General features: G+C 47.0%; 10 protein-coding genes, 4 long non-coding RNA genes and 1 other non-coding gene across 48 annotated transcripts; 3 read left to right on the forward strand and 12 right to left on the reverse strand.

The window, feature by feature from the left end:
• The first annotated feature begins 273 nt into the window (after positions 1-273).
• LOC110363769 (uncharacterized) lies at positions 274-21,492 on the forward strand. The gene is made up of 4 exons (XR_002422094.2): positions 274-493; positions 16,828-17,006; positions 20,469-20,603; positions 21,037-21,492. It is a non-coding gene; the product is annotated as an uncharacterized LOC110363769 (long non-coding RNA).
• A 206-nt stretch (positions 21,493-21,698) lies between these two features.
• On the forward strand, positions 21,699-147,847 carry PBX1 (PBX homeobox 1). Of its 6 annotated transcripts, XM_013368914.3 has the most exons (9): positions 21,699-22,673; positions 25,193-25,266; positions 123,214-123,458; positions 125,445-125,635; positions 126,571-126,706; positions 129,835-129,994; positions 137,064-137,176; positions 138,602-138,691; positions 145,153-147,847. In XM_013368914.3, the coding sequence occupies exons 1-9, from the start codon at positions 22,483-22,485 to the stop codon at positions 145,243-145,245; spliced, it is 1,293 nt and encodes a 430-aa protein (XP_013224368.2). In that variant the 5' UTR covers positions 21,699-22,482; the 3' UTR covers positions 145,246-147,847. The 6 variants fall into 6 exon arrangements, with proteins under 6 accessions (XP_013224368.2, XP_064927940.1, XP_013224374.2 ...); XM_013368920.3 differs by lacking the exon at positions 137,064-137,176 and having other exon boundaries at positions 21,701-22,673; XM_065071867.1 differs by lacking the exons at positions 21,699-22,673; positions 25,193-25,266 and adding an exon at positions 42,753-42,772.
• LOC135580090 (uncharacterized) lies at positions 60,752-69,482 on the reverse strand. The gene is made up of 3 exons (XR_010474243.1): positions 67,835-69,482; positions 67,328-67,723; positions 60,752-60,915 (listed from the first exon to the last, which is right to left on the reverse strand). It is a non-coding gene; the product is annotated as an uncharacterized LOC135580090 (long non-coding RNA).
• Positions 61,608-62,415, reverse strand: LOC135580091 (uncharacterized). Its single transcript, XR_010474244.1, has 3 exons — positions 62,280-62,415; positions 61,982-62,163; positions 61,608-61,727 (listed from the first exon to the last, which is right to left on the reverse strand). It is a non-coding gene; the product is annotated as an uncharacterized LOC135580091 (long non-coding RNA).
• A 3,121-nt stretch (positions 147,848-150,968) lies between the features above and the next one.
• On the reverse strand, positions 150,969-171,316 carry LOC110363755 (uncharacterized). 6 transcript variants are annotated; one of them, XR_010474240.1, is made up of 10 exons: positions 170,859-171,315; positions 168,145-168,778; positions 164,931-165,120; positions 161,929-162,116; positions 161,125-161,354; positions 157,643-157,891; positions 156,565-157,299; positions 156,198-156,404; positions 153,786-153,844; positions 150,969-152,839 (listed from the first exon to the last, which is right to left on the reverse strand). It is a non-coding gene; the product is annotated as an uncharacterized LOC110363755 (long non-coding RNA). The 6 variants fall into 6 exon arrangements; XR_010474239.1 differs by having other exon boundaries at positions 156,565-157,891; positions 170,859-171,316; XR_010474241.1 differs by having other exon boundaries at positions 156,198-157,012.
• Positions 171,317-182,895: 11,579 nt separating this feature from the next.
• LMX1A (LIM homeobox transcription factor 1 alpha) lies at positions 182,896-227,916 on the reverse strand. 2 transcript variants are annotated; one of them, XM_065071873.1, is made up of 10 exons: positions 227,787-227,916; positions 226,734-226,926; positions 226,340-226,455; positions 225,566-225,752; positions 190,445-190,677; positions 186,554-186,723; positions 186,324-186,401; positions 186,152-186,221; positions 185,865-186,035; positions 182,896-185,356 (listed from the first exon to the last, which is right to left on the reverse strand). In XM_065071873.1, the coding sequence occupies exons 3-10, from the start codon at positions 226,413-226,415 to the stop codon at positions 185,196-185,198; spliced, it is 1,146 nt and encodes a 381-aa protein (XP_064927945.1). In that variant the 5' UTR covers positions 226,416-226,455; positions 226,734-226,926; positions 227,787-227,916; the 3' UTR covers positions 182,896-185,195. The 2 variants fall into 2 exon arrangements, with proteins under 2 accessions (XP_064927945.1, XP_064927944.1); XM_065071872.1 differs by lacking the exon at positions 227,787-227,916 and adding an exon at positions 227,175-227,639.
• Positions 227,917-233,414: 5,498 nt separating this feature from the next.
• Positions 233,415-272,276, reverse strand: RXRG (retinoid X receptor gamma). Of its 4 annotated transcripts, none has more exons than XM_005498954.4 (10): positions 272,120-272,276; positions 244,882-245,141; positions 241,630-241,774; positions 240,976-241,155; positions 237,489-237,649; positions 236,652-236,781; positions 235,833-235,965; positions 234,972-235,063; positions 234,692-234,797; positions 233,415-233,855 (listed from the first exon to the last, which is right to left on the reverse strand). In XM_005498954.4, the coding sequence occupies exons 1-10, from the start codon at positions 272,214-272,216 to the stop codon at positions 233,708-233,710; spliced, it is 1,452 nt and encodes a 483-aa protein (XP_005499011.3). In that variant the 5' UTR covers positions 272,217-272,276; the 3' UTR covers positions 233,415-233,707. The 4 variants fall into 4 exon arrangements, with proteins under 4 accessions (XP_005499011.3, XP_021152513.1, XP_021152492.1 ...); XM_021296838.2 differs by lacking the exon at positions 272,120-272,276 and adding an exon at positions 269,046-269,203; XM_021296817.2 differs by lacking the exon at positions 272,120-272,276 and adding an exon at positions 254,991-255,416.
• Positions 272,277-283,561: 11,285 nt separating this feature from the next.
• Positions 283,562-301,257, reverse strand: SELE (selectin E). 3 transcript variants are annotated; one of them, XM_065071877.1, is made up of 14 exons: positions 291,311-291,612; positions 290,948-291,027; positions 290,125-290,511; positions 289,237-289,344; positions 288,929-289,114; positions 288,095-288,280; positions 287,803-287,988; positions 287,067-287,252; positions 286,775-286,960; positions 286,323-286,508; positions 285,617-285,724; positions 285,166-285,187; positions 284,981-285,053; positions 283,562-284,630 (listed from the first exon to the last, which is right to left on the reverse strand). In XM_065071877.1, the coding sequence occupies exons 2-13, from the start codon at positions 290,982-290,984 to the stop codon at positions 284,996-284,998; spliced, it is 1,836 nt and encodes a 611-aa protein (XP_064927949.1). In that variant the 5' UTR covers positions 290,985-291,027; positions 291,311-291,612; the 3' UTR covers positions 283,562-284,630; positions 284,981-284,995. The 3 variants fall into 3 exon arrangements, with proteins under 3 accessions (XP_064927949.1, XP_021152480.2, XP_064927950.1); XM_021296805.2 differs by lacking the exon at positions 291,311-291,612 and adding an exon at positions 301,172-301,257 and having other exon boundaries at positions 284,485-284,630; XM_065071878.1 differs by having other exon boundaries at positions 284,494-284,630; positions 284,981-285,050; positions 291,311-291,451.
• A 2,384-nt stretch (positions 301,258-303,641) lies between these two features.
• On the forward strand, positions 303,642-306,238 carry LOC102094516 (14 kDa phosphohistidine phosphatase). Its single transcript, XM_021297277.2, has 3 exons — positions 303,642-303,863; positions 304,318-304,442; positions 306,052-306,238. The coding sequence occupies exons 1-3, from the start codon at positions 303,734-303,736 to the stop codon at positions 306,142-306,144; spliced, it is 348 nt and encodes a 115-aa protein (XP_021152952.2). The 5' UTR covers positions 303,642-303,733; the 3' UTR covers positions 306,145-306,238.
• Positions 306,239-308,701: 2,463 nt separating this feature from the next.
• LOC102094340 (histidine protein methyltransferase 1 homolog) lies at positions 308,702-312,454 on the reverse strand. 4 transcript variants are annotated; one of them, XM_065071882.1, is made up of 2 exons: positions 312,258-312,454; positions 308,702-311,911 (listed from the first exon to the last, which is right to left on the reverse strand). In XM_065071882.1, exon 2 carries the CDS (start codon positions 311,711-311,713, stop codon positions 310,673-310,675), a length of 1,041 nt encoding a protein of 346 aa, XP_064927954.1. In that variant the 5' UTR covers positions 311,714-311,911; positions 312,258-312,454; the 3' UTR covers positions 308,702-310,672. The 4 variants fall into 4 exon arrangements, with proteins under 4 accessions (XP_064927954.1, XP_064927955.1, XP_064927957.1 ...); XM_065071883.1 differs by having other exon boundaries at positions 308,702-311,908; positions 312,258-312,396; XM_065071885.1 differs by lacking the exon at positions 312,258-312,454 and adding an exon at positions 312,110-312,255 and having other exon boundaries at positions 308,702-311,908.
• A 1,886-nt stretch (positions 312,455-314,340) lies between these two features.
• Positions 314,341-325,448, reverse strand: RABGGTB (Rab geranylgeranyltransferase subunit beta). The gene is made up of 9 exons (XM_065071881.1): positions 325,329-325,448; positions 324,412-324,519; positions 323,177-323,374; positions 320,745-320,850; positions 319,240-319,292; positions 319,010-319,120; positions 317,525-317,650; positions 316,718-316,867; positions 314,341-315,859 (listed from the first exon to the last, which is right to left on the reverse strand). Exons 1-9 carry the CDS (start codon positions 325,431-325,433, stop codon positions 315,719-315,721), a joined length of 1,098 nt encoding a protein of 365 aa, XP_064927953.1. The 5' UTR covers positions 325,434-325,448; the 3' UTR covers positions 314,341-315,718.
• LOC135580165 (small nucleolar RNA SNORD45) lies at positions 324,169-324,251 on the reverse strand. The gene has a single exon (XR_010474445.1). It is a non-coding gene; the product is annotated as a small nucleolar RNA SNORD45 (small nucleolar RNA).
• A 715-nt stretch (positions 325,449-326,163) lies between the features above and the next one.
• On the reverse strand, positions 326,164-341,408 carry ACADM (acyl-CoA dehydrogenase medium chain). Of its 2 annotated transcripts, none has more exons than XM_065071879.1 (12): positions 341,313-341,408; positions 337,672-337,771; positions 336,805-336,902; positions 336,629-336,698; positions 335,812-335,912; positions 335,645-335,725; positions 334,197-334,327; positions 332,221-332,329; positions 331,639-331,779; positions 331,463-331,558; positions 329,904-330,152; positions 326,164-326,628 (listed from the first exon to the last, which is right to left on the reverse strand). In XM_065071879.1, the coding sequence occupies exons 1-12, from the start codon at positions 341,391-341,393 to the stop codon at positions 326,557-326,559; spliced, it is 1,329 nt and encodes a 442-aa protein (XP_064927951.1). In that variant the 5' UTR covers positions 341,394-341,408; the 3' UTR covers positions 326,164-326,556. The 2 variants fall into 2 exon arrangements, with proteins under 2 accessions (XP_064927951.1, XP_064927952.1); XM_065071880.1 differs by lacking the exon at positions 341,313-341,408 and adding an exon at positions 340,294-340,484.
• A 533-nt stretch (positions 341,409-341,941) lies between these two features.
• On the reverse strand, positions 341,942-424,085 carry SLC44A5 (solute carrier family 44 member 5). 4 transcript variants are annotated; one of them, XM_065071875.1, is made up of 22 exons: positions 423,878-424,085; positions 386,782-386,830; positions 379,203-379,276; positions 373,014-373,098; positions 369,961-370,045; positions 367,112-367,240; positions 366,273-366,333; positions 364,654-364,777; positions 363,461-363,544; positions 362,029-362,141; positions 361,471-361,602; positions 358,894-358,993; positions 356,451-356,543; positions 355,465-355,552; positions 353,939-354,201; positions 352,783-352,877; positions 352,304-352,407; positions 350,823-350,896; positions 349,666-349,736; positions 348,451-348,539; positions 347,771-347,855; positions 341,942-346,837 (listed from the first exon to the last, which is right to left on the reverse strand). In XM_065071875.1, exons 1-22 carry the CDS (start codon positions 423,912-423,914, stop codon positions 346,725-346,727), a joined length of 2,148 nt encoding a protein of 715 aa, XP_064927947.1. In that variant the 5' UTR covers positions 423,915-424,085; the 3' UTR covers positions 341,942-346,724. The 4 variants fall into 4 exon arrangements, with proteins under 4 accessions (XP_064927947.1, XP_064927946.1, XP_021152432.2 ...); XM_065071874.1 differs by lacking the exon at positions 423,878-424,085 and adding an exon at positions 423,560-423,794; XM_021296757.2 differs by lacking the exon at positions 423,878-424,085 and adding an exon at positions 391,213-391,363.
• A 16,115-nt stretch (positions 424,086-440,200) lies between these two features.
• LHX8 (LIM homeobox 8) lies at positions 440,201-456,355 on the reverse strand. Of its 11 annotated transcripts, none has more exons than XM_065071896.1 (9): positions 456,208-456,355; positions 451,642-451,799; positions 451,211-451,372; positions 447,854-447,975; positions 446,205-446,425; positions 445,650-445,753; positions 442,673-442,768; positions 441,497-441,680; positions 440,201-440,803 (listed from the first exon to the last, which is right to left on the reverse strand). In XM_065071896.1, the coding sequence occupies exons 2-9, from the start codon at positions 451,720-451,722 to the stop codon at positions 440,727-440,729; spliced, it is 1,047 nt and encodes a 348-aa protein (XP_064927968.1). In that variant the 5' UTR covers positions 451,723-451,799; positions 456,208-456,355; the 3' UTR covers positions 440,201-440,726. The 11 variants fall into 11 exon arrangements, with proteins under 11 accessions (XP_064927968.1, XP_064927972.1, XP_064927967.1 ...); XM_065071900.1 differs by lacking the exon at positions 456,208-456,355 and adding an exon at positions 453,684-454,759 and having other exon boundaries at positions 451,211-451,369; XM_065071895.1 differs by lacking the exon at positions 456,208-456,355 and adding an exon at positions 453,684-454,758.
• Positions 456,356-472,009: the final 15,654 nt, after the last annotated feature.

The raw sequence follows: 472,009 nt of genomic DNA on the forward strand, positions 1-472,009 counted from the left end.
AGAAATCAGGCATTCCTCAGCCTTGCCAATAATGAAATCTCTTGCGCAACATAGGGAGCTCCATGGCCTTAAAGGTGCAAAATGGAGTTGTTCAGTTGACTTATAATGGAATTGGGCCAATTTTGAAGCAAGCGCTGGGTTTTATTCCAGGATTTTATCTTTAAAGGGGGATTTGCAAACACTTTAAGGGGGGGAAAAAAAATTCATTCAGCGTAAAATTGCATCCTGGCCGAATTCCAGTTTGGGTAATTACATTCTCTTTCAGTAGTGGCTGCAGGACAAAGGGCTATTCATCACGCTCCAAAGTGCTGCAAAGGGCTCCCGTGTTCCACCGGAGAAGTGCCTGCATTCGAATCCAAGCAAGAAAGTTTTCTCCCTGTGCTTGAGGCCACTCCAGAGAGTAAATGGAGCTTGGCGCCGCTTTAGGATCCTTTTGGAGGAGATATAGGGGCAAGCATCTTGTCATGCGCTGCTCAGCCTCCAGCAAATCTGGGTAAGTAGGGTGCTTGGCAAAATAGATTCCTTCCAGCCTCGTGCGGCTCTCCTTTCACCCCCAGGACATGCTTGGCTTTGCAGAGTGCTGTCTGAGCTCCAGGGGATCTCGCTGGAGCAGAGGAGCTGGATTTCCTCACTGCAAACCTGCCATTTTGGAAGCGCCTATAGGCAAGAGATTGGGTCGCATCCAGCTGAGTGGGACTCAAGGACTTGGGGTGCATTCAGAAGTGGTGCTGGGGAGCCTGGAGGGATGTGGGTTCTCTGCCTTCCTCTTCCCAGGTCTCCAGCCAGCCAGTGAAGAAATATTTGCAACCCTTCCTCCAGCTTGGAGCGGCTCACACTTGGTGGACCACAGATCTCAGCAGAAGCAAGGGGAGGAGGCAGCAGCAGCTACGTGGGGTGAGGGAGCATCCCTGCCTGCCACCCGCCAGCTGACCTGCCAGGGAGCATCCTTGGCCTGTGTGCCTCGAGAGTGTCCCTTTAAAGCAATTTGTAGATTGTTATCCTGTATCATTAACCTAATTAGTGTAATTGCCACCATTTATGTAATGAGTATAAATACTGGAGGAATCCCATAATTAGAAGATGTAATTAGGTAATTAATAGATGACATGGTAACAAAAATCCAGGGGAAACTTTGCAAGGTGGACACTGTGTGTGTGTGTTTGCATGTGGCTATTCACACACACTGGTCCTGCCGGGGTCTGTCAGAGACGTGCTCTGCAGGTGGCTTCAGGTTGTAGCCCCTCTGTATTACACTGGCAATGCAAAGGGGCCTTCAGGTGACAGGAGAAGGCTCTCTTAGGTTTCCACAGATCTTGCCGAGGAGCTCTGGAGAGACAAAGAGCAGAGCTTTGCTTAGGGCAAAGAGCAGAGCTGTAGCCATTGGTTTGCCGTACAGACACTCTTTGCTTTCAGACCCTGAGAGGAGCAAGGTGAATTTAACAGAGGTCTGAGACTTCCCCAGCCCTAAGCCGGGAGGTGGTCTGAAGTCATATTTGCCCCATGGTGCCTCTTTGCTACAACCAGCACTGGAATAGCACAAAGGCAGCTCCTGCATATATAACCTGCCTGACCGGGGGGATGAGAAGGAGCCCCAGGGTTGAGTTTGGCTGCATGATAAAGCCTCATTTTAGTTCTCTTGTGGGTTTGTCTTAGAAAAGTGATCAGGGCTGGAAATTGTGTTTGTGCTGTGGAGAGCTGATAACATTCCTGTTGTAGCCAAGGAGCATTTTTTTAAGAAGTTTGTGAGCTGTGAGTGTTTTAACTGGACCCTTTCTAGTCATTGAAATGTTGACTTTTTCCTGCTGTTGTTTCTTGCTCTTCAAAGCCTGTTTGCACTTCTAGAGTACTTCCATGTCCAGATGCATCTGAAGAAAATAAGATGCAGTTAAGGAAATGTTTGTTGTTATTGTGTTTTTGTGGGTTTGCTTTTGTTTGTTTGTTTGTTTTCTGTTGTTGTTGAGGATCAGTTGGATTCCGGTTTGGCACCTGCTAGGAGATGTCACTACCACCAGCTTCGTGTCAGGAGGAGAAATCTCTCCTTCACACACACACACCCTCCCCTTTCCAACATTGCCAAGTGGTGGCTGTCTGAAGGGACCATCAGACTAGGATTTGCACATGTTTTCTCCTTTAGATCGCAACATATAAGGAAGAAGTTGACTTGAAAATGCCAGTGAACCAGGCAGGCCAGGTCTGACCCACCTTTCATTCACCAGACTCCAGCCCCCTGAGTAAAGGCTCCAAACCGGTTCTTCAGAAAAATAAAAAGGTTTTGCATCCTCCCAACGAAGCAGCTTCCTTTGCCACCCTGTGAGGCATTACCGCATGGCTGAGGCACTCTGCCTCCCTTCTGGCTGGCTCTGGAAGGGATCCTCTCCTCCAACCATTCCCCTGGGAAGTGCAGATGGACACTGTGGAGGAGCCAGTTCCCTTCTCCCTCTGACCCTTCTTCCTCATTGCCTCCTAGGAAGACCCAGTGATCTCCAAGCAAACCACCTCCAAGGACCCAGGGGTGAGCTTCTCCTCTGGGATTGTGCTTAATGTGACATTTTGGTGATGATGGTGGCACTTTGATGGCAAGCTCTGGTGCTTGTCTTGAAGTTGCAAGTGGTGTGGCAACATCGCAATGGCAGTTTGGAGATATGGGACCACTGGTCTGGGGAACATGTCTCTGGGAAGGCCTGTCTGATGCTGAGCACTGCTTGGATCCTTCTATATGCTGAAGGGAGAAGCTTGACTTGGAGGTGGTTTTTGTGGATTTTAGCTGGGCTAGGAGTGTGGTTAAGCCACCAGTATCTTGGCTGTGAGATGTCTCATCTGCAGAGGGTCTTAGGCTCTCTGCATGCCACATTGACTAGTCTATGCCAGCTCATTTTAAAGAAGCCATCAACCCTGTGGCTTTTACTCTTGCCTTCTCTGCCTCCCTTTTGGTGTATATCCTCTCCAAAACTTGAGCTATTTTGCACTCCTTGGGGGAGCACTGCAGCCAGCAAGAAATGACCCCAAGACATTCAACACTAGAAGCACCAGCACGTAGGAGATGTCAGTGGGGAGCTTGTGCAGGCGTTGGGTGGTCAGAGGCTGCTGAGTCCCCGGGACCAGCAGCTAGAGGGAGATATGACCCCACGCTGAGGGCCAGCCTGGTCTGTGCTGTGGATTCCTGTCCTAATGCCAAAGAAAATCCTCTTGCTTTCTAGCACTTAGGGTCCATGTAACGAACAGCCATAATGCAGACTTCATTACGTGGCATTAGTAATTCTCGAGATTAAAGACTTTTAAAATGGCTCCTGCTGGAATTTCTGCCAGAGTATTTCTTAGTCCCTGTCTACATGAGAAGTTTTATCAGGTGTATCACGATCAGTATATGCAGATCCAGTTACACCAGGAAGGCTCTGTCTAGACGCTTTAATTCCAGCATAAAAAGGGCCTTTTTTTTCCTTCAGCTTAAATTCACTTGCAAATGCCCTTCACAAAATCAGGGCTTGCTTTATCAGTATAAGAGCCTCCTTGTATGTGGTACTATGCTCAGATCTGTTTGATTTCCTACCTCAGACTGCATCAAAGCTCTCTCTGCCCTGAGGCCAGGGGTTTCTGCTCTCACCGTGGCCCTGGCTCATGGACATGGAGGTGGATTGGGGTTTGGCAGCTGCTTGGCTGGAGGTGGCTCTTCATGCCTGAAGGAAACACATGGTCTTGCAGGACGCTTCTGCAGTGCTTTTGCTTAACCCTGCTCTGCCCTGCTCTGCTTCCCAGCCCATTGGCCCATGATCCCCGTCCTTCCCACGGGCCACCATTCAGTGAAATCTTCCCCACCTTGAACCTCCTGTTTCATCTAGAAAGCTGGTTTGAGGATTTGCCCATTAAGACCAAAATTTGCAAGAGCCATGTTGCATTTTGGCTCATTTTCCGTGTAGTGAGCCCTGAATCCCAAATGATCCCAGCTTCAAAACCTGTTTTGAGGTCTCGCAGGCTGTTAAGATCAGCCCACCAGCTCTGCAGAGCTGAGATGTTACATCTCCTACCCTGCAGTCATGGAGGGTGGCTCCTGTGTGCTGGGTCTCTAGGTGATGGCCTATGAGGAGTATCTGCCTCTGCTCTGGGCCATCAAACCGGTGAGGATTGTTGCCATTTCTACATGTGCTTTCCTTGCCTTTGCCCTTGCCAGGAACCAAGGAACCAAACCCTTGTGGTCAAGAAGGCCAATGGCATCCTGGGGTGTATTAGAAGGGGGGTGGTTAGTAGGTCGGAGAGGTTCTCCTTCCTCTCTACTCTGCCCTGGTGAGACCACATCTGGAATATTGTGTCCAGTTGTGGCCCCTCAGTTCCAGAAGGACAGGGAACTGCTGGAGAGAGTCCAGTGCAGGGCAACAAAGATGATGAAGGTAGTGGAGCATCTCCCGTGTGAGGAAAGGGTGAGGGAGCTGGGGCTCTTTAGCTTGGAGAAGAGGAGACTGAGGGGTGACCTCATTAATGTTTACAAACATATAAAGGATGAGTGTCAGGAGGATGGAGCCAGGCTCTTCTCAGTGACAACCAATGGTAAGACAAGGGGTAACAGGTTCAAACTGGAACACAAGAGGTTCCACTTAAATTTGAGAAGGAACTTCTTCTCAGTGAGGGTGACAGACACTGGAACAGGCTGCCCAGGGGGGTTGTGGAGTCTCCTTCTCTGGAGACATTCAAACCCGCCGGGACACCTTCCTATGTAACCTCATCTGGGTGTTCCTGCTTTGGCAGGGGGATTGGACTAGATGATCTTTTGAGGTCCCTTCCAGTCCCTCGCATTCTGTGATTCTGTGATTTATTCTTGGGGCCATGTTCAAACTACCTTAACACAGACCTCCAACACGAGTGTGGAGCAGCTGTACATTGTCACTTGCTCTCCTTCTATGATAAAAACCATTTTTGCTGTCTTTCCATCTCCCCTTCAAGGTCTAACTCTGCCTGAGTCCTGCCAAGTTTCATTTTTTTCCCGTACTTCTTCATTTCCAGATGTGTCTTCCTTTGCTGCTCTCTCCCTCGGCTCATCCTTTTTCCTTTGTAGTCCTGATGCTAAGCATGAATAACCTTTTCCTGTTAAACACGGGTCCAGGCTCAAAGCCTTGCCTGAATGCTTGTCCCACCTGTGTTTCGCAGTGTAATTAAAAAATATTTGAAATTTCCTGCGTGTTCAAGTCCTTAAGCTCTTCAGTCCTGTTGAACATCTTAATAGGGTTGTGGTTCTGGCCTAGCTTTGTGCACCTTCTCCAGTGGATTTGATCTATGTATCCAGGATCAATCTGAAGTTGTCTTCTAGAAATAGCCAGCTGTTTGCCAGAGCTGTGGTTGTACAGGCACCAGAGGAAAGCCCCAGGAGCAGGTAGAGGTTTGGGTGTAAGAGGTTGGGAGCAGTTGTCTGGAGGAGGAAGAGGGAGCAAAGCTTTAATGGGAAGCAGTTATTATATTCCTCTGTGAGACTTGTCCTGGTTCAAAGCAAAATGATCTGAGGAAGTCACATGGTTTGTGTTAGGCGAGAGGATCCCAATGTTGTCATTTTTTTTAATCCTAACTATCTCTGTCTACACATTTGTTGGAAGTCAGGTTGCCAGGAGAGCGTTACTAAATAATTATCCTGTATTACCTTATGGTAACCTTTGCAAGAAAGTGTTTAGATAGAGAAACCGTGTGAACTAGTCATTAATATCTTATAGGTCACAGTTACGGATGTTGCATTGTGATGAAGTATGTATTTCTTCCTATTTCCTAGGAAAATGGGCTTGTAAGACAGAGTAAGATTTATGATGATCTTAATTAGTTATTTCCTAGCTTTCAAAATGTTTGGGTTTGAGAGATGATATGATAGATAATTAACTTGTTGTCACACAGTGACTTTTAAAATGAAATGTTTGTTCTCAAAATATTATTTATCTCATTATGCACCGTATGCATGCCATAGTACATAGACATGTATATATAGATAAATACATGCATGCACCAGCTGCGGGAGTAGGGAGCATGGGGTGGTGCTCCCACATCAGGCTGAGCAGAGGGTGCAGCCACCACATCCCTGCTGAGGAGGTTGTGCCACGTGGCTGCTGTCCTTGCTGTGCTTGTCCCTACTCTCCTGCTGGAATGGTGACCTGCAGAAGGGACAGGAGTTGGTGACATTCTACCCTGCTCTCTCCCGTGTGGGTTTGTGGACTAAGGTGAAGGCCAGAGAGGTTTTCACTTGCTTTTTGGTTCATCAGGAGAGATGTCCACATCAGCTCTGGGTGCTGTGGGACTAACCTTGCTCTCATCCCGGCAGTGCGGCAGTCAGAAGGGTGACACTTTTTTCTTTGCTTTGCCCTAAAAACAGCAGCCCAGGTCCTCCAAGGTCCTGTGCTAGCAGTTTTTTGGGAAGTCCTCCAGACCAGTAAGCTCCAGGGACACCTGCCAGTAACACGGAGCTGCTAAGAGGTGGGTGTTTGTGAGGTTTTTAACTGAACTAGTAAACTCGAAATGAAGGGAACTGCATCCCTCAGGGCCAGAGGGGGTTGCAGATAATCTCCAGGGAAGGCAGAGAGCAGGTTTGCGTTGTCCCCAAAGGGGGCTGGATGTGGTCCCCGAAGCCGTGGTCACCGCGATGCCTCGTCGCTGCAGGCAGCAGAGCTGCTGCAGAAGGAGAGAGGTCACCTGGAAGTTGATTTATTTTTTTTTTTCTTTCCCTTTCTTTTTGCATTTTTCATCAGAGCTTTATAAATAACAGACAAAACCCCTGGGGAAAAACCTCTCAACCAGAAGCCTGTTGCAAATACTCCAGGAAACGGGAGGGGAAGAGGGAAGGAAGGCTAAATTTGTTGGCTTTTATTTTTAACGAGAGCTATTTCAATCTGTTTTAAACCTGTGTAAAATTATTTAAAGCCGTGAGAAACTTTTGCCAGCGCCGTAGCAGCCTGTGGAGCCCAGCACTCGCTCTGGCCGCCGCGGCACAGACACGGTGTCTGCAGCAGCCGCTGCTCCGGGAGATGACGGCTCAGTCACGGCCAAGGCCATCATAGGGACGGGGCAGCTCAGGGACGGAGATGAAGCGATGTTTTTTCAAGGCCTCGCAAGATTTCTCTAGCAAAGCCAAGAGAGGCTTGAAACTTTCCAAAGAAACCAAAGGATGCATCTGCGAGCCCTCTCTTTGCTGCAGGGCTGTTGTACTTGGGTCCCCGGTGCGGCACGGTAAAGTTTAAGTTAATAAACCCAAATAGCCAAACCAATCCCCTGCTTTTATTTTGCTTTTTAAAAAATTCCATGACAACTTTTCCTCCCAACTGGTCCTTGCTAAGCTATGCTGTTTGCAACACCTGAAGTCAAAGCATATAAAATTACTTGGCAGCATCCCTCTAACAGTCCCCTGGCACTCCTCAGAGAGTGAGGGTCTTAACCTTGGTGTCCTGGACATGTGCCAGGGTAAGTAATTACATTCGGCCTCTGTAAATTAGCCCTGTGATCCTCCAAGCTGCACCATGGTGCATGATGCCCAGCACGCTCCAGCCTGGCACCAGTTGCATCTTGGTGTGTGGTGTGGAGGTCGAACACAGGGACCAAAGTGGACTTGCTTGTGCTAATGCTCCATTAAATTACTTTGGGGCTACGTGCACTATACAACAGATTCAGTTTTCAATGCTCCCACTTTGAGAAAAGGGAGAATGGAGAGGCCAGAGCTGACTCGGATGCGGCTCCCTACCCCAGTGGAGTGACCTGATAAATTGCCACCAGTCAGCTGAACCTCGGTAACGGCCTCGCAGCTAAAATTAGCTGAAATGGCATGAAGAGAATTGCTGAAACCTCCACAAAAGTGATTTAAGCTGAAGCACGTGACCTTGCATTTGTCACGGGCCGAAGCACACGTGAGCCTGCGAGCACAGCGCAGGTGATGGGCAGCAGGGTGTTAAGCTGTGTAGTCTCGAGCTGTACGTAACTCGGTGGTTGTACTGCATGTTCTACCTGTGACCTGGTCCCACCATTCCCTGGCACTGACTTGGGTTAACCTCTTCTGGAGGGACCCAGCTTGAAGGGTCTTCAGCTGGTGGCTGGTTCTAGCTGGAATGGACCTTGACATGCAGGAAGGGTTAATTTAAGATTAAGAACAATGTGTTGGCCAACCGTGCTGTATTTCCCAGTGCAGATGCCAAGCTAATCCTGCCTAATCAAGTCTGAGCTGAGATGGAGCATGTCTATATGGAGGAGGTAGATGATAAAGCAAACAGTGTTGGAAGGTCTAAGCCAGAGGAGGTGTGGTGGCACATTCCAGACTCTCTTGTCATTGTCCTTTTCAAAGGCTGCCTGCTTGGTGTTTAATTTCTGAGATGGGCACTAAGGGCTTTGGGATCACTGTGCCTCATCTTTGGAGAATCCAGTGGCCTTTGTCCGGCATTTGTCCCCTTCCCAGGCTGGCAGCGGAGGCTGTGGCTCCCAGGGTGTTCGTGGTGGGGTGGTTCCACCTTTGCGTGGCTGTTCTGTGTGTGGGAAAGGATTTCAAGAAACAATTGACCAAATGAAACCTCCGTAATGCTTCTAAATACTCAAACACATTAGACATGCCTGCCCAGCTCAGAGATAAATTAGAGCTATTATCACTAGAGCCCAGACAAACAAACGGAGGGCTCTCTCCAAACAAGCCATTCACTCAAGAGACTGGATTTACAAGGGTCGGGGAAGCAGCATGAGCTGCAGGCACCTGCTTCCTTCTGAAACCTCTTTCAATTGGTCATATTGACTGGTGGAGAGAGAAGGGGGAGAGCACAACTCTGCCCTTTGGGATCTGGGGAGTCACTTCCATGCAGGGACTGCGGTGCATTTTGCACTCTGTGTCCACAACCAGAACTGGAATTCAGACTCTGATCCGTTTTGCTTTTCTCCCACATGATGGTTGGGAGCACATCGGGGATGCCAAGGCCACTTTGTTTTGCCCTTGAATTTTTGTTACTGCTTCCAAGGAAGGATGGGGAGCTGAGTTGTTGGTAAGGTGGCATTGAGAGGTCAGTTCAAATCAGCATCTTGGGCATCAGGGAAACTGCCTGAAAGGGTAAACAGAAGCCAGAACATGTATTTTGGGCTTGGTTTTGCATGGCAGCTAAAGGAAGGAAGGAGCAGATGCAGAGACTAGAAGGAGTAAAGGAAAAAAGAGATCATTATTCTGGTTCCCTGGCTGCATTGGGCAGTCAGTGCTCGGTGGCACAGCCTGCCATGGTGGCCGGAAGCACCACGGTGGCCAGGAGCACCATGCTGGGGCTGAGCATGACGGAGGGTGGGACTCGGAGCGTCTGGAGAAGGGCCACGGCCAGCACGGGGTTTTGGCGCTTGGCCGGGCCCCCGAGCCAGCCTGAGTGTGATGGGGAGCCAGGCTGGGCTGCGAGGAGGGGGCTCTGCACCTCTGTGACCCTCACCGCCTCGCCTGGCACCTCAGGCCAGCGTCACCCGCAGAGGCTGTGACAGAGGGCATTATTCTTCTCTGAGAGATGCTCTTGAACCCAGATCTCCATCCTGAACCAGAGTGTTGCTTTTTGGAAGGCATCCAGTCTCCATGCATGACCTCTGACTGATGATGAATTTGCCATTTCCCTTGGTAACCAGACCTGGTGATTAACTGCCCTCACTGTTCAAAATTGTCTTTTATTTCCCATTCAAGGTTCCCTCACTCAGTGTTGTCAACTTTCACTATTTATTTTGGGTTTTGCTGCTTACTGTGCCTTTTACCTGTGAGCCTAACGAACATGCCAATCTCAGCTATTTTCACTCTGTGGGTATCTGGGATCAAGTCACGACGAAGATTTTGTTTGACTGCTGAGCAGACAGAGCCCTTTCAGTCTTTTGCAGGGTTGAGCACGGGCAAAGCAAAAGCTGTGCCTGCCACTGCCTTGAGCATCTCCCAGCACAGGGGATTTTATTTAAAGTCCCAGCCTCTGGACTTGCACCATTATAAGGACATTCCACTTTATTTTTTGCAGACACTTGAAAATTTGACCCCCAAAAAATGAAGAAAAAATAATAATAATTTGGGGATTTTTTTTTTTTTTTCAAGTGTATCAAGTGTTTTGGTTTCTTGTGAGTGGGAGAGGTGGTGGTTGCTGGCTTGGTGGCTAATTAGCAAAGCTGCAACCTCACCGAGGAGACACCATGGGTCTCAGGGAGTCTCTCCTTGCATGTGTGTGTGGTTCCTGCTGGCAGGGTAGACATTGAAATTCCCACAGCTCTTCCACCTGCACACTACCAGAGTAGGTTTAGTTGATGAGGGTGGCCCATCTGGTCATGACAGCATCTTCACCAGGTTCTTCTGCATGGTTGGCCAGGCTGAAGGGTGCAAGTGGCCTCACCGTCAGTGCCATGCATGTGGAGAAAGTATAAGTCTGGAGCGTTGCAGATGGAAATAGCAAGATGTCTTGTTTAAAAATATTGAAATTATGCGTTTCCCCCTTCTTCAATCCTCTCTTTATATTTGTTCCCAGGAAAAAAAATATTGGTGAGGTTGGATCCAGAGCAATAGTAGCTTTGGTGGCTGAACCCCAGCTGGTTTTCCATTGATTTAAAACTTCAGCAAGCCCAACTAATCGCAGCCCACCTTTCTTAAGTTTCTCCAGGCCTTGCAGTGAAGCTCTACCTCATTCACCATTTCCAGCTTCAAGATTTGAGTACTGACCTGCCATTTCTGCTTCTAAAAGGACTCCAGAGACTGGGAGTTTGGGAGCATGCTTCTAACCACTGTGTATATTGTGCATGTGTGTTAGCCCTTCTATAAAAGAAACAAACTGGTGGTCAGGCCCTGAAATGCCTGTGTATTTATTTAAAAAAAAAAAAAAAAGCTGCAGCAAATAGGGGTTGATGTCTTAGACTCTGGGAGGAAATGAAGCAAGGACGTGTGTGTACCTGTGTTACATGCACAGAAGTTTATATGGCATCCTATAAGGTGAAAGAGAGACCCACTTGTAGCATATGTCTATGGTTATTGTGTTTGCTTCTCAGTTATCATATGAAACCTAAATGAGGGGTCAGTACAATATTCTGTGATGGGCATGTCAGATAGCAGTGACTTGTGGTTTATGAAATGATCTGAGGAGCCCAGGAGGTAGGTTGTGTCCATCTGGCACAACCTGATGAACCACAGAGAGGCCGCTTTGCTTTCACAGAAAGATGCTTGAAGATGCCCAGCTCTGCTCCCACCCTGGTACCCAGGCACCAACGCTCAGGAGAGACACTGGTGGGGGCTCAGCTTCTTGGAAAATCATCTTGCTTTATTTATGTGATGGTGAGGGAGAAGTTTGTGTTTATATGTCGGTAAATTAATGAATTAGAAGACAACAAAACTAATGTTCTTTATTTTCTGAAGAGCAGACACAGTCTTGGTTTTCAGTTACTGCAGAAGTAATTGAGAGGTTTTCGTGGCAGAAAAGAGAGTTCCAGCTAGCGAAACCCTGTGAGAAAGAGTCCATGCCTCAGGCAGACAGACAGTGCAAAGGAAACAGAAGCCATGACTGGTATTTCGGCATGTGTGCAGGAGCTGAAGAGCAGAGTGGGGCCGGTGGGGCCAGCCCTGGGAACTGCGGACCATGGGACTGGCCTCTCTCACCCCACAGCAATGCTCTCGACGCCGACCAAGGCACGTCTTGCCCCTGGAGTCACTGTCTGAAAAGCACTTAGTGAGGCAAAAGAAACACAATGTGTTCTTATTTTTTAGGCTGTATCCATTCACATGTTTTCTCTGCAAAATGGGTTTCTTCCCTCTTTTTTGCGTTTAGCTGTTTGTGCTTGCCTACTATTCCCTGGCCATCCAGCATCTGGCAAAATGAGATGCTCAGCTTGTCTGGGGAGGTAAAATACAGCAAATTATGCTCATCTGGAAACCCTTTGGGTTTGAACCTGAGCGCTGTGCTTCTGCTGTAGCTCCGTGTCCAAACCGGTGGAGCTAATGACCTGAAACTGCGGGGAAGTTTGGACACAGGCTGCAACCCCATCTCCCGGTAATGCACTTCTCAGTGGATTAGGAGAAGCTTCCCTGGCAAACTGGGAAGGAGTCCAAGCTGAGGAGCTGGTGTGATAGGAACTGACAGGGCTGGAAATTTGATTTCTGACTCTTTGCGCATGTATTTCTTGTGAAAGAAGAAGAGGGAGAAGGAGCAAGGAGTGCTTTGAATCCTGCAATCATTAAAACCAATTCCACTTTTCCTGCCCCTGCCTGCCTCCTGATATGTGTGTGAAACAATCTTTACAGCTACACAGCCATCAGATGGTATCGACCCGGTGGTGGAAATTGCTATTGACTGGAGCTGGTGCTGCTCTCTGCACTTCCGTGGCTTTTAAAGTGACACTTCTTCAGGTGATTTCACTTTGCACTTGATACAGCCTGGGAAGCTGTGCCTCAAACAGGAGGGAAAGAGAACTCCTGGGATTTGTGTGTGCAACAAACACTGTTGCTCCTCTTTAGCCAGGGGAAGGGCATTTGAGCAAGTGGGGAGAGATGCTCATTCCAGAAACACTTGCCCAATGGGAAGATTCAGATATTTGTTTTGTTTTGTTTTGTTTTCCTCTTTTCCTCCTCTTTTTTTCCTCTTTCCTCATCAAGTGTTTCTTGTGTCCCACCACAGATTTTTCCTGTTGCAATTCCAGCACCAAGCACAGACCATTCTTCTACCCTTATGAAGGATCCACCTAGTCTTACATCAGCTGAGGATTGATTAAATTGATTTCTTGTTTTAAGGGGCACCTCTGATTATACATTATGAATTCTCTCTCATCTGTTCTGGGTTACAAAGAAGAAAGCAGCAAATAATAATATTTACCTATGAAGTCAAGTGTTTTGTGTAGCCTAAATAACTCCTCTCATGATCAAGCATGAAAACAGGGCTCCAGCTCTGGACTGTGAAAATGCACATTTTGTTTCCCTTGAGGCAATTTATGGTTATTTTAGCACTTGGGGTTGGAGTTAAGTGGTGGTGAAGGGAGATTATTAAAAAGCTGTGTGAAATCTAGGGCTAGAGTATCATCCCAGCTCCACAGAGTAGATCTAGCGCAATGCCATTCTCATGTCACTGGTATTGCTTGAGTTTCTGGTGCAGAGAAGGATCTATAACTGAGCAGATCCAGCCTAACCATGTCTACACGGGAAGGGCTGCTCTAGCTTGCTCTGTCGTTGAAATAACTCACTTGGATAACTTGACATCAAAATGCAGGAATGTCTTCACTGCTGTGAACCAAGCTTTGATCCTGGTGAGGGTCTTTCCTGACGTTGCTTGGGTCCATCCGCTCACAGACAAACGGTGCACTGTGAGGCTGTGATCTTCTAGAGCAGGCTGTGATGGTGGAGTCTCCCAGGTGCTCTTTTCTTCTGGGATGTTACTCCAGGGCTAATGACAGCACTGTGGCCAAGCTACATCATATAGGCTATGCAAACAGGCTGAATGTGCTTTGGTATGTAACACTTGTCTGGTCAAGGAGCAAAGCAGGTGCTGCTTGCAGCAGTCTGGCTTGTGCTTCTGACCTGGGACAGCTTCTGTCTTTCTTGTACCGACAGAGTCAGAGGTGCTGTTAAGAAAGGAATGGATGCTGGTGTTTCTCACAGAGCTCTGCCTTTGCTTTTCCTCCAGATTTATGTCTTTGACTTCAACCACATGGCAGTGCCCAGGAGCAGCAGCTGGCCAAATGTGTCCATGGTGCACACACAAGGAGTTCCCTTTCTTGTTATCTGGAACAGTGACTGCCTAAAGCTTCTGAGCCAGTGCCTTAGCTCAAATGCAAATAACCACTGCTATTAGCTCTGAGCAGTCCCTGAATGAGCCTTGATGTCAGGTCACAAGACCAACAAGTTGCTGAGGTTTAGGAGACATGCCTGTTGTTTCCCCACTCTCCACCACAAGCCCTGGGAACTGCTCTCCCTAATTTACATTGATCCTTGTAGTTCATGTTTTAAGTCTGACCCTTCTCAGCCTGGCTCTGTCTCAGCTGAATTGAGAGGAAGAAGTGTAAATAGAAAGAGCTGGATGTTGAGAGCATGTCTTGGTGGGATGGTTTGCATTCCCAGCATTGAGCAGGCTGGGAAGGGAGATGGAGCAGGGCTGGGAGATGGGGTTCACTGGGAGTCAGCAGACCTGTTGGCTGCTGAGGGTTTTGCAGGAGACGCAGTATGAGGTCTGGCCTAGGGGTGGTTTAACTTAACAAACACTGCCCTGCATGCTTGGGACAATTCTCTGAGGAGAAGATGCAGGCCATCTTTGTGGGAGAACGTGTCCCTTTGCTGCCTTTGCATCTGCTTCTCACCCTTGGGCTGGTCACAGCTCATGGGTTTCAGCTGGAGGGGTTGATGATTATGAAATATCCGTGTTCCCTTCCCTGCAAAATCAAAAGGCTGTGGCTTTCTTTGCCTTTCCTCCCTTTCCCCTCTGTTCATGGTGGTCTGCATCTCCCAGGATGCTGCTCATATTTCTCTCCTTCCAGCTCATTCCCATCCAGCTGCTGGGAACCTGACACTGCCTGTTCTGTGGGGACCTGGGATGCCTTTTCTCCTCGCTGCTCCTCCTTGGGCTCTGTCGGTGTCTGTCTCTCTACTCTAATTCTTGTGTTGCTTCAGAAATAGACTATCCAGCTGGGGAAAGAACAATTAGCTGGAGGAAGGGGCTGAACAGCCTGGAACACAGGAGGAGTTTTGGCTCTTTTATTTGAGGCCAGGGCAAGGTGAGTTGAGTGGGGTCTTCCCAGCCTTGAAATTCAGGCTCCTATGAAACGCCCACTCGGAGCCTCTAACATTTGAAAGCCAGATTTTTACTGTGAGAAAATTGGTAGTGCTTCAAATGAGGTTTATTGATTTTCATCCTTTGGGGACCTTCCCCAGTATACAACTGGGGGAAAAGTAGCATGTTAGAGTTGTCAAAAGCTTTTTGAGTTTTACATGTCCTTTTATCTTCCCCATTGCCATGACCATGGAACTCTCATCCTTTTTCCAGCCCTCTGGCAAATATCTTCTGGCCCTCTCCCAAAGAGCCTCATCTTGGGCACCTTGACTTTTGCACTCAATAAATGGGGGGTGGGAAGGTTGAAGCTGCTGCTAAATAGACTGATGTGGGAGGCTGGGGGCTCGTTCCAGAGCAGTGTCTAAGACCTCCACCTCCTTTGGCTCAACAGGACCTTCTCCCAAAGCCTCCCCATTGAACCTGACTTTTCATCCTCAGGGATGTGGCTTTCCATCCCTAGCAGGTGCTGTGTCTTTGGGCTTCACATCATTGCAAGATGTGAACAGTTTTTGTTCTGTAGGCTTTGCTCTCATTCAGAGCTAGTGAAAACCTGTCCTTTCTGGCTTCCCCTCTGGAGAACAAAACAACCTGCTCCCCCAGCCCAGCTTCCAGCTCCACATGTCCCACAGGAAACAGGTGCTGCTGGAGTGTAGAAATGCCCTTATCAAACAAGACGCCTTTGATAGTTTCTTTTTCTTCTGGTCTTAACCTGCCTAAGTCTTTTTGGGGTGAGATATGATATGCAACTTGACAGCAATTCTAGGTGAGATTTTTTTCCTCCTGGGAAAGCATGGTAAGAAATTAAGCTTTGCAGGTTTTCTGCCCAGTCGACCAGCGAAAGTAAAGTCCTTGGTGAACCTGGGCTGGGTCCAAGGGCAGGAGAGCTGCTGCTGTGATTTGTGGTTATTCTCTCTGCTGCACTGCCTCCTTACTCACAAGTGAGAGAGAAGTGGTTTTGACACCTCTTTATGACCTGGGAGCCACAGGGAAGTGGTGGTGACTTGTGTTCTAGAAAGACAAGTTCATCAACAAGGGGGGTGCAAGCATCTCTAGTTTGTCTGACCGTACGAGAATACAAATATTTTCAATTCATAGGAATTAAAGTGAAAATCCTAGTTTTAGGTTGCTGGCTATTTGAAATTTGGTGCTTCCCAAGGTGGTGTGCAATATAGTGGTATTACTGGGAAAGCTGTTGATAAGAGCAATAGTGAAAATGGATGTCTGGCTGTGAAACCTATCTGTCCTACAACCTTCAGGGCCTGCCAGGGGACGTGTTTCCTGGGCTGTGAAGAACCAATATGGGACACAATCATATATCAGTGATTATATCGATCACTGTCTCAGACCCATTCAGTCAAGGGCACCAGCACCTTTTGGAAAGGAATTGTCGCTCCTGCTCTGGGAGTCTGGGGAGGGTGTTGAACGCATTGCAGGGACTGTGTGTGAGGGGAAGTGACTCTGTTTTAGGGAATGCTGGTCCCATACTTCAATCAATTAGTAGAATGGAGCTGAGCAATGGGAGGGACCAGTCTGATAATAAGCAAAGTGCTCAAATATGGGAAGCTGGGTAAGAAGCCAAATGAAAATGAAATGAAAGGCTAAGGTCCAACTTTGGCAGTTGTGTAGAAAGCATGGGACAGCTGATAATAGGAAAGCCTGCAGGAACAGGAACACTGGGTCAAAACCCCTGTGAGAAGAACTGGAGGAATCTGTGAATGAGCCAAGGGGGAACATTTATCGAAAACCAAGTCAGCACGCTGGAGCTGTAGGCCTGCTTAACGCCACAGTAACCTAAGTCTCTCACTGTGACCTCTTTGCTCGCTGCTTTGTGGTGATGGCAAGCTTGAGAGCTGGTAGGGCTCTAGCTCAGAGAGCAGCGAAGGTCTCCTTGGCAGACCTTTGCAGGTGGGGACACTGTCCACCAACTCTACTGCTGCTGTTTGGTGAGGCAGAGGGGTTTTTCTCTGTCCCTTGATTCAGAGGGCTCCCTCCTGGCTGGTGAGAGTCGTCTTTGTGGGTAGCCCTAAACCCCTCTTTTATGAAGATGAAATCGGAATCCTGTGGCTTTTTGACTTTTGACTGTGGTCTTCCTTTGCAGCCTTTCTCAGCCTTGGAAATCTGTGGAAAGCTCAAGAAGGGAAAACCAACTTCTGCCTGCAGATGAACATCCACTTGAAGTAGATGACATGCTGGAAAACATCCCAAAGTCATGAGTCTGCATCTGAGACACAAAGAAAGTCATTCTAGATACCTATAGTTCACGTGAGGCAGCTCAAGGTAGATACTGTGTGATCACCTTCGGGTGATAACCTTGACTAGTGGCTCACAGAGATAAGGTACTTCTTGTCCCTCCATTTCCCCATCTGTAAAAGAAGGTGAGGGATGTGCCTTCTTAGTAAATCATCTGAAAATGGGCTTTTTACTAAAGTGAGCCCGTACCACTGGGGGTGGAGAGGTCTCATTTGGAAGCCTGACTTGTGAGATCTCATGGAGAGGCTGTGGAATATAGTCATGTGTTTGTCCCTCTCATGTGGCTTTCTCTTTTTAAAAGCGTTGTGCAGGATGTGAGACACACTCGATAAAAGTGAATTCAACGGCTATTTCATATCCTTTGAGGAACATCAGTATTGGCTGAAAGAGGGAAAAAGACCTTTTTTGTTGAGTCCGGAATGGACCTGCTTTTATTGAAGGACTCTTATGACTGCTGTTGTTGATATTTCCTCTGATAGCTTTTACCTGACTTGTTTTCAAAATCCTTGTTGAATCTTTTCAGTCTTGAAAAACTGCATTTCCCCACTGAAATTCAGGTTTGGGGTCTGGAAAAATGTCCAAAATGATTTTGCAGATGGCTTGCTGCGATGTAGAAGTCCCAGAAATAGGACATTCTGTAAGGGAAGTCACCTCTTTATTTGCAGGAGGGCAGAGAATTTATTTTAAACAATGCCATTTTCTTTCCCATTACAGACATTTTTGTGGGTAAAAAAATGCAGCAGTCTCTAAGAAAGAGCACGTGATTACAATTAAAAGATGTGTTGTGCTGTATCAGAAGGTAGCATTTAAACTGGGGAAAGCCTGAATATTGACTATAACTCATTGTAATTATACCATCTATTTCAAACATGTAAATATGTTTGGTAGCACTTACATGTTTATGTCAGCTATTGGGAAAAGCTGTTTTCCTTTTTGGTAAAACTTCTGATAGTAAGAATTTTGTTACTTGCATTTGAATTAGCGACAAACTACAAGTTCAGACGCAACAAATTTTGGTATGAACAGCAGTTGATCCCTCTCTCCTGTGGTTGTAGTATTTTACCTTCCTGCAGGTTGTTTAATAATTTTGTGAGTAGGAACTTTTAATAAGCTATGCATTGATTAAGACGAGTATTTCTTAATAGAATACACCATGACCATGGTAAAGTGTGATGCAGGGGATTGAGTGTGGCTGGGAACAGGGTGAGTGGGAGTCCATTTCTGGCTCTCCCACTGCCTGGCCAGTTCTTTCCACCTCCTTTAACTGGGATCAGCAATACTGAGCTCATTTTGAAAGGGCTTTGAGATCTACAGACTGAGATAACTCCAGAAGACCCAGGTACTTTGCTCAAGTCTAACACACACAACCCTGCAAAAGCCCAAACGCTGATTTAAGCTGGCACCGTGAGTGAGTGAGCATCTCTGCTAAAATTGATGAGAAAACTCCCTTTGCTTCTGGGGACCGGGATCCTTCACCGGGGGAAATCATTCTGAGCCTATTTCCCTTCCCTTTGACATTTTCGGTCTTATCAAAAGCTAAAGGAGTAAAGAAGAAGGTTAATGACTAAGCTGACAAATAAACAATCAGTTCAAAGCAGCAACACAACATTTCCAGGAAAATTTAAGAATCTCATCTGAAAACCAGTTAGGAATGTAAACTCTGCCACACTCCAACCCGAGAGAGACAATCCGTATGGAGCTCACTGTGTTGTGGGGGCTGCGGCGGGCTGGGAAATAGGAAGGGCTTTGGTTTTTCCCTGGAATGTGTTTGAGGAAAATTATTTTGGTCGTGGTGAACAGAGAAAGGCATTGCCACAGAGGTGTCTTAGGTAAAGCCACTCTGATGGTGTTGTGGACAATCTGTGCAGTCTGGGATGTCAGGGTTTGGACAGCAAAGCAAAAGAGCTTGTGGCTCTCCTCACCAAAAAGAAAATGTTTAAGGAGTCGCAGGCCAGGAGATCACTTTTGATCCCATTGTGGTGTGAGCACCTGAGCAATGATGATGCGGAGATGCTTCCCTCGTGCTCAGAGAAATAGTGTTTGGCTTTTGTTTTCAGGGGCTCCACTTTGCCACAGTAATGGTGCATTAACAACAGCTTGAATTTCATTTAATAAATAATAGGAATTATGCTGAGATGGAGCCAAGATTTTAAACAAGAGGCTCCAGTAAACATTTTCTTCAGGAATCTGTGATAAACCAAAGACAGCGTTAGACATACTTGGAGGGAGTGGGGACGCCAGACTTGGAATCTGTCCATCTGCTTCACCATTGAAACAAAACCACTTTATAACAACCACAGAGGAGAGGAAGCAATGCAGCTTGGCACATACACTTACTCTATGTGTGGTGGAAATGTTTATTCTTTATTTCAGAAAGATTTAGTGGGTGTAGAGATAATAGAGCATAGTGCTCGCTTGTGTCTTGGGGAAGGAGGGGTGATAGTGTTTGGGTTTTAAGGGAGCCCAGTGTCGGCTCCCATGGGGAATATTTTCGGTAATACCTATTGCAATCTCATGCACTTGGAAGGCAGGAGGAGGCGGAGGAATAAAATGTGCTTTTCAGGAGAGGTGGTGTAAAGGCCCCAGGATTAGTTATCTCTGACAGGAAGGATTTTACGGACTCCAGCAGATGGTAGAAGCAGAGTCCTGGCCATTTCTGCCATGGGATCCCTTGGAGCGGCTCGGATGTGCGATGCCGTGGGGCTGCCTGGGGCTCACCGACCCCACGTGTGCCTCGTACCCTACCCACGCCAGCTCCCCCAAGGGTTTTCTGGCTCTCGCTCTCTCCTGATGTACTGAGGCATCACACCGTGGCCTGAGAACCAGGGGAAGGATGTGCAATACAAGAGCCTGCAGGGCCAGCAGGCCACCACATCCCATGGTCCCCAATGTCCCTGTCCGTTCCCCTGCAGCCACCACTCCCTTTTCCACTGTGCACATTCAGCTCTGCTGTGCTGCCTCTCCTTGAAACCGCTCAAAATCGAACCTGAAAGCCCCTGGACTGACCTCTGGGGATGGGAGAGTCCTTGCCAGAGTTTGAAATGGCATGTGTCTAGACTTGGTGTGTGAGCAAGGGATGACTAAGTGTCTGAAAGTTAGGACCTTTGGAGAGGAATCCCTTGGCTCCTTGCTTCTTGGATGAAGTTCTGCTTGCTGTGGAGATAAAGGATATTTTTCTCGCGCCCCTCCCCCCCATTTTTTTTTGACTTTTCAAAAGAATAAAAAATATATAGATATGTCTTGGGCAAGAAAGTAGAAACCTTTGAAAAATTTTGGCAAATCAAGAAACAGAAAGAAATGTGTTCAGTGAAACATTTCATAGCAACAAAAATCAAAACATCTCATATTGCCTTCAACCACTTTAAAACATTTTAATGGTTCAAAAGAAAATTGAAAAGTCATGTTTTGCTTAAAACACTGCAAAGTGTTTCATTAAAAAGGAAGAGTGGAAGCAAAACAATTGCCTCACAATTTTGTTTCTCTTTGCAGTCAACGGGGAAGGCTTTTTCTCCAACCTGTGCCGAGGCCAGGGGCTGAGGCTGGGCCCATCTGGAGCTGGCAGCCCTCAGATCCGAGGAGGGATCTGATGAAAGCATCTCCTTCGCAATAAATTCTTCTATCATGGTAACTACCTTTTATTTATTCTGTTTCGAATACAAGTTTGCAGGCAAGCCTGGTCCCAAGGCCATCCGTGCTGACCAGCTGATGCCTACAGAGGTCTTTTTGGCCACAGCACAGTCTCAGATCCCAGGGACTGCAGAAGTGGGCTGGGGAAGTGCTTCTCCAGGGTGTGGTGGCCTGTAGGTCTGAATCTTCCTCTGGAGATTCAGGCTAGAAATGAGGAAGAAATTTGTTACACTGAGGCTGGTGAGAGCCTGGCCCAGGTTGCCCAGAGACGTGGTAGATAGCCCATCCCTGGAGACATCCCAGGCCAGGCTGGACGGGGCTCTGAGCAACCTGAGCTGGGTGAAGATGTTCCTGCTCATGGCAGGGGCTGGACTAGGTGGGCCTTTAAAGGTCCCTTCCAACTCAAACTATTCCATGATTCAATGCTCAGGTGTGGGATGTGGCACCGCCAGCCTGCGCCATGTGTTTGGGAAGGCCACACTTGCCAGATGCGTGGGTCAGAGAAGAGAATGAAGAGCAACGGCGCTGCGAGGAGACTTTGTGGCTGAGGCGAGAGGGAAAGATCTCCCTGGGGACTCCAGCGGAAGGGCGACCCCACTGCCACCCGGGGAGCGGGGCTGATGTGGGGACAGCGTGGGCAGTCAGAGCCGCAGAGGCATGGAGGCACTGGGGGGCTGTGGGGAGAGAGGAAGGTTGGATGTGGGGCCATGGGAAGGCTGAGAGGCGCAGGGCTGAGGCGCAGGGCTGAGGGGCTCAGGGCTGAGGGCAGGCTGCTGCGGGCCGGGGCCTGAGCGGGGGCTGAGGCGACACGCAGCGCGGCGCACGGCAGCCGGCGAGGGGCCCCGCACGCCAGACCCCCGCGGGGCCGCCGCTCCGCGAAGGCCCATCACCCTCCGCCCGGCGGCCTCGGCCGCTTTAAGGCGCGGGCGGGGCGCGGCCCCCGGCCCACCTCTGAACCCGGAGATTGACGGGCGGCCGCGGAGGAGGCGGAGCGGCCCGCGGGGGCCGGCCTTCCCGCTGCCGCCGCCAATGGGGCCGGGGGGGCGGGGAGGCGCCGCTGCCCCTTCCTCCCCCCGCCCCCCGGGCTCCTCCGTGCCAGTTTGAGGAGTCCGGAGCCGAACAAAAGCAGGCGGCGAGGGCCGGGAGCGGTGCGCGCAGGCCCGGCGGAGGGGGGGGCCCCGCTGCCGGCCGCGGAGCGGTGCGGGCCGCCAGCCAGCCCCGAGCCCGGCCTGAGGGTGGGGGGAAAGTTTGGAGCCCTCCCCCCGGAGCGCGGGGGGCTCCGCCGCGCTCCGGCCCCGGCAGCTCCGGCGCTGCCATCGCGGGTGGCCGCCCCGCTCCGCCCCGCCGCGGCCGTTGCTGCTGCCGCCGCCTCCTCCTCCTCCTTTGCGGGAGCAGCCCCTGCCCCGCCGGCCCCTGCCCCGCCGGCCCGGCCGCTGCCTCCCCGGGCGCGGGGCTGCGCTGCCCTGCTTTTGGAGTCGCCGCCGTTTCCCCTCCCTTCCCCGGAACCCCCCCCCTTCCCTCCCTCCTCCTTCCCTCCCTCCCTTCTCCCTCCTCCCTCCTTCCCTCCTCCTCCAGCAGCCAAAGGGATTTTTTTCCCCCGCTTTCTTTTCTCTCTCTCTCTTTTTTTTTTTTTGCATTTTTTCCCTCCTCCTCCTCTTCTTCCTCCCCGTCGCGGAGCCGGGCGCCAGCGTGAAGGATAAATAAAAAGCGAAGAGGAAGAGGCTGGGGAGGAGGAGGAGGAGAACGGGGGGGAGGAGGAGGAAAGAAGAAGAAGAAAGCGAGCAAGAAAAGAAAGCGAGGAGCCAGGCGGCCAGCCCAGCCGCGCCGCTGCCGGCAGCCAGGGCAGGAGGAGGCGGCGGCGGAGCGGGGGCCGGCGATGGATGACCAGCCGCGGCTGATGCACACGCACAGCGGGGTGGGGATGCCGGGGCACCCGGGCCTGTCCCAGCACATGCAGGATGGACCAGGCGGGGCGGAGGGGGAGGCAGGCAGGAAGCAGGACATCGGAGACATCTTACAGCAGATCATGACCATCACGGACCAGAGTTTGGACGAAGCGCAGGCCAGGTGAGAGCAGCGGGGGTTGCGGGGGGGCAGGTACCGGCGAAGTTTCCCCCGCGCCCCGGCCCGGCCTTTGTTGTCCGGCGGGGGCAGCGCGCCCAGCACGGGGTCCTGCTGCTGAGAAATTTGGGGGCCAAGAGGAGGAAAAAAAAAACCGGGACTGGCTAATTTTTCATTTTTCCCCTCCCCCCGCTTTCATTTTATTTTCTTTTTTCCACCTCCTAACTTCGTGGCGCTTTCCGTGGGTCGCAGCACCCCCATCCCGCTTCCCCCCATCCCTGCCGAGGGTCCCAAAGTGGGGCTCGGCCTGGCTTTTCCCAGCCTGTTTGGGGTGGGGGTTCATTCCGGGGGGAGATGGTTGTTGCGCTCTGCTTTGGGCGCCTCCGAAAGAGGCACAAACTGCAGCCCCTTTTTTTTTTCTTTCTTAAAGGTGTTAATATTTTTTAGGGCCCCCTTGTGATGTTATATTTAAGGCCGTGTTTTTGTGCTTGGAGGATATACATAGAAGATTTTCTTAATTGCAGAGGTATTTAAGAAGAAGAAAAATAAAAGGCTGTAAAAGCCAATAACCAAATTGCCCCCAGCTGCGAGCAGTGCAAACCTAATACACACCTTCAAAGGAGCTGGCAAAAGTTAAGGGAGGGGAATAATAATAATCCCCAAATTGAAGGCACAGCTGAAGGGATAATTAAAAAAAAAAAAAAAACAAACCCCAAACAACTTGCCCTAAATTGCCAGGGGTACACTTGAAATTTCTTCTGGGCCGCAGAGCTGCTAGGTGTGGTGTCCTTCTCCCTGGCATTCATGCCCCAAGCTGGAGCAGATTGTTAGAATACATTGTTCCTGGAAAAACGCACTGCACGGCCCCATAAACTCCCTTAATAAGAACTTCCAGAAGGATAAAAGTACCCTCTGAACCTCAGCTTACATCCTCCTCACCTTCCCAGCTTGCATAAAGCTCCTGCTTACCAAGCAGGCTTGTTGCTGGCCTGATGTTATTAATTTTCTTATGTTCTTGCAGGAGCAGAGTAGCTGTTAGGAACAAGAAATCATGCACTTTCTCCCCGGCAAGACCCAGGGCAGTGAGGTGATCTGCCTTCCGAAAGTTGCAGGAATTGTGTGTTCCTGCCTGGGTAATTTAGTGTAGTTAATCAAATCAATAAAACCGAAGCAGAACAGAGCTAGGAGAAGGTTTTATGGCTTTGCCTTGCTGGTCAGTTTCAGCTGCTTCCTCACAGTACTTTTGATTGTTATTATTTTTAATTCTGATTTGCCAAACATGCCATATTTATCAGTGATGTTTGGCTTTGCATTTCCTCCTTCCATCCTACTATTGCATGGTTGTTTTGCTGCCTTTTTTTTTTTCCCTTTCGATGAAGTTTTGGAAAGGTGCAAAGTGCCAGTATTATTTATAAGAAGGCCCCTACAGCGTATGTATGTGATTTGTATATACCCAAATGTCTGCACCCATCTGGGTGTGCTGATAAGGGGATGCTGTGATTCTGCAAGGGTATATACCTTTGAGAGACTTCATCAGATATATAAATCTTTTTAACATGTTGTGGGTGGTGGGGTAAGTAGTGTGAATGTTTGCCAGATGTTCACATCGTCTTTGCGTGTAATTTCGGTTGGTAAACAGAAATCCCGTAACTGGCGCCTGATAGCAACAGCCTTTTACACAACTAAACCCTTGGCTAAATGATCATATGGCTTAGGAGAAAATATAAAATCATACTGTTTCTTTGCCTCAGCAGGCTCATGGTGGGTTTTAAAACCACCTCCCCCAACTCTCTCCTTTCCTTAAAACCCACAAGAGAACAGTCAGCTCTGAAATAACAGCAGCTGAAAAGAAAGGCATTGAATAGCATGCCCTTCCCTCTTCAGAAGCAGTGTCTGTGTTTTAAAATATATTTACTGTCCTGATTGTAATAAAAAAAAAAAAATAAAGATGATTTTTAACACCTGCAAATAAGCTGGGTGCAAGTAGCATGGAGGCTGAGGAATGGGTTTCTCTCTCCGTACACGCGTCTCTGTGCTCCAAGTTGGGTGCCGAAATTCCCCAAATTGATAGCTCTAAGCAGAGGATGTTTCCAGTGCTGGGGCAAGGCGATGGTTTATTCCCTCTCTGCCTTGCAGGATGAGCCTAATAAAGCATGCAGCTGTGTTTAATATCAGGGCTTGGGGATGGGGAGAGCGCAGGGCTCTCTGTGTATTGAATCAGGCAGTTGAACCGAACTTGGCTCCCGAAAGCTGCTGGTTTCGGCTCGCACCGGTGGTGGGAGCTGCTCGATGGCAAAGGCGATTTTTCAAGCTGTTCCTAAATTGGTGTAATTCATCCCCTCTGCGTTGGCTGCTCACAGCACCGGAGCTGGAGTCCCGGCGGGGACGATAGCGGGGCCGAGGGGACCCAGACGTGTTCCCCTCACCTCTGGCGCCCACATGCCAGCGATGTGAATTTGGGAAGTTGTTCCCTGTGGTGACATCCTCACCTCACCTCACCACCCCTTCTTTTCTTTTCTCTCTAGGAAACATGCTTTAAACTGCCATAGGATGAAGCCAGCCCTTTTTAATGTCTTGTGTGAAATCAAAGAAAAAACAGGTAGGAAATCAATTCTGTATTATTTTTCATTCTGCTCTTTGAGGGTTTATTCCACCAAGTTTGTGGGCCCCCACCCCCTTTCACATGTAGCAGTATTTAAGTGGGGAGAAATAACTGGCTGGTATTTGATGCTTCTGGCAGTTTACTTGCGTGATGTGGTTTGTGTTTGGAAGGGAAAATACCGTGGTTTAATTTCTATTGTATAGCCTCTTTTTATTTATTGCTTTTTCTGAGGAGAAGAAAAAAATCTAAACGCTTGCGATTTCTGTCTTGATTTAGTTTTTTCTTTAAGACATGGCACTGTTTAAAAAAAAAAAAATAAAATAAGTTTGAGTATGGAGTGTTGGAGGGAAAACCCAACAAAATGAAATTGTCCAGTTTTACTGCTATTACTATTCAGGTAAACATGAAGGTTTTGTACTTGTGGGGTTGTTTTTGTTTTTTAAAGAAAGGGTTAAAATGCTCTTGTCTGCCAATCATCCAGGCTAGCTCATGTAAGAGCGACTTGTCAGTTGCCTTTAGTGAAAGCAATATATTAGATTGTTAGTTACTTTAGGGTACTGGTGTTTTATGGCATGGGGTGTTCTCAGGCTTCTAAAGCAGCTAATGGCATGAGAGCGTTGGTTCTGCTGTTTCCCACTTTCCAGACCTCCTACCATGTACTAACACACTTATAACACATCCCAGGGGGGCATTTAAATTTTAAAAGCAACAATTAAAAAATAGCAGTCATCAATCAAGGGTGATCTTAAACAACAGATGCTCAGGGAAGGACATTTAGCAACATGCACCACTTATTTATTTATTTGTTGGAATCTCTCTTTTTTAATTTAAATTAAAAAAATGGGGGGAATGATGGAAATTTGGCGGGGGGGAGGTGTTCATCTCTGCTGTTGGCTTTCTGAGCCGTCCAGGGGTGATCCGTGGGCTTTTCCGTGCCGATCTAGCTGCCTCGTTTTTAGCACGCTGAGAAGTACTTGACTTCTCTCCCCCCCCTCCCCTTTTACAACAGGGACTGTAACAGTCAATAATTCATATCTAAACCATATAAGCAAGGGCATGACATGAATGAAAGTGACAATAAATATGATTGCACACCCCGTTGATATACATTGATAGTTACACATAAAAAGGGAACAGCTTTCAGAAACCTGAATCTGGGTCTTTTTCCTTTCTTTATATATATAAATATATATATAAAACCTCCTAGTGTGAGCAGCTGATTGAAAATACAATTACTTGACTCTTGCAATATATATAAGATGACTAAGGGGTCCCTTTGTTAAAGGTTGTTTGTGCAGCGCGTAGCCCAGACAAAGCACGGACCGGTGGCATTCGGCTCTCGGAGCCCTCGCGGCCGCCTGGCCGGGTCTGCCCTCCCTTACTGAGTAATCGTAACATTGAGCAGCGGGTTCCATATGGGAACCTCCACACTGTTCATACCATGTTTTGTGAGGGATTCTGCCTAGAGATAAATTTTTATGGGTGGTTTTATAGCCTTTCCCTGGGTGCCACCTCAAAAAAAAGAAGGAGCTATGAAGTTCCTTTCCCATTTCCCTCTTTTCTCCTTTTATTTTGTGTGAGTTGAAGAAAATGTTTGTCTGCCTTTTCTCTGCGGGTATTTGATGTGGCATACGGTGCAGGGGAACTGGTTAATGCCAGTTTGGCTTTTTTATCGGTGCAGTCACAAAGTTAAGGGATGGGGAATCTGCTGGGACCAGACCTGGTGGGAAATCCAGGTGCCCTCGGGGATGTCATGGGGTCCTGGGGAGGGACGGAAGCTCTACATGTCCATGGTGCCTGGGTGTGATAACTCCTCTCTGCTAAGTAAAATCAAGAGGGATGATATAGGGTAAAGCTTGCTGCCGGAAATAAAGAATATTCAGGTGTGAACGGAGGCTGTCTTACATTTTAAAAATTTAATTTGTTGCTGTTGAGCCTGGGTTGCTTGGCTATGGGGCCACTGTACAGATATCTCTGAAGAGGCTGAATCGAGATGGGTTTTGGAGCGTTGTTTATCTACCCCCAGATAGGTTTACGGTGGATTATTTTACTTTGCGAATTCAAAGACCTCCTCCCCTCTACCCCATCTGCATCTTCAAAAGTCACACTTTCTAAGGGAGCAAATGGCCAGATTTTTTTATTATTATTTTTTATTTTTTTTTTATGTTTTTTAGCTTGTTACTTTGTGGCCCCAGTGCTGGGAGGAAGCTAGCCGTGTTTTTTCTGAGGCTGAGGATTCCTCCTGCTTCTGTTTGCTTTCTCCTTCCTTGCGGGCAGCGGTGTGAAAGTTGAACCAACTTCTCTCTTCCCTCTTTCCATTTTGCTTCCCAGATTTTAGCACGTGCCGCGTTTGAAATCCTGGTGATTGTTTGTGGTCACTGGTGGGTGTTTGAAACTGTGTGTGTACATCTTCCCCCCGGCGTTATGATGTGCAGAAATGTGCGTTCGGTTACCCCGCCGCCTGATTTAAGTGACTCCAGAGCCTTACGGAGACTTTACCACCGTCTCTCGCAACATTATGGCTAATATTTCATAGCGTTAACGTTGTCTTGAGCAAACCCAAAGTGTCCATAAAGTTCTTAGAAAAGGAGGTTGTCTGTGTTGGCCAATGAGTTCCCTTTTGCACTTGCTCTTCAGTTAATTTAAAGCATTTATAAACACTTAATAATAAAAGCTCAGGGGTTTGTCTTTTGTCTGCAACCTGGAGATGATTGATTTTGGGGTGATGTCTGTTTAAAAGTACCAAAAGTTGAGAGGTTTGATCTGAGTGGGAGCACATAATGAGGGGGGAAAATTGCTGCTTAAATATACGTATAAGTTGTCGCCATTCATTTGGTGTGTTTTCACTTGCTGTTGGTCGCTTTGTTGCGAGGGAAGGGGCAGGACTGCCTTCAAATGGCTGGCTGGCTTTTTGGAATAATAATTATGGAAATGGGAGGCATTGTTGTCCTAAATACAATTGATTCCTTCGTCAATAGGGATTGAAATCGGAAATAGCATTGCTGATTTATTAAAAGTTCGAAGGCAGAGGTAAGGATTCTGTCTTCATGGCTTCCCCCCCCACCTTGTTTGGTTTTTTTGTTTCTCTCTCTCTTGTGGGTTTTTTTTGTTATTTTTTTTTAAGCTGTTCTCAGCATGAGCAGAATAGCTAAGCAGAAGAATCAGGCAAGGCGTGTGCAGACGTGGGGTCCTTGGATGGCAAACTGGAAAATATCTGCTGTCAAAATGCAGCAGCATCTATTTCAGCTGTGAGCCTTTCCCAACTCCCATCTCGTTCGGCGGGGAGAGGCTGAGCGCAGGATATATGACCATTTAATCTGATTCCTCCTCCTTAAGAGCTTTTCCCATCGTTTCACTTTCTCTGTTCTTTTGGGGGAGGTGAGGGCATCGGGCAAATTCTACTTTGTAAAAAAGACCCTGACTTTGTATTTGAAATCCCCCGATTTTTATTTTCTTATCCCTCTCGCCCTTCCGTGTTGAAGGAATTCAGGTTTAAAAGAAAAATGACGTACCACCAACTGGGGGGGGTGAAATTTACAAAGTGGAATATTTCTAGACAGCACTGATTAGCTGTGCAATTGTTGTTGAATAATGGGTTTGTTTTTTTTTAATTTTAGAACATAATAGCTATATAAGGTGCCTCTTAGCTACCTTTCCCTGTGCATTATCTTCACCAAACTTAACTCAAATCAGATCTTTGGAGGAGGTAGGATTTTTTTCCCCTTCTTTTCTTCCTTAACACCCCTTTGTTCTTTCCAGTTCTGTGTTCAATTAACACCCCCATCACAGAACTGTAGTTTTTTTTAATGTCTGTTACTGTATTTCACTTTTGACACCTCTCTTATTATTCTTGCCTGCTATTTCTCTTTAATATAGCAATTACAATATGGGGTTTCTTTCTTTTTTTTCTTCCCTCCTTTCTCTTTGCCCCACAACTAAAGCGCCACAACAGTGGCACGGGGAGAAGAGGGGCAGCCATGTGTGAGTATCGCTGGGGTTTTTGGGGTGCAGGGAAGGGCTGGCAAACCTGAGGCTCCTCCAGTGAAGTATTTTTGCAGGGCAGGATGGGGCAGCTCGCTTTCCTTCCTCCCTCAGCCCCTTTGCTAGGGTTTCAAACCCTGCCCTCCTGCTTATGCTGCATTTCCACCGAGGTTTCCCAAGGCGTAGAGGAGAGTTGAACCACCCTGGTTTGGATTTCAATGTAATTCTTGCACCTAAGGCTTCATTCTGCTTCTGCAGAAGCTCATAACTATAGTGCTTGGGCTCCGGCCCCAGAGGAGCAGGGTCCCCGCTCTGCTCTCAGCAGGTCCTGCCCTTCAAAGGGGAGGAAACCTTTGCTTTGATATTTTTTTTTCTCTTCTCCAGTGGGAAGGCTTTGAAGGCAGAAGTGATGGTTCTCTCTCCCAGCCAGGAAGGGTCTGCCAGGTCCCTGGGGAGAAGCAAAACATTTTGGGAGAGCACGGCCTCCATCTGCCCGGCACTGCCCAAGGAAGCCTCTGTGCAGCTCACAAATAAATTGCTTCCAGAAACCTGATGCCTTTAAGGGAAAGGAGAGAAGGGAATGTGCAGGGAGCTGGAAGACAGGGATGGTTTGGGAGGAAGGGGCAGCACCTGGGAGACCTTGGCTTGGTGGAGGGCTGTGTCACTGCTGGAGGAGCATCCAGCTCTGGGGACTGGCTGGGGTGGGATGGAAACCAGCCCCCTGATGGGAAGGGGGACATGTCCCTGTAAGGTCCTGGTGGCTGAAGGGAGTCAGGTCTTCGGAGTTGGACATGTGTCACTGCTGAGAGTCCTTTCTCTGGACTTTCCTCTTCCAGTATGGTGTTGTCCATTGGGGATCTGATTGGGGTGGACAGCTTTAGAGGAGTGTGCTTGAAGGGAGATTTCTCTTTCTTTTCTAATTTTTATATTTTTCTTCCTCTCCCCTGGTAGCATGTGGTTGGAGCTCCTTGAACGGAGCAGGCTTAATTAGTTTAATCAAAATTGGCCTCTTGCAATCCTCCAGGGGAGGAGGTGGGAAGCACAGGGCTGCCAGTGGGCTCTTCCTCCCAGCTCCTCCTCCTCGGCCCTGCCAGCGAAGTGGAGAAACCAGGCCTGGCTCTAGCACAGCGTTACCGCTCCTGAGGGACTGCCCAAATTGTGTTTGGTTTTGTTTCAAGGTTTTTTGGTGGGTGCCTGATGTCGAGTAAACTTTACTGTGATTGCAGCAGACCAGGAGGATGCTCTTGAAAGGTCTGGTGGGTCCCATTGCTCCCAGCCCTATCTTTTTGCTCCTGGGGGATGGATGAGCTTGTCCTCCTGCCTCAGATCCCATGTTCCCGAGTGTCCCAACCTTTGCTTGCACCAGCCTCCCCAGGTTTTGGGTGGCGGTGGCTGTTGGGTGTGTATGTCCGGGGCAGGAGGGTGGCCGGAAGGTGCCCACTCTTTGGATGCTGCCTGCTGATAGCAGCGGACAAGGCACGGAGAAGGGATCTTCATGTTCAATTCATGCATGCTGGAAAATTATCTATATTAACCAGATGCATACGTAAATAAGAGCTAACCAGCACATCCTTTTACGTGAATGTAAGGTGTCTTCCCCACTGCAGTGGGTCTACAGTCCATCTCACCTCGCGCTGTCTTGGCAGCAAAGTGTTGTGGGTGAGTCCAGGGAAAGAGATCTTGTTATCAGGCCTTGTAGCTCCAAACAAGCAACTCAGAAGGTCTTTCAGACCTAAATTTCTCCAGGGAAAAATAGTTCAAGTTCCCTTATTTGAGACCTGCAGAGGGATTTCCCCCTCAGAGCGCTGACTGTCTGCGAGCAGAGCTTTTCTAAACGATCTCAAATGTTAGATTTATTCCTGATAGCAGGCTTGCGCGCGGTGTGCCGGCCCTGGGTTTGAGGGCAGCGGCTGTAAACAAAACACCGAGAAACTCTGAGACAATTTCATCATGACTTCCCCCCTCCATCACAAAGAAATTACTGCATGCAGCAATTCTTTAGGGGAGCGGGGTGGTGGTTTAAAGGTAAATGGTTTAGTTTGCAGTGTGATACATTAGGCTATGCTGCTGCTTCTGCTGAATCAGAGCTGGGGATTTTGCTGGGGAGAAGGGAGGAATATGGGCTTCCTCCCCTGCCTTTGATTCAGCACCTCGTTCCGCAGTTCTTCCTTCAGTCTGGGAGCTGTTGTCTTCTCTGTTGATGAAGCCCTGCAAAGGGTTTAACCATCTCTTGGAAATGTGCTATTGCTGTTAAGCATTTTACTATGATTTTTTTCTTTCCTACACTTGGGGTGCTTTGGGAGGCAGGAGAGCCCATCTTATTTGCTCTGTGTGCTGGAGGGTGCTTTGCAGCTGTTGCAGAATACCAGGTACTCAGTGGGAGCAGGGGGTGAGTGTGTGTCTGAAGATGTGATTATTCCCCTCCACTCCCTTTATCTATTTATTTATTTTTATTCCTGCTTAGCATTTTTCCTATACAAGTGAGTTTCACCCTCCTGTTAACACGTGCTTTGCTTTGTTTTGGGGGTTGCTGTGGGAGAGGAGGGCTACACAGCCCTGGCTCCACGGATGATGGAGCAAGAAGCTCTTGCCTGGGCATTGTACTTCTGGGCTTAATCTTTGAGCTTTTGGGTGCTGGGTGGGGAGAAGTGATGCTCCCGTGTGCTGCAAGGATGTGCACTGTACAGTGACTAGCACAGGGGGACTCAGCGCTGGGTTGGGGTTTGGGAGGAGGTAATGTGATTTACAGCAATGGATCTGGTTAATAATCTCCAGCAGCTTCTGTATACTCAGGGGCTGCTCGTATTCCCAGCCAGGTGTTTGCAGACCGGATCAATATGGCCCTATTTGCATGGGGCTGTCCATAATCTAATAAACCAAGCTCAATCTGCGTCCTTTGCTTTCCCCAAACATCCACCCAGGGATGATCTTGCTCTGGTCAGACTGAAGAGCGTTCTCTGTGGTGTGGGAGAAGCTGTTTGTGAACGGTGCCCGGCCCCGAGTCACACGTGGCACCCCAGTGCTGCCGGAGGGTACCGGGTGCTTTGGCTGTATCCTCCACCAGCCCTGGGCTGCGTGAGCATCCCCGCTTTTTGGGCTCTCTGGGTGTTTGTAGGTGCCACACGGTGCTTTTGCAGACCGCCACCTCCCCGGCATGCGTTGGAATCTGGAGTTTTCCATGAAATTCCTCCTCTCACCATGTTGCCTTTAGGGAGCATCCGCTGGGAACCCCGTTTGAAACCAAAAGTGATGTTTTTGCAGACCAGGCGGTTGTCAGCTTCTGCTGAAAATTGTCTCGGAGGTGTTGCGTCCCCCGGCGACTTAAATAATACAAGGTGGCGGGCGGTATAGGGATAAATGACAGAAAGTGGTGGCCTGAGGAGGCTGTGGGCTGAATACATTAAAGCGTGGTGGTGTCAGGCCGGCAGCGGGGCTGGGGAAGAACTCGGTGATGCTGGGGGATTGGTTGGGCTGGAATTATTGGTTTGTAATTCAGAAAAAAGAAAAAAAAAAATAAGCACTGAAGAATTAAATCTCTCGACTTTGTGTTCGTGAGCCCTGCCCCTGTATGTTTTTGTTCTTTTTGGTTTTTTTTTTAAGCAAAAAGCCACCTTTACTGTCTCGTTTTCGAGGTGGCAGAGCCAGCAGCCCAGTGGAGGGTTCGGCTGCCGAGGAGCCGTGTGCCGGCGCTGCTTCTCGGCGTTTTGGGGAGGTCGCCAGCAGAGATAATAGAAATCCCCTCTGACACCTTGAGTGAGCAGCACGTTGTCGCCGTCCTCTCCCTGCCCAGCCTTTTATTTATAGGAGAAGCCTTACCCAAAATAGCTTTTTTGCTTGGCCTAAGCTGACAGGCTGCTTTCCCCATGCATTGTTATTGTGGTTTTTTTTCTTTTTTTTTTTTTTCTTTAAATATACTGATAAATTGAAACCCCTTGGAACAGCCAGAGCTGTGAGGAGCTGCACTAATCTAAAATGATAACTTTGCCATTTTACTTCAGCCCTGGTGAAAAATGAGCGGAGCTGCCTTTGCAAGTGGGATCAGCCTGTCTAAATGCTGGTGGTTGGATTTTTGTTTTCTCGCCCGAGTGCAAGCTCAGAAACTCAGTTCATCATTTCCACGTCCCATTTTCAGTTTCACAGGCAGCGTTTTGTAACGCCACGTTTGGCCCAGCCTGGCTGGCCTGCCTGTCCTTGTTATCAGAAGAGGAAAATCAAGTTTCTCTCCTGGTTGGATAACATTTTCAAATTCCAGAGTGATGTCGATTAGCAGAATTAGCAGTGGCAGGTTAACCGGCAAAAATACCCTTCCAGTTGTGAGGTGTTCGTTGCTGGTTGCTGCTCCTTTCCCAACTCCAGCGGGTCCCGATCCTGGACGTGTCTCCACAGCACAGGTATTTTTCTCTTAATTCAGAGCGACCGTTTCCTTTGATATTTGATATTTACAAGGTTGCAGCCAAAATGAAAGCGAATCTGCCCATAACTTTGAATTGTGCCCTTCTAATTTCAACATTAGTGTTTCAAAACCCAAGTTGCTGGTGGGTGTAGGTTTGCTTGTGTACACACATCATATATATATATATATATATATATATATACATACATGTATGTATGTGTGTGTGTGCATATATATATATAGACATACATGTATGTATGTGTGTGTATATATATATAGACATACATGTATGTATGTGTGTGTATATATATATACATGTATGTGTGTATATATATATATGTATGTATATGTGTGTATATATATATATATATATGTATCTCTTTATTTTTTTTTTCCCCCTGTGCTGTGATCTCTGGTGAAACATTAAGAATTATACAATACCTGGAGCCTCTGGGTGGATGGGTCTCTGTCTTTAAGCTTTGAATTAGGCTTTCAACTCTAAGTCTGTAAGGTTAAAAGGTTGCAAGTGTTTTAACTTAGTGTTTTTTGTTTGGGAGGGGGATGTTGATAAGCAGAATTAGTATTGCAGTAATATTATTGCAAATATTGCTGTAATATGATTATTGCAAATCTCTAGACAAACACACAGTTTACAGGCTAAAAGAAATGAGTTGGAAGGAGTCACAGCCGTCAGTCCTGACTTTATAGCACAGGACACAGCCTCCCCAGTACGTTTTGTGTGAAGCTTGTGCTGTTCAGAAGGGCATTTGATCTTGCGTAGGAAGGTTTGCAGGCAGCGGTTCCTGCTCCCACCACCTTGGTGGAGGTGGTGTTTTGAAGGGGTGTGTGACCCTTGCTTTGCAAGGGGTCACCTCTTTATTTCTGATCTGAATTTTTCGAGCTTCTGGCTGCCGCGTTGTGCGTGTTCCTGCTGAGAGCGAGGAGCCTGCCGCGGCCCTGCTCCCCGCACCCTGCCTGTCTGCTCTGGGGGGAGCAGGTGGCAGGAATGGTGTTTTCGGCAAATGTATTATTCCCCTGGAAAATCCTGGCTGTTAGATCTGGTCAGCAGATGTGAAGTGTCGATCGGTATCGGTGGCGGGAAGGGCAGTTGCAATATACTTTGCTAATGGAGAAAACCCGAGCAGCGATTCCCTGATTTACGCTCTCGGCGATGTGAAATGAAGCCGTCTGGAGCGCTTTGCTCCGCAAGCTCTTAGCAGGCTGCTTCTTCCTCCCTACTTCATGCAGAATTTTCTGAAGAGGCCGTTTATCAGTTCTGTTGCTGGGGGGGGCATGGAGCCCCTTAAATGCATCTGGAGGTACAAAGCATCACGCATGGGAGCAGGGAGTGAGCAGTGCCCGCCCTGGCTCACTCCAAAGCCCCGGTGCAATTCTGTCCCCAAGCGGCTGAAAAGGTCATTTAGCACAATAACAAGCATTTAATTTTTTTTTTTTTTGCACTCCCTCAAATAGTCAAATTAGCATCCTTCCTCTGCTACAGGAGCTTCTGGAGGAGGCATCCCGAGAAGGATTATCGGCTGGAGCGCCTGGGCCCGGGCTGCTCGTCTCCCGAAGGTCCCTGGCTGCTATTTGCACATCCCGGGGTCTGACTGTGGCTGCCATTTCCCCCGTTGGGTGGAATTTACGTTCCGCCCGGTGAGGGCATTGGGTAACATTTGCGCACCTGGGCTGCTTAAGCTGCGGAGGGGCCGAGGGGATGCGGTGGAGAAGGTCATGGGTCTCTGCTTGCCTTACAGGCAGGAGGGAGTGGGGAGAGCAGCTGGCGGGTACTGTGTCCCACACCTAGGCAGCAAGTGAAAGGGGGAAATTGATGTTATTGTAGAATGATGGTACTTGGGCAACCATCTGGATCCTGCTCTGGTGGATGCGGGGTTGGCCCTGGCTGTGGAGGGCTCAGACCCTGCTCAGTTTCCTCTTGTGGTGGATGGGTCTGTTGGGCAGTGGGTGCTTGGGTGGGTTTTATTGTGGCCAAGGGTGCTGTGTTTCCATTCTGATAGGTTTGCAGTGTGCAGCCTGGGGTGGGATTTCTCCTTAGAAATGGCTCTTTTGCATCCAGGTATAGAAAGCCGTGGGGTCCTGACCCATGGGCTCTTGGGGGTAGGATGACATGTGCCGTAGCATGGTGGCATGGCTGGAGGTTTAGGGAGACTTCACCAGGGGCAGATGGGGATTGTTTACCATGAAAAGCCCACAAGCAATATGAAGTATGAGATAAGACACAGCAAAGGGTAGTGGTTAGAGGAAGTCTCTGGTCTTTCTGTGCTCCTGAGGCAGGTGGCAAAGCCCATGTGAGTGGAAGGACAGATTTTTATTTCCCTTTTTCTGCCATGTTTGTTAGGCCTCGAAGGCTTGTTTTGCAAAGGCAGCGTGCTCAGGGGGCCGCGGGCCAGGGCAGAAGGTGAGTGCCGAGGACAGTCGTGGCACGGTGCTGCCAGCACCATGCCCCGTCGGAGCTGCAAGCCTGGTGCTGGGGGCAGGCGTGGTGGATGGACCTGCTGCTTCGTCCTGCGTAGGCTGCGACTGAGAAAGGAGCTGTGCAATTAGGAGAGGTCCCTGTGGTTTGTGTTTGAAAGGAGCTCCATTAGGATAATTTTTAAGCTCCTGTTTAACCAGAAGGCCGTCTGCTGATGAAAAGGGAAACTGCTTGTGCAGTGGGTCTCTGCTAATGCTGCATCCTCTCTTCCAAGTCCTTTTGCACTTTTTTTTTTTTGCTTCACCCTTCAGGGATGCCCAGGCTCCCATCAGCACTCTTGGCTAGTGATGCTTTCCTCCCTCGGGCAGCTCTTCCCAAGGATCTTGTCAACTTCTTGCCCATCGCACATAGTCAGCAGCCTGCTGCCTTCTTACCGTATCTCCTCCCTCTGCACCGGCGCTGGTGCTGGGTCTGACCCGGCTCAGCGATGCCCTGGCAGGCTCCTGGGGAAGCCTGGCCCCACAGCTCTCTTAGGCTCAGTGAGGAGCGTGGAGGAAACCTAAATGAAGGACAAATGAGAACCATATAGAGACAAATGGGAATCAGATTTAGGAAGCAGACGAGACAACCCTTTGGAAGGGGCAGGGGGCTTGTTTGCCTTAATCAGTCTCCTTGGGTTTCAGGCAATAATGAAGCAGATTTGTTTTCTTTTACATTCTCTTCCCTCAGCCCCCTCTCTTTCCCTCTGTGCCTCTTACTTGCTGTTCTCAAAATAGCCCTGGATCCAGCAGCACCAGCATCTCCTCCCTGAGCTCCCACCTTCTGCAAGTGGGATTACTGGCCGACCAGCTGACATCTCATCTGGTTTTTTCCTTTCTCCTTCTCTCTGCTTCTCCCTCTTGGGAGCTTGTTGCCTTGGCTAGGGTGCTGAGGACAGGTCCCTCCTGCGGCCAGAGGAGTTTTTTGGACTTTCTGGAACAAGTGGTGGAGAGAACTCAGCCAAACGGGCTGAGGTTCTCTCTGTGGAGTCGATTTGTCCTGGCATGCTCCACTGTGTAATTTAGAGGTGTTCCCTAGGGACTGGCCATGTTTCTCCTTTGGAGGTCTTGAGCAGTGCCTCTGAGATGCTCATTTGTTTTTCTGGGACAGTGGTGGTGGCTGCAAGGGTGGACCTGGTCTCCATGGAGGGGTTGTTTCCCTGCAGGAATATGCTTCCTTCCCCTTCTTTGCTCTCTTCTCCCTGGTAATTGTCTTGGTGGGCAGCAGGTGGATCTTGGGAGAGCTGGGGCAATACGTAGCTGTGGGTCGATGAAGCCTTTGATCCCTTCCACTTCCACGCGTGATGAGTGATTCTCTTCCCAAGCTGGGAGGTCAGGCTGGAGCTGGGATTAGAGGTTCTCATGACCATCTCTGCACCTCTCCATCACCTGCACTCAGCACTGTACAAGGAATGAAGTTTCTCCTGCCTTGAAGGAGAGTGTGTGTCCTGTCTGCTGTTGTGTGCCCGGTCAGGGAGGTCTTACTGGTGCCTTCTACAGCTGGGCTGCTCCTGTGTGCAGGGCTGTTGTGTGTTCCAGGCAGAGCTTTCTCATACAGACTTGTTTTTTGATTTACTGGTGGCTAACAGAGACAATGGATCTGTGCTAACATCTGGCATCTTCTAGTGGATTTCAGGTGCTCTCCTGGGTGTTGTTACCCACTTAATCTCGGTTTTACATAGGATTCTCCATCCTGCAGAGTAAGTTTACCCACTCTGCTGGGATGTACTGGGAATGCTGGTGGTGAACAGCCTCCAGTATCACCCTTGGGTTTACAACTGCTCATCCCTCAGGCAGAGACTTTCAAGGTGGCAGAACCAGAACCGTGTTTCCATCCAGCCCATGGGGCTGTGGGTCCCCTCCCGTGTCCAGTGGATGATGGTGGTGGGCTGGTTTGTGCGGGACGCCCTTCACCTCCAGCACTCAGCAGGTCTCTTGTGAATGCTGCAGAACTGTGTGTACAATTGCAATCATTTTCCCATGTGGCTCGGCACATCTTGTGCGTAGGCTTTGCTGAAAATCCTCGATGGAGGCTGTGTCCGATGCCGGCACAGGCATCTTAGCTGCTTGGCAAGAGCCATTTGGGAGAAAGTTTGTGGTGGCTTTGCTGCCCAGGAGGGGCTGATTTAGTGAACGTTTGTAAGACTGCCACAGGGCTTTCCAGCTGCAAACTGCTTTGGCTTTGCTCTGAAAAGCAGAGGAGGAGCTGAGTGTGCTCTGCAGTGGCTTTTCTAGGCCCCCGAAGTCTGCAGGAGGGATGATGCCTCCTCCCTTGTTTAGCATGGCAGAAGTCATGGCTGTAAACCTTCACCCCGGTGTGTAACTTTGCTGTGGGCCGTTGTCTCCTCCAGCTCAGGCAGGTGGGTGTCTGGGGGGCCATGGGAGCACATAGGTGCTTTGGTGCCATAGATGCACCCCAAAACTTCCCACTCTGCGCTGTTTCATCTTCCCATGCTTCCAGAGAGGTCTGTACGTATGATGCTTCTTGTTGCTGCCAGGAAACCTCCCTTTAACTGTGCCATGGTGGGGCTTTTTTTTTTTTTTTTTTTAAATTTTGTTTTATTAGGAAATTCCCATTTGGTTGCTTTAAAAAGCAAGCCCTTGTGGCTGGCCCCTGGCCCACTGCTAACAGATTTGTTTGAGAAAAGACTGCGTTGGCATCCTGCTTTATTGAACATGCCTCCTGGGAAGGCGGTTTGAATATCCTTCTGTCTTTGCGGAGCAGGGAGCTCTCAGGACTGCCTGCCGCCATGGGGATGGGGAATGCTCTCCCTCCCACCCCTTCCCCCTTGTTCAAGCCTCCCTTTTATTTTTTTTTCTTTTTTCTCTTTTTTTTTTCTTGAAGGAGAGTGAGTGCTATGCACGGTGCGTCCCGCTCCATGCGGCTTTTCTCTTTCCCCATGGAGTTCATCCAAAGTTCGTATCCAGACGATGAACAAAGTAGCTCAGACCTTTTCCTGACTCCTCACCCTTTGTCCTCATCACTTAGTGACAGACAGGAATCAAATGCCACAGACAGGCTGACGGGATGGGGCTGTGTGAAAGTCCTTGGAGTAGAAGGAGTGGAGCAGTGCTGGGTAGATGGGGGACTCATGTTTAAACTCTTTTCCTCCTCCCTGGGTAAAGAGCGGAGCTGCTTTTGCTTTGAGGACCAGAAGGGAGATGCAGTATATATTATTTTTTTTTTTGGCAGAAACCGGAAAAATTTTTAGTGACAATAGACGTAGGGAAGAAGGACCGGATGGCGTTACCCTCAGTGTTTAGCTCTGGGTGTGCCTCCCGTCGGGAGCAGGGGAAGGAAGGGGCTCCAGCCGTGCGGGATCGGAGGGATGGAGTGAGGTTGTGTTGGAGGGCAGTGTGCATGGGCTGGTTTAGCTGGGCAGATGCTTGGGTTTGGGCTACCAAAAGCTGGGAAGGGACCGTTTCCCAAGCTGCTGGTGTGGGGTGCTCAGGAGACTTGGTTCAGCCTGTCAGGAAGGGAAAGGAACAATTTAGCCTGTTAGTTAGTTAGCACTTGTCTAACTCATTCATCTGTCAGAACTGGGATGAGTCCTGATGGGTATTTATTCCTCTTCCAGATGTTCTTCCCACCATTCACCTTCTTTCTTTTTTTAATGAAAAATAATGTTAACCAGAACGTCTGGAAGTTCCAGATGGAGAAAGGGTGGCAGCACCTCACAGCAGAGATTTTTGTGAGGGGCTTCTGTGGAATCTGAGTTGGCTGTAGCACCAAGTTTGGCAGATTTGGGAGGGTAAGGATCTCAAGCCTCCATGCAGAGATATCCATGAAATGCGTGGTGGCCATTTATTTGCTTGGGGTCACTTCTCAAGAAGTGCTGTGATTCTGCAGAGACATGCTGGTCCAGGGCTCTGCTTCGGTCCTGGATCTTCTTGTGACTGAAAGCCTCATGTCTGTCTCTGGAAAACAAGGCCTATCCCCTTGGTCTCCTAAGGAGATCCTCTTGCTGCAGACAGTGGTTGCAGCCTCCCATATCATGTTATCTCTTAAAACCTCTGGAGCGACCTCCAGGAATGTGGTGCAAGGCAGGGTTGAAGGCTTCACCTCCTCAGGGCCACCTTGTTGGCCGGGAGATGCGAATATCCCTTGTGTACACGAACTCTGTGCCTGGCTTTTGAAGCATGGGTATGTGACTGGGAAGAGAGGGGAAACACTGCTGTCAGAGAAGGACTTGCAAAGGAGCATTTAGGTTTGGTCCTTAAATCCTGGGAAGTGCCCTGGAAGCTGTTGGTGAGAGAAAGATCTCTTGGATTTGGTCTGCACATGGAGGGAGCCCGCTCACAGCTTAACCAAGCAAGAGCAATGTTGTGTCCTCTGTTCACAGAGGATAAACCAACTTGCTCAGCGAGTCGCGGCACTGAGCAAGGTGCTGGGGTGACCAGCTCACCCAAGGCATGGCAGGATGAGTCTTTGTCCCCAGCACTGGCTGCAGTGTCCCGCATGGCTCTGGCTGCTGGGGCTGCTTGCTGGGGTCATCTCAGAGGCAGCAGGAAGGGGCTGGGGAGGTCCAGGTTTTGCCTTCTTTTGTTTGCTGATTTTTGCAGAGTTTGCTGATCTGGGCCCTGTCCAGCTCTTGTGACTCACAGGAATCATCGCACAAGTCTCCTACACCCTCCATTACCTGATCCCAGCGCTTCCCGGCGTGTCGGCTCTCGTTGCCGTGCCATCGCGGAGCAGTGACCGTGCAGGGAGCTGTGGGTTTGTGCAGCTTGTGTTGCCGCAGCATGTGGGAAGGGACTGGAGCCCAGGTCTCTCCTCTCACCTTTGCAATGCACACACCCTTTGCGAGCAACTGTCTTTCCTGACCCTGCAGATGTTCTCTAAAGGTCTTTACAGAGACATTTGTTCTGAGGGGCAAAATAAATATCTCCTTGCTTGTTAAGAGGAGCAAGCTTGGTGGTTTTGTTTTTCCCTCTGCCATGTTGCTGGTAGCAGCAGTGTTCTGTGCAGGAGGAGGTAGTTTGGGGTGTGCACTTGCTCCCTCTGATTGCTGTAGGGCTGCTGTCTTTCTGCCTGTAAATGCAACAGGTTGGACCTGGAGGAGGATTATGGTGATAAGAAAGACCTTTTACTATCTACAGACTCCTTCCAGTGCTCTCAGTCTCTTCTCTAAATTCAGTGAGGTCAGCAGTGGGTGACTGGAGTCAAGCCAAAACTTGACTGCAAACCCTAAAGTCCCTTGTCGAACAAAGATGGGTATGAGACACACTTGGAAATCCCCCATGTTGCAAGCTGGGATGTCTCCCAGAGTTCCTGGCTTGCCAGTTGTGCTGTGAACTTTTTGCACATGGTTTTACCTCCTCACCCCTGCAGGGAAGCAGCTGGGGTGCGTTCCCATCCCAACCTCATACCCCTGTGAGGTGCTTGCTTTGGGAAGGTGCTGCTGTCGCATCAGGCCGGGCTGTACCCAGCGAGTGCAGGGGGAAGGTTCCCTGTGCTTGCAGCAGGACGATCGCTCAGAAATAGTTTTTGTGGCTCCTCTGGTGGCTCGGGGAGGTCTGTGCTTTTGTGGCTTGTTTCTGTGTGCCACGTGAATTTCTCTACTCTGGCTCCTGGTGACTTGTAATATTTCAGTGTTTTGGTGGCTTTCTAGCCTGTGGCTGCCAAGCTGTATGTGATATTGTGCAAGTGGTTTGCGTTTTAAGTTTGCAGGTGCCTCCTGGAGAGCTGAAAAGAACAGGAAGGTGCTGGTTTGGTATGACTGGGGACTGGCATCTCTGCTGAGCTATGGAGCAAAACTCTCCTGGGGACTGGATGCCTGTGAACAGCCTGGCTTGGTACGGTGGCAGGGAGGTGGTTTTGGGCTCTGGTGTGCCCCTCTGGGATGGTGGCTGAGGTTTGTTTTTCCCCTAGCCTGAGCCTCCCACTTGTGGGGCTTCAGTGCAGCCTGTTGCTAAAAGGGGAAGGTGTTGTCCTGAAAATACCCTCCCAGGTGACTTAGGCACTGAGATTTTACCAATTTTTCAGCAGGGCTCGAGTCCCAGGGCTGCTGAAAATTAGCCACTTGTTTGTGGTCGTGGACTCCCCCTTTGGCAGGAGTCGATGTGCTTGGGCCTCCCCATCAGAAAGGATTTGGGGTGTGGGAGACTTTGCTGTCTGCCCTGATGTGTTATCTGTCATACATCCCAGCTTCATCAAGCACAAATGTCCCTCAAGACGTGTGATCCAAGCTGGCCCTGGAGCCAAGCTCTCCTGTATCTAGCCCTGCTTGCCTCCTCAGCCACAGTGCCTTTGTCAGCTGCCCAGAACCCCTCAGGGCCACAGCCAGCCCCCCTGAAGTGCCAGCGATGTGGCGTTCAGGTCCTGGCCCCCCTCCCCGCCTCTGCCCCAGCATTTATCAGCAACCTCCCTTCCCTCCCAGCCGCCAAATTCTTTCTCCGTGCCGTCATCCTCCGTCCAGAAGCCGCCCCGTCCCTGCTCTCCCTCCCTCCCTCCGAAACCAGCCCAGAACTGCTGGGCAAACATTTCGCTTGTTGTTATTACAGTATTCCCATCTGCATACTTAGTCATAAACCCCTTTTAATTCCAGCCTTTTTCTGGGGCGGGGTTAAGAGTTCAAACCCATCATTTTTCTTTTGGGGCTGGAGGCTTACAAAAGCAGCCTGCGGCGAGATTGTTTGGGAGGACGGGGCCCGAGAGTGAGTTTAGGGGGAGGGAAGGTGGGAAGGGGGTGTGGGGAGGGGGGTTGCACACAGGGGTGCTGGCTGTGCAGCCCCCCCTCCCCGGGGAAGGCATTGGCTGAGGTTTATGTGGGGCTGGGGGTGGCAGTGGGGTGCTCTCTGCCATTCTGCCCCTCCTTTCCTATCCCAGCCAGGGGTGTATGGGGCTGGCCCCTTCGTGGGGAGGTGTTAAGTCAAGTCGTGCTGCTGCTGGTCTTGCCTTGTTCGCTGGAGTTCTTGGATAAAGGAGTGCCAAAAGTGGAGTGTTCCTATGTGTGCAGGGAGGGGAGCAGCCCTGGCTCTGTGCAAAGGCCCCCCCAGGAGAGGCCCCCAGGCGCAAAGCGATGCAGCTGAGGCTTTAGAGATTCAAAGGATGCTGCAGGGCTCCCTTTGCCCAGCTCACCATGTCCTTAGTTTAAAATGCTGTTCCCTCCTTGCTTGTGGTGGTCCTGCTCCAGGAGCACTAGCTGTCCCTGTGCAGGCATCCCAAGGGCTGGATGAGCCCAGATATCTCTGCATTTCTCCCCAAAAAAACATTGGGGTCCATTGCTTGTGAGCCTACCTAAACTTAGTGGGTGGCTGTAGTAACCTGTCCCTCCTCCCCTTTGGAGCCTGGCTGCTTTTATTTCCTCTGTGGCAAGGGTTGCTGGATGCTGGCCCTTTCTACCAGTTCACGCAGTTGTGAGGTCTTCCTGCAGTATGGGGTATGGACCAGTTGTTTATGGGTTTGAGAGGCATTGGCATCTTCTTCATGTCTGCAGTCAGGATGAGGTCTTTTTTCCCCCCGCTTCTTCCAAATTAGAAGGTCTTGAGGAGGAAAAGGAATAATAATGTGTATTTGGGCTGACAGAAACATTGTAGAAATTTGTGCAGCTCGATTTCCCAACATGTTTTGGTAAAGAAGGCTCTCTTGCTTTGCTTTTGGGAAGCAAGAAAAAGATATAAATGTCTCATATTTACTTTTTTTAATTTAAGCCTTTGCTTTTTTAATTGAAAGTATTTCTCTGAAATTTGACTTCAGTTTTATATTACAAATACCAAAAGAAGTCCTGAAAGAACAGGTATTGGGGCGATTCTGTTTGGGAATTACTCAAGGGCAGGAATGCTGAAGTGAAGCTTGCAGGAACAACCTCTGCTTTTCCTCTCTCTGTGTATGGTGTTGTTTCATCTGTGGTTCTATGATCACGCAGTTACCCCATTTAGACTGTGACATGGCTTTTCATATGTACTTTATTCCCCACCCTCTGTTTTTCTTAGATGCGTGGACTGAGGGCTTCGTGGCACTAGGGATATTGAACAGCCGAGGGAAAACAATCTAAACATACTGTGTGTTTTTTAGCAGATCAGGTACAGGCTTTCTTAAACGCTTGCCCCAGTGTAGGTGGGCACCACGATCTTGCAGGCAAGTGGAGTCGCAGGGCTATCTCAGGCAGGGTGAGTGGTCTGAATTTACATCTAAATTACCTTTCCTGTGTGATCCCCTGAAGTGCCTTGAGCTCTGTGCTTCTAGGTGCAGAGATTTTTTTTTGTTGTTGTTTTTTTTCTGTGTGGATGCTGGATGGTTATTAAGTGGCTGTAGAGGGAAGGGAGCTTATCACATGAGAAATTTGGGTTTAGTCCCCAGTAAACTCAGAAGAATTCATCTTTCTGGCCTGAACTTGATGTTCTAAAGAGCACATTGCACCTGCACTTTGCTGTTTGCAGATGCAGGGGTGGAAGGAGAAAAGCCCCGCTGTGAGCAAAATTGCCTTGTGATCCGTTCTGCAGGCCTGTGGCATGGGGAGTGGGTGAAGCTGGAGGACTATGGTGGCTTGTTAGAGCTGTGAGCACGCCTGGGATGGAGCTCTGGGAGGGCAGAGCTCTGCTCCCTGCCCTCGGTGTGCTCAGCAAGCCGCAGCTTGCCAGGCACGGCGGGTCCCGTGTGCCGGTGCGGTGCCGCCGCATCCCCCCTCCAGCTTCGGAGGGGAGGGGGTTGGGTCCCGGCAAGCCACCCGCTTTGTTTGCCTTTCTTAAGGCTCTGCTTTGCAAAGCTGGGTGCTGCTCTTTTCCCCCACCGCTGCATGGAATTTTGGAAAAGAGTTTTTCCTCTCTTGTCATCAGAGGCGGCGTGTGCTTTGCTGAGCTGGGGTGGCTGCTGGAGCAGAGGCTTTACAAGCTGCGTGCGGTGTTCATTAGACCTGTTTTGCAAGAAGCTTACGTTTCTGAAAAGGACTGGCTGGCGTGGGGCAGGAGAGCAGGCTCAGCCCTGGCGCGGGAGCCAAAAGAGGTGTAGGTTTGGTTTCTGGGCACGACGTGTTGTTGAGTGATGCCGGTCAGGTCACTTGGCTTCCTTGCTGGGCTGCCAGGGATGTCTGTATCTGCAGATCTCACAGCTCTTCGATCGATTAAAGCAGCTCAGGTTGTTGTGGAGAAGGGAGCCTGCCTGTTGTTCTCTGCCTGTGGCCTTGCATTGTGCAGCGAGGCTCTGGCTGGGTGACTCCAGTCCCACACCTTTACTGGTAGGGACTGGGTGGGATATTGGGCAGTAGCGGGGCCCTGGTGGAGTTAGTTTTGAGTTTTCTTTGGGTAACAGAAACCAGGGATTTCAGAGGTGTTTGAATCCTTTCCCCGCTTTTGCATCTCGGTCCTCAAGGTAGACGCATCCTCGGGATTTGTGTATTTGCAGGCATTGCTCACCTGGGGTGCATTGCAACACCATCTCCTGCCTCCAGCACGAAGCTACCTCTGGCAGGAGAGCTGCTGCCTGGGAAGGCACTGGGGTTTCATGACCTATGTCTGAAGATACCATTAAATCAGGATCAATTTTTTGCTGTGTGTGGTTTCCCATTCTCCTACAAACAGGGGCTTTGCCTTCCTCAGGAGTTGGAAATGTGGACTATACATGCTCCTCCTCTTCCCGTCTCTTTTTATTTTTGTTGAAAGCAAGAGGATTTGTGAGATTTCTCCCTCCCTGCACTCACCTGTGCCTTTTGCCTTTCTGCTGCCCAGTGCCTTAATTACAGCTGATGAAGCAGCATGCCAGTAAATCTTGGGAGAGGTCACCCTGTCACACACCAGCAATGGGACAGGGAACGTGCCGTCCCCGCTCCCTCCCGACCCAGAGCGCATTTCCATCGCTGCTCCTTCTCGCTCTCTCCCTCTCTTCTTAACGTGCTGCTTTTGTAATTGTTGGCTGTTTGTTCACTAATGATTATAAATTAGCGGCCGAGTGTATAAAAAGTTAATGAAGTTCTGTCGGTGGAACCATTACGCCTTCCCAGGCTGGCACGTACAGGTCAGCCCAGCCGGTAAGAAAAGCCAGACACCGAGTCCGGCCTTTCGGAGGATCAGATTTCAGCTCGCTTGCTCTTTCCTGCTGGGTTTTTTTTCTTGCTGGATGGAGCCAAAAGTTGAGTGCTGGGAACGCCAAAAGGTGGCAGGTGATACTTTCTCTGTTACGGAGTGAAAAAAAATCACCAAAATGCTTGCATGCTCCCCCATCACTTATTTCCAGCCCTCTTGTTCCACTGAACCAAGGACATGTCCCCTGCTTGTCCCCTTCCTGGCTATTTTAGGTCTGGGGTTTGAGGACTCCCCAGACCCATTGGTTCTGATGTGTAGCAGCTTTTCTTCTGCAATGTGAGCTTTTTGGGTGGGAACCAAACCTCTCAGACCCCTCCAGCTTCTGCTGCTTTGCCTCTTGAGCATCTGACCATGATGTGGCAAGTGCAGCTGCTTCTACCACAAGCTCTCGGTACTCAGGGCAGGGTGTTGGAGGAGACAGCATGATCCTACAGGTATAAATCTTCCTGCTCTAAACTTCCCACCCCCTTATGTTTTTTCCTCATTGCTCAGAACTTGGCAGGACTTTAACTGTGTGCCCTGGAGTTTCTCTGGGTGGAGGCAGGTTTGGCGTAGAGCTTGCTAAAATGAGCAGAGTGGCTCAGGAAAAAAAAGCCAGTGTCGTCCTCCACTGCATGTGCAAGAGAGATTTTTGGAGGTGCCTCTCGGGTTCTGGCACTCTGGAAAAGCATTGGAAACTTGGCAGTGGGGCTGTCTTGTGTCATCCTCATGAAAATTCAGTCAAATTGGGAGCAGAGACTGATCTGCTTAGCAGGTCTCTGAGAACTGTTTTGGCAGCCAAGTCCTGGAGAGCGGCTGCTGGCCCTGGGGTGCTGCAGGCTGTGTCCCCTCTGGCCCTTCTTCGCTGGAGAGTTTTCCTGGACAGCAGCTACCATGGAGCTGGAACAGGGGAAAATGTGGCCTGTATGGAGCACAAGGTCTGTGGGATTGGAGAGACTGTGGGACCTGACTTGGGACAGCCCAGCAGAGCTGTATGGTCTTTGTGCACATTGGAGAAGGTGCCATATTATCCACCAGACTTTTTTTTTTCTTTTTCTCCTCCCCAGATGGGATTATCTATGCTCTCGTGGCGCTTTTCCCAAGTTTAAGGGTGTGAACACTAGTCTCCTGGCTTTCTTCCAGGCTGAAGGATCGCTTTTGGCATCCCTTATTTTTCCCTTCTGCTGCTGGGTTGTGCTCAGCAGGGCTCCTTCCCGGGGCTGGTGGGCTCTGTTCTCCTCCAAGGAAGGTGCTAGCAAGGGTGCTGGGAGGATGGCAGGAGGAACATGAGCCTTACTGGACCTCCAGGACGTCTTTCGGGGTGGGTTGGAGCCACCAGCCACGCTGCCTGTGGCTGGGTAACCGGCGCAGGCGGGGAGGCAGGCTGCTTGAAGTCAGCGGGAGCTTTCCCTTTGATTCAGCCAAGGCTCGGATCAGCCCCTGGATTTTGGGAAGGACTCTGTGAACCTCCACATCCAGCTGCTGGTGTGGGGATTAACGCTGGGAGGCGTGGGTGAAAATCTGAAGCTGTGAGCGGTGCGGCGCGGGGGCCTGGTGGCCTTGGGCACGTGGTGGGGATTACAGGCAGACGTTCTCCCCGCTGCTTGCAGCCACGGTGCTGGATGTGCCTTTAGGGCTGGGATATGGGGGGTTTTGGGGTCTGCACATCCCTCCTGAAGCAGAGGAAGCCGCCCTGCTGTGGGTGAAGGAGGAAGGGGGCCTGTGGATCTCTGGTTTCAGGTGCGAACCGCTTGCCGGCGACCCCGCAGAGGAGACGACAGCCGGCAGCCACCACTGGCTGCCAGGGACTTGCTGTGCGTGAGCTGCCGGCGGTGAGGAGGGGAGGCCCCCAGCCCCTGCTCCAGAGACCCCTGCCTGCCTCTGCCCTGCCCAGGGCTGGTTTTCGGGGGTGCAGGCATTCCAGGAATTTGTAAGGAATTAGGGGGCGGACGGGGAAGAGCGGGAAGACTCCTGCAACATGAACCATCTGGCCTCCTCGGTCTCTGTGCGCGGCAGCGTCTGGGATAAAGGAACTGATTGAAAACAGACTTTGTTCGAGACAATAAAACCGTATTACTCGTTAATGAGAAAATACATTCGAGAGCCGAGGGCCTGGGGCAAGCTGGGTGTTCTCCTCCTGCTCCTTTCGACCCTCACACGGCCTGGTGCCATGTGTTTGCTTGGTGAGCCGGGGTGCTGCCAGTGAGTGTGCTTTAAGCCAGACACGCTTTGCTGGGGTGCATGCCCTGCTCCCCCATCTCACGGCAGAGGAAAGCGTGATCCCAGCAGGGAGGCAGAAAGCACCCCACAGCCATGCCTGACAAGGGGTTCTTGCTCATTTTGCACCCTCTTTGTTCCCACTTGTGTGCTCAGCCTGGGAGCCTGCGGGGCCTCGTACTCATGCAGCTCCTCTCTCCTGGTACGTAAAGCAGGTTTGGGCTTGTTCCATGGCCGTGGGGCAAGCAGCACAACCTGCCTTCTCCTCCGCCTGGTACAATGCTCTCTGAGCAGCTGCAGGAGAGCCCTGCAGCCTGCACTGACCCTGGTGAACCCGTAGCCTCAGGGACCCCAATGTGGTGCATTGCTGTGGCTGGTTATCAGATCCTGTGGGCTCTGATTTCCTTCTCCTCATCAGCTCCTGCCCATGTTTGCAGGATGGACAGATGCTCTGCCTCTGCCCCAGTGGGTGCGTGGGCTTGCTTGGGTGGCCATGGCTTGGCAGAGCATCCGTCTGGTTCTCTCCTTGCTTTTTGGGTCCTGGTCTTCCCCTGTTTCTCCTTCTTTGTGCTGGTTGTGGGAGTCTGTGCGTCCTCTGCTCTGCACCGCATCCTGCAAGGGAGCTGTGTGCCCCGGGGAAGCCAGGATGGATCCTCACCTGGAGGACGCTATTGATTTGTCCAGGCTTAAAGTTAGGCTTCAGTGATCCTATGGCTAGGCTTTTAGCTTTTCTGGCACCCTGTTTTTTTTACTGCAGGGTTGACCTTTGCCAAGGGGTCTGGGGGAGGAGGGAGCTCTGGATCAGTTCCTGGTAATGGCAGAGGTTTTTAAGGGAGAGGTAGGGATTTCGAAGGTCGGGATGGGGGCGGCGTGTGTCTGGAGTCTGTACCTCCCAGCCTAACATTTTCTGAGATCTTTCTTCACCTCGGGCGGGAATGGGGAGCTGATGGTCCACGACAAAGGCCCCTTTTCTTCTCTGGGCTGGTGTTTTCATAGTGTTTGGTTACATCCCCCTTGCTTTCGGGGTGGGCGGGAAGGGGGCATTGATAGAACCTGACACAGCCTACATGATGTAATGTTATTTTTTTGGTACTGAAACGAGGCAATTTTTCACTCAAGGTCAGCAGAATTTATGTCGAGCCCTGCTGGAGGGAGGGAGCCTAGGCTGGGGGTACAGGATGGGGTCTCCAACCCGACCCTATGCACCCCAGTACCCCCTCCAGTCCTGCCCCAAACCCCTCTGCCTGTGCAGAGGTAACAAACATATCACCCTGGATCCTTCCCTGCTCCCCCTACTCCTTGCCTTGTGCTTGAACTGAAATATTTTAATTAAAATGGATTCTGTTGGGAGTGTGGAGCCAGGGAAGCCTGCTGCAGGCCCTGCTTTTGGTGCTCGGGCCCTCAACATCTGTTTCCTATTGAAAACTCTTTGGAAAGGAGAGCTGGCCCCTCCTCCCATCCCCAGTTTCAGTCCCTTTGGAGACTCAACGCGCAGCCCGGCCTTGCAGGGGTTTGTCCCCCGCCCAGCCTCCCCCAGCCCAACTAGAGTTTTGCTCAAATAAAAATAAACAAATGAAGTTGATTGCGGGCAGCAGGGAGGCTCAGGTCTTGTGGCATGCATGGGGCTTTATCAGCATGATCTCTCTGACCCAGGGGAGCTGGGGGGTGAGGATGGGGGTCTCCAAGCTTGCCCAGCAAGGAGGGCAAAAAATCAGTAGGCTTGCTGCTGGGGAAGCTGCAAAAGTGGGGTGTGGTGGTGTGCATGGGAGAAGCTGTTCGTGTCCTATAAAGAAAAGCTGTGCCTGTTTCTGGTATCTTAGCCATTAGCATCTCCTCTGCTTGCTGCTAGGCTCTTTCCAGCTAGCATGGTCCAAGGTGGGGGGGGCTCTAGGGTGGCTTGGCTGGCTGCCCTCTGGGTGGGGGATATTTAGAAAAACCTTCCTAAGTGGACAGGGTAGTTACATGTGGGCCTGTAGGGATGAGGTCTCCTGTGCAACAGAAGCATCACTGTGGTCCTTCAACAATGTGTTAAAATTGTTGATATTTTGGGAGGGGCTGCTCCAAAGGAGAAACATGGCTGTGTGAGTTGGGGCAAGCTGGGATGTGTAGAGGGGGCAGTGCTGGACCTGCATGGGGGGAGGACGTGGTGTGGTGTCAGTGGCACTCTGGTTTGGCCCATGCATGACTTGGAGAAGCCGAAGCATGGACCATCTTGTGCTGGACTGGCTGGAGAAGGCTGAAGCATGTTGAGAGGGCTGTGGAAGGCAGTGCTTTACTCAACAACCTGGTGAGATCTGGGCAACTCATGCACCATGAGAAAGAACACCCACCAAGGCTTTTCCACTGCACCAACAGAGATGTTGATGGGTCTGTAACCACTCCAGGCTGGTTGCACGATAGATGTGCTGGATAAAGGCAGTCTGTGGTGGCAGCCTGTGAAATGGCTCTAGAATTTGAACAGATTTGTTGCTGTTGAGGTTATTTGCTTCAGTTAAATCTGGCTGGTTTGCAGTCTGGATTCTCTTCCTCTTCTCTCTGACTCCCCTTCAGTCTCCCAAGCAAATACACCCTGGATTTGGGCCCATGAGAGCAGTAGAGGCCCTGTCTGGAGGAGTTGCACCCTTCATGTGCTATGTCCCCGGCCTGGCTGGGGTGGAGGGGACAGGAGATGGGTGGGTTGGAGAGGGGAGGTCAGAGGACCACGTTTCCAGGAAGGTCACTGTGCTGCCGGCGTTTGCCGTGGAAAGCCGGAGGTTGCGGCGTGTCCAGATGTGAAGAGGTCAACCCTGCGCCCTCCTGCATGGGGAGGGGAGAGGTTTCTCTCTGGCCATTTTAATGGAGTGCTGCCACCATTTGGGAGCACGGGAGGGAGTGGGAAGAAGATGAAACATGGAGCAGGGGTTAAAGATGGTTGAAAGACTGTAGGGAAATATATAAACCTGTAGCCTGCGAGTGCTGATTGTCACTGCAATAAAGGGTTTTAAAAAAAAAAAAGGTTGTTTCTCTTCCCTTTTCTGGAACTTTTTTCTGACGTCTTTCAAATCAAAAAGCCTTATCAAGTGTTCGTGACTTTTCTTTTTTGTGATTGTTGCTTTTGGCTCGAAAGGCAGGAAGCGAACAAAAACAGTCTGTGCTGTGCTTAGTGCCATAACCCCTCTCCCCAAAACACTGCATGCTTTCCAGTGTCCATATTTCAATGCGGTGTTACAGTTGGGGTGGCAGGGAAGGGAGGCTACCCAAGTGTGAACAAAGACATCTGCTTTCTTGGGGAGACCCCTTGGTCCTGCTCTGGGGTGTTGCTGACCTCCCTGCAAAACTGCTGGGTGACAGTGGTTCCTAGTTGTGTAGTGACTGAAGAAGGGAGATTTGGCTGAAATGATGATGTGATGGGCAGGTCTTGGATGGCTGGTCCTCCTCCATATCCTGGCTCAGTTGAGGTACTGGTATCACCATCCTGATGGCCAAAGATGAGGCACAGATGCCCTAGAGCCTTCCCTAAACAGGGGTGGTGGGGAATAAGCCCCTTTCCCCAGGATTCCTGTTCCCGTAGGCTACCAACCGATCCTGCACTCTCCTGCCTTGTATTTTATCTTCCTGGTGATAGTTTCCTGGCTGTGATGCTCCTCTGGTATCAGGACCAGCTGCTGTGCGAAGGCTCGCGCATGTGTGGGACACGAAGGTTGTGTGTATGAATGAGTAAGGACTTGGGAAGAGTCTTAACACCGCATTTATCTCATGGAAGAGGAATTTTTTGATGAAGAGTCGCAAAATCATCCATCTTCCCCCTGTTTTTGCAGTGGTGTCACCCACAAGGATGTATCCTACCAATTTCTTGGGGGTGTCTCCTCAGATGTGTGCGTAAAAAGCCCCTGGGATGCCTTTGCCAAGCTTGTTTTATGTCTTTGTTCTAAAGAAAAGTTGCGTGTTGCTTCATATTTCCAAGCTGTTGCTGCAGTGGTGGTGGTGTTTGCTCTCAGCAGCTGAAGAAAAGCTCTTGGTTGTTTCTCCGCTCGACCTTTGCATTAACATCTGGACAAAGATAAATGCATATGTCGGTTGTTCTCGCTTGCTTTGACATCCTCACAGCTTTAATGAAACAATCATTTCTAACCTGGAGGAGCGGTGGCCCCGGATTGCAGTGGGGTTTGCTCCCCACTTCTCCCCAAACGGCGAGTGGCGCGTGGGGAACAAACTCTGTACGAACTTGGCGCAGGCGGGGGGAGCGTAAGTGAAAGCTAATTGGAAGCAGCCCTGACTTGCACTCTGCTGGAGCTATTTACAATATCTTTCATGCGGTGACTTATTGAGTTATTCGCTCAAAGGAAAAAAAAAAGAATACAGTCCCTGCTTATTTATAGCAACGGTGGTAACCACTGATACATGAGCTGGCTTGGATGTGGAAGCATCTGTCCTGGTCAAACCTTTTGGCTCTTAATTCACATCCTTCACCCCTCAGCCTGGGATGCATTGAAGCACATAAGTGAATATTGCTGTTTGGGGGTTGCATTTAGGATCTAGAGACCTTCCAGGCCTGTGGTGCGATGCCTGATGGCTGGTGGTTTTTCATCATGGGTTTAACTGGGGTGGTTGCTTGATGTTGCACAGTCTGAGGGTGGTGCCTGGCATTGCATCAGACCAGGTTTGTCTTGGAGCTGGAGGGAGGGAGCGCTCAGCATTGGTTCCAGAGGAGAGAGGAATGTTCATGTCTTGCACTGGGTTTTGTGTGCAGGGTGTCCTTGTGTGGAGCAGAGCTGGGCTAAGTAGGTGTGACGGGCATCCCAGGGTCAACCAGACACAAAAAGGTTCAGGTGGGGATACAGATCTGTGCCATGGGGCTGATGTCTTGGGCGGACCCCAGCCATCACTGCCATTTTATCCAGAGCACAAAGACGATACGTTCAGAGTTGCAATCACCATACCCAGATTGTGGAAATGTTCTTTTAGTCCGGTGAAGATGCACAGTGTATGTGGAGTGTGTGCCTGCCTGCAGATGCTTGTTCCACCTTCCACATCACCCTGGTTTCCCAGCAATTGGCTTCTGCCTCTTGCCGATCTTGTTATTGTTTTTTTAAGCCTGGCACCGATGCTTTTGATGTTCCCAGCCTCCTATCTCTGCACGGCTCCTGCAGTACCAGCCCCGTGCCTTTCATTACCGCGTTAACAAACTCGAGTCGTGCCTAACGAGGACGCCTCATACGTTATGCTAATGATCAAGAGACATGTTAATGATATTTTAGAAGCCTAATTAGTGGAATATATAACTATATGCAATTTGGTAATGGACTGTGACAAGAAGTTGTTAAAAGGGGGCTTGACAAATCCAGTTGCATGTGGCCTCAGACAAACAGTTGCTGAGAATAGATGGAGACGCGGGGTCTCTGCGTGCCTCTGCTTGCGTCTCGCCTCCCCACACTAAGGGATGTGGTTTTTGGCGCCTGCGCTCATCAGCCTGACTGGCACAAGCTGGTTTGTTGGCTCTACATTTTTCTATTCTGCTTCTTGAACTGACGTGACCAAAGCTTCAATTTATGGGCACAGTAATTTTCTCTCTCTGTCTGTCGATATCTGCACGCATACGTATAAAATACAGTCGGTCTGTCCACATGGGGAAGCTGCGCTGCGTATGGCCGGAGCTGTGGTGGACCTGCTGTTCTCCACCACTTGGGAGGAGGCAGAGGAATTGTCGGAGCCGCACCAGGTCTCTTGCGTGCTGTATGTGTCCCATGAACATCTCACTTAGTGGCAGCTCTTCCCGAGGTAGATACATAGCTGTACTTGAGCTTTCGTGACTCTTGGTCCATGGGAGAGGACCAGAAGTCATGCAGGACTTCTGTGAAGCAGATCCTGAAAGCACCACCTTAGATGTGAGTGTTGGCGGGGAGGTGGGCTCCTTGGGACCTGTTTCTCTTCCCTGAACAGTGGAGAGAGCAGCCTGGCTGTAGATACCTCCCAATGGACAACTACAAATACTAGGGTTTTTTTGTTTATGTGCTTCATACAAGGCTTGAAAGCTGGTTGCCTGGTTCAAGGCCAGAGCTGAAAGTTTGGAAGTCTGACCTTCTGTCTTGGCTCGGCCAAGGGTAGTTTGAGCCTTAAAAAAACGGGCTGGATATGGGCTTGAAGAAGCACAAGCTGGAGGGTATGATTTGTTGGCCAGCATCTCTGATGACTGGACTCCATGGCCCGTCCAGTGGGGATGTGAAAAACCATAAAAAGGTGTCTTATTCATCCCCCTGTGTCATAGGTGGGAGCAGAGATGACCTGCTAACAACAGCAGGGTGGTTGTTATCCATCCCATTTCAGACTCTTAGAGGTTATAGACTGATGCTTTGTGTGTCTGGCATCTCTTCTGCTTAGTAGAAGAGCCTTCTTCTGGCGTCCCATGAGAGAGGAGAAACCTGGTTTCTCTTCCAGGCTCTGCTGCATGACCTGGGGCAAATTGTGTTGCTGCTGTGCTGGAACATCTCATGTGGGGATAAGGTGACTGTCCTTCTCTGACAGCAACTGAAAATAAGAGTGGGGGCAAAGGGTTAACAGAATTAATTCCCATTGCTTGTGAAGCAGTGCCAATTATTAGATTTTATTTCTTGATATCAAGCCTAATTTTTGAATGTCCTTAATGACTTCCCAGTTTTCCCAGCTGTATCCTGAGAGCTGCACTATTTCATTACTTTGTGCCTCTTCGGATGTATGACTTATGTACCTGCCCTAAAATCGAGACTTTAATAAGATTAAATTCCCATTTAAACTCTCACTTTCTTATTATATGAATATGTGCACACTACCTCTCTCTGGGAAGGAGGCACTGAATCAGAGGGACGGGGAAAGATGTACGTGGCCTTTCAAAGGGTTTCTATGCAGAGGGAGGGCTGGATGAGAGCAGTGGGATCAGATGTTCTGCTCCTGTCCCGTGTGGCCATCCAGGGGTCCTGCCTGTTCCAGCCGGGAGCAGCGATGGGTCCATGATGTGGAGCTGACCCCGAGGCACCTCACTGCCATTGGGGCTGATCGAAATGTTTGAATCAGGAATTTGTAATGGCTTGTAGAACTTTGATCCTGTTGATTTTTCTTCTCCCTTTAAATATATATATTTTTAAAGATGTTAAATTTCTTTTACTTATTTGATTTTTTTTTTCCCCCTGCTAATAACTAAATTATAATAAGGCTCCCAGTGGGATTTAAAAATATTTTAAAAAACCCACATAAAAAACCCTGCAGAAATTATTCCCCCATTTTTTTTTTTGTTGTTTTTTTTCTTTTCTTTCGAGTGCAATCCGTTCTGCATAATAGCTCTTTGTCTGGCTGGCAGATAGGCACGGGGGAGGCCAGGAATTGGCGGCGAGGCAGCGGCAGCGCACAGAAGACTTTCGTGCCGTCCTCGGCCAAATGGCACAAAGTTCTCCTTGGGGGGTGATCTCAAACTGCGCACCCCCGAGCAGCGTGTGGGCTTCGTGCCTGGGTACCACCCTGCTGGGTTTGTGCTGGGGTTTAGATGAGTTCACGTCACCCAGCATCCCTGCAATGAGACAGGTATAATGAAGCAAGAGAATCTTTACACTCCACGATTTCATTCCATGGATCAAAGATCAAAGCAGAGGAATACACAGTGACCATAAAATTAACTGCTTTTTCAATTTTACAATGCTTTCAGTGATAAAGAATCATATAAATTTAATATTAATTAAACACTTAGCTTTTAACCTCCTCTTGCATCTACTTTTGGCTCCTTGTTGGGGAAAAATTAATTGGGCATCTTAAATCTTGCGTTACTAAATGCTTTGACAAGGGGTTTCAAAAGCACTTAGAACTTGAGCAAAATGTATTTGCACCATTCGTCCTTCCACTCACCTAATTGAAAATCTTAGAGGGGAAAGGGAGGGGGCAGGGAAGAAGAAAGAAAAAAGTACCATTTTATGGGTTTGTTTCTTAAAAGGAAAAAAAAGGCAGGGGGGAGGAAAAAGGCATAACTTATAGCTGCTCTTATGGTCTCTCGGCTTTAATTCAATTCCCGTCACACTTAACACCTCGCAAAATGGAAGCGATTGATCTTCTATTACAGATGGCCTATCGATCGGGAGCTGGGGTGCTGGCGGCACGCTGCCGCTCGCTCCCGTGGTGTGAGCATCTCACCTCCGTCTCCAAATTCTCCTCCGGAAAAAAACCTGTCCGCCTTGTGCATTGGTTGTTTGGGGAAGATAAAAACATCAGTGCATGTCTCTCCCTGCCTACCGATATGGTAATGTATATTATTAGCTTCCCAACCATTGAAACGCAGCTGCCTTTGAGGTAGAGCCCAGCAAGCGGCTTTTTAGTGGCAAACAGCAACACTTCATGAATGTGTGAGGAAGGAATTGCAAAATACTACTGTCACGATCCAAACCAAAAAGATTCAATGGGAGGAAAGCTCTTGGAAATCAGTAACGTTGCAAAAGACCTAAGGAGCCCAGCAGAGAGCAAATTAGATGTGTTATTTGCAGTGTGGTTTGGCAAAAAGGGTAGCAGTGGGCTTCCTGGGCTGCAGAGGCCACACTTGATAGAGCAGGAGAGATCTTAGTTCCTTTTCCTAACTGGATATGGCATGTGTCTCCAGACGTCTTATTAATGCAATGATACTGGTGAAATAAAGGGAGTTTCCGGAACTCCAGATATATGGGAATGGATCTAGGGAGTTACGGAGAGAAATTGTTGCTCTGTGGCGGAGCCTCATTGACTTTCCTGGCAGACTGGGAGACTCACCAGCCACCATTCTCCAAGTGGATGTAGGTGCGAACACGTGGTAGGAAACACCTGGACTGAGACTTACGGAATACTTCAGCAAATAAACAAATGAGCAACTCCAGGATGTTGAGTAGACAAATGCCACTTTACCTGTTTCTAGCATTTCTTTGCACAGCACTGGTGTTTCACAGCATCTTTTGTAAAAGAAAAAGAATAATAGCAGCTGAAGACCTTTTATGAGCTTCTCTCTTGTGGTCTTGGCTGAAAATTACAGAGAGCGAGTCTCTGAGTGCACGTTAATGAGGCTGTGCAAGCACGAAACTACCCATAGCTTGATGGAGAGCCCGGCAAATTAGAGGCATCCCTAAACCAGGCTTGTGGGTGGACGTGGTCTAGGGCTAAACTTCTGAATCAGGACTTTGGAGCAGCATGGAATTAATGATTAATTGGTTGGTCTTCTATTTGGGATTCTTGATCTGAGTTTGCATTCAGACTTTTCCCATGATTTTGGGGATGGCTAAAGAGCTTTTTTTTTTCCAAAAAACAGCTCTTTCTTGTCAAGTTCAGGGAGCATGTGTTGCTGCATTGCTTCTGCCTGGACAAGCTGCTGAGGGGTGTGGGTGTCAAGTGGTGGGGAGCTACCAAATGGGTAACACAGAACTCTCCCCAGACTAGGAACCAGGCGGTGAAATTCAGGATGCGCAAGAGATGAATTGAAAAGTGAGGCCAGAAACAGGGCCTAAGTAGCATTGCAGGGGATTGTGCTACAGGGGTGGAAGTTGTAAGGGGCTGGAGGGATTTTGCAGCATGCTGTGGGGTTGGCATTATTTTATATACCTTTTCTTCTGTTTTGAGCTGTTTGCAGGGTCCGTTTTAAATTGGGGAAACGGGGAGAAGCAGAATAACCCAGTGCAGGTCATCATGTTGGTTTTTCTTCCATTTTTTTTTTTTTTCATCTTGGCTGGTTGACCACTTATATTTTTAAGAGGGGATGTCATACTTGATGCTGCCCCTGATGAGGATGCTGAGAACCATCTGGTCCAGCAGACCCTTTTAAGGACTAATACTTTAAAGGACCAGTGTGACACAGTGCCTGAAGTGGGCAAAAGCTCTTTGCTAGAGGGACACAGCCTCTGCGCATGGCAGCATTCAGATAACAAGGCAGGGCCAACAGAATCTTTTCTGTACCATTTTAGGCTGCTGGAAAAGCACCTAAGTCGTGGCACTGGTTGTTTATGGCCAAGCAGTGCCCTGTTTTCCCTCTCCTGGGCTGTATACTGTGGAAGCAGGGGCTGCTCATCTTCCCATGCTGACCAGGCTCCCTCAGTTCAGCCCTGGGAAGACGAGCTGTGATGTGTGTGAGCACTTTACCTGCTGGGCTCTCGCCCTCTCCTCGTGGGCCAAGGGGCTGACACTGAGACTCTGTGTCTTGGTGGATTGATTCATTCTAAAATCTCTTGGGTTAGATGGAAGGTGATTGTGAAGGACTGGATAGTGTTGATGCTGCAGTGGGCTCTCATGGGTGGTGTTTGGGAGGGATGAGGAATGTCCCCACCTTCAGGTGTGCAGATAAATCCCAGGCTGTTCATATTTTGGATTTGGGACTCAGTCCTTACTTGTAGACCCATTGTTGGTGCATTAATAAACATGTTACTAGTCAGGATGCATTTTCAAGCAGGACTATACAAAGAATGCGCCAGTATCCAAATGCACCTCTGGAGTTTGATGCTAAGCATCCCACATCACCACGGACATTGGCTCACTTCCTTATCACCCTAAAAACCACCAGTGCTGGACTTGAGGCTGGCTGTTGCTTAAATAAAAGGCTTAGGTTCCCCTCAGCTCTCTGTATGCAGCTGTGGAAACACTTTGATAAGGGCTTATCCTCCAGGATCTGTAAGAAAAGTCATTGAGAAACAGCATTACACCAGCGAGGGTTTTCTAAATAGTCCTTTGTGCTTCTGAGTTTAAGATCATGTTAAGGGGAGGACATGGTGTGGAGCTGCTCGCCTGCCGTCCCCGCCAGCGGCAATAACCAGTGGAGCAAAGCACTTTGCACGGTTGGAGGTGTGATGCTGTGAAGGAGGTGGGGGTCAAGACCTTAAAAGACATGGGGAGGGATCGGCAGAGTGCTTAAATCAGGGTATTCATGCTGGTGATGGAGGAGCTTTACCCATTTATACCAGCTGGGACTCGTTTTTCTGCTGAATGCCCACAGCTGTGTGCAGGCCAGCAAGCACAGAACTGCTGAGTTTGGCTTGTGTTTAAACCCCTTTGGTCATGCCCCTGGATTGCCCAAGACTTGCTCTCAGAAGCTGAGAAGCCTCATTCCTAGCCAGGTTTGAGACATGGAGTTGGGATGTGGAACAGCTGAAATGCTTTTAAAAATTTTAGTTCTTCTTCAGGATCTTAATTCTCCAACAGAGGTGTGCTGAGCATGTGCCTACAGTGCATGTATATGCACATTTGGCTTGTGGTGGGTGTAACACAAGCCTCGAGGAAATGATTTCATGCTTTAATGAAACCTAGAGAAATTCAGATTTTGGTAAGAAGAGGAAATGTTTCAGTTTTGGTTGGTGCCTGAAGCTAAGCAGCTTCGGGTGCTGGAGGAGGATCGTCACAGTTCCAAAGAGGTCACAAGCAGCATGGATAATGACAATGTTCATGGCACGTTTGCAGATGCAAGAGGTATTACAGTAAGGTTTTCTTTTTTTCTTAATCAAAACCTCTTGAATTCAGCAGGAGCAGCGCACGTGTCAAGCCTTAACCTTCTCAGCATAGAGATCCGATGGCATGCAGACTGGCTGGGATGAGTGTTTGAAAGTGGGGCACAGCTTGTCCCACCAGCCTTTACGCTGGGGGGACCCTGCCATCCTGGCAGAGCTCTCCCGGCCGAGCATATCCCTGGACCTTTTTACTTTGGGGGGGCAAAAATTAATCCTGAATTGTTGGTTTTCTCCCTCCTGTGCTCAGGTCACAGGAGGGCCTGAATATGGATATGGTTCAGTACCGGTCACTCTGCCAGCTCTGGCAGGAGGAAGAAAATGTTTGAATTTGGGTCAGTCACTCACCGCTGCCCCTCGGGGAGGCTCTGGTTTCTTGTTCATAGCTCTCTAGAAGAAGCGGATCACCAGGTTACAGTCAGAAAGGATTTCAAAATGTGCGGAAGCTCTCGTTACCTGCTCCAGCCATGGAAAATTAACTCTGCGCATGCAGTTTGCTCCAGGGAACTTTGCAGTCTTTTGCTCTTAATTCACGGTATTTTCTCTAGCTTTTCCCTCTAGTCCCTTTGCCATGAATGTAAGTAAAAGGAAAAAAGAAGGCAGGCAGCGGTGAGGAGAAAGTGGCTGTAAAAGGGGCATAGACTCTTTGGCCTGCCAGGGTTATTCAGCCCTGAAAGGGGAGTTAAAACCGGCCTCATCCCAGCACTGGCAGCACCTCCAGCTCTGCCTCCTCGGCTGTGCCCCATCGCCATCCCCATCTACCTGAGGCCCAGCTCAGTGTTGTGTCCCTCTCGTATTCTCTGTAGGGTGCAGAAGGCTCCATGCTGCGGCTGGGTGCATGCAGGGGGAAGGAGAACCTGCCACCCTATTCCCAGCCCCTGGGGACATCGATGCCGACCTCCCCTGTCTGCTGCTCACCCCGCCTCCCGTTCTTCTTCCTGCCGTCGGAAGGAGAGAAAGAAAAGGAGGAACAACCATATGAAAAAAATGTTAATTTATTAATCACGGAATATATAGCAGTTCATCTGAAATGCTGTTGCTATGCCAACACCCTGGGAGTTTATTTTCTTAATCCAGGAGCGAAGCGTTTGGTCCCCCGCTCTCCTGCTGAGCTATTTGAATATGTTGCTGCTGCCGCCGTATCTGTTTAAAAGGGGGAAGGAGGGAAAAAGGGAGGAAAAAAAAATAAAGTAGGCTAAACCAGCAAAGCAGTCAGATGCAAAGCAGTAAGAAGCCTTTCTCAGTACGACTTAGTAAAAATGACACAAATTAATATACTCTACTTAAACCAGACCAAGATTAATGCTTCTCTTTCAGAGCAGCTTAGTCCAACTGTCACTCGACAAGCGTTCGTCGGACAAAATCAACACTAATCAACATTTATTCCTCTCTTGCCCTTGGGTCTGAGGAGCGTAGAGCGGGCTGTGCCATTCTCCGGCTCGTCTCGCCACGCTTTTCACCCTCCATCCAGCTTCGCCATATATCACCCTTCCTCTCTGTGCTTCTGCTTGTACGGATCCACACGCTCAGCTATCAGGCTACATTAGAGGCATGATAGATTTTCTGTTTTAATTTACATCTATTATATTACAACATAACAGATCTTGATTCAGTAGAGACCAGTGTCTCTTGTAGCCAGGCTCTTTGGGAAGATTTCTACGTTAACTTATCAAGGCTGGTTGATGTTGGGAGGACAAGGTCCCAACGCACCGGTAGTGCCATCTTCCCATTTCTCGTGCAGGCATGGTGCAGCTGCGAGTCAGACACGTGTAGTGTGGCGGGTTTTTGCTGAGATCCACAGCTCATTTCTGGTGGCCAGGGTACCTTCACGGCAGGGAAGTGATAGGTCTGATCTAAAGCCTGCCTGGAACATTTCTCGAGATCTTGACAGGGCTGCGCACTGGCTGACTTTCCCTTTGAGCGTTAGGTCTGCCTTGTCTGGTTGTCCAGAGGGTCTGTGGGGAACAGAAAAAGGCAGAAGAGTGGAAGAAACTGGAGCGTGTTGTGTTCGTTTCCTCTCCGATGAGCGGAAAACTGGTGAAGGTCATAATGCTGCTGTGCTCAGCTCGGTGTAGTTTGAAGAGCTCTTCCCGTCCTTGCAACCTTTGGTTATTAAAATGGGAGGGAGGAGAATCCCTCCTCCACCTTCCCATTTTTGCATTTTGTGTTCAAAGCTTTTTTTCCCTGATTTACCTGGCAGAGCACTCACTTGGGGTTTGGATGGTCTATATTTGACTTTTTTTCCAGTGCCATGGATAGCTGCGTAAGCTTGGACAAGACTTTGTCTTACGGTCTCCTAAATGGGAGTGTACAGGAGTTAGGCTCTTGGGCAGAATAAAATCAAGGTGGTTCTTGCTCTCCTTAGTCCATAGAGGACAGCAGCTTCGCAGGCTGAAGGAATAGACCAAAAGCCACGTGAGAAGTAGTAACAAACACAATGTTCAAGCAACCTCCTCTACAGGTTGCATGTACAACCGTAAACCCATCTGGGGAGGTGATAAACTCACCGTTCTGATGAGTGTCCAAGAACAGGCTGGAAGGATACCTGTCAAGGATGTTCTTGTTCCAGTGTTGGAGAAGGGTCAGTCCATACATGTCCACCCACCCCTTCTGCTGCTGATTTCAGGTGTGAGGGGCCAGTCTGGTGTCAGGTTTCACAGTGTGAGCTTGGTGCTGATGTGGTTAACATCTGTGCTCATGCTGATCATGGCTAAGAAGCTGAGGTTGGCCTGTATTTGGGTAGCCCTAAGTCTAGCGGTCGCTCTCATGGGTTCACTGCCCTTGGGGGGTCCAACACGTGGTGTCCCCATTGTGATTGCTAAACTTGTCTCCTTAGCATGCTGTCGGTCTCTTAAGTCAAAGCACAGCTTGGTAATTTTGCTGGGAACCCCGTGGTCCTCTTCTGTACTGGAGCGTGCTTTTTCCCAGCCCAGGTAGACTGCAGGTTGGGCTCGGGGAGCTGGTGGACTCTCCCTCTGCCTTTCTTTATCTCTCTCTCTTTCTCTCTCTCTGCTGGTGTGAATGAAGATTTGATTAATGTGGGCACTTTAGCACAAGTGCCACTTTCCAGGCTGTAGCTCTTGGCACAGGGAGCAGAGGGGAGCGGCGGGCAGCGTCTGTGTGTGCTGGGAGGGGAGCGCCCTGCTTCCATCCCCCCAGCTCACCGGTACAGTACAGACGCTTGGTATAACTTTGCACTTCCACAGGGCTGCAACTCAATTTGAAAACAACCCCAAACTCAGGGAATAAGGAGGGGCTCTGTAGCAAGCTTGTATCTGCAGACCTACCTCATTAATTTTAATGGTGGGAGAAATTCTCCAGCCAGGGAGGGATGCTGAAGTTGGAGTGCTAGCAGCCCTCAGGGATGGAAGGACAGCAGTAAGTCCCAGCCTGTGGGAGACCAGCTGGGGACCGACCTCACCGGGAGTCCTGGCCGTTTTGGTGACTCGTAAATTAGCTGGGTTCTCGCTCCAAACAATGGTCTTGAGCAAAGGCATGGTGGGAGCTGGGACGCGTGTGGGGGACCACGGGGCTGGGTGGGGACTGCTCGCTCCAAGGCTGCTCCGGGCTGTGGGACTTTGCCAGCTCTTCAGGGAGGTTTTTGGAAAGCAGATAACATGCGCAGGAATTAATGCTGTTTGTAAAGCACTTGGAAGATGGGAAGAGCTATAGAAGTGCTGTAATTAATAGAGGTTGGCTAATTTAATGTTCTGGCTGGACATCGTCTCTGCTGATATATATGTAAGGAAAAGCACCTCCATTAGCGCTAGGGAAAATCGTTCCCCCTCCAGTGCTGGTGCTAAAGCAACCAGATTTATTTCTCTTAATTGTCTCTCCAGGCACTGAAGTCCAAATGTCCCTGAGTCTTGGAAGTGGATGTGCCTGTGAGACAGCAAAGCTTTGAAGAGTGTCCTTGCTTTTGACAGATGCCCAACTGCCCCATGGTTAAGGTGCTGCCACCTCTGTGGCACAGGTCAGGGATGGAGGACAAGTTTGGGGCAAGTATGATCCGTGAGCTTTTAATGAAAGCCACACCGATCTGGAACAAACTGGTCATTACTGGGAGGAGAAGGCAAGTTTGCCATGGAGATGGCTCTGTGCCAGCTGGGAATGGCCACAGGATTTAGGTGAGGGGATTGAGACCATCATCATCAGATTTGCTGATGACACCAAGTTGGGAGGGAGTGTTGACCTGCTGGAAGGCAGGAGGGCTCTGCAGAGGGATCTGGATAGACTGGAAAAATGGGCTGATTCCAATGGGATTAAGTTCAATAAGGCCAAGTGCCGGGTGCTGCACTTTGGTCACAACAACCCCCTGCAGCGCTCCAGGCTGGGCGCAGAGTGGCTGGAGAGCAGTCAGACAGAAAGGGACCTGGGGGGACTGATTGACAGGAAGCTCAACATGAGCCAACAGTGTGCCCAGGTGGCCAAGAAGGCCAACGGTATCCTGTCCTGTATCAAAAACAGCGTGGTCAGCAGGACAAGGGCAGTGATCCTTCCCCTGTACTCTGCATTGGTGAGGCCACACCTGGAGTATTGTGTTCAGTTCTGGGCCCCTCAGTTCAGGAAAGACATTGAAGTGCTGGAGCGGGTCCAGAGAAGAGCAACACGACTGGTGAAGGGACTTGAACACAAGAGCTATGGGGAGAGGCTGAGGGAGCTGGGGTTGTTTAGTCTGGAGAAGAGGAGGCTTAGAGGTGACCTCATCACTCTCTATAACTACCTGAAGGGAAGTTCTAGCCAGGTGGGGATTGGTCTCTTCTCCCAGGCAGTCAGCAACAGGACAAGGGGGCATGGGCTTAAACTCTGCCAGGGGAAATTTAGGCTGAATATTAGAAAGCAATTCTTTGCAGAGAGAGTGGTCAGGCATTGGAATGGCTGCCCAGGGAGGTGCTGGACTCGCCGTCCCTGGAGGTTTTTAAACTGAGATTGGACATGGCACTTAGTGCCATGATCTAGTAAACGGACTAGAGTTGGACCAAGGGTTGGACTTGATTATCTCTGAGGTCTTTTCCAACCCAGTCGATTCTGTGATTCTGTTTGGGTCCTGGGGAGGCGGAGGAAGACAACATCTCCTTGGTGGTCGTGTATGAAGTAGCAGCTGTGAGGTGTTTTCACTCTCCCTGGTGGGATACCCAAGGAGATTTGGAGGCAGCCAGTGTGAAATGGGAACTGGTCCTCTATACCAGGTGTAGACTGGGATCCTTGCAGAACCAAAAGGTTCAGAAGCTGAGTGTTTTCTGACCTGAATGTCTCGCGTTAAGCCAGATCTGGGCTGTTGTGAACATCTGCTGCTGCAGTACCGTTGCTGAGGCTGTGCATTTTAGTGACATACTTACGCTGCAGAAAATCTTACTTTTCTTTTGAGGATCTGGTGCAAGCTGTCTGCATTTGATCTGTGCTCTCATTTACCTTGCTGTGTTGAGGATGAGGTTGAACTGAAGGAGACTTCCACCTTTTGCTTCACTTTTTCCTGCTATAAATCCTTGATTTAGTTTTCTGGTAATGCGTTTCTGTACCCATGTCTCAAGAGTGCTGGTCAGCACAGCCCTCCTGGCCTCTTCTCCCAGGGTGAACCGTGATGGGGCTCAAAATCCATATATAGCTCTTGGAGAGGTTTTCTGAGATGCTGGCTGGTTTCTGTCCAGCTTTGGATGTGCTCAGCTCGCTGGGGAGCTGGGTTATTCCTTACGCCTGAATATGGTGTTGGGCCCTGCCCAAGTCTGAAGGCATTGGCCTTATATGCATAGGAACAGGCAGTTTCTATATAAATGTTTTTATAAGGGCTATAAACCATGATGCTTTGGAGTGCAAGCCAACAACTGATTACTGGGCTCCAAAGAAACCTCCCTGTGAGCATCTCATCCTGAGATCCTTCTCCATCCTTGTAGTGATACAGCTGGGGTGAGTTTGGGGAGGCAGGAGATAGCGCAGCAGGACTTTAAGTGACCTTCTCCTGAGTCACTGCCTGCCAGGGTCAGTTGGCTGCTTAGCTGCATATCAGGGATGCTTTTCCCTAGTGGTGAAAGAGCAAAGCAGAGATCCCGCTGCAGGAGGAGGAGGGGAGGGCTGGCGGCCCCCAAGGACCTGGCCTGCTGGGCTGGCTGTGTCTGGAGCTGGTCCGAAGGAGGTACAGGAGGAGATGGGGAAGGGGGGTGGTTATGCAGGAATCAGGCTGATCAGTGCTGCATTTCACAAGCCTGAGCTGGCCTCCCAGGGTTGCCTGTGCCTTGGTTTCCCCAGTTGTAGAGCAAATGATGTTACAAACCATCTTGCCCTTCTTTTTTTTTTTTTTTTTTTTTTTTTTTGGCACAAAATGCCATTGAGCCTTGGTTGAAAGGTGCCAAGGGGGTCTATGCAACAGGTAGGCAACAAGTGATGGGCTAGACAGAAAGCCTAGCTGCCAAGGCTGGCTTTTTGATGACAAGGATGCAAAGCCACGGCTGGAACAGGTCTCCCTGCAGGAGTCAGTCCAGCCCATCTGTACTTAACTGGGACCACACAACAAGGCAGCTGGCCCCAGGCCAGGAGATATTCTTGTAACTTAATAGCACCCTACAGAGACAAGCAGTGCGATAAAGGGGGTACAGATATTTTAAAAGGTATTTAGGAGCCCGGGGCTACACAAGAGGGGTCCTGCAGGCCATTTAAAAGCTGTGTGCTACCTACCTTGGTCATCTGTCCTCACGTATTCCCAAGCCACAGGGATCATGTTCCTCCAGTGAGTGCCTGGCTGGAGGCCGTGGGGTAACAGGTGCTCTCCCCTGCTGGGGCCTTGCATCTGGGCAGGGGCTGACTCAGCCCCAAAAGGTCTCTGAAATTTGGGTTAAAGTGACTTGGGAGCCTGCAGTCTAGGGTTTCCAACAGGATGGGTGCTCCGAGTCACAGGGGCTCCTTGGCGATGACTTTGTCTGAGACACATGGGGGCTTTGTTCACCCTGCATGAGATCTTCTGCATGGCAAGCATGCCATGTCTAATCCTGGAAGAATGGGGTGATTCACGGTGATCCACCAGGGATGGTGCTCAAGGCCATGTATTTCTCCTTTCTTTAAAAACAGGGCAAGGGACAAGCCTTCCTCAGCAGAGTGGCTGTGTGAGAAGGGTTTGTTAGAGCTTGGGCTTTGCTGAAGAACCTGTCTCTGCCCGGTGACCCAGCACAGCTGCTGTGGGCCATGTCCCCTGAGTCTGGAGGGGACAGCTAGCAGGAGGAGCTGGAAGATGTGTCCAGCCTACCAGGTGGGGACATGGGGAGTGCCAGGGCTGGGAGCAGTGGGGACATCCATCAACTCCAGCTGGCTGCTGGAGAGGTGTTGGAAGGTGACAGCTTTCTGTCACTGCTGACCTGAGCTGGGGTTGAACCTCTGACCTGGAGATAAAAGCCTTTCTCCTCCCTCCCCGGCTCTGGTGCCCTTTTCCTTGCCCAGGCTTTCCTACCCGTGTTCGCCCAGGTTCACAATGCAGAAAGGTCATTTATTGTGCTGCTGCCTTTCTGCATCCCCTTCCCCTTGGTACCTTCACCATGAGACCACCTGGCTCCACCAAAAGCCTACCTACCTCCTGCTTTCCTTCCTTGACCTCTGCTCACCACGACTTCAGTTCTCAGCCCCCAGAAATGTGCCAGCAGATGCGGTGTGCTGAGATGAGAGGGGCTGGTGGTCCTTTGGCTTTAGCGGCAGCTGTTGGAGAGCCCCGATGGATGATGGAGCGGTGCTTTCACCAGCCCTGCACGCCACAGAGGCATCTTCACAAAATCCACGTGGAGGGAGAAACAGGGTCCGTGCAAGCGCGCGTTACATCTGCCGCTAATTTTGTGATTGTAAACAAAGCAACAAAGGGAGGTGCTGCAGCGTGAGGATAGTTTAACCTTGATAAAACAGTGATTTCACCAAGGATGATGTTCTCCCATCTATCTTCATCCATCAAGGCGCCGTTGAAATATGCTGATGAAGCCTGTGGATTGGAGTACAGTGCAGTTAAATGGGGCGTTGCAAACGCTCTCTGTACCCCCGTGACAAGGTGGTGTTACTTACTGTCCAAATTTAGTACCGGGAAAGCACAAACCTCTGCTTTTTGCTCTGTGGGCTGGAGTGGGATGCAGCCAGGGCTGTGTAGAGTTGGAGGTGGTCGTGGCATCTCAACATGTTGCTTCGGTTTCCCCCTTTAGTGCCATTGAGATTCATGAGTGCAGAAGCACTAAATGAATTGAACTTTGCTATACAAATGCCTTCCTCTCCCTTGCAGAGGGAGAATTCAGTCATGAAAGATGCCAGAGTTGCAGGTAAGGTGCTGGTCCTCTTGACTTTAGTTGGACGTCAGCTGGAGGGTCTGGTCTGCAGAGGAGGACTCAGGAAATCCCAGGGCTTTGCTGTTTGCTTGGCTACCGCGCATTTTGCCTGCATGTGCTGTGTCGGAGGAGCAGCAATTAAGCTTTATTTATATGGGGTTTCCCAGCGTGCAGGGTGGGAAGTGACGGTACGTGGGTGTGAGCACTGCCTGTGAACTTCTCCTCAAGTTTGGGGATTAGCAGCACGGGCCGAGCGCCGCAGTCTTTTTTGGTCAGGTATCTGCAGGCTGTTTAGTGACTGCATGCGAGTGTAAATGTCAATAGGTCAGCGGTAAACTGAGCCCTGTAACTCAAACCACCGTTGTACCCAGCCCCGCTGGGACCAGCAGCATTCTGCTGGGGTGACGGTGTTACATGTGGCCCCAGCGCTTCCAGTCTGGGTTTCAGGGATGGTGTTCCTGTGTCTGAGCTTGGCTGGGCTGATGCTGAGGCAAACTGGGATCTCCTTGCCTCAGGATGGGGTGAGTGGAGCTGCAAGGAGAGTGGCTCCATTCCTGCCATGCTATGAGAGCTGCGGGAAAATAGAAGAGTGGGTGCTGCAGGTGGCATGGGTCCATCCTGACACTGGGACAAACTGGAGTTTTGGAGTTCTTTCCTAGTGCAGGCATGGCTCATCTCCAGACAACATTTCCTCCGCAACTGGGTTTGTCTTCCTGGGTCATCCTTCCAAGAGATGAGAAGATGTGAGTGTTACCTCCAGGCTTCCTTCCAGACTTGTGCTTGCAACGAGGTAAACCTTTCTGCAAAGCTGCAGCCAACAGGGCTCTGACATGACCCCAGAGCTCTCCTCCATAAATAACCAAGATGGGTGGATGCCTCCTTACAGACAAGACATATGGTGAAGGCTGGAACGCTTGCTCTGGACCCAGAGAGGGTAGCTGTTGAAGGACATATCCATCCATCCTGCTATGAGTAGGACAGAAAGTCTGATCAGAGGCAGACACCCGCTTTGATTCAAGGACAAGAGCGCTGTGATTTCACACCTTCAGAGCTTCCTCCATCTTTGGTCTTCTGGACCTGAACAGGTGCCCCTGTTCTGTGCCAGCCCCGGTCCACTCTTAGGGCTCCCAGTTGTCATTTAAGATGACGCTCAACTGTAGCAAGACCGTCCTCAGCCAGGCATAGGCAACAACATAGATGTAGTACAAAATTTGAGATCTTCTCTGTCCTGCCAGCAAACTCTTTGCTTCTTGGCAGCTCAGACTTTGTGGTGGCCTTCGTCCTCCTCAGACATTTTGTGGGACACCTTGTGAGCCAGGGGCTGGAGTGATGGGCTGGTTCAGGGTATGGACTGGTCAGCTTATAGTGAGGCTGTTTCTTCTCCCCTCAGCCTCTTGTGTTCCCACTCTCCCGTTGCTGCTTCCACTCCTGATGCATTCGGGAGCATTTGGGGGGAAAAAAAAAAGTTGACAAAAGAGATGAATTATGCATAAGGAATTAATTTCCTTGATGAATAGGGACTTGCAAACTCAATTGCCATTCGCTTTCAAGGGATGCTTGGGGGAGTGGGGGGAGGGAATAAAAGCTGAGGATGGAGCAGAGGGTGAATGGCTGAGCCTGGAGGTGTTCCTGGCCTTTGAGTGGACTTTGGGAAACAGCCCTGGGTCATTTAAACCATATGATGGGTCCCATATTCCCATCAACGTGTGGGGTTCTTTGCTGGGGTGAAAATCAGGGTGGTAAAGATGAAGCAAATCTAACAGCATGTCTGTCAGTGAGTGCCACCCTTTGCTCAGAATAGGAGGAGAAAAGGGCCAGCTGAGGACTCAGCTGTTTGAATAAGTGGGGAAACTGAGGTAGGTGTGTATGTGTGACTTGTTCAGATCGGATACAGGCCGGGGGCTGGTACAGGAGTAATGCTTGGGGCTCTTGTGCTCCACACATTTGCCTTTTATCCCTCGTGTACCCTTCCCTCCTTCATGTTGCTGTGTCTTGGGAGCACAGTCAACAACTGGGAGCACTGAGAGCACTGGAGTGAAGATGCTGTAAAAGAGCCTTCTGGAAACTTTGCCCAGCCAGAAAAACTTGCCCCCAAACCCAAGCAAGAAAATTTGGATTCCTGATGAGAAGAGAGCATGAGAAGAGACCCAAGCAGTCATCGAGCAGATGAGCTCTTGTGCCCTGTGGAAGGAAGGATCTTCCCTTAGTGGAGGGATAGAGGAATGGGTGTTTTGGAGGAAAGGAGGAGTCTGCTTGCGATGCCAGTTGCTCCTTGCTGTTGGGCAGCGGTCCTGCAAGCATCCTCTCATGTTTTAGACTCAGTGGAAGACCTCAGCATCTCCTTGATGGCCCTGCAGGCCCAGATCATGTGAGGGAAGCAGGCTGGGACCATCCTGGCCTGGTGTCTCTGCAGCTCAGCATCAAAACTGGTGAGATGATGTGAACAAACATGTTTTTTCCCAGGGTCTGCAGTTTTCCTTGCTCTTTGCAACTTGCATCTTGCCATTTAAACATTGTTCATTTGCAAACCTTCACCCCAAGTCCGTGAGTACCCAGGTACATCAGTCCTACCAAGACAGCAGAGCGTTGCTGGGTGCCTTGCTATTTCCAGAATCAAGCAGCATGGTGAACATTGGCAGAAGTTGTGCCAGGGCCACAGCGCCAGGTTTGTTGGAAGGGGACTGAGGAGTGTGGGTGCCTGGGCAAGGGTTGTTTAATCATGGGAAGAGTGGTTTAATCCCTGCTTTTCTTCTCCATCTCCTTCTCGGATGCCCTCCCCTTTCCCGGGCAGAGGGGATCGGCGGGCAGGGGCCTTTGGAAGCTGTCGCTTTGCATTGCGCGGCTGGGGAAAGGTCTCTACCTGCCTTATTTTGTCCCTTTTGCTGTCAGGGCTGACAGTGCTCATGTTTCTTTCATCTGGCGTGGCGGCTGTCTCGTTTCCCTATCCTCCGATGTCATTAGCGTGCCGAGAGCGGGCCCTGCAGTGCTCAGTCTAATGAATTCCGCTGTGGCTCTTCTCTCCCCACCTCGTTACCAAAGCTCAAGGTGTCAAATTAAACCCGGCCGGGGAAAGGAGAGAGAGAACAAGGCGCAAAAGGAGGCGAGGAGGGGGAGGAGGTGTGTTGCAGGGGTTCCTTTGGTTCTAGGGTTTCCCCTTTTCCAGCTATTTTTTCCTTTTAAGCTGTTTCCTTTGCAGCTGGGGTTTCTCTCTGAGGCTGGACATGTTGTTGCACCGGAGATGGTGACCTTGTCCATGGCCCTTGGTCCTCTTCTGTTGGGGCGGGAGGACGGATGTCCTCTTTTTTTTGTCCTCGCTGCAGAGCACATTTTGGCATCCCCTGCCCTTGCTTGGTCTTGTCCATGCTGTGTGGCCACAGAAGACAGAGTGGTGGGTGGGAAAGTGCCCTTTTAAAAACCCTGTGGCTGTTTCTCAGCTCCTAGTTCACCTCCTGGGTTGTGACCTCAAGCAGGGAAGAGTTTTGCAAGTGGTTTTAGCTGAAAGCTGCCATCCCTCCTGTTTGTGAGCTGGTGAATTTGGGGTGAGCAGCCACCCGTCTTGAGAGCTGGGCCAGCAAAAGCCACACTGACGGTCCCCTGCTGGCTCTGAGGCCATGTTCTTCTGGGCCACGTTTTGCTTTTCTTCAGTAATTCGCATGCACGCTTTGCCCAGCCCCTGGTGCAGGAGGCTTGGAGGTTCCCTCCCCTCCAGAGCCAGGTTGTCCAGCCCTCGGAGGTGGCTGGACGATGGCAGGACACCCGGAGTGACAGCAGCCTGTCCCCAGCACCCCGCCACCCCATCCGTCTTGGGGCTCTCCTTGATTTAAAATAGTTTTGTAATATAATTATCTCCTCGTGGATGGGCTTTTTCATTACGTCGGCTGCTTCAGCTGTGGTGAGCATATTAATGTGGGATTAGTGCCACGGCAGAGCGTGTGTCCGTGGCGGGGAGGGGAGGGACAGCTGCCCCCACCGGTGGCTCTTCTGCTGTCCCCTGAACTGAGGTGACTGGACACAGGAGCAGAGCAGGAGCCAAGGGCTGCCCTGGGGACAGGGATCAGCCTTTCTAGGACATTGGGACCCTTTTGCATATCAGGTTTGGCATCTAGGGGCTGTTAGTAAGTGCAGCCGGAAGGATTTGGTTTGGAGACCACCAGCCTGGGTGACAAGGTGGCCGTGGGGTCCCTCTGGTGACCTGTCCTGTAGCCCGTGCTGGGTGTGAATCTGTTTTGGTTTTGTTTTGCCTTGTTTGCTAGCTGGGGACACACAGTGAGAAGCAGGGGACAGGCGCTTGTCCCTCTATGTGGGGCGGGCCTGTGTCACTGCGTGTCTGGGGGACCTGGGTCTCAGTCCCTCAGCCTGGGGAGCAGAGTGAGGACCCCAGACCTGCTCCTGCCTCCTGCTCCACTGCCCACACCAGCAAATTTTGGGGGAAAGGAAGGTGGTGTAGAGGAGGGAGAAGCCAGATGGGACTGCCCCCTCCTCCTCACAGCTTGTGGGGCTGTTTGAGCAGACAGGGTCACGCTGTGGATCGGTGACCTGGAGCTGTGGCTTGTGATGGTGGCTTTTAACCCTGTGCGGGCGGCGGGCATGCAGCTGGGTGCGCCAGGAGGTGAGGAGCAATTTCACGTGCAATTGGAACTGCAAAGGGAGAGCAGAGGGAGGCACAATTTAATCACCTCAGCTGGCCCTGGGCCAAGACCACCAAGGTTCAAACACCTCTCCGTCGCAAGAGATGCCGGGGGAGTATTAATTGGCATAATTCGTCAACTGTTTGGCACCTCACAGTGTGTTGTCCGCGCAATGTCCTGATGCTGCAGACCAGGGGAATTTGGGGGAGCTTCGAGGCTTTTCTGGAGAGCGGGTGAAAGCTGCTGGCCTGGGCAGCTCCTGAAGCCGCAGTGTGGTGCTGGGGGCGAGTGGAAGGATCTCCGAAACTACCTGTCTGCAGGTGAGGAAGGGAAACCTGGTGGGTTTTGTCTGCCCCTCTTGGTGCATCAGCTGCTTCCTCAGCAGGCTGGCAAAGGGTTGAATGGATGCTTCAAGCTCGGTCCAAACATCTCCCTTGCCTGGCCCTGCTTACTTTTTGAGAAGGAGGTGGATGACTTGCTGGCTGCTGTGTTTTGCACAGCCTCGGTGAGCTCCCTGGACCCGTGTGGCAGGGAAGATCTGGAGAGGAGTTAAGTGACATGAAAGCTTGCTGAAGGGGCAGCCTGCAATAAAGAAAAATTATTTCCCTTTCACTGTCCTGAAAAAAGGCAAGAGAGAAAGAAAAGCAAGTATCCCGTCTGCTACGCCTCTCTGGTTAACGACTGAGACCGCTGCAAGAATGAACGACTCCCTGTGCAGCAAAAAGGGGTAAATGTGGCCTAAAATGGGCTCAGCGCGAGTATCAGCCTGGTACATGGAGATATCACTGCTTTTCCTGACCATGGGAGGCATTGAAATGCAGCCAAGTGGTCTTGATTTGAGTAGTTTGTATCGTGTCCTCTCAGCTGGCTGGGAATGGTGTGACTGTGTCCTCCTCCCCTGAAGGCTTGTGTGACCCCAACAGCCTTGTTTATTGGGAGGGGATGGAGGTGTTGTGTGGTGAGCACCTGTGTGATGTGGGTTTCTCTGGGGGTTTTGGGGCGGCTGTGCCAGGCCAGGCTGAAGGTGCACCTGGCCACGCTGCCTTCCTTGCCAATGTCTGGTGGCGACTGCCAGGGAAAGGAGCAAAAAGGGACAAAGAGTGAAGTGCCCCTTCTCTGGCATGTCTCTCAGACCCAGCAACGGGCAGTGATAGGCCTGGCGACACTTCAGCACAAGGTTCCTCACCCAGCTGGGTGGCTTTTCTTTTGCTCTGTGTGTAAAGCTTCTTGTGTGGCAGGGGACAGGTCTCCCTGCGTCGTGCCTCAGTTTCCCTATCTGGACAGAGAGGTTGATGAGCGTTTTCTCCTGCTCTGGAGTGCGGTGGAGACAAGTTCATTCAAGCACTTTGAAGTCCTCTGATGAAAAGCACTGGAGAAGGACACAGGCTTATTAATTGTTGTTGAGAATATCTGTCAGTCCCACGTGAGGAGCTGCTGGCTGCATTTCTGCTGTCTGCTCTGTCTAGAAGATAGTGACAGTATTGAGACAAGGGGAATGGGGCTGTCATTCTCATGGAAATCATTCCTGTGGGCTGAAAACTTCCAGCTTTATAGGAGCAGTATATGCAGGTTGTGATGGGAGATACAGCTCTGTCCAGGGATGTCCCTGTGGAGACCTGGCCAGCCTTTGCTTTTGGACACTGGGGGAGCCACAAACATGTAGACGCTATTTGGTTGTTGGTGGCTTTCCTTTTTTGGGAAGGAGCTGCTACCTGGGTTTTGGGTGCTCAGCATTCCTCTTGACACCAACCCGTGGGAGGCTTAAAAGACGCGAGTCAGTTGGCAGTAACAGGCAGTTGCATTGCTCCTGCAGAACTGGTGGCTCTTTGGGGTGATGGGTTTGTGCCTGACTAGCACCCAGCCTCAGTTACCTGATAAGCCTCTCCACAGTACTAACCCATGAGTTTCTCTGCAGGTATTGGACCCGTGCTGGAGCAGTGATTAATCTCTCAGCTGCCTCGTGCTCTGGTTTGATTCACACTCATCTCGGGGTCTGTGGCTGCGGTCAGGCTGGGATGTGAGGAGCTTGCTGCTGGGAAATGTGTCCCTGTTTGTGATGCTGCCCAAAGAGCCTGTCCCTTACAACCTGGGGAAGGAGGCACAGGCTTGGTGTGGAGAGCCACGGAGGTGGAAATTACTGGAGGGCAGCAAGCTTGCATTCCTGATTGTCACCTCTGTGCTTTCACCCTGTTGAAGCGCTGTAGCACTAGCTTGTCTTGTAGGGTCTGACCCTTCTGGTGGGGTGGTTTGTCTTGCTCGATGTGAAGGGGCCCAGAGTGAATTTGGTGCTGGAAACTCCACTGTTGCAGATGATGTGTCCCATAGTTTTGAAGCCGGCAGATTTCCTTCCTCCCTGGATGCTGTTGTGTGTCCCCATCACCGCTCCAGCCAGGCTCCGGGTGCTTGTCCACCACGGATTGGGATCTCCCAAACCCACCTTCTCATCTGGTGATGGGTGAGAACCTCCAGAGCCCTCTCCTTTTCCCAGCCCCATCCTGCGCTCTCCCTGTCATGACACTTAACATCTTTCTCGCGGATGAATTTGGCAGTGCCAGGCCAGGCTTTCTCGCCAGTGTGGCAACAGCCACGGCTCCCAGCTTGTTAGACTGAAAGAATGTGCCGTTTTAATTAATGATATGTAAATATCCTTGAATGGGCCACATTTGCATATTAAGAGAGATTTGCAGAATCTGCGGAGTAATATATTTTAATTAAGGATTAATTAAAAATAATGGGAATTTCATTTCGCCTGGCAGAATCCGTTTAGATCTTCACACACGTCTGCTCGGAGCCCGGTCGGAGCGCGCTGCCGGTGCCGCGGTCTGCAGCTGGGGCCGGCCGCCGGTGCTGCTCCGCTCCCGGACAGGTCCCGAAACCGCTGGTGGAGCCGAACGGACGGTCCCCTTGGCCACGCGGCCCGGCTGCGGGTTTTCGGGCTGTTTTTTGATATTCTTTATGGCAAAATAAGCAAATGGCTGTGAGACACGGAACACTAGTTGTGTTGGCAATTATGTTAATAGCATGCTATTAGGCTATGATTCTATATGAGCAATTGGGGAGAAGAAATGCCTTACTGAGAGAGAATGATACAACAGACGTCTGTCTTATTGATATAGCTCCAGAGGAGCTTTCTGCGTAATTACACTCGGCCACTTTTTGGAGGTGAGGGAGATGCTGCGGCCATGGGATGGAGGGGAGATCAGCCCCCTGTGTGTGCCTGCATCTCAGGCAGGGATGCATCGGGATGCCTTTGCGATGCTCTTGGTAGAGATTTGGTACCTGGTTGTGATGGGCTGAGTGTCCAAGCGTCTTGTGGGGTCTTTGGTGTGTTGCTTCAGATGGTCTTGCAGAAGGGATGTGTCCTGTATCGGTGGCTGAAGGGCCACTGTAGAGCTCTGGGGACCTTGGCAGAACCCCAGGGCTTGGTTGCTTGAACCGCAGCAATGGAGAGCATCAATGTGGAGCCTCACAGCTTCTTTGGGAAAGTTGGTGTGACCAAGTTGTGTCAAGCAGATAGACAAGTGGCTCTGGTGGGACTGGCAAGAGCGAGGGGGCTCTCGAGGGGTTGAGGTGGGTGAGGGACAGGAGAGGAGAGGAGAGCAGGGGAAGGGCGAGGGTGCTCCCCATCCCACCCGCCTTTTCCCAGCGCTAAGCCAGCTGCAGCATATCGAATGCAAATGGAGAAAATGCAGTTTGTGGTAAGTGTCCGCTAATAAATAACCTCCGAGTCTTCTCCCTATCAGGCAGTGACATCCTGCATTTCTCTTCCCTGCCGCACCAGCCCAAGACATTTAATGATGTGGTGCTCCTTACGGGATGTGCCGCCCATGCTAAATATCTCCAGCCTTCACAAAATGGTGGGCAGAGAGCCCAGCCCGGCGCCGGCGGCCCTGCATCGTCCCCCCCAGCCCCGGGCACAAAGGTCAGTGACGGTGGCAGCAGCGTGGCAATTCCCCTCCCCATCCCCAGACCCCTCTGCTGTGGTGGCTGGAGGATTTCATTAACTGCACGAAGTAGAAAATAATCAATTTCAGATGTTCCCAGTGTTTGTGGTAATGGTCTCTCTAACCATTCTGATTAGCCGAGTGAAATGGAATTTTTCTTTTAAATTACAGTGCGTTGACATTAAATATAGGCAAACTTTGTGTGTGCGGGGGGGAGGGGACAAGCTTTTTACATTCATCCCTGTCCTTCTCCCTCCTTGTCTATCACTCCCCTTATCTTTCTATCACCCCCTCCCCAGTCTCACCAAAATCTCCAGTGACTTCTTTCTGCTGCCCACCAGACTAGGATTTTTTGCCTTTTTTTTTTTCCCCCTGGGCTTTGTGAAGTGTTTCCTGGGGTTTCCAGGCTGGTGGGGGTGCATTTTTCCCTCTTTTAGAAATTTATTGTTTTAATGTTTTGTTTCCCGTGGCATTTTGGGCTGGGACCGGTGCTGCTGCCAGGCTGGGCTTCTTGCCCCCATCCTCCTGGCTTCTTCCCTCCATCCTCTCGGCCTCACGCTTCGTTTTTGCTGCTCTCCCTTTTTCCTTTGCATTTTCCTTTCGGTGTCCCAAGCAGCTCAGTCCGCAGTGAAATCGATAGCGAAGAGCCATGGGGAGCAGGCTGGGCTCCTCCGGCTCTCGTACCCCGCACCCCTTCCCTTTCCCCACACTGAATGTCTTACACTCTGAACGAGCCCACAGCAGACCTACCATCATTATTTTTTTTTATTTTTTTCCCTTTTAATTTATTTTTCATGCATTTTCCCCCTACCTTCTATTCCACCGCTCACATGGCGGCTGTGGGCGCCGGTACGGCACAGCCCAGGCTTTGGACTTCTCCTTTTGATAAGCTGTCATCCCCCGGCCCTGCACGGGGATTTGATCAGAGTGCTCTCTCGACCCCGTGGAAGACATTAAACACCCTCCCAGACCCTTTTCTCTGTCTCCATCTCTGAACCTTTCACTCTCCTTTAATGAGAATTTCTCCTAATTATTTCAGTGGCTGCAGCACAGGGACCGCAGTGTAGTTAGATCTTGATACCGGGACGTGACTGTTATGCTGATAAAGGCAAAAGATCAATAATTTAGGCCCTAGCGTTAATGGCAGAGCTGAGAGCTTAAGTGTCTGTATTCAGGTTTAGTCCTGAAGGTTCCTGGAGTATTAATGATTTCCAGAGGAATTCCTCCCCCCTTCCACTTCCCTTGTGCTGCCGTTGCTTTTTCCCCGAGTCCTGTCTCTTTTTAAAAATCCCTTTCTCATTTTTTATTTTGTTTTTGTGCTTGGTGTGGTGTTTTTTTTGTGTTGGTGTTTTTTGTGTTTTGTTTTTTGTTTTTTTTTTTTTTTGTTTTTTCATTGTTTCCCACCCCTGCAGCCGTTCTGCTTTGCTTTGGGGTTGCCCCTGAATTGCCCTTACCCGATTTATCTGGGGATGTGGTGATGCATTAAAAAGCAAAGGCAGGGAGGGGAGCCTGGGGGTGGGAAGCATTAAAAGGAGGGTGAAAAAATTATCCATTTCTTAGTGTTTTGCTTTGGGGGCTGCAGGGTGGGCCATGCTCAGGAGGCGAGAAGCGTGGCTGTGTCCGGCAATGGCTGGCGTCAGGCTGCCTTCTGCTGGAGCTGGAGGTCTCCATCTCTGATGGAGCTGCAGGTGGGGTCACCTTCAGCCCCTTGGCCATGCCCTGGCCACCCACACTGTCCCCCTGCCACCGTGCCCATGGGTGCATGCAGAGGGGAAAGATGCTCTGAGCATGAAGAACTTGCTGTGCTCTGTTTTCTGGACTCTTATTTCTATGTACATCTGCTAAGCCCTCAACGTGGCCCCCTCTCCATCTTCTCTGTGCTCTCTTAGACTTATTTTTGCTGCAGAAACTCAGGTCTCTGCCTGTTCACATCAACTTTAAGGGGGCTGCTGGCAGAGGGGGACACATGTGCTACCTGTCCTGCTCAGAGGATGCTCCAGCATTGTGATCCCTAGAGCATTCCTTGCCCTTGTCCTTTGGGAAAGGTCCTGGCACCGCTGAGTGCAGGGTTGGGTTTATCCCAAGGATGCTGAGCTGATTTGGGCTGTGATGGGGAACCTGGAAATGTGTCTGCTGGACATCCCAGTGCTTTATGCTTCTTTCTTCCCAGCACTGTGGTCCATTTGCCTTTCCTCCCTCAGGCCAGCATGTCGGTGCCGATCCATGGCTGCTGGGGAAGTATTTGGAGGCCCAGGGTGAAAAAGGGGAGTTTGAGAAAATTAACCGGTTCTCTAGCAGGTCACAAGCACTTTCCTCCTTGGGTTGTGGGTTCGTGGTTTTTTGGTTTTTTTTCAAGTCTGTTGGTACTTGAGGATTCAGGAAATACTGAGTTGATTTGAAAGAAGATGACAAATGATGAAGGGAAATTGGGGGATAAAGACTGTTATTTAGCCACAAGGAGCCCTGGCTGGGAAACACTGCTATACACATTAGCTGGTTAATGGGAATTTTGCCTGGCTTATTTCAGCCCTGATTAGGGAAGAAAGGCTGGGGGGGTGTGGATTTTGTGGCTTTTTGGTCCTGTTGGTGCCCCAGGTTGTCCTTTGCTGCCAAAGGGAATGGGAAGGATTTCTTTGGAGTCGCAGAGCATCGCTTTCCTCCGCCGCTCCAGGTCCATCCCCAGGATCCCTGTTCTCCCTGTCGGGGCTGACGTGATGCGGGCAGGAATTGGCAGAGCATCCGCCGTCCCTGGCAGTGTCAAGAAGCATGTGGTTGGAAATACTGATTTATGTTTTCTAAGGACGTCTTAAGCGATGGGGGAAACCTCCCTGTTAAGGCTTGTTTTTTCCCGACGACCGGTGTTACATTGTGTGGTGCTTTCTTTTCTGATACCAAATGCTGCGAGTCTCATCTCTCCCAAGACTCCTAGAGCTTTGAGGGGAAAAAATAACCAAAAAATGTGAGTATCCCACCAGTGCCAGTGAGCTCTTCCTTCCCAGCTGCAGAGCTGAGATATCTTCTGGTTTCTTCCCTTTCTCTTTGCTAGCAGCTGATGGGTCATGCTGACGAGTTCCTTTGCATACCCGTGTCTTTGCTGGGCTTGGGCTGGGAAACAGTCGCGTCGCCCCCTGGTCCAGCTGGCTCCTCATAGCCAGCTCACCTTGGCAAGGCTAGCCAGAGTATAAATTAGTTTCAACTTACTGTAGTCACTGAAGTATAAAAATATAGCTGAGGACATGCAGGGAAAACGTCTGGGCAGCACAAAAGGGCTTGTTGGCTTTTATGTGATGGTGATATTTGGGGCTGGGAGTAAAGAACCTTAACAGCAGATTTTTTTTTTCTTTTAAGAATATAAAGGTTTTCCAGCGCTGCCTAGTTCCATGCTGTTTATAAAAATACACGTTTATGTAAAAGTGCGTGTATGCATATATCTGTATATGCACACACAAAATCGCATGTGTAGAAATGCAAACGCGGGATGATGGGAATCTGAGCTGCTGGCCTGGTAGATACAGTCTCTGTTGTAGAGGTGCTTCAGGGGGTAGAAGAGCCCCACAGTTAAATCTCTCCATGCAAGGTAGGGATCACATGTCCCAATCCCAAATCCTTTCTTCAATTTTTGAAAAAGCAGACTGACCTTGCTGGACCTGTGGCCACGTGAGACCCAGGACCAGTTTCCTGGTGTCACGGGTGGTTGTCTCCTGTTATCCAGGCATGAAAGTCAAGCAATGTCTTCGAGGTCACTTTGGCTTTCCTTCTTGCTTTTCCTAGTGGGTCTCAGTTTATTCTCTCGGGCAGGAGATACAAGAGCCACCTGATGTTTCTGCCCAGCTGTTTCCTGGTCAGGTTATGTGTTTACAACCAGGTGTTCGGGTGCCAAATTCAGTTGACTTCACCAGGATCTTCCTTATCCAAGGCTGCCCAAGGCATGTGATGGATTTGCCACTCTTTGGTTTCTGGATGCTCTGGCCTTAGGCTCTCTGTGTGGTGAGTATTTACAGAGGTTGTCTCAGCCAGCTTTGGAGAGGAGAGGACGTTCAGGACAAATACAAGTAGCTGTGGGGTTTTCTGGCCACCAAACGGGTGGGGAAGTAGGGAAAGATTCCCCAAAGCTTTGGTGATATTTGTTGTGGGGAGCCCTGGGGAGCAGGTATTTGTATCTGAAATGTTAATAGAGAGACTGAATTGAATCGTGCGTGCTGTCGGGGGAGCAGTAAAAGCCATTTACAAAAGAAGCCAAGAGAAGATCAGTAGAAATGCACACAAACCCTAAAAATCCCAATGTGATGCCTGAATAATCGCCCATTTGTCTGGGGAAAGAGATTAATCCAGCCAGGGTTCAGTTTAACAGGATTATTGAACATGGGAGGGGGACAGGGAGAGAGAAGGCTCTGGGATTTTCCATACAACTTCAGACCATGGACCTGGCTTTTCCAGTGGCCCTGGCAGGGTGGGGAAGCTTCAGGAGCCAGGGTGGCTTTGCCTTGGTGTCAACAGGTGAGCTGCAGTGGGACAGTTGGGGTTGTGGACATCTCCTCTGGTCCATCCCTCCATTGCCCTTCTCTGGCGACTTTGGTTAGACGAGGAGCTCTTTTGGGTAGAGACCATGCCTGATGGTATGGGCGTCTGAAACTGGAAATTTGGCAGTTTTTAACCCAGGCACAAAGAAATAGATATTTTATCCAGCCAACAGCACAAAGTCCAACTGTGTTTCCAAGGGGGCTGCCAGCAGGTCAGTTGTGTTCATTGCAACACTACTGGAAACATCTGTCTTTGGAGAAGTCAAGACAGAGACATGGGTAGAATTCCTGGGAGGGACATAGACCCTCAACAGCCTTTGAATGGCGAGGAAGAGACTTCTGGTGGGGCTGGACTGGCCATTCAGTACCAAGTACCATTCAGTACCAGTCCTGCTTCCTGAAGCAACCATGTTGATGAAGACCCTTTTATTGGGGTCATACCCTAGAAGGTGTTTGGGGACAAGATGCTTTGTGTCCCTCAGTGCTTGGTTGCCTTGCGGCCCTAATCGTGGCAGCTCTCCTGTTGTAAGCTCCTTTCTAGGCATTAATGTGTTTTCTTCTTAAAGCGCCTTTTACCCTTAAAAACAAGGAGATGCGTAGATGAGAAGGGAGACAGTGCTGCTGCCTTTACAACAACCCCACAAAGCAGATCACACAAAATGAAGTGAAAGGAGGAATGTTTTTATGGCATTGCCTGCATTTATGTGAGCTCGATAGGAGCGTGTGTGCGTGTCTGTGTCTCTTTGTGTGCGCTTTATAATATAAAGCAACTGCAATGTCTCCACGGCGTTCCCAGAGAGCTGTTGATGCGTTGTCAGATACTGTAACTTCTTTTAAGTCAGCCTTATGGGGAGGGTATCTTGCACATTTGATGATCGGAAAAAGAAGCAGGAGAATAAAAATGAGAGGAAAAACAAGAGGGCAGCTCTGACTGTCCAGGTGTGCGGTGTCTCCATCCCTGCCCTCACCTGCCTTGGCTCTTTGGCTGAATATTTGTCAGTCTTTTGATGGGTCCTCTCTCTTTCTTGGAAGGTGGGAGCTGTACTGGAGCTCCCTCTTTCTTTTGGGTGGTGGTGAGAGCGTTCAGGGCAGGTGGGGATAAGCAAAACCCTTGGCATTCAAATAAACGATGTGTCACTATTTCAAAAAGGCATCGTTTTCCTATTTTGCTGTGTCCATGCATCTTAACCCACAGATTATTTGTAAAAAGCCTTTCTGCAAGCTGCGTCACCACTTACAGACACGTGAGAGTAACAAAAGAGGTGCTGTCTTTCCAACCACTCTTTCTTCAGCCTGTCCTGCTCTCCACCACCATGCATCAGCTCCCTTTGTCCTTTCCCAGGGTGTCCTTGTTCCTCATTTCCCAGTCTCATGCCCCAGCTCCCCTTGCTCCCTCCGCTGCTCGGTTTCTGCCAGCTCCATTTATTTAGCGGTGCATGTGAGGACCCAAGGTCCACGAATGGAGGGAAGACATCCTTACCTGCATTTCCCTGGGGAATGCTGTGGACATTCCCTGTGCGTCTCCAAAATCCTGTTCATGAGCAAATTGCCCAAGCAGTTGAAGCCGGGAGCTGGCTGCAGGTGTTATCCCAGAACAGTGTTTGGTTTGGGCTGATATACGTGTGATGGGTCCTCACCAGAACATCTGGTCTCCTGTCCCTGCCAGGCAAGCTCTATGGCTGGAGCAGTCTGTTTTCTGAAGCAAGGTCTGGCTTTGCATATGGGACTGAGAATTCCCTGTCTTTAAGAGACCACTCTGTAGCAGTCCCTTGGGCAAAGCACTGCTGCCTTTCGCACTTCATGAGGATACAGAGGTGGAGGGCACAAGCAGAAGCCTCAGAAGTCCTGGAAGACCCAGGACAGATGTCCTGCTTCCACCTCTTCCATCTCTGCATGTTCTGTGCTTCACTGTAGCTGCAAATACTCATTGGAGCCTGTTCTTCAGGGATGGTATTTCCCCACATAGGCTGGGAGCCTTTCTCTGATGATACAGCTGAAGGCTGCACCCCAAGGCAAGCAACTAGGTAGAGCCACCTTGTTCCTAACGTCTTGTCCTTCTTAAGTAACTTGCATAAGAAATAAACTCGGTCAGGCCATGCAGGAGGACAAGGCTGGGGCTCTGCTTGTCCATCGTTTCCTCACACCCAGGCTGCGCTGAGCCAGGGATGAATGATTGGGACTCAACAAAGTGTTTAAACACCAGAATTGAAATTAATGTTCCCTCATTGCTGGTGAGGTTGCCAATACATTACAGCAAGCACCTTCCCAAAGTGAAATGAATGTTTGTTTATCCTCATGAAATATACATCAAAACATGGTGGTGGGAGAGGCCACTAATGAGGTAACGGGCTGGTTCTCCATTAATTCCCGCCTGGGAGCGGACGCTGCTCCCCTCCTCTTTTCTTTCCTCTCTGGGCTTTATTTTTGAAGCCTAACCCATCTGCAGCTGTGTATCCATAAGCATTAATATGGCTTTAATGAAAACTCCGGTTGATCTGTCCAAAGATATTGATGAGTGGTCCTCAATCGTATTAATCTTCTCATTGCGGGAGGAAATTAAGGTGGCGCATGGGTCCATCGGGTGCCAGTGGGAGAGCAGGGTGAGCTGGGAACAGGGACGGCCACCACCGCCTTGCCCTGCCTCCGGGCTTGCACTTTTCCTGGCTCGGGTTGATTTTTTTTCCAGTTTTTTGGTCCTTTTAGAAACCGGAAACAAAGTGCCCACCGCCCGGTTGGACTGTGCGTTGCAATTCCAGTATTTAAGGTTCAAATCATTAAGTTTCCACCAATAAATCCATTACTGTTAATTATATTGAAGGGGCTAACGATCTGTCGACAATATCCCCCCGTCCATTTCCATTCACGTGTAATGGCTGCCTTGACTTCAGTCCATGGTGGGGCACATTTTGGGGGAATTCCCTCCTTTTGCCGCTTCCACAGCGGCACGATGCCCCTGCCATCCCCTTCTCCCTGAGCGCAGGCTGCTCCTCGATAGGAACACGCTACACTTCTTTATGGCTTATGGCAAACTGCCTTGATTACTTCTACTGTTGTACCCATTATGTGAATTAAATATGTATTCAGTTGCATGCTGCTTGCGTTGTTATTGCAGGGTGACATATGGTAGTGACTCAATTAGAATGAAACTAGCATTAGATAACCCTTCTGATTACATGCATCCCAGCCTGCTCGGCAGCCTGGCTGCTGCCGCCACCGCCGCTGCTTTGCCTGATCTCCTGTTATCAGTGGGCCGTGGGTTTCATTAGCTGTTATCGTCTCCAGAGGTGGGCTGTGGGCTGGAAAACGGCAAGAGGAGGGTGTGCAGGATGAGGCCATGACCTGTGGGTTGCTGTCGTACTGCCCGGGTCTGAGCTGGCTCTGTGGCTTCTTGCGGGTGGGCTGTGGGAGGGACAGTTACGGCAATGCAGGGATGCTCGCGACAACGCAGGGATGCCTATGGCAATGCATTGCTTGCACACTGGGCCTCTCCGCTGGCTTTCCATCACAACCCTCTTCACCCTTTCCTCAGCAGTAGCTCCTCGGTTTTTCCAGGCTCAGAGACATCCAAGCGTGGGGACCATCCACCAAGCCCCAGCCAGGCGTGCTTTGATGGGTAGTGCTGCGGCATCGCAGCCCCTCGCAAGCTGCTGTCCACACGTGGGTGAAGCTCACAGCGTTTGAGGTCATCTTCAAAGCAGCAGCCGAAAAGGTCTTAATTTTGGTTTGGTACGTGGCTGCTCCTGACTCTTATAAGCAGCACTGAGCTTTCTGTAAAGGAAAATGATCAAATGGCCAGTGATTTTATTTTCCTGCCTCCTCTTTCTCAGAGCAAAGTGAGTGCCTGGAGAGGGATGTGTTGATAGGAACTGGGCATTTTGGTCTCTGCCGGGAGGTTGGGGGTTGCAGGGTGACGGTGGGTGGCTTTGGTACTGCTGCCCTCTGGTGCACACGCTGCCCGGGGAGCACTAGTCTGAGTATGGGCTGCTGGGGGAACTGCTGAAACCAGACGATTTTCTGCCTCTTCAGTTCCCTTCTGCCCTGCAAAAAAACCTGCCCAAATCTCAGGTTTCTTGAAGCTAGAAAGGATGGATTTCCCTGCCCCCCCTGCACCACCACTTCCATCATTTCTGGCCATCAGAGCTGCAGGCACGAGCAGAAGATGCGCTGGTCCTACAAGTGAGTCTCCAGCTTTGAATTTTGGCAGCAGCAAACCTGGAAGGTTCAGCTGTTCCACACAACAGCTAAACTTGCTGTATCTATCTCCCCGGAGTTCGAGGAGTAAATAAAACAAGTTGTGAGTCCTCCCCACTGCTCCCAAACCCACTGTTTTTATTTTGTAGCTTTGTGAACTGTTTGTCAGCAAATCCTGATGCAAAAGTAAATAGGAAATGGATTCATTATATAAACATGATTGGGTTCCAGAAACAAATCTCAGCCTGTGAACTTGTTTGCAAACATTTCTCTCCAAGGGCTGCTCTCCGGTCGTGCTGTGAGCGGTCCCTCTGCCTGCTTTCTGCTCTCACATTGGGCAGAGAGAGGGTTTTTTTATAAACCAAATAACGACAGCGATCAAAGAGTAAATAACACACTTCCTGGTGACAGGGCTTAGCTAAATACAAATTTTATCTTGGTACGTATATAGCTATTGAGGGCGATATTTATGAATGGAAAATAATACAGCTCGACCAAAAAAAAAAAGCGTTTGCGCATTTTTTTTTCACGTCAAAGCTCGGAGTTTGGTTTTCGCCTTTCATTGCTCCTTAATTCTTTGTGTTTCTCTTGCATGTTCCCCGTGCAAGTGTGCCTGTGTTAGGGGGGTGTGCGCACACGTGGGCCTGTGTGAACATTATGCTGTCAGACCTCTGCGGGAAGCTTTATTCTTGCTTTTGCAAGTGGGAAGTTTCTTTTCGCAGCGGAATAAAGGCCGTTCCAGGCAGAGAACCGGGAGTCTGTGGCAAAGAAAGTCGCTTCTGGAGCTCTGATCCTTTAGCGCAGCTGTGGCCCAGATCCCACGAGCATCCTTCCTGGCTCAGGGTTTTCTGAGCGGCTGCAGGGGCTTTGCAGCAAAGCCCAGCTTGTGGGAGGGCAGGCAGGGTCCAGGCAGAAACCTGAACTGTGGACGGTGCCACACGAGCTGCTTCTCTCAGAGTCCCAGAGAGGATGCTGAGGTCCAAACGTTGTCCATCTCTGGACGAGTTCTCCAAATTTCGGATGCTCAACAGAGCTCAGTGCTGGTGTTGCTCAGGGGTCTCTCCTGCCATGGTGGTGCTCTCCTTTGTGAGGAGTCAGAACAAACCCAAAGCCTTTCTGGTTGCTCGGTGTGTTTTCCTCCCAGAGCAGATTTTGCTGGGTGAGCTGGGGATGGTGTGGGGCTCTCAGAGCAGGATCCATCCCTTTATTGCTTGCCTTGCTATTGCTTGCGTTGCTTTCGGCTAGAAAACCCTCAGCTCATACAAATGACTGACAGCAGCCAGCCTCAGCCCTTGGCAGGTATGTAAACAAAGGAGGGAACCGTTTTCTGCATGTTCTCTCTCTCTTTTTTCTTTGCTTTTATATTTTTTCTTTTTTTGTTGGTTTTTTTCACTTAAAGGAGTCATCGAGCCCTATGCATGTCCCTATCCAGGGCTGGCAGAGGCCCTGCTGATGATGAGCTGGAGGGTTTCAAGCTGGATTTCAGAGCCACTTGACACAAAGGGACTGGGGAAGCCAATGACCGGGGGGCTATGAGGACAGTTACCCGCTCCCCGTGCCTTCTGAGTTCTCCAAACCTCCGTCTCCTCTCAGCAGTCCCTCTGGCCCTCACACGTGTTTTCTCCTCGTTTTTGTGCTGCAGGCAGATGCATCGCTGCCTGGTGAGCGCAGCTTCCACATCCGCAGGGCTGTCAAGGGCTGTGTCTCTCTCCAATTGATTGGAAAAGTTCTTGTGCATGTATTTTTTTTTCCCCCGTGAAAAACACCACCTGAGCAGGCCTCTGTCAAGCCTGCGCTGCTCATGCAGAAGGCAGACGACTGCACACAGCGACTTAAACACCCATATAGTCCTCTCAAAGAAAAGCAAAAGTATTGACAGAAGTGGAGTTTTTCTGCTTGATTTTTACTTTCTAAAGTGCCAGGTAATTTCTTATGGTGTTTACTATTATTATTATTGTTATTATTGTTTGCTGGCAATACTTATTTGGTTGCAGTTCCCCTCTCCCTCCCTATGGCTGGGTGCTGGGGTCACCCATGCAGCTGCAGAACAGAGCAGGTGAATCTTGTATGCCGGATTTCAGCTCCGGGGAATTTCACAGGAGCGAAAGGAGGTGGGAAACACTGTGAGGCCACTAAGCCATGAGGCAGAGTGGATTATTTAAGTGGATTAGTGATTTCTGACCAAGGGCTGGTGTGGAGCAGGTTGAATCCTCCATCTCCAGGAGCTGCAGCCCCTTTCCCTCAGGTAGCCCCTGCCCAGCCCATTCCTGCCCTTGGCTGGTGGAGGCAGAGCCAGTGTTGAAGTAGAGCCGGGGTACCGTGTCCCTAAGGAATACGGGTGCAGTGTGAGAGGGACAGCAGTTTCCCCTTTCCTCTGCATCGGAAATGCATCTCCAAGGGTCTCCCAGGCCTTCGTTTGGGTGCGGTGGAAACGCCCGCATGTTACATGCCTGCACTTTTTCCCCTTTCTATCTCCTTTCTTTTTTCCCTTTCTCAAAAAAAAATAAAAAAAAAAAAGAAAAAAGAAAAAAATAAACCCCCAGCAGAAAGCAAGCTGTGATACTGTCGGGCCTGGCGTTGATGTTATTTATTTTCCTCAGTTGCTGCTCTGGAAGCCCGGAGTTGACAGAGCGGTTTTGTAGAATAGAAACATTATAGACTGTTACTGTCAGAGTGTTAAATGTGATGGATAGAGAAATACAGGGGAGGGAGGGGACTTTACACTAGCCATGTCTGCCAGCGAGGGTGCTCATGGGAGAATAAACCATCCGCATATAAGAAATGAATGAGGTAATGTGGCGGGAGGTAATGGACTCTTGCAAGAGATGCGCCTTGCCGGCTGGACTTAACCCTTGCTGCACCATGGGTGGGATGGAGGGCACATGACCTGCTCGCCCGAGGCACTGAGATCCATCAGGTTCAGCGCTGGGATGCTGAGGTGTGGTGGAAAGATTCTGGGATGCTGAGGTGCGGTGGGAAGATGCTGGGATGCTGAGGTGCGGTGGGAAGATGCTGGGATGCTGAGGTGCGGTGGGAAGATGCTGGGATACTGAGATGCAGTGGGAAGATGTTGGGATGCTGAGATGCAGTGGGAAGATGTTGGGATGCTGAGGTGTGGTGGGAAGTTGCTGGGATGCTGAGATGCGGTGGGAAGAGCCAGGTTGTCCCTGTGGAGGGGAGTGCTGCAGAGGTCCTATCACACACAGCAGCACTTGTCACAAGCCTTGGATGGAGCAGCTTCATGGTGAGCACTAAGAGATTTATTCCTTGCTCGTTAGCGAAGGGGCGTGTGCTGCTTGGGAGGTGCAAAGAGATGCAGCTGTTGGCAAGCGGCCTGATGGCTCACTCAGGATGGCTCTGGTTTTGGGGTCCTGCTGAGGGTGGGTGTGGAGATCTTGGGGGCACAGAGGGTGAGGAGAGGAGCACAGAGCAGGAGAAGAGGTGCTCCTCAACTTGGCTTTTTTCTTTCATCAGTGACAGAGGTGCTGGGAAGCTGAGGAGCTTCGCCTTCATTCATGGCTGATTGTGCAAAGTGCTAAGCTTGGGTCCAGAACTGAAACCTCATGGTTCTGGTGCTCAGTTTGTGTTTCAAATGTTATTTCTCACATCTGGAGGGACAGGTTGGGTGGAGAGAAGACGTGGTGGTTGTTGCCTCTCCATCTCTGTGGTTATGCCTGGGGAGGGCAGGCTGCATGGGCCTCTGACCTCTTCTTCTGGTTCACATCAACGGCTTTTCCAGTTTTCCACTTGACTGTCAAATTGTATTTTGAAGGTTAATGAGGGTTTGGTGCTTGTTTCCATCTCTCCTCCTTATAGAGTCTCTCCATAGCTCGCCCATGAGGAAACCCTGTGGGTGCCACTGTCCCCTGCCTACAGGACCACAGAGTGGTTTGGTTTAGAGAAGAGACCTTCAAAGATGATCTAGTGCCCCCCTCCAGCCTGGCCTTGAACAGTTCCAGTGATGAGGCATCCACCTCTTCCAGCATCCCACCAATCTCTTCATAAAGCTTTTCATCCTTATGTCTAATCTAACTCTATCCTCTTTTAGTTTAAACCCGTGATCCCTTGTCCTAGCACTACAGGCCCTGGTAAAAAGTCTCTCTCCGTGTTTCTTACAAGGATGATGGGTTTGCAGGGGGTGGGGGGCAGCCTGGACGCGGGGCCTCCTGCAGCCCTGGCAGCTCTCACCGCCCCTTCCCTTCACGCTTCGCTTGGCCTCCGGCCTGACCGTGCAAAGTTTGTCGTAGCCAGTGTGCGTGAGTAATTAAATTACTTCCTTGTGCATTTTACCCTCGCTGACTTTTACCCACCATCTTATCTCCAGCTCATGAAGCTTCGTTCACACATCCTTGGAGGAGTACCTCAGCCTTGATGAGTCCTTACTAACCTGCGTTGTTCCTATTCTCAGACCTACTGCTGCTTATGCTCCTCTCCTGGCCATAGACGTATTGAGCAGCAGTGGGCAAACCACCTACGCCTATGGCCTTGTTGAAAAAGCCATTTATTTCTACTCTCTCCCACCTCTTAACCAACCTTTCAGTCCTTGCTTTTGCTGGGAGAAGAGTTAAATTTGTCCACTAAGGAAACTTTGAGGGAGTCCAAACAAAACCGACTGTGCTTTGTGTCTTCTGTGGCTGGGTGTGCAGCAATTGTAATAGATTAGCGAGGTACGTTTTCTTCTTCTTTATGGGCACTGCTAGTTAATCTCGGTGGTATCGTGTCCATCTCAAGGCTTTATCCTCTCTATTTATCATCTTAGCCAGTACTGAAGGGAGACTCACAAGTCGGTGAATCTGTGGCTCATCTCACTCCATTTTTTAAAAATAGGGTATGACACTTGGTGTCCTCTAGTGTAATGAGAGATTGAGCTGCTAATGAAAATATGCAATCATTTTATTTGAGTCCCTGCAGAACTCTTAGGCAGGTATTATCTGGTCTTGGTGACTCCTCATTTTTCATTTTTCAAGCGTGCTTTAACATCACTTCTCCTGACATCTCAATCTCTGATTGAGCCTCATCTTTTCCATCTGAAAGACAGCCTGTGGTTGGGGATCGCGTGGCGTTGGGTGGCTGAAGGCTGAGGACTGGGCTCTCCTGCATCCTCGCACCCCACAGCCACAGCGGATCCTCCGGAGATCAGCCAAGAGATGATGCCAAGGCCCAGGCTTGCTGTAGGTCTTGTGATAAAATTCATCCCCATTTTGGTTTATGAGCTCCCTGCTAGTTAAAAATTGCAACCAATTTAGAGCATCATCCATTTGTGAAATGGATGAGTTTGAGGAATTTCCTTGTATTTATCTGCTGCTTCTTTGGGATCTGGGTCAGATTTCTTTGGGATTCAGTGAGAATCCCCAAAATGCTTCTGTCTAGGAGGCTTCTGGGTGCTCTGGTTCCACCCACCAAACCTGGGGATGCTGGCGCTGGAGCTGCCTGTGCCTTCAGATGGTGTCAGAGATGCAAGAGGAGATGATCTCAACCGAAAATCTCTTCCTTGTAAAAGAATAATGGGGAGATGACACTATTGGGGGATGCCACCTGCCCTGGGGGTGCAGCCACGGTGTCCTGGGGACCTGTGGGGTCAGTAGCATCCCCATTTGGTGGCAGCAGCGTTCCTTTTCGGTGACAACCACTCTTACTTCTTGAGAACTGGTCCACAAATCCCTTTATTTTTTAAATGGTTTTTTAATGGAGCTTTGTGCTCCAAATCAGCTTGATTTGGTAAAAGGCTTCCATCGCAGCACGTCACAGGTAATTTATTCCCGGGTGCTGTAATCTGAAGAAAAGCAGAGCAAAGGACCTCCAGTCACAGCCGCGCACACACGCAAAAAGTTAAGTATTCTTGCTTTCGCTGACAGTACAAAGGTGTCATATACGAGAAGGATTGACACAGACCAAAGGGTCTTGTGGGAAATATGATAATAACTATAAAGAAGACAGATTATTCCCCAGTTGCCAACATTCAAACCTTTTTACAGTCAGTTCAAACATATAAAACTTTATTGCTGTAGCAGAAAGGGGAACAATTTCTGGTTGCACAGCTTTCCCAGGGCTGGGTTTATACTGTCTGTGTTATTGCTCTATAGTGGCATTTTAAAGTTTATTGAACAAGACTTTTACAATTGAAGGAAGTATATAAAACTGTAAATTTATTAGATTTTTCAGGATAAGTGCCCTTTCTAGTTGTGCTCAAGAATTCGGAGCTACGAGAAACTGCTAGTTACAAGACTTATTAATATTAAAGACTGAGAGAGCGCACATTTTATACCTTAACTGATCTAAAAAATAATATTATGATATTACTGAAAATCTGAGCTGTCACCGAGCAGGCTGCGTAGAGCGCTTGTATAGTTTGTATATGTATAAATAGTCTATAGACTGTGCGGATATGTATATATGTGTGTGTCTGGTAATGCCGTGCGGGGGTGTATATGTACGTGCTGTGTGAGGGTGCGTGCACATACGATGTGTAAACAAACAGATGCACGTGTGTGTTTGAGCATGTATGTATATATAAATTTATGTGCTCCTGTGCAGTATTTTATTTTATTATGGATTTATTTCCTGTATTGTGTGGTATCTTCTAGTGCGGAGTCTTGGTGCACATATAAGGCTAAAAGGTGATGCAGAAGTACAATTGATAGGATGCTTGAATGGATTTGATGGTTATATCGTGATTGGTTTTATGTGTTGTTCATGAATATCTCTGTATAACTCGTGTATGAAACCCTCCAGTGTGTAAACTACACAATTTATACCACGTTCACCATGCACCTGGTATTTTGTGCCTAAAACCAGTGAGTACATGAGTGATGGTGGGATGGTGTGTTCCGAGGGCTGGGGGTCTGCCCATATCCCATCTTCTCCTCAGGGCTGCAGATGAGTAACACCGATCATAAATTTGCAGGGACTGTATTCTCTGGTCGGCACATTTGCTCAAAGCTGCTTATGCAGCAAAACCGGGCTGCAGTGCTGCCAGAGACAGCCCTCAGAGAGCTCATCCCACATACGATTCGGGGGGAAACCCGCTCTCAAGGGGTCCCTGATGTAAATTTTCTTTCTCCAGCTTGGGGCTGATTTCATCTAAATGTGTGACTTGAACTATAATAACTCATAAATCCACTTTTCTGCCCACTGTGCCTGCAACATTGTCTACCCGTCGTGGTGTCTGGTGCTGCCGGAGTGGCAGTGGGGACATCTTAAGAGGGGTTTGTTTTGGGATGGGGATGTCTTTGGGGTGAAAGGTCTCTTGAATCACCTCTTGCTGTGGCTGGGGGACGGGAATACATCCCCCAGCTCGGGAGGAGAGCCTTCCTCCACTGCCCTGCTCTGCCGGGCCAGCACAGCCACAGAAGTTGATGTCTTCAAGTCTGGCATCCACGGTGGCACCTTGCAAAGGGCAGCGGGTGCTTTGGAGGCTGAGCGGGAGCAGGAGCATCACGAGCCGCCAGCGTAGGCAAGGAAGTCAATAAGCCCTGAATCTTTTATGAGACCTTGGATATTCTGATCACAGCTCCGCTGGCACCGAGATAGGAATACAGATGATCTGAGAAAGCATCCGTGACTTGAAGCTCAGTCCTGGGTCTTCTTAAGGTTTTTAGCTTGACTCCTCATATCAACATTTTGCTGTCTTGGTGTTTTTTTGGAGGGGCATTCCCTTTTTTATTTTGCTTTTTCCCTGCGGGGCGGATGGAGCTCAGGTGCAATTTCTGGGAGACTGGAGCTGGCTGGACAAGAAAGTAGGAAGAAGGTTAGTGCAGCTAATAGGGCTAAGAGCCTTATCCCTGCGTATTGTTAATAACAAAACCAAGCAGCAACACTGCACGCCGTGAGTCTGAAGAAAAGGAAAGCCGTCGATCCCTTGTAATCCCGCGTTGTGCAGTGTGACAGGGCTAGAATTGCAAGGGTTCTCGCTGAATTCATTTCGGGTTTGGAGAGAAAAGGAGAAGGGTGGAAAAGAGGGAGGATGGGGAGGAAAGAAAAAAAAAAAAATAAAAAAAGACCCCTGCACTGAGGTGAATTTATGCCTGAGCTTGTCTCGGGAATGCAAATGTGTTTAAGACTCTATGAGCTAAACCACCCCTTTTGGGAAGAGGGAGGGGTGGAAAGGGAAAAAAAGAAGGATGACACAGAAGGGACACTGGGAGAATGTAAAATGAGGGTTTGCTGCCGCTCCTCCCGCACCCTGCCTGCTGCCGAGCTGGCACACGGGCAGGCAGCGAGGGGCTGCCGGGATGCTGCGGGGACCAGGGTGATGCTCTGTCCGGTGGGGACCATCACTCTGCCCTGTGGAGAGATGGACACAGGTCCTTCCCCACCATCCCAGTGGCCTCTTGCTCCCCACTCACACCAGCCCGGCCGTAATGACGAGGTGTGACACGGCCATGCTTGTGCCACTGCTACCCACCTGCAGAGATGGGGAGGGGGCTACATGCTCGCTGCCCCCCAGGGACCAGGCTGGGCTCCCCCAGCATCACGGGGTGCTCACCCAAGGGTCTGCAAAACCAAGGAGAGGAGAAAAGCGACAGCGAGCGGGAGGGAGGAGGGATGCAGGAGATGCGAACCCACTGCCAATTGGGCAGTTGTGTCTGTTGTCTGGAGGCTGCTGCTAACCACTCGTTACAATTAAAATGAAGTGTCCGTCAGCGGCTATCTTCGCTGTGTGGCCCATATGTTTCTGAGCTGATACTGTCCGGATTATTCTGTTTGGGAGAACGATAACGGCTGTTTATAACCTTGGCAAAGACTGAGCCCTAATCAGGCTGGAGCACATTTTCACCGACTGGCTGATAACGGGCTGTTAGCTGCCTTATCGCTGGGGAGAGATAGGCCAAAATAAGCAGATCTGTGAGCACAGGAGCCCAACCAAGAGGCACATACTCTGGCCTGGCCTTTATTTTTAGATGCTCTTTTCTTTTTTACATTCTTTCTTTTTTTTTTTCCCTTTTCCTGGCTGATTTCAAAGAGAGGGGGGATTATTTCAGCACAACCAGGAGGGAGGCAGCAGGTTTTGTTCACATGAGTAAATGGGGTGGCAAGAAAACCTTTCAAAAATAATGCAGGTGTATTGTATTGTATTCTGTGTGCCCACTGCCTGGCCCTTCAATTACCCCATGGCTCCCCCAAATCCCAAGGTATGTGTGGGCATCTCCGTCTTTGGGAAGAAGTGTGAAGTATGTCTGTCCTCCCTCTCAGTATCTGTCCTTCCCTCACTTTCTGCTCACCTTATCATCTTTCCTCTGGGGCTGTCTCTCCAAAACGGTCAACAGGCTGCTTTTGAGGTGGAATTGGTTTTGTGTAAAGGAAAGAGAGCAGTTTTATGTTTTTTACTTCCCAAAATGGGGTTATGATATACAGCAGTGAGACCTGAGGCATTCCTGCTGCGGGCACCATGTCAGGCCTGAGCATTTTGAAACCATGTGTAGCGGGCTACCTAACGAGCCCCATTTCCCTGAAAACAGCCTCTCCATGAGGGTGCCTTGAGCATCTTCCCAGTCTGCACTGGTACTCGGCTGTTCTGTCCCGCTGGTACAGCTGGGTTAACCTGGTGCTGTTTGTGATGCAGGTGTGTGATCGCAGCCGCACCATCCTCTTCCTCAGCATAGCCCAAGTCTTGCTCCATTGTGCCTGTGTCTCCACTCTCGAATCTTCCAGTGGAAATGGTCCAGATCTCCCAGTGCCGCTCCTCCCTCCCTCTCTCTGCTGCTCAGGCTCCGTACTCTGCCTTGAAATCTCAGGCAGGTGTTCAAATAAATAATGCAGCTAAAAATACCTTTTGGCAGCAGCTGGGAGTTGTTGCGAGCGGCAGTGCCGGAGTGGTGGGAATACAGCATCCTGGCTCTGCGGGCAGGTGTGTCTGCATGTTCCGGAAAAGCAAGAGCAAGCAGTGTGGGGATCAGGGTCTCCGTCCTCCTGGGTCTGCTGCAGCCCCACCAACAAGCCGAGGTGTTGATCCCGTCTTTGGAACAGGCATTGCCTTCTCCAAGGTGGGCTTTTGGTGGAAGGATGCTGCTGAGGGGACCCGCCAGCTGTGTCCTGGCTTTTCGAGGAGTATCACGCCTGTGCTCTGGCTGCATCGGCAGGTGTCAGAAAATAATTGTTTGTGCTGTGATAGCATCTTGAACTTTTTCCCCTTTGGGCAAGGCTTTGCAGGCTGGGCTGCAAAGGAAGGGGAAGGATGCTGAGCCCTTCCCAGCTACCCAGGTGCTGCAAGAGCACTCGGCACCTTGGGTTTTCAGTCCAGTTTGCTGGAACTGGCTATTTTTAAAATCTTCCCCCAAGCCTTCTGCTGCCTGCCCTTTCCTGGGGAGTTGTCCCAGCTGGAGGCAGCTCCCACGGGCTTTTCCTCCTCCTTTCACCTGGGCCTGGCAGCCCAGACCCCAGCAGCTGCAGAAGGCTCCATCTCCACTAAGCACTCATCTCCTGGCTCTGCTTGGAGACCTTTTGAGAACTCCCCTGGCAGCAAATTGGTGGACGACAGATTTAATTACTGCAGCAGGAACGTTGCTGGGGGCAGAGCATCCTTCACTTGGCCACAGACAAAACTGACCCTGGTTTTCCTCTCACCCAACTGGTAGCAAACCCTTTGCTGTGGGTCAGAGCTTCTCTCACTTCGATGTGCAGAAGGGGAGAGCTGCTGGGCTGCTGCTGTCCTGCACTCATACATTTTGGGGAGCTCTGGCCACCTTCTGCACCAGTTGTTGCCGTTTCAGTGGGTCATCCTTGTACACCTCAACTTGGATAGCAAAATGGCTTGTTAATGAGTCCAAAAGCAATCGTGCTGGAGTACAGGGATAGGAGCTGGGGAAAATAGGGTGCTCCTGAGCTTCATGCTGCTCAGTGAGGGCTGAGACCTGGTCCTGCTTGTAGTGCTGGCAGAAGCCATGCCCTTCAGTACTGGCTGTCCTTGCTTTGCCCTCCTGCCCTGGGAGCAGGGGAAAGTGCCGGTGGGCCTGGTGTGGTGGCCGAGGGTCACCTGTGAGCTGGGTGATGCTTGAATCATGCTCCAGTCCCTCAGTGCTGCTGCCTTACTGCAGTTTTGGCCGCAGCTCTTTTTGAGGCCCGAAAAGATGAAGCCAAATGGTGTGCTGGAAAACCTTCCCGACTCTGAGGGAGATGCTATCTAGGAATTGCTGGCTGCTTTTCCATGCTTTTTGGTGTAAGCAGAGTGCAAGATCATCTAGGGGTTGGGCAACTTTCGGAGGATAAACATGGTCTAGCTATGGCGTGGTGTTCCAGCTGTGGCGTGGTGGTCCAGCATGTGCCCCCACAAGCATGTCCATGGTGTCTTATCTCAGTCCCCTGGGCTGGGGGGCTTGCTGCGGCTCGACAGCCCGCTGCCGGCCCGTGAAATGCAATCAGAGCTCTGCGGCTGCCACGAGCCAGGGCAAGCTGACTCTTCCCATCTCATCCCATGGAGAACAAACAGAGCTCAAGGTAAAGCGCTGAAATTTCACCGTGACCTTTTCTTAAAGCATTATAATCAAGTTGAACGTTTCCAGTTGTCCCACTAATGTTTGCCCCATGGGAGAAGGCGTCCTGCTCGGAGGGAGGATGTTTGTGGCGAGGAGCGCGCCTGCCCCGGGAGCTCGCGGTGCTGGATGCCAGATGCCTGCTGGGGGCCAGGGAGGCGGGGGACAGAGGGCCGGGGCTGCTCCCTGCCTCCTCCCGCTGTCATGCAGCCAGGGGAGGGAATCTGCTGAACGCTCTGCATCTGCTACAGCCTTTGCTCAGGGCTCTTCGACACATGGATTGTAAAACACGCACCGCCTGGCGTGTCGCTGGGCACCCGTAAGGCCTCCCAAGTGTGATTTGAAGGCGTCGCTGTTGGCTGGGGTGGTGGGATTAGCAGCTCCTGCCTGGGGACAGGTTGGGCTTGGCTTGAGGGCACCTGGGGCTGGAGCCAAAGGGGCTGGATGCAAGGATGTATGTGCAGAGAGGTGGGGTCAGAGAGCCTTTGTAGTCCAGCCTGTACACAGGAGAAGCCTTTCTGGGGAGAAAGGTTGAGCTGTGTTTGTGCCACTGCATCTGCTAGACCCGTCATTCTCATAATGTCATGGCCTCGTTACACTAGCGTCTTGTTGTGCTGGGTCTGGGGACACGGTGTTCAGCCTTCTGCACGTAGGAGCATCTCACTTCTGCCATCCTGTCCCCTCGTCACTGTGGCTTGCCTGGCATAGAGACCAGGGTTTCTGCGTCCCTCCGCAGCACTGGGGAAGGTGATGCTGTCTTCCTGGATGATGGAGGGGACACGGTCCAGTTGGTGCCTGCTCTGTCTCTCAGCGCCACCCAAGGGTGGACATCCTGATGCTCCGTGGAGGTTCCCTCGGTGTTTCCTGCAGGATGGGGAAGGTGGCTCAGCTCACACTGGGGAGGGAAGATGTTTTGGAGACCTCTCCCCAGCCAGGATGCTCTCACTGTGTTTGGCTGAAAACACCCATGACCTTCACGCATGCTTTTTTGGTCCCAGATTTTTGAAATATATTTAAGGAATGAAGGACGGAGATAATCCTCTGTGTGTGTGTGAGTGGTGGTGGGCACAGGGACTGCTGGACCTGTCCAGGCACCCACAGGGCACAGCGGGCTGCAGACAGCCTTTTGCTGGAAGCATGCTTCGGCCTCACCATCCTCACTGCCTTGCAGGTGCCTCCTGAAGCAGCTGGGTGCCCACAGCCACGGCTGTGCGTGGAGTGAGCCCTTTTCCCCCCTGCACCCCGCCGGTCTGTGCCTCCCGTACCCCAGAGCACCTGTCTTTGTCCTGCGAAGCGAGGGTCCCCTCTGGCTGCTGGCACCGCTGACATTCAGCGTGTGCAATGATGCATATGTATGAGGAGGGCGGGCAGCAGGGGTTGGCCTGGCCCTGCGACCTCCGCAGACACGGAGCTGCCGCCACATGCGGCTCCAGGGGTTCGGTTTTATTTTTTGAGGTTTTTCATCAAAATGTTCCAGCGATCCCAGTTCAGTTTTGTTGCCGTCTCCCCCTCCCTCTGCAGCAGACAGGATGGCTGGGTGGGATGCTGCTTCCCAAGGGTTTCCTCCTCTGTTTGCACGAGGTGTTGGATGTAGCTGTAACGTTTCCCAGGAAGATCTGTTTTAAGCACAGAAAATTGAGTTCACCACATCGCTGAAGTCTTGTCTGAACCAGCTGCCATGTGACACTGTTGGGTACCGTGGTCTGGGCGATGCTTGGGAGCTCTGGAGAAACACTTCTGCCTTGGGTTGGTCCCAAATGGTGGTACAAACGCAGTGCTAGTGCTGGGTGGGTGAGTGGCTGCGGACTGGGGGGCTTCAGGGTGGCACCTCCCGGGTGATCTTGTTTTAGTCCCCTCCTGTGCATACTCAGAGTGCCTGAAGACAGGATTGTGCTACTTTCTTAATTCCCAAGGGTGGATGGTGCTTACCATCAGCCTGCCCCTGAACACAGCGTTGCCTCTGTGAGTAGTGTCCAGCCTGGCTTTTGGGGACAGGTACCTGCACATCCCGGGGCTACGCTGTGGGCAGGGTGACCTTGGGAAGCTGTTGCCGTGCGGACATGGTCCAAGTGGTGATTTTCCTGGGCTTGGACGCAGTCATCCCCTGGGAGGTGGGACGGCTGGGAAACCAAAGCGTAGGACCGTGAAGGGGCACAGGATTAAAGACAGCGGTGACCTTAAGAGCCCGTGACAGGGCACAGAGGTGAAATGTGGTCCCTGTGACAGGCAGGTCTAATCTGTGCCTACGTGTCTGCTTGGGCTGCGCCTTACAGCCAGGCATCAGCTATTTGCTGATGCAAGTGCTCCCTCCCCACCTCGCTGCCCAACCCTGTGGCCCCCATGTGGCACCGGGTGTCCCCTCCACCTTCCTCCTTGGGGTGGGCAGGGGACACGGCTCTGTCCCCCTGGGCAGGTTTCCCTTGCACAAAATGGCTCCTTCCTGGCTCCCCTCACCTCCCCTTCCTCCCCCCTCCCCAAAACTTTCTTGCTATGGGGTTCGCCGCAGCGCTGTCCTCCGTCTCAGTTGTTCCCGGCTGTCAGAGGTTATATATATCCGCTCTGCTCATGCTCATCCTCTGTAACCATTTTCTGCTACAGAATCTTCTGGCTGCTCGTTGAAGCCTTAATCCGTAATGCAGCGATCAATGGGTATGCGCCTTTACCACTCGGATGCTCATTTTTTAATCCCCACTGCCTCCTTCAATGTCATCCCTTCCCATTTTTCTTTATAGAATTTCAGGTCTACTGTACCTGCTGATTACTTAGCGGAGACCGCTGGACATCTCCCTTAATTAATTCCATCGATTTCTCAAATCCCACAAGGTTTGGGGTCCTTAGATTTCTGAAGCAGCTAAATGGAATGTCTAAATTCCGACATTTTCCCTCTATAAATTGTTTTGCCAGGGAGACGCTGGGAGGCAGCGCTCTGGCTTTATTTATTTGGAGTGGACGTTAGCCCTGGAGCCTTCCCCATCCTTGCTGAGGGCACTGGGAGGGGGGTGCTGCTCACCCTCGTCACCCGGCCATGCCCCCTATGCCAGGGATGCTCCTGCAGACCCCTGGTCCTGCGTCCCGGGAGCAGCATCTTCCCAGTGAGGGAGGGACCAGCCTCGGGAAGGGAAAAAAGCTCCTGGAAGGGACCTATTTACCAGTTGGGCCCTGGCCGCATGCGGCTGGGGAAGACTCTGTTGCTATGCGCAGGGAGCTTAATTTTATTATTACTCTCTGCTATTTAATGTCTGTCTCTCAGGCAGCTGGTGATGTTTTAATGAAGCTGGAATTGCATAGTCTGTAGCACTGGATAATCGTAAGCTGCCGAGTCAGAATCAAATTAATAATTCATGAAATTAAAGTGTATAATTAATTCGAACCATGCAGATGAGGAGGGACCCGAGTCTTCAGCCTGAAAGGAGCGCACACGTGTCTGTGCGTGCGCGTGTGCATCTGCGATGACGGGGATGTTCCCACTGGGTCCGTGGCCGGGCTGGGCAGATCTGCTGCCTCTTGCCTCCCGAGGCCCTTGGGCCATGTTCCTGTCCTGGACTGTAAGTCCTAAAGGCTTAGATTTAGTTTGTTTTATTTGGAAACTTCCATATGTACACATACTGTTTTTGGGTTAAAATTGTTCCACTAGCGTTTGGTCCAAAAATGGTGATATTTGATGGCTGGGGAAGGGCCACCTGGCCGAGTCGCTGGGTCCGGCCACATCTCCCTTCCCCTGGAGAGGAGAAGCGAGATGTGCCTCCCTTCGTCATGGAATTATTAGTTTTTTTGTGGTTGTGTTTGTTTTCTCATTTGACCTGGTACAAAACTACTGGAAATGGAGCAACCACTGGGTTGCTCTTTGTAGGACTTTTGCAATGAGAAGTCCTGGGGGCCTATTTGGGCTTGAAAAGGCAACTGGGCTGAGCAGCACTGGAGGTTTAGAGAGCTTTTAGATTTGGGTCTGGTTGGACCCAGCAGCAACATCATTGATCCATCTTGTAGGAGGCACTGACTCAGTCCTCATACTCCTGCAAGTCTTTGCCAGCATTGAGAGGAGCAATGGGCAGGTGGGTAGAGGAGGTCGCACCACTTCACCTGTGCTGTCTCTCGGGGAGAGGGGTCTCATCACATCCCAATCCAGGATGGGACCGCTGGGACCTGTCTTGGGAGCTGTTTCTCTTGAGCCTCTCAATGCACAGGGAAGGGGCTTCCTTGTGTGTGCAGAGATCAGGCTTTGTAGCCAGGTGGGATTGGAGGAAATTGGGATACAAAGACAAGCACAAGCCAAAATAAAACATCTGCTTGGATCCAGAACAACCGTCTTCCCAAGAGTGTTGAGTTGCCCACGCACTGAAAGCTTGTTTATTTACCCAAGTTGAGATGTTGCATATTTTGCAACTTCGAAGGACAAACCTGTAGCATTTACGGTGTGTGCAGATAGCTGTTGGCCAATACTGGCAGCGGAGAAGTAGAGCCAACCAGGCTCTCCTGCCTCCACCATTGAACCATCTGAAGTCATTGCAGCCTCCGTAGCAGAGCGGTGTCCTGCGCTCCTCCTGCCTGGCTGGAGCAGGCTTTGCACATTTGGTTACAGCTTCCCCATTTATGTTATCTTTCTGCAAAGCAAAATGCTGGCATTGTGGATTTAGGGGGTGTGTTTCTAGAAGACATTTTTGAGGGAATCTTTTATTCATATGAATTTTATTTACTTTTTTTTAAGCCAAAAATCTGGCTACAGCAAGATAATGTGATTTGCTGTAAATGCCAGAGCTGTGAAGGATCTCAAGTACAAAGCTGATGGAATATCCATTTAGAAAACTATTGATTTGAAGTAAAATTGCAGTGAAAGGACAGTGTGAGTTCATTTTGGGGCTGTGGATCAGGAACCCTCCCCGCTGTTTTAACTTGACTGAAAAATCCTTTTCCCCATCATCGGGCACATGCTGTTCTTGCACCAGTGGAGCCATGTTGAGGTAGCATTGACATTCAGAGACCTGCCTAGCTCAGGAAGGTCACGTTTGGTGGAGCATCACTTCAGCCTGCTTCATTTTTCCTGGTGTGTTAGGTGGCTGAGGGACACCATGTTTCTCCTTGGTAGGAGAGACAAGATGTGGATTTGCATGTCTCCCACCAAGATGTAGATTGTAAAGTGTGTTTCTGGTGTGGCAGATGTTGGACATAAGCTGGTCATGGCTGTTTAAGCACTTGGTTGCATTTTAGGGTTCGGGGGAGTCCTGCCTGATACGGGGTCAAAGTGGAGGTTGGGAAACCACATTTTTTCTGCGGGGCTCTTTTGTGCACAGGAAATTCAAAACATTGCTTTTTATTTTGTAATCAAGGGCAAATGTAGCTCTTTTCCGTGTTTCATAAGGCAAGGTTCTTCTGATCGTTTCCAGGGCCTGCTGCAGCTGTTGGCTTTGGCAGTCCTGCATGGTTTTAGTTCCAGAGGAGAGACAATATTTCAGTATCAAAGGGTTTTTTAACACTCCCTGCCTAGGCTTTGGGAGCCACCCATCCACCCTGTACCATATGATGAAAAGGCAAAATACACAGGACCCTCATGCTGATTAATTTTGTGTGGTTAAGCCCTGAAGCTTTTGCGATAACTACTGAAATCGGACAATTGCGTTTGGACCATCATGTTTGCAGTTTGGCTCTTGAAATCCCGTTGGCATCTCCCTGCCTTGATGGAGATCCTTGTCCCAGGTTTTGGGGTGCTGGTGAGTGGCGTGGTTTGAGGACCAGAAGAGTGCAAGATATTTTTGTGAATTATTCCCAGATTTTTATAATAGCTGAGAGCCAGCCACACATCCTGGCCGCGTGGGATGAAAGCATGAAGCCGAGTCAGGACGGTGCAGTTTGCTTCCCGAGCTCTTTCTTTCAGTATTCAAACATGACAAGCCATAGCCGAGCCTCTCGTATCCTGTTTCACCTCTCTGTCTTGTGGTTTTTCCATTATAGGAAGAAAGAGAAGGGAAGGATTTCCCCCTCCCTGTGAACGTAGCTAAACATCACCAATGGTCTCCGAGGTTGCACGGTGCTGGGTAAATGCTCAGTGCTGTTAATAATAGCCTGCCCCTTTTTGCTAATATGCTCCCCTTTGGAGTCCACATCTTTTATGATGATTATTATTGTAGCTGTTAGGAGGCGGGACGTGGGGATGCTGAGAGCGAAGCTGGCTGCCTCCATCGCTCTGCCTCTGTCCTGCCCGGTCACCCCAGGGGGGGGGTTTATATGCCATCCGCTGAGCAGCTCTGGCTCTCTGGAGGGTGCGAAGGAGCCTGGCAGCTCCCCGGCCCTGTGCCAGCTCATCCCCACCACCCTGGGGTAGCCTGGGCTGGTCAGGGGGCATGGTGGGGAGACACTTGGCTCTTGGGTTGGAGCTGTTCCCGGCTCCTTGCAGATCGCCGAAGCTCTTGTGGGGGGAATGGGGAGGTGGAGGTTGGGGGTGGGAGCCCGGCTGAAAGGGTTACTGCCAAACGCAAACAAAAACACGATGTAAATGAGCCGCTTGCAACAGGTAGCCTTAATCAGATGCTGTCAGATGAATTCAGCATCTCTCCGATTGTCGCCTGCACTAGCCTCCCGTTCGGAAGCCCTCATCTGCTCCAGATGTGGTTTAATTTACTGCGACTTGGCTAATTACTGTAATTAAGGATTAATTACTGTTAATTACTTTCACATAAACTCAACGCCAGTCAAAGAGCGGAGCCTTATGAAGCCTGCCACAGCAGCGAACACAAGCACGGCAGCCTGGGTGGGCCCGCCGGGTCCTGGGGGCCATCCCGAGCTGGTACCCGCTGCCCGGCCAGCCCCGGCCCCGGCCCTCGGCCCCGCAGGGTCACCCCCTTCCCGGCCCTCCCGGGGCCGGCAGGCACGCGTGGCAGGGCTCCAGATGGCATCCAGCGAGCCAGGCGCCGTTATTATTGTTAATAATTAGATAGAGCGGGGATTTGCTGTGCAAACCCTGGTTAGGAACGGGAGGCCGGCAGCGTCTCCGGCAGGCTCTTCAAAGATGCGATGGATTAACCACCTTTCCCATTCCCAGCTCTTCCCGATGCTCCCATCCACCGCATCTTCTGCCACCCTGTCCACAGCTGGGGACCTCACTGGAGGCACTTAATATGTGAGAGACACAAAATTGTTTTGCTTCCTCTGATGTCATGCATGCAAAAAAGTGCTTTAGCAAATAAGGGAAAAAAAATATCAACCCTGTATCTAAGGGAACGGGAGCTGGGAAAACCTGCAGTGGGTTGCAGGAAGGAGAGCCAAAATGATTCATGGATGGTGCAACGTACAGGATTCCTGGGGGAAGCAGGGGTCTGCTGGTGGTGGGGGGTCTGCCCTGCTTCCCTGGCTCCCTTAGACTTGTTAGGCTCAGTATCTATTTGGCTTATTAGTTTTAAAAGTCCTGGGGCTATTTTTTTTCCACCTTAGCAAAGGGAGGAAGACCCTAGTGTGGGGGGATGAGGTGCAGCAGCGGAGGCAAAGCCGGGAGCGGACTGTGCCCCATCCTCACCCATTGCCTGCGGCCCTGGCTTGGTCTCGTGGCCGCGCGTGTAATATGAAGGCAGGATGGGGAGAGAAAAATCGGCATGATTAGACGGGTATTGTTCTATTAGATCTCTGCCTGCTTGCTGTTGTGTCTCAGCATTTGAAGATGAAACATATTCATTTAGCTCCCAGGATGAATGGTTTTAATAAGGGGAGCAAGATGAGGTGGGGTAGTCCTGATGACTTCAGAGACCCATCAACTCTCCCCCTAAGGCCATTTCGGTGATGACATGGGCCACACGACCATTAATGCCGCAATCAGGACAAGTTTTCCGTGTCCCTGCGAATCCTTCAGCTGGGAAGGGCGTGTTTCGGAGCCCTTGAAGGAGATGTGTATCAGCAGTAATCGGATTGAACCTGTGGGGAGGGCAGGCAGGGGGTTGAAGTGGGGGCTCCCGGGATGTGATTCCCAGGGGGATGCGAGGGGGAGCAGGGATGCAGGCTGACTGCCCGGGGGCAGTTTGGAGGGTGACTTGCCAGCCCATGTCTTGCTGAATTGCCATCTTCCCTGCATCCCGGCACCTGGTTGATGCTGTCCTGCATGGAAGTTGAGGCCTTGCAGCACTCATTAATTATTTCTGTATGATCCAGTGTCTCTCTCTGCCTTCCCACCTGGCCCCACTGCCACCCACCCGCAGGCTGGCCGTGGCCTGCCGAAGTCCAAAATCATGTTAATTCCCATTATTAGGAGCTTCTCCGGGGGCAGGGGAAGGGACACCACGCCGCTGCCGGTGTCCGCCTACGCTGGCCTTGCCGGTTTGGAGCCGGGGGTGCACGGGGGGGGCGCGCTCCGGTGAGCGAGATGGGGAAGGCAGCCGGCGCTGCGGCTGTCAGCTTGGCTCAGCCCGGCTGTCAGGCACAGGGATGCAGAGGGCCTCATTGCTTTAATTGACACCTTCCCCCCACATCCCACCCACGCTCGGCTGTCCCAGCCTCATCCTTCCTCTCATCTTCCTTCTCCCCAGGAGGATGCAGGGTGCAGTCCAGCCCTCCTCCTTGCCTCAAGGCTGGGGGAAAAGCAGCGAGACCAGGGGCTGGAGCTGGCTGGGTTCAGGAGCACGGCTGGTATCCCTCACAGGATGGTTTTGTGTGTGCTGATCTTCCTAAACACTGGAGCATCCAGTGTGGATTTCCTCTCCCGTGTCCTTTTCCAAGGCTCTGCAAAAATGTTTTGTGGCAGCACTCCTGGGTAATTGCTGCCCATGGAAGGACCAGAGCCTGGAGACCTGTGGGATTTCTGGTCATGCCTTGCAGATTTGGAGGCATCTCTCCATGCTCATCAGTGAGGAGCGAGGGTACTGGCCATGCTGCAAGGCCCTATAAAGCCCAAAGGGGAGGGTGAAAAGTGGGGGCTGGAGGAGCTGGCCGAATGGCTTCATCTTCCCCAGTCATCTCCGGTGTAAATTGTACCCGGCACATCAGAGTGTCCTGCTGAAAGCCAGGAGAGTCTGCTGCTTTCTGGGCCAGGAGGGTAGATATTTGGCCATGGGCTGCTGGTTGGGGCTGGTGTTTTGTTCCTGGAGGGGACAGCAGAGGCATCTTCTCTCTCTCCCAGATGAATGGGAAGCAGCAGATCTTGGGTTTCTTGTCCATCAAGAGCAGTGGGTACAGGCTGTGACTTGGCCCAAGCAGGGCCAAAGCCTTCTGTGGAAGGTTGCTCTTTAGGGTGATGGACCAGTTTGGAAAATCCCATCTCAGGAGCTCTGGGTGCAATGGATGCATTCAGCTCTGGGGAAACTGAGGTACACAGGGCCTGGGGCCAGTGCTTAGACCAGCTGTGATGGCGGCCACCACTCCCTGGTATGTGATAATGACTCCTGTCCCATCCTCTGCCACAACCTGACCTTGGCCCACCCAAGCTAGCAGACAGGCTCCATAGTTGGTCCTTCCCTTGGATGGAGGCCTCAGAAGGCTTTGCTGCAACCATGGCTGGTCCTGCAAGGACAAAACCCTCCCTCTGTGCCTGTTGAGAATGTGCCATGCAAATAAAATCTAGCTGACCCCGTCTTCCCGTGGCTTTCCTTGCCAGGAGTCTCGTGAACTGATTCACCTCCAACATTCAACCCAGGCGGCCAGTGCAGGCGATGGGGAGAGATCTCCCATGGACCGCGCTGTCTTTGCTCTCTATTTATTTTAAATTTGGGAGCCCTTTGAAGTCTGCTTCTGCAGCTCGTATTCTGCCAGGAGGCTCAGAGCAGCCTGTGTAATTAGCCCAGAAAAATGCCGCTTTCATGTGGGTCGGGGGACCCAAGCAGAGAAGAGATTTCCAAGGGCTTTGTTCTGCTGCGGAAAAATGTTGTTTGGGGTTTGGTGGGTTTCGACAGAGCTTTTCTCACCCTTCCCTTTTTCTCCTACTGTGAGGTTTTGGCAGGGAAAGCACAAGCTGCTGCTCTGCAGGAGATGGGCCGTTCGGGGCTAGGCTGGGCTTTCGGGTACGTACAGAAGCATCTTGCACTTGAGCAAGGGATCAATCAGCCAGAGCCACGCTCCAGCTGGCCCCGGGGAAGAGTCGGACAACCCAGATATTGCAGGATTGCTTCCCACAGCTTCAGTTCTTTGCCTCTTTCTCCCTAAAAAGCATCCAAAGCAGGGTGCTGCTCTCCAAAGCCCTGTCGGCCGCTGCCTGTAGGCGCTGCTTCTGCACCAGTGCATGCCAAGGGGTGCAAAGTGGATCGGCGCAATCCCTCACCAGCAGCCAGTCGGTGCTCTTGGTCAGCTTTCAAGCTGGTGATCGCTGCAGGTAGTGGTCAAGAACAGCAGGTCAGTGTTTGCTGTCCTGCCAGGGTGGTGAGAACTGCTGCGGTTGTGCTGAGACTCTGGGCAGCCTTTTTTGTACTCGGGACTGGCAGAAATGCATGGTCCTTTGGGCTGTCTTGTCACAACAGGTTTTAGTTTCAGCCTTGCTTTTTACCTGCCTTTCCCCTCCCCGTAAATCGGCGGCAGTGGGTCAGTGGTTCTTTTACCTGTTTCCTGTGGGTTTTTGAGGAGCAGATGCATTGCTTTTCACATCTTTTCTGGCACCCATCCAGGCCCTCCCAGTTGCAGTGGCATCAGCAAAGAGGGGCCAGAGATGCTCCAGCAGGAAAGGTAGAGGTGTCCTCCTGCCCTAGGAGGTGGGTTAATTAGCAAACGGGTTTTCAGGATCATAAGGACATGGCTTGGGAACATATCTGTGCCAAGGTGGTGGCGAGGGGGTGCTCTGATCATCCCTGTGTGCAAGGATCTCCCCATCCTGAAAGCAGCAAGAGGCACAGACCACTTAAGAAACTGAGCAGTGAATGGGTTTTATTTTTTCTCACACTTTTTCTCCCCTGGCACTTTTAAGAAAAACAAACCCATAACAAACAACCCTAACTCACCCAATAAGCCAACAGATAATTACATTTCTCCCCAAACCAGGGCCAACGTGCAGAGCCAGCTGCTGTGGGCATGAGCAGAGGTCTTACCTTCTCCCTCTTATTTCTCATGTGTATCTTGCTAAAAGACCTTGTGCCACCTTCCTGCCTAGAAGGGAGCCCTGGGGCCTCCTTGGGGACCTCTCTGCTCTTCCCAGGTCTGATTCCTTCAGCTTTTGCTTGGGGGATGAACGGATGCAATGGAGCCCCCCGCACACAGGTCCCCAGTGCCTGCACGTGCCGTGCGTGTGTACGTGTATGGTGTGGGTTATATATGGGAGTATGGTATTTAGACCACATTAATGAGCATATGGGAGAGAAAGGAAAATGGATCGTTTGTGGTTATGATCTGGCTACTGTCAAAATACAGTGTTATTTTGACGGTTGCTTTGTCTTTGCTCTCCGAGCAATATGAAGGTAGTTTCTTAGCAACAAAACTGTGTTCGCAAACAACGCTGGTGAAAAACAACCCCCCCGGAAGAAGTGGAGGCGGTGGCCTCAAGAGCACTGCTCCCACGTGTCCCCTGGCCACACCATGTCCACAAACGAGGTGGGGAACGTCTCACCAGATGGCAGGCGCTTGCCTATGGTTGTGGTGCTGTGCCAGCCCTGCCCTGTTCCCCTCTGGGGTGGGTTGCTTGGGGTGCATTCACTGTCCTTTTTGCAGATGGGTAAACTGAGGCAACCAGGGCGGGGGAAGAGTGTCATGGGGTGGCCTTTAGGTGACATAGGAGGGTTTGAGCTTGTACTGGGTGACACTTGCCATGTGGTGGCTGGCAGGTGCTGTCTCAGTCCTCTTTTGGCCAAGGTCTTCTCCAGGGTCTCATCCCTGCATCTCAGATGAATCCCAGAAGGAGAGCAGGCGGGAGCTGCCTGCAAACGATTTTGGCAATGGTTCTCCCCTGCAATTTGGAGCATCTCTCCTTTGAAGGCGGCACTGGGCCTGGTGTCTGTGCTGACGTTGGAGTCCATGAGAGCAAGCGGTTCCTCCAGCCAAGTATCTGCCAGGCTGTGTCGGGAGAACTTTTATCATTTCTGTCACAGACATCACAACTCGCTTGTCTTACCATACATCTTCCTAAATGTGACAGAATATTCAGCTGTTATTAATTGAATACTCTCTAATTTAACTGCTTAGCAGGAGGGAGAGCGACTGGTTTGTCTCAGCGCGTAGAGCTGCCGTCGGACGCTCTGGAGCTCTTGGGGTGTGGAGGGGTGGTTTGGGGAGCAAAATGGGGCTTTTGGACTTGTTACTGTGCCCCCCCTCCACCCCCACATGGGCCTGATCCTGATCTTTATCTTGCCAGAGAAGGGCTCCAACTTCTGCTGTGGCTCCTGGTCCCAGGGCACGTGGCCAAGCCCAGGCTGGAGATGCAGAGGACATCACTGCCTCCATCCCATCCCAGCACTGCTACCCAGGGATGCAAGGGAAGGGATACCCCAGAAACATGACTGTGAGCCACTGACACTCTCTGGGTGCCCAGGAGGGAGGGAAAGGTGGTTTGGGCTGCGTTGTCCCCACCTCTGTCCAGGTGCCCAGAGGTGACACCTGCAGTGGGTAAATCCCTTCTGCTCTGCTGAGCTGCTGGAAGCAAGGCACAGCCCCTTTGATGGGCTCCTCACTTGAATTTTGATGCCTGTCATGGCTTGGCCATCCCCTCAGCCCCCAGCACATCCTGGTTGTGACCCCTTCTCTTCCTCCTCCACATCCACCTCCAGAAGCTCCAGAGATGTCCCACATGCAGACTGGTTGCTACTGTAGAGTTGCTGAGAAGTTCAGCTCCTTGGGAGGACACGGGAGGGAGTCCTCCTGGCTGTCACCCATGTGCTGGGGGGACCGTCCTCTCCAGCTGCCCCAGCCCTGTGCCCGCTTGCACACGCTCGTGTCTCCCTGCCGCTCTCCCAGAAAGTTCAAACCCAGAGTCAAGTTTATTGTTTCTATCTCGTTTATTTTAAGTATAGTTTTACACTTTATTATATGCTGTGACATCTTAAATGGAGCCTGTCACTCCATCTTGACTACTGCTAGGGGCTACAGCCACTTACTGTGTCAGGCTTTTCGGCAGCCCTGATTAACGATATCAAAACGAATGGATCCCCGTTGCAGGCACAAGCACAGAAATCAAGGGGTGATTTGCATATTCAAATTGTGCACAGCATTGAAAAGCTGCATCTCGTGCAGGTATTGCACCAACACATCCCATGGATGCACATATGGACTGCCCTGTGTATGGGACCTATATGTGCTGGTAAGGTTTGTGCACACCTACGTATATTTATTTAGTATCTTCAGCCAAAAGGAAAAAGCCTTGCCCTTTTTTTCCCCGAGTCTTTTAATCTCCCTGGACAATATATCAATTAGGATAGCTAAATGGAATAATTTTCTTTTTCTTGTGAGCCTGTTGGGATGTGTTGCAGAATTACCCATGCAAATGCTTTTTTTTTTCTTTTCCCTGAAAGTAATATTTTGTTAGGTTAATTCATGCACTGAAAAAACAAACTTTCTGTTCTTCCAGTCCAATCTCCACTTACAAGTCAGGTTTTTGTAACCCTGTCATTAAAATGCGAGGTAGCCTACAGTAATTTGAATATTTCATTCTGCCGGCTGCTAATGCACTCTGCATTACAGATGGTACTTGCTCCATCCTTCTGGACTGGGTTCAATTATAAATGAAAGTAGGGAGCTGAGATTTGTCTTTTTGTCTCTGCTTAGTTGGAATAACACAATAAAGCTTGATGGGTAGGAATTCCTCAAGCTGCCTCCTCTTTGCCTCCGACATCTCCCGTGTAGCTCTCTCTTCTTGATAGCAGATCCCACTCGCCTTTCAAGTCGAGCCCGGAGTATTTGGGTTGGCAGTGGCCAGGGTTTTCACAAGTCATTTTTGGCTCAGATGCATTTTATCCCCTTTTTGGAAGTGCTCAGTTCAGTCGTTCTCTTTCTCTGTTTATTTGCCATCCCCTGCATCCCTCCAGGTGGGGAGCAATGGTAGGAGAAACCCGCTTGGGCTGGAAGGAGGGTGCTGCATGGCTTTTGTGATGGTGGGGACACTTTTGGGATAGTGGGGACATTTGCCCCTCCTGGCATGGCCCTTTTTAAACAGGGACGGGGACAACAAGCCAGTCCTCAGCTGGAAAGAAGTGATGAGGATACAGAGCAGCCCTCCTCCATCCCAGGGTTGGCGCCATGGGCTCTTCCCAAAGCCCCTGGGAATAACAGGGCCCCTGAAGATCCAAAGAAAACGTTCACCTCTGCTTCATGATTAACAAAAGGGGGGGTCGCAAACCTATAGCCCAGCTGCACGGAGGCTCTATATTACATACAGATGCCTTTCGCGAGCTCTGTCCCCGGCCGGTAAAAGCAATATTGCCGAGGGAGTCAGAGGAGGTGAGGGCAGGGCTTTCAATTTGGTTTTACATTTACAAGGACCAGATGGCCTCGCTGGAGATGATCTTTGATCTGGGACGCAGCCGGAGTTGGGCAAAGATGTTTTTTTTTTAATCTCCTCTGTGTTTATGGCAGGGGCCTCTCGCAGGAGCAGGGGAGAGCTGTGCGTCTGTCTGTCTGGCCAGCACGCCACGGGGCTGGGTGTCAGCCCCCCTCTGCCCAAGGGTGCTGCTGAACCATGCGGATGGGTGGGCTTGGGGGTAAAGCCCCAAACGGGGTTGTCTCGGGTAGAAGGCAGACCCGGGTCCTGCTACCCCACTGCCCCGCAGCACAGAAATCAGCGTCAACAACCTCTTGTGTGGAATATAATTAAACACACGCAGGCACCTCGAAACAGAAATGACACTAATTGATCCTTTTTAATTATTTTTCCTCATTTTACTGGTGTCTCGCACCCTTCCAGCAGCACAGAGGTGTAGGGGGACTCTTTCCTCCCCTCTTGCCTTGCCAGATTTGGGTTTCTTTCTTCCCCCCACATGTTTTGAATGGAGTGGGAGCGAAGGCAGCTGATCCTATTTCACAAGCACTTGGACTCTTGCAGCACTCTCCCTCCTGTCCAAACAGATCGTTTACAGAAGGGGCCTCTATTTAAAGAAGGAACTGAACGTTCAGAGCTGGTTTTTGGCCTTAAAACACTGCCGACCGGCTGCTGCCTTTCAAAGGGTCAGGCTTTGTCTGGCGCACTCAAGGACCGGGTTTGATGCCGGGCTCAGCAGGTCCTCACAGAGGTGCGAGGGACTGAGCATCATATAAAAAATGTGCTCGCTTATTTGCCTGAGATCACTGAATCTCAGCAAAGCTGGGTTCAGGATAGCATGTCTTAGACGTGGGAGCTTGATGGACTGTCTAGACTCAGGTAAACTTGATCTCTCTGTGGTGGTGTGAGTGGGACAAGCTTCAAACCAAGCAAATGGAAGAGGAGCGTTCAGGTAGGCTTTGGTGTGACCTTTGTGTAGTATAGAGACCTTTGTGTGTAAGGGAAGCCTGCAAGGAGTTGGAGGAACATTGAGTCCTCAAGAGCTGTGGTACTTCAGAAACACACAGGGGCAATGTGGATACAGGCTCCAGGGTGGCTGGTTCTGGTCCTGTGTTCTAGGTGACCTCTGTAACAATGTGAAGTGGCCTGATATTGTCCCAGTATGGGCCATCACTGAAAGTAGGTGCCTGAGATGGTCCAGGGACTGATACGTAGCATCTAAATGGTGGCTACACTGCAGGAGCTGGTGTGTGGGATTTCCAACATCTTTGGTTACGGTTGTTTCTAGTACTTTGGACTTGACCTATCCTCATAGGCATATAGCTTACTTTCAGATTTTTCATGGAAGAGGCTTGGGGTTGCCTGTACCATGGCTGGGAGAGAAGCATGTATGGGGAGGGATGGTTTCTGATCCATCGGGCACCGGAGACCCTGTCTCTCAGGGAAGAGCAGTGTCCATCCTCCACTAGGCAGAGACCCTGGGCCATGGCTGGTCTCAGAGAAGACGATCACACATGGTAGGCACTTCTGATCCACCTGTGCTTGGCAGTGACTGTGCTCTCCCCTTTGCCAGGGCAGTAGGTTTCCTGCTTTAAAGCCCATCCTTGAGGTTTTACCCTGTGTGGAGAGTCCTTGCTTAAGACTTGCTTCTTCCTTGTTTTTTGCTTCTCCCTTATTTGCATGCACCAAAAATAAAGGATATACTATTCCTGCAGCCACCTTCTCCAAGCATAGAGGGATGAGGCTGCCTTCAGGTCAGCAGGAGTGAGAAGTGCCGTGCTCAGCTCTTGGGTTGCGTCAGAAAGTCACTGCTGGAAATGAGAACTTAGTTCTGGGCACAGACTAGTAAGCAGGAGGTGGGGAGGTCCCTTGACAGTGGAGGGAGAGGATATGGCCCCAGGGTGCTCTGCAGTGGGAGGCTGTTAGGTGTCTGTCCCTGGCTTTTGGTAGATGTCTATCATGGTTCTACGCTGCCTGCTTTGTGAGAGACAAAGGGAGGGAAAAATCAGGGAATTTCCTGCAATGACTTGGATGCAAGACTTAGAATCTCTGTCCTGTATTGCACAGAATTCCAAATCTAGCCCATGGTAAGGCCATCAACTTGGAGACAGAGCAACAACGCTCTCAGTCATGCGATGGGCAGCGAGTATCTTCAAATCACTTAGCAAACCCAGGACTTGAATGGGACATTGCCATCAATGAGCTCCAAGCCAGCTCTCGTTGGATGGAGTCTTACGATCATCTTTTTTGAAGGATGGCAGGAGAAGGGAATCTGAAATGCAGCTTTTCAGCTTGGGCTCTTGCCAGGTTTTTTTTCACCTATGACTTTCCTGCCCTGGCTGCTTTGTGCACCAAGCAGCCATTCGTGTCCAGGGGAGATGACCTTTCCGAGAGGGGAGCCGGCTGGAAAAGCAGCTTCCTTCTGGGGAAAACCTCTCTTTGTTTGTTCTCCGATTTGAGGGCTTGGCCTGGGGCAGTTGAAATGGGACCCTTGTCCTCAAGAGGGGCTCTGGAGGCCCCCGGCTTCTCATTAGTAGATTCAGCTCATTCAAAGGACCCATTTCTTTTCAGCAAGGAGAATTCATATGCAAAACACCTCGCAGGAGCAGGAGGCAGATCCCAGCCCAACTGGCGTTCGGGGGGGGGTTTATGGCTGGACCTGTCCTAGGAGCAATCCCATCTTTTGTTTGCTGATTTGTTCCTGCAAGGCTTAGGGAGCCCCACCTCCACTCCATGCTCTGAGCTGGGACTTGTCTCCTGGCCTGACCAGCGCCAGGTCCGAGCCACCTCCCAGGATGGAGTCAATGGTTTACTCTGTCCCTCAGTGACAATTTGCCCTCTTGATGCTGCAGAAGGGTCTCTGGTCCATTAAACTCCAGCAAGGAGAAGGTGAGGTCCCAGCATGGCAGGTGCTGCTGTTGGAGATACCAAGGCTGAGCCCTGTGTTTAACCTCCTGTTGTTCTCATCACAACAGCAAAATGTGATTTCTTTGCCTTATGTTGTAACCTAGTGTTGGAAAAAAATCCCAAACGCGCTCCAGGAGGTGTGGGAAGGAACACATGTGTGTGTTTGTGTGATCCTTCTCCCCTCTGCTGCCTGTAATGCCAATTTACCATCCCAGCCACCGGCTTTTCTCCATGGCAGATGCTGCTCCCCTGAGCTAGGCCAGCTCGTGGTCAATTAGCTGGGTTACATCTTCTGCTTAAATCAGAGCCAGCAATAGAGCAGCGCTGAATCTTGCCCTGCTTTCCTTTATCTCCTGCTGCTGTGAGCAGCTGGAGGTCAGTCCTTGTCCCCGTCCCCCTGCCCATGGCAGGGGCTGGGGTGTGATGGAGAAGGCTGGGTAGCTGCGAACAATCTCTCCCTTACCATGTGATCAGTGCAGCAGGAGAATTTGGGATGTGCTGGGTTTGCCTATGCAGATAAGTGACTGATTACTCCTCACAGCTGTAACTGGAGCCTGCTAATCCTGCCCTGCTTAGGAAGGGGAAAACTGCTTAGTGAGATAAGCCAAGCGTGGGATTGCTCCAGCATCGTGGGATTGCTCCAGCATCGCTCCCCAGCATCAGCCTGCTTCGTGGCCAAACTGTGAGCCTGGCCTGGGGCTGTGTGGGGTGCTCAGAGGGATGGCGAGGGGACCGGTGTGCGGACAAAATTTGTCCATGTTCTTCCAAGGGAAGGGTGCCAGTAAGACAGGGTTGAAACCTCCATGCCCAGAGTTTGGCTCTGAGGTAATAGGTTGTTTGCAGAGTGTTATTAGGGGGCATTAAAGTTGATTTCCTTAATTAGGGGGAGTTGTGAGGGTTTCCTGCTCCATGGGACGTGGCAAAGGTGTGTTTGAAGCTGCTGTAGCTGGAAGAGGAGGGGGTGGTTTGTCCACCGGCAGGGTGGTTGGCTTGTTTTTAAAATTTCCAAGCAGTTCTAGCCTGCTTTCTGCTGCTAAACTGCCCCTGTTTAGTGATCTGCAAGGGTTCATGGTGCAAGAGGTTGCATTGGCTCTGGCTTCTGAGCGCTACCTGCCCCAAATTTCAGGTGTGAAAATTACAGCTGGGAGTTTTGCTGCTGAAGCCGATGGGAGTTGATCGCCAACCTGCAGTGAAGCATCCGCGAGTAGACACGGATGCTTGTGGCATCAGGACTGTAAAGACAAAAATAGAAAATATTTAAATTTGATCCGCAGTGCTTCATTCGACTGCAACACATCAATAACTGAGCATGCAGGGGTGGCGTCAAAAGTGTCCATACCTGGCTTGGCTATTAGCCAGGAGCTAAACTGATCAGCAGGAGGAAGACATGGGGAAGGACTGGAAAGATGAGCTCATTTGTGTTCATTCAGCTTCCCAGAGTCACATTTCTCGGGGAATCTGGTTTTCAGTAATCACCGCAACACTATGCCTTATTTTTGTGGAAAAGGCTATTTTAGATCCTTTTCCAGCTTAGGGGTGGGATTTTTGTTTTTCCCCCCACAATGTGTTAGTGATAATTTTCCAGACCTTTTGAGCATTTTGCTGCCAGATCTTCACTCGCTATGGCAACCCGTTTGGCATTTGGGATGGGGTTAGGAGAAAACTGGTGCAGAGTGTTTGCCAGCTCTATGAAATACGTGTCTCTCTTCTGCAGCTTCCGTGGCACATGCGAGCTGCATCCCCCCCAAGTGATGGAGAGCTGCTGCTGGGAACTGAGAAACTTCTTGGCATGTGATAAAGTCCCTTCTCCTGTTCCTCACACCCCAAAATTACAGTTTGAAGGCAGTTCAGACTGTTTTGGGGGGTGGATTCAGCAAATAGTTTAGCTTTTTCTGCTCTAGCATGTTGGGAAGTTAGCGTTTTCTAAAGCAGTTGGGTTGTTTTGAAATGAAACCAAATTTTGATGTAAAAAAGAAAAAAAAGCAGGAATGGGGAAACAGTAACATGAAATGGGAGGAGAAAATTTCATTTTTGATTCAGGAAACATTTTGAATTGATCTGATTCTGGATTGCAATGCATGTTCCCAGCACTGGTGGTAGGTAGGAGGGTCTTGGCGGAGGTGTCACTGCCCTGAGCATCTGATACTTCTGCTGTTGATCATGGCCTTGGTTGGGTCTCCAGTAGGGCTTGTTGTTGACCATGGCTGGAGTTGGCCTCTGGGGCCAGATGGACCATTACTCTGAACTGATGTGACTTGCTCCTCGTCTCTGTGAGATTACGTATTTTACCACAATTTTGTGTGCTTTATGGACTGAAGGAACACTTCTTCACCTTCTAGAGCATCTCTCACAAGATTGTTTAAGTGCTTCGCTTCCAAGCAACTCTGATGGACACTCCTGTGTTGGTAGAGGAGATGAGTTTGCAAGTGTCCAAGATGGGCTTGCATTGCTTATGCGTACAAGCCTCTGTCTTTATCTGTTGCTGGGATTTTTGTTTTGTTCTATGGCTTTAGACTGTGAAGATTTGTGACAGAAGTGGCCCATCGGTTTCATGATGTTCCTCCTTTTTCTGAGAAATAAATAAGTTAGATGCACAAAAAGTCGTTTTGCCAGCTGAAATTTTCCATGCCGCATCTCATGGCAGCCTGTTTTGGAAAATCTGAGCAAAAATCTGTTCATCCATTTGTAAGTTTTGGAAAGGTTGGAGCAAGGAGGGGAACTTTTATGTCAGTTGTAAGAAAAAAAAAACCAACAACTTCTCTTAATTCCCTCTTCATGGAAGGGTGTGTGTCGGTGTATTTGGAAATGCCAGTTTCCATTTATGTTGGAAATAGGTGTTTGTGTTTTGATGTTGATTTATGTAAACATGGTGAATATATCCAAGGGAGGTTTAAAACTCCCCTGTGATTACTTAATACTGGAGTCTTCCACCTTGGCTGCTTAGGCTGTTGATACCCATTGAAGGTGGACACCATATGCTTTGCCAAGAAGACATTTCTGTTGCCGTCTGTCAGGTGGGCCCTTGAACTGGCAGTGTGAAGACCCAGCCGGAGGTGCTTTAGGATCCTCCACAAAGCTCTGTGAGTTCGTTTATTCCTTCTGAGCACACAGGGTCTTGAAGGTGACTTTGTGTTTAAAGAGCAGATCCAAGACACTGGATTTTTCCTTTGTGTCTAGGGTTTGCTGTTGCAGGAGCAACTAGGCTGCAAATATACTTGCATGGAAAAAAAAACCCAGGAGTTTAGGTAGGAGCATGAGGCTTTTCTGCCCAAAGTCTGGGAAGAGCAGCTCAAACCCATGCCATCATGGATCAGCCAAGGAAGCAAACCCTAACTCTCATGATTTGGTTGTGACTACACGTGTGAGCACGAGGAGGATGCGGCCAGCCAGCCACAAGCCACTTAATGCAGAGCTGTCCTTTGATATAAGGCAGATAGGAATATTTTTATACCAGGTTCAGTGCTGTTGATCTTCAGCATTCACAAATGTAGACTCGGACGGAATATGGAGATCGGTTTAAAATAAGGTGATTAGTTACTGGTTTTGTTAGCAGGGACACTTGCTGGCCTCCTGGCTGTATTTTTACACCTGGAGATGTAAAAAAATTGTGTTTAAAGAAAACCGGTGAGCTCCTGGCGCCAGGACTGCATGAGCTCAAGCGATCATTGCGGATGGTGGTTAAATTTCAAAAGATCAGAAGAAAACTGATGTTCAGCGTGTGTTTCAGGGCCTGGCTGTGCCTTGCGAGGGTCTGTACAGGGGTTTCGGGGTTCCCAAGGAGGAGCTGCCATCCCCTTGTTGTCCGTGACAGGTCCAGGAAGGGATTTGTGTGGGACCTTGGGTGAGGTGTCCGTGCTTTGGTGGCAGATGAGCCTTGCTGGGGAAAGAGGCATCTTGTCGTGCTTGTGTCTGTGGGAGGGGACAGCCGGAGCAGCCCGCAGAGCTCCGCCAGCTGCATTGCCACGCCAGACATCTCCGATTTCCCCGCGGGAAACTCACACCAAAGGCAGCTCACAGCCCGACCGCCGTGGCAGAGCAATCGTCCACCTCTCTTAAAACTGCCGTTGGGTGGGTTGTTCCTCCCCCTCCCCAGTAAATCTTCGGCACAGTGGAGGCAGGAAAGAAAACCCTTCTGAAAATCACAACCTAATTACTCCCATCTGCTCCGGCACTGCTTCCCATTTCTGCCTGCCAGGATGCTTGTCTCCGATGCTAAGTAGCACATTATTTTCGATAAGTTGCAATCATTTACTTGAAATCTCCTTCTCCTTTAAAATGTCCCCCTGGAAAGGCAATTCGGCAAGTTGGGAATGGGCAGAAACAACCAGGAGGAAACCCGTCCTGAAGCAGCCCCGCTCGGGCAGGAGGGCAGCGTTCCTCCCGTACTCACCAAAACCACGCAGCAGTTTTCTCTTTAGGAGGGTGGGTTTGTTTGAACATCCAGACGGACCCTTGGCTGGTGGTGTCAGCAAATGGAGCTGGAGAGGAACTGTCAGCTTGTGTAGTTGGACGGGATCTTAACCAGCCGGTCACAGCAAATTTCACAGGACTGTGGTTTTGGCCACTGAAGTCAGCAGAGAGTCAAGGAACGCCGGTTCTGTGCAGCAAAGCCTCATGAGCGGCTGCGCTGCCTTTGGGGACCTCTCTCTTCATCATTGCAACCTGGACTGGCTTCATGTCATTCACTGCGTCTTCTTCCTCCGAGATGTCCCCATTGCATCCCTGGATGGGCAGTTCCCACCTTGCCTTAGCTTCTCCAGTGTCTTCTGCTTGGCCATACCCTCCTCCAGTGTCTCCTGCTTGATCTGTGACTTCCACCCCAGAAGTCCTGGCGGCACCTAACTGGGGATGAGCACACACACATGCAGCAGCATCCGAGGGGAGATAAAAGGATAAGGATCGGTGGGGAGTGCTGTACCATGGCAGCCTATGTCCTGTGTGAGTGGATATATCCCATGCTGGAGTCTGGCTGGGACAGGCCCCGGCTTCCCATAACTCCAGCTTGCAGACCCTGACTGCAATAGGATAAATTGCCCTTTCTAGAAGAAGCTTGGAGCAGCCTTTTCTGCTGTCGCTGCTGAGCCACAGTCTCCTGCTAAGCTGCTGCCATCACCCTCATTGTGTTTGATTGCCTTCATGATGTTGTTCTGCCTGTGTTGCCTACACACCTCTGATCTGTAGGGTTTGGAAGGGGTGGATAGCAAATTGTTGCTGAAGTGTTTTGGGATGGCCTGGTGAAGAGGCATGACTGTGTGCTCAGTTCTTGTGCTGAGCTGGCTCCACAGGTCCCTTTGGAAAAATGCTTCCAGGAAAATGTAGTAAATAGGGGAGGGGATGGTGGCATAGAGGACCAGGAGGAGACTGGTTACCCACCTTTTGAAGGCATATGGCAGCACCATCTCCAGCAAGGGCTGTTTTTGCTGCCCCTTGCCCCCCACTCTGGCTGTACATCAGGCTGCGTGGCTCCCCCACCTCGTGGGGACATCTGGCACGGGTACCATGGTGTGGGGACACAGACGTGTGGGGTGCTGGCTGTCTCGCGTGAGTGTGGGACTGGCTGCTCTGCAGGAGCTCCTCGGAGACACCCAGCTAGGTGGGAGACATCTTGGAGCACCTGAAAGCTTGGTCGACTTGATACCATTTTCCATCCTGCATCCCTGAATAGAAAGGGCACGTAAGGAGCCAGGGAGATATTTTCAGCTTAGTCTACTCACCTTGTTCTCGGAGGCCAGTCCCACCACCACCTCCCTGTGTCCTGCACCACAGCCAGACCAGGACTTAGAGATGTCCTCTGCACACTGTGACTGTGACACCTTGCTCAGGAGGGAGAAGGAGCAAGCATGTGAGCTGGGAGCCATTTCCCAGCTGCTAGAACAGGTCTCCATGACCCTGGTGGCATCTGTGACCAGACCGCAGGCTGGTGGCTCGGTGGTCCCCAGCTGCTCCTGCTGCTGGCGTTGGTGACAGTGACCCTGCCACAGCCACAAGCTGTGGGGCAGCCGTGCTCCTCTGTCCCCCTCCATGGTCAGCCAGGCAGCATTTTGGAGCAGTGATGAGGCACATGGCTTGGCTTTGCTTTTAAAACACATCCATATTTATATATTTGCATGTGTACATATATATATTTATATATTAAAATGCATTTTGAGGCAGTGAGGGCCGAGCGCCCTCTAGCGGCATTTGCTGTGGCTTCGGGAGCTGCCGAGCCAGCAGGAAGGCGGCCAAGGACAGAAAGTCTTGCATGAATTTTCCTCCCCCCAGCTGCCAGCCGCTATCTTGCTTTTTGTTCTTGCTTTTTATTTTTTCTCTCTTTAATCAGGAGCAGCAAATGGCGGGTCCTGGGGATGCCAGGACACGGGAGGGAGGGTCCCCGCAGCCCCTTGGCTCCAGCTCGCTGCCGGACCACCGAGGATCATTCCGCTGAATTTATTTTGTTTTAATTTGGTGGGAAAGCTGGCAGCCCGGGGAGAGCGGGGGCCTTTCGCCATCAGCTGCCCCAGCACTGCGGATTGTACCGCCTCACCCCAAGCCTCCCGGCCATCGGAGCGGGGGCCGCATCCCATCAAAGGGGATGTTTTGGGGTGTCGGAGCCACCAAGGAGCCTGGCACCACAGGCATCATGGCAGAATGGAGCTGGGGACGGCACCAGGAAGATAAAAAAGGAGCTTTAAAATAACCATTTTATCTTCTCTTGGGCTGAGCGCAGCCTTCTAGGGATAAACAGGCAGCATCAGTTCTGATTAGACACGTTGGCCTTTCCATTTATTTACTCCCCAGCGTTATGCTGAGCCCGGGCCGTCTCCACACGGTCCCCGGCTGGTTTCAGGTCTCCCATGCGGGGACACGTGTCCGTCCATCAGATGCTCGGGATGCGAATGCACCCAGCGGGCGCTGGGCCCTGCGTGTCGCACGGTCGCAAAGCTCACAGGTTATACAGTGCTCTTCATCGGGAAGCAGCTTTCTAAACATCAACTAATTAATCACTTGTGCCTACCTGTCAGGTCAATGATTCCTGAGATTCTTAATCTAAAAATATTTCCCTTTTGAAATCCAGATGCACCTGTTTTGGCAACTCTGCTTTTGATTTATTTATTTAGGGTTGTTTTTGTCATTTTTGGTTTTTAGTGCATGTGTTTTTTAGAGTTTGTGGTTTTGTTGTGTTTTTTCTTACCTGTGTTGCTTTCCATTTGTATTTGAGCTTTTGATGTGCTTTAATGTAGTCTTGGTTTTTTTTTTGTTTGGTTTCTGTTGGTTTTGTTGCGTTGGGGTATTTTGTTTGTTTGTTTTTCCTGGAAGAACAAGAATTTATTCTCTTTTTATTTATTTATTTTTTTATATAGCAAGTTTCTCCCCTGTTTCTCCCCCTTTCCTCTTCTCTTGTAAGGACTGTGGCTACTTTTACCCTCTTATTTCAGTCTGTGATCCCAAGCCATTCTCTGGGTGAAGCCTGAGCCGTGGGAGCCGCCCGCGGTGGGGGGGATGCCGGACCCGTCTCCTCAGGGCTCGGCAACTGGCACCCAGCTCCAAATTTGGCACCGTGCCCCCATCCCTCCATACAGAAACGAACCTCCCTGGCGTGGAATTATTTATTGTTATCTCATCTTACCGGCAAATTTACTGTTTTCTGTGTTTTCTTCCCACCTGTGTTGACAGTGAATGTTTTAATCACAAAAATGCCAATAAATGCCAGAGTCCTGAAGCTAGTGATGTCGGTAGAGTTTGAGGCTTAAAAGAAAAAAAGGCTCTTTTTAGTGTTAGCCAAACCTCTCAACAGGGTCTTTAACGTCAGTTTTATACTGATGACAGCTATATCCTTCTCTATCATATTTCAGGATGAAGAAGACTATACTCTGTGGTTTTTTAGCTGCTCTGGTTTTACTTCTTATTGCTAACTCATTTTAGATTTTTTTTTTTTTTTAATGATGGGGAAAATCACTTACTCTTGTTTGCGCTGCGGATTTGGGGAGTCAAATTCATCTTGGGTGCAAGCGGTTACAGCTTTATTAAAGTCCACACAACATTTCCCAGCTCTAGGAGTGCGTGAGTGTGTGCTTGGAGGCAGGGGTGGTATTTTATTTTATTTTATTTTGTTTTGTTTTGTTTATTTTGCAGCTGTGCACACCTGTGTTTGTGCATGCAGAAATCTTGGGTTACGCTTCTGTGTTCAAACACAGACCTTGGGGGGCACATAAGGCACCTCCATCCTTCACACCTGGGATGTGCCCCTTTGCCGAACCAGCCCGGAGTGGTCAGGATGCTCCCTGCCGTGTGTTTTTTCCAGGAAAGCCCTTGCAGGAGAAGAGGTTTTACTCAATGCAATAATTGAGGCGGGGAGTACAAAGAGGGGAGGAAAATTCTCTCCTTGGCAAGTCATTCCGGGAGGATTGATTTATTGTCGTGCCTTTTCTTAGTATGGTTTAGACTTCACTGGAATGACTGGATTCTTAAAAAGGAAAAAAAAAAGGCATTTTCTAAAGAATAAATTTTATTTCACACTTTATTGTTGGCTTGTTTGTCCACTGCATGGCTGAAAAAGTGGCCTTGCAAGCCCTCTCTGTCCGTCTTTAAATATGGGGAAACTGAGGCACGGTCAGCCCTGTAATCTCTTTGTCTACCTTTGCCATCTGGGCTTAATGGCTGATGCCAATGGTGCAAGATTAGGCTATAAATGACATGTTAGGTGACATGAGAGGACCCCTGGGCAAGCTGAGGTCTGGGCTAGAGACTCTGGACTTCCCATCCGGTGCTTGAATCAGGATTTGGTCTCTCTCACTTCTGGCAGCAAGAATGGGTGCATTTATTGTTTTTTCAGTTGGTGTTTCTAGCAGTTTTGCTGTGTATTTGAATGCAAAGTGTGGCATTCTGGGTTACCTGTGGGGTGAGCTCTCTGCCAATTCTGCCCTACTTCTTCCCCATGGGAAGGAGGGGAGCTGGAGAGGAGCTGTGCTTGGTGCCGAGCACATGGAGCATCAGGATGCTGCCTGCCTGTTGGGGTTCCCTTCAGAAAGGAAGAAAAACCCCAATGATGGGGACTGAGCCCCCACAATCCAACCTTAGGATGGGCATCTTTGGGATGAGTATCCCCTTCCCCGAGTTAAACCCCAGGTCCAACTCAGCCTTTCCTCTTTTGTGTCTCCTGCAGTGCTGAGCATCCGGGGGGCACAAGAAGAGGAGCCCACGGACCCCCAGCTGATGCGGTTAGACAACATGCTCCTGGCCGAGGGGGTAGCGGGCCCCGAAAAAGGAGGCGGCTCGGCCGCTGCTGCTGCCGCTGCCGCCGCATCGGGAGGAGCCGGCTCCGACAACTCGGTGGAGCACTCGGACTACAGAGCCAAACTCTCCCAGATCCGGCAGATCTACCACACGGAGCTGGAGAAGTACGAGCAGGTAACAGGCTCCTTCTTGGCGGTCGTGGTTTGGTGGGAGCCGGAGCAGCCGGGAGAGCTGCCATCCGGTGCCAGCGCCGCGGGGATGTGCACAGCCTGGGTCGCTACTGACATCTATTGTTAGGAGCGTACAGGCAAGTGCAAACTGTTGCTTGGTGTTGGAATGGAAACGTGCTTTTTCGAGGGTTGGGAGGGTTGGGGCTTTGCAGTGGAATGTGCCGCGAGAATAGGCTCAGCGTGGGTTGCCTTTTGATTTTTGCTTTTCGCTCCTCCCCTAATATAGTGCCAAAAATTTGTGCTATGAACGGGGAGTCCTCTTTGAGGTGCTGGCCTCAGTGCAGGCAGTTTTCTAAGCAAGGCTTGAATCAAAATCTTCTTTTAATATTTTTTCTGCTTGAAAAGTTCTTTTTCCAGAAAAAAAATAAAGAAACAAATGTCTTTTTTCTTGTGGTAAATTATTCTTATAAAAGGAAAAACTATTTGTGTCATGAATTCAGCTGTTGGCAACACTGACAATTGCATTAAAAGCTTCATAGACCAGCACTCAAAACCAGTTTCTTTCGAACACTCCCAGATATTTTGCAGACCTCTCTTGGCCACCACACGGCCTGCCCGTGTGATGAACGTGGTTTCTACCCTAAGGTTGTGGTTTGTAGAGTGTGAGCAAGAAAGCATCCCTTCCTTTTTGGGTGCAGGATGGGCTCTGTGGCCAGGAACCAGGCAGGGTTTCAGGTCTCTGGTTTAAGGTTTAGCCTTTGGTGGCTGGGGGATTTCAGTGGTTGCCTTCTCATGGCATCTGGCCACTGCCGTGGCAGCTCACTAGCAATTTTCCTTTAATGCTCTTTATTTCACGCCAAGAGAAGACGACTTGAAATTGCTTGGGTGTCTGGGAACAAAGAGGCGCCTGGCTGAGAGCTCCCATAGCCACTGCTCACCCCAGGAGATGGAGCTGTCAGCTGGAGATGGGCAGTCGGAAGGGCTCCTTGTTGGTTTGTGGGTGGGGATTCAGCTTGGAACGCTGGGGTGGGAGATAGTAAATCATGCCCATGTTGCCAGTCCACAAAATCTGTGTTTCTTTCCCATACTAGCCCCTTTTTCCCCATTATGGGATGGGACCTGGAGACGTTGTCCCTGAGCATCTGCTCATGTCCCAGGAGCGCCAAAGCTTCTTGAGCCATCAGTGCGCCAGTGCTCTTCTCAACTTGGTTTTCAGGGATTTATTCTAGAAATCAGAGGATCCTGTCGTGCCTGCAAGGTGGTCATGGGGATGTGGGATAGAGCAATGAAGTGAACTTTATCCAGCCTCAAAATCCCTCCCTTCTCCCCCGGCTCCCCTCGCTGCCCTGTCCTCACAGCACAGCATGGGGACAGCGAGAGCAGCCAGACAGTGCTGTGCCAGCAGCAAACTAATTGGGATTATTACCTGCTTGCCCTTACTTGTCAGGGCTCCTGCCTCACTCAGGCTTTAATTATTATCGTTATTTACTTCTTAACTGATGTGCTAACAGCACGGAGCAGGGCTGTGTCAATCTGGGAGCTGTGCCTGTGAAACACACGGGGTTCTGCAGGACACGTGGTGCTGGGGTCCAGCTGAGACAGTTGGAGGAAGGACAGAGGGTCAAAAGGTTCATGGTCCTCCTCAGATACATTTATAGCTTCTACAGTCCCATCCAGAAAAACAAGCTTTACATGAGTTCTAGGGCTGCCCCAGCTCCATCCATGATACCTGAGAGCAAAGAAATTGGCTCCTGCTTTTCTCAAATGGGTTTCTTTGGAGTCTCTCATGCTCTCTGCTTGGCAGATGGGAGAAATTTCTCTCTTGCTCGAGAGCCAGCATACCCTTGCTCTGGGTCTGCCCGAAAGAGCCCCAGCCACTGAGGCCTCCACTTGTGTCCCCTTCCTTAGCAGCGTTGTCCCTGTACTGTCCTTGACACCATCGAATGACCTTCCGATCCTGGGGCTTCTTTTGCTTTTCTTGCCATCCCAGGCATGCAACGAATTCACGACCCACGTGATGAACCTGCTGCGTGAGCAGAGCCGGACCCGACCTATCTCGCCAAAGGAGATAGAGCGGATGGTGAGCATCATCCACCGCAAGTTCAGCTCCATCCAGATGCAGTTGAAGCAAAGCACGTGTGAAGCCGTCATGATCCTGCGCTCCCGATTTCTGGACGCACGGTGAGTTCATCCCCCACAAACCTGTCTCCCCACCCACCATGCAGTATTGCTCAAGCCTGGGAGAGGCGTTTTGAGGTTCTGGACTGAATCCAGGTCCTTCTAAAGGGCAGTGTCTCCTGGTATTGAGCTGCAGAGGCTATTTACCTCCCTTACAGTTCAGTTGTCTGTGGCTCAGAAGGGAGGGGACAGCAGTTCAAGACATCCAGCCTCAGGCTTGGGGAGACTCCCAGCTGTACCTTGAGAACTGCACATTGCTGGCTTTGCTCTGGCAGAAGGAAATTCTGTGGCATTTTCCAGCAAACCTCTGTGGTGAAAATGTGCGCTTCACTTAGAAATGAAAGTTAACCCTCCAGCCCATCCTGTCCCCTCTAGGTTCCTATTCTTCTCCTTCTGTTTCCATTGTCCCAGATTTTCAGGGTGCAGTAGATATATTTCACTTCCCAAGCTGGTTACAGGGAGGCTGTGGCTTGGGATGGGGAGGAGAGGCAGCTGCACTGGGGTACGAGGGAAGAGGTAGCAAACAGAGTGCCCAGCCGTAAATGGAACAAACCTCCCCAAGGATGTATCTGTGGCTGCTTTCTCAGCACAGGGCTTTGCAGTGAGCAGCAGTAGCCAGGGCAGCCAGGTGTCAGGAGTCACCTTCCCATGTGGAAGAGCTTGGTGCCAGTTTAAAGACTGTTCTGTGAGCTGGAGGGTGCAGGGATCATTTGAGAAGGAGACTTAACTTGCTTTGGAAGGTGCTGAGAGAGGAGTTGCCAGCAAGGTGCAGATGAGAAGCTTCCTGGCCATGAGTCTCTTGCACCTCATGCTCCCAGGAGCAGGAGAAGGAGGGAGAGAAGTGGGGAAAGGGTATCTAAATATGCATTCCTATTCCTGGATCCCTGGCACTGATTCCCTTTCCTTTTCCTTCTGTTTCCCCCTTTCTTCATGCTAAGGCGGAAGAGACGAAACTTCAACAAACAGGCTACGGAAATCCTGAATGAGTATTTCTATTCCCATCTCAGCAACCCTTACCCCAGTGAGGAAGCCAAAGAAGAGCTAGCCAAGAAATGCGGCATCACAGTCTCACAGGTGAGAGAGCTCAGAGATGCGGCAAGACGGGTACTGCCAGCAGGAAACCTTAGTGTGGTGAAGAGCACTGCAGACCTCAGTCGAGTCAGTCGTGTCCTGGTGTTGAGCATCTAATTACTAAATGAGTTTAGTGAAAGTTAGCTTAAATAGATGGGAGAGCAGATGGCAGACTTGCAGATTGAAGCTATGGATGGAAAAGGAGAGTTTGGGAGAGGATTTAGAAGGGATGAAGACTTCATGGAACCACAGCTGTGTGTGCAGTGAAGGTATTAACAGCACAGAAATTATGTGGCGTGACCCACAGAGGCAAAGTCTTCTCCTCAAGGAATTAGTGCTGGGCTGGCTTGCAAGAAGAGCTCATTTGAGCTGAAAGTCCATTCTTAAAGCCCATGGATTGAAAGGCAGTAGGAAGAGTTGCACAGAGTTTGTTTGGTAAGGTAGAATGGATGAGGTCCTGGTGGGAACAGAAGGGTTTGGGACAGACAGGCTAATGATTACAGTTTGTGCCCAAGGAGGGTGGGCTTTCTCAGGGTCATTTGTCATTACTCTTGTACTGCGGGGCATGACATCTCCCTGACTTGCTTATCCCTCAAAGAAAGTTGATCAATAAAGACAAATTGAATTATTTCCATACATTCAAGGTGGCCACGTAGTTCCTGGAGTCTGTAGCTTTGACCTGGGTGCTGCTGGGATTTGTGAGGAGCACAGTCAGTCCTTGGAGCGTTCAGCCATACCCTGCTCAGGCCTGCCCTTCTTTATTTCCTGTCTTTTTGGAGCAAACTGCCTGACTGAAAGCCAATCTATATGACCTCTGGTAGTCTTGTCCTACTGTGAGCTTAGCACTCCCTCTAAGCTCCCATTGCGTTCCCCATCTTGGGCCACATCCCAGCACCAGGCACATGCCTCTTTGTCACATCACTTGAGTAAACTGAAGACAGCGGTAGCATCTGTTGTCCTTGTGAGAGCATGTCTGCCTTCAGCAGGAGCAACAGCATCCAAGAGTAGGTGTCGGCACTGTGTTGAATGCCTGCTGAGTGACTCTGATTGCATCCCATGGGTCAGAAGACCCAAACGTTGATTCTTCCCAGAGTTACCTATGAGAGACAGCACATATTGGCCTAAGTAAAATTACAACTGTCCTGATGCTTCCCCTCTCACTTTTAATTCATCTGTTCGCACTTACAACTTCTCCCTCACAAAGAGAAAATGCCCAGGAGAAATGCTGCACGTAGGATGTTTTTCGCCTGTGCTGCATCAAGGCTGCTTGTGCCTGTCTCCAGGATCTCCCTCCCATCTTTGTCCAGAGAAGGCAGAAACAAACACACATCCAGGTCTCTGGTTTTGCTGAGGCTAAGTGGGAACACGGGACAGCATGAATCTCTGCAAGGCCTGAGCAGAGTTAATTTTAACTCAAAGGCTGACCAGGTGTAGGCAGGTTCTTTGCTTCACAAGTTTTAAGATGGAGATAGATTTTGGTGGCTGTTGATCCCCATTTCCTTCCCAGTGATGCTCAGAGTTCATCCACTGGCTCCAGCATTTGAAGCCCAAGAGCTGTTGTAGAGAGAGGCCCAAGTAGGAAGACCAGAAAGGAGCACATTGTCATCAATGAGAAAGTTGACCCAAGAAGTGGAATGGAGCTTCTCGCAAACAGCACCTGCTTCTGGTTACCATCGAAATGTTCGCTCCCGATCTGTGTTGGCTGCTGATCTGAGTTACTACCTTTTGCCTCCCAGGAATTTCTGCAGGTTATATTTTCTTTTTTTCCTGCTCTGCAGCAGCGCAGGGTTGGAAACCTGCAGTTCAGTAGCAGGTAAATTGGTGGATGAAGCCACTTCTGTGTAGAAGCTGCTGATAGCAGTGCAGATAGAAAGCATTATAGGAATAATAGCATATGGATTTCAGTTTTCAACACCCAAGCCAAAACAATTTCCCTAAGATGAGGGAAAAATCATGAGCTTCCCAGGATGAACATCTAGTATGGTCTTCTGCGTCTTGGTGCTCAGACAGGCCTTTCGGAAGGGGAAGCACTGATGTACTTGCTCTCACCAGCAAGCAAAGGGAGAATGTCCTTGGAGTCCCACCAAAGGGGTTGATCTGCTAGCTCAAGATTGCAGCTCCAAACAATACTTGGGGTGTTGGAGCTCTGCAGCATCCTCTGACATTTGCCCATTCTCGTCATCCTGATGAGCTTTCTCGAGCAAGGTCAGTAGCAGCTGGAAGTTGTCTTCTGCTTAGATATCTGCACATAGGAAAACATTCCTCTGATTCTCTGTGTTCAGTGTTGTCAAAGGAGAAGCTGAGAACTGCTTCCCAAATTGCAGGTTGAATATTTCCCATGTCTTCTCTGAAATTGTTCACAGTTCCCACAAGTGAACAGGGTTATCATCAGCAAAGTACTGAGCGGAATTTCGGGAATGCTGAGTTCATGGTGTTTTGGGAGGTACCGTGACGTTTTCCATGAGAAGCAGCTCTGGCCAGATACCACCCCCGAAGCTCCCGGTTTATGTAGCAGCTCATGCTAAACCCTACAAAGCCGAGTTCAGGTGGATGAAAAGCACCCACTTCTGACCTTTTGCACTGATTTCACACAGATGGATCAGAAGCAGAGCTTCAGTGCTACCAAGGCAATTTTGTGTGTCAGCCTGGCCTGAGTAAATTTGTTAGATCTTTTCCGTGAAAGACAGGAGAAGGGACGTCAGGGAACCAAGGCATCTGTCCCCATCAAAGGGAGACCGAGGTGGAGCAAATAAAAACTTCCAAAATAACACGTACTCGTTTTCAAATTGTGCAGTTTCAGGGTCATTTGACTTTCTCAGATTTTTTTAAACCCATCTGACATTTTCATGGGGTGGGTATAGTGGTTCCTGTGGAGCATCCCCATAGTGTATGACCCATCCAGCCAGATGTATCTGCACAAACCCAGTGCTCCCAGTTGGTTCCCACCACCTTTCCTGGGCCTGGTATGGCATGCACAGTTAGAAGGTGCTTCCTTCCACAGCTAAGAAAATGGGGGGAAAGAGGGAAAAAAGAATATGCACTATTAACCTGAGCTAATCCACCTTCCACACCAGCTGCACTCACCAGAGCTGAAATGTTAATGTCTTTGTCTTCTCTTGAACTCACTCTAGGTATCAAACTGGTTTGGAAATAAGAGAATCCGGTACAAGAAGAACATAGGTAAATTCCAAGAAGAAGCCAATATTTATGCTGCCAAAACGGCTGTCACGGCTACCAACGTGTCAGCACATGGAAGCCAGGCTAACTCACCCTCAACTCCCAATTCAGCTGGTTAGTTTTTGTTGGTTTATTTTCTTTGTTTTGGGTTGTTAGTGTTCGTTTTTTTGTTTGTTTCCTCCTTTCCTCTAAACTCTTTGTTCTCTCCTTCTGGTTATTTCAATTTTGATTTTCTGGTTTTGGTTGGCTCACTTTTGTGGTCTCAAAAAATAATAAAAGATGAGTTTGTTTTGGGGGGTTGTTTGGTGGCAGGGGGGAAGGGGGTAGTTTTTTTGCTTACACACACACACACACACACACATTTTTTCTCTCTTTTTTCCTCTTTTCTCTTCTTTTTTCTCTTTTTTCTCTCTTCCCCTTCCCTGTTCTGTTTTTGTTGGAAAAATGATGTGATCAGACCTTGTGACTGACAGTGCCGGGTTGGGGGTTTTATGCACAAAATCAGGAAAATGATGTGAAAAACAGATTGCTGGAATTGCTCGCACTTCGTGGGGAGAAAAAAATATGATCAAAATGTCATTGCGTAATGATGAAAGCATGGGTGACCTTAATGCATAAAATTGAATATTTCTGGGATGTCCTAACTCACAACATTTTGGGGGTTGTTTTGGGTAGATTTTTACCCTTTGATTTTTCCTTCTGTTGTGGTTGCCATTGGTTGCTTACATGGCAGTGTCTGGATCACCTGCAAGAGTGTGCTCTGTGTGAATTTTATTTTCCCTTTGTGTCAGTGCAATCCAGGGAAGTCCATGGGTCCTTCCCTTTCCCCTGTCCCTGCCCATTTACTGTGGTTTCCATTTGTTTGTTTTGAGGGTCAAAGGCACAGAGCAATTTGCCCAGATTTCAACTCCTCTGCTAGAGAACGATGCTTTAGTTCATGTGTGGTCCCTACCACGAGGACGACCAACCCAACAATGCTCCCAGGCTTCAGCTGGCTGTTCGTGCTCCGTTCCCAAGAACGATGGAAAATTAGGATTTGGTTAAAAGGAGGAGGAAAAAAAAAGTGATCTTCATGCGTGCCATTTACTTTGTTACCCATACAAATATCTGTGTGCTGCTTTTCTTTTTAGAGGCGGGAGGGTGAGTGGGAATGTGTCACTTTTGTGCCTTAGAGCTCGGTGTCTGCTCATGGTGCCCTTTCACCAGGGGGTGATGGCTCACTGTTGTCAGGTAGGCAGCTTAGAGGAAGGAAATGATGTGGGCAGCAGGAGAAACTGGATGTTAAGCAAACCACCCATGGTTCACCATGCAAACACTGGTTGCTATCAGGACCTGCTTCTGTAGTGAGGACCTGCTTCAGCCCTGCCTGTGACAGGTATTGGAGGATTCACACCCCAGAAGCAGCCCCAGATCTGGAGGATTTGAGTGGAAAGTGAGAGCCAGGGGTCAAACAAGAGGAGAAGCCAGAGGCATGTGTCTCTGGCTGATCTCCCAAAGCAGCCCTGCTCTGTGCTGGGGAGCTGGTGCACGCCTTGCAGGGACTCACCTGGGTGGCTGGCACAGAAGCCAGTGGTTTATGCAGTTGGGCAGTGGAGAGAAGTCCCTACACACAACCCCCTGATTTCCAGAGGAGGTGTTGCTTGCTAGGGGTCTGCCCACAGAGCTACCTAGAGCAGAGATGTTGCAGGACAGAAATGCTGCTGGGGGGCATCTCTCCCTCCTCCTCCTCGCCCAGGGCTGCCTATGAGCGAGCTCTGCCACCTGCTTGGGCTCGGTTGATGTGCTCAGAGGGCTCAGGTAGATACGGCAGAGTTTTGCAGGAACAGATGGTTTGCAGGAATGTTATTTGATACTTTTTTGTTTGTTTAGGGTTTTTTCCCCTTTTCCTTTTATTGTTTGTATTTATTTGTTTACTGCTGAAGATTCAGATAGTTTTAAAAATGTCATCATCCTTTCCAGACAGTTCACTCAAAATACCTGGTCATGTGGGGTCTCTTGACTTTAACACCCCCTTGTAGAAAAGGCTGGAAGGCAGAGAGCAGAGGAAGACGTTGAGGGAGATGCCTGCTGCAGTCCACATCAGCCTGGAGCAAAGCGACACAGCTTTTCCTTCTTTTCCTCTTTTCTTCAACTGGAGTCAGATCCAAAGGTCCAGAATAGCAAGGGAAGATCTCCCCAGCTGAACCATGGGGATGTAACAGCTCAATCAAGCATCCTTGCATCACCACATTGTGGGGCAAAGCCCATCCTGAGGACATCTGAAGGTGTGTGACTTCTCCTGCTTCAGGTTGTCCTGGAGGTGCTAGCAGCAAGAAGCACACCTGTACACACTGGGTCTGAAATAACCTGCCTGTGAAAGGTTTGGAGGACGGTGTCAAGGGCCATGAGCCATCTGGATATGCTGAATTGCCCTGGGAGGAACATCAAAGTGGATGAAGAGGTGAAGGACTAAGATGGCTGATGCCCATCCTTTTACACCATGGACTTTTTTTTGGTTTTAGATCATTGGCTGAGACTTTTGTGAGGAAGGAGACTGAGCAAAGGCTGGATTTGCAGGGAATTTTTGGGATCTTCTGGTTTAAATACATTGTAGGGCATGTGGAAAGAAGGAGGGTAGGCAAAGGACAGGTCATGAGAAATAAGTGACCTGCAACACTGTCCCTGGAGAGCCATGGTGTTGGAAGAGGAGGTGGAACTGGATGCACTGGGACCTGGGACAGGAGCTAAATTCATTTCTGCTGTGGCTACGCAGGCCCATCTGTTCTCTGCATTGATGCCCATGTTACTGGAGATCGGTGAATGGCTACAGTCAGTCAAAGAGATTGGCCACACGTTGACAAGGGCAAGGATTGCATCTGTCTGGCCATCTGGCACGTTCAGAGCAGGGTCCCCCATCCTCGGTCACCCAGGCCTGAATGTCAAACACCTTTTCATCCTGAATACGCACAGTTGGGCTTTATCAGCCAGATGTTCAAATAAGCTGAGATGCCTGGTGTATTTGGGCTAACAACTCCCCATCCTCACTTTGATTGCCCAGACAGTCTCAGCACAAAAAACACATGGCAAATGAAAGCTATTTTATGTGGGCAGACCCTTTTGCCAAACAGAGTTCTCAAGGGCCACACACAGGTGATGACATCCAGTGAAGTCTTCCATGCAGAGCAGCCAAAATTGTCCTGAACTGATGTTTTTTATTCCTGCTCACTCTCTTGTTTTGCAAAAATCTTGTTACAAAGCTGCTGATGAAGGGTACAGTGCTGTCCGGTGATTTACTACATCAAGCACAGGCCTGATTGCTGTATCTTCTCTGCCTTTCTCCATTTGTTGCAATCACTTGTCTAGAACACAGCGCTGGAGAGGACCCTGCTGCTCTGATCGCGGTCTCACTGTCTTCAGTGTTGGTTAACAAGTGCAAAAGAATAAGTGTCCTGCTGGGTCATCCCAGGCTTCTAGACCTGTCAAACTCAGTGGCTTTGTCCAGCTGAGGAGCTGCATGGTCCATCGTGTTTTTCCCTCATCTTCGGCCATGGTAGGAACACAAGTAAAAGTTACAGGGAGGGTAAATTCTGTGCTCTCAATGTGCGTGTGTCATTGACTTCAATATGTATACATGACCAAAGTTGACTTCAGTGGTTCAGTGTGCTGGATCTCTGTCTCAGTGGTGGTAGGTGATGGAGGCAGCAGATGAGGACGGCTTGAAATCAGCTCCAAGTAACGCCATTACTATGTTTGTTTATTCTTGATGCTGTTTGAATTGTTGGACACTTTAGAGAAAAGGACTCTTTAGAGGCGGAAGTTGAGACTGTGAAGATGTTAAAGAATACATTAGAGAAGCTGGAGAAGAAGCTCTCTGAAGAACTGGAGAAAAGGGGTGTAAGGAATACCAGCAATCAAGCTTGGCAAGGTGCCTGAATTGGAGGCAAACTTGAAGTGGGTTTTGTTCATTAGAAATGTTAGGAGCGGCAGAGGTCTCTTTGTGGGCGTTGTTTTGATGTAGGCTTTCACCCAGTGGCAAGATCGAAGTGCTATACCTTGTTTAAACATTTCCAGTGCTCTTTCTAAAGCTGGTGATGACCTCATAGAAACTCAGCACTAAGGCATAGTGGGGATAGGTCTTGGATTTGGTGACATGTCTAGATACTGAAGGTGAACCACTGTTGACGCTACTACAAGTCATGAAAAGTGTTGTTTTTTCTGGTGTGGGTTGTTTTTTTTTTTTTTTGGTCTATACACAATAGCATCAAGGGACTACCATGCCAAGGTCATAGCCCTTTCCTCCTGGGCTCGTTAGTCAAACATGGTTGTTACTTCTCAGTTCTTGAGGAGCCTCAGATCAAATTGTGACCACTGAAGACTTTGGTGTGTTCATAACAGAGCCTTTCAGAGGGACAGATTAGATTTATGATGGAGCCTCCTCTAGTGGAAGGATTTGACTTGCATTCTCAGATCTTGCCTCCGTGGAGGATACCAGAGTCTTAATTTGCAGCGCTCTTCACGTTCCTGCCCTTCTCCCACCCCAGTGCATCAGCCCCTCGTAGCTGTGTCTCTGAGACTTTGGGCCATTGTAATTTTCATACATGGCCCGTACGTAGACAGCAGAGTGCTGAAGCAGCAGAGCGGCAGCGCAAAGGGCTCTCTGCAATTACGCCTCCAATACAAACTCATCCATACATGCAGGGCCATTGGTATGCGCATATTTAATCTTTGCATCCGCATCAGCAGCCAGACATGTTTACCGTTTAGATATGCACATATATTGTAAAAATACCCTGTGCCAATAACAGTATATATCTTGTTAGTGACATCTCCAGCACTCCTCGTGATTTCCAAGACACCAGTGCTCTTCAGAACTAGAGTTTTTGGCTGTTTGTTTATTTTTATTTCCTTCCTCCCAGTCTCAATTTTATGGTCAGGTTTGTTAAGTTTCTATAAAATATCAGTTAAGTTCATGGCATTTTTATTTGTTATTATTGTTATAATTTTATTTCAGCAGGGGAAGGTGGGATGAAATCTTGCTCTGCTGGGGGCAGAGCTGTAGCGGAGTCTTGTCAGGTGCTCAGGGCTTCCCGAGTCTCTTCCCTCCTCTGCCACTGAGTATTTGTGTGATCTCAAAGATTTCTGCTCACCTTAAAAGAACGGGAGAATATTCTCTGCTTCTTGTGAGCAGTAACTGCAAAGTCCCTTGGTTCTCAGCCACTCTGGAGTACAAAAGCATGTTATTGCTTTGTGCTTTTATGCCGATGGCCAAAGTGATTGTTCAGAAAACCCAGTTGGAAGCATCTTTGTGTCTGTGAACAAAGTGCCTGACTTCATGCTTAAGGTTGAGCGGTTTCAGGGTGGGCTCTCCTCAGTCTGTCAGCTCCTTTCCATAGTTTTTTTGCCTTTAAAACAGCGAGTAACCTGAGAGGTCGGGAAGTGACAGGAGCCCTTTGCCAGCTGAGCAGAGGAGGTGATGGTTACAGCTGCCTCCTGACGAGTCTGGGTGACTTTACGCCGCGGTGTGGGATCGCCGTCTGGAATGGGTTGGGCAGGAATGACAGTGAGCGCAGACAATGAGCTATTCCTGATCCAGGACTCGCTGTGCTCCAGATGAGTCTTTCTCTTGACTGTCGTGGGCGTTGTATCTAGCAGTGATGTTTCTGCTTGCCTTCAAATCTGAGAATTGCCAGCACCTGACAAAAGAGCCAGTTGCAAAGAGAGCAGCAGAGAGTTTAGTGAACATGAAGTCTCCAGCACAGGCCTGCCACCTGCTCCGTGACCTTTCTTGGAGGTGGCTTCCTTCAGAGGAGCCTTCCTGGTCCACCTCCAAGGCAGAGCCGGGGTCCGTCCAGAGTTGTTTCTTCTCTCTCCAACGAAGGGAGAGAGATTGCCAGGTGTTTCTCAGAGCGTACGCATGAGCCATAGTTGGGCAATTCCACCAGGACTGTGGTTGCCAGTTCTTCCAAGTTGGAAATGGCAGTGGAGATATGAGAGTGTTTCTGGGGTTGGAGCTGAAAGTGTAGCTGACCTGGGCCCCTGAAGTCTCTCCTTTCCAAGGCTAACGTAATGTGTATAACCAAACCTTGCACGTTGAGCTGTCTCACACTTAACGCGCTGATCTGCACGACAAGTTCTGAAATAATCCCATAAAACCTTTTTATTTTTTTTTAACCCCCTTCCCTCCTTCACCACCTTCCAGTTACATAATGGGTTTGTGTCTCTCATTCAGTAGCTGAGGAGGTGCTCAGTTATCTCAAAGCTGAAAGCAGAAACCCTTGTTTCTGCGAAGGCGGAATTTTTTTTTTCATTTGTGTTTTTTCTTCTCCTGATCCCACCCAGTTGTCTTCACCTTTTAAAATCTTTTAGCGTAACATGGACGACTGATGCATGCGGTGGGAAATTCGCTTATAGAGCTTGTTCTTCTGGGGCAGCTGGCCCAGGAGGGCTGTGACACCCTTGCGTTCTCTCATGGCCCGTCATGATGAAAGACACTTGCCAACATGACAGGTGCTGGGAGTCTAGCCCAGGTTCCTTCACGTTTTTTGCAAGCCTTCGCTCCCGATGTTCTCCATGTCCTTCCAGTGCTGGGTTCCTGATGTCCTGAAGGCAAAGCCCACGCGCTGCTCCCTCGCTGAGCTCCCCGGGGCTCCGGCCGTGGAACTGGATGGGGTCTGGACGTGCTCACCCTGCAGAGAGCAGCCTGGTGTAGACTTACCCACCCTGATCTGAGCTTCTCAGAAACAGCAGTGTGGACCCAAAAAGGCTTCAGCTCTCGGCAGCGAGGCTTGTTTGGGTAATTCTCTTCTCCAGTGCAGTCTGATGGGTGAACACCTCCAACAACCGAGATTTTCAAAGCTACCTGAAGGATTTTGATGCCCTGAAATGCAGGGAAAGGGCTGTCTGAGTCCTCCAGGCTGGGTTTTGTTTGTCTTAGTCCAGAGCATGAAGAATCCTTCCTCCAGCTGAGGAGCTGTTGAAGAATGTTCTTGGCATTGAGCTGTAACAACATGTGGCTTTGAATAACCTCAAGAGTGCATCCTTTTATTTTTTTTTGTTTTGCTTGCTCTGTTCTTTATACTACTAACCTGACTGTGTGTTTTGTTTTTGTGGTTGCTTTGCATGTTGTTCCTTCCTCTTGGCTGAGAGTCATGGGGTGGATCTTTTTCCTTTCTGTGATTCAGGTGCCTCACTCTTTCCTTTCCAGGTTCTTCCAGTTCTTTTAACATGTCAAACTCTGGAGATTTGTTCATGAGCGTGCAGTCTCTCAATGGGGATTCTTACCAAGGGGCCCAGGTTGGAGCCAACGTGCAGTCACAGGTAGGGACCCATCCGATGTACTGCCAGTGAATGCATTAGTGTTGGAGGAGCCTTTGATTGTATTGGCACTTCTCCTTCCCGTCCGAAAAAGAGCAAATCTCAACCAGCACAAACAAACCAACCAAGACTTAAAAAAAGGCAAACCAAACCGAAAAACCAACCAACCAACCAAAAAAAAGCAACAGCAACAACCGCCAAAAATTCAATCCAAAAGAAACGAAAACCAAACACCCAAACAAACCAACAACCATGGTCTTGAGGAGAGTTGCCCACACTTTGTGAATGCATTTGGCTCTGGCTTGATAGTCGTACTAGGAGGAGAGGAGGTTTAGGAGAACAGGCATGACCTCAAACAAAAGCAGCTGAGGTTTAGGTTCTACTTACTTTTTTCCAAGGGAAGGGGCCAGATGTTTGGACTGGTGTCTCATTTTACAAGGCTTCCACTTACTCTTGTGATGCCAAACCACGTGTCTGCTGAAAGGCGAGAAATGCTCAAATACACAGCTAGATTTTTCTCCTTTTTTTTTTTGGTAATTAAAAGCCACCCCTCATCATCTCCAAAGCACAGGCACTCACAGCACCCATGTACACACCAGCAAGATAGAGCAAGGGAGCTTTGAGTAGCATTACTGAAACGTCAACCTGTGCTTTTGGCAAAAAAAGAAAAAAATTAAAATAGCCAGGAATTCATTCAGATCTCCCACCTCCCATCTGGCATCCAGATGTGCCATGAGTCTGATCTCTGGTATCTAAGGCTCTGTACTGTGTTGAGAGACGACAGCCACTCTGACACTTCTGCATCGGGCAAGGAGAGCTCTCGAAAGCCAAGGCTGCTCCCCTGGCCGTGCTGGATGCCATCCGTGGGCAACGGGACGTGCTGACTGTGCATCCCGTTGCCGGGGCTGGGCTGGGGGAGTGGAGGGAGAGGAACGGGAGCTGCCGGTGCCTTTGCCATGGTAGGTATGTTCTCCTCCTGGGCCCTCCAAAATGAAGGCACTTGGCTGGCTCTGAGGATCTCCTTCCACTGCTGCGAGCATCCCGGCGCTTGGGGCTGAAGGGTGGAAGGGGATAGGAAGGTGGGTCCTGGAGCGCGGTGGTGGAGCTGGCGGCAGTGATGTTCTCCAGGAGGTCCCACCCCACGCTTGCCATCCCCGTTCTCCCTCTCCGCTCTTCGTTGCAAGACTTGGGACCAAGGAGAGTGTGATGGGGCAGGCGCGGGGTGGCAAGGGAGGCAGGAGTGTTCCTCTGCTCGGCTCTTACCACAAGATCAACTGCGGTTCTCTTTTCCCCCTCTTTAAATACATACCATTATTATTATTATTACTGTTTGTTTTTACCTTGCCAAAGATAAACCAAAATGGGTTTTTTGCCCACTAACCTTTCATTCACGCTAATTTGTGTCTTTGTTGTCGTTGGTCTGTTTAGGTGGATACCCTTCGCCATGTTATCAGCCAGACAGGAGGATACAGTGACGGACTCGCAGCAAGTCAGATGTATAGTCCGCAGGGCATCAGTGTAAGAAAAAAAAATAGGCTTGGGTTCTTGTTTTTATTTTTTTCCTTTTTGTTCTCTCACTACCAATTATTTCAAAGCCATAGGGCTCAGAATGCCACTTAGTAGGACTTGTCTTTGCTTTTACGGTCACCTAGTTTATTGCTTCTGTATCGGTCACGCCAACGGCAGAGCTTTGCCCACAAAAAAAGTGGCGACCGGGCAGGCTTTGTGCAGGCAGCTGGCGTCTAGGACTGTCACAGCCGATCAGCGTTTGCCCGGCACCTGCGGCCACACGCGCTCGGCCGAGAGGAGCTGCTAAACAGGTGACACCTCGCGTCACCGCGGTGGGGAATGTCACCACAAACACCCCGGTCCAGAGGTGGCTCCACATGGAGGCCAATGGCACCATCCTGGAGCGACCATCTAAAAATAACCCATCCCTGGCCGGCATCCGAAAGCGACGGGGTTGGCGGCAATAACGCTTGCAAATAAAAAGAGAAAAAAATAAAAATAAACAAAGCCAACCAACGTCAACCCAAGAAAACCTCGCCCAACCAGGCTGGAGGAGGATGCGAGGGGGAGGGCGGTCTCTGGAGCATCTTCTCCTTGTTCTTGGGTGCGCTGGCGGGTTCTGACTAGCATGAAAATTCGTAGCGACAAGCTGTGTCGCACAGGGGGAAATCGATCAGACACACACAAGGAGAACCCAGTGTAGATTCGGGACAGCAATCCAACTTCATTTCTCAGATCAATCGTCCACCATCTCAGTGGCAGTGACAGCAAGCTGGGAGAACAGGGCAGCCTGGAAAAGGAGGCTGTGAGCGCTGAGTGGGTGGTGGCGGTGGTGTCCGAGGTGGCACGGAGGAGGGGGTGGGTGGCCTTGGACGTGGCTGGTTGCCGCGATCCCCATCGAGGAGGCTGAAGGTTGAGGTGGGGTGACTCTCTGGGTGGGATGGTGGTCCCGTGGTGGAGCACCCCAGCATGGTGCACTGTCTGCTCCCATCACCCTCCCATCCAAGGCTTGTGCCGGTTGTCACCTTGTGTGTGACCATCTTTGGGCTGGCATGGGGAGAGGGGTGCGGCGGGACGGGGGGCTGCGCTTCCCTCTCCTGCGGGCACCATGCTTGACGTCAGGAGGCAGAGACAGGGGCAGGGAGGATTTGTGAAGTAATGTAATTGAACATGTGCAGATAATTATGTCTCATTACATAAGCCCGTTGCAAAAACGGCACTTGGAAATGCCACATGAAAGAGCCTATCGTTCCGCATTAATTTCTCCGCGCGCTTGAATTTATTCCCTTTCTGGCTTTTTAATACTTAGAGAGTAAATGAATCGCAGGCTGATCATGATAAGAGATGATACTTTTGTATAAATTAAAATACCCCCAAGGAAAGAGGCTGAGCTGATTATGGTTGCAGTTGGCTTGGAAAATAACAGTGAGCTGGGTTAAGCCAAAATTTGAGGGGGAGGGTTGCTGCTGGGGATTACGAGGCAGGGAAGGGGCAATGGGGGAGAGGAGAAGAAAGAAGTAGTGGAAACTCGAAAGCCAAATAGGACAAGGAGCACTGGGTGTTTCTGGCTGGGCTACTGGGAGAACCAGTGTCACCATGAGCAGCACTGAGAATTGGTGAGCTGAGAGCGGCAGGGGCTGAGCGCTGCCCCCTGCACCTCCCAAATGAGGACCCAGCATGGTGGCATCTGATGGCTCCTCAGGCTGGTTTCTGGGGAGGACAGGAGCCCAAACTGGATGTTGTTCAGAGAGGGGCAGAGTGGCAAGTGGTCAGAGTGACCACCTGGGTTTGGGGAGTGACTCCTTGTTTCTTCATAAAGCTGCTGGTAGGCACAGAGAGCAAGGCAGGGAGTCCAGAGCTGAGCAGATAGTTTGGGAAGCATCTTCTGGGTTGTCTTTCTGTCCCCAAATGTTTTGTTTCCTCCATATCCCAGGCCGCATGCTCCTGCCTGTATCTTTTATTGTCACTTAGTGTCTTCCCATCCAGCTAGGTCCCTTGATGGACTCCACTTTGTCCACCCTGAAGCGTGGCTGCCCTCTGGGAAGTGTTGGTCCTGGGCAAGGTCCTGGAGAGCTGCTCAAGTGCAGGCGGGGTGGCTGTCTCGTAGCAGGCATGGCTTCCCTGCCTCTCCCCTGAACCCTTTAATGCCAAGGAAGGGCAGCGCAACGCGGAGGAAAGCTGCTAGTGACACAGAAAGCTGCCGTCGCCGCGTCACCCCAGCATCCCCGTGAGCTGCTGGAAGGAGATGAGCCGAAACCTAGTCAAGAGCCCTGTCACAAAGATGTCTGCACGGGGCTGAGGTTAAGTCATCCCCGGAGCCTGTCAGGGCTGGGAAGTCAGCAGCAGGTTGCCCAGCTCCACCGCTGTAAACCTTGGCGGGGGAGACAGCGCTCGAGGTTTGCCTTCCTTGGTGGAGGATGAATTTTTAAACGCGTGTAAGTCGTGACAGCTGAGGACGAGAATCTTCCCAAAGCCTCGTTCCCTCTGTGGCCCTGCTGCTCGATGTCTGACAGGCCGCTCTGCGGGCCTGAAAGGGCTGGAGTCAGTTCTGCATCGTTAGCAGGATAATGGACGATGTCCCGTCTCCGTGACTGGCGGTGATGGCTGAGGCAGAATGGGAACAGCCGCCTTCTCCTCTGCAGGTGGAGATGCCATCAGGCAGGGCTGGTCCCATTGAGGATCAGGGATGCTTTTGGTGGTGGAAGGATGGTAGAAGCAGAAGCTGTTTTGAGGATACCCAGCCTTGGGTAGCACTGAGAGGAAAGAGGCACCCCCCCACACCTGAATGGAGGGGGTGTTTGGGGCCTGAGCCAGCCCTTTTTGCAGGCTTTGAGGTTGGGGGTTTTGCACCGTGAAGTGAGAGGTGTCTGGTCTCTCTGGACAGTGCTTGTTTGTGTGCGTGCATGTGTGTCCCCAGCTAGAGGTCCCCAAGGCTCGGGGTTTTGAAGCATTTGGTTCTGGTGGGTTGTAGTAGAAGTTGGGTCCTTATTGCCATAATCCTTTGGAAGGTCCCAACTCAAAACATCGCCCTTCCTGCTGCTGCCATGTGCCCTAAATACACAAAGTGTTTTAGGTCCCCTGTCTGCTAATTAATGAATGAGCTATAGTCATCTTAAAGGAAAAACGTTTCAGAAATGTCTTAATTTAATTTATAGATAATTTAAAAGTTAAAAAAGTCTAAAATGAGGGGCTGTAAAGTTCATCAGAGTGCAAGGTTTTTGATTTAAAGTTCTGTTGTGCAGAGTTGTGCCTATTTACAGAGTGGTTTGTGTGACCGTGATGGCAGCAGTCACTGGCAGGTTGTGCTGTTGACTTTTGCATCCACTCCTGTCAGCAAGGACCACTGAGCACTGGAACCTGTAGGAGTTGAGACCTCCTCGCTTGTGCTCAGACCCCTTTCTCCAAGAATTCAGGTCTTGGAAGTTGCTGCTCTGCTCCTCAGCAAGCTGTGGTTCACTATCATGATCAAGCTACAGTTCATCATCGTGATCATGAGTTGGGATATGGCAGGCTTCATTGCCTGAGCTCCATCTGTCAGACATGCCTTGGTGTGTCCTCAAGACTGCTGCCCTGACCCTTGGAACACAATGGCCAGACAAGGGTAGATTCTCTGGTGTGTGATAAGAGCTTCAGTGCATCTTATGAGGAGACCCCAATAAAAGCTCTTAAAAGTTCAGAGGTGTGAAACCTCTTTGAGGCTGCTCCCTGCCTGTCAGACTTGCTGTTTTTTGGTGTGTTGGGAGGCTGACCTGACACCCTGCCCCATCAATGGTGGGACAATGATTTGGTCACAGAAGGTGGGACATCATGACAGCCTCCGTGCAAAGCAGGGGGCTCCGTTAAAAATAGGCAGAATGTCATCTCCCAGCCTCACGTAGGAGGCTAGGCAGAGAGCCAACCACACTTACTGGAGGTTACAAAAATTCTAAGACCCGAAAAACAGGCAGCAAAACCAGTTGTTTCAGTGGTCCGTCACTGGTGCTCCACCACTTGGACAGCCACCAAGGACTTGCTGATGCTCTGACACCAGGAGATGACATTTGAAGAGATGTCCTGGAGATTATTGCTCTGTCTTTAGCTTCTGCCCCTCCAGAACAAGTCACAGCTGTGTGCAGGGGCTCCTTAAGAGGTCCTGCGAGGAACAGCAGCCTCTTTAGAAGACTCTGTCTATGAGGGAAACCCCAAGGGATTTATTACAGTCAAATCTCAAGGCATATCCTGGCTTTGGAAGGAGGCAGGGCTAGCCTGAATGGATATGATGTGGAATGGGTGGAGTTAGGTATGTCCTGCACATGGCGTGGTCTGTGCAGCAACAGGGTGAACTCCAGGAAAGGAGGGATGAGTGTGGTTGGGGAAGGATCCGGCCTCCTCATGGAAGGCTTGTCCATATCAAAGGATGGTGTCAAGATGACAAAGTCACGGCCAACTTTGAGGACTCCTTTCCATCTCTTGACCCATAACTTGGGGCCTCCCCAGGCTGGGGGGGCAGGAGGGTGCGGGATCCCTGTCTGCCTCTCCTCAGCATCCTCTTGGCTTCCCATGGATGTGACCGAGGTGGTCATGGGCAGCACGAACTCCTACAACACACGAAGGCTGATTCCCAGTCTGCAGTACCATGGGGCTCCCCAGCATTTTGGAGGGGGCAGAGCGCTAAACACCAAGGCACTGCAATAGGTCTGCAAGATGTTCTTTCTCTCGCTCCTTCCAGCCGCAGCTGGCACGCAAAAGCCTTGCTAAAAATAGTGGAGCACAATGGGGACGGAGCCCTGCTCGGTGCGGCTCCCTCCGCTCCCCCACGCCTGCTTGCTGTAATGACCCTGCAAACACTAAATGGCATCTGAGTGCATTAAGCAGCAAACTCTCCAGTGACATAGCAATTACGGCTCTGAAATAGATTTGGTGCGTCACGGAAGATAAGGGTTTTGAAAGTTTCTGTTGTGATTATAGCTTGTAACTCCAACAAATAACAGGCTTGGTAATAAGAGGCTGCCAGCACAGCTATTGTGGTTCTCTCTCACTGATGGCACGTAAATTGCTATTAATGTCCTAAGTGTACTTGAATATGCCAGTCTCGGGGCGGCGGAGTTGGCTCTGTGTCTCTTTTTACGTGGCCTGTCATTGTTGGGCTGATAATCTACAGTAATTGCTGCCTCTTGCAGCGGTCCAAGACGCGTAAGGGTGGATATTGCATCTCGGGGAGCGTGGGGACGGTGGGTTGGGGCCCCGCTGCGGACAGAGGCTGGTGGGGATGGTGGGCATGGGGAGGTCTCTTAATGTTTCCCATTCTGTCTGTGCATGCCTCTGTCCTTTTTTTTTTCTGTGTGTCCCTCTGTGAGGTGGTTTCACCCCTCAGAATGGGGGTCAGCTCTTGGCTCCCATCTCACCTGCCTCATGGGCAGGCAGGAGCTGGTTGGCAGCATGGGCAACCTCCCCGCAAGTCCCAGATGGGTGCTTTGGGCGTTGAGGATTTTCCTGCCCTTACTTCACTTTGGGAGTTTTTGGGGTCCCAGCTGTCAGGGCCAGTGATGGATGCCCTGTGCCAGGAGGGGCAGCCAGAAAGGGCAGAACAGCCTGGGTGTGTCTCAAGTGGGACAGCTAACTGCTACCAGCCCGCTCGGGCAGTGGTTGGGAAGGATTAATTAGCCAAGCACTGGATCAATGTCAGAGTGAGCAGAGGAGGGTGGGTGCAACATCTGCTCCTCCACAAAGGGGATGGCAGCCACAGAGGAGCAGCTTCTGTGTGCTGCCGGATCCTGCCTGCATCAGTCAGGACCCTCCGGTAGCTCTGCTCTCGAGTGGCTGCAGAATTTGCTTCTGTGGCTGTTTTTAGGAGGAGAAACAAGTTGCCCACCCTGCTTTGCTGTACAAACCCTCGGAGGGTTGGGATGGTGGTGGCATCTCTGTTATGCTGTGGACTGGGGTGATGGGGAGTGTGGAGGACCAGCCCCAGGTTGGCAGAAATTTGTGGTTTTACTGCAAAGAGAGGAGGGAAAGGCTCTTGTAGTGGGAGCAGAGAGGTGGCCCAAGTCCCCGAAAGCAGCAGAAGCATGTGGGCAGTATGACCACGCAGGGGACAGGGTGGTCAGGAAGGCAGCAAGGGTGGACATGGAACTGTGCTGGGGGACATGGCACAGCTCAGTGGTTCTTGGGGACCCATTCGTTGTTCTGCGTCTTCATAGCACCTGGGGCTGCATAATGTCCCAGGATGGGGTTTCTGGAGTGAGGTGTTTGCTATTTTTCACCTCCCACCAAGGGGAAGGGTCTTATGGTCATGGTCCTTAGGGACATGGTTTAATGCCAGTGTTGGGTTAATGGTTGGACTCAATGTTGAGGGTGTCCTCCAACCAAAATGATTCTATGATGTTTGCCTCTGCCAAGGGAGAAGCAGGGGATCCAAGGTGGATGGGTGGCTTGGGTAGGGCCAGCTCTGCTCTTGGGTGACTGACATCTCTGTGTCTCCCTCTCCATAGGCTAATGGAGGTTGGCAAGACGCTACTACCCCGTCGTCGGTGACCTCCCCCACAGAAGGCCCTGGCAGCGTTCACTCTGATACCTCCAACTGATCTCCCAGCAAATTGCATCCCTGGCTGAGCCAGCCCCGGCGGGGGCAGGAGGGGAGGGCGCCTCTCCTAACACTGCAGCAGTCAGACTGGAGGTGAACCCAATCAGCACACACAAGAAGACTCCTTCTCTTCTCTGCTCTTCGTCGGGATGCTTTTTTTCAGCCAATCTGGACACTTCTTTATACTCTCTTCCCTTTCTTTTCTGGGTAGAAGTCGCTCTCCCCCCCGTCCCTGCCACCACCACAACACCGCTCCCATCCCCTCAACCCCTTCCCACCGAAGGATATGTCAACATGTAGAAGGATTTTTAAGGAGGAAAAGCAAAAATCAACCACCGCGACACAAAACAGCCCCAAAGCAGTGTACGGCCTCGCACTGGGCATCTTTCTGAGGAGCCACAAACATACCTCAGTCACATCTCACCCCTTTACTCGCAGGCAGCCTCTCTCATCTCTCACGCTACCTCTCCCTAGGGAACTGTCACCGCAGCCTCGCTGCCACGTCATCTCCGCTGGGCCGGCCGCAGCCAGCACATCACCTCTCCGTGCCCAGCCCTGCCTCGGTGAGCTGTCCCTCAGGCTCTGCCGGTGACAGGGCGGGTGGACACAGGCCCCTGTGCATGTAGGAGAGGGAGCCAGCATGCTGCCCTTCACTTCAAAAAGGTACCGGCCCATTCCCACTCTGGGGACACTGGTGACTCCTCCTGGTCCCTGCCCTGCTCTACCGTGCATCCCAAAGCTGCATGAGCCGTGAAACCCCTCCGTGCTCCCTGCCCGCTGTTGGAGGGCAGGACAGGAGGGAAAGAAGGGAGGCAGAGGCAGGTGGGAACTGGCCGTCGCTGACGATGAAGGCGCTGAGCACCTCTGCGGTGTTCTACGGGATTGGGCATAGATTAATGGGAGCCCAGCAGACCTCACAGCAGCTAGGGAGGCTGGCGGTGGAGTGTTTTTCTGGTGAGGAGAGCATCACGGGGTGTTGACTCGTGTTTTTGGAAGCTGGAGGAGTTGTGATCCCCAGTGCAGGCAAGACCCACCGAGGGTGGTGCCACCCGCTGCCATCCCAAAGCCCTGCCAGGCAGTGAGGGATGGGCAGTGGGATCCCGGAGGCTGGATATGGTGGGGTGAGCACATTGGGTGCTTTTGGTTAATGCAACAGGTTTGCTTGAGGGTGAAGGCTCTATGAGATGGGTTGATGCCCCACTCGGGGATGTTGTTCAGCTGAAGGTGCTGGTTTTATCCTGGGAGCAGTATCCCAAGTCACGGGAGCACTCATGGGATTTTCTGCATGGCTTTTCTAGTTCACTTTTTGGACAAGTGGTGATGGGTGGTGCTGAAACACCCTTTCAAGCAGCTGACAACTGGGAGGACATGGCTTTGGTTGAGGAGCAGGGTGCAGAGGGACTGGTTTGCCCCAAGCAACGGGCTGAGCTTTGTGCCTGGGCAATACTTTTGGCCACCAGTTCTTCCAGCAGGTGCGAGGAGGCTGAGGTGGCCCACGGCAAGACCCTGGGTGTCCTGGGGACCGGGGTGAGTGCAGTGTGTCTGGCACCTTGTGATGGACCTTAATACCTCTTGGCAACATCTCACACTCTTGTATGTCCATGCCCACTCTGCCTGTGCAGGTACCAACCATCTGGAGATGGGAACTGCCAGCTCAGAGCAGCGTTAAGCAGAACAATTTAAAGTTAAAGCTCTGCCAGAAAAATTTCCACCTTTTTGCTGTCACCTTGCAGCATGACTCACCCGAAGTGAAGGTGAAGCCTGCCTTTCGTTGGGAAACAAGCCCAGAAGGCTCCAAAACACTTGCTCTGAAATTTCTGACCTTATCCTAAATACCTAAAGTCCTCATATGGTGTATTTTCTGTTTCTGAGCTGGTGGGATCAGAGTAGGACACGAAAGGTGGATGAGAAACAACACACGCTGCTCCATGCTTAGTCCTTAATTCTCCAGCGGTGAGACCCTTTCTACTCCTCCTTGTGCATCCCTTCCTGGGGATGGGGACGATGCTGCAGACATGATGTGACACGTGCGGTCGAGGGACCCTCCCAGCTGCTCCCAGAGCAATGAGAAGGTTGGTTCCCCGCGAGGACGGTGCTGCCCATCTTCCCGAGCCGTGCGCCTTCCCGCTCTCCTCCTCCTCCCCCAGTGCAGCCTTCGAACCATTTCCAGCTCCTTTTACACAAAACCGTTCCCAGGGTGGCGGAAGCAGCAGCAGTGCCATTCCGGCGGGAACACCACCTTACCAGAACGACCCAAAACCACCCGTTCACCAGAGCCGGCCCGTGCTGGGGGCGCATCCCCCTGCCCTGCACCCCTGCCCGGGCGGGCCCTCGCTCCTCCGCGGTCCTTTGCAAACCACCTCCTGGGTTTCCCGGTTGGTCCCTGCGGTTCGTGTTGCCGAAGCCGCTCACTTGCCTTTTCCTTTGGTTTGTTTATTTCTTTTAAATTTTGGGGGTTTGTTTCTCCTCCCGTTTCTCCCTCCCCAGTCCTGAGTGTTGTGGGGTTTTTTTTTTCCTTCTTCTTTTTGTTGTATTTTTTTGTTTTTCTGCCCAGAAAATCCTGACTTCGATACCAAAAAAAAAAAAGAAAAAAAAAAAAACAACCACAACAAAACAAACAAAAAAGAAATCGACAAAAAAAATAACAAAAAAACCCTGCAGAAACTAAAATAATAAGAAACACAACAAAACAAAAACACAAAAAAACTCGACGATTCTTTCAGCTTTATTAACATTTTCCATTGTTTCTTGCGATTTGTGTCTCGTTCTTTGTAGTATTGATGATAACGAACATTTGATAATGAATGTTCTTGTATATTCAGATAAAGGAGAAAAAAAAAACCAAAAACGCAGTTGGAATTTAATAGTGTTTATAATAAAAGAATAAAAAATGACGCAAAATTGAACAGGGGGACGGTCCCATCCCTGTTCTTTCTGTGGCAACATGCGCTTCATTCCTGTATAGTTTATAACATCAAACTACCTACATTCATCTTCTTTTTGTTTTGTTTGTTTTTCCCATGGTTTGGTTGGGGTTTTTTTTCCATTTTCTCGCATTTGTGAATTAGTTCAAGAATGCTAGAGAAGTGTAGAGTTGTGCACACTCATTTCTTCTTACACAATGTTTAAAAAAGTGACAGTAATTCATTTTGTAAGACTTTAAAAAGGAAAAAAAATGGTTGGAATAGCGAGCATTAATAGGTACAGTCTAACACTTACGTTTCTTAATGTTGAGACCCAGAAATTACCTTTTATTTCACTTTATTTTTTGCATTATTTGGGAGGGGGGCTTTGATGATGATGATGATGATGATGATGATGATGCTGAGTTGATTTGGACCTTGGCGTTGCCGCTTCCCCTGCGCTTTTGAGCTGTGACCCAAGTGATGTGAAAAGTGATTGTTTTTGCTGTTTTTGTTTTAATTTGGGTTTTTTTGGGGGGAGGGGGGGGGTCCCCCACCCATTTGAAGACCCAACCCCAGATCCTTGGCCGACTGCCGTGGGGTTCTGGGGGAGGAGATGCCGTGGGGTTCAAGGAGAAGCGCTGAGGCAGATGCCACTTGGCATCGCTTCACTCTTAAAACCGTTTTCCTCCTCCCCCTTCCCAAATAAAAACCACTTTTCACATCACTGAACTTTTTAGGGTTTGGGCTGTTATATTTTTTAATCCCAAGGTTTCGTGGAGTCCTTTTGTTTTTGTACACCTTTATTATTATTATTATTATTAAGACGATGTAAATCAGACGTTGCCTGGGGGGTTGGTTTTGTCGGTTTGCCTTGTTTTATTTTTGTTCTTGCAAAGCCCTTTCTATCTCTTGTAAAAATGATCCAGCTGTTCTGAGTTGCTTTTTCTTTTCTGTTTCCCCCCCATCTCTTTTTTTTCTTCTTCTTCCTATTGGATTCCAAATATTAAAGAAAAAAAAAAAAAAGGACAAAAAAAAAAAAGAGAAAACCCTAAAAAAAATTAAAAAAAAAGACTCTCTGTTCCGACCTGGGTTTGAAAATTTAAGCTTTTCTGCTTCTGTAAAGAAAAAGAGGCCTCTGTCTTTCTGATCCCAATTGAGACTTTTATGTTCTATGACGATACTAACAAGGTGTAGGTTTTACAGTTTCTGATTTGTACTGGTAATGCATATTCCAAATAAATAGTTTCTTTTGTTGCAAAAAAAAAAAAACAAAAAAAAAAAAAAAAACAAAAAAAAATTGAAACCAATCCTGTTGTGTTTTTTTGGAAGGACCCCGCGATGCTCTGGGGGTTCCCCCGTGGGGATGCAGGGGCAGGAGGGACTTGGGGTGCAGTGCTGGGGGGGTGCTCCTGGCCACGCTGATTTCTCCATTAAAAAAAGCATTTATGATCTTTCATTTTACAGTTCTAATTCATTGCTTTTTTGGACTTTTTAGTGGACTTATTTCCAAACAAACCCTACAATGGGGAGGATTTTCCTTTATCACACCCAGGGATGGAGCAGGGCTGGGGAGCAGGGGAAGGGTGGCTGGGGAGCAGGGGAAGGGTGGCTGGGGAGCAGGGGAAGGGTGGCTGGTTTCTTATGTGTTTTTGTTTGTTTGTTTGGGTTTTAATATTTTTTTAAACTAAAACTCCTAAATTGTTTTTTGCTCAGAAACGTTTTCAATTTATTTGGGTTTTTTTTAAGAATAATTTGCAGTTTTAAAAAAAGAGTCTGTACATGGGACAAAAACCAGCACAGCTCTGCCCAGTCCCCAGAGATGGGGGCATGAGACGTAGCTGATACAGATGAAAAGGAGATATAGATGAAAAAGGGCGTGTGTGGAGAGAGGGGCTGTGATTCCCCAAGTCCCGAGCTGTGGAAAAGAGGCAGGATCGGGGCTACAAACCCCCTGACACCCCGTGCGGACCAAAGCGGAGGGAACAAACCCCCCGGGGATGCTGGAGCTGCCGCCTGCGCTCCTCCATGGATTTCTTGTCAATGATTATTCAATCTCCAGCCTGACCTTTCTCTGCTAAATAACACGGCAATATCAGCGCGGACCAGCCTCCAGCTCCGGCTGTGAATTAACTGTATCGCTCTCCGGCAGGAGCCCCGCCGAGCCCCCGGCCGCCGCGCTGCCAGCCCGCCCCAGGAATTATCTCCTTCCAACGCTGCTCTCCTAACACCAGTTTAAATATCATCTTGCTCCCAGCTGTTTAATTCTAATAAACGTTCATCCTGGCTCCAAACAGAGAAATGCTAAGTCTCACTGGGCCCCGATGAGCAAAAAGAAGGCAGGTGGGAGGAGGTGATGTGATCCCCAGCTGGGGGATCCTGGTGTGTAGCATCTCGCACCTCTCCCAGCTCAGGTCTTTCCCACCTCCTGCAAAGAAGAGATTATTTTTAAGGTGGGAAAAGGGCACAGGAAGCCTCTCAGAATGTTTGGGGGTGGGTGGAGGAGCTGTGCTGGGTGCAGCATCATCCCTCGCTTGCCAGCTGCTTGTGGCTAAAACAAAACTCGCATGAACCAAATTGGATTGTTTGCATTTTCCTTGCTTTCATTCCCCCACACACACACACACCCATTTTCTTCTGCTAATGCTGCTCATCTTTTGTCCCCTGACACCCAGTCATCAATGGGATTTTTTTTCCCCCATTTCTTCCCATTTAGGCAACAAAGCAAACCCTGAAGGCAGGCACCTGCACTTTTTCCACTTCACATTATATTAAGTTGGCAAAAAAGTAATTGCAGTTTGGGACCATGAATTTTAAATCATTATAAGCAGGCTCAAACACATCTTTATTCATCAAAACAGGAGCCATTACAATTCAACAAATTTTTGCCAATAAGAAAGAAGTTTGTTTATTCCCGTAGTGTAAAAATCCGTGCTTTGGGGTTCGACAAATTCTTGCAAAGCATTTTCTGCGTCCTTCTGATTGTGGAAGCGTTTTCCCTGCAAAAAAGTTGTCAAGATGCTTGAAGAAGTGGCAGTCAGTTGGGGAGAGGTCGGGTGAATACGGCGGATAAGGCAAAATTTTGTAGCCCAAGTCGTTCAACTTTTGAAGCATCGATTGTGTGTCATGTCATCAGGCATCATGGAGAAGAATTGGGCCCTTTCTGTTGACTGACGGCGGCTGCAGGTGTTGCAGGTTTCGGTGCATCTCATCAATTTGCTGAGCATCCTTCTCAGGTGTAGCGGTTTCACTGGGATTCAGAAAGCTGCAGTGGATCAGACCGGCAGCAGATCAATAAACTGGGACCTTTTTTGGTGCAAGTTTGGCTTTGGGAAGCGTTTTGGAGGTTCTTCTTGGTCCAACTGCTGAGCGGGTTGTCACCAGTTGTCGTATAAAATCCACTTTTCTTCACGCATCACAATCTGATCAAGAAAGGTAGAATAAGTGAAGATGACACTTCAAAGTGACACTTTTCATTTTTGATCAGCTCATGAGGCACCCACTTATCGAGCTTTTTCACCTTTCCAATTTGCCTCAAATGCTGAACAGCTGTAGAATGGTCGACATTTATTTCCTTGTCAACTTCTTGTGTAGTTGTAAGAGGATCAGCTTCAATGATTGCTCTCATTGGGTCATTGTCACCTTCCGATGGCCACCACTGCGCTCCTCATCTTCAAGGCTCTTGTCTCCTTTGCGAAACATCTTGACCCACCACTGCACTTTACATTCAGTAGCAGTTCCTGGGCCAACCGTGTTGTTGATGTTGTGAGTTGTCTCCGCTGCTTTACGACCCATTTTGAACTCATATAAGAAAATTGCTCAAATTTGCTTTTGTCTAACATCATTTCTGCAGTCTAAAATAAATGTAAACTGAACAGCAAGTAATAAGTCAGTAGCAAAAAAACATAAGAGGAGAAAAGTGCATTAAAATAATGTATAACATAACCATATTTAAGGATGTATTCCCATATCAAACAGCAACTTTTAACAATGCATAAACTGCAATTCTTTTTGCACCAACCTAATAATATTTTAAGCCAAAAAGGGAGTGGGGAGGAAGACACATCATGCACCAGGGCTTGTAGGTGCCCATGGCAGAAGCTTCTAAACGCTTTTGGTGAGCAGAAACCTGCAGCTCGGTGGTGCCCTGGGATGCACCAGGTCCCTCCCAATCTCCTCCCAAGTCCCAGCCTGAACAATGCAGATTTTTTTCTCCCCATCCCCATGCTGGGAGCTCCAGCCAAGAGCCACCACCATCACCATCATCATCACCATCACCATCACCGTGGCAAAGCGCCGGCAGGAAAGGGCGCAGCACACCCCGGTTATTAATAAACCCTCCAAACTAACCGAAGGGTTGGGAGGCATTAAAGTTATAGTTTGCAGTAAAGCCCACGTCTGTTTGCTGGAGAGTTTAATATACAGCAGGAAGTTTCGCCAATAAAAGGCGAGGGTTATGTTTTCCTCCAGTTCACCGGGAGTCTATAACTTACGACCTCCATAAATGTGAGTGGGTCTCGCAAGTCAGCCCATCAGTCTTTGGAGTAATTCTGCTTTGTAGTAAAATATTTTATGGTGCCTTGGATGCAGGCAGGGTGGGCAGAGGGGTGGTGGCCGACCCCATGTCCCTTCTCTGCTGGCACTGTGGGGACAGTGTGAAGGGGCGATGCTGCTCGTGGTGGGTGTAGGAGCCTGGAAAATAAAATGGAATGATAAAAAATACAGTAAATAAAATACAATAAAAAAATAAAATAACAAAAATAAAGTAAAATAAATTTCAATTTTTAAAAATAAAAAATAAAATAATAAAAAATTAAAATAAAATAATAAAATTAAAATAAAATAAATACAATAATAAAATAAAATAAAATAAAATAAAATAAAATAAAATAAAATAAAAATAAAATAAAATAAAAATCCTGCCTGCAGACATGAGCTATTGGGAATATGCACTACACCTTTTAATTATTGCTAATGAAGTAGAGTTTTAATAGCTTTATATGAGAATTCGCAGCATCCTAGTGCGTGTTGGCTGTTCAAGGTGCTGATGCGGCAGCGCTGCTCTGGGGCTGAGCGGGAAAGGGCACCCTGGGGGTGCTCAGTGTCGGGAGAGGAGGAGGAGGATGCTGAGGAAGGAGCCCAGAGGAGGGGAAGATGGGTGGGCGCTGGCTCTGCACAGCCATGGGTGCTGTGGGCACAGAGACAGGGCTGGACCAAGACAAAGCAGAAGAAATGCATAGCAAAAAAAGAAAAAGAAGGAGGAATGTCATCACCTCCTTGCCAGGTCTCCCGTCCCGTGGGCCACTAAAACACTAAAACCCTTCATCCACCCCCAAAATCAACCCCCATTTGTGTAGAGCCATTGCTGGCCCCAGGGCAGGGCAGCTGAGAGCCAGGCTAATTAAAAATGCAAATGAAAGATGGGGCCGCACGGCTGCTGTCGCCTTCTGAAGGTGCAAATTACAGGAGGGTTTATTGGCAGCTCTGCATTTGGAGGCGAGTCCCCGTCCCCCTGCCTGCACCCTGGCACATTTGGCCTTTCCTCAGCTTCGGGTAGCCTCTTGAGAGTGGAAAAGGTGATGCAAGAAAGTATGGGAGAAAATAAAGATGATTTAAAAAAACATAATAATATCATTACCCTGATTTTGCCCTTTTTTTCCCTTTGTTTCCTTCTCAGCTGTTTGTGGGGAAAGGATGCTACAAAAGGAGAAAAGAAACATAATCAGAGGCAAATACTCACTAAAACAAATCATATAGGGATTAAAGTAGCCCAGACCACAAATACTGCCCTGTCCATCTCTACAGGGCTGGGTGGTGCTCACCTAAATATTCAGTATATACCTGGAAACATACTCCAGCTCAACCCATAAAATCCCAGCTGCAATGCAATCAGGATGGAGGAAACTGAGGCTGGTGACTTTGGAGTGACCCACACAGCCTCCATCTCCCTCAGGACAACGTCAGCAAGACCCTGAACAAAGCTGTTTCCCCTGGTCCTTCCAGAATTTGGGTTTTGCCCGATTCTCCTGTTTTTTGGGGTGAAGTGGAAGCGGCGAGCAGCGATGGCAGGGACGGCTGTGGCGTTTGCCGAGGGCCGCACCAGCGATTCTCCCACTCGCTGACTCAGCTCCAGAGCAGCTCCCTCGTCCTGCTGCTAATTAGGCTCCAGCCTCTCATCTCGTTAATAAGCTTCCAGTTCATTTACATACAAAAAAAAAAAAAAAAGTGAAAGCAAGCAGCTCATTTTACCTTCAACATGTGGCTAATGGTTATTAAAATATTTAACCTTTTATTGTGGTGCAGAAGCACCTGTTTAGGCTGGCCTGGTGCAGGTAGATGCAGGCAGGAGGATGTTTCTCCTGCCTGCCAGCTGCCCAGCAGCCGTCCCATGCTGCTATAGGGGACACCCTATGGAGGGTCCCCACCAGCGCCTGCCAGTGCACAGCCAATGCGAAGCCCCCAGGGAGATGCTGCAAAACACAGGAAATTTCAGCTCCTGAAATGTGTTGCAGCATTTCCAGAGCCTGACTGGGGCATTAAGTAGGTAAATCCCATCAGGATACCCCAAAAACCTCATCCTTTGGGCCATGTGCAGCCACTGCACATAACACTTGTCCCAGTTAAACAAAAAGGGCCGTGCTAATGAGACCCTGCTCTTGTCAAGACCCCTCTCCTGTCGAGATCAGTCTCTTATCAATTTCCCTCATCTCCTGGACAGTCCCCCTCCCCAGGGGCTGCATTTGGGCAGCAGCCCCCCCAGGACAGAGCCCAGCGTGGCAGGAGTGAAGGTGAAGCTGCCAGCCCAGCTGCAGCCATGCAGGTTATTTGGTGGTGATTAATTAACCCGGGACTAAGAGGTTTGTGAGGGAAGCTGGGGGATAGCACGGGAACAGAGGGTCCCAGCCATGGCTGCTGCCAGCTGCCCGGTGCTGAGCAGAGGTCTTCAATAAATCACTTCTGTTTCCAGCATGGAAAAGTCTGCTGTGCAAAAGAGCCAACAGCTACACAGCTGTGATCCCTCTTTGAAACAGAAGACATAAATATAATAATCTATAGAATGTTTTTACATACATAACTGTGTGTGTATATAGGCAGAAGGGTAGTGTGCTTACTCCCAGGACCTACAAAACCCCTGGGATTTGAAGCCGCTGTGACAATGGGCACGTGTGTCCTGGGGAGGCAGCCACCCTCTAGCTCTGGAAAGCCCTGATGCTCCTGTGGTGCTTCACGTGGAGCTCGGGCACACAATGTGCTTTGAAAGTTCCTCCCCACCAGCTATGTGGTGTCAGACATCACGGCTGAATGGATCCCTCCAAGGTCACACACTGTTTGGTGGCACTTCCCTGCATGGGACGATCCAGCCATGCTGTCCCTGCCTGCACACCCACCCATATTTGTACCTGTATCTCAAGACCTATTTTCCTGCCGGTTGGAGGAAAAGGCTTTGGGAACCTCCCTGGCTCACTACAAAGCAAAGTTACTTAAATTCTTTTTGGCATATTAGTGGAGACAGCTTATCAAAGGTATTTGGCGCTAATGATATGCATGTACTCTGCTCCCAAGAAAAACTGCATTTAAATAAATGGATACACAATTCAGCCGCTACCATGTCTTTAACCAGCACTTCTTTCACATTATACAAACTTAATTGGCTCTGAAGTCCAGTTTGTTTTTTACTTTTTAGCATTTGCTGACAACTCACTCCCCACCTTCATTTAGCCTGTCCACTTGGTCCTCTCCAGCTCTTCATGGGGATGATGGTGCTTCCCCTGCTCTCCAGACACACCCCAGCACCTCGCCAGAGAGCCAGCGAGGCTGTAATTTCCTTCTACAGGTGGTTTCTCACCATGGCACAGGGATACCCTTGACTACCTTTGCTTCTGGGATGAGAGGCAGTACGAAGACATCACAATGATTGCTCCTTGGGTCTGAATGTCCCAAAGTTGTGCTGGGATCAGATCATGGTGGTGTGCAATACCAGACCCTGACCCCACAGCCTCAAGGTGAGAGCCCCAGCTTGCTCCCCAGGTCTTTGGTGCTGTCACCTTGCCTTGATCCCCATTTATTATAAGCAGGTTCCTTGCTCTGGCTGCCAGGGTTGGGCTGGAAAATCGCAGTATCACAGTATGCTGTGGTGCTTTACAGGGATGTATCGAAATTTCAACATGAGACTTGCTTACTGGCACCTCACAGCAGCTAAGCGCCGACAAAATCATCACCTCTTCCTCCTTGCAGAAACCTGAAAGCTTGATGTGAGCTGGAAGGGGAAAAAAAAAAGAGAAAACCACAACCACACGACACCCGAGCCAGGGGCTAGTGAAGAGGTTTTGAAGCTGATCTCGGCTGAAGGCTTGTGGGGAGCATCCCAGGAGGCCCCCGCTGCGCCAGGCCAGGTGGAGGGGTGCCCAGGGGCATACCTGTCTGGGGCGATCAGGGCTTGGGCCTGTCTGCTGCACGTCCTCTGAAGGTCATCAGGGCTGTCCCTGTCCTCAGGCTCTCTCCCGGCTCTGCAGACGCTGCCTTTTGTTGGGAGGTAATAGCTGGTGTGTGACTGCAGCAATAACTCTTCCTCCCTCCCTGTGTCTCTCGGCAGGATGGCTGTGGCCAGAGCTGCTTCTCCGGTAGGTTGATCCATGTCCCAGCAGTGTGGCCACCTTGCTTGGCTGTCCCCAAACCTCTTCCACTGATGGAAGGCAGGGAGCTGCTGCCCCATCCCACTAGAGCAGCGGTGGGGGGGAGAGATGCTGCACCCAGCAGCAGCATGGTGGGAAGCAACTGGAAACAAGAGCACTGAGCCAAATGCAAACTGGGATCATGCTGATGCTGCTGGAGAGCAGAAGAAGAGCTTGTGTACTGCCGCAGTACCTGGGGACAAGGACATCTAGAAAGGGTACCTTGCACCATGCCAGTCTCAGTGCAGAACAGCTTGCAAACGCATGTGCTGGGGTAAATCTTGTTGGCCGCATCCAAAAAAACAACTTCACCACGCTGTTCCAGTTAACCTCTTGCACCGGCATGGGGGCACATCCAGGTCTTCCCTTCAACTCTTGGTAGATGCCAACCAGCCCAGGCACAGCAGCATCCCAGCCAGGGTGCAGAAGGGTACAGATGCCCAAGGGGATGGGTTGGTGCCCCCACAGCTGTCATGGGAGCTGTGTACCCAAGAGTGTCCTTCAGACCCTAGTTTGTCACACCTGGGCTACCCCCCTATGGTACAGGGGACAGCCCCCAGCCCCTCTTCCTGCCCTTTGATCCCCCACCACCACTGACCGCTTCCCCGGGGATGTTGTGTTGGTGGTGTCACCCTTGACCATTAGTTCTTCACGCATGACTATAACGTGACATCTCTGATGCAATGCTGCCAGCAGCCAGGGACATCAGGGAGCAATTAAAGCTGAATGAGTCACTGCAGGCAAGAGCATCTTTGCCCACATATCACCACCACCCTCCCAGCACCACACCACCCCAAACCGCCCTAAAATGCCTTTTCCTCACCTCTTGGGTTCAGGTAGCCAGAGGGAAGAGCTGTCACATGGGCAAGATGGGTTCAGTGGGTCAGGAGCCAGGTCCAGCACCAGCAGAAGGTGGCACATCCCCGGGTACGTGATTTCAGGGGCATCTCAGCTCTGTCTCCACAAGCTCCACATTCTGGTGGGCTTGACTGAGATCTTCCCGCTCCTGCTCACGTGCTGTCATTATTTTAAGACCAGGGAGGCCAACGCAGTAGGTTTTTTATGCGATTAGCTGCCGAGATGAACGTTAATTAGTTTTCAATTTCCATAAAGTACCCCACTGACAGAAAGATTAGTTAAACCTGCTCACGGCTTCAGAGGATCACTCAGAAATTGGGAAAGGGTGGAGGAGCGGGCAGGGGGGAGGATGGAAAAGGGGGCTCCAAACCCTGTCATCAAGCCTTATGGGGAGAGGAAAGGCAGGGGGACTCCTCCAGCTGCCCACATGCAAAGCAAGGGAGGTAGATGTGCAACAAAATGAAGGGAATAATAAAACCTAAGAGGGTTTCTGGGGTCAGACCCCACAGAAAAGCTGTGTTGCTCTGCCAGGTCTCTGCTGACCCCCACTGTGTCCCCTGAGCTGGGAGGGGACACTGATCCACCTCACCTGGCAGCAGCAGCCATGGCAAACAGAGCCCCCAAGCCCTGGGGGCACAGAAGTTGTGTTTCAATGCTTTTGTGCATTTTCTCCCCTTCCAAAAATGTCTCCCCCAAAATAACACCCCCCCACCCCCACCCCATGAGCCGGTGCAACCCGGGGGTGCTGTGGATCCGCCACGTGAAGGCCATGGAAGTGAATTGCAAATGACATTTCATTAACAGCTTGAATAAAGCTGTTTTCCCTCTTTTCCGCTATGCCCAAAAGCATTAGTAATCTTTTGCGCAAAGCACTCTTCAAACCCCAACCCAACTGAGCTGGGGGGGGCTCTTCTGAGAGGGGGCTTGTCCCCCTCATCCTATCTCCCCCCAGTGCATGGCTATGAGGATGGAGCGACACTCCTTACAAAGGGGAGGAAAACAGTGGGTGAAAAGGGGCAGACACCCATGGAGGGAGAGATAGGAGGATGCCCAAATGCTTCTGGGGCAAGTTTGGCCTCCCAGAAGGGAGGGAGAGCAGCTCACCTTGGGAAAAGGTGCTGAATGCTCAGGGCGGCCCAGGAAAGCGTGACAGAGGAACAGCCAGGTGCTGTCAGGTCCCACACCCAAGATGTTCAGCACACGTTTGATGCCAGAGCCTGAGCTCAGCATCAGCAAACCCAGCCAGGACCACGACATCCCTCTTCCCCTCTGCCAGAGAGAGGAGGGAGCTGGATGCGAAGCAGCGAGGGCCAGCGGTTCCCAGGCTGTGTGTCCCTTCACCGGGGCCATGCCCAGCTGGCCGGGCGGTGTCAGCCAGTGGGAGGGAGGGATGTGGCCGCTGTGCCCTTGTGTTGATAGAACGAGGCGTGCAGCTGGGTACCACGCAGCATCCTGACTGCAGCCCATTCCAGAGCCAGCTGAGACCCCGGGCGCCTGCTTGGCACACTGCAGCAGGGGGAGCACTTCCCGAGCCAGCTTCCCACAGCACCCACCAAAAGCACCCCCTAAACACACATGATGGGGGGCTCTAAAGCCAAGAGTGTGATTTTTTCACCCCCAGACATGGTTGCAGGGACCCCACTCTGCAACCCACAAGGCCAGGGCCCCTGTCAGGGTGAGCAGCTCCCATCCCCGCTCCCGCCTTTGATGTTATTTGGCTGGACAGAGGGATGTCTGGGCGAATCATTTTCAATGCTCTTCCATATTCATAATGGGCTAAATATAGGGGAGCAAAGTGGGACCTGGCGGGCAAAGCCCTCCCCATGGTCAGAGTCGATGACTTCTCTGCTGAGATGAAATGCCGGCGTCAGCCCCACCACGGCCCCGGGGGGCACGAGGAATCGTACCCCGCCAGCCCCCCAACCAAGACACAGTTGTTCAGGGTTTTTTTTTCTTTTTCTTTTTTTTTAAACTCCCAGTGGCCAAATTCAAAATCACATTTTCAGCCAGTTGAGGGAGTCAGCAGAGCAGCCCGCGAGGGGGTTTGCCAGCCCCAGCACCCCCCAACCTTCCCTCCCAGTTCTCTTCTTCATTAAGCAAGAAGGTTAATGATTTCTATTAGGGAGAAGGGAAGCAGCTAAATGAGTATAAACAAAGCTTTTTCTGAGCTGTGGTGGGGAGGGGGCAGGAGAGGTGTAGAGGTCTTGGGGCTCCCACAGGAAAATATCCACCCATGGGATGCAGAGGAGAAAGTACCTGCCTGCCGAACTGGGCCCTTTAGTGGCCGTGGGCTGATGAGTTTACAAACAAAAAATAATAAAGTGATGACTTTTGCCCCCCACACCTCCCCTCCTGCCATTCCCTGATGAAGAGAGTCCCCAGCAGTGGGACACTGGTTTTCCTCCAGCCACAGCAGAGCCCCACTCCCTTGCTGGCCCCAACAGTACCGAGCTGTGCCCATGGCTCTAACCATCCTCTGCTTGATTCACGCCGAGAAAAAAATACTGCAGGAAGTTAAAACCAGCCCTGTGTTGTGGACAAAGGTACCAGCTCCCTGTGGTTTCACAGGGCACATGCAGCTCTAGCAAAACTGGCACTTACTGTATGCAGAAGTGGCTGTGAGTAATATCAAGCTCAGCAAATAGTATTTGCACTATTATGGTTAACTTCTAAATGAAGCTTATTCACAAGTAAATCTGCTGGTCTCCCTCACTAAGGTATCCCTGCCTGTTTGGAGTGGGGCATGGAATGGCAAGGCCTGGGTAGAGCATCCCAGGGGGCTCCCACAGTGAGAGTCCTGGGTGCCGCCCCTTCTTGCCCCCGCCAGGTTAAACACAGTCATGAGGTTTCTGGTTTGATGGCAGCTCCCATGACAGGTTTTTTCAGCAAGCACCTGCAAGCCTGTGACATTTGTTCGGTCTGATGTCTCCTGGGTACAGAGGGAAACCCCAGGCTGCAGCCAAGGTGTGTGGCAAAGTCCCAGGTACAGTCACACACAGGGCTACAGGTGTGGGAAGCAGGTTTAATTTCTTGTCCTGCTCTGGGTTTTCAACTTAGTATGAGACAAAGTGAAAGGAAAAATAGAGGTGTTTTCTGTTCTGGGGTTTGAATTAACATGTTTTGGGGCATCTAGTGTTCAAAAAGCAAAGTATGTCACATCACAAACAGATAAGCTCCTGCACTGGGCTAGCTTAGCCAAAACTTGGAGCTTATGTTTAATATAAGCAGTTTCACTGAATGCAAAGCAAGAAAGGTACAGGAGGTTGTATGTGCGTGTGTGTACGTGCAGCTCCTTTATGCCACAGCACAGAAACACGGGCACAAATGCTGGAAAAACCTGCTAGAAACAGCCCATCGATCCCTTGAGAGGTTCAGTGCAGGCAGGTCTGCTGGTGTCTCGGGGATCCCAGAGCACCTCTGACCTTTTTTAACCCAACCAGCACTCACCAGCAGTGGATGTTCTCCTTGTTTAGAGGTGGGGAAAGCCCTAGGTTTGGCTCACCAGCAGTGACGGGAATGGGTTGTCAGTTGGCATTTGCCATCAAGACCTTGGCAAGGCCAGAGGACGGTGCTGGCAAGAGGATGGTTGTGCTGCTCGGCTGCTGCAATAACAACTTGTGTCCTCAGCCTCCTCCAGCACATTTTCCCCTTCTGAGAAACTCAGCAATATCTTTCCCCTGAAAAAAAGAAATGTAGTTTGTAACTCATGGAAAAGGTAAGACAAAGTACAACCCCCACACTTGAATAGATATGTGGCTATTTTAATAGATGAGGCAATAAATAAATCTGGTAGAGATTTTTCAAGTTTTCATTAATTTTTGATAGTGAGAAATTATTCCTTTTCCTCCATGAAAGAAAGTTCCCGCTAGTGAGCTGGGTGTTCGCAGCACAATTTCCAGGTCCCCCAGCTTCACCCCATGGTACCAAAAGTACCTTTTAAAGTCCCAGCTGCAGGAACCGAGGGCTGAGGTGAGAATAGCTTGCATTAGAAACCCCCTGATTTCGTGAAGGGCTGCCTGCTGATTTTGGAAACGCTATGTTCAGCAGCACGGGGTGGCTGTGCCTGTCTCCTTGTTTAACCATCAGGAATGAAGACATCTTGAAAGGCTCAGGGAATGCAGCTCTCTTCTTTGCTGCGCTGCCAGCAAGAACCTTCTTTGCACCAGCTGTGGCACAGCAGAGTCCCAAAATTCAGCCTTGGACCTCCAAAATGTCTTTCAGTTCACCTTCCAGATACTTTTAGAAACTTGCCTTAATATTGATGCCCTCCATATGCATCACTGCAGAAGGACTCTCGGTCTTGGCCAGCGTAATTATATGTTCAATATTAACAGTCTCCATCCGTCAAAGCTTGATGGCGTGTGCCCATCCCCATCCTGTGGAGCTGGGCATGCACTTCGCCGTCCCCAGGTGCCACCTGACAGCCCTCAGGAAACCCTCTGGAGAAGAAACCAGTTTAGGGATTAGACCAAACCACAAGAAGGTGCCAGCCCCCTGTTCAGAAAGGCTCGTTTCTCTCGACTCATTAGCCTCCTCCCACCTGATGGACCAAGAAACAATCAAGGTGGCTGCTGATGTTGGCCAGACCAAACAAGGCTGATACTTGATGGTCAGAAGACCAGATCAAAGAGAGCAGTGCAGCTAAGTACCTGCAGCCATCTCTGAAGTGGCATCAGGAAAAGACAAGGAACCCCTTCTTCATGTGGCATGCTACATGTCTGAGAGAGATTTGAGGAGCTGCAGATGGGTCCAGTCATGCAACCCAAATTTATTCTTCCCCAATACCTCTGGCTTCATGAGACCTCGCTTGTTCTGAGACACACTATCAGCAAATCACACCCAGACAAGTGGCATGAGCATCCCCTGTGCCAGCCAGGACTCAAACCCACCACAGAGGGTCCAAGGCAGGCTTGGAGTGGGGGCTGCAGTCTCTGGCATGGCAGTTTCCATGTAGATGGCAAAATGAGATAAAAAGGGTTTTTTCTAGTTGATCTTTTATGCTATTAGGGCCTTTTCCTCTGGGTAAGCACAAAGTCTGCTTCTTTCCTGCCTGTTATTAAAAGTCAGGGCTAAAATCCCTTTGGGAGTGAGGAAGGAAGATAATCCCTGCTCCTCCTGACCTTCTTTCCCTCCTCTCTTTGCAAGGTTATTGCAATTCCTCAGGAGCAGCTGCTCTACATTATATACTCCTTCCTCTCTCTCTCTCTCTCAAAAAAAGACACTTGCACCCCAGGATCCCTTCAGCCAGGAGGGTTCCTGCAGCCAGAGCCAACTGCCCCCAGCAGCCCATCACCTAGCCAGCCTGAGTAGTTATTCCTTGCCCCTCCATAAACAGCAGCTATAGAATCAGCTGGCAATACACATCTTAAACCTGCTAGAAGGGCAATAGAAGGGAGGGGGGAAAAAAAAGAAAAGGAAAAAATTGCCTTAAACCACCAAACTTCTATCCTATTCCTCCTCTGCAGAATAAACAGCTAAAAGCAGTTTACTCTTCTGTTCTCCAGTGCTGCAAACATCTGTCCCTAGGGCTGAGAAGCTGCATGATGAATTCCAGCAGCAGAAGCGATTTTTGCCTCTGCTTTTTAAAAGCCCCCAAACTACAGGGTTTACACCAAGAAAGTGCTGACGCAGCCTTCACCAACACAACTCTCATCGTCCAGGGGATGCCCGGTGGGGAGAGAAGCCATGCAGGGGAGAGCTGCTGGAGAACAACCTCCTATGTTGGGATATATGCCTTTAATGGCAGGTTAATCACTTATATCGATGCTGATTTAGGGCTGGGGATGTGGAAATCCCAGGCTGTTGGATGGGTTGTGTGTGGCTCCAGCTACCTCTAGTGGAAAGCAGACAGAAGCGGCTGTCCTTGGCTGCACCGCTTCCACGTCAAGAGCTTGATTTACTTCAAGGGGCTTTGCATCCACCTCCTTAGAAACCTCGTCGCAAATATTTAGCTGTGAGAAACACTGAAACCCATCACTCTCATGTCAAACACAGATGTATGTGACTAAGCCTAGCAATTTTTTTTTTATTTTGGGTGACTGCTCTGGAAGAGAAACATCAGGACACATTTTTTCCCATGTGGTCAGGATGGGTCCAGAAGCTCCATATTGTTTAAGACCAAAGAAGAGCTGCTCCTGACAGCCTCAGCATCTCCAGTATCTCCTCAGCAGAGCAGTCAAGGGTTTTTGCAAGCCACAAGCAGGATCACAAGCCCATTTTCCTGGCATGGGACGTGGGTGACTTGATCCCTTGAGGTCTGGCAGGGCTCTGTGACCTCCCAGTAAAGACACTCAGTGAGACTGGGCACAAAGGGACATGTACCTTTCTCCTCGAGCATGTTGTTCTGTTACCAGCCACTGATAGCCACTGTTGCATTGCAACATGGATATAAAGGAGGAAAAACTGTGTAGTGTGGAGGAGCCTTCACTATCATCACCACTGCAGCGAGCACACTCATGCTGCAGAGGTGCACAGCTGCAAAGAGCTGACAAAAGAAAAAAAAGTGCAATGAGCTTAACAAGCTTTCCTCTGCTAGTAAAGTGCTCCGGTGATGAGCTTTCCTCTGCTAGCAAAGTGCTCTGGTGATAGAACATGTCTGGGATGTCTCCCGGCAGCCATGGGAGAGGCCCCTTCACTGGATTTTTCTCAGTGTAACCCCATGGGAGACCTAACCAGCTTGTGCATAGAACGGCAGGAAGATGTGCCAGCAGAGGTTTAGGTTGGACTTTAGGAAAAGGTTCTTCACTCAGAGGGTGGTGGAGCTCTGGAACAGGCTCACCAGGGACGTGTCATGGCCCCAAGCCTGACAGTGTTCAAGAAACTATTAGACAGCACCCTCAGACACATGGTGTGAATTATGGGGTTGTCCTGTGCAGAGACAGTAGGTGGACTTGATGATCCTTGTGGGTCCTTTCCAACTTAAGACGTTCTATGATAACCAGCTTGTTCCTCCCTTCTAGCCTCAAAACCTACTGTGTTTTCCACATGCACTTCTGCTGCCGTAATGACTAAAACAATCTTATTTCTAGAAAGAAAGCAAAGTTACTTATTCACATGGCAGTTTCCAAGGGATCCCAAATTGACTGCCCTTAACAACAGCAAACCAGCGAGAGGAGGCAGCAGCTACAGCCCAAGCAGGGGCCCCACTCCTGAGCTTCCCTACCACCTGCACCCAGAAACAGCTGCTGTACATACACACAGCCTTTCTGATTACAGCTATCACCCTCAAAGAAACAGAAACATTTTTTCAGTACCTCCAGCAAGCTCTGGCCTTGCAGCTTTGGGAGACACCTCTTGCAACAAACCTTGGGACAGGCAGATGAAAAGAGCAGCAGCTGGTTGCACCCAAACCAGTAACTTCTTTTTGATGCTCTTCTTCTCTGCATCGTAACCCAAATGGCAAGGGAAGGAAGCAATGAAATTTCTCCCTGGTTTCAGAAGTCCCTGAAAACAATTGCAAAAATGGTTAACAAGCTGTAAGTGTCAGGGACAAGTGGGGCTGATGGAAAGGATTAGACATTAATGAGAGCCATCTTCCAATGCATCCATCACTCCGCTTTCATGAGTTTCTTAATGTGGTGAGAACTCTGCCATTGCTGGATTCCTTTTATTTAAAGCAGAGATAAAAAGCTGGAGAGGTATTAATATTAATTAAGAGACAGACATTTGCAGAAACTTTCTTTACCCCACATCACACCCAGCTCTCAGTCCCACTTCAAGGAACAACCAGATTTTTTCCAGAAAGAATGAAATTGTTCTGCAGAATTTATGAGTCTTTGTCACTTCTGCTGTGACTTTTATCCCAAAGGGCAGGAAGTAAAGGCTGCACCAGATGAAAGCTGCTCACAACCCAATTCTCTGTCTTGGGGCGTGTTGCAAATGTTTCCATTTTTCTTGAAATTCCCTGTGGAATTTCTGGAAAGGGAAAAAAATCCTGCCCTGATGCTGAAATAAGGTCTTAATTTTTGGAAAGCAAGAATTTAAAAAAAAAAAAAAAAAGGGTGAAATGCCTTTGTCTTGCACACTTCTCTGGGGAGATGCAGCCAGGGGGATCTCCAGGTGTGGGACAGGCACTGCTGGATGGAGCCCCTGCAGTGGTGGTGGGGACATGGCTGGTGGGACCTCCACCCTGGAGCAGGGTATGGACCATGAGGACACATACAAGAGGTTTTCCATCGCAATGCGGTACCTGGCCTGTTGCAAGTCACCCCGTGGTCCTTGCTGGCTGCGTGAAAGTTAATTCCCAAGCCCCCCAAACCCTAGGGTTTTAATTGATGGGTGGTAGAGCTGCCCAGCCCTGGTCACCAGGCTTTGCTTTTTTGCTGCTGTTTGTCTCTTTGGGTTTTTGTCAAACTTTGTCCTTGATCTGTACAAAACAGGCTTCACAGCCAAATGCTGTCTCGGGCAGCCATCTCCAGATGACAGCGAGTAAAGTGATGAGCTGTGGTTGGGATTGTTTAAATGAAGTGACACCCTGGAAGCACCTGGGCAGACGTGCCGTACCTGCACCAGTGATAACAGATGGGGGAAAGTGAGAAGCAGGAGGTGCTGCTTCTTCATGAGAGCACCACAAAACCTGGATCACCCCTCCTAGTTTTCTGTATTTAGCTTAAAAGAAGAGGGAAAGCAGAAGGCAACTGCTGAGGTTAACATGGGCTATGGAGGTGTCCCCTATGTAACCAGGTTTGCCAAATCTGGAGGAAATCCATGCAAAATCCCTCACAGGGGAGAATTAGGCTAAAAAGTGGATAGTATCACAGTCTCCCCTGCAAGTGTGGTCAGACTTCTTGCTTAAAAAGAAAAAAAAAAAACAACAAAAAAACCCCACCAAAACTAGAGAGCTCATTACTTAAGTGAGCTGAGGATTTTAGGTGAAAAACCTGCTGGATGGTGTAAGGCAGAGCTATCCCCTGTATTAATTAAAGGGGTTAGAATAGAAGTTAGACTGGGAGAGAAGCAAAGGCAGAACAAGGTGAAATGTGAAATAGGGAAGCTGAGGCACACAGGCTTGTCTCACCCTGGGCTAACCAGGGTTAGCATCCCACACCCTGCTCACATTCACATTGAAGGGGTGAGAGACCAGAAACACTAAAGTTGCAGGAGACCGAGCTGTCAAATGTGATGGGCAGATCCTGGTTCCCAAAGCCCACAGCAAGGGCCGGCAGAGCCCAGGGGGACAGGGCTAGCTGCCTTGAGCCCAGCTTCAGAAGTAAAAATGGGGCAGGGGGAAGGGGAAGAAAAAACCCTAAATAATAATAATAATAATAATTTAATAAAAGACAAGACTTTGTAACCTTGTGGAAAACTTTTGACAGCTGAAATAATGCATGCACAGAAGAGATCAAGAGTAATAAATGAAAACAACCAGCTCAATAAAAGGGGGGACTCAAATTTGCAGCAGAGGAAAGCTAATTGTATGATCAGCGATGAAGAAAAGTGCTGTGAGTTCGTGGGGCTCCTGTCACAGTCCCCGAGGTGAGGACACAGCCCCCGTACCTTCCGTCCCTCCTGTCCTGCAGTCTGTCTGTCATTCGGGGCTCGGCCACGAGATGGAGGCTTCTGCCCGCAGAGAGGAGCTTCATAGTTGTCCCCAGCCAGTTGTGGGGTGTCCAGCTGCTGTCCCCTGTCATCTGGGGATACGCCAGGGCTGCCTGGGCACTGCGGTGATTCGGGGATGGGTTGGGACCCAGCCCCAGAGCACCCCCAAAGGTGACCTCTGCATCCTCATCCTCTGTCCCCAAAGCCAGGCCACCACAGGCGTTTTCTGCAAAATCTGGGTGTTTGACTAGGGGCAAAGCTGGAATAAACAGATAGGAGGTGGCTCCTTCCCTCCCCAGCTCTGCTGTCCCCCTCAAGAGCCCGGGGACAGGCTGGGTAGCCAAAGGGGGCTGATGTGGCCAACCCCCTGCGAGATGCTTCTGGCTGGCAGAAAATTATCAGGACTTTTAGTGAGATATTCCCAGCAAAAAAAAAAAAAAATCAGGTTTCAGGAAAATTGTGACACTCTCCATTTGGGATTTTCTGGGGCTGGCTAGTGGGGAAATTGGGAAAAAGAAGTCTGGGTAGGTGCTTTCTATTCCTGCCCCAGCTTCTGCCACACATGCCAGAGCAAACAGGAAAACACCTCCACATTCCCACTTTCATCAACATATTTCTGCAAAAAATGATGAAGCATTCTGCCTTTCCAAACTCTTTCTTACCCAACAGCATTGAAGCTTGCTGGCCAAGTGACTCACCATCCTGCCACCCCCCGGATGGGACAATGTGGCTCAAAGGGACAGCATGGGGGACAAACACCCAGCGCCACACCAGTGGGGCCACTGCACCCCTTGCAAGGGGCAGGGTGCCGTCACAGCCCCGTGGCAGAGGTGATTTATTAGCAGCGTAGTGGTGAACATGTGTCGGCCTCCACATCTGCCCCTCAACAGCAGGGCACCATAAGCGAGGTGTCACCGCTTTCCCACTCACCTCCTTCCTCGACGTAATCGGCTGCGACATCCACACCAGCTGCTCTGAGAGGCAAAAACACTGGCCAGTTCCTGCCCAGCAACTCAACCGCAGGCAGCTCCTGCCACAGCTCTGAGTGCCTGGAAGTGGGTCCCCGTGGTCAGCTGTCGGGTCAGGGACAACAAGCAGTGGCATCTACGTGTCCCTCCCACCTGGTCCCTTATGCCAAGGCAGGAGGGGGAGCAGAGCCAGGGGAGCAGCAGTCATTCCACAGCCCAGTTTGCAAACCTTCGGATGTCAGAGGATTTGGTAACACGCTGGTTTCTCATGCTGCATTAGTGATTAATACAAACGTTAATAGCGTGCTGGGGGTGAGTGGCCCAGCAAAGCCGTTTACAGCTGCTGTTAGACAGGGTGGGACAATGAAAAGCATTTGGAGCCTTTTAGTCAGTGCTCTGCAGGCAGAGAGACAGCTGGCACACACCGTGCTGTACTGGTAATGAGCACGCATGCAGGCTTTTTACCCTTAAGAAATTTTTAAGGAGCTGATGGGACAAGTCCTTCATTATCCCCATGTGAGTTCCTTTGTGGGATGCACTGGGATGTCAACACTCCTGGCCATACTTCATGAAATCTCATCCTTTCTCCAGCAGACCTAAAATAGGAAAAAAAACCCAGTTAAGCATCATTCCCCAGTTTCCCAAGTCAGATTCCAGCAAGGTCTTCCCATGAGCTCCACAACCTGCTCAGCATCCCCATCAGGAGCCCTCCCCACCACAGAAGCCCTCATCACATCCCTTTCCTTTGCCTGTCTATTTTCACAAAACTTGTAGGAACTTAATTATCTCTGAGACTTCTCCCCCTGTCAAACCAGGCTGCAACGAGCCAGAAACCTTCAAGAGATAATAAAGGGGAAAGACAGGCCGTGAGCATGGAAGCACCATCTCCTCCCACAAGCAAGGTCAAAACCACACCTCCCTCCCAGTGAAGCCCTGGGCCAAACCCAAACGTGAGAGCAGGGTGAATCCTTCCTTACCAGTCTCATAGCCACAAGTGGGAACTGTGAGGGTGAAGAGGCAAGAGATGTTGGTGCCGGCCGTCAAGCAGCAGGCCAGTAATAACCTCATTATGAGGCTGGAGATGCTGGGGGGGCGAGGGGCAGATGCCATCCTTCTGCCGCCCACACACCACCGGCAGCTTGCGGAGCCAGTAAGTTGTCAGCCCGTCTTCTGCCTCTCACCTTGCTTCTCATTAGCTCCCTGCCGTGCTGCCGAGCAGGCAGATGGGGCAGGTCCCACATCCGCCTGCCGCCGCCATGCTGGAGGGATGCTGAGGAGCACTGACTCCTGTACCGTTCCCCACTGTGTCTCCTCAGTCCGCACTGAAGGGCAGGGATGGCCTTCCTGGGGCCGATAGGGACATGGCTGGTCCACATCATACTTCCCAGGTTGCAGAGGGGTGACTGTGCTCACCAGCTGCCTGGTCAAGCTCACTCCACTGCATCCCAGTGTGCAATCCAGAAGCAGGAAAATTAAGTGATCCTTGCAGGGCCAAGTTGCTCAAGGGGCCCAGACAGCTTCACCCAGTGTGGGGCAGCCATGCCATAGGACCAGGGGACATGCTGGTGCTGCACCACTCACCCCCTGCTTTGGGTACCCAAAGGTGTTGAGCACAACAAATCACCTTAGGGATCAAGGATGCTCTTGGGCAGTCCCAAGCCCAGCCATGTGCAGGATGCATTCCCTGCCAGAGCAAGGCAGAGACATCCTCCAGCAACAGCAGCTGGAGCTCCAGGATACAGCCTGGGCAGCCTCAAAGGCAGGAGGAGGACCAAAAGAAAGATGAGCCCAAACCAGGAGTCACCAGCAAGGACCAAACCAGAAAGGATGAGCACAAGAAGAGGGACAGGGATGTGATACCAGTTGGTCAGTTCCTCCTAGATCACATCTCCAGGTAAGGGGATCCTACACACCACCTGTGTCCCACACACTTCCTATCCTTCCAGAGTGAGACACACATCTCCTGGGGACAGAAGCCTGTGCTTTCCACAAGTACAAACCAAAGCACAAGCACCTGCATTTGTCCATAATGAGCAATGTTTCCAGGCTGGATGGATATCCCCAGCTAGTAATGTTCTATCTAACAGTAGTGCAATGATATAGCCCTCTCTTGAGAGCAAGGGGTCCCCCTATTTATTACCCAAGTATTCAATTCTTTAAGCATCTCCAGCAGGACAGATCAGGCAGGAGCACCACCAGCAGCAGTTTCTGCTCCCTGCTTCTTACATGATTCAAGGCTATGGGCTCCCTATGCCGTAGCATGACCCACTGCAGCTGTTCTGCCAAGGTGACAGTGCAAGACCCCCAGACTCATGTGCCATGGGAATGAGAATATGCTGAAAACATGGACATTGTGGCAAGCCTAAGCACCCCATGCTACTTCTTCACTGACAGTGGGGACTTGCGTTGGTGATCCGAAGAGTGCTGAGCAGCCTCCGGGCAGGAGGGAGCTGCAGGAGGGTGATGGTGGAGTCACGTCACCGTGGGAAGAGATGCTCTCATATATTCCTCTTACTCAAGAGCCCAAAGCCTGAGTGATTTTATCACATTCAGGATATTCAGCCACCCTGATACCATCTTTGCTCTCAGCTACCCAGCACAGCCTGATTCAGAAGCAACAAAATATTGAATTAAAGGGGACCCCTCCACACCCTTGCACTCTTCTGCACTTCCTACCTTCTCCTGCATCCAGCTTTTTCTGCCAGTCATTAAGAGAAAGGTCCAAGTCTCTTTGTGGCAATGACAATTTATCTCACTCCATGAGGAATTTGTACGCCGCTCCTGCTGCAGCAACCCACACAGCCCAGCACAGCTTCCCCAGCTCCTGCAACCCTCACAGCCACACCAGGGGCTGGCTCTGCTCTAGCTGCACCAGCATTGGTGTCTCCATGGAGAGTGTGGCCCAAAACAGGCATCCTCAAGCTAACATTTGCCTAACGTAGCATCCAAGCCAATCACAGATGAGCCCTCCCAGCTGTCTTAAAGAAAACAGGGACACCTCTGTACCAAAACGACAGCAGTCATCCACAAAGCTGTAGCTCTTCACATCAGGGGAGAATCTGGAAATGGGACATTTTTTTCTGACTTAATCATGCACTTGAATAAAACCAGGGAACTTTGTTTTTTTTCAGAGGAGCAGCACAAATGCCCCCACAGTGCCCTCCAATTCCCCCACATCCAGCCCACAAAGCGGGCACAGCCATGCCAGCCCCTGACCTCCCACAGGCCACCACAGGGATGCCCCAAACACCAGTAGAGCTGAGAAAACACCTCCATGTCAGAGTCACCACATTTACTGAGGTCCTCAACCCCAGAGAGGGAGGGGTAATGGGGACAGCAAGCCATGGCTCAGCCCAAGGTCCAGAGCCCCAGACAAGCAGCATTTCCCATTAACTGGGCCAGGAGAGAGCTTTTTTCCTCCTTTTGTCCAGACAGGCTGAGATGAAAGGTAAGGAGCTTTAAAGGCATGTGGTACCTGTGCAAAGCGGAGGGGGTCGGGGTGTGTGTGCAAGCGTACAGAGCTATTAATTAAAATTGCTCAGTCAGATGCTGTAGAGAGATTAGTTGTCACATTGTGTTAATGGCAAGCTTGGCAATGCCGTGAGAAGGGGCAGGACTGCCTGCCGTCCCCTCAGCTGTTCAAGTGCCACGTTTATACCCAGCCAGAATGACTAATTGGCAGATTTTGTCAAACAGAAGCCCCCTTGCTATTGGGAAGAGATCAGTGCCTTAATGAAGGTGAGGGAGGAAGAGGACATGTGGGTACCAAGCTGCCACATCCACCTCTGAGGAGGAGGTCCCATGTGGAGGGACAGTTGTGGCCCCATCCTCATGGCAAAGGTGCACAGAGAGGCTGGAAAAACCCAGGGTCATGGGGCAGCTCAGCATCAGGCTCTTCACCAGTGCTGCAAACCCCTGGTTGTGCTCAGAGCCAGACCCCAATGAAGAGGGGGAAACATCTTCCTGGACCCTCCAGCCACCACCACAACTCCAGCAAGATCAAAGCTGTTCAGGCATGTTGTATGCACAGCAAAACTGCAATTTCTGCCTAGTACTTATACTTACTCTAAAGCTAAGCTTTACATGAATTGAACTTAAAACCAGGTGGAGTAATTTCAGCCCAAATCTGAGCTCTGTGTTGCCTTACCTGTTTATTGCTACCCAGCTAGTCTCTCTTGAAATCAGCTCAGTCATATCTACCCTCCAGCCATCAGGAACCTCAGCTGTGTTTCACAGGCATGACTGCAACCTGACCATTTCACCCAGCCTCCAAGCTGTCTATGCATGAGGATGAGGCAGAGAGGTCACCATCAACACCATTTGCTCCCTGAGGCCAGATTTGGGTAGGGTGATAGAGTAGCTGGAGATACAAAAATGCCCAGAGCACCGGTGTCGTTCACACCTTCAAACAGCCTGAGCCTAAACAGTTTTTGGGAGGTCACTGCATAATGCTTGTACAGAGTCCTGCAAGTCATCTCCCTTGGCCCCAAGGATCTACTTCCAGATGACCAGTCAGCCTGGTGTGTTATTCCTCAGCACTTCTCCAAGACAGTCCACAAACAGAATGCTTACCTTATCCATGGACTATACTATAATAGCTTTTTTTACTACCTTTAACATTTCACAAGTCCTTACTAAGCAAATTTCTGGAAGTTACTCATTGTCCATCAGCAGAGACAGTAAGGGAATACTTTGGGAATAAGGGAAGACTTTGCTTCCTTTGCAACTGGGAATTCTGCAAGCATGTACTTAATCTTTTGTTCCCAAGATGACTTGAATAGACGCAAGCAAGGAAAGCATTGTAGCAGACTAAAACAAACACAAACACCCCACACAAACCACACAGTGCTGGACCCAAACTTCTGTTTTCTGTTTTCGATCACTTTAAGTCATGCACTGCCATCTCCTGTGGAGCAGTTAACTGTCACAGAAGAGACCTTGTTTATGTATTTGAGGCCGAGTTCTAATCACTGAATGTAATAGGGCAAGATGAGTGATAGATTGACACAATTAATTTTCATGTTCACACTAGTAACATTGATTTTAGGGCATTCAGTCTTTACAAGTCACTGAACGCAAGGGAAAACTTGGCTCTGATTGTCTCAGTAAAGGTCAAAAGGGTGCTCAGATCTTCGAATGTGAGCTCAACTGTTCAAATGCCCTTCAGGGTTTTGAAGTCTGCCCCACTGACATTAACCCAGTAACTGCCACTGACTGCATTTGCTTTGGGAGGACCCACTGAGGAGGTTGTGTGGACACATCTGTGGTATTATTTGAACACTCCAAATTCACCTGAGCCTGCCTACAGAGCACATGTAGACATTGAGTTTCACTGGCTATTATCTTCTAAGGCTCTAGCACTCAAAGCTTTTCCACCTTGATCTAACCAGGGACTCAGGGTGGCCGGCTCCGGTTTGTTCCTTCTGTAAGATTTGGGCTTCCAGTTTGGAATACGGTCTGACTTTTCTCCAGAGAGAGACCTCCACAGGCTCATTATGTTCAGTGAGAGGGTGGAGAATGTAAAATGCTGCCAGAGCAGCCTATGAAGCTTGATTCCATGGTTCATGTCAGATAAGTATATCCCAGCTTCAAAGAAACCAAGGACAGAGAAGCAACTAAGGTCCACACAGTTTACAGCCTCAGCCCCTCCAATGGCAATCTGGACATCTGATGCACCTTCCCCATAAACACAGTATTCATGACCTGTATTTCTCCAGCCTTCCTTTCCGTGAGCCCAGCATGGACACTTGTTAGGACAACCCAAACACACAACCCCACTACCACCTGATTTCCCAAATTCCCATCTAGTCTCTCAGAACCTCATTGCCCTCTTAGCCTGTTCAGTGTATGCCTTAGTTGCAGCCATTTCCCCACATCTCATTTTCTACACAAATCCACCATGTTTGAGACAGAACAGCTTCTTGAAAAGGCCTTTTCTTCTTAGCAAAGACATGCATGCAGATGTCCTCCCTCCACCGGCCCTTTCCGAAAGCAAGGACCCCAGCGTGCTTTAGACACACAAGCAGGTTGAATCCAGTAACAAATGAAGAAGCAGATTATTTTCAAATGCAGTCTGGATCACTTCTTGGAGCATTTAACATAAGCTGGTGGGATCACCAGTTTGCTGGTCAAGGGTGGTCCTTGACTCTGTATCACTCTGTGCATCCATCCCTAAGGATGCTCCATGACTCCATAATCCCCCCCAGAACTTTCCCCGTCCCCACTCTGCCCGGTCCTCTCCACCCTTTCCTCTCCACCATTCCTCCATTCCCTGTTGTTAAACAATGCCCGTCCTAAGAAAACCACCCCACAAGCAGGTGAGCGATCGCAACAAAGCAGCCCTGCTATGCTCGGCATCCCCGCTCGCGAGCCAAGCCGGGAGATTCACCTGTGCGGCCCAGACAGTGCAGAATTGTTTGGAGCAAAACACTGTGCAATCAAGTGGAGATAGCAGAGGCAATGGGGTCAGGCAGGCTGCCTGGGGCATCTTTCATCTCTGACTTTGGGAGGTGGGGTGTAAAGTGTGCATTGGCCAGGCCCGAGGCAGGCTCAAAGGCAGCCTTGTTCTGCCAGGTATCTGCCATCTCTCTGATGTCACACGTTTCATTTGGGCAGCTCACTTCAAAGGCCCCCTTTCTCAGGCTCCACTCCCTCCCATCACCCCTTTCTCTCTTCTGGGTTTGGATTTTGCTATGGGAGGGATAATGGGCCAGCTTTCCAAAAAGCATTTTGCTGTGCAATAAAAGAAAATAAAAGCTTAAAGAGCAGCTGCCCCAGGTAACCCAGTTCAAGCAGGACAGGGCTGGGACAAGCAATGGGAAAAAAAGGTCGCTCACTTTCATGCTCAAGCTCTCTACAAGCAGCAGCAAATCTGTGCCTACCCTGGCTCCTCAGCACCCCAAATCCTCATGCATTGACAAAGGAGTGAGTCCTCCTTGTCTCCACTTCCACTATACACTTGTTACGTGGAAACTCTGTGTCCTGGTTCCTGCCAACCACACGTGCAGTCCCAAGCAGAGGTCTAGTTCTGGCTAGAGTTCCTAGGGCAACTGTAAAGCCCTCCTTGAACCACACTGAACACCACCTTGGTATCCCCATGGCAGCAGGGTGCACAGCATCCACCTCCACAGCACTTGCTGGGCGCCTTGAGGCATGTCCTGCAGGCAGGAGGCCAAAACACCAGCCATGATGAGTTGGCCATGCCAAGACAAGACATCTTGCTCAGCTGCAGCCTCTTGTTGAACAACTGTATCTCTGCCAAGCTACACAAACTTGTCCAACACTGCACAAGAGAAAGATGGCATTTCAAAAGGCTAATAAGACTCTGGATCCAAATTGCCTACTGGGAGAACGTGCATCCCAGTAAGCAAAACCTAAAGAGCAGAATGTATTCAGATACAGCCTAGGAGAAAAACTCTGGCCAAAAGCCATTTACAGTTTTTGTCCTAAGCATGCAAAAACTCATGTACCCTCCGTTAAGTACTGGTTAACTTCTGGGGTTTGAGTTTAGAGAGTTTGGAAAAGGCAGTTTCAATCTTTTTTCCACAACTGCAAGCTATGCAGTGTAGCAGATATCTTCCTGCACATACCAGGCTTCCAGAAGCTGGGGATTTAGAAGTTGAAAAAGCAAACTGTAGGAAGAAAGAGGAGTGGGAGGTGTGCTGGGACCCTGCAGGGTCCCAGGAATCCTGGAGAGAAGCTGTTCAAATTGCACCACCATAGTTCCCCACATCAGCACACCCACTGCTAATTCACCATCCCTTCAAATAGCAGCCACTTTACCACATAGACATTTGATGGCTATTCCTTGGCTCACCTCTACATTGATGTTGTTTTGGTTTTAGTGACAGTTGTAGGAAAAGGTACATCAAAATTCAAATAAAAAAAGATGTAAAATTCATTATAAGGAAGAAAAAAAATAAATCATATGCACTCTAGACCCACCAGCCTGCTGACCCTTAACTCAGGGTGCATGGACTGCAGGCCACAGCTTCTCTGGATCAAACCAAGCCTGCCTGAAGGGCAGCTAAACAGCTTGTCTCACCTGAGTGATGCTCTGATCCTAGCCATCAGACTGCACAGGCAGCAGCCCCTGAGGGTCCCCCCACATCACCTCAGCTTCTGCTCACACTCCAGCACAGGAGATGAGACGTGCTGCCGCCTCTCCTCTGCCTCCAGCCCCAAACCCCCACTCAGCATCACCTCATCCCGTGGGGTGAGGGGATGCAATTCACATCAAGGAGGACATTTTGAGGCCTCGGGGAACATATTATTGTCAGAAATCCCTAAAGGTCATTTCTTAATGCTGACAGCTCAGGAAAGCAGAGTTTCCCTGAATACCAGCCCCATAAGCAGCAGCCTTTGCTCCTCAACCCAAGCATCCACAGGAGGATTTAGGGGACCTGCAGAACTTACTGGCAGGTATTAAAAGTTCACTGAGGCTGTAATAGCAATCTGTCAGCCTGCTGCTAATCCGTCTTGACAGAAACTTCATAAGAAGCTGAAGCGTGTTAAATAGTCCCGGAGTTTAAGCAGAGAAAATGGAAGGAGGGTGGTTTAAAGCAAAGGCTGTTTTTGCCTTGGACCTCTGACCAAAGAGCCCAAGGGCCATCTCAGGGTTTGATTCTGCAAACGGCTTCTCTCTGGGAGGAGAAAAAGGAGAGACATCTTTAGAAAGCACCATCACCCTGACAGCACTGAGCAACACCCCAAGCACCCAATGGGCTGTCCCGCAGGCAGCTGGTGCGCAGGCAGCGATGCACAATAGCAGCTCTGTGTGCTTGCCCAGGGGTGCTCGTGGGGACCATCTGATGCACCTGCACTCACCTTGGAGTCAGGAATGCTAATAATTCACATCTGCAAATCCTGGGAAACCCATTAGCACTGAAACTGGATCCCCTTCACCCCGTGAGGGAAGTTTGCCCAAGTTTGTGCATCGCTGCAGTTTCGAGGAGGGTTTTATCAGCTGGTTATCACAGAGCCCTCAGTCGGGGCTGCGTCATGCAGGTGGTGTGTCGAGAACGGCATTTTGTGTCCTCCAGCCCATGGATGTTAACAGACAGGACAACCAGGTGCACCCTCCTGGGAAAAGCAGCTCAGAGGTTCTCTCTTGGGACAGCCAGCAGCACAAGCGTGGCACACCAGTTACCCACCAGTTACACCAAAAGCACAGCTCAGACTAAGAGGACTGCAACCTGCCCAGCACAGAAGAACAGCTTCCCATCCCTCTCCAACATAAAGGTGAGGCTTCCAGGTGCACTGTAGGTTTCATTAGGGACCAGCAGCTGAGATGTCACTTCCAGGGGGTTCCCACACCAGCAGGACTGCAAACACATTGCAGGAACAAATTTGTGTGCATTGGCACTGCTCTGAATATTCCCCACAGTCAGTTTGCTCTGGAGCAGATGGCAAAGTTTCATCACCATCTCTGTATTTCACTGCTCTGTTTCCCACAGGCTTCCCAAGGTTTTTGCCTTTTAGCTCAGGATCCTGCTCCTTCACTGAAGCATCCCACACAGCAGAAAGCCCCACCAGGAGCACAGGAATCATTAGGGAGGCTCAAGACATCTACACAGAAAGAAGCTCACACACCATTAAACTTTCAGTGAGAGACTCCAGAATACTTTCAGCCTCACATTCACTAGAGCTTGCTGCCAAAAGAGGGGTGGAGAGCAAGACCTTCAGCTAGAAAGAAAGAGTAAAGCATTTTCTCTTATGACCTTGCCAAGCCACCAGCCACCTGGATCAGAGGCCCATAAATAACTTATCCCCAACCCACTTTGGCCAGGTCTCCCAACAGAGGGAAAGAATGAACCAGTAGCAGTAACACATCTCCTCCAACACTCCAGTACATCAAGTGTACTCATGGGTCTCATTGCAGCCGAGCAAAAGGCATGGGGCTTCCTAGGCAGAGAAACCTGTTGGCTAGAAGAATTCAGTAGCAGCCCAGCCATTTGGAAGCCTGTTCTCCCATGGCTTTGTGCACCCCTTTGGTGGGCAGCCATGACCCCTGCCTCACACCTCAGCTGCGGGTGTCAGGGCTAGCAGTGCTCACCAGTGCAATTCCTGAACTCCAGCAAGGCCGTATTCACACTGAAATCTCTCCGTGGAGGGGAAGAGAAGTAGTGGACAGATTTATAGATCTCTTCAGCATCCTTTTATGCAAGACCGACAGAAACCTATTATTTAATTCATAAAAAATGTCAGAAATTAGACAACAGCCCACAAAATTATTTGGGCAAGGAGGTGACTGGCCAGGCAATTTCATAAGCCATGTCTGAGCAGAAAAGCAAGGTAGAAACATTTGCAAAGAAAGAAAGAAAGAAGACCCAGCACCAGCCTTGCTTGGAATCGAGAGTGGGACCTGTAATAGCAGCTAAAAAGAGAGTACATGTCCTAGAGGGGAAGGGGCTGTCATATAGCACAGCAAACTCAACACAGCATTAATGATGTCAGTGAAAGTGTGTAGAGGCAGACCAGGTAAACCACTATAAAGCCCTTGCATGTAGGGAGCACACAGACTTCTTCCTTAGGAAGCACCTTTAAACAATCCCAGAGGAATTAAAAAACTGGCATTGTCATTTTTATTCTTTTTTCCAGGCTCCGCTTTCCCCCAGCACGTTGTCATCATCTTCCCCAGGAGCAGAGTTGCTCCCAGGTAACCAGATCCCCCCCAGCCACAAAGCACCTACTGTATTCACTCCGATGCTATCGGCTGGGTGCACGCGGTCAGGCAGCACCTTAGCTCGGGTGGCCCAGGGCTGTGGGGTGAAACAAGACTCTTCCTCCTCCCCTAGCACACCACAAGCTTTGAGGCCATCATGGGGAGGACTGAAAATGTAGCATCTTCTCTGCTTATTCGTATTTCACAGGAAAGCTCTTCCCCACCAGCCCAGCCCTGGTTAATACATGCTGCACCAGGCATTTTGCAGAAGCCTGCACTGCCACAAACATTTGTGAGCTCCTGGCTGGAGGTGAGCTGGTCATATCAACAGCAGATTTTTAGTCCGAGGAAAGGAAATAAAATAAGCAAGTCAGGGAAACAGCTGTTAAACTGCAGGAATAATCAATTAGGAGGCAATTTCATCATCTTGTATAAGCTTGCTTGCACTTAAAAAGCTTTCTGACACAAGTGATTAGCCTATAATTGATTGGAACTGTAAAGCCCAGGAAAGAGGCAAAGCAGCTCAGTTTTTACAACCATTTCTGAGGCACAGCATGGGCTATGGGTCCACTGCTGCCCAACACATCTCAATGCCTTCGAGGGTAGCATCTACCTTTGGGTTTCTTCATGGGTCTACCCCCTTGTCAAAGACTCATTGATTCTTTTCCCTGAATTCAGCATCCTCTCCCCATCTCACATTCCCAGGTAACACAGCGTGACATAGGAAAGCCACCAGTCAAACACCAGCCATGCTGTTCCCCTTCCCTGCCATAGGCTTCAGCAGCCAGCTGGTGCTGAAAATTGGCCCCATTTCTCATACCTTAACTTTGAGGATCAAGACAGGCTTTCAGACAATTCACGGTGTCTCTTTATGCCTCCTGGTCACCCATGGCAGGGCTGCTCCTTTTGTCCTAACAGGGAAGTGACAGCTCCATCCTCCCCAACCATCCTGGTCCCACCTGCAGCTAACATCCCCTCTTTTAGATGAGCTGCTCTGACACATTTGCTACTGTCCTTGAAGCACTGTGTCCTGCCTGAGGTTCTCACCCCATCTCCAGCTCTACCACCCCAGCCTTTGTTGAAGAGCTCCTGGCAGTCTTTGCCCCATGGGACGAGGCTTCGCATGCCTCAGCCCCCAGGTCTTCTGGTGGGATGTCACCGCTCCTTCCTCACCCCTCCGCCTACTCCAGGAGGAAAAAAAGCAGCCAGCATTCGGTTATAACTTCTGGCAGGCTGCAGCTAATCCTTTTGGAAGAGTTTCACCAGTCTCCTCTCCCCAAACTCCTCAGGGGCTCTCTAGTTACTTCCCAAATACCTACATGCGCTCAGCTGCAGAGCCAAATCTTCCAACTCTGGGACACCAGTACAAGGTTGTCAGGGCAACATAATCAGCCACCCAAGGCACAGGCATTACACTACATCTCTAGTTCCATGATCTCATGCTATATTTTCCATACAGTCCCTGCCTCATCCAGCAAATGGGTGGTTGTTCCATGTTTCCTATCTCCTCCTCACTTTCTGCGCAGCCTCGGGGCTCTTCATGCTCACATATTATTTTGAGCTTGTATTAAGCACCAACTTGTTTCCTCGCAGATGCTCTCAGGAAAGCACAGAGAAGCCTGAGGTTCTGCGGATACCTCCCTTCACAGCCCCTTCTCCCCAAGGCAAATATTGCATCTGAGCCAAAAGGAACAGAGGAAAGAGGAGAGCCAGAGCTGTTGGGCTCCAGGCAGTTTCAGAGCACTGATGTGAGATGCCCGAGCTCAGTTCTCTGGAGCACAAACCCTGTCTGGGCTCTTCAAAAGTTGTAAATGAGATTGGTCAGGAAAGGGTCATTGACTCTTCACCCCACTTGAAGCCACATTGATAAGGACCCTAGAGCACTGCCTGCTGGGGTTCTCACCACCAGCTCCCCATCCCTGTGCCACAGGCTCTGCCTGCCTCCTGCTACAGATTTACTCTGCCCTGAGACCATGATTCAACCCACCAAGCATCCCTCTGAATGAGCCCCCTGTTCTCAGGGTCAGAGAAGAAATCTGATCTCCTCTCTGAAACAGCAGCTCAGAGGGCCTGAGGCGGTGGGAATCTGGTCTTCACTGAAAGTGCTGTCGGTGTTTGATCACTTGGAGTGTTTTGACATGGTTTGCAGTTGGATACACTCATCTTCAGTCTGTGAACTTATACATGTCAACCAGGCAAGCACATCAGCCTCCACATTAGTGTCTAGGAGGTCTACAGCTGACAAGATAAAACCTTTTCATGACCAACACATGGCTATTTGGAGGAATGGAGACAAGAATCTGGTGTGATCTCCAAGATAAGATATTATTCACCTTCTTATGCTTGAAGAGCTTCTAACCCTTTACCTGCCTTTCCATTGCAAGTCTTTACCATTTGATAGAGCTTTTTTAAAAAAATGAGCATTCCATGCAGATGATGAGCGGTGGAAGAAGACTTAGCAAATAAAAGTGACAAATTTGGACAGCTGATGTTACCTGGGATCTTGCTCAGAGACTTACCATAAGGCCAAGGCATGCATCCTCAGTGGTTTGAGCCCTATCATGTGTCACAAAACAAGCGTTTTCTAATGATGGGTGACATTTTGTGCCCAGAACAGTGTCGGTGTAGGTATCAGACATCTGGCAAATTATTTCATTCTGGAAAAGTGACAGAAGCAACCAAAGCTCTTTGGTCATTTCCGACCAGAAAAACAACATTTGCTACCTCCCATGTCCAGTTCCAGGGAAAGACTTTGCCTGGGATTCATGCCCTCTCCGCCTCAGATATACAGAAAGACAACCCACTGGTGTGGGTACATAAGAAACTCTCCTGTGGGCTATTTTTTGTATACGAGTGCATGCCCATATCACATAAAATAGCAGCCCCCACCCTTCAAACACCCTGTGCAGCAAAGGGCTGGGGAGGTGGCTTCACAAATGGACTTCCTCACTGCATCGAGGTCTTCTTTGCTAGGAAGCTGTCTGCTTTGGGGTCTCCTACTGCCCACATTTCATCTGGCAGGAGCCAGCACAGCTCCTCCAGCTTCAGTTACATGCTGAGCCAGGGTATTTTGAACAAGGCAAGGATCCAACCCTTCATCTGGAGGTGGTTTGCCTAGACAGCATCTGCTACCAAGGTGACATGCTCACAGGAAGGTTGCTTGCTCCAACTCCTATGTCTGTGCACTACAATTCTCCCACAAATACCATCAAAATTTAAATCTCCAGATGCAAACCCAGCCAGTATTGGCCAATACCATTTTGAGTTTCACTCCAACCTGCATCTGCCACAAGCCCCTGTACAATACATTCACAAAGAGCAAGTTAATTAACATTAAATCACTCAGAGCTAGCTCGTTCCTTCCTATCAGTATCATCTAATCAGTGTCCTCAACTGAAAAGTAATCTCTGACTTGATCTTTCCTTGGCCACTGAGCAGTGCCTGAACAGAGGGGGCTTTGTTTTGAGTCACTAGAGACACGAAGGTCAGCTCCCAACCTTTTCCTGGCATTGCCCTTGCCTTGGAGAGCAAGGTAGAGCCTGTTTTCCTGTCAGACCTTGTTCTTTTCTTCCTGGCTTTGACAAGAAGATATCATTTGTCTTAGGGTGTCGCTCCCCAGACATGGAGCACAATATGGCAAAGCAGCACCATGAAAGCACTTCCCAGGGGGGACCAGTCCTGGACATAGCAAACCCACCACCCACCCAGGGACACCTAGCAACCCCCCTGGCCTGACAAGAAGCCATCTGCCATGCAGCGACTCCATCACTTGCAGAAGATAAGGCCCAGCCAGCTTTGCTTTGGCAGGATCCATCCACACTCCAAAATTAGGCACAACAGAATATGAAATCCAGATGACAGGAGGATCCACATCTGCTACTCCATTGCACAATTGCAAGCTGGACTAGTGTTCAGGTTGTGTCAAGCAGACAGGCCAACTTAAAGGAGGACAGGTTTAAGTCCATGAATTCTATTCATTTTGCTAGGCAAATATCTGCCCCATTCCACAATACTGGTCCTTCCCCAAAATTATATACTTTGTAAAAGAATTATATATATATACACACACACCTTGAGATACTGTTATTATAGTATGCAATTACATTTTTGCAATATTTTAAAAGCAGGCAACCAGCCTGTATGACTGATTTTATGGGGGTTTTATTTTGAGTGAAGTAATTTGGTAAGTGTAAATTGATAGTCTGATGGAAAGCCAGACTGATGTAGGTGAGCATTTTTCAAATAGGAGATAGCTGTAGGTGGGGAAGACAAACCTTTTAAAGATAAAAGATTAAAAAAATACCTTTAAGCATGATGTTTTAAGAAGTATTCAAGTGAGGGGAATTTTTAAGGCAATTTTAACAACCATTCATGAAAACATCAGTTTTTCTATTGCAAGCCCAAGTGGTGTTAACCCAGACATTGCCTACAGCTGTATCCTACAAATCAGACACTTGCTGGTTCCACGGGTCACAGCAGCTCCTCCACACCACGTATACTCCACCTCCCCCAGATCTGCCCCCTTTCCACAAGCAACGCACATCTCCAACTCCAGCCCACAATGACCATCAGACCCCTGCTCCAACAGCACCAGCCAGCATACCACACCTTGCTGACTTTGGAGATTATACAAACTCTTTCCTTTCCAAGTCAATGGGACACTCCACAAAAAAAAGACCAGGCTTTTTTTTTTTTTTTTCCAGAGATTTTTTTTGTCTTTTTAATTTCATCTCGGTACGTGATTTCTGACAGTGCGTCAGCATCTCCCGCTGGGTCAGCCATCTCCAGACCCCGTTACATTCAGTGTCAGATCATATGGTGGCAACGAGCCAGTGTTTTTGAACCTCACAGTCACTTGCATGTCTTTATGGGTTGTCGCTTAACATCTTTTGTGAACAGCAACACAAAAGGACACAATGTATGAAAAACAAGAGTGGGGATGAGGTGAGGGTCCGCTGAAGGCTGGACCCTAAGGAGAACTTTCCCCAGGTTCCCACAGGTCCTGCAGGGATGAACCTGAGCACTGGGTGGGAAATGCAGGGTGCTCCCTCCTTTCTCCTTTGCCTGAGGGATGGCAATATGGGCTGTGGTCTTTTCCAGAGCCAGGACAGCAGCTCACACTAGTCTAGCACCCATGTTTGAGTGTACAGGATGGGGTTGCTGGCGGTGGCAGGACCGGCTGGGTCCTGCCAAGGGAAGGAGAGAGATGATGTAGGGAAGCATGGCTGAGCCCCAACGAGCAAAGATATCGACAGCTTCAGCAGTGTTGTCCACCCCACACTGACCCCCTGGACACATTCAGCAGTGGGGACAGGACCTGGACACTGTGCTGTCCCCATCGATCTGCTGGCAGAGGAGCAGGTCCCTGGAGCCAGCCCTGCTTTGGGTTTCAACTGCATCTCAAAATTAGCGGGGCAACCTGAGAGCACCAAAAATAGCCAACCCCAAACCCCAAACCTGTCACCTGAAATGAACTGATGTTCCTTCCCTGCCACTGGGCTTTTGCAACCTAAACATAACATTTATAAAAAGTAAATTATTTCATCTTATAACTTAAGTGCATTGAGTATTTCCTTAAATATGGTTCACGCTGAAAATAAAGTTACTTTCGCTGTACAGTAAATTTCTGATAGACTTAGAAATAAACTTTGTCGATACAATCTGGCAGGTGTGGCTGAGCAGGACGTCACCCGCAGCCACCCGGCTCTGCACACACACACGTGTCTGCCCACACACACACTCACATACACACACGTGTCTTCAGGGACAATGTTAGGGGTTTCTAGCTTTCTATATTCGTATGGGAACAACTATCTCAAAAGTCCCTGTGTTTAAACAGCGAGCACTCAAGCTGGTCGAGGGAACAGAGGGGACACCCCGCAGCAAAATTTTTCCTATGTTTCCCCAAAGCATTGCCAGTTTTTCAAATTTCAAAGCCCGGCTGATGCTCCAGGATCTCGCCATGAGGATCAGCAGTTTGTTCTTTCCACTGCTTAGACCAAAGGAGGAGATATGGCACTGGGATGCTCCCTTAGGATGGGTTTCCCCCATCCAGCTGCCTTTCCCCCCACTGAAATGAGCAATTGGGTTCAGTTTCCCATTTGAAATTTGAAAACCCATCAGCCAGCTGCAAAAAACACTCCTGTTCCTAATCCTAGGATCCTAAGAGAAACATGAAACTATGCAACCCATAACTTAACTCGCTCCTTGGGAATACCAAGCTACAACATCTTGTTTGACAGCATCCCAGCAGTGTCGCCTCCCCCTCCCTCCCACCCCCGGGGGCTCTGCAGCCCCTCCCGAGGCAGCGCAGTGGCATCGGCTGCCCCGTGCCGGGGACAACGTGGTGCTCAGGAGGTGAAGTAGGAGTTCTGCATGGAGTAGAGGTGGTCAATGGGGTTCCCCACTCGCGCCTGGAGCGGCCCCGCGTCCGCCGTGGCCAGGAAGCAGTCACCAAGGTTGCTCAGTGAGGTATCATCGCTATCCAGGTCGTGGAAGAGAGGCTCAGCACCTTGGGAAGCAAGGAAGGAGTAGAAGGGCTTCAGAGCCTGCTTTCTTTTCCAGCACCTTGACAGTGCCCAGTACGCCCAGCTTTTGCAAAGTAAGGATTTTGGGGGGTGGGGACTGCTAGCTTCCCAGAAATCGCTGCATCACCCATGCATGCATCTCCCAAGTACCAAGTGATAGAACAACAAGAAATGGCCTCAAATTGCACCAGGGGAGATTTAGATTGGATATTAGGAACAATTTCTTCCTGGAAAGGGCTGTCAGGCATTGGAACAGGCTGCCTAGGGCAGTGGTGGAGTCACCATCCCTGGAGGGGTTGAACAAACATGGAAAGGAGGTTCTTAGGAACATGGCTTAGTGCTAGGGTTAAGTTATGGTTGGACTCAATGATGCCGAGGATCTCTTCCAAACAAAGTGATTCTATGATTCTACACCCTTGCCACACAGTCCCCCCCACCCCAGCCCAGCATCTCTGAAGGAGGGAAGGTAAGAGGCAAACCCCACAGCCTTACCGTAGGGGTGCATGTGGTCTCCGGGCATCTGCGGGGGGGTGAGCCCTTGTCGGAAGGGGTCGGAACCATAGACACTTTGCTCCATGCCCAACAGCTGCTGGGGCGGGGGCAGAGGGGTGTAGGGGTTCAGCATCCCCTCCAGCCCGGCGCTGCCACTACCATTCGTCTGGCCTGGAAGACAAGAGCAAGCCATCAGACTGCTGCTTTTTGGGTTGCCCAGCTTCCTTGGTAAACCTAGGAAAGGGGGAGACCCTGAGGATGTGGAGGGCTGGGTGCGAGGGGGGTACCTGAGCTCAGGCGCTGTGTGTTTTGCTGATCCTGTTGCTGCTGCTGCTGCCTCCTGGCAAGCTTCTTCATCTGGCCGAGAAGAGGAGTAAAATGGGGTGAAATCATCCCCTGGCTGGAGGGAGAGGGAGGGAGAGCACTGGCTGCTGATGGGGGGCCACCCCTCGTACCCACCTTCGCTCGTTGGTTCTGGAACCAGACCTGTACCACGCGGACACTCAGCCCCGTCTCAGCTGCCAGAGTCTCTCGCACCTTGGAGAGAGGAATGACAGCGGTGTCTCAGCACCCTTGACTCTTTGGGGGAACTTTAGGAAGGGACAGAGCAGCCATGGCAAGTCCTTGCCCAGCATCTAGTACACCCCTGGGGGCTGGAGGTGGCTGGGCATGGGCCCTTCTCTGCATACCTTCCTGCAAGGCTTGGAGGAGACCTCAAACGATGCCTTGAATGCCCTCCGCTGCTGCGTGGTCAGGATGGTTCGGGGTCTCTTGGGCCGCTTGTGATCCTTCCCATCCTCTGTGACCTTCCCCGAGGCTTGGCCCAGTTTGCAGATGCTGTCCTCATCATCACTTTTTCCTAATGGGGGGAAAAAAGAAAGCAGGTCTTTTACAGACAACGGGCCATGTGCATCATGTTCCAGCATGTCCAAAATAATACGGAGGACTTAAAACAAGCTGCTCTCCCCAACCTGGGGCTGTGGGGCCTTCAGGCAGGAGCTACTCTGGGAAAGCCAGTGGCACCGCCCTGCCTCTTACCAGTCCTCCCCATTTACCGCATCACCACCCTGTCGATGACCTCGCTTGTGTGGGAGGGCTGTAATGCAGGTTTGACAGCACGGGTCCTTCCCTCTCACGAGCCGTAAATCACTTACAGCCTTTTTTCCAGAAAGCTCCTCCACCACCCATTTGGGAATTGATAATGGAGCTGAGGTGCTGGTTTGATGCAGATGCAGGTTGCAAGGGCGTCCTTGGCTCAAGTCCCACCCTGGGGCTGCAGGCTCTCTTGGAGATGGGAATGCACCGGGAGGTTGTGAACTTGGTCCAGAGTAATTCATGGCTAAAGCAGTTCAGGTCTACTCCATGGCAAGAGCTAATCATGGACCACACAAAGCAGAAAAGTACAAAACCCACAGCATCCCAGTTAAAAGAAGGAGAAAGACAGAAGCAGATCTCTGGGGCGAGGGGAGGCAATGTTTCCTGCGGAGGAGCAAATATGCTCTTGGGTACCAGTTATCTCTTCCCTCCACGCTGCTGGGCTCTCTCCTGGACTCAGCAGCTGATATAAAGACCTTCCCTGTGGTGACGGCTGGGACATGGAGAGATGTCCCCACTAGTGGTCCCCAAAACTGCCCGGAGCTGGGTGCTGGTGCCCAGGAGCCAGTGCCTTGCTGCTGCTGCTCACCTGCAGCACATCCATGGCATGCCAATGGCAGCAATGACAAGAGGACAGACAAACTGCTGTTTTCTTGCATGTCCCAATGAGAGAAGTAGTAATGCAGCATGTCAGAGAGCTCCAGTGCTGGGGACCCCCCAAGTGTGGGTTTTCTGATGGCTGATGGGGCTTGAGTAGTGGCTGCCGCTACATCCTTCTCAGCGCTGAGCTGCCGGCTTTCCTGAAATCTCATGGAGTTTAATTCTGATGGAAGGGTAGAGGTTTTTTACAAATACTGGGGGGAGGAATGTCAATCGATGGAGACATTTTGGTGCCTGAATCCCAACGCACCTTAAAAAGAAGTGAACACCCAAATTCCCCCCAAGTCCAAGAGGGGCAGAGCCTGGCAGAAGGGAGCCACAGGCTCAAGGACTCTATCAAGTGATACTCAAAACCCACACCAAGGAGGAAAACCCATTCCCAGCAGCACCCCCCGAACCCTCCCCCACAACACCTGCTCCCCAAATCCCTCCCAGTGTCAAAGGGAAAGAAGGAAAAGTGAAGCTGGATTTGGCGGGGTATTACTTTTAATTAACTCTCCCTTTCAAGCCTTTTCCCACCAAGGAAGAGGGGGGAGGAAAGAAATTAATGAGTGTCTGGGGCTGCCCCTGACGTCACCTGGGAAGGGGCCGGGACGATGGATATTGTGCAGCGTGCCCTCGGTCCGACCCGCCAAGCCTGCATCCCGCCGCCGGGGCCAGGACATTCCTCACTCCAGGAGGATTTAGGGAGAGGAGAAACGTTAGGACGCTTTTAATTGGAAAGTGGGGTCCTCTTTCAGAGGGGCTTGTTTACTTAGGCTGGGTAGGGGAGGCTCAGGGGAGGCAGTAATTGAAGCGAGGGTTTGGGAGATTACAGACAACATATGGCTGGCTTTTTATCTGCGCTTTCTCATAAAGTGGCCTTTGGTGCACGGCGGTCGGGGGGAAGGGCGGGCAGGGGGCTTCAAAGCAGCGAGTGGGGGGACAGGGGAGAGGCTGGACATGCACATCACACATTGCTGGTCAAGGGCATCTGGGACCAGTGCTGGAACGGGGACATCCTTCTGCATTCCCTGGTGTGGCGGGAGTTCCCCAGGGGGGGCTGTGGCAGGAGGGGGCAAAGCTGCACCACACTGAGCATCTGCATGGGATGATGGGATGTGCACCTGAGCATGTCCCTGCTGTGCCACCATCCCCGGAGCCACATGCCATCCTGAGATAAACTGTTGCTGGCCATTGAAACCAGGCAGGAACAGCACTGGGATTAAGCTATGGGGTCTACAGGGGGATGGGAAGGACTGGGACCCTCCAGCCAGGGTGTGTTGGGGGCTTTGAGCTAGGTTGCCAACCAGCCAAGCGGCTGTCATGGTCTTCTGACTCCTACACTGGCCCTTTGCATCCCTTGAGTCTCAGCTGGAGTTTCCACCGAAATAAATCTTTCCCCTGGAGGTTTTTGCTCGTTGAAGCTCTTGCTTTGGCCAGAGCCCATGACAGCGGGGCTGGACCACGGGCCAATGAGTCACTAGGGAGGAAAAGCTCCTCAACCTTTCCCAAACTGCCCTTTTCCCCCACTAGGAATAAACCCAAAACGTGGCCGATGCACTTATTTTCCTGCATGACATCTTCTCATTGGTTCCTATTTTAACTGAAAGAGTTTGCACATCCCATAAGGAAAAAGAAATAATAATTCTTAAATCAATTAAGGACTTTCCCAGGGCTAAGGCAAGAGCCAGCAATGCCAGATCCCACTGCTTTCTTCCTCTCCTGCTCCTCCAGCACTAGACCATCACTTGCTGGCTCACTTCAGCCACCTCCTCCCATGGCCTCACTCTTTTTAAAATATCATCACCATTTTTTGGGGGGAGGATCTGTTCTTTCGAGTGAGCAGGGCTGCAGAAGACAGAGCTCAGACAGAGCCAGCTGCAGGCAGTGCTGCAAAGCAGCCAGGCTCTTGCTGCAGAGCAGCACAATATTGAAGAGAAACATGGATTTTGGGCAATTTTTGCTCCATCCCCACCAAAATTATCCCTGGTCCCCTATACATCTTCCTCTCTCTGCAGCATTCCCTGATGCTGCATGGGTTTGTCAAATTTGTGACCTGCCCCATTTCACACATCTTAACAGCCCCCTCTTAAACATGCTCATAATGCTCTTTTTTTAATTCAGAGCTTTGTTCTAGCAGGGAAAAGATAGGCTCGCCCCAGCTTGCCGGCAGCCCTTTCCAGAGCATGGCATTTTAAATCCTTCCCTATGCAAAGCAGGTGCATAGTGGGGGGCCACGCAGCCTTGCAAGGAGTGGGGCTCTGCAGGGACGGCGATAACACAAGGATTTCTACTAGCAGATCATTTCCACCCCTCTGAGCCCTGCTCCTGGGTTTTCTTACTAAACTTCTCTTCCTGGGAAACATTCAGGTTTGATTTGTATCGACTGTAGATACATATGTTAATGCTGAGCTTTGAAAGTCTCTTTCAACCCAAACTATTCTATGATTCCTCCATTCCCCAGGGCAAAGAGGTGGGAGATGTCACATTTGGCCAGCACAGCTCTGCCCCTGCACCCAGGGAGGCTGCACACCCCTTGGGATGGGGTCCTGGTGCCCTGCACCAGCCAGGAGCACAAACCCTTATAGAAACAAGCCTAATGAGATGGGATGGTCCCCAGAGCATTCTCCAGCCCTGTAGCCCCTCTACTGCCAAGGTCCCCACTAAGGTGGGAGAGATTCTGGCTGGAGCATGCAACAGTGTTCATAGAGCTTTTCCCTTCGGACCATGGGGCAGAGGTTTTAAGGCAGCAAACCCAAACTTTGCCTCTAGATCCCACTGCGCTTGCAGGGGCCTCGGAGTGGGACCAGCCAGGGAGACGCCGGGCGCAGGCGGCCCCTTACCAGAATCCGACAGAGCCGGGCTCACCAAGCTCAGCAGCTCCCGCTCCTTCTCGTAGTCGCCCTTACAGAGGAGCTGCCCTTCCTTCAGCACAAACTCGTCGCCCTTCTGCAGGCGCCGCTCGCAGACGCAGCAGCAGAAGCAGTGCAGGTGGTAGACGCTCTTCTGGGCGCGCATCACCAGCTCGCTGGGCGCGATGGCCTCCAGGCACCCGGCACACTTCACTGCAAAGAGCCTGGGGGAGAAAGAGGAGATCATAGAATCATTTGGGTTGGAAGAGACCCTCAAGATCATCGAGTCCAACTGTTAATCCAACACTGGCACTAAACTATGTCCCTAAGAACCTCATCTATGTGTCTGTTCAACCCCTCCAGGGATGGTGACTCTATCACTGCCCTGGGCAGCCTGTTCCAATGCCTGACAACCTTTTCCCTGAAGAAATTTTTGCACCTGCCTCCAGCTTGCACTGAGAGGTCAGGAGATGCTGGAGATGACAGCAGGGCCTGTAAGCTCACCCATGCCTTTGACAAGCACCTGCAGAAAGGACCCGTGGTGTCGGTCATCCACAAACCACCCTATCCCTCTGGCCTGGGTCAGCAGGGCACTGCAACAGCTACATTCCTCATTGCCAAACACACCAGAAATGCCTAATATGTCATAAAAATGTCCATGGAAGCAAGATTTGGGTTAAGCCCAGTGACAAACAGAAGACCTGATGTGTCAAAAGGAAAAGAAAAGCTCAGCTTGTTCCTTGACAGTGATGTGACAGTGTTTGAGGCAGCCCTAATTGTACAGTTCCCAGGTTTCAACAGACTAGCTTTATACTTAAAAGCCAATAATTATAATAATGACAGCAATAACACTTAGGTTGAAACAGAGCTTTTTCTTCTCTGACTCTAAGTGTCCTTACTGAGAAGCTCAGTAGCATAATCGATGATTTCCGATTGGGGAAACTGAGGTGAGCAGGCCGAAGGTGGCAGCATCACTGTTGGCTTGAAAGGACTTGGAAGCACCTGGAGTTAAACCCTGGGCTGGATGTTTTACATGAATGGGATGTTTTCCCCAATACAGATGTTTAAAGGTACCAAACCAGAACGTCCTCACCACCCCCAGATATTGGTGGGTTTGGCTTGGGCCCCATAAAGAGAAAATCACTCTTTACCCAGCCTCATCCTAAATATCTGTGGGAACTGGACATTATTATTCCCCTGTCTCAGTTACTTTGTCCCAGGAAGAGAAGTCAGAAGTCAGCGTGCATCCTGTAGAGGTTATCTCCGAGCATTGCCCGTGTCCCAGCCTGGGGATGCCAGAGGGAACTGCATGGGGAGCACTAAATCTATCCCTCCCCCTGCCTCGGATGGCTCCCACCTCCATGGTCCCTGTCCCATGGGACCTCCATCCCTGGAGGGGGACCTGTGGGGTTGCGCGCTGCAGGGCTGGAGAGGGGAACAGAAACCCTGCAGCCACCAGCCAGCTTTCAATCCTTCTTTTCTGTTTTTTTTTTTTGGCTACCACATAGGAAATGAAAAGTGCTGAGTCAGCTCCATTCCAACAAGGAGAGGAACAGATGTATGCAAAAACCTGGCGGCAAAGCCATCAGAAAAATAGGAAAAAAGCTTTAAAAGTTTCTGTGATGAGCTTGATAGTCTGTAAAACAAGGAGACAGGGGGCAGAGCAAGGCATGCTTGTGTCTTTGTGCCCCAAAGGGAGCTCCCAAGGCACCCATAACACCAGAGATGCTGCTGAACAAAAGCCCCAGCAGCAAAGGGATGTGTGTCTTTCTGCAGCCAACATGCAGCCTCTGCTCCCATGAAATCCCAGTCAGGCTTCATTTCACCTCTGCATTTCACTGCTTTAGTCGCCTGATAGCTGATAAACAAGATGGTCAGCTGTGCAAACCGCTGGTGGGGGACAGGCAGGCTCTGCCGCACAGGCAGCATCGGCAGCAGCTGCTGGCATCTCTGCCTGTCTCATCAGAGGCCAGCACACCTGGGCAAGGCAGCATGTCCCACCAGTGCCAGGAGGGCAGATACATGCAGCAGCAGAGGAACACAGAATCACCTCCTGGTGCCTCATGCTGGGGTTGGTGAGCACCCAGTTCCAGAAGCAGACAGCTGCCTGCCAGATGTGCACGCAGCTGGTGGAGTGCCAGGGCATACTGCCACCCACCAGCAGTGCCCAATGGCCTTTGTGGCTGGGTGTCAGGGGCTCAAGAGGTTGGAAAAGGGGCGTCCAAGGGTACCCCTTCATTAGTATCAGCTCCCTTCCACCTTGGGGTCCTCTCATGGACACTTCACACTGGTTTCTGGGCTATGCCTGCCAGGCTTTCCCAAAACGGCAATGGCGAGCATAGGGATGGGGTGCATTGCTCTTACCATGCCAGCCAAATCCTGAGTACACCCAGCAAATTGTAGCATCCCACCAAGATGTAGGAAAGGGGAAAGGGGTGTTACAAAGCTTTTATAAAACTATCATCGCTACAGAAAGTGGAAAACCAGCAAATAAAAGCTAGAAGTTAGGGAGTTCATAATTCCAGATAATGCTGTTAGCAGCTTTTACTTTTGTACATTCAACTTTAATTTCCCAGGTTTACATAAAACTGTCTCTAAGATGTTTGTATTTCCAGCATCACTGTGACTGCCCTGGGAGGAGGGGATGTATATTCCCTTGAAAGGATCCCTGTTGAAGGCTCATTTTTTTCTTGTTCCAGCTCTGAGAAATGCAGGCTTGTGTTAATATTTCTGTAGTCATCTCATCTTTAATTATGTCTCTTTTATGTCAAAGTGGAGGTGATTTGTATTCATCTGGTAACACATTTTCATCCCGTTTAAATGAAGTTTAAGCCTTACCTGTTGGGACTACTAACCGCTCTCAGTAATAAAATATTGATAAGCTTTTACATTACTGCTATCTAATCTTCACAGAAAGTGCCCAAAATCTCTATTTCCAGGGCACTGGTTAGAGACCCATAAACCTTTGCCAGTTAGGCACAGCCACATTGACCAAGCAATAGATGTTCCTAAGCACAAAGCGTGTTGCTAAACAGGAAGGTGAGACATTTAGGTAAATGGCTGTCTAATATCAGATACTTAAAGCTGAACTCAGGTTGCTGAACAAGAGGCCTTATTTCCAACTGAGTCCCCAACAGCTCCTGCTGAAGGGTGCCAGACAGACCAGGCATCTTTCAATGCCCAGTGCAGGACTCTCCAATCCCTGGGCAACGTGAGATGCAGAGAAATCCCCATAAAACCTCTTCCACAGTGTGAAACCATAAAGAGCTCCTTCTAAACCCATGATAAATCGAGATCTTAGGCATGAGAAGGTCTCAGGCATAAAAACTGCAGCCTACCGCAGGTAGCAATGAGTGGAGAGAAAAGGGCGTCACTGTTAACCCAGATCCCTACAGCCCTGGACACTACTGACTCCTCTACAGGGACTGGGGAGGAAGAGCACACATGGATAAACCCCCACATACGATAACTCCCACATGGACAACCCCTGCATGGATAACTCACCAGAAATACCTCTGGTCAGCCCGAGATGGGGCTGAAGGAAAATCTTCCAGCACCCCATCTAGCAATTAATTTAACATTTTTGGCCTGAGCGAGACACACCAGCCTGGATCCAGAGATGTTTTTATCCACCTCTGGGATCTTCAGTTCTGTGTTCAGCTCCCTCTTGCTGCAAGCAGCAGGCTGCAGAGCAAATACCATCTTTTCACCCCTATCTCTCTCTTTGTGCCTCCGTGCAGCTACAACAGGGGCTTCGAGACCTCATTTCTCTACAGGAGGCTGCACAGAAGAGGAGGAGGATGGTTTCAACAGGTTTTAAAACACAAACAAATCACCAACCCCTAAATAGCAACAAGAGCGCCTTCATTTCTGCCATCCTAGGGACGCTGTAGGCTTTGGCTCTTAGTAGATTTTTTTTCCCCTCCATAGCTTGAGGTTCAAAAGCTAAACGATGCCTGGCTGGTAGTCTTTGTGTTTGTTTGCCTGTCACAGGGAGCTCAGTAAAAGCCTCAACAAAGCAGTGACAGTGAATATTTGCAAATAAAAACAAACCCACTCAATTTAGGAATAACTGGAACAAAAATACAGTAATGCAAACAATTTTTATCACAGCACACAACCTTTTGTCTCTCATCTTAAAAATGTTCCTGTTCCTATATTGATTAATCTGAATTAAAATATGTTTTTTAGATTTAGGTTCTTTTTGAAATGTCAATCTGTAGTTTGGAAACAGAAAGGTGGTGGTGATGGGATTCAAGAAAATCTTGCAACAAAATATTTTGCCATTTCCAAAAGTATAACATTTCTGCTGGAAGACCCTCAAGCGCGCTAGCCGACATTACAGACATCCACCCTTCCCCTGGGTCACAGTCTGACTTTGCTGTACAATTCCTCTTCCTTGAGAAAACCATCCCAGACCTCTGCTTTGGGGTTTCCCATCCAAGCAGCAACACCAAAACCTCGAAATTTTGACACGTGGCTGCAACCACCTCTGGGTTGGCACATCCCATCTCTGGGGCACCGACAGAGATGGGGGCAGCGCGGGCAGCCCCGTTTCCCATCGGAGCTGCCACCCCCTCTTTCTCCCTTCATTTTGAGGTGACAGGCTGAAAGGAGCCGTGATTGACAGGCGCTTCCCGGCTGCTGTCTGTCTGCGTGTGCCGCATACAAACGCGGCCCTTCGCAGCCTCCCCGGGGAGGGTCAGGGATGCTGATATTAAATACTGATGGACAAATCTCAAACGCTGCACGGCGGCTCGGTTCGGGTGGTGGGATGCTTTCCTCTCTGCCCGTGCCAGCCTGGCCCAGGGAGTGATGAGAGAGACAGGGGCAGCATCCGAAAAACCTCACAGGCTCCTGGCCAAGGGTGGGCACTGGTGGCACTGGTCGCTACAAAGCATTGCAGGCAGCTGCCCTGTGTTCCCTGCCAGGGCTGCCCACAGCAGACGCATCCACAGGGATCATAGAATCATTGTGGCTGCAAAAGACCTTTAAGATCATCAAGTCCAACTGTTAGCCTAAAGCTGTCAAGTCCACCTGTAAACCATGTTCCTAACGCCTCGGTGCAGAGACCTGACCAATTCATCTCCTACTCTCACCATGGCCCAGAAGGAGCCTGAGGAGCCCCAAATCAATCCGCCAGAGGTGCAGGGAGCTCCAGCCCAGCCCTGCTCACAGCCATGCCCAACCAACAGCCTTCCAGAGAGCAAAGCTGTGGCCCCCCCAGCGCTGTGACCTTGGCATGGGGACAAACCGATGGCCACGCACGGTGTGAGGGGCACGGGAGGAGGCTGGTGCCAGCAGTGAGCTGCAGCGCTCTGCGGGGATCAAGGACGTCGGATTGAGTTGTCTTGGCACTGGGTCATCTTCTCACTCACCCGTCAGAAGGGGGGATGGCAGCACCGGCTCCTCCATGGGCTGGCCATGGAAACATGCCCGGTGCTGTCAACCCTGCACCCAGGGCTTGGGAACAAGCTGCTGTCCTGCTGCTGCTGGGCTCATCTCACCCTGTCCCCCCTCCAGCCCCCTACGGCTGTACTGGGGATGGGGAGAGCAATTCAGAGCACAAGCCAATACGAGCAGTCCCAGAGACCTCCGAGCCACCCCGGGTCTCCAGGCTCCCAAGCTGATGGAGGAAAGCACCCACTGCCACCCTCGTCATCCCTCCCTGCACACCCCAAGCCCTCGGTGGGACAGAGGAGTGATGTTTTCCCTGGGGCTGCTCTCCTGACCCTTCCCCGGCTCCTGGCTCCCTCCCCCCCTAGGCGGACAAGTGTTCGCTTTACTGCCTGGCAACGGGGCCGGGGCTAAGCTTGCTAAAATATGAGTGTTTTTTGGCTGGAGTACCAGAAGGCTGCAGTCCTACAGAGAGAAAAAAATTGAGCACTCCATGCCATGGCTCCAGAAAGGGGGAGAATTAGGTTTCACACCGAGCAGGCTGGACCATGGCATTCTTTAGTTAATGCTTAACAAACGCCCAAACAAAAGCAGCCAACTTCGCTGCATGTTTGTAAAATGTATTCTCAGCAGATTCAGGTTTATTGGAGAATTCACTCACTTTGCAGCAAGTGGTGTTTTCCTTTTTTTTTTTTTTAATTTCCCTTCTCCTCCCTCCCCCCCAGCTCAAGCCCTTCTCATTCCTGTTGCCTGAATGCATCTTCTGACGCTTCGAGGGGACATGGCAACCAGGCTGAAATGGGCTTATTTCATCCTGGGGGGCTGATGCGAGCTCGCCTCCATGGCCTCAGGGTGCGAGCTCTCCTCGGGGTTCAGCCAAGCCACTGCTGGCAGCCGGGGATGCGAAATCTGAAAAGCAGACCCACAGACTTCTGAAAATCCACCCCTGGCTGTGTTCTCCAACAGGCCAGGGAAGGTGAGGAAGGGAGGTGAAGCCTGAGACTCCTGCTTTTCACCTTTCTTCACCCAACCTGGCTCTTTCAGAGTCTGAACCCAGTGGTCCCACCCCACCCAGCATCCCAATCTGCTGTGCACCCCAGCCCTGCACAGCTCCCCGCCTCAGAGATCCCATCACAGTGGTGGAGGCCAACAAGCACAGCTTGCTTTCACAGGCAGAGCCACCAGTGGGTATGGCCAGGGCATGGAGGAGGGGGACAGCTCCATCCAGGGACCCCAGAGGCTTTCAGGGAATTAAAATGGGGAGTCCATGCATAGGCATCCTGCAGGAACACCCCTAAATGAGCTCCTGCCCTGATCCTCCCTGGCACCTAAGCAGGTCCCATGTCCCCTCCCGGCATCTGGTGCCGTGACAGAGGACACCAGTGACAAGGGACAAGCTGGGGACGTGGTGGCAAAGAGGTAAGGGGGGCAGCGGAGGAGGAGGGGGTTGGCACTGAGCTATTCAACTTCCTTCTGCTACATGTGAACCACCCGAGCCTTCCCGGGAAAGGGCACCTTGGTCCCTGCCTCCTGGATGAGGTCCCAAAGCAGTCACTTAACACACCCCCAGACCCTCTGGAGACCAGCCGGGACATGCAGGGGCACTGCTAGAATAAAAGGGTTAAACAAACAGAGAAACAAAGCCTTTCCAGCAAACAGTCGCTGCCAAAACACACCAGCAACCCACAAGCCGTCTCTATGCCAAAATCAAAGGTCAAGCAAGTGCACAGTTTCTGAGGCTGCTTTAAGTTGCTCCATTTCTGACCAAGGACATACTAATAAGACTTTCACCAACAAGGCGCTGTACGAGCTGATGGCTCTGAGTCCCCTCCAGGCACTTGGAGAGTCTGATAAAAACCCTCAACTAACTTCAAGAACAGCCCAAAAGCAACTTCCTGGGCAAGGTGAGAAGACCAAAATGCTGATTTTTATCCCAGTTTCCCTAAACACTGCTTCTTTTTGCACACCTTGCCTCCACTCCATAAGAGCATGCAGCATCCAGCAGAGACCTGGCCCCATCAGAGCACTCATACAGCACCCATCAAGAACCTGGTTTTGGAGGTGGAAGGGACACAGGTAGGAGGGGGAGAGGTGTAAACATCACAGTGTCCAAGTCCAAAAGCCATCCCAATGGATGCGACCCAAGGATCGATCCCATCCAGCCACAGAACATTAGTTCTGCATCCCAGCTGATGCATCTCCCACCAAGCCAAATTTCAAGCAGCGACCTCCTTCCCCCCCCAGTGCCCTCAAGAAAACAAGGATAATTGAAAAACCACAATATCACTAGTCAAATTTAATATTGAGAGTGAGTGAGCGGGAGCCAGAGGTCAAAATTAATTACACCCCACCATATTTCAGCACGCTGCCGCGGCTCCGTGTCCTTTCCTTGGGGAGCAGCGCTTCCACAGAGAGGTCGACAGACATTATTAGAAAGGACTGATCTAAACGTACCCCCAGGAGCTTTTCAGCTTGTCTCTTCAGAGCCTTTGTTTGTACTGAGATTAATGGGGAGGCAAATGAAGGAAAAGCAAAGTCACCAGGAGTGAGAGGATGTGCCACCGCAGCCACCACCCCGATTTAGTCGGCTTTTTAAACAGGAGATGGGAATAACAAGGAGAGAAGGAAATACTGTTCATGTCATTCATTTTGTGGCTAAAACGCAATGATCTTGAAACTCTTTTTTTTTTTTTCTTTCCAAGAAAGATAAATCCTGGCTAAAAAAATCCTGCGGGTTGGGTTTCCAGCCCCCTTGGGGATTTCACACACTCACTGGTTTTTCTACATGTTGTACCACTGTGGGACAAGGAGATATATTCATTCTCTTCCAGTTTAAGGCACCCCTTCTTGCAAGGCGTTATATTTGCTTCTGAATTTTTTAACACTCCTGTGACGGAAAGTGAATACAGAAACAAAATAAAAATTAAAACCTTCCTATTTTCCATTCAGAATTTCAAAAGGAGTGTTACCAAAAGAAAAAGAAATAGAAAAAGAAAAAGGAACAAACATAACAAACATTCGGCAAGCAGAGAAATGTCCTGCTTTGGGGACAACCAGCACTCGACCAGTCCCGACCCTGAGGAACCCCATCCAGCTCCAAGCAGAGTAAGGGCTGGGGACCTCCAGTCCCTTGCAGCCCCAACTCACCCACGATGCCATAAATTCACCTCCACCTTGTACCAACAGCTTCAAAAAGGGATCAGGCAAATTCAGGGGATGGAGTCCACCCCCAGCCTGGTCCCACAGGTCTGACCTCACACTCAGGAGCACCCGAATCCCTGACTGCCCAGGGCAGGACAAGCTCCCCTGGCTTTTGGGGGACTGTCCCAGAGCAGCCCCATAGAGGGGGGCACGGGTTGATGCACATTAGGTCCAGCCGTGCCCCAGCGCTGGGGCTCCCGGCTGCTCTCGAGTCTCCTAGGCTACAATCATGGCTTGTCTTTTCCTTTATTAAACAGAAAACCCATGTTCCCCCAAGGGCTTTCCAAGCATCCAGGGATAGGGCATTTAAAATCCACGGGGCGTTCGTGCCAATGTGGCAAACTCTCATTAGGAGGCGACCAATATCCTGTCAAGCTGCCCGGCGCTCCGGCAGCTATAAAAATCGCTCGGCTGTATAAAAACTAAACAGTGTAAACTAAGTCGGACATAGAGACCAGCTGCTTCAAACGGGCTCAGCAAACAGAGATGCGCGGGAGCACACTGCACGCTGCCGGTGGGGAGATATCAGCCTCCCGGCTGGGTTGTTTCTTGCCTTATCTTTTATTTCCATGTGCCCCGGCTCACCCTCGCATAAGGGTTTTGCTTAAATATCATCTGTGTGTGCTGCCAAGTTGTTGGGATGGCTTGTTTGGGGTTTTTTTCTTTCTTTTCTTTTTTCTTTTCTTTTTTTCAACAGCATTTCCACAATGGGAAGCAGCTGTTGTGGTTAACTGGCTGCTCCTGAGCAAAAGCGGAGCTGCACATCGAGATATCTCAAAAGAGGCATCCTTCATTCATAGCTCCGTGCACTAGAGAGCACTATAACATGTGTTTCCATGAAGTTTTGTTAACTACTCAGCTAAACAAGCGTGCTGGAAATGCCAGAGGAATATGCTCTGGAATGAATGGAAATATTCATCTAAAAAGACATTAAATTTAAGCCATCTTTTTCCCCCCACACTCTGCTGATCTCATGTTGCAGCTCTCTTCTAGCACGTGCTCTCAGGCTGAGGTTTTGGGAGAAATAAATGCAGGGGACACATTTTGTAACCTCAGCGGCACCCGAGACAGGGCAGCGATAACAGATGATGGCGCGTGGGGGATTCCTTGTGCCATGGGTGGCCTGGGGATGTGGCAGCAGGGGCAGTCCAGCGATGGGCAGCCAGACGGGCAGCTCATCAACCGTGATCACGGCAAGAAACCTGCTCCCAAATGGCATCTCCTGCGTGGAGATGCTTCTGCTGAGCTGCTCTGCCTTTTGTGGGTCTGAGCATCAGCTCCCCAGAGGTGCTGAGCACCCTAGAGGATCTCAGTCTCATAACAAACAGGGGTAAAAACTCAGGAAAACACAATTATCGGGTGTTTAAAATTCACTTCCTTCTTTAAAGCTTTTTCCTCTTCAGTACAAGGAAGTTTGGGAGAGAAGTTCACATTTTTAGCCAACACTCTCTTGAAAATTCAGTATTACACCAACGCGAATCCAAACCTCTTCTTGACTTCTGTGTAGCAACTGCATTTCAAGGTGGTTTTGGTAGCCATGAACACCCCTCAGAAGGCTCTAACTGACACCAGCAAATGAGAAGCAGTATCAGATCCTGATGTAAATTAGGGGGTCAGTATCTGTTACAAGGGAGGAGAATGCTCAGAAGGCTCCAGACTGGCCTAAAGGTGCCCAGCACCAGAGCTGGTTGAGAATTTTCCCATAAAATAATTTCCCTTCCTTCTACTTGCTCTATTTTACATGCACACACACATACACATACGTACATTTTATGTTTCTTTTCTGAAAAATCTCTTTTTTCCACAGTTTTTTCAATTCAGATACGAGCCAAATGGGACCCTCTTTGGTTCAAGTCACTTGGGTACCAACGGGCTGTGCCCAGGGATGCTGAGCAATGTCGAAAAAAGTGACCCTGGCACTCTGCTCCTGCTTGGCAAAAGCCCTGGCTGGACCCCATTTCATGATTCCCTACCCAAAAACATTTTTCTGAAGCTTTATGATCTGAAAAAATCTCTTTGTGTCTTGTGTTCTGTTTTGTTTTCCTTAACCATTTTGATTTCCTTGCCAAGGTGTACTGGAATTTCCTTCCAGATGTGAACCATCGATGCTCTGCCCCACGCACCCCTCACACCCCACAGCACTCCGGTGTGCTCCTATCGCTGGGGCACCAGAGGAGGCTGTGCCAGGATGCAGGAGCAAAGACCAAAGACCCCTACCAGGGAGGACAAGGATGCAGGGACAGCCCTGTCCCCTGCACCACCACCAGGCTCACGCTGTGGTCACCGTTGTAGGGATGTGGGGCTGGTGCCCAGCTTGCCAGGATACCTGAGACAAGTCCCAGTGCTGCTGAGGTACCAGGATGAGTTTTGACGGATGAGACGGTAAAAGCAAACACGCTTTCTCCAGGAAACAGGTTCCTGCCGCTTGTCTGCTCGGAGTTATCGCAGCACTGGGGACAGCAGCCCTTCCCTGCAGCCTCCGGGGGCCGGCAAGGCAGGATATTACTTTGTTGCTTATTCATTTTATTGCTTCTCCTTTCTAAATATTTGCTTGGCAGGGAAAGGATTCCCTTTACACAGTATCTGTTTTTACAGGTCAATTGAATTTCTGGTGCTCTCAATCCCTCCTTCCCTCCAATTGCATTTGCAAAACAAATATTGATTGTACCAATTAGCTGCGAACCCCTTGCAGAAGATGGCTCAACGCCCTGAGCCAGGGGAAGGATCTCCTGGTCCCAAAACATGTCTTGGTAGATGGAGCTGGTGGGCTGGGAGCCCACAGAGCAGCAATGTCAGGGCAAGGCTCTGCAACCCCCAGCAGGACCCCCGGAAGACAACAGCAAAAATGTTTCTAATACTTCCAGCTAGAAGGTAACATCTTTGAATGGTATGGGTTTAAAACTGGGGTGTCCCCTTTCACCTGAGGCAAGTATAAAATACCGTTGTAGCAATTGTTCACTCTGGAACCTAATGATTTCAACAAATGGATACAACAAACAGCAATAAGAAGTGTGAGCAGGTAGGAGGTAGATCCATTAACCACCCATCCCCAGCAAAAGACTCATTTTATTTGCTGAAACACTAAACACACCAGCTCACTCTGCAGCCAGGGGGTAAGGCACCCCCTTCCTGCTATGTGGGTGCTGGGGAGTCCCTTCTAGCCCTGCTCTGTTTTGCCTGGTGGGTGATAAGCAAGCAGCTTTGGGCAGCAGGGAATGGGCACGTTCCTCCTGCCTGCCCCAAGAACATTTGCTTTCCTGAAAAAGATGCCTTTTTTTTAAGACTAGATCCTGATGATAAAGGAGTTTTCCCCCAAACTGTCTTTCGAGTTTGCCTGTGCGGTGCTGGGATTTTCTGATCTGCCTCACCAAAAGCAATGGGAACGTCCAACCCAAGCACCACATCATGCTTTTTCACACTGATTTCATTGCTCTGAGTTTTATTTGTGGTTTCCTTGGGAGGTCTTGTCAAAATCCTCACTGCCACAGGGAGAAAGGAAAAATCAGTCAGCCTAAAAACTTGCTGGGTTTTCCTCCGACGCAGTCTAAATAGTTTTTCAAAGAACAACTGAGATCACTGAATCATGTGGCGGCGCAAGTCACAGCGGGGATCCTTCACCCTGCACCCTGCACCCTGCACCAGCCTTTGGTGGCTCTTATCTGTCCCCAACAGCCTCGAGGATGGGGACAGCAATGGGTGGGACAGCGATGCCAGCTCCAGTATTACCCCTGCTGTGACAAAGACCTGCAGCTCACAACCAGCTGGGTCACCACTGGCAAAGTGTTCAGAGCACACTGTTAAATGTGTCCTGCCCATGTCAAAAGTCACAGCCCAAGGTAAAGGCGCAAGGGGGGTCATGGGGAGCTGCTGGATTAGCTACTGAGATGGGAGTCCCCATTGCAGCCTGCCAGGACCGGGATGTGGACTTCCCTGCTGCAACAGTGCCAGAGAGATGCTGGGCTGGTCCTCCCAGAGAGGATGCCCAGTCTGCCGGGGACACCCAGCCTGGGAAAAGCCTCTTTATCCACCTCTCAACCTCATAATGATGCTGCAAATCCTGGAAAGCATAGACAGTCCACAGTACTCTCACTATCCCCTGCAGCCTATGGAAGGCAGATTGCCCAGCACAGCACAGGAGTGGCCCAGCATCTGGGAGAAATGCTTTTTCCCCAAAAATGTGGGATATTTTTTTCTCTGCTTTTCTCTGAATCACAACTGGGGGAATTCAGATTCCCCTAGATGCTCTGGGGTAAAATAAGACAAGAAAACAGAGTGGTCGCCCTTCCATAGCCAGACCCAGGGCACAGGGTCTGGTACCCTTGGGGGTTTCAGGTCCTCCCCACAAGCCGAGCTAAAGCCAGGACAGAGATGACAATATATAAGGTGTCGACATATAAGCTGTCAATATATAAGCCGGTTCCACCGATGACAGCACGCACACATCCTGTGTCCCGAGGTGGAGGGCGGGAAACAGATGCCTGGTCAGAGAAAGGAGGGACCGGCCATGAGCCACTCACACTCGTCTGCAGCTTGGACAAGTCCAAGGCTGTTTGGCTCCGTGTCTTGGGCTCGGGCCCATCTCTCCAGTTTAAAGCAGTTGAACTGAGCCCAAAGTTCTCATTAAGTCAGTCTGCCTGAAGGTAGTTCCACCACTAGGACGTTTCATCCCAACATGAAACTGATGTTCCTCTTTGCAGATACAGGGGAATTGGGATGAGTGAGAGGAGGCAGCCCCATGGCCAGTGCAGTGTTGTCAGCTCCTGGCGTTTCACCCAAAATGGGTGACAGCAGGTGCTGGAGACCCCATATGCACAGCCTGGGATTGGGTGAGAATCCCAGTTTTCACTATTTCCCTATTACCTCCTCCCTTTTTAAACTGATTGCCCTGGACTGCATCAGGAACAGGAGCTCTCAGGCTGGCAAGTCCCACAAGCCCAGATATAAACAGGCAAAGTCAAAGTGTTTATCCTCAATTCATGTCAAATGACATGATGGGAAAACCAAGGTCAGGAGCATTGATTTATTTTGCCAGGCTGTCTCTTGGACGTGCAGGGCAGAGACAGCCTGAATCCCCCTCCCTCGCATCAAGCAACACATGCATCCATTCCCTCCCAGTGACACCCTTAAGAAGACGTCACCGTGCCACCTCCCAGCCTTGATGAACCCTCTAAAGGTCAGCACCAAAGGCATGTCCACCACATATGGTTATTAGTTCTCTGTGGGTCCAACCATTCCTTCACTACAGCTGGATGAGCAATTCACAGCGCATAAATTTATCTCGCAGATCTCAGCCCACGTGCTGTTTGCTAACAGTCTGTAGAGAGGCTATATTTTATCCCTTTGGGTTTCTTGGCCAGCGTTCAAGCTCCTGACCCTGATTTATTCGCAATCGGTCAAGAGCCACATTTCATCTCCATAGGCCACGTCTGCACAAAGCTATTCAAAGCACGTGGCTTGACGTCCCGCGGTAGCACCGGGGCACCTCACCGTAAACCAGTCCCGGTTCTTCATGGCATCTCCAAGAGGTATCCAGGGGGAGGCTGTGTTCAAAAATAGGCTCTGCGGGGGCAAACTTTGCCTGATGAGAGCATCATGGCCAGAACAAACCACACCTCTTCTGCACACGAAGGCAATGAGAGCTCCAGATGCCGGCCGAGGCTGGCTCACCGCCTGTCCTCATCCCATCTCACCATCTCTTTGCCCACCTCTCTGCCTATTTATAGCCATGGAAGACCTTTGCACAATGCCCGAGCAGCCAGAGGGCTGAGTGTATAGGCGGGATGGCAAATGCCGTTCTTTAACTTTCCAAAGTAGTTTTCCTACTGCTGCCTAAGGCGGCTGCCACAGAGAGCCCAGCATGCACCCTGCCTTTGAGACGAGACCTTGGGACCGGCCAGAAAATGCCTCCCAGAGCTATACCCATCGCCAAGCTGGCTCTGGGGTTTTCATAAACCACCCTATGCTGCACCTCAGTAAGTCTTTACTAGGAGACCAATCACCCTCATGCAATCATGAGCATCCCTCTGTGAAGATGTTCCCCCTGGAGACATCCCAGGCCAGGCTGGACGGGGCTCTGAGCAACCTGATCTGGGTGAAGATGTCCCTGCTCATGGCAGGGGTTGGACTGGATGAGCTTTGAAGGTCCCTTCCAACCCAAACTGTTCTATGATTCTATTCTAAGACAAACCAGATAAAACAACCAAGATGATGGGAGAGGTATAGAGTAATCTGCAGAATTTAGAGAGAAGGAGTGATGTGAAGGATCAGGGTTAGTATCAGCCCTATCTGACATCTTCATTGACAATTGCAATTAGGGACTAATTAGCATGTTAATAACATTAGCAGGAGATAATAAACTGGAGAGGATGGAACAGAACAAAGTAATCTGAAGCAGACCCTGGAGAGATTAAAAAAAAAGAAAAAAAAAAAAGGAAAAAAAGGAAATTCAGCTTGGAAAAACACAGCTTCTAGGGGAAAAACACCTGGAGCAGATGCTGCAGCAGGAAAGAGGAAAGCAGGAGCAGGGATTGGAAAGTGGCCAGGTGCAGGAGCAGCACGTCAGGCAGGCGAAGGCAAGCCAGGCCACCAGTTCCCCTGCAAAACAGGCTGTGGGTCTCATCTATCAGCAATGCAACACCCTGTATCAATCAGGACAAAGTGCTGGATGCCCCAGCCCTCCAGCCACGCTGAAGCCCCGCCGTGCCACCTCCATCACATGAGCCCCTGGACCACTTGGTGAAAGCTGCACCATCACTGTCTTATGGGACACGGGACGAGAAGTGGACCCTGAGGTTGGGAGACCTTGGCAGTCACAGTTCCGCTATCACTGCTAGTCTACACTTAATAATAGAATGGATAGGAATGTTTTCTTGTAAAAAAATCCTATAATAACTCAAATGACCAAAATGGGGTGACCTGAGTGGTTTTTACAGGGATTCTGCACCTCCTGGTGCAAACAGGTGGCTGCAAAACCAGGTGGGGTGTGAGCACTCATGGAGGGAGGATGGTGGGGCAGCAGGCACTCTGACACTGCTCTGGGAGCCCCAGGGGAGACAGATGAAATGGCATGGAACAACCCTTCAGCAGCAATCAGCAATCCTAACCTCGCAATTGCAATGGCAAGAGGGACTTTGCCCATCCCCATGATGTACAGAGTGAACAATAGAGCTTGGAAGGGCTCATCTGATCGCCACAGCTCAGCTTCACCAGCGGCTCTTTCTGCCAAATGAAAAACAGCAGACGGCAGGACTGCAAGAAAAAGGCTGGGCTCATTAAAACACCCTTCATCCTGAGACACGACTGCTCCTTAGCCTCTCTGCTGGAGCCCGACACCCCCAAACTCTAGTGCTCCCCAGCTGGGCATCCTTGGGAGTCACTGTCTTCTCTCCCAGTGCCTAAAAATCAGGTGGACCAAGCAGGACCTGATTCATTGCCACTTGTCCCCACAACCTGAGGACAAGAACAATCACATCAGCCACTTCGTGTTGTCTGACCCAAACAGCTGGTGTCACCCCTGATGTCTGAGTGCTCCAACCCTTCCCTGGACCATTTGGGTGGTTTAAAAGTGCAAACAATTTAAGGAAAACCCAGATTTTTAACCCACCAGGACCAGTGCTACAGAGTGCAGGAGCTCTGGAGGCCCTGGGCTGTGCAGCTGTCCAGCATCGAGAAGGGGCAGGAGTTTTATCGCCCAAAGGGGGATTAAAGCGGTTCCTGATGCTCAAGTATCTGGAGGCAGACAGGGAGGAGGGGAGATGCTTCCTGTGATTTGTGAGCTGTTCTTGGGCTGTCCTTGCTGCCAGGTCTTGGGCAATTTGATGACTTTTTGTTGCAAACTGGAAGAACAGGAGACATATGTAAAGGAGGAAACTCGCATTCCTCTCGCCTAAGAAATCCCTTCTCACTTTCCCCCAAATCGCACATACACCCAACCTCAGCCTCTCCAGGCTGGCTTGGACACCAGCTCCCCTCCCACGCCCAGATGACCTACTCATCCAGAAATGGCCAAGACCCGTGGCTGGGGCGTTATCCTCCCCTCCTTTCCTTCCCTGCCCTTGTCCTGCCTGCACAGGCAGCCAGGGCAGGCAGAAGAACTCTTCACCCTCCGGAGAGGTGAAAAACACCAGACAAAAACAACCTTTCCCAGCAGCATCAGTGCGAATGGGACCATAAGCCTCCAAAACTCTACCCAGCTGTGAGCACCTCCACATCTCCTCTTTCAGAGACATCCCTGGCGGCTTGTAAACATTAATTTTATATTTCTCTGCCCCTATTTCCCAGAAGAAATGTCTATATCAGGTCTCCCTGTCTCTGGGACTAGTGGTCCCCAGAGCCAAGCAGGGATGTGTGCTATTGGGCAGGGCTGATGGACACACCAGGCCACCACGCCTTGATTTCTACAGCATCCCCCTTCCCTCAGGTGCCTCCTCTGTCCCTGGAAGTCCTCTGCATGTTGCAGAGGTGGGAAAGGACTCTCACAAAGCTGAAACACAGCAATAATGTCACTTCAGGCCACCAGGCCATGTATTCACAGGCAAAAAGCCAAAACCTGACTGAGAGCCTGAGTCTACTGTGAAAGCCTGTGGGGAAGGTATGCATCAGAAGGAAAACCATCTGAGTACCAACAGAGTCCAAATCAAAGCAACAGAGAGACCCTGGTTAGGGAACCAACTGCTGAGAGATCGTCCCTGCTTACTTCCACAGCACGTTACCACTGAAGCCTAATGATGTCACCTGCCAATCTGCTGAGCACCTTCTGAGCTGATACCTCTCAGAGTAGTTAAGGCAAACAGTGACCTGTGTGTCACCTGCATGGGAAGGTGCCTCCAAGCTGCCTCCTGGGAGAGAAAAAGCACGGGATTCATTTCATTGCAGTGGAAAACAGCCTCTCCATCCTTGTAGCCATCACAAGGTACTTCCTACCTCTACCTACCTATCACCAGAAAGTATCCGCAAAGCTGAATAAAACTCACCTCCAAAACAAAACCCCGTCCCCAAGGATCGGCCATGCCGCTCTGGGGAGTTTCTGACTGGTGAAAAGGTGACACCGAGACCTCACACAAAAACTGTGGGGAGAAATCTGGCAGTGCTGGGTTAAGCAAGACCCTGAAATCTGCGCTTGCCTGTGCAATCTCGGCTTTGCAAGGGCTTTGCAGGTCCATTAAACAAAGCAAGACAGAAAATTGGACGCCAATGCCTGCTCCGTGGAACGAGAGCCGCCCTGCTCCAAGCCCATCTCACTGAGGCCTCTTGAGTTTCTTTTCAACCCTTTCTAAGGGAGAATGAAGACAAACAGCCAAGCTCAGACCCAGATCAAACACAACCTCACATGTGCTCAAGGGGAACAACCAGCCCTGGAGCAGTAGGAACAAAGCACAGCCCTCACGTGGATCTTTCCACCCCTATTTCCACATCCAGCTGGATTTAGGGCTTCTCGGCTGGGGTGGGACCCTTCTGGGTAAGAAGAGAAAAAGCTCCAGGGTGGATCCTGCTGTTTCCGATTCCAGGAAGGCCAGAGCCCCTTTGAACTCCGTCCTGCTGGAGAGAGGGAAATCTGGAGATGCAAAAACACACACCCCAATGCTAATTTAGGCTTACACCAGCCCTGTTGTCAAGCACTGTCATCCTGAAAACATCACTGACCCATGCCTGTGCTAGGCAGCCCCACGACAGACAGACAAGACGGACATGATTTGTTATACCAACTTTAACAGGCAGCCGAATATCAACCACTAGATTTGATCTTTTAAGCACCAGCGCCTTGCCCCAGGCAGCCAGCAAGATGATTGTTAGGGCTGGAGGCAGCCTGACCACACTGTCTGCTTTCCCTGCAAGCGCTGCCCCATGAAAGGATGCACAATCCCCACCATGGTACCCCTCATTGCATAGATATTGGATTTGGGAAACAGTTTTTTTGCCGCAGGCAAACTTCCCTCCCACCCCCTGCTTTCAAATGAGAATGGTTTAATGCTGTTCACCAGCAGCAGGCACCAACTCCAAATGTCCGCAGAAAAAAGCCCAACACATGCCACAGATAGTACAAGCAGGTCTGTCACCAAAAGCCATCGGCATCCCTATAGCTCACCCTACCCCATCCCTCCAGTGTGAAGAAGCCTGAGAAAGAGCAAACCGGTGGAGGTAGCAAGCAAATGAAAAGCTTTTCTGGAGGGGGGAGGCAGCAAACAGCCCCACGTGCCAGCATCTCGCTGTGAAATAGCTCAGCTGCCCTGTCCACAGTCTGGGGAGTTGGTGAGGAGGGGTGCAGGCCCCCCAAGAAACCTGCAAACGGCTTTAGCTCATGGCAGGACTGAAGAGATGGAACTATACACCAGGGCAGGCTGTTAAAGCAAGATAGGACACCACCTCCCTTGCTACAGCTGCTCAAAGGGCTCCTGAGGCAGCTTCCTGAGCTGGGGTGAGCCCAGCAGAGGCACAGGACCACCTGCGTCACCCACGCCAAAGCTGCGAGCTGCCCTGGTGCTGCTGTGATGGGTGCTGGACACAAGGGGCATCCCTGACCCAGCACAAACAGCCCCATCCTGGGCTGCTCCTCCAGGAACGGCTGCGGCTTTACAATGCATATTCGGTTGTAACAGGACCCCGTTTTTTTCCTTTAATGTTGCTCGTTATTGTGGTGTGTAAAACCAACCCTTTGATAATCTCATTTTCCAGGTTGTAAAATCATTGGGATAAGGACCCGCGGGGGCTTCACCTCACCACGCGGTTTCTAATGATCTCAAGATCCTCAATGGAGAATCGTGCCTGGTTTCTGCAAACTATTATCTAATCTAATTCCCTCCATCCCATTACTTAAGGATTTACAATGCACAACCTCCCCCGAAATGGTTTCTGGTAAATTCTTTGAAAGCTCTTCTGGTCCTCACATCATCATCAGGGTCAGGCACGCATTAATGGCAAAGCATTTATGCACCAGGTAACTTGTTCCCTGGGAAGCAAGTTTGTTTATGCTTTTTAAATTCAGGAAGCAATTAATAGTTGCTGCAAAAACAGTGTGCTTCTCTTGGATGAGGGCCATAAAGCCCTTACTCACCTTAGGGAATTCAGATGCCTCCATCTCAGCAGACACCTTCCATGAGCATGGTGTTTGCAAGGTAAATCCTAACGCTGAATAACTGATTCTATTTGATCTTCATACACTCGCTAACCCAGAGATCTGAGACTCTGGTTTCCCAAGCCAGGTAGAGGTGACTGGTTCAGGGAACAGCACTGCCAACAAACACGAGACCAGAACATCTTCCAGCTTTCCCTAGAGCCAGACAGATAGAAGTTCTCCCTACTGAAAGGTAGCGGAGAACTTCATTGAATCCCCTGACTCTGGGACCCGGAGCTTTAAAAATCAAAAAGCCACAGATAATACTGTGGATGAAGCCAGGCTCCTAGCAGAATCTAGAGATCTGATAAGGCATCCTGTAAAATGGTCTGGTCCCTGGAGCTCAGGATCCTCTGCTCACACTGAACAACTGCAGCACCTGGAAAGCAAAGGTAGAAGGATCCACCCCATGGTGCCTCCTCCTTCCCCACTAGCACAGAAATCATCCAGAAGAGGGACAATCCACTCACTGCCTCTCACTAAAAAACAATGGCCGGCTGCAGAGCTTCCCAGGTTTTAGGAGACAAGCTCCCTTTCCATGCTGGCCCCCTCTCAGCCATCAGAGAGCAATTATTTCCAGGCTTACCCCTCTGCGCTAGACTTCAACCAGCTGCAGACAGGCCCGTGCACATCCTCTTCCTAATCCTTCACGCACAATCCCTAGACAGTCCCTGGCTTTTATTATTTTCTGGCAGGAGAAACCCCTGTGTGCAGGCTGCAGCCTGAGCATCTCTCAGCACATCCCAACTTGGGTCCAAATTATAAATTAAATGTTCATGTAACAAGAGAACTGGCAAGGACCAATTGTCCATTAATATTTTAAACCCCTGTTAATTCTTATTTAACGACCTGTCTGAAAAGTCCCTTGTAATTGCTTGATACAGTGATGGGACTAAAACTTTATTTATTGATAAAGGTTGTGGGAGACTCATCTCGTGGGGATGGCCGGTGATTTCCAGTGAGGAAGCCAAGAGACAGGGCAGGCAGCAGCATCACTACGCTGGTTGTCCATCAAGACAAGGACTTCTCATCTCTGCCAGCAAACCCATTCCTGCATAGCAGCTCTCTTCAGGAACACAAGACAAAGTCCTTACCCTTAAGTATTTTAATAATACTTTTAAGTATTTTTAGGCACTGAGAATGAGGAAATATTGTCTGTGTGTATGTTGGAAGCTCCTGTCCTTAGAAGGTGCTGTAAAACTCTCAGGGGATGGATCTGCACCTGATGCAGGGGCTCTGGGCAAAGGACAGCAGTTTCCAGATATGGGAATAAGTGTGTCAGCAGCACAAACCCCCACAGGGATGCAGGACAGACACAGGCAGGGTTTGCATTCCAGACCCATGCTGATCCCAGAAGCCCACCCCATGAGGGGATACCCCAAAAATCTGAGGCTGCAGCCTCACTAGCTGAGAACAAAACCTCCTCCATCTCCAAGCCTGAGCTTCTGAGGCTTTACCCCAGGAGGGAGCAGAGCCCGGCAAGGTGGCTCAGAGTCAGGCAAGGCTGCAGCCAGGAGCTGCCCCTCCGGCTTCGAGATCACTATTGACCTTGAAATGCAGGGCAGGCGGCTGCCATTGCCAGCATCATATGATCTGTTACAAAACACGACGGCCTCTACTTAGAGGTTACACGTTGCAGGACAAATTTAACACCCGAGAGTGTTCCCGATCCCACTGGAAGAATTCCTGGCAGGGGCTCAGTAATCGCCCACTACTGTAAGTGGCCAAGTGCCATGGTATTGGTTTGGCTCCAGACACATGAGGACCTCATTCCTCATTTCTGATGGGAGAGGCACTTGGGCTGATGGTTGACAGCATGCAAGACGATGAATTCCCCAGCAGCAGATGGGCCTTGAAGCAGAGAGTAAAGGGAATCTTGTAAAGATGCTGTCCACAAAAGCCTTCACTTGTTTGAGAAAGGTATGTAAGGACCATAATTACAAAGTTGTATCGAAGGCAGCCTGACATGCAGGTCCACTAAAAGGTCCCTGGGGAGAATGATGCTCTGGTGGACATCGAAGAACAGATGGAATGGAGGCATCCACAAAGGATGTGCAGTCCACAAGAGGCCAATACTCAGGGAGTTCCCTGCCCAGCCAAGAGAAAGAAAGACTCAACACCAGGAGAAATTGTCCCTGCTGCTGTCCTACCAGCCATGCGCAAGCTCTTCCAGAGCCACGCTGGCTATTTCGGGAGGTGGAGCGGGAGAATGCTGCTCGAAGCAGGGCCTGGGAAAGGCGCAGGGCAGGCAGGGTGGGAGGGCCTCTCCCAGCAGCAGAGCTGGTCCCAGCTCAGCAGCAAGCCAGACCCTGACACTCCCTCTTCTTCCCCTCCTTCCCTTTCCTCTCCACCGGTCCCAGCCCCGCGTTTCCGAGTGGCAAGAGTCAGCTCTACCGATGCTGCCGAGGGGCCCCGAGCCAGCTCTGGCCATAACCTCGGGACAAAAACATCAGCTCTGAAAAACAGCAACGGGAAAAACAGACAAGCGTACGTGTGTGTGCACAGGAGGACTCCTGTAATCAGGAGAGCTCCAATGAAAGCAACAAGATTTGCAGTAACGGGCAATTTGGGGCACCTGCTTTGAGCCTTGAGGGAAGGGGGATGCTGGGCTTGTTTTGAGCATGCTCACGGCAAGCGAGATAGATAGTGTTTGCTCCCAGCCTCTGGGAACACAAACCCTGCTGCTTCCAGTCCGGTTTGCCCTCCAGCCTACACCAAGAGCCCAATGCTGTTTCAGCCGTGATGCTTATGGGAGGAAGGGAATGTCTCTGTGATGGGCAGGTGGGGATGCTCAGAGTGGAACCACACTGGGTCGGGCTGCAAATACCCTCAGCACCTCTGCTAAGAAAAAAGCAGGTTGGGAATACCAAAGTGGAGGTGATGGAGCTGGGTCAGGTCAGTGACAAGACGACAGAAAAACGTCGTCAGGCCAGCAGTTATTTTTATCTGCAAGGACCAACACTTAATACTCTTCTATCTCCCACAAAATGTCACTTGAGCGCTGGCAGAAAGCTTACACCACTCGCAGACAAGGGCTGAAACCTGAGCATGTAATCCCGGCTCCAGTCAAAAGTTTTAGTGGGATTCGCAGCGTCTGGACAGGGGAAGATGAGGAAAAGAAACCCTTTCCCCTGAGAAATGATGGCTGGGACACAGAGGAGACAGGACAGGCAGGTCCCCTCTGGGACTGTGTCACCTGCAACATCTGCAGAGCACAAGGGATGTTGCAAGCCCTGGGGCTATCGCACTGTCTCCACACAACCTCAGTCAGACTTTGGCTACCTTAAGAAGGTCTTCAGAAGAGGTGGGAATGGGGAAAGTGAGGTGTTCACCACCCTGCTCGCTAAACACCACAGCCCCCCAGGAGACAAAGAGCTAAGAGGAGCAGGGTGGGTTGGGCAGAACCCATGGAGGGTTTGCAAACACCCCATTGAGATATCACTGCCACTCCTCTTGGTAATTCCTCCCCGCTCCCCATCTCCACTGAGTAGTTGTAATTACTTCAAACATCATTTCCCCACCGTCCACACTCTCCATTCCCACCCCCTTCCCTCTCATCAGGCAGCCCAAACCCAGACATGCCCGAGGCGTGCGGAACAGAGGCTTCCCTCACTTAATAAAGGCAAAGGCAGAGCGATGCCGTTATTAACAGCAGCCTGCCCCCCCCGCCCCCAGCTCCTTGCCGATGGTGGGAATATTGCACCGATAATCCCGCGGGAAGGCTCCGGCACTGCCTTGACAGTGGATGCAATAACACTGCCCCTTTTATATTGCAGAGTGTGAAAGCCAGCAGGTTCTTCCCCCAGGTCCCCCCTTACATCGCAAAAAGCGTTTAGCATCAGGGATGGATGGATTGACAGATGGAGAGAAAGCCCCTCCCCATCAGGCATAGGATAGTTCAGATTTAGAACCACAGGCTCTTCCCAGCAAGGGGCAAAAAAGAGCCCTAGGCTGGGACTGAACCACGGTAAAACACACTGTGACAAGGAGGTGTCCTGTGTGCTCAGAAAATTCAGGTACCTTGTTAAGGGTTTGCACAGAAACTTACAGGAGGTGAATTTTGCTAGGGATAAAAGGCAGGAGTTCACAGGAGCTGCCCCTCATCCACCCCTGGGGGAGGTTTCACTTCATCCTATCTTTTTTAAAATTAAAAAGACCAGCCAAAGTGGTTGGGATGGAGCAGCAGGCAATGAGAGGACCCAGCGGAGCACGGGGCTGTGCAAGGCAGGGTGATGACAAAAGGGGAAGGGTGATAGTTTCCCAGTGGGATGCAAAGCACCTTGATGCAAGCACATAATGGATGTTGATGGTTAAAACCAGCTCCACTAGACCCAGAAATCCTCTCTTACAGCAAGGCACAGGGTAAAAACCTCAGGGAATATACCGCAGAGGCAAAACCCGCATTCCTGAGATGGTCAAGAAATGATCGCATATACCTCCCTCCATCTCCCATTTCTAAGATCCATTTCTGAAGCATTGTCAGCCAAGAAACTTCAGTTGACTGGACATGGTTAAAGCAAACTCACACACGCAAAGAGTCTTATAGCTGAAACTTGAATGATCTCCACAAACGTCTTGCATATTTTCAAGAACGCTGAGGAAATACACATTTTTCCCCCCATTTTGCAGACTTAAAAAAAGCACCCCAAGGGAAAAAGTCATTTAGAACTACTTAGGAAACACAAAGCATAAAAAGCCTGTAATTATTTCTCTGCCAAGGGCTTGTCAAGTTTGAAAATCCCAGCTCTTGAACCACTAATCCTTATGGAAAAAAAAAATGCAACTTCGGCAAGATGCGTTGTCAGTTGACTTTCACTGTGCTTTTCCAGCATGAATGCACTAACGGGGAAGACGTAGACCTTCCACCCACAACACACACGATGTGCTTCCCTGGCTGACCAAGGAGACCTGCAAAGCATCACTCTGAGCAGTGGCTGCTCTGCAGGCATCAGGCTGGGGCAGGGGAAGGACCAGCACTGGTGTTTGGAGGCAGAAGTGCCTGAAACAGGCAAAAATAAATCAGTTTGGGGTGGGGGGATACTTTAAAAACCAAAGATTCAGAGAGTTTCTGAGATTTTTGTTATGCAGTTGAAAATAGGATAAATACATTATTGGCAGGGAAACTGCACTTTCTCCAGAGGGTGGGGATGTGCCACCCCAGCAGAGCAGGGTGGATTTGGGTTTGCTGGTTTAGCAGCCAAACTCAACACTTCACATCACCCTGCCTGGATAAGAATGAGTGGCACCAGTGCTTCTGAACTTGCTTGGCCATTGAGAAATGGTCCTGTGAAGGTAATTGTGTCTTCGTAAGTACCCCAGCATCAAAGCATTGCCCACATTCCTTCCATCTTCACTACAGCCATAAGGAGCTGTAGTTTTGCTACGAGGAGAAAGATGGAGCACCAGGAGCAGGTAGGACCTCAGTGGGCTCAACCAGAGGTTGCTCCCCCTACAAACCCTTACCATCAAACCCAAAATAGCACCTGGCTCATTGCTCAGCTGGCAAAAAAAAAAGGCGCAAAGGTGAATTTGGGGCTGCAGAAAAAACTCCTGTAAAGACCCTGCCAAGGGCACAGACACTTTGGCTCTTGCTAGGAGCCAGTCAGAGACAGCCAGCATGGGCACGCCAGCCATGTCCCCAGCCTGGATAAGTGTCTGGTGGGTGCAGTGACAAGTGTCTTACACCAGGCAGAGCAGGTAAGCCAAGGAAACCCACCTCACTTGGACCTACTTCCACCACGCAGAGCCCTTCACCCATCTCAGACCTCCTCTCCCATTACTTTCTTCTAAACCATCTCCATTACAGCACCTCCTATCAAAATGGGTTTTAATGTCCTCGAGGTAATGTGTGCAGGAAGGCTCTCCTCCTTTCTGGTTAACCCTCCTTCCTAAGGCCAGAGCTGGAATAAGCTCAGACTCAAAGCCCCAATACTTTAAGCTTCATTAAACTTTTAAGCCAGTCCATTGAGGTTGCTCTTTCAGCCTTTCATAATTACAGACACAGAAGGAAGGAGCAACATTCACCTGAGCAGGCATCAAGAAGATTCAAACACTTAATGGCTTTCCTAACTAAGCTCCCATGGCCACATCACTGCTTAAAAGGATCTGTTCAATACCGCTGCAGCACTCTACCCGGCAGCAGAGATGCTGAGATATTCAGTATTTCAGTAATTCAGTATTCCAATTCCCCATTGCCCTCCCATCTGGCCACCTATTTGGCACAAGTGGGACTCAAGACACACGAGCCTGAGCCATCCCACCACACCAGAGACTGCAGGTGCCCAAACCAAGAGGATGGTTGAGTTCACAGACATGGCTCAGGTGACCAAGGTTCTCTCAGCTCTCCCTACAGCCAAGACCTGGAGTTCAGCATCTCCATTGGGCAATTCAGACCTTGGCTTGGCCAAACCACATGTTCCAAAGGAGCCTCTTCCTCCCCTTCAACCCTTGCAGGAGCCTATTGAAAGTGGCCTGCAAGCAGAGAGGAGACTGTCCCCCATCCTCAACACCCAGCTGGGGTCCTGCACACCCAACACACACGCAGCACAAGTGCTGTTCCCTCCTCACCTGTTGCCTGGATGATCCTCTCTAAGACCAGAAATGGAAAAGATGCCCCAGCAGCGTGTTGTAGGGCAGCCCCACTCCAGGCTTGACACAGAATTCATTGCACAAGAGTTCTGGTGTTGTGCCTTGACAAATGTTCGCCTCCACTATCGGCACCCGTGAATTTGTTCATCTGATGGCATCAAAACCACCCCTGTGGAGGTAATTGTAAACATATGCCATTTCCCACGTTGTAGTTCCCTCCTCCTGTTTATATATGTTACTACAGAAGTTAGCAACGTTTTGCAGCTAAGACGCTGTTTTCTAGGAATAGAGATTTAACAGAGCCAGCAAATGCTCGGCAGAAATTTTGACAATGAAAGAATCCCTATGTTTTTACAATGGTGGGGGTTGTAGGGAAAACATAGCAACACTGAGACTTTCAAATAAAAAAAGACAAAAAACCCCAACATACAAAAAGAAACAAACAAAAAAAAAAAAAAGAAAAAACCCACAAAAACAAACAAACAAACAAAAACCCCACAACCAACTGCTGCAGCTGAGAGCTGCCTTCAGGTCCCTTAACCTATTTCTCTCCCTTATCCAATTTTTTCCTGGCAAATGCTTCCCTGAGCTTTCAATAGCAAAGACAGAACTCCCACCTCCCTCTTCTAGCTTATCCACCTTGGGCGATGCTACACGGTGAAAAATCGATTTGGAATGTGGCCTTGCTGGCCCCAGGCAGGGAAGAAGGAGCCCTTGGTACACAGAGGCTTCAGGTTCATCCCAGCAGCTCTGCAGCACAAAACCAGCAGAGAGGATGCAGGTCCCAAAGAGACGTATCGCTTCCAAGTGGTCCCAAACAAATATCTTCTCCAGGAACCACCGTTGCCTCTTGTTGTGCTTTTAATACACCGCTTTGGTCCTTTGCTGGGGAGGGGACCTTGCCCAGAGGGATTTCGGAGGCTCGCCGCCCCAACGTGCTGGTGGTTATCATTCCAGAGGAACAGACGTACTGGAGAGGGAGATTTTGCACGGTGGCGGCGAGGGCGGAGGACAATGGGCCGTGGAGTGATGGTGGCGTGAAAAGGGATTTGTTCCGCTGTCAAGGACAGAAAGCTCTCCCCAAGAGCAGCGTTCGGAAATTAAGGCCACAAGGGGAAGGAGAGGGGTAGGGAGAGGCGAGAGACAATGTACGGACGACAGCGACAGGGAGACAGCTGGGAAGGATCAACGCCGAGCCCTGATGGGCTCGCAAAGCACGAGGAAGCCTCCTCCAGCGTGTTCTGCCCTTCGAGGCATTTGCCCTGAGGGCAAGGAGGATGCCTCCGTGCAGGGAGAACCTTTCATCTGCAACTGCGGAGACCCAGCGACCCAGGGGAGGCATTGCTGCCTGCTGGGATCTGCTGGAATACAGAGGAGAGTCGTTCTACCAATTCATGCCTTTTTCTATCTATCCATGCCTTAATCCTACCAATTCGTGCCTGGGAGAAGCTGGTAGCTCTGCAACACAAGCCCTTGTTCACCTTTTGTAGCGCAAGGCGGAAAATACAAAGGTAGGCACAACATAAAAATTAGGCAAATCTGGAGAGAGGCTAAGAATTCACACCCTGCATTAAAATTTGCCTAGCAAGATGCTCAAAGCACTTATGATGATGAACGAAGCCTTTTTTTCAGAGAGATTCCTATTTCCAGCTACGCTTCATGAGCAAAGGAGCCAAGTCTCAGCTTTTTCATGGCCCATCACACCCGGATCAGGCACCAATGCAGGAGACCTGAACCCAAAAAAAGGATCACACTTATGGGCATGGGAAATGCTCTACTGAAAACAGGTAGGTGCATGCAAGCACACAGTGCAATATGAGAAAATAAATAGTTTGTATTCAATGCAATGTGATTTCACCCCTATATTGAGAAACACACATGCCACCCTCCTGAAAAAAAAATCAAACTTTTGTGGGAGAAAACACCATTTTCAGATAGCCAGCCTACAAAATGTGGAGCAACTGCAGGATCCTCAACAAGCTGAAGAAATTGGTCTTTCATTAATACAGTCCCTGCAAAACAGATAAGCAAGAAGGCAGAGTCATCTGATAGAAAACCCCCCAAATAAACAGAGATGGGTGCCACCAACCCAACACCGTGTCCCTGCTGGCAGGGCAGCCCCAGCACGGTGCTGCTCAGCAGTCACCCTGCCCCACGCCTTTTGCAAAAGCTTCAGGATCTGGCTGTCTGTAAATATTTGGGGTGGGAAGTCAGGGATTACAGAACCCCTCTCCTGGGCAACCAAGGTTTGATGAACTTTTAAAAAAAAAAAAGGCAAACTTCAAACAGAGCTCCCGTGACATGCCTGCCGGTTTCACAGAGACGCGCAGGACAACCCGGGTGCATCCATTGCCCCAGGAGAAGATGCCTGGGGACCAGCTGGCTTCCTTCTGCCCAGGCAGGATTCCTTCCAGGTTAAAAGCAATGAGGGACAAAACAGAAGTAACTGTGGCTGTAGGCTTCCACACACGTCTGTGCAGTGTTTGCCATGTCAGGGAGAGCTGTTAGTCTCCCCCACCTCCCCTTTCTTATAAATTCACAGAAATTAAAATTTCTTATAAAAACAATTTTACAAAAAAAATAAATTATTTTGGGTCAACACCAGTATTTCAACTGAATAAAATCTAAATATTTTTTCCCTGCTTCAAAGCCACTCTTACACCCATTACAGAGGAGATGCTTTATTAAATAGCAGGCTGCTATTAAATATCTTTATTAAATAGCAGACTGCTGCACAGTCCTCCCGCCCAGGCCCCCTATCCCCACACTGGTGCCAGTGTTCCCACCTCACATTTGCATCTGCAGAGGGCACGAGCCAGAGACAAAACAGAGCACAAAGGGACAAAGAGAAGAAAAATGTCTGAGATATGGGATGCATTGAGTACTGCTCCTTGGTTGCACACCACGGGGTTCTCCAGAACTGGGGAACCATGAATCCAGGCCCAAACCTGACTCAAACCATTAGGTTTTCCCCCTCCACAACCAGACGCAGGACTTGTACCCCAGCAAGCAGAAGAGCAGACCAACCCTCACCCCCAAAGCCCACTTCTCCCCCAACAAGGCAGAGCGTGCTCTGGGGTGGTTTAGACTCGGCCGGAAAGCTTCCTAAGGAAGCACCAAGGAAAAAAAAAAAGAAAAGAAAAGAAAATTGCGGGCTCTTTTAAATCCACGGCTTGGAAAATCCCTCCCTGAGCTTGCGAGCAGGTGAAGAACCGGCGAGGCGAGGGCTGGCGAGCCGGGGCAGGAGGGGACCCCAGCTGTCTCTCCAGCTGGTGGAGACAAAATTCTCATCAAACCGAAACAAACCCCCCTTTCTTTCCCCAAGCCGATTTCTTTTCGACACCTTCATCACAACTGCAAAGAACCAAAGTGTTCCCCCGCCTCCAAGCACCCCATTTGGGCTGAGCCTGGAGTGCTGTGCCACAGGGGGAGAAATAAAGAAAAATAGGGAGGAAAAAAAAAATAACATTGTGGGTCTGAAACGAGACGGCAGAAACCACGGAGGGTCTCAAGGATGCTCGGGTCCCAGTTCTGCTGGTGCCAACCCACAGCCCCCAAAGTCCCATCGCCAATGAGCAGGAGAAAAGGTAACCCCAGAGCCACCCCTGTCCCCACCACAGAGGGACAGGTGACAAGTATATTCAGCTGCCTCGCCCCCAAGCTGCCAAACGTCGCTCCCTTCCAGGCCTTTCAATGAAACATTAATTGTAAGACACAAATCTAATTAAGGGCAGAGGGAAGGGGCAAGATGCCAAATCTCTTCTCCACTCCCTTTGGAAAGTGGGAACCCCACGAGCGGGAGGATGGGGGTAGCAGAGACAGGGGTAAAAGGTATTTTGCTTGCCTGGCGTTTCCAGCATGGATCCCATTCACAACCTCCGTAGCGTCCCTCTCATCCCCACATCCTACTGCTTCCCCACTTTCTCACCCCGCCAGCACAAGGTGACTTAATAACAAAAAATAAAGGACCAGTGCCTTGTCCCAGCCCAGAGGTACCCACCACTGCACCCCTGGTGGGGATGAGGCCAGATTTGGCTGCCCCCAAGCCACACTCATCCCAGCCTGCAAAGAATCAACGTACTTCCTCCAGGAGTTGCGTGGAAAGACAGCAAACACAGAGAGGGGTTTGCTAGAGGAGACAAGGTGCTGGGTGGGGATGGGAAGCAGGCAAGAAGGATGGGAAGCACTAGAAGAAAAAGTTGAGGGATGGGGAAGAGTAGATGGGAAAGGACTGGCAAGAGGGACATCATGACACAGAGCTGTTGTGTACAAACCAGCCTGACTGCCCCCAGTCCCTGGTCAGCTGGAGAAGCCAAGTTACCACCATCCTCTCCATAGCATCCCATACAATAAGGGAAAAGGACCTTAGAGGACACGTTGCACTGTAGCTGGGCTGACCCATGGCTCTCTGGAGGGACCATTCTCTCCCATCACCCACAAGAGGAGCAAAAAGTCCCATTTCTCCAGGCTGGAGAAGGCAAAGGACTGAGTATCACCAGCACAACCCCCCAGACCACATGGAGTCTCCAGCCTGTGGGACCAGGCTGCCCTAAAGAGTTCAGCATCAGCATCACCTTATTCATTCAATCCGTTTGGGATTATCCTCCTTCACAACCCTTCCTGGCTGGGCAAGCAGCGCCACGGTTTGCAGCTAATTGTGCAATTACATTCATCACCCACATTAAGCAAGATAAACAACCACCATGCTTCAAACCGCTGCCCTTCCCTCCTCTATGGCAGCAGCTGTCAGACGAGGCTCTGGCGGGCAAGAGGAGGCTGTGCTGCCCCAAGCAGGCTCTGATGGACCATGCTGCTGGGGATCCAGGCTCGTCCCCCATATGAAGGTAACTGGGTGCAACATTAAAACCCAACACCAATGAGTTTCTTCATATGTGTTTTCTTTCGTGCACATTCAGAGCTTAGGAGGATATTATTTTTTCCCCTTCACTGCTGGATGTGCCTCCTCATTTTAATTCACAGAAGAGGAGGTGGAGGCACCCACGCAACCCCACGACTCTGGGAGCAGGGGATTTTGGAGCGCCCGCCAAGCAGGGGGAGCTTTGCAATGACGGCGCAGAAGCTGGCAACAGCACAGAGCCGTCAAGCCGTGTGAAGACAGGGCGAGCATCACACAACTGCCTCCCTCGGCCAGGGAGCCCGGCATGGCGGCAATGGCTCGGGGGCCGCGGCCGCCCCTCCGCTGCCGGCCCCCACATGCCAGCCCTGCTCCGAGATGTGCTGGCCATCTGCTCCCGCCAGCCGGGGCTGGGGCCGGGGCTCTGCGCCGAGGCTGGGGATGTGCCAAGCCGTCCCGCCGTCGCCACGCTCCCCAGCTGCGCCCCCCGTCACGATCACACCGCTGTCAGCGCTCCCGGCCCCCTGAACCAGCCAGTGGGGTTTCTGCACAGCACCAGCATCGCCCACAGTGGAGATTCGGGATGGAGGTGTTCCCATAGCTCTAGGTCCTCCCTACAGCTCTAGTTCTGCTTGTCCCATGCAAGCCCACTGTGAAACACCTCTGGGCAAGTGGGGTCAGCTGTTCCCATCCTCATGTGGATTTTGAGTGCCCAGGGCAGCTCCTTTCACCAACCTCACTCTTCGCATGACTTGCAACACCTTCCCCATTTACAGTCAGGTTTGACATTGCAGCCCCCCCAAAATCTGCCACCAGGAAAGCCTATTCCCCTGGTCAGTAACGCAGGGGCCCCACAGCCGGGGCACATCCCCATGGCCGCTCTGCAGTCAGGGAGCCGGCCAGGACGAAGCCTGAACCTTGTCATAGTTGAGACTTATCAGGTTTGGACAAGAGCCGGGGGCTGCCGCGGGATTCAGGATGTTCCGTAACGAACGTCCTCTGCCCCAAATAGACGCTGTCCCAGGGGCGCAGGCTCGAGCGGTCTCTCCCTAGGATCCCTCCCCACCAGCGCTGGGGAAACTGGTTCAAGAGCGACCCCCAGCACCCCAAGTCCCCAGCCAGCATCATGGTCCAAACTGCCCACAGATCCTGAGCCATGGCACTGGGCACCCCAGAGCGATGCCGAGACCTGGCCTGGCATCCCTGGTCTTTAATCCATCCCTGTCCAGGTCCTCTCCCCAGGTCTTCCTCTTTATGAAAGACCAATAAATGTAAAACATCTGTTTTAATAAATGATTCCTCAATTTCTAGAGTCCAACAAGTCAGATGTTCGCTTAAAACTGTCCGTAACACTTTCCACGGGTGTATTTATAACTACATACATAACTCTGCCATCTCACGCTCTGCCGTTAACCCTCTGCAGCCACGTTACAAACGGAGCTCAAACAGAGAGCGAAGATACGTGTCAGAAAATACCGCAGCTACTCATCTCTGGAAAAACATTCCAACAGTCACCGTCTGGAAAATAGATCCTTTCTTTTGATTAAAAAAAATAAAATACACTCACACAAAGAAACCACCACACCATGACATTGTCAGGTAGGATCCCGACCACTTCCCCAGCACCAGCATTTCCCACACAGACATCCCAGCACAGCGAGCGCTGCGGCTCCGTGTCGGCGGAGAGGCCCCCGGAGCCCGGCTCCGCTGGTGCCACCGCCGGTGCCGCAGGGACGATTGGTCGCTTCACACCATCGCACTGCAAATCAAGGAGTGTCAGTCACTCATGATAATTAACCAGCTCCCGGCTTGAGATAATTAGCTCAGTCTAAAAGCAGCAGCTCTTCCTCTGCGTGTTTTGCACTGAAAGCCCCGTTATCGGCATCGGCACCATGCTCCTGCACCCAGGACTGGGAAAACGGCTCAGCCCAAAGAAAGGATGGACAGTTTGGCTAAGAAAGAGATTTTTTTGTTAAATGCAGAGTCAAATGTAAAGGTCAGCAGAGACCAAAGGGAACAGCTCTTTGGGACTCTGCTCTGCGTCCTTGCTGTCCACAGGTAAGGAGTCGCAGCATCGGCACTGCAGAGAGCCCCACCGGGGGGATTGAGGGAGCAAGAATACTGACCTACAGACTCATGCAAAAAATAATGAAATAATAAAATAAAATAAAATAAAATAAAATAAAATAAAATAAAATAAAATAAAATTCAAGGGGACAACAACATGCGAGAAGCGGCAGGCGGGTGCAGGAGGGGAAGAGGCTGGCAGCAGTTCATGGTTAAAACCATCTAACCTTGGGGAAAGTGCCTGCCACAGGACACTGCCCCCCGGTTCAAGCAGAAGTTACCAACCCAAATGCAGATGAGAAATAACTGGGATGAACGGTGCCACCGCCAGATCCCAGGAAATATTTGTGACTTTCGTTTTTTTTTGCAATCATCATTTTCCACCCTGACAGTGAGATGCACACAGCAAGGAGCCAACTGCGACACCGATTTCTTTCACGGCCAAGGGACATAGGAGGAGGGTTTCAGGTTGGAGTCGGCTCCAAGCACTCAGAAGCTGTAGTCAAACATTCAGAGAGTAAAACCCAGGCGCGCTGCAAGCTGCAAAGGCATTTCTGCGGTAACATTTACCCCAATGTCCTTTTAATGCTCCAAACAGAGGCACCAATAAAGCGGAAAGTGTGAATTAAATTGTATCGGAAAAATATGAAAACCGGTAGCCAAATTTCTACAGGCAAACAAGCAGTGCACCCAACTCAACAAATTTTTGCCTAAAAGAAAAAGGTCTTAACACAGTTCTCTCGGCTCTCGCAGCAGCTAACTCTTCCGCTCTTTCGTAAATATTTGAAAACAAGGTCACGCGCACAAATTCTGCTTTCAATTTGCCTTGTATCCATAGTGATTAAACTCAGACCCACAATACAGGACTTAAAGGAAAAAACTTTAAAAAGGCCTGGAGCAGGGCTAGCCCCCGGCACGCTTGCCGATCCGCCAAAGGCCAGGGACGAGCCCATCGGCAATGACTGTTTTCTCATAAAACAGCGATGTGGGAATTAAATTGTGGGGCTCCTGCAGACGTGCTATTGCTATAGTGAGGGATCCAGCCCTCCATCTACACCCTCCGCAATAAACACCCAACCTGGAGACAACACAAATTTAACGACTCGGAAACTCAGACAGGGAGTGGGGTCCGGCAAGGACAGCAAGAGCGGGATGAGCAGGAAAAAATGAAAGTGGCTTCAGGAAAGACTCAACAGCAATCTACCCATCACCGATGGAAAGATTTTTTTCTCTAAAAAAGACGAAAAATAATTTTCTCATTATCTTTTGCCCATAAGCCCCACAATTGCAAAAGGGGAAGTATTGGGGCTGGAAGCTTTTACCACCTACATCCAATTTCCTGCTCCATCACAGCCCCAGACATAGGCAAAGCCTCCAGTGTGTCATAGCAAATGCACCAAATTCAGCGGGGCCTTCCCTGGTCCCTGCCGAGTGCCTCAGTTTCCCCATCTGACCGTGGGGAACAACAGCATTTCCCTGCCTGCGGGGATATTAGGAAAACAATCCCATCCAGGACTGGGTCAGGGAGGAAGAAACATTTCTCCTGCAGACACTTCATAGGAAAATAAAGCTAGAAAAGACAGGAAAACACTTTGCACTGTCCCTCCACAGACACAGGCTTACTGAGGGGGTCTCACAGGCTCCTGACAAAAGGTTCCTAAATTCCCAAGGCACAAACCAAGCGCAACGAAACACCTCAAAAAAGGTGAGAACCAGGGGTGCAAGGAGGCTGTGGGGGAGAAGCACAGCTGGCCACACAGCACCGTAAGGCTGTCACCTCTTGGGACACACAGGGCAGGGGGATCGGGGAGCTGCCAGGGGACACCAAGCCCCTTGCACTTTTGGCAGGGCTTTGTAAGCAGTGGGAGCAGAACGGGGCAAGGGGGACACTTACTTCTCGTAGTCCAGTTTGCAGTAGAGCTTCTTGTCACGATAGAAGCAGGTGGTCTGCAGGGGCTCCTTGCAGGACGCGCACTGGACGCACTGCTCGTGCCACAGGCTGTCGTTCAGGCGCAGCAGGAACCGGTCCGAAATGACTCGCTGGCACCCTTCACACACGGACTTCGGGGTCGCGGCTCTGCCTGCGGGAATGACCCGGGGCAGGGGTGGGTGAGGGAGAGGTGGATGGGGAGACGGACGGGGCACGGGATGGATGGAGGATCCCATAGTTTTCGCTTCCCCACGCAGGCTGGTGGGTCGGAGGAGGGCGGGGGATGTGCGGGGTGCTGCTCCGGGATCCGGTGGGGACCTGTGCCTTAGGGGAGCTCCGAGGGGCAAACAACGCCCTCAATTTCGTTCCTTTTAGAAAGACAGCAGCAGAGCCGCAGCTTGGAGAAATGGCGATTGTATGAAATGGAGATTAAAACGAAGAAAAATTTAAAAAAATAAAATATTTATTGTTCGATACGAAGGAAAGGCCCTCGTTGCACTGTCGGACTAGGGGAGCACACGCTATTTAATGCAATAGCGGAACGAAACGGGAGCGGGAAGGCGGTCGCCGGGGGCACTCCCCGGGCGAAGGGAGCGGCGCAGCCCCAGGCAAGAACGAGCCGGGGGAAGAGCTGCCCCCGGGTCCCCTCGGTCCCCCTTGTGCCCATCGCTAGGGGCCCGCCCGGCCGTGTCCCACCCAGGGGGTCCCCGGGAGGGCAAGCGCTATGCCCCGACTTACCCAGCAGGGAGGAGAAAGGAGCTGCAGGGTCCAGGGCGCTCTGCAAACTCTCCTCCATCTTCAGCCCGTCCAGCATGGTGGGGAGCCCAGCCGTACGCAGGGGCCGCACCGCCCGCCTGCCAACACAGCCCGGACACGCCGCGCTCAGCCCCGGCCACCGGCCCCGCCATCCCCGGCCGGGGCTTCCCCGCCCCGGCTGCCCGCCCGCTCCCGGGGCGCCCCGTTCCCCTCCTCCCTCCCTGTCGCCGAGCGGGTGAAACACCCCCGGACCCCCCACTCCGGCTTCGCAGCCGCTGCCCCGGGCGGGCTCTCAGCGTCCCACCAGCCCCCGGGCCCCCCGGGGCAGCGGGACGGGAGGATGCGGGGCTGCCGTCGGCGGGGCTCGGCCGCTTACCTGGGGCGGCTCCAGCGGTACCTTCCTGCGGAGAAACAGCGGGAGAGGTGTCCGCAGCCACCGCTCCAGGAGGGTCCTCCGGCGGCTCCTGCTTCCCTGGGCTGGCCTCCCTCGGCCTCCCCGCCGCCGGAGCTGCCCGGGGTGGGGAACGAGCCGCGGCGCCCTGGACGGCTCGGAAGCGGAGCGCACCAACCTGCGGGGAAGCGCCCGTCCGACTGCTGCCAAGGCACATTTCCTGGAGCTGATACCTCCCTGCCCGACCCCCACCCCCTGCCCTCCCCTCTCCACCCCACTCGAAATAAGTTTCCTCCCCGCTCTCCTGCCTGGCTGCAGACACCGGCCCCGCCACGCCTCGAGGGGCCGGCGGTCTTGCCCGGCTCCGGGGGGCACGGCCGGGCAGCCCCAGCTCCGCTCCCGAGTTTTTTTTTCTTCTTTTCTTACAAAACAAGCCAAAAAGAAGAGGGGAAAAAAACAGAAGTGGAGAGCGGTGACCCGGCATCGCGGCCCTCCCGGCAGCGAAACCGGCTGGAAATCAGCTCCCCCTTCCAGGGAAAGCCCAGGCCGGGAGGTTTTGGGGAAAGCCGGTCCCCGGGGTGGAATGTGCTCCCCCGCGCTGCGCATCGCTCCGGGCCCGTGGCTCCTGCCTCTCCGGAGTATTGAAGAAAAATGAGTGCTGGGAGAGGAAGGGGAAAAAGAAAAAAAAGCCGAAAGCGGGAGGGCTCGTCGCTGGTGATCGCTGGCGCCGAGCAGGGCCCGGTCCGCTACGGGAGCCGGTACCGCGGAACCGCAGGGGGAGGCGGCCCCGGTGGAAGCGCCGCTTCGGCTCCGCCAAAAGGCATCGGTTTCGGGGAGGGGAAACCCGCGGAGGAAAGATCCCGCCCGGCTGGGGAAGCTGAAACTTGGAGCCTTCCCGCAGCCCCGGCGATTTCCCGTCCCGCCCGGCTCTCCCCTTCTCTCCTGCCCGGAGGGCGTGGGGGGATGTCGCTATTTTTCGGGGAGTTCCACGGGCCCCGCAGGTCCGGAGCCACCCGCAGCGGGGCCGGGGCCACATACCTGCCGCTGTGGGAGCAGCCTGGGCAGCAGGGCCCCGGCTTCTCCCGGCACGGGGGAGAACTGGATTCCCCCTCTCCTGCTGGTGTGGGAAGAAACGGCTGCAGAACTGCGAGGGACCCGCTACAGGCTGTTGGAGGATGGAAGGTTTTTAGGGGCCTCACCTCCTGTGCTCACCAGTGACCTTGGCACCAGGAGCACTTCCAGCCACTCCGTGGGGCATCCTCGTCACTAAGTGGTCTCCACGCACAGATGACGTGGGTGATGCAGGAACCAAGGTCATGCCCTTTGGGAAGCTCATAGGAAGGACAGAGGCCACAGGTTAGCATGGGTGTATCAGCACCCTGCCAAAAGCACATGGAAGTGGGAAATGGGGTCCACTGTATCCGAGCGTAACTACACTGGGAGCTCTGGCACAAAAGCATTGGTTAGCGTGAAACAGCTCTGATCCCTCACATCCAGGAAGGCTGAGCTGCAGCAGGGAAGTGCAGGGCTCTGATGACTCTGTTTTTGTCTCTCCTGAAGGACTCCGAGCAGCTCCAGACAAGTTTCTGGGCAGACAGATCTATCAGAGCCACGTTGCCAAGACACCAGCCCAGCAAGGATGGCAGCATGACCAGGGGCTCCAGGCACTACATGCTGCCCTTCCTCCTTGTGCAAACCAGCACAGCCGTCCTATCCCATCCCATCTGCAGAGCTGTGCAGGGTGACAGATTTTCCTTACATAGTCAGGTTCAGCTCCGTGGGGTGAGAACGCCACCCTTCAGCACTCCAAAAACTGTGTCCCTGGACAGGGCACGTTGCTTATATGCTCAGATTGCCCACCCAATTTGGTCTGATGCAGGAACAGCTGGAATGGAAGTCATTCCCCCTAGATGTTGTCACCCAGTGGTGTTTCCCCTTTTCCTCCTCTCCAGGAGGGTTCTGGAAACTGCCTTACCTCACAGCTTTCATGAACAACTCCTAGCTCAGTCTCCAAAGAATAAAGCTTGAGGGACTGGCCCAGTGCATAACACCAAGGAAGCTCCAGCAAGATGTTGCTGCTCTTGATTTACACACCAGCTCCCACACAGATCACTGGAGCACACCTGGTCTTATGCAAAGGGTGGTCACCAGGTGAACCAGTAAAATATGCAAAAAATACACTCTAAACCCCCTCACTCCCAAAGCACCTCTTCACTTCAGGCAATGGCCCTGCAAAAGATGGTAGGTGAGTATTTCAGCCAGCATGTGACAGCCTCTGAGGACCAGGTTTTCATGATTAGCTCACCCAGGGTTGAATGAGGTGCAGCAGCCCACAGCATCAGCAGCTGAAAAGAATTAAATCAGAGGAGAAGCTGTGGGGTCTGCAGGTAGCCAGGTGTTAAAAAATTGGGTGGTCTGGGAAAAGCAGCGTTTAATAGAAGTTGCTGAGCAAAATAACAAGCCAACAGTAGTGGAAAACGAGCCACATGTCTCCCTGCTGAGGTTGCTCATCTCTCATTTTTTGTGCCAAACAGCTTGGGTGGACCAGCAGGTCCACACCATTCACTGCTGGAAGGAGATCAGCAGCGCTCAACTCCAAGGCCTGGTAGTCACAGTCACAGCTCCATACAGCAGGGAGCCAGGTCCCTCCTGCAATATCACCTTAACTCTGCCCAGCAAAGCAATTGCAGAACCATGGGGGAGCAGGGAGGGCTGGACCCAGAATAAGGCACACAGGAGACCAAGGAAGAGAGTGGTTATGAATTGTGCTTCCCCCACACACACACCAGCCACCTCCCTTAGGACAGGAGTCACTGGGCCAGCTAGGCAGCATCATCATGGTGCCTTTAATGCCTGAAGCCAACTTGATCCAGAAAACAAAGCCCTGCCCACCACCCAGAGACCTCTTTCTCCAACTCTTACCCCTGGAGAGAGCACACCATCCTCTTCTTCCCACCACTGCCACTGCCGTTTCTAGGCATCAGCTGTCAAATACCTCTGGTGTGATAAAATTCTCTCCCTTTACCACTGAAGTGCCCCAAAACAAGCCTGTCTCTGGTAAAGCTCATTGCACAGGGGGCACAGGGAGAGAGGTGAGAGGTATGGACCGGTAGCTGCTGGCCTTGTGTAGGTACAGGTCAAACTTGTCCACTAATGCTGACAAATGCCTGGGGATTTATCAGTGGTTTTCTGTGTCATGCTTTCCAACTCACTGTACCTCACCATGAAATAAAAGCCATCATCCCCTGCAGGAGGATGCATACACTGCAAACCAGCTCAAACTTTTGTATCTTGGGATTTTTTTTATTCCCAGTCCAGCACTGCTGTTGTTGAACTTCAGTAGCAACTGGAGCAGCCGCTACAGAACCCAAATGAAGACAGGGCAGGAAAACACACCACCTTGAATTCTGGGTGAGAAACAAATCCAGCTTAGCATGAGCAATGGAGACGAAGAACTTTTGCATTTTCCAAAGTCCTCATCATAAATGGCTAAACCCACTATTTTTTTAAGTCCTCTCCATGGAGCACCACAGAACAAGAAGCTCAGAACTAATAAATGCTTTGAAATGTTTGGCCTGTGCACTAGAAGTTTGTCTGTGGTGGGGGGACCTGCTGCTAGTGCAGAAAGTTCATGAGATGTGATGCATGGTGGGAAAGAGAATATGACACTTTGCTTTGCACCAGTCATTCCCAGAGCAGAGGAAAAAAAGTCAGAGCTTAATCTGAGGCTATGATGGTTTTCATGGGGAAACCAATGACTGGATCTTCAGATGAAGTGGTAGTGAGACCCAGCAACTGGAATCTAGCAAGAGCAAAATTCAGAGGAGACAGAAGGAACCTGGTTTCAGTAGGAAGGGCAGGTAGCTGGACCCTGTTACACTCTCCTCATTATGCCTGAAAAGTGCCTGATGCCTGGATTTTGAAGGCTCCATCATGACATATGTCTGCAAGGAAAAATAACTACATTGGAAGTGACTTAAACTTCAGTATTTCTTGATTTTGGAGTTATTCAGTGCTATTTTTGAATTCTTTGTGCAGCTATAACTCCATATAAGTTGGGGCTCAATATATGTGCAAGGACAGCAGCTTGCTTTGGCTTATCCATGATCATGATTTCCACTGTTTTATGAAAAATAGTTTTTTGCAGGGCTGTAGATTGGACAAGCTCCCCCCACACCAAGCTGCTGTTTTTCTGCAGCAATTCATCCCAAAGGAAAACTGCACCGGTGAGTTATTAACATTACTAACTGTTGTGTGATTTGCTCCTCAGGGTGTCTGTAGAGACTCACCTCATGCTTTTCAAGGCTGGGAGAAGCGCTGCTCTTGGGCAGCATTTTGACACCACTGAATAGAGGCCCACAACATCAACGAGGAATCTAAGAGTCAGGACCAAATCCAGGAGATCATTGAAACTCAGGTCCTCAATGACTACAAGTAGAGCTTGGTTGCTCAGTGATGACTTTCCTCTGAGTAGGACAAACACCTGCTAGTGATGCTTTCAGATGAGTAAGTAGTTTCTTATTTACAGGGACTGCCTCTCCAGGGTCTCAAGGTAGACTACAAAGAGTAGGGGTGTCAAGTAGCCACAAATGGTCACTTGGAGACTTCCTGCCCCAGCCTTGGTTATCATATCCCATCCCTTCCAAGGTCAAAAAGTGACTGTTGATATTGCAGGCAGTGGTCTGGATTTGCTCACAGGCAGCAGACCAAGATCGGCATCAAGACAGTCAAGTAAATCGCTCATGGGACTTGCCAAGCTCCACTTGCACTGACTGCAGTGGGCACGTGCAGGACCATCTGTGCTACATGCTGGATCCCACTCTTCTGTCCAGTTTATTTTTTTCTGTTGCGCATGTGTTGAGCTCTTGTGCCAATGCAGAATATCAGGGACTCTGAATCCCTCATCATGAACTCATATTAAGCCAACAAGAGGCATCTCGGTGTCTATATAAAACCTCTCTGTCCACATTAAACCTCTAACAGAGGGGGTTGAACATGGCCCAAAGCACTTTAGATGCTTTGGCCAAATTAAACTCCGACATTGCAGCTCCATGTGAACACTGAAGATCACAGCTGCAACACCTGTGTGCTGAGGGCAGCCTGTGAGCTCCTGAGACAGCACTCTTGGTGTGGAAGCATCACGTCCTCTCCAGCTGGCTTACCCCAGAGCCAAAGCCAAAATAGCACTCAGACACCATCTTTGCAAGAGGTCTGCTGCAGACATGGCGACACCCTCAGGTTTTCCTATATATATTTCAACAAAAATCATTAATACCAGACAGTCTCGCTTCTTCAGATAGTGACGTCAGCTCCCGCAGCCGTTCTCTTGCTAAGTCTGCTACTGCCAACCAACCTCCTCAATTTAAACCATCAAACCTGAGGGCAGGGAGGTCAAGAGAAACCGATGGCTTTATAAGCAGAAAATAAACCCAAGCCAGCTAGATGGGGACCTGCTCTTAGAAGCCCACAGCTCTTGGAGGGAGAAGTCTGGAACAGCTCAGGCTGGAGGTAACCACCAGTCTGGTGTGGGTACCACCCCAGCATGGTCTGCATGCAGTCTCAAACTCTAGCAAAGGTTTTATAAAGAGCGGGTTGAATATTTTCTGTCTTCAAACACTTTCTTTTAAATGGAAAAATTACCTTTTCAAATAAAAATATCCTCTTGGCCAGTGCTTTTCACCGGAGAATGAATCATGTCCACATGTGGGAGTTTTAACAAAATGTTTCATTTCTATCCTTCTTTCTTTCCTGTTGTCACTACTCCTTTCCCTCGAACTTCCCGGAGTCACCAAGCGGCAGCATTGCAATCTGTCACGCAGACAGACGAAGCGCGGCTGCATCTCACCGCACTGTCTGCTGAGAGGGTCAGGAGGGGCAGATCACTTAACACTACACCTGTTTTATGAATAATAATACAGGCGCTTTGCTGGGTTCCTGGGAGGATGTTTTCCCACCAGGATAAGCTCCGCGTTTTGAACAAATTCATGTCTTTAACTCCTTTGGCTCTGGCTAGCCCAGTTGTGAGGGGAAGCTCCAGCAGCACCATTTGAGCAGGGGAAAGACCAGGCAGAGCTTTGAGGCAGGTTTATCAGAGTGTGTTGTGCCTTCTCCCTCTGTAAGTTTCACCTATGGAGGTATGAGATTACACATTTTGGGTTGAAGAGCCTGTTGCCAGTGCAAAACTACAGAGGAAAAAAAAAAAAAGCCCAAGAACAGGATCCACGAAGCTTCACAAAAATGAAAATTATCCATGAACTTGCCAGTTTTGGGTCATCCCAAAATACTGATGTACTTTGGTTCTCCCCCTCAGTGGCTGGACTAGCTCAGAAAAGAAAAAGCACATTAAAAAGTCACTTTTTTAATTACTTGAAAAATTCAAAGAGTCCAAGACTTTCTTTTTAAGATGGTAGAACGAAATGTTCTGGTTCAAAGCAGCAAGTTTCTCCAGGTCTTTCCTTAGCAGAAGCAAGAAGTAACAACAACTGTCCTCTCATGGCCAGAGGACTGTGCCCATTAGCACAAGCAGCGAGATATCCCGAGTGATGCTCCTGCCCTTATTTGGGCTGCCCAAGGGTCTCTGGAGGTTCCCTCAGCCCCATCCCAACCTTCAACTGCAAAAGAGGAAACTGCTCTGCCAACTCCAATCAGTGCCTCTCTCATACATTATTTTATTTGTTTTGTTGGCTTTTATTGAGCGTGAAAAAATAATTTAAAGCAATTATCTGTACAGAGGAGCAGGGGAATGGTTAGCTGGTTGGAGGACCTGTGACCCCCCCACAGCCAGGCCAGGGAGGGTTAGAGGGGGTGATTTACAGTTGTACAAAAACACAATAATCCCACCAAGGAGGAGCAGAGGGTGGAGGACATCTCTTGAGCTCTCGTAGGCCCAGAGCAGAGGGGTGGGAGGCTGTGCAGGGACATGGGGGGGGGCAGGGTCCAGCCAGCGTGGGGCCAGACTCTCAAGTGACCTGCAAGGGTGTCTCCAGCATCTCCATGAGGAAGGTGTCAATGGGGGTGTCCCCGATCAGCTTAAAGAAGAAGAGGTGCTCCAGGCACTTCAGCCCGATGGACCGTAGCGCCGGCAGGCGCAGAAGAAGTTTGGCAAACCTGGAAGAGAGCAGAGTCAGAGGCAGGAGGCACTGGCCCCCCGCTCTCACATGCTTGCAAGCCTGCGGGCTCAGGAGCAGAGGCCCAAATCTTCCCAAAAAATGCCTTGGGGAGCTTTCCATCTTAGATTCCCTTATGTTTTCAAAATAAGCACTTCTCTCCACACGTGTGAAGGGAATATTTATCTTTTCAAAACAGAATTTAGCATTTTTAAAACTCAAAGAAAAAAGAAGATACACCAGATTTTCTCACCAAGACCACAACTAGTGACTTACATCTCCATGGTGCTATTTAAATCCTTCTTGAAACAGCCTTCAAAAATCCCCAGTCCCTAGAGAGGGTACATAACCCCTCAGCATCATCTCTGCCAGCTGCTGCCTCCCGTTTCAAGGCACAGCTGCAAGGGGATGCAGCAGGCAGACTGCCCCCCCATTCCCACATCCTGCTCACAGTGTTCTGTGGTCACATCCAGAACCAAAAATAGCAGAAGATGCTGTGGGCACATCACTTGGCCGGTGGCAATGTGGACGGATCCAGCTGCCGGCGTTTTGAGAACTTGGCCAGCAGAGGGTAGGATTGGATTGAATAGCAAGAAAATTGCATCTCGCCAGCACCCCAAAGGGTCTGGCCCGGGATTTGGGCACTGAGAGCACAGGTCAGCCTGTGGGAAACTGGACTGCTTTGGCAGTTCTGACTGGTGTCCTGCCCTTGCTTTGCTCTAGGGCTCTGGCCCAGGGTGGCTCGCTCAGAGCTGGTGCAGACACTTCTGCCTCAGTCTCTTTCCAGGATGGGAATTGTGCTGCCTTAAGGTGCTTGTCTTGCTTGGGGACACTCACCTCCCTGGCTGCTCAGGGTACTTCTGCTTCGTGTAGGCTTCCAGTGTGGCATAGACCTTCTCCCGCAGCGATTCTACTTCTGAGGGGCTGGACAATCCCTTGGCATCTGGACAAGGGAGAGAATACAGATAGGGAGGAAATCACTGCAGAGGAGACATTTCCACTGCCATCAGAGTGACTGTGTGCATGGGTGGGAAAGGACTCGAGAACTCATGTGCCCAGGGATGGGGACAAACCTGTCTGAAGTGTCATCTGGAACTGCTCCAGGCCTCAGACTTACCTGGGTTGAACAGGACAATGGCTCGCAGGCACCCCAGCTCCGACTTATCCATCTGCATGTCTTTCATTTTGGACACCAGCTCTGTCAAAACCCTGCATGTGGGAGACAAGGGTGGGCAGATCATCAGAGACAGGTACAGACAGCAAGGCTGGGGGCTGCCAAGCATCTGGGACTGGCCCTGGGAATGTCCCCAATCCTCTCTGCAGGAAGAGGTAGCTTTGAGGGACAGCCATCCCATACACTGCTCTTCTACATGTGCATCAGCAGCATTCATGGACCTGAGCATCAAATTCACTCCCGTTCTCACTTTGCCCAGCATGTGCCCTCTGTGCTCTGTTTGGACTATGGAGAAGAATTTGCATTCACCTGGGGAAAACCACATGGGTTTTCCTCCACATTTCACTGTGCGAAACACAGGCACTGCCCTTACACGTGCCAGTTGTGTAAGAGTGGTGGCACGTATCCTGCCAGACAGGGAGCTGGCATGGCACAAATAGTACATGTGCAGCCATTACACAAGCAAGTTGGGGTTTAAGGCTTTGCCAGCTAAAGCTCTTGCTGAACAGTATTAGCTCTAGATCCAGTTACAGCAAACTCTTTGATATAAGGCAGAGAGGAATTCCTCTCCCTGCACACCCAACCAAGGATCTGCTTCTGCAGCTGCAAATTCCTTTCCAAGGTGTTTTCATCCCATTCTTGGTTTTTAAGCCAGTCAAGTGTTCCATCTTCATTCTAAGCCAGTTCTGTGCCAAATCACCACAGGTTTGCTCTAGCTCTCACTAAGGACATGTCTCCCAGAAGGGGAGAGGCAGAGCCAGCCTGGCCACTGCTGACAGGGGATGACAAGAACGGGCCACGTACCTGTCAAATATGGAGCCCACACCAGCACTGTGAGCACTGCTGCGGTGCACGTGCAAGCCCGTGGCCAGAAGGATGCCGTCCTGCACTGACACGGAGCGGTGGGAGAAAGAAGCAATGAGCAGCTCATTCCAGCCTGTAAGAGGAAGTGTGCAGGACACAAGAGGCGGTTCAGCAAAAAAAATCCATCCCGCATGGAACAGGAGAGCTGGTTTCTCCGTGATGGTTTCAGATTCAGGAGAGATGGGACCCCAGGTACCAGCTGCACCCTTGTCAATGCTGCAAGGAGTGTTTGTTGGACCCTGACCAGCAGCAAGGGAGGTGCAGGAAAAGACTCAAAGTGACAAGAAAAAAAGAAAGGGGGGGGGGGGGCGGGGAAGATGCTGGGTTTTGCTTCTAAAAAACATATTCCTTACATCAGCAACCCTTTTACATTACAGGGTGTTTCAAAACAATGGACCCAAATTGGGTCCATCTTTTTGAAACACTCTATATTTTGCACATCTCACACTAATGTGCCCCCCCTCATAGTAAGTTCTACAGTTACAGGAACCACATTAAAAAGACACATTTGTTCACTGTCCCCAAGCCCTCCTACATGCCTGCATGAAGACAGGAACAAAGAGTATATTTCACTGCCCCATCCAGAGCCCCTGTCAACTGCTCATCATGGCTCAGGACAGGTTCATCACCCCACGGCAGCAGTGATGGATCAGCTGGGATGTCCTGTTCACCACCCAGCCTGTCTGGCACAGCACACAGCCCCAAGAAGCGATGAAGGGACCAAGAACAGCCACAGAGGCCACAGGTGGGGGCATTTACCTGCCCGGAGGAGAATGACTTGGTCTTCCAGTGTCAGGTCAGAGAAGTGGGGGATTCTCTTGGCCCATTCAACGAGTGTGAAGAGCTGCTTGTCAGCCGCATGGCATATGTTGGTGACAGGGTCATTTGTCTGACAAAAAGCAATATTGAAATGAAAAGAGTGGAGGAAAAGAGGAGAAATCGTCAATGTAAAATATTTTATAATCACTGTCTGCACTTCACACAGTATTGGATCAAGTGAACAATATTCAGAGCCACAAGTAAAATGATTAAATTGCCAATAACCTCAGCTGTGCACTACTGGAAAGAGAACATAATTATTACTACTATCCCCTCTACAACCAGCTAAATCAGCTGGTTGCTAAACTTTTCTATTTGCTTTCTGCTTTTCGCAGAACAAGTCCTGCACGGCAAGCTGCAGTCCTGCTCCCCAGGGCATATCTAAAAGCCATCAAGCAATGGGCATGAACAGCAGTTTTATCCAAACCAGTAAAACCACAGCAGTAAAACTGCTGTGTCCAGCTCTATTCCAGTCTTGATCACTGGCCTGTGCAACTGTGGAAGTCAGCACAGGGCTCAGACTCTCCAGCATCCAGCTGTTGCCTTATCCACTCATTGAAACCAAAGGGAACTGGAGAAAAGCATTAGGAACATAAAGTATAGGCTGTTTTCTAGTTGTCATTCTGAGTAGCTTCAAAAGAAAAATTGCTGGTGATTTTTAGTTGGTAAAAAGCAAAAAACCCTTGCAAAATGCTAGCCATTCACATGGGTTTGCCTTTTCAAATCATGTCTCTAAGGGTCTCATCTCAAGCTGCAAACAATGTTAGTGTCCCTTACCGAGCTCTCTGTGTTCACATCGCTGTACGCCTCCGTCTTAGGTTCGACTGCCAGCTCAGCTTCCAGAATCCTCTCTACAGGCATGTCCTCGCTGCCATTGCTTGTGGACTCAGCCTCATTCTCACTCCGCTCCCTGCTCCTCTGCCTCTCCTCCTGCACAGCTGCAGGACAGAAAAGTGTCTCTCTACATTCACAGCAACACTTACCTGCTCACGGTGGGCTCCCTTTCCTCTGCGAGGAGGGATGAGAAACCCCATCAGGAGGGGCAAAGCAGAAAATAAATGAGTATTTCAGATGTACATCCATTAAAAAGGCTGCCTCCACCACCACCCCAATAACTTTGGGGCTGCTGTAGACCAGCGGCCTCCAAATTTGACAAAAGGTTGTGAAGCTCCAGAATAAAGAGGAGTTGATGCCTGCAGGTGGCAGCCTGGACTCATGCTGGAGGAGGCAAGAGGGATCCAGCACCCACACACTGAGGTTTGCTGCGCTCACTGCGTGCTCAGCAGTCCCGCAGCAGCCAGAGAACCCAGGGGCAGGGCTGGATGGTCCCTCATCCCCAGCTGGATCCACACACTGCCCAACTCATTCCTGAGCAAACCCAGCCTGGCCCAGCCCTGGCATCACCTCTCCACCTCACCACCTCTCTTCCCAACCCACCCTGCTAGAGAGCAGACCCCAGCACCTCTGATTGCCCCTGCACTTTCAAATCTCTTCTCTCATCTCTGTAGATTTTCCAGAATATCTCCTGGCTGGAGGAACAGAGTCACTTAAATCCTCTCCACACCTCAGCTGTTAACTCCCAGGGCTGCTGGGTGTGTGGATGACATGCCAACATAGGATATGTGTACATGGTATGCCTTGTGCTCAACAGAAGTCCTGGATGCACAATTTTCTTAGAGAAAACCCAAAGAAAAATAAGGAAATCCTTCTAAAGAAAAAAAAAAAAGGCAAGTGACCAGCAGGTGGCATCAGTTTAGCTCATCCCAAGACACCAACCCTGCTACAGTCCTAGTAGCATCACTTCCCCGTAGGAGCCTGGGCAGGTGCCCAAAGTGCCATATAACCCCTAAGGGACAGGTAGGCAGCTGGCCTGGGCTCAAAGAACAGCCTGTACTGAGCTGCAGGCATTTATACACCTGAAATGAAAGGTTCAGTGGGGGAGAAACTGGCTGCAAAGCTGGCCCTGCCACGCAGACATTGGTGCTTCGCTATTCAACAGCTGAACAGCTTCCCCACCTGTTAGCTGAGCACCAGACAGTGTCCAGAGGAGTGCGAAAACCATCAAGGCCGAGGGATAAAAAGTCGTTTAAGAGGAGAGCGGACATAAACACCAGGGGACACCAAGAAAGGGACCAGCTCAGCAAGCCCACAGCAAGCCAGCAGGAGAATTTGATCCCCATTTTCACAATTAGGTTAAGTGCTGCTGGAATAAAGGTGTGACAAGCTTTTAGGCCAGATACTTGGATCAGGAGATTTCTTCCCCATTTGTCTTTACAGCTCTGCTGTTTGCAGTGGTGTCAGGAAAGAAGCTCTTGCATCAGCCTTGCCTTACCCTGGCTTATGTCAGGGTGCTCCCAGAGGCAGGGCCAAACCACAGGAGGTTCCTCAGCACTGAGACTCATGACCAACTCTGTAACGCTCAGCACTCCCCTACATTTCTCCCAGCTGGGAGGATGTGCTTCCCAGTACTGTCCAGCTGCTGGGGAACTGGCAGCACCCAAGGAGATGGCTCAGTGGGGCATCCAGTCTCGCACTGGTGAGGGAGGGAAACACAGGACACACGTGCACAAGCCAGCTGTGGGAGGCATTTGTCCTTTTCAGGGCAATGGACAAGAAGAAGCCAGGAAAGTGTTTCTAAGGTCATAAAAATCTTAGCGGAAAAAAGAGCATGCAAAGGAGACACCAGTCCCATCACTCAGCCCCCAAACTCATCCAGGATTCCTTGCTCAAGCTGCAATCTGTCCCCAGTTCCTGCAGCTCCCCAAAAGCCTCCTGTGATTATTGCAGCCAACCCCCCACAGGATCCACCAAGATCCTGAGGTTTACATTTTCACCAAGGGAAGCAGCATTGATGCCCTGGTCCTCTGAACCACTTTGCACCCAGCTGGAAGGGAGAGCTGTGCCTGGGATTAGGTTTCTGATTCAAGCTTGGCATTTCACAGTTCCCCGCTGCCCTAAGCACTTGAGGCAGCACAGCATTGATGATGCTACAGGGAACAGGACGAGGCTCAGCCTGTGCCCACTGTTACAGCTACTTCCCCAGGCTCTGCCCTGCACAGTCTGAGCTCCTGCGCAGGGAGCAGCTCCTCAGGGGGACAGCGTGGCCTCCAAAAGGGACAGCTACACTGCCTGCCAGCATTCAACCCCAGAAGCAGCACAGTTATTTTATCTTGGGGAAAAAAAAAACAAAACAAACAAACAAACAAACAAACAAAACCACAAAAAACAAAAAACAAACAAACAAACAAACAAACAAAAAAACAGCTTAAATGCTCTGCTAGTTGTCACTACCTGACCTTGCATCTGTCAGTATAATTTAGAAAACAATCCAGCTCAGCAGTCCTTGCTCCATCAAGGCGGGAGCAGCAGAGGGCAGAGGTGGACAGACAAACAACCATGCCACTGGGCTTGCTTTTCCCTGCAGCAGAAACTCACTTGGTGGTGGCTTTTACAAAGACCTTTGCACTATTCAGGGTTGTGTAGGAGAGAGGCAGGGCTGCAGGACTCACCACAGACACTTATCACTCTCAGCATCTCTTGGAAGTTTCCTTCAAGCCAGTGCAAAACCCCTGAGTCCAATTGCCCCAGGTCAGATCCTTGCTCCAGATCAACACCTTAGGTGGTTTGAGAAAGAAACAGTCCTTTGGGGGTTACAGCAAGTGTATGCAGAGTATAGAAGAAGCTGCATGAACTGCATCCCTACAGCTCCCTCCTGCAGCACAAAAACACCACAGGCTGTGAGCTGTACCAGAGCTCCTCTCCAAAGGTGAGGTTAGGAGTGGAAATAACAGAGAAATAAAAGATAAAAATAAATCGTTCACCCTTATCTTACAGTACAAGAATTGATGAGAAATGAAGCCAGCAAGCTGAAAACAAAAAAGGAGGTTGCTCTTCACACAAGAGACAATCAGGCTGCAGGATTCCTCACTGCCTCGTGCTGTCCACAGAGGAGGTTTACAAGGGTTCAGGGATTCCAGGACAGGCCATTAATGGTCACTAACTAAAGGCAAGGTTGGGTCAAAAATCAATTAATAAGTTCAATAGTCACCATTACGTGTAATAAGGTGGGACAGGAAGAAAAGTAGTATAAGAGCTTCCCCATCAGCCTCACTTCCTTTACAAAATGAGGACAAAAATGCCCCGAAGCTGCCAGTGTGGGTTCCTGGAATGTTCCACCCTTGGAGGGCCACCAAGAGCCAGATTTACCCTAATGAATGTTAGGAAAATTTCTATAAGCCTGTTCCTTCCACCAGCCTGCACACACCTTCCCTCTTCATCCCCATCGCGAGGCACTTCTGATAGCGGCAGTACTGGCAGCGGTTGCGTTGGCGCTTGTCAATGAGGCAGTCCTTGTTGTCACGGCAGGTGTAGATCAGGTCCTTCCGGATTGTCCTCTTGAAGAAGCCTTTGCAGCCCTCACAGCTGTACACCCCGTAGTGCTTCCCTGGGGATGCAAGGGGAGGCCGTCAGTGGGCAGACAGGCATTTGCCATTCCCTCCAGCATGAAAGAGCTCAAATCAACCCTAAAGGTGGAAAAAATGGGCTGCAGGGCATCACCTCAGCAGGCCTGACTTAGCTGAAGTGGCTCTTTGCCAGGAATAGTGACCAGCAGCAGTCTGCTGGTCACAGGATGATTTTGATATATTTAGCTTTGATAAATGAGAACAAAATGTAAAATGAGATTATGCACATAAAGGAGAAGAGCATGGCTTTTAGGTTTGCTCTCTTGGGGACACAGCGCAACTACTCTGCCAAAAAGACAGCCTGCCCTTGGGTAAGCCAAGGCAGCTGTGAATCCTGCAATGCCAGCATGGCCCCAGTGAGCTTCTGCAGCGTTCGCTCCTGCGCAAGCCTCATTTCAGAGCGTCAGGGGAGTTTTCATTGCACAAAGCCTTCCCCAAGAAAGAAAACCTCCTACCTGAGGACCTGTCCCCACAGATGGCACAGATGTGCTTGGCTAAGGAACCCGGGCTTGTGGATGGATAATTCATGTTCCCAATCCCCGGGAGACCTGGCAAGGGTTTGACGTCCTCCGAGCTGCTAACATTGTTCAGGACGTTGAGCTGCAGAAGCAGAAGGCACAAGACAGGTTAGAGGGTCAAGACACATACCTCAATGAAACCATCCCCAAACAGAGCTGACTCCTCCCTTACTGCTCCTGCTGGGCTTGTCCCACAGGCCACTCCATGGGCTGCCATGGGCAGGCAGACATCCCTCCATTAATCCAGCTGGAGGGGTTTAAGCAGATGCCTGGTAGCAGATATTGCCTCTCACCCTGCCCTGATGCTGTAACCAAAGCCAAGACTAAGCAGAGCTGGAAAAGGGCAGGCAGCAGCCCTCAGCTGCTCAGTTACAGCCTCCAAGTGACAAGGCTGGTGGGACCGTGCCCACTTCATCAGAGCATGCTGATCACCAGCTGTTTGTGGCCTCCAGCACTAACAGCTTAGTAAGGAAGAGCTTTGTGGCCAGGCGACATGTTGCAATTACATCTGCACTGCTGCATGGCTGGGAAAGCTGTAATAGTGTGGGGTTTTTTCAAAAAAAAAAAAAGTGTTAAGTGGGTTAGCTTCCCTGCCTCATGATATGCAAATCTGCATAAATGCATGAAAACACAGGCATCTTAGGCACTCCCTGGGACTCAGGTTCACAAACACTATCATAGGCTGGAGAACGAAGCGGACTCCAGAGCTACCAGATTTAAAAGAAAGGGAGCAGGCTGAGCATCCAAAAAAAAATCAGCTACAGAGAGATGCAGGCAAACGGCCCAGAGCTCCCAGCTGAGATCCCTGGGGGCTGCTCACGGCTGTTGCAAGTTAAAGGTTACAAACCGACATCGATTAGAGACCAAAGCCTGATGTTGCCCAGGGCTTTGTTTTATTGCTATTTGCTTTCAAGCTGTTGTCGGCAGGGCAGTGAGGATTAAGGGCCATGGACCACATCTTGTCAAAAGCTGTCTAGGCAGAGCAACATGTCTCCAAAACCACCATCAAATCATCTCTCCCACTGCCATGCTTCGAGGGCTGAGGATGGTCTCTTCTTCATTGAGCTTGTTTTAAACAGCTGCCCCAATTTATCAGCTCAATTTCATCTTCCCAGCAAGAGCTTTGCATTAATATCCAGCTACAGCCTTCATTACAGTCTCCATAATATCTAAACCACTTGATTTCATGCATGTTCTTGCAAGTTCTCTGTTTGCTCCAAGAAACTGCCTGTCTCCCATGAAAAAGTGTAATATGTCCACAGTGAATTTCAGCAAAGAACAAGAAGGGTTCATCCCATGGGAATTTTGGACCTGTCATTAGAAAAACAAAAAGATGAAGCCCGTTTTCATCTTCTCTCACTCCTGTCCCTTCGTTTTCAAAGCTTCAACATTCTGATGACATTGAAAATACAAATTATCCAGCAAAAATTGGTTTGCTGCACTAGAAAATGAAAGTGTACAGGAAAAAAATTACGCAGAGGTTCACTCTCTGCAGCAGAGATCCAGCCCAGGCACTGAGGAGTCCCAAATTCTTATACTTCAACATCCAAACTCGGCTCCAGGAAAAGAGAAATCGACCCCTTCCTCCCCACAAGTTTTCAGCCACTGTTTTTACCCTGGAAAGTTCTTCTTGGCAAGAAGAGGAACTTTTACAGTTTAAAATGTTATCCAGAGCTCAGCTACCACCTCTTCTTTCTCTCTGGCTGCACTTTGAGACAATAACAGGGAGAGAGGGTGTATGGGGGAAAAAGGGAAAGGGGCAGTTTTAGCCACCAGTGTCCTTGGAGCTTGACTCCTGCAGGTTAAGTGCAATCATGTATGATATCTGGGACAACCGCTTGAACCCAAATCCATTAGCTGCCTCCCTGCCGAATCCCCAAGGCCCAGCTGTCTCCTTGAATTAGAGGCAACACAAATGAAACCTGCTCCTCAGAGCTGGGAACTTGGCGCAGCGCCCAGATTGGGGAAAACTGCTTCCTGAAGCATCCCCAGCCCCAAAGGAAAAGCTTCCATGTAGTCAATGTTGCCACCAGCTCCACCACCAGGAAGGATCTGCCCTGGATGCCACAGTCATGAATATTGTCAGGCTGATGAGGAAGAGTCGAGTGGTACGAGGGGAGGAAGGGTGACCAGCACACCCACTGCAGACAGCCCAGACCCATACAGGACTTGAGGATGCTGGCCAAAGGTAAAGCCAAACCTGCTAAATCACCCTTATACCCTCTCAGAGCTCCTAAGGGACCCCCAGCATACCATCCTCTCCCAGCCTTGGTGGCAGGCACTAGGAAGAACTTGAGCCAGACTGTGGAGTGGCAGTGAGGTACAGGGCAGAGGACTGAGGGACCATCTTCTCACTGCTGCTCCAGCAGGAACCATGAGACTCTTGAGCACTCCTTACCTTCAGGTCCCACTAATAAAACGCAAAGTCTTGTTAATAAAAGGCAGAACGTCCACTTAGATCAGGACTCTCAAAACATTTCAGCACACTTTCAGAATTCCACACTGCTAACTTGGTCCATGCCAGATGTGGTGCCAGGCTCTTGTGGCAGCAGGTACCTGTCCCTGCCCCACAGAGCTACCCCGGGAGGCTCCCAAGCCCGCTCACAGCTCTGGGAAGGCACCGACCTCTGTCTGGAGGGGAACCCCAGCACCTGAGTGAGCTCAGGCAGTAAAGACAGAAGCGCTTCATTTTTCTTCAGGCAAAGTTTATATGCAACAGAATGTACGTGGCTGGCATTTAGCATTAACATTTGTCTCTCTCTAGAAAGTCGGTCTCCTTTCCAAATAGTGAAACAAAGCAGATATCCTTTTGCAGGAAGAAGGGGAATGCTTCACATGCTACAGCCCTTGCCTATCCTGATTATTTCCACATACAGTAATCGTACACACCACAATAGATGCAGTGGAGGGGAACTGGACTGCACCCATGCTGAAAACAGACCTCAGAATTAGCCCTCTCCTCTTACTGTGCAGGGTACTTTGAAGTATATACAAGTGTCTTCTATGTGTCTGTCCCAGGGGAATTTATGGAGAAAGATTCACACGCTGGAAATTGTTCTTTACAGTTGATCTCTAAGCAGCCAAAATACACCAGACTCCTCACTAGCCAACCCACTCCCTAAAGTTTTGGGACTTTACCCACTCTGAACACCATGAACTGTAGCAAAGCAGGCAAGCCCATCTGTCTACCTGCGGATTGGCGTGCGTCATAAAATTCATGCCCGGGCCTGAGGACAGAGTGACGGGGTGAGAGCCGATGGAGGACGCGATGACTCTGTACGGTGAGCCCAGCGCGTTCACCGCAGACCCGATCGCGTTCATGGGGGACGGCAGCGCCCGGGAGGCGTTCACAGGTGCCTCGAGGTAGTTGTGGTGCCCGTCCACCGGATTTCCCGTGGAAAGGCTTGACGACGGGCTCACAGATGTGGAGCTGGCAGGAATAGGGGAATCTATAGGGAGAAGAAAAAATATTAAATATGCTATGAGCGTGGCTGGCTGTACAGTTATCAGCTACCCAGCCTTGTTCATGTCAGCATAGATGCTGGTCAATACTCAAAGCCAAGCAACAAACAGGCTTTATACTATAAAGAAAAAGAACAAAATGTTGGTTATGGTACAAGAAACAGAGTTTCATACAGCAACAAAACATATTATGAAGATAATACTTAACAACACAATTCTTCTTCACTGCTTTGGCGCCTCAGCTGACTGGAAAGAAGGCACCGCTGCCTGCCTGCCTGCCTCAGGCTGGTGTTCTCTGAATTGCTCCCCAAGGTCCTATTTCTTTTCTCCAGGTTGGCTCCACAGACAGCGCACATCTGAAACCAGGAACCCCCACTGACCTGGCCGAAAACCCTAAATGCTCCTCATGTCTTACGAAACACCTTTGGTGCCTGCAATGGCTCAGGCATTGTGCTTAGTGAGTTCTTCTTCCCATGGCTCAACTCTTTTTCCCTTCCTACACAATTACCTCTCCACAGTACCATTTCACATGCTCCTCCTGCTCTCAGAACTTGATGACAACATCCTCAGGAGGAGCTGGAGCAATGTGGGACAGAAACTGCACACAACATGCCAGCAATGTAGACAACAGGACAAGGCACTCACAAAATATTTTATCCATTACTCTTCCTCACCTAGTACGAGACAGCAGAGACTGTGGCCACACAGACATGCCAGGGCAGACAGTCTTCCAGACACAAGAAAAGAGCGTTTCCTCCTTCCACACAAAAGAGCTCCGGTGCACATTGCCAAACTGAGCCTCACAAGTAACCCTCGTGAGATCAGTCTGCCCCTGAACCCCACCAGGGAAGAGGTGGCAGAGAAAAGCAATATAACCTTGATCATTGCCATTCAGAGCAGTCTCTGAGGCTGAACACCTCACCCTAGGCCTAAACACTGTCTTCAGTAAGACCAGTCTCAAATATTCAGAAGGTATTTGGGCAGCAAATGCCCACTAGTCTCAATAGGTTGCGTATCTAGATGTATTTTAAGGATTTATATAACGTTTTTTCCCTCCCCTGGAATTTATCAACCCCAGTTAGCATTAGCTGTCTTTAACATTTCAATGAACTATTGTTTCCCTGTTGGCTTTTCAACACAGGAGATCATTCCCTGAAGTAGCAAGGCAAAGATGTTGTGTGGGAAGGTCACAGTTGGTTTTCCATGGCTGGCACAGAGGATGCTTGTTCCCATTGCATTTGCAAGTAAGGCAGCGCTTTGGTGTTTTGTTTGTTTGGGTTTTTTTCCTCCTTTTAACATTATTGCAAAAGTTATTTATGTGACAGTGTTTGTTATTTTACCTGAAGTAACAATCAAATCTGATTCAAAGGGAAGATGCACAATAAAGACGGGAAAAGGTCAGCTTGCTGAATAACATTAAAGACATTTGTCAGAGTCAAGGAGGACTCGATCCACCGTTATCAACCCACTTCAGACTTAATTCTGCAGAGGGAAGGGGAGAAAAGGTCTTTGTCAATTCTTGCTTTGGCTTTTTGGATCAATTCTCCCAGTGGGAAAGCGATGTGCAGCAAGAGGAAGCCAGCTCAATGACAACGACAGAAGCCTTGGAGGCAGCGAGGCGGTTTGGAGGCAGAGCCAGGGCTCCTGCTGCTGGAGAGAGTCACCCCATGTCCCCCACCACCTTCATGGAGACACAGAGCCTGTTTTCTGTTAGCAGACAGCAAAACCCCTACCTTGTAATGGCTTCCAAGCGCAAAAGCCCTTCACATCCCAGAGACAGCTGCCGGGAGAGCCTTTAGCAGTGGGCAGAAAATGTGCTGTTTGCATGGCCCCCACCTCACCTAAATGCTCAGCTCACAGAGGCACCTCAGTTGTTTCCTGGGACTTAAGAAGAGCATCCTGCTTTGTGCCATCATCAGCTTCAGAGAAAAGCATATGCATTTTTCATCACCTGCGAGTAGCCTGGTACCATACCATGCAGTCCTCCCCAGCATCTGTAGCAGACTTATAAATAAATTGGTTTTATGCCTCTTTAAACAACCAGATAAAGAACATTGCCTTTGAGGATTCTACAGCTTGGAAAATAAGTCACTGAAGGGGAGACTGGGCAGAAATCTATCACAACAGGACAGCTAAGGAGAAAAATGATTCTTCATGCTTTTCTATTAACCTGGAAAAGGGCACATTTTGGAAGTATCATGCAGAAGATGTAAAACGGTAAGAAAAGACTTCTGTGAGAGTTATTTAATCACTTACATTTACTACAGACCTCACAGAAACACTGTCACCAGTAAGTTTCTCCATTAGAAAGGCTCCAAGTTTCACAAGCACCCAAAGCAAGGTTTTCACCCAAGGAGACTGCTGGCCAGGGCAAGTCCCACGGTGTGCTTGTGTCCGTGCCAAGAGATGACTATTCAAGGGCTATGGCCAGAGGGACCCCCAGCTCCCAGGATAGGACCAAAGGTTGAAGCCAGGAAGCCTGGAGGGCTTGTGCCTACCTCTGTCACCCCAGCAATGAGACACCAAAGAGGAAGCACAAACGGATAAAGGAGTGTTTGCTGGTGAAGGCGGATGGATAAATAAAAATATCTACTGGAGAGCACACAGGTGTAAAGCCAGGCTCTGCTGGGGCCTGATGACACAAACCAGAGTTAACATGTTTGTTTCCTCAGTGCCTGGCCACACTGTCCTGCCAAGGCTGTGACAAAGATGTTGGTCAAAACCATCAGTGTTAACTTTCCATTTACCAATGAACAATTTTATCCATCTGTTATAAACTGTAATAGAAACCCCACTCACAAAAGCAGAAACAACAAAAAACAAACAAACAAACAAACAAAATCAAAGCAAAGCACTCCCGCAAGCCAGTCCAAACTTCGACTTCCAGTGCTTCCCTGGGAGTCAGTCCCTGAGGGAACAGAAATGCCCCCTCCTGCACCTGGGCAAACACTTCTTTCAGCTTCTCATTCTCAAGCTGGAGCACTCTGAGAGGGACACAAGATGTGGCTGCTAACAGGTTATCAGCTTGGGTGAGGAACAATTTGCACGGACGGCAGAAGATGTGCAAGAAGAGCCATGCCAAAGCATCCTTGATATTAGAGTTACTTATTCCCCAAGATGAGTACCCTCAAAGTGGTTTCAGTCCAAAGCAGGCAGGATGGCTTGGACAGTCCTGACAGCAGAGTTTGCAAGTCTGATGCATTTTGGTTGAAAATGATTAAATGAAATTATCTGCAGGAAAACACCAATTGTCCATGTCCCACATCTCCTGGCAGAAAGCAACCAGAAAGGCCTGGGGCTCACAGGGATGGCATGGCTTTCCTCAAGGTATTTTCTCTGAACGTTTAAGAGACAAACAGAAACCAGCACAGCAGCGAACTGGGGCCAGTGGGGAAGCATCTCTGGGACAGAGCCAAGGGGACCAGGGACACGGGACTCAGTCCTGCACAGCAGCCACAGCCAGCTGCCTCTGCAGTGGCATTCGGCACACGTGACATTTACACAGGCCAAAGCGGGGCTGGAGTCTGTCTGTCAGGTAACACGAGGTGACAAGCAATGGTGGGGACTCAGCCAGCTGCGCCGTGGCCCTGCGGAGCAGAGGGCGGCCCCACAAAGTGGAGGACAGCCCCACGTTGGGAGACGAGGGCTCTGTGACTGGCATGGCCCCTGCCTGCAAGCACCAACCGCGGCTCCCAGGCTGTCCAGGATGCCACATCTGCTGGGGAAGACTGGCTGAGACCCTGCATCGAGCATCAGGGCTTGTGACTGCTTTGAACCACCTACTCCAGATTCAAGACCAACTTATTTCTGATCTACAAATGAGGCTGTTTATGTGCTTCTCCCCCACCTCCCTCCTTCACATTAATGCTTGGACAGGACCTCTCCTGAACAGATGTTCAGGGAAGCCTGATATTGTCTTCTCTTCCCCTGCTCCCCCAGGAGACAAAAAAATACATGAGGGAACTTCCTTGTGTGGATTCTCTGATATCTCCACTGCAAACATGCAGTGTCCAGAGAACCCAGTGCCTCAATCAATGCTCCACAAGCTCTCTTGTACAGAAACACACACACACCAGCCTTCTCTTTATAGAAAGCAAATTCTAAAGAGAAGAAACTTGCTTTTGGGTGCTTTGCTGGTTCAAACTGCCTCTGCAAATGCATCACAACCCTTGCAGCAGAGAGCAGCCGTGGGCTGGAAGTGTGCACACAGACATGAGGTCCATCCTGTTGCTTTAGCATTCACAATAAGGATGATATCTAAAGTCTGCATAGACAACTCTGCTGACATTAGAAAAAATGATGAGGGAAGACCCTAAGAACCACCCTGTTCTCTGCATTTTGACAACAGTGCCCTTAAGGACATGAACAACAGCATTACATTCACCCACCAGGCACTGAAGCAAAACAAGGACACAAAGCTTTGATACCCCCACTTCCATCTGTGTTTTACCTCCACCTTAGAAAAATCTCAGTCCAGAGGTGGGAAACTTGCATGAATAGCCTTACAAAAATCAAACAGATGAACACCGTCTACGTGACAGCAGATGTGTAGGTGTCCAACAGATGCATCTGCAGAGCACAAAGCTCCAGGTCTACCACACCAATGTTAAACAGCCAGGTCTGGGCTAACACAGCTAAACTGGTCCAGGATCAACACCAGCTCGATAAAGCCAGCTTGGATACATCTGTGTTGTAAGCACTTCACAGGTAAAGCTGGGGCAGGTGTGGAAGCAAAGACTACCTGCAAGAGCGTGTTAGTGACCCCCAGTGCCAAGGCAAAGGCAGCAGAAAGAGAAGCATTCAAGCTGCAACCAATAAAGTTGCCTTGATTTTCACCCAAATAATGGTAGGAAACACCAATCTCAGCCATTAGATTTGAGCAGAAAGTGGAATGAGAATGCACAGAGACCAGAAACATGCAAGCCCTACATAGATGGGCTATTTAACCAACATGGGTTGTAAGTTTGTTTTGGTTAATGCCCCTTCGGCTATAACACTTGGCAAAGCCTTGAGAGAAAAGGGATCAGTATTAAACACCTGGGGGGTCTTTCTTCAGCTAAGGTCTAAAGTGATCCTGCCTTCTGAGACCTGCAGATCACTGGCAAGCCTGGAGATGATGATACTTTCAACCTTCGCAGTTTTGTTTTTAATGTCAGAGAGAATCAAAAGCTGGAACAAAACTCTTTCAATAATGAAAAACACACTTATGCTTCCAAGGCCTCAGATATACACAGAAAGGGTTCATTTCATTGGCATGAACAATTAAAGGTGCAAGTTGCTCTGCTTGACACACGACTAACACAACTTTGCAGATACTGTGATACATCCTCTGCAGATCTGAGAGCACCAAGAAGTGGGAAGAGACATGCAGAGAAGGGCTGATTTCAGCAGAGGAGCACGGGCGTGCGCAGGAGGCACAGCTCGAGGCAGCTCGTCCTTGGGGATGACCTTCGAGGGGAAATACCTGTGAGAAATACTCCTGAAACTGGATGCAGTTATGTAGCATGGAACCCATGTTAATGGGAATCAAACACAGTTTTGCTGCTATGACTGCACAAGTAGTTTTTATTTACTACAGGGAAGCTAAACTGAAAAACTATTCCCTTTCTGGTGATATTTTTACCTGCCCAAGGAAATTTCCGCAGACAGTACAGATTGCCATGCTAATACCCTACAGAAAGGTTATTTGCCTTGCCTCACTTTTAAGGTCCAGCAACCTTTGTGTTTCCATCTTCTTCCTCAACTCCGAGTCAATAAATAAAGCAGCCTTCTCCTGTCAGCTAACATCAAAGAAGAGCAAAAATTTTTGGAGGTCTGTTGGCACATACGTGAGCAGGGATTTCTGCAACAGGGATGTGCACAGGGCAGGAGAAAGTTTCCTTCAGCTCTCCAGGTGGTAGAAATTGTGGCTCTGTCTCCTCTCAGGTAACACTCCAGTGCTGCCCTTGCAAACAGGGGCCACCCAAAACCCAGCCCCACAAGAAGCTGTGGTCTGGAAGCAGATGAGACTTTCACCTGCCCTGGTGCAAGCTCAGCATCAGATGATATTTTGAGATCTTGGTCTGATTTGACTAAAATTGGACAGTGGGTCAACAGCCTAATATGTCCAAGGACATTTGGAGAAGACACATTTGTGGTGCAATCACATATTCTCCTCTCCAGGAAGCCAAGCTAAGGAGAAAGGAAGGAAGGAGCAAAATCCCCAGAAGCTACACAGGCTTTGCCATGGCTTTGACAGGATCCACACATTATAGGGTAACTCTACAGCTATGGTCATCTTGTCAACCAAAGACTCCTTTAGCAACTGCTTGTCAGGTAATCAAAATAAGGACTGCAAGTCAAATTTACTCACCCTAACAAGGTATCACACACCTCTGGTGACCACAGCAACACACAATAACAGGATAAAGCATCTCATCTCCAAAGAAATAAAAGTTGTTGAATGTGAGACCTGAAGAGTTTTTCATGATTAACGGATTAGCAGGACCTCCAGCACAGGATCCAGCTGGAAAAACATGCACAAATTCCTACAGTGGTCTTTAAACTCCTGAAGAGGCTTCAGGTGCCCAACAGAAAGGATCCCACTGGCTGCAGGGTCAGTAGTTGCCCCAGGAAATTGAAGGCAAATGATTTCTGCTTCAAAAAAAAACAACCAAACAAACCAAACCTAACTCCAAACAAACAAACAAAATCTGCATTTCTGTAGTTGTGGAAGTTGCCCAGTCACTGGATTTTCTCACACCTTTGCTGGGTCTATCTTCACATACAGTTACAGGTACAGACAGGACAAGATGTGACACCCTGGGAAAAAAAACATCCTGCAGGTCACAAAACCTGGGACCACCATGGGCAGAAAAGGTGCCAAACAGCCAGGCAGCAGCCCCACTCCAGTCACAACCTGGGTTTTCCTCTCCCTATCCCCCAAACGACCTGGCCTAACCTCACTTTGCTTGGGAGAGCTGACAAGATTGCAACCGGAGGTGGCGTGGCCACAGGCCAAGTTACATGAGTACTAATAAAAGAGACTTTGTGGAAGAGCCAAATTAGTTCTTGTCCCCAACCAACTGTGCCAGAGAGTGCTCAGAGAGAGAGGACAGCCAGCACAGCATCTTTCCTTGCCCTGGGAGCTGGGCTCTGGATGAAATGCATCCTTCTGGAGAATAAAAACACATTTTGAAGCCCTTTCCTTGCTTCTGCAGCCCAGGCTGTAAAGGCAAATCCCTCTGCCTTAGTGCACATCTGCTTTAGCTGTCTAAGGATGACTCATCTGAACACTTTCTCTGCTACTCTACAAACTCATCTGTAACAATTCAGAGTCTGACTATCCTTTTCTCATCACAAATCATGTGCTTATTACCAATTTGTGTATGCACATTCTCAGACAAATTCGATGGTGTTATTCAGACATTTAAGGTCAAAGTGACAGTTACTTACACGTTAAAAACGTGTTCCTTCCTTCCAACCTGAATGCAGATAAAATTAAGTTAAAGTATATCTAACACTTAAATGCTAAAAAAAAAAAAAAAAAAAAAAAAAAGAAGAAAGCAAATACATGGGGTTTTTCTGCTGTTATGCTTAAAATGAAGCCCAAAATTTCAGAACTAAAGGAAATCTGAACACAATCAGATCTAGACAAGCCAAACAGCAGCAGCCACATCACCTTAACTCTGCCCTCCAGCAACACAATGCAAGAACAATGAATGCAACAAAGCTGACAGCCTAGTGTGGACACTGCCCTTTTCTACCATCGCAGGATCAGGAATAATTTCACAGCTATTTTAAAGGAGAGGGGAGCAGCAAAGTCCACAAACATATTGTGGGCCTGATGGAGATGCAGGCTAGCCACATGGTCCCCAAAGCAGTGGGAAGCTGCCATACATCCCCTCCATCAATGGTCACCATGATCTATTCTGCTTCACCCCTCTCACTGTCCCCTTGCACAGCCCATGGGACTCCCTAAAGCTGTGTGCCCAGAGCAGCAGTTGCTTTCTCAAGCAGCCGGGAATCCCTCTCTGCAAACCCAAGAACCCAGGGAGAAGCAGCCCCACACCACCCACAGGCCCCCAAGCTGCCTGGGGAGCATGGGAAGATGTGAGCGGTCTGTAGTGTTCAAGGAGCACAGGACAGGCCAGAGCGAGTGTTTTAAAGCAGTCCAAACAAAACTCGGCCAATGCTTCTGCATCTCTGTCAGCAGTTCATCTGCAGAAAACACTGCTGTTTTTCTAAATCAAGTTAGAAGCAGGTTAAAACATCAGTTAAATACACTTTTAAATGGAAGTTAAAGTCCCAACATACTGAACTGTCAGTGGGCTGGAGAATAGTCCCTTTGTCTTTATTGGTGGAGCAGAAATACCTCTGCTCCTACCACCAATTTCCTCTCCTAGAAATCTCCCAAAGGCTCTGCTGAGTGCTGTGACCTCTATCTCTATAGGGATCTGTGCCTGGTTCTTATGAAGATCAGTTTGAACGTCACTTTTCTTTTGCCTCCTTGTAAATTTGTAATACTCAACAAATGAAACACAAATAACACTTCCATTGTTTCACTCTGATTGCAGCAATAGGAGAGAGCTTGGCTTGTCTTTGCTTGTTTCTTAAAAACAACAGTGAGCAATAGGTTCTTCCAATGAGTCGTCTCTTTTCTGCAGAAACTGCCTAAAAAAAAGGTATTTTGGAAAGTCAAGCTCTTGTGAAACTTGAGGATGACTTGATGCAATACCAATGACTTTTCTGAAGTTGGAGAATTACCAGAGGTGAGCATCTGGTGCAAGAGGGAAGGAAAAAAATATACACATAGTGGGAACTTCCCATGTGCAATCCAATATCTGCACAAACCTCTTCTCTAGCAGAGAAATAACAGACTGATATATACAGCCTGGGGGCCTCCAGAGAGAGTCCTGGAGAGGCATTTACCCACCCTGAAGGGCTGGAAGCAACTTGAGGAGTTTTCCAGAGATACTATGAATTTGCATATCGATAAACAACACACTTCCCTGGAGCAGCATCAGTGTTTTGTTAGCAACTCAGATGTGGGTGCTCCCAGCCCCTTGCAGCCAAGTGCTCCAACCTGCTTGCTCCCTGCCTAAAGTGGGGAGCACCCACAGCTCCCTCAACCCATTCCCCTTACACAGCCCAAATGTCGGGACAAGAATAATAACTTCAGATAAAAATAATGAGTGAGCCCTGGTAACTGCTAAGCCCCATTTCCTAAGAGCAGTGCTGGTTTCTGCAATTGGGGCTCCCTCACAGCTGGTGTGTGCGGGGGCACTGCAGCTCACAGCCACGCAGACGCAGCCCCTCGCCGACCGCTGCCTCGCTGTGCAGCCTCCTTTGGCTAATCTGACAGAGCTTCACGCGATTATGGTGGTATCTGTGTCACAAGGGCAGGAGACAGCCACTGGGCAAGGAAAGAGCCCTCTTTAGATTTCTTGGGGGCTGTTTTATGTTTTAAAAGTATTTTTTTTTCCTCTAACAATTTAATAAAGATGCAATTGGAAAGATACTTACTTGGTTTGATCCTATTCTTTCAATGAATAGATTGAGCCCATCACATGCAAACACATCTCTCAAATGTCATAAACTAAACTTCAGAGCAGAGAGTCACGGTTTCACTCAAGCCTGCATAATTTCAGGCAGCTTGGTTTGGCCATGCTGAAGTTCACAGCACATAAAGTCACAGGACAGCTCCAGTCACAAGCACCGCAGGTTACAACCACATAAGAGCTAAGTTAAATATGTTTTTAAATTCCCTTTACCCACCCCACCATGCTCCTACTGAGGGATCAGTTCCTCCACCTAGCCCAGAAGGCACAGATTGCAAACGCAAGTAAAATACTTACTGCCAAAGCCCGCAGGAAACTTAATGAAGTGAGGATAATTCCCATACATGTTTAATCTTCAGTTCATCTCTTGCCTTTCTAAACACAACTGCCTCCTCTAACTTCAAAGCTGCCCGGAGTGCGGTACAGCCCGCCGGGGTCGGGACATGGCTCTGCAGGAGCGGGGGCTCTCGGAGGGACCCAGGGCAGCTGCCTCCTCCCGCGGCCTCATCCTCGCTTCACGCCAGCAGCAGCTGCTCGCCGGGATGAGACATGCTCTTGTTCGCTGCCGCTCAGGGCTGGTTCCCCTGCTCAGCTGTCTCGGCTCCCTGCAAATTCACGGCAGACCGTCTGGGTAGCATAATCGCCTGGATAAGACGCCAATCAATGCATGACGGCCCAGTATAGATCAGAAATTGGGAGGAGGTGGGGAGGTTAAGTTGTTTGGGGGAGGAGCATCGTAGGGAAGGAGGGGGGTGCTTTGCTTTTCCACCAGTGAAAACTCGATGCAGTTTATTAGTTATGTTAGCCCCAGCCATGTGGAGGTGTTTTCCAGACACAGGAAAGGCCAACCCTCACCCAGAGGGGCTGGTGTCCTGGGGACAAGGGGGCTGATGGACAGGGCAGGAGCACACATGGAGCCATCCCAGCATTTTGGAGTGAGGGCTGAGCAGGGCATGGAGCTCCATGCTCCTGTCCCACAACCAGCCTGGCCTCGGCTGTGCTCCTGGCACCAAGTCATGACCCCTGTAGTGCTGGATTGCAGTCACCCCTCAGAAACACAGCCAGGGCTGAGGAAGACCAGGACCTTCCTGGGGCTGGTGGAGCTGGGAGCTCAACTCTCCTCCCCAGCTACACCCAAAGGAATTCAAAAACCACCCCAAAATAGCATCACTAACCAGTTGCTAAAGCTGTATGGGATAAGGAGAGGTGAGGACATGGGACAAAGCCCCAGGGGGTTCAATCCTTGTCACATACAGTCCGTAAAGTGTTCACAGCCATAGCAGCAGAATGCTTCACAGACAGTCCCATAAGTACATCCGCAACTTTGAGTTAGTGCCCACCCAGCATGACAAAGAAGTATTGCAGAAAATACATAGAAATAAGCAGAAACAAGCAGGCAGTTGCCAGACTGTGGCAAAGCTGCATGTAGTCTCCAGCACTGCCTCTTCCAGCGACTCATAATCTGAAGGGCGAGCAGTCCCAGTTCCCTGCCCCAGGAAGGCCCCCCCAAACTGCTGCAGTTTTGGGGAGAGGCAGGGATGCAGGCAATAGCACAGCTGGCTGTTTCTGATCTGGGTGACCTCGGATGAAGTCACCTCAAAGGAACGGAGCTGGGAGGAATTTTGCCTGAGGTTGTAAATCAAGCAGAGACCAAGGTCTGCACTGATTTACACGTGTTGGAGGAGGTGGGTTGCAGCCCTGCTGTTAGCACCAGCTGCTTGGCAGAGAAAGGGGGGACAGGGTAGCAAGGGGTTTTTCTTTCCCAGAGAGACCACAAACCACCCCTGTGTACAGGATAGGGAGCAAGCCATGTAAGCAGCAAGAAAAAAAAAAGAGACGGAAGGTCAGCAGATTAGGATGTTTGGCACCCTTCACTCCAGGTCACCCGAGGGTCCATGCTGCCCCTTGGCACTACGCAGGCTGCAAGCGGAAGATGTGCCCCCTGCCAGCACAGAGCTGCTTACAGCATCCAGCCACAGCGCGGGCGGGTGCTGACGGAGGTGCTGTCAGCCCCGAGGTATTGCGTGTGCCAGAGAAAGAAAGGTTACCCTTGTTAGCTCTGTTTCTTGCTTTGCTCTCAGACATTGCCATACCCATTTCTCTCTCTCCAGAGAGTTTAAGCAAGGGAAGGTGGTTTGTTTTTTTTCCCCTCTCCCTCATATTAATGATTTTTAAGTTATTTTTCAAAAGTGATTTCTGCTCTGCATCTGTTCACCAGCACCTGATAACATGCAATATCAGGAGGATACCATGCCGTGGGCACACAGCTCTTTATGGACAGCAGGTACACCAGAGCAACCCCGGGACTTGGAGTTTATCTGGGCACAGGAGCTCACCATTTGGGAGTGCATCTCCACTTAGAAGAATTAATGGATAACTGGACTGGTGTCAGGGGCAAGGAGGTTTGCAGGCAATAGTATCAGTGCTCTGCATAGCCTATTAGCTGTGGCCCAGGTATATACACACTGGTTTTTCTCACAGTTAAAAAAAAGAGAGAGAGAGAGAGATCAGTATTCAGAGTAGGTTCTACTGAGGCAAAAAACAAGGAACTGCAGTCTTGCAGGGTGAATACAAACAGAAGAGATAGCTCTTGTATTTTCTATCTGGCCACCTTTCACATCTCATTTGTTTTATTGCACAAACATAAACGGCACTGCAGAACTGTTTCAGAGGAGGAGAGGCAGACGCACAGCATGCTTCACGTCCTGCTCGCAGGACACAAGTTTTGAGCTCTGTGAGACCAGAGTGTTTGATAACCAGCACAAGAGCATAACACAGCAGCATCTGCGTGGTGCTATGTCCTGCCCCTCTCCCTGTCCAGGTGAGCTTGTGTCCTCCCCCTGCCACCACTCCGACATATAAGGACATCTCCAGTGAATGTCCTCAGCAAGGGCCAGTCCTCCTCCAAGTGTCCACAGCTACACCAGGGGCAGGAGCCATAGGCAGAGCTCAGGTTTCAGTGGGTGCTGCCCCACACTCACCTATGGGTCCCTCTAAAACCCTCTCTACCCTGCACTAATCCAAGTGGCATCAGCTCACCAGCAGCCCCAGAGATTTCTAACCTCTAGGCAAAGTTTGCTATTTCAGGATAATGCTGGCTTTGACTCCGGTGCTGGTGTTTAACAGCCATGCTGGGGCTCCTTGTTCGGGGCAGGAGGCAAGAGCCAGGCATGGGCAGGGATGTCCCAAGGCCCCACAGGCATAGACCCAGGGTGCTGCAGAGAACCAGCTGCAAGGTGACTTGTTTCAATCTTTGGGCAGAGAATTGGATTTCTCAGCAAGGTAGATTTTTTTCCTCTGTGACAAAACAAAATAAAACATTTTGCAATCGAAAACCCCAACAAGCAATCTGCTCCCAAAAGAAGTGATTTTCACATACACCCCCTCAAATAAGATCCAAGACTTCCACAGAGGACAGGGACTTTGTGCAGCCCCAGGCACAGACTGCCAGAGGGATGTTTCTCCGATCCAACATCAGGGGAAAGCTCTGGCACAACCAGAAACCTGCCTGTCCAGCACCCATCCAGAGACCTTTCCCATCATCTGTCCATCACCCCACAGAGATTCACCAGGGCCCACCAGAACTGAGCCACTAGTATGAGAGACAAATCCACGCTTGCACAACAGGTTTGCTTCCACCTGCTTGAGTTGCATCTTGTCACCATCCCACCCTGGGTTGTCCCTTGTCCCCAGGCTGGACAAGAGGACAGCCATGGGGCAGGGCAGGAGCAGAACCAGCTGCATGTCTAGCTCAGCCCCAGCAGCACTGAGGGAGGTGTGAGCAATGAAGCAGCTTTGCGTTTTAAGCACGAACGGTGCTCAGATTTAGTAGTACCATTAATTCTCACCGATCACATGGGATCTCAGCAGCTTTAATTCCATGCTAATGAAGTTTTAGTGGGGAATTATTTTTATTGATCTGCCCAGAGCAAAGAGCCTGATTTTAGTCCAGCTCTGCCAGCATCCCCTTCCCCATCCCTCTTTTCTTTCTTCCAGCTTAGAAGAAAGGGGAGAGGAAAGAAGACAAAACAGCTCTGAGCTCCTTCAAAAGGTTGGCAGTCCCAAGCTGTAAGTGGATTACTTCATTGATTTTTAGCAGATCTGGGTTAGTGAGTGCTTAGTGCTGCAGAACACATGCACACACTGAGCAAGGAATCCCCTCCAGGCCTTTTCTTCAGGCAAAACAAGCATTGGACAATTCATTTAGGGGACCACCATCGGTTTTGGAGTATGGCCCCTGTACCCAAATCAGTCTGTGACAGACTCCAGGAACCAGCCCAGTCTCTCTTAAGTGCTGCAGGACTATATAGAGGCAGCCCCTTAATTTCTTCTAGAAATAGCACAAGTGGCTGCTTCAAATTATTGAATCCTTTTAATTTCCCCTTGTTATGTAAAAGGAGAAGACATTATGACTGCTACTGTTATTTTAGGAAGGAAAACCATTGCCATGGGACTCAGTGCTGACTGCCATCCAGCAGCCATACCCTGGGGGGTATCAGTCACAGTGGGACCCCTGACAAAGCATTGCTGATTCAAGCCAGCTGAGACACTAATGTTGTGTTGGGGTCTCAGGACTCACTCACCTCCTCATTAGCTTTCCAAGGCCATTGTACTGTAGCCAATATTTCAGCAGTGTTTTGGAATAGTATCTCAAAGACCTCCCAGCACTAGTTCAAGGCTTTTGAGATGCTGCTCTCTGAAGCCAGACCCTAAACATGTGAAGATCTAAAGTGGAATAATCTTATTCCACTCTGCCCCAGAACCATGAAATCTAGAGATTAAGTATGGTCCCTCTTCCTTGCACATTGGATTGGACCAGGAAAACTTCAAACATAACTGAGAATCCCATCAGTCCCCCACCCATCTCTTTTTAAAGGCAGAGGCATCCAATGGTTGTGCATGTGGGAACAGCATATGGAAATAAAAAGCCCTCTAACTCTACAGCTGCACATACATCTTTCTCCAGACACACTGCTTCGAAGCTACGGAATCCCAGAGAAAACCCACCACCCACGGGGTGCTGGGGTCGGAGCTGGAGCTCCCTTCACACAGCTAGTGAGGTGCAACAGGGGCTACCAGACTGAGCACTCCAGGAGCCAAAATGCCCATTCCCCTCCCTGCTTGCCTCCAAGGGAGGACACTGGGACATCAGGTAGCATGCTCAGGGCCAAACAGAAAGTCAGTGGCAAAGTCGGGACCTGAAATTGGGTTTCTCAGGGCTAATTAACAGACTGAACCAACCTCATTTACCTACTGTATCAGTTGACAATGGCCTGGGACAGGCAAAAGCCACCAAAAGTGGTGTATCTCCTATGATTTCTTGGAGATGGAGAGGAAGGGAGCTACTGTATCATCCCTTCCCCATCCAGCCTCAGCCTTTCTCACCACTGTCTGTTGTAAAGCAATAATCACAGACACCAACCTAATAAAATTAGCCCCAGAGCCCCACCAGGCTAATGCAATTAGTGGCAGCAGCATATTCAAACAGCAGCCCCACAAACACACCTGCAGTAACACATCCTGCCCTCTCCTTCTGCCCAGGCCTTCCTCATCTCTCCCTGCACCCCACAGCTGCCACCCCTTGTGGGTCCCCTCCCCACACTCCGGAGGGCACAGGCCACCATCCCCAGTATCAGGCTGCTCCAGGGAGGGCACTGCCTACCTTGCAGAAAGCACCATCCAATGCAGCCAAGAGCAACCTCTGAGGGCGGATAATTCCCAGTCTGTTTAAACCTTGAGAGACCTTCAATTACCAGTGCCGTAATGAGGCCCTCCAACACTAATCAGCGGTGTCACTGAATCCTCTTACGCCTGCCTAAGCGCCTCCAGCCGCTTTGCTGGTTGTGGGGCCCAGCTGCCCACTCCTCCCAGGGAATTACCTCCCCAGGCAGGCACCAGTGGTGGCACAAGCACATTTTGACATAGATGCAGGTGAGATGCTCCCAGGCACCAGTGACAGATGACAGGGTGACACAGACACCTGAGCAAGCCATCTGCCCAGCCCTCAAGGCACCTGGGACCAAGCCTGCACCGGAACAGGCAAATATTGCAGAAGGAGATATTTTAGTGCCAATGCTCCCTATCTGAGATGCAAAGGGCAGGTTAACGTGTCCTTTTCTGAATATGAGGTGTCATCTATACCATCAAGACAAGCTCATTCTCTGGAATGCTCCAAGAAACTTTTCAGCCCCAAACTGCGGCTGGCAGGTGACTTCGTCTCGCTCTGCTCCTCTGCGCTGGCACTTATTCACGGGGCAACAGGCAGCTCCCTCCGCACATCCGTTCTGACTCACGCTTTCTGTTCCAACAATGCCGTTTTTAATATCATGCGAGGAGCAAAAACAACAGGTCCACTATAACGCCGAGATATCCTGAGGCAGAAAATCCATTCGGAGCCCAGCTAGAGAGAGTCAAGTCAATTAGACACTTTCTGGGGCGTCAAGCTGCCAACAATCCCAGCCTTTGTAAGAGTGAAGAATCGCTGGCTATGTGCTTCCCAGCAACTCTCCCTTGCCAGAGCAGAAAGGTCAGCAGCAGTAGCGTCATGGAAAAGCATGCAGCAAAGTATTCCTGGGAAGGTGGATCCCAAAAAAATAGCCATTTGGACCCTCTGGAAAATATTGTTTTGTCAAAAGCATCCATTGCTTTGGGTTGGGTTTGCAGAAGGATATGTGAGCCCCATTACACAGGAGATCTGTGCTACTCCAGATAAAGGTTTGAACATGTATTGTATCAAGGAGTAATGGCTGGGTCAACGGAATACTGGCTCAGGGCTTGGGCTCTCGTGGCTCCCTGCCTGCTTTCAGACAAGTCACTTCATCTCTTTAGTTTTGCAGGAATAAAGATCATAGAGACAAGAAAGAAACCACAATAGCGCAGCTGGGAGAGTCACGCATCCCTCTGCGTTTCAAGGTAAGTACCTGACTTCTCTTGGCAATGGTGCAAGGCAGCAAACTGGGCTATAAAACCAGGATTCCAGTTTGGTCAAGGACTGAATTAATCCAGGATTTCTCTGGGCAAGTGCTGAAGTCACTCAGATCCAAAGGCAGGTCTCTGACTAAAAGGCTGTCGTGTCCAGAGGAGATTTTGGTGTTAAATGAACACCCAGCTCTTAAATTCCACTTTGACATGTTAGTTGCTGTTTAGCAAGTGGCTTTCAAAGGACAGGCGAAGCAATGGTTCACCTGATACTTCCTTGATATCACTCCACAAGAAAGCTTTCCAACCAGAGTGCCAGAGGACCTGCAGGTTGTCATTTAAATGCAAGCCCCTCTTTAACACTGCTGCACACATGATGTGAAGCTGGGATTTCTGCAAAATGCCTGAAAACAGGTAGGTTACCTTCCTCCAAAGAAAACTACACCCTGAAGACCAAGATTTCCTCATCTCCTGAATAAGAGTTCTCAGAGAAACCTTAGAAGACACAGCCCTTGTAACTGCCCCCAATTTTGCCACTCACCCACAACAACTATTTCTCAGAGGGAATATTTCAACAGAAGATGGTTCCTTGACCAGAGTAACCCTCCATTATTGCTTGCAGGGACACAGACTCAAAAAAAAAATAAAAACCAAAACCCTCTCAGTAACAAAAAGCCTACAGATTTCAGGGCTTCTCTGACTACCAGAAACAAACTACCAAAGTAAAACTCAGTCCCTCTATCTGTCTCTGCAGAACTCCTGGAAAGCTTTCAAAAAGCCTGTTTATTTATTTATTTATTTCCTGGATCCTGCTCAATTCTTCATTCTGTTTTGCTGGGAAACCTGGATTTCTGTGAGCAGACTATGGTTCTCTCCTTGGCAAAGGCATTACCTGAGTGGCACACAGCTGATGTGGGACAGACCAAGGTATTGGATGGATCTTGCATGTGTTGATGGCCACCAGAGCTCAGCACAGGGTGGGGAAGGTCTTGTCACAGCACTGCCCTGCACAAGGCCACCAAGGGCTCCCCAAGGCAGATACGCACTGTGCAGCCAGGGGCTTCACTTGCCGCTCTCACCCTGTGCATCCCCACCTACATGCTTTCACATTTCCTCCTGCTTCAGCAAGTGCAAAGCTCCAGAGACAACCTGTCGATCTCCATCACATCTGGCTGCCTCAGACGGTCTATTTATACCAGACAGGCAAATGCGGATACCTTGGAGTTCAAGGTAACAGGGGTTATTACTGCTCTGAGCAGCTCCTTTCTCAGGGAGGGATGGTTTGGAGGCATCCAAGAGGAACAGCTTCACATCAGGTGCTAGTACCAATACCTTCATGGCTGAGTGCACAGTAACCATCACCAGCCACAGCCTTGTCCCCAGGGTCCCAGCCACAGCAGCCAGGCCCCAAAAGCCCAGAAGGTTGATATCTATCATAAGACACCTCATCCCAGGCCCTTCTGTGTCAGCATGTACCCTTGGATTTCTAACCCATGCTCTCTCCAAGCCAGCAAGGCCACAGACTTCAAGCTTGCTCACACTGGGTTTCTCAACTGGAGCATCTGACTGCACACATGTCACATTAATGCCATAGAAAGGACTCTGGCTTTCCTTGAATCAGTCCTGTCTCTCCTGCGCTCTTATGTCTACAACACGATCTGCTTTCCAGCAGCCAGTGTATCTCATCCAGGATAAAGCCTGCCTTATCAAGTTGGCCCATTACTATTATTTAAAAAGATCTGAAGAATTGAGAAGGCATTTACGCCAGATTAGCACTTTGCATCACATGGCCACAGAGCTTTTGATCTGGGTCAGGGCCTGAAAGCCACATCTACTGTATCGCCAAGGGGCAGCTTCAGTTGGCACTTGTCAGCCAGCTGCCTTTGCAGTTTAGTCCTTGCTCCAGTCAATGAGGTGTTTTCTTTAAGCTACAGTGTGATTGTGGGGCTGCTGCCCCTTTCATAGCATGCTTGCAGCCCCTCAGGAGCCAGCCAGTTGCACATCTGCTTCATTTCTCCAGGTGCCACTGGGTCCTTAGCTCTTTTCCAGTAGACACCAGGGTTGCCTGAGAGCAACGGAGGAAATCAAACACTGCTAAAATACACGTGTGTCTGCATGAAACAGGGAGATGTAGGTTTCTCAATGCTTTACCATCTCCTCTAATGCACAAGGATCTCATCTGTTTCTGTAATGACATTATCTTCCTGGGGATGGCTCTCCTGAGCTCCACTGAGTTTTAAGCAAGTCTTGGAACAAGTTTCCACTGCTCCAAATACTCTGATCCAGCACCACTGGCCGAGCACTATTAGCACAGCAGCCCTGCACACTGCAAGCCTCCAGCTCACACCTATAATGTCTCTGAGTCATCAGGGGAAAAAAAAAACACACCAAAAAACCTCCAAACAATAAACCAGACCACATCTTTGCCCAGAGACACACCCTGTTTGATGCTATGTTGCAGAGACATGCAGCTATGCAGCTGAAGCCCAAAGACACCCTTCATTAATTAGAAAGCCAACAGGTTCATTTTGTGTTCATCTCTTTATAGGTCATAACATCAGTTCAAGACCCTGCCAGGCTGGTCTGTTTGACATTCAGGGGACTGAGCCATCTCTTTGCTTTGCCCTGACAGGTACACACATCCCTCATCTGTTCTAGGAGCCATCCTTCCCCTGGGACTCACCTTGCAGTGGCAGCCAAAGGGAGACAAACATGACATGAAGCTCAGTCAGAATGTTCTCCCATGAGATCAGTTCCCCTCAGTGTTTCCCTGTAGAAGCTGTTTAAAACCCTCCACCCATCTGCACAGCCAAAGGGCAGGTAAGGAGCCAGCTACACTGAGCATCTCCTTCCTCATCAATGCCCTCCCGTTGTATTTCAAACATATTCTCCTCCCAAAAGCCACATGTTTCCCTGCACCAAATGGAAAATCCACTGGTATTTAAAGCCATTGGAGCATGACAAAATTCCCTGTGCCCCACAGAAAGGAACCCACTGTATCATGACAAGCACAGACCATGCAATACAGAGCCAGGACAGCACAGCAGCAAGGAGCAAACACATGAAGAATTTGCAGGGATGTGGAATGACATTTGCTGGCACTGTCTGCTCCCTGTCCCCCCAACCTCTTCTCAGCAGAAAGAGAGAGAAAGAAGTGAGCACCTGCCCACAGCCACATGTTTCGGGCCCGTCCTTTCAAGCCTCTGTGCAGAAGGAGCAGTCTCTGCACAGCAGAAGCAGAGGAAGGGCCTGGGATGATGTGGGCACATCAACACACACTCGAGCACTGGCACTGAGCTGAGTTTTTAAGAAACCTACACACTGTATATTAAAGCAAGACCTGAGGATCCAAGAGCAGCTTCTTCAACACAGAGGTGTCTCCTCTGCTGGCCAGACATATCCCAACTGAAATAAAACAATCTAGAGCCCAGTCCCTTTCCAGGTCTTAAGCTTTCCAGATCAGCAGCACAACCCCAAAGGTTAATCTGTACCAGTAAATTCACCAGCACAGGGTCCTAGGGTCTGTGCTGCTGGTTGTAAACACGGTCCCTTGCACTTTCCATCAAATACATCTCAAGCACAGTTTGGGAGTCGGCACACATCAAGGGTTGTTCCCACAGAGAACTTTGGACGGGTACTAAGCCATAGCCACACAAATCAGGCTCCCTAGCTCATTCTATTAACAAGGCTTTTAAATCATGCCTATGCACCAAATACTGCCACTATGGCACCTAAAATCCAGGGCAGCAAAGACTGAACAATTCAACCATCCCAGAAATCGTGCAAGACACATCCCTCAGTGGCCCAAGCAGTTCTCTGAATCCCCCTGGACACCTGTGCCAGGTGGGAAGCTTTCCGAGGCTGCTCCCTCAAGACAGGAGCTACTTCAAGCCCCTGCAAGCAGCGCAGGCCCAAGAGACATGTTTACATGCAGTACTTTGGCACACATAATCTCTAACCTGGGATGACACAGCGGCAAGGAGAGATGTGTATTGATGAACCTTTGGTCAGGTGAAATGGAAAAGCTAAAACAGCCAAGGGCCTCAGCTGACACCAACAGACACGGCTCTCTGACAAACAAAACAACCCCGTTTGCAATACCTGAGAGTGCCTCTTTCTGGATGGAAACTGAGCTATTGGTGCAGGCTGGCTCCCAGAACCCCTAGTAAGCAGAGACAAAAACAGCATCCCCGTCAGGGCTCTCCAACTTCTCCCAGTCCTCTAGGAAGATGCACCTTTCTGTGCATCCCTATCACCTTTCAGCAATAAGCTCCTCCATCATCTACATTCTCCCTCCTTGGAGAGAAGCCTTGCTTGTGTCTCTGCCGAGCGCCTTGCATGGCCATTCCTTAAGAGCAGCCACATCCTGGCCTCTGTAATGAGTGAACAAAAAGAAAACAGTCATTTACATCTGTCACCTTCTCCGCAGTGAACTGGGCTGGGGCTGCTGGAGATCAACCACGCAAGGGCCAGCCAGTGCTCTGCAAGGATGTCTGTGCAGACATCACATCAGATTTTGGGGGCAGCCAGCCCTGGACCTGCATAGTTATCACTGATGGAAGATGCTGAACAGTTCGGGGCAGAAGCTACTGATAGATACCTGCTGGAGAAAGGAAATTCAAGCATACCCTGCTCCTACCTCCCCTGTAAGCACACACTGTTGGCAAGATGGACCTCTGGCCTGGCTCCATCTTTCTGCTTTTTATACCATGGGATGCTCTCACTCAGCCCACATAGCTCTGGCCTACCCCCAAGCCCAAGTCCCAGCCTACATGAAGTGTGTAAAAAGAAGGGGGGGAGAAAAAAAAAAAAAAAAAAAAAAAAAAAAAAAAAAAAAAAAATAGAAGTCACAAGCCAAGGTTCAAACCCCAGCATCACTGTTTTCAGCCTGATGAAGGCAGCAAGGATGCTTGATGCAAGATGTGATGTGATCGCTCCCTGCCATCCTAAGCTCTAAAGGGCACTGGGCTCTCAGCCACCTGCCCCATCCCCAGCTGTGCAAGCACAGCCACCCTCAGGGCACCCACAGCCCTGTGCGTGCAGACAGAGACAGACAGACAGACCAATCCCCGGCCAGCACATCAGTCCTCCCCATGGGCTGATGCCCTGCACGAGCTGTCTGTCAGAGGCTGGGATCATCACCCAGCACAGAAATGGGGCTGAGCTCTTCCCTGCTCCCTCCACACCGTGGGTCAGCAGGTCTCAGACACACATACGTGATGCGGAGGCAATGCTGGCGTGGGGCAGCCAAGTGGGACAGGCAGTTTTGTGTCTCAAGTACCCAAGGTGCTAGTCCAACTGTGGAGGAGCCCATGCTGCCCAGGAGGTGACTTGACAAGGGACAGGTCCCCAAAAGTACCCCTTTCTCCCTCAGCAGGCTTCAGTGTCCTCTTTCCCTCCCCAGGGCATTCACAGGGGGAAGTATTCACCTGCTCCAGGGTCACTCTTTGCTTCTACGGCCTTATATCCCTAAGAAAACTCATCCCAAAGGATGTGGCAGGCCCAGGCTGCCTGCAAGCCACTATCCCCCAAATGCAACCCCATTGCCTGGCTTGAAAACCTTCCCCAAACACCCTGCTCTCTCCTTCTCACCCTGTGTATGCCTTTAACAGTTTGCTGGATTACCCATTGCAACTAGAATAACAAAGCTACAAAAGAAGACTGAAAACAAATGTAATGTTCTGCAGCAATTAGGGCTAAACAGGGGAAAGGGGAGCAGGGAATGAATGGACAATGGGGAGGGCAGGAACACGGCAGCCCGAGTCCCAGCAGGCTGGGCACGAACTGTCCTTACAAGGCCAGGTCTGAGCCAGGGAGCAGCGAGCTGTATGTAGGCAAACGCAGGGAAATGAAAAGGGTTATTTAAACAAGCACTGGACAGTCCCCACGGGGCCTCTCCATCCGCCTGGCTCCATCACAGAGCAACCAGGGAAGAGTGGCTCCCCTGCTTTCCCCCTCACCCAGTCCTTTCGGGTGGTGGGGGGACGCTGGCAAGCTGCAGTGGGGTCCACTCAGAAAGGAAGGAATCCATTAATCTCCCTGGTAATTACTGCCACATATGGATTTGCACAATTACACTCCGTTAATTGGTTATTACAGGCAAGCCAGACTGATTGGGCAGAATGGTTGGGCCTTAACCCCCTCGCTGCTACCAGGGCCAGCCAGACACTGAGGCAGCCTTCCTCCCAAAACACTGCTGTATCCTCCCATAGCCTTGCTGGCTCCTATGCCAAGGACCCGCAAATGTGGCCATCAGCACCCAGTCCAAGGCATCTTTGCTCTGATGCCTTCCTTTCAGCTGGGAATCCCAAGAAAAAAGACCCAAAGGGAAGGACTGAAGCTGCACCTCAAAATATCCAATTTCTCCAGCCAACTGCATCTGCTCTGGACTTGCAGCAGATGCCCCACATACTCCCCAGGGTGCTGAGGGACTGCAAACTCAGACCTTGTTTGTTTTTAGAAGGAGACACAGATTCCTTGTGCACTTCAACTTCGTGCCCTCAAGCCCAGCAGGGTTAGTGCCAACAAGAGAAGAATCCACCCCCAAGTCTCCCTCAGTCTCTAAAAACAGCTTCTCTGACTAGATTTGCAATGTAACACTGCTCTTCTTCAATCAAAACACTGAAAACAGAGGCTTTACTTTAGTAACAAATATATATACGTGTAATTACAGTAATATAAGCTATGGCAAAAAGTACAGATAAAGCCCTTGTAAACCTCCAGACGGCACAGGACTTCTGCCAGTTGGGTGTAGAGGCCTCCTCACACCCCAGCTGCCCCCTCTGACACACCTCACAGGTAACAGGCCATCCAAGACCTGGCCACAGAATATCTCGTTCAATATCCAACACTTCTGTACAAAGCTCCGAAGAGGCAGGACAACGCTAGAGCGACTTCTGCCAGAATTGTGTCAAAGGCTTCCTGCTAAAAAGCAGCAGCAAGAAAGCAAACGAGCATTGCAGAAAATTCACAGGGCCCATCTGAGGAGAGAGCTGTGCTCAGCAGCCACCAACATCAAGGACAGTGTGGGCATTCGCATCCTGGCGTGTCAGAGCCACCACGCTGCTGCCTGCCTTTTCCAGGCTCACCCCTACACGAGGCCCCTCCACAGGAGACGACACAGAGAAACCTACTCAAGACACCTCACATCACCTAGATAAAGAAGACCTTACACATTGTAGCTTGCAGGGCACAGCAATGCACTGCTACACCACACTGTGCCTCACCATCCTGGAACACTGAGTTTTGTTTTCATTTACTGCAATTTCCCAGAGACTTCCTCTCTATCCTCATGGTCACACATGTGGATGAGCCTTGAGACAACACCTATTTGCCCCATCCTCTCCCTTTCCCAAGGGCAGCCCAGCATCCCTCCCCAGAGAGGCAGCATCCACTTAGCAGTAGGACGTTGCTCAAAACAAGCAAGGGTCTTACTTTGCATAAAAGCCAGGCATCCCACCAAGTACATGGTGAGGACTTTCAGCTCAACTTCTGAATCACCCCAGCAAGCTACAGCAGCAGGAGCAAGAAGAAAAAACAAACAGGAGCACAACAATAGAAGTCTCCCTCCAAACCACCTTCTAGCCTCGTCCTCTGGGTAAAAAAAAAAAAAAAAAAAAAAAAGGCCTTGAGATGCCCACCTTGGGTTTTCAGCTGAAACAAATCAAAAGGAGACTCAAAACACCTGCAACAAACATTCACCCACCCTTTGCCCTACTGCTATAATTGCAATAATGCCTCCTGCAACATTCTAGGTCTAGCCTAGAAGAAACTTCCTTCTCATCAGCTAATTAAAGGGCTTTTATTATACCCTCTCCACTGGAAGGAGTAGGCCCAGCAATAAAAGTCTTCCTAGAAGGTTTCTGGAGTTATATGAAAGTTGCAGATGAATTTGTTCTTGTTTCAGTCACCTGTGATTTCCCAGCTCCCTGAATTCAATACAGAAATTTCTTTCTCATGTAAAAGCCAGATGGCTCCAAGCTCAGTGTCTGAAGGGGACCTTCTCATCCATTGCAAAGGCAGCGTCTCCCAGCTCCCTACGAATGTTTTCAGGTGTGCGTGAGCTTGTCTTTGAGAAAGACAAAGGTAGGCTGGCCCCGTGACCATGAAAGGTTGCTGATCTCTCCCATAAACCAATTGCCTCTGCAAAGTTCGGAATGAATCTTCAGAGCTGTCAAAGGGAAGATCGGGCAGAACCTGCAACCGTGCTTAAAAAGGTCAGCTGGGAAAAGTCAGGATGGGAAGGATGCTCGCTTTATTGACAGAGGCAGAGTGGAAGGGGCTAACCCACTGCAAGCTGGTTTTGGCAGCACATACTAGACTTAAACTCTGGACTCTGTTGGCTGTAGTTGCTGACAAATTCTGTATGGATCACTTCCTGACAACAGAATCTGGGGACTAAGCCTGAAACTGAGACTAGGGCTGAACACCATCCAGAGTTCTTGTGCAGCCCTCGTTCAACCTGAGAAACAGGTTGGCTCTCATGACCCAGATCAGCTTTTTACATCTCTGAGACTAGAATATAATTTTGTCTCCGTCCTTTACTCACCGGCACACCCATTTGTCCAGGTTTCGGTAGGAAACACAGCTGTGAGCATCCAGGCATTTGCTGGCAGTTTCTCAAGTAAATCACCTTAGTAAAAAGCCAGGGAATCTTCCAAAACTGATGGAATCTGACCCAAACTCCCCTCACCCTGGGACCACTTTAGAGTCCAGGTATGTTGAGGTTTTGGAGTACTTGTAAAAAGTAAATAAATAGAATATTTTTAAATTACAGCAATTCCTCAATGCCCTGGTTATAACATGGGTTCTGCCAACACAGAGACATACCAAGGATGTCTACACCTGTGTATCACCTCCCCATATGTGTGATACTAGAGAAATCCTGCTAGAATCGCACAGGGTTCATCCGGGGACCTGTACATCAGCACTATCACCAGGCACAAGCCTAGGCGGCTTTTCCAAAATGCTTCCAAGTTCCTGCCTAGCCCTCAGTGCTGCCTTTTGCCAAAGCCTCCTTCCCCTTAGCTTGGCTCAGGGGAAGGATTTAAACCCACAGTCTCTTTGTGTGCCTCACAGGTGGTCTGAGTCCAGATTGCAGGAGGGATTTGCCAGCCCCTCACCATGCTCAGAGCTGGTACCAGCTCAGTGAGTCCTGGACACCAACAATTCTGCCTTTGGGGCAGACATGAGCAATGGCAGGTGCTGACAGGCCCTGCTGGGCCTCACAGGCTGCTAACACACACCAAGGAAAGCCAAGGGAAGGGAGTCAAAAAGGAGGGGAACGCACCTTCACTGCAAACCCAAGCCAGAGCCAGCAAATTCCTACCCACTGCCTTATCATGTCAGCCTGCTGCAGGCCCGTTTGCACTCGGGTAACACCTCCAGGCCTTTCAGGAGCAATCCCTGCCCTGTCTTCAATCCCTCCAGCCTTCTGATCTGTCCAAGACAAAAGGTTTTCGATTCCCAGTGTTCAGCCCCTGGAGGAAAGGTGACTTTGCATCCAGCTGTTGTGCCACTGGTTTACCTGATATACAGGAATCATATCTGCCGATGCTAATAAAACTTGATATGTGATATATATGCTATGAAAGAAGCAAAAAAAGTGGTTTTAAATTTTTTGTTACTTGGAAATATATAGAGGCAAGTAAATATATTCCTTTTGGTTAGAACACTGTTATACATATATTGCAAAGAGCTCATACATACACAGCAGAGGTAGTGAAACCCATGGAGTCAGTTCAAAACACAAACCAGGTTCAAAGGGATCCAAAATGAATTAGACCATTAGAGAGTTTTCCCAGTGGAATTCTCTTTCTCTCTCTCTGTACATACACACACAAATATATTTAATATATTTAACAAAATCAATATTCATCCAGAGAGAGCTTCAGCTTTTGGAGAAACATCACCTTGTTAAAAGTATTATTCTCATGGAAAATTCCTGACTAGCTTTACATGTAACTTCCACCTGTCCTTCATTAACCTGCATGAGCTGATCTCCAGAACTCCTTTAGTAAAAGCCATCACAGCCCTCACCTGTAAATACAGCATCTCCTTCCACACCCCGAATGTTCTTCTTCCCCTCCATTGCAGGAGGAAGGCACAGACTCTCAGAAAACAGGTCTGGAAAGGACCTGGTAAGCTCATCTCATCCATCTTCCTGCCCCAAATCAAACCAAAGACCTTCAGGGATGGAGCTGTTACTTCCTCCCCAGCCCATCTGTCCCACCACATTTCCTGATAAATAGCTCAGTTTAAACTGAGACTTCCCTCCTGCAATGAAAAGAGCAACACAGTGCTACAAGGGTCTCTTTCCAAAACCTGTGCCTGAATTTAACTCCCCTAAAGGCTTCATTTAGTCAGTGCCTATTGCTACAGGAGTAGCATGCCCAGGAGGTCAGGCAAACCCCACAGCTCTTGGCAATGGCCACCGTGGTCTCCTGCCACCCCTCCATGCAGCTGCCCAACCCACAGCCAATTTGCACAGGGCCAGGGCAAGGACTTACAGAAGTGAGGGAAGGAGCCCATCTCCAGGGAATAAGGAGCCTGCGTGCCCGGCTGCATTCCCAACCTGCGTCCTGTCTCTTCAGCGGACTCAACCATGAAGGGAGGTTTGGGATCAGCTCTCTCAGCTGCGCTGGGCTGTTGGAGAAAGAAAGGAGTGTTTACATGTTACAGAGCAGCATCCTCATGATATGTCCTAAGTTATAAATTTACCTCCCAGACCTTGACCAGGGCTGGGGTTTCCTGTGTTTGCTCTTTGGGCTTCTGTCTCTTTGGAAAGCTGGAGATGTTGCAATGACAGGGGGAGGGCTGGTGGCACAGGCTGCCTGGGAAAGGCCCTGCAAGGCAAAGGAGTTGGTCCAAAGCAGCTCTCCCGAGAAAGTGTCCCCTGGAAGCAATTTCTCTTCTAAGCCGAGCTCCTAAAGGAATGACACCAAGCAAGCAACTGACATCCTGCCTGAGCATCTGTCTCAATTCTGCTTTCCTCTTTTCTCTCTGCCAGCTGGTCCTTTCTTTCTCTCATCTGCAAGTCTACCCACTCTACCTGGTAACAAACTTTGCCACCAAGAAGGTGGTAGTGTTAGCCACATCACCACTGGACAGCAGTGGAGACCAGGCAGAGCTGGTTTTTGCCTCACTGAAGCTGTCTGAGAATGATGCGGGCAGGTGACAAGGGAGCAGTGTCACTAGCTGCTTGCAGGTGACCTGGACAGACCCTTGTCTCCAGAAGACAACCAGCTTGTGCTGTGACCAGTTTTTCTTGTGCTGAAGTTAGAGCCCCTGGCTTTGTCCCTGAGCTTGCTTATCTCTGTTACACTCTCAAATTGTGCATGGGCGTCTGCCTGTATCTTCCCTCCATGTTTGGATTTTGCCAGTCCTCATGGAGAGGAGCTACAAGCAAACAACATTCCTCTCCCCTATCCGCACTGATAATCTCAGGATCTCATCTCCTCTGCACTCCCCTTCAGGCTGTGTCAACATCGCTGGGGTTGTGGAGGGCAGAATTGCTCTGACTTTACTGTCCCATCCATCCCGTACACTGTGTGCTGCCCGGCCCAGCATAACCCCACAAAGAATATTCCTCTGTGACATGAGTCAGACTTTCTAGAGGGTTTTAACCACCTCCCTCTCTCAGACTTCTCTACATTTACAGCAATAAAACATGCAGGTCCCAGAGTGCAGAGTGAGCTCAAGACTTCTCCTTCCATATGCTTTCAGAAATTGGAGCCTCTGCATTGCTGTAATCTCCTCAGATCAGCAGACAGAGAATTGCTAAAGCCAAGGTGGACCACACAGCCTCTGCCACATCAATGCCAGCTGCCAGGACATCTCCCACCAGAGAAATGGCCCCAGGGAGTCCAGGCAGGCACAGCTAGCAAGGGCACTGAATTGCTGGTTTGATTTTGCTTCTACTTTCAGGAAATTCTTCATCTGAAATTGCAATAAATTCCTCAAATTCAAGTTCTCATGGAGCTGAAACCCCTCATGGTATTGTGGACTGGAGCCAGGAGGTGAGAAAAGAGACATGGAAAGGTAAGATACCCTGTGGAATTAGACATGGGCCTCTTCAGGAGCCACAGAAATCCAGCATGCTCTGGCTGCTCTCTCATCTTCCCACAAGCATTAACCCTCTTACATCCTTACACTACCATGGGTAAAACGGAACCTTCTTTTATTTGTTTTTTTGTTTTTACCCAGAAAGGGCTGGCCCAGCAGCTCTATCACTAATCAGGGACTCCAGATCCTCTTGAACCTGCCACTGGCATTTCAGATCCACTCAGGTTTGCCTCCCCAGCTCCCACAGACAGCAAGATGTCTGTGCCCTGAGCTGCGGTGCTTGGATCCCTCTTGCCATCCCTTTCCCTTTCTCAGACCTAACACATCACAGCAGCTGCCAGAGCATGGAGCCACTCCACAAACGGATCTCCAGTGTTAGGTGGCACAGCTTTAATTACACAACAGGAGCCAGAAGGAAGGCTACAAAACACTTCTCTGTCAAAATCTTAAACCTCCACTTGGAGCACTTTGTGTGGCTGCAAGCAGAAGTAGCAGGACATGAACTCTGCAAGCACACAAAGGAGACGAATCAATGTCCTGTTGATACAGCCAGCAAAATAAGCTAATGATGGACAGAACTGCAGGTTTTCATATGTGAGGGAAGGATTTACAGTGATACCAAAGGAATTATTTCAGCCCCACAGTGACAATACCCACCCGCTTCCTTATTATATTTTATTGATCTTGCCCTAAATACATGTGGCTGGAGGAAATGATGCATAAACTACTAACGAGTTAATTTCTTGCTCCAACACAGACTCACAACAGCCCTTTGAAGGGGAACCAGGAAAGACAATGTGTGAAAGGATAAAGGCAATGAGACAAGCTTGGATGTAATAATCCCATGTGAATGATTATTGCTGCAACTAGTGTAATCTAATAATGAAGAATTTACGCCAGATGTCCCCCGGAATATGCCAGGCAGACTCGGGATTCAGCAGTGGATCCATTTCTAAGGAAACCTTGTTAAGAGGAAAAAAAAAAATGCTGTTGTCTGTTTCTCAAATGAGAGGCTGTAGACCTTTATAGTTAGAGTCACAACAAAAGCATGCCTTGCAAAGCTTCCTAGGAGTGTGCTCATTATGCCTGATTGCCTATTTGTTTTCAGGTGAAGTTTAAGATGTTGGATTTAGCCTATAAAGGTCCTAACAGTCTAGGAGCAGTCTATTTCAGAAGCTGCCTCTTACCCCAAGCCAGAGCTGCCGCCAGGATTTCCCCTGTGTCGCCCTGGGGCAGAGAAGGAGCTGCTGGGAGGGCAGTCTTCAGGACAGGTAAACAGAGAGTGGAGAATCGCCTTCTTTTACTTTTTTTTTTAACTTGCATCCTTTCAGCTCCTATAAGGATATCCTAGACTAGAGCTCCATTCTCGTCCTGGAGCATGACACACCCCATACACCCCCTCCTTCCTTCTCACAAGCTACAGTATATGTGGAAATCACGTAGCAGGGCAAGGGAAAAGAGAAGGCTCTGCACCAGAAGAGTACCATGGGTTTGCACAGGCTACTGAAAAATTAGATTGACTTCACCTTGGTTCACAACATCTAGAAGCCTATTTTACTGTAGGCAGGTTGAGCACAGGCCTGGAGGAGCGCTGCTGGCCACCCAGGTCTTAATGAAGACCTGAAGAGACCAAATTCGTTGCCCAAAGAGCAGATCAGATTTGGGATGATTTATTATTTCAGATCCAACACCAAACAAATGCTCTTCTAGCCCAGGTATGAGGACAGCACTACCAACAGGCAGTGATTTCCATGGCATGTTAGGCAATCAGCCAAACCAGAGACCCAACATCAACACTTCTTTACTCAAAACCCCATATAAGCTCAGGCACAAACCACACTTTTCGCTCTCCTTCCTTACCTCTGCTGCTTATTCATCACCTCTTTGAAGGTATTCCACATAGCCATTCCAAACACCTACTCTGGTCACACTTTGGGGTTCAAACTGCTGCTCATAATTCCTCCTTATTAACCACTGTTATTTAAGTTGCTCTGATAAGAAGAATGGGGAAAGGAAGCTTTAGCAAGATCTAGATCCACCAAACCACAAACCACTACATTTAACTTGAAAGATTTGTTTAAGCCCCATTAACTTAATTGGGACTTAACATCTTTTTCATTTGCTGGTTTTGCAGAAGACCCAGAGATCTCCACAGTGAACCTGTATGACTCCAGTACTGAGTCATGGGGACTATTCAAACTTGGTTTGGCTGTGTGAAAATTGCAGCCACGATGCTTCTCACGCGATCCTCCTTTATCAGCTAGTTTGATAGTGTAGGCTGCTTGTCTATGTTGAAATCTATTTTACAGGGGCTCTTTGATCTGAGCCTGCATGCTGCTGTTTTGTTCTAACAGGCACAAAGCTGCTCCAAAGGACTTTGCAAACAATAATACAAACATAGCTGCACTTAGGACTTGCAAACCCTGATTTTAGCCAGTTTGTATGTCAGACATCACCATACCTAGAAACTACTTGCAAACAGAACCAAAGATCATACCTAATTTTAGTAAGCCTTTGGGCTCTGCATCCCCTGACTGTGCTTGCTTTGATGAAACATGATCATAGGATGAAAGAAAGCAAAATCCAGCTGGCACCTGCTGGGAGGGCAGGGAGAGAGAATCTGGCAGACAGGAGGTTCCTACAGAGATTGCCAACACTACTACATGTCTGTTTTGCTTTTTTGGGCAGCACGGTGAATCCAAAGGTGACAAACATTTGTCCTGACCGGCCAGATAAGATGTGCCCACGTCAGACACTGCACTCTCTCTCCTCACTCGCAAGCATCCCTGCACCTCCCTCTGCTTCACATTTCCAGCCCCTGAGCTTCAGAGAGGATCCAGGCTTTGCTGGGGTGAAACATGCGTGGGAATAGCTGCTCCCTCACAAAGAGCAGGCTGGCCGTCTGGGCTGCTCTATACCACACATCTGGTCAACCCGTTTCCAAATTTCAGTCTGCAGCACAACACAAGGATTGTTGTTACAGGACAACTTTGAACCTCAGGAAACTTTGAGGTATCTGTAGTATTTTAGGGACAACAGCTTTACTTACAATTCAGTGCCACAAAAAGACAAACATTTAACTAAACTGGGAGTGACCTTGTTCTCCAAATACTTCAGTGAGGAAGAGTGACTGTGAAGTGAAAAAATTTGCTGTTGTCTGAGCATCACAAGAGGTCAGTAAAGATTCTCAACTACCGTTTCTCTTGGTCTGGAACCCTGAAGGAAAGACTACAGCCCAATTAGTGCTCTTTCACCAAAGAGCATTTAGGGTGTTCTATTTTCACAAGTCAGGACGCAATTTCTTTCTATAAATATCTAGCCATTTTACTGTGCCATCAAACATGCAGTTGAGCTGGCCCCATACACTTACCAGCCCACCACCTGCAGCCTCAGTGACTCACTGCCGCTGCAGCAGCCGTCAGCTCCGATGAAGGACAGGCAGACCAGTCCAACCGCTGCGCTGTAATAACCCTTGTTGGCTTTCAAAACTCACGCCTCACCCCTGCTCTCTCTCCAGAGAAGCCTACCGCACCTCTTTGGAGGAGTGGGCTGTATGTGGAGGTGTGAGGACCTGCACCCTGGACCCAACAGCTGGGTTTTATGGGGGGTTCTGGCCTGCTGGGGTCCTTCTGGAAAGGAAGAGGCTGCTGATAGCATTACTGTGTCTGTGCTTTATCACATTGACCGGTGCTCGCCTGCACCGGAAACAACACGCGCGGCAAGCATGCAGACCTTCGTGGAAGCTACAGCAATTAGGTTAATTAAGAGCTGGAGCTGTCCCATATGTTTTCTGATCTGTTGTTTTTTAGGTCCCCTATCACACCTGTTCCCACAGCATCCAAACACCCCAAAGGCTTAGATTTTCCCACTCCAGACACAGGAACAGAAGGACGCCTGTCCCAGATCAAAGCAAAGGCCTGTTTGGCCTCGTATCCAGCAGCAGATAGAGAGCAGAACAATAAGAACAGGACATGTTTTCATTCCCCAGGTACAGGTCCCTCTGCTCTTCCCAAAGCTCTCCTCTGAGGAGTCCAGTATCATTCTGTTTTAGACACAAGTTAAAGGCATGAATTTCCCACATTTAGCCATCAGCAGTGCTGGGAAATTAAACCTAGTGTTCATTTTTCCAGATCACAGCCTCAGTATTAGAAAAGCTAACAGCCCCAGCTTTGGATTTCTGAAATAGCCAAATCAGACAGCAAACCAACCCCGCTGTCTGGGATCCGTGCACCCAAACCCCGCCGGGGTGCCTTGGGGCATCACTGCAGACATGGGGTGCCACTGCACTGGAAGCCACCCAGGTTCCTCTCAGAGAGCCCCTGCTTTTTGCACAGGGTGCACAGCACCAGCTTCCACCTGCAGTGTCATCACTCACAGGGTGGGACAGGGTTTTGAAATAGGCGAATTCTCAGGGCTCCTCAAATCCTGTATCCTGGGATCCTCCGACAAGTTATTTTCCTCAGGTGTAAGCTCAGGTAGAAACCTGCTCTTCAGAGTCAGCTTTGCTCATAGCAAAGTCTGGGGCGGTTCATGTTCCAAAAGCTCCTCCAAGAGAGACGGTTCATTCCTGCAGAGTGCATTTCTGGGGCAAAATCATTTTCTGGAGCTACATTTCAATGCCACCATGAAAGCAAAGAGTATCTGTTTGCAATCATCACTACTTCCCCTGCTCATGCTGGAACATGAATGCAGTGCTTTAAAAGTCCAAGTCTATCACTAAAAGTCTGACCTGCAAGACTTGCTCCCACTTAGCAGATGGGGAAGGATGCTGCAAAGGGTCATTAATGGGCTGAGAACCAAAATCTGCCCTGTGTGTGCGCAAGGAAACAGGAAACAGGAGCGACAAAAGCATTGACTGACCCATTGTGCATGTCTGCGCAGGCACGTGTGTGTGCGTGTTATTAGCTTCATCTGGCAGCATTTGAAACGCTTCTGTCAGCACCTAAAGGAACTGCCTCTGAATTTAACACAGCCAAACTGAATGAATTGCAGTCTGGAGAAAAGGGTGATCTGTGTCTGACTTCTTTTCAGCACTTACATGACTCCAGTGAGCCAGATGCTTGTTTGTAAGTAATTAGTTACTTTACAACCAACTTTTTATATCCAGTATGTTTTTAAAATCTGGATTTTAAACTCAATGTTAGGAAAGGCACAGATTTTGTAATGTCCTGTGTGCTCTCCTCCTGGCACATCAGCTGGAATTCTATGCCACTTTGAACAGAAGCTAAACCCTTTACTCAGGCAGGGCAAATTAAACAGGGCACTGAATATTACCAAAGAAAGAGCTAGTAGAAGGAAAAGAAAATGAACAGATTGATCTGTACTGACCTCAGCAGTAATATTCAGCTGCCCCAGTTCAAAAGAGCAGAGTGACAAACACATTCAGGTAAATGGCTGGCCTGTCTTTAGTGCAAATAAACCTGAGCAAACTTTGCATGTCTGAGTAGCGTGGGCAAAATTCACTGTGGCTTTGCCAATTGCCTGCACAATGCAAAGTGCCACTGTTCCCTCCAATGGCACATGGTGAGGGTCTCTCACCTTTACCCCAAGCCCTGTTTCCACCAAAAGAGACAAAGAGAAGAGCACAAGTGCCAAGCAAGAAGGGTCTTGCAAAACAGAGATTAAGCTGTTCTTCCTTTCAGGAGAGGCAGAAGAACAGCGGAAAACACAGGCTGTCTCCCTTCTCCCTCCTGCATCCCTCCATCATGACTACTTCATCACTGCCAAGTGCTTCAGTCAAATTCCCTGCCTTTAGTTGCAAGAGATCACTGACACAGGTGAGTATTTCTCCACCAGTGCCTTTGACAGAGTAGGAAGAACCTTTGCTACATCTGGTTGTTTGTAGGGGCTGTGTTGGTCAAAAATGATTTGCTGTAAAGTAGATTAGATACCCCCCATTCTCTGACCCAGCAGTTCCTAACTCACTTGCAGAGCTTTCCTCTGCTGCCTTTGTGGGCCACCCAGAACAGCCCGGGAACAGCCCCATGACACAGACAGCATCCCCTGCTCCCCGGCCAGGGACCAACCTGGGGTCCCTGGTACCAACACAAGGGAGAAGGAGGAAATACAGTGAGGACTGGAGAGGGCCCTTTCTCACCGTCTTAGGATATAGGGCTTACTAGGACTACACCCACTGTTTTTCTGCTCATTTCCCCATGAGATATATTGGTCATTCACGTGAAGCCAGCATTTCACCATGTCTGATCTTTATGTTATCTGGATTGTTTGCACTGACATGAGATAAGGTGAAGCAGGGACATGGCTGTTTCATGCAGGGTGGACTGTGCTATATTTTCCTGTTGGTTTAGTCCTGGCTGGGCTTGATTCCCCAAGATCCCAAAGTGAATACAGCCTGCCTGATTGCAGCCTCTCCTTTCCCAGAAATCATCCTGTGGAATAAGTACAGAACAAAGTGTTTCCTGTCTCCCCTTTAACCCTTTTCCTTCCACCCAAACACTCTGTGACCCAAGACCTGCTCCTGAAGGCACGGATTCAGTGAGATTCCCTCTTCTTGCCCACTCAGAGGCTGTCAAAAGCCCAAAATGACAGCACTAGAGTGCCAAAAACAAGCAAGTCACCTGCAATTTCACACCTGCCATCACTGCTTTCATGGCAGCTGGCGAGGCGAGAAGTTGATGAAGGTCCCACTTGGCCCAGGCTGAAAGTCAAAGCAACTGTTGGGCTTTTCAGGCAATGTCCTTCCCTGAAGTAGGAAGGCAGGTAGAAAACCTGCTGGCAGCTGCCCAGGGGCATCTGCTGCCTTGCTTTGGAGGCATTTGTGCTTTTTGCATGCTGTCCTGTTCTTGGCAGCAGTTTTCCTGAGCCAGGAAAAGCATTGGCCATCATCAGCTGTGGAAACACTTTGTGAGCTGTGGATTTTTTTTCACCACTGGAGCCACGGCTGAATGGTGTTGGCCAAGTCTGCCTCCCTTTTAGGTGAGATTTGATAGTGTCAGGTGAGTAGCAACAACCAGCCAGCAGGTTTTGACTCCACTGGTCAAATATAACCTGCAATTCTGCTTGTTTCTCCCTAAAGCCATGCATGAGACAGGCTGCAAAACAGATGAGGGAGCTCCACAGTAGAACTATGCAAGTGCTATGACAGGCTGGGCTCTGCTGCCTGCTTTTCTGCCCTCCACCAAGCTTCTGCTGCCCACTACTAACAGGAGGATGGCTTGCCTGTCCATGGACAAACCCGTGCTCTATTTCTCATTTGGTGTGAGTTACGGTTCCCAAAGAGCAGCAAAGTCATGGACTCTTCCGCCCCTGACCTAGCGCTCACCATGGCAACTTGCTCCTGTAGGTCTATGGGTTGAAGACTCCTCACCAAATACCCATCAGCAGCATGCTCAAGGCAAGGGGAGGAAGCCAGCCCCCTGCAAGTACTGGAGGAATCCAAACAGGAGCAAGATTCATGACAGAAACCAGACTAACGACGGCTTCAGTATGTTGCACTGCAAAGACATTGCATGTTGCAGGCTGGCCTCCTGGCCCTAATATCCTCTGACAGCTCCCAGAGCAGGAGCTGAGCAGGTTAGTGATTTGATCACGACACCAGCTCCTGCGGGAGCTGCTGCTTCAAAGTCCCTGCTGCCAGGCCTCTACAAAGCACGCAAAGAGCTGCAAAGATGTGCAGTCTCCGTAGCCTGTAGCAGCGACTTATCTTCGTAAGTGAAGAACTGCTGGCCAAACGCTGGGTCCAGTCCAGCCCTTGAAAACTTAAGCTCTGGAAGGCAACTTCAGCCAGCCCTAGTAAATGACTGCTTGTTTGATTGCTAATTGCTTATGAAAACAGAAGACACAAACCCAATCTGGGCAGGTCTTATACTGTCCATATCACCAAAGGCCACAGAAACACCCACCCCAAATCAAACACTGCCTGTCTGTTTGAGACTTTAAGTGAAGTTTTGTTTTTAAGTCCTCTTCTGTCGGACTGCAGATGTAAAAAGCTAAAGCCACCCGGGTAGCTCGGTTCATCAGGAATGTGTTAAGTTACGCCACAAAAACCATTCCCTTGCCAAGCAGTGAACACGCAGAGCTGTGAAAGGACATGCGTGCCTCCCAGTTAATGTCACCTTCACAGCTTCCATAGGTCATGGCACAAGCAGACATCCGCTCCAAAATAAGATGCCAGGCAAAACACGGATCCCTTTCTGAACAATGCCACAGGCTTGGGGAGAACTGAGGAATTTAAAGGAAACAAAACAACAGGAAATAAGGAAAATCCCTTTGGCAAAGACCCTGCGGCCCTTCGGTGATGACACAGCACCGCACCATATAGAGGAGCAGTACAGTGGAGTTACTACATGACCACCTGGCAGCAAACATTTGCATGGCCATTCTTGCCAGCACAGGAATTAGACAAGTAGCAAACAGAAGAGCTGCATTCACAGGCACTGCAACAGAGACGCATCTACTGCAATTAACATTGCTTCCTGAAGATCCTAAAGGCCTGGACACACCATGCCGTCATAACTGGTAATTCACATCCTGAAGCAGGAAAAAACAGCGCCAGGAGAGGACCAAGAATCAAGCAACCTGGACAAGCACAGGGTAGGTTTTTGCCTGTGCCCTGGACTAACCTTACTTATGAGGATAGATGTAACCCCAAAGTCACAGAAAGGAAGGAGATCCCCTTCAGGGAAGTGATTTTTGGGAGAGGTAGAGTACTAATCCCACCTAAATGTGGTCTTACTCCTGCTGCCTTTAGAAGTCACAAGGGATGAAGCCTTGGAGAAAGAAAAAGGATAATTTTGTAGCCTTTTTTCTAGTAATAAAGCCCCTGTAAGATCCCAAGGAAAGCTGCTAGAATCTCCAGCTCTGGTCAGGAAAGGAGAAGCTGGGCTGCCCTGACTGCAGCAGGGTGGGAGCCACGCTGGCCCAAGCAGCTCTCTCTAGAGGATGCTACAAGGCCACGCATGTAGAGGACAACAACAAGGACAGGCTGGGGGACCCATGTGGTGGTTTAGCTCTCAAAACAGCTCCTGCAGGGATTCAGAGCAGGGCGTTTCGGGCTAATCTCTACGTCCCCTCAGGGAACCTGAAGGATTACTGCTCTACATCTGCTCACACGGTTGGGCCCCACCTTATCAAGGCGGGGGAAGCTCCGACAGCCGCTCTCAGTTTGTTAATCGGTTTGGGATAAACAGCAACAGGCCCTGTCCACTGCAGCATAGCACCTCTTAATTGTCTCCCTTGCTCACAGGCCTGCCAGGTTCTCCTGAGCCTTGCCTGGGGCAGGAATCCATCTCAAGGTTCACCATCAAGGGCTTGCTCCTGGCAGCAGGTACAGAGAGCCACAGGGCAGCTTTCTCGGCTGTGTTAGGGGTTGGGAAAGGGTGGCCACATGAGTGTCTGGCCAGCACTAGTCCATGGCAGAGTCTTTCACTACAGCCCAAGCCAGAATGGGAGTGGAGGTCCTTAGACAGTCACCACTAATCCCCAGAGCTGTGCTGTCACCTCTTAGCCCACGGTCTCCCACTTAACTAACTTGCCAGAAGAAAGGGCTGCTAAAGACCCAGATGGGTGAGTGGGTTTGTGCTGTTTACCATGCACCAAGATCACCTGCTTGCTTTTGTTTCCTCTCTCCTCTCTCTCCTGAGCGTGCCTCTCACAAAGCTAGTCCAGGCATCTGCTTTATGGGACACATCGCTGAGCCTTCCTCCTTCCTCTCAGGTCTGGGAATGCTGGTTTGGGGTCTGGCTCTGGCCATGCTCGCTCCCAGGCAGCCAGTGCCATCTGCTGGCTGCTCTTTCCTTGACTGCCAAGAAAACAGAAAGCTAAATAAGGGACAGCCTTGCTAGGTAGCCAGTTCTGCTGCTGAAGCCATATCCACAGGGCTGGCCTAAATCATTTAAATGATGTGGGTTTCCAAAAAGGAAGCATTACATTTAAAACATTTTATTAAATACTGTTACAAATAGGACAATACATATCAGATGATGTCAGAGATTTTTAATTTATGATAACTTACACATAACTTAAGACTTTCCCATTTCAAGTCCTTTAACAGCTTAATAAATCATACTTGCAATATGTATACACACAAATTTCAGGATTACATTTCACTTGTAAATAATAGGCAGGCATGAAATCCTTACAAACACTTCTGAATTATTTTAAAATTACCTGGGCCCAGGTCAATGGCCACAGACCTACTCAGGAACAAGTACTTTACAATACATTTACAGTTAACAGCACAGAAATATCCACAGTAAAAATTTCACCATTAAACATTTACGTATACACCGGTATTACTGTGCACAATCCCACAGGGATGAGATCATTTCAGATCTACTTGCTGCATTCAGAAACCAGAGTACCTAGTATAAGCACTACAATTCCTAGTGCTATTACAAAAAGAGTCTGAAGCTCCTAAGTCTTCTGAGACATGCAGCAGAAACCCAAATAATTGCCCATATCACTACAAGCATATTTACTGACTGGGACATCCTCTTAAAATAAACTGAAATCAACAATAAACCAGATAAATGGTTTCAAAGCTATTCACTTTATGTTTTTTCATCCCAATTATTCTGTTTCTGCAAGTATAACCCATATGACTCCAGAGAAGACATCTCCAGCAGTGTAGTAAGTGATGTGAAATAATGCTTGTCTTCACCTCACCTAGGTACCTTTGAGTAGACCAGAGGAGAAACCAGCCTCCTCTTTAGGCAGCAGCTTACTATTTGCTCACCATCTGGACAAGAGATGGCAAGCTCCCAGTTATGATAACTACATGACTGAATGCAGACAGTGTCTTGCCAGAAGGCCAGAGTTTTACTCTCTGCTTGACTTCAATGGGAATACCAGGCAGCTTGAGTTCAAAATTTCTGAACAATACACAAGGTCAATCATCTTGTCAGCAAGAGGTAAAAACATCTGGACAGCTGCTGATTTGCATGCAGTTTCATTATCTGGAAATGTCCAAGACATAAGTGAAGATGGCTTCAATTCCTGCAGAGAGAACAAAATTCCTCTATAAATTGGATAATTGGCATAGATTTGTACTTTATCTCATTTCAGAGGAATTTTGTATGCAGCAGGTAGCAAAAATGCACAACAGTGTTCCTAGTGCTACATGCAGCTGGACAGAATGCCAAGCACAATCATCCTGAAGGAGCTGAATAACCATTTATAAAGCAATAAATCCAGTAGTCTTGTTAGGAACTTTCATGCCAAGATGCATATTAGACAGCCCAAAGCACATACTGCTATTTCAGCAACTGCATAGCAATTAACAGCTCTGATTGCTTGCATGACTGAAAGGAAGAGAATGTGCAAGTGCAGCCAGCTCGTGTGCTTACCTGAAACACCTTGAGTTAAACACTCTGGGCAGCACTTTGGAAACTGCCTTCGATGGTTAGGCTCTGGCAGCTACTATAAAAAAACAAAAATGAAAAGGACTTTAATGACAACTGGTTTATATCAACTGGATTTTAACAAAGCTATTGCAGTGTTTTTCATGCTGCTTTTCTGAGACATAGCTTACCTGGAAGGAGTAAATTTCTTTGCTGCAAGAAGAATAAGAAAATATATTAGCATTCCAAGATAAAAGCCCGTTATGCAAACTTTTTCTTCTACTCAAAGCCTCTTAATTTCTGAATATGTAATAAAAAGCCATTATCTAGCCATAAGTATCACAGGTAGTTATTACTGTGCTGTCATTAGCCCTATCTCAACATAAAATGTTCCTTTTTAATTCTAATTCTTGTTTCCTAAACATTTGGGTTTTTACTATTTTTGATTTTTAAATGTTCATCCAAAAGCCAAACATGGTGTGCATGCAGGCTTCTTGAAAATAATTTTGCAATTTGTCTCAGTATGGCAATTTTCACTTTTTCAAAAAGCAAGGAATTGAAGTTTGGAGGGTTTTTTTTCCCCTCCACTGAAAATTTTTCAGAAAGGTAATTAAAACCGGTGGACCCAGTCCAATTGCTCACCATTTCTTCGGAAACGTCTTGCAAGCCAAAGAAGGAATGATGCCGTGGACAACAGAGAGGCACTTGTGGCTGCTATGCCCACAGAGACATAGCTGACTTGTTCAGAAGCTGAAAGAATGAAAACGTTTCAGTGAGATCAAGAAGCATGTGTGATCTTCAAAGCCCTCTCTACTTCTTCCTTTTCCTTCTGCTTTTAAAGAGGAACCAGAATTGCAGCTTATAACCCTTAGTTTTCTCTTATTGAAAGAGGACACATACGAAATAAAAAGCTGCATACTAAAAAGTATCCCACCTATTGCCAAAGCAATGGCAAGCGAACAACCCAGCTATACCAGGGTCTGTCTGACCTCCAGTCTCACATGCAAATTTCCCCACAAGGTTCTGTTTCTCTAGAAAAAAATTCTTTTTATTCACATAGAAAAAGCTCAATATGAAAAATATTTTAATTAAAAATCAAACAAACCAACCCAAAGTCAAGTTGCAGCTTTTGATTTTGGATAAGAAATCAGTATTTTTCACCAAGACTTTTTAGGAATTTTGCCCTCTTCTATTTTCAAAAAAACATACTGAGAGATTTGGTTGGGTTTTTAACTCATGGACTTCACTAGAGATTCTAACTCACTGGTTGGTGTTACCTCCTCCACCCTTCCATATTCCATTTGACTAGAAACCCATTGCCACCTCCAGCTGGTCACGGGTCAAATACCTTCACATGTGGGCAGACTGGCACTCCAGTTTCCTGAACGACCACACTCAAGAACATGAGAACCATTGAGCTTCCATCCTTCCAGACAGCTGAAGTGGCAGGCTGTGTTGTACGTGAAGTTCCCAGCACCGTGTGAGCAATCCATGGAGCCTTTCTCAGGAGAGCTCAGTGGTTCACACTGTACAACTGAAATATAGAAAGCAATGGTTAAGAGTCATTAAGGACTGTCCTGTCTTTAGCCCTGGTTTTTTGCACTGTATTTTCAAATTCATTTGACTTTGGGATGGGAGCAGTTCGCAGAGCCTTGAGCAGGCATTTCTAAGCCAGGGCAAATCACAACTGAACACAAGACAGCACAGAGTTTAGTTTGGAGCCAGGACGCTATAGGATTTTGATTTCAGTGTGTTGTCCAGTGACAAGAAAACTGTATTTGCCAACTGAGTAAATCTTACCTTTGCATTTTGGCACCGGCTCTGACCACTGTCCCTGAGCAGTACACTCAACACGGGATGGGCCATCCAGAATGTAGCCCTCGCTGCAGTGGAAATCACAATGTGAGCGATAGGTGAGATCTCCAGGAGCATGGTCACAGGTCACAAAGCCTTCTTCTGGCCAGCTTACAGCTTCACACCTCACAGCTGCAACACAAGATCACAACAGCAATCAGCACAGATGCCTCAGGAATTCAACACGCCAGTGCTGAGAGCCCCAAGAACTCAGGTGAGCAGGGGTAAGGAAAGGTACCTGCACAGAAGGGCTGCTGCCTGTCCCAGGCCCCAGAAGACCCACACTGCAGTGTTTCTGGTCCTGTCAGGGTAAATCCTTCCTCACAGGTGAACTTGCATGTTGTACCCCAGGTGAGCTCCATAGAGGGATGGGAGCAGTTCACAGCACCATGAGCAGGCACTTCCAAGGCAGGACAGGTCACAGCTGAAAATTATAAGAGATAGCACAGATCTCAGACTGGAGTAGATCCAGATAAACACTCTCCTTTGAGCTGACAAGAGGACACATCATGCCTGGAACTGTCCCCTGCAGAGCCATAGTACTTTAGATCTACCAGTGGCTCAGGAAATGGGGATTTCAGTGTGATCCACAGTGTAGCCAGAACCCTTAAACATGCATTGAAAGCATGCAAGCTATCCTGAGGCTGACTCCAGATTATATTCCAACAAGAAGGGTGCATAAACAAACACTGGCTCCCATTTGGAGTGTATGAAATAAACAATTCCACTCCACTTCAAAAGCCTGTTATCATGTATTGGGGACACAGTTCCTGAGTGTTGCTTGTCACCCTGCACTGCTGTTTCCTCTTTAACAAAACAGGCTAAATGATCCCCATCTTGAGATCTGCTTATAAGAAGGGCTATAAACATGCTAGGGATGACTTACACCTTGATCACACTTGAATGAGGAAGTCTGTTCTGACTATGAGACACTCTAAGCTTTAATTTATGATTTTCAACTGAGTAAATCTTACCTTTGCATTTTGGCACCGGCTCTGACCACTGTCCCTGAGCAGTACACTCAATACTGGATGGGCCATCCAGAATGTAGCCCTCGCTGCAGTGGAAATCACAATGTGAGCGATAGGTGAGATCTCCAGGAGCATGGTCACAGGTCACAAAGCCTTCTTCTGGCCAGCTTACAGCTTCACACCTCACAGCTGCAACACAAGATCACAACAGCAATCAGCACAAATGCCTCAGGAATTCAACACGCCAGTGCTGAGAGCCCCAAGAACTCAGGTGAGCAGGGGTAAGGAAAGGTACCTGCACAGAAGGGCTGCTGCCTGTCCCAGGCCCCAGAAGACCCACACTGCAGTGTTTCTGGTCCTGTCAGGGTAAATCCTTCCTCACAGGTGAACCTGCACGTTGTACCCCAGGTGAGCTCCACAGAGGGATGGGAGCAGTTCACAGCACCATGAGCAGGCACTTCCAAGGCTGGACAGGTCACAGCTAAAAGGCATAAGAGACAGCACAGAGCTTAGCATGGAACAAACCATTAGAAGTTTTGTTTTGTTGTGTTTTTCTTTCCTGAAAGTTAGCAACATATCCACTAAAAGGAAGCAGCTTTAGAAAAGAGCTCTACTATGTTGCCATTTCAGAAAGCATACAGGACTGGAAAGATCTCAAAACAGAACACTGACTCTTAAGGCAAGGCTGTAAAACCATCTGCAGCTCATGACAGCAACTGTTAATAGTTACAATCAAAAATTTTCCTATTTTGCTGCTTAGTGATGCTTGATGCTTTTATTTGCTTCAAACAGTAGCTTATTCTAAGCTGAATACTTCAAAAATAATTCCTACAGTCAGGAGTAACTGGCCCGTCCTGAGTAGTCTCATAGCTGGATCATCTCTGTTCCCTACTAAGAGGTGGAAAAGTATTTCCTTACAAGGAGATCTAGAGCATGGCCAGAACATTCATGCTGCCCACTTCTCTTCAGGCACAGAGACCTGTGTCCTGCAATATAATAGCACCTCCACTGCATAATTACAAAGGAATAGGCCAGAACTTCAATTTGTACCTACTAACAGAGCAACACTGAAGCTTACAGAGCTATGTATCATGTAGAAAGCTCAAGTGTCACTGCTTGAGAAGCTTACCTTTGCATGCTGCAAGGGGGGCTGACCAGACCCCAGAAGAGGTACAGTATACAGATTCCAACGCAGTCAGTTCATAGCCTTCCTCACACTGAACTGTGCAGGACGAGTTGTAGCTGAAGCTCTCCAACGGATGGTTGCACTCGAGGCTCCCGTGGTCAGGTTTCTTTAGTGGATCACAAGTCTCAACTTCAAAACCACAAGAACATACAGTCAGTCTCACTGGCTGAGCAGATAAATCAACAAGCCAAACTGAACACTAGCTAGCAAGAACAGCACCCTGGTTTAAAAGTGGGATGAAGTCATCTTACCAAACTCGCATTCAGGCCCATAGAATCCAGGGTTACAACGGCAGGTGTGATTGTTAATTGTCTCTATGCATTCTCCACGGCCACTGCAGAGAGATGGGTTGCAAGAAGCTGGGAAGAAAAGAAAAAATACAGCAAATTATAAAAGAATCAGCAATGGCCACTAATGAAACCAGGTTAGCACTTAGTTTATCTTTCTGGCACTAAACTAGCACTTTGTACAGCTAAAAAATAGCAAAGGGTTTGATACATAAGCTTAACCCTGTCATTTCACAGGAGTTCAGAAGTCACCACATTTGACAGACTAGTTGACAGTGAAATGATTCTACTGGCAGGAAATTCCATAACCACTTGTTCTCAGGTAGATATTGGCAATACTTAAAATGCAAAAGGAACAATATACTATAGGGTAGGTATAAATCCTCAACAAGTAAATTCTTCATTAACTCACCACAGCTCTAATTTGGCTGATATGTGAGTCAGATATTTTTTTTTTTGACCTAGCCTTAACCACCTCTACACAACGTGTCTAATCTAACCAGTAGTCTACAGTCAGCAGACAGATGCCTCCAAAGGGGCCACTGTAATCTAGCTGAGACACCCACTTGAGAGCAGGTTGAAAAACACCATCTGGAAGAGCCTGTTTCTCTACACTCATTATAGAGAAGGTCTGGTGATTTGCTCATAAAAGACATATAATATTCTGGGAGCTAAAAGGTGAGATCAACCCAGCTCTTAGAATAAAAACAACCTCAGGCCTGGAAGTAAGGATAAGTGTACAAGTGCTTACAGGGTCAGGTAGTTAACATGTAAGACTAGGTTAAACAACCCCTCCCACCCAGCATCTCATCTCCCCAGGTGGACACTAGAATGTCCTTTATTACACTCTACCTGTGTAGCACAAGGCAACCTTCTTTTTCTCACACTGTTCATCATTCCATTTGCCGTCATCCTTTCCTCTTTTGATGTAGATTTCAACGCAGTCCTCATTGTTCCCTTTGCCATTTGGTTCACCTGAAGCCCAGTTTTTTGCCTCTTCTGTCAGTTCTTTGTTAGTTCCAATCCAGGTCCACACCTCATTAATTTTTCTGATTCCAATCCAGTAGTAACCCGGATTGAAGGGTAAGAAGTTATTGAGATAGTTGATTTCATCCTTATTCTGGATGGCAACCATGTTAGTGTACCTCTTTTTGCACCACAGCTCTGCTTCCCTGTAGGTCATATTTGTGTCTGAATAATGGTATGTCCAACAGTTCACCCCCTGCAGTATTGTAAGTCCTAGAACAAAAAGAATTCAAAAAAAGTTGGTGTCTTTGTCCCTTCGCACTCTCTAGAAGAGTATATATAGAGCTCTATAAATATTGCAAACTTGTCAGTATCTGAAACTGCATAAAAAGTAGTGGTAACCATTTTTACAAACGTTTAACTGGCAAGCATCAAACCAGGCATGTCAGCATGAAGTGCAGCGACTTCAGCCTGTGAAACTACGACTGATTACCCAAAGCTTTGCAGACCTCATAGCAAACTACAAGAGCCAATTACATATTTGTCAGTCAAGCAAGGAAACATACCAGTGCAGCCAGAGGTTCTTCTATGTGAACCTGACTAAACTCAGGTCAGGTTCACAAATTCTGTTTGATTCTGAGCTCAAACAGAACAGTCACACTAATATTGCCATTCAACTAGTTTTCCACACAGAGAAATACACACTTACCATAAGAGAGAAGAGGCAGTAACCACAAGCAAATCATGTTTTGGAGAGTTTTCTCTTCCCTTTATCTTTTAAGCAGATGGCTATGAGAGATCAAAAGAACACATTTGTAAAGAATAAATACCACCTTTTAATGACTCGATATAAAATACTGTCTATGCAATCTTTTCTACATACTTTTAAACAATTATTCTAAAGAGTTAGTATTTCAATTTTTAGGATATTATCCATTTTAAAACAGCTCTTAATATCAAGATAGCTTTTAAATGTAAATAGCTTTTAAAGAACACCAACACAGAATTCCATCTGTCCAGTTTTCCTTTAGCTGAGCAATGAAACAGAATGACACGCTCCATTTATACTCACAAGTTGCAGCTGGGGGGGCCAGGTGGCAAAAGTCCTCTGCGATATTTCTCAGTGACTGCTCTCCGTTGCTCAGTTGCCACGTACAGACTTAATCTTAAGTTCAGCTCCAAGTGTCTGCACCGTGTAATCCCTTGCCTTTGCTACGGCTTTTTATTCTCTCAACTAGCCTGTCTTCCATCAGACGGGAAATTATGCATGGAAAAAAATTTCTTGGAAAACCCCTGGATGTGGCCCTCCCCTACATTAAGCCTGATGCTTCCCCTGGCTGTATCAACCCTCCCACAAAGACACACTGTGCTGACAAACTGCCAAGTGCCCTGTTACATGGTTTTACTGACAGACACACACAATTCCAGGATGTCAGGAAGGAGGAAGATGGTTAGTTTGAGCGAGTTGCATGAATAAGAAGATTCCACACTCTCATCTAGCATAGTGCTTCGCAGCAAGGAGGTGCTGGTACTTTTGGAATCTCAGTAAGAAGGGCACCAAAACTCAAAGTTGGTTAACTAAGTTTGGGTAAAAGATGGAAGCAGCAGCATTGGACAAGCCCTTCCTTGTGGATCACAACAAGCTGTGCAGAGTTCTCATCTGTGGTAAGGCTTGCCAGCCCCAGGACTGCTGGTGCTCTTCTAGAGTCTTGTTCACAAGGCATATTCATCAGTCACTTGTAGCAGCCAAGCTTAGAGTGTGGAATTAGCTTTGAAAAGCCCCTTGAACCCTATGCTCCACCATCCTTACGTCAATAGTTACAATACCTGAACAGGTGCGTACAATATTTCAGGTGGACAAGACAATACATTAGTGTCATACCGAACCCATGCACACCTGTTGTGTGTACATCAATTAATTATACTACTATACAGAACAGTCACATGGTGCCCATGGAACAGAGACACGTTCCTGATCCTAATCATGAACACTTTGCTATAGGGGGTTGGTACATGGGCTATTCAGAGCATACAGGAGAAGGCAGTGAGCACAAGGATCACCAGTTCCTTGCACAATATTATTCCAGCTGCACCCCCAGGCTCCACATCTTGATCCTCATGCAAACCTTCGCACCTCCGCCACTTAAGTGATAAGGCGAGTGACTTTCCACACTACATACAAAAGTAGTTTTAGATATTCTCACTTAAGTAGCCTTCTCACCTCTGTTACAGAAGGTCTCACAAGTACTATTGAGGGCTGTCAGTAGGGAACAGGCATCACGACTGACACTTTAGTTCTCAACCCTGTGCAAAGACATGACACTAGAAGCTTGTTGCAGAGTCCACATTCCCCAGCACTCTCAACCCTGGTTGATACAGAGTGCTGTTACTCCCTTGTGCCTGATCTGCCACGTCACCCAACCCCTTGTTCCCTGTCCATGCAGACACTTACTATGCAGGCTGCACCAGACAGTCCAGTTGCCAGTATCCCTGGTATTCCAGGGATAAAGATTGACTATCATGGGCAAGTTAAACGATGCTCAGCATGTAGAGGACTCAACACAGGTTGTCAGCAAGAAGAGGACACAGGGTAGCACCCACATCATATCTGTAAAGCATAATTATAGTTACACAGGACATGTTTGAGCTCCTATTTTGGATCCTCAGCCTGTTCTTAAAGAATAAAAATCAGTGGCTCCTGGATCCCAGGCTAAGATCTTGGCTAGTATCAATTCCTAATTTTTTCCACAGAAAAATATTTGTCAAATGGCCTAATTTCACAGGGGTTATGTACACTTTATCCTAATAGAAGCTAATGATAACGACTTTAGATTGGGCAGCCTTTTTTTTTTCTAAAACATTGATCAGCTGTTATAATTGCATATACAGAAAAATTATAGACAGCTCCAAAACAGTTTATATCCTCTCTGGAGCCAGTAGGCAGAAAATGCTGCACCTTTTCCTGGAGATTCACTTTTTCAAGTCATTTTATGAGCTTCCTACTGGTAAGTGCTCGTCCCTCTCGTGGCAGAAGCTCCAAAGTTGAGTGGAGGAAACTTTATCAGAATCACTTTGCCAGTGGAATCTCCGGAGGAAGGAAGCGAGCATTTCACAGTTTACAATAGTTTTCCTTCACAAGGGCTGTCTGAGACCTCTTGTCTGCAGCAGATAAAAAAGTACAGAAAAAAAATAAACCACCAAAGCCTAAAAGCAATATGCCTGTAAAAACTCCAGCCTAAAAAAAGACTGCCTCTTTTTATTGGCAGCATTCCCTTGTGCATCACTCACATGGGGCTCTTTTTGGTTTTTCCCAGGGAATTCTGCCATCCACCAATTATATTTTTAATCTCCTTTTAACATAATGGAATATGAATACATGTACAAATTTTTCAGAAGAAAGCAAGCCTGAAAAGCATATTCAGGAGCACGCAACTGAGAGGTTAAAAATTCACTACTGAAAGTCAAAGGCACTTAAAAACCTCAACCTTGTTTTTCAGGAAGACTGAGATTCCTGTGAACTAAAGCTCATATTGGACCTAAGTCATATAGGTATTTCAGGAAAAATATCTTCAATATGGTTACTTAGTTTGAACTGCAGACATTCAAGCTAGAAATGCCATCCAGTCTGCCTCTTGGCTGGTTTCTATGTTACTACTTATTTATTCTCTTCTCATTGTTATTTTACATTGGTGCTTTTTTTTCCTTCCTTTGCCAATTGATTTGAGAATATAAGAACCTCATTTCTTGTGCCGCACTGAGCTGGGTGCAGTTGTCCACTCACTCCCCCTCTTGGGCTACATGAACAGCCATAGTTCCTGAAAATTAATCCAACTCCTCTCTAACCGAAAAACATGAAACACTAAACCTAAATCAAGTCACAGTTTTAGAAATGCCGACCGCTTCTTGTTCCTATACAATCCAGACCTTCATTTCCACAAGTGAAAGCTCAGCTTTTTACAAGTGAATGTGAATACTCCAGATCACCTCTTTTCCCTTACAAATGAAGGTGCCTAACAAGGATTATGTAGCAGCAACTCATTTTCCAGTTGGAAGGTTTATTTGATAGACCACTGTGAGACACAAAAGGTAAGAAAAGGCTATATAAACACATTAGGAGTAAGAACAACAAAAACCAGGTCTGCTCTTTAAAGGACAGCAATTGGGAGATGACATGTCAAATGTCATTTCTTTCTGCACAGACAAGTTAACAGATACTCACTGTAATAGCCTCATGCATTGGGAAAAGAGAACAGGTCAGAGTATGGGAAAAACTATGATTATTTAGATTACAGCCAATCAAGCTACTGTTTAAGTATCTGAAGCCTCAGTAACAATCTTTGAGAGTATGGGGAAAGGTGTCAGAGTGCTGCCAAAAAGCAAATACTGCCTCTCTGTATCTAGGAAAGGAAGGTAATTAATTAGAAGCCTGGCATTCCACATGAGCCTCTAGGAAAGACAGTAGAACCATACTGAAAAAACATACTGAACCATACTGAAAAAACAATCGGAAAATCAGCAGAAGGCTACTAAGCTGTCAAGAACAGCTGACATTGATATTATTGATTTATTCTTGGAAGATGAATCTAGTTTGTACTTCAAGGCTGAGTGAGTAATGAAGAAACAACAGTGCACTACAGTTTGCTATAATTAAGACTTTTAGTGCTGTACCATGAGACATTCTTACAAGCAAACAAGCGAAATAGTGCTTAGCTGAAATCACCATAAAATGAACATGCGAGACATTTAACCACTACTCCAAGGGCAGTTTTTCATAGATCACTGTCAGTCTGAGACATCCATAGAAATGAGCCCTGCAAGGGCTTACCCTGAACTGACTTGAACTAATTTAAGTTGGATAGTAAATTATCATCTAAAATGCCTAGAAAATCTGCAGACAACACCAGGATTTCAGGAACTGCAAGAGTTCCAAAGGACCAATATAGGGCTCAAAGGTTCTAATAAATTAGAAACATGATCCTAAAGAAATGATGACAAATCGAGAGGAACAAGCACAATGGTCTTAATCTAAAACAAACAAACCCCACAAAACAAAACACACACCAAACCAAAACCAAACAACAACAAAAAGGAAACAAAGTGGAAAACTGCTGGTTAGGCAGGAGAATTGCAGAAAAGGAACTAGGAGTTATAGCAGCTCACAAATTCAATATGGGTTAACCATTTGTTGTGCTTTTTAAAAATAAGGAGTATATATATTAAGAGGAATGTTTTAAGGAAAAATTTGCAATTATTCTATCCAATCTGCTATTGCAAAATCTCATCTGGTACACTGCACCTAATCTTAAATACCACAAGTTCAGAAAGCTGCAGACAAAATACAATCAAATCCTGATCAACACAGGTCACACGTTACATAGAACGAGATCAAAGTTTTATTCTCTTTTGGAAAAGAAACTAGAAACATCTCATACAATCTTGATATCCTGCACTATTTTTACAGCAAAACAAAACACTTTACTAATTTTATTTCTTATGAACACCCTCATTTTTTGTCTTCTCTGAAACATATATGAATGCTTGTCTGATTTGTAAGGAGATTGTAAGTGATCTAATCTTCCAAACTATTAGTTCCCCACAGATCACAGTTCAAGTAACACATGCTCAGAAAATATGGTTTATGAGCAAACACCCAAGGCATCTAACTTTTATTCCCACCCTGCTGTAGAAAAGGATGCTAGAAGACAAAAATCTATTCAATAAAGCTTAAATGTATTTTAGAGCACACAGGAGGCATGAGATGAACAATTCTTTATGTCCACTTGGTGCATAACAAGTAGTGGTCAGATTCATTTGTAGTGACAAAGTTTTGAAGGAAATTTTTCTAAATAAGGAGGCCAAGAAATGCTAGAATGGGAGTTTCATGGTGTCTGGCTTTCTGCTGGTGATTTTCAAGTCTTGGTTTGAGAAACATTCGTCAATATCTTTATCAGTAGCTTATAAAATGGAATGCAGTGGAAAACAACTTCAGATCATCTAAAAGTATCTGTTGAACTTGCTGAAATCACAAAAACCAAGGCAAATACAGTATATGGTGGGATTTCAGGTAACCAGAACATACACATGTATGTACATATAGAGACAGATTAATTTTCCATGTATTTTTTTAAGAATGGTTCATAACTTACATTATAAGTGTCCTGGTTTTGCTAAAAACAAGTTTCTCTTTCAGTGAATTTGCCTGTCAGCTAAAGCCTTCGTATTAACTGCATTTTCCTGGAGAACCAGACATGTTTTGGTAAACCTAGCAATGGAATGCAAACTTATTGATAAGCATGGATGGACATCTCGTGAGATGGGCGACGAGAAGCAAGTGAGCAAGAAACTGACCAACTGTGTATAACATTCCATTCACGTGAATACTTCATATAAAAGTGGGAGATCACGAGGATCTCGCTCGCTTTTCCCCTTTTGCCCTTTTCCCTGCTGCTTATGGCCGACATTAGGAGAGGACCTTGCTAGTCATCCCTGCGAACTGAGGCCTAGTGAGAGACTGAATCCAGCTCCGATTGGCTGCAGAGTCTAATCCAGGACTTTGGGTGCCGGCTCTGCAGTTGCTGAGACTTTCAAGATTGGTTTTGTATATTTTGTATTATTTTCTCTATTCTTATTAGTAGCATTAGTAAAACATCTTTAATTTTTTCCAACTCTCTTCACTCTGTGCTTCTTTTCCTCCCAATCGCCTCTCCTTAGTGAAAAGGGGGGAGAGGGAGGGGGAAGTGTGGGTTAACAATACATCTGCCAGGGTTTTATTGTCACCCCGCAATCTTAACCCTCGACAATAAGATAACTGCATCTACCTATTTTCAAGCATTCCTTTTTAAACATTTTAATGATGCTTTCATGTCAACAGACAAAACCAGAGAATTAAGTACCTCTGTGTAATGCAGTTCCACCTCTCTCCTAGCAGCTATATTTGTCATTCCTAAATTAAAACACTTTAAGTATTCATGTCAAAATAGTTTGTATAACAGACATTTATCCCATGGCAAAGAGCTGTAAAACCACTTGAAACTTTGAAGTCGTGGAAGAAACTCCATCTTCACGCACAGTAACACTCAGTAGAAAAGTAAGAGCTTTAGCCAGCCTTGACGGGGAAAAAAGATTTCTGATGCCAGTAGTGAAGGTGTTTCCTGTTTGGAGGGGAGCTTGACACACTAATTCTTTAGAAATTCAGAGACAAAAGGTCTAAGGCCCAAGTTTTCCCCAAGGTCTAGATGGGAAGAAAAGATAATTTCCGAAAACATGCTCATCCCTCAGCCTCTGTGTCTCATTAAGTGTGAATAAGGTAGGTGATACAACTGCCACAAAGAAGCTGGAATTTCTCAGGCTGCCTAAGAGAGTCTCCACTCTGTCTGGAGTGAAACCCCAGGAGCCAGAAAAACCTTATCTCCACTTCTCATTTCGGGAACTCTCTGATGTGACTCATGCTGCTCAATTTCCTCCAAGCAGGCAAAAATACACATTCAATAATCTGACCTGAGGCCAAGAATCACTTGCACTGGCAAGGTGTGATTCAGTGCATTGAAACATGAAACAGAACAAAGGAGCAGAGGCAACAACTCACACCTCGAGTTAAGATAAAAGCAGGGCTGGTCTTAGCATCACGCATACTTGGCTGCCTGCAGCTGCAGGTGGAACTGATCCCATGCAGAACTTGATTATTTTGAATTCTACTGTTGGAAATTATGGCAGAGAAGCTCTCGGAGCCTTGCCACCCTTTGTGCACACGTAAGAAAGAATTATATGTATAAGCCACGCATAGAGCCAGCACTGCTGGTTTTACTGCCCAGGTCTGTTCCATAGTGCCACACTCTCAGCAGGTGAGATGTCCCAGATGTGACACTGGTGGGGACACTGGCTCTGAGGAACAAAACAGCTACAGCTTTTGGCAAATGAGAGGAGTGAGAGGAAGTTGCAGGATTAGGAGATTAAGCAGGTGGTTGGTTCTGTAGAAGCAGTCATCATGAGGAATGTTTTTTGTTTTGCAAATTCTTTGAATAGCTTCTCCCTCGGCTCTCTTCCCAGAAAACACTGTTTTGATTACCAGACAGCATGTGAACTACCAGTAGCACTGGAGTGCTGACACCACCTCCCATTCTCCATTTGCACTGTTACGAGGGAGAGACAACACGAAAGAATGAACAGGGCAGACTCTGCTACTAATTGCAGCTGTGTGACTACAAAACATGAGTAAATGCCTATTGATAAATGAGAGAAAAAAACCCAACTAATATTCAAGAAGGATAAATATGGAACCATAGATCAATCATTTAGGTTAGAAAAGACCTTTAATATGACCAAGTCCAACCATAAAGTGAACACTGCCAATTTTGCCACTGAACCCTGTCCCCGAGCGCCTCAATATCCCCAGCAGAGTCTGGTTATTTAGACCACAGAAGTAATAATCAGCAGCATGTGAGGAGACTGTCATTTATCACCTATAAAAATAATGTTCTTATTTGAAGCAGTTAAGAACTTATTTGCATTTCTTCCAACAAAATTTCCATAATGTTAGACTGCATACATAAACTACAAAGAAGAAGCTACCCTAGTGACAAAACAGAACGAAAGACCTTGATTTATGCCTTCCAAAATATAAGTAAATTAGGAGTGCAGTTGTTTTATATCCTCTAGAGTCAAAGACAGACAAATGTTTATCTAAAGGTTAAGTCAAAGGAGATCCATTCTCTCTCTATTAACAAAAATGAGAGCTAATACATGTGCTTAGACACTTGAAGCAATGGGAAAGAATTCAGAACAAAATTGACAGTATTGTAGTTTTTAATCTCTTACTCGGGTTGTACCATTAGCTACTGGGAGAAAAAAAAAAAAAGTTAAACCACTAGTTCTGTGGGTTTGCATCTGTTCTCAAAGTGAGGATTCAATTTTCTTCCCCTGAAATAAACAGTGTACATGCCCTTTTAAAGGCACTTCACTTACTAGGGTATGTAATTTAGTAACATGGAGTAACAAGAATACATTCCTACGTATACCAAACACTACTCTCTGACCTGAATGACAGCATTTGGGAAAGCAGCTTCTCATTGTTTTGCTCTACATGTGATGTACCTTGTCTCAAAGCAGAATTACTGCTACAGCTAAATCAGCCCACAGACATAAATGTAAGTAGATCACCATAACGATAAAAATAATCTACCTTTTTCCTTCAATCTATATCAAGAATTCCGGAAGTAAGACTTGATACAATTACATTCCACATCCATCTTCATTCTGATTTTTTTTTCCTAGAGAACTGCAATCCCAACACCATGACTAAGGAAGGACACAGGTTCCCTGCTGGGTACCTCCAAGCCCTAAAACCACCGTTCAAAATACCCTCATATCTCTGCTCCATGAAGGCAAATTCATGAGTTTATCTTGGAGAAAAGCAGCTGTGGCTGAAAGGCCCTTCTAGTCAGGATGTCATATATCCCACATAAATGAACCCTGATCAATTAAACAACTCATTCACACCGTTTGTCTCTACAGAGCACAGAGTAACAGCTGGGCCTCTGGAATCATCACCTGCACATCGTACTTTTGTCATGTCCCCAACATATGCTGTAAGGCAGGGACACTAAGGGTAGGGAAGGACAACCAAAGGACAGCAGAGCCCTGAAAACAAACCCAGCAGACTGGTTTCACTGACCAAGGGGACTTCTAGAGGCAGGGACATGTGTCCAGTACTTCAAGGCAGGTTGGACTAAAAATGGATATAAACCATCTGTGAGTAAATGTAGAGTGAAAATTAAGAGGAACAGCACAGCAATGAGGTTATAAAACTGCTTTCTATGAGTTGGAAAAAAATCTCCAAAACTTGGTTTTATGTTCAATTTCTGAAAGGGCTCATACGAGACCGATGGATAAAGGACACAGCAGAGGTCCTTTCCACTCCCGCATGCCGGAGGTTGGCTCGGATTCTCAACCTCCAGTGTGCAAACCAAGTCTCTCGCTTCTGAACTGACTAGACACGGACAGATCCAAAAGATGTTAATACCAAGAGAGATAATGTTATTATCCTGCATTTGTTCTGGCCTCTTTGCTAATCTGAGGAGTTGCTAATCAACAGCTGCTGAAGAAAAATATTCGTTCAAAGCCTATTAAAATGAGCAGGCCAAGCAGCAAAGCAGACCTGTAATCTTTGATGTCCATGATAGTAATAATTTACAACAGTGTCCTTCATTTTCACCGGTGTATTAGGCATTCTTCAGCTCAGCTCAAGGGGCAAGTATAACTGAAAGTTAACGCTCATTTTATTTTCTCTCTTGTATGAGAGTTACATGCAATGGAAATTACCTACTCCAAAAAATCTTTTCTTAATATTTTCCTGTAACACAACAATAGGCCAAGCACATCCTTACATCTTGTGTTCTGCTGTCAAATAACTCAATAAAAGGAAAAATTTATAAAGCTGGAGTTCAAGATGATTGTTTCCCTTTTCCTGACTCTGGTAACCTGGACTGGCCTAATGTCTGGAGAGAATCCCATTATTATCTTCACTGCAGCATAATACATATTTAACACAGTTGCACAACATTAATATTCCTTTTCTAGTCACTTGCTGTTCAGAGGTTAAATAAAATAAATATGAACATATTTTGACATTAAGATACTCCTGGTTCACGGGTTTTTTTTGCACATTCTCAAATGAAATGTTATAGTTTATCTTGAACTGCAATTCAGTTTCTTCCTTTAAGACACCACGTGAGTTAACTGGTGCAGCCTGGGCACTGCAAGCAAGCTAGAAATAGCAGGTCCAAGACCTGCACAGTAAACTGATCCCAGGTTTTGGCAGGATAAGCCAGTTGGATTTGAATTCTGTGTTTCTGCAGCCAGATGACTTCGGCTACCTGAATATGTTCAGTTACAGTTGGCTTTGATATCTCCACATCCAGCCACAGTACAGCCTCACCTTTCTCTTCTCTTCTCTTCTCTTCTCTTCTCTTCTCTTCTCTTCTCTTCTCTTCTCTTCTCTTCTCTTCTCTTCTCTATCACTCCATTCAATCCAAATTGATAAAATATATTACAGCTGTCAACAGTCAATAACAATTTCTTAAAAATTCTGCTCAAGGCCAAATTAGCTTTAAACTACAGATTAGAAAGCCTCATGAGCCTTGCACAAGGGGTAAACCCATTTGGGATTTTTAACCCCAAGCTTTTTCAGGGATCCTTTCTGTTACCAAGTTACTCAAAAAGGGAAAGCAGTATGTTTTCTTTGTAACTCTCAGTTACTCTGTACTAAACTTTTCCACTCAGTGACTTTAGCTGAAGGCTGAAACACAGAACATGACGCGGGGGAAAGGAGTAATCTCAGATACTCAACCTATTTGAAGGCTGCAGTGTGACTCTAAATGTAATTTAGCCTCAGAGCTGGACTCCTGACATTCAGCCCAGCAGAGAAGATGAAATGCTATACTTAGTGCTTTGCTTGAATTTTGAAAGTAGGTCCATAACTGAAGTCTGATAGCAAAATACTGACCACACAGAACTGATCTAGAGAAAGGGACAGAGAAGCTATGAACCTTCTATCGGCAAGGATTCTCTTTTGCGAAGATCTAATCTTCGAATGCATGGAAACATTTAAATGGGAAGTCCATTTACACATTTATAAGCATACACACCTAAAGTAAAACAAACAACAACAAAAAAAAACACACTGATACAAGATACAAATAGGACAGCCTTAATGCCACCACAAAGCCCAGCAGAAATGCAGTTAAGTATGACAACAATAATCTACTTGGCCCATCAGCAGTTTGCATCACCCAAATATTTCACCTGACACACAGGAACCCATTCCCGCAGCAGGAACAGCCACAGTGTCTCTGTTCTCCACCTATATTCATCAAATTCATAGCAATACAGTAACACTGATATCTATCATGATCGCAAACTGAGGTGACATTTATTAACACTTTCAACATTTATTAAACATAAAAACATAGTCATAGGACCTTCTTATAACGGATGCAACAGAGAAAACAAGGCTATTATCTGCTTTATCCCTCTCAAGACACTCAGGAAGTACTTTCAGAAGGTAAAAATATGATGCACACCAGAATATTTCATGCCTGTATGAAAATGAACAAGGATAGCTACAGCAGTCATACCCTGCCATCACACCATGGCACATGAACCACAGTTTTGTTGCTTCTTTTTAATCTCCCTGGGTGCTGGCATACGTAGAGAAGTTTGACCAAGTTCAGATCAGGAGCCCAACCAATAACTCTGCTGAGGTCTTCCAGATTCAGCCTAACAACTGCATAACCACACGTTCTGTTACACCAGCAGTTCAATTCACTTCAGAGTACCTTGCAATATTGGCACAACCAAAGATAACATAAGGATAGGTGAATTGTACAAGGCCTTGCAGATTAAAACAACCTGATGATAGGAACGGCATAAGGAATAACAATGCAGCTTTATCATCATGTAGGTCCAGTCCAAAGCCTGCAAACCATAGTGGAAAACAAGCCCCATATGTAACACAGAACAGGAAACAAACAGTGGTTGGAACTACTCAAGGAAAATAACCACTACTCTGTCCTAGTTATTAATACCATCACAGTGGTTTGCTGTAATTTGAGATATTTACAATACTTTCCCTCACAACAAAGCTTTTCAGGACACCGCTGTGAAGAGTGTCCTTGAGCAAATAAATAAAAAGCCCCCTTATTTTTCAGAAAATAGCATAACAGTCACCGCCACGGTTAGATGAGTAATCCCATTACAAAAGGAAAGTCCCTCTGCGCAGTTTTATGGGAGGCAGGCTGTCTCTGCCATGAGACCCCCGTTGCCCCATGCCATCCTCTTTGTACTCCCGAGACCCATAAAGTGACACACTAACAATCACCACCCAGAGCAGGGGCTTTCTGTCTTTGGCCTAAAAGCCAACAGGAAGCTCCTAGAGCTCAGCACGGCACGGGAAAACACTTTTGAACAAGGCAGGTGCTTGGGAAGACAAAGCATTAAGGAGAACAGGACCAAGTTCTGCTTTACCTATAACCAAGTCGCAAACTTATCAGTTTAAACTCCTACCAGGTCAAGCCAGATGCACACTCTCCTTGTGAAAGACAAATTCTTTCACAGTTTAGCTTCTATCTGAGTCATACCACAAGTGTTTCCTTTGCCATCTTTACCCTTGCTTATCAGTGCTACCACTGTTCGTTGGAAGGTGCCCACCGCACGGCCCCAGTTCTGTAAGCTGGGGGAGAAGCAGAACGGCTGTTAAGGAACGGGCTCATGGTCAAGGGCACCCTTAAGGCCTCGACAGGCAACCTGAAACATCTTTCCCCTGCAGCCTCTCACAACCTCTGAGAAGCAGCCGGCATTGCCGACCCGGTCCCAGTCCCGGTCCCTCTTAGCGGCGGCAGCGGCTGCCCCGCCCCCAGGCGCGAGCGGCTCGTTCCCGCCCGCCGCGCAGGACGGCGGTGACGCGCCCCGTTCCCCGCCACCCCGGGCTGGCGGCCCCGCCATGGCGGCGGTGCGGGACGTAGAGATCGACCCCGAGGGCACGTTCAAGTACATCCTGGTGCGGCTGCAGCGCCCGGGCGGCGGCGAGCAGCGAGACATCGTCCGCGGCACCAAGGCGGCCGAGTTCCACAGTGGGTGCCAGGCCGGGGCTGGGGAAGCGGTTAGCGGGGCCTGCCCTCAGGTGCGGGACGGGGACCCCGGTTCCCAGCGAATCCGAGGGGAACCCCTGGTCTGTGGGGGCTGGTGTCAGGGGGCACAGCTTGGAAGCCCCCCCCCCCCCCCCCCGTTTTTCTTTCCCACCTTACAGACGTCTCATGCAAATATGAAAAGCGAGTCGATGTCTCTGTCAGATGCCATTTTCAAGCCTGATAATTTAGGAGAATGAGATGTGTTAACTAAGTAAAAAAATAAAATAAGGAACCTTAATTCAAGCTTTTTTATGTCGATCAAGAGAGACCTCCCTGTCCTGCAGGTGAAGAGAAGGGAACTGGAGGAAAACGAGTGTAAAATAGATGAAAATAAGAGTTCTAGGGCATTTTATGCCTTGTGTGTATTCTGATGGCTCTAACCATTCTTTTTGTGCAGATCACATATTTGAAAAAGTAAATCCTGAGATGGAAAAGCTGGGATATGAATGCAAGTGCCTTGGAGGAGGGAAAATTGATCATAATAGCAAAGACAAGAAAATTAGGGTGTTTGGGCTTTCTACAGTAAGTGCATCTCTTATACTCCTTCACATCCTTTCATCTGTGATGTTTTGGGGTTTTACTGTGTGATGGCTTTCAGCAACTTGAATCACAGCATAACCATTAACTGGAAAATTTGTCTGGCTCACTTGTGAGCACTTCATTTTAAGGGCAGGAGACCAAAGCAAAAATAATTAGATAACTTAATGTGGAATAATATCAGCTTCAAGTTATAATTGGGGCTAAAAATAGAAGTTAGCATCTTGTGACGTGGAATTTTTTTGCCTTACTGCCAGAGCAGGAAAAGCCCATTTGTGGCTGCAGGGTCCTGGTGCAGCTATATTATGATCTTTATTTGCCAATAAAACTGTTGGTTGGTAGTTGACCAGCTAAATTGTAAATGTTCTACGTATGCATTGAGAAGAGTACAATCAGTGGTGAAGATGTAGTTTCATATAAATGCATTTTGTGCGAATAAAAGTAACTTCCAAGAGTATGAAAACCAGAGCATTTTTCTTACCTGCCACTGTTCTGTTTAAGTTTGATTTCTTTATGACTCAGTTGAGCAGTAATGATTTCTTGAATTTAAGGAAAATGCTATAGCCTGTTTCTAGTGTTGCTCTGTGATGAACACAGCTGCTTCTGTAGTAATACTGTGAGTAAAGATTCTAGGCTTCTAATGTAGACAAGGAGAAAATAGTTCTACTAAGTTAAAATGAATTTTTTATAAAAAGTGGTGGTTACTTCAAACCTGTTTGCCTTGGTGAGGTGAAGGTTGGAATTTGAATTGTTGGGTTTTTTTTTAAATGTTAGTGCTGCTTTTGTTCCAAGATGACTCTTGCTACCTGGAATCATATGAAAAAAGAAACTCTTCAGGATATTTATGGGGTGGAAGGGCAGTGTATAATGCTTATTCTACTAAATTCTTGTGGTTGTGGGTCCTTGTTATAACTGTATTTTTAGATGAGGCTTGACACCTGTATTATTAATTCAGCTGCCAATTTAGTGTTAAGAGGCAGTGGTGACCTCTTGGCTCCTGTAAAGCAATGTCCATAGAAAATACTTTGTTTCTCTGCTTTTGGTACCTTGATGCCACAGGTATTTAAATTATGCTTTTACCAGCTATGGCGAGATTGCAAATAAATAAAACATGAAGACTGTGATTTCTTTACTGGCTAGAATATTACTCAAATGTTCACACACGTAGCTTCTTATTGCCTTTTCCTTCAGCTGAAACAAATCAGTTGTTTTTATGCTCATCCATTCAAGTGGGTCAGTGCAATCTCTGTGATTTAAAGGAACACTCAGTAACTATGGTAGCTGAGGGGTTGGGAACGTTTTAAAAACAGCTTTCTGCTGGAGAAATCATGATGTGAAAAACGCATCCTTTATTACTTGAGATTGCTTGACCTTATCTCAGTTCATTTTCTGTGAATCCAGGGTGGGGGAATTGGAGAGGACAACAGAAAACTAAAACTTGATACTGTGAGAATAACTTTTCTAGAAACTAGATTTGTGTGTGAATTATTTGAAGTATCAAATCATAACTGGGTGATTTGTGTTGACAAGAACTTGGTGGTTCTGTGGACTTACTATCTGTATGTGTCTAATAAGTATTTGTTCTTTCTTGCAGGGCTATGGAAAAGCAGATCATTCAGTAACTGTAGAGATCCTGAAAAAAGTATATACAGATTATGAAATTACGTGGTCGGATGACAAGAAATAAATCAGCTACTTATGAACACAACAAGCAGTTTAAAACTGGTAATTCTGTAAGCTCTACTTTAATAAATAAAATTGAATGTCTATGTTACCATAAATCTGGAGTAACTGGGCTCTGCTGTAATTTATTATACTTTTAGTAATCACTCCCCAGATATCTTTCAGATCATTTCTTTGTGCAGAATCTGCAGTTCTAAGCTTTTTTTGCCTGCTCCTTTTGACATGCCATCTAATTAAACACTCCCACGTCATTTTATCTTCAGTATGTTTTCCTGCAGCCCTATCCTGCTGATATATTTAGGATGCATCAGGATTTTACCATCAGCTTAAAAACACTGCAGGACCAAACCTGTTCTCTGGTCTTCTGACCACAGTGTTTTCTGTTTCATTTATTTTCTGTTGCTCTTTAGGCTTTTAAATTCTCTAAGCCACATTTATAAAAATCAGAGTGGGGTGGGGTTGACACAGTTCTTTACTAGTGATCTAAATCTTCTATTTACTCCATTCTTTTGAAAATTCAGTAATTTAATATGTGTTCCATGCAAAATGATCAAGATCTTTCATGTTTCTGGAAGATCTTTCCCCATAGCAGGCTGATGGTGATATCAAATTCTGACAATACTTGTTTCATTGTGTTTCCCCTGTACTGCTTTTATTCCCTCTAATGATACTTTTTGCTTGTTTTACGGCAATAATTACCTTATAGTTAATTCCCTCCCAGACAGGCCCAGTACATCTAGGCAGTGTCTGAATTAAATACAGTACCTGCTTTCTCCTGTTAGGGCAGGATGTTGCCCTTCATTTGTTGTGAAGTTACTTGCTACAATTTTCACCTTTGTTTCCTCTTGAATGCTGTTGTGGATTTCAAGGCGGTGTTTTGTTGTTCTTTTGCTTAGCTTCTTGACTTGCAGTCTTCAAGAGGTGTTTGTACATAAATCCTGGTTCTTCCCTTTGCTATGGTTCCTACTGTGGTGAGTGGTGACTTTTAAAGTACAAACAGTATGAAATTTGAGAGGCTTTAGTCCAGTTTCTATTACCAAAAATATCCTGCTGTTACTGCTGTATTACACTAATTATCCATTTTATGTCACCCTTCTGTATCTTTGTTTTGATTGGTTGGGCAGAGTAGGTTGGTTCTTCTCATCCTCAGACCTTCCAGTCCCTTCCTCATGAGAAGAGTTCCAGGTATCTCCGTCCCAGTAATGACCTGGGAGCAGGATCTGTTAAACCTGGTGCTGCAGGTCCTTTGGTTGGCACCTGCTTCCCCTCAAATGCAGCCTGGACTTGCTCCTCCAGCACCTCTGGCATCTTTTGCAGTTGCTGTTTGTGCTGCCCTTTATGCCCTTGTGCAATAGTCTTCTGGCTGCCCCACTTCAAATGCCATAACAACACTGATCACAGGTTTGATTTTGCTTAACAAGATTTTTATTACACAACGCAATTAAATGCCTGTGTACCTAGTAACCAAGAATAGCATACAAGTCAATAATTTGCAAATTGGGCACTTCCCACTTGTTTTCCTTGTCGGCTTTTCCCCCTAAGCTTTAGTGAAATAACTGTAACGGATGCCATTTAATTGGTGCCAGTATACACAACTGATTTAATAGCCTCATTTCCCAAAACTAGCAAATAGTCTTAGAAGGGAAGTCAACAGTTCAGGATAGCGCCTGTTAAAACAAACAAGGTTTTAAATTTAGTTTCCTGAGATCTTTTATGACTGATTTTAATGTTTCTCTCCACAATACTTACAGGAAAGATATAACTTAGACCGGATTTCTTATTATGATGACTCTTTCAAAAGCGAGAGGACAAGGCAGGGGGAGAAAACGGGTGATGATTTGGAATGAGCTAACAAACTGAGTTACCAGCTGATCTCTACCTTTGTTTCTTCATACAAGAAATCGGGCTTGATGTTGAGGGTTTATTGTGTCATCAAAAAAAATACGTTGAGGATCCTCCCAATTCTGTTATTTTTTAGTGCAATGTCATTTAGGGAAATGTTAATTTCCCTAACTATTAAGATGTACAAGTATTACAAGTGAGTGAAAGCTTTTTATTCCAGATCATGAAGAGAAGCCAGGAACTGGTCACTAAGGTAGTGATGATTTGGGAAGCAGAGAAAGCCTTAGTGATGTATAATAGATTAGGGAAACCAGTATTTGATGTTGAAACACCAACAGAATAACCAGTGTAGAAATCTTCAGTGTTGAATTCTGCTTCCGCTCAGTGTTTTAAGAATAAAACTCATCTGAATTTTGGAAATCCCAATGCTAATTTTGCTGATTTCACCTGAGAACACCCTTTATTAATTCTCATCTGTAATTCTGAAATGAGAACTTAATTATACTGTGTGGAGCTTCCTGTTTTGCAGGTATGTGATCACTGTGTGATTGTGGCTCTAGCAGTCTTCACTTGAAAGTCCTAAAAAAGCCAATTCTGTATTTGCACGAAAACAGAGCTACCTGAGCAATCCAAGAATCAAGCAAGGATGCTGAGCAAAGGAGTAGTGTATTAAACCCAAGACAGTGAATTTGATCATGGAATATTTTCAGGAGGAAGCATTATGGTAGAAGATGGTGTTGTCTTTATTCATCAAAATATACATGAGATTCTTGTTCTTAAACATATTCATTGTTATAGTGGTCAGCGTTTCTTATTACTTCAGGTAGGCTTCTCTGAAACAGCACTAGACTTAGCAGGTGTAGAATAAGCTATTTGGTCATGATGTGCAAGCCACCATTTGTCTTATGACTAAGGTTTGAAAAATGGCAAATGGTAGTCACTTTGTTTCCAACTTCTCAGTTTTGACATAGAACTGTTAACAGTATGTTATTGATCTGCGAAAACTTCCTTTTGTTCTTCGGTCTGTAGTGAGCAGCTGTCTATCGTCAGGAAGTTTTGGAGTTGATGCAGAAAAATTCCAGAGTGCAGTCACAGCCATGGCACAACAGACTGCATCATCCCCCTCTCTCCTACCGAAAACCAACTTCAGTAGTTTCCAAAGCATCCCATAGTCTGCTTACAATTGTTTTTGAAACAACTGTAGTTAAGTCTTCTCTGCAAAGTACAGGAAATCCTCTATGACGCTATCTTAATAGCAGCATGGCCAAAATAGGAATCTTGCTGTGGACTTTCATAGCCTTCAGTGATGGGAACTTTACGCAATAGCTAAAGTGATTTAGGTCACACTTGTAATAAGTTTCTTTCCAACCCCTCAGACTATTGTCCTGTCTCCCCTACGTGGATCATCCTTGTGTCCATCTTTCTGCAGTGGCTGTCTCTAAGTTTATATTTCTGCAAGGGCACCTAATGAATTATTGTTGCAGTGAAGCAATAATAAGCAGTAGCTTTGCACCTTTTAAAGGTTGTGGAATAGCTTTTTGTCCAGTTTTAATTAAGACAAAACATGCAATGAATTTTTGTGTGAATTGTTGGTGATATCGAGCAGCCAGTTTTTGTAGTTCTTTGGGTTTGTTTGTATATTTAAAATAAATTTCTTCAGCAACATCACTAACTTCAGCCTAGGAGACAGGAGTGACTTGTACACAGGCTTTTCTGAACACTTGCTGCCCTGCCATACTGCTGAAAAGACTGAAGAGGTGTGAGTGTTCAGTACCAGCCCCCAGCAAGTTTTGAAAATGGGTCAGTGTATAGGCAGTTAATTTCTGGGGAAAAAAAAAAAGTACAGCAATTTACCTGGCAATCTGCTGTAAGAGTACAGTTTATCTCCTTTCCCACTTGTCACCTGAGGCTCAGTTCTGTCATCCTCCAGTTTCCTGGACTGCATTTGTAGGTTTATTGGTTGGTTGTTTTAGGGAACTTCTCTTGTATACAATCTTCTTTCAACTCAGCTTCTAAAACAGAAATTGCTATTCCCAATTACTTGCTGAAATTTTCTTAGAGTAATATATCAAAATCTGAATGCAAAAATTTACAGACCACACTAGTAAATATCCTCTGGCATGCTTTTTTTCAAAGGCTTGAATAAAAGTCAGGTGTGCATTACAGATGGAACCATTACAAAGATTTGTGAGAACAGCACAGCAGTGATAAATACTGTCACACCCCCCTCTGGTGGCGAAGCAGCAGAGCACACAGGTACGCAGCCGATTCTGAAATCTGGTGTGCAGTTAAACCACATCTAAGTTGGGAACCACTTTCTGCAGGTTATTATGATGCTAAATTATCTGATTCAGGCCCTGCTCAGCAGCCACTCCTGTGCTGTACAGTTCTGGCCCTGCACAAGAATGAGTAGTAGAGGAGAAAGGGACTCGCTTCACTTTTAAATGCATACAAATAGCAACTAATTGGCATAAACGGAAGGTAGTTAGGCAGAACTCCATATTTTTTATGCCAAACCAGAATCAGAATGACCTTCACTTCTAGTCAGATACCAGAATTTGTCAGACATCTCAATAACAAGCATCCTTAATTTGTCAAACCAGAATAACAATAGAGGAAAAAAGCAAAGAGATAGACAACTAAAACATTTTGTCTTTAAGATATTTTTTTGAAGGACCAGTGGTTGAATTTTAACTGGAATCTTTAAAGGCCAATTCCATAATACATCGCTGCAGTCCTTTATCAATTATTTTAACTATGCTGCTCCTAAACACATTTCTCTCTTCAATGAATTTCTCAAAGATGTAGATGCCACCACCAACCCCAAAATAAAGTACTTTGCCTGCCAAATACACACGGCCGTTTTTATCCAAGAGCTGAGCCAGCGTATCATGCAAAGCACTGTAGTAGTCGGTATTATAGATGGTCTCAGACGTGAGAATTATATCATACTTTGAAACAGGTTTGCTGCTTAACAGGAGCTTGCTGACTGAAGACCACTCCCCAGAAAAAAATCTGCATTTGTGGAGTGCATCAGGTAAGAGTCCTTCTGCTTTTTTGGGCTTCTTTGAAGGAGGTTTGCTTGTTTTTCTGTTGACTCCACTGCCTGCATTTATACAGTTAGCCACTGCGTTGGGTAAGGTTATTTCATCAATCACTGTGCTGTTGTAGTCCTGAAAATGGACTTTTTCAGCTTTACCCTTTAAGGCAACTATTCCCAGCAGTCCAGCCCCACAGCCAAGATCCAATACAGCCTTGTTGGTAAACTCTATTTTGGCCTCGGAGAAGTAATTGATGAGATCAAAGGTGCATTCCCAGATTTTCAGTCCTCCCTCGTAGACTCCAGGGATGAGATCGGAGTGAGAGGAGACACTTTTAGAGATGATGCCTTCCTCATCGGTGCCATCCAAACACCTCATATCCACTGCAGCTGTACTTGTGTAATACAGGTCTGACGCTGTTTTCATGACTTTATTTTCCAGTACTTTGTCGAGATCTTCAGGAATCTTGTGCTCCTTGGCAGCTTTAAAGCAGAACTTCGGTGTCTCCTCTTGGTGCTTATCAGTACCCGGCCTTGGGCTGGAGTCTGCTACAGTCTCAGCAGTCTTCTTGTTCTTCTTTGTGCATTCCTGCTTGTGTTTTCGTGAGCACAGCTTTAAGTCCATCTTATCCTGAGTGTCAGGTTCATTGTTCTCATTTCCATCAATAACAAAATTAAACCGAAAATCCATTTTCGGAAATAACAGTTAAAAAAAAAGCTTAATTTACTACAGCCAGAAGAGTGATACTGATGTACTGATGCAAATTTTTTTTTTTTTTCTTCAAATTTTTTGTTTGTAGATGCTGTTTTTATGTAGTTATCGCTATGGGAAAGAGCGCTTTGCAGGTAGAATATCAGATGTTTTGCCAGTGAATCAGGTGAACTACTTCTGGAAATAAAGAGTTTTATGTATCATTAAACTGCAGAATATTAGCGCAAACAATATAATTGTAGCATCCTGACTTTCATTTAAAAAAAACCAGAATCCACTAAATATTTAAATTTCTGAAAAGAGAGTTACAAGTGCGCACGTACTGTAGGTACCTTCAGGTAAATTAGGGAAGCCGCTTATTCTGGTAAAACTCACGTTTCAAGCGACGCAAAACCGACGCGCAGGGAGGCTGTTAAGGCCCGGCTGCCCTTCCCTGCACCCCCCCTGGAGCATGCGGGCCAGACAAGGGGACGCGGCCCGGTTTGCCCCCGCTCCCCTCCCGTGCCCGTGGCGGTCCCCGTACCGATCGCTCTCCGCCTCTTCCATGTGGAGCGATCGTCCCTTCCGCTTCGCAAAGCGCATGCGTAAAGGAGCCGCGGAGGCTGCTGGGATAGCAGAGGTAACTTTTCCCGCCGTTGCCGGTCCCTGAGGTGAGCGGAGCCGGCGCCATGTCCCCGACGGACCCCGAGCTGCTCCTGCAGGAGCTGGGAGGCTGGCACTGGGACCTCTGCCGCCGGGAGCTGCCCGCCGTCCTGCGCCGGCTCCTCATATCCTTCCCGCGGTGGAGGGGGGGCGCTTCGGCTGCTAGGCGGCTGTGGGGAGCCATCCCAAAATGGTTTGGGGGGTGCAGAAGTGTTCAGGCTTCAGCATTGCACGTTTCAAGCAAATAAATCTGTGGGAGGGAAAGTGATGCAGCGTCTTTAGGGAGCTGACACAGTACAGAAAAGCTGGTTGGCAGGTGTTTACACTAAAAAGGAGTACAGCCCTTCGCTGAAATAAAAGATTCACAGTAGAAAGCAGCGTGTGGTTCATTTAGCACTGTAGATAACACCCCCAGTCTCCCAGAAAACACCGAGACTTACTCTCCTAAGGCACTGCAGAAATACCTGTGCTGATGGTGGGGGTACTCGGGTGTATCTGCCCGTGTGGGTTATGGAGCATCCCCACCAATTTCATTGAACAGGTAAACTGCACATAGGACAGCATGAGAGAAATCACTGTGACTTTTATAGGTTCTTTAAAGATAATCTTTATGGCAGAAGGAGTTTGAGTTTCTTTAACGTTTTTACTCTATGTATCAAGAGTCTGAAGACTGGACTGAGCATATTTGTAAGTAGTGACCAAGAAGTGCCTCTTTTTCCTATGGATCGTTGTGTTGCACTGGCATATCAATTATACACTACTTAAAAATACTTATGCTTTAACTAGTGACTTTCAGACCCACCATGAGGGGTTTGAAGAGAAAACCCCAGACACGAGGTTGTGGGAGCAGCCATGACCGGAACAGCAGAACACGGTACGGGCAGCAATGAGTTCTGCACAAATACGCAATTGCAGACAGTAAAATGCAAAGAAATGCTCTGCTGTGCTCTCTGAAACACAAGTGAAGCATCTAAACATGATCTGTGCCACATTCATTCTACAATACTCAGACACTGTCTTAGCAGGAGCTTCACAAATGGTTCCCCTTGCTTAAGAGTTTAGATGCCAAAAGATCCCAATAAAAAACATAATGCTTGTTTACATCTAGAATTGTCTACAGTACACATCCTTCTATGTATATTTTTAGAACACCGTAACACTGCTCTGTATATTAGCATGTAATATACACCACTAAAACTGTTTCAATTAACTGACTAGACAAAGTTTTCCTCTGGAATTTAACACACATGCAAACCTCAAAGCCCAGCTCTACTCAGCCACAGCTCTTCCTGGTCAGCTGCAGCTTGATGGTTGCTCAGATTCCCAGCAGCATCGCCCCGGATGCCTGGTTCTGAACCGCACGTGCTCCCAGCACCAGACACAGCCCTGAAAATGTCAGCGGCACAAACTCCAGCTCACCGCAAAGGACGAGAGACAGCGGGTGTGGGTCCAGTTACTGCTGCCGTCCTGAATTTCAGGTCTTACATCCAACTTCCCATGTGCACCCAGACTCCTGGAGCTGGTGCTGGACCTTGTCTGCTCTATAGAAATACAAGTAAACCAAAAGGAATGTCTGTCTTCCATCTTCCTTCCTTTCTTACAGTCACAAGCCACAAAGCTGAACTTGCCAATGAAGCTGTCTCAACAAAACTGAAAAGAAGCATCTTTAAAATAAAGCACATACCTGAACTTGACCATGTTCTCACAAGGTAACAATGGGTGTTGATTGCCCCCAACACACAGATTTACTTTCAACAAACGCATCTAGAGATACACAATTTTATGTACATAAATGTACCTGAATTATTAATTTTTGTTTTGCAAATTCCCATACAACATCTTGCAAAATTTATTGCTAGGAATATTGGCTACACCACAGTACCTAAGATCAAGTACTAAGATAGCATCAGGATCTTTCCATATAAATATTTCCATGGGGAAAAAAAAAGTTATGAAAGCACAAATTTCTTAAAGACTTTAATAAAGGACCTGTAACTGAAGACTGAGAACAGTACATTAATTACTGCAAAATTTCTAACTATATAAGCTCAGAAAAAAATATCATCAGTACTTTTAATAAAATAGAGGTAGTTGGTAACAATAACACAGGTTTTAACAAAGACACACCAGGCAACTATTTTTTTCACAGTACACTTAACAGAAAATGTGATTTTGTGTAAAAAAAGAATTGTGATGACTCTCTTTCTACAAATACAGTATTATTTAAAAAAAATGTAAAGAATGGAAGAATACTCTTAGGTAGTTTTTAGTTTGTGCACTTACCTCTTTTTTAACCTACAACCTTAGAAGATCTTTACAGATCACTTAGGCTCTACTGACATGAGCAGGTTGGATGAAACTGACCAGCTGGCTTTTAAAACTGGGTTTGAAACAACTTTAGACCATCCTTAAGCTTAAGTACAGAGATTATCACAGGCTTCCTCCCCTCACGAGTACCTTTTACTGTATATTACAGTCCAACTGGAATAACATTCGGTCTCAGCCAGGGTATGTGGAATGAAAATTAAGAGGCAATTTTAGGGCTCCTGTGAATACAAAGAGGACTTCATCCTTCAGAGAACAAACATTTTCCAGAGCTACCTTTATTCTCAATTACACCATAATCAAGTGTTGGCAATTATTGTCTTAAAATCTATGAAAGCAGGATTTCAACCTAGCAAAAACTTGAGGATCATCTCTATATTCAGTTACAAGTCACTGTCCTATAAAGCCTAAGGGACTCATAAATAAATGAAGACATTTATATATTTAATGGAACCATAATTTTTGTTTTCACTGGTATCAATTACTATGAGAAGAAAAAGCTTGTTTCTTGGTATATAAAAGCGATGGCAAATGTGAACAGGAAGAATTAAATACACAAGTGTGTGGCATTAAGTGCGTGACTTAAGTAGCATTTTGTTTGGGGTTTTTTCTTCATATTCTTTTAAAGTGCTTTGAATGATCCACCATCAAAACATGCTTGTGTAAAGACAGGCTAGCAGGGTTGATAGCACAGGAATACAAAAAATAAGCATGCACACTATTACTTTGACTTGAATGTTTAAAAAAAAACCGCAAAGGCCCATATATTTAGATACAGGTTAGAAATGTTTCTATATCTCTCATATACAATCAAAGAACATGTTACACTCAGATTATTAGAACCAGCTGGTTCTGGTACAGTTTACAAAGTGACAAGGCCCACAGTAAAGCTATTGCTTTACTATCATAATGTAAACACACCTCAACCAAGAATATGCTAACAGTTTCAGAGATGAGATGACTTAAATCAGTAAAACCAAAGCAACCGGGCATATCAACCTTTTGCCTCTACGAGGTTCAGCTCACAAGCTCAGGCTGTACATTTATTCTTTGAAGGACATCTTCTGGCATACAAAAGACAGGATTGACGGCTTTAATTTGTTCTTCTCCTAATAAAGACAGTCCAGCAATTCCAAATAATGTGTGAAATGGATCCACCTGGGAGAAGAAAGAAAGTTTGTGTCTGTTTCCAAAAGTCAATCAGCTTTTCATTTGTATGGAACAAAGCTTTTCTTTGCCAGCAAGAGAACTGCAAGTCTCCAATGCAACTGAACCAACTCTCACTTGTGCTGACACGCATGGACAGGCAAGACAATTTCCACAGCATGCATTTACAATACTACGAGTTTCTCAGAGATGCTTGTTGACTGACTGCTGCTAGGATGATTTTCAACTGAATTTGGCAGGAAGCACTCAGGTGTTTCTATTAGCATGCAATAGGGTAGCAGAAGTAGAGGCACTAAAAATTTTGACAGTAAATTTGATCAAGTACCACTTCCATAAATTCCCCACTCGCTCTTCTGCAACATTACAATGCTCTTTGGTGGTCTCTGAATACAGAGCTGTGCTGTAAAATGTTGACCTGGGAGCAGCAACGTACTGTGCTAGAAAACGGGACTCTAGCTTGCATCTCATTTTACAAAACAAACCAAACTGCCCCAAACCCCACACATCCAAAATAAACCCCACCACCGAACACAGTATTTTTACAGAGATCTTCAAACCGGTCTTGTGCGAAACAATTTGTGTGGTATGTGTTAAGAGAAGCAAACCAGAATTTGTAAGGAATGGCAACTGACTTCAGCGGGGGATCCTACAGTGCAACTGCAATATAAATATAAGCTCCCCAAGAAAGCCTTCCAAAGCAACTCTGCCATGTCCTTTCCTTCAAAGTAAACTGCAGGCTCTGCAAAACGCTTACATCTGGATCACAAGTTGAGTTACACTCAAATGAGAAAGCTTTTCCAGTTGAAATTTTCAATTAAGTATATTTTAATCGCGTAAAGGATTATTTACCATATCTCCTGGTCTGTCTGCAAATCCTCCAGTCTCCTCATCCTGGCAAGCCAAAATAAAGCAGCGCAGTTTCTCTCTGTCAATCCAGTGTAATCTACCGATCATCTTCAAAGATGCTAGCACCCACCATGAGTAACACACATCAGGTAACTGGCAAGCAGAGAAGCAGATTATTATTTGATTTTGTTTTGAACAGGATGTTGCAAATTTTCCTGGTGATTCTGGAAATTATGAGGTGTGCTGTCATAACATCGCTGCAGAAAAACACCACTTAAAGAGTTTATCTGGGTTAACAGTCCCTGCATGCAGTCCCTTTTCAGAGGACATCCCTTTTTCAGGAGAGGAAAGTCTCTTTTCCAAACCCCTTCAAGAAACAAAGCCACAAGAATGTGATTTTGGAACAGCCTTCACGCTCCGTGGGAGAGGTTAAAAAAAAAAAAATCACAGTGCCTTTTTCAGCAGTAAGTACAAAGAACTTCATATCTACTAGTGATTTCTGTACGAATCCTGCAGCAGAGATTATTCTCACTGTCACCAGGTATTCAAGCCCTGATTCAACAGGATACTGGTTCAAGCGGTCGCCAGGACCTTCAGTGTGTGTGATTTCCTGCACTGAGTGCTCGAACTAAGTGTAGCCAAGGACTGCACTACAAGTGTTAGTGACAAAATGAAGAATCAAAATGAAGGCCTGACTGCCTTGAAAAGTTTAGTATTTCATAGAAGTCATGACATTTTCCAGAACTACTTCAGCATTAGAAAAACAATCTCTATTAAGGTTTGAACAAAAAAATAGAAGACACTTAATACCTTCTCTGGTCGCCCGTTGAGACCTCCAGAAGGTAACTGACGTTCACAAAGCCACCAACCCAGCAAGTCAACATTTATTTGATGCAACTGGTCTGTTATAGCCAGAAATCCTGTGCAACAATAGATCTAAAATTACAGACATAAATTTTTTGTGTATTTAAAAACTAAGTACAGTTTAGCAGACTGAATGCAGGAAGATCTCAAAGCGGGAATACAGTCATGCGAACACAAAACAAAATAAGGACATATTTCAGCTTTTAGTTTCAAATTAGTTTTAGTTTTCCATTAGATAATATGTTATTGTTACAGTTGCTTTTGCATAAAAGTACCAGCTACACAACGTAATTATGAAAAGGAAGGTTTTATTAATATAAGACACTAATGCAAGGTTTGGAAAATATACTGAATATGGCCTTTATGAAAATTCTGCACCCAGCTATGGTTTGTTCTGCATGTGCCTTTTGCCCCAGGGCTTGTGGAGAGCAAACCACAGACCAAATGAGTTCTCTAGGAGAAACAGTTTAACCCTGACCATTACTACCCCAGCAATCCCACATACATCTGGCCAGGTCAGGCTTACTTTCCATGTGGCATGTAATACGTGTGCACTGATTAATGCCTGTTCATTTTCTCCTAGTAAGTAACATTTACAGAGCACATTCCAGTCACGTTCCATGTGGTCACTAAGAAAACAGCTGAGCACAAACTGCAAGAAACCACAATATCAACTAAAGCCATCTCCTAATTGCCTTTTCCTAATAATCCGTCCTAGATTACTACAAAAGAAATGTGATATTCCCAGAAAACTTTTGAACTATGGTGCAGGCAAAGGAGTTGCCCTTAACAGGCATTTTAAGGAGTATGTGAATATGCACAGCAGATCTAATTCTCCCAGGAAACGCCAGCTGCAGAGTGGGTTCAGCTACTTAATCTGATTTCTTTAAACGCTAGAACAATATCCAGCCATTTAGACCATACGGGCAACACTACTGTACATAAAACTCATAAAGAAAAGGTACAGGAACCAGGTTTAATGTTTTTTCCTCATTTAGAAAAAAGAAGGTGGGGGAACCCAACACTTTTTCTCAACAAAATACCTCTAGTATTTGAACGTGCTGAGGTGAATCCTGCCTATGGCATTGCTCACCATAGTTACGCAAAATTAACAAGTCATTGCAACAACAGTAAAATATTTTAATAGAAGTTGACTTCTACTTATAAATTCAGGTTAAGTTCAATAACCCCTTTCATGAAAAAAAGAAAAAAAAGGAAAGGTATTTGTTATGCAAATTTTCTGCTGGAAGAAGTCAGTGAGATTCTCTTCCTTGCGAGATCTCTAAATTTCTTCCAATTACACTATTGCATTCTCTTCTCAACTGGATTATACTGAGGTTTTTTTTGGAATTCACTGTCACTAGTCAAACACTCTTTAGTGCCTACAACAAAACATGATAAATGTTCCCATGCCCGAGTTCAAAAACTCACCTGTCCTGCATGTGATTCGGAACCTGGTCTGCAACCAAACCCTCCATCCAGGTTCATACAGGACAACACGAATTCTACCGCTTTCTCCACATCAACAGCATCCAGCCTTCCCTGCAAGTCAGAAAAGCATCTAATGCACTTCATATTCTACCACGCTCATTAACTGCAGAAACATCAGCAGTACCAAAAAGAAAACTCTGTACTTGTGTAAGTGACGCTTTAAGACTTACCAAAAGTGCAAGCGTTGCAGCAGCACAGAAGGAGAACCTTGTATCTATTTCTCCTAGAATGTGAGGGGCAGGGAAAGAAATAAGTGTATTTTTATTAACAACAAAAAAATAGATTTACATCAGCACTGAAAATACGGAACAAAATGTTAAAATACTCGGTTTTGCATTGAAAAGCAACAAATATCAGCCAAAAATTGTCCCCATACTGTCTCTTCTTCCAGCCCATTAATTATTTCCTCAGTAACTTAGAAAGCATACATTACAACTCAAGTGATCTGTATGTTTACTGCAAATAAGAGCAAACAACTCCTTTAGTGTATAGTCAGATATATGTTCAAATCAATTCAGCTAGTGGTAATTTACAAATAACTATATAATTTGAGTTTATCTGTAATGCTCTACTGGGTAACTGCAGAGCAGTGGACTCAAAAATACTCAGACACACCTTCTGATCTGCCTTAAATCTGGGCAGAAGTAGAAGCCATTTTTCATTTTAGAGGACAGCTGATGAAAGTTGCAAGTTTTCTTCTGCATACTTATACCTGGAAGCTAAACCAAAACCGCTACACCTACAGCGGGACGACTGATCGGTAAGGCCATACCAATATAACTGTCCTCGCACAAACTGCAAGCAATTAATACTTGAAGTCAAAATTTAGAATTGAACACAGCCGCAAATATTCATTTTTTGGATCAAACTGATGCAAGACTTTTCTTCTTAAGAAATCCACGAGCTGAAACAGGTAAAACAAACGTGCTGCTCTGTACTACACCAGCTATCAAGCTCCTTCAGCTGCACTGTAAGTGCCTGTCAGAAGTAACTTAAACCCACTGTGCATTCAGTATGTTTGTTTTGATACTTCAACAAAAAGAATGCAGCAAACTACGAAGCATTTTACCAGAGCATAACAATTCCCTTTAGCAGCATGCATATGCTGCTCTCATCTTGACTGCTGAATTTTACCAAAACAGTAACATGAGTGTTTTATTAAAATTTAAGTGTTCCATGGGGATAAGTATTTTTAGAGTGACTAAAGATTTATGCCAGAGCTTAAAAATACCATCCTTCTATGTAAAGGATTTATGTGCAGAAACAAAATCAGTATTAGCAGGAATTCATGCGTACAAAACCAGTTTTACTCACTCCCATATAGGGAAAGAACCTTTTGCAGCTGATATGAAGATCATAACTGACTGCCATTAAATACCAAGCATAAAACATTCCTTATGGAAAAGCATATCTAGTATATAAAGTACTGACAGGTTACAAATGTCCCACAGTTTTCTTCTTTAGGAGCCAGACAATTTATTTTTAATGAAAGAATGGAACTGACGTTTAAAATATTTATCAAAGGAAGGAAATACAACTCTGTCCTTCACAAAATCTCTTTTTCATAGCCTAGAAAACAAGTGTTCGTATACAAGCAAAAAGACCATCCACGGAAACTTAAGTTCACAGACTTACACGTCAACCTAGCCACTACATTTTAGGATCTAAAAATTACCCCATTCATCTCCAGCAAATGATCCATCTTCTTTTTGCAAGTTCTGTATATATTCAACAATTTTATTTACATCAACAATATGAAGACTATCATATAAGATAAGGATCTGAAAAAAAAAAAAAGGCATAGTTACAAAGGCAGGTAAAAATTTTAAAAAATTAAGTCCTGGATATATAAAAGACTTTATTTAATTGACTGTTAATACTATTTGGTAAGGATTATTCAAATAAAATTGCATTCACTGCAATTCAAATGAAAAATATAGGTAATTCAAGCTGAACTCTTCCATGTTTTGTTAATTTCCAACTTCTATCTATCCTTTCAAAAGCATAATCAGGTTTATTTGTTTTTCTGTCAGCATTATGTAGAAGAGAGATTTGATTATAGTTAATTTTGTAATGGGATAGTGAGATCCTAGACTTGCAAATTTGTAGTTTGTGCACTGCTGCTACTTGGACACATGCAAGTGTAAGTTAAGCAGCTGGTCACTGATACCACTTGCAGCCCAGGCCTGTCAGCAATGATTAGTTTCAAAGTATAAGATTTTTTTTTTTAATTCAATTTTTAAATACAATGAGTAGAACCAAATGGCAATAATTAAAGAAAAAGTATGAACAATATGATTAGAAACAAACTGCACAGTCAATATGTTTTGGAAGAAAAATAAAGGTCATAATAGGGAACACAAAGTTTTCTGAGCTAGCGCTGATCTGAACCAGCAAAGCCCTCTGACACAATGTCATGTGCAAACAACAGTCCTGTGTCTGAGCCCAGCTGGCTTCTGCTTTTACTCATAACTTGCATAATCTGTAAAGAGAGTAATTAAGAATTTATAAATAGCATAATAGAAAGAACAGTTGAAACTAAGCAATATTATAGTGCCAATCCTGAAAAATACCAACAACCATGACTTAGCACCTAGAGTTAGCTGGAATCTTTCAACTGTTGGATAAAATTTAAGGAAATGCAAAAAAGAACGTGCAGTTCCACAGAAAATACATAATCACAGCACGCTCCTTTTAAAAGCAAATCTGAACAAATTACTATTAGCTGTGATCAAAGGCAGATGTGACTTGACCCTTTAAACATCCTGGGTATGCAGACAGAACCAACAGTGTTTGTCCACGCAGAACACGCCTGCTCAGTAAGACACGCCAGTTGAGGTCACCACAAAAACTGTAGTCAGCACTTGCTGACACCCTTCAACTTCGCACATTTACAGCCACATTCAGTCCAAGTGAAAGCATCTCCTAAGAACATGAAGAATTTAAGAACGAACGTCTCTAATATGCAAAATTAAACAATCCCAATTGTACCCCTTTCTCCTTACACTGGACTGGAGATTGTGAAAGGAGTTTGATTGGACATTTTGGAAAAGCTCAAATATAAAAGCCTAAAGAATCTTTCTAGTTTTCTGATTCTCAGAGTACCCAGGGGTAATTCTAGAGCTAACATGGTGATAAATATCAGTTTCAGAGCAGATAACACAAGCCAACGCTCCTTAGTGACCCAAGGAAACAGCCTTCTTCTGCCCTACCTGTTTCAAAGCCAACACACCTTTCTAAACAGGATGCCATCCTATTATTTGCAACACCATTGCAATATTTGTTACATAAGTTTCAACTAGAAATATATTAGACAAGCAATCAACCAACTGTTCAGAACTATCTGAGCCTTTTCAGTATTTTTTTTCCACAACGGTTTGCATGAGAAGAACAAAACAAAACAAATACACAAGAGGTAGTCAGAAATTAAATCTAAAATGCAGACAGTTACGGAGAAAAAGTAAAATAGAGAGTTACTTTTTCTCAGGGGAAGGGCACACACCAAACAAAGAAAATGCTCAACAAACTGGTATCATTTTTAAGTTATACATAAAAAAAGGAGATCTGAGGAACACAATAAGAAGTGAGCACTACAATGCTTCTTTTGTACACTACTAAAGTGTAAACACACAACACATAATTAAATGTATTACATAAATATATAGTTTATAGAAATATTACACCATTATGGTTATAATATATAGAAATACATACATTAAAAAATAAAATCCCAAACTTTACTCATGTTCTTGTTATACATATCTTTCCCCTTAATGCACAGTAAAGATTTATAAAATGCAAAATTAACTACAAAAACCTCCAGTAAAATCTGTAGCTGAGTATTTCAAGATGACTTTTACAAAATTCATCATGAATGCAGTCAGCGTTATACAGTCAATAAAAGCACAATGTTCTCAAATCTGACAATTTTTTAGAAAATGGTACAGCTAAATCGTAAAGTTTTGTCCATTCGATTTTTTTTTTAATAACATACTGAAATAGTTTTTGCCATTGGCATCCAACAGTACCTGGTTTGTAAACCTGCAATCATCAAAATCGTTAATGAAAAATTGTGTTGTTTTTCTAAAATGACGCAGTCACATTTACCTGGACAGCGCTGAGGGTGTACAGAAGATGGGGATCATGACCTATGCTGGGACTTATTCCACCACATTCATGTTGACAAGATTTGATGAATTCCAGAATTTCTTCTTTGTTCATCCGGTGCAGCTGCCCCATGAGATCCATCGCTGTCAGCCCCCAGTAAATTCCGCTCATCCGCAGATACTCCGACATGCAGTATTCCTAAGCAGTGCATTATTTTAGTTCTTATTCAGATAAGCACATCATCAACACAGAGCAATGAAAATTCATCAGTTAACAAAGTTCCTACCAAGTCAACCATCTTCCATCCCATTAATGGCTGACTATGCATCAGCTGCTCACAGGTCTTCTGTACATCGTGTGTGTGTATGCATACACACATGCTACATTCCCTTCCTTCCCTCTATTTTCTAGCTCAAAGTATCAAGCTCAGTGACAAATTAAGCACACACAAGTAGTTCAGCAGCAGTTCACTTCAGATCAGTTATTATCTTGGTATCCAAACTACCACTCCAACTAGTCCCAAAAATAACAAGTCCAACGTTTAATGAAACTTACTTCCAAGCACCAAAACCACCACAATCTAAAGTTGCACTACAAAGTAAAAATTCGTGTGGAATTCTCTTCCACTGGTCACATCATCTGTGCTACCCACACGTTACTTTCTACATTTGGTACTTTTTAAGCACAAGAACAACAACAATAAGCGATAGTGCTTGGAGTTATTTTGTGGCCAGCAAAGGTAACTGTAACTTCAGACATAAGCAGTTATTGGCATTTTTCACCTGCTGGAACTGGAATCTTATTGATGTGGGCTACATCGGATAACCTATGGCTACAAAACTGATGCTAGTTAAATATTTACCAAACCTAATGAGCACAGAGCTGTGCTGTGGTGAGATTGAGCTCTCGTCCCATGGAAGGAGCAACATGTAAATGCAGGTGCATTCCTTGTGTGTGTTAGCAGACAAAAAAGCAAAAAGTAGTTAATTTCTCAGGTCTCAGAGTAATTCTAGAGCTAGAGTGATAATCTTCAGAGTTACACTCAGGTAATACATGCCAGAACTCATCACAGACCTGTGGAAATTAACAAAGGCATCCTTCTTTTATACTCTGGATTGTGGGGCAAGGAACAAGTAGCTTGTACTCATGCATCTAACCCTCAACTCTGAGCAAGCAAATAAGGGTTATTATAACTACTAATAAACCACAACTGAACTAAACAAACTGATACATACATAATCATCCTTCTTTGTTCCATACGAAGCTATGTAGTCCGCATGTTTCTCTGACAGTAACGTGCTTGGGGCATCAGGTTTGATTATAACATCCTTTTGTGGTGTCCCCTGTAAAAAGTACCAAAATTGCCAATTGTGTTGTCAGTTCCGGAGGATTTAGCACCTGGCGCGGCTGAGCCAGCGGCCGTAACCAGGCACAGGCACATTCTTCGCACAACAGAAACATTAGAAAAGGACACAAAACGCACCGACGACCACTAATTTTGGCTCGTTTTTCCCTCCTTGTGTTTCTTATTTTTATTTCTTTCCTGCAACCAGGGATCTGAGGCATCCCCCGGCTTCTCTTTGGATGCTGAGTTCGTCCCCGTTTCTTCAGCCCTGAGGAAATCCCTTTACTATGGCAATTGAAACCTGAGACCGTGGCAATACTGTCCTGAAGAAAAGTAGTTTCCAGCTGGAAGGTACGGCCGGGTTGGCGTGTTGGACCCCATCGGGCAGTTTTGCTTTTGATTTGGGCACTTAATTCCAGTCGCCCTCAGTTCGTATTTGATTCGCTTCACCAAAAAAAGATCCCTTTGTCAGGGGCCACACCACACGCTACCGCTTTCCAGTCAGGCTGGACCCTTCCCAGGGAAACTGGCCAACAGGATCTTTCAATAAAGCTGAGAAAAGTCAACAATTCTGCAGAAATAAACTGAACCACGGAAGTAGGAGCCCCGCACCGCGCCCCGCACCGCGCCCGCCCAGCGGAGCCCGAGGCCCCGCACGCCGGAGCTCCCACTCCGCTCTGGAGTTGGAACCGGATTGACAAGGGCCACCCGCGGTGCCGGTACCGCCACAGCCTCGGGCCGCCGACCCCCCTGCCCGCAGCGCTGCCAGACCCGCGGGCCCGACCGGGCCCTCCCGCCGGTACCCACCATGTTCACCGCCTCTAACGGAAGGAGCGTCGTGCTGCAGGGCGGGGTGGGAAGAGGCGCACGGCAGGACCCCGTTATAGCTGCCCACTCTCCGCCTGCTGGCATCGGCAGCCCCAGTCCGCGGCCGCGCCGGGGAAAGGCTGGAGCCCGGAGCCGCCCAGAGCGGCACCGTCCGCGCGGCCCGCCGAGCCGAGAGCTGCCGCTGCAGCCCGGCCGCTGGTCGGCTCACGGCTGCTTCCCCGCGCAGGCAGGCGCCGCGGCCCTCCCGGGGCGGGTGGCTCGGCTCCGCTCCCCGGGTGCCGCCGCGGGTGCGGGTGCTCTCGGAGCAGGCGCGGGGTAAAGCGGACGGAAGCAGCCCCTCCTGCGCTGCCCCGCCTCACAGCGAACACCACAGCCCTTAGATACACCTGCAGTTGTTACCTCCGTTCCGTGGAAAACTAAATCCAGAACTCACTCACAGATGGGGACCTCTATCGTTTTGCTCATACAAACCTTTTGCCTCCTCATTGAAGCAGTCTCCGGAAAGGAGTAACAGGCTTAAATATACTGGATTTGAAATAAACACCTCTCTTAAGGAAAAGCTGCATACTTGAAGTGAGTCATCCTAATTGAACGTTTACTTGCTGAAGTAACAGCGCAAAAGGCCACGTTCTCAGGCCAATGTTACTGTTGGGGAGTATGTGACTCCTCAGAACAGAGAAGAGCGATGAGGCCGAGGTGCTGAGCTGGAGGCATCGCAAGAAACCAAGCACAGCGATTAATGTGTTCAGACACTGGACAACTTACCCAAAATACAATTCAAGTGATGTGACAAACGAATAAAAACCAGCCACACTTGTCTTAAAAAAAATTTATTGGAAGGCAGCAATGGCTGTCAGAAATAACATTCTGCTCATCTGATTTTACAGTGAGAAAACACTGCATTGTGAGGTTCTCATTTCTTGCTCATTTTGTATCGGAACAACCAATCACTTTGGAATTTAGAATATTCTGTTTAGAAAATACCAGCTTTGCTAGTCGGGAATGAAGCGAGGGACTCGAAAGGGAGAACAGAAGCAGTGCATAATAATGTACTGAATAAAACGATTTTGAAGGAAAGTGTGTTTGTGCGGGGGGGGGGGGGGGGGGGGATTTATGCCTTTTTAATTTATTGAGTAATGCACTAAAATCCTCTTTCCATGAGAACACAGAACACCACAGCAGCACTGGACGCACTTCAGATGTTTCTTTAAGCCTTAAATTTGCTAACATGTTCACGAGCTATGATCATCCTTTGTATCTGAGCAGTTCCCTCGTAAATCTGAAAAGAAGAATTACAATGTTAGCTGATGATTTTTTTAAAAGGTTACTCTTTTAAACCTTCACAGCACTAATCCAGTGTGGATTAGGATGTGCAAAAACACAGAAAACTGAGAATTCCAGTGTGACAGAGTAACTACAGTGGGCTAAGTGGAACAAATCACATACAAAATACTGAGAGATGGTCTTGTTCTCTCAGGTGCTCTTATCTAAACTCAAGGTTCTCATGAAAATAAAGAGACGTGGTGGGCAAAGAAAGATGAGGAAAATTTCTTATCTGAGGAAGAAAATACATAATTTAGGTTTTGCGAAGTAGGATTTTGTGTGATTCTGTGATTTAAAAGGGTAGGCGGAGGGGGGCGGTGACCTGTGCAATAGTGGTGTATTTCCTTTACCCCTTGACGGTCATACCAAATGTTCTCTTTGATCCATTTATTTCCATTGCTTCTTGTTAACTAGCATGCTCACCCATAGGTTTGTTTGGGATTTTTTCTTTTTTTTTTTTTTAATATCATCTATTCTTGCACTTTCTTCTAGAAACAGTCTGCATCATCCCTCTCTTCTAATTTTCCTGGCTCTAAGTCAAGAGAGACAACAAAGCACACACGAAGCTCCAGCGCTGAAGGAGCCCTGCGCTCCACAGGTACGCTGCAACATAACACAAGAGCTGAGCCAACACCTTTTAGGGGTTTAAAGTATTTCAGCTCCCGGTTCTGCCAGAACTTAGTTTGAGAAATTGTTTACATTCATGCAAATTCCCTTTCTCATTTACTTATAGGAATAATACTCCCAAGAACCTTACAAAGCTTTTTGAAAATAAAGATGCTGGAACCTGTGTTCGCTCTGGATTCTGGGTTCAGAAGCAGCTGTTCGATGCTCTGGCTGGTGCTGCTCACCCCGCGCTGACCCGGTCACCGGGCAGACCGTGTTTTGTGCACACCAGGTGCCTTTTGGAGCAGATGGGCATGGCAGCTCTGCTTGCTCTGTTACCAGCTACCCACCCATAAAGACACAGCAGCCCAGGCCCACAGCTGGACCCTCACAGTTACATGTGTGTTGGGGACAGACAGTCCAAGGGACGGAACAGGCTGGTGACAAACTCAGCCTGTCTGAGCGCTCGCGGTGCCATCGGGGCCTTGGCAGCTGCTCCTGCGCATCTGCTCTGCTCACTTGACATGCAGATGAAGGCAGACATGGAACTCCAGTGCAGAGACACCACAACTCACAGCCTTCTGAGTTATTACAGGAAAGGGTTTGGTTTACAAGCTGATGGAGATAATTCTAAGTATCACTGACAATTACAGAAGTTTTCCAAATTTGAGAAAGGAAACTAAGTTAGAGTTTCTACTGGAGTAGCTTAGATTTGAAGCCACACAAACCTACAGCAGAGTGAGGACATGTAAAGATGTTACCAATAAACACAGTATTAGAACTGTGTAAAAATATATGGAAGAAAAGTTGGAAAACAAAGCTTTGTACATGAAACATATGGTCTAAAGCATATACCATCTGGAACTGGGCAGCAATACAGTAAAACACAGTGGTCAATATCAAGAAACATGGACAAAATAATTGTAAAGAAAAAAAAAGCCTTTCTTGAATTCTTTTGGGGATGAAGTGGAACAGAAAAACACCAAAAAAAATAATACTAAATCTAATTGAACTGAACAATTAAAAAAAAAAATCTACTTAGACATATGCTTGTGATGGATCAGTGTAATGGTAAACCTAAATAACTGTGATCCTGTAAAATCAATCTCAGGTTTCAAATAAAGTTCTAACCCTCACACCATCTTCTTCCAGAAAATCATGCAACCTGACCGGAAAAAAGCACAGTCATATTGAAATTCAATTAATCCTTCATTTCCTCACTCACAGGAGTGCAATTAGTTCTAAGGAGCTTTAGATTCCAAAATAGTGTGTTTTTTCCTTAAATAAAGAAAAATAAATTATTGGCTAGTGAGAATAATAGTTCTCATTTTAATCACAGGATGTCCTGGATTGGAAGGGACCCACAAGGACCATCAAGTCCAACTCCTGTCCCTGCACAGGACAACCCCACAGTTCACACTGTGTGTCTGAGGACGTTGTCCAGTCTCTTCTTGAACACTGTTTGGCTTGGGGCTGTGACAGCTCCCTGGGGAGCCTGTTCCAGTGTCCAGCACCCTCTGTCAGCTGTAGGAGAAAACATGAACTACCTGGAATGACAGCTGCTATATCTAACCAGCATTACAGGTCATGGTCCACACGCGTTTCTTGGTATCTATTCTTATATGCTTTTCCTAGTCATTATTAACGTCATAAAGAGGTGAAAAGACAAATATTACTGGGTTTGCTGAACACAATTAAAATCTGCTAATAGAATTACGACATTACATGGAATAATTTCTTGGCAGTGACTCTGCAGAAAAAACCCTAGGGATTATGGGTAACTATGGACCAAACACGAGTAAATATGAGCAGGTTTTGATGTTAAAAAAAAGGCATAATCGCTCCAGGCTGTGCCACACTTCTGCTAATACAACACAAGCAGGATAATCATTTCAGGATACTCAGTACTGGTGACAGCTCAACCAGAATACTGTACCCAGCTTATGATATTAAAGTTTCACACCGAATGTTTAGGGCAAATGATGACAAATGATGAAGAGGCTGGAAATAGAAAGGAAAAAAACAAACCAAACCAAAACCAAACCCAAAACCAAACAAGGAAAAGAAATCGACACAAACACAACAAAAGAAACCCCAACCAAACAAAAAAGCCCCCACAGTTTATGAGGAACAAGGTGAAGAAGCTGTGTTAGTGTTCAAGCTGAGAGGAAAGCTACAGGTGTCAGTCAGGGATCATGTGAATGTCAGGGGATTTCCATCACTGGGGGTTGTCAGGAACAGCATTACACATAAACCACCTCCACTTACAGAATACCAAAGCAAGCATTGTTACTTTTATCATTTTTTTCTATGGTGTTTTTTTTCTAAGGGTTCAAAAGCTTCAAAATCAAAGAATCCAAGAGTTTCAAAGAGTTACCACATTGGGAAAAATAAAGAAAAATTAAAAAAAAGGAAAATCAATTTATTTCTCTTACGTGGCTTTAGTTGTTGGTCCAGTGCAATGATTTTGTATGTAAGAATTTGCCTGACTCTTTAAGTTGAAGGATTATTGCTTTCACTCTAAAAACATTTTTTTTAACATGTGTACATCATGATTTAAGTAGCCATTAGTCCACTTTATATAAAATTTATGCATTACTATAAAGATGACATTCTTTCACTCACCTGGTAGATTTTAGCATCCCTCATTAATTTTTCTACAGGATATTCCGTATTAAACCCATTTCCTCCAAATATCTGCACTGCGTCTGCAGCCACTTGGTTTGCGATGTCGCCGGCGAAGGCCTTGGCGATGGAGGCGTAGTAGGTGTTCCTGCGGCCCATGTCCACCTCCCAGGCCGCGCGCTGGTACGCCATCCGCGCCAGCTCCACCTTCATCGCCATCTCGGCCAGCAGGAAAGACACAGCCTGGTGCTGGGGACACGGAGACACCGGGTTAGCGCGGCCCGCTCAGCGCCCTGCGGCATCCAAGAACAACACGAACCAGGCACCTCTCCAACAAACTCCGTAAATTGCACTAGAGGAGTTCTATGGAATGAGGATCAGGTTCTCGCAATCATACGGCGAATCAGATTTTTAAGTCTCAAATCCATTTAGTCATGGCGATTAAATACCGAATTATGAAGTTCTTCTTTACTGAGATTGTGTCCTGGTTTTGTTAAAAACAAGCTTCTCTTTTAGTGAATTTCCCTGTCAGCTAAAGCCTTCTTACTAAGTGCATTTTCCTGAAAAGCTAGATACGTTTTGGTAGACATAGCAATGGAATGCGAGGTCACTGATAAGGATGGATGGACATCCCGCGAGAGGGGCAACAAGAAACAGGTGACCAAAAACTGACCAACGAAGTATTCCATCCCATTCACGTGATACTTCATATAAAAGTGGGAGATCACGAGGATCTCATCCCTTTTTCCTTATGGCCAACATTAGGAGAGGACCTTGTGAGTCATCCCTGCGAACTGAGGCCTAGTGACGGACTGAATCCAGTTCCGGTTGGCTGCAGAGTCCAGTCCAGGACTTTGGGTGCCAGCCCTACATCTGCCCGAGCAGTTGCCGGGACTTTCAAGATTGGTTTTGTATATTTGGTATTATTTTCTCTATTTTTATTAGTCGCATTAGTAAAACATTTTTCATTTTTCCAACTCTCTTCTCTCAGTCCTTCTTTCCCTCCCAATTGCCTGTCCTGAGTGGGAAGGGAGGAGAGGGAGAGGCTAAAGGGGGAGAGGGGGTTAACAATACATCTGCCACGGTTTTATTGTCTCCCTGCAATCAAACCTCGACAGGCTGGTATTTACCTTGCTGTTTATTCATATTTCTTTAAAACTGGTAAGAGATGCGATTGGCAATGTATTATTCTGTTAGTGTTAATACTGTGCCTTGTTTCACATACCTCGGAGGTTTATTCCTTTCCTGAAAATCCCTGTTTATTAGTACTGAAGAACTTACATATGTCCTGATAGTACATGAGTTTCAGGTTTTGGGGCAGAGTTTTCCTTCTCCTTTTACTAGTATCATCGATAAATTACAGAAAAAAAATCCTGATGTTACCACATAACTAAGTTTACTATGTACTTGGAAACCCAAAAATTGCAGAGATATAGTATAAAAATTAAGAAACTAAAAAGAATCAAGGAACAACCTTGAAAAAAATCAGTAGTAGTACACCTGGGGTGAAAAGACAGCTTTTAATTATATTCTCTGTCTGCCACCCCATCTCCACTTACTTCAACGATTGGTCTCCCAAAGGTTTTCCTCTCCAAAGCGTACCTAGTAGCTTCATCGAGTGCTCTTTTCGCTAATCCAACAGCACCAGCTGCTACCTGAATTGAATACAGCACAGAATTTTTAAAAACCCAAAATTCCTGCTATATTTCATAAATAAGTTATTGCCGATACTTACGGGTGGTCTGGTCTTATCAAAAGCTCCCATTGCGATTTTAAAGCCAGCTCCCTCAGCTAGTAACACATTTTCCTTTGGGATTCTCACATCCTCAAAGGTAATTCCTCTTGTATCCGAGCAGCGCTGACCCATATTAATTTCCTGAAAAGGGAAATGTACAGAGGTGCGACTAAATTGGATTATTCAAGGCCTCTTCCGCAACCAGAGTTGCTAAAATTAAAGCTCACTGTGTGTGTATTTGTGGTTAAACCTCTCCAGCTTGCTCCTTATCCTTTCAAGACCTACCACTTCTCATTGACTGGCACTTGTCAACTGAACAGTTCTCAAAGATTCCTTTGCAGCTCTTCAAAGCCATCTTACTTTAGGTCATTCTGAATAATTAATTATCTGAATTAATAAAATTATAATTAGGTTATGTCTTACAAATAGTTTCTGTATGTTGTAAAAATGGAAAGATCATTGCACATGAGCCTGTGAAAATATTCTGTTGCATAACAGTCTTTTAAATGGTAATTTGTTGCATTACTGGTTTAAAATTGAACAATAATCCCTGGTTTGTCAAATAAGAGATACAGTCTTCACCTTTCTTCCGATTTGGATTCCAGGAGTATTTGCTTCCACAATGAACCCAGTAAAGGCTTTGTTTGCAGGAGCTTTTGGATCTGGATCGGTGCGAGCTAGCAAAAAATACCTGGTGTAAAACAAAGAAGAGGGATGCACTTTGTCCTCACAACTAAAACCAGATACTTTTTAAGCTAAAAATTTAAATGTTTTTACATGCATTTCTACCATATAATAAATTCTATCTTTAAGTCAACAAGCCTTCTTTCTTGCACCTCCCAAAAATAAACCGAGAGGGAGTGAGACAAGTTTCAAAGATCCAAGATTTCATTAAATTTAATACAGTGACTCCAGATCAACATGCAAAGATTCTCCCTTTTTTCAATGTATTCTAAGTCTTCATGATATCAGCTTCATGAATAGTACAAAAGAAACCTATTAACAGCATGTACATTAAAAACTAATGCTTAGGAAATACATTCTTGCACGTAAAATGTTTCAAAGATATTAGTTTTATCCTTCTAAGTTTTAAATCAGTATTTATTTTAGAAATGAAACAGCTGTAAATCACATTTACGGTGTTCAGTAATGTCAAAAGGTATCCGGCAGATTGTCTTTGATGGATCTGCCTTGAACAAGGAAATACATAACTAGAAAATCCAGCTTTTGGAGAAATGTATAAAGTTTTTCCACTTGAATTAAGTAGAATTTGCACGTTGCATGTTGCAAATCAGTGTGACATGAGACTTGATGAAAGAGTTTTGTGTTATAAAGCATGCTTCATAGACACCTCAGCAGGATCTGGATTCTTTGATAGCTGGAAAACATCCTCCCTCCAGACAGCGAAATGTGCCACCACAACCCAGCCATGTTTCTGGCTCCACCAGCAGTGACAGAGTTCCCAGGAGAATCAGCAGCAGAATCTCAGTCACCACAACTACACAGCAAGGGAACCGGGAACATGAGACAGCGTAAGTTGGGGAATGACCTGCTGGAGAGCAGTGTAGGGGAAAGGGACCTGGGGTCCTGGTGGACAACAGCATGACCATGAGCCAGCACTGGGCCCTTGTGGCCAGGAAGGCCAATGGTACCTGGGGTGGATTAGAAGGGGGGTGGTCAGTAGGTCAGAGAGGTCCTCCTGCCCCTCTGCTCTGCCCTGGGGAGACCACACCTGGAATGTTGTGTCCAGTTGTGGCCCCTCAGTTCCAGAAGGACAGGGAACTGCTGGAGAGAGTCCAGTGCAGGGCAACAAAGATGCTGAAGGGAGTGGAGCATCTCCCGTGTGAGGAAAGGCTGAGGGAGCTGGGGCTCTGGAGCTGGACAAGAGGAGACTGAGGGGTGACCTCATTAATATTTAGAAATATATAAAGGGTGAGTGTCACGAGGATGGAGCCAGGCTCTTCTCCGTGACAACCAATGGTAGGACAAGGGGTAACGGGTTCAAACTGGAACACAAGAGGTTCCACTTAAATTTGGGAAGAAATTTCTTCTCAGTGAGTGTGCCAGAGCCTGGCCCAGGCTGCCCAGGGGGGTTGTGGAGTCTCCTACTCTGCAGACATTCAAAACCCGCCTGGACACCTTCCTGTGTAACCTCATCTGGGTGTTCCTGCTCTGGCAGGGGGATTGGACTGCATGAGCTTTCAAGGTCCCTTCCAATTCCTGACATTCTGTGATTCTGTGATGAGCCTCCTGGATACTTTTCAAAGTAAATGATGGTGTTGCTGTCCTGCTCTGCAGGAAAAGCAGAGAACAGCATGACTGGAGAGGCCTTCTGGAGCGAGGAGCTGTTGTGTCACCACCCATGCTCCTTTTCAGGCTTTGCACAGCGCTGAGGCCACGTTCTTATAGCCCATCCTGATAAACTGCTCAGACATTAAAGCATAGTGTGTTGAAACATGATGAACATCCAGATTTATAACAGATCTTTAAATGATTTAACTTGGGGGGGAAACCGTTATACAACATAACAACAGAAAATAAAACATCAGTTAACACACCAGTTTGCTTTCCCACCGTTTGTGATCCACATCTTCTGACCATTAATAACATATTCATCTCCTTTCTTCTCAGCCTTTGTTTTTATACCAGCCACATCAGAGCCTGCTCCAGGCTCTGTTACACAGTAAGCCTAAAAGAAATCAAAATATTGAGGCATAAAAGTTCTGGTTTTAGTCAACCACAAATTATCACAAACTATGTGCATCAAAGTGATCTGTAAAAGCTTTAAGTGAACTACATGGTAAGAACCAAACCATGAAATTAAAATAAAAATTAAAACAAAATGGAAATAAAACCAAAACACACAAAAAAACCAACCAACCAACCAACCAAACCCCGACCCAATCCTCAACAATCCCACAACAGCTGTCTAAGCAAATGTCCAAACATATATGGGTTCATTTTCTTTATAAATCCATAATAATATATAAAATTGTCTTTTACTTTTAGTCAAACAGAACCATTCTGTAACCCTTAAGTCATTACATCCTCAGGCTTCACAAACTGTGATGTGAAAGCTGAAGATCTTTAAAATCTGAAAGTAGGAGCACTGAGTAACAGTTTGTTCACAGTGTCCTTCATTTCACGAAGCTTAGTTCTTTGGATTTTAAAGCATTGCACATGAACCTTTACCTCTTTCTATGTAACAAGTACTGCTTATATAATATTTAAGATCACAAATAGAGTTTAATTCCCATCCAAGCTGAGTTTCTCCTTATACAAACTTCGTATTCTTCTTAAATGCCTACACCCCCTCTTAAAAGGTATTAATTTTTGATAAGTGACTTAGGATGGGGACAATTTTCCAAGTAGTATCTTCTATTTGCTTATTGATTCTGCCTCATTAGCTATTCCCTGACTTTTGGTAAACGCTGCTGTTTAGTTACAAGCTAAAATGAGCTGAGTTGTGGGTACACATCAGTGTTTCCTGGGAAGAAAGAAGAAGAAAAGAAGAAAAAGAAAGGAAAAGGGAAAGGGGAAGGGGAAGGGGAAGGGGAAGGGGAAGGGGAAGGGGAAGGGGAAGGGGAAGGGGAAGGGGAAGGGGAAGGGGAAGGGGAAAGGGAAGGGGAAAGGGAAGGGGAAAGGAGAAAGGGAAAGGGAGAAAGGGAAAGGGAGAAAGGGAAAGGGAGAAAGGGAAAGAGAGAAAGGGAAAGAGAGAAAGGGAAAGGAAACAGAAATATAGAAATAGAAATAGAAATAGAAATAGAAATAGAAATAGAAATAGAAATAGAAATAGAAATAGAAATAGAAATAGAAATAGAAATAGAAATAGAAATAGAAATAGAAATAGAAATAGAAATAGAAATACAAAAAGAAAAACAAAAACAAAGAAAAAAGAAAAAAAGAAGAGAGGAAGAAAAGAAAAAAGGAAAGAAAGGAAAGAAAAAAGGAGTAATACTGGTTAATATGATTTAGGAACATTCTACAGTGTAGCAGTTCTACTTACACACATCAATGGTTCCTCTGTCATTCTTCCTAAGTATTTTTTCTGCTGCTGCTCATTTCCTGCAATGATTACTGGCATTTGCTGAAAGAAAATATTTAAACCATTAATCTATCTTTTAAAAGTGCATATATTCTAGTTCAAGGGATGTAAGAAAAGACAGAACTTACCCCCAGGGAATTGGCCTCGATGGCCGTTTGAACCCCTGTACACCCGTAAGCCAACTCCTCAGTTATAAGGCAGGCTCCAAAACTGCCCAGGCCAAGACCACCTACCGGTGAAATAGTCCATTTACTAAAATGGGTTTAAATTGTAAAATATTATGGATTTATACAAATTAATTAATAAAAATAGATTTCCCCATGTGCGTTTGATTAGACATTCCCATGCAAGCTTTTTAAATAAAGTTTTGTCAAAAAAATAACAAGTGATTTGAAAATAACATATCATAGTTCCAGGGCAATTGTGTGATTAATGTGGGACCCGCTGCACAAAGCGGCAAGACAGGACAATTCCCTAACTTCTTTTTTCAGGGAATATAAATGCAAAAAAGAAAACAAGTTAAGCTTTTTTCCATGGTTACTCATACATCTAAGCACTCCCAAAGCACCTAATGTAGACTGAAAAACTCTCTTTCTGGAATCATCTCTTAAACTGCTCCAGTTCATGTCAGAGACTAGAACAAAATATGACCTTCTAATTTCTGTGCCTCATCAGCTGACACAGAGCACCAGGGGAACATTAGGCAGCTGCAATCACTGTAGGAAAATCTGGTCATAAATTACTAAATCATAATCTGTCTAATTTATCTCCTGATTACATCCACACCTACTAACACTTGTATGTGTCAACCTGCTGACTGATTAAATTTAGATTATTCAAGCATGCAACTCTTTATTTTACACAGAATCCATAATTACACATATAAATCTAATCTAATGCCTTTTCGTTGTTTCATTTTATAGATTGAAAAGCATGTTTACTTACCACAGCTTTCTGGTATGTGTGAATTCATAAGACCAAGTTCCCAAGCCCGTTTTATAAGTGGAAAAGGATACTGAAACAGGGAAAAAGCACCTTCTGATTCATCACAATCAGCATTTTAAATTTTACACAGATTAAGAGAGAAATTGATTTTTGCCCCTACACTATGGTAGATTTACCTCTCCAGTTCTGTCATATTGGGCAGCAGCAGGGATAATTTCCTCTGCAGTAAATTTACGAGCAGTAGCTTGAAACTCCTTCTGTTCATCAGTAAGTTCTATTAAAAAAAAGAAAAAAGCAAGATGTCACAAATTTTTTACTGTTTTTAATTCTTTCAGTTGTCCGACTATGAGTAAAGAAAGAAAACCAAGAGTGTCCTTGCAGGACACCCCAGAGCAGCACTCGCGGGGCCTCTCCTGGAAGCAAAAGGCTCCGCTTGGTCCTTCTCTTGGGAGAAAACATCTGCTGTTCGCTCACCACACAAAATCGTCCACAAAACACTGAAAACTGAGCATAGAGGACGGCGTAACACAAAACTATTACCAAAAGAAACAAGGAGAACGCTGTGCTAATTAAAGGGAGGAAGAGCAGGTGAATGCTGTCCAAGGATCCTGGCTGTTCGGTGTCAAACATCTGGCTGCTGACCCACAAGATCCGCTTCATGTTTTTAATAGCCTAAAAGGAGGATTAATTTCTTTATGACACTTCCTTATGACCAAGTTCAACTATGACATTTATTTACTTTAACACTGTAAATGGCAATGTGAGATAACTATTTAAAGATAAGACACTTTGGCTATAGAAAAGCTTAAGATAAATACGAGTTTAAAAAAAGAAAAAACCTCTCATAAACAGTACACACATATCTGACTTGCCCAGGCTGAAGAAGAAAGTTAATTTTGGTTTTCAAACCTTTTTTTGTTTTAATAATAGAAATCAATTCAGAATAAACACCGTTTAAAATTCATGTGGAACTTCATTTCACTTTTTTACCTCTGCAATTTGCCCTTAATTGCTCTATTTCTTTCCAAACCTGTAATACTTACCAAAGCTAAAGCCAGCTCCGGGTTTACTTATATGTAAGTTTTGCGCAGGTTTAGTAGAATGTGACCTCCATCCGTGCCCTGCAGTGGTCTGGAGCATTCGCTAAAGAGAAAAAGAACGCGAGACTGAGTTGGAGGGACCCGTGTTATATTACACATTAACCCATGTTATATTATCTATTAACCAATATCTATCAGGATATTTTGATAACATCCCAGACTCAGGTCTGCTCTCTTTTAATAAACTGCTGGCCTGACATTCAGTGATTATTGATTTTTCTTCCTAACACTTATCACAAATTTATTCTTTTTCTTTATATATTTGCTTTCTTTGCTTTTTTAAGTTTAGGGCCCACAAGCATTTTTGTTACAGGTCTTTTCAAAAGGCCTTAATACTGTGCAAAAACATGTGTGAATTTGACTACAAAAGGTTGGTTTACTCTCTTTTGTCCTTCAATAGCTATGAATCTCTGAAATGTTTGGAAAAAAAGTGAAAAATATTTAATTGGATAAATTTCTAGAAAGACCCAAATGAATACTGCGTGAAAACGAATTAGCCTAAACACTAAGAAAAGGCTTATACTTGATTTTCTTACATGAAAACGTAGAAAGAAAAAAACAAGCGTGATCAGATCAGCCACTTATTTCATAAAATCAAAAAAACTGAACGACTCAGTGCAAAAATATCACAGAAATGTTACTGGAAACTCTACAAGACAAGGACATTACAGAAAGCTACGCAGCAACAAGTAGCTTCAAAATGAAGTTGTGGCAATAACTGTGCTCTGACCAACAGGAATGCCACGCAGAGATGGTTCCTAATCCGCACCGCAGGAAACATAAAGAACACGGGCAATAACAGGCGTGAACACCGTGAAGAAAGCACCTCCAGAGGACACCCAAAACACCTATAGAGGTGAAGGGTGAAGAAATGCAGTGAGCGCGCTGCTGAGCAGGGAGGGAGGCTGTGGTGTAACCAAATAGGACTGTTCGGTCGGGTTATAAATAGTCCAGGATTGCCCATGGGACCTCGCCAGGTCTTGTGTTACTGACACAAACAAAACACACAATACCAACAAACACCTAGAAAGACCTCAGTCCTTCAGGATGTTTAGACCTTATTTTATCTAGAAACAGACAAGATGAGGTTGAAAAGCCAGATGACTGTAATTGTTACCCTATATGAAAGAAGCTGTCAAATTTATCCTAGAGATTTCACATCCATTGTGGGTTTTGTACCAGAGCAGTATCCAAGGTCAACACTGAAGGTTACTCTGGAGAAGCTCAACACTCCCGACACAAATAGAACTACGGACAGGTGGAATTCATACCTGGAAGCTGCAAGAGTGATCAAGTGACAAAGGATCGCGGTTTGCCACATGTAAGAATCTGGATGACCACCTGTCTGCTCTGTCAACTTCCCTGTTTCTTGGCTCAGAGGAACATTCAGATTAGTTAGACCAGCTTAGTTAATCAGACAAGCTACTGCCAGTGATGCTCAGGTGCAACTCCTCCTGCATTTCCTTGCACTATTGCACAAGCTCTGCCACAATCAGAAATACGAGTGTTAAACTGGCAGGACTAACACTGGAGTGATCCGCTGTCAGGAGAAGGGTATGACATGGACACACGTGGAAGCAACGCAACCTTTATTACCTTAATGCCAAGAGGACTACAGAACGTGTTTGAAAAGCCGCACGACACAGACGAAGGCAGGACAACAATAAACTAAGGTCACTAACCCCGACTCTCCCCCACACAACTCAGGACAGAATGAAACGACATGGCAAGAGCAGTTTGTTGCTGGGGTAACGTGTCAGGAGCCTGAACTTGAAATACCGATGTGCTACAGTAAGCACTAACTAACTGTCTTTGCCCAAAGCATCATTTCTGATGTATAAAATGTCAGCTGGCTCCAGAGGAGAGCTCTGCCCCCAGCACCGACACAGCAGCACCGGGACACAGCGCAAACAGCCCAGGTGAGGGACTCACAAACTACTCTGAAAATGGGGAAACCAGAAAAAGCCCTGTGTGTTAAACAAGGGTACTACCTGAGTTTGAGTAATTTTTACTTCCTAGGTTGAAGCTACGAGGTTACTGGTGGTTCAAACAAATATTATTCATCACACATGTAAAAGAAATTAGCATGTGTAGTACAGCCAGCTGTGCTTAAGGAAGAGCACTGTACCACCCCTGACCCGGCAGCCGCGGTGCTCCGCAGCCGCCCCTCCGCTTTGCACGGGCAGGAGGCGCGGCCGGCCCGGAGCGGCCTCTGGCACACAGAGCGGGCCGAGCACCCGCCCCCGGGGCGGCGATGCCACTCGGAAACCATCGAGGCCATAAACTCAGGGTCACAACGCGGCGTGAGGACGAACGGAACCGCGAGCAGAGCTCGGCCCGGCGCGGGCTGCCCCGGGGCCGCCCCTCACCCAGCACGGCCGGGCAGGGCGACCGGGGCCGCGCTCGCCCCGCGGCAGCGTCCGCGCCCCGCGACGCCGAAGCCACCGGAGCCACCGCCCCTCCGCGCCCCTGGGCCCGCGGCCCCGTCCCGCAGCCCGCCCGGCCCCCCGCCAGCAGCCCCGTGTCCTCCGAGCGCCCGCGTCGCCGCCCGGCCCGGCCGCTCACCCGACAGGCCCTCAGCGTAGACATCTTGGCGGCGCTGCCCGGAGAGGCACTGCGGGGCGGGGGCGGTGCCGGTGCCGGGCCGGCCCTTGGCCCAGCGCCGCGCGGAGGCCGGGCCTGGGTGCTCCGAGCCCGGCCTGGGACTGCCCAGAGGGATCCGGGGTGTGCGGCTGCCCGGGGACGGTTGTGGCCCCGCCCGCCGTGTAACTTGCTGCCGCCCCACGGAACCGGCGCGGCCGCGGCGGCCTCTGCCCTGTCCCCGCGGGACCGCGCACACGGGACCGGGCGCTGCGGAAAGTGCGGTTTGCCCAGAGCTCGGACAATCCGCTCCTCACTCGCGAAGCTCCTGAGCTGTCCCCAGCCACCCACGTCTTCTCCGGGTCGGCAGAAAAGTCCCTGTGAAGAGTTTCATTGTATTTTTGCTGGCTTTTGTAAATTGTCTGCAGTGCATAAATTACACTTTTTTGAATATTATTTCTTCAGTGTTCTAAACCACTATAATTTAGGGTTTTATTAATATAACTTTCAGGACAAATAGCTACTTTGATTTATTAATTACTTTATTTGGTATGAAATTTCAACAGAATTATGACAACATGAAGCAGTTTTCTGGAAGCCGGGTTTTGGATAACACATTTTGCATAACAATTCAAAATACGGTCTTCCAAATATTTTTAGCACCATTATTACCTTGGTATGTTTTCTTCTTCATTGCTTGTATGTGGTTTTTTTCCGACAGTGGGCTTTTTCTCCTGTGCTTTAAGGGTAGTTGTGTAAAAGGCACAAGCATCATTTATAACTATGTTATTTATGCATTTAATGAAGATTTCTGTATGTTCTTCCCATTCTAAATGGAGTTTCAAGTACGCCAAACCACTGGAGGGCTTTTCGATACCAGCACCCAAGCCTGCATTTGGCGTTGTCAAAACATTTCCCATTCACCTGCCCGAGGAGAAGATGCGAGAAGAGGCAGCGAGAACACGGTCTGAGCGACCACACAGGGAATGACCTGTAACTCATACCTCAACTATCAGCCTCCAGCCCAAATTCTCCCTCTGTCCTGCCTCCCGCTGCGTGACTGCTCCAGTGCTGCCTCTGCCCATGTCCGTCCTCAAACTCTGAACAGCTTGTGCGTCGTTTTCTTCCCCGTCTGCCGCAAAACCGTGCGGAGATAACGCCTCATGTCCCGCCTTGTTGCACAGACACCGGCCCGGGACACTGTCCGGCTGCGGCTCCACCCGTGACCTCACACCCACGGCAGCGTTTCCCGTGGAAGCCAAGGGAGCGGAGCCAACACAGGGTGCGCAACCAGAGCGCTGTCAGCTGCACAGACCGGACCACGAAAGGTGTGGATTTGGACGATTTAAAATACACTTTGGTTTAAGATCTCAAAACAGGCTCAGCTAAAACCCACGCGTTTTATTATTACGTAGTTATAAATAAATAAATAGATAAATAAATAAACCCGCAAGCCTCTGTAACTAAAACTAAGCCCTCCCTTCCGTTAAGGGGCGGGACCGGGGACCCGCCCCGCCCCTCCTTCCCGGCCCCGCCCACTTTCCCCGCCCCCCCGGGCCCCGGGCACTGCGGTAGCGCGGCCGCTGGGGGGCGCCCCGCGGGGGCTCCGTGCGGCACAAACAGGCGACTCCGGTTTGTATCCAAACTTTATTAGAACAATCCCCAAGAGCTGTAAAACAGTGACAGAACAGCAAAATCAAACACCTGCGTTATCAAACATATTTAAATACGTTCCCAATTTCTGCATAGCAGAAGCAAACAGGGTCTAGAGCTCAAACCGTCCTGCTCACGTTAATTTGGTTTTGGCAAGATAATAATATACCCTTAACGATCACATGAATGAATAGTAACCTCCCTCTGGTTTCTCAAACCTTGGAGAGCCTCTTTCGTGATTTTACAACTCATTATTTGGGACAAATACATGTGGTATTTTGTAGCATAGAGTAACAGATAATTTTAACATTAGTAGCACTCGTGTTACTTAAACATGAAGAAACAGTTATATTTCTAATTTGATTACAGTGCAGTACAAATTACATATTATCTCAAAAATCATCACCTGTATCAAAAGTTAAAAAATTTAGAATAATTTATAAAACACTCCCAGAATAGCAAATTACCAGTCTTGAAATGGAGAGTGAAAGTTATGTTTATGAACATGCCAACAGCTGTGTTACAGTAACACACTATGTATTTGCTTTTTTCCCCTCTGTTTTAAGCAGCAGGAGCCCCGTTCTCCCCACAGTTACACGGGTACGACACGTGTGACCACTGTAACAGAGAGCAGAACAGGCCCTACCCAGAACCTCACTACACCACAAATTAAAGCTGTAAAAAATCTACTACTAAATATGGAACAGTCTTGCATTGTTTTATTTAATTACTTGCAACACCACAACTGTCGTGTGTTTTCTCGCATATCACGCAGTAACTTCCATGACCTGACACCAGCCACTGGGAAATTCATGTGCTGCATCACGCAGTTCAAACACATCTGACATCGTTTTATATCAATTCAAAATAATGACGATATTGTTTTTCCTATCTAGCCTTTTCTGTTTTGTAGTCTACATGGTGTGAATAAACTTCAAAATACAAGTCAGGTAAAACAACAGCCAGTAAGGCACTTTGTCAGCGAGGACGCAGCGTCCAGGCCGAGCGACTGGTCCACGGGACATTCTGCGTCACCAAACACAGTCAGTCTGTTCTTCACGGTCACTCCTCTGAGTACCCATTTGTAGAACAATACTCACTGACCAGCCCAGAACCAGCTTGACATTGCGTCTGCCAACATCTTTTTCCTGTTCTACAGCAGAACGTGCAACAGTAAAATAGTTCATACTTTTAAATACTAATGTTTAAAAGACTATTCAGCATCCTTGTAACAGCCAAGAATCAGCTACTGAATACTACTTGGAAAAAAAACCCCTCAGCGTAAGAAATGATCCCATCTTTCTTGTTTTCTGGGGTCACTTTTTTTTCTTAACATTTGAAGGCTTGACATTAAAACTTTGGTATAAAACATGTAAATGAAAGCCACCCATTAACATGCCATAGGGAGACACAATGGATCCAACTTGGACTAAACCAAAATTGATTGTGTGGGTACGATTGCATTTCCTCTGTCTCAGTTTCTACACTCTGCTTGTTCGAGATCCTCACAAGAGTTTGCTCAGTTTGCTCTGCCCATGTCCCGCTGCCCCACCAGAGCCGCTCCCGCAGCGCCCAGGGACCGGCTGAGCCCCGCGAGTGGGGGGTCCCACAGCACCAGGGATCCCCCAGCACTGAAGATCCCACAACGCTGGGCTCCTGAAAGCACCAGGGGGTCCCGTAACACTGGGGATTGCCCAGCACTGGAGACCCCACGGCACCAGGGGAGCCCACAGCACTGACTCCCATGGGCTCAGCAGCAAACCCTGTATGACGTGTTTTACCGTGTTATAAATAGCTGCATGTTCCACTCTCTGAAGAACGGAACTTTAAATTTTATACTAAATCATGCAACAAAGCAAATGTCCAAATCCATAAACGTGACTACTAGCACTTCCTCCGTGCTGTAAGCCTGCAGACTCCGGCCACAGGGTTAGTTGGGAACCACTATAATAAGTTAGTCTTCAAATATTTTAAGTCATACTTTCCCAAGTAAATACTTGCATTAATTTCTATTTAATTCATCAATAGCAATTTATTTTTTAAAAGCCAATCTTGATATTAAATCATTGTTATTTATTTATTCAATTTATTGATTACAAAATCTACATGGTATTGCTCAGTATTTTCACAGTTCTCATAATTATATCACTAAGAAAATGGCTTTTAAATTTTCTTCTCAGAAATTATGATCACTTACATTCTAAATAATTTCACAAAATAGTGAGTGGAGCAAATTTATACATATATATATATTTTACTGTATATAAATAATAATGCAATTTAAAACTTTAACTTTTAGAAATTCCTTTAGTAAATGCATAGGTTTGTTACAAAAGTCTTCTAATCAAATAACTGTATACTATTTCTATTCTGTTTCATTCCTAGTAAACTCTATGGTTACATTCACATGATAAAAAAGCACGCTGTATTCAGAAATATGCTTTTTCAGTTGAGCTCCCAGTAAGCCACTCAAGTCCAGTAGAAATATCGATTACTTAAATGCAGTTTCTTTAGCTGCAAACTAATCACACAGCATTAAAAAAAAAAAGTGTTTTAGCACATGGACAGTAATCAGAGCAGCAGCTTTTTAAATCACAGAATGGTGACTTGTACTCCAAAATGCTACTGACTTAATTCTCAGAAGATATTAGAATAATGGGGGGGTTGCATATTCAGTGTCATGCATGTAAGAATAATGATGGTGATGAAAACCATCAGTCAAGAGCCTGATTTTTCCCAAGGCAGGTTTCTCAGCCCTATTTGAAGGTCAGGTTTACTCCAGGGCATCTCCAGAGGAGTTACCAAACACGGAAGGTGCCCACGATCTGTGGTTATGTTTGAAACCACACACCTTTGCTTTACAGTACTTGGGTCCTACACTGAACCACTCATTCCTGCTGTGGGGAAAGGGCTGCAGTGCCTGCTGGATCCCACAGACAACACGGGATCCCCTGCCCTGTGCTCGGGATCCTGGCACAGCTGCGGTGACAACGCTGCACCAGCACCACCCGGACCCACACGGGGACAGCACTGCCTGGGCAGCGGTCACAGCCACCAACCAGAACCACAAGTTACAGCGCAAAGTTACTTTGGGATGGGGAACATCAGTAAGTTTTGCCCAGAAACTTGCATTCGGATCTTCTGGAAAAGAATTTGCCTTTCTGTTTGTGACACCAATGGACTCCTGGGGCTAGAAAAGCATTTTAGGCGCTGAGCTCCTGCACCATATCTGGCAGGGGTACGGCACGAACCTGGGGAGCAGACAGCAGCACAACAGCTCATCCAGTACACGGGGGAAGGGGGAGGCCTCACCATGGCTGGGTCCTCGGGCGCCCCGGTGACCCTGCCTAGCGCGGGTTGCACTGGATGATCTCCAGAGGGCCCATCCAACCCCAACCCATCTGTGGTTCTGATTCCACAAAACGAATACATTAAAACCTTTTCAGCTCAGCTCATGGCAGTAACAGACTTGAGAAGGGATCCAGGATGAGACCTGTTCCCTGGGCAGAGCTGCTCCTGACCTCGGTGACAGTTCCACCAACAGGAGGGTCACAGAACTGAACACAATGTTAATGTGCTTGCTACTAATAGATTTTGTACTAATGACTGGGGAAACTTAATAAATAAAAAGCAAACTAAATCTTTTGGAGCATCTTTCAGTAGCTAAGTAATTCATCCTGTATCACAAGGAGACTCGAGTTCAATGTCTCAACACCTCACTGTGTGAGCACCGGAGCCTGCAGACCCACGGAGAGGACACCCCAGCCCTCAACACCCCGGCTGGTCAACGTCTCGTTAAGGAGCCCTTCTGAGCGAGGCAGAGCAATGGAATTCCTTGTGCCAAGACTCTCTTCCAGGAAAAAAAAGACCACATTTGGTTTTCCTTTCAGTGAAGCTCAACTCCCTCATAATGCAGAACACAATCAGAGACTCGTTAAGAGATGGGGCTATTGACACAAGTGCATCTCTCTTGGGCATCAGCTGAAAATGATACATTCACCATCTTGTACCCGATGAAATCTCATTTGCGTGAACCACAAACCACGTGCAGTGGGACCTTCGGTTATGTCACCTTTTAAGCACAACTCACAAGAAACGTCACTTGAAGCAGCATCGACTATAATCCTCTGTGACCAACTTCTTTGGGACCTGCGGGTACCATCACTTCTTAAAAGACGCAGTTGTGGCTGTGATTAAAATATCACTACATTTTTCAGTGTAGGGAATCATTAATGCATGTATAATCACAGTTTAAATAGCTGTGAACCAGCTTGTACAAAAAAATACAATCATAGCACCATATTTACAAATTTAGTACCATCTTCTGCTTAACTAGAGCATCTCAAACTATCTTTTTATGGCTAATTAGGTTATATGTTAGTGCTTTCAAAAAATTGCCTGAATTTCTTTTACAAATATACACTTATAAAAAGAAACATTATCAAAACTGCTGTCATCTAAGGCAGCAACTTGTATTACAAAAGTTATTAAAACATCATTATAGACTTAAAAAAGCTTCAAATTTACATTTTCCTTTTCATAGGCACTCTAAATTAAAACGTGGCCTTGTTTTCACAGCTGTTAGTTTATGCATTCAAACTAGTTAAACGTTACCAATGTTGCTCATTTTTCTTTAGATATAAGCAAAAGGAAAAAAGAATCACCCATTAACCAGAAGCATCATTTATGGTTTTTACTTTTGCCTACTTTATACACGTTTTGCTTAAAAGTGACACTGTTTGGATGTTGAGGTCTCATGTGTGTTATCCCACTGCCTTCTTAGGGCTTAGCTCCTTCTTCCCCAGAATTCGGTGAAGGCTGGCTGACATGAAGTAGGGTTTTGCTGTAGATCCATCATTTCTTTCCAGGTCTTCACCTGAATTTACACAGCAAAAGCAGCCAAAAGAGCAAACAGCGCAGACACACACACACAGAATTGAAGAAGGGAGAGAGCAAAAGACCAAACATTACAAAAAATTCCCAATCAAGGCAATTTAGCTGTATTGTTAAATAGACAAAGGACACTGTAAAATTTCTATTTGCTCAAACCAGAAGAGGTTTTACACAAGGCAGAGACATAAACATCTAGCCATTTTTAAATGACAGCAATATATCCTTTTTGTTCTTTGGTTTGGCAGTACAGGTGGAAATTTTCAGAAACCCTCACACCTCCAATGAAGTCTGGCATTTCAGGTACTTCTTGCTAGAAAACTCATCCCAAAGAGAGCTGTGGATTTAATCACTTTTAAAAACTGGACCCTTTTTCACTGCCTAAGATAAAAATCTAAAGTGCGGAGACGCTGCGTCTGCACAGCCAGAGTGAGTTATGAGGAGTGACCAGAGGGGACAGGAAGAAAACCTTCACATAGCTCCATGGCAGTGTATTTTCTGTATATTTGGCATAAATTAATAAAGTCTGATAATTTTTCAGCACACCAGACTTTCTACATTTTCTTAGTTTGAAAAATTTCGATTTGTTATTAACGAGAGGTTTGAGTGAATCATTGCTGTACAGGGCGCTTCACAAAGCACTCAGAAGCAAACTGTTAATAAAAGTTAAGAAACATCTGAAAAACAACAGCCCTTGAGCCACACAGGCACCTTCCATCACTTATACTAATTAAATCTGAATACTAAGACACTTTCTGCACTGAGGAATGCATTAAGGAGCCAGTCGGAAAAGCAGAAGCAGTTCATTTTTCACAATCTGCTAGCACGTCACCACAATTCTGTAAAGAACAGATAAGGTGGTTTTCTACTCTTCTTCCAGTGACTTGCAGGTATTAGTGAAAGAAAACATAGTACTTACAAAAGCAGAGGAAAAGTGTGTCAACACACATTGCATAGACGCTGAAGAACCCGTGTGCAACTAGGTAGGAGCCAATAATGACCGTCTGCAAAAACCAAACCACAACAAAACCCCAAATTTAATTTGGGACCAACGTGGCAGTGTTAACACAAATCAGAAGCCTAGTCTGCTAAGCAAAAGTGGGAGGATTTAATGGCAGCTCTGTAATTCTACCAAAAGCTACTTCTGCTTGGAAAGGAATCACATGTTCAAGACACTGTGTCCCAACATGCAGTAGCCACTGGTTTTCCAGCTGCCAAACTGGAGCCGTTTCAATCCTCAAACAGAGTATATGCCAAGAATATCCTGAACTCCTTCCAAATTATTCTAAAGAACTACTCATCTTGGACATGTTTCCAAATTTCTGGGGGCTACAAAAGGAGACTGAGATGCATCGTAAGGCCCCAGTGTCATCAGTCCCTCAGCACCAGCCTTTGCTGTCAGGGGGCTGAGGAGAGCAGCTGTTACACCCCGTTTTTCTGCGGGTGCAGAGTCACTGTGGTGCCTGGAGGCTCCAGAGGACTCGAGCACAGACCAGTCCCCACCTCCGTGTCACGGGAAAGCATGAGGACAACTGGAGCTGCCACCAGCCGAGCCCCGGGCAGCCTGAGCACGTCTGCAGGGACCAGGCGCTGCCTTACCAGCAATGGTACCCAGTAGTAGTTGAGCGCGGGGGCCTCCTGCGCAAAGAGCGGAATTCTGCGGGTGAAGAAGAAGAACGCGAGGACGCCTGCGAGGAGAACAGAGCATCAGTGATCCCGCGCTGCCACGGAGGCCTCGTCACCCAACGAGTGCTGAGACACAACAGCAGGCGCAAGGCTGGTTCAAATAAGAGTTTGTAAACAGTAAACTCATCAATACTAATTATCTGCAGGATCTCTATTCTGACAGAAGAAATATGTAAATGAATCAATAACCATAAAGATATTAATTGGCCCAGAGAGACGTGTTTATTAATTTTTTTGTTTCATCATTCTACTGGATTTAATGGCAAAATGAATAAATAATGACAAGACAGTGACACGGGATAACAAAGACCATTGGGTGGATCTTTTACAAAATAGACTGAGAAAAAAAAATCTGCTGCTTGAAATTTTATTGCTTTAAGATATACAGCTATTTCAGAATAAAAGGAGAAATGGCAGCGCTAGTGGTAAGCATGACTAGATCAGACCAATGCATCTACAACAGAAATCACGCAGAGAATTTACTCTTGAAGAAGACAGAGACATGAGTTAATTTCAGTATTTCATGGCTTACATTTCAGAGGATATGTTTCAAATCAAATTTGCTACCCCAGTTTGAAAGTCATTCTACAACAATACAAAATATTTTACATCTGTTCTTGGAACTCATTATCAACTTTTGTTTAAAATATAATTCATCGGTAATTTTTTAAAGCATACAGAATACAAAATACAGCTATTTGTAAAATACTGTTTTGAAACTGCTGTGACAATTCAGAAGAACCACAAGGAAATACTGCCAACTTGAATTTCTGAAAGTGTTTCATTAAAAGAAAATCACTTTTCTGTCACAGAAAAACATGAATAATATATTTTGCTTTTTACTGAGAACTAAGAAAACCCTATAAGTATGCTAGAAATATTCTATTTCTTTTACTATAGCTTATAGCTATAATGGGCTTGAATGTAGCACAGCGTGGGGTCCATCTGCAGCCCTGCAGCCCCTCCTCTTGTCCCCACACTGTCTGCTGCCAGGGACACCTCAACTGCAATTCTGTTCAGTTCTTAGAAACGATAACCAACTGGGGCTGACAATGGGTGTGAATTGGTTTGATCCAGCTATGATGCCAGAAAATAAAACATACATTCAGAAAATATCAATTAGCTTACCTACACCACCGGCCACGAGAATCTTCCCCAGGAACAAAAGAAAGTCTGTAACTTTGTCCAGAACTGCAACTCTGTTCAGCAAAGGACAGATGACACATAACCATCACAAACCAGACATTTATATTCTTTCTCCTCAGAGCTACGAATAGTTGACAGAATGTGACCAAGAAGCCGCCTTCTGCTGGTTTCATAGCCTGACAACACAAGGCAGAACCAGCGCTGAGCTGGGCTTTGTTACAGCCTAATCCCACCAGGCAAAGAGCTCCAAGCCTCTGGTTGAGTTAGGCCTTGATGTGGCGATACTGCTGCAGCACGTGAAGGGGGGTTAAATAAACCAAACCAAAACATCACAGCATTTTTATTTCAGCTGTCCCACTAGTGTTGGAAAGGTACACAGCCAAACAAGAAGCAATGGTTGTGTGGATTGCTGGTAGGTTTTCTTTTCACTCAGTCCTATCTGGCCACATCTGACCCCATAACATGACAAATCCGCTATTTTTAGAGATCATGGTACAAGACCAAAGGCAGGAGGCCTCAAAGCAGGGAGAAAATCACAGATGAAGGTAGACAGAAAAACTGTCAGTAAATCTGCAGCTCCAACTGAAAGCAACAGCAGGAAGGTTCTGCTCAAAGTCCTGCCAGCCTGACTTATCAGAAACTGCAGGTAAATAATGGGATGGAAACTGAGCTTTGTATCATCAGCCTCTTGACAGCACTGAAGGCTATGGGTATGGTAATATACAGCACTGACTACCATGAAAGAGAAACATTAAGAAATATTAAAGAGAACAAGTCATTATTAACCTGTCAATTCAGAATTAGCAAAATATCCAAGATTTTTAAAATCTCCATTTGGAACAATAAAATTATATGCCTGGCTTTTATCTATTGCTCTTGCTGACTAAGAGCAAAAGCACCAAGGATAGTGAGACGATGCTCTGAATGGAACCGAAGGTGGAGCTGTTCTATCAGCTTGGCAGAGGTGGCTGTGCTGGCCAGCCTGTGGTTACACACCATTCAGAAGTGAGGGACATGGCTGAGGACAGCCACAGTTTACAACGATGTTTGAAGGAGACATGGGAGAGGAAACAAATGTATGTTCAGAGCGCAACAGCAGGAAATCCTGACACTTCTGAGGACTGCAGATGGCCCCTTACCTCACCACGTTCCGCATGAGCAGAAAGAACGCTTCCTTTGCCGAGGTGCAGAAGTTTTTACCGTATATGGCAATCTGCAAAATAAAGTAGCTGTTAAGTATTTTAAATAACTAGGATACCTCCTTGTATGCCAGAATCTTATTGCATGTAAAGCATAGCTCTCTCTAATACATGGCCTTAAACTGAGACAAACACCAAGCACTTCCCCCTGTCACCTGCTACCTCTCAACGCTTCCCACCAGGCAGGGACAGAATATTATCCACCTTCCCCCTTCAAATCATCTGGTGCTGAGCATGTCAGCCCTTGTGATCTTGCAGGCAGTAAGCTCAGTACTTAGTTTGCCAAGCAGAACAAACAAGGTATTTGCTGAGAGATTCTTCTCGCTTTGCTAGTGACCTACACTGAGTTACAGAATCACAGAGTGGTTGGGGTTGGAAGGGACCTCTGGAGATCATCTAGTCCAACCCACCTACTAAAGCAGGTTCACCCAGAGTAGATTGCACAGGAATGTGTCCAGGTGGGTTTGAATGTCTCCAGAGAAGGAGACAGGGTTTAGAGTCAGTGGAAGGGTTTACAGCAAGCAGAAAGCAACAGGCACTTGTAGAACAGGAGAGACTTGACCCCTGTAGGTATCTCCTTGGACCTGATGCTACTCTCGTTCAAGAAGAAATCAGCAACACCAGTATCAAAGTCAGTGGATTTATATCAGCACAAACTAAAGCAGCTAAAGTTACTCAGGAGCAAAATAATTTCTTCTTCCTGGAATAGTGCCCACAAGGATAAGATTTACTAGAACAGCCCTTAGTGCAGCCAGTTTGTAAACTGTAAACAAGACAGTCAAAAAGAAAACTTTCTCTTCAAGATGGCATTAATTTGAAAAATCAATTGCATGACCATGGGTTATAGTGGACCCATTACAGCCACCTCCTTTGAGACAAGGCTGTGACTGTACCATTCAATCACTGAAACTTCTTCAAGTCAGGACATTCTAGGCTGAAATCTACATACGTTTAATTAGGTGAAAATCTGGAATTTCTCTTTGGAAGCTAAGAAGGGTTATTTTAGAGTAATATCACTGCTGCTAGAAGAGTTTGTGCTTTTAACTTCCACAAGGAAATACAGATACCATGTGCCTTCTGACCCCCTCATTCAAACACCGCCTCCAGACAGAAGTGTCACCAACATGCAGCATGAAACAAGCTCATGTTTCTGTTGAAATCAGGATTTCAGGTGCTGAACCACTTACTTTGGGAGGTGAGGGGAAGGGACAAGGACAGGCATGAAAGGAAGCTGAATATATAAGTAGAGAAAAAGAGATCTTACTTCTTCATGGTAGGACCACATGCATTTCCTGAAAACTCCCAGAAATCCCATTATTTATTCAGCAGATTCTAGCACTGGTGGGTGTTGATCAACTAGTAGTGGTTAGAGTATTTTAGTGTCCCAGATAGGGAAGAGCACATGCAGAGGCAGCACATACCATGATGTAGGCATTTCTGTTTATAAATTTTAAGAATTTTTCCAAACACCAGAAACAGCATTTGAGGCAGCAGAGTAGGAATCTAGTGAAGGAGTTCTGTGTACCTGAAAAAAAGGAGAGTACATCATACATGGAACTCATAAGCAGTATTCAGAACACAGAAAGCTATTCGGAAGAAAACCTTAAATTGTGACAGAAGTGGAAACGTTATTTCTTCTGGATATGGACTCTCTCAACCAAATTTAGCTTACTAGCTTTCAATTAGACCAGATCCACATCCTGCATGAACTCTGCATTAAGTTCCCAAGGACATAGAGTCAATTTGGGTAAAGCAGCACAAATTCACGGGCTTCAATGATCCTACAATGGCTAAAATAATGTGAAATGAATCTCTTTTCATTGCTGAAAAAACAACTTGGGAAAGTAAGGAATTTACCAAAGGAGGTCTTAATAACCTACAATAAATTCAAAAATCTCACCTTTCAGTTTGTGATCCAAGTACTCCAGTATTACTCTAATAAGCTGGACAATTGCAAGAATTAAGGCTCCAAATGCCAGCGAACCTGTATGGTACCTAAAACAAAATAAGTAACTGTTATGTTGCACATATGTGTATATGTACAATTACATATGTACGTGCATGTGTGTGTATATATATATATATATATATATAAATAAAACTGTAACTGGAGGAAGGTCCATTAGTGGGAATTACATTTGCTAATGGACCTTCACCCTGATCCACCAGAGAAGAACGGGATGAAGCTGTTGGTGTTTGTGTAAGTGCTGCATCTGTCTGTCAGTCTGTGTGGCCAACTGTCTATGTACATGTTGTACACATATATGTGGGTGAGTGCACCTACTGGGAACACCTGCTCAGCCTTGTAGTTGGACAGACCCAAGGGACAGAGCTGCCACAGCCTTGTTGCCATTGGGATTCAGGATCCAGCCTTCCCCAACAACTACATTTTCCTGACTGTACCAGGTTTGGATGGAACAGTGTTAATTTTCTTCACAGCAGCTTGTATGGTGCTACGATTTGGATTTATGTTGGTAACACACCCGTGTTTTAGCTGTGGCTGAGCAGCATCAAGGCCTTTTCTGGTCCTGCCGCTGCCCCGCCAGAGCAGGCTGGGGTTGCACAGGGGCTGGGAGGGGACAAAGCGGGACAGCTGACCCCACCGGCCCATGGGACATCCCACAAGAGGATGCAGCAAGAAAAGTTGCAGGGAAGATGGAGAAAGGAGGAGTGTTCAGAGTCAGGGTGTTTGTCCTCCCAAGTCACCGTGCCATGTGCTGAAGTCCTACTGTCCTGGGGACAGCTGAACACCCGCCTGCGATAGGGAGCAGGGAATGAATCCCCTGCTTCGTGCTGCTTGCACACACAGCTTCGCTTTATGTAAAATTGCCTTTATCTGAGCCTATATGTTTTCACACTTTTACCCTTCCAATTCTGTGTCACAGCCACTGTGGGGGACCGAGCAAGTGGCTGCGTGGAGCTCGGCTGCCCACCAGGGTTAAACCACAATGCTGACTAATCATTTTCATTTGATATTCTAAGTCTGGCCTCCCTAGAGGTAAAAAGAGCACTTGTTGGATACGTGACAAGACTCGCATCCAGCTCCACAGTCTTACCGTATTGCTCGTCCAAATGAAGAGAAGAGTGGCCACAGTGGAATATCAGCTGGTTTTCGATAGGCCCAGTAATACGAGGCAAAGGCACCAGCAAGGGTACACTGACCCAGTGCAATTGCAAAGTTCACCAGCCAGAGAAAGACAAAGGCGTTGGCCAACTGGAAGATGAAGATGTACTTATGGTACAGGCTTTCTCCTCCATAAAACGCAAAAGTACATTGAGCACCCGGACACACTTTAGTCACATTGGTTCTATTAAAAGTCTGTACAGAAAGAAAAATAACACAATGATAAGCAATGAATTGTGTGTATACATTCTCTGAAGTTTAGCAGTTTAATACAAATAATATAATTCTGCTTGATGTTTCATTAGAGCAGTCAGCACTGCACTCCAACACTATGTTACCTGTTCACATATTTAAGGATTTGTATTAATGTCTTATGCAGATGCTTAACTCTAAATTATGCAGTTTGCAAACAGGGCTGTTCACCCCATGCCTGAAACCTACATACATGGAATGTGAGTTTCAGAAATCTACTTCTAAGACACATAAATGTTTAATTTTCATTTAAAAAAATCTGCTCACATTTAAAAAAAAAAAAATATATATATATATATATATATATATATATATATATATATATTTGAAAAGCAGAGGCAATTTGGGTAAATCACCACAGTTGAATTGAAATCAAGTGAGCTGTGCTATTTTACACAAGCTGTGGATGTGGTCGCAACTTCTCTTACCTATCTCAGAGTATTAAAACAGGAGTAGTCGTTACATGGAATTACTTTTCCCTCTTTCTATTGTTCATTTCATGTTCATTTCATGTTCTTTTCATTTCAGTTTGGGCATGAAAGAAAAGCAGCCGATTTCTAATCCCTTTCTTTTTTACTGTTCAGACATCAGTAGGGTGGGCAATTGTTTGGGATATACATAACCACAGCAGTACACTGAAATGTAAATACCTGAAAAGAATCCTGATGTAACATTTGATAAATATTTCCAGTTTTAAAAAAAAAAATATTTGAATTCAGCCCCACAGTCAAGTCAAAACATTTGATGGAGGACAAAACGAAAAAAAGACAAATATTTTTGGAGCTTCATAAAGGTCTTTGCTGTGCCAGAAGCAGCTAAGCCTCTGCTTCAAAACACGGCTGCTCCTTGGGCAAGTCTGAGGCACAGCTTTCAAATCTTCCATTGCCTTTTGAGGACCACGAAACAGAATTCTCATGAGTTCAAGAACACCTTTCCAAAGAAACCTATACTTCTGTGTCATCTTTTCTCACCCTATCAATGAGAATGGTTAATATTTACCCACCTCGCAGGACAGTTTAGTAGGAAAAATTGTATCTGTAAACTGCTTTGAACAAATAACCGTTATCTGAACACTAAGTGCTATTTTCAGTTTTAACATGAGGAATCATTACTTAAAATATACACATTTTCTACTAGCACTGCATTTAATCCTGATTAAGAAATGCAATTAGTATAGCTCTCACTACAGGTATTTATTACACTTACCTCTGGGTCACACGTCAGATTTGCATACTTGCACAGTGTTTGATTAGCCATTACTTTATATACAGGTTCTCCCGATGTAGCCAGAAAACTGAATGAAATATTTTAAGGAGGAATCACAGAACTGTAGGCTTTGAGCAACTGAGGATTCTGCAGGGGGTAATGACTGGCTAAAGAACTTGTGCAGGTAACAGAAAAACTGACCTTGCTATGCAGAGATGTGTGTGAAGGGCTGATAGACAAACCGAAGCAAACTCCATCCCGGACCCGTAATAACCCCTGACCAGAACGGGCAAGGGGAATAACCTGGAAAGGTGACTCAGTCTCTCCTGCACATCAGCTTTGACAAAGCAGATTATGCATTGTTCTTCGACAGTTCGTATTTGGGTAGAAGCAGACACAGAGCATAAGCATAAATTAACATTGTCCTGAACAGCAATAACTGCCCCTCTTTGCATGTAAAAGCCCCATTTGTTTTCCAAAGGCAATTTTCCCCTTTCTGATACCTCGCCAAGCCCTTGCAGTTCTGGGAATAGACAGTGGTTGCTGTTATGCAATTTAGAGAGGACTCGGTGCACTGTACATTCTCTCACTTCTTTCCTACACTTTTCTGAACAAAACTCACCTGAAGCCCATCCCAGCTCAGAGATCACTAACATTGAACCTTCGGAGCACACAGCACCTTAAAGGCCACATTCACTCTTTGCTGAGGGCCCTTTTTGCACCCCTTAAAGTCAGACTGATGTAGCACAGAAGGTCTTGTCTTATCCCTCTGCCTTGGCATGAATTTTAGTCCAGTTCTTTTTAATGAAATGAAATTTGTACATCATGTGCAAATGTGCCGTGAGAACAGTGCATCAGCGCAGCAAGTGCTAAGTGACCAAATAGCCCTCTAAATGCTGGTTTGGTGAAGGTGAAAAGCAGAGAATCATCTGGCCTTGAGGACCAGAAGACTGTTCTTCCAGAGAGGCACACAGACAGAAGGATACACAGCTGTCACAGCCCAGTAGGAAATACAAATTGCAATGAGAACGAAGGTGACAATTGGGTAGAACAACGTAGACATTATATAGCCAATAGCCCTATGAAAGAAACAAAACATATCAGTAAGCTGCAACAATTTAAGAGACAAGTTCTTTGTCAGTCCTCTTCTAGCATCATCCTTTTTACTTTGAGCTCCTTGTCAGCAGCAGCATAATATAGTGCTGAGATCTCACAATACTGCAGGTTCTTTCTTCAAATGTCTTCACATCTTCACTTTGTCATTTCTACCACCCCGCTTTTATCAACTTTAGTCACCTTTATCAACTTGCCAGGTTCAAGTCTGTCTTCTGTGTCCTCCTTATCCATCTGCTTCCCAGATTCAGCTCTCTCCATGTCACAGACCTTTCAGTCACCTCTCCCTGCTGACCCCTTATTTCCCTGTTCGGTTCTGCTCAGCTCCCACACTCTTCCCTCAGCTCCTGCACACCTGAAATCACCTCTTGCCACTTTGTACTTGAGGACTCTGTTCCCAGGCCCTTTCCTGCCTTAAGTTCTCACTGTTTTGGGGCAGGGACACTCAACTCGCCTTTGTAAGGCCAGGACATGCTCACACCTGTCTGTGACTGAACGACTGGCCTTTCACTCCTTTACACTCCTGTCATCCACCTCTCCCATTACTCTGAATTTTCTTTCCAGTGGCCCTGTAAAGCTTACCACAAGCCGTTTTTCTCTTATTATTTCTATAGTATTTTTCCTATGATTCGTGGCCCTTCTGACGTTATTTGTTTTATAGAAGGCAGTTTCTAGAATGTAAAAGGAGCCAAATTTATCCAGTTCCTGCCACTAAACTAGTAAATGCTGGGGGAATACAAGGGACCTGTCACATGCAATCAAGGGGTCCAGAGCAAAAGTCCAGAGTCACAAACGAGGACAGAGCCTTATACTGTCTGAGAAACAACCACTGCACATGAGCAGCGTTCAGCAGCTCATGGTGGGCCTTCGGTTACCTCCAACACCACGGACAGTTAGTCCAACAAACTCACTTACAAATTATAATTGTTTCTAACCATGGATTTCAAGTCAATTATTAGCATTATAGTTGTAATATTTTTGAAAGAGTAGTTAGTTAAAAGGCATTGAAAAATGTAATTTGATTTCCAGTCATTAGCAGCTTATTTTTCATCTACCTGAACACAGGGCATGGTCTGTTAGGTTTACAGCAACGATATACAGTGTTTCACCTCATGCATTATGCATGAGAATAAAAAACATCACTCTCAAGTGACCTTTCCATGCTGCTAAAGAACTACAGAATGTTATTACTTCTCAGCAGGAAGTTTATGAACTTTCTGAAATCCTTCTACCTGTCAGGGCTGTGAACAAAAGTGTTGCAGAATGTTTTAATGAACAGGAATTAAAGAGTATAATTAAGTGCTGCCAAAATAAATTGCTATGGTCTAATTGCACAGTACCATATGACAGGAAACAGGTACCTGGCTGAGGGTAGAATTTCAGTATTTCTTAATTCCATTACAAAAATCCCAAATCCTGACTCCTGGGGGCCATGATGTCAATGGAGATGACAGAAAACTACAAGTAGGAGCACACAGGTAAACTCAGAACTAATTCCGTGTGCTCTAACAACAGAGCTCTGCTTCCCAGGCCTACGAGAGCTTTGCCTGTTTGCAATGAAATCCAGTGGTCTGATGATTTAAGTCCATTCCTACTTTGTTATATTCCAATTAAAAAAAAAAATAATAAAATAACTAAATGTTGCCACTGTGTAAAACAGGAGCCACTCTCAAACAAAGTCTGTGCAGATTTCAGGACACACAAAATGACGAGGTCTCCCAGGCCTTCAGCTCTCACACCCTACTCTGTCTCCTTCTGTGCTCAGAGCTGGCATGAAGCACTTGGAGTGCACCATGCTACAGTGTCTGGTGATGGAAGTCTCCTGTTCTCTCTGCACATTCATGCATGTCCACACAAAACTTTGATTTAAGACAGAAGAATTCAGTCTTTCCTAAATAAAAGCCACGGCCAAAACAACATCCATGTTCTACCACTAGTAAGTCACTCCAGAGACAACCCAAGGACTGAGCAGAATTGGCAGCTGCAGTCCCAGGCTCCTGTGAGCACCATACCACACTTGGCATTTCTGCTGATAACACCTTGCACTGAGGGTCTGCGGTACCACTGGAATGTACCCTTAAGGCAGGGGGCTGAGAGATAAGAAATATCTGACTGCAAAAGAGAAACCTCTTGTAAGCACACCCTCATTACCAGAAAACTGTCATTCCTCATGTTGCCTGTTCAGCTCAGCAAGTCCGGTGTTGTATTTTAACCCCCTACTTTATGCCCTTGGTAGCGGAAGATGAAGCTCAAGAACAGTGTACTCTAGAGATCATTTAATAAAATTCAAACTATATTAAAATCAAACCAACCTACCTACTACCTTCCTTCAAAAGTGCAATAGCAATCCGGATACGATTCCTTAGGAAGATCAGCATCAGTATGATTATGACCTCAACAACACAAAGTATTATCACTGTAAACAAACACACAAAGTTAGATCTATCAAGAAACAAACCAACATCCTGTCTCTGTAAATTGCTTTTTGTTTTGCTTGTATTTTATACTATAGTTCAGGAACTCCATACAATTCTCTGCTAGAGCAGTTCTCTCTTTCTCGCACTGTACCTGCCAGTCTTCAATCCCATTTCATAGTTTTGTATGTTCCAGTGTAGGGAAATTCTGCATCAGAGAGTTAGTCAGAGTGTGCAAGACCCTGACATTAGTATTTATAAATTTAGAAGAAAAACGGATCATTCTCAGACAAAGATAATAATTTACTTAAATGTGACTGTAATATTTGGCCTTAGATATCGCCCACTCTTAAATTCTACTTTTCATAAACAAGCATTTTGCATATTTATATTCTAATGCTGATAATTTGTAGTATTTAGATAAATAAAATAAATAGAATGGAGATGAAGCATCAACTTTTTAATGAAGAGTGCATTTTTCCCAATATATATATTATTCTAACATTTAGATGTACTCAAATCAACAGGTTGGTTTGAGTATTAACCTGGCATGAGCTCCTTTCACCTTATTTGAGTAAAAAAGAAGAAGAGGCTAAGACAGGGCAGTTAGGGACACATTTTTTTTCACCTTCCAGCTGTGCTGCTGGAATCACACAAACTTGCTCTGAGGTCAGAGGGTTGAAAGCACCATGTCCCAGAACATTTCCTCTCTCAGTTTTGAGCAGTGTTTGAATCATAACCCAGATCTGGTTTAAAGAGTCTCTGTCAGTTTGATTTCTATTTGTGTCAGTTCAAAACCTCCTTCTGCAGTAGAAACTAATGAAATTCTCCAGACTTCATTTAGAGAAGACAGAGTCTTTAATGTCTGAAGCACACCTCCCCGGACAGACACAGCCATTAATTCTGGGCACTTCAGACACTCAGACCACCTGTAAATCAGCCCAGCCGCTGCGGATGTTTGGACACAGCAGGACCCAGTTTCTCCAGCTGAAAAGAAGTTTTGTGGAAGGAGAAGACGACAGAAGGGACAGTATTCCTAAACCCTGGCTTGTATGGAGGTTTGCAAAGGGACATGGAAACTGGCTTCAGGCCCCAAAGCTTAGACACAGTCTCAGAATCCAGACAGGGAACAGTCACAGATGTCAGATTACGATCCCAGGTATGAGCAGCACCCCCGGCCACCAGAACTGCAGGTGGCCAGTGACCGCTGTGCTGCTCCGAGCCACAGACTTTGTGCAGAACAAAGGTTTTGTTACATGCATTTCAGACCCTATTTTGATACAGCTCCCCATGAAGGAATACACAACCAGGTTTCTTTAAAACTGGTCTCATTCCAGTTCAGCTCTCTTAAGTTAATGCAGCTTGTCCCAAACATTGTGAAAAAGGAAAGCAGTGTCAGTACACGATGAGTTCTAAATTAGGACTAAGAGGACCCATGTTTTCCTCAAGGATATTTAACTGATTTACTGTGTGACTTTGGAAAAGTAATTTAATTCCTTATTACCTCAACTTACTCATCTGAAAGTGACACTGACCTCTAGATAAACTAGACATTGGCTGCTGAGTATCAGAGCTTGGAGAGTTACAAGGAAAAACAAAATAAAGCCCTATTATTCTCTAGGGATAGCATATTAAAAAGCACTGCCTCAGCAATATGTAGAGGATGCCTCATGAGCTCAATGATCCAACATAGAGTTAAATGAACACGCAAAGCAGAGAGAGGTGATTTAAGCAGTAAACTACTGCGCTATTAATTTAGTCACCAATAGGGAGAGGCAATGTTTTAGTTATGTCCCATTCATCATCAGTTGGTGTCTGTGTGCCTTCTAATAGAGCAGTAATGGCAATGCAAGTAATTTGACAAGTATTTGTTCTCTCCTCCGCCCCTTTCCCTGGGGAGGGATGCATATGCTGCAGGCTGTCTCATTCCAGCAGGATTTTGTTTTAAATACATTGCCCTTGCAAGAGAAGGTAATGATGCACTTTTGAAAATAAAGGTGATGAAATTTGCAATTGTTCATTCCACAGTCTCAGATCAGGCTCCAAGGAAATTCAGTGACCTTTATGTAAACAGCTCTACAAAAATGTGTAGACCTATTAATTTAATTTCTGGGGCCCTCAAAGAGGGAGAATCAACAGATTAGGAGAGGAAAATGCCTTATGCAACTACACCAGGACTAATGTAGTGATTGCCTTCTGCTTCCCCGTGATGAAGACTGAACACGCAGGAAATAGAATGCTAATAACACAAGCATTTTCACTCTCATCACTAGTGTGATTGCTTAATCAACTCTTAAAATACACCAGTCTCCTTGCAAAAACAAGTAGATTTTTGCACAATACAGAGAAAGAGAATTCTGCTTTCTCCTCTGAGCAACATATGTAGAGAAGGAGATTTAACAAGGCAGAAACCAGAGCAAGACAGTGATTGATTCTCCTGAACATACATTTACAGATACCAAGTTTAAAGGGCACTTACTAAACGCTAACCATGTTTGCCTCAGCTGCAGGTACACTCTGAAGTCTGTCTGGAATCCAATATCGTAAACAGTGAGGTCAGATCCAGGTATTCCTTTGAGATGATCATACTCCCAGTAACAATGCCAGATGCCTTTTAAAAAACAATCAATATAAAACGAATGTTTCTGAAGAGTGCAAAGACAAGTTTAAATAAAAACAAACTTGCACAAGCCAAATGTTTGTCCTCAGCATGTCAGGTAAGCAAAAACCAAATATGCATTACTGTGAGACTAGTCAGTTATAACATTACATGTATAGAAAAGAAATATCAGTACAAGTGAATACAGACCAAGCATACTGTGGGTACATAATTCAGGTTACTATATCTGGTGCTAAATATCAGCACAGCTGGATTCTTACTACATTTCACTGCCATTTAAGCCCTTATCACTTAACTGTGTCTAAAACTAGGCATTAATTCTCCCAGTTGTACCACTTAATTGATGTAATTACTGATTTTCCTTGCCAAAACTTCAGCAATAAGGAAAAATAGCCTCAGAGGCTAGATTACACTTACCATAACCTATAATTCCAATCACACCAAAGATGAAAATCCAGAAGAGAACCCCAGCCATGAACCTCAATAACACAAGGAAGAGCAGACTCACAATCATTGCAATGAACAGCCCACTGGAATGACAAGAAACACACACAGAGTGTAAACAAGAGTGAGAAGCTTCACTTTCTTGCATGCCTGGTACCCCAAATACAGGTAACTTCTTCTCACATAAGAGAATGATTTGTAAAAATGTATTTCACAATCTTCCTTATGAAATACATGCTCATGGCTATTACGTGCTGTTAGAAACAAATAACTTATTTGTGATGATCACACAGGGCAGAGCCAGAAATGTTGGTATACACCAGGTTCCAGGTTGGCTGAGCAAGACCAGCACAATGACTATTTGCTAATTTACACCAGCTGAACAACTCACGGCCTTTTTCAGGTCATGGTCCAGTCTACGGCACAGAAAGTTAAACTGGAGGAATAACTGTGTGTGTGGAGGTTGCTGGTTTATGTCCTCCATTAAAAATCCCTACTTGCAAAGAAACAATGTTAGTAAAGTAACATTCTACGAGCTTTCCTAGAAAAAAAAAAAGAATTAAGTTTAGGAGGAAAACCAGTGACTCTACCCATCATAAGAGGAAATGATCAGGGCATTGTGATGCATAAAAACAAACTCTTAAGAGCTATTAATGAGGCCCCTGCAAAACACGTCTGCAGAGTGTCTTTATCAAGTCTGTGGTAAGGAAATACTTGTTTTCATTTCATTCTCAGAAAGCAAGTCAGAAAGCAAAAAATAACTGTGAAAGACCTTTTTACCCAACGAGGCCTTCTAAAGCAATGTGAATAAAGCAAAGTGAACAAAAATCCCATCCAAAAACCATCCAGCTCAGACGCTTCACAGAACATTTCATTTCTCAGAATTTTTAGTAGGTGTTACATTGGAATTTTGTTATTAGTACAGACTCAGAAAAACTTAAAATCTCTTCTTGCCTGTGTTCAGTAACTTCTCAATGTTCCCAGCTTATTTAGTCAGTTAACAAAGATAAAAAAATGGGTCAGCCTCAGCATAAACCATCAAAACCAGATGTTTCGGGCAAAATAAGCCAGATGGGCAGAGGGACAAGAAAAAGGATATCAGCTTAGTTAAACCTTTGTAAGCTGGTCTAAATCGTAGTCCTTTAAAGGTTTCTTAGCATGATGCATTTTCCCATATTAAAAGCTACTCCAGATCAGCTGACAGGCTATGTCTGTATGCTGAGCTATCCTTACCTCAGGTACAGAACCACAACAAAGTTATTACCATGTGATGAAAGGATATTACAGTTGCTCTTTGAGTTTAAAAGTAGGATTGGTAACAAACACATACATGATTTATTTTTTAATTCCCTGCATGCTCCAAAGTGAGTTTGGAAAAATTAAAAATACCCATGAAAAATCTTACATTAAAATCCAATACCAAGAAATGGCATAGTCTTCAAAAATTTTCATTCCAACTGATCTTGCATCCAGGACATTATTGATGCCGCTGAAGAAAGAGAAACCAAAGAAGAGGTTGCTTTAGTTAGAAAAGCAGAATGTATTTAAACAACAAATAAATGAAGTGAAAGAATTTGTAATATCTTTGCTAGTGATAAGAGTATATTACTATCCTCCAGTTCTTTAACCAAGCCAAAATCAATCATAGTTCATCAAAGAAAAAAAACTGCCTAAAAAAATTCTGAAAAAGCTTTATTAAAAAAAGCTTTATGAGTACTAATTACCGCCAGATATAGTTGCTTATTATGTCACAATAAAAGTGTCTGCTATTGAGAACTGCAGTGTACCAAGAGCCCAGCAGTTCTGACTCTGGAACTGCCAACAGCTGAGCAGCAGAAAACAGCTCAGGGAAGCAAAACACTAAATTTATGGAACTGTCTTCCTATCTGGCGAAGCGCTTGCCCATATTAATGTTTTCCTAAGACAACATGAAGGATCTGCTTATCAAAGAACAGACTATGTAGCTGCAGGTACCAGAGAAAGGAACGTGCCGAGGTGCAGGTGTGACCGTGAGGTGAGGTGCCCTGAGCTCCAGACAGGCTGGGACTGGCACCAGCTGCAAACTGAGCCTATTGCTGCAGTATTCTCCCATCCTGGCTGATTCCCAGGACTGGAGATGCTTCCTGTCCCTCTGCAAGGGACGTGTTGTCATGCACCAGAGTCCAGTACTTCGCTTTTAACCTTTAGACATGTCCTAAAACCAGGAGGACTCTGACGGGGTGAGGTGCCCTCAGTACTGAGACAGCCTGCACTGGTGGAAAAACCGAGGCCATTACTGATTTGGCCTGAGTCCTGCGGCATAAGAATTTCATTTTGAATCTCCTTTAGCTTTCTTTAGTTCTACTTTTTGCTAGGAAAAACAAGAACTATTTAAAAATTGACAGCCACTCTGAGACAATCAGACTAAGCCTCTTGGCTCCTGGCTCATTTCTGCATACCGCAGTGCTGGTTTTCCTGATGGAACTTCACAGAGAGAACATTTGTAGCAAGTCTTGCCCGGGTACTCTCGGCCATTTGCTACAACAGATTTTTTAATTCCTAAATTATTTCACAATCTCAGAATCCAACAAGCAAGCACTAAAGAAGGGTAAAACCTACTTTGCAGCTTCCCTGAGATCAGTGACATTTCTTGTTTTCCCTCTTCCATCCTTGAACGTAGTCTGGTTTGCCACGGTTAGCACACCATTCTTGGTGGAGAAGTCTGGGAAGCATCTCTTAAGAACTATTCAAAACATTAAAACAAAGCATGCATATTACATTTCATGTCAAGCTCCACTTTCATCACTTGTCTTTTGTAACATATTTAAATCATTTCAGATTCACAGCCAATTGTTTTTCAACTGATTATCTAACAATATGTTGACTTTGGCTCTTGGAAGAGCCATTATATTCAAGATTATTATTTTTATGCTCTGGGACTTTTTGTCCAAGCTCAGGTATGGTGGGATCATAGTTTTTAACTGGAGATTCTAGGTGCTACCAAATAACAGCAGTAGTATCTGTAGCCGTTTAAGAATTTGTAATAAATGTGGAATTTACTCTCTGTCAGTATCTGGGCAGCTTACAAAAACTGCAGCTGCTCAAATATGTCATTTCATGGTAATAATCAAACCAGCCCCCAGGGACAGACTCAACGTGACGGGTCACAAATGGTACTAGTATCAAAACCAACAAGTAACAGCAAGTGCCCATTCCTTATGTGCCAGGGAAGCTGCAGTTCCAGCCACTATCACTAGATATTCGTGGAGAGGAAGCAATGGAAAAAAGATAGAAACTATTGACTAGACAGAGTGAAGAGGATATTATAAAAGAAAGAAAAAAGGAGAGGTGTTCACATCCTCATTTATGTTGCCCTGCTCCTTGCTGCAGAAAATCCTGGTTTCCATTCCAAAGGTCAGTCCTCCCGCACAGCTGTACTTTAACTTGATATAACAATTCTGTGCTTTCCTTAACAGGTTCCAGAAAATACTGATGCTAGGGTTCAATATTCAGTCTAGAACATCTTCCCCACCAATTATTCTGAGGAAATAACTAAGATCTCTTTTCCTCCTTCTGTAATCTTTGCCCCTTGTTGTAGTCTAAAATAAGATAATAGCTTCTTTGCTAATTATTTTTTGTTTTTTGGGTCAGTACAGCCATTTTATTACATTTTTTTAACGTATTCCATATTTTCTCCTTTTGATAACCTGTCCCTGGTTTACATGGTGCCTATTTGAAATAATGGGAAAATAAACAGCAATTTCTCATTTGCATGAGCTTCTGGGTCAGTGACAGATAGTCTTGGTATTACACTTCTGCAGCTCAGATGACCTGTGGTTATCTGCTCAGAAATACTTGCTGACCACAGTTACAAAACCACTTTTTGGCCCCTTAATCCAAGTCTGCCCTGCATTTTCCCAGTGCTAATGGGGCTGTTTGCTCACATGTTTTGGAAGACACAATTTGAGCTGTAAAACTTTTGTTATCAGTGATGACTCAAGAGCAGGAAAGAACTCAGCCTGACCCAATCACAGGCTGGATGTTCACAGATGGCACAAAAAATAGTAAGAAATCTTGATTCTTTTAAACCGCTTCAAATTGAATGGATGTCATCGTCAGGTAACAGACAGTACCTATCGACCTCGACCTCACCACAAAACACTTTTCAGACTGGAGTTGTGCTTTAATGTGAACGCTCATAATCTGTGAAGATGTGTGTAAGAAGTAGAACCACTCACAAGGCCTGCTTGGAATGATCATCGAAGGACAATCTTCATCACGTAGGACTTGAGCAACAGACTAAAAAGAGGAAAAACAGGAATGCTGAAAACATAGAAGAATAACCACACGTTTTTCATTTCTCACCCAGTGTGAGAAAAAGCCCTAAACTGGGCTTGGCAGCCTCCTCCCCAAACTTGACTGGTGAAACTGCGACATACATTTATGATGCACATGAGAATCCAAACTGTCACCGTGATTTGGGAAAAGACTATTTTTTCCCTTCCTAGTGACAAAGAAAGAAAAGATTTGCTCACTTTGGACCAGCAGCTAAGCCAGAAGTGAGTGGGCAATTGTTCTTTGCCTGCCCTTCACCTTTTCTCTTAAAGAAGAGTAAGAATTTAACACAATTAATCCAGCTGAATTGCAAGGTGTTTTACAGATGCCACAAACAATGCAGTACATGTGAGTGCAAAATCAAGGATCGATTGATTTTTGTAGCTAAAGTACTAAGCAGCTCTAGAGCACCCAGGAGCCTCAAGACCTGGTTTCAGCCACTCTACTCTCCCACGGTGGAATACCCAAGTTCTAAAGGATGCTGCTGCCCACAGCACTGCAACTGCACGGGCAGCTGCAGATATTCGTTAAGCAAACAGTAATCACTGAAAGAGTGGGGGATTTGGTGTGCAAACAAGACCTTTGCCCCTGACTAAACCAGTGCCAAACCACATATATGAGGCAACTCCTTACAGGAGGAAACCAGAATAATTCAAAGCTTTGATGTAGCCTAGTAAAACCATGCATATTACACACTACTTAAAAAAAAAATGTATTCTGTCACCTACTGATACATACACACCTTGCGAGGATTGTTAAAACCAGGTTTGCAGAACTGCCTGAAGTAGTTCCACTGATCTGGTCTATATCTGTAGGAAGCCTGGACATCAATGTAAGTTGCAAACCTGTCTGGGCACTTTGAGACACAAAGCTGCAAGAAAAGAACAAATAAAAAAAGGAGTAAAGATAGACTGGGGGTACAGAGGGTTAAGGAAAGTCAGTGCAATTAAAAAGCAAGACAAAGGCCACTTATAAAAGCACACTGTTGTATGGAATTGCTTCAGTACTGTGTACTGAAGTATTTAGAAAGGGGCATATATTCCCCTTTGAATCCCTAGATGAATACTTCTGAAATTCTTTAATAGAATACACTTTCAAAGTTTCTCCTCATATCTGGCATATCAAGACACTCTGGTATCTTCTTATGTTCTCAGGTGATAAATGTACCCTTTTTATTAAAACACGAGGGGAAAATCTGTCAGGTCCTCCCCTACTCCCTTCAGTAGCAGCGTATCTGAGCAGGGTGGTGCAGCAGCTACTTTCACAGGATACATGTAGTTTATTTCTATTACAGTTATAAAGAGAACTTTTAAAAAATAATGTCTCATGTAGCTAAAATTGTTCAACCCTCCTACACAGTCCCTTCAGTCAAATACAGCTCCACAGATATAATTCGAGTCAAGTCAGATGTAAATCACTCAAAGGTGACTTTCTACTACTCACTAATGATGAATCTCCCCTAGTTACTAAGCAAGAGGGGCACACATGCCAGGAACGAAATTCATACCACTCAAGGTACAGCCATTATCAACCAGATTTCAGTGAGACACCGAGTGAGGACGGAGGTTCTGATTCAGATTTACCCAATGCAGAAGGAGCTGCCCAAACACACACTGAAGGCTCTGCCGGTCCCTGGAATCGTGCAGGTATTGAGCTGTTCTGACTCCTCAGTGTTCCTCAATACTGTGAGGTAGTTTGAAGTCCATCTTTTTAGCAAGTTTCAGCCTTTTCTAGAAGGCTCTTCTCTGTTTCCAGAGCTGTGCTATCCAAACACCCTTTGCACAGCTCTGTTCTCCAAGCACACAAAGCTGTATTTCCCCTCAAGGGCATCCCACCATAGATGACTCACCAACAGGAATTTTGGAACAGATCTTGTACTAACCCTTAGAACAGGGCAGATGTGAATTCTAGATGAGCTCTACAGTCCTATGGGCTACACACAAGCCAAGGAGCAAAGAAATAAGAGTTTTGTCCCTGGTGGGACAACAGGTGACTAACAAGTACACACTTAACCCTGGCCTCAGTTTCCCAGCTGTAAAATGGGCAATGGAACGTGCTGTCTGCACAACCAGTGAACTGTCCTAACAGTCTGTTTGCAAATCCATAGTCTTACTGAAAGGCTGAAAGAACTATGCCAGTTCTTGTGGCTTTTTTTTTTTCCTTTCTCATGCTATTTGATATGAATGGGACAGGAATGAAAGACCCTGTCTGCAGTTCAGAAGAAGAATTATCAAACAAATGTTTCTCCAGCATCTTCACAAAAGACAAGAGAATTAACCATCTGCAATAGCAAACAGCATTCAAAAACATGATCAGTTTTGGAGTTGTTGTATATTTGAAAATAAACACAATAACTACTCTGCTCCCCCAAACTCTCCTTCAACAAGCATTTCACCTTACTTGATTCACGACCACTGCCAACTTGACCACAGCACCAGCCAAGTCCCACACAATGACCTCAGTATTTCTGAACAGCTGAATTGTTCCAGTAACAGAGTCTAAGGACTGCAGGGCAACAGTGTCGGTGTCTGCATGTGGACAGATGGGGATTCCTGAAGCAAATCTGCTGCTGATAGAGAAAGTTTCCATTCTGACAGCAACTGGTCAGTGTTAAGAGGGTTCTTGCTCTTCCTTGCTGGAGATTTCCATCTCTTCAGCTGTGTCAAATAGTCCATATGGTCTCACTAACTGATAGGCCAGAAACATCTATCAAGGATAGGGACCAGGAGTAAGGGCAAGCTGGAATGGGAAACATTTTAAAATGATAGTCAAATAAGTAGACAATTAACATTTGTAATCAGTAAACTGGTTACCATATAACCACCCTCATCCAAATTAATATTGGACTTCACTGAATGTTGTCAAGACAGCTAAGACCACACTGTCACCTGCAGTTTGAACACACACTACAGTTTTTTTTGGCAGCGAAGCTGGATCAGAGCAGATCTGCACCCAGTTCCTCTGACCTGCCCCAGGCCACAGGCTGTTGCCTCATAAGATGAGCTGACAGAACTGGTTGTGAAATTGTTCAACAAACCAGATCAGTAAAAGGGTCTCACGTAAAAAAGATCAGGAGGGTAATTTTATCCCACACGGCTCAGTGACCGGGTGTATTTCACAGCTTCACAAGAAGCTGCAGCACAGCCAAGGGAGCGCAAGCTGCGGCATAAGGTGAGAACAGGCTTTGAAGACCTTCACTTTGGAAAGAGCCGTGGGCTCTAACCACAGCCTGTCACTGAGGATATGCACATCACCTTGAACATGTCCTGTCTGGAAAACCCTAGATGTCCATCAAAATTATTTTCTACATGCACTGGTTACTACTGGAGAGCTGCCTGTGATTAATTCACAAGTAACAAATTGCTGTATTCAACTAAACAGACATTTCTTGTCAACTCTTATCAAAAATGCACAATCTTGTGCATTTCTACCTATTTTTTCTGACCATCACAGGCTACAGAGACTGTGTGCTACATATCATCTATAAATGAGTCATATTGTATTTTGAAGGATAAGAACAGCAAATTTTTAATCCCAACAAATGTATGACTAAGAGACAGGAAAAGTATTCTTTCTCTGTATTTCACTCACCTGTGTTGTAGGGCACTGTAGGTTTATTAACACTACGGGGCTGGCACATTTCAGAATGTTAAAGTAAAACAAAATCGTCTTGTTCCTATGGAAGCAGATATAAGAGAATTAATGTTATATATATATATAGGATGTATATATCTATATATACATATATATATATATATACAGATATCTATATATCTATAGATAGATATATAGAGATATATATCTATATCTATAATGTTTGAATCTACCATTCAAACATTAAGAGCATAAATCACTATTTAATTTCTGTTATCATGAATGGCCATATCACAAACACATGACAAAAAAGGAAATCCCAAGCAGACCCTGAATGCTCCATTCCAAGACATTTCTGAAACCAGAAGTATTTGTTCTAAAGAATGCTATTTTTTTTCCACAGCAAGGTTTTAAGCTGACACAACGCCCGGCACTGTTATAGGTCTCTGTAGTCCTGCCTCTGAGACATGAGGTCTATAAAATACCCCTGCAAAAAAAAAAAAACACCGTGGCCCTTTGCTTACACTGAATGTACTATGTGTGTACCACACGCAAAATGACTATTAGCAAATGCCACACTGTAAAAATTGCCTATTTTTTGTTGATCAGAAGGTGGCACCAAAATCAATCAAAACCTTTTTATGGTTGGAAGCTGAGAGCAGCTGGCCAGGACACAGAACGACAATAACGGGATGGCAGCACTAACTATGGAGATGCCCCTTGCCCACCTGCTCCTGCTCTCGCCACCATGTCCCCCACATGTGTTTCCCACCAACTGCAGAACGGGTGACACCATCTAAGCACAGTCCCCTCCCTTTAAACTGGTATTAGCTCCACCGCCTGACATTTTACAAGGTTAAATTGTTTTCACTGAGGTATGTTCTACTACGTGCTCTTTAACAAACATGCATCCTGACAAAAACAATTCACTTTCGTTAGCTGTTATTTCTTCAAATCAATAGAATAACATTTTGGACTGAAATGTCATCGTTCTTCCACAGTTTCTTGAAAGCATCCATAACCTGTGAGCTGCCCAAAGCCATTATTGACATCTTTTTTCTTCTTGTATTAGTCCACTTGCTGATATTGACAGCGGAAAAGAAAGTTTAAACACATACAATAGCACGAGAAAACAGCCACCTAGAACTCAGTCTGTATCCTTTATAATGACATTGTGTTGTATTCCATTATTACACTGTGCTCTGTAGAAGGCAAAAGAAGTTTAAAGATTACGTGTAGATTAATGGATGGATTACAGGGAGACACAAAGAGGCCTAAGAGAGACTCACATGACACCACAAGGTAGAATTCATCTGACTGTGTGGAACATATTGGACTTCAACTCAGTTTTCGCATATGCTGTGGGGGTTGCCTTGGTTTTCAGCTTCTCTTTTCCACCCAGTCAGATTGCTGGGAATGCTCTTCCCAAGCACAAGATTCAAAACACAGAGACTGTGATCGCTTTCCAAGGAAAAAGTCTCAGACCAAGTCCTTTGGGATTTTGGAAACCCATAGTCCTGGGTTCACTTGTCACACTGCTTTCTTTCAGGGAATCTGAGCAATCTGACAATGGCACCAGTGAAGGGCTGACAAGAACAGCCCACGCCTGGAGGGACTTGTTCAGAGGGCCCTCCTGGCAGGTTGTATTATGTGTAACCTCCAGGAGGTTGTATTATGTGTTTTTTGGCTCATACAAGAAACTCTCCAATGCAGCAAATAAGTGCCAAAACGCAGTCTCATCAGCTGTATTATTTTCCAGCAATCATATACATGGAGGGACATTTGTGAATACAAACTGGAAGAAACATTGTAAGAAATAACTAAAGTGAAGAACTGAGTATAAAGAGAGAATGGGAGGGGATGATAAGACTTGGAGAGCAGAATCTGGCCACACCACACCATGCAGGGATGTCCGAGACTCCCAAACCCACCCAGCTAGTGCTTCCTGAAGATCAGAGTGGGGACAAGGACAAGTTAGGGACAAGGACAGGGGAGCAGAGAAGGGATGCAGTGAGGGGAACACACATAACACCACAACTTTTTCTCCCAGTTTTTCCTCTTCGGGAAGTTGGACTCTTCAACCGCTGATGTGAAGAATCTTAGTCGGAGGGTGGAACAAGCTCTCCCTACACTACCCAGTCTGTTTGCTTTGCAAAAACACTCCAGAGGACACAGAGTCCTCGCTCTGCCTCTGTCCTACTCCCTGTCTCCTGCTCCTCCCCATCCGAGCCCCTCTGGACAGTGTCGTCCTCAGGTTTTCCCCAGAGAACTAAACGGGAAAAGAAAAGAGCAGCAAAGAGCTGTTATCAAACACCAGCTCCTGTTGTGCTCCCTGCAAAAAGGGTGCCTAACATTTACATTTTAAAAGGGAGAAGGTGGGGGAAAAAAAGCAAACTAGTTTTAAAATTATTTCATAAAACATTTGGATTTAAAAAAAAAATAATAATAATGTAACATCTTCCTTTCCTGAGTAGCTATTTTCCTGTAGAAGTACTCTGTTGATGTCAACTAATTAATATAACTCCCACAACTCAAAACTTAAAAAGACTGGGAAACAGAGCCAAGCAAACAACTGTTTGGCTGGTATTGCCAAGGAAGGTACAGCCACAGCTGCCTGTCTCCCAGACCACTCGGTCTCCTCTCCGCCAGCACCCGTAAGCACCACAAAAGACCAAGAATTTTTCCTTATGGTCTTTGCTGTTATTTGGTGCACACTGATTAAAACTAAGAACCAGTCTACAATGCTTTAGGACCACTCGCGCCAAAGTGGGCAGAAGGTTATTAACTGTCCAAACCCTGGCAGTCAGAAGCTGTCCCAGCCAGTCACCAAAAATATTCCCTGAACGATGAAAATAACTGCATTACAGTAATAATTTGGGTCTAGATTTGCACTGAGCAACTAAGCTATTTCTGAACTTTATTTGGAATAAATACACTTAAAGTCTCTTCAACTTCCCACAAGAACCCCCAGGAGACAGAGAGATGTGAAACCTCAAATCATATTCATAGTGCATGAGCAATCAAGGTATGTGAATGGATTTAGTACTCACTCATTGGGGGTATCTTTCTGACCACAGAACTGCCCGTAGCTGTCGGTTGGATAAATCACCTTTCTGGGGTCACCATGCACCCAAGCTGAAAATACACACATATCTTTTAACATTACAGTCAATTGTACATGGTTAATACTTGAAACTGTTTTCACTAGCACAAAAATATATTACCACTCATGTACCATTTCAATCTTTGTTGATCACAACCGAAGAGTATTGATTTACTACTGAAATCTAAAATATAGAACAAACTAAACTGAACTAAGACATGGATGAACCAGTAAGAAAGCAAAGCAGTTCACTTTTTACCTTCAGGGCACATATATCAGGGTTGTATCCAAAATATGAGGTAATGGACTTAAAAAACAATGGTATTATAAAAAGGGAAAGAACTATGTAGACAAACATGAGCATTTATTGACAACCACAATGGCATTGAAATAAATGGGATTATCTGGGTGTGTGACAAACACACAGGGTGCGACTGAGTCAATGGACTCCATTTGCACTAAGAATGGAAAGAAACTCTCACTTTGGAAACGAAAACATTTCCTGACTTCTCACTTGGGAATCGTCCCATTTTTCAGACACTAGATGTCTATGATAGCATGAACCATAGTACTGAATGGGAACAGAGGTTTATATTGAACCTTGGAACTTCTTTTCTCCACTTTGAAGCAGGATTTCTTCTCCAAGCCATTTACACCCGCACCATTATTTCTCTTTGAGGATCAAAGACCAGCTATCGCTATTAGTAATGTTATTTCTAAGCTGTAGTGTGCAGACCTGACGCAGGCTCCTTAATGACTAGCCAATGACCAGCCCTTGAACTGCTCTACTAACTGCTTCTTTGACCCTAAATAAAGGAAATTTCACTCAAGTATCATCTGAAAGTAAAATATAATGCCAGAATACAATTCCATATTACTACCCTGAGCTGACACTCGAAAATCAGGTTGCAGAGAACTGCTAGAAAAGACCATTGCTCTTCTCCCAAACATTTCCTTGTGCTTGTATTACATAGAAGAGATTACAGGCTTAACAAAGATTTTAGTCCCAACCTATACAGGGTGTTTCCAAATGACGGACCCTATTTGCAATCGCTGTATCTCTGCAATCACCATGAATTACACTCGTACCACTCACAAGGGCAGAGCTCCAGACAATCCCAAGAGGCGCCTCCACCACACGTGGGATGGGACCCCTGCTCAGAAACTGGGCCCATCACTCTGAAACCCCCCCGTGTTCTGACTGTCAGGAGCTCACTGAGCATCAGCATCAGGCTTTGATCTATGCAAACCACCTTGAACTTGTTTCTCTGTAATTACCACATTTTCTCTCCCATTTGTGACATTATATTTAGTCATTTGTAAAACTGTCATTTTCCTCAAGGTCACTTTGGTAAGAATAACAGCGCTTACCAGTAACGATATATGCAGTAGAGGCAAAACCTATATAAGATCTCAGAGAATTGTTCAGGACAGATGTACAACGCATCTTCAATAAAAGTTACAGACAATTTGTAATGCCACCTTTCACCTGGAATGGTTTTAGATTACCAAAATGAATCTGCTAGTTCTTTTTAACCTGTGTTAGTTTTCTCGTGTTTTGGAGTTTGTTAGATGACTCTACTACATTGGTGTTTTCCCAGCCTCAAAATTGGGCTTTTTTTAAAGTAGTTTGGCACATTATTAAAGGGTCTAATTTTTCACATTTGTTGTATTTTTTCTTCAACAGCAGCAAAACAGCAAGCAGCAGAGATAAGCTCCCCCATGCCAGATTCAAGTACTGATGAGAATTTTATAGCAAGATTTATATCTGCTTCCTACAGATAATTTGGAAATAGTCACTACTGCCAACAATATCCCTTTCTTAAGTAGCATATTAAACCTGGAATTATTTTTCACTCCCCAGATGAACTTGGGATAAAAGAGATAAACACTGAAACATAATCTTGGTTGGTGGGGTTTTGGTTTTGTGGTGGTGTTTTTTGTTTTGTTTGTTTGTTTCTTGGCTATCTCAGTCTTCCTAATCATCTTTCCATAAGAAGGGCCCAGGTGACCCAAGCTTAATTCCTTGGGCCTATTTGAGTGGATTAACACAGCCAACAAGAATAAAACTCAGCTCATCAAATGGGCAGAGCAGTGTATTCTCCTCATGTTCTTTTTAGTTCTAATACAAAGTCTGCTGAAATACATTAAATGGCTCCCTTAGGTTTGTATCAATCCTCGGTCTCCGATTTAATCATGCATGTTTTGCAGCATGTTTCTCAATTAATAGAAATTACAGAGTATAAACAATGGAACACATAGCTCACCTCTGACAGAATTTCTGTTAAGACTGTATCTGCTTTGCCATTATTGAATTGTCTGAAACTTCTCCTGCTTGATAGTAGTTGTCCTATGTGCCTAATGCTTCAGTCATGTCTTTTAATAAAACAACCAATGATAGGACAAGGGGTAATGGGTTCAAACTGGAAGACAGAAGGTTCCACTTAAATTTGAGAAGAAACTTCTCAGTGAGGGTGGAAGACACTGGACCAGGCTGCCCAGGGAGATTGTGGAGTCTCCTACTCTGGAGACATTCAAACCTGCCTGGACACTTTCCTGTGTAACCTCATCTGGGTGTTCCTGCTCCAGTGGGGGGATTGGACTGGATGAGCTTATGAGGTCCCTTAAAATCCCTAACATTCTGTGATTCTGTGATAATTAAAAATAATGTGCTTTCAAAACATAGATTTAGCACACTTTGTGAAATTCCATCACTGAGATGAGCTGCTGGGTGGATGGAGGAAGACATCTCTCAGCTAAATTCCAAAGCAAAACAAAAAATGATTTGGTCTGATTTACAACATATACATTCAGTATTTAATTAACTCCACAGCAGAAAGAGAAGGGAAATGACCAACAGAAAATATGCAGCTTTTGTCATTGCCTGTGTCAGGACTGACTATCAAGATCAGTAAACTTAATCCTCAGTCACCTTCTCCGCAAATTTAGAGCGATGACAGTGAAAGAATTCATGTGATAAATACACAATTTTTCTGGCCTAGTAACTGAAGAATACATACCTAATTCAACAGTTCTCAGTGACTGTGAGGGTTTTTCTAAGAGATAGCTGAACTGAGCAGCACCGTGGTTGGCATGTTGTGCTGCACTGTTGGTGACCCACTACCAAGCACTAAATGAAAAGGAACCCAGTCACATAAAGTTTTTATGCCAGCATGCTCTGATGCTCACAAGGCTGCAGTCTGAGTGCTGACACAAACATCTGGGCCCAAGAAGAAAATTAAAGCACAGCTGATTCACACGACACAGTTGACTCAGTCCTCAAAGCCACAATGTGACACCCTGTGACACCGCTATGGCATTTTTTGGAGTCCTGCAGTTAGGTCGTTCCTTTTATTGACATGGAGCCAACACAGTATCAAAACCAGCTAATGTCTGTCACTAAATGTCTATCAGATGCACTCCTTTTTTCTGAGCTCTGGGGGCCACGTCAGCAGCTGTAAGGAATGGAAAGCTGCCTGCCAAGGAGAAAATGTGATTAGAACAATGGTATCCTGTGATACTTGAAAGTGAACTGCAAACTTGTTTATACTATCTGTCTCATTCCATCTACCATGTATTTCTGAAAGGACAGTCTTTCATATCATTGTTTTGCTTAAACAAAAACTTTTAATGTTTTAATGTATAGAGAAACTGACCTGCCAAATTGTTCTTAGGGCTTTTTAACACAAGCAATTTACTAGTGTATTGACAAAGGTAATAGAATACATGATACAGAATTTGTAAATCCATGTTGATAACACTGGTATTGCATAAGCATCCATTGGAGCAATACAACAAGAGCCATTGCTTTGAATTAACCTGTCCTTCGGAATGAGGGGCTCTTTTCCAATATAACTTATTTGCTGCCTTTTATACACACTTTTCTGAATTAAAACAATCTTAAATTAAGAGTCTGAACATTTTCCTGGATAAGCCTAGTAACTCTTTACATTTATTTCAGAGACAAGTCAGTTTGATAAGAAGGAAAACTACACAGAATGTTAAATTAAAACTATTAGTTCATCTGTGAAATTAAAAGAACGATAAGAAAGTAAATCATAGAATATTTCTATTCAGTACAGTCACTCAACAGCAGCCATCACTAAAGCAGAACTAAGAAAGGTTAGTATCAAAAATCATTTGATTTCATCTTTCAAAGAGAACTGACTACCTTTTACTCACACTACATTTCAGCCCTGTCGAAACACAAATTATTCTACCCCACTGTTACACGGACACACATATAGCTGAAGCCTATGTGAGCTATACATACAATGGCAAGGGCAAAATTTGTCTCACATTTTCAGTCACAGCAGTTGTGTGATGAACCTGCATTTATTGTTTACTTGTCCAGCCAAATTAAAATGGGATCCAGAGCAGTACTTGCACATATTCAAGAATTTGCAGAAATATTTTTTTTCTATAATAAGCCATAAGGCATAATTGACAACTAAGGATTGATTTATCATATAATCTATTTTCTCCTAAAGTGAACTTCTTTGACTCTAAAGTATTTTGTACAGGGCTGGCTCCTGGAACCGTACCAAAGCTGATCTCATCCTTTACTTAGAAATAAATCAGAGCAAAAAGAATAGCTGAAGCATGGTACAATGAAAGATGAAAAAGCAGGGACCATGTGAATCAGGATTAGAAAAAGCCACCAGCTACAAATTTGGTACCTGGTTTCAGGAACAGATTCTAGTTCTAACCAATATCTCCTAAGGTGTGCAAGATAAGGCTGTTGGGACACCTTGTGTCCCACAAGAACCCCTGCCCACAGCACAGGAATTGTGTGTCTGACACTGCGGACACGAGCCCAGGGGCTGGTGAGTGCTCTGCTGATACCCACCTCTGCAACCCCTGGCACAGGGGTTCTTTGGAAACTGCACAGACAGACAAAGCTGACGTAACGTTCACGCCAAAAAACTGAGAGGATTTATATAGTGCTGGAAAGAGCCGAGATGTGACAGCACAAGAACACTGCACAGCTATGACCTGTCAGTGCTCTCCTTTCCCTGTGTCCAGCACAGCCCTCAGGACGCTGCCTGTCCCCGTGGGCTCTGCACTCCCTCACACCCGCTGGTACATATTATACCATCTGCTTCCGCACTTTCTGCCTTCCTGAAGACAGCCAGGTTCATGACAGGGCAGTAAGTGCAGGTGAATAAGAGAAATAAAAAGTACACACAAAGAATTCCCAATGCTAGGGAGCAGACTTTCCAGAGTGCTGTTCAGTGGCTACAGGCATGGAGAGAGAGGACAGCTCAGCGCTGTGGTTGTTGTGCTGCCACAGAATTTAGTGGGAGGATGAGTATTCCCTCCGACAGTGACTGGAAGCACCAGGTTAAAGCATCCTGCTCACAGCATCTCCCCATGCTGCAGACAGCGGCTTTCACAGTGGTGGGGCTGTGGGGTCCCTGCTCACACCTGTGGGCAGGGCCCCCAACAGTGACCCAGCCCCACGGCCCGGCAGCTGCGGGGTGTCCCATGGACAGAGAGGAGTGTCCCATGGACGGAGAGCACACAGCCTTTCTCTAAAGAACACAAAGTGCTATTGCACAACTATGACAAAAACTAATGGCTTTTCTTCTGTGTAAGGCAGGGCCAAAACCGCCTTTCACAAGATAACTGAAAGAGCTCAGACAGACATGCAGACACACAGTAAGTGCACTTTTGCAGCATCATTTGCCCTTTCACACAGGCATTCACACAATTCTCTCACAAATACAAAATAAAATGGCTATTATTAATGAATATCCTGATATGCAAACAACTCTGGATCCCACAATAAATGATGTAATTTCTCTTATTTCTCCTTTTACTACTCACATAGGGTCTTTTGGTAATATTTTACGAAACATAAAGCCTCTTAAAACCAAAGTATTTATCTCTAACTTATAAATGACAAAAATTAATTTTTCCATCACAGTTACTTTATGATAGTAAAATTATCAAACCATGTCATTTTTACTTGAACACACTTAATTTTGAATTTTTCTTCAGTAAACACATGGTTCTGAACTTCTCCCTAACACACAGATATAAGCAAAAGGGACATCTCAGTTAAGAATTTCAACATTCACAAAGTCGCTTCCCCTGTGTATGAGAAAGCACAACCATACCTGTGTTTACTTACCCACAATTCCTAATGCAATGTAACCCAGAATGATGACTATGAAGATCACACAGCAAATAATGTCTGTACAGTGCCTGGGGACAGAAAGAAACACTTCTTAAAACTAAGGTGTCTAATACAACCTTCGAAAACACTGAGTGTCACAGGGCACTTTAACATCTGAATAAGACGTCTGTATCTGCACTTGGTAGCAGTCTTACTCATAAAATCACATTTGAGGTATAAGGCCCAGCTTTCATAGCAAGACCAGGAATAGATGTGTGTGCCCTCTGCATTGTAGACAGCAATAAAAACAGATGGAGGAACAGGTTTAAATATTATGAAAACAAACAATACCTTACAACATTGAATCCAGGAGATCACTCATGATATAAGCTACTACAGGACATCTGTCTCAGCACTTCCCTAAAGCTGGTATCAATTATTGCAAACAATGTGATTAAAGAAAGATTCAGCACAACTTACATGTATTATGAAAAGCTTATGAAAAATAACAGTGTGAAAAGAAAAAAAACCTATACACAACTACCCTTGATCTCTGCACGAAATTCTGACTCAGTTGCTTGATCTCATTTAATGCAACCAAGATAAGCTCTATGGAGAGGACAAAACACCCCACCACGTTGTGCAGAGCCATACCTTCTTTTACAGACAAGCAATGAAAGAATAGCACTCTCCAGCCTGAAAACTCAGCCAGCAAGTAAACTGAGCGTTCAGTTCAACTACTGTCTTCTGCTGGCTGGTGTGTCTGTTAGGTTCATGCAGGCGCAGATGTGGACATGCAGGACCATGGCCAGAGTAGCTCCAGGAGGGCAAGAATCTGCAGCACAGCTGGTCCCACGTATCTGTGGGACCATCAGGTCCCAGGGCTCCCGGCCGGGGTGAGCAGCTCCCTCGCTCACACACCAACTCCACAAGCCCTGTTTCTAAACATGCGTGGAACCTAAAGTCATCTCTCACAGGCTCACTAGTTAAGAGACACTTGCAGCCCATGGTCTGCCAGGATCTAATTAACAAAGAAGTGAATTACTGGTAAAAGGTCATGCTGCCTAGAGCCTCCTGATCCGAAGGATTTCACTTGCTGTTGTTATTTAACATGTCCTGTTCATATGACACAGTTTTGATGAAGAACTGGTGGCACCACCTAAAGGGGTATGGCCCATGGCCACCCCGTTTGGGCAGGTTCCATCCGCAGAGCCCCCCGGTGCCGCGCTGGGCTGTCCCACAGCTGAGTGACAAACTGCTGCTGCTCCGACCTGATCCAAACCCCATCCTGCTTTTCCATGATGGAGGACTCCTGGGAAAGCCAACAAGCAATTCTGGTTAAGGGACAACCTTGGTAAAATGAGCCCATGCCAGGAACCAAGGGAGGCAAGCCAACATCTTAGAATCCAAACTCCAACTGACATACAGGCATTTTTAGCATCTACCATTCCTTCTGCTTTCTAATCTATGTTTCCTCTTACAGAGAGCTGTTATTTAGCGTGAAGGAAATAAAGGTAGCAAATCTTTCAAACAGTTTGAGAACTTTAAAACTGTTTCCAGGTGTGGAAAAGGAATGAACGATCCTGTGCACTTCTCCAGAGAGACACAGTTTTAGCATCTAATTGAAACAATACGGTGGCAGAGCCACCATAAGCAAGTGCCTATAAACACTTTACCGGAGTGCGGGATTTTCTGTTCTTTATAATACCCAAACTTCTGTACAGTACCTAGTAAAACTCATTGTTGCCGAGTATTTCTGTTGTATAAATATTTTAAAATATGTAAGAAGAAACCTCTTTTGGGAGGTTTCAGAAAATTTTGAAGCAGTTTGTACAGAATAATTGTTGCTTATACATAATAATTGCTTATTTTACTAGATACTACAGGTGAAACCTTGGCTACATATAACATCATTGTTAGCTCAAGTAGCTCAGTTTCAGGGAAATCATAATATTACCTCATAAACACATGGCTACACAGAAGAAGAAAAAAAAATGTAAAATATCTTGAACAAATAAATTAAAATAACTCTGTGAAGATACAAGGTTACTCTGTGAAGATTCTGGGAGTTTCCAACGCTGCGGGAACTAGAACAATGGAAATTGCCTCTTCCCAAACAGGAGACATTGGAAGCCCATGCTTATTACTGAAAGCTAATCAGAAATTATCCGGCCATGCTTTGACTTAAAACAGATTTGATGTGGGTTTTTTTTTTCAAAATAAGATGGCGATCTGTTGTGGCAAATCTGCTTTTTCAGTTTGTTACAGGCTAATGAGGCAGAGCAAAATCACTCAAGAGACTGAACTGTTATGCTGAACCCTAAGGAAGATGGGTTAGTGGAAATATGGTGATCAGAATAGGAACTGAGAACACTGCTTATCATATGGGCTCTATAATTTTTCTTAAAGATAGCACTATCATAATTTCATATAATTATGTGTAAACATTCAAAGATTCATGAGAAAATGCACTTTACATTTCTTAAGGTACAGACTACAAAAACATTAAAAATGCTTTTGCTAATAGGTAGCATTGGAAATTTTGATGGGTTTTGGTACTTTTTAGATAACCAAGTTCCATAACCTGAACCAGAACACAGTGAGTCTACGCATTTGAACACAGGAGTTTCCACAGAGATAGACTGCTGATTAAACCATCAGATTTATCATTTTCAGGTGACGTAATAAAAGACGGTCATTTGGCTAAGTGCACAGTTCAGGCTCCCACATCACATTTCACTGCTCACTGCTGTCATTTAGCCTGATTTGCTCTCCTCCATCTCTCAGAAACACAGTGGCCTCTTGGCCTCTCCCACTGCGTTACACGTGGCGGTGCATGCAAACAATGCTTTGTGCATGTGGAACAGCACCCTGGCAAATAAATGAATGCAGAGATGAAATCATCCACACAGAGTATTAGTGCATAAAAGCCATTTATTCACTGACAGTTCATGCACTTCATCATTAATGACTGACTAGAGCCTCCCTCTGTTTGGCAGTTCCACGCCCAATCTGTTACAAGCGCGATTTTGGTGAAGATGCTGCACTAGCAAGAAACTACGATGTTTATTAGTTAAACAGCACTAGCAGCATGTTGGCACCTACAAACAGTCCCGAGTGTGGCACTCTGCAGCCACAGAGCAGAACATGGCTCCAGACGTTCACAATGGGTTTCGAGTTGCCACGTTCAACTCTGCTGACACACTAAGGTGACCACTGATGCCTTGACTCTGAGTTCCTGCTTTGGGACTCCCCTAATCCATGGTGTGTTGAGGTGATGTTACCCAACTTCACGTCATCTGTGAACTGACGGAGGGTGTACTCAATCCCCTCATCCAGATCACTGATAAAGGGATTAAACAGAACTGGCCCCACTACTGAGCCCTGGGACACCACCTGTGACTGGCAACCAACAGGATTTAATTCCACTCATCACAACTCTTTGGGCCTGGACACCCAGCCAGTGTTTTACCCAGAGAAGAGGTAATTGCAAGGTAACGTTAGGAAATTTTATTGCTTTTTTTCAAACTGTTAAAAAAGATAGCTAAATTGTTATGGAAGTTTACTGATATTCAATTTGCAGGAGAACCCATTAACTACATCTTCTAATCACAGAGGAAAAGATGATCTTTGTCTTAACAAGAACACTGAATTTCTATAAAGATTTTCAACAATTACAGATAGTCCAGGAGGCATCAGGAGTTTTTAAAACATAACAAGAAAAAAAACCTACGATGTGTCTAACCAGCAAGAGGACTATTAGAAAAACCCAAGAAACTACATAGAGGAGGGAGAAAAATAACAAGAGGCAAGCATAGTTAAGATGAATTCTGCAAAACTGGAGATAAGTCAGAAGTGTGATTTACTAATTTGATTTTGCCAGAGCAGTTTAGAGAAATATTCTATGATTATATTGACTGTATAAATTCCCTTACTGGAATTTAGAGAAAATCTAAATGGAGGAAGGCAATTAATTTTGCCAGAAGCTTGTTTTCCCGCTGTATGATGGCACCTGACTGATTTATCCACAGACATCTTTAAGATATGATGATGCTGATGGAAGAAACGTTGTTTTTTTTTATTCTTAAAGAAGCATAACACATTCTACTGATATTCTTTACAAACCCTTAACTTCACAAGCCTTCCCTACAACATTCCCCCATTCATCTGCATTGACATGAAATACTGAGACCATTCAACCAAGTCCCCTGCTCAGGTGACAAACCTGCCTGAAGTCCAGTACAAAAGGCCATTTCAATGCCAACAGGACAGACAGACAGCTCCAGGGCTGTGACAACAGACATGCGTTCGGACATTTAGAACTGAGAGGTGCCCAATTTAGTCCTCAAGTGTGAACGTCTGCAGGCAGGGAACGATGGCTTGGAGAAATGTCTGCCTTTGAGGAAGCAGAGACAGCTCAGATTGAAAATATTAGGTGCTAGATTTTGCCTCACATGAATTAAGTTAAACTGCCCATCAGATGGGGGGTAAGGCAGGTAGGTGTTCATCTCCAGCTCAGGCTGACAAGGAACACCAAGAGTTTCTATTTTCCTCCAGAGAACTGTCTACCAGAACTTGTGCTGCATCACTTTGCGCTGAGAAATTGCTGAGCTACTGCTTCAACCCGTAAGCTTATTCACTTGGTGGATATGATATGTGAAACCTTGCAAGTATTTTCTGATAGTAATGCACTTAGATGAACACTTAATAACACCCCTGAACTACCCCTTAAATTCATTCCTATGCACACAAAGTCTCGCTGGCAGTATCATAAAGATACTTCTCAAATTAGGATCAACTCCCTAAACAAACATTTCCATTTATTTCTAAAACTGTTAGCTTTCAGAAAGGAAAATAAGAAATACACACAGTTCTCATCTATGTGAGATGTATGTGTATGTTCAAGTGAGAGTACCACGAGGCCGCAGTGCTCTTCTGTCATAGATTTTCTGACGAAAAAGATAAAATTGATAAGTAATTTGTGGTTCTCTAATTTATTCTTCTCACTAAGGACAGTAAAAACTAGTTTACAATTTATTTTCTATGCTACACTTACATCTGGGAAAACACTGATGAATTGCCCACGATCTCTTAGATGCTTTCTGGCAATTTCACTTGACTTGTAAACTAGTGAACCTCTGAGTGGTACCAGACGTGCTTCCATCTGCAGCACCGACTGTTAAGTCAAGCCAGATTGTTCGGGCAGGAGGCTTTGTAACAAAGCAGTGGGTTTCAGAACTACTTTTTGGTTAGATACCATTCACTTTTTCAATGTACATTTCCACTGTACACTAATGTTTTTATGGAGAAGATTGTCAGACAGTCTTGCATGGTACGGAATGAGAACGGAAAGAACTGAAATGATTGCAATATGCAGTCATACCAATCAAAGACATCATCTCGATAACATCATTTTGTACTGGCATGAGTTGGTTGGCTCAGAGTCAACCAACACAGCCATTGCATTTTAATCCTTTTCAATAAAAAGACGTTTGTATGAAATACACCAAGTTCCACACATGACCACCTTGAGAATGATGGTGCTATCAAAACACCACACACATAGTCCTGTTGAACACTCCTTTTAGCCACGGTGTTCAGCACTCCAACCACTGGCAACATCCCCGTTCTATTAAAAAACCCGAAACAAACGAAAAACCCACCACCAGTAAAACAACAACAAAACCCACCACCACAATGGACAACTGAATCTCCTTGTAAAGGATCCATCTAACAAACATTGTGGGAGTGATCCATTATTTAACAGACATTAATACATTATTAGTAATATTTGGCTTTCTGTTTCTCAGTTTTTCAGGCTTTTAGTGGTTTGGGGGATAGCTTGGTTCTCAACAACTTCAAAACATTATTTCTATGCTACAGCACCTCCAAAAATGCATCAGCTTCAGTAGTTACAATGATGGGATGTGACGTTTTACAGCTGTTCCTGCGCCATTCAATGCCGATATGTACAATCTGCAGCCTATCTCCCTAGAAACCCATCCTCTCCATTTTTCAAAACTGAAGACAAATTTTTTCCTGACCAATGAAAAGTGACAGTGAAATCAAGAGCACAACAAACTATTTTATCAACAGAAAGCAAAGACAGGTGTTTCCCCCCAGCACACACAGTCATGCCAGTCCTGGCAAGGCGCACAAAGGGCTCTGTCCCCACAGACATTTTTATTACCAGCCTTCATTTGTCTGGAAAAAAATGTATGCTTTCAGTTTCCTGCTATCTCTTGTCCTGCAGAAAAGTGGGAAGCCTCAAAGTCAGAAACAAATTCAGGGAAGATGACCATTTTCCTCCTGTTCAACTCTTTGGAATACCTTCTGAGAAGGCATTCTGTTCATAGGAACTACATAAGTCTTTATTTGTTTGAAAGACTGTGGTTTCTTAATCATTTATTCTTAGTAATTGTAAAAATTAATTTTAAAACCCCTGGTTCATTCATTTTATTTAAAAACAACTAATAGTAATCTTAAAGTACCTCAAGGGCATGTCTATAGCACACTGCACAGTGCTGCACTGATCACCTGGGTATCCTGCAGAAATGGTCATTGCTGAATATAAATCCAAGGGCAGCTCATGGCCAAGTATGCTCAGTAAGCATCAATGCAGCTACCACTGCCTTATGAGCTACCGGACAAGGAAGCAATACCCATAAAGTTTATGGAACTGATCTTTTTTATGCTGTTCCCAACAATACTATCTTGCCAAAGCATTATAAAATGCAATGAATGTATGTGGTATAGTGGAGTTGCACTGTGTTCATTTGGTTGTGTTTTTAAGAAGCTGCTGTGCACTGTACAATTGGAATAGCACAGATATATACCTGGAATTGCAGAAGCTGTCACAGCAGCTACACAGATGTAACAGCAAGCCACAGTGCAAAACGAGCTTTTACAAACCGTGCAGTCCTCCTGGCATCCCCTCACCAGAGACCCACCGCTACTCGAGCACGAGGGAACAGCACAGTAAGAGACTGCTCAAAATCTACCATTAAATTGCAATATTTTAGAGTCGAACTCTGCAGCGCACAGCGCCATAGGTAGTGTCACTCACTTCAGAGTGAAAACCCGTTCACTCGAGTGAGGGTTTCAATGTGAGTCCCTCCAGCAGCCGCCCCGTCAACACAGCGCTGCTGCCACCGTCCCATTTTTGGCCAGTGGTTTGCCCCGCCAGCCTGGCTCAGTACCAGTGTCACAGCACACCCAGGCCGGGCTCTGGAGAGAACCAAGTAAATCCCTTGAGGAGGTGACTGCGGGAGCAGGAAAACCAGCTGCAAACTGCAGAATGGAGGTGCTGCCTGGAAACAGGACAGAGCGCATCCCAGGGCTGTGACACCAGGACACGACAGACAGCAGGGACTCCACAACATGAGGCACACAGAACTGGCATTCAAATTCAAAGAACTTGAGAGCACACAGTTAAATATTCCCTGGCAATCATAAATCCTCAAGGGTGGTAAGGATTGTCGTCTGGATTTAAAAGATTTAAAATTCACAAGTTCTGTTAATAATATTTTTATCCCGTTCACTGAAAAAAAAAAAAACAACGAAATAATTAAACAGAATGAGTTAAGGTATTTACCTGTTATGAATAGGTCCTCTGAACTTTGGGTCAAATTTCCTTGGTTCACCTGCATTTAAAATAAAACAATATAAAAATATGTCCTTATTTAAAATAAAATCTATAGAGAGGAGAGTGTTAACAGCAGTCTTTGAAGAACTTTTTCCATATAACCCAGTTCAATCAGTTCTTTTAAAATAATTTCATGCAGGCAATATCAGTAATTCACACAGGACCTCAGGGACACAGAGCGGCAGCCTCTCCCTTTTGTGCTGGTTATCAGACGAGGCAGCGATCCAGCGCTGACCCGGCTGCTCCAGCTCCCCGGAGCAGCCCCAGAAGAGCGGGTTCCAAACCTGCTCCAGCTCCAGCACAGCCCGGGGGGAGCAGAGCAGATTTGAAGCTGGTTGTGCACACAACCCTGAACGTGGTGCTGCTTTATATGAACCTCAGAAGAGTGAAAAACTCAGGTCAGGTCTCTCCTAGAAACATGCAGTAGCATCTGGCCAGAGGTTACAGATGGATGGAGTCAAATGTGATACGATTTCTTCACATAGTTATCCTAGTCAGCATAGTTCTCATTGATTCACTCTACACATTACCAAACTACATTAAGAAGCTCCTAAATACGAACCCACCAATCTGTGCTTCACATGTGGACTGGAATAAGATTAATTACAGTATGATTTCACTTGAAAAGAGCAACAAAAATTTATGGTAAAATTTACATTTTCAAGTTTCAAGCTACTGTATGAAGAGAAAGAAGCAGTCCTTCATTCAACAGACCAGGGCTGGGACTTCTCCTTTTGAAGCTAGCTATTCAGCTTTATGGGTTTTTTTTTTAAATTCAGTAATTACAGAGATTTACTGAACCAAACTTTATGCAATGAAAAAATCACTTCTTCACTCAGATGTCAACGCTAGAATACAAATGACTGTTCCAGAGCACTTTCTCACTGCCTTCTTAAGCATCTCCTCTTCTGAAGATATCTAGTATTGAAGGCTGTTACCAGCCTACGCTTTCCCCCACCCGCAGAAAAAAATACTTATTTTCTTCAATTAGAGAAGAATTCAGCAACATTGCAAAAGTAGAATTTAGTTATTAACTAAATGCCAGACTTTGTTCTTGGTTTGTATCACAAAAACCTTATCAAAATACACAAAGACCAGTACAATAAACACTGCAGATAATACAATTCTATTTGCCCTTCCTCTGAGGTGTTTAGGTCCACCCTACCCGGCTCTTAAAACAAATATACTTTAACACAGAAGAGACTGGGAAAGCTAAAATGTTGGAGGAGTGACATGTGACAGCAATGCTGGGAGTGGAAGATGTGAGTTACGCTGTTACACAACCACCACGGTCCAGAAAGTGAGTGTACCATACACAATACCTAACACGGGGCCAAAAACAGAGTTTTGAAGAACATTTTTGCACAGCAATTTCTACAATAAGTATTTCTACAAAATAATTTATCTCCAGAACAGTTCAGGGTCTGTAACATTACTCCCTAAGGACAATTCTGGCCACCAGACATACTGAAGTGAACCTCTGCTCACGGCTCATCCAGGACACAAGTCTATCACGCGATAACAGCCAGAGCCGATCACCAGAAAGATCCATGGAACCCACACCTTGTGTCTAACCAGGGGCTGTAGTGAACCTCTGAGGAGAAATGAAAAATCAAGGTGACCAAAGTAGTGGCTTTGTATTTCACAGTTGCGGGTGAATTTGTCATTCGTTTCATAAGTCTCTATTCAACTTCCATACACTTTAACGATCTGCAATGCCCTACACCATGGAGCACAACGGGTTAATGAATCATTGAACTACTACCTCCTTTTGCCTATTTTAAGCTTGCCATCAGTCATCGCATACCTGTATGGCATCATGGCAGACTACTAATAATTTTATAGGTTATTATATTCCTCTTGCCTACCTTCAAGAGTGCTAGTCTGTTCAATTGTTTCCCACATATAAGCCATTCCAGTTTGGGTCATGCTTATGTTCATTTTCTGTACCATTTTCAGTGTTATTATACATTGCTGGAAAAGGAAGGGCCAGAACTACACAGGATATTCACCACAAACGTTGGCTGTGATTTATACAATCATGTAATGACTTCTTCTATTTGATCTCGGTCCATTCCTAACAATTCTTTCTTATAGTCTACTTGCTTTTGGGGGCAAACACTTTCACTGAATCATCCATTAAGACCCCAATTTCTCACTCTTGAATGTTAGTCGCTAGCTCAGTCCCACTACTGGAATAACCTCTTCTCTAAAGCTATTTAATATTCTCCTTCATAATTTGAACAATGAAGTAGAATAAACTCTGCAACTGTCCTTGTGACAAGTGTTAAAATACTTCTGAAGACAGAATCAAAGGGATTTTGATACACAATTTAACAATTCAAAATTATTTTTGTAAACTGACGAACCTTATCAAGACAAACTCCATTCACAAATCCATACATAATAATTGCTTTCAACAACACTGACTAGAAGAATCCTAATGGATTACAGCAGACTACAGACAGAGAATGAGTCAGTGCAGCAACATCTTTGCTAAAAAAAGCACAAACTCACTCAAGATGTGAGCATGACTGGTGAAGTCACTGCTCCTTGTGCTTGGGATGTCTAAGGCCTCTGCTGAAAAGTTATTTCTAGATCATGACACTAGAATTTCAGATGATACAGACAAATTAGAGAGAGCACAAGGACTGATTAAAGACACTAAGAGGTTTAGAAAAAGCAGTAAATGAATGCAAACTTCAATGGCCGTGATTAAGGGAAGGAACACAAAACGACAGTCTTCAAGTACCATGTAAAAATGACAGAGGGAGAAGTAACTTCATCTGCAGCGAAACTGGTTTAGGTCAGGCATCATGAAACCTTTCAGAACACACGGGCTTCTTAACATTTGTCTTTACATCATTTACTTTCCAGAAAGACAGGAGCAATTTCTGATCTCCTTGTACAGCAACAAGCTAGATTTTCAAAAACACACACTTTCAGCAGGGAAGCAATACACTTATGTTCTGCTTATAGATGTTTCTCCAGTCAGTCATGCACTGAGAAATGTTGCTGATGGGCAATCTCCTGAGCTTCCAGAAAGGCTGCAGTGACCAGAATGTTTTTATAATGCGACTGGTTGGGCAAGATGTAAGGTTTCCACAACTGGCCTCCTTCCCATAAGAAGATCATTACTAACACAGTGTAGACCATTGTAAATAGCTCAACTTTTTTTATTCGTGTCATACCTGTGTGCTTCTGAAATGGAAGGAAGAAAACGCATGTCAAAAGCTGCACTTATTTATGGAGCATATTCACGTGTGTTAGGTGAACTCCACAAGACTGCTACAATTAAAACTAACACCCAGTAACTAACAGGCAAGCAAATACAAACGTTGATTCAAACGCAGACACTCAGCCCCAGGGAGGAGCAGTGATGTGAGACGGTACCGGTTGCCTCCAGCAATGGCGTTCTGCCCATCGCGGGCTCCTGGCGCCAGAGCCCGGCTTGTTGTGGCCAAACACACCATCCTCTCAGCCACCCAGCTCCTGCTAACAGCCCAGTGCAGAACACAGCAGTTTACAGAAGAAAGCAAACGATAGGCGACGTTAAAAATACACTGACAGAACTAGTCTGGAGCATGACTGGAATGTCCCTTGCCAAAATACACGGCACAGTGACTGTGATCATAGTTTTGTGCAGGAACAACAAAAACGGTGTTTGTTTCTTTCTCATTTTTCTAAATTAGATATTAAATTCCCTACTTAGTTACTACCGTTCTTTAAAAACTGAGAAGATTCTTGAGGGGTGAAGTGGTAATTATTTACGTTATTAGTATTAATATTTACATAGCTCCTGGTAAAAGCAAACCACTCCCTTAGCTACCAAAGCACAAAAGTATTTAGAAATCAAATTCCAAGCTTTAGGAGTGTGGTAGGCACAAGGAAGAAAGCAGTGGTGTGGGGTAACAACTGCCATTTTCTTTGCTAAGATCAAAAACTGAGATGATATTCACTTTGCAGATGGAACAGATCTATTTCACATGCTGCTTTATAATAGGAAACTTTTGTATGTTGTATTATAATACCATTACAAGAAGTATTCCACAAGATACCTCTTTCCAAAGAGCATATCAATTCAGCTGTTGCATTTTATCACTGTAATAATTTTAAAAGCACATCTAAATTACTTAAATAAAAACATGCTATATATACACACATTATATATAAACACTTTACCTTTGAGCTGCAGTGTTAATAAACCTGCAAATGTTAAGCTGGAAAAAAAATGAAGATGCTGCTAATAACTGAAGAAGTTAGAGAGAACCATTTGGGGCTTGATCTAAGCCCAGTAAAGTTGATTGAAATAATACAGTTAAAATAAAACAGATTTAGATCAGGCACTTAAGAACTGTCAGAAGGAAGCAGGTAAATTACCGTGTTTTCCATAGTAATTTCCTTCATCTCTATCCATGTGACTGCGCCCGGATCACTTGAGCAAGCTCAGGTACTGACTGTGGCCTCCTGTGCTGCCAGCACACCTTCCCAGCACGCACAGGTACACACAAGTGCTATTGCAATGGATTTTAAAATGAAGCCGAGCGCCACAGACCTCTCCAATCAGAACAGCAGTCTCAGGGCAGGCAGGCGTTCCTGCGAGCAGAGATATCGCCCAGCCCAGCACCCAGCAGGATGGGGAGCAGGGACTGATCAGCCGCATCAGCCCCCAGGTGTGAGCAGAGAGGAAAACGCTTGCACCTGAATGCTGTGTGTAAAACAAGCTGATGGAAGTCAACACAACCGCAACGTGACTGATGATTTCCCAGCTGAGAATAAGGTACCGCGCTGTCAGTAATTACTGTGCTGTTGGAGCCCGTACAGCCCAGCGCTGGCCAGACCAGTTGTACACATGGGAGCAGCTCCCCCGAAGCACAGGGCATGGAAGTGAGGAAAACAAGATTTACTCCAACACGTTTCAGTCTAAAATGTAAACCATCTGCTGTATATCAAATTTTCAATCTTGTCCAGTGGAACATTTATCTTCAGAAGTAGTCATAATTTACTAAATTGTTTTCTTAATACAAGGTACATTTTGTATTGCTGCATAGCACAGAAGTGCAGAACAGAAAACACTAGAAGTCCCTTTGTTACTTTGGATACTATAATGCCTGTACAGAGGAAGGAAATACAAGGCATTTTAATCAGTATGTGAATCTGAAAGCCCAAAACCATTAAAAAAAAAAAAAAAAAAAAGCTAGCAATCTTAGCAACCTCTCCTTTTAGCCACAAAGTAACAGAATTCCTGCATGGTGATCCGGTGATCCTTACCAGTATGAAATTTCCATTCTCTGTGGAATACGATTAAAACACGAATTGTAGAATTCTTTAATGAGAAACACATACACTTACATAGGCATTTCTACAATAACTTTCAAGACAGGTCTGAACTACATGTGAGAACAACAAAAATAATGTTTTTAAGTCAACCGTGTCTCTGTATAGTACACAATGACAAGGAATTATCTTCTCAATTTAGCACATCGACAGAAGGGCTGAACAGACAGCGCTGAAAACAGACGTACACTAACTGTCATGGCACAATATTCCTCAACTCTAATAAAATGCTACTTCTGCTTTAATAGCTATGAGTTTATTTGTGTTTCTTCCTTGGTGTTTGGTCAACGATTACATGTGCCTGTGGCTAGAACAGGTGTGGCTTTGTAAGAGAACAGCATTTTTACTGGAAAAGCCTTGGAGCAGTATGTTTATGTGCTGCTTCCCTCTACTGGGGTAAATAGGCATGTTCCAGCGGTTAAAAGTTCCTGTGATGTGCCTCAGCAATGGTGACACCTCCTTTCGGCAGGTGAACACAACCTGCTAATTCAGTGCTCAAAGACATGAGCGCACAGGCCACCAAATGAGACTGCCAATGAATGGCCAGGATGTATTAGAACTGAATGAGATTCATCCCAGTTGATGTTTCACTAAAAAAATAATGTAGAGATTTTGATGCTTCTGCCCTTCTATCCTGGGTAGGAGCAGGAAAAAAACACAGTAATACAAGTTCTTGCACAACTCACCTGTCCCTTTCCAAAGCAGAAACTTCCTAAACATGTATGTACATATCATAAAGAGAACCGGCTGGGAATCCTGAGGTCAGTCACAGTCCAATGAAGAAGGCTGATCCTTTTCTACACCATGGCAAGAAAACCAAGCACTAAATTAGGCTCTAAGAATGCAAAACTTTGAAATTAATGTTATTGCACTGTCCTAATTAACCATGTATCTGAGGAAGCACGATGTTCTCCCTGTCATGGCCACAAGACAAAGTGAATGACAACACAGCTGACTATCAGTTTGTCCAAGAATTGAGCAATGTGTTTTCCTGAGGTGGTGCCTGTGCAATTAACACGTTGTCCATGTTCACTTAAGATGAGGCAAAACATCGAAACCTGTTTGACCAACATGATATGATCAAATGTCAAAGGTCCACGCCTATTAGGCACATTTTGAAATGTACCGGTTGCCAAACAACCACCCACAGAAAGGGGATTGAAAATGTATACACTTAATATACTGCAACTTAACTGATCTCTAAACTACAATTCTGCCATGCGATCATGAATACTGAGAGCAGTATTTCCATTTCTCTAAACATCAAACTATAAGTTTACCTGTAGTTTGTATCACCTACACAGCTTCAAGGCTTCTATTTCAATGTGCTTATTAGCTGTTCCTCCAAATTCTTCTTTAGAGGTGAAATAACGTCTGTTTTTTTGTCTCACAGACATTTTTTATTCTTGTTCTGGGTCTATTGCAGCCACAAGTTCTGTAGAATTTCCAAGCTAAGACACAGCTACCAAGATGCTTCCAAAACAGAGCAAAATGTGTGGGAAGAATAACTCTGTGCAAGCTGTTCTGCAATTCCATGAGATGTTTTGTCAAAGTGAGATGAGGCCCAGAAGACCAGGTGAACTCTAGAGAAAGCCGTTATCATGCAGTTATGTTTGACGTAACTGTTAAATATCTGTTAAATATCTCCTTTTCCCAACATTTTTACTTATTAATCCAGCTAGGAAGTGTGCTTGGTCTTGAAACATAGTCTCATGCTTTAGCAAAAACAACATCCAAAATATAATACAGCTGTTGATGATGCTTTAACAGGAAAAAGTGATGTTTTGAAATAAGAATCAGATGCTTCAGACCCAGGATCAGAAAATGCCAGAATTTTCCATTTTTGGGCTGCTTCACTGCAGTTGCTCCATGACGACAGATGCTGGCCAAGGAGTGTTTCTCCTGGCCGAGTCTCTAGCCCCAATTCCTTTATACCATCACAAATCATTGCAGCCTATTTTAGTTTATCTTGTACTGTAAAATGCTGTGTGCAGATACCATACCATCTGAGACTTTTTCTATAAATCCATTAAAACAACGTTAAAATAACACTTTCACAACCTTAGAAGGAGGGTATTATCTATAAGCATTTACCATTAATAATTAAACCGCTGCACTGTTTATACAGGGAGAGGAATCACAATTATACACATTTTTCATACACAAAAATGTCAGGTGGGGGAAACAGAAGCTGGATTATTCTGGACCTTGTGTGCATCATTTATTTACCACTATTTTATTTGTACAAATGTATTCAATAACTTTGCAAGCAAGGGGACAGTCAGTCCCATAACCATTTGAATAAACCAGTGTTTAATTCACAAAAGCCATCTGGAAAATCCAGCAATCATAGTCTTAACAGCCATGCATAGTTCTGAAGATCTGTACTGCTCTGTATACCAGGCCTTTTCTAATGGCTGCAGATTTAAGCTAAGAATGGCCAATGGTTGCCTGGTGTTTGTCAGACAAGTTTGTCTAGTGAGCTATTAATAACATTCTCTGTGAAAATTAGACCTCAAGAAACCTGATGTAATGTGTTGTTAAAACAGCCAACATATCATGCGTTTCATGTTGTAATTGCAAATGTAACTAACGTTTAATTTTTCAGTCATGATTACTTATCCAGTTCTCAGAAGGCATCACAGTTAAGATAAGGTTCTTTCTTTTTTCCTTCTTTTTGTTAACATTTTAAAATGCAGCTTGTAATTTGAAAACAACCTTTCAGATGGCCAAACTTTGTAGACAGTCCCCTCGGTTTTCTGTCCCTTTTTTGGCTCTCTGTGTCTTGTAGACTCGGTTCCCAGTGTGTCCTCCCCATTCCCAGCACAGCCCTGTGTCCTGCTGTCCCACCCGTGTCCCGCTGTCCCACCCCAGCAGCCTCGGGTAACGCACTTGTTGAGCACATTCAGCAATCACTGAGTTCACCTTCACAACTAGGACCCGACTTTTAGGAGGAACTGTATTCCTGCAGCTGAACACAGGAATTTGAAAATAACCTTCTGTTGTCTTGAACAACAACAACAACTCCATCACTACTACCACAAAATATAGGAGCCTAATATCAAAATCAAAGGGAAGGTATAAAACAGGCAAGACAACCTTCAGCTCTAGAACAAGTTGTACTTTACTGTTAAGAGGAAAACAGACTATTAATACTCCTCTACAATACAATTTTAGGAGAAACAAAATTTATTCCACTAAATATTTAGCCCTCTAGTGGACTTTGACCTTTGAGAGTTACTGTCATTTTCTGTGAGACAGAAGCTTGGTTCTCTGCAATTAATTACTTCAAAATGGAGACAATTAATATATTTTCACAGGCATTCCCTTAAGAACTAAGATCAAATAGTAATTTAAAATTGTATCCTACTGCCTACTATTTTTTATACTAACAAGTATCCACTAGAAAACAACTATTATAGTCTATACAGTACCTTCAAGTCACAACTTATTTAGCAAAATCAAAATTTCTTTTAGATGCAAATGGAGTACTGGAAGTAGCATTACAAATTGTGCTTTTCCTTCTATTTGAGTAAAAGTATTTGAATAAAAAACTTTGTAGTGTCAGTCCATTCAAAACCAGATAAATGACATGAGGTAATTCCTTGATGTAATCCACTGACAGAATCATACAGATGAAGCTCCAGTTCTTTGAATAACATTAAGAAATTACAATATTTTCTAAAAATTGCAATCCAGACATCCTGATTCACTCAACAAGCTACTGCCCCTCAGCCTTTGTTTTTCAATAAAATATACAAATATTCACCCCCATAGTACTTTATTCTGGGGGAATAGGGGACACAAATCTATAAAGTACATTCTTATGAAGCAGCACAAAGTATCTGGAAAAACCATCTCTGGTAATTTAAAATATGACTTTTGGAAACTCCTCAGCCCTCCAGTCTGCGAGAATCCTGCCTGGAAACTGCACCCAACTATGATAGTTGCTTACAAGCAGAAAAACAGAAAAGCATCCAGAAAATCTCCCTGCATAGCTTGGGGAAATAGTAAATTTTTACTCAGTCCCCTTAACAAGTCTTTGGATGTCATTATTGTATTAATTATCTTTATAAGCAAGCTGTTGCAGCACGCGTTCTATGGTTCACCCACCCTCGCGTTTTGTATCTGAAACAAAGCCATCCTATTTCATAAAAAGGGATTGAACAACTGGAAGCACAGCAGCACGTTTTCTGCCCTAATTCAGGCCTTTTTGGACACACGTGACCAAGAGCCGTGTGGGTGCCATGGGACACAGCCCGGGGGGCACAGAGGACAGCCTGGCCCCATGGGACACACCAGCACAGTCACAGGGCTCATGGCCCAGCTTAAAGAATACCCTCCACAACTATTTGAAGGATTCTTTTGCGCAAACATTGCTGAAACAAACAATACATCATGTATGCAGAGCAATGACTGGTAAATTACACTACATTAGTCTAGGCAATTTAACATACGACAACTTGATAGTTTAAAGCATTCCCAAAAGCTATAAAATGTTGTATTTTCCCTTTACAAAGGGCAATGTTTGAACCATGTATACACAGTTTCGTGTGAAAGTCTAACTGCCCAATTGCATGACCAACTTTTGCACTTGGTTACTAGTATCTGGTATGGTATTTGAATACAAAAATAACCGGTTACGCTTTAGACTGATTACAAGGTTAGGCAAACAATAGATTTGTGCAGAAAATGAGTGACTCATGGATAGGATTAAAAAGCCTTATCATTAGATGCTTGCTAATTTACTGGATATTCTCTATATAGACACACACACCTTGCAAAGATATTATTTTTAAAAAAAAAAAAATACATAAAGCAAACCATTCAGATGGAGATTTGGTGACTCTTGACTATTGCTTGCTTAACAGAGGTTAAAATTTATGTCTATATAACACTGTACACAAGACGCATTATTATGAATGCCTGCCTTTCTGAAAGCAGGCTATGTACAGCTCACTGTCTGGTATAATGAACAAAGCACCAGCTCTTCATGGTTGTTTTTGAACCATTAGATATGCGGTTACAAGTGAAGTTTGTAAGATTATGTTAATTAGATCCAGAATTTTAATAGGCGGCCACATTTTCATTTATTTCGCCTTCATTTCTGAGACTACTGCCATTTACTGTAGGATGTGCTCTGCAGTTTTACCGGTGCTAACAATGGCTCTGTGTATCTGGAACAGTGAATATATTCACAAAATGATAACACAGGCAGATTTAATTTAAGAATTTATTTGAGCAAATAAATCCCTCACAGTTGCTTATAAATGGTCAGAAGTGATCCATTGTTCCAAGTTTTTTCCGCTTATTAATAAAAAACAGACTTCTACTATATTCCTGATTTTGTCTTCGTAAAAAAATCCTCTGGAATCAAAAGCTTGGGTTTAAACAAAGCCAAATGTGTTCTTAGACAAGAGAAGGGGACTGTGGCAACCGATGTTTTCTGTCTCTAACGGCACAACATGTTATGCCAAGTTGGTCTGCGGCCATTCAGCCAGGTTCTCTTCCTAGGTAATAAGACTGTTAATAATTAAGTAGCAAACATCAGTTAAAAGGTTTTGGTTCCTAAAAGTAACTTGTTAGCATTTTCAACATACAAAATGAACGAGATATTGTTACACTGATGCAGCAAATAATGTCTCCATACATCTATGAAGTGCTACAGTAAAAAAAATAAAATTTATGAGAAAATCCCTTCTGCAAACCCACCTGCTCCGGCAGAGCAGCTGCCAAGATACCTTCTAAAGCACTTGGATTCCCCCTCCACTGCAACAGCAAAATGCAGGATGTGCTCCATATGTAAGACTCAGTTAATTGTAACTGGTTTAAAGATTTCCCTGTTTGTGATGCGATCAGGAACACGTTTCTATTGCTGTTGGTATATCACTTTGGAAACGAAACTGCTGAAGAATATAATCCTGGATGTAAATTCACAGACACCAGGGTGTAAATAACAGCCCTGAACGCTCAGTCTAGACTGAAAAGATTATAGGAATAAACCCATATATGTGTCATTAGGATGTGGATCAACCATGAGATGTGTGGAATCGGTGAAAAGGCGATTACAAAAGATACAACCTGTAGGAACATTTCTCTGATGCTTTCTACAGTCTGAAGGACACGCTGTTCAGAAGAAAGGCCACTCAAGGCCAACCCTGCCCAGCACCTGCTTCCGTTACAGGAACACTAGAACAAGCCTCTGAGCACCTTCAGAGAGAATGCTCAGGATCCCAAAGCCTGTTCAACACGAATACTGGTTCAGAACCCCACCAGTACCAGAGGGAAGGGGTATTGCTACAGGCTTTGTAGCAACACCAGACTGCTACTCACACTTTAGACACAAATTACATGAAAAGAGTATTCCAGCTCCTCTGGGGGGAAGGAAAAAAGAATTCACAGCCCACTGTGGATGTGAATATTTAATGTGAATGTTTAACACATGAATATTTAAGAGACTGACAATTAGCTTGTGTAGAAGAAACATCTCAAAGACAAGTCAAAACCAGACCAAAGGAGGAGATAAAATGTGATTTGAGGAGATTCTCTGAATACATATTAATCTTAGTAACACTGAGAAAGTTTTTTAACCAAGCTGCAAAAACATAAGAGAAGATGGAAGTCATAAAAATAAGGATCTGTTTTACGCTGCTAAAATATCAGAAAATTCCTTTCCAGCTTCAGGAGCTAAACAGGTCTCACCTCCTCACACAAAGTCAGAGAAAAGAGCATTTTACAGTCCCAGGCTCAGGTTCAATGTACTGCAGGTGTTTTAAGAACAACAGTAAGCAACAGAATCATAATGGATATAAGAACTTGCTGACTGGAACTTCTGTTATTATTTTCTCAGCTTAAAGACCTTAATAATAGGCTCAGGTGTCTAAAAACTAGTCTATAGTTTAATCTCCAATGTATTCCTATAAATTGATATTTGGTAAACAGTAGTAGTTGCACAGATTATAACTGGACACTAGAGCTTCTGCTCTTATAACAGACTATCAGGACAAAGTTGTAATCGCCTGTGAAAACTGTGAAATCCTAGGAGTCAGAAGCAAAGTTAACCCTGAAAACTGAGCCTTTAGCGTTACATTTTCATTGCTGAATCCACTGCAATGCTTTTTCGTATTGGGGTTCGTGGCACTGAGAAGCGTAGTCAAGAAATATTGTAATAATAATAACCAATAACTAATAGATTGTTGTTGTTATATGTCCCAACAAAATCTGTATTTAAAGCAGCACATGTTACACATAGATACCACATCACGCTTAAGTTAGAACTGAGCTTACAGAATACCTTACCCTGGTGGATTAATCTAACCTCTTGAGACCTTGAGGGAGTTGCACGCCAACCTAAATGTCATGGTCTGCAGCCTGAATTTGCCTTCTATAGTGAAGGACCACAACACAGTATTCATCCTGATGAGCCTCTGGTTGATCTCAACAAAAGGTGTTGCAAAACTAAACTGTCAGGGTATGAAGGGAAGATTTCATCATGCATGCTTATACCCTGCTTTTTCCTTAGCATTCTGCTAATCCACTAATCTCTTCAAAAGAGGAAAGTTAGGAGAAAGACACTATATCTGTACTATACTATGTATATTTTTACCATTATTACCAGCACTAACTAAATATTCCAAATCTCTGGAGCACCTAAAAATACTATTAACTTGTAATTTTGCAATGATTGTATTTTACCTAAAATTTGGTTATGTGGGTCTGTGAGTCTACACATATATAGACTTAAAATTGTAACTCGAGGGGACTCTGAAATGCAAGATTTTAACGCTGCAGGGTGACACGTGTCCGTGTGTCATTGCGTGATAACACATGCAGCACCTATACACAGCTAGCAGGACACACACCTCCTTTCTAGTTCAGCAGAAGGAACAGTTCTGTTGAGACAGAGAACCCTTAGTAATAAGCAGATCTCCACTGAATTCCTCTGGCTAAAGCACAACCAGAACACGTGCAAGGATTCCTGGTTTGTATTCCAATAATCTATGAAGTCCAGTATCCCAGGCCCTGTAACCCTTTTTCTTCTGTACCTATGTCCTTCAATCTTCATTTTCCTATTTCACGTGTCCTTAAAAAATTCGCCATCCTGAATCCCACATTCTTCTCCATTTTTTTCCTAATCACATTTTTATTGCCATTCTATTGTGCTATATATGCAATGGTGCTGCTTCTCTTAGACAGGTTTTCATTCTGCTCAACCTCAGACATAAAAATGTTCTACACATCTAATATTCACACACCTTACACTGAGCAGGCTGTAGTTTAGTCACAGTTATGGCGGTGTTCTCAAACCATTCAAATCACACTCTTCTGCTTTAGGATGCCACTTGACTGAGTTAGTGTTTGAATTTGTTTTCATTTTACTCCCAAATTAATATCACCCATTTTTCCACATATTCAAGATGACGTGGATCAAGCTAGGAAAAAAAACGCTATCTTGAAGAAAATATTCAGAATCGAAGCATTAGCAAAATTCATTGTTTGCCAGAATACTGAAACTTAAAATCTTAGTAATTTTCCAAAGGATGCAGCTCCATCATCCCATCTCTTAACTAGCCAGCTGTTCTGCTTTGGTTAATTACCAGAAATATGCAAAGATATCTTATTCAAACTGTTCTGCTAGCCCAGTTCCAGATGACATCCCCCAACCAATATTCTTTATGTGTGCATTCCATGCCTGTTTTTAAAACTCCCAAGTTTCATTTCCATTCGATCTTTTGTCTTCTGAAAATCCATAGTAGTGGTATTATAGCTCAGATATCTAAAGATTGAAAAGATGTATAGCTTTTAAGATGACATATTCTTTTAATTGAGCTGGTTGAGCGAGATGGAAAAACCAAAAAGGTAACTCAGGCATTTCATCAGGCCATTAGTAAAGTAACTACAAGTCTACAACATTAACTGGTTTAAGCTCATCAAAAACATCACATGGAGATCTCATTCTTTCAACAGTTAACACAGCTTTCACTCATGAATTTTCTTTGAACCTTTAGGTTTTACTCCTCAAAATTTCACAACTTAAACTTTAAAATTTAATTGTTAATTGTAGTGATCTTTACAAACTACCTGTATGTTAGAAATTAAACAACTGTTATATCAGTTGAATCAGGAATATGAATTTCAAAGATGGCCATTAGTACATATAAGGAAGAAGATGGGAGCAAGAACAAGAGATTATATAGATTGCTAAATAATACATTTCTTCCAGGATATTCTGTTTCAATTTACATCCAACATGCAAAATGTCAGTGGGCTAATGTCATACAAAACTATTTTTTAAATTATCCTGTAATGGTCCATTGCACGTCATGAAGAAAAACACTGCAGTATAATAAACAACATTATTAAGGATAGCATTTTAAAAGATCCCATTGGTTAAGTAAAAAAACCCAACTCATACGAAGTTTTATATGGTTTAAAGAAAAAGTGTAGACTAAAAAAATCTGGACGTGCTCCTGTTACTTTTGTTGGGAAGAGAAGAGTTTGTAACTTATTTCAGCTTGATTAGGACATTTGATAATGTAATGTAGAACTTGAGCAAATCCTAACAGAATTGCTGTGAATTCTATCACTGTTTAAAATATAAACATATGAAAGAACTGAAAATCAGTGTGTGCATTCTAATAACAGCTTATTTAATGAAGAGTGCTGGTCTGTAATCAAAAGGCTACCTAAGAAGGTACATGTGGGCCAGTCAAGTAAAGAGACTACTGAACGTGACATTTCCTTGCTATGCTGTAGAATGCACAACACTAATTAAACATCTCAGTGAGCAGCAGCATTAGTCTGATCTCCTCTGAACTGGTGTCCTTTACACTGCAGCATCCTCCATTAAGACAAAAGCAGCTCTTCATGTCCCCTAAGATATTCTGCCCGTCAAGAGACATCCTGTTTGGCAGCCTATCACAGAAAATGACTGCAAAGAGTGAAATCAACCTTCAAACAATATTGTAAATTAGGTAAGGTAACCAGAAACTAATTTGAAAACAGAGTGCTATTCTGTACAAACAACCCTATGCTGGCAAAGATTAATAAAAGGACTGTCAGAAAATGACTGTTTATAAGACGAAGAAAATTACTCATTTTTATATACATGCCCTTCCTGTATATAATTCAGCATTATGAATTTGAAAGTTCTGATTCTAAAAGCCAGTGGCTTATTCTCTACTTTCACCTTCCCAGGCTTCTGGGATCACACTAATTCTAGCAGGGAAATGCTTTTTGAACACCATGGATGATGGACCAGAGGTGAGTTCCTTAAGAAAGTGCAAAGAGTAACAAATATTCAACAGCACACCTCAGTGAAATAAAGGTGGAAAAATTAGCAAGGAAACTTAATCAGTTTTGTTTACATTTCTGTCTAAAGGTTGAAGATAATATTTCCAATAATCTGAACTGTACTTTTTTCCTCCCTCTTGTGATAAATGTGCACGATGTCTTAAGAATCTTGGTGTTCAGCAAGATCTGTTATTAACGACAGGGAATTTTGAGAGCAGTTGTACCAGCACAGAGACTTAATTCTGCTTTAGAAACAAGACTTCTAGGGATATCATGGAGAGATAAAGCACAAACTTCGACAGCTGAGCGGCACCTGAAGAATGGCACCCAGTCCCCAGCACGGGATCGCCCCAGCGCCTGCTGCTGACATCTCCGACACACACACCTCTCCTTGGGAAGAGGAAAGCAGATTTTCACCTCTAAAAGGTGGGGGATGACAACTGAAACAGCTGAAGACTAGTCTGAGACTTTAAAGAGTTTTCAAGATGTAATTACCTTTTAATTAGATTAAACTCTGTTAGTTTTGCAGAAAACCAGGGTTTGTTTTTTGGTTTTTTTTTTTTTTTTCCTCAGGTAGAATAAATCTAAGGGCCCTTAACATTTAATTTTGACAGATGGCCTGTAACATAAATATTGCTTGTTCAAATCTGAAACCGTGATCTTTTGGTGACTATACAGTCTGAGTTTACTGAAAAAATAAGTTGCCTCAGAGCAACTCCAGAATCAGAATCCCAATAAAAATGCAATTACATAAGCTTCTGAATTCCTCTTTATGTTCCAACCTTTTGCCACTCTTTCTATCAGCTGCTTATTTCCATTATTAGGCATGTTAACACTTGTGTTTTGACTAGCACATGACCAAGTTTTGAGATTATAGCAGAAGTTTGACGGGGCCTTCATTCCTGAGGATTTGATTCTATATCTAATTTTACAGTAGTATCAGCCATATTCAGGTTTAAATAAAATGGTATAAATCCAAAATAACTCACTAACTTCACTTGACTTGCTACAGTTTTTGATCTTTTTAGCTACGATTGGATTTGTGTCCTGCCTTGCCTCATTTGTTCCATGCAGCTCCCACAGGATTCACTAAGCTCGTGTGCTATCACACCAACAGACTGTAAATTCCTTTCTCAAGAGAAATACCAATCACAGCCTTGCTCAGTTTTTTTGTTTTAAAAGTGTATTGTCTAAAACAGAGGTGGACTCACTGCCACTTTGTGTGATTAACAACAAACCCTATTTTTATTGGTGTTATACAGGCTGTTTACCAGCTCAGAGAAGCGTATAAAGCAAAAACCAGATGTTACCAAAACACAGTAATACATGTTTTAAAAGCTAATGTCAAATCACTGACAGTTATAACTAGTGCTTCAGTAAAATGAGAATGTTACAACAGCTACCACGCTCTTCACACAACATTTGGACCAGATGATCTCCAGGCGTCACTTCCAATGTCAACCATTCTGAGATTGTGTGATTTCTGTTGTCTACAAAACTACACATTATCATTAAAAGGTCTCAAAACTGAAATTAAGTTGGAGGTCCTAATGCATAAGGCATAAACCTGGAATTAAAACAGTTCTTGTCTCTAAGAACCTCGTACAGTATTTTGAAACACTGAGTTTAATTTCCACTAACACCTTTTTTGTTTGTTTGTTTTAATATGTAACATTGCAGAACTGGTTCCAGACAAGCCCTTTGAAGTTACAGAAGATAGAAAAGAATGTTTCTAGTCCATCAGGACACTAACACTATATGCTGCCCTGAAAACAGCAGTCTTTGGTATTCCCAACAGCTAACAACCCATTTTCTATTATTAACGAGTACAATCTTGCTAATAATAAACAAACAATAAAATGACAATGCTGCTGGTGTTGATTAAAATGCTGTTAATTGACACTAGCACTGGGAGGAGAAAGAGGAGAGCATGGTAACCTGATGTTCCTTCAGACGCTGGGACCCCCGAGTGGTACCACATTGGACACAGACCCCAAACCAGAGCCCGACACGCTGTCACCTGTGAGGAACGGCATCGCTGCTGGGTCGGTACAGGTCTTATGGGATTTTGTTGGAGGAGAACAACTCTCTTCACCATTTCTACCATCAGACAAAAGGATGTTCACATGAGACCACGCTGCTTCACTTCAGGACAAAGCCAAGGCCATGCAGGAGGTGTCAAGGCGGCCACTGCTGGTGTGATTAATGACCTAGATGAGGTCACACTGCTCTGATGGGCACTGCTAACTCCTTCATCTACAACGCTCTTCCAGCAGCAAAGACTAATGATATCAACAAATAACTTTCTACACTCAGATATTTACATAATTCCTGTAGTTTCATAGCCAGCACTTTTTAAAAGGAAAGCCATGAAGTTAAGGATCAAAACATGATGGTAATCCATTTAACAGGAGCCATGAAAACCACCGTAACACCCATGGCACCCATACCTCAAATGCCAACTCCAGGTTATGGTTTCAGACAATGGTCTCTCTGAAGCACCAGCGGGAACGAACATGGCTCTAAACTTTCAGCAACAAATACCAGCACGCATCACCAGAGCATTTGGACTTCAGAGGTATTGATATTCATCTTCCCAAGACTATGGATGTATTTACTAGCACATTTTATTAATGTGAACACTCTTTATATATGCATTTACCAAGTATTCTACAGTAACATTTGCAAATATTTTATAACTTGCTCAGTTAAAAGGACAGATTTCTCTACCAGGTCTACAGGAAAGGGCCCATGTCAGTCTTTCCTGGAAGGTGAATGAGACTTGAACTATTCTGAAGTAATGCTTCGGAAACTTCATCACTTTCTGCTGCTTCTGAATTCTATCTTCTGGTTTTTAAAAAAAGACAGATGGAGTTCTTAAAGAGCAACTTTAATTTGTGTTGCAATCAGCAGCTTTTCCAAGAAAAGCTAAACACATTTGCACTGAAAATGGCAAAAGTCTTGAGTTTCTCTCATGTTTTAAGCAGCAGACCTTATGCTAGAGAAAAAGGTGCCAAAGATAAGAATCAGAAGCTTCTTGAATGGCCTTTTACGATTTTCTAAAAGGTTTTCTCCACTATAGTGATCCAGTATAGGCTGGCCTATCATCTGCTCCATGCCCTGCCCCCGGAACAGAGAAAAAATTTCTAGCCAGCTTAGTGTACAGTCTAATAATTCCAGCTCTAGTCTAGACTATGCAGATTGCACCCTGACCCAAGATGAGGGCACTTCATCCAGGACTTCCCTTACACAGGAACTAGCCTGTTGACATCTTACAGCAGCGAGCTCTTCTGAGATCTTTGCAAAACAGTTCCAAGTGGTCTAAGCTCATGATTAAGTCTCATTAATGCTGAATCCAGACAGCACTGCAGACATGTCCTACCCCCACTGCTCCTGTCAGCCAGCTATAAAGTTTCCCATGCTCAGCCAAGTTGTTTTGTTTCCCTTCTCATGGAAGTTTCTTGCTTCCCATTGGTTTATACCCCTCTGATTATGCTTCCTCACAGGAATATTTACTTATACATTAGAGATAACAGCAAGACATTCAGTCTCTAAATAAGATTCAATATTCAATTCACCTAATTCTATTAGCAAGTGAGATGCAGGCAAATAGTTTTGACAATCATAAACCAGTCATTAATCAGGTAAGTATATGCTCGTAATTGAGGAGTGTTAAAAGTCATGCTAACACCATTCTGCCATCACTAGAGGTGTTCACAGAAAGCAGTTCCCATACACTGTCAGACACTAAACAGCGACAGACAGGAGGAACCTGAGGGTCAGACCAATCCTGTCTTCTCTAGGGTACCAATTTCGCAAGTTACAATCCTTAGAAACATTTGCAGCTTGTCTGCCTGGGTTTAAACAATTTGTTTGATGTGTCACCAAACTCCCAAAACAACAAATACTTCTGTTACTCTGACCTCATAGTTCAGAGAAATCACCTCAGTTTAAATGTGTTAGAAGTGACACTACAACACACCTACCCTATGATGTTACTCTCCGGACAGAGTACTTGTGGTGGCAGTACGCTAATTATACCTTTATTCAAAGTGTGTATCCATGGAAATGAGGGCTGACGGGACAGCTAAAGGTCTTTTCCAACCAAAACAATTCTATGATTCTATATCTGATATGAAGGGTTAAGAAAAACAATGTGTCTGCAAGTCTTACCAGAAATCTTGGTTAAAAAAATGCATTTGCTCCTGAAGTAATAAAATAATAAATCACAACAGACACATGCAAGGCAAATTCTAACTTAAGTGAAGATCACCTTTTTACCTGAAGACTGTATTAGTTTATCAATAAGCTAAATTGTACTATCAAAACCCCCCAAGCCCCAAAACTTTTAACCATTAGAAAACAAACAAAATCAAAACGTGTAATTCAGTTCTTCCTCAGAACACTGAGAGCTGAGCAAGCTAAAATTTTGTAGATTTATATGCAACTGATAGTTTCCGATTTCTTATACTCCTCAGTCTATGTTTTCTTGTTCAGGATTAACTAAAGCACCTGTCTGGTCAGCTTGAGGATGGGCTGAAACTCAGGAGGCTGGTCCTGTTCTCCCCATCCCGCCACCAGCCACGTCTGGTGTGTCCATGGTGAGGACAGCCAGGTTCTGACGGGACTGAAATGTGGGTCCGTGTCACCACAAGGCCTGGCAGAGCCGCACTAGAGACAGGGGCACGGCAGCAAGAGCGGCACCACGACCACAGCAGCAAGGCTGGAGATCAGTGGATTGACTTTATGGGCTGGTTATGATAGAAATACATAGACGTATTGCTAATCCACTCTGCTGCACTGAGCCGATGTGCTTTAGAAACCAGTATGATTTAAACTTCACATTGACATTGTCTTAATGGAAAGAGACAAGTGTCTTGGGCCCAATTCTGCAACCATTCAGTCATGAAGTTCCCTCTGAAGACAACTGTAACCCCATATTTTGTGCTTCCCTGGGCCCTTCTGCTCTCACTGAGGCACAATTGCTGCCAGTTTTAGTAGGGCAGTGAATGTTGGTTCATAATTTCATGCAGTTTCCACATGAATTACTGCCCCAAAAAGATCTATTTTTGAGATTTGTTTGGTTTGTTTTAAAGATGATTAATACATACTCTCCTAAAACATTATTCTTTTTTACTGGGAGACTGATATGCCAGAATTTGATTTCTATTTCCAAAACTTGCATGTGTTCAAACTCTATTCAAACACTATTTCAGTTAGAACCACAACATAAAACCACAGAGAAACAAAGAGAAAACATCTGCTGCATCTTGTTACTCTTATTAATACTGTGGAGTAGCTAAAAGAAAGCACTTTTTCTATGGTAACTAACTCATTGCTCTTATTTGTACTATTCTCTTCTCTGTTATTTTTTCTTTATGCATTTTTACATTCATTCACATTCAACTAATAATCACACATAACATTGCAATTATAGTCAATATTGACATCATACATTTATTTGAACATATATTAGTTATTTTTCACAGGTATTTCACCTAGGCTTTAACAAACCCCCCCGTATGTGAGTTTATACTGCCAGTGATTTCTGCATGTCATGAAGTCCCTGGGCATATTCCTGACAGTAGCGTTATTGTAAAACACAGCTGGAGCACTTATCAAGTCAAAAGTGCTGTTAAATAGTAGTCGCCTCCCCTGTCACTTGTTGCTTCAGTCAGATGCCTCAGGTTACAAGAAATGGTAGATTCCAATAAATCCACCTGGTTGTATCTGGAGTAAAAAAAGAATTACTAATTTAAAAAGCCAACAATTTTTTTGGTTAATATTTATGTTTCATGGGCATACATGCATCCAGGGCACGAATCAAGTAAGCCACAGGCTCTAAGAACCCCTGCAAATATACACAGTTAATACTAAAATGGCAGGATCTCAAAAGTTAATAAATGTTAGCATTAATGTTAGAGATTAAAACCTGATCCAAACTCCTCTTTGTGTAAATGAAACTGAGGCTCTCCGTATTTACACCATGATATCCATATTCCATCTATTGTAATATTTCTTCTATCCTCTTAAGTATGGTCTGATTCAGGAAAACATTTAAGAGTGAGTGGGCTCAATTTTAAATACTACTTTCCTTTTAGCACACAATTAATTGTGATTCCAAATTCAGGGCTTTGTACACAAAGCTCATTTGTTATATGGTGTCTTAAATCCACGGTGAATCTTAATTTCCGTATCCCCACCCTGCAGAGCCCAACAGGGCTGCCTGGCCCGCAGCACAGCAGCAACAAAACCTCAGGTCTGGAACCTAAGCGAGAACATAAATTTTCATAGGCACATGCAACTCACAGCAAATAAAACTGGTTTAAACTCAGCTGTTGAAAATAGGGGATTTTCTTCCCCTGTGGGATGTCACAAGTTCATTAGTGTCAGAGTTCAATACTCTCTGACCAGGTTACTTCAGATACTCCACATTAGGAGGGTTTAATGTTTAATATCAAGTTTACTTATTTGAAGATATTTGGCATTCCATGGGTTTAGCAGAGCGATACAGCTGTGTATGGAAATCGTAACACAAGTGCAATATAGAGCTGGATCGCACTACAAATGTGATTCCCATTCCCTGTCTCTCTGTGGTCCATCATCACGATGCTGGGAAGAAACGTACGAGTCAAAGCCAGCTCAAGCCCATGGCCCTCTTTGCATGTCCTTTTATTGATCATGACTGTTTTATACTTTATGGTGGACTGAGCCACACATATTTTCCCTGCCCTGTGCTGATTAGCTCAGGAAAACATTACTATCTACTATTTCAGGAAAGGCAGTTTACACAAGTATGTTACCCACTGTACATCTAAAGCAAAGGTCACCCTGTACTCCTTTTTATGTTGAGATTAAAGTTCAGCTTTCTTTCCAATAACTGCTGGTCATTCCCTTCATTCTTGCCCATCTCCTCCTCTGAGCCCTCTCTTATTCTTGATTGTTCACAGGGGATTCTACATAGTCTGAATCAGAACAACATTACCCACACAGAAGATTAAGATTTGATCAAAAAAGAAACATTAACCTGTTGTTAGATGCTGGAAGGCTGGAAGATTCACCAGCCTCTTCAGCCTCTAAAGCAGGGATGTCTACTTCATTTGTACAGTCTTAAAATTACATTCAGCCCTTTAAAGGCCACTGCAAGGCTGATGTGACCTCCGGTGAAAATGAGTTGGACACCCCTGCTCTGAAGTGTTTTCCATTGATAGATGACAACACTCACAAGTATTCATCCCTGAGTATTTGGTTTCACAAACGCTGATACTAGTCTTTCACTTGAGTATTTGTGTCATGTGTTTCTCTTGGACAATGAACCTTTCAGGTCGCATTTACAGGCAGTCAGGCTGAACAATCAGTCCATATATGTGTATCTTAACAGTGAGAACATGTCACCCGCACACTGCTGCTGGGAACCAATCCCTGGATGATCCATAGCAACTATTTTGCTCAAACACATCAGCCTTCCAAGTTAGACAACAAGGCTTTTCCATGGAAGATAAGGAACTGTGAGAAATGATGTCCTGTGCTACATGGATCAAGTCCAGTACCTCCATGTTGTGTGACAACTGCTACATGAATACATAGTAGGTCTGACATTTCCCACAAACACAGATTTACAATGCAAGTGCCAAACTGAACAGGCAGAACATGCAAAATAAGGCTGTGCCCCAGAGCATCAGTGCTCCTGCACTCACAGACCCAGCACACACAGATGTGGCTGTTCAACAGCTGCCCACGCTGGGCTCACGTTCAGCGTATCTGACCTGGAGCATGGAGGGTAGATGTATCCAACTATTATATACAGGATCCAGACATCCTGGGCGATACCTGTAGCCCTCAAAGTCCACCTGAGCAGAACTTGTGAGTGCTGAAGGAGGTGAAGCCTGAGGAAACCAGATTTGCAGCAGCCTTCAGGAACGGTATCATTGATGCTACCACCAGTAAAACTGTGAGACAATTACGAGTGTCTGTCCATTCAGATTCCCCATCACCTGAACGAGCTCAATGTTACTGCTAAAAATATCTGTGGTCTGTGCAAGAGCACAGCTCTCTTTTTGTGAGTGCTGCTCCCAGGATGGCAAGGATTTTTTTTCATTTGGTTGATTAGTTGGGGATTTTTTGTTTAAAATCTTATTTCACTTAAAATAGGACTGATCAAATGTTTTAGAATGCTACTGTTTTCAGCTTTCCAGACTTCTTCCCCTGTCAATGCAGCAATGACAATATTTGAACTCTGGCTTAAAACATAGAATACCAGATCTCCATCTAAATTACAATTACAATTAATTATTCTGGAGGGAAAAAAATAAAATAAAAAAGATGAGTGAACTTCAAAGCAAGTGGAAATGGAAACACCTAATCAGGTCGGCAAGGGTGACAGGAGGGAGACGATGGGGTAGGATCCATGGAAGAACAAACTGTAACGTAAGTGTAGGAGAATTTACAAGACCGATCAGGTGCCCTAGAACAACAGCAGACTTATCCACATGTCCCTCACTAAAGACATGTCTACCACAAGTTACATCTAGTAGGCAACATGAGGGCATTAAGATAAAATTGGATTTCAGTTATCCTGACAGCTGAGAAATGGAATAAACCCCTCAAAAAAAAAAAAAAAAAAAAAATCAATTTCTGAATTTAAAATCTCAATCTAAAACACAGCAATTTTGTAATTAAGAATTGTATTAATGTTTTCAAGACACAATTCTTTGCAAGCCATAACATGATTTGATCTTAACCACCAGCAATAATTTCTTCTGTTGCACCCAAGCATTTCCCAACCCAACAGTACTTGCCCATCAACTGAATCCAAGTAAATCAAACTATAACCCTAGTAAACTGTGGATAAATGAGAATTTGATAGTTGTGTTACTACTTGGTTTTGGCTTCTGGATTATACACTAATGAAATTATTCCTGAATGCTTACAAAGAAACACAGTAATCCCCATGTGATTTCTTGACAGAACCATATAGATAATGGCAAAATGCAGCTCGAGATGATAATACATGTATATCCTGAATGCTTCGGGAAATGTGATAATGAACTTGCTTGAAGACAAAAAATAGTTACCTGAACCACAAGCATGTATTTTCCTATTATTAACAGACAAAATGAAGGATAACAAATGTTTTTTCTCTTAGAGGACCTTCTATATGAGATCTCAACCAATAAACCTAATCAAAGCTTCTATAAAAATTGTGAAGATTAATATAGATTAAATGTGACAAGCTGGAAATTCTAGGACACAAAAGACTGACTTTCAAACCTCATATGCCAGAAGGCTGTTACAAGTTACTGTTCTACTGTATCCTAAGGATGGAAGCCAACACTTTCCAATGCCAGGCTTTTTTAGACATACAATTATTATCCTCAGTCTCTCTTCCTGCTTTACTATAGACTAAAAAAAAGTAAAAAACTGTAAGAGTTGTGGATTACTGCACTCAGAAATCTGGAAATAGTAAAATGAAGTCAGTTTGCCAGTAACCTCTATAGTCTTGCAACACATTTTTAGCTATGTGTTTGATGATTATTTTATGTCAAGACACGGTCCCCATCTCCCTCACCATTATTTTGATCCTGATCCTGTTAGTCCCTGCTGCAGTTGCCATCCAGCTTATGCTGGAACACTGAAGCAATGATGTGTTTTCACAATACACACAAAAGCCAACATTCAATCTTAAAGACAAGATGGTATTTTGTTTACCTCCAAGCCTGGATTTTCCCCCTTCTTTAAACACATCCCACTCGCTAGAGAATTCAAGCAAAAATCTGTCCCACAGTTCGCATTCCCTCCTACTCGTATTCCCAGCGTTCAAGCATTTCAGTTGTTCTGAACAACAAATAAATCCACAAATAAATCCATCAGCCAGAGCTCTGATCACTGGGTACCAAGAACTATTATTCCTGGGATTCTCTGATACTCTGGCAGAGTCGTATCCCTACAATTACATTTACAACTGCTTTGAGTGTATTACTTGTTCCAGAAAAATGACTGGAAAAATGGTCCTGAAGTGTGAGCTTCTTTTCACATAAATTTCCTGTCTTGAGCAACACACAAGTCATTATAAGCTAACTGATGAAAATAAGAAGCTTCCTTTACCCATTAAGTATTTCCTTATCTTTTTCTAATTTGATCATTACTCCATGACAACATTCATCATACCCACTGCTTCCAGAGGAATATTTTTCCATAGCCAAAATGTTTACTTTATTACAGATCCAGCATTTTAACTCACCAGGAAAAGATTTGCAGCTTTCAGCCATATAGAAAATCCGCTGCAATGTGCCTTCTACCTAGTTCTATGAAAGCTGCAAAACAACTGTACAAAATCACCTTCAACAACTTGCTGATCAATGTTTATCACTACTGAGGTTTTGCCAAGAGACAATGGCAGTTTCCCCTACAGGGGAAAACAATGCATTACAGAAAATTCACAGCTGGGAGTCAAGTACAAATTCATCCTGACAGAAATCTTGTATTCTAAGTATGATTATATTTTGGTCACCTGCAATTACCTTTAAAAAAAAAAAATAGTTCTGATAGTGACATACAATGCAAATGTAATCCAGAAGAAAACACCAAATTCCCTGTCTTTCATTCACTTTTATTTTGCTGTAGGTCAGACCTGTAGTGTTGAAACCATAACAGTGAGGGTGGGGAGGAAAATCCACAAAATTCCTCTAAAACAGAGGAAAACAAGGAAGGAGCAGGCGATAAACTAAAACTGTACTTTCAAGCAAAACTTACCCTAGGCCAATCCTAGCATCACCTTGGATCATTTGGTGAGTCTGTTGAGGGCTCCTAAGATGTTCCAACACTGTCAGAGAGAAGGTTTTAACTCCACTTTGCAAATACAATAAGTGATGAGCAGCTAATAGCACCAATGAATGGAAGTCAGTGTGTGGGAAGAAACAAACACTTCCCCAAAATGCTCTTTTACTGTGTCACCCTTTCTCATTATATTGTCCTGACACCTGTGAGTGAGACAGAGCATAAATCAGCAGCATCCTTAGGTTTTCCTCAGATATCTTTTTCTGGCAGTGGTTACAATGCACATAGCATTACAGTGCACTTGGAAAAGAGTGTGTTTATTTCCTCCTGCTCACCAGATTTCCAGGTGTACTATACACCTTCACAGACAGTTTATGGCTCAGAATTCTAGTGGGTTTGTTTATTTGTTTACTATCCTCAGTTACAGACTCACTTCTTTCAGGGTTGGTTTTGTTAAGAAACTTTCACTGATTTCTCTTCCTGTTTTGTTTTTCAGTATCCCAAACCCTTCATTCACTACTTACAGAATTTTTTATTCCCTTAGTTGAAAGGGAAACCTTTCATCACAAAGAGACCAGCAGAAAGAGCCAGCAGTCCCCAGTAGCTGAGCTCTTGTTCTTATTTTCTCTACAATTGCAAAGAAACTTCAAGACAGCGGCTGAGAGGGAAGTTCTCTCAGCCTGGAGGACCAGAGTCCCAAAACAGTGATGGGCTCAGGCTCGGGGCAAGACGCTGGACTCGTGTCACAGTCCTCTGGCCACAGCACCCGGCACTTGTGCAGAGCCCATCGGCACAAACCAGCAAGAGTCTGCTCGGCATGAACTGCGTAAACAGAAAAACAATGTGTGCACGGGTTACTTGCTTTCCAAACAAAATTATGTATTTATGGCTATAATAATTCTGTTATTTATGTTTTGTCAAGGTGTAGCAGGGACCTGGACAGATGCCAGAAAAATGCTAACAAGAAAATACATATGTATGTATTATATACATATTTTCCTAAATACATAAATATATACATTTCTAAATACTTTATTATCTCACAAATGCCATTCAAACCCTTTCAGTTATTTATAGGGGTAAATATTACAAGAGTTCAAGACTACTGGTCACACGCACACAGCACTTATTATAATGTTCCTGTTTATGGCAGTTGTCTAGATGATCGCACAGATATTGCATTGTACTGAAAACAACAAAAAGGGGTATTCACAGATACAGCTCATTGCCTTTTGTCAGATAGAGCAAAGCAACAGCATAGGAACTATTTATCATTCTGTTGGGGGAAAAAAATCTAAAAATAAATACAGTATTTTGCTACACTGTTAGTCAGCTGGTTTTTAGCAACCTGATCACGTCCAAGAAATTCTAACTCTCGTAGAAAAACATAAGTGATGAAAAAACAAGCAGTTTTACTGTAACATCCAGTACAAATATCTTAAATAATAAGTATTAGAGCTATTATTCAGCATATTCATTTATTTCAAAGTGCACTGATTATGAAGGACACTAATTCAGCTACCAGATTTCATGGCACATCACCCTGTACAAGTCTAGACGTTGTGCACGCAGCTGGCCCACCAGGAATCTGTTAACCTGACAAAGATACTTACTTTTTTCTATATATTATCAGCTGTGCAGAAGAGATAATCAAGCAGAATCCTGCCCCGCTCGTGTGCTAGAGCTCCTTCTGGTGACATCTGCTCCCAGGGCAGAACGAGGTTCCCACGCTCACCGCATCAGCACCACAAAACACACTAAACCATGTACGTTAATGGATTATCTACTGGTTTAAGGAACAGGCACAAGCATGGGACTGCCCGCTGGAGAAGGAACCTGCCAAACACTTTTTGAGAACCTTAGTTATTGGCCCTCTTTAGTGAGAGTCTTTCCTCTAGGCCAAATTCCCTGTCTTGGCAGCTGTTGAGGTCGATCAAAGGCACTTTCAGGTTCTGCTACAATTGAAGTTCTTTGACTTCACCATCACTGATCAAGAGAGCACCCTGAAGGACGATCACCTGCTGCAGCTTCCTTCAGCACAACCTGACGGAAAGGATGATTTCTACTTATGTGGATTGAGATTGGACACGTGCAAATGTTGCTGTGTGGCCTTCCCTTATAACGAACAGAAGCATCTCATCCCTGTGTGTAAAAATTCCCCATAATTCATATGGGCATGTGGACAGCACTGAATTTGTACATCAGCAGTAGGCTCCATGGGATTATCCCACAAGCTAGAGAGATTTCCTCTTGGCTGCTTCTATTTATGGGCGCTTATAGCAGCCCAGCTGCTGTGAAGGACAACAGTGAACTACAGAGACTGAAATTCCAGTATCATAAAAGCTTGGTACCAACAAACTCAGACTGAACAATATGGAGGGGAAAAAAAGTAAAACCATTAAGATAAAGTTTAAGTTGCGCAGGACATTTGTCTGCAATTATACTTTGTTACTGTTGGGATCTGTTGCCTAAGAAAACTTAGATATCCAAGACATGCATCTAACTCTAATGGCTGTCAGACATTTATTTCCTGTCACCCTGGCAAAAGTAACACACATGTTTACAATAAATGTATTTTTCCAAGTAATTAATTTTCAGATTTGTCACTACTTTGCCACCACCCTCATGGAGTTTATGTCCCCAACACCTCACCACCCAAATGAGATCCCATTAGTTCATCAAGTCAGCACAGTCCAATGAGTACTACAAACTAGATGTCCCATCTCAGCTACTATTTTCTCTACCCAAGAAGAAAGAAGGAATGAATTTTTAAGCAATTAATACTGACCCACGGCCAAATGCTCTCTGCTGTGTCTGAACTTGACCAGGAGCTGCTACAAACACTGCAAAAGAGGTATAGAGGTATCCCACCCAAACACTGCTTTTTGCAGGGCCTTCTGGCTCCCAAACTTGCTGAGGTTCAACCACCTCCAAAACAAGTGACCATAGAAAATTAAGTTGGAAGGAGCTTTGAAAGGGTTGTTCTGTTTGTCTTCTCCCAGGGTTTTCTTGGGTACCTTCTTCAACCTAGGACTGAAACACCTTCTTTAATGTCCCAAAGAAATCAGCACCAGTTCAGCTGGAAAAGACGACCTGAGAAACCTGCGTGTCCAGGGTTGTGTGTACATCGCACTGCCACTATGTGTGGCTTGGCCTTCACTGGAACAAGGCTGGTAACAAATCTGGGGATGTGTTTATCTTCCTTGTATTAAACAAAGCAGAATCATATTTCACCAAACACACCCTGTTCCTAACCTCACAGAAAAGCTCTTCTGTTTACGTGCTTTAACAGCTCTAAGTCAATTTATATAATCCTGCTAGATGCTCCCGTATTATTGTATTAGGCTAATAGTCACTAAAGAGACAGCATCTCCTTCACACAATACCCAGATGCTAGGGAAAATTATATACTCACACTGGCAGATTTGGTGAATCTGACTGCCCTTGAGGACAAATAAATAGGAAAATAAATAGTAAAAACAGTTAAGCAACCGTAAATATTACATTGTCCTTGCACTTCAGGAATGAATGCACAGCAAACAAGTTTTTTTCACGTGCAAGTGAAGATCAATTACTGAATTTTCTAAATCACCTCCAGGTTTGTTTTTGTTTGGTTTAACTATAACATCAGTTTTTCTTCTGACCAGGTAGTTATGGCTACTTTGTTTTATTTTTGCTTATCATGGTATGGTACTACCATGTTTTTACAGATAATAGTATTAACTAATCGGTCCGTGTAGAAGGATATATTTATGACTCTAACGTAAGGATGCAGTGTAGAGAAATACAGGCCCAGTATGACAGGAGAGACCTTGAGAAGTGGAGACAGAAGATGGGATAGTAATACCATGCACAGGATGGGAAAACGAACGATCAGGGCCAACAAAACAGAAAAACAGAGCAAATATTTAACATAAGTAAAACCGACCACACACAGCAAGTTTGAATATCATTTGAAATTGTAGGCCAGTGAAGGGCAAGGTATCAAAGCATGTTAGCAAATATATTAAAAGGTCCCAGAGTGAGGAAGAAGAAAACATCAACATCATATTCCTCCTGGCATGAGATTCCAGACATTGGCAGCTCGCAGCACCAGGCACTGCAGCCCACACCTGCCTGAGGACATGGAGCAGCAAGTGAAGGATGAAGGATGAACCCTCCATCGCTGCTCCATGTCCCAGCGCTGGTGGCTTCAGTCTGGTGCTAGGGGACCGAGAGGGTGTCACTGTAAGTAGCACATGGAAGGATGAACCTTCCATCATGAGGAAAAAGGAAGAGGGGACAGAAACCATGAAGCATTAATATAACAATTTTAATTCTATTTAACTGTAACCACTATTGAGAGTTATTTAAGACTGTATCGATCAGATAAAAAAATCATTGAAAGCGAGAGAAGCACAGTAAGAGACAGAACACCTGCAAATATTTAACTACAAGTGCACCAGAACATTAACATGTCAAATAGGTAAGTGAAAAGTACCAGGTCTTACTTTCACAAAACCATTGGTGTCTCTGCATTTGATACAAAGAGGTTTTTTTAACTTCTTTTGAAGTTGAGTTGTGAAAACAACTGCTTTGTGACAAATGCACAAAATGCTGAATAATCAAAAAAGGATCCACTTTTATTGTTAGACAGTCACACTGAGAAGACAAAATGACATGGAGACAGACCACAGAACATCAAAAGCAGGACTGGTCCCCAAGAGAAGGCAGGTCTGAGACCCAGGACACCCCAAACACGGGCTGTGCAACCACTGCACCCTGAAGCACCAGGGGCAGGAACACAGCAGAAACAGCAACAGCTCCTACGGACAGTCAGCGGCCACCAGGCCAGAGTCAGGGGCCAGGGATTCCACGTAGCACTTCAGACACAGAACTGGGACAGACGCCCCTTGGACTGAGCTCCACCAGGAACCAGAGGTGCCAACTTGAGCTCAGATGGAGCCCTTGGTCAGGGGATGTGGGTGGAAGCCTCGGGTGAGACTGGTCAGGTCAACGATGACCTATTTATGTTCTTGACACCCTGATGCACAGAAATACAGATTCCTAAACAGAAGAATTCACTAGCTCTGACAAAACTACCAAGTTATGGTAAATGTACTAATTCTAACTCTGCAACAGTTATGCTTCATGCTTCTGTGCAATGTCTCTTATTTCAGAGCGCAGAGCCCAGGGAAATAAACATTAAAGGCTTTAAAAATTCCATACCCATATGTAAAGCCTTGCTTCGATAACACAGGGGGTCTCACTAAAAGCAGTGGGTCTGAGCTTTATCTCCTCCTGCATGACAACTCCATTACACACCCACACTTGCCTGGAGTTTGTGTCATGTAGAAATGGCTCCAATCCATCTGACAGAGAACTGTGGAGTTAATTTCATTACATCACTGTTCAATTGTACAGTAGCAGAGAGAATATCCCCTCAAGTGCGTACTAATATCCAGCTTGTTAAAAGATATAACAAAGTTTATGTAGTCATAAAGAAGCCTAGCTTATTAAAATATTTCTTTCTGGGTAATGCTCAGTGACCGTCATACCACTCAGCAATAAATAATCAACTAATAACAGTTAAGTCAATCTCCTTACTCAAAGACATTCTGATTGTGTCACCCTTGTCCACAGCTGAGCAACACTTGACTCCCAAGAACAGCTCAGCTTCAGTTAAATACACTGGAAGAAGTACAGTACTCAAGCTCTAGAGGATGACCAGTCAGAGCTTGGATGCTTTCACATACTCTAGAATCTTAATTGGACTGGAAACGGTAGTAATTAATTTGGCTCAAGAAAGTACTAGATCACTAGATGAGCAATTTATCTTGACTAAATCCTACTGGTTTTATTGTCTGTACACTTACTGACCTGTTTCAGGCATGCAGCACTTGTCATGTTTTAAGAAGACACACTGAATTCAACTAAGCTACTTGTATTAATAAAGTAAGGACTTGTTGTATCAAAGGATACGTCTGTAAATTTAACAGAGCTATTGTTTGCATCTCCTTAATAATCTCTTGAAGGCCTCTTGTGAAAACAGGATACGCCTAGCTCTGTAAATCTGAGTCATCCCATAAAAGTCTCCATGACAATCCAAATGAGGGAATGAAGTTTAAACTGTTTTTGAGATCAGCACAATGTAGGAATCCCATGAAGGTATCACTGCCACTGAAGTACCAAAGTACAGACGCTTCCAAAATACCACAATGCATAAAAAACTAAGAATTGCCCAGTTATCTTTGTAATAATGGTTTTACCATAATACACAATAAACCACACTGCTGTTCAGAAAGTCTCTATTCTTTGTGGTAAATATTCAACATTTTAAAATACCATTTATAGAGATAGCCACCACAGTCCAACAGAAATAGTATATGTATTTAATAGTGTCTAGATACATATCTATATCATATCCTATTGCAGCCAATAATGTGCATTTGAAGTCTTCAAAGTACAGATTATGAAAACATGTATTTAAACAGTCCTGAAATGCATATTTACATAATTTACTGTAATTTATCTAGAAAGCTATTGCCAACCTTTGTGTTCACTCTCACACAGTTCTATAGGGATCTTTAATTTTTTCCCCTAATATTGTCCTGTTTATTATTATCCTCTAATCAGTCCTGTTCTTAAGTTTTGGGGCACAACTTTGTACTGACTCCTTTAGAGATAAATTTGAATTAAAATCTTGTCATGACAAAAAGGTAAAATGAAACCAATTTGTACTGCATTTCTAATTCTTTCTTGATACTATACTGATTGTTCAGTGAATTATATTCTTTGTCTTATCTATTCCAAGAAAACAAACTCATTATAAGAACATTCAACATGACCACGAACTTCTTGATGAGTAACAAACATGTCACACAGCTCAGAGGATGCAGACACATCACCACATTAGGCACCTGACGTAGAGCCCAGTTTTAGTCTGGGAAGAAATGTTCATGTTCCTCTGAGACATTAGAAATCTAGCTCACATACACTAAGTGTGATAGTCTTACCTGTGTCCCCCACTGCATTCCCTTTATGAAGTCGAGAAAGAAACAGCAGCCACATAAATGGCTTAAAACCGCTTTGTCACTTTCACCTCAAAGTACACACTGGTATCTAGGTGTTTTTCAACAAATAAGTACTGTGTTTATTAGACCTACTTTTCAATAAATCTACAATGCAACTGCATAAACCTTCTGTGTGTCTTGTTTATACCTTCCAATAACTTAAGATTCCATCATCAACTTCCATTAAATCTGCTACAAAAGCGGGTGTGTGTTAAGATAATTCTACATCTTGTGAAAAATCAGCAGGAGACCAAGAAAGACGACCCTGTCCATGCCCTGAGGCATGAAAGGTTAAGCAAACACTGTATTAGACTGCAGAGAATCAAAGACGGGGGTAGGGGAAGTTACTGCCTAAATGCCCCCCAAAACTTTACTGAATTAGACAATAAAGTCCCACTGCCTGTGACATTGATGAACTAGTGTTAGTCTCAATACAGACACCACTTGTTACTGGTTTCCAATCAGGTATTGAGCCGTTGGCTGTAACTCTAGAGACAATGTTGTAGAGGACATGACCAAATCACCAGGCAACAGATGAAGCAGCGCACTAAAGTTCTCGCTCAGAGACCTGTCTGCAGTAATAAACAACGGGAAGCACACTACAAAGTGCTGCTTTTAAAATACTCTGTTTTTCTCCCCAGACCCCTAAATTTATTCCATAGTTAACTGTTTTATCAAAAACTATGATGTCAGCAAAACCAGTCATTGCTGAAGCTCCATACTCAGGTTGAGCAGATGTGCCCAAAGAGTAAATGCTTTATCCCACCTAAAACACGCACTGCAAAGCCTAGATAAAGTGGACCAAGTTTGTGTCAGAGGAAGAAAGGTTTAAGCCATCTGAATTTCACCTACTTCTAACACTTCTGAGCATATTCACATGTGAATAAAGTGTTAAATCAAGTTTCAGTTTTCATATAAATGACCCTTGAACCTCAGAAGGTGAAACAAATTACAAAAACGTGATACACAAAGATTTACCAGCAGGAGGTCAGGAGGCTTTATCTGCAGTAGCATCATAGCCAGCATCTTCCATGACATATGACGCTGCTATGGCTAAAGAATCATTTTCCTTAGGCCAAGCGTGTCCTTCCTGCATGGTACATGTGTCACTGGATGGAATACAGAAAGGGAAAAGCAGGCATGCTACAAGAAATAACATATCTTAACAGAAAGTTTCATAGATCATCAAAAGCTCTTCCACGGGAAATACAAGAACCTCCCCACTTGGGAAAATAAACAATCATTTTTAGTAAAGAAATTGACACAATCACATCAGCAACTGGGAAACTCAACCACAGACTCAAGTTTTGGTTGCACCCACTACTGGCAAAAGAAATCATAGGAAAGTAGCCCTTCCTAGAGAGAATCTAAACATGCAGATATAAAAAAAGTCAGCTAGCTAAATTTGAGTTGAAAGTAATAAAACTTGGTACTTCATATACTTACTCTTACTAATGTTTCTTAAAACAGTGATAAAAACTTTCTTTAAAGACAATGTCATCATCCATTAGGACTTCAGTGATTTGTAAGCCAACAATTGAACCACAGTTCACCCCTATAGGAAAGTGCTTATGGTACCATCACTGTTAAGAGCCTGATTCTACAATGAGGTCAAAAAGAATTTCACCATTGATTTCAACAGCCACATGACAGCCCTTAACATTGCAGTTACATGAAAGGAAATACTACTTCGGCTAAAAAAAAACTCAAACAACCCACAACCTCAAAAATCAGCTATAATGAGAAAGGGAAATAATGAGTAATTTGCCTCCTTAGCTTCAGTCGCAACCTTCCTGTTGGGAAAGAACTTTGGTTTTTCTTATTTGGAGGTCCTCTGCTAGAGGGAGAAGCCTCAATAAAATCAATGTCATTGCTCTTGACAAAATCTCCATATTTAGCCCATTTTGGGGAAAAAAATGATGAAATTCCTGAAGCCACCTTACAGCTGTTCCAGTGAAGACTAAACTTAAGAAACCACTAAGAAGCTTGTTTCTGAAGATGAATTTACGATCCTTCTCACACATGCAGACAGGTAACACAGCTAAAACTAGGAGAGCTTAAGAACAGGCCTCAAAATGTCTATGGAAGGAAACACACTGATGACATGAAACAGCTAAAATAACAAAAACTGTAGTCAGAATAATTCTTCCAAACAAGTTGACTACAAACACACCACCCTCCTTCCTGAAGTTGAATAACTAAAGGATCCCTCTCTCTTACCTGAGTAACATGCTTTGAAAAAATAACTTAAAAACAATGATTGTATTATGACAATAAAACACTCTGTACTTTGTGTCACAACTTTCTTACCAGAGTGTTTTTGCTTACAAATAGCAAGTGAGGAAACATACACAGCACTTACTGAGCTGTATTCAAAAGGTGTTTTCCCTTCCTGAACACTGTACTCCCATTCTTCTTTCAGAAGAACATTTCCATGCCTGTCTTTTCCACCACCAGCGCTGAGTATCTATGGTCCCAGGCCCATTCCCTCTGCAGTGGACTGCAAGACCACTTTGAATTCCACAGGAGTAGGAACATGTTCTCCCAGAAGTTAAATAACTACAGACTCGCCTATTTAGATTTCACCTGTGAAGCACCGATTTCTTTCTGGCTTGTCTTCCCTCCCTAAAGGCTTTTTTCTTTTTCGGGAGGAAGTCAAGCTGCGATTTTTCCTTTAGCCAGATCAAGGCTCAGACCACAGAGGTGAATTATAAAACGGTTTTCCGAGCCATAAACATGTCACACAGCACGCCCGCGATGTCGAGGCAAAGACTGCTTCCCAAGCCGGTCCTGGCCATTCGTGTAACTCAGCCAATTACAGGCAGCCTCCGGGACCGACAGAAAAGCAGCCTTGTTTCCAAGGGGGTTGCTCGTTCTGCAGATTTGTTTTGCATGGAAATCTCGCGCACACTGAAGAGGAAATCGGTTTTGTAGCGACACCTTCAAACAGGCTAAGAAGCTTTGCAAACCCCGTGTCCTCTGTCGCAAATACATGAGCTTCCGAGGAGCAATTAAAGCAGAGCTGGAGCACCCAGATGAAGTTCTGCCCCCGGTGACCTTCCCGCTCAGCGCGGAACCGGTTGCGCCCGCGGAGCCGCCGCTCACTGCGCCCCAAGGTCGGCACCCCCGGCCCGCGGGTGCGCAGCCCCCGCCACGCACAACGGCCGCCGCGGCCTGGCCTGCCCGGCCCTCCCGCCGCCGCGCACCTGCCGCCGGCCTGCTCGCCCGCCTGGCCCCTCCGCAGCCCCTACACCGCGGCCGCAACGCACCTGCTGCCGGAGAGCGCGGAGCCGAGGGGGTTCTCGCCCTGCCCGCCCCCATCGCGCCTCTGCGCACAGCGGCTCCCAGCCCGGCCGTCCCGCCTCCTCGGGCCGGGCGAGCCGCAGCGCGGGCAGAGCAGCGCCCGAGCCCGGGGATCCTCCGCTCGGGGCCCTACGCCCACCCCGGCCCCGCCGAGACAAACAAACTCTGGCTGCCGCTGCACGCTGGGTCCGCAATGTAAACAGGCCGGAGGGCGGCACAGGGCCGGCTGCCTCCGCCCGCCAGCACCGGGCCCGCCCCGCCTTGCCCCCGCGCCGGGCGCTCACCGTAGAGAGACGCGGAGGCTTCTCCCTTCCTCGCCATGGTCTCCCGCTGCCCCTCGCACCGGCGCAGCCCGGGCCCGGCGCCTCCGCCCGCCGCTCAGCGCGCTCTTTGTTGCCGTGCAGGCATGAGAGGCGGCAGCGCCCGGGCAGCCTCCGCTCCGAACAGCGCCCGCGCCCCGCGCTGACCCTCCCGTCCCGCCGGCTCCGCGGCCGACGCCTGCGCCGAGCCCGCGGGGGCGGTGCCCGAGCCGCGCGGGGGGGCCGCGGGCAGGGGGCGCAGAGCGGGCGGACGGGCCGCGGCTGCCCCGCACCCCCTTTCACTGCTCCGCACCCCCTCCGCTGCCTCGCACCCCCTCCGCTGCTCCGCACCCCCTCCGCTGCTCCGCACCCCCTCCGCTGCTCCGCACCCCCTCCGCTGCCCTCGGCGGGACGCGCCGCGCTAACTTCGCCTGGTCTCGGCTCCCGGTGACAACTTCGGCGGCCGGCAGCAGCGCCGGCAGTACCCGGTGCGGTCCGCAGCGGGGGGATCTCCATCCATCCCCCGCCGCCAGCGCTGCCCGTTCCCCCCGAAACGCGGCTGCCGCAGCCGCACGGGCCCGGGGGTTTCGTGGCGCTGCCGGGAAGCCCGTCCCGCTCCGGGCCCGAGCCCGCAGGTGCCGCCGCTGCAGAGCAGCCGGTCGGAGCCGCTCCCGCCCCGCGGAGCTGTCCGGGCCCCCGTGCTGAGCCTCCCCAGAGCCGCCTCCCTCCGCCAGCACAGGTGTGAGCTCACGGGGCTGCCGAGAGCCGGAGGGACCCGCACTGCTCACAGAGAGCGGGGCCGTTTGTCGCCTCCCCACCGGGGCGAATTGTAACGCTTTCGTTTTGGTTCTGGGTGGTGGCATTTTCATGATTCAGTCAAAAACAGGTCCAGTCCTGACAAATTTGGGTTGCTGGGCAAAAACATTCCTTCAGTTGTCATTTACCTCCCTTTGTTTTACCGGAATGGGGCAATGGCCACTTCAAGAGCAATTAGTCTGATTGCTGAGATTCTTTGTTAGTTTTGACAGCCCAAATCATCACTACAGCAAAAGGACACTATATTCAGATACCACATTGCTGTTTATCTATTAGTCTGTTGTTAGGGAAACATCACAAAGTCCAACACACAGAACATTTTATACTGAAACACATTTTGAAATACCCTATGTAATTCTTGACAGACGTGCACCTGTAGGCCACCATTTACATTTTTACACATGAGCGATTGAGGAAAAGGTACTTTCCAAGGCTTGCAAATAAAGGTATCCTTTCAAAAGTTGGCTTAAGACTCTCAAAGGCATATGATGAGTAAATTAATATGCATAGCTCATGAAGTTGTTACCATGCTTGTATTGAAATATAACCCAATCATACACGTGCTAGAGGCAATGTGAGTATGAGCCTCCTCTGCAGTCAGTGCATCATCAGGTCTTGTAGAACTAGCTGCCTTGACTCATTTTAAGAAAACTAAATCAGGCATCTCTAACACCTTGTCCATCCTCCCAGAGGTCTCAGTTCAGGACAATTGCTCTAATTACTGAATTTCACAGATGCAGTTTTGTCTGCTAGTAGTGGAAGTAGTGGGGGGAGTTCTTTTCCCCTCTGCATTAAATCGTGAGGATTTATTTGTTCCTCTAATTTTTAAATTGAGCAGTTGCTTCCTCCAGTTACCTAATTTCACCAGATTACTACCCAGGCAGAAGTTTATGCATTCTGTGTGCCACTGGTGGGCTGCAGAGCCCAAAGTCCTTTCTCAGGCCCAGCCCCCATGTCCTCCTGAGCCTCCCTCTGGTCCAGCTGCACAAGGTGCCCGTCTGTGTCCCAGCAAACGGATCCCACGGGCAAACACCTGCTGTGGAAAAGGGGTGACACGTTTTGCCGTCTATGAAGAACTCCTTATTTCATCCAGTGTTGATGACTAGAACAGTTCAGACAATCCCACCTACAGAAAGAATAATTTCTTGTGTCAGAGGTGGAGTCAAATGTGAGGAAAGCTGTGCAGGACAGCTCTGTAGGCAGCCGGGCATAGGTCAGTGTCTTTGGCTCACTCTGGTACAGCACAGCGACCTGAAGGTACCGGCCATGACAGGACCTGCTGGTCAGAACTGAGATAAAATTCTCAGGAAAACTCAGGATTATTCTACAGCTCAGGGTCACTTTGCTTCCTCTGTGCAGAGAGTATATCTATATAGAGTCTACTTTGGAGAATGGACATTAAAATCTCAACAAACTACACAAGAAAAATCATAGGTAATGGAGTTTGTATAGCCAGATCTACAAATAAATATATAAAATATATTCTATATGTATCATATGTTATACATAGTTTATAAGATATACAGCATGCACAATAAATTATTTTGTGTCTATATATATTATTGTAAATATAATGTAATGTAATGTAATGTAATGTAATGTAATGTAATATAATATAATATAATATAATATAATATAATATAATATAATATAATATAATATAATATAATATAATATAATATAATGTAATGTAATGTAATGTAATACAATGTAATACAATGTAATATATTTATATTATTTATTATATACTGTATTTAACACGTTAAATTTAGCATATGTGCTATATATAATACAACATATAGTGTATGTTATATTTAAGAAAATATATATTTAGGGCTGTTGTGAACAACCAGAAATAAGCTTTTACTTACACAGCACTTCCAAGTTCCAGCAAAAAAACCAAACCAAACCGAAACAAATCAAAACAAACTACCTAACATGTACTCCAGCAAAGCTTTTTCTTTCTTTTCATTAGGGTGCATAGATCAATATTAAATTAAGATTCTTACGATTATTTTATAAATAAAATAATGTATCATATTTAGATATTAGTGTAGAACCCTCCAGGAGAAGAAGTAACTTTAGACTTGGTTCTAGCTATTCGAACCAAGGAATAACTGAGTAACTTAAAAATACACTTAAAAAAAAAAAAAAGAGAGAGAGAAAGAGAGAAAACTTGCCAAAAAATAATTTTAAAAGTCAGAATAGAGCTAAAAACTACAGGAGTTAGAGTTTTTCAGGTACACAGAAGGCTCTGTAAGGACACTACTGTCAGACAAAGCAGATCATCTTTATATATTCCTGTTTCACAGAAAGGCCTGAGAAATGGCAAAAGGAAGGCAGCACATTGAGAGAGAGTGAAAAGGGCAGTTGCTATAAACAAGGAGGAATCTTTAAATAAGTTAAAGTTGTGTTCAAATTAGTAAATTATAAAGGATCATAAAATTCAGCAGGTTAAATGTGAAAGCACAGTAAGGCAGGCAAGGAAGTGTTTGAGCATTAATTTGCAAAAAGTGTGGACACTAAGAATAATCCTTATTCATAGAATCATAAAATCATTTTGGTTGGAAAGACCTTTAAAATCATCGAGTCCAACCATCAACCCAACACTTTCAAATCCACCTCTAACCCATGTCCCTGAGAACCTCATCTCCGTCTGTCCAACCTCTCCAGGGATGGTGACTCCACCACTGCCCTGGGCAGCCTGTTCCAATGCCCCACAGCCCTCTGGGGAAGAAATCGTTCCCAAGATCCAACCTCAGCCTCCCCTGGTGCAACTTGAGGCCGTTTCCTCTTGTCCTGGCACCTGTTCCTTGGGAGCAGAGCCCAACCCTTCCTGGCTCCAACCTCCTTTCAGGCAGTTCAGAGATCAGAAGGTCTCCCCTCAGCTCCTGTTCTCCTGAACACCCCCAGGTCCCTCAGCTGCTCCCATCACACTTGTGCTCCAGCCCCTCACCAGCTCCGTTCCCTTCTCTCAACTCACTCCAGCACCTCAAGGGCTTTCTTGGTGTGAGGGGCCCAAAACTGCCCCCAGGATTCGAGGTTTGGCCTCCCCAGTGCCCAGCACAGGGGACGGTCACTGCCCTGGGTCTGCTGGCCACACCAGTGCTGGTACCAGCCAGGATGCTGGTGACCTCTTGGCCACCTGGGCACATACTTGTTCATATTCAGCTGTCAGCCAGCACCCCCAGGTCTTTTTCTGCTGGGCAGCTTTCCAGCTTTTCCAGCCTTTTCAAAATGCCAAGACCAGGAAGAGAATATGCAGGGCCAATATGGGATTTTTCTTAAGCTTCCTATGCATATATAGATTTGAAGGTGATCAACATTTGGGAAACTTTTGAAAATACTTCTGATAAAAATTAAGAAAACTGCGGACTGATAAACCTCACATTTGCACATTGCACATAGTGGAAATTACAATAATACAGACAGATTTGGAATATATGTTATGTTGGGAAGTATGATTTTGGTAAAGTCAGGGCTCACAGAACTACTGGAGACCTCCTAAGGATTCAGCAGGCTTGAAGATGAGGGAATATAGCTGACCTTCATGTTACTTGGATTTCTGAAAACATTCCACTAGGTTCCTCATCAAAAAGTCTTAAATAAATTTAGCCAGCATAGAAGGAAAGGAAAAAGTCTATTTGTGGCTAAAGCATGTTCATGGATGTTAGGAGTGGCTGTTGCCTCTTGCAGCTCCAGCCCTGGACCCCTCCTGCCCATCCGCTGAGTCACCCAGTGCCTGGGGACCCAGCGGAGATGTGTCTGCCACCTTCCCACGTGCAGGTTCAGCCAGTAGCAAAGCTGAGCGGGTGTCCTAAAGACACACACACAGACACAGACCCGACCGGTCACACACACTGCCACCGAGGAGGTGCTGCCTTCAGCAGTACCTGCACACAGCACCCACATTAAGCACACACATACATGAGACTCTGGATGCACACACACATGAGACTCTCTGCATGCACACACATGAGACTTTGGATGCACGCACACATGAGACTCTCTGGATACACACAGTGAGTCTTTCTGGGTGCACACGTGACACCCTCAGGGTGCATATACACACGAGCCTCTCTCTCTGGGTGGACACAGACACTCGCAGCCCCTCTGTCTGCCCAGTAGCCTCCCTCATCCCCCCACTCTTACCTGCCTCAGGGTCCGTCTACTTGCTGGCTGGTCCAGCGTGATGCAGCGCACTCATCCCACAGCACTCAGCTCTCAGGTGGCTCTGGATAACAGCATGGATCCTTGCCTGCCTGATACCCCCGCCATCCCAACCTCTCCTGCTCACCAGTGAGTCCAGCTGAAAGTTTGCCAGCAACAGAGACATGGACACCCACTTTGGGGAAGATAGAGGCACTGATCACCCTCAGCAGCCAGCACTGGGCACATGAGCTGTGACCTGCCGTCCCGCTCTGGCTGCTGGTGCCAGAGCAAGTTTTCAGGACACACTCTGTTTCCACTGCAGCAGCCACCAGCCCAGACCTCCTGCCACTCCAGCAGGTGACATGGAGACCTCACCGGCTGCAGTCGCTGGGAACACAGACCAGGGGTCCTGCAGTCCCAGGTGATGCCATTTGCTGGTACCAAATCCACTCACACAGGACCCTCAGTAGATAGCACTTCACCCTTACAACACACATACACATGGGATAGGTAGTGAGATTATGAAGGGAGATAGTTAAGGAAAGGTTTAATAAGATAGAATTTTATAAGAAGACTGAGGCAATCAGGTGCTGGGCTCAGTCAGACAAGTGTACTGCCTGAGTTCTTTTACACAACTGCTCCATTTTATACCCCATTCTGCCTATTCCTCCTTTGTTCCCCCAGACACCCTTGCCCTGCACATTCCTTCATAGTTTGCACAGCTACACGGATCCCTTCCCAACATTCTGGACCCCAGGTTTGCACCCTTATCAGTTACGAAGTCCCAGTTTGCCTGCAGCTTGTTGAGATCCAGCTTGTTTCTTGTCTTTGTTGATGTTATATTTGCTTGTCAAGTTTGTGTCTCCATGTTTTTTGTTTATGGCTTCCCACTTTTTCTTGGTATCCCATCTGACAAGACCTTTGACCAGATAATCTTACCGAAATAAACATTCCTTCATCAATGAGTGTGACAGATCAAGTTTGTGTCTCACTGCTGCCTCTTACCATTTGTCAGTCAGGTCTGTGTCTCTTTATGTTCTTGTTTATGACTTCCTCCACTTCTTGTTCTCCCTTTTTGCATTGAAAAGGTTCTTGACTGGATACCCTTAAAGGACCAGACACTTTCCTTCCACATGCCCTTACAAAAATATTTTTTTAAAAACATTTCTAAACAAAATATTGTTATAGTGGTGTGGTCACCCATGGAATCTCAAAGACTTATGTGTTGGGACTCTTGCCATTCCAGGTACCCATCAAGGATATGAAAAAGGAGAGGAACACTGAAATGGAAAATGGTGCTGCTGATAGGAAGTTATTTATGGGACTGAAAGAATTTCAGATATGCTCATGGTGGATAAATGTAAAATGATACAGAGAAGAGAAGCAGACCAATAACTATATACAAAGATGAACTTTGAGTTGATCATTACATCCCAGGAATCATATTTTGTTATCACAGATAATACATGAAAATTTTAATTTCATTGTTCAGAGGGAGACAAAACAGAGTACCAGCAATTATCAGGAAAAGAGAACAGAACTTATACTCTCATCTTTATGCAAGAGCGTGAGCCGCTTTATGATTCTGACTCTTGCCACAACACCAAGACATGGTAGAAAGTATCCGAAGAGGAACATACAGCTTGGAAAAAAAATAGCAAGTGGACATCAAGACATCTTTCTCTAAAATCATTGACACACAGAGGGTAACTAGGACTGATAGTTCACTGCCTCTTCCAATTCAGGCAGTAGGGACAATAAATGAAGTTAGTAGATACCAGGTTGAAAACAAGCAAACTGAAGTGATGCTTCATAGTGTAAGAAACTAAGTTGTGGTTCCCAACACATTCAAAAATAAACTGGTCAAGTTAGTCAAAGAGACATCCATGAAGCATTATTTAATACAAAGCCATCACCTCCAGCTCAGGAAACTTCTAAATTAGGAAAAAAAAAAAAAAAAAAAAAAGGAGGACAGGGAAAAGAAAAAAAAAAAGGAAAAGAAAAAAACCCACTACATTATTGGTAAATGTCTGTTGTTGAACCCTTCTGTCGCTTTCTTCATTGCAACTGCCATAAGCAGGACACCGCGCTAGATGGACCCTTGAGCTGACCTCGTACAAGACTTGTTACTTCTGTGGCAAAATGAGGTTTAGCTGCCAGTGCTGCAAAGGGCCTGGTTGGTTGCCACATGAATGTTGCGTGAAAATCTCAACCTTCACCTTCTTCTGCCCATATTCTCACTCCCATCATTCTTCATCCTGGATCTCCAACAAAAGATTTCTCTCTTTCTTTACTTTTCTGCTGCACATGCCTCAACGGGGCGATAATCTCAGTCATTCTGAACTCTGCCTTATGCAATCCAACAAAAGCAACAGCTGTAATCGTTACTGAATTCTGTCATCAGTATGGGGGCACAAGTTCTGTCAGCTGTTATGGAAACTGAACTCTTGTAGTTTAAGGCAGAATTTGTGTTTTGTCATTTGCTGCACTAGATCAAAAATAACTCACAGGTTTTACTGTAAAATTGATGTCTACATTGCATCTTACATCAATACCAATTCACATGGTTACGCTTTTGTACTCTATCAAATGTCAGCATTGGTATGGCCTTGCAGAGCACAGCTGATGCAACAGAAATGTTAATGGCACCCGGCCTGCAAAAGACTTTCTGCAGCGGCCTCTACTGGCACATTCTGTTGCGTGCCCTCACAAAACCTCTTCGCTCAGTCCGCCGTTTGCCATCCCCCTGTCCCTGGTTCCGATCTCCCGGGGTGTCCCCGCGGTGTCCACGGCTCCTTGAGGGGCGGGTGCGGGTCTCCCTGGGGCGGGCAGCGGGGTGGCAGCACCCACCGGCAGCACGGAACGGGAAAACAAGCATCTGACCTCTGGCAGGGAACAGGGTGTCAACACCAGCGCTGGGACTCGCGTTCTCCTCCCCGTGCGGAGAGCAGCTCTCTCCAGTCTGTGTCTGTCCCACACCCGCCCCCGCCGACCCCGGGGCAGCCAGAGACGGTGCGGCGGACACGGCGAGTGGGGGCCGGGGGCTGCGGGGCCCGGGAGCTGCAGATCCCTCAGCCCCGAAACTTTAAACCTCTCGGCGAGTTCAGCTCCCTTTCCATTGAGAGTTCGGACACACCTTTCCCCCGTCCCCAACGCACGCCCACTGGGGAGCTGAGGAGCTCAGCCCAGCTCCGGCACAGCGCGGGGCCGCTGGGCACGACCGATGGCTCGGCTCGGGATGGCCCGGCTCGGCATCACCCGGAGCATCCCCCGGGGCATCCCCCGGGCCGGCCGGGCAGGGGGAACGGGGCTGCTCTCGTCTCAGTTGCTCTCCCCGCCCGTGCGAGCAGCCCTGGGCCGGCACACGGCTCAGCCGCAGCCACCCCGGCCTCGGGGGAGCGGCACCCTCGGACAGCGGCCCCATCCCGGGCCAAACCCCACTTGCCCTGGGACGACCCGCCCTGCACGCCCCGACGCCTCACCTGCGGCACCGGCTCCGGAAAAGTCCCTGCCCGACTCCGCCTCCGGGGGCTTCCCAGGCCCGGGCCCGCCCCGGCGGGACAGCGGCGGGGGATCTGAGACCCTCGACGGGCCGGGCCTCTCCCGCTGCTGCACCGCGGTAGAACCGCTCGTCTGCCGCCAGCCTGAGAAGAGGGACGAGAACTGAGTCCCGGCCCAGGCTCTCCCGAGACCGCGGGAACCTGGTCCTGTGCAGAAGGAAGGACGCTCTACTCTTTTTTTCCCCCTACCTTTTAAAAATGTATGATCAGACACAAATTTGGCAAAGTCTGCGTGTTTTTTGTTCTGTAAAGCACCACTGTAAAGCACAGGTCTGACCATGGCAATAAACAACATCAGTGATAGTAAAGCACTGTGTATGCTAAAGCACAATATCGTTGTTTTTATTTAGGTGATCATGTACAGCCCTGTAGAATCTGTTATCATGTACCCACATGCTGGAAAATACATTTGTAATATAAAAGTTACTTTAAGGGGATTTTTGGAGCATAGAGGACCTTTACTAGGTGTCTCATGTGTACATAGTTATCTTAATTCAATCTGGATTTTTCTTTTTTAACTGCATTGGTATCTCCTGTTAACGCACACGGTCTGTTGGAACTGACTGCAGCTATTAGCTATATTGTACTCCTTCAAAAAATGTCAGGCTTACTAGCAAAACTGCTTGCTTTCTTCCTTTTAAATGTGTTTTCAGGCTGATGTGTTTTATATCTCATATGGTTTCCTTGCCATTCATATTACATTTAAATCTAATGCTGGCTGCATGCCCTAGAAACTTTAATCCACATCCAGATGAATTCAAAACCCAGCATGAGTTTTCTTTTGTGTACAAGCAGCCTGATCTCCAGTCTTTTCTAGGGACCCCACTTCTTTTACAAGGTTTGCTTTCTGGTTACCCAAGGGGAATATCACCCTGCAAGTCTCACCTGCTGGCCCAAGGGTGCAGGTGGGTGCCCATGTCACCACAGGGCAGAATGCAGCACAGCTGCTCATTTTCAGTCACAGGGTGGCTGTGGAAGCCCCTCACTCTGAGCACGATGCCCTGGGAGCTCCTCGGGACACCGGTGCCCGCTGCTCCGGGAGGGGTGGTGTGGCCACCGTGCCATCCACTCCAGAGCGTCAGGGAGAATTGTGCTGCGGGCCCCCTGGGGCAGAACAGCGGGGCAGTCAGCAGTGCTGCGGTCTGGCTGAGATCTCTGCTGAAGAAGGGAGCAATGACATAACTGACTTGAAATGAAGCAGGCCTGGCCATAAACATGGAATGAAACTTTCTGCTGTTGTCTTGGCCAGTGTTTGGTGTGTACCACCTGTGATGTCTTTGCAGTTTGAATTTGCAGATGAACATTGCTGTTGGTGCATTTTCTTCCAAGAACAGACGTGTTACTTTGCAAATCCACACATCTGCAGATGGCCTGGGGAGGGTGAGGAAAGGATTGTTTTGTACAGAGCTTCATAATGCAGTTTCTGGTTGCCATCATTTTCAACACATCTGACCAACTCAATTTCCTGTCTTGAATCAGCTTTCATTAAGTCCCAAGTTCTCATTTTTGTTGGTTTGGCTGGGTTCTGGGGGTGATCTATATTAATTTTGGAGTATGAAAGCCCAAGCTTGGAAAAAAATCAAAGTAGTCTCAGGAGAAGGTTGCGTACTTAATTTGCTCCAAATCATAATGTCAAAAGTGGGGGGTTTATTTGTAGTTTAATTTTACTTTACTGGTTTGGAGGGGTTTTTCTGTTTATGCAGCTCCAGATTCTTACAGAAATATTAAGTACTTAAATAGCATCACCATATTGGTATGACAAAGCTCACGAGAGGGTTATTTTGTGGGAACGATAACAATAGCCTTAAACAGTTTAACAAATCAGAGTATAATACTCAGATGTAGTGGTTCTGGGTTAGTGGAGCTTAAAAAACTAGATGTTATGTCTCTGGGGTTAATATTAGTCTTGGTGCCCAGCGGTGGCAACTCTTTCTGAACTGATGTCATGACAAGAGACTTGTAACTGCATGTTTCAACATACCCTGTGGAGTGTCTTGGCATTTTAGTCCATTACCCAGATGCCTGAACAAATTCCTGCAGACACAGCAAAGATCAAAATGTATATTGAAATATAACATTTATACAAATTAACTATGCACCACATACTTACAAGGGTTTTTTGTCTTAACATTTTATTTTGCACAAGTGCCTGTATCCATGTTATCGGAACGCTAGTATTTCTGCTGCTGTTTTCTGAGGATAGTAAAAACACGGCTGTTAGTTGTTCCCACACTCAGCAAATTATGGTTTACATCCTATTTAAATAATATTTTCATTATTAGCTTTCTTGGATGACCTGTTAACTCACATTGAAAAAAAAAAATTTAAAAATCAATCTTTTTTTTTTTTATTATTATTTATTTAAATGGACTAGCTGTCTTTTGAAGGCAATGGCTTAATTTTAAAATAGAAAAAATGTGTACCTTTTTATACACTGGTGTACTATTGTTCTAGATTTCCCATATTTCAGTAATAAACTTTGTAGGAGGTCTGGAGCAGGAGAGAGCTGTGTCCCAGGAGTGCACTTGGGAAATAACACTGGTGCAGTTTGTGATGGCAGCTGTCAAATGATATAATTTGGGGGTGGGGGTGTGATTGGTTTGTGTTGAGATGTGAGAAGGCCAACCACAAAAACACCCCCAAAACCCAACCAACACCCAAAAAAAAACCCAAAGCCACCAGCAGTGTCCACACAGGGGAGCTGATATAGTCATGTATGTGCCCAACAGGGAAAATCTCTCTGTGAAAGGAGTGGGATGAAGTCCAGGGAGAGATGTGTAAACATAGGAATGTGCAATTTTAGGTAGAAAATGCAGTTATGAGGTCTTTTCCCAGCACTACCGCTGATCTTTTGTGTGCTTGTGTGTGTGGGGAAAACCCAAAATGATGAGTAGAAAAGAGGAGCACTAGGAGACAAATGATGGAGAGAGAGCCAGACTTTGGTTACTCCACCTGTGCTGCTAATCCTGGTAACGATTAAATACTGCAAAGCTCACGTCTTACATCACACTTCAGTCAACTATTTCAACCAAAAGAGTGAATGCTTGCTTCATTGTTCTTTTTTTTAGCCTCAGGGCTTAACAGCTATAGGTAACACATGAAATGAGTACACTTCAAAGTACAAACCACAGAGAAAAGAAACTGCACACACATACACACACACATATATAAAATTATGATGTTTTTAAACCATTTATATAAAGCATACACGGAAGAACTAAAAATTACTCAGTAAGTCTTTTCCTTTAGCTTCAGTTTGTACTGTGTATCAGTCTACAGTAATCCTTTTTCCCACAGGAGAGAAAAATAACCATTATATACTTGTATCGCAGTTGTTACTACCAGACTTACTGGAAAAATCTGGAAAGAATTTTGAAGTGGTGTTCTTATATAAAATGTAGAACTCCGGAATTTGAGATTACAGTGTTCTAAGCAACATAATCACAAACACACCTGCTTTTCCAAATCAAAGTGGTTAATGAAAGCACATGTTGAGTACCAGGAACAGAGCGGCTGCAGGATCGCTACCTTGCTCAGAAAACACTCTGGACTCAGCATTTCTGAACAGGGTGAGCATTAGTTACGACCTTACCTAGAACTGAAAAGGTATTGTCTTATAACAAAAAGGAAAACTATTCTGCTTGAAACCAGGATAGCTACAGAAGACAAGAGAAGGTTATTTTATCAAACTGTCAGAATTGCATTCCAGTACCATGTATTAAAGCTGGTTAAAAACACACAGTATTACAGTACATACCCACTACAGTGTCTTGTCCTCTCATGTTCTACCCCAGAATATGTGAGAGTTAACAGATTGGTATCTTTTCAATAACTATTCATTATATTCTAAAATGAAATAGGAGATTTAAAGTGTGCAAACATGTACTACAGAGTAAATCAATTTATCAACAATTTAGAGGCACTTTGTGCTGCTTTTCTGATTAATCTTGTACTATCTTTCTCTGTCCCTAGATGTCACTATTCTAGAGATTCAGCCACTCCTAAGGAGCTGTGGATTTTCAGAAATTAACTGAACAAGTTCAGGTTTTCTTTTCTGCTCTTCTTTTAAACTAATGATCAATAGAAATCATTGTTTTGAAAAAGCTTGCCATTAGTGACTTGTATGACAAGTCTAGTTGCTTATTTTTAATTGTAAAATGAGCACAACTTAAAAGTTAAATAGCAACAGCAGTAATATACAGAAATAAAATAACGTAAGTTAAATTTTTGAACTTGCAAAGTTTTTTATGCTGCAGTGCACACATTTTCCTGATGAAAGCTGTGGGTAGAATCGATCAGCAATGTGGAACCATCTGCTGGCGGACAGCAGTTCTGGGGATCCCGGGCTTGGTCTCCCTGTCACCAGCGCAGCGAGGAGCTGGTTCTAGTCAGTATTTTAGTTAATTGCCTGGGTGACGGAAGAGAGAGATTCTTAGTGAGTTAGTACTGGGGAGCTCAGAACTGGAATTCAAAATTAGTGAGAAAACTTTGAGAAATAGTAAGAAAGAAGCAGGGTGAAATTCAGTGCAGTAAAATAGAAGGCACTTGCCCAGGCTGCAATAATCTACAGAGAATGGCAAACAGGAGACAAGGTAACAGCTGCTCCCGAACAGAGTGTGGAGCATTATCAGAAGAAAAGCCATCCCCACCCTGAACACAGCAACGAGCAACTTGTGTGTCCTCATCACCTGCTGACCATCGGTTGGCTTGACTAAAGCAGAGATTTGTGCTCCCAGAAAATGGACCAAAAAAAACCAGCATGGAAACTATTAGAAAATATGACTTGCTATGAAAAACTTGATGAATCACATTTGTTTGGCAGGGAGGAGAAGACTTTTTTTTCCTTCCCCTAATAAAGTGCCAGATTTCCCACAGAGTCTGTAAAAATGTCTACTATTGAAGACACTTAAGATCAGATTAGTCAAACATCTCCATTAGCAGTAGCTGAGATATTTCACTGTGCCTTGGGATGACAAGCAAACTAGAGAATGCCCAAGTACTTTTCAGGTTTATATTTATATGAACACAACTCCACATTTGCAGAGAATAGCTGGAATTTCAAGACATCTTAGTTCCAGTATTTAATTGCAGAGTTTGAAATATTTCTAAAAGATCTTGAAGATGCTGTAGCAATAGACTATTTCTTTAGTCTGCAAACTGAAATACTACCAGTTTCTAGATAATGAGAAGACAGACATCCTTTAGAGATTCTGTGGAGTTTGTACTAGGAGGGTATTTTTCATTTGTGTTTCTCCCTCCCTCCTCCTAGAGCAGGCTGAATATGATAAATTTTAAGTTTTATTTGGCAGTGAATTTACTTGTTCAATCACAATAATACATGAGCCAGCCCCAACTTGTGTTGGTTAAACAGGTTAGGGAAGGATGGAGAAAAGGAGTGGAAATCAAAAGCCGGTCTTCTCACAGTACTTTTGAGACACAACTTTAATTTTTTAGTGATATTTCTTCCTTTGAGAGCCTCTTGATGCAGAGTATTTGCATCATTAGTTCCATTTTGGATTTCTTAAGATATGTTACACTGAAAGTATTAGCAAGTGCTGTATGATCATCCTACCTTGTAGGCTAAATGCCTCAAGATCAGAGGGAATAGATTTCAAACGCAGTTATCCACAAAAGCAATCACACAGCAGAGCGCCAGGCAAGGTTCTGTACTGCTCTCTGCTCAAGACAGATCGCTTTTAAGCAGGGTGCCTAGATCAATTTCTTTCATAGACTAGTTTCACACAACATTTCAATTTAACAGAGCCTGTGCAGTCTAAAAGGTTCTGACTCAACATACACGTTTGTGCTGTATCTATGATCACGTTCTCTTACTGGAAACAAAGTCCTCAGCTCGGCAATACCCAAGTTACTCTTTCGAACAGCAAGAAGCAGTAAGGATGGCTCCAGGGTCAGAGGAGCTCAGCAAAGTCACAAGCACAAGGCCGTGCACAACCAGGAGACAAAGACAAGCATTCGGACCTGTAGGTCAGGCTGCAGCAGCTTCAGCTGAGCACAGACTAAGGCTGCCTCAGTTTTCCACAGCCAGCCCCAGCTGCAAACAGCTGGAATCAGCCAGTGTGCAGCTCTCACCTGCTCAAAGGAAAGACTAAAGTCCAGATCCTCTGCTGGAGCTCCTTATTGTCAACTCAACTTTTTCCCAGCTGCACTTAAAAAAGCTGCTCAAGCATTCACAGTAGCAAAACTGAATTCTCCTGCTTCCTATTTTCATAGGAAAATGGGAAAATTGTTCCCCATTTAGTTTATTCCTGCACTGACTTTGGAACTGAACAGAAGGGGATATTTCATAAATAAGCTTAGACATTGTTTCAGGCAACCTGAAGCTGCTTAGTCCTTTATGTTACAGTGAATAACTACTTTTATTTAGAGGGACTTGTTGCAAGTCAAGTCTCATTTTAAAACAAGACAACTGAACTGTATTTTAAATTCCCAAATTACATTCAGATCTAAATTAGCATTATTCAGCATTTAACTGGTAAAACTTCAGCAGTACAGTTGCCCTACTTGCATATCAGATCCAACAAATGCACAAAAGCCAGTTTGTCTTCTGATATGCACGCAGGGAGCTAACTTAGGTACTAAAATGCCATACCAAATTCAGTATTCCACCTGGAATATTTTGCTAAGAGGTTAGGTACGTTAGAATAAAATGTCAAGTCAGTCAAGTTCCACAACACTTCATGTCTTCGGAGTGTTCTGCGAAAAAGGTATGTGAGGTTAAGATCAGCCTCAACAAATCACCACACCAGCACGAGTGATTGCTTTTGCTGCTCAGGTGAGCTCAGGCACCCGTGAGCAGCACTCGAAACAGAGCCAACATTTAATTCACAGAACTTGGATCATTCAGAGCTTGCCATTAATGTTATGCTTTCAAAAGTCATCTTCTGTTCATGGTGGGAGGGAGAACACTAACTTTCCCATGTTGAAATGGTTTGACCAGGACAGTTAAAAATTGCAAAGCAGAAGACAAAAGCTCATAGGTGGGAGAGAAAAAAAGGGGCATGGACACACACCCTCAAAAGTACCATTTCCTTCTGATGCAAGTTTAGGTGCACAAATGGAATGTACTCATCTTAAATCCTGGAAGGAAACTAATCTGTGAAGAGGAGGAAAACAAAACATTTAAATTGATAGTGTGCACTAGCCTTTGTCCATCAAATCAGTGTATCAAAACATGCTTTGTAATTAAGTCTTAGCACATTCACAGTTTAAAACACAGTAGACTTTTGTGCATTTGACCGAATTCCAGTCTCTGTTCATATGTGTAGTTTGATACAGGTCAGTTAAAATACTGAACTAGATTTTACTTTAAAAATGGACACTGTTTAAGCATCGCATACTAGTTACTATCCTGCTTAAATAAAAAAAATAAAATCACAAGACAAAACTGTGGAAGAAAACAGACTCTGAAGTAGCAAAAATTCAAAATGTTAAAGGCAGATGTAAATTCACGTCCTCCACTTGCAAACTTCAACCACAGTTAAAAAACTATACAACAAATTCACCATTTCCCACCCCAGGTGTGCACCCTCAGGAGCAGCATGTTTTGTATATACTTACTGTGAAGTTGTACCTATTGGGGGTGTTTCATGAGCCATCTAAGCCCATCAAATTATTTTAAAAATCAATTGGGAAGGATATGAACGCTCCTGAAAGGGTTTGGTGTAATGTACCAAAGTATGCCAGGGACCTTCTCTCAAACCTGAAGATTCAAATTAAACACTTGACAAATGATCACAGTTCAGCCATAAACACAACAACATTTTTGCTTGGCATGCTACAGCAGAAACTTTATTCAGTTCATTTTGAAATTATTTGCAACCAAAATTTATTTTTGTAAACTCACAGAAATAAGCTTTAACATATAGGCTGTATACAACTCAAATACAGGTAATACTTTTAGCAATAACTTACAGATACAAACTAATGATAAACTACAATTTCACAAAGAATTGTAAACATTTTGCACAATTGTCAGTCCTTTCTTTTAGGCAAAGTGCTCTTTTGATGACAAATAAATTAACACACACATAACTAGAGCAGACTACTTCCAGACAATACAAAAAGGTGTTTCATAAGGCTTGTAAACAATGTAATATTTATGCAGAATTCATAAAAGTGTCTTTCAGGCTAAATATACTTACATACCTGGGCAGCAAAAATGATCTTGAAAATGCTTTAGATGTTAAATAAAAAGTTAACATTAATATCTTTCCAATGATATTTTTAATACACAATAAATGACTTCTGGTTACGTCCTTAATAGCTTATATCCCTGCCAGAAGGAATTAGGTGTGACTGAGTGGCAGCTGTGTCATGGAATGAGGGAGCAAAGGCTGGAGTCCAAGAGCTGTAGGTGAGTGAGCTGCAAAACCAGAAATATTGACCAGTCAGCTTCATCAGACATAGAAAGAGATGACAAGTAGTAAATCGCACTGGGTAACAGTAGTTCCCTGGTCCCAAAACCCTGCAGCGCACTCCCTTCTTCCTCCAGCACCCACACTCCACCACAGCCCCACACACCCGGCTCAGTCTGGGTCTGCTCCCAGACCTTCAGCACCTCTCCTCACCACAAATGTGAGCCAAAGTTGTTGACTTGGTGGGTCACAAGACACACAATGACCAGAACAGACTTTTGACCACCAGGGTCCCACCACCACCACCACATGCATTACTGTGAGGGAAGCTGCAGTTTTTGGTGAAGCTGCTGGATTGAACCTCTGGGTAAGAGCCAGCTTGGTAAATAGTAAATTATGTATTTTTTTTTTTTTTTTTTTAAGTGGCATGGATGTCTTTAAAAGGGTTTGATTTCTTATTACTAGTATTCAAAGTCTGGAGGGAGCACAAGAAGTGGTCTTCACACCCAGACCTTCAGTGAAGGGCCACTGCTTGAGGAGGCACACTTCTTGGGAGATGTAGAGAACACAGACACCATTAAGATATTCTCTTACAATCATAAAATTAAAAATCCATTAAGATTATTTAACCTATACTTGGTAACTGTTCTTGCCAGAGTCAATAACGATTTTACTTGAACATGCAAGGCTGTTGTACCCACCATCCATATAGCTGTGCAGAGCAGTCAGCATGGTCCCGTCCTGGGGTACGTAGGCAGAGTAAGCCATTTCTTCTAACATGGGTGGAGACAGCCTGGAGGGCTGAACTGCTGTGACAGGAGCAGTAGATGAATGATTAGGACTAACATGTTTCTTGTGGCGTGCTCTGCAATTTTGAAACCACACCTGAAAAGGGGGGAAAATTTACATCGTGTTGATAGATTGCAATCTGTTTCAACATTAGCATAATAAAACCCTCAGAGTTCTAACTTGGGCTGGATTCAGTTAGTTCAGCCCTTAACATAACAGTTCAGATGAAGTGTTAATTCTGAGTCTATGTGGTGCCTCCAGCCCATGGGGACATGCAGGGCGAGGGGCTGTGAGCCCCTGGGAGCAGCATCTCCCTGGGCATGGAGCAGACACAGACACCCCATGCCTGGACACCGCTGACAGCCAAACACATTTTTCACAGGATACCCACTGTTTACATTGAGAAGTGTACAAGCTTCCTTTTTTTTCTTTTAATTTAGGGCCTTATGACAGCTGCCAGACACCTCATTTCTACATAAACACTGTCAATCTTACAGGCTAGAATGAGCTAAGGGAACCACAAAGTTATTTTTATTTATATAAACATATAAGTATATAATTTGTAGTATATAAAAATCCATCTTAATGCATAAAAAGAGCATGCACGTAATGTTTGCTGAGAGACATCCTCAAGCAAAGATTCTAAGTTTGTGATTCTCTCAGTTTTGGATGGCATGGGTATGTATTTCAACTCTGTTCTCCAGAATAGATCACTAGATATTCACTTACTCCTAACATGTCAGGCTGCAAAGCCATTTTTTAAAAGAGTGGTGGTATTAAAAACAGACTATTAAAGTCAGAATTTTTTTCTTTAGAAAACCCTAGTGCCAATTTCTATACTTCTAAGGATGACAAGTTTTTTTCCTGGAAGATTATTAATCCTCCACACGAAGTGTCAGAGGAATACAGCAAGTTTTCCAATTAACACGTTTATTCTAGACCTGTTTTTGACTAAGGATGTTGTCTAAAGTTGTGATAAAATTTCCAGATTAGATCTTTTTCCATCTCACAATAACTACACGAAGAGAATTAAGCCTTTCCAATGGATGAGTACCCAGCTTCGTTAGTCAAGTAACGTGCACAGTTACCTGTATAACACGCCTGCTCAAGCCTGTTCTTTCTGCCAGTTTCTGAAGCGTTTGTGCATCTGGGTTGTTGTCCTGAGCAAACTGTGCTTGCATAACCTGAGAAGGCAAGATGGGAGATGGCAGTTTGCGCACAGCCCTAGAGCAGCAGAGACTCCTCTCACATCGTGGTCCTGCTCCTGGTCTGTTTTCAGGGAGCTGTTGTAATCACCAGTCCACAGACAGTCCCAAATACATTGAAGGAAAAAAAAAAATCCACAAAGCCAAAACACAAGCCCCTTATTATGCTTAACTGAGCTGAGACATTTACCAGAAATAAAATAAATGAATTCTGCTTGGCAGTAGTAAAAAATGGAGGTGCCATTATGATTTAAACAGCCTGTGCGAGAAAAGGCCCCGCAACATGATTCAAACATGCTTTATAAAGAGAACAGCAGAGCACAGCACGCAGTGCAAGGAGGGAATGAGCTCTGATCCACCACTGAACCTGTTGGTTATATGAACACCTTGTGTTATGTGGGCAGCTTGATCCTCTTTTGCAGCTGCACTTTGTGCCTCATCTACCTCCAACCAACCTGCAGAACATGGACGCTTCCCCTTGGCTGACCTGCACTACACAGTTGTTTTTACAGAAAAAATTTACTAATATATTTACAGAAAACTAAAGTGAACACTTATCATTAGGATATGAGTTGCATTTTTAGAGGAAGTAGATATCAACTTGGCCTGCATTCTGAACAGTTTTAGAGTCTGTAGGAACTCACTTTTTTTAAGAAAGGCTTTATGGGTTTCTACAGAGTATCTTCAGCAACTTAGTAGTTTCTAATTTCTGGGTTTTGACCATTGATGGTCTGCAAATTTTGCCTGGCTCATCTTTGAAGATTCAGACTCCTTCTCTCCACATTCAGAAACAGTGAAACTACATACTGTCCTACTGTATCATGCAAAGACATCAGAAAGCATGGACACCCTTTTGTGCAAGTCCTTCATGAGGTGTGTCACCATGTGCTGACACTCGGACAGGCACTTACCCCTCTGAGGCTTCTCCTGCTGGAACTTTTATACCAGCAACAAGGACGGGCACAGAGATATGCACTGAGCAAATAACAAGGGCCATCAAATAAGATGCCCCAAGACCTCAAACAGCTGCTGAAGTAGGTTACCATCAATTTACAACAGGGAAGGAGGGGAACATGGAAGTTTCAGTGACAGCAAATGGGAAGAAGCCCTGAATTCCATTCCTACCCTGATGGCCGGGACTATGCCCCCTTCAGCTACTGCTGGAAAAAAGTTCCCTTTTGCAGAAGTTTGACTTTGATGTCCATTGCCCTTGCTCTGTGCCCTTACCAGATTATTGCTAACATGCTTGGTTTGTGTTAACAACACATTCTGTCTCCAGCCATGGTCGAAATAGCAAACTAAGCTTTGAACAGCCACATGCCATGTTACATAGCACTGCTTAAATGCCTCGATGTGTTACTACATCCCAACTTAAGCTTTTCTCAACTGCTTTCACCACAAACAAAAATAGAGCAAGCCAACAGATCAAAACTCAGGCTAAGAGTGGAAAACAAATTATGTAGTGGCCATGTGTGACCAGAAATTCAAAGACTGGCAGCGGGGGTGCAGAGCTAGGATTAGGCAGAAAGCTGCAGCTTCCTTCTCTTTACAACAGGTTAAAACCTCTAAATCTGGTCTCACCACTACCCTTCCATGGGCAGCTGGCCCTAGTCAGGGTGTTCTTCCCCAGAAAGCTGATTTAATGAAGTGGTGATCCGGAGGGTGCAATAATTCCTATTCGAGCTAAGCCTTGCCGAAGTGGCAGCACAACAAGAAGCCTGGAAAGCCACACAGATGCAGGCAATCCCCCCCTCTTCAGGACAGGCTTCCATCTGGCACTTCCAGACTCCCTACATGTCCCTCTTCCATCAGTCCTGGCCATGGGAAGGAGCAGAACTGAGCCAGTATAAGGGAACATTGGAAAAACATACTGCAACGACACATGTTCAAGAACAAATCGGACGGTACATGAATTGCTGCCAAGTACTTCAAATGCGCTTTTCCTGCATTACACTCCAGCCAGCTCTATGAAGTGCAGGTTTTTATCCGCCCCCATTCCCCCCTAAAATGTAGCATTAAATACTGAAGCTAGGTTTTGAAATACAACACCCAGACTATAATGACTTTAGTATACTTTTAACAGATAAACCTCAAAGACACTTTGAGGAAATCAGCACGTGAAGCATTTTGGAAGGGGTGGGAGACGAAAAAGAAGGAAAGCAAAGGTGAGTCCCTGTTGATAGTCTCTCTCCCTGGTGTACACAAGTGTAGTCAAAACTATAACATATGATCTAAAAAGCAAGTATTGAGGACAGCCATCTTAGGAGGAGAAAGGGAAAAATCAGTAAGTGTGCAACTATTCCCATCTTCTCTATAAACCAAAGCAACACAAGAAACAGTCATTGCCAGGAGTCAGCCTGCATTCATGTCAATATTAACAGGAGCCCACAACACTTACCTGTTCTGAGAACACAATTTTTTGCAGCCCTTATTGTGCATTACAATAAAATTCAAAGTCCCACCCCGTTAATGTCTTGAAATCACACACAGCACCCATCTTTAGAACAACTCTTCACATTACATAATTCCAGAAATATTTTGTCTTTATTATGTGTAGCGATATAAATGCCTGATTAAATAGATTTCACTGAGCAATCAAAATAGAACAACCTTTTTGTTTCCACTCTGCAGAATTACTGTCTGCCCCCAGGGAAATAAAAAACTTGAAGAGTAACTATTTCATATTAAACTGCTGAAGCTAACAAACAATTCCAGAAACATGCTGTGTCTTGATAGTTTATGAAATAGTATAAAGCACACAAGCTTTTTCTTTCCCCCCACATGCATCCAATTTCCTATCAGTTCAGCACCCTTGTCCTGCATAAACCTGAACTATGCAAGTTTTTATCGCTGCCTCTACCTGGAGTTGATCTGCTGTGAAGCTGGTCCGAGCTCTTTTTGCTGGTTTTGGATGATTAACGTCTTGTTCTGTTAGCAACGCTCCTTCCACACTAATCCCATTACCTGAAGCGTTAAAAAGAAAACAATGTCTGCTAAATATTCAAAACAATGTTATTTGTAAGTCAGACTGTCCTCCAACAATGACCAACAGTACCTGACCAGCTGAATTTCTGCTTTAAAAAGGCCACATTCTGTTCCAAGTTAAACTCATCTGGCGCTATTACCCATTATGCCCCAAGTGACTCCCTTGCAAGTGAGGGTAGGAATAGATCCCGCATATTGTATCAACTAGATATGCTCTTGCTTTCTTTTCCTTAGGACAGAAAACAAGTTATACAAACTTAAAAAAAATTAAAACATCCAATAATTTGCACATTATTTTAATTCAAGAACCTGTGCTTCCAGCCCTAGTAAAGCTAAGTAATTACCTCTTAATAAGGAAGATGAAATAAACCCCAACAATTTAATTAAAACTAAACCACAAACATAGTTCTTAACAAAAGCAGCATGTTACCATTTTCAACTTCTCTTTTCAGGTTGTCCAACATGCAGTCGTAATGCACCCTGCAGAGCACCTTCTCCTCCACCAGCGCGAACTCCTCGCCAGTGGACAGCTGTCTCTTGCAGGAGAAGCAGGCGAAACACGCCAGGTGGTACACGTTGCCCTTGGCCCTGCGCACCCAGTCCGTGGCATGGATGTGGCGGCCGCAGCGCGCACAGCGGGTGCCGTACCGCCTGTGGAGGGGACACAGGGACACTGGGGACACCATGTTTGGGACAGAAGAGGGGCCAGGGCAGCGCAGCCCAGACCTGGGCAAGGAGGGGACAGAGTACCCCTGCTTTTATCGCAATAAAGTCAGCAAGTTTGTAGCCAATAGCAAGACCACTATTGACCTACGGAAGTTAATATTTCCATAAGGCAAAGAGTAAAACTGAAGCATCTTAACTGCTACATGCTTTCCTTTTGTAAAGAGAAGTACTCTCTAAAAAGCTGAGAGTGGGAGATGGAAACAGCTGACTTTGCATTCAGAATTCTCCCAATTATTCAAACATATTTCACATTACTCCAGCAGTAGTCTGAATTATTACATTTAGCTACATCATCCTTCACTAATCATTCAGTCCCCTCCAGCAGCAGAAGGGGAAAACCTGTATCTTCATAGTTATTTCCTTAATTACCACCACATTATGATTTTAAAAGAAATTCAAATATCTGCAAGTATTTACATTACTACAGTAGAATATTTCTCTTTGAAGAGGAAACTAGCCACCAAGATATGTTGATTATGGAGATAACAATTTGTCCTGAAAATCTTTGCAGACTCAAAAGTTCTTTTTTTGAAGTCCCAGAAACCTTTATTTTTCCAGAAGTTCACAATGCTCAGCCTGCCTCCTCCCTTTCTTTCTGTGTCAAAACTCACTCGCTGGGTGTAATCCATCTACTACACGGGTGAGAATCTCACAAATAGTTCAATCTGGGGAAGTACCAGCAGTCACAACAAAATTAACAGCAACATTTTTTTTGCTGCTTTCTGTACCAAAGATTTTGTATCATGAGTACTTTCAATGCCAGTAGGAACACATAATATTTCTCCTTACAGGCTTAGACCTTAATCTTGAATAATTGTTCATGTTCTAAACCAAACTGATCACAGAAATGTATAACCATTGAAAGCTACTTTTAAAGATTACAGGATTTGTCCTGGGTTGTTTTTGTAGTTCCATGTGATACACCTTAAGCCTCATACCAGCGCAATGCTAGACCAAACTGAATATAACATCAACACCACCTTGTATTCTCAATCAACATTATCTAAGGGTGATTCTTTGCACATACAATAGCTTGATGACCTTAACTGTGGTAACTTCCCTGACTTGCCTTTTTCCCCTTCCCCTGTGCATACACAAGTAAACTATTATATAAAGGCAGCAGCTACACATAATACGAGAGGGGCAGAGGGGGAGACTCAGGGTAGTTACATCAGACAGACTTGGGGTTTCTCAAGTCCCTTTGCGAGAAACGTCAGGGTTTAACTACTGAAAATAAACCTAGCAAGTAAAAAACAAAGAGCCTAAGTGTGCATTTTAGATGCAGCTTAAGTGAAAAGTAATGAGCAATTGTAACATGTTATCTAATAAAATCATATTCCAGTTACAATATACCTGAAATAATCAAGTTTGCAGAAAATATCTTTATCTTTGATGTAACAGCTCGTATGCCTTCCTAGAGATGTTCTGCAAACGCTGCATGAGAGACAACGCACGTGCCAGCAGAGGTCATTTACCTGAAAAAACACAGAAGAAAAATACCCCTCAGTGTTTGTGCTACCAAGACTATATTTACAAAGCTACCAATATTATATTTCATATTTACAAAGCCTATTTTTTTTCCCATCCGTACCCAGAGCTGCCTGACAGAAAAGGACCTGGGGGTATTGATTGACAGTGGCTGAACATGAGCCAGCATGTGCCCAGGTGGCCAAAAAGACCCAGAGCATTGTGGGCTGGTATGAGGAATAGTGTAGCCAGCAGGACCAGAGAAGTGATTGTGCCACTGTACTTGGCGCTGGTGGGGCTACACCTTGAATATTGTCTTCTTCAGTTTGGGACCCCTCATCATAAGAAGGACATTGAAATACTAGAGAGAGTGCAGAGGGGGGCAACCATCCCTGAAGGGGTTTTAAAGACATTTAGACAAGGCTCTTAGGGACGTGGGTTAGGGCTAGAATTAGGTTATGGTTGGACTTGATGATCCTGAGGGTCTTTTCCAACTGAAATGATTCTATACAGACAAGGCCAAAAATTACACAATGATGATTCACGGAAAATTTATCTTCAAGGCAAAACATTTTTCCTATAGAACTGCATGTCATATTAAGGGTTAAGTAATTTGATGGAGGTCTTCAGAATAAGCTTTCTTGGTTTTGTAATTAAAAGCACTAGAAGAGGAAGCAAGAGATTCAGGTTGCACATAGATATTTTCTGCCCAGTTCTGTTCTCATAGCATTAGAGTAATAGAGCAAGATTTGGCCTCATCTGACCTTGGGAAGGCAGCTAAGTTACATACTTTTATTTCCAAGTCTGTAAAAAGCCCTGCCTAACAAAGAACAAACTTTGCAAAGTGATTTGAAATTTTAAAATGTGAGTATTGAAGCAGAAAAAAGAGAAAGTCCATCAAATAGAACACACCATGAACCACTTCTTAATTTGCCAGGTTTCGTTGAAGCGAAGTTAGTGAATGGACTGAGAGTTTCAAAATATCAGCAGTTGTTTTAATAGCAAATTCTACAATTTTTTTAAAATGTAATATTCATCATGAAACTAGACAGTCATGGAAAGCAGTAGAAATCAGCAGTTTTGAAAACCCACATATAATTTTGGGGCAAATAAATTGAGTGCAATTATTTTCATTTCTTCATTGCTACAAAGAGAACTCTGACATGCAGACATTGTGCATCACACATCAGCCAAAAAAATTATTTGAAAACCCGAGACTCCCAGTGACTGTAAAATCTAAGTAATAACCCTCTGAATAATCCCATGCCACAGAGGAAGAATTCTGGAAACTAAAGAATGAGTAAGTTTAATTTTTTTTTCCTGAGTCAATTTCTCATCTCATGCCAAGCAGCCCATAATATTGCCTATGGCAAAACAGCAGATTTGAGATAATCCAGGATGTGCCTTTCATCAGAACACTGCCAGACAAATCACAGAGCCAGTGCGGTACCGACTCCGCCGCTCCCGCTGGAATTGCCGTTTCAGCCGTTCCTCGGTCCCACCAGCACCGTCTGCGGTTGCCCAACACTCTCCCAGCTCTCGCCCTTGTTGGCAGCCGCCTTCCCATACACTGACAAGGTTACACACGGCGTAATGTGAAACTGTTGATAACAGCTGTCACCAAACTGATCCTCTCGGGTATTTCTTAAGAGGCTGCAGTGTAGGCAGAGCCAGCAGCGGCACTCGGGCCGGACCGGGCGGCCCCCCCCGAACGCTCCCGCACCGTGACCCGCACCGCCAGGCTGCTCTGCGAGCGGGAGCGACAGCCCAGCCACGCACAGTTCATTTCCCGCCCGCCCTTCGGGGGTTCGTTCTCTGCTCCCTTCATCAGCAGCTTGGATATTTGTCCCACTCGATGCCGTCCATCTACACTCGTTAATTTAGAGAGTTGGAGGACATACTGCCGGTGATCGGGAATACACCAGTTCACCAGCACAGATTCCTTTCTCCTGCTTATGCAGAAAGACGTAACAGCTAATTTTAAATTAAGGCTAAATCATTTAGACACGTTTTGCCCCCAGTCACATTATCGCAGTTTTTCAAGACAGGAAACAGCAACGATCGGTAAATAAGCTACCAAAATGTCACGGAGTCAAAGGGACTGGAACAAAGTTCACGTTCGCTCTGCTCCCAGTCCCACTGCACTATGTGTACCAGTCCAGCTTGGTGCAAAGGCGGCAGCCGGGATTTACCAAAACAAAAGCTACGTGGGAGCTCCCCCACACCTGCACCCACTCTGTTCTAAATGAACCCCAGCCCAGCATACACGTTCCTTTGACCTCCTCACCCAACTGAGATTTAAGCAAATGATCTAACAATAACACTGATGCGTTTGCAGCGGCGTTACAGACTTTCACTTTCAGGATACACAATGGCATTATTAAAGGCTGCATCTAATGGAATCAAGTAACTTCTAACATGATTGTCTGATCTGGCTTTTGAAAGGAGGGCAAGATTCTGATCCAGGACAGTTTTAATGGCAATAATACAAAAGGAAAATAGCCCCCCTTCCCAACCATATTAACCCTTTATGTTTAAAGTCACATGGTTTCATTCCTTTCTAAATGATCTTACCCAGCCCTAAATGCTAAGGCTACTCCGCAATCAGACAGCTCGCTTCCTTCACGGACATTACTAGACAACGTTTTACAGGACTAACTGATTTCCAGGTTTCTCAAGAGGCACTTTTTGCTTTGAGATCCACATCACACTAAAAGATTTATTTTAACTAATAACAAACGGGTCATACCACCACAGCTTAACCAGGAGAATAAAGCACAACAAGGAAGTCATCTATGTTCTGAACCATTACTTTTCTTCCCCACTCTCTCCTACAGCACGTCAAGAAAATACAGCCCAGTGCAGAAAAACGTTACCCGAAACGTAAGCAGCAATTCAGTTTTCCTCTAAGGCCCGAATCGCACAGACGTTCCTACAATTAACTTCCCGCTACTATATGCTCCTATTTTTGCAGCAGCCCCGCTGCCAAACCGACAGGCCCGTCGGTTCGGGTGGGAAGGGGCTGAGCCGCGACGGTGCCACCAGATGCCGACAGCGGCGCGGGAAAGAGGCGGGAGAGGAATGCGGGGGCCGGTTCCTCCGAGCCCAGCGTCTCCGCCGGCCGCAGCCGCCCCAGCGGGCTCTCCCCAGGCAGCCCGGGCCCCGCGGCCTCGGCGCAACGGGAGCCGGTCCCGCAGCCCGGCGGGCCTCGCGGGACAAACGCGCCGAGCTGGGCGCTCTTACCTTCAGCAGGTACTTGTCCACGATCTCCAGGCCACAGCTGCTGCACACGCACTTGCTGGGGGCGCAGCCAGAGCCCGAGGCCATGGACCGCGGCGAGGAGGAGGGCGACAGGGCGGCGGAGGAAGAGCAGGAGTCCTCGTCGGCCGCCGCGGGGCTCGCCTGCTGAGGAGCGCACGGAGACCGCGGTCAGCGCTTGCCCACCCCCGGGGAGCTCCGTGCCGCCCGGTCGCCGTTCTACCGGCACCTGTGGGGCCCCACCGCGGAGGGTCACGGCAGGAACCGGAGTTTCTCCGCGGGCCCAAGTGGAAGGGCCGCACCCGGGGCCGCCGAACTGGAGCGGGGAGCGGCCGCCCCTTCGCATCGGGCACCGGCGCCCCGCTCTCCCCGCGCCGCCACCCGCTCCCGGTGCGCTCGCCCGCCACCCCGCGCACCTTCTCCGAGGGGCCGCCGAGCGCGGGCAGATCCTTGTCCTCCAGCCTGCAGACGAACATCGGGTCACTCTTCCAATACATGGCCCTACCCTACCGCATACCAGCGCGGGCGGCGAGGCGGCTCCGGGGACCCCGCGCCAGGTCTCTGCTCTCAGCGCCTGCAAGAAAAAAGTTTTGTTTTCAAGTGGGTGGACCTGCATCGCTGGCCTCACCTCCTGCACAAAACCCGCCTTCTGAGCATGGCGGGAGCGACATCTCAGCCAGCGAGCCCGCGCCGGGGTTTGGGCGGGGGGGCAAGGGGAGAATCCAACAACAACAAAACAGCAACGAAAAAAACCCAAAGGATCCCCCCCGTTTGTGTTCATCGTTTGCCACAGCTTGCCCCCCGCCGTCCCAGTCTAAAGAAAGATCGGAGTTACATCTCTGCATTAGCAAAGAAGAGAAACTCGACGGAAAGAGAGAGTACGTGTGAACAGAAAAGGTTTCTTGACGCTGCTGAAACTCAAAGCCTAAGCGTACTCCTGTAGTTTAGACTCGCAAGTCCTAAATCTGTTTGTGCTGCTTCTACTCTTGCTCGTGCCTCCAAGATCCCGTGATAAAACCTTTCTCATTAAGCTAAAAAAGGAACATCTGAGTTGCTCAAGGGCCGTGGCATTACTCTGGTTCTGAAATCAAGCCTGAAAGCCCACGGATGTTGCTAATTAACATCAGTGCCTTCGGTCGCGCCGTGGACGGAGGGTGCTGGGAGCTGGCCGTCCACAGCTCCCGGAAAACGAAAACGTTTCTTTCAGCGGAGGGGTCCGTAGGTTACTAGCACGCTTTTTCCATGAGTACAGACCTTGCCTGCAGAGTTCCCTCAGACCAAATACTGCTGATGTTCTCGGAACATTTCAGGAGAATAAAACAGCTTGTTCATCGCAGGTGAGGTAAATAACCGGGGTGTCTGCTTCTCTGTGCGTATTTAACAAGCCAGGTGTTTTTAATTAAAGTCGTCGTTATGTTTCCATCTTCCCCCGCTTTGTTTCAGCTCTGCCTGACAATGGATGCAAGACATGTTGCAGAGCCTCAGTAAAAGCAAACTGAGAGAATTGCTCGTACGCTCAGAAATATGTTAAGCTTAATAAAAGGGAATTCTGGTTTTGAGAAGCTGTATGAAAGAAGAGGCCCCATGTTCTTTTCCCCCTGAAAATTACGATCGGTGTTTCATATGTTCTTTTCCCCCTGAAAATTACGATCGGTGTTTCATGTCCCAGGACCCGATACTGCAGGACCGTAACTGAACGAGTGGCGGTGCCGAGCCCCGGCAAATCCGGGACATCCCCAGTCAGTCACTCGTTTGTCCAGCGCTAAAACCTACCTAAACCAGGACAGAACCTCGCATGAATTTAGCCCTAATGTCCCTAACAGCCACTGCCACAGCAAGGCAAGTAGTGCTTTAGATTTTTTTTCTGGCCGCGACAAGGCAGCGCGACCGGCAGCGGGCACGGCGCGGTGGCCCGGTGCTCCAAGAGGCCCCGAGGCGGCGGGTGAACGCGGGACACCGCCCGCCCTCGGACACCCCGGCTCGCCTCCCCGCGCTGGCCCGGAGGCGGCTTTCGGGCATCTCCCGGGCGGGCCCGGGACCGGCCGCGCTGGCTCGGCCCCTCTCTCTCCACGTCCCGCGGCGCCGGAGCGCGGCCAATGCCGCCCCGCGGGGCGGGGGCCCGCAGCCCCGGACCCGTCTGCACGGTTCCTGCGCGGCCACCCGCCTCGGAAGGCGACGGGTCCCCGCTCCGCACAGCGCGGTGCTGCGCCCCGGGGTTAACGGCTCCTCGGCGCGGAGACCCCGTTCCCGGCCCGGGCCGCGCAGAGGGGATTCCCTCGGGTCACAGCTCCCGGCCCGCGGGGGGCTTTACGAGCCGACACGGGCCCGGTCAGCGCGCGTGTCCGTGGGGAGGAGCGCTCGGCCTGGAGCCGCGTCCAGCACCGACTCCACCGGGACCGTGTCAGGTATGGTACTGGAGCCGCCACCTGCCCTAAGCGGCACCACAGAAAACGGGCACCTGACGGGGGGGCTCCAAAGAGATGTGCCGTGGAGGGACCGAGGTCCGAACCGCCGTCAGGAGACCCCCAGATGCGACGAGACCGTTGTACAGCCGGCAGCAGCGTCGAGTTTGTTGCTCGTCCGTCCTTTTCTTTGTGTGTGTGTGTGCTGTCAAAGTATCATTTTAGGGTGTTCTTGAGGGCTTCACAGAGGGCTGCGTATCAGATTTCGATAAAATAACTCCCTTTCTGTATGCATACACCTTTTCCCTCTGAAAAATATAGCCGTAGGAGCCAACAAAGTCAATCCGCGCGTTGATCCCCACGGCGATTGTGAACGCGCAGCAGTAATTCATAAAGCGGGTGTTGGAGGAAAAATAGTTTACGGGAGATTCATCCGTCTTTCTTACTCTTTCCAGAGCCCGGCTCCGCCAGGCGAGCGGGCGGACAGTCGTGGATGACGGGCGGGCACGGACAGGCGGTCCCGGCCGCCCTCCTCTCTCGCGGTCCCCTCCGTCCCCCGCCTGGGCTCGGTCTCCCCGCGGCCGTGCGCTCCCTGCGGCACAGACCCCGCGGCTCTAGGGTGGCGGGGGGGAACGCTGTGGGCACGCTGTCCCCTGGCTGGGTACGGGCCTCGGCCGGTCTCGTCCGGGTCTCCCTGGGGGCTGCGCGGAGCCGTGGGACGGGTCGGCGGCGCCGGGGCCGCGGGAGGGGCAGGAGGACAAGGCGCCCCGAGGACCGGCGCAGAGACGGTCAGGTAGCAGCGCCTGGTTATTGCTATGGCCGGGGGTGCTTCGCAAAGGTTTGCGGTTTTGCCGAGAGAGGCGTTATTCCCGAGAATGGGACAGAAACGCTATAGTGTGTACAGGGGTCGACGTGGAAAGTGCATGGGCTTGGTTATCCAGGCTCCACCCGTGCTTCGCGCTTTTATCACCTGTCTCTCCAAAATCCAGTCTGAATTTCATCGTTTCAATTACACGCCCTCGATATTTCTCTGAGTATTCCCAGTATCGTTTTTGAGGCGATGAAAACACGCAGACACGCGGGTTTTAGGGAATTTCCGATTTCTGAGCACCCTCGTCTCCCTGTCGCTGTCTCCACGCACACCGGAGGGATGCGCGGCTCGGATGCTGCTTTAATCCCGCCACGCGCTCGGCGGGGGACCCCTGGGCGGGGGATTGTCGGCGGGCTCAGCAGGGAGGGACGGGAGGGAAGGGAACCCTGCCGGGGGTCAGGCAGTCCGCCCCGACCTGGTCCTGACGAGGCTGAGAGCGGAGCAGGGGACTCCCGCGGGACCCTCCGACGGGCGGACTGCGCCTGGATCTCATTCCTCTTTCTCATAAGTAATGCAAGTATGTGTGTGGGTGGGAAGGCTAATCAGTTGTACATAGGAGCGATCTCTTAAATATTTGACGGTAAGACATAGCACGAAGAAAGTACTGAGCGCAGAGAAATAGGGTTGGGTGTTGCGTATAGAATTCTTGATCAAAGACTGCACCGTAGTGCAAGTGCGTGTGGCTGGATGGGTCTCTCTGCAGGTTGCTCTAGCGAAACTGGTTCTCCCGTTAAAACACGGTCTGCTGAGAAATCAAAAAACGGCATTGTGGTCAGTTTACGAAAAACGGCACTGAGACCAGGGCCGCGGCAAGCCGGGGCGCCCGCGCCTGGCCAGTCCCGTCGGGCACGGCCGCGGTCGCTGCCCGGGCGAGACATCCGTGCGCCCAGCACCGGAGCCGCTTCCGCGCCCTGCCCGGCCGTGCTCGGGGGGAGCGGCTACCGGTTATCCCCCCCCGCGCCGACCGCCCCTCCGGGGGCGCCGCGTTCGGTGCGGGCCCGGCGGCTGGTGGGCACTGCGGGACCAGCGTTTCGGTCGCGGTGCTCCTCACGGCGGTCAGGGGGGCGGCGGAGACGTGCGGATTCGGCGGCGGAGCTGCCTCCGCACCGCCCCGGCAGCCTCGCCGCTCTCGCGGGCCTGCGGCCCCGCGGCCGGATCCGCCGGGTTCCGCTTCCCGTCCCGCTCTAGGGCTCGGTGGGCAGCGCGGGGGGTTCCCGCTTCAGCGGAGTGGTGCCCTCATTCCGCAGTGTCACCTCCCCGCTCCCTTACGGGCCCGCGGGTCTCCCTGTCCTTCCGGGGTCGGTAAGGGCTGTGACTCTCAGTTTGCTCCTTGTGTAACCACGGGGCCGTGCAGTCGCCTCCTTTGCCAGCAGCTGTCTGGCAGGAGACAGCTGGGAGAGGAGAGCCTGGCAGCCGTTGCCGTACAAAGCTGACCTCCATGCGAGCTCCCCTCTCTCAACCATCTTCTTACACGTTCTTTGGTCTTTGCACACCTGCCAGTATCCAGAGGTTTTCCATCTGCAGACCGTCCTGGGCTGTGGGGGCCTCCGTGGGCTGTGGAAGACAGGCAAGGAAATCAAGCCAGCACGCTGGCTTGCTCCTTGTGCGTTTGCATCCCCACTGGCTCCAGACACTGGTCAAAACTATTTAGTCCTGAATTCTTGGTTTCGGGCTGTTTTAACGAGAAGTAAACGAACCCAGTTTCTTACCAATGACTTGTTTTCCAAATCAGTGCAATGCACTTTTATTGGACCAGGCTGTCTGTCTCTGGTTTGTGGGTCCAGGATCTTCCAAAGCTGCACACATGTGGCTTTTGTTCCTGGCAGTTCCAGTGTGGAGCTCTGTGTTGCTTAATTGTGAATGACCAGATCAGTCAAAGGGAAAAGATTTTATTTCCTAATTGGATTCCTGAGCCAGTGGTTCTCCCACCAACATCCAGAAGCTGATGCTATTTGCCTTTTTTGTTTGTTTTTACTGCAGGAAAAAAATGGGGGCTGGAGGTGGGGGGAGGCAAGGGTAAGAAGGGAATTCGTGGGATGCAGCCCTGCATCTTTTTAGAGCACTGGCCCTCGCACTGCAGGAGGAAGCGCAGGGAGTAATTTCGGCACCCCGGTGTGTAACTGCAATAATTTTGCTTTATTTACTCAGATCTACTTATTTCACCTCTGGTCCTTGCACTATGAACAGAGTATCTGGATGAAATCCGTGTGTATTCGATTAAAGTGTTTGTACCTATGCGTTCCTGAAATCGCAGTGAACACTTTATCTAGAAGCTGACTTTTTAAGCGTCTATGCTAATTGTGTCACGCTGTCATTTGGTTAGGGAAAGTGCTGAGGACAGAGGAAATTGAAGCAGCGATCAAATTATGTAAAAGAGCATTTTGCCCTTAACGTACTGGAGGGCAAAACCAAAATGGAAACCATCATGGGTTGTTTATAAATACATGGCCACAAAACTCGCTGCCTGTTTTCAGTTGTAAGGATGTCCTGTTTTCTGTGAGCATGGTAACTCCATGCTAAAGGGCCTGAAAGGTTCCCCTGAGCTATCATATCTGCCCGCTTAATTCCTTTCACTTCTGTTTACACGATGAATAAACACTATCCTGGCAAAGACCTGGGCCGTCAAATGGGAACGCGTGTGCCGGAGGGGGTGTCCGCCGGAGCCGCAGTAGCTCGAAGGATTTTCAGCGCCTTGGGCCCCGCCGATGAGGACAGGGAGCCAGGGTACGGGGGGCGGGAGTACCGCACGGACCCCCTCCCGGATGGGATTTTGTGAAGCATCCGAAGAGCTGCGGCAGGAGGAGGGCTGGCCCGGGGGAGCGATCTCTGTCTCCCCGCAGGCTGCCCAGCGGCTCCTGTCCCCACTCCGCCGGGGCCATCGAGTTGCGGCCCAGCTGCGGTTGGGGTGTCGCAGACACCCCGGGCAGATGTTGTGGAAACCCTAAACCCTTCTGGGTCCCCAGGAGAAGCCTGTTTCGGGGTGCCCTACTCCTGGTATGGCCGAAGTCCGGCCCCGGTAGGACGCGGTCAGCGTGTCCGCGGTGCTGCGCGCATCTTGCGCGCCGTGCAGTCCCACTTAGCATCAAGAGCGCCCCGGCTCTCGTACGGTCCCGCATTGTCTCCCTCCCGGCGCTCCGATCCGCTCCCCCGCCGGGTTCCGCATTCGCTCTGTCCCTCACCCCCCGCCCCGAGGAGCCCTCGCCGCTGCCCGGCTCGGGAGGGTTCCGCGGCAGCGCTCCCCCTGGACACCTTCGGGCCGGACGGACGACAGAGCCCCGCTCCGGCCGCCGCGGGGGACAGCGAGGGGCCCGGGGCTGCAGACGGGTCCGGCCCGGGGTCCGCGCACCTTCCTGACCAGGGGCCGCCTCGTCCTTTGGCTCAGTGGTGACAAACCTCGGCGAGCAAGGGCTCAGGGCTGGCACAGGTCCCGCACGCCGCCGCTCTGCCTGCGGAGCGGAGCTGCAGAGCACGGAGCTGCTTTTGCCTCCGGCAGGACCCGCTCTTCGGTTTGGGTCACGGCCCGGAATGCTGAGCACAGCTCCGCGAGTTACCCGGCTGACGAATGAAAACTCCCCCACAGCAGATGCTTTTCAGAGAAAAATCATATTCGCTGTCTTGGGATCAAATCTGCCTCTTGCCAATGTCCAGGGCCATGCTCTGGTACACGGGGTGCACAATACAGTCCTCAGTCCTGTCTGCTCATACAGATTCCATGCACTGAGCACATCACAGCCTTTTGAGATGGTCTTGCTGTTGCTGGAAATTTATTCAGGGATTGCTAAGTGGCTGGATTTCAGTTTTTCGGAGCTCTGCTGCAGGCAAGTTCAGGAGACTTCTAAAGTAGTGCTGAGCTTGGTGACAACCAGGAGTTGTACTGCCTCTGACATTTTAGTACTTCTGTCTCCCTAATCACTGGTCACTGTTGAAAATGCTGGGTGTTATACAGAGATCTAAATGACTGTGGTTGCTGTATAAATCAGGTAACAACACTTCTCAGAGCATGTTACAATGGGTACCTCATTGTACTTGGTGGTGGGACTTCTTTTGCTGTACCACTGTGAAAGGCTCTTCTTTGTGATGTGAGTTAAAGGGCAAATTCACTCTGTTTGAGATGTAAGCTTTCAAAGCTTTCTCCAGCTAGTTTGCAATTTTGCATGTTGATTCAATGGTCAGCATGTGTATTAAAATAAAAATATCTGTTAAAAACTGAGCACATTTGGGATTACCTAGCTAGAGATATTTTATTTACTAAGTGGACAAATTGGGAATGGAGCTTGTGAAAAAATGTGATTCGTTCATACCGGATCTGAAAACCACAGCAAGCCTCCAGAAGCAAGATCCCAAATTGCTCCTCACAGGTTACCATTCCTAACATATTTGCATGTGTCTACAAGTAGGGAATAAAGATTTATAATTTTGTGACTGGTGTGTACAAAGTGCTACTGTAATTCTCTGAAACAAAATACATTTCTTTTGAAAGTGCAGAGGCTGCAGGTGTTCAGTGTAGTGTTTTAAGTAGAATTAAGGCATCTTATTCCTTTTCGTGTTTGTCATTTTTACACTGATACGGCTACATTAACTCTTGACTGACACTCATAGAACTAAGTGGGGAAGTTTTACCTGGTGCCAGAGTGATGTTGCCCTAGAGAATGAAGTGCCTGGACAGTGTGTTTCCATTCAGACATTTACTTTCATTGAGTCTAGTACTGGAAAGTGGTCCAGTGCTTCTGGACAGGGGACAAGATAGAAGAAATGTCACATAGGTTTAACACAAGTCCCTTTGGCCACCTCCTCGTTTGAGCAGTTTTCTGAGATTAACTAAACTGTTCACACAGGAAAGCACATGGCCAGGATTTAAAATGTGTCTTTGATCTCTGAGCACACTGTGGCTTTGGGAAGAGGTGCTGTGCTTTGGTACTGTGGCTGTAACTGTTTGGGACCCCAATCCAGTCCTGTTCTGCTGTGGTCAGCAGCACCCCCAGCTGCTGTATCTCTGCTTCTGAAAGGCAGCAAGGAAGTGTTTCACTGAGCATACCTTAAAAAAAAAGAAAAGAAAAGAAGTAACAGAAGAGATGGATTACTCAGGCAGCACATTCAACGGCTGAAATGTGCTGGTTGCACATATAGTGGTCTTGTTCACCTCGCCGCTCTACACAAAAGTGCTTGTCCCCTTTGTGGGGCCCAAGAGTCATTGCACTCTCTATATGATATGCTCAATGCTCTTTGTACTGCACAGCAAAAGTCTGACAGAACATGAATATTTTTACTGCTGATTTAATGATAAACTACTGTTCATTGGTTCAGCTTCAGACTGCAAGAAGGAGAAGAGAGTGACAGAAGAAATCACTGAAGATTTTAAAGGCAACTAACTGTTTGCTTTAATCTGTGCAAACAAACATTCAAAAATGAGTCTGCTCTGGATGGTTACCTGGAAAAAGCTTTACATAAAGCAGCGCTTCACTGCCTAATGTTTTGCTGTTTCTTAGTACCATCTGAATGTTAGTGCTTGAGTGGGAGAAAAATGACTTATATAACTCTAAGAGAGAGGATTTAATGGGATGAAAGAAAATTTAAAATTCCAGGGAGCACTGACTTGCCATCAGGGTTATACAGACCACAATACTAATGCTCTTCTACCGCTGTGTTACCAATACTCAAACATTGAGATCGGCAGCAACCAGCCCCTGATGGCATCGAGCGTCAGGTTTACAACATGAAGGACCCAAGGGGCCCGTGCTCAGCACACTGTGCCACACTCATTCTGTCACAGAGGATGGGGCAGGTCATGCCTTCTGTCTTGCTCTCAGAGCACAGTTATACACAGGAACAGCAAGTTCCAAGTTTTGCAGATCAGTTGAGATCAGATGCTTCCACATAGTGTATTCACCAGGGTTTCTGTTGGTCTTTAGCAAGGTTCAGATGTGTGCGGAGGCTCCATCTGGCCCGTCCAGTGGAGAAAAGAGCTTTTGTCTGTTCCAGGATCATCTGCAGCACTGTTCTCTGCTCAGAGCCCATGGGCCACCTTGGTGCAGGATTTGTCTGATCGTGACCCTCTTTCTGTGGTTTTAGATCTGGAGGTAATATCCAGGCAAAAGCACAAGCTCGTGGATCTGATGTGAAGTGCTTTACAGACCATGATCAGGAATGAAGAAGGAAATAGAATTAGTCCAGGTCAGCGAACAGAAGTGATGCTTTAAATATGTTCTGGCCTACATACCTATGCTTCATTCAATTTAAATTCCCAAATCAAAACAGTTATTTTAGGGAAGCTTTGGAAGAGTAATGGATCCAGTCAAGGGGTGTAACATCTTCCTCTGCAAATGGGATACTGGAGGAATAGGTTATTTTAAGGTTATATGTCTACAATTCACAATACTAATAAACAGTCCTGGGGATAGATTATGTAAACACACGTGCATCTAGGAGCAGGTTTCATAGTCAGTTTTTCACTGTCTGTTCAGGCTCTGCCCTGCAATCTGAAACCGTGGATTCCAGCAGCAGTGTCTCTGCGCCTTATGTGAGAGTTTAACAATCTGCAATGTACATCTGAAAAAAAGTAATTTAGACCTCACACAGGCCTCATCTTAGGCTTACCCTGCTCAGGGTGAAGACAATGAATCTATTGACTTTGATGCGGAGAGGCCTGGGCCCGCTGCCACTGGCACCTGGCACTGTCAGAATGAACAGGTCTGTGCGTAAAGAGCTGGCGGTGCCTCCAGTGGTGGCTCCTGCTTTCTCGCTCACTTGCCTCATAAGTGGGTTTTCATACACTGTGAGGTTTAGCACAATGTCCAGTTCCAGAGTTGAATGGAAAATGTGCTCTAATAGCCAAGACACATTACAGTCGTATTTTCAGGGGTGCTGCGTGCTCTCCTGCCTGCGGGGAGCCAGTACCGGGTGTGCTGGGGGCCTCAGGGGTGCTGAAACTGTGGGTGCTGGACGCCAGCTCTGTGTGCTTGAACACCAGCTTTGTGTGCTCAGACACCAGCTCCGTGTGCTCAGACATCATCTCCGTGTGCTCGAACACCAGCTCTGTGTGCTTGCACATGGGTTTGTCAGGGCTGTGGGTACGTGTGCTGGATCTGCTGGGCAGCAGTGAGCCAGAGTGTGGCCCACGTCCTGTCTGTTTCACGGAGAAGCGGGGTGGGTGTATAATACTGTAGTGTAGATCTAGAAACACGCTTCTTTTATGGTGTGTGTATATATCTGTTTTGCAGATAAATGATGCCTGTTTTACTTGGCTAGGCAAAACTTAGCCTCTGGGATATTCTGAGGCTTTTTGACTTACTCTGTACACAGCAGAGCAGTTTTGAATTAAAACATCCCTCCCAGATTGGCGTCACAGTGATTCAATTTGCTGCGTTTTCAGATAGTTCATACTCTTCTTAATTTTGTCTTTCATTTCCAAGAAAGGCCACTGTAGACAAACGGCTTAGTTCATATAACGTGTTACTTACAGTTTTGGATGCAAAAGCGACTTGTGTATTTAGTGATGACAAGTTCTCTGTTTAAAAATCCAATTGCAGCACTGTTCATGTAACAGTCCTGTGATCCTGGCCTTCAGTCTGAATAATGACCACAAGACTGGTCTTCTCTCTGCAGATTTTAAGTTTCTCCTGGAAGTATACATGTACACAGATGAAATACATATGTTTCTCTGCAAAGGAGTGGTTGTGCTGACATTTTAGATATGCTGAGTGAAAGACTATAATTCATAAATATGGGTTAATGCTTCAAAGCGCAGCAGTGCAGGTATAGGACTTTTAATTTTGTAGTGAAGTTTAGGATTTCAGCCTTTTGTTTTGGAACAGATTTTTGTTTTTTCTACTACATGTCATGTGATCTCAAATTCTAATTAAAAAAAATAACAAAATCAAATTATTTCATTGAAGTATTGATCTTATATTTTACATTTTATTGGACATTAGTTTCAAAACCTGAAAAAAAAAAAAAGTAGAAATATGATGTTTTACTGGAAATGCTTTCTCTTCATCTTTATTTTAAAACTAAGGTTCCTCAAAAGAGACATATTTTTTCCCCAAATTGTTTAACTTCCGACAAGCTGGTGTTCTCTGAGGTACATGTGTTCATCAGAAATTTTCTGACTGCTACTGGTGTAGAGTTATAATTGATTTTGTTTTGAGACAAGGCCCAATTTGAATGTTTCTCTGCAGGTGTGTGGGGTCCAGCAGTGTGGAGGCCGGGTGGGTGCTGATCAGGCAGGAGGGGAGAGGTGGGTGCGATCTGCCTGTGCCTCAGGTGCCTTGCATGAACATAGTTTATTTTTGGGAAATGGTGCCGCCCTTTGGTGAGGAGCTGGTGAGGACTGTTCCGCCACTGCCCACAGTCCTTGGAAAGCCTCAGCTTCAAGGCATTATTGGTCTTGATACAAAGCCAATGGAAATAACTGCGTTACACTTAACAAGTTCTGGAACAAGCACTTATGGAAATGTAATGTCTTATTTATTGCCTTGCTTGATACCAGAGCACCAACAAAGGACAGTTATTCAAATATCTCCAAATTACTGGCTCTTGAGCATCAATCTGCCACTTTTTTTTGGGGGGGGGGGGCATGCAGGGGGCAGTGCTTTTTGGAAGGACAGATGCGTTTTGACCCAGAAGTCAGAACTTAGGCTTTAAGAACTAAAATATACAGAAAAGAGCAGCTCTGAGAGCTTTCAGTCTGTGTGCCACGAGAGATGCCCCCCCTCAGACAAACTCAGCCTGTGCTGCTGCAGAAAGAGAGCCCCTCACCACCTTCCCGCAGCCCTAATGAGTTTAGTCTGCAGGATTTCCTCTGCCGGTGACATTATCAGGAGCAATTACCCTGTGCCGTTACCTGTGGCCAATGAAGGCTGACAGGCCTCCCCTGCTCTCCTCTCCCAGGCTGCCTGTGACTCCCCAAGACAGGAAGGTCTTGTCTGGATGTGACCCTTTGAAGTTTCCCTCACCTCCACCTACCAGCTCTGTGGCTCCAGCGCTGTGGTCCCTGCTCTGTGCGTGGTGGGTGCTGCCAGGGGTGCGCGTGGGCTCTGCCCTGTGGGGTGCCCTTGGGGTCTGCCCCACGGGTCTGCCCCGTGGGAGCCCAGCAGGGGTTGCAGGGGGTCCCCAGTGTCCCTCCTGCCCAGCCCTGGGTGGTCTGGGCTAGCCTGTGGTGAAAAAGGGCTGGAATTGGAAGCAGCTCAGTAAGCCTGATACGTGCTGTGTATTGTGTGTTTGTGTATGTAACTGGTCAATATCTTATAAACTTTCCCACGGTATCAAACAACATCCATCTCAAGGGAGTGGTTTTCCAGCTATTAGGAAAAACAAGTTGTGTGGCATCTGGGTACACAGAGCTATAGCCAAACACCGCTTTGCTATTGAGTCTTTCCCCTTTGCTTTTACTTTTAAACATTCATTGCACGGCTGTATCATTCATCTTGAACATCTTGGAAAGGTTTACCTCAGGAGGGTTTTCTCTGTTTAGGACTCTGCTGGTTTCACTTTATATCTTTTGGTTATGATGTCCACGGCCAGGCATTATTTAGCCTATGTTATGTGACTCGAATGGTTTCAGTTTACGTCCACTTTATCATTCTACATCTCCTATAGAATTACTATACACAGAAATTCAGACCTCTGTACAATTAGATAAAGAAGTAGAACTCTCTGCATGAGCTCCAATGGCACTGTAAATGACACAGGCTTGGTTAAAAATGTCTACCTAGCAAAAAATGGGGAAGCCTTTTTGAAAGGTGGAGTGTCTCAATTTTTGTCTGATAATTTTGGGTAAGAAAAAGGTGATGTTCTGTGGCATCAACACTGGATGGGTGAAAGAAGCTTTAGGAAAACATTCACATTTCACACCTTGTGGCTTCTGTGGTGGGTTCACAGAGACTGCAGGAAGGACTCCCAGGAAAAGGAAACTTTGTCCTGCTTGGTGGGTACCCTGGAGAAATGTCCTTCTCCCTGACCGTAACTTCATCTCACTTGCCTTTCACTCTCTGCGGGGGACACACTGTGCAGGGAAGGATTCTCCCCACCTGCTGGCAGCAGTAAGTCCTGGTACTGCGTTCTCCTCTGGCTCAGATTGCTGGATTGCTGGGAAACTTGTGTCTGTGCTGGAAACGCAGCTCCTGTCCGAGCCCCCTCTGCAGGGAGGTCACTTGGTGCAGGTCCCTGGCGTTAAGGTGGGGAAAGGAGGGTGCAGGGGAACTCCTGCTCCTTGTGGAGCATTCCTGGCCATGGCTGCTGGCTCTGGGGAGCACAGGGCCCTTCCTGCCCCCAGATGAGCGGCCACTGTGAAACCCTGTCTGGGGGACCCGCTGTGGATTTGCATTGCTGTCGCTGCTTCTGACTCCACAGCTTTTCTGGGGCTTCATTAACCCAGTCACTTGATTCACAGCTTGGAGAATGAGGGTGGCTTTCTGTGACTGGGAGGCCTTCATGTAGAGCTTGATCTTGGTGTAATTTTCAGTCAGTTTAGTAATTTTATTGGACCTCAAAGTATTCTGTGGCTGGAGGAAATGCTCTATGTAAAACTCACAGCTTCATCTGGTAGTGATTTGTCATTTACCATGTTTTGGGCTTGCTGCCAGCTCAGCTGTTGCCAAATGGAAGGAAGACAAGGGAATAAAATGATTATCAGGAAAAGGCTTAGAAATGTTGCAAATGAAATAAATGAAGAATAGCTTAAAACTGAGACAAGGATATATATAATCAATCACAAAAATCACGGGCAACATGGGAGTTCAGGTTTCCCCTGGGCTATAGTCCTTTTCACACTGAGAACCTTTCAGTGTTACCCTTCAAACATACGTGATCAAATGGACCACCAGGATAAACCTTCCCGTGAACCTGTAAAACCAGACTGATCTCTATTTTCTGTATCTTTACATGGGCTATCTATTATTAGTGGTTATTATTATTATTATGGGCTATCTATTATTAGTGGCTGTTATTGCACATTTACTCCGTGGTGAGAGCTGAAGGTCAGGGAGGGCAGCCTGTGACTCGAGGAGGACACAGCGGCACGTTTGGGAGGGGGTGCTGTCCCTGCAAGGCTGTTTCGCAGGCTTCGCTGTCACAACGAGCTGTCTGAACCCTGCGGTGGGTTCCCCGTCGGAACACCCAGCACCCGGGATGGTTTGTCAGCGCAGAGCTGGGCTGCTGCGCCCGGGTCCCTCCCGTATTCAGCTCTGACTGCTCTGATCTCGACAACTGGTGCTGGCTGGGAGGGACCCCGTCATTTCAGAAACAGCGTGTACGGGTCTGGGAATCCACTGGTGTCCTTCACCTACTGAATAAGTGAAAAAAGGTTTTCAAATGGGTTGTCTAAATCCATAACTCCTTTGAAAGAGTCTTGAGTTTTAGTTAATGGAAGTTCTGGTTTGAAGGACTGAGCACTACAGGTGAATAATTTGTATTCCAATGATTGTATTTAGTTTGTGTAAGGAGTTGCTTCTTTACGCTTCCCCTACTGAGTTTTGGTGTAATACACACATTTAGGCGTAAGTTGTGACTTTATGTTGTGAAAAAATAAAAGGTCAAAAGATAAGGGTGATTCAACAAATACTTTATGCAAATACTAGGCACTCCAAGGGCTTGTAAATTGTTTTGGAGGCAGTTCCACAGCTCCATCAGCAGCCAGCTATGAATGGAATTTTCCACAACTTTTAATATGCTCCTAATTTCATAATTTTTCTTTTCAGTTGCATGAGGTAAGTCAGTAAAATTCAACAGAGGCAGAAAGAGAGGTGTAGGGAGATGAGTGAGTTGCCCAAGGTCCTCCAGGATGGGGCTGTGCTGGCATGGTGCTATCCCAGCAGCAGGTCCTGTGCGGGGCAGTGTGGTGTGAGGATGCTCCACTGTCCTGATATCATGGTTATCCCTCCCATGGTTACTACTGCTACTCTCATCCCTTACTCTCCTTTCCAGATACACTTTTCCTTTTCCTGCCTTTAATTTTTCTCCTGCTTTGAGATGCATATTGCCTTAGCTACTTTTCCCCTGCTGTGCTAAATTGGTCCTTGAGGAAGGCAATGCCTTCCATCATCACATATCGTTGCTGATTTTCCCTTACAGAAAGGAATGGCTGCTGTTGAGGGGGTTCTGGCCTTGATGACAGGTGACTTGACATCTGTTATGGTTGTAGTCTTCAAATACATGAGCAAGAAAAAATTTCTTGTCTTGTGTTTTTTTTATTCTGTCTTGAAGGTGCACTGGTACACTGAGAATAAGGAACTTAAATCAAGCAGACTGGAATACGGTTCTGTCTCACTCAGAGGGCAGAATGCTATTGCCCGTGATGTGAGACGCACCCCTACTCCCAGATGTTCTCCCACTCAAAACCCCAGCTGCTGCTGAATACCTGTACACTTTTCATGGTGGTGAGCAAGCAAGGCTTTATGTTTTTGATATAACTAAAGAAGCTCTGAAATAGTGAGCTCAATGGAGGACTAAGATCAAGGAAATGTTGTTTTATTCCAGCCTTTGAGACCAACTTCCTTGGTAGTTCTGTACACAGTGCTATGTACAAACCTAATTTAGGGAGTGGCAAAGTGAACTGAAACCTGCAGGAACAGCATACACACAAAGAACTGTCTGTTTATTGTGCTTGGTGAAAGACAGGATCCATTTAGAAAACGAGATGGGGAAAAGAAGACTGCTGAGATGATAAAGAGATATGGGAAGGCAATGATGATTTAGAAATGGATTTGTATCCTATATCTGTAGAGCAGTGACATACATACCTTTTGATATTTGGGAAATGCGAATTTCTTTTCCATGCTGTTCTCTAATAAAAGTGCGGATGCAGCTTTCCTAACTGTGAAAATATAGATGGTCACCACAGTGAAAACTGTTTCATATTTTGGTCACCTGTTATCCTATTTCCAGTCATTTAAGGTCATTTGCATTAAGTGAATTCTGAAAATGTGATACACCTATGGCAGCTGTTTGAGCAATTTGGAAGATTTGTGAGGTTCAGTCTTTGAAATTAATTTTAGTATGTCTGGGTGCATTATTTGAGGCTGTGTAAGAAGCAAATAAACCAATACAATGATGCATTGGAGGCCAAAGTTAAAAAGAAGAGTTAGTGAGAAGTCAAGATGCAAGAAGGTAAAAGATGTGTAGTGATCTGATCCAAAAATACCAGTTGCACCTTGCTGAGAGACTGAATTGTCTCCATTAGCACCCCCTGGCTCCCTCACCCAGGCTCTGGCTGGTTAGCAGCTGATGTGCAATTGCTGAGGAGATGGAGCATTAGCCTCTTGTTTTGTTTGTCCCTGACACTGTGTGTAAACGTGGGCTGCGGAGCTCCACACAGGAGCCGTGTCGGAAGGATGAAGAACTGAAGGTACATGGTGTGGGCTGGCTGGTCTCCATCTGCTGCCAGCCCTGCACACATCCAAACCTCAGCTGCTCTCCGAGTGTCCCTGCCCTGAGCAAAGGCTGCCAGGTCGCCTTCTAGTGTTTCCTCCCGCTGAATTATTTTACGATTTGCGAAAAGAGAAATTTAGAAAAAAGTTTGACTTATTTATCCTGTTTAGGTATTTCTTCAGTATGTACTTGCTTACTACTGCATTTCTGTGAGAATATCCCATTTTGATTAACTGCCTGGAAAGATTTCTGATTATTTAATGATATGCTTATGACTAATTCATGCTGCCTCCAGATGAGTGAGTCAAAATCCCCGCCAGCCAGCTATGATTTACGCACCCAATCTGAAAATTCATTTTCATTTATTTTCTTAATCTGAACTGCAGGTTTTATAATTTATTTTCTCAATCTAAAATGCAGGATTTACCTAATATTTTTGTCTTCTCAAAAACAAAGATAATGCCATTTCTAAGCCTCCCTTAGTAGCAAAATGGTAATGGGCTTTGGAAACAGGAAAGGCAGAAATAAAATATTTACATTTCTAAACAAAATCTCTATCCAAGCAGGTAATCTCTCTGAGAAAGACAGAGGGAATGTCCTGGGGTTTACGGCAGCCCATGAAGAATGGCAGGGAAGGGTAACAACTGTGTGTTTGTATCCAAACGGAAAGAATACCACATGTTTTTTACTGTGCTATAGGTAGTCAATAGAATAAGTGCAAATTAAATGAGCTTCCAGGAAGACTTTCTAGCTTTTTCACACTAACAAACAGTCTGGTGACTGTGTTCACAGAATCGCAGGGTAGCTGTGGTTGGCAGGGCCTCTGGAGATCCCGGGTGCCACCCCTGGGCTCTGGTGGGGTCAGCGACCCCAGGGTGAGTTCCAGTGTCCCCGCAGACAGAGGGTCCTCAGCCCCCCTGGGCAATGCCCATGTCTGACCACCCTCACACTGAAAAAGTGTTTCCTTAGGTTGGGGTGGAGCTTCCTGCATTTCAGTTTGTGCCCATTGCCTCTTGTCCTGTCAGTGAGCTGCCTCTTCTTCCTCCCCTCCCATCACGTACACAGGCATGAGACCCCCTGAGCCCTCTCTTCCGTAGATGAAGAGTCCCAGCTCTCTCAAACTCTGCTCATTTTTGAGCCTAGGAAACCAGTTCCCCAATGCAGAAGATGCAACAAACATTTTTCTGTAAAACGGCTTCCATCTCTGGCCTCAGCTCTGCCTCCCTTGTTGGAACTGGGTTTGTGAAGCGCCAGGGTTCTCACCCAGCGTGCCCAGCAGCCCATGCCCACCAACCCCAGCAGCAGAGCGGGGCTGGGGCTCTGGGCACAGCCAGGGCTGGGTCTCTCCTTTGGGACATTTCTGCACAGAGCTCCCTGCCACGCTCTGCCCGGGCTGGCTTATCCCCAGCCAGCAGAACCACCAGCTCACCCACCTGGGACGAACTCAGGACACATGAGGTCAGGGTCCTACCTCAGGTTTCAAAGTGTTACCTGGAGGTTTGATCGTCATGGGTGAGCTGTTGCAGACTGAAACTGAGGATGCGATCCAGGTGTTTCTCGGTGTACTGAACTAGGGGGAGAGGGCTGAGATCAGTCAGTATATGGAGCATGCGGGCATATGGGCATTCTCTTTATGCATAAAACCAGTTGTGAATTAAAAATGATTAGAAAAAAGAAGAACCACAAAAATGAGACTCTTTCTGATGACAGGATCAACTCCTATTAAACTATCTGCAGTTTAGAGTTTGCTGCCTTAAGAGGCAAAAAGCCATCGTGATTTAAAACAAACAAATACATCTCCCTTTTTTCCTGTTTGCTTATGCCACTATTCATACTATGTAATCTGAGCATAAAGGAAAGCACACTGCTAAACTTTCTGAAGCCTTCATTTAGCATCTGCATGAAGAACTTTAAAAGAAATAATACAAACAAGTTGAATGTATATAAGGAGTCTTGGGAGATTATATCACAGATAAGGAAAATGCTTAGGATTTTCTTTTTGTATGTGTAATGCCTTTGCAACCTACTCCCAACATTATTCCCTGCATGAGGGCCCCCTAATTATTTCATCATGCAGCAGGAAATTCTGGTAGGTCATATATAAACAGCCCGAGGCAGAGACCTCTCCATCAGATAGAGCGTGACATCTGACATCTGTGCAGCCTGCCGCTCGCATGCCACAATTAGCCAGGCAGCCAGATCCTCGAACGCAGGAGCAACGGGGAGCACGGGGCTGACTGCTGGTGGCAAAGGTCTCCCCTAATCCAGAACTACAACTTCTGCATCCCTTCCCTCTCCCGATGGCCGCGTCCTGCTGCAGGCTGTGTCCCGGTGTGGTGCCAGGGGTGGGGGGATGTTGGCCCTGCTCTGCACAGAGGTTGTTGATGGATTAGGGCTCTGCATCAGACATGATCTGTGGCTACTTAGTTTTTCCTTCTCGTTGTACTTATTTTCATGGCTCCCCAAACAAGAGGCAGGTTATTTTTCCTTGGATGAGCCATGATCAGTGATATTTCCTCAGTACAGAAAATGACTTCTTAGGGAAACTGCTGCAAGTAGCAGCCTGGGGAGTGGTTTGGGAAGTGCCAGCAGCCACCACTCTGCCCTTTGGTGTTTCTCACCTGAAATTCCTGCATCTCCACAACCCCTTCCCATGCTGTGTGTCCAGAACTGCTGCAGCATCGCTCACTCCGGTGCTGGGTCAGTTCATCTCTCTCTCTGGGATGAAAGTAAGGGACTGCGTGAAAAACAAAGGAAAATTCTCTGAAAGAACGTTTCATGGAAACAGCAGCTCCCTGGTGTCATATGTATTTTTCCCTCCAGTGTATATTTCCACTGTCTTCAAATATACAACTCTATTTCATTATTATTGTTATTGTTCAGAATATTGGATTTTGTTTTCATATGTCTTGGCTGTTTTGAATCAAATAAGAAAGTTTCTTTACATATTTTTTTGACTTCAGCTTTAACCTTAAGCCCAGTCCTAGAAAAATCTGTGCTCAGCAGTTTTCTTCACTCTGTCCAAATCTGTCTACACAGGAAAATGTTCTTTCCATTACTGCCTTTAAGGACACAACACATTCCACAAGTTTTAAGAAACTGAGGATAGGAAGAGTATTTGAAGACAGGCTTTTAGTGATAATACTAGAACTTTTAGTGTTAGTACTAGATTACTGAGGCTTGAGCTCTCCTGAATCTCTCACTACAAAATTTTCCTCAGACAAACAATGATCAGTCTTTTGTCAAATTTCAGTCATTTAGTAACACTAACAATTTCCTGAAAACTCAACATTATATTTTGCTGTGGGTGACTGAATCAGGTCATTTTTTGAAATCAGATATCTTAAAATCAAAATGTGTCACTGACTGAAATAGCTTCCTATTTTCTTCTGCTGTTTTCTGATGTACTTTTTACATAGGTTACATTTGTAATCAGATAATTCCTCATTATCCCTTTTTTCTAACCTACCTTTCCTTTATTGTGTCATCATAAATTTCAGTATGCACACATCCACTTTTAATTTGAAGACTGTAACATAGAACATTTTTTTGCACTTAGTGGAGGTTTAAAATTTAATCTCTGAAATTGACTTTCTATAACCTCCATCTACATCTTCAAGACTCTCAGGTAATCCTGACCTTGTGTACCTGTGCTTATTCCTGACTTGGGGGCTATTCCTTTATCATCCCTTTGTTTCAGGGAAATATTTAAAACTGCCCATGTCCTTGTGGGTGATTTTAACTTACCAGATGTGACTGGGAACATCACAGAGTGAACACAGGCAGGTCCAGGAATTCCTGAAGCACACTGGAGAGAACTTCTTGGTGCAGGTACTACGGGATCTGACAAGGACAGGTGCCTTCCTGGATCTGCTGTTTGTAAACAGAGAGGGACTCATGGGCCAAATGGTGATGGGGGATGGTTTTGGTCACAGTGACCATGAAGTAGTTGAGTTATGTTTAGTTGGCGACAGGAGAAAAACTTTGTGCTGATCGATACCTCCCAGATATGGTGCATCATAAAATACTATCCCATGATACATACACAGGGGAATTTGTGTGTTTCCCAAGTAATTCTATCAGGGTTTTGTTTGAGGCATGTGAATAAAAACCTTGGGGCAGGGTGAGGGCTATGGGATTAATTTATAT

This window comes from Columba livia, chromosome 8 (genome assembly GCF_036013475.1).
Source record: "Columba livia isolate bColLiv1 breed racing homer chromosome 8, bColLiv1.pat.W.v2, whole genome shotgun sequence".
NCBI lineage: Eukaryota > Metazoa > Chordata > Aves > Columbiformes > Columbidae > Columba > Columba livia.

What these genes read in the sequence shown, in the direction of transcription:
- PBX1 (XM_013368914.3), top strand. Translation starts at nt 22,483, where the DNA reads ATGGATGACCAGCCGCGGCTGATGCACACGCACAGCGGGGTGGGGATG. An exon ending in AGCTGGAGAAGTACGAGCAG is followed by an intron (nt 123,459 to 125,444) that starts GTAACAGGCTCC and finishes TTGCCATCCCAG; the next exon opens with GCATGCAACGAATTCACGAC. An exon ending in ATAGTCCGCAGGGCATCAGT is followed by an intron (nt 138,692 to 145,152) that starts GTAAGAAAAAAA and finishes CCCTCTCCATAG; the next exon opens with GCTAATGGAGGTTGGCAAGA.
- LMX1A (XM_065071872.1), bottom strand. Translation starts at nt 227,232, where the DNA reads ATGCCGGGTCACCGCTCTCCACTTCTGTTTTTTTCCCCTCTTCTTTTT. An exon ending in TACCGCTGGAGCCGCCCCAG is followed by an intron (nt 226,456 to 226,733) that starts GTAAGCGGCCGA and finishes CTGTGTTGGCAG; the next exon opens with GCGGGCGGTGCGGCCCCTGC. An exon ending in TCCAGAACCAACGAGCGAAG is followed by an intron (nt 186,222 to 186,323) that starts GTGGGTACGAGG and finishes CTTCTCGGCCAG; the next exon opens with ATGAAGAAGCTTGCCAGGAG.
- RXRG (XM_005498954.4), bottom strand. Translation starts at nt 272,216, where the DNA reads ATGGTTGAGTCCGCTGAAGAGACAGGACGCAGGTTGGGAATGCAGCCG. An exon ending in GGGCTCCTTCCCTCACTTCT is followed by an intron (nt 245,142 to 272,119) that starts GTAAGTCCTTGC and finishes TTCTCCCTATAG; the next exon opens with ATTCCCCTATTCCTGCCAGC. An exon ending in CTGTGGGGACAGGTCCTCAG is followed by an intron (nt 241,156 to 241,629) that starts GTAGGAGGTTTT and finishes TTGCATCCCCAG; the next exon opens with GGAAGCACTACGGGGTGTAC.
- SELE (XM_065071877.1), bottom strand. Translation starts at nt 290,984, where the DNA reads ATGATTTGCTTGTGGTTACTGCCTCTTCTCTCTTATG. An exon ending in ACTGCCTCTTCTCTCTTATG is followed by an intron (nt 290,512 to 290,947) that starts GTAAGTGTGTAT and finishes TTTTTGTTCTAG; the next exon opens with GACTTACAATACTGCAGGGG. An exon ending in CAGTCTGCCCACATGTGAAG is followed by an intron (nt 285,725 to 286,322) that starts GTATTTGACCCG and finishes TCATTCTTTCAG; the next exon opens with CTTCTGAACAAGTCAGCTAT.
- LOC102094516 (XM_021297277.2), top strand. Translation starts at nt 303,734, where the DNA reads ATGGCGGCGGTGCGGGACGTAGAGATCGACCCCGAGGGCACGTTCAAG. An exon ending in CAAGGCGGCCGAGTTCCACA is followed by an intron (nt 303,864 to 304,317) that starts GTGGGTGCCAGG and finishes CTTTTTGTGCAG; the next exon opens with ATCACATATTTGAAAAAGTA. An exon ending in GGGTGTTTGGGCTTTCTACA is followed by an intron (nt 304,443 to 306,051) that starts GTAAGTGCATCT and finishes TCTTTCTTGCAG; the next exon opens with GGCTATGGAAAAGCAGATCA.
- LOC102094340 (XM_065071882.1), bottom strand. Translation starts at nt 311,713, where the DNA reads ATGGATTTTCGGTTTAATTTTGTTATTGATGGAAATGAGAACAATGAA.
- RABGGTB (XM_065071881.1), bottom strand. Translation starts at nt 325,433, where the DNA reads ATGCCAGCAGGCGGAGAGTGGGCAGCTATAACGGGGTCCTGCCGTGCG. An exon ending in ATTTGCTGGAGATGAATGGG is followed by an intron (nt 319,293 to 320,744) that starts GTAATTTTTAGA and finishes CTCACATTCTAG; the next exon opens with GAGAAATAGATACAAGGTTC. An exon ending in CCGAATCACATGCAGGACAG is followed by an intron (nt 317,651 to 319,009) that starts GTGAGTTTTTGA and finishes CTGTAATTTTAG; the next exon opens with ATCTATTGTTGCACAGGATT.
- ACADM (XM_065071879.1), bottom strand. Translation starts at nt 341,393, where the DNA reads ATGGGCAGAGGCAGCACTGGAGCAGTCACGCAGCGGGAGGCAGGACAG. An exon ending in CGGAGCTGGCTTTAGCTTTG is followed by an intron (nt 336,903 to 337,671) that starts GTAAGTATTACA and finishes TTTTTTTAATAG; the next exon opens with AACTTACTGATGAACAGAAG. An exon ending in GGGATGCTAAAATCTACCAG is followed by an intron (nt 326,629 to 329,903) that starts GTGAGTGAAAGA and finishes TCTTCTTTTCAG; the next exon opens with ATTTACGAGGGAACTGCTCA.
- SLC44A5 (XM_065071874.1), bottom strand. Translation starts at nt 423,611, where the DNA reads ATGGGGGCGGGCAGGGCGAGAACCCCCTCGGCTCCGCGCTCTCCGGCA. An exon ending in TCCGCGCTCTCCGGCAGCAG is followed by an intron (nt 386,831 to 423,559) that starts GTGCGTTGCGGC and finishes TTTTAAATGCAG; the next exon opens with GTGAACCAAGGAAATTTGAC. An exon ending in TCTCGTGGCCGGTGGTGTAG is followed by an intron (nt 348,540 to 349,665) that starts GTAAGCTAATTG and finishes TTCTCCTCGCAG; the next exon opens with GCGTCCTCGCGTTCTTCTTC.
- LHX8 (XM_065071896.1), bottom strand. Translation starts at nt 451,722, where the DNA reads ATGTATTGGAAGAGTGACCCGATGTTCGTCTGCAGGCTGGAGGACAAG. An exon ending in TGCAAACTTGATTATTTCAG is followed by an intron (nt 446,426 to 447,853) that starts GTATATTGTAAC and finishes TCCCCTCCACAG; the next exon opens with GCGGTACGGCACCCGCTGTG. An exon ending in TGAGCAGGCGTGTTATACAG is followed by an intron (nt 441,681 to 442,672) that starts GTAACTGTGCAC and finishes CCCCCTTTTCAG; the next exon opens with GTGTGGTTTCAAAATTGCAG.